At 39.7% G+C, this 576,716-nt stretch overlaps 17 protein-coding genes and 6 long non-coding RNA genes across 42 annotated transcripts in view; 9 read left to right on the top strand and 14 right to left on the bottom strand.

Moving 5' to 3' along the window:
- The window catches only part of pyroxd2 (pyridine nucleotide-disulphide oxidoreductase domain 2), a 9,655-nt gene extending 4,127 nt beyond the window's left edge, over nucleotides 1-5,528 (bottom strand). Inside the window, exons 1-12 of one of the 5 annotated variants that reach the window (XM_088422190.1) lie at nucleotides 5,071-5,528; nucleotides 4,363-4,536; nucleotides 4,038-4,057; nucleotides 3,808-3,901; nucleotides 2,756-2,829; nucleotides 2,536-2,691; nucleotides 2,294-2,447; nucleotides 2,145-2,206; nucleotides 1,969-2,066; nucleotides 1,551-1,692; nucleotides 1,332-1,466; nucleotides 1,184-1,256 (exon numbers count right to left, since the gene is read on the bottom strand). In XM_088422190.1, coding sequence (XP_088278316.1) covers nucleotides 1,184-1,256; nucleotides 1,332-1,466; nucleotides 1,551-1,692; nucleotides 1,969-2,066; nucleotides 2,145-2,206; nucleotides 2,294-2,447; nucleotides 2,536-2,691; nucleotides 2,756-2,829; nucleotides 3,808-3,901; nucleotides 4,038-4,057; nucleotides 4,363-4,495 — 1,141 coding nt within the window. In that variant the 5' untranslated portion in view covers nucleotides 4,496-4,536; nucleotides 5,071-5,528. Of the gene's footprint in view, nucleotides 1-1,183; nucleotides 1,257-1,331; nucleotides 1,467-1,550; nucleotides 1,693-1,968; nucleotides 2,067-2,144; nucleotides 2,207-2,293; nucleotides 2,448-2,535; nucleotides 2,692-2,755; nucleotides 2,830-3,807; nucleotides 3,902-4,037; nucleotides 4,058-4,362; nucleotides 4,877-5,070 lie in introns of those variants that run through there. The other 4 variants (XM_088422191.1, XM_088422192.1, XM_088422193.1 and 1 more) reach the window with 4 other exon arrangements.
- Nucleotides 5,529-10,569: 5,041 nt separating this feature from the next.
- Nucleotides 10,570-12,712, bottom strand: LOC148420458 (uncharacterized). The gene is made up of 2 exons (XR_015866419.1): nucleotides 11,862-12,712; nucleotides 10,570-10,826 (listed from the first exon to the last, which is right to left on the bottom strand). It is a non-coding gene; the product is annotated as an uncharacterized LOC148420458 (long non-coding RNA).
- On the top strand, nucleotides 11,986-18,211 carry slc25a28 (solute carrier family 25 member 28). The gene is made up of 4 exons (XM_088421699.1): nucleotides 11,986-12,508; nucleotides 15,175-15,403; nucleotides 15,939-15,995; nucleotides 16,804-18,211. Exons 1-4 carry the CDS (start codon nucleotides 12,167-12,169, stop codon nucleotides 17,352-17,354), a joined length of 1,179 nt encoding a protein of 392 aa, XP_088277825.1. The 5' UTR covers nucleotides 11,986-12,166; the 3' UTR covers nucleotides 17,355-18,211.
- An 8,632-nt stretch (nucleotides 18,212-26,843) lies between these two features.
- nkx2-3 (NK2 homeobox 3) lies at nucleotides 26,844-30,353 on the bottom strand. The gene is made up of 2 exons (XM_088421706.1): nucleotides 29,848-30,353; nucleotides 26,844-27,755 (listed from the first exon to the last, which is right to left on the bottom strand). Exons 1-2 carry the CDS (start codon nucleotides 30,215-30,217, stop codon nucleotides 27,118-27,120), a joined length of 1,008 nt encoding a protein of 335 aa, XP_088277832.1. The 5' UTR covers nucleotides 30,218-30,353; the 3' UTR covers nucleotides 26,844-27,117.
- A 25,761-nt stretch (nucleotides 30,354-56,114) lies between these two features.
- On the top strand, nucleotides 56,115-68,315 carry got1 (glutamic-oxaloacetic transaminase 1, soluble). The gene is made up of 9 exons (XM_088421906.1): nucleotides 56,115-56,332; nucleotides 58,633-58,814; nucleotides 58,900-59,023; nucleotides 60,913-61,025; nucleotides 63,408-63,512; nucleotides 63,589-63,739; nucleotides 64,600-64,765; nucleotides 64,850-64,992; nucleotides 65,940-68,315. The coding sequence occupies exons 1-9, from the start codon at nucleotides 56,209-56,211 to the stop codon at nucleotides 66,077-66,079; spliced, it is 1,248 nt and encodes a 415-aa protein (XP_088278032.1). The 5' UTR covers nucleotides 56,115-56,208; the 3' UTR covers nucleotides 66,080-68,315.
- A 426-nt stretch (nucleotides 68,316-68,741) lies between these two features.
- cnnm1 (cyclin and CBS domain divalent metal cation transport mediator 1) lies at nucleotides 68,742-89,213 on the bottom strand. Its single transcript, XM_088421903.1, has 10 exons — nucleotides 87,759-89,213; nucleotides 79,931-80,074; nucleotides 79,181-79,321; nucleotides 78,880-79,049; nucleotides 77,738-77,837; nucleotides 74,376-74,518; nucleotides 74,058-74,301; nucleotides 73,208-73,312; nucleotides 72,979-73,080; nucleotides 68,742-71,577 (listed from the first exon to the last, which is right to left on the bottom strand). Exons 1-10 carry the CDS (start codon nucleotides 89,146-89,148, stop codon nucleotides 71,498-71,500), a joined length of 2,619 nt encoding a protein of 872 aa, XP_088278029.1. The 5' UTR covers nucleotides 89,149-89,213; the 3' UTR covers nucleotides 68,742-71,497.
- A 4,573-nt stretch (nucleotides 89,214-93,786) lies between these two features.
- On the top strand, nucleotides 93,787-152,543 carry hpse2 (heparanase 2). The gene is made up of 12 exons (XM_088421904.1): nucleotides 93,787-94,058; nucleotides 95,170-95,324; nucleotides 96,160-96,321; nucleotides 118,165-118,338; nucleotides 121,030-121,201; nucleotides 126,568-126,615; nucleotides 134,843-134,936; nucleotides 137,251-137,357; nucleotides 137,470-137,584; nucleotides 144,876-145,021; nucleotides 147,215-147,361; nucleotides 148,840-152,543. Exons 1-12 carry the CDS (start codon nucleotides 93,787-93,789, stop codon nucleotides 149,000-149,002), a joined length of 1,755 nt encoding a protein of 584 aa, XP_088278030.1. The 3' UTR covers nucleotides 149,003-152,543.
- On the bottom strand, nucleotides 96,940-101,415 carry LOC148420453 (uncharacterized). Of its 2 annotated transcripts, XR_015866438.1 has the most exons (5): nucleotides 101,195-101,415; nucleotides 99,860-100,010; nucleotides 99,674-99,776; nucleotides 99,390-99,532; nucleotides 96,940-97,465 (listed from the first exon to the last, which is right to left on the bottom strand). It is a non-coding gene; the product is annotated as an uncharacterized LOC148420453 (long non-coding RNA). The 2 variants fall into 2 exon arrangements; XR_015866437.1 differs by lacking the exon at nucleotides 101,195-101,415 and having other exon boundaries at nucleotides 99,860-100,760.
- A 3,366-nt stretch (nucleotides 152,544-155,909) lies between the features above and the next one.
- Nucleotides 155,910-158,002, bottom strand: LOC148420451 (uncharacterized). Its single transcript, XR_015866463.1, has 3 exons — nucleotides 157,851-158,002; nucleotides 156,668-156,794; nucleotides 155,910-156,321 (listed from the first exon to the last, which is right to left on the bottom strand). It is a non-coding gene; the product is annotated as an uncharacterized LOC148420451 (long non-coding RNA).
- A 46-nt stretch (nucleotides 158,003-158,048) lies between these two features.
- On the top strand, nucleotides 158,049-170,657 carry hps1 (HPS1 biogenesis of lysosomal organelles complex 3 subunit 1). The gene is made up of 18 exons (XM_088421434.1): nucleotides 158,049-158,178; nucleotides 158,881-159,055; nucleotides 159,140-159,274; nucleotides 159,944-160,086; nucleotides 161,315-161,423; nucleotides 162,724-162,884; nucleotides 162,970-163,072; nucleotides 163,513-163,591; nucleotides 164,054-164,109; nucleotides 164,184-164,351; nucleotides 164,425-164,604; nucleotides 166,656-166,732; nucleotides 166,809-166,946; nucleotides 167,023-167,091; nucleotides 167,171-167,312; nucleotides 167,594-167,707; nucleotides 168,825-168,907; nucleotides 168,980-170,657. The coding sequence occupies exons 2-18, from the start codon at nucleotides 158,939-158,941 to the stop codon at nucleotides 169,140-169,142; spliced, it is 2,037 nt and encodes a 678-aa protein (XP_088277560.1). The 5' UTR covers nucleotides 158,049-158,178; nucleotides 158,881-158,938; the 3' UTR covers nucleotides 169,143-170,657.
- A 302-nt stretch (nucleotides 170,658-170,959) lies between these two features.
- st3gal7 (ST3 beta-galactoside alpha-2,3-sialyltransferase 7) lies at nucleotides 170,960-179,043 on the bottom strand. 2 transcript variants are annotated; one of them, XM_088421435.1, is made up of 8 exons: nucleotides 178,949-179,043; nucleotides 178,668-178,815; nucleotides 178,153-178,273; nucleotides 177,316-177,656; nucleotides 176,907-177,093; nucleotides 176,686-176,826; nucleotides 173,198-173,350; nucleotides 170,960-172,234 (listed from the first exon to the last, which is right to left on the bottom strand). In XM_088421435.1, exons 2-8 carry the CDS (start codon nucleotides 178,802-178,804, stop codon nucleotides 172,148-172,150), a joined length of 1,167 nt encoding a protein of 388 aa, XP_088277561.1. In that variant the 5' UTR covers nucleotides 178,805-178,815; nucleotides 178,949-179,043; the 3' UTR covers nucleotides 170,960-172,147. The 2 variants fall into 2 exon arrangements, with proteins under 2 accessions (XP_088277561.1, XP_088277562.1); XM_088421436.1 differs by lacking the exon at nucleotides 173,198-173,350.
- Nucleotides 177,310-180,241, top strand: LOC148420448 (uncharacterized). The gene is made up of 2 exons (XR_015866394.1): nucleotides 177,310-178,805; nucleotides 179,804-180,241. It is a non-coding gene; the product is annotated as an uncharacterized LOC148420448 (long non-coding RNA).
- Nucleotides 180,242-182,858: 2,617 nt separating this feature from the next.
- On the bottom strand, nucleotides 182,859-198,456 carry morn4 (MORN repeat containing 4). 2 transcript variants are annotated; one of them, XM_088420661.1, is made up of 5 exons: nucleotides 198,352-198,456; nucleotides 197,298-197,378; nucleotides 186,023-186,137; nucleotides 185,824-185,933; nucleotides 182,859-185,754 (listed from the first exon to the last, which is right to left on the bottom strand). In XM_088420661.1, the coding sequence occupies exons 2-5, from the start codon at nucleotides 197,362-197,364 to the stop codon at nucleotides 185,606-185,608; spliced, it is 441 nt and encodes a 146-aa protein (XP_088276787.1). In that variant the 5' UTR covers nucleotides 197,365-197,378; nucleotides 198,352-198,456; the 3' UTR covers nucleotides 182,859-185,605. The 2 variants fall into 2 exon arrangements, with proteins under 2 accessions (XP_088276787.1, XP_088276790.1); XM_088420664.1 differs by having other exon boundaries at nucleotides 197,298-197,374; nucleotides 198,352-198,409.
- A 2,981-nt stretch (nucleotides 198,457-201,437) lies between these two features.
- LOC148420446 (uncharacterized) lies at nucleotides 201,438-226,163 on the top strand. Its single transcript, XM_088421621.1, has 7 exons — nucleotides 201,438-201,571; nucleotides 211,391-211,456; nucleotides 211,845-211,924; nucleotides 212,009-212,141; nucleotides 213,297-213,614; nucleotides 213,692-213,791; nucleotides 220,750-226,163. The coding sequence occupies exons 1-7, from the start codon at nucleotides 201,475-201,477 to the stop codon at nucleotides 225,008-225,010; spliced, it is 5,055 nt and encodes a 1,684-aa protein (XP_088277747.1). The 5' UTR covers nucleotides 201,438-201,474; the 3' UTR covers nucleotides 225,011-226,163.
- Nucleotides 226,164-228,556: 2,393 nt separating this feature from the next.
- slit1a (slit homolog 1a (Drosophila)) lies at nucleotides 228,557-344,732 on the bottom strand. 4 transcript variants are annotated; one of them, XM_088421355.1, is made up of 37 exons: nucleotides 344,269-344,732; nucleotides 326,629-326,700; nucleotides 321,837-321,908; nucleotides 320,507-320,578; nucleotides 280,776-280,847; nucleotides 279,250-279,321; nucleotides 278,142-278,213; nucleotides 277,312-277,475; nucleotides 271,761-271,908; nucleotides 265,001-265,072; nucleotides 261,606-261,677; nucleotides 261,426-261,497; nucleotides 261,040-261,183; nucleotides 260,073-260,236; nucleotides 258,969-258,992; nucleotides 256,179-256,323; nucleotides 255,320-255,394; nucleotides 255,106-255,249; nucleotides 253,897-254,040; nucleotides 253,660-253,826; nucleotides 251,742-251,874; nucleotides 249,241-249,309; nucleotides 249,092-249,163; nucleotides 248,944-249,015; nucleotides 239,214-239,285; nucleotides 237,134-237,297; nucleotides 236,705-236,829; nucleotides 236,534-236,631; nucleotides 235,351-235,490; nucleotides 235,195-235,288; nucleotides 234,965-235,102; nucleotides 233,653-233,881; nucleotides 233,428-233,558; nucleotides 233,164-233,357; nucleotides 231,912-232,200; nucleotides 230,660-230,871; nucleotides 228,557-230,557 (listed from the first exon to the last, which is right to left on the bottom strand). In XM_088421355.1, exons 1-37 carry the CDS (start codon nucleotides 344,472-344,474, stop codon nucleotides 230,316-230,318), a joined length of 4,647 nt encoding a protein of 1,548 aa, XP_088277481.1. In that variant the 5' UTR covers nucleotides 344,475-344,732; the 3' UTR covers nucleotides 228,557-230,315. The 4 variants fall into 4 exon arrangements, with proteins under 4 accessions (XP_088277481.1, XP_088277483.1, XP_088277482.1 ...); XM_088421357.1 differs by having other exon boundaries at nucleotides 233,203-233,357; XM_088421356.1 differs by lacking the exon at nucleotides 258,969-258,992.
- Nucleotides 229,899-236,344, top strand: LOC148420445 (uncharacterized). The gene is made up of 3 exons (XR_015866388.1): nucleotides 229,899-230,578; nucleotides 233,555-233,703; nucleotides 234,989-236,344. It is a non-coding gene; the product is annotated as an uncharacterized LOC148420445 (long non-coding RNA).
- A 3,362-nt stretch (nucleotides 344,733-348,094) lies between the features above and the next one.
- LOC148420443 (rho GTPase-activating protein 19-like) lies at nucleotides 348,095-355,132 on the bottom strand. 2 transcript variants are annotated; one of them, XM_088420704.1, is made up of 11 exons: nucleotides 354,943-355,132; nucleotides 354,419-354,672; nucleotides 353,940-354,020; nucleotides 352,271-352,480; nucleotides 351,974-352,200; nucleotides 351,807-351,893; nucleotides 351,468-351,533; nucleotides 351,074-351,280; nucleotides 350,895-350,990; nucleotides 349,462-349,551; nucleotides 348,095-349,081 (listed from the first exon to the last, which is right to left on the bottom strand). In XM_088420704.1, exons 1-11 carry the CDS (start codon nucleotides 354,987-354,989, stop codon nucleotides 349,049-349,051), a joined length of 1,398 nt encoding a protein of 465 aa, XP_088276830.1. In that variant the 5' UTR covers nucleotides 354,990-355,132; the 3' UTR covers nucleotides 348,095-349,048. The 2 variants fall into 2 exon arrangements, with proteins under 2 accessions (XP_088276830.1, XP_088276831.1); XM_088420705.1 differs by lacking the exon at nucleotides 348,095-349,081 and adding an exon at nucleotides 349,088-349,315.
- Nucleotides 355,133-356,007: 875 nt separating this feature from the next.
- Nucleotides 356,008-377,571, bottom strand: LOC148420441 (ATP-binding cassette sub-family C member 2-like). 4 transcript variants are annotated; one of them, XM_088420698.1, is made up of 32 exons: nucleotides 377,243-377,571; nucleotides 375,498-375,671; nucleotides 375,232-375,378; nucleotides 374,767-374,904; nucleotides 374,540-374,662; nucleotides 374,405-374,460; nucleotides 371,810-372,056; nucleotides 371,505-371,689; nucleotides 371,161-371,338; nucleotides 368,624-368,878; nucleotides 368,428-368,493; nucleotides 367,091-367,228; nucleotides 366,858-367,004; nucleotides 366,701-366,785; nucleotides 366,562-366,628; nucleotides 366,342-366,468; nucleotides 363,170-363,346; nucleotides 362,767-362,934; nucleotides 362,391-362,583; nucleotides 361,896-362,031; nucleotides 361,719-361,821; nucleotides 361,398-361,617; nucleotides 361,155-361,309; nucleotides 360,897-361,052; nucleotides 359,829-360,028; nucleotides 359,614-359,740; nucleotides 359,422-359,523; nucleotides 357,592-357,735; nucleotides 357,360-357,518; nucleotides 357,125-357,291; nucleotides 356,378-356,572; nucleotides 356,008-356,304 (listed from the first exon to the last, which is right to left on the bottom strand). In XM_088420698.1, exons 1-32 carry the CDS (start codon nucleotides 377,285-377,287, stop codon nucleotides 356,175-356,177), a joined length of 4,710 nt encoding a protein of 1,569 aa, XP_088276824.1. In that variant the 5' UTR covers nucleotides 377,288-377,571; the 3' UTR covers nucleotides 356,008-356,174. The 4 variants fall into 4 exon arrangements, with proteins under 4 accessions (XP_088276824.1, XP_088276826.1, XP_088276825.1 ...); XM_088420700.1 differs by lacking the exon at nucleotides 360,897-361,052; XM_088420699.1 differs by lacking the exon at nucleotides 366,858-367,004.
- LOC148420442 (uncharacterized) lies at nucleotides 369,685-375,883 on the top strand. Of its 2 annotated transcripts, none has more exons than XR_015866308.1 (6): nucleotides 369,685-369,833; nucleotides 371,175-371,389; nucleotides 371,510-371,615; nucleotides 373,238-373,320; nucleotides 374,560-374,647; nucleotides 375,557-375,883. It is a non-coding gene; the product is annotated as an uncharacterized LOC148420442 (long non-coding RNA). The 2 variants fall into 2 exon arrangements; XR_015866307.1 differs by having other exon boundaries at nucleotides 374,560-374,668; nucleotides 375,553-375,883.
- A 4,135-nt stretch (nucleotides 377,572-381,706) lies between the features above and the next one.
- Nucleotides 381,707-396,512, bottom strand: abcc2 (ATP binding cassette subfamily C member 2). The gene is made up of 32 exons (XM_088420906.1): nucleotides 396,112-396,512; nucleotides 394,392-394,565; nucleotides 394,126-394,272; nucleotides 393,911-394,048; nucleotides 393,685-393,807; nucleotides 393,549-393,604; nucleotides 392,895-393,141; nucleotides 392,577-392,761; nucleotides 392,233-392,410; nucleotides 390,792-391,046; nucleotides 390,597-390,662; nucleotides 389,857-389,994; nucleotides 389,624-389,770; nucleotides 389,467-389,551; nucleotides 389,328-389,394; nucleotides 389,108-389,234; nucleotides 387,633-387,809; nucleotides 387,269-387,436; nucleotides 386,893-387,085; nucleotides 386,397-386,532; nucleotides 386,221-386,323; nucleotides 385,900-386,119; nucleotides 385,657-385,811; nucleotides 385,402-385,557; nucleotides 384,639-384,838; nucleotides 384,424-384,550; nucleotides 384,232-384,333; nucleotides 383,284-383,427; nucleotides 383,052-383,210; nucleotides 382,817-382,983; nucleotides 382,254-382,448; nucleotides 381,707-382,180 (listed from the first exon to the last, which is right to left on the bottom strand). Exons 1-32 carry the CDS (start codon nucleotides 396,154-396,156, stop codon nucleotides 382,051-382,053), a joined length of 4,710 nt encoding a protein of 1,569 aa, XP_088277032.1. The 5' UTR covers nucleotides 396,157-396,512; the 3' UTR covers nucleotides 381,707-382,050.
- A 2,804-nt stretch (nucleotides 396,513-399,316) lies between these two features.
- On the bottom strand, nucleotides 399,317-404,950 carry cutc (cutC copper transporter homolog (E. coli)). 4 transcript variants are annotated; one of them, XM_088422184.1, is made up of 9 exons: nucleotides 404,752-404,945; nucleotides 404,609-404,687; nucleotides 404,187-404,246; nucleotides 403,908-404,117; nucleotides 402,594-402,629; nucleotides 402,340-402,473; nucleotides 401,342-401,369; nucleotides 401,149-401,254; nucleotides 399,317-400,788 (listed from the first exon to the last, which is right to left on the bottom strand). In XM_088422184.1, the coding sequence occupies exons 2-9, from the start codon at nucleotides 404,676-404,678 to the stop codon at nucleotides 400,677-400,679; spliced, it is 756 nt and encodes a 251-aa protein (XP_088278310.1). In that variant the 5' UTR covers nucleotides 404,679-404,687; nucleotides 404,752-404,945; the 3' UTR covers nucleotides 399,317-400,676. The 4 variants fall into 4 exon arrangements, with proteins under 4 accessions (XP_088278310.1, XP_088278309.1, XP_088278313.1 ...); XM_088422183.1 differs by having other exon boundaries at nucleotides 404,783-404,940; XM_088422187.1 differs by lacking the exon at nucleotides 404,187-404,246 and having other exon boundaries at nucleotides 403,908-404,078; nucleotides 404,752-404,950.
- Nucleotides 404,951-405,159: 209 nt separating this feature from the next.
- Nucleotides 405,160-410,198, top strand: cox15 (cytochrome c oxidase assembly factor COX15). Its single transcript, XM_088421946.1, has 9 exons — nucleotides 405,160-405,326; nucleotides 405,534-405,721; nucleotides 405,804-405,926; nucleotides 407,002-407,188; nucleotides 407,282-407,449; nucleotides 407,528-407,609; nucleotides 407,975-408,129; nucleotides 408,207-408,320; nucleotides 408,382-410,198. Exons 1-9 carry the CDS (start codon nucleotides 405,252-405,254, stop codon nucleotides 408,511-408,513), a joined length of 1,224 nt encoding a protein of 407 aa, XP_088278072.1. The 5' UTR covers nucleotides 405,160-405,251; the 3' UTR covers nucleotides 408,514-410,198.
- Nucleotides 410,199-412,506: 2,308 nt separating this feature from the next.
- LOC148420437 (A-type potassium channel modulatory protein KCNIP2-like) lies at nucleotides 412,507-563,567 on the bottom strand. Of its 2 annotated transcripts, XM_088421178.1 has the most exons (9): nucleotides 563,297-563,567; nucleotides 418,329-418,431; nucleotides 415,210-415,330; nucleotides 415,034-415,103; nucleotides 414,819-414,889; nucleotides 414,590-414,697; nucleotides 412,892-412,996; nucleotides 412,731-412,793; nucleotides 412,507-412,608 (listed from the first exon to the last, which is right to left on the bottom strand). In XM_088421178.1, exons 1-9 carry the CDS (start codon nucleotides 563,364-563,366, stop codon nucleotides 412,561-412,563), a joined length of 759 nt encoding a protein of 252 aa, XP_088277304.1. In that variant the 5' UTR covers nucleotides 563,367-563,567; the 3' UTR covers nucleotides 412,507-412,560. The 2 variants fall into 2 exon arrangements, with proteins under 2 accessions (XP_088277304.1, XP_088277305.1); XM_088421179.1 differs by lacking the exons at nucleotides 418,329-418,431; nucleotides 563,297-563,567 and adding an exon at nucleotides 431,231-431,784 and having other exon boundaries at nucleotides 415,210-415,334.
- Nucleotides 563,568-576,716: the final 13,149 nt, after the last annotated feature.

Genomic DNA, 576,716 nt, shown 5'->3' with positions numbered 1-576,716 from the left:
TGCCTCACAGTTCAAAGGTCCCGGGTTCAAATCCAGCTTGCCCAGCCTTCCTGTGTGGAGTCTCCTCCGACACTCCAAAAACATGCATGGTAGGTATATTGGACACTTCTGATTGCAAATGTGGTGTGTGATTGTGAGTGTGAATGGTTGTTCGTCTCTGTGTGCCCTGCGATTGGCAGGCAACCAGTCCAGCGTGCCCTCCACCGACTGCCTAAAGATGACTGGGAAAGGCACCAGCAAGCCAGCGACTCTAGTGAGGATAGCGGCTATAGAAAATGGATAGATGGATTTTGTTTGCATCAGGAGTTGGTTAGTATCCATTCTTTGTTTTGCTTCTTTATACCTTCACAATTTATTACCAATGTGTTGCTACTTTGTGATCAGAGTCCTCCTGTTGGCCCTCCCACCCTGTGAGTTTTGCTGTATTCTTATTCATATTGTTTTTTTTTTTATGTCAGTTTGGTGGTATTTGGTTGCTGTTATCAGGCGTTTTTGAGTTTGATTATTATCGTTTTTGTCCTTACATGTTGTGTGCCCTTTCCGGTAATAAATTTTCAATGTTTTGTTCACCAACCTGCGTCCTGTCTGATTACAAATTGTAATTATGTGTGACCCTTATCATTTTAAACCTTTTATCTAGCTCTCATTAAACTTGATAACAATGGATTAACATTTTAGATTTTAACTTAATGTAAAAAAAAATGTAATAGTCATACTTTTGCCCAAAATTATTGAACATAACCTGGTGAAAATGTACAAAAATTTAATTTAGCTGTAAATGACAAGTGGCAAGATATTCCAACTGTGGGAGAACTTTATTGTTACTGTACAGTTATGAAGTTTGTTTGAAAGTATTGAGACTGCATAATTGCAAATACATGATGTAATGATTTTATTAATAGTATTATTATTAATATTATTATTATTATATTATTAATAGTAATTTATCATTTATATTTTAAGGAAAACATTTTTGTTACTTTTCTTGTTCTTAACAGATGGTATATTCGGGAAAATTAGTTTCTTCTGTCTTATCATGTGTGGCATCCAAAACCGTTCCTTGCTGTGTAAATAATCCTGCTATCTTTCTGTCCATATGTAACACTACCATTGCACTGTACTTGAAATGAGTTTTTCTCCCTGAATGGAATTTTACATTTTAATAACGTGCCCAAATAATTACCGTTGATCTTGGTAACAGGTGAGGTGTAATCGATCTGATCAACAGCTTTCAACAATTCTGATGAAAGGGCACCCTGGATAACAACAACAAATAAGAAAAGATATATCTCATGTATTCATCAATGTTGCTTTTCTATGAGTAGTTTTACCTGTGGGAGGAGGTTTTTGAATGTGACATAAGGGGTAGCATTTGAAAGTACTATTCTACTGTGAATCTCTGTGCCATCCTTCAGTGCCACTCCCCTGGCAGCACCATCTGCGTCGACAATAACTTGCTGTACATCCTGTAGTAACACATTAGAACACGATTGGAGATGATAATCATGCAGTTGTGGCACATTTATGTGAGTGACATAAATAAACAACACCTTCTCTGTGAAAACATCTGCGCCGTAAGATCGGGCGGCATTGGCTAAAGCCTTAGACACGCCTCCCATGCCGCCTTCAACGTAACCCCAGGCACCTTTCTCCTTCTCCAACTCTCCCATCACATGATGCAAGAGCACATACCTATAACATGTGTACGTTTGAAATTCCATTCAATGGCTTCAAATGGGATCCAATGATGTTTATGATGAGCGCAAGGGAAGAGAAAAATACAATCCTAACATCTTGTCATTTCTTAATCTGTCACATTAATATTTTCACATCTTTAAAAGTGGGACCTCCAAAATGGAACAGTCTGGAGCATTGGTTGGCATGGCCGTTCATTTTTTTAGCACTTGTCTACAGCTCAAAATTGTTAAAACTTTGGTGAATTTCCCTTTCCTTTATGTGCCGTCTCACCCGCTACCAGGATTGCTGGGACTAGTCATGGCCCCAATGACACCATCTGTAGCCAAGGTTGCTTTCAGTGGCTCTGACTCAAACCAACGATTGAGGATCTGAAGCAAGAAAATATAAGCCACTTTAAGATGCCACCTAGAAACAGTAGTAAATATTCAGCTAGATAAATAACATACCTTCATGATTGGCGCTGTTAGGATTTCATAAAACTCTGGAATGTTATGGCCCAATTTCAGCCCTATAATAATTAAACACACACACAGCCTGTGGTGAGTTATTTTTCTGAAATCAATGTTTAAAAGGATGTTCAAGACATGTTACACACCACATTTGACAACAGGCTTCATTGTTCTAACAGCAGCCAGCCTCTTCCTCAATGAGCCAGTTGTGACACCTGGAATGTCAACAGGAGGGGCATCCAGGAGTGGGTGGATAGCACCTGCTAGCTTCTCAAGGTGCAAAACAAATTCTGGAAAAGCCTGATAACACAGACAATTCAAGTTGACCTATACACACCATAGCATTTAAATAAAAGAACACATGCATGTCTCATAATGTTTAAATCACCTTTGCATCTTTCTGAGAAAATTTGCCAATCTCTTTCTGGTTCTCAGCAAGATCAGAGCCGAGCGTAAGTGACCTTGGTGTGGCCCCGCTTAGCCCCTCCTCCAACATGGGGGTGAAAGCATGGGGATCCCTCATATACACCTTCAGCCCATGTTTCTGAGAAGACAAGATACACAAGGTGGTTGAAAAGTTAAGCTTTTGTTCAACTTGAATTGATTACCTTCAGCTCCAGGTCTGTGTGAATATGTGGCCGTAATAAGCTGAGCACATAGGAGCACCTGGAGAAGTGAAAACCTGCATGCACAAAAGTGGTATTATATGATATTATACGATATCAGATCTGTATTTATCATTTCATTACAAGAATCATGCAAAACCAAAATAACCGATTTCAGTTATACTTGTTAAAGGGAACATGTGCCATGCATTCCACTGGGAGAAATTGTCACCCAACTCTGGCTTTTTTATGTTTTTGATGTGGGATATCAAAGGAAAAGCATACAAAAAACACTAGGAGGACAAAATATTGCATACATTGTCAAAACATGATGACTATCCCTTCTAAATGATTGCAAACAGGAGGTCGAGAGGTACACCGTATAGGTGTTGAATATAGTCCATGTCGGTCTCAATTACTGCTGCCATTCAAAATTTAAAATATTGTCAATTTTTGACATATTTAAAACCTGATATTTAATCATGCTTTTCCCCAGATTTTTGCATTAATCCTTTCAACAGGGGGCAGGCAGTAGAAATTTTTGTGTTGGCACCCCTAAACCTAATTATTACATATACATGTACAGCGTGGTTACAATTGTCTACTGGCAATATTTTAGCCCTCATTTTAGAGCATCAAATAAAAAAAAATGAAAAAAAGGAAAATGTATCAATTTAAAGGATTGTGGTTATACAGAAAAAAAAATTAAGAAAAATGAACACAAATTGGTCCACTCGTATTTCCATTATATACCAAGTTTTCCTCTCATTTTCAAGCTCCATCATGGCAGACAAGCAAATAGTCATTTGATACAAAAAACAACAGTATCAGTATACTTTACAGTAAATACCTGGGAGCAAACCCAGCCGTCTGATTTCATGTGGCACCTGTTGTTTCCATGTAATTTAATTCAAAATAAATAAATACAATGAAAAAAAAACTGTGGACTTGATTTGATGTGGCACCTGTTTCCATGTTGTTTATTAGAAGAAAAATAATCAAGAATGCAGCCGAGGACTCTTAAATGATCTGTCCAAAGGATGGCGACATCTTACCAGGGAAGAGCTCTTCTGTCACTGCAGCACCTCCGAGCAAATGCCTGCGCTCGAGCACTGCTGTCTGTAAACCTCCCTTCTGAAGGTAGGCTGCCTTGTGTACGTACACGCACGCACGCACACACACACGCACACACACGAACAAACAAAACCTTTGACCTGGACTCACAAATGCCAGAATACAACACTGTGTGGGTATTTTTGACCAAAAAAAATATGTCTTCACTCACTGCCACCAGTCCGTTGTGCCCTGCAATGACATTAAAAAGGGTCTAAACGGAACTAAAAGTAGCAGAAAATCAATTCTTTTTTGTATCAAAAGGAGCTGCGTGGACTTATTTTTCCCAATCCAGTTTGGTCAAGCTGCAGCTCAACTTTGCAAAGCATTTACAGTTACACATTAACCACAAAGGTTATTTTCCACAAGGCAATTACAGAATTGCGAACATGACTTGTCGTGCATGAAAGTTGCAAGAGTGTTGGATGGCGGTTTCGAAGTCCAACTAAACTTTTTTTTTTCCAATTATATTAAACAAAATTGGTCAGACCTCTCACCTCCCCCGATGACCAGTGCATCATAGCGTGGTTTAAATTCTGTGTGTGTGTTGGCTGTACATCGCGCCACACAGCCTTGCAAGACGGTGGCGACCTTCCGTGAACGACGAGTCCACATTGCAGCAGCAGCCATTGCAACAGTAAAATCGCAATTCCCTCCCCTAAAATCGCCCACTGAGAAGAGAAAACGTGTCGGGCTCATACGTTCAAGTACAATAGGTTTACTATTCAACTAGTCACGCTGTTCATACGCTATACAATTCATTTGGAGCATCTGACGAAAAAAACAAACAAACAAAAAAAAACATTCGACCAATTAATCCTGAATGTTACGATCAATAAATCGATGGATGATAACGTTTGTTTTTTGTTTTTTTTTTATTGCTTGTCATCATCTAGTTTGACCACACGAGGACGCAGTTGTTCCGGACTGAGAAAAAACTGGCCACATCACCAAAACCAGAGTACGAATATTTACATTAAACCCCTACTAAAAATGCTCGACTAGGACAGGAGAGCCGGTCTCCTAGATCTGCAAACCCCTACTAAATATGCTCAACTGGGATAGGAGACCCGTTACTAGATCTGACCCCCTTAGTAAACGTTATATTTTCGGTGCCTCTTCCATACCGTAGTACATAAACTATACTATAAAACTGTATCCCATTCGTCAGATAATGAATAGTAAAATACGCGTATTGTACTTACATGGAACAGCAGCGATCAGAATGTGGACGTACTAACATTCATTGTGGAATTATCAATAAAGATAGTGTTACCGTAAAGTCTACTACGTAATTTAACAGTTAAACGTGCAACGTTTAAACTAACCTTAGTGCTGCTAATTTTTGGTTGGCAACACTTTCAATTCTTCAAATGGCTATGTCTCGCTCAGTGACTAAGAGTGTTCCTTTTTAAAGACATAAACACTATTTGAGGAAATGTAGTTACCTATCTTCTGAACTTGAAAGGATTTTTACTCATATAGGCAAAGTGATTCTACTGGAACTCAATCAGATGCCATCGCCGCAAATTACAAAATAAACTCACATGACTGAAATATTTATTTTAAGTATTTTGAAGACCTTCACTAAAGCATTTAATATTGTTCAAATACATCATATTTTCTGACATTTAACACAAAAACCACATCAAACACGAAAACACTATGACTTCAAATAATAGATGACAATAGAAGTAAAAGATTATAGACATCACCAGATGCCGGACTTCATTCCTGTCGATGCGCTGCCTGGCCTCTACTGCAACTGACTTCAGTTCCCACTTGTTCTTCAGACGTTTTTCCTGAGTTTTTTTTTTTTTTTTTTCTCCCAGCAAGTGAAATGCATGCTCAGTCGGATTCAGGTCAGGTAATTAATTTTTAACCATTACAGAACGTTACACTTATATGCCATAAAGACTGCTTTGTTAATCTGCTTGGGGACATTGTTCACCTGCATTTCGAAATGCAGTCCAAAAATCATTTTGAAGCTTTTAGCTGGATATAAACAGACACTGCCCAAAACATCAGAAATCAATCTGCTGCTTTTGTTAGGTGTACATGAGCAGATGTATGGACCCAAAAACAGCATAGACAATTCAAAGCAACCACACTGAAATTATCAACAAAGGAAGCACGAAGGACGTGAGCAAAATAGGCAACAAGAAAACGATGACTGCAAAAGTTTAACAACGTCAAATAACTTAGAACATTTACTGTTGTGGTGGATGGAAGGCCTGAGAAAGGAGCAAGACGCCTAGAAGAAATAAAACAACCCCATGGAAATAAACAGAAACGTGGCGAGGTGAGAGCAATTCTTCACAAGTAACGTTCCAGGTGAAGGATACGATAGGGAACTAGAATGGGTGCAAGTGTAGCTGCGGAAAGGTACCAAGAAACGTAGGCAATGGCAACAAGCGAAAATATTCTGGTAACAAGCTCCCCTTACCAGCTTTTGAAAGCCAGATTAATGACAATGATGAAAAGGTGTGTGCTGGCACACTTCCCATCCAGTCGAGCAGCTACAAAGGGGAAAGAAAAAAAAAGTGTGTGTGGAGGGGGGGGCAGATCTTCAAACTCGGTCACAACAGCACCTCCCTCTCAATGGACACCCCCAGGAAGCCCACCATGGTTTCAAGGGATGGAGAGTGAAAATCTCTGACAGGGGAAGTATCCAGGAGCGAGGGACCCAAGAATGCTCCGCAGGCCCATACCCCTCCCCGTAAACCAAGTACCACACACCCCTACCTCTCTGGATTGCACAGACCTCACAGCATAGGCTGGCCCACCATCGATCACCTGTTCAAATCACCTGTTCAAGAGGCGCTGACGGAGGACCTAAACGGCTGCAGACCAGATGACTTTGATGTAAGGAGGCAACCAAAGCCTGACAGCCACTGGATTGACCACAGCATCAACTTTGAAGGGGTCAATGACTCTAAGATCGAGCTTCTTGGAAACCCCAGTCTAGTCATGTGTCGAGAGCCACACCGCCTCGCTAGGACAATAGAGAGAAGCCAGAACCTGATGCCTATTTGCCAGCTAATGATTGCGGGTCACAGTCCGGCACAGGCAACACGGGCATCAAGCCAGACACAGCGAGCCAGCAGGGGATGCATGTTCATAGAAAATAGAGCTCGGTCCTGCGAGGGAAACACAGAAGGCTGGAACCCGCAGGAAGACTAGAATGAAGACATACCTGTGGCAGAAGTGACGGGGGAGTTGTGCACGTACTCACCCCAAGGAAAGTAGGAAGACCAGAAAAACGGATGACGGTGGCAAACAGCGCAAAGCAGCCCCCGGGTCTTGGTTTGCACTCTTGCTCTGACGTTGGATAGAGGATGGAAACCAGAGGAGAGGCTTGCAGAAGCTCTCAATGCACTGCAAAAATTCTACCAAACAAGGTAACTGAACTGCAGCCTCCTGTCCAAGACGGTGGAGGAGAAAAATCTTTTAGAAAAGTCGAATCTCCGAAGCTGAAGGCAACTTTGGAAGAGCAATGAAATGAGCCATCTTGAGATACCTGTCCCCAACTCGAAGAATGACAGTCTTTCCATGAGACAAGGGAAGACCATTAACAAAGTCCAATGCAACATGGTACCAAAGACGATAAGGAACAGGAAGCGGATGCAACAGTCTAGGCAGAGAATGATGTGATGGTTTGTTGCGGACACAAATACCACATGCAGAAACAAAGCTCTTGATGTCCTTGAGTCCAGGTAACCACAACCTCTGGGAAATGAGAAAACAGGTCCAGTTGGCATCCAGGTGACAGGCCAGCTTGGACTCCATGTCCCCATTGGAGTACTTCTCTACTCAGGTGGGCAGGAAGGAATAATTTGTGCTCGGGCCTATGCAAAATCTCTTTTCCTCAACTCCGGAACCAAAATGAAACTAAAAGACGTGGATAAGGTTGTCATGTATTTTCGCTTACAGAGGCGGTACGGGGCGATACGAATTGCACCTATTGTCATAAGCGCACTTCAAGCCACTTTCATCTGCGTGGGTGGGACCGGTGTGAGAGCACAGAATAAGCAAGTAATGCTTAGAAATGCATCAATAAAGGAAAATAACACTCTAGGAGTGGTTAGAGTAACAAATCAACATTGGAAGATGATTAAAATCTCCAAAAAGTTGAATTTTCTTATTATGGCCCTTTTAAGTCTTTTATTTAAGCAGATGTAGGACAGATTTTTGTGGTCAATGAAAACCTGGAAATGCATCTTAGCACCCCCCAGCCGGTGCATCCATCCATGCAGTGAAAGAACAATAGCTAGAAGCTCTCTTGCCAAAAACATAATTTCCTTCAGCCAAAGCAGAGGTTACATGAGAAGAAAGCACAGGAGTGAAGCACCTGGTCGACTGGGGAGCACTGTGACTGGACCTCCCCCACTCCTGACTCTGAAACATCAACCTCAACATAAAAACATGAAATTTGCATTAGGGTGAGCAAGGATTGGAGACTTTGTAAACATTCATTTCAAAGAAACAAAAACTGGTTCAGCTTCAGACGTCCAGCGGAACAGCAATTTGATGAATATGGAAGAATAACTCCTATATGTCCACGCAATTTTAACGACAACGATGAGGAAGCCCTGCATTAAAGCAAACCAACAGTATATACATAACACAACACAGTGATGTCAAATAATCAGTATTATGACACTCACAATAACCAGGCAAACAGCTTCACAACACTACAACATGAACATTCCTCTTTCTGTCGAACACGGCACAAAGACAAATGGCAACTTCTTTCTTCCTGTATCAAGAGAAAATATACTTGATGAAATACTGCTCCCTAATGGAGGGTGGACCATCCTTCACCCCCCCAGTCCGAGCTTAATTGGACTCAGTCCAGCGGCCAAGTCTCCGTTTCGTAGGACCTGCTTGGCCTCCTCGTCCGCAATGGTTGAGCAGACAGAGGTAGAGGCAGTAGAAGTAGTGGTGAAGACTGCGGCGCCTGAGGTGATGCGCCGAAAAAAACGTCGGAGGCAGAGTCACCCTAGGAGCTGAGGTCAGAGACCACCCATCAGACAACAGAGAAAGGGAAAAGTGCAAGCCAGCATCGCGAGGTTCATCACCTGACAGACGGCCAAGCCTCCGGGGCATCACTGAGCTAGGTGAGGCCCTGGGCTGTGGAAACTGTGCCACGGTTGCTCCCGCGCAAAGGGGGTGGCAGGTGTGTAGCTGTGGAGGAACCTCTGGTTACAAAGTCAGCCGACCTCACCCATCCACCCTCAACACTCACTCGATACTGATCCCGACCGAGTAACTCCACCACCACATCTGAACTGTCCCACTTGTTAGGGCTCAGGCCATGGTTGTTCTGAAGAAACACTCTTGCCTCAGATGCAAGTGGGCAGAGCGGTCTTAAGTGAGCCCTCAGGGATTCGCTGGTGCGGGAAATCCATGTCCGAAGGGCATCCTCCTTCGTAGCCAACGCCTGATGCCGTAACAAAAGGACACGGGAGACCGGGAACTTCTCAAGCTTACTTATGAAAGGAAGTGAACCCCGAATGGGGTGGCCATAGACAATCTGCGTTGGTTAGAGTACACTTGTACTAATCATACACACACATAAAAAGTACCCTGTACAATACTTCAACATTGAGGTATTGAATGAGGTAATGAATAGAATACAAACACATGAATGTATACAAACAGAATGTGTTGGCACAAAGTATCAATGCTTTGGTTCGAAATATGGTAAATATTGCTGCAGCAATACCTATTCATGCTTCTGAATGAAAAGGTTTAGAGTTCTCACCTGTTATTTGTGCTCTACATTACCTACAGTATTGTCTACTTGTACTTGACCTGGTTGGTTTTCATAAAAGTGTGAATATGAGCTCATCAGATATTACTGTTGTAGAAGATATTGGGCTGGTTGAAAAGCCATAGATCATCAGCAGCAGGAAAAAGATGACTAAGGTGTGAGGAAGGAATAGTTTTACTTAAAAAAAATTTTACAGAACGTAACCATGTAATATTTTCCTCATTATAGACAATTCTGGATTGTATTTTGCTTACATGGTGTAAAATAAATCTTCTTGGTTGCATAGAGCGAGCACTCTGTTGGCTGAGGGATTAAATTGAGGTATTGGGTGTTCTAGGATTTCCCTCCTGAACTGCCATCCTTCTCCCCTGATGTATTAGAGCAGGCAAGAGAAATTATCTGGACTGGGTAAACTCTTTGCCTTTCCTTTAAGGAAAGTCTGTGGGTAACGGTCAATCGGCCGTAATGAAATCACAAGCAGGAGATTTTGTTCTTGTAAGCAGAAATTAACACTATATTCCTCTTTGTCGGCAGAAATTCAACACTGTCGACTTCCAAGGCCCTCTCAGGCATTAAAGGAGGCAATTCAATTATGTAGTTATTACACCACCACAACAAAACACAATAACATCCTTTGCGAGGAGGGAGAGAACACCTTCTTTTCCTTCAGGCTGAGAAACTGATGGTGTCCAGTCAATATACTGACATCTTTAAGTATTATATTAAATTGTATATACAGTACAGTGTGTGTGTGTATATATATTAAATTGTATATACAGTGTGTGTGTGTATATATATATATATATATATATATATATATATGTAGACAACACACACACACACACTGGAGGGAGGAAGCGAGCGAGTGAGAGAGAGAGAGAGAAAGAGAGAGAGAGAGAGATGTAATGATTCAAAATAGCATCAGTCATACCCAATAATGAAGTTGAGCACTTGAACACTTTATTTAAAAAAAAAAAAAACTGAATGACATACATTTCATTTGAGACTTGTGAACCAAGTACACTTATCCTGTTTGACTGAGCAGTACAGCTTAGTCTGTTTTGCCAAACAATAGCAGCACATATAAACAACAATTCTTACTCATATTCTTACCAAATGGACAATTCAGAGTCTTCAAATCAGCATAGAGTCATGTTCTGGGGATGTGTGAAGAAGCCGGACTAGCTAGAAGAAACACAAGCATGTGAAAAATAATTAATGCAGCACTGGAAGGCTGAGCCTGGAATTGAATTCTAAACCTCAAAATGGTGAAGCAAATGTGCTGAGTACTTTTCCTCCGTGCATTCCAAGATGTAACCATTACAAAAATATATTTTTTTTTAATTACCTATCATATCTTTCTTTGCTGATTGACTGCAGTGTTCTACTGCTTTATAATAAGGTATCTTTCCCTGTAAGGACAAAAGCAAAATGGCGGGACACAGGTATAACAAGCAATTTTATACCTTTAAACAATTTTAATCAAGCAAAATACTGCTGAAAAAATAGTCATGTGAAGTTTTATTTCTAAAGCACATTCAAAAAGACCATGCTACAGTAAAATAACATTGCAAACAAAAACCTAATACATATAAAACAAACAAAGAAGCAGAAACACTGTTAAACAGCAGTGCAACGCTGATGCTCATTTTCAAAGCATATTCAGAGCGAGTGAAAAAAAGTATGAAAAATATGGCAGAAAATCGTATGTATCAGACAAATCTTGTGCAGTGCCTGCGTGAGTTGCTCTTATACACTTATTGGACATTTGATTGGGTACACAAGCACAACAGAATGATATCTATCTATGCCGGTGACCAGCAGAAAAATCAAATGCTCTTCAATGAGTGACAGAAAGTTAATTTAACTTCCGTAGACAACTGTTGCTGTTCGTGCAACACAAGAATAGTTTTGTGTACAACTAACTATACGAAGATTTCACACAGAATAGATTAATATATGTACGTGTATTATGTGACTTTTTGGGGAGATGGACCGGTGGTGTGCGTTGGGATTTTTTGTTACTACGCAACAGCATGGTGCTATATGGCATGGCAACGTTGTACAGCGTACACTAAAAGAGTTGTACTTAAATATGATGATGATGAATAATTCATTTTACACATTTTAACTACACGACATGAATTGAGGACACGAGTAGAAACGCACATACTCCTGAGTCACAAACAAGGAAAACTTCCTAAACAGAAGGCCACTCACAAACAAACGTTGGTCTGCAGTCACAGTTTTGAAGGATAGGTCTTTCGGCCAATGGCGCGTGGAGGACATGCCTCTGGGAGCCAATCATCTTCATCGCTTGGTGGTGTCGCGCTTCCGTGTTTCCGTCCTTTTTCGGCCTTGCTTGGCTGCGGCTGGCAAGCGACGACGCGGGTGGGAATGTTGTAGCGGGGCGAAGGAGCCGCCAACCCCGCCTAAGGGAATGCAAAACTTCGGAGCAGAATTGTACATTTTAAGACATTTGTGCGTGCTTGAACAATCCCTTAGCTCCAGTCGCTCAGTTTCTAATGGAAGCGGATGGATTTATAAGGAGGCGTCGGATGACAGCGGAGAGTGCAGGCAACGATCCCGGGGTTGCTGGCGCATCTGCCGGGGCAGAAGTTCGATGGCTGGGGGGCAGGTTCCTGGGAGTTTCGGAAAGCATCGTGGGAAGCCTGTCGCCGAGGATCGGAGGCGAGACCGAATTACAGACTGTTGATTTAAACCGTAACGCACAGGATCAAAGTGATGACTCTGAACCGGACTACGAGGGCTTGCCACAGGGAGCCTCCACGAGCACGCACATGTTGGCCGGAGCCGTGGCCGGGATCATGGAGCATTGCCTCATGTTCCCAATCGATTGCGTCAAGGTAGCTTGCTCGGCGGCAACAACTAGTTCCAATTATTTGTTTCTGCGCCGTCTGTGCTGATAGAATTCCGTTGCTGTTAGCATTGCTGGTTAGCCACCCATGCTAACCAAAACACGCGTCAGAGCTGAGCACAAGGTCAGCGGTTAGCTTCTCCTTGGTAACGCGTTAGCATGCTAGCCATGACATTATTCAATGTTTGCTAGTTAACGCGCGAGACCGTATTCAATCGAGTCTCATATGAGGCGTCCTGTTTGTAGATAGTGTAAGTAAAAACATCGATTAGATTGCTTCGTAACTCATGTTTACGCGTTTATTTGGTGGGAAACTTCAACGTGAGTCAACAGTTGGTTGTCAGCCATGTCAGCCAGCCTCAGTCAAGTTATCAATCAACTTTATCTTTATTTTTTTTGCCAGACTCAAGGAATAGAAAACAAAGATGCACAATGTAAAAAAAAACCCAAAAACAAAACAACGCGTGCATACATACAGACACAACACATGAATACATAGGCCAATAAAAGAATGGGTACAAATGTATTCATTACCTATCAAAAGATTTGGGTCGCTAAAGCAATTTCAAATATTTGCAACACGACAGTAAATGACGAGTTCAAACGCAAAACCAGACATCTCCATGAAATGTGTGATGAGTAAAGTGATAATTATTGCCATTATTCTCACTATTATCATTATTTTTAGTGTAATTATTATGGTTTCCGTTCAAGGTCATAATTGTTATTTCGGGTATTTATTCAAAGCACACAAGGTAAGCAGTTGCATTATTTGTGATTCTCTCTCCACAACAAGGATATTTCTTAGTAACACCAAACATTTCACTTGCCACATGAGCCAGGATAAATAAGCGTTAATGAGCCCACAAACACGGTATATGAAGTTGGTGGTTCTTACAAGGTTGTATGGCAGTATTTTAATCACATTAACTTTGTCTGGTTGTTGCATGGGTTGGTGTCCAGACCTGTTGAGCACAAGGTCAGTCAGTTGCTTGTGATCATTGCATTGGAGAGATGACACAAATTAAGCTTAGGACATCCAGCTGTCCGTGTCACACTGAAAAGCAGCTCAGACGCCGACCCTTCATCCACGTCTTGAACACCTGTAGTTTTCTCTCACAGCCTGCATGGACTGAGTAGAAGCTAATGTTTACTGATGGCGTCTTTTAGGGGTTACGCAGGGAGCATAGCCAACATGAAATGAAATAATGTTGTCCTCATTATGTCACGCTTGAACAGAAGCCAATTCCAGCTGACTTTGTTATTGAAGTGGGGTGCGCTCTTGACTAATCTGGAACTATTGATTACAATGAATATCGAACCTTTTTGAAAAGGGGAGATCGGAAACTTTTGTTTTTTCACCTTTTCTCACAATTCTTAAAATCAAGCTCCTAGTTGTTAATGACTGTTGAGTTTATGTGCCTTTAAAATGTCTTAAGTATTTTTATATAGTCACTATCTAAATTGTGAAGTGTAATTGTACGTTTGGAGTAGGTTTATGACAGTTGCTTCTACTTACCAATGCTAATTTCAATTCAATTGAATGCCATTTATTGTCATTGTACACCATACAAAAAGATAAGAGTGAAATATTAATGAGTTCATGATAACAATAAATATATGGAAAACATTTCCAGCTCAAAATAAAAAATAATCAAATTCAAAACTAATTTTGGTGGAAACGGAGTGCTTTTTTTTGCCATTTGACTGGGATCACCAACATGGCGTCTTGGGGCACCAGTTAGATCCTAATGGTCCACATAAAGTAGATTATGAGCCTGTTCTAAAACTGTCTCACCAGCTGATGGGACTTTGTGATTTTATAGCAATGTTGTAAAAGTCATCACTTGAAAATGTAAACACTTGCAGAGGTATAGAGAACAAAGTGTTGCTTATTGTTATGCTCCATGTTTAATTTTTGCTGATAATCATTGTGAGAAACGTACAGAATCAGTGTCTATTGATTGGTCAATATCATTCATTAGTAATAACATAACTATTGGTAAAATTTGAGCAAAATCATTAGTCCAGAATTTGGTATAGTGTTAACGCTCTGCATTAATCAGTACCCATGAAGTAGCTCTCCGTTTATAAAAGGTCGATGACCTCTGACATTCTTACATAAACTAGTTCATTGCACACCGTTCAGATCCAGTGTAAACCGAGAACGCTGTGTACCACACATCTAACTCGGCTAATGTGAGCAGCATTGCCGAGCGCTGTTTTTGCGTCCCTCATAGCACAGGGTCTCATGAGGCACTGTTTATTTTTTGCGCAAGTCCCTGCATGTGCACACAGACTGGAGGTCAGTTGTAAGTTTGTCCAAGCAGCCCGAACGCAGCGTTAGAGGTTTATATCACCGTTCATTTTCAAAGCTTTATTTTATAGCGGAGAGCATATGATTGACTCTGTGTTGGATTAATTTATTGTTGTTTGAGGACACAAAGAAAGTTGTGATCTCGGGTCAGTGGGAACACAAGCAGGATATACGCCGCGTCCTTGTGACCTTGAAGCTTGTAACTTTACGCTTCCTTCTATTCATGAATGCATGTACACCGACACGCTCCACACACCCTATCAGATCCATTATTTGCTCACAAAACGCTTTCATCGCTTTGGGATTGTTGAATTTGCCCCCTTTGGATTCTTCCCCAGACAAGAATGCAGAGCCTCCAGCCCGACCCCGCTGCCCGCTACCGGAACGTGATGGATGCCCTCCGCCGTATCGTGGCCACGGAGGGAGCGTGGCGGCCAATGAGAGGCCTGAATGTGACGGCCATCGGGGCGGGCCCTGCCCATGCCCTGTACTTTGCCAGCTATGAGAAACTCAAAAAGACTCTGAGTGATGTGATCCACCCTGGCGCTAACAGCCATTTGGCTAATGGTACCATACAACTTAACCGATTACACTATTAGGCTGTGCTGTCTGATGTTACAATATCGTTGTGATGTTTTTATACCCAGGTTCATTTATGACTAGGCCCATTAGTACATGCAGTAAATGTCCGGCATCTGATTGGGCGAAACATTTCCATTGCAACTGCTGCCGGTTGGGCGAAACATTTCCATTGCAAACTGTTAACAGTGCAGTTCTGTCGCTAAATACCAGTTAGTTTTGACTCAGTTCCCGTGAATGGAAATTCTTACACTGAATGCCATTTTGCCCTTTGCCATCTTTTCCCTACTTTCTCTCTTCCCTGTTTCCAGAATATTGGGAGTCTGGGTAAGTCCTATATCCCCCCTCCTCCCTTTCCTCTAAACAACTCCGTATTTCCCCTTTTCATTGTCTCTCATGCCATGTTATCTAGTGAAGGCTTCCCACGATTATTTTCTTACTTCTTTCCAGCCGTCAGCAGGTCACGTAAAATGCTTGGCAGTTACCTGACATAATTTTAATGTCTGAGTCGTGTTAATTGCAGGAGCAGCTGGATGTGTGGCCACTCTGCTTCACGATGCAGCCATGAACCCTTCAGAAGGTACAGTCCTCTTAGATTTTATGTACCTCAGTAACATTTTTATTGGTGCAAAGTCTCACAATTCACTGTTTAATCGTCTTTGTTTTGGTTATAATACAACAAGATGGCGAGTAGAGCTACATTCCCGTTACGTTGACTACACACGTCAGACAACGTTATTCTGCACTTTGCTAAAAGCTAAACGTTCGGTATCGAAACATTCTGCAACATCCAACTCCATTAGAAAAGTATTGTTAAATAATTATCTTTTTAAACTCCAAAGCATCTCTAAAGAAATTCAAAGAATCGATTATACGTTTTGAATGAAGAATTAAAGCCCTATTTAAAAAGAAAAATGCAAATCTGCAGGTAGTGTAGTGTGGCGACCTTTCGACATTAATTTATTGCTTGTGTTTATTTTAGATGTGCAGGGAAAGGGGAATTTGATCAAAAAAATTTAGCCCCAATTTGCGCTGAATCGTAGACTCACTAACAGATTCAACTCCCTGTTAGCATCAGGTTTAAAAGTGTTTAAGTTGCTCGTAATTAAAAGAAGACTTTTGGTTCTGTTGATTGGTTTTCATCAGGGGAAATTTGAAAGAGCTTTGCAAATGCAAAACTAAACACGTAATGGAAGTGTTTGTGGAAGAGAATCTTGAGCCCACTTCTGCTTGTAAAGTCCTATTTTGTTCTGTTTGTCTAGGTTAATCTAAATGGAAACTAGAGTGAATTTTGTAGACGACTAAATTCGTTTGTATTTTTTTTTCTGTTTTCAAACCCCTTTGGCAACTCCTGGATGTCTTCGTGGTTGCCACACGGGCCTACCTAGTTGTGAAGCAGCGAATGCAGATGTATAACTCACCTTACCGCGGTGCGTTGGACTGTATACGCGCCGTGTGGCAGAAGGAAGGCCCCCGAGCGTTCTACCGCAGCTACACCACCCAGCTGACGATGAACGTACCCTTCCAAGCACTCCACTTCATGACTTACGAATACCTCCAGGAGCTGCTCAACCCCCACAGACAATACAACCCCTCGTCTCACATGCTGTCCGGCGCTCTGGCCGGGGCCTTGGCCGCCGCTGCCACCACACCGCTGGATGTGTGCAAGACCCTCCTCAACACACAAGAATCACTCGCCCTCAGCTCCCTGTCGGCCAGCCAAGGAGCCCACAGACATATCACAGGCCTGGCCCACGCCTTCCGGACGGTTTACAGGCTGGGCGGCTTGCGGGGCTATTTCAAGGGAGTGCAGGCTAGGGTCATCTACCAGATGCCCTCCACGGCCATCAGCTGGTCCGTATACGAGTTCTTCAAGTACGGACTCACCAAGCACCAGCACGACAAGAGGCGATCGCATAAGATGGGGGCCGAGATGTAGACGCCCTGAGGTCAAGACGGCTCGTAACGCACAACGCATAAAACCGCACCAAGACCCATTGGCCGTTTTCAGAAAGAGTTTTTAAAACGCCGTTTGCTGACTACGCACACTTTGATTTATGTTGCTAAAGCAAAAGAAATGTCACATTAGAATTGTTCCACTATAGAGGCCACGGGTTTGCTACCAGAAGAGGGCAGTAGTGTTTTTTTTATTTTTTAAACCTTTGTTACAGCTCACATTTTGTTACACAGCCAATTTTGCAAGTTTGCTGTTGAGAGGCTTTTCCCAACAACATGTAGGGCTACTTGATTTTATTTTTAAATCACTGTAAAGCCACATCCCAGCAAATTGGAATTTAAGTAATTATCAGTAAGAACCAATTCTGCATTTGTATAATTTAATGGGACGAAATGAATTATTTGTCATGCTTTCAATGTCCAAAACAAGATGTTGGTTATAGCTAAAAATGTGTGTTTAATTTATTTTTGACCCCCCCAACATAAAAGGTGATCCGCAAGGAACCTTTTTGGCATAATTTGCTTTGACGACAACTCCTTGGACTTCTCAGCTATTCACCATGATTGCCTTGTCTGCAGGTGGCTGTTTTGAGGCTGGTCTTAGTTTTTCTCTCTGCTACTACTGAGTGTGTTATCGTTATAATCTTTGAAGGCACTGGTTGCATGGAATGGAATAGCTTGCGCCCCAAATACCAAGAGTCATCTAAATAAGCTATGTGGGAAAATGTTGCTATTGTACCCATGAGTAAGTGGAAGCTGTCGATCATACTGATTCTGAATTGCACTCATCATTCAATAATAAATTATGAGCTGTGGATAGTGCTCATAAATAATCAATAATCATTTTGGCTGCATTTTTTTTTTTTTTTGGAATGCTTCGTTTCAACACGTATGCAGACAATGATACATTTGAAGTTTCAAGCAGAAGATCAAATTGGAGTTTCATCTTAGCTTGAAACAATTGTCTTCATTGATGGTGACCAGAAGATTGAAAATACATATGCATCAAAACTACATACTTTTTCCATATATAAGGCACACCAGATTATAAGGCGCACTCTCATTTAATGACATATTTTAAAACGTTTTCAATCACTATAGTAATATTCAAAGTAATAACAATAACTCAAATAATAACTCCAAACTCTCAATAGCATATTAACTCTGTCAATATGACCAACCTTGTTCAACTGTAAACACCCAAAAGAAACAGGTAAAGCTTACTTAATCACTTCATTCCCCATCTACGGATCCCAATCTCAATATTGATCCACATGTAAGGCGCTCCTGATTATAAGGCGCACCATCAGCTTTTAGTAAGGCTTTTAGGTGCACCTTATACAGCGGAAAATACGGTATGTCCCCAGTGCAGGGAAACACTGGAACGTAATAGGTACACAATGTACTAAGAGGAAGAGAACTACACGATCATACAAGATACGTCAACGGGACATTGATCATGATCTGAGATTAACATAAAATATATGTTGTGTTGTTTCTGGGGAAAATATTCCTTATCGCAATGTGTAACTGCATATAGAAATGGTACTCACCCATGTCCTTGTCAAGACTTTACTGTGTGTACCAAAACATGGACAAGACTTGGATAAAACCAAAACAAACAAAAAATATCAAGTTTGAGCACCTCAATTGTTCAGGGTTTACAAGCTATTGGACCTTTAACATTAAAAAATAATTTGCCCCCATATTTGATATTTGCGGGTTTCAAAAGGCTGACCCCTATATAGCCGAACGACCTGCTCTATTGTCTGAGCCAGGGCTGCCCCATAGAATCTGATTTTTTTTTTCAGTTTTTTACTTAATAATTGAAATATGAAATAAAAAAGGCCTATTTGATTTGATTTGATTAAAAATCCCCATTAGCTATTTTTCCTGGGGTCCAAAATAGAACATCTTAACTTGATTTTGCAGTTAATTAAAGACACTTTATATGGTATAGAAATTAGTTGTATATCCGTTTTCAGCCTCATCAGGGCTTCCTGAAAATGAAGACATGTTTTTTTTAAATCTATTGTCTTTATCATAGTTTATACAGCGTGTATACATTTAGAGAAGAATACACAGTTTGATACGAATTTGCTAAAGAACTAGTCAACAGTGTCACTAGGTAAGGTACTGTTGTCCAAAGTTCCAAAGCGGCCAGTCCAAGCATATTTACTGTTATCTAAGGTCGCATTTACACACACACGTACAGTATTGTAGCCAAAGACTCATAGTGTTGACAAAGGGCTGGCAGATGGACGCACACACTCTCCCTTGAGTACTGTTAGGAGCCTGTGTTTTGGAAACTCTAGCCTCCTCTCAAAACCCCTTGGAGCAAGCACCTGTGAATATGTTCATATTTTCACACACACAATATGACACTCTCTCTCTCTCTCTCTCTCTCTCTCTCTCTCTCTTTGTGCCATTTCTCCCTACTGCCTCCTTGCATACTGTATATTGTGCTGTATTTATTGTACTGTATAATCATCAAAAAGGCCCCGAAACTATATACAGTATTGCTTTAATATTAGCCTACAGGAGTGTGAAACCTTGGGAGTATGTGTAACATTGCACCATTGTTGTAGATGAATGCAGGTGTCCCCACTTTCTCTCCCACTCACACCCATGCCTTTTTTCTCTTTGAAAATGCATGTGAGGTCATTAAATCTTCATTGGAACACTTATGACTGGAATTTAAGATCCAGCACACTACTCTTGTGCACATCCGTGCTCATGTGTGATGTGCAGTGTGTGTAACACAGGTGCAGTCAGGGACACTGAAGAGGAAATAGACCTCCCTGCCCTTTAGAACTTGATCTTGAAAAGGAAGCTGCTCTGTCTCTGTCAAATTAGCTGAGACGCTCTGCCTTCCAGCTCTTGTCAGCGCCAACTGCTCCAATGACACCTATACATACAGTACACATACATACGATCTCAAGTTTTGGAAGTACAATTTTGACTGCAAAGTCACCTTTTGATGTCAGCACACCCAGTAAGACCCCAAATGGCATAAATCCCACTTTTGCTGGAATCTTTTTTTTCTACCATTTTATGTCCAAAAGTCAGATTTGGCCACATTGAACTCTCTTCTGGTGTGGAACATCAGGGTCAATGCAAATCCCACGTTGGCTTAGCAACAAACTACATCAGTTCTTAAAAACCCAAACAAGGCTACCAGAAGCCTGTTTTCTGACACGTTCAAGTCAGAGTCAATTTGGTAGGTGCTGTTTGGGCCCCTTTTCTCTGTAGCTCTCTTTCAAAACTCCGACATTTGTGGTGAGTGGAGAGCCATCCAGAAGGGCAACCATCTTTGCAGCGATTCGCCAGTCAATGAGGCCTGTATGCTGGAAAGGTCAGACTAAAGCCACTCACCACTCATTACCAGGCTAAGGTGGGTCAACAAAAGTATTGAGTAAAGGATGTGAATACTTATGGAAATGTGATTTCTAAGTTTTCGTTTTAATAAATTAAAAAAAAAAACTTTTTCTCATTGAGATTTGTTTAATACAGTTTGGTATTAGGTTTTTGTTGTAGTAGTAGGTATGCAGAACTGCTTGTCCGACGATGCTTGGTGCTGGGGTCTCTTGACATCAACCTGTTATGACCAAAGTACTGTACACGTGTTAATAAGATCTCTTTGTGTCTGGTGGCGTTATTATATTTGGTGTCAGAAGGTGCAAACTGTAAATCCTTGCAGTATGCTTTGGGAACATAAAGTGTGGTTAAATGGCGGAGGAAGTTTTTTTTTTTTTTTTTTTTTGTCTGGGCAGTTGCAGCAGAGAGGATCGTTGGAAATAATGAGAGTCGAAATCTTCAATGTTGACCGCATGCCTGATACTTTACGAGTGGTGCTAGGATATGGTCCCACTTGGCAGGTTTCGGCTGGTACAGAGAGACGGTACTATAAGTGCAGATCCTGAATGTGAGGAAACCAGGACTTGAACTGCTGAATGGCCACCACAGCAATCCCTCGGAGCCTTTTGACTTTTCATGTTTGACAGAATGTCCAAAGTGGATGAGAAGATTTGAAATGCTCCGTATTACAATGACACTGGACAGCAAAAGAGAAGAATATCAGGTGAACTTGCTCCTGTCTACCTTTTGATTCCTTCTTGGACGTTTGCTTTATGAAACAATTCTTTAAAGGCTTTTTGAGCCATGCGCTTTGGGGGGAGAGATGCATTACAAGAGAACAGGAGTCACATTTGACCTATTAAGACTATTACGAGATTGGGTTGAGTTGAGAAGCTTTGTGTAAGATTGGGTTTGTGAATGAAGTTGAGTTTTCATTTGAGGAGAAAAGAGTTTAAAATCTTTAAAAAACTTTTTTCGAAAACTTAAATGTTTATGTTGTTGCACAACTTATTCTTGTTTATTTGATGAAGTATAACTTTAGCAAAATGGAGTAGGTGTAGTAGTTGATATGCAGAACCACTTCCATAGACTTCCAGACTTATGACTAAAGGACACGTGTTAACAGGAGCTCACTGTGTTTGATGTCGTTATTATACAGCTGTAACATGACAAAATGAGGACAAAGAGAAGTGCAGTAAATATCTTCCAGATGCAGTGAAGGGTGTATGCCAGAGGAAAAACAAAAAATGACCACTCTTTGCTAATTTTGTTATGACCTCCAACCTCAATGACTGGTGGAACAGCTCATATTTTTACCGCTATGCATTGTGGTCATGAGGCCGCTTTAGGTAGTTATTGACGATCAATGAGTGCAGAGTAGTGGTATTTGTGACTGGATATTGTTGTGCATAAGCAACTGAAACTGAAATTGCGATAGAGGTTTGGTTAAAACATTACATACAGTAGAACTCTTCTACAACGGAATCATATTTGCAGCTAGAAATTTTTTACAACAGGGCTTTTCACTATAGTAGATCCATCTCGGACGTAAACATAAAAACACATGTTGTGCAATCTACAAAAAAAAAAAAAAAACATCCAACATTTAAAAAAAAAAAAAAAAAAAGCAATTGCCAAATCTACAATAAGCATTTATTGTCATACTTACATCAATTTCTAGCATAATGTCTTTCACTTTGTTTCATCCATCTTTCTTCTATTTTACTTTTATCCTGTCTTCAAGTGTTGGCTTGGTTTAAGGTCAGCACAGCTGCACGCATCAAAATGACATTATTTCGACAATCACACCCCTCTGCGAAGTCTACATGGAATACATTTTCCACAATGTGTATCTTCCAGATTTTCAATCAACTCCTGGTGAGCACCACATTAAAGAGAGCTGATGAGTCAATTCGTTTGAATTTACTAGGATTCTCTACCTCTGTTACAGAGTAGTGTTGTTTGTATGCTGTAGAGTCAATTCACTGCCACTTAAAGTATGGTAGAATATCGTCTGACTGCGAGCAAAAGTCACTGCGTATAAATGGTGCAAAATGCGTGCCGGAGCGTCAAGTATCAATCAAGATAACCTTTTGCTGCAGGCGTGCTTCCGCCGTAGTCAATTTCAGGGCAACACAAATGCAGAAAAAAACATTTCGTATCATGCAACAGGGGGATTTTTCCTTGTATGAGGAAGTAAGAAAGAGGGAAAGGCTTCAGTGCATGGAATTTTTTCACACAGGGGGGATTTATTTTACACATGCAGGTTTTGTTGTAGATGAGTTTTATTGTAGTTACTGTTGGCTGAGATTAGAGAAAGACGGCCTCTAATAGTTTTAGAGTTAATATTTGGATATACAGTGTTCACAGATACATGACAAATATGGGTTGCTTTCATATAAATCGTAATGATTAGTTGTAATTTGGGACATCTAAAAACAACCTATGTGGTCATTCGCAACTATTGGCTCATGAAACCTTCCAAAACCTCATTGGGCCCAGAAATGGCATAAAACCCCTTTTATGAATGTCTTTTTCTCCCAATGAAGGCCATGTGGACTCCAACATGTGGGTCATGATCAATTATGTCAATAGTCCTTAGCCAAGGGTAAAAAATGTCAATTAAATTCTATAGAGGTACTGAATGTTGGGGTGGATGACAGGAAATGTGGCCTGTCTGAATAGCTGTTTTGTTAGCCCCTATAAATGGGTCATATCTTCATATTTAGCCTTCTTGTCCAAAACAATCAGGACCCAATCAAAGATTTGTACTTAATGCTTGCTTTGAGGACAACTTTGGAGCTTTTTGGATGCTTGTTGTAAGAATTATTCCCACTGACCATCATAACCTTGACATCATTGTTTTTACTTTTGTGGTGCCGATGTGAGCCTGAACCTTCAAGCGATTCCACAGCAAAAGCGTGAGATGCAAGAAAGTGTCTGATATTTTCCTGTTTGTTTGTTCAAACTGCGATCTGTCTTGATGCCAAAGCGGAGAAAGCATTTTGATGATATCACTTCAAATTGTGTGGAAAGGTGTAAATCGTTGGAGGAATAAAAGAGGCGACATAGAGATGGTGTGCTTTGCTTGTGATGGATGTGGCATCCCTATAGGGGAGGTGATATTGTTTAGTATAGAGGTCTTGAGGTTTCACTGTAAATGTTTACATTCCCTAGTGTACTGATGTTATCTGCTAAATGTATCTGGAACAAGCCTAAAACTCTTCCTGGGTGAGACTGTGCATGGATGAGATTGGGTCAAACCAGCAGTCTATATCCATGAACCTCTGTTGATCCAAAGTCTCACCCGCGGTCTGCTGTGGACCAAAAAAGCCAAACAATACGTTAGGAGTGCACTCAGCTATGTCACTGCCAGAAGGACTCCGAATTTTAATACTGACTTGATATGAATAATACACAGAAAGACATTCAACGTGATAGTAAAACCAATTTGTAGCAGGTTTCCACAAGAGGGAAACCTGCTACAAATTATTGTCGTGTTTCAGCTATTACAACCTGCTCTGATAATTTTCCTCCTGAATGCATTTTTTGAACTGGGAAGGTTTTCAAACAACCACTTCCAACTCCAAATTGGTCAGATCAACCACAAAGAGGGTCTGTTCTTTTATACGATATATACTCGATTTTAACCACATTCCGATCAAGTGTCAATCAAAATTGAGAAACATTTGTGTTTTTATTTTTCTTGCAGTAATATATTTTCTAAAACATATTGACAACAATTTCACTTGTGCCATGCAACTTGCTCAAATGCAGTCCTTCTCAATTATATTTTGCCGAGCTCCCCCCGACCCCAGGAAAGAGGACATTTTTTGTGTCTCCCTCACTCGACATGCTGACTGTAAAAATGATTATTGTCTATAATAATGGTATATGTATTTGAATGTATCCTTTTTAAATTAACAAAAGATAACAAAGCAATACAAATAAACTTTCAAAAAATTGACAATTAATTTTTACAACGTTTGTACGGGTTACCACTTAGTCTAAAACAGAAAAAAAAACAGGTGCATCAAAGCGCCTGAAACTAAAAAAAAAGAAAAAATCATATTTTTTTGCATTTACACTTCCCATAAAAAAACATAGGCTTTTCCCTGGGGTCATCAACGCCCCCCCCCCCCCAACCCTCCCCCCACCCCCCCCCCTCCCCCAAGGGCTCCGCCCCATCATTTGAGAAGCACTGCTCTTATTTTAGATATACATGTTCATTATTTGTTATCAGTTGTAATATAATTTGTAATGTGTCCTGGGAGTAGTTTGTTTTGAAATAAATCTGTGTCAGCAGCTTGTGGTTATTACTTTTTATTTAAATACAAATCTGGAGATTATATGTCATTTAGCTAATTTTTTAAAACAATAGTGTGCCAAAGCTATCAATGCTAATAGCCTATATAGCCACATGGTAATTGTAGTCATGAAATAGTGAGTGAGTGAGTGAGTGAGTGAGTGAGTGAGTGAGTGAGTGAGTGAGTGAGTGAGTGAGTGAGTGAGTGAGTGAGTGAGTGAGTGAGTGAGTGAGTGAGTGAGTGTGTATACCATAATGTACACTATAATGAGTGTGTATAATATAATACATCAGTTATGCACTTTATAGAATAAAGGTACAAAACTCACACACATTTGACCCCAGGACTGGATAAAATGACTCAAGAGGTAAAAGTCACCCCGAGCATTATGAGGCGCTCCTATTTGTGCGTTAAGTGTTTGGGGCGGTTGCCACGGGAACCTTTTGTCCGGGGGACGCCACCTCAGATGAGCCCTGCTATCTTTGGAGGCATGCAGATAGCGATCGCTAAACTCTACCGTCGTCCGGCCTGCGTCCTCAGGCACCGCCGTCCTGTCGCCAGCTCTATTTACACTATAGCACCGCCGTGCACCATGCACGGACTCAGCGACCAGGGGGAAGTGAGTGTCCATCACAGAGACAAACGCTCTGTTTACGTTGTCATTCGCCCCCATTAGTGCACAACCTGCAAGGAGGCTCTGTCCAGCTAATGGAATATAATTAACAACGTGCGTTGACGTCCCAATTAACTTTGGATGGGCGGCTTTGGTTAAATACACAGAATGGCTTTTATCATTCTTGAATTTCTAGTTTCTTTTCAAGTATATTTTGTGAGATTGTCTGGTTAATGTCCATCGGCAAATCCTGACCGGAAGTACATTCTCAAAGTTTCTGCTTCTTGTCTCAGCAAATACTCCTTGGAACGTTCTCACAGGAAAGACACTATACTATTTAAAGATTAGTGTCACTTTTACAAAAAAAAAAAAGATAGCTGAAGGCATCTTAAAGACCACGCCTGACTGCAAAAGCACTAAAATTGCCGTCTTCCCATGGCTTTAAATTGTCTTTGGTCAAGTCCATTTTGACTAATGATCATGGGGTTCAATGCATGCTTTCTGCATACAATAATGCAAACGGTGTTTATTAAATTTGTATGACCGATGAATTTTTCATGTATTCTAATTGAAGGAAGGTTGTGGTGAATGTATTTCAGTCAATACGTATTTTCTGAAAGAAAAAGTGTTTTATTGGCCTAAATTCTTGCGTAAAGTACTAATATAGAGACTAATATCGAATGTAATAGAGCTATTTAATTAATATAAAATGTATAGTAAAAGTCGGAGCATCGCAACTCAATACAAGGCAGCCATTTTTTCCATGCAGACAATTAGTAATGATCGTGAAAATAATGAAAACGTTGTGAAATTTTCAACAATGGATTTGCTTGATGACATTGTCTTTATAAATATGATACAAAATTGTGGCTAACGTAAGCAAATTGTTTCAGGTGTATTTTTGAAATATTACAGCATGTAGCCTATTTCCAAGGGTGCACTGCAGATAGAATATTTTTGAAGTGTTTTTTTTGAATAGTAAAAAAGGGTTGAAAAAAAATCTGTTGTTGACATCTCATTGAGTTAAACTAAAACACGAAGATAGATAAATGATGAAAATTTGTTCTGAACTCCTTACATATGCAAACGCCTTCAAAAGAAAATTTAGAAATGAACGTCACGATCGCCATTTTATTTCATACATATAATTATCAGTTTATTATATTGGCGTGCAGCCATAAATACAACTGCTCTATTAATTCACTGACAAAAAAATTGTGTCACACGTGCATGTTGTGAAATAAAAACACTACAGTTAGGAAAAAAATATATCGAAAAAAACGATGCTTCAACACGATCGTCATTTGCGTAACTCGCTGCGTAAAAGATTCATTTGGATGACTTTAGCATCTTCATCAATAACGTTCAGTAAACCGCACTGTGTTTATTTCAGTCAAAACGTTACTCAATTTAAAATATTCGTCTTTTTTTCTGTCATCCCCACACATCCATGTGCGTCCAAAGGTGCATTACCATGCCCGGATGCCCTGCAGTGTCCCCTGGCACGGCGAGACCACCGCCCCCTGTGCGGACTGGCTCTGTGGTCCCAAATTCATGTTCACGAAGGCGTTGGCAGCGCTGCCGGAGGCCGGGAGAGCAGGCAAACTTGTACAGGAGTAAGTGTTGGTGTACACCGAGTTGTTGTAACTGTAGGCGGGGTAGCCGTTGTAGCCGTACGGGCTGGGGGCTGCCACCGCCGAGTAGGAAGTGTTATAGGTGGGGGATCCAGTCAAACAAGGTCTACCGTCCCGCACCAGCACCGGCACGGCCACCCTCCGGGGCGGCGGGGGAGGTGGCGGGGGCCCCGGCGGGTGATGATGGGGATGGTGGTGGTGATGTCCGGCCATCTCTAGAGTCTTATCCTGTCGCTGACGCTTGCATTTGTACCTCCGGTTTTGAAACCAGATCTTCACCTGCGTGGGCGTGAGTTTGAGCGAGCCGGCCAGGTGCTCTCTCTCCGGGGCGGACAGGTAGCGCTGGCGCTTGAAGCGACGCTCCAGCTCGAACACTTGAGTCTGAGAGAAGAGCACCCGGGGTTTCCTCCGAGTTCTCTGCTGCTTGCCGGGCGGCTTGTTTGCATCCTCGCCCCGCGACGCACCGCTGACCTCTGCAGGGGGACCCCCGCACATTTAAATACAAATTCGCTACGTTCAAACAACAAATCAAAAAATCTGTTTCATGAGATATATTTCAAATGAAAAGGTATATGACCTTTTATTTAAAATCGTTTCTAGATAACAATGAAACGTTGTCTGAGTGAGATGCTTGGACCTACTTGACAGAGAATCATCCATTTTGTGCATATGTTTTTGGGATATTAATGTAAAAAAAAAATGATCATGGTTCATTTTAAAACGTGATTTTTTTATTTATTTTTTTTACTCCACATTATGCTTCTGGGATTTTTTTTTTTGACACGAGATTATGCCAATTTAAGAATAGCCTATATTTTGAGAAATTGGTATAAAAATTTGAAATATTATATTAAATGTAATTATTTCATATTGTACATTTCTTTGGCAGACGATTGAAATACTTAAAACGTGATTATTTCTCGTGAGAGCTCGTTGTGTGTTTGACACACAACTTCATTCAACGGAACACATAGTTTCATACATTAATTATCACAATAAGCTTACTCCTTGTATATATTTATTAGGAACGTTAAAACTTCATATACCAACGTTTAAAAATATAGAAATATCCCCTAATTTGCCAAGGGTCTGGAATCCAAGGCTCCAGAGCCTGCATGTGGTTCTTACATCCTTCTGCTGTGGTTCTCATTATTATATATAAATGTACGGTGTTATTGCATGGACAGTAAAACAAACCATTCTTATCTGTTAGATGTCAGTACCATGCAGTCGAAGGTTTGGAAAAAAAAACTTTCCAATTTATTGTTTTTTTTTTTTACATTGTAAAATGTTATTCAAACCAAAATATGTTTGGAATTTTAGATTCTTCAAAGTAGACAACATTTTTTGCTGTTGTTGATGAGCTTTACAAATCTTGGCATTTTAGGATTTTGCTTCATGACCTGAAATGGCTTCAACTTTCCATGTGCATTTTGAATAATATACTAACCTTTTGATAGCGTTTGAAAATAAAGATGTTTTCAAACTTTTCAACTCTCTATAACTATTTTACCTGGCTATGTTTTTCCAAATATATTGCTGGGCACATAACTTAAGTCATATTTCAACCTTTTGGGGAAAAGAAGAAAAACACACCTTTTTGCCAATTATGATATGTGGCCGTCAATATATTTTACATTAAATGAAATAATCCTCCATGGCTGACTGCATACTCTATATGCAGTAAAAATTATGACAATATATACAGTATGTCATTTTTGGTTTGCATATTTTAGACGAGGGAGGATCATCTAAGTTTGCCTTTAATTTAATAAATAAGACGATTACATGAAAAGACATTTTGTTATTTTTTATGTGTGTTATCTTTATTTTAGATAGATGTTTGTTTGCTTGCAGTGTTTTGTTTTTCTGTGGGAGAATTCCTTAACTCCACTTGGGCTGTCATGTGAACACCTGGCATCGCGAGTGGACGCGTCTAAACCTAATAACGAAATATAAATATTAAAGCTGTTGATTTTATGAATTATAGCGCTGGTCATTGTAGTCCTACTTTTGATTGCATTTTATACAGTAAAATTATTATGCTTTTTACGGTTTTTTGCTGCCAAAGTATGTTAAATATTATTGGTTGTGGTTTGGCCTGCATGATGTGTATAATGGGGCAAGTCCTTGTCATGTTCCTAGATAAGCAATCGAAATATGTACAGTTATTAAAGATATATATGCCCTATTTTCTACTTTAATTTCAAAGGTAAAACACTACAACCATTTCCTGTCAATATAATCCTGCGCAGAGAAAAAGTGAACATTTTGTACCTGAGTCTCTGGAAGTGTCAATCAAAACCCAACTGTCAAAAGTGACTTCAATTTTTGTGTCAGCTTAACTCTCGTGCGTTTATTTCAATAATGTGGTCACGTTTATAAAAATACTTCTAAGGTCACGCCCTACTGTTTTTAACTGCTTGTGTAGCACATATATTTGCATATAGGTGTGTCACTGTTTTCATGAAATTATTAGAGAAACGCTGAATACATTGAGTTAAATGAGCATCGTAAATTATTTAGAACAAAAATACACGGAAATTCTCAAATTAATGCACTCACTGGGGTCTCGATCTTCCTGCTCGGCGTCCAATTCCAAGTCCACGGGGTGGATCTGCGCCGGGTTGCCGAACATCTCCACAGGCAGCCCGGATTCCGTGTGTAGGCGGTCCGGTCCGGCGAGCGCGCCGAGGTACGACATCCTCTCGTCGCTTTCGGAGCTGATTGGACTCGGGCTGTCTCTGCGGGCCAGCATGCAAGAGGGCGGCGAATGGGCTCGAAAAGCTCCGGACTGCAGTGGGAGCGCGCCGGGCAGACCCGACAGACACGAGATGAACTGGAATTCTTGGGATTGCTGCTGCAGCTCCAACTTCAAGATGTCCTTGACCGAAAAAGGCGTGCTGGAGGATGTGATAACCGGACTGGGGAGCATGGTGTCCACCGATCAACGAAACAATTTTTAGGTGTCCAAATTGAAAGCTCCGTGCGCTAAGGTGTTTTCTTCTTCTTCTTTCAAAACAAGACTGTCTGTGGAGACATCTCTCTCATTCGGCTGCACGTCAGTGACTGCAGGGCGAAGTAGGAAGGAGAGGAGAGGGCGGGTGTCGATCCTGTTTGGTTGGCTTAACTGGAGAGAAAGAGCTGAGCCAAGATGCTGTCCTCTCCCTCCCCGAGGGACTGATTGAGAGCCAGCCTCCCTATTTCTTGCGTCTGATCACTTAAACCTAATTTAGCAAAACACCCCTCCTTTTTGAAAGTGATAGCGTTCTCAAACTTTTTTTTTTGCACCAAGCAGCCATACCACCTTACAAATTTTGCTCTCCAATACCATCATGACCAACATTTTAAATAACAATGTAGCCCTTTACGCTCATTAAAACTAAGGTAGGGGATATATTCCTCAGGTAAATGTATTTAATATTGCAATAACAATACATGTTAAACACTTATAATATTACGTTAGTAAGATTATTAACACTGCTTATAAATAATGGGAAAATCTCATAATGCACTTAAAATGATTCATTTCAAACGCTGCTCTAAAATATCAATGAAAAATATGCTTCAATAAATATTCTAAAATTATAATGCGCTTTTACATGTTTTGAAACAAATGTATACCATACTGTAAATTAAATAAAGCAGTACTGTGCTTTGAAAGAGTATATAATTACAGTTGAAGAATAGTTCTGCAGCAGAAATTTAAACTGGGTCCATAAATGTTTCATTACACGTCACGTTTTCATTCAGTGATTCTTAAGCACCAATAAAACAACTGAGAAAATGCATTTCTCCCCCAGATTAATTTATTAATTTAGCCGAAGCTAAACCGAATATATCATTTGCTGAATGACAAGTCCCCACCCTCCCAAATCGTTCCATTACCACTATAGATTAGTCATATCTTTGTTTCCTGTCTCGGCATAATGGATAAGATAACAACGGTGCGAAATACTGCAGAGAAGGTAGTCCAAGAATGTATTTTTGTCGGGGAACGTCTATTTATAACTTAACACATCTATCGGCAAGAATTTCCAATTTAATACTCTGCCTTTGTAACCACCGTGAGCATATCGAATTAATGTATTTAATGTGTTATACATTTCAAAGTTTCAAAATGTTTCCCGAGATTTTATTTGTTTTAAGAGTGCGTGGAAATGACACGTTCTTAATTTTCCTTACAATCATAATGAAAACACAAACAAATCAATGGCGTCAAAATGAAGAAGTTTATCGATTCCTTCAACATTTTCAAAGTGATCTGAAGCACTAAAATAAACATCGGAACTGTAACGACGTACCAAGTGTGGGATTGGGGGGGGTGGGGGGGGGGCAGATTCTGTTTGCTGAAAGGGGACACCTCTGTTCTTACCTGTCTACCGCGGCCCAAGTGCAGGCGCCAGGCTCCAAGGGCCCATTGGCCCTAAACCGTGTGGAAAGAAAAGGAAAGCATGCCGGCTTAATCTCATCCGCTCGCCATCGACGAGATGCTGTTTAGATTAGGCCCCGCTGTGGTTTACAAACGTGTCTTTTTTCCCTTAAGCGGGCCATTAAAGCAGGAGGGAATTATGGCCTGAAATGTGAAAATAAACACGTGATTTTCGTATCAGATTTGGATGCGATTTAAATCACTTTTAGTTACCTGGAGAAGGTGATACTTTTATGAGAAGGCTGTTTGCCTAATTTTGAGGCCATTGATTTTATTCTGACTTGAGTGGAATGCGGTTGTCAAAACACGCCCACACCAAGCGGGTGTTTCCTAAATATTTATTTAATCTTGTTTATTGAGTGTTAAAGCAAGTGAACAGCCCTCATATGGCCAGCTTGTGAAGCTACAATAAAATTTACAAATTAGTAATATACATTTATAATTTCAAGTTTGTCTAATAGTTTATTGTAAAGCTCTGAATTTCACTCGGAATAGGTCTCCTTAAGGCAGGGGTTCTCAAACCTTATTAAGTCAGGGACCCCTTTTAGGAAAGTAAATTTTCCAAGGACCCCAAGCCAAACATAAATGCCGTTTTTATTCACCAACATATTGAATGTGACAAGTACATGTGTTACTTTTCAGCCATACTGAAGTTTGCAAAATAAAACTTCCAAATTGCACACCTCATAACCAAGTGGCTCAATTTCCCTAAAACAGGTTGCTGCCAAATATTTAGTGACTAAATAATCAAGCTCAAATTTCAAAATGATTAAAATCACAATAAACTTGTTGAATTAATTACACACTTTTCTCATTATTATTATTATTATTATTATTATTATTATTATTATTATTATTATTATTATTAATAATTTTTCATCAGTAACCCAAATTTTTTCACGGACCCACAGCACTCAGGCGACGGATCCCATTGGTCCTCAGACCCCACGTTGAGAGCCGCTGCCTGAAGGGAACTTGCTTTTCGAGAAGTAATCGACTGCCAGCATAACCAAACGTTTAATATTGTCATTATCATTAAAATGGCGGTCATTAATGAGAGGCACGCGCAAGCCCAAGTAAATACATGATGAGGCGTTCCTCGCGTGCCCCCCCCTCCACGCCCCACAAGTGCAGACCAGGGGAGCTAACTTGTTTACGGAGCGGAAGAGTCTGTTTCCTGCCTGTAACAAAACCCAGACTCCCCGTCAGAGTGTCAAGGAGGTGCTCGCCATAGCCGCCACCGATACATCATCTTCATCCCTGAATCGGTGCGAGATAAGCCTCTCGGGTCGGGCGCACAGAGGTCGTCGGGCTGCTGCCGTTCTACCAACAACATAAACTGCAGCTCCCATCTATTCCGCATCAACACTTTCCACTCACTCAGCAGTCAAATTTCAATCATTGCCTAAATTCACTTGCTGCTCGAGCACTTCAAGAATTGGTGGCTTGCCAGGCGTTGCTGAACAGGTTTCGACTAGTTCTAGCCTTGTCTCCATGTGTTGGATCGACAAACCTGTTGAAGCTGAAGTTTCTTTGCTGAATGGCAGGTGTAGCTACTCGTGTAATACTTTGCTGAAATCCATTTCATCACTCAGCAATTTGTGAAAGTTTAAACAGTTTGAGTTCTTTTTGAGTCAAACCAAGAGGCATTCACCATCTTTTACCCCATTTGTTAAACAGCTGCTTAAGCCTTTGTCACCTCCAAGTGTTTGTATGGGGGCTTTGCATAAGTGTAGATACTCCATACAGTATTGTTTACAGGCAATATGGATAATTTATTTGGTCGCAGATGATACATGCCTAAAGAGTGAGATGGGTTCAAGCATATTACCTGGGAAGGTTTAACATGAGTTTTGTAATGTATTTTGTGGCATATTACATGTGGCGTGTATTTTGTGGCATGTTACAGTTACACCCCCACCTAAAATAAAAAAAAAAAAGCACAATACATGCAGCCTCCTGTAACCTTATACATTCTTCTTGTTGTCTTAAAACTTTATTATTATTTGCAGGTAGATTAAATGAACAACATTCTTAGGTTAATTGAAGACTCTCGCTGTCAGTAATTGTGAATGCGACTGTGAATACTTGTTTGCCGACAGTTTACGCCCTGCCAATGGCTGGTGAGATGGCAAGGACAGTGGTCCTCAAAGTGTGGTCTGCGGACACCCGGGGTCCATGAAAGATTTTGGATTATTTACTCGTTCGCTGCCAGGCCAGTAAAAATTAATCGTTGACGTCTATAGCCGTCAATGGCAGAGGAAGGGTTAAGTAGCTAAAGTAGTTGATTACTTTAGTAACTTAACTCATTCATCCCAAAGACATATTTCTTACATTTTCAAATTCAGACATTCAATCACAAGTCCTTTTTTTTTCCATTTTTTTCCACAGGCTTTTGGTTAAAGGAGCGTATAAAACAGCTGGTAATAATTTAATTTGTAATCAATTTCTTTAGGTAGTTACTAACTTTAGTATCTAAAGTTGAACGTTTTTCATTTAGTACCAGCCCATTTTAGCCCTCTTAATGAAGAAAAAAAAAAAAGTAAGAATACGCCTTTGGCATTGAATGAGAGAATAAAAAATATATGTTTGTGTTAATTTAATTTTGTTTTGTATTAAATTGTGAAAGTGTTTGTGATTCTTCAGTAAAGCAATCAATTCAACCAGTTAAACATATCTTTAAAACTGCAATCATTTTGAAATTTGTCAACCAGACCCACGTAATCCACGTCCTCAAAGAGCTTAATTATTTAGTCACTAAATGTGATGACAATTTTCTGTTTTTGTTTTGTTTCCACAAACATTTGCATGGGGTTCCTGGGAAAATTTGCTTTCTAAAAGGGGTCTCTGACTCCAAAAAGTTTGAGAGGCCCTGCTCTAAGGGTGTACCAGCTGGGATAGGCTCCAGATCAATGGTTCTTAACCTGGGTTCGATCGAACCCTAGGGGTTTGGTGAGTCAGTCTCGGGGGTTCGGTGGAGTCTCCGCCGCGGAGGTCCACCCCTCAGTCCAGTCTGGCCACAGACATTGAAAGCTGGGGGGGTTCGGTGCCTCCAACAAGGTTAAGAACCACTGCTCCAGATGATCTGTGACCCTAGTGAGGTTAACCATATCGAAAATGGACTGATGGAATGATTTTCACATTTTAACACAACAAATAAATAATGATGCTTATTTTGGGGTGATTTAAAGCTCACAAGAATTTGAAAGATTTTGTACTTACGGTTAAATCAGCCTGCCGACTAATCGACTAGACCCAACTGTGAACGATAAAGGTCAGGTAGCAACGATTTTATTCGGGCCTGTTCAAATTTAATCGTTAATATGATTTGTAATACATACATACTCCTTCTAGGAATTTGTTAAGTGTAGTTTAAAAATAATGTTTTAGTCATGCATTCTATGCATACAGGTGTAGTCACTCTATTCACTGCTAGGGCTACTGGAGGTGATGTTATAATGGCTAGAAAGCATTCTACACCATAGAAATCCTGCACAATTTTTGTCATACTCTACACCAGGGCTGGGCAAACTACAGCCCGTGGGCCGGATCTGACCCGTTGGTCTTTTTCATCCGGCCCACTAATGATGGCACAGAATTAAGGTTTGGTGTGAATGACTCCATTCATTACATTTTGACTAGTTATGACAGACATTCCAATTCCAGGGGTCACTGTAGGTGCAATGACATGATTTTGCAGAGGCTTGAGGAAGAATGAGAGCCAGCGAGATAAGAGCACAAATGAGGCATTTTCAATTATTGCTCTTCTACTGGTCAGATCGGAACACATCTGCAGCAATGTCAAAGAAAAAAAGTTGACAGAGTGCCGGTCTAAGGCTGTATGTATTATATGCCAAGAAATCGTGGCAGTTTTAAAAGAATTTAATAGCAGCCGTCACTTGTTCACCTAGGCGTCCAATTACGCCAGCAACTATTCAACACAAGAATGTACAGCTACCTCTGACAGTTTGGTAGCGAGCGTGCAGGCTTAGCAAAACACCTTTATTTGAGCAACTACCATCCAAGAAGCAAACACTAAGACAAGTTATCTACTACCATTCAAACTAGCAAACGCTACCAAGCCTTTCCCCAAAGAGGACTTTCTTAAAGAGTGCAAGTTTGAAACCTCAAGTATTTTATGTCCTGAAAGCAGGAACAGATTTGAAAAAAAAAACCAACTAAACTTAACATGCAGTTCAGTGACTTGCCGTATTGGAGTAGTTGATGAACACTAAACTAGCAAGCTAAACAATAAAGCGGGATCGTTTTCATGATATTCTTTGGCACTTGACAAGAGCAATGACTGATATGAAAAACACAGCTCATTTCGAGATAATGGAGGACTTTTGGGATATTGAATCTCCGAAAGGAAAAACACGAGGAGATGACCTATTGAACAGCATGTCAACGGTCCTACAGAGGCACAAGTTAACTTGGAGTACGCTCGTCAATGTTACCACAGATGGATCACCAAATCTGACAGGAAAAACGTGGAGATGTTCAACAGCTAATGTTCCTACATTGCATAATTCACTAGGAAGCACTGCGTAAAACTGTGATGCAGGTTGACCACGTTGCAAAACCTGTTGACTTTAATCGAGCGGGGGGACTTCGCCATCACCAGTTTATTCTTCTTCTCATTCTAATGTCCGTTGGCTAAGTTTAAGAAAAGAATGTCAACATGTCTGGGTGCTCAAACAGGAGATGATTTCATTTTTGGAGCTATTTGTAAATACTGACTAATTTCCAGAGCTGAATGACACAGCTTGGCTTTGAGTGTTATGAGTGTTATGAGATGTGTTCTGAGAATTGCCACAGCAAGATTACCTCGAGATGTTGATGCACTGGCTAAAATGGGTGATCAACAGCCCTGTTCTCAATCAAAAGTATATGTTAATTACATTAATACTTCAGCTATGTTCATGTTTGATATGTACTGTTAACAAATGCATTTTTCTTAAATGAATTTATTTATTTTTTACATTATGTGTATTGTATCTTGTTGCTGTCAAATTTTAAAAGTCAATGTGGCCCCTAGGGCCAAAATGTTTGCTCACCCCTGCTTTACACAGAGCTCTCAATATTAAGCTTTGTTAAAAATTTTTTAAAAAAGTAAGATAAAATAAAAGCCCAATGGCTTATATATTAACAATGACTGAAAAAAACCCCAAAAGGAAATCATTGGAATAGACAAATTATTCTTTTTGAGACGCCACACATCATTGACATCTATGCTTTTTTTTTTTTTTTTTTTATTCCAAGCATGCCCTTGACTGTGTTAATATGTCCCCAGCAGTTAAGAATACGCTCTCAGATGGCAGTTGTGTGGCACAGAGGTAGCACTTTTGCCACACTTGCCTCTAATCGCGCACCGCTTCATACTCTCCTTTTTCTGCCATTATTGCTCTTCAAACCTTCAACTAAACCGATCTATGACGTCATCCGCATTGGTAGGAAAAAAGTATAACAAATACTATGGAGAAATCTATTGCTATAATTGATCAAATTCAGTGAAATCTCGAGATACGGTCGCTTCTGTACGGTTTATTCTCTTTGTATAATGAAAATTACTAAGCATATGGAAGAAACAAAATGAAATAAAAGAAAACAAAACTTGAAATATCAAAATTCCCATTTGGATAAATGCAACATATGATTCTATTGCTAGTTAATACGGCTGCTTGAGGAGGATTAGGAGTCGGGTGTCGGACAGCCGAAACACTGTGCGGGTGAGGAGAAGGAATATGACTACAAAGGCACAAATGATTAATATGCTATCTTCGTATCATAACGTTTTCTTTTTCTGCAGTTTGCCTTCGTCCTCCGCCGCCACATCGCCTCACTCGATAGGTAATGTAGTGTAATAATGTAGTGTTTTCGGAGCGCTTGATTTACTTGTAAAATTCGATTTATAGTATGACAAAAATCATGATACGAAAGCCAGTCGGAGCGGAGAGATTTAAAAAACAACATATTCCGAAAATAAACCATTTCATAGCCGATACGCGATGTATTGGAAATTGCAGTATGCGTATTGTGTCACTTAGCAAAATATTGATACATCAATATTGTTGGCCAGCCCTAGTATTTAGGGATTCAACTGATGTATACCAACTATCTAATCACTTTGTAATGACAGCTATTATTTGGAAGGGGGTTCTAGAGGTGCCCCCCCCCCCCCAAAAAAAAATACAATTTTCACTCCCTGACCTAGAAGAATTAATAAAACGCTCGCAATTTTGATTCTACTTGAATTTAATGAAACACACATGATTAAAGTCAACGTGAAATTTTAACTGTCATTATTTCATAATTTTTTTTCAAAAACATCTTCAACTGTCTCACAGGTGTATAACATGAGTTTAGCTTTGCCTATTTTTAGGAACCAAAACAAGTTTTCTCTTAACACACTTTGCTATTGCAAAAAAAGCAAAACACAGCGTCAACGTTAATCCCTTGATGTCCTCCGATTTGAACGAGGTTTGTTAATTGTTGATGCTGCGAGACAGCTTGAAATTTTTGCGCTGTTCTATAAATCTGTTGGAATTCACAAAATGGCGACCATTCAACTCTGCACTTTCATCTGACGGCCATCATTAAAAATGCAGTACTGTCATGGCAAGGGACCAAACCGTTGTGTTGTCATTAATGGTTGAGTTCTCAGTGCCGGAAGCCATGTCTTATCAGCGGTGCACGTGATGGTGTCAGTAGCCAGGAGCGAGGTTGCGCTATTGTACCGCTGCCTGGGGCCGAGTGACGGATGACAGCGCCTTCTCGCTGGAGGAAATGGGGAGGCCGCAGCGTGAGCACGGGACCCTGGTCTTAACCTGCTTACCTTTTTCAGTCTGCGGATTCCTTGTGTTTATTGGGAATGGGAGACACCCAAACGATCCGTTCTTGTTGTTCTCCTTTCCTGACAAACGGCCGCTGCCCTGTTCTTGTGATCCACAAGGGTTCATGCCAAACTTGGAGACCATGAGAGGAGGAAGTGACCAGTCTGGATCTCCTGCCCTTTGCCCTCCCTCGGGTCCCATAAATTAGCTTGCTGTAATTCTCTCCCAGACGGCCTTGCCCTAGCAGGTGTGTGTTTGTATATATGAGTGTTAACAGGGAGATTTAAGGGCTGTGCCGTGTGGGATCTACAGTGCTGCGAATGTCGTTCGGGAGGAAACGTGCAACCTAAATATGTTTATCCTCCGGTTGCCACACAGGCCAAGTAGATAAAGACGTGGCGGAGGATGTTTAGACCTTTTTTTATTCTCCCCAACCACGACCATACTTGGACAGTCCTGAAATAACATTGGCCAAATCAAAAGGTTGAATTAAGTTCACGGTGATCATTTGTGTAATGGTTCTCAAGAGGGAAGAGGCAACGTTGCTATAAAATATCTTGACTGCAACATGTAAACACATTTGTGGGAAATGCTGCGCTCGCCATCGAGAAATGAATGTTTGTTTTTTGCTGTATAACATTTATTACTTTTACTAACATAACGTTAGGTCATTTCATTCTTCTTGAATAGTTGGTAAAGTATCAAGTTTTTCTGATGCTAAAAATTAATCACAGAAGTCTTCCACTTCCCGTCTTTGTTTCTCATTGCATCGGTCAGTTCGAATCACGAGCTGCAGTGCTGGAATTTGAGGTACCTCCCATCTCAAAATACTTTTCAAGCAAAAAGGCAGATCAGTGATGGAGGACTTTATCGGGTACCTCCCCAAAATCAATAATTATAAAAATATAATGTGTTTTAAGCAATACAATTCTTTTCAGTAGAAATAATGGAAATATTCTGTTCCATGGTCAAGCTTTTGTCATTATGAGAACCTTATTAAATAAGTATTAATCAGTAGCATTTTAAGTTCAACTTACACATGAGTATAATATATAAAGTAGCCATTACAAATATTAGGACTCAAAATAAATATATTCTTAGAATGGACCTCCCTAAAATTTTCACACGTATATAAATAGGTTGACCACAGTAAAATAAAATAAAAAAAGCAAAACAACAACAACAGGATTTGTTTTTTATTGTCCAACCAATTTTGACAGAGCTTATCCTCATTGTCCAACACTCTGCCTTGGTGACCAAGCATTTGCAGGATTTCTAAATTAATGCTAGAAAAAGAGCTTAACTTGGAATGTAAATTCGACAAATTTTGCTCGACTAGTTATGTGGAAGTATGTTAAGAAATTATAGCTTCGTTACTCCAAAGAGAACCTTTTTTTTTTTTTTTTTAATACAGTATCATTTTGAAGCAGAGTAATGCAACCCATACTGGAGGTATTTCTGTATGTGCTCAAGTTTCCACTGGTGACAATAGTTATGTTGCTATTTGAATGGGAGAGGAACCAAGTCTGACTGTAACTAGTGAATTTCAATGAGAATGATAATAAGATAAAAAGATAATAATAGGATAATCCTAATAAGATATGTATTATAAGGCACAATAGATGAAAGGGACAATTTTAAAATATTTTTGTAAAAAAGGCACTTTGGATTAAAATAAGTACTATTTTTGTGAAGTATTGTATAGTGTGGATATGTGACAAAAAATATCAAACATTTGTTTTAATCAGCAAGATCGGCTTAAAAAAAGCAAGCAAGCTGTGAATTAATGTTGTCAAAATTATTAAGATTTGGGGACTTTAAATAGCTGTAAAGAAAAAAAAGGCCCTAATTCCTTACAATCCAATGCCTGATAATTAGTTGATTAGGAAAACAATACTCACAAGACAAGCTATTTACCCCGCATGTCCTGACCATGGTCATGATCCTGGTGACCTAAATTTTGGTATTGGATATACTGTATATATATATATATATATATATATATATATATATATATATATTTAGCATCGTAGAAACTCGATTAAAATTTATCTGCGTGTCCTCATCAAAAAATATCTAAAAATCAGGTGCACTAGGGCAATATAAAAAAATCAAGCTAGGTTTCAACATCTGTTCAGGCTGGCAAAGATGAGTTATGCCTTTGTGCCTGCAATAGATGGAAATATTTGATCCATTATCTTGACCTCTTATCCTCACATGGGTTGCATGAAAATGAAGATTTGAAAATGATGGGATTCCACTATACATTACATGTAAAAATGTACGCAGAAAACTGTTTTAACCAGCCTGAGTGCGTTTTTCAGAGAGGAATGCGAGCAGACCTGGGTGAGGTAAATACAGTACATGAAAATGGTGTCCTGAGCAACGGCCAATTCAAAAAGTCAATCGTAACATAGCTATATAGTGAATTGCTTGTTCTAATTTTACCATATGCTTATATGATATATTTAGTGCTGTTATGCTGGGTTTAGATCGGACAGGAAATATCAGGTAGCGCCACGTGTCTCGCTTGCTTGTTTTTTTTTTTTTTTGTTTTTTTTTGCCACTCTGCAACTACAACAGTTTTGAGTGGCGAAGAGGAGGGGATTCTCCCAAAGAAGAAAACTAAGATCTCTTTAATTGACTGGTGGTTGTCATTTAACTCATTCCAATCCCATATTGTAAATGTTGGAAATATACCACCAGGAAAGCTCAGCATGCATGGGTCCAATCGGCAAGGTTAGCCCAATTTTATATTGCTCACTATTCTTAAACACTGAGGTAGGAGATATTTTGAGTTTTGCAATGACAAAACAGACACATACTAACAAATATGATGTGGATAAAAATGAGAATCAAGACGTAATGTCAAAGACAAACTGAAAAAGCCACTATCCATGCATAAATAGAGGCACACTGTCTTGAAAAACGACAAAAAAAAGGGTGCCCCCCCCCCCCCCCCCCCCGCCCCTGCCCGAAGCCAGCTGAGATAGGAACCAGCAGGCCTGCAACCCATGTGAGGATTGGCTCTAGAAAATGGATGGATGGAAAACAACATTATTTTGAAAAAAAAAAAGAAAATATTAAAAAAAAAACATTTCAAATGCTTACAAACAACTCCAGCTTTAAACTTTGACAACACAAACTGGGAATTGTATATTAGTTATCAATGTTATACCGATTACCGATAACCATTTTGTTATGGATTCCAGTGTTTTTGATGATGTGTTTAATCCTAGTTTGGCGAAACTATCGTGAATCAAAGCAGCCTTGAGTTACCGCCTTATCTTTTTTCTCCTGCTGACTGTCAATCACAGATCTTCTTGTGATTGGATGAGTGAGTCGGGACTGGGGGCAGAATGTGTGAACACCTAAACATCTTCTGCATTCCATCATGGAAGTTTAGTTGAGCGCAGAACAATTTTTTTTGTGCCTTTACAGCGGACAGAAATCATTTATCTCAAGTAAAGAAATTACAATAAATACAAACTATAGGCACAGTAAATAGCCAAATCCATTCCAAGAAATGCTCAAAATGCTCCTTAACCATTTAAATAAATAAAATAAAACATATAAAAATGCAACAAAAAACTGTAACAAACACATTAGAATCACATTAGTGCACGACATTCAAGGAATTAAAAATACATAATTTAAAGAACAATTTAAAAAAAAGTTTAGTTTGAGGTCATGCGAAGTGCTTCCTGTGTGATGTCATTCGGCAACTTCTCAAGTGTTAACGACATGCTATGGACAATAATGTCACACCCAACAGGGCCCAGAACTCATGTCTCTCGTTTTAGGAAAAGTGGAATAATAATAAATTATAAAAATGTGTCAAAAACTCTAACACAGCGCACACATAGCGCTTTCAACCATTTTGGCGTCAGGGACCCCTTTTTGGAAAGCAAAATTTCCAAGGACCCCCACATTGCAAATGTTTACAGAAACAAAACAAAACAAAATAATTTAAGCCAAACATAAGTGCCCCTTTTTTATTCACCAATACATTTAATTAGACAACAAGTATATTTGTTACTTTTCATTCATACTGAAATTTACAAAATAAATATTGCAAAGTGCATGCTTCCTCATCACAAATTGGGTCAATATTGCCCAGACAGGTTGCTCCCAACCTAAGGTAAGCTCTATGACAAATTGCAGAATTATTACATTTTTAAAACTATATTAAATTGATTGCTTTACTGAAGAGTCATGAATAAATTCACAATATAAATTCATTCAATATAAAATCAAATGAAATCAACACAATAATATATTTTTTATTAATAACACAAATTATTTCATGGACCCCCAGGGGTCCTCCGACCCTACTTTGAGAACTACTGCGCTAACAAATAGACATTGAGGATTACATTACGATCTTGTTCAAGTGAGCTGATGTCTCATCATCATGCAGCTACAATGTCGCCTTTCATATTTTGAATTTTCTTTTTTAACTAGACACAATATTTTCCCGCAGAGATGTTTCGTAACCTGAATTTTTCATTACAAGAGGCATTCCTAAGTAGAGGTGCCACTCCACTATAAAATTATGCCATATGTTCAAATTAAAACAATAACAAATAAATCCCGCTTTGAATGCAGTACGTTGCACTTTGCACTCAAATCCCTGCTGAACTGTGTTGAAAGCACGTGACACTATCAAATGTTGCTCACAAACGCATGCATGCACATACTTGTGGAGGCGCACACCAAAACACACGTGTCAGGCGGCGTATAGTCAGTCATTAGACTACACAGGGAGGCCCTGTCCCTTGTGTTGTGACTGTGTCTCACTCCTTGTTAGAGAATTGATGACGCTGTCTTCCGAAAACAAACAAGGCGGGCACCTAAAAAGGTGGTCACTCAGCACAGCTCCATGACCCGGAAAGGCATACGGAGGCCGTGGCAACATGTGAGCCGTGGTGCCGCGTCACCCTCGGAATGCGTGCACGCACACACTCTTGTTTGTGTTCCATTGATATGACCGCTGGAATGTGTCTGTCTTGTGCCTCAATGTGTGTCCTTGTGTGTTGTGAGTGTCAGCGTAGCACAGCAGCAAGGATGCAAACAAAACACAGATAAACCACTTGGCACCACTCCCTGTTTTTTTTTTTTTTTAATCCGTGCTGTCTATTGCACTTTTTTTGATTCCAACACAAATATTCCACGTGAATTATAAAGTGAGATGTGGAGAAGTTCATTTTCTATATTTAGGGGATTCAGTCATTGATCTGTATAGATGTGACACTCCTAATTGTGGGCATTGCTTCGCCAGGGGCCTGTTCTGTTTTCGTCTTCTGTTCTGGCTCACACGTCATATCATTGGGCCCCTGGGGGCCTCTCGTCAGTCCATTCACATCACACACCCTGCCCTGCTCTGGGCCCCCAAGCCTTGTTCCACAAGCTCAAATCCCATAATTGCATAGCTGACAGCGATAGCTAACGCAGACGTCCTCACCTGCAGGTCGGAAAGAATGAAAACATCAAGACTGTCAAAATGCAGTGAGGAGATGATTGAGCAGGGAGGAGATACTTAAGGAAAGTGTGCAACATCTTAGAGGAAGATGGAGAAGAACCCAAATGATCTTATTATTATTTCATTGCCATTTTGATTATTTAAAGAAGGGTTTTCCCATTAAGAACTATCAATAGAAAAAAAAACGAGCAAAATAAACATACTGTTTTATTTTATACAGCACTTCTGGAAAGCATTCATCGCATTTTACTTTTTCAACATTGTATTTTGTCACATTCTTACACTCAGTGGAAAAATTACATTTTATTCCATATAATGACAACATGAAAGAAGTCCAACGGAGTTTGAAAAGAATGCTCAAAGTGCCCAAAGGTAGATGTGCCAAGCATGTAGTATAATATTTCAAAAGACATGAGGCTTGAAGTGCTGCCAAAGGCGAATCAACAAAGCGCTCCGCAAACTTAGGGAATACTCAAGTTTGTATTGTTTTGATTTTTTTAATGTCAACATTCTAAAATAATCAATCAATCAAATTTTATTTGTAGAGTCCAGAATGACCGAAGTCTCAAAGGGCTTCAGAGGTGAAAAGAGGTCATGTCGAGACTTCTTTTTGAAAAGAGAAGTCATACAGAGACATCTTTGAGGTGTAATGTACACAACAGCATCCCCTGTCAAAGCTCCCAGAAAGGGAAGGAAAAACTCATAATAATAATAATAATAGCACAAACCTTTTCCACTCAGTCATTATTGGGGTTTGTATGTAAAACATTATGAGTAACATTGTGGAGTAAGGCTATATCATGGCAAAATATGGACAATAGCAATATTTCCCCTGATATAGGGGTTGAAAATGTGGAAAAAAAACTCAACTTGTACTCATTGAAATATGGTACTTTCCTATCAGGGGTCAGTACAAGCGATATCAAGTGCCTTCAAACAAGATCTATGAAAAAAAATACATTTTTTTTTTTTTTTAATTCAAGGTGCATTTGTGGGTTATGGAAGGGCAAAGTTGGAGTGTCTGGACAGAGCTTGACTTTGTCATCTGTGTGCAAAGTAAGCAGGCACACTGAAGAATCTTTATTTGAAGGCTGTGCAGCTGAGCTTTTATAATAATTGCATTTATAATAGTGACTATAAAGTTCAAACATGTCTCTGGGGGCCTGAAAAAAATTGACGTTTTCCTATATGGTCAAATGTAATTTTACAACAGTAAAGATGTATATATAACTACTAAAAAGGCAGGCAGCTCGATGGAAGTGTGGTTTGCATGTCTGGCTCACAGTTCAGAGACCTGAGTTCAAATCCAGATCGCTCCAGCCTTCTTGTGTGGAGTTTGCATGTTCTCCCCCAGCCTGAGTAGGTTCTTTCTTTACACTGGGCACCTTCCAAAAACCTTCGTGGCAGGTGTATTGGACACTCTAAATTGTCCTTAGGTTTGATTGCGTGTGTTGAATGGTTGTTTGTCCCTGTGTGCCCAGCAACCATTTCAGCGACCCTTGTGGCTCATCGACCCTTGTTGCTAAGTGGCTATGGATGGATGGATACCATGTGTGGATACCAGGGGTGTTTAGTAAGGCAACTGTAGAATAAGGCAGACATCTGTATAGGAGGAGATCTTTATTTGTATGAAAACATTTTTTGCAACACTGTTTAACTAATGTTATCAGTACGTTACAGTTGAGACAGATATAATAGACACCTAGCACAAACAAAAATGTTAACGAATGAAACACATATAAGGCAACACTATATGTTGGAGCCAAAAAGCTTTTTGTATATTCTAATTTGTTTATATTAAGAAAGTTAAACAAATTGTCTGAAGACATGCCAATCTATGGTGGGTGGAACCATGGTTGCCATGGTTACATATATACGTGCCAGTTGGTGATTGCGGTCAGGTGCGACAGGGCAAGGGGCAAACAGTTTTCGACCGTGCGAACGTGCGAACGTGAGTGGTCTTTAAGTTTGGTTTGTAACCCGAATTATTGTTTTATCAAGATATTGAACGAAAGGAATGTGGACGAAATAAACGGATTGGCATATCGAACGCAACGCAAAGAGACTATTGAAATTATTTGATTGACGCACGCGTCAAAACAAAACTTACCCAGTTGCCCTGCTGTCCAGCCTATAGGCAAAGGCTGTACAATGTCGAAAACTGTAGTCTTAGTTTGAGACGGACTACCAGTTTAAAGTATATTGGAAACAGAGAGGAAACGCAACGTGACGGCTGCTCGGTTTGGACGGCATCCGATCGTTGCATGAAAGGACAAATTAGTGCTGTTTCGCTGAGTTGTTGCGAAACTTGAACGGACCACAAGACTACGCCAGGGGAGACACGGCGTGCGGGCCATTGGCTTGGCTCAGCGGAGGCACCGCGAACGTCAGGACCAGCAAGGCAGCCAGCCAGAACATCCACGGTGAGCGGACGGCCGCGCTGCCCAGCCACCTCGCATCGCATCGCATCACACGACCAGGACAACGGCCCGGTGCTTGAACTTTGCATTGGGGCACTTTTCCAAACTTGGACAGGTACACTGTGCACATAAAGGTATGTAGCGCGCTACCAGCTGGTTAACAATATATGGCCATTTAAAATACTGTGTGCACACATAGGGGACTTTGAGGATAAAAAAGGTGTCAATACGAGCGCTCTGGTAAAATCCAATGCATTGGTGGTTTTATGGTTTCATCTCCGTTACGTTTTACAAGGTCTTGATTGTAATGTGATGAATTTCTGTGGGGTTTGACTGAAATAACAAGGTACTGTTTTACATTTCACACTGCTGGTTGGGTTTTGTATTGCAAAAATGGATTCAGGTAAAGGTGTTGCTCATGTTATGTGCTCAAATGGTGATGCAATGCAAATAATGGATGAACCTTCAGAGGGTGAAAAACGGTCTAATGTGACCACCACAGGTCAAAGTGCTCGCAGTGAAATTTCACAGGTTAAATCTCAAGTTGGGTCACAGGTTGGCTCCAAACGCAAGGTGAAACTAACACCAAGGGCCTTAATGGAGAAAATTGATTCATTGCAAAAGGAGAGAAATTCTAAATTAAAAAGGGCATCCAACATGCAGAAAACAATTGGAGAATTAATGGAAAATGGAGGATGCAAACAGGAGGTTCAAAGTGCACTTGTGAAATATCTGGACCTATGCAAAGATGCCAGAGAGGCACAGTGTGCTCTTCTACCACTAATACCTCAAGAAGAACAATACAAACATGACATTTGGTTCAAGGCTAAAATGATCAATAATGATCAATTTATTGAGGAGGTTAATGATTGGACAAAAAGGACCCAAGCTGTGCAAAGTGGCGATGATGATGTGGAAAATGAAATCAATCCCAACGACAGCATCTCTAATGTTGAAAGCACAAAATCCACTAAAGGTCACACCTGGAGTGAAGCGAGTAGGTCCAGCACCTCTTCGTTGCGAGCTCGCAAGCAGGTAGAGGCAGACAGAGCTGCCCTTGTAATTCGTGCAGCAGCATTAAAGGAGAAGCATGCGCTTGAGGAGATGGAGGAAATGCTGCGAAAGAAAAAGGAAACATTGGAGCTGGAGGCAGAACTGGCTGCTGCCAATGCCAAAATATCAGTGCTACAATCTCCCACTCACCAAACCCTCTCACAAGCACCATCTGATGGAATGGACTCCTACTTTAGGAAAGGTGCAAGACCAAAAGAACCTTCGGTGGCACAACACACCCTAGCCAGAAAACATGAACCAGTCACACAACCTATCCAACCACAGCCACCCCGACAACAATCTGCACAATCCTATGTACAACAACAACCGCCTCCTATACAACAGCAGCAAGGACTCATTTCACAACCACCACAGCAGCAAACGTATATTCAAACAAAACAACCACCCCGACGTGTACAACCACCACCCTTTTCACAATCACACATGCCTATGAATGCAGCATGGGACATTGGCCATACTACCCACAGGAACCCCCCTGTGGAACAAAATGCTTCTCAATTCAATGACACTTCAACGGTGTGCAACTTGCTCCAAAAACAAAATGAAATCACAGCCATGCTAATGGAACAGCAAACCTCTCATTTACTGCCACCCAGGGAGATACCATGTTTTGATGGGGATCCTCTACAATATAGAACCTTTGTTAGAGCCTTTGTACATTGCGTTGAGAGAAACGCAAGCAACAAAGGGGATTGTCTGTACTATCTGGAGAGGTACACCAAGGGTCAGCCGAACGAGCTTGTACGGAGCTGTCAACACATGGCACCAGACAGAGGGTATGACATGGCAAAATATCTTCTTGACCAAAACTTTGGAGATGAATATAAAATTACAGCAGCATATATGGAGAAGGTTCACAACTGGCCGCTGCTGAAATCTGAGGATCCAAAATCCCTTCGAGCATATTCACTCTTCCTTCGTCAGTGTTGTAATGCCATGGAAACGGTACAGTATATGAGAGAACTTGACATGCCAGCCAACATGAAAGTCATCATTTCAAAGCTTCCATATAAGCTAAGAGAGATTTGGAGAGTCTCTGCATGCGGCATAATGGAAAGACACTACCGCAGACCCCAGTTCACAGACATCGTCACCTTTATAGAGCGCCAGGTAAAGATAATATCAGATCCAGTCTTTGGTGACATTCAGAATAACACACCGGGCACAGGAAAGCCAATGAACAAATTGAAGTCCCAAGGCAAACCCAGGTTTAAAGGAGACAGCTTTGCAACTACTATCGAAACCCCTCCGCCTAAAGAAGAGCAAGCAAGATTTCCACCTAGTCCCAAGCCAAGTAATACTGCTCACAACACCGCCTCTTGTATATGCTGTTCTAAAGACCACACTCTGGATCAGTGTCCAACAATGGAGAAGAAGAAACACAGAGACAAACTTGCTTTTATAAAACAAAATGGAGTCTGTTTTGGCTGCCTTCGCAAAGGCCATTTAAGCAAATATTGTGCTGACCGTTTGATTTGCAAGGTGTGCAGTAAAAAGCATCCCAGTATTCTTCATATTTACTTTGACCAAAAGCAGAGGTCAAGCAACGCAAGTCAGCCAAATAAGCCTGCAGTGAGCAACGCACAGGTCTCCTTGCAAACTTGTGGACAAACAGGGGCCGGTGACAGTAATGGCGTTTTGTCAATCCTACCTGTGCAGGTGAAGTCCAGCAAGGGACATAAAGTAATTAAAACCTATGCATTCCTCGATCCCGGCAGCACAGATACCTTTTGTTCAGAAGCCCTCATGAGGAAGTTGAATTTGAATGGAAGAAAAGCCAAAATCAGCCTTCTAACCATGGGCCCAAAGGCATCTGTATCCAGTTACATGTTGACCGATTTAGAAATCTCAAGCCTCACTGGAGAAGAGTTCTTTGACCTGCCCAAGGTCTACACTCAAAAGAAAATGCCTGTTACAACCAGTAACATCATTAAAGAAGAGGAGCTGGCTAAGTGGCCATATTTAAATGGGGTGGTTCTTCCACGCATTCAAGCTGATGTTGAGCTATTGATTGGTACCAATGCCTCTAAACTACTTGAACCGTGGGAAGTTGTGAACAGTCGTGGTAATGGGCCATATGCCATTAAGACCCTATTGGGGTGGGTTGTTAATGGTCCCCTTTCCGGCTACAGTGAGCAGGCTGAGTGCGTTACTGTCAACAGGACCTCCATAACACATTTGGAGGAATTGCTGCACAATCAGTACAACCATGATTTTAATGAAACGACATCGGAGGACAAAGAGGAAATGTCACAGGATGATAAGAAGTTCATGAAAATCATGACTGATTCTTGTAAACTTCAAGATGGACATTACACCCTGGAACTCCCTTTCAGAAAAAAGGAAGTCTGTCTGCCAAACAATCGGTGTGTTGCTAGCCAACGCATATTTGGATTGAAGAGGAGGTTTGGGAGAGATAAGAAATTCCACAGAGATGCTGATGAAACTAAAGAATGGATTGAGAAAAAAACCCAGGCTCTCAACACCGACAACTACGGTCATGATTTGGCAAGTGTTCAGGCTTTGCAGCGCAAGCATGAGGGCTTTGAAAGAGACCTGGCACCCCTAGGTGACAATGTGAACTCTCTTGGGGAAACCGCACAACGTCTCATACAGTCCCACCCAGAAGCAGTGGATGACATTCAAGAGAAATGTACTGAGCTCAACTCTGCCTGGAGCAGCCTTGTTAGACGTGCTGATCAGCGCAAAGACAAGCTGGGAAATTCACATGACCTGCAGCGCTTTCTATCTGATTTCAGAGACCTCGTGTCCTGGGTTAATGGTATCCGAGGACTGGTGTCCTCTGAGGAGCTAGCCAAAGATGTGACTGGAGCGGAAGCACTTCTAGAAAGACATCAGGAACATCGCACAGAAATAGATGCTCGTCTTGGTACATTCCAGGCTTTTGAGCAATTCGGGCACCAGCTTTTGGTGCAAGGACATTATGCGACTCCCGAGATCAAGCAAAGATTGGAAACTTTAGAAATGGAGCGGGCTGACCTGGAAAAGGCCTGGGTACAGCGCCGCATGATGCTGGACCAATGCTTGGGGTTCCAGCTCTTTAGCAGAGACTGTGAACAAGCTGAGAATTGGATGGCAGCTCGTGAAGCCTTTCTTGCAAGTGACGACAAGGGAGACTCCCTTGATAGTGTTGAGGCACTAATCAAAAAACATGAAGACTTTGATAAAGCCATTAATGTGCAGGAAGAGAAAATTGCTGCTCTCCAATCCTTTGCCAATCAACTCATAGGAGCGGACCATTATGCCAAATCTGAGATCTGCAGTCGACGCAATGAAGTTCTTGACAGGTGGCGTCGGCTGAAGACCCAGATGATTGAAAAGCGCTCAAAACTTGGTGAATCCCAGACCCTGCAGCAATGCAGCCGAGATGTGGATGAAATAGAAGCTTGGATCAGTGAGAAACTGCAGACTGCTTCTGATGAGTCCTACAAGGACCCTACCAACATTCAGCTATCCAAGCTTCTGAGTAAACATCAGAAGCACCAAGCATTTGAGGCGGAGCTCCATGCCAATGCTGATCGAATCCGTGGCGTCATAGATACTGGTAACACACTCATCCAGAGAGGTGCCTGTGCTGGCAGTGAAGATGCAGTTAAGGTACGCCTTGGTGCGCTGGGTGAACAGTGGCAATTTCTCGTCAACAAATCTGCTGAAAAGAGCCAAAAACTCAAAGAAGCCAATAAGCAACAGAACTTTAACACTGGCATCAAAGACTTTGATTTTTGGCTCTCTGAGGTGGAAGCACTTCTTGCTTCAGAGGACTATGGGAAAGATCTGGCCTCAGTCAACAACCTGTTGAAAAAACATCAGTTGCTGGAGGCTGATATTTCAGCCCATGAAGATCGTCTGGAAGATTTAAATGGACAGGCTGACAGTCTGATGGCAAGCAACGCCTTTGATACCTCTCAAGTGAAGGACAAGCGTGGTGCTGTTAATGGTCGTTTCAACAAAATAAAGAGCATGGCAGCCAGCCGCCACGCGAAGCTGAATGAGTCTCACCGTCTACATCAGTTCTTCAGGGACTTAGATGATGAAGAGTCTTGGATCAAAGAGAAGAAGTTGCTTGTAAGTTCAGAAGACTATGGGCGTGATTTGACTGGAGTGCAGAATCTGAGGAAGAAACGCAAGAGGCTTGAGGCTGAATTGGGAGCCCATGAGCCGGCAATTAAGTCTGTGCTTGATACTGGAAAGAAGCTGTCTGATGACAACACCATTGGCCAGCAGGGGGACATTGTATTGATCGCGGATGCAACAGCCCCACGTGGATCCTGGCTGCTGGGAAGGGTCTTAGAGATCTATGCTGACAAGAAGGGACTAGTGCGTTCTGCACGAGTTAAAACAAAAACCAGCACACTGGACAGACCAATAACTAAGCTTTGCTTGATTCAAGAAGCAGACACTTAAGCTTCTAAGAGGTTTGTTTTGTTTTCGTTTACATGACTTGTTGGCTCCATTTATGTTAATATTGGTTTGAATTGTTCACGGTCTCCTGCCGTTCTCAATTAGGGGCCGGTGTGTTGGAGCCAAAAAGCTTTTTGTATATTCTAATTTGTTTATATTAAGAAAGTTAAACAAATTGTCTGAAGACATGCCAATCTATGGTGGGTGGAACCATGGTTGCCATGGTTACATATATACGTGCCAGTTGGTGATTGCGGTCAGGTGCGACAGGGCAAGGGGCAAACAGTTTTCGACCGTGCGAACGTGCGAACGTGCGAACGTGCGAACGTGCGAACGTGAGTGGTCTTTAAGTTTGGTTTGTAACCCGAATTATTGTTTTATCAAGATATTGAACGAAAGGAATGTGGACGAAATAAACGGATTGGCATATCGAACGCAACGCAAAGAGACTATTGAAATTATTTGATTGACGCACGCGTCAAAACAAAACTTACCCAGTTGCCCTGCTGTCCAGCCTATAGGCAAAGGCTGTACACTATATAACATGTTGAAGATTAAAAACTAACATTAGCTAGCATGTCATTACACAAGTTGGACCAACGAACGACTAATTTTGGCCATATTAGCATAAATGAGAACATTCCAGCGAAGAAAACATAACTCAAAGAAAATTGCCAGATCTCACAAAGAGAAGGAACGACGTCTGCGCACGGACAGAAACTGCTCCCAACTGAAGCCACACCGTCCTTCCCCACCACAAAATGCACCATCAACAGCGACCAGAGGCAGTGCTAAAAACAAAGCCCAAGACAAAAAAGGCAACTGTACCTGTTAAAAGAGAAACTAAATCAGCTCCAAAACATCCATATTTGACGGACCCCCTGCAGACATCCATTGAATTGAAAGACTACAGCTTGTTTGGATCAAAAACAGACTTCAAATGCGCTCAGCTGCAAACTATTGATAACCCTATGAAAGCAATAATGTCAAAGAATGGCTCTTATTAAAATAAAAATCCTGAAAGAAAAGAGATACCTCTATTTGAGGGAGGCATTTTAATTGTATTAATTGGACAAGGCACCAACGGACTATTTGGGTATAGCATTTACCGTATTACACGGGAAGACTGATATTTTCCTGTCGTGTTAATTCTACACTGAGAGTGATGGGAAACTTGGATGAATATATTCTGGTCAGATATGCATATCGTATACTTCATGTGTGCTTTATCAATTTTATTATTATTATTAACGCTGTAAAACCAACACTGCAATTTTGATGTGGATGATCCAGGAATATCATCTTCATTGGACAGAGTGTCTGGCCTCCCGCGTGGAAGGACCGAAGCACTTTCCAACAAGCTGCTGGTTGGGGTGAGCAGCCTTATATTTATGAAGCACTTCAAGTGGTGCAGACAGCACAGTGGAGCCAGCATGTTTATAGCAGAGCTCAGCGCAGACCCTCAGGACACAACAGATGAGGATCCATGCACCATTTAATTTACACTACCACCACGAGCTCTTAACTCAAATGACACTTTGATTGTCCGTCTTTTGACGTGTATACTCACGATAACATTGTTATGTACACCTGCGTAATCTCATGAGATCTAATACAAGAGCATGTATTTTTTCATGCAAGTGGTAATTCTTGTCACTAGATAGAATTCTTTTTTTAATTTGCATGGATATAGGAAAGTTAACCTGTGTTCGCTTTATGATGTATACATTGTTTGTTTTGTTTTTTTCCTATTTTAACTTATGTAAAGAGAATTTTTACCATATATATATATATATATATATATATATATATATATATATATGTATATATATATATGTATATATATATATATATATGTATATATATATATATATATATATATATATATATATATATATATATATATATATATACTGTATATATATATATATATATATATATATATATATCCTACTGAAATGCAGAAAGGCTCAGCTGTAATGAAAACTACCAACCAATTCAAGGTGATTTCAAAGTGAAGATGTCAAATAATGCCAGTTTGCAACAATCAAATCCTCATGCAGAAGACATGAGCTTTGCGGTTTGCAATATTGCTATCTACCCAGTTTATGTCACAGTCATTTATCATTCTGTTTCTGTGGTTAACATCTCACTTTGTACTTAAGCAATAGTATCACAACACCAACTCAAAAACCACTTGTGGTATTAATCCTTTAATCCTGTTTAACTCTTTCCCATTTGTATCCCAATTTTTTTCAAACAAACTGTCAACCAAAGCAAGTATATTCATTAAGTTGTACATTTGTAATACTTTATGGAAGCCAAAAGATAAAAATTAAATTAAAAAGATGCTCACCATTAGAAAAGCGGTCATAATAGATGAGAAAAACAATTATCCTCAAATTAAAATCATTTGAAAATCACGTTGAAAATTATTTGTTTTTCTTTGTGTAGTAAGATTGATAATCATTGCTATAAAACAATTTGCCCGCAGATCTACAGGAGATGAAAGGCCTTTTTAACCATTTTAATGCAGATTTAGCATAATTTTTGGATAGGCAGATTTTTTATTTTGCTCAATGAAGCATCCACTAAATGTATTGGTAACTGTTAAACTTGGGGTGCATCTAAAAGAATCCCAGTACAAATTATGATACGTCATTGAAGGTATTTAACTCCCTCCCGTTGGGACAATGCATCCCACAGCTTCTCAAAAAACGGCAGGGGGTATAGGTATGGTAGCAATAACATGAAATGGCATGCCAGTGGTTCATTACACACCTATCTACACATTCTAGTGACATTTAGCAACTTTTCCATACAAAACAAGTCAGTGCTGGGCTGACTCAACAAGGTAGGTTGTGTTATACAATTTCTTGTGAATTAACCATCTAGTACTGTACTGCGGAACTATATTGATAATATGTACAATATCTTTATGTTACTATAGATCCCCCTTAGAAGTATGTATTGTAGGCGTTTGGTGATCATTTTCACTTCCCTGGTACATTTTTTGTACATGTATCGTGGTTTATGGCAAGTGGTTCTCAAAGTGGGGTCCACCGACCCTCGGGGTCCATGGCCTGAATGCAGGGGTTCTGTGAAATAATAATAATAATAATATTAATAATAATGAATATATTATAAATAATGATAATAAATAAATACATAAATAAATATAAATAATAAAAAAATTTATTGACTAAAAATGAAAAGTAACTAATACACTAGTCAAATTGAATCTGTTGATGAATAAAAAGGGCCCTTAAACTGATGATGTGTAAGATTTAGACCATTTTTCATTAAAAAGGAATAAATTAAATGATTGTACATTTCAAAAATCTGAAAATGAATGTGTTCTCAATGACCAACAGTATGTTTTAAATATAATTATAGGTCCGGTCACCATGAAATGATATTACAGAATTGGGTGGTCATGTTTGTTATAGCTACGGACAGTAGTAAATTCAGCGCAGGCAGCACCCCCTGCTGTCAGTAATGAAAAAACGGTGTAATTCTTACACACTATCTATCCCTTTAATGTATGGCTTAAATGTTTTTTTTTGTTCAAATATTTGCAATTGGGGGTCCTTGAAAAAAATGCTTTCGAAAAGGGGTCTCTGAGTCCAAAAAGTTTGTTAACCCCTTCTCTATGGGATATACAGTAGCAGTGGTATTTCTTGGTGGAAATGGAAGTGGGAATTAAAAAAAAAATCAAAGAATCCTTGACTTGTAAACAAGTAATATTCGCCATAGGTTTTATTTATTTTTTTTTTTTCGAAAAACATACACACAAATCAGTGGCGAAAGGGTTAAACAGCAAATATTGACTGTCCTTGTAAATCATTAATTCGAGCTGCGTAAAAAACACAAGCACACATACACACAAGCTTTCTCACTGATGTAAGCACGTCTTTGTCCTCATCTTGTGGCCAAAGATATTACTTGCCGTTTATCCCAATTCCCGCCCTTCTAAATTTTATTGGCTTATTTACGTGTCAGCCGAGCACCAAAAAGCGCCCATTGGTCAGAATCCTTGCCGCTTTTCCTCTTCCTTGGCCTCCGGACTTTAACCTGACACGTACAGCTGACTCCGATTGGTGCTGGAACACACGGCCACATTCCAATTGGTGCCCCCGTCACACCCCCTTCTGTTTATCTGCCATACAAGTGCAAAGTGCCACTTTTCTGTCGCTTGTCCCATTTTCTGCGCGGAGGCCCGTTTGTTTCCGTTTCTGTTTTGTTTTTAAGCGCAAACAATAAATGAACAGCGCTAACATGTCTGCTTTCGGCGAAGTTCCCCAAGCGGCGCCCGTGGTCGTGTTTAAACTAACACAGGACTTTAATAACGACCAATATCCACACAAAGTCAACCTCGGGGTCGGGGGTAAGTTGTAACACAATATTAATTGAATTGATGAACCCGTTATTTGCAGTTCATTTTGCATATCAGTCTTACTCATCCTTCAAATGCAAATTTGAGATTGGATTCATTGCAAATTGACTTTTGAGTACGTTCATTCTATCGTCATTACGTAATGCTCGGTAATCCAATTCTATTTGTCAAGAGTTATCAATAATAAGAGACTGGAGAAAAGCCAAGACTCTGAGTCAAAAATGATCTTTTGCAAAAGAGAGGGAGAGCACCAAGGTCTTCCGGCGATCTGGGGCTCTCCTCTTCGTTTTATTACAAAAATTACAAAAAAGTTACATTACAAGTTTCACAATAATACCATATAAGGAATTGTTTATATCTGTGGTGTGTGTGTGTGTGTGTGTATAAAAGTGTACGTGCCAATAGGTGTGCAAGCAATGTGTTTTTATTTGACAACATATATATATATATATATATATATATATGTGTGTGTGTGTGTGTGTGTGTGTGTGTGTGTGTGTGTGTGTGTACAATTATTCCATCAGTATTTGTGCTCATCAGTGATACAAGTACAGAGCTGCCTACAATGACCTCTGACTGAAACAGATACCAAGTTCAAACACCTGTCCACATTTTTGTCTCGTGCAACCTTTGCCAGTTGTAATCAGATAACAAGTATTAATATTTGCCTTTATTTAAGAAAGAGGTCTGTGAGAAATTCTGCAAGGGATGTGTGGTAAATGGCACTAATGTGGTGGTGTGTTGCAGCTTCTGCTCCTACCTTGAGTCCATTAAGTGCTGGAGGCTGAAGCTTTGTAATCCCTTCATCTTTAACAAGACACAGCATGACAGATGGCAAATGTAGGCCAAAACTTCAAGTGCCACCACAAAATCACATTGTGCTTTATGATGCATGTGAGTCAATGAGTTGTCGTTAGCAGTGGAAGCACAATCTGTATGTCTATATATATATATATATATATATATATATATATATATATATATATATATATATATATATATATATATATATATATACTACTTTATTATATATATATATATATATATATATATATATATATATATATATATACTACTTTATTATATATATATATATATATATATATATATATATATATATATATATATATTTGGTCAAAAATATCTGTTTATTGCACTTTTTTTTTAAAACAAGCCGTATATACTGGATGTATAAACAATGCTTGATACTTAATATCAATTATTACTTAATATCATTATTTTTTATCATAATAATGATGAAAAACTAAAATAAATAAAGTAAATCATAATTATGGCTAAAGCTTGCTGAGTGCCAACCATTAAAAAAAAAAATAAAGCCTACTTAGAACCAAGCACATACTACAAAAGACCTGTAAGAACACCTTCAGCCTTAAAGTATTTTTGCAAGGGAAAAAACAAACAAACAAACAAAAAACAGAACAAAAGTATCAGAATCACTCGAAGTGAGTTTGGACTTAGCAGTCAAAATCTCATTTTTGGTCATTTCAAACCGAATGTATTCAAATTTTTGCCAATCGGATATTCCACAATGGGTCTCAATTGACAGCTACTGAGCTACAGCTACTAGGGGCTGAGAAAAGCAAAGGCTTTTGGCATGCAAACATGTGGGAATTACTGTCATCTAAAGGCTTTTAACCGCGAGACCGACTTCAACGTTGTGATCTCGCCCCACTCTTGACGCAGCCGAGTCTACTGCATAAAAACAACACTAGTAGATTCAAATGATTGAAATTCTTCCAAGCTTTTTTTTTCTTTATCAGAATCATCAGCTCTGTGCTCGCGTGCTCGCCAGGAGTTTACGTTATTCACCGGCGAACTCCTATAAGCAAAAGTTCATCCGATATGTTTTCTGCCCTGCGCTTCCATGCAGTAAAGAAATTCCAGAAGGTATGCATTGTAGAAAATCTGGCCAGCGCAGACACCGCACGAAGTGGCGTGGTTGCCGAAAAGACGACATTTTGACCCGTGGAGCTGCGTCAAACCCGCGGGATGGACGTTCTTGCTGGGTTCACTCGCTTGCGATTTCTTAAGCTTAATGATGTCTTAACCTTGTGTTTACCCCCTGGTAGGATGACTGAAAGTGCTTGATTTGACATCTACTGGTTGGCGGTTTTTTAATTTTAATATCACAGATTTTCATCCTAATTAATCGTGGCACCCAATATTGTGATCGCGATGAAAATTCGACAGCCCTAGACCGTAGTATACTTAAATTGGTATTCTAGGATTAAAAATTGTTTCGTAAAAGTTTTTGTCAATTTGTATTGCAGCCTATCGCACAGATGAAGGGAAGCCTTGGGTTTTGCCTGTGGTGAAAAAAGTAGAAAAGATCATTTCCAATGATGACAAGCTGAACCACGAGTATCTGCCTATCTTGGGTTTGCCCGAGTTTAGATTCTCAGCATCCAAAATTGCGCTGGGAGACAACAGCCCGGCTATCCTTGAGAACAGGGTGGGTTGCATCTTGTTCATGCACTCAACCACTGCATTTGCTCTTCCTGTTTGTTTTGTTTAGATTGTTTGTCCGACCCTTTCAGGTGGGGGCCGTTCAGTGTCTTGGGGGCACAGGTGCACTGAAGATGGGAGCAGAGTTTCTCAGACGTTTCTACAATGGGAGCAACAACACAAAGACACCAGTCTATGTGTCTGCACCGACATGGGGTATAGGGACCAGTTTGGATTTAAAAGCACAATTTTTTTTTTTTAACTCATTCAATGCCACTGACGTATTTTCATTTTTTTTTAAGAGACCAGACATTCAATCTCAGGTACCTGAGTATCAATTTATAGTACAGTGGGCCCCCGGGTTACGAACTTAATCCGTTCAGCGGGTACGCTCGTATCTCGAACTGCTCGTATAACGGGCAATCCAAACCCATGTTAATTCGAGAATGCGTGCAACGCGCGCAAAAGCCCTAGGTAAAAACACCACGACTGTACACATATATTAAAATTGAGTGACATAATCTACTGTAAATTTGCATTAAATAATGAGTACAAAGGAAAAATGACTTTTACCTTTGGAATGACGTGACTTGAGCTGGGTGGAAGCGGAGGGGAGCAGAAACCATCGCTCAAAGTCAACACGGCGAAGTAGATATGCTATTGGTCTTACAGTGTCACAGTAACTCTTTCAGTCAGGGTGCTATTCACGGAGATACTAAAACATCATCCTCTTATTTCTTCCTTTACCGCTGCTAGTAATTTTGGAAGCTATGTCTAACAGATAAAGTTTGCAAAGTCTTCACAACATTCCTCCCTTCCGTTTTTCACTCATTTTCTCTCCTTCCTTCCATCCCAACCAGCTGTGCCATCAAGCTAGATAAAGGCGTTCGGCCAATAGCATATCGGCACTTCTGTGATTGACGTGTGACGCCGGCCAATAGCATCTCCGTGAGTGAGACCGGGTGACCTTAATCGACCAATATCATATTGGCATCTCCGTGACTGACTGATACTTATTCGCACTTTTTTTAAACGGTTGGAATGTATTGACAATTAATTAAAAAAAAAACACATTTAAACCAATGACAATTCTTTGTCCTGCAATCTGCACATTTAATTTCATGTCAGCTGTTTTTCCCTTTAGCTGTACAAACACTACACTTAAATGGTAATATATTTACACACCGTGACTGAGACAGTCACTGTGACGTTGTAAGACCAATAGCGTTCACGTTACTGCCACAAGTATCTACTGAAGGTTTAAATGACGCATCTGCTGATTTTGTTGACGCAGTTAAGCGAGAAACATATTCACATACTTAATGGCCGGCATGTCGGATTGCTCGTAAGGCGAAAGGTTAGTTCGTAAGTGGGGGACAAAAATCTCCGTGATCCACGCTCGTAAGGCGAATTGTTCGTAAATCAGGGTGTTCGTAAGCCGGGGGCCGACTGTATCTGGAAATTATTGTCCTCGAAGTGCGTAAGTATCGATTTAATACTTAAATATCTAGGATTTATCGTCCAGTGTGTTTAAAAAAAAAAAAAAAATTGAAAATTTGTCCCTGGCATTGAATGAGTTAATTTCCATTTTAGGTGACACTTTTTTTGACCAATTTCAAGTGACATTTCTACAGTTCAACTGCGTGTACACTGAGGGAACACATGAAACAACCCAAATGATACTAACAGTTGAACTCATAGGTTTCCATACTCTATGGGGATGTAAACTTATGAGCACTACTCTATTATACTGTACATTTCTTGTACCTCCACAAGCATCATCAGTCGGCATCAACAACACAGTAGTAAAATAGTTCACAATATATAAGCAGTGGATATTAAACATTACGTACGCACATTGAAATTGTGCCACTTATGCAAAAAGAAAAGGCAAAAAAATCCAAACTGTCACTTGAGTCATGTGGTATAAATCCAGCCATTGAAAGACTTCATGCAAGTATTCATACTGTATAAGACACTGTAAAACTACATGTGGTTTTGTTTTAGTCACAACAGCTGATTACCAGTGTACATTGACACAAGTGGGAGCTAACCTCATATCAAAAGTTCAAACACAACCAAGAGGTTTTATCTCTTTGTTTTAGAGAATCACAATGGTGTGTTCACCAACGCCGGCTTCGAAGATGTCCGCCCCTACAAGTACTGGGATGCCGAAAAGAGAGGCCTCGATTTGTCTGGTTTCCTTGCCGACTTGGAGGTAAAAAGCATGACATGAACTCAGTAAATGCACACTCATTGTTGAACACCCCCGAGACTGGTCTGGCTTGCAATTCAGCCCATTTCCTAAGATACATATCCGAAATCAAATCTTGTACTTTAGCACTGTTTGCTTAGTTTTTGGGGGTGGGCTTTTTTTGTGATGCCAAAATGTGTACAGGTAATGACAACGATTGAAGCTGAAAAAATCACCATAATTCTTAAAGGGTTTGGCTATACATACCATTTGACACTACAATTAAAGGTGTGTTACAGAATTTTACATGTTAAAAATACCATATTTTTTTCCCTATAATTGCCTAAGTCAATCCTTCTCAAATAATGCGGCGAGTCCCCCGGGGAGGGGGCAAGGCCAAGCCAGGAGGGGGCGCAAATGAAGGAACAGGCTTAAAAGTTACCATTGAGGCTTAAAAATTAACTTTTGAAGATTTTTTTTTTTATTATATTGCTTTTGTCCCTTTGTAAATGTTAGCACTTTACTGGGCAAAGCAAACACTTTTCTAATTTTAGGTCCTAAACAGGCAAGACCTCTCAGGATTTTAGAAAAAATTTGGCCGTGCAATAGATGCAATGTGCTAGGCTAACACATTGTGTCATATCAAGCTTTAAGTTTTCATTGTAAAGATGTCTGTGGGTAAGGTCCTCCTCGCAATCAGGCCCAATGGTCCATTGCCACCGAAATGCCTTAGCGAGGGTGGCCCACCTCCAAACTCACTCCGGTCGGTCAGATCTGCGCGGCGGGATTCGATATGTTCATTGCCAACCAGCCTCCTCTTCAAGCCTGGAGAAGGAGACGTGAAGTAAAAAGTTGTGTTAAGTCTGATTTTCGGTTCTCGGACAGAATGTGGACCCCAGACAGATAGACTAGCTTGAGGAATGTCCAAAAGATTTATTAACAGAAAGCTCACGCAGAGTGTGGATTAAAACATAACACAAAAAGGGTAAAGTACAACAGAAATCGTATAGTAAATCAAGTACAACCAAGAGAGGGACTTACAAAATTGTCCAAGCATAACTGACAGAAAGGCGCAGGGCAGTCCACAAGAGAACAACAAAAAAGTATCAATTAAAATAACTATAGGTACAAGAGGAAGGAAAAACTAGTAAAAAAAAAAAAAAGTATAAACAAACAAAGCTACAGAGTGGAAAAATCCAGTAGTTAACAAAGAAACTCAGAGTACCACTCAAGGTTAGGGCTGCACAATTATGACCAAAAATATTAATCATGATTATTTTGGTCAATATTGAAATCACGATTATTCATCATGTTAGGTCAAACATCTTTATTTATTGCCCTTTTTTTTTAAAAACAAGCAGCATAAAAACAAGATTGCAAGTCTTGATACTTAGAAATAACAATAAAAAACTAAAATAAATAAAGTAAAAAATTAACTTATTTGCTGAATGCAAACCAATGAAAAAAAATAGAACCCTAAGCCTGCTTAAAAACAAGCACATTATTTATTTTTCAGCAAATTATAATAAATTAGCAGACAAAATGTAATTTTTGGTCATTACAAACCAAATTTACTCAACTTTTTTGCCAATTTTTCAAAAAGGGTCTCAATTGACAGCAAGCAGGAATCAGGCGAGAAACTCAACGCCATTTCACACTGATAAATAATATAGTAGGGTGAGAAAAGCATAAGCGTTAGCCATGCAAACATGTGGGAAATGATTTGTTGACGGAGCGATGGACCGAATATTACAAGTTAGTCGGCAGGGGACACCCTGAACTAGTTGCCAGCCATTCGCAGGGCACAAAGAGACAAAAAAACGCTCACGCACCCAATTATAGCTGAAGACAATTTAATATGTCCAATAAACCCGTCAAGGATGTTATCATCATCACAGAATGTAAAAATAGCTTATGATATTGGCAAACATTTGATATAATGATCATGTAAGGGAGATTAAAGGGGTAGGAGTTAAGGGGGTAAGTTTATACTTCTTCCTCCTTCTTTTGGAAGGTGTATATTTAAGTGTATTTTTTTTCTGATGACTGTTGACGACTGTGAAATGTTCTAGTGTCGTCATTGATGCTTTGTTTTGTGGTATGTTTGTTGTATATTTATTTCCTTACAAGTGAAAGTCCTCTTTTAACGACTGTATGTGTTTTTATTTTCAGTTTCATACATGTTTGACATAAAAAGCAACATCTGCAATACACCTTTAAATATCAAATCCACACTGCACAGTTCAAGAGGAGTTCTGAGACTTTCTGCCAATATTTTATTTGAATACATATACAAAAAAAAAAAGCAGACTGTCCTTGGTTGCTGTCCAAACTAGAAGAATGGCATTGGTTAAGTGGGATCCAATAGTGATTGCACTTGACCGGCTCCTTTTTTTCTTTTCTTAGAGCTGCCCAGAGCGTTCCATCTTTGTTTTGCACGCTTGTGCCCACAATCCAACTGGCACAGACCCCACACAGGAGCAATGGAAGCAGATCGCCGATGTTATGATGGTACTGAAATTGGTGTGGCCAAAGTGTTAGTGCCTAAGAGATGTTAGTTACATTTTTATTTTCTGCTCTTTGCCAGAGAAGAAAGCTGTTTGCGTTCTTTGACTCAGCTTACCAAGGATTTGCCTCGGGCAGTCTGGATAAAGATGCCTGGGCTGTCCGGTTTTTCGTCTCGATGGGTTTTGAATTGTTTTGCGCCCAGTCATTCTCCAAGAATTTTGGCCTTTATAGTAAGTAATGCATGCTCATGCTCCACCAGCTTTTCATAGATAAGAGTATTGCATTTTAGTTGTGCACTCAACCAAGATGTACACAAAGTCTAACCAGTCATTTGTACTGAAAAGTTTTTTTACAATAATGTGGGGATGTGTAAGGCATAATCATTTTTCTTGTTGTATTACTGGTGCTCGATTGGCAGTTGAGCAAGCCATGGTTTCGCCGCATGCAATAGACACGCCCACATGTTTTGAGAGCAGAGACAAGGTCATGATTTTTCACAATTATGAAGCCTCATTTTGTATACATGACAGTTTAAAAAATATGTTCTTATTGGGCAGGGCCATTACCAAGTTTAGAGGACATTTATTTTCGTTTGGAAGGGACTAAATTTGTTGTATTATGTTAAATTATGTTCCCTGTTTTATAAAAACAAAATACTGTAGAAAATAGTCATTAAAAAAAATACCGGTACTCTTTTCTCTTTTCTTTTTTTTTCTCCATGGTGTTTTTTGGGTGGCTGGAACGGATTAAATGTTGTGACCACCTTTTTTAACTGTACGTGACATCCACTCAATCTTCCCCAATGGCGGTATTCCTTTTTATATGAAACTCCACTTTCAATAGGCATAAATTGCACATAGAAATCTTCCTGCAAATGAGTAAACTTTTCTGCTTGAGTACAGTGCTTACAATCATCACAATTGATATTAAAAACACAAAACTCTTTGTCCCAGAGAGAAGTGAAAATAAACTTACACACTGTGTATCCCTGAACAGGCGGAATGCATTTCAGCACCTGCTAAAAATAAAAAAAAAATAAGGCTCAATTCATTCCAAAGACAAATGGTCTTATGTCTGTTGTTCCCATCAGACGAGCGTGTTGGCAACTTGACGGTGGTGGCTCGTGATGCTGATAACCTGAAGAGAGTTCTGTCCCAAATGGAGAAAATTGTGCGGACCACTTGGTCCAACCCACCGACTCAGGGCGCTCGCATTGTGGCTGTCACCCTCAACTCGCCCGAGCTCTTTGTAGAATGGTCAGCTCTCAAAGCTCTAAATCTTGATGCAGTGGCTATGAATGTTGTGTTATCAAATGCAGTATTTTATTTGTGTAACCCCAGGAAAGAAAATGTGAAGACCATGGCTGACAGGGTGTTGTTGATGAGGGCCCAGCTGAAAGCCAAGCTCCAGGCTCTGGGGACGCCGGGAACCTGGAACCACATCACAGAGCAAATTGGCATGTTCAGCTTCACTGGGCTCAACCGTGAGTAGATGCGCACATGCACAACTTTGCTTTGAATGTGTTCTTGCTGTTACACATCTGGAGTAGGCTATCAGTTTCTGACGGTATGATAATCTTAAATAACCAAAAATAACACAGTATCACGGTATTGAAATCACAGCTCAAAAATATATCATCTTTTGGATAAACGGCTAGATCTATGTTATAAAAACAACTTTATTTTTAATGTTATATAGTTATATAATATCCATGAAATCTTTCTGATTGAATACAAACAATTTATACTGCAAAATATGGGCACTTAGTATGAAACAACAATAAACTACCATCAAGTGATAGTAGTATATTTCAAATTTATTATTCAACTACTACATGTATCAATTAATAGTATAATATGGATTCTGGCAATTTTATGTTGAGGGTCCGTTCCCTTGTACACGGATGCGCGCGCATGCTCTCACAAAGTCACTCTCTCACTCATTATAACTTGTACCTTCCTCGCAACGTCACCTGATCTTTGTCCAAAAGCGGAAAAAAATCCCCCACATGTGACTTCATTTGTTAGTTTGGGAGGAAAAGTCTGATTCTTTTTTTATTTTTTTTTTAAGCCACACTTGAGTAGGCTGGACTGCTGGTGTCCTCCTTGAGTGATTCCGTGAAAATAGCCTATGACAACATGTTAGCCCATTTACATGCAGCAGTTAGCTGCAGAAGCAAAAATATATTGCTACTTAAGCTCACAAAGCAGGAAATGGACAATGTGATTGACTGCTGCAGCAGAGGAGGACTTGCGTATGAAACACAATAAGAGCTGACCAGGGCATTTCCTCATTAAGGCAGATAACGAGATAGGGTAAAAAAAAAGCAACGGTTTTGACAGACTTGGATGATTTGAAATAAAATCGTGGTTAAGTCGGTTATCGGTCCTGGAGTAACCCAGGACTTTGTGTCATGGTTATTTGATGCAGCCAGACAAGTGGAATACATGGTGAAGGAGAAACACGTTTACCTGATGGCCAGCGGACGTATCAACATGTGTGGCTTGACCAGCAAGAACATCAACTATGTGGCGGAGTCCATCCATGAGGCTGTCACTAAGGTCCAGTAGAAGACTTAGCTCTGCCTCATTTACTGACGCTATATGACTGGATGCACAATTACTGTATTTTATCTAAATGCTCTCAGGCTGGCAACCTGCAGTCGATGAGGACAATTGGTCTGACCCACATTGCAATCCTAAAAACAAACAAAATATCAGGGAACTGTTGTGAAATGCCCTACAATTTTTATTACTTGAATCAACATTTTATACAGTGGATATAAAGTTCACTCTCCTCTGATCAAATACTGGGATTTTATGAATTTAAAAAAAAGTCCTTTTAAAAACTACCAGTAATTTTAAAAGCTTACAATACAATTCAAAAAAGAAATGTATTTAAGTGTGATAACATGAATGCACAAGCGTGGAGATAATATTAATCTCTTTTTTTCACAAAATACTGACATTTAAACATGGCTGTGTAGACATTCTTTATCCACAGTTTATTTAACATTTAATTATAAACTTTTTTGTTTTTCATAAAAAAATTAAATAGCCACTATTAGGAAAAAACCCACCCCAGCCTTATCTCTTTCTAGTAATCTCCCCTTAAAGTCATTCCGTGTTCAAAATGGGCATATTATGGTATTGGCATGACTAATTTAGTTTCAAAGTTCTTACCATACTACTGCTGTGACATTACCACTAAGATGTTGCTGTATTTCTACTTTTCACACTTTACTTCTTGGCATTCTAAGACTAGTTTATAGCCCCTCACATGAATGCATCAATCACTGAAATAAAGTTTCATGATTGATTTGGAACTTGCTTAACTAGTTTTTGTAAATGGGAACATACAATGTGTAATTAAGAAAAAACAAATTCAATGTTTGTTTTAATGTCCAAACTGGCGTTTGAGACCGTACGGTTTGTCGTACAACCATACAACCAACAGTTCATGGCTGTCCAATCAAAACGCATGATGCTTGTTATTAAAGTGATTACATTACGGTACTTTAAGACGCATTTCTTCACTGTATTATGAATAGCATTATATTGCAGATATAGAGCGAGGGGGGTGAAGAGAAACAAGACAAGTGAGAAGCAATGTACACGTGTGCGTAGACGCAAATGCTGAAACTAATGTCGCAACAACAAAACGACTTGGAGTTTCAATGTTTCATTTTTTTGACACAGCTGAATATGAATTTGTCAAAAAAAAAACATAAGTAATCTGCCACTCTAAATAGCTCACTCCTTATGAATTGCAAACATTCTCTACTTCCTGCTCGTCATTTGCACAAACATGCTCTTTTTTCTTCCGTGGGTCGTCTTCTCTGACCTGTCCAATTTGAAAGGGAGGTCTCCAGAAATGCTTTGCTGAAGCCGTCTTTACCCAAGTGACGACTGTGGCGAGATCAGAGCGTGGATCGGTTGCTCCTCGCTGTGTTTCTCCCCCTCTCCTGCCGACATCCACGTGTGACATGCCACTGCTCTCGCATTTTTGTCTTGGACAAGTCAAGCCGTCTTTTTCTTTTCATATTGGGTCAAAGTCTGCCGGAAAAAATAACCACGAGCCTTGTTGTTGACAACACACAGGCAAAATGCTGGCGCTTGAAGAAAGTGCAGTTGAAAGTGCAAACATGCTAAAACAGATGCATACTATATCAAATTAGAGATATATATAATCATTTTAAGCCTTGTAAATCACATGATATTACTTGTTTCGCATTCAAATTAATGTTAACGGACAAGTGGAGAAAATTGGTCTGATTTTGAGCTATGCGGGTATCTGTGGACCGCCCAATATTTTGTTTGAAAATGAGGGGAAAAAAAACTGAAAAGTAAAACTGTAAATCAAGCTTGAAATGGTTATTTAGGGCGGCATTGCTCAGTCGTAGTGTTGTTGTCTCCTGCGGGTTGGATCCCCGACCGTCGTGGCCATGTCAAAGTATCCTTGAGCAAGACACTGAACCTACAGTTGTTCATCAGTAGGTAAATGAGTAGTCAGTGTAAAATGCTTTGCACACCTGTTAGAAAAGTGCAAAAAGCCAGTTGATAAGGACTTATAAAAGGTGGTAGTACTAGTTGAGTCACCTCTTGACCGTTCTGTTGGAGCACTGTTTTATGTAATTCACTGTGTTTTTGCATCTTTTACATGAAATGGGAGGGTATTTCAAAATTGTACTTTGTGCTTTTAATATAAACACAAGACACCATAGCTTTATTCTGTTAAATCTCAAACATGCACGAGTCAAGCTATGAATAGTCTTTGAAAAACTTCAATAAATGAATTTAAATCACATTTCTGTATTTGTCATTTATGTCGGAATCATTGTGCACCCCAAATTGAATAAATAACTAATCTTGCACCCGGGAGCAGAATATTTATTTTTTCATTTGTAATGCATTCATTAGAATGCAATATTTAATTGAAATACATGAAGTTTATGTTTTAAGTGTCTTATTTGGGTATGCACTACAGAATCCAGGAGGTGAATAACCAAGCAGTTTAACATTATGAGTAAATAAGTAAAAAGAGGGAATCATTGTGCAATTTTACTCATACTATAATATTTTCATTTTATTTTTTGATTGTAGTTGAAGTTGCCTTATCCTTGAATGAATTGTCTTTGATCTGTATTATCCAGATTGCAAAAGATGAGAACATAAAAAAACATGGCATATTGGTGTGAATGAATGGTAAAAATATAAAAAATATCTATAAAAGTACTGTAATATCATTTTATTGTTCATACTGTATAGAATTTGTTTAAATATATTAGATGTGTGTTCAGTTTCTCATATATCAGTATTGGATTAAACTACCGTACATAGTTGTCCAAATTCTAAAATTACAAGAAAATAAATACACAGCAGAATCGTGTTGATGATAAATGAACTTACAAATAAACAGTATAAATAACTGTATAAATAAAAGAAAGACAGCACATATTATATTTTCATATTTAATCATTATTTTCTTGAAATATGTTCATTTCTTAATATCTTTGGATAAATTACAATAATACAAATGGCAAACTTTGGTATGAATCATAGCGACTGATACGCATTTTGCCATTGACTTGGTGTAGTGCTGGTTTGCAGGCCGACTGTATTATCACTGCATTCATGTATGTTTCAAAGAGGCTTGACGTCAAAGTGTGCGTCATATTGCTTTTCTCTCATTTTGATCCATCTTTTAAGCTTCTCTCAGGGCACATCCACTTAAAGTGGACCTCCGGAAGGTTTTAGTGTGTTAAAGTAAGTGGCTTTCTTAACTCCCTTTTGTTAATGATTCAAAATGCTTTTATGCAGCCTCATTTTGGCTCACAAGCCTCTCTTTCCACGTGTTAGCAACAATACATGTGTGTTGGTCTTTTGTGAGGATCATACATTTTGAAGGATTTTTTGGGGGCAGAAGCAAGAGCTGTAATGCTACTCATGCACTGTCCCTGCCCCAGCATGCATATGAACAGCAGTGCTTTCTAATGGGGGCAATCAGACTTCGTAGGCAACACATATAAACAAACATGCAAATAACAACTTCTTCCTGCTCATAAGTAATCAATTTAAGACATCCGTAAACACACATTAAGCTTATTTCTAGTTGTTTTTTAGGCAGCTTCAGTGGCGTGTTAAAAAACGTGGCGTGACAAAATATTATTGCAATATATCCTGTCGTGATGTGTTTTGATGCACTAGTGCCAAATATTGATGTTTTTATTGGAACAGATGCCATTATGAGCTAATGTACCTAATAAAGCGTTGGACTCATGCTAGCAAAAATCAATAGATTTTTGGACGGATGACATGCTAGATCATTATTTTGAATACCTGGATTTTTTTATTTATTTTTTAATGGGCATTGTGAAAATGTAAAACTGTGGAACCTCCAAGGTTGAGCAATGATTTCGCTGGCCCATAGGAATGAATCAAAAGTCTTCATCATCTTATTTTTCAACATTCCTACCATCTGATTGTGTGGACTTTACAGTCACATTATTCTTAAAAGTGGTATCATGTCAGGGGCCTTCCGCTTTAGAGGTTCCACTATTTTTCAAGTAGTTCAGAATTGTCTTATTGCACGATTATTATTATGGCATCACAATAGAATTTTCATCAATTCATCTGATAGTCCCTAAAGCTACACAAGCACACAAAATGTTCAGAAAAGACATGCAACCACTGAACAAGTAGTAGTAGTAGTAGTAGTATCAGGTGCTAAATGGAATCCACTGACTGTACATATTGCTATTGTTCATATCCTATTTGGTTATCTCATAGAAATACAAACAGGTAAGAAAGTGTATCCCTTTGAAAATTGTGCAAGCCCCTCAAAAGCCTACAGGAGTTACAATTACTTGTCGTTCAAGTCAGAATATGGCTGTTACCTTTTTATTTTTTAAATCTGCTCTAAAAAAATTGTGCTCTGGTCTGTGCAGTATTGGCCTTTTCGTTTTTTGTGCCGTGGCAGTAGATGGCGCCATGACACGTGTTTGGCAAACAATTTGCAAACCATCTTATAATATGAAACAATATGACAGGTGATTTGATAATGGTGAATGTGTTCTCATGACAATTTAGTAGGGAATTATCAGTCAAGCAAAATATATACTGTAATACGCACTAACTGGTTGGTTTTCCGTTATTTTATCCAACCCGGGATGTAACACGCACCTCGACCAATGTTCCCTGAAGAGGACAAGGATGAATGATTTGCCTTTGTCATTTTTCTGCTATATTGCATACTTTTTTTTTATAGTCCCTTCTCCCTAACTGTTACAAGAACAGCCTATTATTGACAAGACCAATGTATCTTTGACAATTTATGGCTTAAATGATTTTAAATCTTTTTTACACTCAGATGGTGCCGGTGCTAGGGGCACTCAGTATATTTGAGCACAGAGAAGACCCCGAACCCCAACAACCATAGACAGATGGAGCTGATAAACATCAGAAGGGCTCTTACTAAGAGCGGGTGTCCGATTTCAAGCCCCGGGGTAGAATGCAGTGGTCCCTTACGTGGCTGGTTTGTCAGAGAAACTGACAAAAGTTGGAAAAACTGGCAGGAAGGGTCCTCCTACGTCAGTAACTACAGCTCCCTGGTGGATATTTTCTATCTGCAAGTTCTGGCACTAACAGATGTACCCAACCAGCATTGGCACCTGCTCGCTGTGAAAAGCGTAACAAAGGCTTTAGATCCCACCAGGGAATCGATCCGCCACACAAGGCCCACTAAGCCAATATATTGCTATTGGGAATTTCCAGCTCAAGTTCTATTCTTTCCCCTTGCATTGCTCCTTCTTTGTCTCTCACAGAAGGTATGAAGGCAGGCAGATTAGGGACAAAGTACCCGTGGAGACCTGAGAGCACTGGTAACTACAGCACATGATAATGGCTCCTTGAGGGTGGTGCCAGGGCATCAAGGGAGTCTACGTGACAGGTACAGTTGACTGAAGAAGGTAAAAATAAATAAGACGTGTGCTAGCTTGTCACTGGAGGCTCCTCCGGACCTTCCTCCAAGCTCCTTTCTCCATCCCGAGACTTTTTCCTCCTCTTGTTACCTGGAAGCAAGGACAACATGTGACATTTTGCGGCAAACATATTGATCAAATGGGATTATTTTTTTCATGTTATTTTCAATTAACTATGAACCGTGGGTGTATTTTAGGATGTGACAATTTAACCTTTTGCTTTTATTAATTTCTTTACTATTATGCTTAAGTCTCATTGTGGTAGTTTTGCAGGAGTAACTCAAGTCAAATAAGAGAGAACAAAGACATTCCCTTCTTCAGAGGGCAGCCCCAGGGGGCCGGGGCTGCTCGGACCCCTGACCATCTGACCCCCAACCAACAGTCGAACAAATTGCCAGACATCACATTGGCAGAGTTTTACCAAGTCCTGTAATTTGAGTAGAAAAGGAGGAGTCAACGTCAGGGGACTCGTATTTAGCATCTTAACAAGGAGAACCATGCACACATGTCATCTTGACCTCATGAGGGATCCTGCTGTTAACATCAACAGTTTGAAACTATAGAATAAAAATCGTTTTTCCAACTAAGTTGCCTGAGTCCGAGAGGTGTTCATTTCATCACCAGCCAGCAGTGCCGGGTGGCGGATTCCAGAAACGCGACCGGGCCGGAACCACTACAAGCAAATTCACCACTAACCCCAAAAATGTCTTGGAACATCTATGGCCGAATGCATTCAGTGACAAACTCACTCATGGGACCTCATATGGTAAACTTTGTTTGCATTTTGCTTTTTCAGCCAAATTTAGAGTGGGGTTAATGTCTGGTCAGCACTGTTTAAATAGCTTGTATTCATTATATTTTAATAAACTGCACTAAAATTAATGCCAATAATGTGATCATTAATGTATACAATACAGGTGAAGAAAAATGTTTGAGGGGAATCAAAAAAAAAATAATAACACCCACACACACACACTTCAAAAATGGGAATTTGGTTAATTCTAAACATGGCCATCACGTTCCACGAATGTTAATCGTAAATGAGCACTTTAAGTGCATTTTAAGTGCCTCTGATTAAGCCTAAATGACACCAAGTTGCAATGCTTGTGTTGTTCAACCTTGGTTTTATCAGATTATTTTAAAATTCAACAAAATACTTTGCTAAAATGTGTTACTTGTATTCTGACAAAAGGAACAGACTCCCTGGACATAAAACCTTTGTGGAATGAAACCCCCATGTGAAATAGCAAAATCCCAGTCCCCACATGCCGTCTCATTGTCTCAAACATCTCACTTGGCAATGTATCCCTTGACTCAAATCAAAAAATAAATGAGTGAGTCATATCATACCAGAGCCAATGGGCAGCTTAGGGTCTGTAACCATCACAGTAACATCATTGGTTGCTAAGCTACGCAAGGCGCAGTTGCAAAAGCAGTGAGAGGAGACACACACACATTGATTCACATGTCCGCAGTAGAAGTGTCACTCACTCAATTTACGCAAGAGCTTTTTCCCGACGTTCTCTTCAGAGCTGGACAGAGAGCGAGAGCTGATATATGGAGAGATGGATCGCTGAGAGTCTGGAGGCACATCTGAGAAAAGACACAAAAGTAGAGCAATTTGAGTATATATATATATATATATATATATATAATTATTTTTTTTTTTTTTCCCCCCAGCCTAACTGACTGGACACATTTAAATACACACAGCGCTTACCATTTTCTCTTTTATTCTCTGGTCGATCCTCTTGAATGTAGGGAATCTCATCCATACGGAGAAAGACAGTGTCATTGGGGCTCCGCTGTCCATCAGATTTGCTGCCTGTGTTATTACACAGTCAGTTATTGACAAGCAGTTGAGCCATCTGCTGATTTTCTTATTTACACGGAGTGAGTGATTGTCTATCCCAGAGCAGAGTACAGATTGCTTGCGGGAAATCCTTTAATCCTTAAAAAAAGCGAGCAGATTGTGCATGCCACATTTGTTGAGTTTTGGGAAATGAAACATAATAGGACTTTCACTTCATTAGATGCTTGATCTGTAAATACCTTATGGCACAATATCGTGAAAGATAATTAAACTGGGATTTGAGATGCCCTTCTAAATATAGACACGCAATGGCCACATCAATATTAGATCCAACACCAGACCTGATTCAACAATACTCTTTTTACACAAGATAATAAAGGTCTGTTTTTCAAACAGATGTTTAATTTAAGAATATGTCCAGTATTCGGATTATTTGCAGTTTGCAGGGGTGTAGAAATGCACAACATCAAATTATTTGAACTGTTTCATTTCAAAATGCCATCTCATTTTAAGTAGAACATTAACGCTGCACTTAAAGGTACGATGCATAAGATCCAGCAACATCTAGTGGTAAACTAAGAGAATGGAATAATTTTGAAGCATGCACAATTGCACACTAGAGTCTCTTCAGAAACTACACTTGACAAGCGTACTACCACTATAGTACGTTAGCATAGTTCTTTTCCTATGGGTTCCGTAATACATTTACTGATTCCTAAACATTACGCCACCATAGACTCAAGCTTCCCCAACTTACGAACTATACGGTTTCTCTCATTGAGCCTGGAGGTGTTGCGATGGCCCGCGTTGGGATGGAGCTGAGCGAGGCGTGCCAATCCCAGGCGGGTGTGAGTGCCGGTGAGGGGGAGGGCGATGCTGTGGGAGCGGGCCTCCACGACGGGCGGCCTCCCCTTTGCATCTGTATCTACTGGATCCGGCGTCTGTGGTGAGCTGTCCATTCGTGTGGCCATCAGGGCATTCTGGTAGTGTGTCCTCATTATCTGAAGGAAGGGTCATGGTTTGGGGAACGCTTGAGATGTGACATTCTTCATGTGTATGAGTTTGCATTTGTTACCTTAATGATCTGCAAGTCTGTGAGCTGTCTGACTGAGTAGTCTGGTAAGTAGTGCCCTCCAGCTGAGAGCTGACCGATACTGCTGCCGCTCAGCAGCGATTCTGATTGGTTTAGACCACTACTGCGAGAATTATATCTCTGGCCTGCACAGAAAATCAGGTAAAAAAAAAACTAAAAACTTGTTGACTAGCACAAAAATAATGTTAAAGACGATGTCAAAATCACACAGGGCATTACAAAGTGTGTCAGAATCCATCCATCCATTGTCCCCCGGGCCTCCACCTGGTGGGATGTACTCGAAACAACTCAGCCCCAGCCACCTCACAGCTGGTCCTCTCAACAAAGAGGAGCAGCGGCTTGACTCTGAGCCTCTCCCGGACGACTCCGCTTCTCACCCTATCGAGACATCCCACAGAGTAAACTAATTTTGGCCAAAGAGGATCTTGTGCTTTTGGTCATGGCCTACAACCTGTGACCATAGATGAGGGTAGGAATGCAGATTGACTGATAAATAGAGTGCTTTGCCTTTGGGCTCAGCTCCTTCTTCAGTGCAACAGACCATTACACAGTCCACATCACTGCTCCGATCTGCTTGTCGATTTCCTTCTCCATCCTGCCTTCGCTTGTAAATAAGAGATAGAGGGAGATATTGAACTCCTCTACTTGAGACAGAATCTCATCCCCAACATAAATCGGGCAAGCCACCCTTTTCTGACTGAGAACCATGGTCTCAGACTTGGAGGTGCCGATCCTAATCCAACTGCTCCACACTCAAATGCAAACCACTCCAATGAGAGTTGGAGATCACAGCTTGAAGAAGCCAACAGCACCACATCATCAACAAAAAGCAGAAATGTAAGGCTGAGATTACCAAACCGGACCGCCTCAACACTTTGGCCACGCCTAGAAAGTTTGCACATAAAGAAATGAACAGCTCCGGTGACAAAGGACAGCCTTTGGGTAGTCCAACTTTCACAGGAAATTAATTTGAGTCTTGAGTGAGCACCAACTCAAATGTGAACATCCATGTAATAATGTTTTTTTTTTTTTTAAGTTTTTGTGATTAATACTGAATGTATTATGATGTGTAGAAAGGACATGGTAAACAAATGACACCAGGTTCTTTTCATTTTAACTAACCTATGACATTGGTGGAACAGAGACCAAACTGCCCATAACAGGGGCCTCAGTACCACATTGTCCTTCTCCAAGTCGCCAAAACGCATGCAGACGGTTTGGGCAAACTCCCATGCACTCTCAATTATCCTGCCTAGGGTGTAGAGCCAGACCATGGTTCCATGGCCGGGACAAAAACCACAATGCTCCACCTGAATCTGAGGTTTCATTCTTTGATGGATCCTTCTTTCCAGCACTGGAGTGTGATCGTTCTATAGTTAGAACAAATAGAAAATATAGAGAATATATAGAATATAGAGAAAATACCAGAATTTGACCCCAAAATTAAGGGTGCGCCCAATACTTGGCCCTATACCTATTTTTGGTGAATTACAGTAATTACAAGAGCTAGAGCAGTACACCCTGAGCAGGAGCCTCCAGGGTGCATGACAGTTCACCCAACCAGTCTACATATGCTTTGTGGTCTTGGAAAAGGCATACAACCATGTCCAAGTTCTGTTGGGGGTATCAGACGTCCTGATACAGGCTGATTGAACCCTGTACGTCAGAGTTAACTCCGCATTTCCCTGCAGTTAAGTTTGTGGTGAGGGTTGACTCATTTCACAAACGCGATACAGTAATGCATAATAACCAACAGGAAAAAAACATAGATACTAATAGATTTCAACCACAATTCCCTTTTCAAAACAAAACCGTATTCAAAACAACCAAACAACTCCGTCAAGAAAGGCCCATAAGTAAAAAATATAAAAAGGATTTATTTACCTTTGAGTGCCACTTGTTATGCCCATATTCCCTAAGGAGGGATATCTCCAGCATCGTTTCCATATAAATCATCTTATTACTTCTCTCTTTAACATCTCTAGTAATCTTAGGACCCATGGCTAACCATTTCAACTTTGAATTAAGCAGTAAAATGCACTATAAATATGGTTTTGTAACTACTTACAATTGAACAAAGCTATACCGTTTCGCCAATATGAAACAAGTGAGGCCAACCAATAGCAGACCAGCATCTCCGTGAGGAGACGCCGACAAATAGCAGGATTCTAGTCATGAGTTGCATGGAACCAGTTAGACGGCAATAGTAAATAAGTGCAATTACCTAAAAACTCCACAGATTGAGGCAAAACAACACAAATACAGCCAACCCCCTATGGTCATGACAGTTGTTTTTGTCCCAAATCCGGGAAAGTGTCATAAAGAGGGGATGAAAAATCTCAGTATTCGAGGTCACAACATTAAAAAAATGTAAATCAGGGACGTTGTAACACAGGGGACCACTGTATATATATATATATATATATATATATATATATATATATATATATATATATATATATATATATATATATATATATGCATATGGCATATATTCTATATTCTCCATTACTGTACTTTCTTACAGTAGCCTGTGTTGTATAGTTTGAAGGTGGGCCTACCAAAAGAAGTCAATTAATTTAGTTCCAGCATTTAATCATAATTGACAAACTGTTTGATTCTTTACAGTTAGGTTAATACGCTATATTTTTTATTAAGTATAATATTATGGAGCGCTAATTCGTGAAAAGCAAATGATGAATAAACGCAAAAATGTTGTAATGTTTTGGTAGGGAGGTTGGAACAGATTACCAGTAAAATAATTTCCATTACATTTCAAATGATAGATCCAAGTGCAGTATAGTCATGCAACAAATCAAACTCGCATTTTAAGGTATCACTGCATTTGTCTACATAAGGCCTTTTTGTGACACTTAACTTTCCACTGTCTAAGATTGAAAAAGGTGCATGTGAAAAAGTTTTGACTAGATCGAGTTTTTATATAGTTTCTGAGCTAATTTTGGGATTAAAAGATATTAAAATGAGTTTTTGGATTTGCTTTAATCCCACCACTGAAATACAAATTACTTGCACACTCAAGTGAAGACCAAAAGCGCACATCATAGGAACAGGGAACCTTTTCTGCTTCCTCGACAGTCTTAGCTCAAACGATCTTAGTCAGGTTGTCTTCCACTGGGAAATTCTCTCTTAGCCTCATTTTTTTTTAATTACAGTACTTACTTCCCACAGCCACTGCTCAGCTGCACATTGACTTGGAGGGATTTAGATGTCAATTAGGTCTCATGATTATCATTGCTCCTGGTTGCCACAGGCAACACCACCATTAGCACCCGTTGAGACCCTCTATCCCAGCTGACATAGTGACTCATGGCAAATGTACTTACCGATAGGCAGGGGTGGGATGAGAGCCGGCATGCCGTAGTAGGAAAATGCCCCGTTTTCAAAGCGGAGGGCCTCCTTTCCGATTTCTACCTCCACCCGTCCCTGCAACATCAGCACGCCTATTCGCTCATCATGTCACCACCATATCGACCCAGAATTCCATTGAACAGCCCACACAGGAAATATCAAATTCAGCATTGTACCATGCATCATTGAGCACAGGGATTTTCATTTATTTTATCACAAAATTGCCAATATACACATCTGTTTATTCAATTTTGTTCAATTGTGTACCCCCCAAAAAAATAAAACATGAGAAAAAAAATGCACTTACTCACAGATAAGGCTTTTTAAGATAAACCTAAAATGCACTATTACTTTTAAAGTGAACCTAAGATAACATTCTTTAAACTTTTGCATGCTTAAATTGTCATTGTTTCAGTACATCAGCACTTTACTTTAAAATAATGATTTTTATTGTTTTTAGCTGCCTCCTGCACAGGTCTGTAAATGAATGATGAAAGTGAAGTAAAACTGCATATTATGGCTCTAAATACTATTCATGTGTTGTAATATTCAGTGTTATAATGACCACTTAAAGAGGACTAATTTTAGCATGCTCCAGTGATTTTATGGTTCAGTAATAAATGAGAATTTTGTGTTTAAATGCTGCTTGTCATCATGTTTGGTCAGCTACAGGCTCCACTCTAGGTCAATGTTGGAGGAGTGCCTGTGTAACATTACAGTCAACTCGTCTGTTTGGCATAAAGGAAACCTTCAAAGGACTTCTTGCCACAATTTTTTTTTTTTTTTTTCATGAAATAAACCCCCACAAATCACTGAGGGCATGAAAGATGAAGCACCAAGTAACAAGGTAACACTGTAGTTCCATTTTACTGCAAACAAAATACCAATCCCAAAATCAAGAAATTTGTTGTGTTTTTTTTTGTTTGGTGGTGTGCTGTAAACGTTCGAATGTAAAATATATGTATTGGCTTATTTAAGGTTTGGAAAAACTGTAGTTCAAGGCGGTGTTGCGAATTTGTTCAAAACTGACAGCTGTGAAAAAGGTGATTACAACCAAAAAAATATATAGTTGAGATGGGTGGGGAAAATGGTTTTTGACTAGACTCAGCATGTTTACCTGTAAGATGAGGACAAAGTAGTCAACAGGTTTGTTCCTCTGGAAGAGGTAGTGCTGAGCAGCGTGTTTGTTCTTAGGGTTGAATTTGAGTTCTTGCACTACACTGGGATGTTTGATGAGACGGAGCAGGATCTTCTCTGACAGATGACATGGTCTGAATGGCTCCACCTCTGACAGTCAGAGACACACAGGCGCACACAACAATATGGCAGGCGTGTAGAAAATAAGACCAATGCGTTTTGCTCTCTTTTCTTTCGGTCCCATTTCTAAAACTATAGCTATATAAATCACATGACCATACCTGTAGCCAAGAAGCGATGTGTTGCCAGCAACAACTGTGGCGAGATCTTGACATTCTTCTCATTTTCTGCCACCTTGAAGATGGAAAAATCCTGCTGTTTTCTCTCATGGTGCGATACGCGTCTTTTGGTCCGATTATCAGCTGCGAAACGCACACACCGCAAAGACAGGTATTTAAACATGTTTTCTCTTTGTACTCACACTAAATAGCATTTAGTCATGGGTTAGAATTATCTGCATGCATATCTGCTTTATAAATAGACTAATCCTTCACAGATGTGAAGGTATTTAACACATTATATTTTCTCTGATGAATCATAACTGCTTCAGCGACAGCTGCTGCCATAAAGACATAAGCTCCTCTTTACTGTATGTATAATTACTGAATATCGACCCACGTGGGTCACATTGCATGCAATTAAACACATTTTTTTCTTTCCAAGTGGTGGCACATAACAGTACTGTATATAGAAAGAAAGCAAATGGGTGATTTATATTTAAGGCAATTAAGGGATTATGGTGATTTTACTTTTCAATATGCAGGAGTAGTGCGCTGTACTGGAGTGAGAAATGTGCAATCAATTGATTAATGAGCCAAGTGATTATTCTATGAATTATGTATTACAAATGCTAACATCCATTGATGGTTTGGAAAGCCTTGTTACACACTCTTTTTTTTTTTTTTTCCTTTTTTAAAGATTTGTTCCAGTTTGCAATTGCTGCTGGCATTTACTCGTCATTAATAACGTACTATAAAGATCTGTCTCGTCCACAATCTCAGACTTGATGATCTCTTCGATGACGTCCTCCAAGGTGACGATGCCCATCACCTCATAGAAGGGGTCTCCCTCACCCTCGTTGTTGACCTGCTGCACCACAGCCAGGTGGGATTTGCCTGTTGACCACAGGGGAAAAATGATACTACAAGAGCATGTGTGCACGTTTTAATAGTAGTTGAAAGCTGTGCGAGCCTGTCCTTATCAGAATTTAGTAGGATTTTATGCAAAAAGAGATAACATTGATAACTTTATTTCAGTTCATTCAAAGAAAGTGACCAATTTTTTATTATACATCTTAGGAAGCCACAACTTTGGCTTATGAGAAATGTAGAAAAATATACTTTTACATTACTCCATTGCATAGAGTCCTTCAGGCAGAGGCGTGGAAAATTATTGCATTTTATTACAAATAATATATCTATCTCCTTAAATTGCATTACTTTTGATTCATATTGATTATATGAATACTTCAATGCAAAGATAAATATTAATTTCCACAATAATAATGATGATGACATTTTTTTTATTATTATTATTTCTAACACTAATTTTCATACTACTACTGTTACTATTACGACTACTAATACTACAAATAATAATAATAATAATTGGGTTGCACGGTCGCGTTTTAGCTACGTCCTCCTCACAGTTCAGAGGTCGCGGCTTTGCTTCTGTCTCCGGACTTCCTGTGTGTGATGAAAATGAAAGTGAATACAGGTACAGCTAAAAAGTCAAACTGGATCTCATATGCGAGCTTGCACATGATATTCCTTCATGCTTTCTGTGACTCAGACAAGACGTCACTGGGTATTTGAGGGATTAGCCCGGAGATGCTTTGGCTCTTTGGGAAGATTTGGCGGCCCTTACATAAAGCATTATTACACAATCAGTCTGGGGACGGCTGCATCTGCCACCTCTGTGTCTAAGCACCGCTTGAAATCGATGTGACACCATGAATCCCACAGTCAAGCATTATAAGCATTGAGCGTGCACGATGATCAAAACATGCTGAACAGAAATATTTTTTAAAGGGGGGGTGGATGGGCTGTATACGGTCCAAATAGAGTAGCTAACCAGTCACCAGTAGAGACATATACGCATATCTATCCTCCACTGAGCCAGTTCATATGCGATTTAGGGCAATCACTGGCGAGAGATCAAACATTTTAATCCCTTCGAGCAGGGTTGGGCAACCTGTGGCCCGTGAACTACAAATGACCTACAAGAACATTTGATGATCCTGCAATGTAATTCTAAAGACGTATCGAACAAAAAAAAAAAAAAACAGCTGTAAAACAGGTGTTTAATCCCCTAATGTTGAAAACATATTATGAGGAAAAAAAAATGCTGATCGACCGAATGCTTCACGTCACTGAATTTTTGCTCATGACGTCAGCCTGTCTAACTAGCTCAGGTGAGTCAGGCGTGGATGTGCCTTCATAACTGCTGATGTGCCTAGACACTGCATTACATCACTTGTGCGTTACATAATACCCTCGCAGAACAACACACACACATGCCCCGAGTGAAACCGGGTTTAATGCGAATGCCTCTTTTGCAAATGGTTCTGCTCCACCAGTTTGCAGGGCTCCCCTGCCACGATGCACTGTAGTGTAAACATCACATTACGTTCAGTGTCCCTCATAATGCAATTCTTGCATTACATTGAAACATTATAAGAGCGAGGATGCTCCAGTTTGATTCACTCTTTCTTCTAATAGCAATATAATGAAATGCCATTAAATTGAGTTACTATTCCGCTCATAATTTCACACCATGCTTATTGTTATTGCATGTTTTTTTTTTTTTTTTTTTTTTTATGTAGCCTCGTATTTAAGACCTTAATTATCATTCAAATCATGCCTCTTTAAATTGATCATATAGATGTATAGGGCATTTATAGCATGTCCTTCTCACAGTTCAGAGACCCGAGTTCAAATCCACCTTGCGTGGGCCTTGCTGTATGAAGTTTGCATGTTCTCCTTGAGCCCGCACGGGTTTTCTCTGAGCACTTTGGCTTTCGCCCACACACCAAAAATATGCGGGGCAGGTATATTGGACATCCAATACGAAATTGTCCTGAGGTGTGATTGGGTGCGTAAATGGTTATTCATCTCTGTCTGCCCTGCAATTGGCTATCAACAAGTTCAGGGTGTCCCCCGCATACTGCCTACTGCTTGCAGGGATAGGCACCAGCAAGCCTGCGACACTTGTGAGGATAAGTGGCTCTAGAAAATGGATGGATGGATGGATGGATGGATAAAAAATCCACAATTATGATAAACATATGTTTATTTTCTTGTAAATATTTATAAAAGGCAGAAAGGCATCTTTACTCCATCCATTTTTCAAAATTTTAACACAAACTTCTCCTTTGGGCTTTTCCCTTCAGAGGTCGCCCTAGCAAATCTAGAATCATTTTGAGTCAAAAACTGTTTTGAATCAAAAATAAATTCTGAACCAAATCAGAGACAAAGTCAAAATCAAATTGAATCATGAGACAGTTAGAGATTCCCACCCCTAATGGATAAGTATCCATCCTGGTCACTCCCAAAGAGAACCTCAGCATCTTCATCTCTTGCTCTGGCTCTGCCTGCTGTATTTTCCTTGGTGGCACTGATTCCAGGCCAAACAACATCAATGGTCTCACCACAGTCGTGTGCACCTTTGCTTTCATGACAGCTGAAACTCTTTTCAACTCATCCCATCTCAGCCTACCTGAACCCACTTCTTCACCTCTTTTTCACATTCTCTGGACTGTTGACCCTAAATATTTAATAACACTTCTTTTATTTCTCCTCCCTTTATCCCCACTCTTTCACTTCGGTCCCTCTCATTCACATATAGTCTGTCTTGCTTCAGCTACCCTTTGTTCCTCTCTATTCCATGGCCAAGCTCCACCACTCTAGCTTCTCCTCCACCTATGTATAGCGTACTCTCACTACAGATCACAATGTCATCTGCAACTATTATTGTCTAACCTTGCCTGTCAGCCTGTCGATCACCATAGCAAACAAAAAGGGTTTCAGACCTAGCCATCCATTCCTCCATAGTGCTCTTTTTTGGCATGAAACCATACTCCTGCTCACAAATGTACACTTCTACCTTTGGTATAGCTTCAACAACGCTTTCCCATTGCTTAATTGTATGGCTCATCAACTTTATTCCTTGGTAGTTAACACAACTCTGCACACCTCCTTTGTTCTGGAAAACAGCCCTCAACACACTCTTCATACATTCTTCAGGCATTTTCTCACTAAGAGCTTGGTAAACAACCCTGCCAGAAACAATACTGCTACCTCTGCAAGACACTTCTATACTTCCACTGGTATATCATCACGGCCAAGTACCTTTGCACTCTTCAATGCCCTCTTCACTTCAACCTTACTAATCTTTGCTACTTTCTGTTCCACCACAGTCTGTTCTTTGTTCTTACCCATTTTCCTCATTCGTCTGTCCTTTACACTACAGGCATCAGTCATTTATATCTCTACCCTTGATCACCCTGACTGCCTGCATGTCCTTCCCATCTCTGTTTCTCTGCCTGTTTAGGTCAGTCTCTACCATCTTTAGTGTCCAACCTAGTATACATCATCAAACACCCTTTGTTTGGCCTTTGCCATCTCTACTTTCACCTTACAGTGCATCTCCATGTACGTCTGTCTGCTTTCTTCAGTCCACTCAGTGCTCCACTTCTTCTTAGCTAACACCTTTTTTTCTGTATACACTTCTGTACCTACTTAATCCACCACAAAATTTCCTTATCTATTTTCCTTCCAGATGACACACCAAAAGGTTGAGGCCGTCCTATGCTGTCTGGCTACACTTTCACCTACTACTACTTTGCAGTTACTAATCTCCTTAACAATACATCTTTTTTCTCATTGTTGATGTTCTATTTTTCCTGAGTCTTGTTTCTGAGTTTTTTTTCCAGGAAGTTTATACCTTCGTTTTGGTTGTTACTTTGTATGTTGTCTTTTTTTGATCTTGTTTATTGATTCCATCTTTTCTTAAATAAATAATTAGTTTTGAACACACCCTGCCTCTATGGTTCTCTGCATTTGGATCCACATCCTCCTCTTCCACACCACCTCACAACAGACAGATGTCACTGAAAGCCATTGTAACATTGTGGCTATTGGAACACTAACACTAGAAGATGTTTTTTAAAATAAAGCATCTTTTAGTAAATGTATTCAACCTAAACCGCTCTAAAATGTTATAGTTAAGAATTGAACCGTATTTGGACAGGGATTCTTTTGCATGCCACCAGAGGGTGCCTACGTTGCACTACATACCACAATTCGGTGTACCTTATATGGCACTTTGCATAAAGGCACCATTTTTCTAAAAGTAAACCTTGTTTGAATACTGTAAATCCACTATTCTAAAACCCAACAATGTGACATAGTTAAACAACTCTATTTTGTTGAAAAATATTTGACATTTCTAATTAATATGCTGTTATTTTAGGATAATGGGTATTAGAACTGAGGGTTAATATTTCATAAACTATTTAGTTTTATTTAGTTAGATTTAATTGTGTATTTGATCATTTAGTATTGAGTCCATGTTACTCCAGCTGCATGTAATTCAAAAGGGAGCATTGTTAAGATTTGTCAATTACATGTCTAGTATCCGATCTCTTTACATTGTTCAGGGGTGCTTAATGACTCGTCTAATGAGTGTGTATGTGTAGGCGTGTTTTGCCTGTGACATTTCCCCTTCACTTCCGCAGTAGAACCAACCCCAGTAATCCCAGTGTGACGTTCCCAGCAGGGCTGCCTGACCAGTGGGAGCCTTCCATTCATCAAAGTACGAAGGAAGCCACCAGACAGGAAAGGAAAAAGGTTGTAGTTGAATTTTTCATGATTGCTCTGCGGGCATGAATGGCAACTGCACATGGAGTGGAGAACAGGAAAAAAGGCTCTTCATAGTCAGAAGTGAGAGCCGAAGAGTTGGCAGACCAAAAACTATCCGTCATAATCCTGAGCAGGATGAAGCAATGTACCTCCTGACCTGTGAGTGACAATGTCATTTATGATCCTCTCCCTAAACTCAACATGTTTTCTCTCACATAATAATCAGACAGATGAATCTTATACTGGTACAAAGATATTAATGCTCGCTTTTAATTGGCCATGTCAATGACTTATTCATTATTCAACTACCACGGACCCTCTCATTTAAAAGTTCCATTGTAAGAATGGAGCTCATTGCACTAATTCCTCTCGACTTGTCATCATCTGATTTCAAAATGAGTTTAGCATAGAATAGAATGTCTTTATTGTCATTGTATCGCAGATATGCAACAAAAATGGGGAATTATCCACAAGTGTTGCCTAGAGATACAAATTTAATTTGTTCCCTAACTATGATGTACGCTGATATCCACGGTTATTGTGCACTGATGTAGTTATATTTATTTGTTACACTTTTTGATGCCTTTTTATAATTTAATAATACCATTAATTAATAAACCCTTAGTGAAAGGTTTTAAGAGCATTTTGGGGGGGGGGCTTTGAACCGATTAGGCTATTTACGTGTTAAAAAAGAGTGTATGTACCAATGAAAAACAGATAATACGAAATGCCCTTCGGAAACAAATTACATTCCTATTCCACTGTACGTATATATTTTCCAAAAATATATTTACAGTGACTGCCGCTATTTGCAGGGAATTGAGACCAGGCCGTCATTTATATAAAAAAATCTACATAGGCATAAGTGACTCTAAACGTTTCCAAGTTATGCACCATGATTTTACCAGTCCCTGAACTAATATGAGTTTGACACATCTTATTTTGGATGTCGAATATACCTACTGCACCACCCACGCAGGCACAGGGAGGACATGCAAAATCCACATAGGAAGACTGGAGTCGGATGTGAAGCTGTGAGCTTCGAACTGTGAGGCGGATGTGCTGGCTAGCCTGCCACCTTGCCACTCCATTATTATTATTATTATTATTATTATTATTATTATTATTATTATTATTATTATTATTATTATTACAAACAATAATAAAAATAACAAATTAATTATTGACTACTAGCCAATCACAGCACATGGACCTACACTGGCCTAAGGCAAATTTAGAGTGCCAATATTACCTATCATGCATATTTTAGGAATGTTGGAGAAAACCAGATTATCAGGGAAACCCATGCAAACAGAGGGAGAACATGTCTCAAGCAAATCCGCGACCTCTGCACTGTTTGCCAGACTTGCTTACTCAAATTCCATCGTGCTGCCCACATTGTCTGTTAACTGTAGGATTAAATAGTTTGTGCATCATGTAATGCAATCCAATTTATTAGGTTGCTCCTTTTACTATGCCAACCTTGGAAACCGGGAGGTGACACAAATCACAGTGTTTATTAAAAAACAAAAAACAAAATCAAGAATAGTAGTTCAGTAAAATACATTAATGCTGTTTTTTTGTTTGTTTGTTTTCATGGAGGATAACAAATACTGTATATACAGTACCTATGGGAATGATGTGTTATCCATTTACATGTATTCTGCACCATTTGTGTTCACATTGCTTTTAAAACTGCACCAATCTAGGCTAACAGTTTGTTTTCTGTAATCTATATCGTTTATGTGTATGTCTGTATTTGGTACATGCAGCATCCACTTCAACCTGTGGGCCTGGAAGGGGGCTCCTCCCACCTGTGGTCCCTTCTGGAGGTTTCTGATTTTCCCCTAATTGGGGTTTTTGTGTTTTTCTCCCCCTTCTGGGAGCTTTGACAGGGGATGCTGTTGTGTACCTTACACTGAAAAGATGTCTCTGTACGACTTCTTTTTTCGAAAGAGGTCTCTACATGACCTCTTTGCATCTGTGAAGCCCTCTGAGACTTCGGTGATTTAGGGCTATACAAATAAAAAATTGATTGATTTGATAACAGTTACCATTCCAGGGTACAAATTCCATAGATTGTCAGCATGAAGCCAACCAGACGTTTTTTTTTAAAGCAAATCTTCTGTATGTTTTTTCCTGAATACATCTGAAATTCGTCTTTGTTTCTCCTTGATTTTAACATTGAACATCAGCTTGAAGCTTCTTTTTGATTAATCATTCACTATTTGTCAAATTTCTGTTAATTATGAAGTCAATTGAATTGAGTTTATGACCACCATACTCTTAAGGCCTCACTGAATGTGTGGCAATTTTACAGCATACAGTATTTAAATGCTTTCATCAGTGACATGCTTATAAAGTAGATCTACAAAGACGTTCATTTGTCTATAGGTGTGACTTTGAGTTTGGATGTTAGTCTATATGGGCCCTGCAACTAATTGAATAGCAGTTAGTCGAGGGTCTAGTCAACAGTCCAAAGGGAGCTGGGGTAGGCTCAAGCTAACTATAGTGGCTCTAAAGAGAATAAATGCAAGACAAAATGCATGTATAGATGCACTTAATGTCCTACATTGATAAATCCCAACAACAACAAAAAAAAGAAGACTACCCCGTCATGTTTTTTGACTCTCTAACCTCTGCTTGAACCCCCTTGGTCTGACACTGTTTCACATTTCACATCTGGCCCTCCATAGGGATGAAAGGCACTTCATGGCCATGGCCTACTGTGAGCTTAACATGGCACTTCTTTGGTTTTTGGTTGTGTTTTTAACTACATGCATACACTTCAAAGGCTCCTCACACCATAGGTGGTGATAGCTCCAGAATGGAAAGCAGAGCATATGGCGCCTTGAACGCCAGCGGCACCGCCTTCCCAATTGTATGGCAGCCTGGGATAGATCTAAGAGGAGCGGGATTCACCCTGGTGTTCAATTACCTCGTTTGAATTCCTCCAGCATCACATCCAGCTTGGTGTCGTTGAACACGCAGTGCATGGGGTGCTTGTAGAACTCAGTAATGGTCTTGAGCGGGGTGCAGTCATCCGGGTCCACAAAGGCCAGATCCTTGACGAACAGGATATCCACAATGTTGGACCGCTCGTTCTCATACACGGGGATCCTGGTGAAGCCACTCTGCATCACATCAGACATGGTGCCGAAGTCCAAGATGGCGTCCGAGGACAGCATGTAGCAGTCGGACAAAGGGGTGAGCACATCCTCCACCATCTTGGTCCTCAGCTCCAGAGCCCCTTGAATGATGTTGAGCTCCTCCTTGACCAGGTCGTGGTAGGGATCGGTGACACGCAACATGGCCACCAGCTTCTCCCGCGTGTAGAAGCTGGAGATCTCCTGGTGCAGCAAGAAGTCCAGAATCTTGGAGACTGGGTAGGCAATGGGCAGGAAGAGGAGCATGAGGAGCCGGGTGACACACAGGGTCTTGGAGGCAATGGCGAGGCTGTGCCTGGACGCCACAGAGTGAGGCAGGATCTCCCCGATAAAGAAAATCCCCAAAGTGCAGGACGCGGTGGAAAGTGCGGTCATTCCCAAAATCTGGCACATCCACACCACGAAGCAGGTGTTGGTGAGGACGTTCCCCAGCACCACGGTGCACAGGATGTAGTTGCCGTGTTTGCGCACGGACTCGATCTTTCGCGCGTACTTCTGCTCCTTCTCGGTGCCGCTGTTCTGCAGGACCCGCAGCTCCACGGGGTCCAGCGCCAGCATGCTGATGTTGAGCCCGCTGCACAGCGCCGAGAGCCCCAGGAGCAGCACTGACACGCCGGCTTGCAGCCACGCGTCCGCCTCGGCGGGTCTCTCCACCACCGCCAGCCAAAAGTCTCGCGTGTCAAAGTGTTCCCATTTGACGCCGTCGAAAGCGCACATGGAGTAGTACTTGACCGCCTCGCCTCGGCGCAGGTGCTTGGCGAGGAGCTCCACGAGCACCGAGTTGTGACTGGAGGTCGACTTGAAGGAGCCCAGCAGCTCAATGTCAGAACTACGGGCGCTCTCCTCCTCGCACGGGTTCCCCCTGGGGCGACCCGCATCTCGGTCCGGTTCCTCGATGAAGGCGATCCACGGTGCAGCGGGAGCCGCCTCGGCCGCTCCGCTCCGGTTCACGCGGGGATGCTCCGTGTAGTAAACCCGCAACACGAAGCGAGTTCCCTCCGTGGCTCTCAGGACGCCGTCTTGTACGGACAGCTCGCCGCTTTGGGTGTCCTCGGGCCGGACGCCAAGCAGAGCCGTGGCGGGGGCAGCGAGCCGCAAGAGGAAGAGGAGGAGGAGGAGAGAATGCGGGATGCAGCGGGGAGCAGCATCCGCAGCCATCATGCTGAACCAAGGACGTGAGGGGGAGCTGACAGGGTCACGTGGTTTGCAGATGGAGCCGCATATCCACGGAGCGCAGCCGATGGTATGTCACACTGTGAACGTGCACCGCAGCCTTTAAATATACATGACACACCGCGTGACGTCTCCAGCTTGCTCTATGCCACTTGCTAAAAATAGAAGCAGGGGGCATGCCACGGTGTCAAATCTACGCCATTATTATTAACGCCCAGCAGTATGAATCACACTTTTAAAAATGGGTTAACTGAAATAATGAAATCATACTTGTCCGATGATAAAATAAGATCTGCATTTAGTACTCTATTTGACCACTAGATAGCAGCATTGTCAAGTCTTTCTACCAAAAGTCTTCTCACATCCTATGACTGATATTTTTAAAGTCAGTCAAGAGGATGCACTTAAAGCGTAGTAAACGCTATTGAGTACAAGTACAGGTACTTACACGTGAAGTAAATGTGCTCCTGTAAAATAAATAAATAACTAAATAAATCCTGACACTATCATGTTTAACTTGAAACCATAATGCAATAAACGTTTCCCCATCCAACTTTCCTAAATGATTTTAAAACCACCCTAACTGTAATTTTGGTGGTTATTTATGTTTGGAAATTTTACATTTATGCAATTTTTGCTCTATATTCTACCTTTTAATCATTGTCTCTTTTACACACACACACACTCACACACGCACGCACACACACACACACACACACACACACACACACACACACACACACTCCACACACCTACGCACACACACACGCAAGCACACGCACACCTACAAAAACGCACATGCAAATGAAAGTGATGATTTACCAGCGGGTTTTCTTTTAAGTTTCCATATTTTCATATTTATTTCAAGATATTAAATTAGAACATCAACAGTACACATTTACACCCTTTGGATTTTAAAAGCACCAACAAAGCGATGACAATAAAAACAAAACAAATTATATAATAGTTGTGATAATAGCATTCAAATTAAAATGTTTTCCGTCTTTCGTCATTATTGTCGTTTGTTCTGTATACATGCATGCGAATAAAATCACTATACTTTACATACTTTACATCAGAATGTAATATCTATTCTATATCAACGATGTGCTTTACAAACGTATTGTTAAACATGTGGTTCATATTGAATAATTTTCATTATGTCGGAGAATATATCTACATAAAAAATAAAGTTTGTAATCTATTTAAAACATTTTAGTTATTTACCCGTTACTTATAGGCCAAATACATTCCAAACTTCCATTTTAATTAATGAATTATTGTTTTATTATGCCAACATTTTAAGGGGGCAAAATGCACTGTCCGTGTCCACTTGCGGTTTAAACTGAAACCGCTTTTGCAGCTATATCAAATGTTGTGACCGATGAAAACAGTTTTTGAGAAAATCACCAACATACATACAAGCGCAAAAAAACACCAACATCGAAGTAACAAATAACGCAAAAATAATTTAATGAAATAATCAAACAGTACAGCCTTTGTGTGAGTGAGTGCGTGTGTATTTTATTAATCATACAATCTCCACATTCATTCGTTTGGGTCCGCCCGCATACGTTGAACTTCCAAACTCTCAAATCAAGCGTTTTTTTCTGTTGGTCTATATGCAGTTTTCATTCGATAAATTCAATAATAATCAATAGATGTCCGAATTACCCAGTTCCTCTTAAGTTTTAACTGCACGTAAAAAACAGCGTTGATGCTCATAGAATACTCAATGCAAAACTAGAACATAAATGCCGGTAACTTTTAAAATATATCCCACCGTTTGGAAAATATTTTTATATACTTACAAAAAGAGACGCTCGAAATTACACAGCATTTTTTTTGTTACAAGTGTGACAACATGTTGCTGTTATTCACGGCCTTTGTTCTTGAATAGCATCACTCCTCCTCGTCTCATTTTTAAATGCATTCATTATTTGAAGAAGTGAGCAAAGCTTGAGCTTATTGAGCGAATGTCCGAGAAGCCAGATGTTGAATATGACGTTATCACTACAAATGAGAAAGTAAAACTAAATTAGGTATCCCACTCATGTCGCCAGTTGGCGTAATTTGAAATATAAGAATAAGACCTCAATTCATTAGCCACAATTTTCCTTTTTTGAAGAATGCTCTTGCGTGAAGCTCAAATCTTAACTTCGAAGACCGGGTTACAGCCTGGAAAGTTATAGTGTGCATTTTTTTTAGGTGCAGTGTTCTTTACTCGGCCTGTTTCTCATGCAGTTTGGCGTTCTTATGTGAGAGCTTGCGTGCATGACCCCAAAAGCTGCGCTGACCGCCCGCGGAGACGCTTGGCAGTGCTCCCCCTGCACGCTATCGTCATATTTATGAGCGTGTCATGTATTCTGCTCTCGCACATGGCTGAGCACCCAAATCTCATCGGGATCATATATGTTGTGCTGTGACGTAAATACACTATTAACGTGAATTCATCAACTTTAAAAGAAATACAGTACGAATATTTAATTGTACTTACTATAAAACTTAAGTCTTCTTTTCACAAAAAAAGTGTATTTATTCCTTTGCTTTGCAGACAGTGTACTCACAATTTATTGTAATGTATTTGAGTCGTATAGTTATACAATAGGCTCATCTTCTATTTGAGTCGACGTTACAATTTCATTTACGGTAATCACTTGATAAATAATGGTACTATTGTGTACGGTAACGTAATGTACATCTAATACAGGCTGTGGCATGCCTGTGCATGATTATTCCTCGATCGATGTATTCAATCACAATCATAAAACATTCCACGTAAAATAATGATGTAGGAACAACAAAGTAAACAAAAGTAAAATCCAAAACAAAACAAAAATATAATAAAAGAGTATAATAAAATAAGAAAAATAAAACATCAAATTAAAGTACAAAAAGAACACAACAAAAGTGCAAAAGTGCACTAAAAGTGCCAAGTGCCGAGCTCTGCTTAAATGACAGTTTTACTGTTTTGTCACATTCTTGTGGTGGACTTGAACTATATGCCACGCAGCATAACTCTGTGAAAGTTAACTTTTAGAAAGAAAACACCCACACACACGCGCGCGCGCACGTGCGCGCACACACGCTTTCTCACACGCAAACTTAGTGCACTAAAAATAATGCAAAAACAGCATTTTGCCCTTTAAAACTCAAAATAGAGAGACATTAATATTGTGACTACTTTTTTTAAATGTTGTATCACATAATTGTAAAACATAAAATTAAATGTGCCTCAGGACCCTTAAGGCAATGAACGTACATTGAATACAGAGCTAGAGCTAAAACGGACAACAGTGTAATTAAATAGGAGTTTTTTGTTTAAAAATTAAAAGGAAAATAAATATAAGCCCAAACAGAAACTGGAGTAGCAACTTCCTGACTATATTACATTTTTGAGGTATCAGACAATAGACTCCAAGATTGAGGTGTTCCGGGCAGCACCTCGCTCCCTTGCGACGGAAAAAAAATGATTAGTTCTTCTCAAATGTATTTGACCGCATGAGAATCGTGCCCCTCGCTCGTGATTTACATGTATTCATTCTTTTGCTTGCCTGAATGTCTTCCCAGGGGTTCTCAAACTTTTATCATTACAGCACCCCTTTTTGGTAACCAAATTTCTACGGACGCCCATTGCAAATATTTGCAAAAACAAAGCAAAACAAAACAAAAAATATATATAAGCCAAGCATAAATGTCCTAATTTACAGATATAGTCAATTGAACAATTAATATTGATATTTTTCAGCTATACTGGAGTTTACAAAATAAAAATTGCACGCCTCCTCAGAACAAGCTGGGTCAATTTATCTTAAACAGGTTGCTGCCGAATATATAGTGACTAAATAATCAAGCTCTTTGATGATGGCGTGTATTATGTGGGTCTATATGAAAAATTTAAATTTATTGAATTGTTAAAAGATTTTAAATACAACTATAATATATTTTAATTAATAACCCGAATTATGTCACGGACCCCCTGCAGTCCGGCCATGGACAACCGGGGGTCCGCGGACCCCACTGTGAGAACCGCTGGTCTTACCAATAGAAACGAATATACCCATGGTTCAAGGCTCGAGTCGACCTTTTCCTTTCACTGTGTGAATCACTTTGGGTGACAGTGTGTGTGTGTGTGTGTGGGGGGGGGGGGGCATACACCTGACGCCGTAAATATCTGTGCACCTGCCGCCTTCATTTGTTCGTTACCTGTTGCGATGATTTCTTCTTTAAGCACAGTTTGTAGCCTATTTGTTTGTTTGTTTGGAACCATAATTCTTTTTCAGAAATGGGAGTAAACGCAAAATAAAAAGTCAGAAATGAATCTCCCAAACGATGTCCCACCCCCGGGTGCAGTTCCTAGATGTGGTCTATAAGGGTGGGTGCATGGGTGGGGATGAAAGGAAGGACAGTGACCTCCTTTCCACCTCCCCACTCTGCAAACCTCTCACAAAAGTGCCGCCTGTGTGCGCATGCGCGGTGGAGCGCGGCTCCCAAAAGTGACTCAGAGGGGCGGGAGTCAGGGGGTGTTTGATCGAGTTGGGGTCAGGAAGACAGATCGTGGGGGGAAAAAGGTGACCAATCTCCACTTTGGTGTGCAGTCACACGAGGTTCCAAGCTTGTTCCAAGATGAGGAGAGAATATCCACTGTCGTTCTGCATGTGGCTTGCATCTTTAGTGCTGCCAGTCATCTCCAGCTTTTCCTCTTACTCCTCGTCCTCCTTCCCGACGCACCAGAGAGCGGCACCCGGCGGGACTCGGACTCGGACGGGCTTCCTGGGAAGGACTCTGGTTCTGCTGGACGTCAACACCCGCAGTCCCACCCAAGTGCTGAACGAGAACTTTCTCTCCCTCCAGCTGGATCCATCCATTATCAGTGACGGTTGGCTGGTCTTCCTCAGGTACTACCTGTTGTTGAATTTATTTTTTCCATTACAGGTTCGAATGGTCTCTGTGTCGAGGAAAGTGAAAACAGCAAATTTTGCAAATTTTATTGCATTTGCATTGCCTTTCCAAAAAGACTTTTCCAGTATTTTGGAGAAAATCTTCCAGGATTAAACTATGAATCCCCCCTTCCCATTTTTACAGTTATGTCACTCTATGCAGAGCATTCGCAACTTAATATAATGTTTATTTTGAACTTGAAAAAGTCAACATCAGACAATCAAACACTTCTGCGTTTCCATAAAAGGAGTGTGATGTGTAGCGTTAAGAAATCCTCCTCCGTGTTCTACTTCACTGGTAGCTACTACTATAAAATGACTTATGTAAGAGATAACAAACTGACATAAAGTCTAATCGTATCAAAGAAGTTGGACAAGTATATATATAATGGCTACACCCATGTTTGCATGCGCTTTACACCGCCAATAAACCCTCGTATAAACAATGCGATCAGTAACAGTGTAGTCTTTATATCAAAAACATAAAAATTAAACAAGTATGAATACTATTAAGTGGTCGCATTTTTGGCAATAGACAATTCTACAATAACGGATCAATGGCTCTGGAAAAAAATGCTCTGATCTCTCTGATCTGACACATTTGATACGGGGAAAAGAAAAAAAGAAATATACAATTTACTATAGCATAATTATATATATATATATATATATATATATATATATATATATATATATATATATATATATATATATAGTTAATACAACCGACACAAATATTGCACGTTTTTATGCTTGCGTAAAAAAAAAAAAAATGTAGTAAAAATAAAAAAAGCAAAAAAATAATAATTACTTTAAAGATACAAATAAATTCTTATAATTACAGTCAGGGCAAATGAAATTATGATCTTAAAAAATATATGTGATTTACTTTGTTAATTTGCATCAGTCTGCGTTCAGTGTGTAAACTACGTCAAACGAACCGGAGCAAATTATAACTTTGCAAAACAAACGAACATAAACAAACAAAAAAATATTATTATTTTTTAAATATATACTTTTTTTTTTTAACCTGAACCCGGAAGGATTTCTAACTGACGTGTGTCCACAGCTCCAAGCGTCTTGTGACCTTAGCCAGAGGCCTGGCTCCAGCCTTCCTCCGCTTTGGCGGCAAGCGGACCGATTTTCTGCAGTTCAACAACCAGAAGAACCTCGCTAAATACAGAGGGCCCGGACCGGACTATTACCTGAAGAACTACGACGACGGTGAATAAATACATGAATAAATAAACTAACTGTAATTAATTCCTCCCGTCTAAGTCACTTTTTAGCGCATAATATTATGAAGTTTGGCTTATTTGATATGAGTAAGAAATGTGATATTGAAGGACTGTATAAAAACAGTTATTTTTTTAATCAATAGTTTACAGCGCCCTGCAAATATACTGCATACAAAAAAGTTTAAACCACGTACTTTAGTGAAGGGAATGGAGGCAACGTAAAAGTATCTTCATTTTTAATGGTTAATCATTGTGTGGGGGGAAAAAACGGCTTTTAACAGTTTACATGGCAAGACAACTAATTTGCCACCGAGGTACTTTGAAAAAGAATAAGAAATATTTAAAATGACTTACAATTTCACATAACGATATTGGGTTTTGCAAACAGGGTGACCAGGTTGGGACAGGGTTATAGCAAATGTGACACATATTTTGGAGTTTGGGGTGGTTGAATCCGGTCCTTTAAGTGTGGCTTTGGCATGTGCCCTCACATTCCAAAAACGCGCATGTTAGCGCATTGATTACAATTAATCGTGATAGGCTGGCAAAACAGTTCCGTCAGCTGGGTTCAGCAACCGCTCATACACGACACTTGTCAGGGTGAGTGGCATTGAAGCAGTCAGTGGGAAATCATTTCTGTTTTTAAAAAGTTTTCCGGTAGTAGTGAAAAATATGCACTTCATGGGCTCATGGGTTAAATGCTTTCCTATTTTGCTGACAGTTCCTCTGTGGTTTGTGTGTTTCTTGAATTGCATAATAATATTGCATAATGCTGCATCTTTTTTATTTTATTTACTTTTTTTTGGGGGGGGTGGGGGCAGATATAGTGCGCAGTGACATTGCAATGGACAAGCAGAATGGTTGCAAAGTGGCAAGCCATCCAGATATGATGCTGCAGCTCCAACGAGAGAAGGCAGCCAGCACGCATCTCGTCCTGCTCAAGGAGCAATTGTCCAACATCTACAGCAACGTAACAATAACAGGTAGGATATCCCACTCTCAAACAAATGTAAAGTATGCTGACTTTGAGACAAAAACATTCCTTAACACATTTTGGACCTCGATGTATACACACACACCAAGAGCTCCGATGCGTGCCAATGTAAATGGTCAGCTTTCAGAATGACAAATGCAAATTGAAGAGGAGGAATGTGGGGATGGATGCTGGGGTGTTTCAGCTCAGGCTGGTGTACACATACTGACATTTACGCTGGTTAGAGTTAACTCAAGTTGACCACAGAACGCTGAGACCCACCGTTCTGGGGTGGGCTGACTTTGTCTGTTTTTACGATCGACTGCAGTGGATTCTCGGAACAGCGCGAGATGATAAATTTGTCTACGGAAATGACTGCAGTCCACGGAATTATTCATGAACATGTGTGTTGTTGTTTTTGTAAGAGAAACTTTCCTTTTTTTGAAAAAAAAAAAAGGGTTTGGGGACTGAGCTTCATTTGTGCGTCATGAAATTCTTATGACTTAACACCCATTTTTTCATGTGTGTCACTTGAACAATGTAAAAGGCACACAATCTTCATTCACACACATTCACAGTGCACTGCTGATAACTATTTTGCAGTACTCTGAATAACCAACAATTCTCATTTCACAATCAATCAAAGTGTATTTTTAAGCACACATATCGTCTATGTTTTGTGTGTACATGCTCACTGCAAAATAAACCGTTCTACCACTCCCTGTATGTACTCTGACTAAAAGAAGTCCACTGTCACCTACTGTGGTGGATGTGCAATTACACTCTATTTTAGGACTTGAAAAAATGGCATGCTCCTTGGGGTCACACGCACAAGCTCTGTTATTGTCCAACTATTAGCGAGACTGCAAAATTTGCTAATTTTGCATTTTTCTTCCTGTCATGTGAGGAACAGAATTTGGACCAAGAAAAGTAGAAAATTCTATATAGACAAGAAAAGTAGTAGACTATCTGAAACTAGATGTTAAACTGGACACGAAAACTAGACTTGGAAACCAGACTTGAAAAGAAACAAAAAGATAGTTTGTCCTGACAACTTGACAATTTTCCGGTGGGGTGCTCCAGACTTCCTTCTCGCAGGCCGCTTCGTCCAAATCCTCCGAGAAGATCCCCAGGCGCTTGAAATCTGTCAGATCCTACAAGACATAATTAAGCAACCTTGAAAACTATAAAAACTGCATGGCAACCGATACGTCCAGGAACAAATCAGTCAATACCAGTCACAACAGGAAATAAATGACCGTATACAACAAATGTGATAAATACACTAGCATGGCAAAGGTGACGATAACAAATGACAAAAACCTTAACAAATGCCACCAATATCACAATATTCTGCATTCTTGAAAGCAGCCCAGATATAGGGTTGACAAAGCGGACCCTGCAATTTTTTGCCTGTGTAGGTAGTACACCTGAAACAAGTGGGGTGACATTGTATCAAATAATATTCATGTCATTATCTTTCACAATTTTTAACAGCAATCAGCAAGTTCTCCTGTGTTTTGTATAAAGCATTTGTTGTGGTTTTACACAGACCAGACAATTGTGCTGACATTATTACTCATCCAATAATCTTATTGTGGGACGCTGTGTGAACGTGAACATGATTGATTGGATTCTGTGTTAAGGACAAAGATGGATCAATTCCGACTCTGCTCTTATTGCTCGCAACTTTACACAAAGTGGTCATGATAGAGGGCAGACAAATGATTATACAGTACAGTGTACGTACGTGTGTGACGAAGAGAATGATCTCCACAAAAGAACATCTGCCCCAAGAGAAATAGACCAAAATGCTTGGAATGATGAATGCCAGTGGGCTGTGAACAATGCAAAACGGCAGAATCTACTGAATAGGAGGACAGGCGTTCAAAGTCAGTGTTGGTTGCTTCCGTCCTTAAAAGTGTGCAAAAGGACCAAGTGTGGAGAGTGAGCGTATTCCCAATGTGTTTTGCAAGCTAAACAATACTTGGAAAAGAAACGCTGAACTCCTGGGTTCAAATAACAGCTACTCGGTGAAGGGAAATCTATAAATCACTTGCAATTTTAATGTAAAAATAATTACATTCAAAGGCTCAATATGGATTGTGGAAGAAATGAATTGTGCTTGTCTCTTGACACAATCTTTGATCAATTACAGAAAACGAGGCGAAACCAAATTTCATGTCCAAAGTCATACTTTTGAGTCATAGTTTTCTACTCCAGTGATTTACATAGTCTGGTTTCAATTCTAACTCTTATGAGGACTGTTTTGTTCAAATGGACTAAAAATATATAGGACATATGAAGTGTTCTTCATATATGAATAATGACAACATAGTTCAGAAATACCTACACCGTGTGCTACAGGATTGTAATGTGTGTATATATATATATATATATATATATATATATATATATATACACACATATATATGTATACACACACACATATATATATATATATATATATATATATATATATATATATATATACAATTGTTTGCTCCGAGTTCAGATTATTACATGTAGCTTAACTCTGTGTAAACAGACTTTAGTGTTAAGACCTTGCATCTTTGTAGTGGAAAGAGTAATAAGGGTTGGGGGATTTAGGGAGGTGTTTAAAAAATGGCCTGGGAACAATCAGCCTAGATCCTCTGTGGGAGCGCGTGTGTGTGCGTGTGTGTGTGAGAGAGAGAGTGTGAGTTAGCAGGTGGTGTTTTAAAAGGTCCATTTTAACAGTCTTTCTCCATCTCATTTCCACTCACCACTGTTTGACTTTTGACCCAGGCTTGTTAGAGGCAGAGCTATCAATAATGGTATATCTACAGCTTACACACACACACACACACACACACACACACACACACACACACACACACACACACACACACACACACACACACACACACACACACCGGGCAAATCGGCTGAGCCAAGACAAGGTCAGGGTCAGCGTTATTTGGTACCTTTTTTTCTAGCCCCCATTTCACACCTCTTCCCTAATTACCACACATTTTGTTATTGTTGGGCTGTATATTGTTGTTTCATGTGGAAGTCCTCGTGCTTATTTTCACTCACCAGTGAACGAGTCAACTCGAAGTCTCCGTCAGTGTGTTGAAGGCTCAAAAGATAACCCTGAGGAATCCGGGGATTTTGTGTTCTTTTATTCTCGTCGTCCGTCATTATTTCACCTCAAGGAAATCTCCCATGACCACACAGACCTGTGAGCCAATATTTGGGAAGGGATGTTATATGTAATATATATTTTTGATAAAAATCTTGTTTGAATAATTATACTGCTGAGGCTTAGTCCTGCTTCTACAGACACAGCACACAGCTTGTTGAATCTATTTCAAACTCACTTTCGAATTTGAATTTGGCAACGTCCTTCTGCTTCAGCCGCACCTAAAAGTTCCCTGATGACAACGGGCTGCAGGTGTGCGGCCGGTGGCTCTGCCCCCTAATCTGCAGGCAGGACATTAGACCAGTTCTTATAGTACTGATATTCCTAACCAGGAAGTAAAAATCCTTGAGGCCGCATCTCTTACCGTGTGGCCGCCTCACCTCCTTCATGACATCGTCCAATTTCGGCCGTCCACAAAACACCATTATCATCTTGGCCACTCATCCTAACGAAGCTCGTGAGTCCCTCGAGCTTACCTCAGCCAAGTGAATGAAGGAGCCAAAAAAGGTGTTTTACTGATGTTAAAATGCAAAAAAACCTCAATACACACCTCTCATTAACACCTGTTCCTACTATCAAATCAGTCCTTGTGGGAACCCCGTATTCATATTGTCTGGTGGTGTGCTCAAAAGCACATTTTCACCACTTCGGCTTGAAGGGAAAATGTGCAAGATTTTCATTCATTTCAAGGAATAAATAAAAAGGAATAAATTAAATAATTGTAAAACTCAAAAACTTGCAAATAAATATGTTCTTAATGACCAACAGCATCTTTTAAATATAGTCCTCGGTCTAGTTATCATTATATTACATGGGGGGTGGCGCTTCTTCGGCGTGTCTGTTATAGCTACGGACAATATTAAATGCAGCACCTCCTGCTGTCCGTAATAAAAACCAGTTCTAAATCTTACACATTGTTCCTTTAAATGTTGTAATTACTAAATGAAACATTACTGTTTACTTGGGCGAGTCAGTGCAAAATCTTGTCTCCTCCTCAATTACGGAACTAAAACTAAACTAAAAGATGTGGCAAAGCTTGGCCTGTATTTACTCTTGCACATAGAGTACAAAGGCAATGTGGTGGAGATAAGAAATTCTTCAGTTGTCATAATAGGGAGAATGCATGATAAGCAAGAAATGCTTAGAAATGTTTCAGACAATGAAAATAACACCATGTGGGTGTTTAGGGTGAAAAATTTACATTTTAACATTGTTAAAACTCCAAAAGGTTGACTTTTCATGATAGAGAATATATAATTATATATATAAATAAATATACTGTATATAAATATACAGTATTTTTACTTTCAATCCCTCAAAAAGTTCAGTGAACATATATATATATATATATATATATATATATATATATATATATATATATATATATATATATATATATATATATATATATATATATATATATATATATATATATATATATATATACATACGCTCACCACCACCATCATTCTAACTGTAGCTCATTACGCTCATTACACATCCAATTGGTTTAAGCCTAAAACCAATACAAATTATCTGTACTGTATTGTAAACCTTTGAAGACAAGATACGTTTTTTTTTTGTGTGTGTATTTTAATCCCCTTTATAACTTAGCTTCACAGCATAGTGATGCATTGTGGTGTAGGCAAAAACAGTTAGTGCATTGAAAAATGTCAATGTTATTGTAATTCAAGATTACTTGGCAAGGTTGGAGACATCCATCTTTGAGAGCTGCTTATCTTCACAAGGGTCACAGGCTTGCTGGTGCTAGGTGGCTGGGGCATACATTCACCCACAAAGCTGTTGTTGAGAAGAAGACTTCCAGAGGAATAGTTAGTCCGAAGGGACTGAATTACAAGAGCAGTGAGGGCATGCTTTCAAGTTGACTGCTTTGATGTGTGTGTGCCTTGCTGGTTTCGAGATATGAGTTGGAATATCAATAAAAACATCATTGTCATCTCCACTGACTCCGCCTCGAACTCCGACCGCTTCAGTATGATCTCATTTGCTTGCCATAGGACGAGAGAGCACGAGTACGTGATTGCATGTGTGGGGGGGAAATAGTCAACATGAAGTGACAGAATCCACATATGACTATTAAGCGATACACTTTACCTGCGGTAGTTAGCTGTAGTGCCCAAATTATAGTGGTACTAAAGCCTACAAAAAAAAAAAAAAAAAAAAAAGAAAATGAGCTGCTGCAGCAGAGGAGGACTTACGTATGATACACAATGAGAGCTACATTTGCAGATACCCGTTAAAGTAGATGACGCAAAAAAAAAAAACAGACTTGGACAGACAAGTTTTAAATAACCATGATTTCCAAAACCGCAATTTATTGCCAATCTGGTTATTGTCCCATGGCTACCTGCAACGTTTAGTTCTTGGATCGAAGCCTTTTGTCAATTGCAAGTCCCACAATGCAAAGCAAGAACTTTGCATAATAAGAGTCAGGCTAAGCCACTCAATGAAGTCATTGAAAGGCTTGCAAATGTCCTAAGTTGTCCGCTAGCGCCCCTCCGTGGTTTTGGATTCCCAACACAAAAATTTCGACGGCACCCGGTTCGTGAGTTGCCGTTGAAAGGAATATAAAAAAATCAGGGGAAATGCACGATAAAACATCAGGTTTTCAATATGTCAAAAATTGACAATATTTTCAATTTTTAAAGGCAGTAAATGACCCCGACATGGGCTAAATTTGACATCTGCAGGATGTACCTCCCGACCACCCATTTGCAAGCATTTACAAGGGATGGCAGGATGGCATATTGAAGTCAACATGTTTAGAGAATCAATGCAATATTGTAGTAGCCCAGTGTTTTTTTGTTTTTTTTTGTATGGTTTTCCTTTGATGTCACACATCAAAAACATCTAAAAGCCCGAGTTGGGTCTAAATTTCGCCCAGGGGTTAAACAAGCAGACATTAATCTGAACATGAATATTTTTTGCTAAAATATTGTGTAGATATCATGTAGATAAGACTTTTATTTTAATGTGGACATCATGGCCACCTGTCTGACTTACATGAATACATTTTGGTGAGTGGTGTAATGAAAGAGCCCACCAGTATGACTTCACAAGACTACACACACAGCTAGATCATTGGAAGTGTCAGAAGTGAGTAGATTGTCCTTTTTATGAATTACACATTATTCTCAACCAACATTCCATTAAAATGCTGACAAAAACATTTACGGCCCCACTTACAGTATTGCCCCTTGGCAACCAGACTAATGGAACACTCTGTGAGGACTAAGGAGCACAGATTCAAGACTCGCTGTGGATAAAAATATGTAGACTGAGAAATGTTGCGAATAGTCATGAAAAGCATGAAAAGTGATAGAAATTGAAAATGCATTTTCTAGACACTTGGAAAGTAGACAACAACGCCATTTTCAATAATTTTTTGTAAGAGTGCATGGATTTTGTTTGGGATGCATGAGAAATAAATGAAATCAATACATGTCTGACTACAATTTGAATTGTCAGGGAAGTGCACTGTTGGCAATTCACCAGTTCTCAACATTCGAAAAAAAAATCTACAACACCTGTTTCTAAAATGGACATTCTCTGATAATGGATAGATTTCACGTCCTGTAGACCAAAGACGAGCAAAATTATCCGCAAGGCAGTCAGAAAATTTTGCACTCAATATGTGGCGCGTCCAATGAGTATTAAACTTTATTACTATGCTAGTTATAGGCTTTAAATGAAAGAGCAAATCTTCTTGGATGAGTCAATAGTTGGCTTTATATCCTTGCAGATGTTAATGAGCATGAAGCCTTTTTCCTTTTTCTCTCATTCCCAGTCTGATCTCACATCCATGGTATCATGTGACTTGAATGTTTACGCACTTTAATCAGTTGTTAGGTTTAAATAAACATTATGCAGAGGACATCAGACACCAAAACCAGAGGCTTGCTGTTTGAACTGACACAAAAGTGCAGCCGTCAATGAGAGAAGCCTGATTGCTATGAGCTGCTGGACTCAAGTGAAGAGGAACACGTCAAGAAGGAAAGTCAAGCTTTAATTAATGCATGGGGCTGAGCATCTGTATAACTTTCGTAGGGGAAACAAGACTTCATTAAAATCGTTGTTTTTGAGCTTTCCGTTTGCGTAATGTGTGGTATGTGAGAAATGTATTGGCACTCAAAACACTGCTTTTACCACATTTTAGATTTGATATAAAATCAGTCATGCTTATGAATAGTTTTTTTTTCATTTCAGGCTTTGCTTTCCCTTAGTTGAGTAAAAAGAAATAGTGTAATATTTCACAAACTTTGGCAATTGTGCAATATCTGAAATGGATCATCCAGTGACAAAATTGAAGTTAACAATAAAGAATGTTTTGAAAAAAGGAAAAACATTAATAAAAGAGGACAAATCAGGGGAATTCATTGAACATCTGTGAAAGGCTTGAACATACTGATTTCAGAATCAAATGGCAACTCTTCGGGCCATATGGACTGATCATTATTTTTGGATCATTTTTGTTTTTACAAAACACAAACCATGTTCCCTAATCTTAGTGGATATCCATGTTAAGTCGCCATTTTTGGTACACTTTTAAAGGGACAGTTTGTCAGATTAAAACCGTCTTTCATTAAATAGGAAAAATTATTAAGAATAAATTATTGTAAATTTTAAAAAAACTTGCAAATGAATGTGTTCTTAATGACAAACAGTATGCTTTAAATATTATCATAGGTCTAGTTATCATTAAATGTTATGACATGGGGGGTGGCACTTCTCTGGAGGCGGCCATGTTTGTTATAGCTACGGACAATGCTAAATGCAGCACCTGCAGCACCTCCTTCTATCCGTGGTAAAAAACTGTCTAAATCTTACACACTATCCCTTTAAGATTTGCATCTGCATCCTGAATAAATGTTACCTTAGTGTGGGCCAAAAAATCCATCCATCCATTAGCTATAGCCAGCAAGTCAAAACAGCATTTCTCGGGCCACATAAAATTATGTTGCGGGCTAGATATGGCCTCCGGGCCTTGAGCTTGACATCTGTGCTCTATGCCCACCATGTATGACCAGAATGCTCTTGTTGGGTTGTTTTCTGATGGGTTATTAATGGTGATGCCTTGACTTGATTTATTCCTACGAGTGTGGGTTTTTTTGGAAGTAACTGGAAGTCGACCAATCTTCTTGAGATTTTGTTCGATCATTGTTACACTGTATTAGATGTGATGTAAGTTTAGCATGTCAAAATGGTGATTAGTTCATGTTTTGTTTACCCTGTCCACATGGCCTGCGCAGGTCCAGATGTGATGGATTTTTCGTTTTTGGAAGAATACCTACAGTGTTTGAATCACAGAGGGAAACAATATGTAATTCCATGTGTTTGCAATATGCTCTCAGACAAGTGCCCGGCCACCTGCAAACAAATGCCATTTTAATGGTGTGATGCATGGGATGTTTGAAAGCCTTGTTTGGCCTGACGCTCGTACACCACATTTGTCTTCCAAAAACACATTTTGTGTCAGATTTCTTGTGCTTAAATGCAACAAGACAGTTTTCAGTGTAGGCTTAGACATTTTTTTCCTGACAAGAATTTGGTTACTTCATGTTTGTGTTTGTAGGTGTGTGTGTCCAGATGAAGTTCTTAGTGTATCATGACACCTTCATTAGAAGCGATTCACAGGCTTTCGTTTTTTTGTTTGTTTTTTTTTTTTTAATAATCTTAGCTTTCATCATTAATTTATGAATTTACCTAATGGTCTGATTTTAAGGATCTTCATGTCACGTTTTAGCAATCTATAGGTGAGGTATTAAATGTCCCTGTGTTTGGGCTGATCTCCCTTTTTTGATGTCTTTTTAACCTTATGAACATGTTGTTCTTGAGGAGTCAATCAACGCATTCACTGAGCACTGACTCATATGTGGGATCATTGACATGGTACATATGTGTAATAGGTAATTCAACTGAAAGTGAATTACTTTTTAATCATTATTATCATTATTATGATGAAAAAAAATCTGCTCAAAATGCAAAATTACTGGTTTAATTTCTTATTATATGCTCTCGAATTTATCCATGAGATGTATCTCTGTTACTTTTGCTTTTTTTTTTTTTTTTAAATTACATTTGGAATAAGGAATGTTGGTCCTGCCAAAACGAAGTCCATATATTTCAGTAAACTCCAGAAAATGCTGCTTGCACAAGAGTTTGGCTTGTTTCTTGTCAGGCCACTTGTGTATTCTCCTCTTTAATCGTCTTGTCTTCACTCGGAGCATATGGCTGGTTGGATTGTTAGAACTTCTCAGAGGCCATCTATCACTCCGTGGTGTCCTGCTGGGTAGGAGATTCACAGCCAGCTTTCCACTCCCAGGGAGAAAAAAAATAAAAAGAAGAGAAAGGAAAAAAATGAAACTGGAGAAAAGGCAAAGCAGTCGAGAAAGATTGTAGGCACCCTGGTTCAAGTCACCGACTGATTCAAAGAAAGTGAGCATAAACAATTTTGTTAAATGGGATAAGCCAATGGATCATCCACCCTCCGACATTCTTGTCCTTGAGCAAGGCACCTGCCTCCTGGCTCCAGTTGGTGCTGCTAACTGTGTGTGTTTGCTCTATTCCCTACTTTGATGGGTTGAATCCAGATATTTCTTTATGCTTGTGTGTACATGACAAACAAAGATGATTCTGCTCCTTGAATCACATAATTTAACCAATGATCTTGCAAAAGTGCAACACCCAGCATTCAATCTGATCAGTCAACCTAAAATCGTAATTAGGGAGAGAAATTTGAAAACACATGGTCTGTGATGAGGGTAACATTCCATGCATTTATCCATTAACTACCACTTTATCTGGGGTTGGGTAGTGGGGGCAGCAGCTTGAGCAAGGAAGTCCAAGACTTCTCTCTCCCCAGCCACTTTGTCCAGCCCCTCCGAGAGGATCCCCAGGCCAGCCAAGAGACATATTTTCTCCAGCGCGTCCTGGGTTGTCCCATGGGCCTCCTCCCAGTTGGACATGCCCGGAACACCTCCCGAGGTTATGCGTTCAGGAGGTGTCTTAACGAGATGCCTGAGCCACCTCAACTGGCACCTCTCAATGCGGAACAGTAGCGGCTCGACACTAAGTCCCTCTTGAATGACCGAGCTTCAACCCTTATCTCCAAGGGATCGCCTGGAAACAATGGGGAGGAGACATTTTGGCCACTTGTATCCGGGATCTGGTTCTTTCAGTCTTGACCCACAGTTTGTGACCATAGGTGGGGGCAGGAACGTAGATTGACCAGAAAACTGAAAGCTTCGCCTTTCGGCCGTGATGCACCGATCTGACTGCTAATTTCCCATTCCATCCTTTCCCCACTCGTGAACACCCTAAGATACTTGAACTCCTCCACTTTGGTCAGGATCTCATTCGTGACCCGGAGAGGATACTGCAACCCTTTTCCAACTGAGGATCATGGTCTCAGATTTGGAGGTGCTGATCTTCATCTCTGCCGATTGACACTCAGCTGCAAACCGCCCCAGTGAAAGTTGGAAGTCACAGCCTGAGGAAGCCAACAGCACCACCTCATCCGTAAACAGCAGAGATTCAATGCTGAGGCTCCCAACCCGCACCGTCGCAACGCGTCCGCTGCAGCTACAAATTCCATAAAAGTAATGAACAGAATTGGTGACAAAGGGCAGCCTTGGCGGCGTCCAACCCTCACCGGAAACTGATTTGACTTACTGCTGGCATTGTAGAACAAACTCTGACGTACAGGGACCAAACAGCCCATTTCACGGCGTCCGGCACTCCATACTCCCAAAGCATCCACCCACAGAGCTCTCAGAGGGACATGGTGTCTTCTCCAAGTCCACAAATCACATGTCGACTGATAGGGCAAACTCCCATGCACACTTGAGGACCATGCCGAGGGTCCATCATTCCACGGCCAGAATGAAAACCACACTGCCCCTCCTGAATCTGAAGTTCGACTTCCCGAAGGACCTTACCAAGGAGGCTGAAGAGTGTGATCCCCCGATAGTTGGAACATATCATCCACCAGCCCAGTCTGCCAGTCCAGAAGCCCTGTCCCCGATGTCCATGCAGTGTTGTAGAGGCGTGTCAACCAGGACAGCCCTTCAATATCCAGAGTCTTTAGGAACTCTGGGCGGATCTCATCTATCCCTGAGGCCTTGCCCCCAAGACGTTTTGAGACCACCTCGGTGACTTCAGCAGCAGAGATAGAAGAGCACAACTTTGAGCTTCCAGACTCTGTTTCCCCAGAGAAAGACATTCTGGTGGAATTGAGGAGTTCTTTGAAGTATTCTGCCCACCAGCTAACGATGTCCCAATTACAGATCAGCAGCGCCCCATTTCCACTGTACACAGTGTAAATTGTGCACTGCTTCCCCCTCCTGAGAGGCCAGATGGTGTACCAGATTTGCTTCCAAGCCATCCAGAAGTCGCTTTCCATGGCCTCACAAAACTCGTCCACACCTGAGTTTTTGCCTCAGCGACCACTGAAGTCGCACTCGGCTTGGCCAGCTGTTACATGTCAGCTGCCCACAGTGTTCCACGGGCTAAAAAGGCCAGATAAGACTCTTTCTTCAGATTGATGGCATCCCTTACGATTTGGGGATTTCCGCCATGACTGGCACCAACCACCTGAAAATCCCAGCAGACCTACACAATACATTTGGGTCTGCCAGGTCTGACCGACATCCTCCGCACCATCGAAGCCAACATATCAACAGGTGGTGACCAGTTGACAGTGCCGCCCCTCTCTTCACCTGAATGTCCAAAACATGCAGCTGCAAATCCGATGACAGGACCACAACAGTCAATCAACAAACAGTGGCCTAGGGTGTCCTGCTGCTAAGTGCACATACACTATAGACACCCCTATGTTTGCACATGGTGTTTGTTATTGACAATCAGTGACAAGCAGAGAAGTCCAATGAGAAAGCACTGCTTGGGTTCAGAGTGAGGGGGCGGTTACTCCCAATCACACCCCTCCAGATCTCTCTGTCATTGCCCACAAGAGCATTGAAGTCCCCCAGTAGAATGAAGGAGTCCTCGGAGGGAGTGTTCTCCAACACACCCTTCAAGGACTCCAAAAAGGGTGCGTAAGGGTGCATAAGCACAAATCACAGTCATGACCCGTCCCCCCACCCAAAGGCGGAGGGATGCTAACCTCTCGTCCAATGGGGGTAAACCTCATTGTACAGGCGCTGAGCTGGGGGGCAATAAGTATGCCCACACCTGCTCTGCAACTCTTGCCGCGGGCAACTCCAGAGTGGAAGAGAGTCCAACCCCTCTCAAGAGGACTGGTACCAGAGCCCAAACTGTGCGTAGAGGTGAGTCTGTGTACATCTAGTCGGAATTCTCCACCTCACACACAAGCACAGGCTCCTTTTTTGCTTGAGTAGTCACATTCCATGTCCCAGGACCTTGCCTTCTCAACCGAGGCTCAGAGCGCCAAAGTCCCCGCCTTTGGCCGTCTCACAACTCACACCGCACCGCCTCACAACTCACACCGCACATGGGAAGGGTAACCCACGTTACCGCTTCGGGCCGAGACCGGCCAACCTGATTTTTGCAGGCCCAACCACCAGGCGCTCACCAGTGAGCCCTACCTACAGGCCTGGCTCCAGAGGTGGGCCCCGGTGACCCACATCCGGGCAAGGGAAAATCAGATCCAATTCTGTTATTCTTCATTAAGCGTCTATGGGCTGTGATTAGTCTGGTCCCACATCCAGGACCTGTTTGCTATGTGTGACCCTACCAGGGGCATAAGGACGCAGACAACTAAGCTCCTAGGATGATTGAGAAACGCAAACCCCTCCTCCACAATAAGGTGACGGCGCACTGAGGGACCTCTGGGGCCTCAGAGCAAGCAGAACTATCTGATCTATCTGATCCAAAACCCCTTAGAGAGGAACCAAACTCCCTAATATTTATTTTTTTATTTTTTTATTTGAAAAAGCATTATTGGTTATGAGGGTAAACTTTGAATACAAAATTATATTTCTGTGGGAGTTGAATTTTACATTCAAAAAAAGAACAAATTCATAAAGGTGAACTAAATATTTGCTTTTCATGTTACCAAGATCAACAACAGATCATGTTATTGTTTTGTTGTTTCTTTGTTTTTGTTTTTTGTTTAGTTAGATTGTACTTAGGGGATTTATGAAAGTTACCAAATTGTTTAGTGTAACCTCTGCCAAATGCATCTTTGTTTGGTATTCAAGTTGTCCAAGATATTTTGTCATTTTAGGGAAGTGTCATGGTAAGGTTCATAAATGTGACAAGGTCCTCAAATATTGAACGGGTTCAGAAGTATCATCATCTGACAGATTGCGAGATGAAACGCCTTGGAATCATATATTCCAATGAGAGTGTAATAAAATTCGTCTCGGTCAGAGAACTGAGGAACAAAATAGAAAAGGCGGAATCAAAGTTTCAGTTTCAGCGGTAGATTCTGATGACACGCATTCCCAAAGGGAACGCTGCTTGCAGTGGCCCACGAAGTGAAAGATGCAAGCAAAACCTTTCACTGTGAGTAGCTCAAGTTGACACCTCTAAGTAAGAGCAGATGTTTGACTTTAATTTACTAGGCTCGGTCCACTTCCCTGGCAAAGTAGACAAACATTGGGTCTGGTGCAGCCAGAATGCTCCGCTTGCAAATGCTCGTCTGGATCTGCATTGATAGATGAGCCACGTTTTAAGTCCAAATAAAAGACTTACAGAAACTAGAAAACCAACTCAGCCAACTCCTATTGAAAGTGATGTCACACTCAGTTGTCATGTACTGTAAAAAGTTTTAACCCTCGTCTTCCAACTGATCAATATGAATCTGAATAATATATTACCATATTTTCCGCACTATAAGGCACACCGGATTATAAGGCGCACCCTCAATTAATGACAAATTTTAAAACTTTTTCCACATATAAGGTGCACCAGATTATAAGTCGCACCATCAATCAATGACGTATTTTAAAACTTTTTCAATCATAATATTTCAATACTCAAAGTAATAACAATAATATCTCCAATAATAACTCTAAACTCTCAATAGCATCTAAGCTCAATGTCAATATGACCAACTCTCAACTGTAAACACACAAAAGAAATAGGTAAAACGTACTTTATCAGTTCATTCTTCATCTACGAATCCCAATCTCAATATTGATCCATATATAAGGTGCACCTGATTATAAGACGCACCATGCGCGTTTAAAAAAAATTAAGGTTTTAATGTGCGCCTTATAGTGCGGAAAATACGGTACTTGTTATGTACATTACAGTTTGTTCGAGTGCCCTTTTATTTAAGCATAGCCCATTATGCATCTCTTGAATTTGAATGATTAGGAGGAAGGTGGCGACTGAGTCTTGGTTTTGGTCAGAATCACGAGCAATCAACTGGTCAGCCCCCAAAGGTGTGAAAATGACCTCTGAAAAGTATGTGGAGTTTGTTGATCATTGCACAAAAAGATCCATGCTTTCTCCAACATCCATTTGCCCTTAACAGTTGAAAATTACACTGACTGTCATGTGCATTAACTATTTTTGGGGAAAAAAAGTAGTCTTTGCGTAACGACTTCTGATGTGGTTTATACACAATCCAGGCAATTTGCATGCCTCCCCCTGTTTTGTTTTGTTTTGTTTTTTTTTTTTTTTTTTGGGGGGGGGGGGTGGCGGGGCAGACATTTTTGATTACAATGCTCCCACTGCCCATGCTCACATTCAAGTACATGATTAGCTGGCAGTAAAGTTTATAAAACCATGATGGTGATAATCATCTTTAAAGACATCTGGGTGTTGTTTTTAGAAGGTGATGCAACTGAGTTGGCATTTGGACACATTTCATCATATTGGCAATTGTTTTTTTTCTTTCACCGTTTTTCTGAATATCAAGCGGTTGGTTATTATGCAATAGTAAAACGCATGCTTTAAATGAATGATCAGAAAACACGTAAAACGGAAACTTAAGACTTGGTCTAAATGTTTTTAGTTATGCATTTGAAAGTCAGGAAACTCCTCAGAACCCCATGAAGAGCAGCACATGGCGCTTCAGATTTTTACTTGTTAAGGTGTATGGTTGGAACACGTCCCAATGTCTTTCTTCAAGAACATCTGGCCACAACATCGTTCAAAGTGTTTGGCGAAGTCCCAGTTTTGTCATTACGTATGTCTTGCCAGAAAACTGGGACATGGGAGCAAAGAGTTATGAGAGGCCCTGCTGAAGCAGGTGCCCCCCATGGTGTTCTTCCAACACCTGCCTGTTGTTTGATGTTACTATTTTTATGAACGAAATGAATGAGGGCCACTTCATATGTAATATTTCAAACTCGAAGAACACACTAACTACACTTTCTAGTTTCGATTTTGAGTTAAGTTTTGATTTTGATACAAGCATAAAGTACTGAATTAATACTGTGGCAAAAACTTTTAAATATTTGAAAATATGGTGTGAAATTGTATAGGTTGACACTTGACACCTCTGCGAATATGATGTGGTCAAAGATTTTGGCGTAACTATTACTAAACTTAATGGGGAAAGAATTCTCTAGTTCAATGTGTGAAAAAAGTTGGGCAAGAGCCCTGTTGCTAATGATTGTTTTAGAATAAGAATAATCTTACATGTCCTTGCTTTGCTGGCCTGTTTGGGATCTGGTCATCATCATCCTCGTCAGTCACACGGTCAGCCAAACCTACAATTTCTGAGCCTTGATTGTAGCAAATGTCAACTAAACAGGCTTTTTTCTTTCTATTGTTCTGCTATTTGAGCATGGTTCATTTTGATGCTTTTCTAAGGAAATTCAGGAAAATCTTCCTCCCTTGGATAGTTCTTTTTGATTGTTATGTCTGAGATTTTACTCAACTACTATAAATATTTGTGTCAAACGTCATAGAAAATAGTTGTAGAAAAATTAATCACAGTTAATGGAAATGTTTCATTGTTTATTTATTTATTTTAATCAATGATAATAAATTGCTTGATTAAGATTGCTATGCAAATATTACTGTTTATTTTAATTGTGGCCTTAATACTGATTTCTTCATTTGTCGCATTGCAGTTTCTGGCATAAATTATGCTGCCTACATACTCTTTTGAATTATTTAATTCTGTTAATAGACTGGTGCAGCATCATCAAATTATTTATTGTTGTTTTCTCTAAACTCGCCATACACTGATGTTAGTATTTACTCCTTTAACCCTTTGACCGCCAAAGTAGCAAAATTGCACCATGCTAGAGTTATACAGTATGTCTTTATCTCTACCCAATACCAAGCCGCAACCTTTTCAAATATGTATAAAAAAACTGAACTAGGTTAATCGGGATCAAAACCATAAAGAGCAGCAAGTGGTTCTCATTCCACTTGAGCACAAATCAGTGAAAGGCAGCCCATTCTATATTTCCCAAGTCCCTGTGTTTGATTTAAATGTCAAATGTATGTTAACATACCACACTGTCTAGGTCATACGTCCTGCATCGTCTCACGCTGGGCACACAGATGAAGAACAAGCTCAAGTAAAGTCACAGTAAATTTACAAATCAAGGCTATATTGCTCTGATACTCTTACTTAAAAACACACTCACACTAGACCGCTGTAAGATAAATGGAAAACATATGCCGACCTCATAATTTGTGTTCTTTTAATATATAGGGTAGTTTGACAAGATTGGCTTGACTAGAATGGAGTCTTGCCGTACGAAGGAAGAGTCCATGCTGTTGGAAATATGCTTGTGGACTCATATGGAACTACAGCATATTGGAAGCACATTTTTCCCTCCCTGCATTTCTTAACATACAGTGTCAAGTTAATATAATGTGATAGACTGCATCTAACAGCTTTTGATGCAACAGCTGTAGCAGTGTATTAGCGTGGCGTTGGCCATAGCAAATGAAGCATCAGATTGTATGGTTTTGATAGATTTCCTGGTTTTCTGTCAGGGCTTGGCTTTTTTTTGTTACAGCTGCTGCTGCTGATTTAGCTAATGTGGGGGTATTTGTCATGTCTGACCATTTCCAATAGGGACAATTTTTCCTGTTCCACTAATACATCATTTACCCCCTAACTTCACACATACGGTACGTCAGAGTGGTAAAAGCCTAAAAGTTCATTGACTGTCTGGTCTCACAAATTATGTTTCAAATCCAAGTCCGGCAAAAATCCCCCTTTGATTCAATGCCCTGGAGTCTTAAGCCCAGTTTCTCTGCCACACCTTCATATGCTCCTCAAAGGATTCTTCCATGATCCTCCACAGCTCCATGCCATGGCCATCTTGATGTTGTCCGTGTCTTCAAAAGGATGATGATTATGATCCGCTTGAGCTTGGGAAAGAGAAAAGAGGAGAGGAGCCAGCTTGGGTGAGTAGGGAGTTGCTGCAGCGCGTCGATGTATTTCTCGGCCTTGAACTGTCTGCTGCTCCGGTTATTGTGAGCAGGTGAATAAACGCAGAGGATGTGTACAAAATTTAAAGTATGTGGAAAAAGGATTATTGCTGAATTCCCAGCTATATACTCCAGGGCTAACGTATGGACATACACAATTTGTCATTTGGGTTTGCATTAAATCTGTCCATTTTTGTCATGACTCATACTTCCTGTAGCCAAGACAGATCAATTGAGATAGGGTACATGGTTTGAATGAATGACTGAATGATTTTATCCTTCCTATCTACCCCTGTCGTTTGAATGTGTAAATTGTCGGTCAGGAGGATAAATGTACAGTGACATAAAGTTATCGAAAGGAACACCCATGATTTTAAGAGACATGGTGGATATTCACCCTTCTCTCTGTTTGTACCCACGTTACTATTATATTGAGGACCAAGTTCAATTTGAAGCCTTATAAGTACATTGTTGTCCACTTCTTTGATAAATTATGATGGCAAAGACCGGTCCTAAGGTTGGCATTGAACCATTTGCGCATTACAATGGTTGTGTTTGTGCTTGTCTACTTTTGTTAGTGCAACAAGGCCAATCCTTTACCTCAGTGTTTGAGCGAATTTGCAGAGCAGTAGTAATGACTACTGCATCTGTATCCCCTGCTTCACGCGACTGGCTTTTCTATCAGATAGACAGCATGACATGATCCAGACCCTAGTCTCCGCTGCAAGCAAAAGGAACGCCACACACACACACACACACACACACACACACACACACACACACACACACACACACACACACACACACAAACACGCACACACACACACATACACACACATGCATTTATGCAGCTTTCTGGGTTTGTCCTGCATCTTCAAGTCTTCAGCAGTTGTTGGAGAACTTTGCCACCAAGGGGGAAGATCACATGGTCTCAGACAAGCCTTTATTGTGTGACAGGAATGTGCAATAATAGTTTGGCCACCGATTTCAAAGAAAGCTCATGATTAATGATGTTACTGAATGTAATTGAGTCTCATTTGTTACTCCCAGTGTAAGAAATGGCAGCTTTATGTTAGCTGGATTAAGTGCTTGGGTCTGTGTTTGTGGAACAATTCATCATCTGTATCACTCTTGCCTCAAGAAGTGATTCACTTCACCTTTACCATATATCACCCCGTCAAGTATTTGTCAACTTTATCAGCTCACAAACTCAAATAGCCAGCTGTACATATGGAGAATGGCCGTGCACATATGGACAAACTTACTCTTGTCTGACCAAGATCACATATTTGTAGCTTGAGGGATCTCGAGTGTGCATGGGAGCACTTTCATCTTGGCCCCAAGTGAGGGTGGAGTGCTCCAGCATTGTTTTCCCTTCGCAACAGAGCAAATGATGCCCTGCTCTTGGCAGGCAACAAATGAGAGCTCCACTTCACTGGCCAGTAACACTATCCCTTGTCTTGAGGCGAGAAGCTGTTGTTTGTGTGCTCAGCCCAAACAGAAACTAAAGCAAATGTTCAACAGCAGGCTAACCAAGGATTAACGGCCAATAAAAAAGGTAGCTTGTTCCCAGGGAATCAAGTTAGTCCTGTCCCATTTACTTACCAATGTGTGTCAACTCACTACTTTCTTCAAAACGTCAGGTGTGAATTTGGAACACTTGGACATACTTAGGTTGGTCTATTACCCACTTGCACATTGCGCGTAGTCCTCAGGCCCTCACAGCGCATACACAATGAATGGCTCATCAACGGCATGCTGTGCATTGCTACTTGCAGTGTGAAATGTTCTTAAGAAAGTGAATTTAGCCCTTTTATGTAAGAGGTGGCTCGGTGAAATGGCAACAACATTTTATATCTAATAATGGTATCTATTCTATATTTTTTAAATCAAAGGAATTGTGTGGCAGGTCAATCCCATCCTTTCTTCATTTCATTATTAAATTAAAGTTTTATAAAGAAAAACAATGGAATTAATGACTGATCAACAAAAATAAATCATACATAATAATAATATGAATATCCCGCAACCAAATATGCAAATACCATTTAAAATATCTGCTAGAATAACCAGTTTTCATAGAACTTTTGAAAATGGCCCTTAAGTAGGCAGGGATTAAAGGATTGGCAGATTTTCATCATTTGGAAAAAAGTGCAAAAAAAAAGTGACAGGTGAAATGATACTTGTGCAAAGTTATAGGGAGTGGTGTAGCCACTCGTAAAAATAAACCTGTCCTGAGAGCTTGAAAATACAGCGACTTTTCTTTTGTAGGTTTCAGAGGAAGTGTTAAGGCAAATTTCATGACCTTTCTTCACAATGCACACACAGGTGGGCGGGGGAGGGGGGTGACTTGGGTGGGGTCATTTAGTGATAGGACTTTTGGCTCTTTAAAGGTAACCTTTCATTCACAAAACACAAACCAAAAGCTCTTACATTTTTTTATTTTTATTTTTTATTTCACTCTTAAAATAAACTCTGGGATTAGTGATTTCACTCCTTCCAGTTAATAGGGACAGCTGACGTTTATTTGTTACAGTCAAACTCTAAAACAGGCAATTACAAAAAGAAAATACAAAATTGTCATAGAATATTTATGTGGATACTCAAAAGAAAAATACCATAGCGCTATCAAATGAAAGAGTGCAAGCAAATTACCAACAGTAAAAGACACCTCACTGACTGCGCACAAATCCCGCAGGGAATAGAGTCCAAATCCTGTCAAAAGAAAAATAGGCTGATAAACAAGGAGCAGATTTAGAATCAGCCAGCACTTGCTTTGCCCTCACCTCAGCACATAAACTTCACGTGAGTCTAAATAGGAAGTGCAATGAACAAAATAAAATACACCGTCCTTTATCCATTTTCTGTAGCCGCTTATCATCACAAGGGCCGTTGGCTTGCTGGATCCCAGCTGTCTTCAAGCAGCAGGTGGGGGACACCCTGAATTGGTTGCCACCCAATTGCAGAGCACACCGGGACAAACAACCATACACACACCCAATCACACCTATGGGCTATTCCGCCCTACCTCTCCTATTATGCTCAGATGATGCGCTCTGCAGAAGTCATGCTCTTTAGAAGTGAATGGAGGGCAAATGTGGGCCAACTTGGCAAGCAACTCATCTGCAGGGTGGTGCATTGGGAAACACGGAATGCAATGAAAATCAGTGACCTTTTGGTGAAATACGAAGTTTTTAAATCAAAATATGTGACTGATGTGAATGATGAAGATCTGGTGAGAAGATAATACAGTCATTGTTATTTAATAGTTTGTGTGTGTTCGCCTTTGCACAGACGTGCTTTCATAAGTTTAATATGTCCTTTTTTCCCCCCATTTCACACATTATACCAGCACCTTTTTCTAAATGATTGTGTAAGTGTGTGTGGGGGAGAGGGCGTGCGTGTGTATGTACGTTTGTGTGTATGTATGTGTTTCACTGTGTGCCTGCCCTACACCAGCTTCACTTTATACAAATATACAATATAACTTAATAGATTATAGATGGATACTAGACATTATATTCATTATATTAAGAGTGAAGTTTGATTGTCACAGCAGCTATGATCAATAAACGAGCTATTATGCAAATGATGTTTAATGATGGAAAAATAGAATTACAGCATCATGTTTTACTTTATTTGAGCTTTTCTACATCACTTAGTAGAACATTTTTGCACAGTTTGGCTATGAAAATGTCACTGTTAATTTTCCTCATGTACATAAAAAACAAATTGGAATTTGAAATCAGAGGCAATGAGATTGTGTTTGGCATTTGCCCTATTTCTGCCTTTGACATGCACACATAAACAATGAAAGTAAAAACTCAGGCTACAAGCTCAAAAGACACAACCAACCGCCTGAAAAGATACATGGCAGCCCAATGTGCTAGGCTTTTGTCAACATTCCACAATTTGGCAAGTTCAGCTGGTGTGTAACCCTCTGTCATAAGCAACATGTAATCAAAAACAGACTAGCCAAGAGTGGGTCATAAGTCAAGGTAATATTTATATTATTGTAATAACTCAAGCAGATCAGATGTCAAAACTAGAGTATGGAACTCCCCAGTATTGCACATGGAGCGACCTCATTTTGCAATGTCAGCGTACAAGACACAGTGTACGTACATAACCTGCAGTGGGTAAAAACACTTCTGTCATCATTACTGATTAGAAATTTGAATACTGAAAGAAATGTGTTTTTCCTGCAAACAAGTTTGCATACATGCAGACTTTTAACCCCAAATATAATTGTTGATTTCATTGCATTGGATGTCTAATTAGAATCAAAGTTACAACTGCTTTGTGGATTTCTCCCAGCCAGATCTTTAGACAAATTGTACAACTTTGCCGACTGTGCTGGTTTGCACCTGATCCTGGGCCTCAACGCATTGCACAGAAATGCTGATAACTCCTGGAACACCTCTTCCACGCTCACCCTCCTCAAGTACAGCGCTGGCAAGAAATACAACATCTCCTGGGAGTTAGGCAACGGTCAGTACATTGCTCAAGCAAAATGACTTACTCAGTAGCCTTCTTTTTCACACAAGACGTTTCAGAGTCAGGATGCCCGAGACGTCTGAGGCCTTGCGTTAAGGTCACAATGCCATTTTGGCAATCCATCAAAATATCTTTCCATGTGGAAGCGGTCTCCAGTGCAAAACAGATGTGAAAGACTATGCTAAATCGGCTAGTTGATCACAGGATCCCACACTGCGAGTCAAGGGTGGTCAAATTCAGTTCTGGATTTCATTTTTAGACGTTGAACTTGGCCACACCAACATGCTACTCGATTGTCTTTTATACAACATGTATTATCTTTTTATAAGCAGAACCTTCTACTGTTTGAATTAGCTGCCACTTGTGTAGCCTTGCGGTATTGAAACTAGGAAATAAATATTCTGATATAACCTGGTGAACAAAAGGCATAAGCATAACATTAAAATTTCTAACCTTCAAATTGTGACGCACTACCATTAAAAAGGACTAAAGGAAAGGAATACTCCAAAACTGTCAGTCATCAATGATTATTTTTTGCAAAGGCGTTTTACTCGTCACCGTTAATCATTTGGTTTCCCATTTGATTTTTGCAGTGCAGTGAGTAGTGACTTTAAATACAGTGGTACCTCTCCTTACGAACGCCTCTTATCATGAAAAAGTCGGCTTAGGAAGTATGCACATGAGACCTGAGACAACAGCACTCACGCCAACATGACTGTAATGTAATGTAAGCGTTATCCCAACCTGTGATGTCTACCATATTTGTTACAGTTTGTGATGCATTTTTATAATTTCTTAATATGCCGGCTTGCCCACAAACAAGACTATAGTGTTTTGCATTGATGTTTACTGTGGTCTTCCATTTTTCATCTTTACTCATTTTATCCACGCTTCCCACCAACAATTTTCACCGTAGAACTAACAAACATAAAATTGACATTAGCTAGGGCTAACATTGTACATATTCACACAAACCACATATGTAACATACCATTTTGGGCTGTCACGTCTGACGTTCGCGTTGTTAGCATGTTGGTTAGCCCTTTAGCAATGACATCATACAGGAAGCACTTTGCATGAATACAAACTATACTTAAGCAAACTTAAATGCTGTAAATAATCCTAAAAAAATGAATCTGATTGCTCCTGTGGACTTGGATCACTAGATCACTAGAAATGTAAAATAAAAACATACAAATTAAACGTCCTAGAAAGGTGTCTCTCACTGCACTCATCACCAACACACCAGCACCATCTCAAGGCAAACAATTGAACTGCATTCATGTTGTCAACTGCTACAATTAATATGATTAATGTAAAGGGTTCAGGAGTGTATTTTTTTTTAATTCTTTACATGAGATATATTATGGATATTATAATTCTAATATGTATATGTTACCATTTTTGATGCCTCTTTTATATTTTGATAATATGGATTTAGATAGTTTAGGGGCATTTTGGGGGGCTTGGAACGGATTAGGCTATTTACATGTAAAAAGCAGCTCTACTTATAGAAGATTCATGTTGCAAAATTACTTTTGAACTGAATCAATCGTGTAAGTAGGAATACCACTGTACTGCATACTGTACGTCTTCTGGCTTGCATATGGCATGTTGAAGAAATTGCTGTATTTAATACAATTCCTTGCAGCTGTTTTAAACATCCTTTGATGTTTTCTTTCATCATTGGCTGGCATTCTGGTATTTTTAATTGTAATTTGAAATCCTGTGTCAATCTCAGTACAGTATTTCCTTTCAATCCTTTCAATGATTGAAAGGATTTTTAAACAGATTAGTTCTGGCTTTCAGGGGTTAATTGTAAGTTCACATGAGGAATGTGGAAAACCTGCATGTCCTCATCTGTACTCCTGAAGTAAGGAGACAAACTGCAGTACACCCCAAGCCGTCTTTAAGCATGAAACGAAATTTACTGTCAAAAGTTTAAACATAACACACACGTCGGGTATAACATGGCACTTACCACACACGTGCCGTAATTATCTTGATTTTCAATCACTTTCTGTTATGCTTACTTCACACTCGCTTCTGATGTCATTTTTCATTATTTGCTTCTCTGCCCAACTTTATGACAACGGGGGAAAAAAAGCAAAACATACTTGTGATATTCTGACCTCCCGCATTATGACTGGTCTGTGATGAACACGTGTGACATTTCAGGAATGTATTTTCTTCTACTTTACTTCAACTTCCACTTTTCATGTGCCATAATCCCGCTTGGTCCTTTTATGTTATCTTGAGTTGTCGACTGAAGACCGTGCAGAATCCGTTGATTTGACCATGTCAAATCTTTGTGTGAAGGCGTGCACCATGTCGATGGAAGCTGTTTAAAATAGATTTGACGGATTGTGCAGATGCAGTGAACATTTATGGAGGGGAATCGCAAAGGATGTTGCTCGTAAAACCGTCAGGACTGAAACCCATAAACAAAAAATAAATACGTAGACAGATAATAACGTTCTCTCGAGAATTGCTTAATCAGTGGTTTCAACAGCATTTGTAGTCTCCTGTCTTTAGGGTCAAACCAAGTGTCCTCATTGTGTATGTTTTCTCATAACGTTTCAGTGCATCTGCCCGCACTTTTTTTGAAGGCTACTCTCCAAAAGACCAAAAATGCAAGAACAATACAGCACAGTCTCGTGTTAAATCCGTCCCTTCTCTTCCCAGAACCGAATGCCTACCGCAGCTTGGTGGGCCGTGCCGTCAACAGCACCCAGCTGGCTCAGGACTACACCCGGCTGCGGACCCTGCTGCAGTCCGTTCGCTACTATAACCGAGCTCACCTTTATGGCCCTAATGCAGGAAGACCCCGGAGGAATGCCATTCTGCTTTTGGACGGGTCAGTTCAGATGACTTGAACTACGTAATGACGATATTTCTTTGTTATATATGCACACGCGGTCACACACGTTCAGTGTTTATGGCTTCCCGCATGGCCTGTTGAGCATCCCAGCCCGAGTTATATCATGTCAGCCTAAATGAGGTGTCACCTGATTTACAGCGTGTCGACACAACTTCTCACCTGGCTGTCGCTCTGTCAGTTTAAGTTAGAGCTGCAGGATTATATAACAATGCTCGGTTGCATTTTCAACTACTGCGCCTGTGTTCTTTGTCTTACAGTTTTTCTCAAGATGCTTTAGGACAAAAGGCAGATTGTTAACTTTACTACACAGATTTACTCGGTAGAAATGCCATAGCTTAGAAAAATGTACAGTCTGTCCTTAATAAGGCTATGTACATATACGGTGGATTTGTTTGTCTTTAGTCAGATTTAATGTTATTGCCATGCTTTATTGTTTCCAATTCTGTGAATCTATCATTTGGCATTAATAATATCATGTTCACCAACCCCGAAACTTGTTTTAACCCTTTCACAACCAATTTCTTTTTCTTTGTTTTTCTTTTTTAACTTATGACATATATTACTTGTTTATAAGTCCAGGATACTTGGAAAATTAGTTTAAAAAAATCCTACATCCATAGATTAGGTCTATAGTAGCATTTTGTCAATATACATGAAAATACCATTGGAACTGTAGATCCCAAAGAATTTGATAGAAATTACTTTGTTGCCAAACATGAACAATCGCACATATAAATATGTCCCTATACATACCACTGGGATTCATTCTGCCACTAAGAAATACCACTGGGATTGTGTATCCCATAGACCACGATATTTGTACAAAAAAGGTGCCAGAGAAGTGAAAATGATCACCAAACACCTACAATATATAGTAATCAGTGTAATCTATAGTAACACACGTATATAGCAAATACTATCAATATATTTCTGCAGCACTGGATTGTTAATTTACACAACCTACCTTGTTGACAGTCGGCTTGTCTATGGAAAAGGTGCCAAATGCCACTAGAATCTGTAGCCAGGTGTGTAATAAACCGCTGAAATATCATTTCATGTTATTGCTACGATTCCTATAGCCACTGCCATTTTTTAAAAAATGCATTGTGCCAATAGGAGTGGAAAGGGTTAAACAATTGGGCATAATAAACAATAACTAAAAAGTGAAAAGACTTGTCAATGGTAGCAAACAAAAATAGTTTTGGGGGGATTTTTTGGGGACATTTGGAAACGCTTACTTTTCAACATTGACGGCATTATTAAATGCACCAACCCATTTTGCGCTGTTTAGCCTGGATGAGGCATCTGTCATTAAATTGCGGTCCTTTTTTTGGTAGGACCGTCATTTCCAACACATTTGAGTGACAACATACTGATGTGACTCATCCAATATAAAAATGTTGTTATTGTTCTCTCAAATCTAATAATATTAGCAGGCTGTGTGGTTTCAGAGTCAGTTGAATGCATTGATGTGCGAAAGTTGCAAGGTTTCAAGACTGAAGTATTAAGACAATGTTGTGCCCATAGTGCAGGGATTAAAATCCAAATGATGTTAAAAGCCTATTGGCTAGGCTTTTATGGTCAACAGTGTGTGTCCACTGTACTGTGACTGGATGGAAAGACATCCCAGCTGTGATCAGTCATTTATGAGCACTTTCTAACAACCAAATAAGTGCAGTAGAAGGATTGGCCTGTGTATCGCTAGGCTTGAACTCGCATTGTTAAATAAACAATTGGAACCACAGTAAAGCCCATAAAGTTAAACGGCATGGCAAAGTTGCAATAAAATCATGTGCGAAGATAAACACAGGAAGAGTTTAATGTCTGCACATATCTCAGCTCAAATCTGTCTCTTCTCTGCAGCCACCCACACTTTGACAGGTATTTGGAAGAGACGAATTTGATACAAGCCTCCCCCCGCTTGAGCGACTTAGATCAGTGAGGACATTAAGCGCAACAGCTGTTTGTTTCTGGCAGATTAGGTTTACTCGCACATAAAAACTTGTGCATTTGAGCGATGGCTAAGAGGCTGGGCCATATAAAGGATGTGGAAAATCAAGGTAAGAACCGGACGAGTATGAGCGCCAAGTAGGCAAGAGAGTTTTCAGGTCATGTGTGTCAAGGTTAACAGCAAGGTGATTCTTGTGTGTTTGACACTCTTACGAGGACTCTTCTAAGTGTTAGAAAGCTAAACGTTGATTTAGACTGTGAGCTGCTAACTATCCAAATAGCAGAACTGCTTAGACTAAACAAGGCAGGACAGTGAAAGTCGTGTGTCTCTGATGTCTTAGAAATACACTTTCAAGCATGTCTGACAAGCTGTTACACCCCAAATATGGAGCTGTTAGTGTCTGCTACAAGGTGACTGCAAATACATCGAAAAGCTTGGATAGCTGTTTTGAGGCTTTTTATAGATTTATGTATTTTTTGTATTTAAAAAAAGAAAAAGTATGCAAAATGTATCCTGAGTAAATATATGTAAAAAAAATTGTCTTAGGCGTTCCAGACTTGACACCCCAAAACAAGCACTCTAAAGCATGGGAGACTTTAAATGTGAAGTGAATTCCAACAGTTTGTCTGCCGAATGCAAAATGCAGCACAAATTTTCAAAATGAAAGGAAACATGAAAATCAAGCTAACACACTGGTTCTTCTCTTGAGTGATGACCGTTCCAGTGTGTTGCCTTGGTTTCAGTCAAACTCACCTGCATTTCGCAGTTTCGTTAATGGCTGGATAGAAGAGATGGGATGAGACACAAATCCCTTGAGACAAAATCTCTCATGAGATTGACTGCACCAAAATCATAGCTGTAATAAAAAATAATGCCCAGTAAAAAAAAATATATATATCGTTTTTCTTTTTATTTAGCGGACTATGAGAAATTTGAACAAGATAGCTTTCAGTTCAAGACGGGCACTTTTATTACAGGCTCATTTTTCAGCTGCAGCTCAGCTAGTTTTGCAAAATGCCCGTGCTACCTTTGGTTGTTGGTGTATTTTTATTTTATTTTATTTATATTTTTTACAGTTTTTATAACCTGTTTCTGTCTGATATGTTTGTATATATGTATTTCACAGTTTTATTTTCTTCAATTGAAAACCAAAATATCACCACACAGGTTTTTGAATGTAATAAGTGCATTCTTGTATTTCTCCCATTGGGCTGCTTCCATTGAGTATTTTGGTATTTGGGTAAAAAAATATTTATTTTGTTTATCAATCGATCCATCCATCCATCCATCCATCCATCCATCCATCCATCCACTATTTTCCACTTTATCTGGGGTCGGGGGGCGCAGCAGCCTCAGCGGGAATGCGCAGACTTCTCCGCGGCCACTTTGTTCAGCTCCCCCAAGAGGATCCCAGGCTAGCCGAGAGACATAGTCTCTCCGCTGTGTCCTGGGTCGTCCCCAGAGCCTCCTGCCAGCGGAACATGCCTGGAACCTCCCCAGGGAGGCGTCCGGGAGGCATCCTAACCAGATGCCCAAACCACCTCAACTGGCACCTCTCAATGTGGAGGAAGTCCTCACCTTATCTCTAAGGGAGAGCCCGGACACCTGTTGGAGGAAACTCATTTCTGCAGCTTGTATCCGGAATCTCATTCTTTTGGTCACGACCCATAGCTCATGACCATACGTAGATTGACCAGTAAATAGAGAGCTTTTGTTTTGTGAAAATCAATTATAAACACAGAAGACCAAAAAACACATTTTCACTTCATGATGAATAAACAAATTTTGTTGATTTTATTTGATAAAATATACAACATTTGGGCGACTTGGTGGCGCAATGAATAGCACGGCCATCTCAAAGTTAAAAGGACTCGAGTTCAAATCCACCTCGCTCCGGCTTCCTGTGTGGAGCCTGTGTGGATTCTGGATGGATGGATGGATATTTGATAATGACCATTATTTTTCTAACTTAAATATCAACTGTGAGATTTTAGATGGCTATCCCACCATACATATATATATATATATATATATATATATATATATATATATATATATATATATATATATATATATATATATATATATATATATATTACTATCAAGTGAGAACAGACCCACAGTTTACACATTTGCCTCAGCCTTGTACTATGTTCAAAAGTGATCAATAAAAAGAGAAACCATGTCAGGATGTCACAATATCAACACGTGCAGTTTTGATTAAAGTCTATTAATCTGTCTCTAAAAAATAATCCAAATGCTCTTGAGAGTACTGAAGAACTGCTAGCTAGCAACTAATTTATGCAGCTCCCATTGCATCCCATTATCTGCGCTAAACGCTGGCAACAGGTGCCGTACAAAAAATGTTCCCCTAATTAGGTCATTTATAAGTGCCCTCAGTTGGCCATGAGACTTGATTTCAGAACAAATTTGTGTTACATCTGGGCTTCTCAAACTTTTTGGGAGTCATGGACCCCTTTTAGAGAGCAATTTTTCCAAGGACCCCATTGCAAATGCTTGTAGAAACAAAACAAAAAGTAATAATTTAAGCCAAACATAAGTGCCCCTTTTATTCACGAGGATCAGTTTGTGCAGTAGAGAGAGTTCATCGTCATTACGGCATGCATCCTGGAAGAACTTCAAAACAAAAGCATTCCAAGATGTTCACATCTATACATTATTTGGTACGGTTAGGTTTGTTTTGAAGCATTGGCTGGCCTTCTCATCTGACAGCATATTTTACTGTCATGCCACTCTTTCTGATGTGCATTCCATTGGACAAGTCAAAAAAGAAAAAATCTCGTGCTGAGCAGTGGCGAAAAATTTTGTGGCATTTTAATATTTCAAGATCTCGCAATACAAGCTCTCGACACTGAGTCCCTTCTGAGACTCTCCAGCAATGCATAGTATTATGTCCAGCTAATGTTTGATTTTGTTCTTATCACAGGATGTATGATTCGAAATAATGATGCTAGAGCAGGTTCAGAATAACTGACAATTTGAATTAGGAAATATATTGGATTTAAAATGTTCTCTTGTTGCATTTATTGACGTTAGACTGTGCCAATACGAACAATGCTGGTTATTGTGGGCATTAAACTTGAAATAAAATACAGCTTCCAAACAGAGGCTGATATTAATCAATACAGAAAAAGCTACAATGCAAACTGTGTCCCTTGGTTGACATAAAAGTTAAAACTCCTGGAAGCAATTGAATGTTTTAAAAGATCCTGAATTGCAAATGCCCTTATTAAGTGTTCTCACACTGTTTGAGTTCAGGGACTTAATTGAGCCTGCACTGAAAGTTTTCCATAGTGCAAATCAGCGTGGGATATTTTAATTAGGTTCAGTTGAGATTTGTTGTGCTCAATTTTTTTTCTCTTATTTTCAGATTCATGAAAGATGCTGGCTCAATTATCGATGCTGTTACGTGGCAACAGTAGGTATTTTACCCCTTTTTCCCTAATTTGAGCACCAATGACATCGACACAATACATGGACTATGATGTTGTTGTGGACTGGTCTGGAATTGATTTTTCCGAAACAAATGCAAAAATTAAATCTATAAAATACACTTATTTTCATTGTTAAAAAGTTGTATACATTTAACAGACACAATAACCAATAATTCATAATCATGCACGAATTGACCGCCCCTCTCCACCCCCAAAATGATTAATTTTCACCAAATATTGCTGCAGTGTCGCAACATACAGTATATTGGGCCTTTATGATTGTTTTAGCAGCATTTTCAGTTACAATAAATGGATAATGGTTTATTCAATAGAAAATAAAACAAAAACATTCAATGTGTTTCATTTGAATTATTACATTTATTAAGAAGACTGCACTTAAGAACTTTCAGGATTTGTTGCCCCTGGCATTGTGTCGTTAAAGCACACTTTTTTTTTTGTTCTGCATCCGGCTCGTTTGTCATTCAGCTGTTTGGTTAACTCCACTCATTAGACAGGAGGGGTAGTGCAGTTTTTTTGTTTGTTTTTTTTTCCCTCTGCCGATATACGTCATCAGTCTGATATCAATAAACTACCTAACTCACTGTCATTGGGTGTGAATGCAAAGTTGTTGACAACACTCAAGAACTTGAGATAAGGAAGGATCACAAATTCAAAAATCTTTGGCTTTTAGGTCTAAATGCCATAAGTTGCTAAGTGCCAGTAAAAGTGATAGAGACCACCTCAGGCCATGACAAAAGTACCATTTAAAAGCTTGTTGTAAGTTGATGCTTAAATCAGAAAATGTATGAATATTTTATGAATGTTCATAAGGTTTTTCGCGCTGCTTCAAAGGGCCTATAACATATTTTGGACATTTCACAGTGAAATATGTATATGGATATTACATTTGGCAAATTGACGATCTAAGTTTTATGGCACTAATATTTCTAACAAGGAATTAAAACATCTTGTTTGCAAGGACTGCAACTCTTATCATGTGCCTGCCTCGCCCCTTTTATGAAGTGTTCAATGTCGGACATTTTGTCCACTTCGGTATGTTCTACATTAAAATGCTCTAGCTAATAAAGGAAACATTGCTCTTTACTAGACCGACGCGGTGCAAAATCTCACCTCCTCAACTCTGGAATCAAAATGAGACTAAAAGATATGGTTATGGTCGGTGTGTATTTTCTTTTGCACAGGCAGCACAGGGAGGTGTATTGGAAGTACAAAATGCTCCTAACGTCATTAGCGGACTTCAAGTCATTTTCATCTGCATGGGCGGGGGCGGTGTGAGAGTGCAGAATAAGCAAGGAATGCTTAGAAATGCATCAATGAAGAGAAAATAACACTTTGGGAGCGTTTTGGGTGAAAAAAAAACTAATCAACATTAAAACATGGTCAAAAGCTCCCTAAAGTCGACTTTTAATGTTATGGCTCCTTTAAATGCTTAAAACATGAAGATACCCCACGGAATAACCGTGAAGCAACGGCTTCTCCATTTTGCTCATGATACGCTCGTTACTCCTGAAAAATTGAGGCACATAGTGAAGAACTGTGCGTATTGCAGGGATGGAAAAACAAGGAAAAACAACCTACAGTTAAATTAGTAACACCTGCCATTTGTCTATTGCACATTCGAGGAATGCATACAAATTTATCAAACTGCTGTCTGTGTGCACATGTGTGTATGCAAGACAACAGACCCACCTTGCATGTATGGTCAGTGAGGTGAAGGTCAGGTCTAATTAAAAGAAACGGAAGGAGGAAGGGCTTGTCAATAAGGCTTAGAAAAACACCACCCACACCGTTAAAATCAAACCATATGTGCCGCATTCTCTCTGTCAATTAGCCAGTTTTATGCGAGAGCTGCAGATTCCAGTCTTACCAGCATGCATGACAGACACTCTCATGTCTACAAGAAGAACAAAACTCATAAACTTGGAGACAGCTAATTAGCACGTCTATGATGCGCAGTTCACTGCACTGCAGCTCCTGTAACTTTGATTTGACCAATACAGTACATTTCAAACATTGTGGTCATTTGAACGTTGTTTGTATTTTTCCTCACACCTTCCAAAATATGATCATTTATAATTGAAAGCAATTTGTCTGGTTCACAGGTTTTCTGTCTTGGTATGCATTCTTGAAAGGGACCAAAAATATTTTAAACTTTTCACAGTGAAATATACAGTGGTACTTCTACTTACGAAATTAATTCGTTCTGTAATATCAATCTTTCATGAGTAGAGCTGATTTTTACATGTTAAATAGTCTAATCCAGTCCAAGCCCACTAATATCCTCCTAAACCCTTTAAATGAATATTAGTAAATGACAAAAATGCACCAAAAATGGTAACAAATACATATTAGAATTACATTAGTGCATAATAATTGAAATTTATCACATAAAGAATAATAAAAAAGAAATGTTCCTAAACCCTTTAAATTAGTCCTATTAATTGTTGCAGTTGACAATATGAATGCACTTCACTTGTTTGCCTTGAGATTGTGTTGGTCACGAGTGCAGAAAGAGACACCTTTTTAGGACATTTAATTTATACGTTTTTACTTTACATATCCAGTGATCCGGGAATCATTTACCTGTACATGTCCACACGAGCAATCATATTTCTTTTTTGGGATTATTTTGAGTATGTATGTTTACTTAAGTTTAGTTTGAGGCCATGTGAAGTGCTTCCTGTGTGATGTCATTGCTAAAGTGCTAACGACGTGCTAACAACACTAATGTCAGACTCGATAGCCCAAAGTGGTATGTTACATATGTGTTTTTATGTGACTATGTACAATGTTAGTATGTGATTATGTACAATGTTAGCTAAAGGTTATTTTATGTTTGTTAGTTCTACGGTACAAATTGTTGGTGGGAAGTTAGGATAAAATGAGTAATGATGAAAAGTGGAAGACCACAGTAAACGTCAATGCAAAGCACTATTGTCTCGTTTGTGGGCAACCTGGCATATTGATAAATTATTAAAACGCATCACAAACTGTAAAAAATATGGTAGACATCACGGGTTGTGATAACGTTTACATTACATTACAGTCATGTTGGCGCCAGCGCTGGTGTCTCGTGTCTCATAATATAATGTCACCGTTCGTATCTTGAATTTTCTCTCGTTAATACAGGCAATATTTTTCTGCTGAGGTGTTTTGTTAGCTGAATTTTTTGCAACAAGAGGCATTCGTAATTAGAAGTACCACTGTACTTCTAAATTACCTTTGGCGCATTGTCAATAGAATTTTTTATCAAATAATCAGCTTTCTGGCGTCAATATTTTGAACCAAGAAGTGAAACGTTTTGTTTATCGAAGCCCCGCCTCCCTGCATGAGGTCGTTCAATGCTGATCAGCGATAGAACGTCCATCCATCCATCTTGGAGACTACTTCTCCAGAGTGAATAAAGAAACCAAAATAGGACAACCAAAACGTTTTACTAACGCTAACATGCAAAACAGTAACAAAAAAGGCACACTATTAGCTGTTCCTCCTATCAAATCGGTCCCAAAGTGAAAGCCGTTTTCATACAAACAGTTCCGCCTACTTATTTACTACTGGCGTTAATTCTTTGGCTATGAGCTGCCAAACACACATTTGCTTCACTTGGGTTTTTCTACATTAAAACTCTAACCCTACCCGTGAATATCCACCCACCAACATACACTGGGGAAACAGCAGTACAGAGGAGATTTTCACACAGGAACAAGCAAAAAAAAAAAAAAAAAAACGGACTATGACGTTTACAGCCCTTTAAAACATAATTCAAAGTGCAGAACAAACTCCCAATCAGTTAGGCCCTCTGACCTTGTTACAATTTAACAAGGTCAGAGGGCTTAACTGATTGGGACTGCTAAATTGCTGTCTGGGCTTGTGAAAATATGAGTGAAAAAAGTGAATGGGACAAATTTGCTTCCTATTTGCTGTAGTGGCCCCTGAACAGTGCTCTGAATGGGAGTTCTAATTGTAAGCAGCAGTGCATTAGCCCCAGTTTCTCTCTCTCTGTCTCTCTCTCTCTCTCTCTCTCTCTCTCTCTCTCTCTCTCTATATATATATATATATATATATATATATATATATATATATATAGATATATATATATATATATATATATATATATATATATATATATATATATATTTATATATATATATATATATATATATATATATATATATATATATATATATATATATATATATATATATATATATATATATATATATATATATATATATACACACACACACACACACACATACAATGATTCTCCGCCATTCGAAATTAATCAGGATTGTAAAGTGAAATTGTGGCAAGGCGAGCAATAGAAACTAATGTTAATTAGCTTATGATTTAAAAATCCCAGGTAAGAACATCAAAATTGTATATACACATTGCTAACTGGTAACAAAATTGTATAGTAAGTGCTACTCAAATATAATATGCGTGTATACAATGAAATAACATCATAAATAAAAGAATATATAAAGATGTGTTTACCCTTGAGTGACGTGACATGTTTGTAATGGCCATATTACCTAGCGAGGGTAGCCTAGCCTAGACTTCTTCATATTTCTTGATTGTCTCTAGCTTCATTTCCATACAAATCATCTACTTACTGTACGTCTCCCTCTAACATCAGTAGCAATCTTGGGGCCCATGGCTAACTAAATAAAGTTTGAATTAAGCACTATAATGCCCAATAAATACAATATGAAAAAGGTGAGCTTATGCTATGTAGATTTTTATCATTACATGTCAAAACAGCTTCAAGCAAAAGTTTTTGTTTTGCTTTACATTATTTAGCAGTTTCACCTCAACTTAGTTTTTCAAAACAATGTGTTAAACAGCACACAAAAGCATAATATACACAGGCAAGGGGTCATTTTTCCTCTGTAGGACCATGTTAGGTTTTACAAATCAACTTTGGTTCATAAAAAGCATATGGAAATGCAAAGTGACAATTGTGGGATGTATGTGGGATGAATGGTTCTGCACATTCTGCTGTCATTTTCTTTTCAATTTAAAACTGCGTGACTGGCCAGATCAAATCTACTCACAGGCCTCATGTACTGTTAGTGTTAGACAGTTAATTTATGAAAAAGATTTGATGAAACTACGAATTAGAAGAAACCTAATAATATTTAAAAGTGCAGCGTTCATAGTGAATACTACATTAAACTGTAATGTGAGAGAAACCACATACAAGAAAACATGTCACTTCACATCCAGCACATTAATCACAAGCGGACGTAGGCATTTCCAAAGTAAAGATGTTTGAAAGCCAGAAATTCTTTGATGCTAAATGCCAATGAGCCATTGTTTTCTTTGCCTGTGCGTTCTTCCTCAGTTTTTGGATTTCGCTCTTCAAATTGAAAATAAAACAATCATGAATTGGCATGAAACAGCTGAAATGGAATAAACTGATAATGGATTTTTATTAATGGCTTACCTTGATGAGCCTCCTCAAAACCCCCATCTCAGTCTGTTTATAATCTTTCCAGCATGTACCGTATTTTCCAGATTACAGGCCATACTGGTATGTAAGATACAGCAGCAAAAATTGAGCAAAAAAGAACAAATAAACCATTTTTGTCGCACATAAACCGCAGTGGACTATAATCCGCAGGTCATAACATCAGATAAATAGGCAAAAAGACAACATATGGAAGTTTACAAAAATAATAATAATTCCCTACCAACAGCAACATTGTCTCTTCAACAAACTGAACATACCTACATGTTTAGTCCCAACATATTTAAAGAAAAAGGATATTTTCAACAAAACACCAAAAGAATAATGCAGTTCAAACTCGCAGTCCAAATAAATAATTAGCAGTTCAAACTCGAAATCAATACTTCCACAGGCATTTTCCTTTTCTCTCTTTGTTGATTTGATAGATTGTTTTAGTGAACATATAAACACATTGCACATAATCCATATATACAACCATAAATAAATAAATACAATATATCAAATATACACGTCACAAACGTGTATACATTTATGATCTTATACAATTTAGATGTACTTTCTTAAAAATATTTTACAATAAATTTTTAAAACTATTTTTTGAATACAGCCATTGATTCACATCTTTTTAGTTCTCTTTCATTGTCATCTTGAACAGATACGCACATTTTCTTGACCAGTGGATTGTTTACCGGTGGCTAGCAACGAAAAAATTAAAAACAAAAACCTGCAGATAAGCCGCGCTAGACCCTAAGATGAGGAAAAAGTTGCAGTTTATAGTCCGAAAAATATGGTAGTTAACAAAAGAGGGCTATTCAGATGCCATGTATGGATATCGAATCGATATTTGGCCTCATTTCAAGGTGTGGGTAGTCATGATGGGCCGATACTCTCTTGAAGCACTTTTCTCATCATGAATCAGAAATGATAAATTACAATAGAAAGAGAAGAATAGAATTTAAAAATGTAAAGAAAATTATATTTTGGAATAGATAGATGTTTTCTTGAATTCATCCGTCATCATTTTTTGAAGGATTTTTTTTTTTTTTTGTACCGGTACCAGTAGTATCGGAACTCAGTACAGTGGTCCCCCGTGTTATGAGATTAATCTGATCTGCGGTTGGACTCATTAGGCGAATTCACCGTATGGCGGGCAATCCAGGGTCATGACAGTTGTTTTTGTCACAAAGCCAAGAAAATACCATAAAGAGGGGATGAAAAAACTCAGTATTGCAACATTGCAACATGAAAAAAAATGTAAGCCAGGGACGCTATAACACGGGAGTCCAATATATTGGCGACTACTCAAGTATTGATTACCGTATTTTTCCACACTATAAGGTGCACCTTCAATGAATGGCCTTTTTTTTTTTTATTGTATTTAAGGTGCACCGGATTATAAGGCGCATGGAATCAAAGTCGCATGAATCAAAACTACAGTAGTGTCTGGCACTGTATTTGCATTCTGTTATGTATCCATTCGATGAAGTTGGCTCTAGGGAATGTCAACTCAATGATCAGTTAAGTCACTCAAACTTTATTAATAGAATATAAGCATTCTCACAGCTCTGTTCCCTCCAAAAAAGAATAAACAGTTTCCTTTCTTCAAGTAATGTCAGTGAGGTGTTTTTTTTCACGTCACACATTTAAGTTTTATGTGCGCATGGAATCAAAACTACCGTGGTGGCTGGGGCGGCATTTGCATTCTGTTAGGTATCCACTAGATGGAGGTGCGCTCAAGGGAATGTCAACTTAATGATCAAAGAAGGCAGCGGTTTATGCAGTCAGCACATGATATGATCAATATATAAAGCGCACTGGATTACAAGGCGCACCATCAGCTTTTAAAAAAATTTAAGCTTTTTAGGTGCGCCTTATGGTGCAGAAAATATGGTACTCATACTGGTGTCTGTCTGGAAAGAAAAGTGAACATCCATCCATCCATTTTCTACAGCTGCTTATCCTCACAAGGGTCGCAGGCTTGCTGGTGCCTATCCCAGTTGGCTTCAGAGATGCTCCACGGAGCCGCCCAGCATCAAACATCCCTATTAAAAAAAAAACAACAACAACAAAAAACATTAAACATGAATAGTTTTCATGAATGGCCCACCTTTTGTTTTTGATGGTATGTTTAGCTATTTATTAATGACATGCATGAATGAATCAATGTGGATGTCATTTCCCAGAAACAATAAAACTGCCAACCTTTTAATCATAGTAATATCTAGAATTATCAAATGTTGAAACAAATTACAATGCTTATAATGCGGCATACTGTTACTTTCACACATGCGTGCCTGCACACGTGCACACACACATACACACTCACACAAAATCTTAAAGAACCACTGTTGCATTGTTTAGCTGCAAATTGAAACCTCATTCTTGAGCCCTCCAATTGCAAACTCATGTTCCAGTCCCACAATTTGGTTTAGGATTGGATTGTTAGTCCTTGTTCATTACAGTCATTGTGAAATCTGGTAACTTTCGACCTTTGTAATTGACATTACCACTGTTTTGGTTCTTCCAACTGCAGTCCTAAAATAGTTGTGGTTTGTGATTCAAGAGTAAAAATGTCATCATGCTACCACAGATCCAGCAAATGAGTTCACCACTTTGACATTTCTTCAATAAACGTCTTGAATGCACAACAAATTAAACTTGAAATTTTATGTTATCATTTTGTATTGTTTTACATTTGAATTGTATGTGTTCAACAGTTACTTCCAGGATGGCAGAGTGAAAAAAGTGGAAGATTTCTTAAAAACACGTTTGTTGGATACACTGAGAGAACAGATCACTCACGTTGCCAAGGTAATGGTATTTCTGGAATGTTGCTTATAGTGGATTATATACCAAATTTATGAATTTCCAAAGCTAAATATGAAGTGATAACCTTTCTTTAAAGCCATTTCCACCACAAAGCAGCAATATCAAACCAAGTACAGTGGTACCGCTGCTTACGAACATCACTTGTTATAATAAATTCAAGTTACGAAACACCTCTTCGGAAAAATATTGTGTCTATTTACGAAAGAATATTCAGAATACGAAAGGCGACAACGTTGGTGTATGGTAATGAGCCAGCTTGCTCGAAAGAGACCGTAAAGTAGTATGTCATCACAACCTGCAATGTCAATTTGTGAGAGTTTTTGATGCATTTTTACTTTTTATTAATATGCCGTCTTGCCCACAAATGAGAGATGTTCACGGTGGTCTTGCATTTTTCATCTTTACACGCTTCATCCACACTTTCCACCAATAGTTCACACTGTAGAAATACCAACATGAAATTGGCATTAGCCATGGCTAACACTGTACATATTCACATAAAAACACATATGTAACATACCACTTTGTGCTGTCGCGTCTGACGTTAGCGTAGTTAGCATGTTGTTAGCACTTTAGCAATGACATCACACAGGAAGCACGTCACAGTTCCTCAAAGTAAACTTGAGTAAATGCTCAAGATCATTAAAAAATAAACATTATTGCCCCTGTGGACCTGTAAATGATGCCTAATGACGACTGATTACTGGAAATGTAAAATAAAAAATGTACAATTAAAACGACCTAAAAAGGTCTCTCATCACCAACACACCAAAGGAACCGCATTCAAATTGTCAACTCCTGCAATTAGTAGAGTAGTAGGAGTGTTTTTGTTATTATTATTATTTACATGAAGTATTTTGAATTCCATTATTATTATGCACTAATGGGATTCTAATGCATGTTTGTTACAGTTTTTGATATATTTTTCTATTTTGAATACTATACATTTAAAGGGTTGAAAAGCACTTTTGGCTATTTACTTCTAAAAAGTACCTCTACTTATGAAAAATAGACATTACAAAATGACTTCCAGAAAGAATTAATTTTGTTTGTAGAGGTACCACTTTAAACCTCAAAACATGTCATTATACATGATGCTGTCAAAACCTAAAAAAAAAAATAATCATTTAAAATAAATATCTACGAAATTTTATGAGGTCCAAATCACAAATCGCAGTTTATTATAAGAAGAACATAATTTTATTTCTTTACTATTAATTGAATATGAACGAGTTAAAAGAACACAAACATATTGAAAATGAAACAATAAATAAACAAATGGCTTGCACTCAACAAAACAAACGGCAGTCCCAGTCAATCAGTCTTTTCAATATCTCCTGATTTTTCTTCACTTTTTCATTATGGAGGTCTCTTTCTCTTGGCACAGTTTGCAAATCCAGTGTAGCTCCAAACAGCAACTCAATCCTTTGCAAACAAAAGACAGTCCCAGCAGAACTATTTGCCAGGGTCAGCTCACCCCCCCAGTAGCTCATTCAGAAATATGACCAAGTCGGGACAGATTAGCTAATAACTACACTACGCCTCTAAAAGCAATCAGGCAAAGCTAACACAGCGTCGCTTGCTTGTTGAGCATTGCACGTCACGTCACGCTATTACAGCTGTCTATTAAAAAATACAGGCCGCTTACATATCCATCGGCGCTTGCGCTGAAGTCCGCGCCGTATTGATGCGACTGCCCTGGCTTCTGGCTAAGGCAGATTGCATACAGCCAAGTTAGCTGAATTGTAATTGGCTAAAAACTCCAACTTAAAACTACAACACTAGAATAACCAAATGGATATGACTTGAAAAGAAGAGCATATGGAGAACATTTTTATCAATAATAAATATATATAATATATATATATTTAGTAAAAATGAATTTGAAATGAAATTGACTTTCATTATAGTTATTATAATTATGATATTTTATTATGATGATGATGTCAGGTTATGTTAGGCCAGAGAAGGCCTTGCTGGCCCTGACGGTCCTCCACTGCTGTCTAGTATAGAATTTGACCTGTGTTCATGCCACAATGTTGTGTATGTGATTGTGTTATTTTCCGGGAACGGTTTGTTTCGCCCATTCCATCTTGTAGCTCTCATGTCGGTTTTGTTTCCTCATAAATAATCCGCAATTTGAATTATGGTTTTACTTTACATAAATTTTAATGATCTAATATCTCATTCATGGACAAGCCAGTAAAAATGGATAGCCGTCAATTGCAGTGAATGATGTCATTCGTTTTTGAAGGATATCACATTATTTACAGCTATGTATGTACTTTTTTGGCAGGTGGTGAGCACACATACACCAGGTAAGAAAGTGTGGCTCGGTGGATTGGGTCCAGCATGGTCCGGAGGCATCAGCAATCTCTCGGACACATTTGCCGCTGCTTTCCTGTTAGTAATATCCTTAGCTTTGTACTGTATCGCTTCCATAATAATCAGTTTGACACAATCATGAATCATTATTATAAACATTATTTAATAAATTGCATGTCTCATATGCCAGGTGGGCAAACACGCTGGGAATGGCTGCTGTTCATGGAATTGATGTAGTCCTGCGTCACTCATTCTTTGATTATGGATACACCCATCTCGTGGACCAGCATTTTAACCCTTTACCAGTAAGTAAAATAAGCGTTTATTTGTTTTTTTTTGTTTTCTGTTTGGTTGTTGTTCTTTTTTTTTTTTGCAGTTTACTTGGAAATCATGGGATTAATTCTAATAGCGACTTTTTAATTATGTGGAGATTGTTTTGTTTTTGGAGGTTAATCCCAGGAACCCAAAACAAGGGTTTCAACCAACTAGAAAAATATGAAATTTGTAACAATTGGTTAGCTTCTTTAAATACTTAACTCATTCACTACCATTGACAGCCAAATAGAGTAAAGAATCATTTTTAATGAGCTGGCAACAAAAAATAATACTTTCTGTCACACCAGAGAATTAAAATGAATTAACATTAGGGAAAAGAAACACAATCATTTTAAAAATCCAGTACTCTATTGTGATTTAAAAAAAACATAAATGATTTGTAAATTCACGGGCCACTCTTTCTTGCTAATTTACGTCCCCTTTTTTAGTAGTTTTTTTTTTCCTTGTTTTCAATCCCCATATTTGGGGGAAGGGGGGGGGGGGGGGGGGGGGGGGCAACTTTTAACCACATTACTCAAAACAGACCAGTTTGTTCCACATGCCTGTGTTTGAATAACATTAATTTGAATGCAAAATAAGCAATATCATGTCATGTGCAAGGCATAAAATTATTTTAGATACCTCTAATTTGATATAGTATGGATCTGTTTTAGGGCATTTGCGCAGAACATAGCAAAACAATCGCCTAATTGCCACTTTGTTGTCAGTAACGAGGCTGGGTGGAGAATTGTTTTGCTTTGACGCATTATGAAAAGGAAATGACAGCTTGATTTTTCCTTCAGCCCTTCGACTTGTGCTTGAACAAGCTGGCATGGATATCAGCAGGTGGGGGGGGGGGGGGGGGGGGCAGCGATGGGCAACCTTCCATGCTCTGATCTCACAACAGTTGTCACTTGGGTAAAGAACATTCCAAGTAAGATGGTCAGCAAATAATCTCAGAAGACCTCCATTTCAAAATAATTGGACTGGTCCAATTAGACGAGAGTTAAGTGGGAGGAGGTATTTGGCATGTCAGATAGTGATGATGACTTTCAGGATTTTTCAAATTAATATTCAGCTGTGTCAAAACATATAAAGCATTGAAACTTCAAATCATTTTATTGTTGCAACATTCGTTCCAGCATTTGCGCTTAAGGGCACCCCCACATTGCCTCGCACTTGTCTCGTTTCTGCCCCCCAGGCCGCAACAGTGTGTTATTCGATATACGATGAAGAAATGTGTCTAAGAGTACCGTAATTTCGTCATTTTGATAACACACACCATGTGTTATAATTGAAGTAATTGACGTAAAAAAAAACGGGAGAGGTCGACTTATATACGACGTTGACTTGTACTCTGAGAAATATGGTAGGCCTAATTAGTTTCCGGTCGCGGTTCAGATTAGCGATGATAAATTATCCTTACCAGATATGAAATTAAATAGGTTCCAGCCAAATGCCTGTGTAAGGCGCAGTCAATCGCGATTTAATTCCATGGTTAAATGTGTTAGCCGCATCAATCTAAAAAAAAAAAAAAAAAAAAACGCTCTTACAAAAAGCGATGCGATTTCCATTACTTCTCTGTCTTGACTCAACATCCTCTGGTGAGAACAATCTTCATCAGAAGTGTAACTTATTCGCCGCCACGGATACATTGATTGCTTTCTGAGAAGCAATCCAAAAACGAGCTAGAACAGGCACCAAGACAGCTGCAACTTTCACCATACAATCTCATGAGGAAAAACTTGTTGCTTGAATGCTCCTTTTTTAGATGTGTTTTTTAAGAAAAACAGTATTTTTTATGGACTCGTGTAATACCAAACTGCTTTTTTCAACCAAGGTACCGTATTTTTTGGACTATAAACTGCAACTAATGTGCAGTTTTGTGACTGTTTGTTGTTGTTGTTGTTTTCACTAGCCACCAGGAGGCTCTCCACCAGTAAAATAAATGTGTGTATTGAGCTGTCAATTTTTTTGGGAACAACTATGAAATACACTTGAAAAATGGCAGTATTCAGAGTTTTACTGTGTATGATTGTACTATATATATATATATATATATATATATATGTGTGTGCGTGTGTGTGTGTGTGTGTGTTTAAATATGCGTTTATATATGTAAGCGGGCAATTTTAAAAAGTTTCAAATAAAAATGACAAAAAAGTATAAAACTACTATCATTTTTCTCTGTAAGTATTTGATGTTATGACTTGTGGCTTATAGTTCAGTGTGGCTTGTCCGTGACAAAAATAGTCTTTTTTTACTCAATGTTTGCTGGTGCAGTTTATAGACCAGTGTGGCTTATAGTTTGTAAAATGCTGTAAATATATTTTTGGTGCAGATATCTTTAATAAGCAAATAGAAGTGTACCTCTGGCTTCTAAATGACCTTCTATACTGACCAATGTTTTTTGACAAATGCCTGTTGTCTGACCAGCACAACCCTTTACAGACTTTACTTTTGTCTTGTCTGCACTTACACAGCTTTCTGTCAGTTTTTTAGTAGATATTTTTAATATATGTACGTACATATTAAAACACCCGCACGACATGACAAAGCCAGTCAAATCTATTACTCAGAGTAGCTTTGCAGTCGAATGACCGGGCATCAATAAATCCAAGAAAAAATGCAGTAGATAAAAAAAAATAAATAAATAACTGGCTCTCTTCAACTTGTATTTTAGGACCCCTACTCTAAATTATTCAGGATAATGTGTGTTTAGTCACAGCTTGGAGCTACAGCAGGAACAGGACAGTTTTGGACTATCTCTCTAGCAGACCTAGTCCGTTCTCCTTCTCCTGGACTGCCTCTTGGTTTTTCCCATGGGAGCTGTTGGCTGAGATGAAAGCCGTTTAGTAGTGATGAGTGGTTAGACGCAGTGCGAAATGCTATGTAACCTTAGCCCTTTGTCAGTAACTCAGGACAGTGTCACTGCTCCCCCCCCCCACACACACAACTGTGTGCCTCTCTCTGTGCCTCACATTGGCCTGCTGAGAGAGATGCAATATGAGATTCAGATACACAAGCATATAAGGCAAATATCCAGCAATATGCTGAAATCTGGAATACTTGTATTTCAGATAATAAAAATGAATCACTCCAACATTTTTCCACAATTAAATCAGTTGATCCCAGTGAGGTCAATAATGTTTTAACCTGAGGTATTACCTTCAACTCATTTCACACCGAACTGTGTTGGATGACAGATGAAATGTTTGTTTCTTGCGTGTTATAGGCCAGTGTTCATTTGGTTAAAGTTGTTCGTTTTAAGTGGCGAAACATTTATTTAAACTGTTGGGTCACAAAAATTAATTAAAAGTTGTAAAGTAATGTAAAAAGAAAAAAACATAGTTTCCTGATTAGGAAAGAGATAACAGAAATGTCACACTTTACATGAAAAAGTTATTTATTCCCCTTTAACTTTCAGAAACACATGAAGAAAGAACACACGCAAGGCACAATCCAAGTTAGGATAACAACCACTGAGCGTCTTTAATACTTTACTTTTCTTCAACGTTGGAAATGCTCTTTTAAAACTCAGCTCAGCTACAAGACCAATAAGCTACAAAATACTCTTGATTTTCATTTCTTCTTCGTCTCCATTATTTGTCTTGGACTAGTGGCCTCCCGCTAGGATCACAATGCTTTAAAGTTTCTGGATTTCTGAAGGCTGCGCCGGCCTATCTGCTGAGAGAATTCACTGCAGGGCCAACCTGTCCTGTGGCCCAGAAATTTATGACCTGGCCCTTCCTTTCCCTTTAGGTAAAGTAGATGTCCAATCCCTTCCTACTTCACTGAGTGACTCAACCGCTTCTACACAACCTTTTTTTATGGAGTTATCCCACACTTCTCTTTTTCTTTCTTTACAATCTGCTCCTTCCTGTCCTCATACACAGGTGCTTTGAGAATTCCCACATATTGTAATCTGAGGTACAATTTTAGAGCTGCCAAAATATATAGCGTGTGATGCTAAGTAAACACATGATTTTTTTACGACTATATTTTATTCATTCCCAGGGGGCACTTTCATTTTTACACTGTTGTTTTTGTTACATGTAATTCAGGCAAATATACGCACACACACATATGCCTAATGTGAGCGCTATGGACTCAATGGGCTTGCAGGCAAAGGTGTCACACACTAACCGAGTGTGTTGGTTTTATGCTTAAGGGCATCTCCACGGATGCTCATGAAGCAGACTGGCACCTCTCCAATACACATTACTAATTTCCATATTTTTGCCTCAGGCCAGGTCTCAAACCTTGGGCAAGCACTTGCATGTTGTGATACCGTGCATAGATGTGTCCAGTGTCTGTTATTTTTTTCAAGTTACCCTAATGACTTCAGTCATTAGCAGACAAACGAATTGCTCGGACACATCCAATCAATAAGCAACTTCAATTTTAATTATCAATGCTTTGTAGCTCGAGAAAGAAAATGTGTGTGATGTGTTTTTATTAAATCAGACTTATGTCTCACAAATAGAAGATTGAGAGTCAATAAATTTAAATTGTACTCCTAATTACTTTTAAAATTCTCTATAAAACATGGAAATAGTTTAAAATGTATAAAGTACCTATTTATTTTGGGGTTTGTTTGTTTTTTGTTTTTTTTTTCGGGGAGGGGGGGGGGAGTTTGCCAAGTACATCTTTCAAATATCCATAGCAACCTGTACCTTAAGAAAAAGACATTGACCCGAAACTCAGGAAGTGTTGAATGACCACTGGAGAGCAAATTCCCTTTGCAGGTAAGGACATCATCGGAGAGCTGAACACATTCAAATGGGGTGAAGTAAGAAAGAGAGAAAGAGTTCAATGCATAACATTTTTTCACACTGGGGGGAGGGATTTTTGCACATGCAGGTTTTGTTGTCGAGCGGTATTACTGTACACTACAAGTAAAAAGCAAGCTTTTGCTCAACTTACCGTATTTTCCGGACTATAAGGCACACCTAAAAGCCTTTTTTAAAAAGCTGATGGTGCGCCTTATATATGGCTCAATATTGAGATTGGGATTCGTAGATGGGGAATAAACTGATAAACTAAGCTTTACCTGTTTCTTTTGTGTGTTTACAGTTAAACAAGGTTGGTCATATTGACATTGAGTTATTATGCTATTGAGAGTTTACAGTTATTATTTGAATTATTATTGTTATTACTTTGAGTATTACTATATTGTGATTGAATATGTCATTAATTGAGGGTGCGCCTTATAATCCGGTGGTGCGCCTTATATATGGAAAAGGTTTTAAACTATGTCATTAATTGAGGGTGCGCCTTACAATCCAGTGTGCCTTATAGTTGGGAAAATACGGTATTTTTCAAGATAATGCCTTTTGGGGGGGATTTTAAAACATCTTTCTTCATTTCCTGATTAAGAGCCAATCTGAGAGGTGTCACTCTGCAATGTGCTCATTGTTTATTTTGATGCCATTCAACTCCCAGGCATCCCAGAATGCTTTGCTCAACTATGTGTAAGTGATTTATTCATTCAAATCATAAAATACAAAATAACATGAAAATCTCTTATTACTTAATTCCAAACATTGTTTCTTACTTTAGGCCTGTACAATGAATGTGTTAAGCAAGGGTTGTACATTATAATTTTCAGTTCATGAAACCATGACTTCCCATTTTTGCTGGTTACCTTCAATCAGGAGAAAGACACTTTGTCTCTTCATAGAAGCTGCTGCTATTATGCTGTAGGATTCAGCTAGCCAATCTTGGGCGCTTGAATGCATTTATACTGGTTGCTAATCTAGATGTGGTTTAACTTCAATGCTTTGAACTATGTTGGCAGTTTGAGAAGTTTGTAATTTTTAAATGGGAGGAGTGACAAACCATCCTCGAACGTGACTGGTGACACAGGTGGTGACGATTAGAACATTGAATTAAAATGAATAATGAAATCTACCTTTCCGTCGGTCTTTAGCCACTTATCCATACTGGGGTCTCTGGCGCGCTGATGACTATATCTGCTGTCTTCAAGCAGTGGACGGGGGCACCAAGGGGAAAGCAATGTATTTGTAGAATGCTACAATCTATCTATCTAAGTTTTATTTTATATCGAAAGAATTTTGACAATCTATTTTAGCATGCCTTTTCCTTTAACTTTATGTGCATATTTGATCATTGTGCACATCCTTTAGCTGTGCAGCTGCAGTTTGGGTGGTTTATAGTGAGTAGTTTTACCTCCCTAGAGGCATTGCTTGTCAGGATTTTACTACCTGTCCATCACTTAAATGTGAAGATTGTCCTGATGGTAGTGTCTCTGTCGTAAAGTCAGAACAGGTGCTATCGGAATTGTTATTTTGGTCATTATTGCCACAAGCGCCTGTCATAATATGTCAACATTGTGTGAACAACAACAACAACACTTTTCAAGGTACATGAGTGGTCCTGATTTAAAAGTTAGAAGTCCAGTTCAGGAAAAATGATATATTTTCGAACATTTCTTTACTCTAGTTGATTCTTTGCACACCTATCTCCACACACAAAGTTGCTCTATAAAAACAAATTGATTGGCTGTGTATTCTGTGTGAAGAATTACACGCACATGATTGGTCACTGCATTTCCGTGGTCCCCAATATTTCCCAGATCATAAACACAAAAGCTGCCAGAACCTCACCCCAATGTAATGACTTTGTCTTTCAGCACGCACCCACAAAGAAACTTGCATGAAAAAAGTGAAATCATGGGTCACATTGACCATCTTGGAGACCATGTGTGAACTGCACAAGTCCCATGCTGAGGCTTGCGGCTTTAACCTTCTGGTATTCACAACATTCAGAACAAAACTCCAAGTATCTTTCTGACCGTGGCCAACGCGATATTGTGTCCTTCTGGTTCTTTCAATGATTCAGCAGCAAATTAAGTTAAAGTCTGCTTGGAAAAAATAAGCCCCTAAATGTTGCCATATGCAGGATCGCATGGGAACTTCCTCGGGAACACATGTTGTTCAGGGGCTCTTGGAGAGGTGTTGAGTCTGTGTTCTCCACCGAGAGAACACCGATAAACGAATACTGGGATCAGCGTAACATTTGGTTTTCAAAAAAAGTAATAATTGAACCCATCAATTCCAAATTAGTGGGATTTTGCCATGTGAGACATTAGCCAATTAGCTTTAAGTGTCAAACTGTCCACATGTTTTATTTTGTGACGCCTGTAACTTATTATTGGGCTTTTGACAGAAAGCAAAAGTGTCCAACCACTAACTCTGTCAGCCACACTTAGTAAATGTGGGGCAACAAATCCCAAAACTGTCTATTTGCTCTTGACAGGATTACTGGTTCTCTCTGGTCTTCAAGCGTCTGGTCGGGCCGAGGGTGTTAGCTGTGCGGGTTGCCGGACTGCAAAGGAAGCCTCAAACGGGACGAGTCATTCGGGACAAGCTACGCATCTATGCCCATTGCACCAGTTACTCCAAGTACGTTCTGTGACACAGACAATCAAGCAAGAGCTGTCAACTGTTCACTCATGTGGTTCTTGAGGCTGCCGCATTTGGAATGTTGAAGAAGATTCGAATTGAAAGCAGACTGCTTCATTATGAATCCTTGCGCCCCCCTTGCAAACACCTGAGGCGCAGCGCATCTGCAGGACCAACAAAATCCACAGCCGGTTTACTCAAACATCCCATAAATAAGCAGACTTCGAATACCCGCACATTCACAGTTCAGAGCCTATAAAACCAAATGGGTATCACTTATCAGGTGTGTGGGTTCTGTCTTTCCGCTGTCAGAGAGTTGCTGAAATGTCTGCTACGCCTTTATTCTGTCTCTTATTGGCTGGAGGGGTCCATTCGAAGGGGTGGGACAATAAGGTGGTCTGTGCAGGAAGGAGATAAAGAGTACCACCGTGGCCTGTTCAAGGTTATCATTTAACCCAGGCCAGGGGCTGTCAGCACTAGGCTAGATTTACGGCCTTACTCCCCATAGGGCTCACTTACAGGCTGGAAGAGCGCTCTACAAGTAAGATGGCCAAGGTGGCAATGCTGAACTTGCATAACCAATTTAATGATGAGTTTAAGTTACATACAATATATGTAGAGAATTGCTCACAGCAAGCCACCTGTTTTGAGAGAGATAACCCTCGCCCCAGTCAAACTCGGACTTGACCAGTTTTTTTAGGCTACTGAACAAAGTAGTTCCAGCCTAACAAATATTGTGATAGACTGGCATAGAAACAAAGAAATCAATGTTATAACACAACATGCTGTTTGACATAATACTGAAAGTAGTCTTTCTTGAGGTGATCTATTCTTCTTAAAATTAAAAAAAAAAAAAAAAAAAAAACTTACATAGCTGAAACACTACAAGGTTTCCACAATATTTTGGCTCAGTCTTTGAGCGGCCCAGTACCAGTCTTCGACCCAGTGGTTGAGGACCCTGTTATTGGATAAACAAAGAGGCAGCCCTACCGGGCCTTCTTGAGTCAAATTGCATTATCCTATTATTTGGGGTTTTACGAAGTCTACGGTGGTTTGACTATACACAGTTTAAATATGCTCAGGCAGTCAGTGGTTTCAAAGGATTCGACTTGGCTTTTGCAATCCTTTTAGCCCTTTTAGTGGTTAGCTTTTTTTTTTTTTCACTTTTCCAGCAGTGCATCAACATCAAATGCTAACAACACATGTTTATGTTCCCCTTATAGCGATCAGAGAACATCATCTTCAATACAGTCTTAGAGGTTATTGTTGCTCCTTCTATCTCAAAGAATTTGGACACACAAGCAAGGGCAATGTTCTTTTTTGTATTTGTCTTCCATTGACGTAAGGTTTATGAAACACCCCATAGCCAAAAAATAACTGTAAAAGTAGAAAGGAAATTTTAGCGATACAACAGTGTTGTTGGTAGAGCAAAAGCATTGACCCTGAACCCGATAAATAACGTGAGGTACTCACAAGGGCTGACATTATTTTCATGTTCGTATTGGGGCCCTGATTAGATTTGATCATGTTTGTCTTATCTTTCTTTTTAAGTTATTTATATTTGCCCAGTCCTCGTATCAGGTTGTCTCCCCGGTGCTTTGACTCAAACATTGTTTGTGTAACCCAAACCGTGCATTCACACCGTTCATGAGGACTTTGACTTTCTGGAGCTGTTTCCTGTCAAAGGCCATTTACAAGGTCTCACTGACAAAATATGAAGCAATGATTAAACCAATGTTTTTTTTTAATTATATCTCGTGATTTTTTTTCAGAATAGCTCGTTTTGGCATTGTGTAAGAAGCTCCTCGGCATAGTCGTTTGAATCAAAATCTGTCAGCTGTCGGTTCTGCATGAATACTTTGGGGCCTCCACTGGAAGCTTCAAGTTGAAATGTGATTTCCTGACTTTGAGTAATAAATAGCAGAATTTGGCAGCATGGTAATATTTAATCTTCCTCACTCATCTTGAGCAAACGTGGATCAAGAACTTGCTCCTAAATTGTATTACAGTTCATAACAATTTTATGAAAGACAGACATCCCTCAGTTGTCTTTATTCATTATAGAGACTTTTACAATACAAAGCGCGGTCATACATAGCTTAAGTTTTATTGTTGATGGAAACAAAACCAAGGTATGCATGTATTCCTTTAATCTGCTGTGAATGTAGTGACTCCTTTTCTTCACTGTTCCAGTCACAATTATGTGAGAGGCTCCATCACCATCTACATCATCAACTTACACCGCTCAAGGAAGAAAATCAAACTGGCAGGCACCCTACGGAACAAGACAGTACATCAGTACCTGTTGCAACCCTACGGCAATGACGGACTTAAAGCAAAGTTAGTATATACATGCACGAATACACGCAAGTTCAACAGCATGATTTATAAATAAGAATTTATGCAATATCTAGAATTTAATTTGTACGCTTCATGTAACAAAAGTTGTGTTTTTTCATGTATTGTTGTAATGAATCCCACTTACAGTAATTTAGTCTAATGATTATTATGGCACTATTTAAGTCAGGGGTGAAGGTCGACAAGTGTGAAATATCTGGCAACGCATGCTGTTCTAAAAAAAACCCAAAAAAGCCCCAACGTTTTAAAACTAAAATGCTTATAAGGTACAATTAACATGTTCTTTTTAATACATTTGGTATGGCCTCTATGGGGCAAAAATGTTCTGTATATTAACATAGTATTTTTTACTATTACCCGGCAACATGTATGAATCTCCACTGATGGCACTCTAAATCTTCAAAATTAACATATATAAAAGTAAAACAAGCTTAATGATTCTTAGATATGAGAATATTTTTGCAATACTCTGCCTTATATTTGTTTTGTCTCTTTAAGACCTTTTACACAGTTTTGAATGACTCATTTGGTGTGTAGAATGTTTACATGTTGTAAGCCATCTCAGAATTGCGTGGAAACATCCTTAATATTTTGGGGGAAATGATAAAGCTGGTGGCCATCTAGAGTTCGCTTTGACGTGGCTTTCATCAAGAATGCTCTTCTATCAAACCTTTACGCATTGGTCTCAATACTTTTTTTATGGTAATCATATCTACGTATGTGTTGCATTAAAATTTGGGCACATTTTTTGTTTTACCGTTGTGTGACCACATATAGCATGCCCAACCCAACTCTAACAACTAGAACACAGACATACAGTCTCAATAAACTTTTTTTTCATCAATAGAAAATAGTTGTTGTCGGGTGTATTGCTTTTATTTCAATCATTTTATTTTTTGAATATGAATCACCCATTTATAATCCCTCATCCAGTTCAGTTGATTTATATCACAAACAACTTTAAGTACTATAAAAAAATAAAGGAAGCGCAGGGCTAATTCATTAAAACAATTCCATTAGGACTTTAGGAATAAATGTAAAGAAAGTGTATACTATATATATATATATATATATATATATATATATATATATATATATATATATATATATATATATATATATATATATATATATATAGCTACTAGGGATCGATCACTAATGTCAGACCATACACGTTGAAAATACAGTAATAGGACAAAAGGGCAGTAATACTGTAAAGTTTCTAATGTTTCGCCTTAAAAATGGAATAAGTCGTTCGACTGCAGTTCACAGTTTTTCCCTTTCGCCACCATTGAAATCGACTTGAGTGAATTCCATTGGAGAGGCAGTAGCACCCCCATGTGTACAAACGATATAATAATCAAGCAAACCTTGAATTCTCTTTACTCGGAACCGGCTTTTGGAGTAGACAATCAAACATAAGTTAAGCCTTCTTCTTCTGCTCCTTCTGGTTTTCTCAGACATGTGCAGCTGAACGGCGAGAGGCTGTCCATGTTGGACAATGAGACGTTCCCGGAATTGAAGCCAAAGACGTTGCGGGCAGGACGGACAATAGCCATGCCCCCCATGACCATTGGCTTCTACGTCGTCAAAAACATAAACGCGTATGCTTGCCGACGATAACACAGATGAATCTATTGGTTCCATTCTATTATGGGGGCTACATGGTCCTCATGGGCCATGTTGGCGTTCCTCGGGCTACTGGTTCCTTTGCCAAGATAAGACTGCACTGAGCCCTTTTCGCTTCCTTTCTGGTAACGATCGTCAACGCAAAGTGTGTTTTGCCTTAGCGCTCATGTCTCCAACGATGGAGGACCGAAAGTGCCAACATTTTATTCAATTCATTAAACGTGCCATTAATTAAATCAATTACTCATTAATTGTTTACATGTTTAATTTAGTTAAAGAGACATTTAAGTAATCAAAGTATGTATTTAATTAATTACACTTTTAATTAATTAATGACATTGTTAATCAATGACACAATGTTGTGGCGTTGGGCGGCTCCTAACGCTTGATTGGTTACCCTGCTCAGTCGTGGCTTTAAAAGCAGGGTAACCAATCAAGGTGTTAGAATCCGCCTTGATTTGAGTTGCAGGGTAACCAATCAGGTGCTATGACCCACCCATCAAACTTTGACGAGCGAGGTTGACAGATAAACTAAATGCATGAGCGCCGCAACAGTTTCATTAATTAAAAGTGTCATGAATTCAATAAATGTTTCTTTGATTAATTTAAAGTGTCCTAAATTAATTAAATGCTGAATTAATTAAATGTGTGCCATTTATTAAATAAAAGTTTAATGAATTAATTAAATGTGTGTTTAGTTAAATAAACGTTTCATTTATTAAGTTTTATTTAATTAATGAAACTTGTAATTGATTAAACATTTATGTAATTAATCACACTTTCAATTAATTAATTAAACATTTACTTATTTAACTCCACTTTTATTTAAATCATTCAATGGTACAATTATGTATGGAATTTTGTCAATTTCGGTCCTCCATATCCAACCACTGTACCATGTATCATTTTGTACAGTAAGAATGTTGATGACAAAAACAGAAATGAATTAAGAAACCTTCAAATACATATGGTTTGTTTCTCATCAGAAAAATACTCTCGAAGCAACAATTGTTCTGTTGCTGCTCGAAACAGCAACACCAAAATGGTTAAACAGCTTGAGTTTCTTGAAAAGTGTTACACATGACGTTATGTTAGGAGTTGATGGGTACATTTAAATCGATTTTAGGACGGTGACATGCATGAGGTTATAAATACAGTGAACCTACTGGGCAATCATTATGACAAAATACCAAAATCATAATGCGTTGTGCACTTTATTGTCTTTTTTCATGTCTGTGAGTTGATGGCAAGCAAAGGATAGAGACCTGTTGGTCAACTGGACTATGGTCCTGTGTGTTATTAGCCCTGATGCGTGTTGTTGGGTGCGTTACAGGTTGTGTTTCATATTTACCGAAACTCACTAAGGAATACAGAACTCATCTGTGTCTTGATAAAGATCTCCTTCCTCAGCCCAGGCCGTAATGCGTGCCAGGAAAATGTGATCCTCTCAGTCACACGAATGATAGGAAATTCACAACAGGTGAAACTTGTTGACAGAGAAATGTGTGCCATGATTTTCCAGATGACGCTCGTGACATGTTACACAGCGCTGAAACAATGTGTCTTTCCGCAAAACGTATCAGGATTTAAGGTATGGATTTAGGTCTTACTTTGAAACATTATTGCTTATTCACATATATAGCAGAGTTCAGTGGAACAACCGGGATCGAAATTCAATCAATTTTGTGGTGACAAATTCATTTTAGTGTGACGTGAGAGTCCAAAACAAGCACATTCACCTTGCATTATTTCTTACGGGACAGATTGATTTAAGTCAATCAGCACCACAAAATAGCAAAACGTTCAACTTTGAGGTTACTCTGTATCAGAAGGTCGCTGCATCCATTTTTAAATGGTGGTTTTAAGTTTTAGACGCAGAAATGAAGAAAACATTTTGAAGGTCTGCAATCTAACAATGTAAAGTCCTTTTGTGCTGCTAGTTTTTACATATTGTGTATAGATTTGCCATGTTTTACAACCCCAAATCAGTAAAAGTAGGAAAAGAGTAGTTTCTCTTCAAAAAGTCAAATTATACCATCCCACCTTTTTCTGATTTGGGTTTGTGTGAATTGTCATGGGTGTACATAAGAGAAAATACGTGTTGAACTTTACCTGTATTCACAATACATTTATTTATATGATCGCTTGGTGATAATGATGCATAATCCAAATTATATTGAACATTTAGAAAAATGAAAATTAAGATTACCCTGGTGTGAAATCAACAAGCTATGCTTATACAGTGGGCCCCCGTGTTACGAACTTAATCCGTTCAGCGGCTACGCTCGTAACTCGAATTGCTCGTATGACGGGCAATCCAAACCTATGTTAATTAGTGAATGCGTGCAACGCGTGCAAAAACTTGGGTAAAAACATCACTTTATACACATATTAAAAATGAGTAACATAATCCACTGTACAGTTAAATTAAATAACATAAATATACAAAGGAAAATGACATTTACCTTTGGGGCGACGTGACTTGAGCTGGGTGGAGGCGGAGGGGAGCAGAGACCAACCCGCAGAATTTATTTTCTTAAACAAGAACTTTTCTCAAACTATAACATATCACCGGCGATTTCCTTCTCTTTAATCCATAATGGAAGAAGCCTCTCCATTTTGTTGTCGACCGAGGTCCGTCCCCCGGCAAGGAAAGTCTTGCCCTTAGAAGATTGCCGAGCGGTTACGGACATACTCACGAGAAAGGTTAACTATGCGTGTGCCTCCTTCGTGTTTTTTTTTTTATTATTTCCTGCTTGGTTTCTATTGTCGTCATCCTCTTACTTCTTCCTTTACCGCCACTTAACAGATAAAGTTTGTAAAGTCTTCACAACATTCCTTCCTTCCGTTTTTCACTCATTTTGTCTCCTTCCTTCCATCCCGACCAGCTGTGCCATCAAGCTAGATAAAGGCGTTCGGCCAATAGCATAATCGCCATTTCTGTGATTGACGTGACGCCGGCCAATAGCATATCCGCATCTCCGTGAGTGAGACCGGGACTGTGACCTTAATCGACTAATAGCATATCGGCATCTCCGTGACTGACACCGTGACTGACACCGTGACTGAGACAGTGACTGTGACATTGTAAGAGCAATAGCATATCGGCGATACCGTGACATGCGTGAACAGTTGATTTTGATGATGCAGCAAAGTCCAAAAAAATAGTACGGACTCATTGACCGGCATGCCGGATTGTTTGTAAGATGAAAGGTTTGTGCGTAAGAGGGGGACAAAAAAACGCCATGGTCCACGCTCGTAAGTCAAAAAGTTCGTAAAAGAGGGAGTTCATAAACCGGGGGGCCACTGTATTGTATATTAGTAAATTAGTTAAATTCATGCATTATGCTGTCTGCTTATGGGGTATTAACTGTGTATAACCTTATTGATGTTATTGCTTAATTCCAAAGTTCTATATATGTAAAGTATTTGTCATGTGAAGGTGTTCATAATTTTTTTGAAAAACATTTTGTTATTATGTGATGTGTGTTTTTAATACATATATTTTTTGTTTAAAAGGACAAAATGTGGTGACAATAAAATATATTTAGTTGCTATTTATTAGTTTGTGTTTTTTTTTCATTAAATAAAGGTCTCAGAGGAAACAGGGAAACACAAAGAACAACTGATTTAAGAAGAAAAAAATCAGCTAGGTTGCAGAGGAATTATAGGTTTTGTGGTAACAATACTTTTCATTTATTGTACCCACATGATTATAGTCGTCATCGTGTGTCTTTTACCTAACTGTAATGCAATGGTGGGCCCTCAGTACCAGCAAAGCCTTCAATGCTGGCCATAACTCGACATCATTATCATAATTATAATAAAAGTCAATTTCATTCTAAATGTAATTTTCCTAAATATACTTATATAATTATTCTTCTTATTCTGTTCTCTTCATGTCATATTAAGACCATTTGGTTACACTCATCCCAGTATTGTAGTTTTAGGTTAGAGTTTTTATCCAATCAGAATTCAACAAATTTGTGTCACCAGGCCATATGAAATCTGCCCGAGGCCTTTAGAATCAACAGTGCAGGCATCTGCGCATTGTAAATGAACCGACACATACATTTAGTAGACAGTTAAAATAGCCAATCAGATCATGAATTGGCGACAGTAAGGCCAGTTAGAGGGCCTCACATTGAACATGACTTGTACGCGCACTGTGATTGGATGGATTGGATGGAAGGCTGGGATGTTGTCGCTTGGTTGATCTGCATTAACGGTGTAGAAAATACCAGAGCCAGAGGTGGGGAACTTTAGCCAAAAAATCAAATACATCTACTTGCTTTTTGAAACCACAATGGCTGAAGGAGAGGAAAACATCAACCAAGTCATTGAAGTCTTCCTGAGGAAAGAAAGAAGAATGGATTTTTTGTTGAAATTTTGGGGGACAGCTGTTTTGATGAGTGGTCAGTTGATTTTTTTTTTTTTTTTAAATATGCTTTTGCCATTTTATTTCATTCATATTCAATTAATGGATACGTATCACATGTAGGGATATGTTTTAATTGCTAGTTTATTGTTGTTTAAATGCTCCGTAAAATAGCCTGTCAAAAAGATGGTATTATGAGGCGTCCTTATCCGAGTCGGACTAAATCACTAAAGGCCTAAATGTGAAATGCATGGACTGCCAATGCTGTAATGTGTTGTGCTGTCTTACCGTTCTTGTTTGTATCTGGTCGCAATTTTTCCAGACAAGCGCATGCATAGATTGTAAAAATAATGAATCTCTTCTGAAATATTTCAAAATTCTGGCTGCTGTCTAGGATTTACCTGAAAAGCTTTTTCCCCCCACCCATTATAGATTGTTGAGAGTGTGAGTCTGTCTTTTTGTGCTGTTTGACAGGAAGCAAGAGTGAGTGTGGACATGAGCAGCTGTGTTATCTTTTTACGCTAGCTGCTGTCTTGCTTGTCACTTGTGATCAAGAGGGAGAATGTGCACATTTGACTGTTTTTATAAGGTGCATTCCTCATTTCTACCTACACAATCGCAAGCTGCCACAGTCCCATCACTATAGGTGGGCTTTTTTTTTTTTTTAAGTTTTATTTTAAAAGGCTCATGAAAAAACACAGAATGCCCACGTGCTAAGTACCCTGAAAGGGGCTGTGCTTTTTCAAAAGAATTGTTTGGGATCATGTGTCAAAGTTGGTTTAAAGTGCTGGCAGTCAATTCGTGTATGAAGTGAGGTTCTACATGAACAGCACATACCAATTGATTTTCAAGCCATGTTTCAATTAGGCTGAACTTCAGTCATATGGCACCAACATATGTATGTCCAAGGTCATCCTAAGGCACTTTTCCTATGAACCTTTGCTGATGTTTGTGCATTTACTTTTCGCTTCTGATTGATGACTCTTTGTTTAAATATTTTTTCAGCTTTTACTGAGCTAATGTAATGAACATCAAAGTTCCTTTGTCGGTGTTTTGTTCACTGATTATGTTTTTAAAATAATATGTTCAATTTGATCCCCCACTCCAGGGCAACACCATCACACATTTCTTGTTTTCTCAGCATTATTGTTCTTATTGCCAAAATGAAAGCTTTTGTCTTTTGGTTGGTTAAATATTACCTGACAATTAATTTAAGTATAAAATAAATTCAGTGTTATACTTAACGAACAATACACTTTAAGTCTGGTCTTCTAAGGAAAAACTCCACAATCATTCCACACCTACTGCAATATTTTGCTTTTTATTGATTGTTATTTAGCCTGTTTTGGAAATGTGGTTTAAAAATTACCTTACAGTTATGTTTGTTGTTTGTAGTTATGCTTGTTGTTTGTAGTTTTTTCATTATTATGAAATTAGTACATTCCACTATGACAGGGTTTCTCAAAGTTTTAGAGAGCAAATTTTCCAAGGAGCCCCATTGCACATGTTTGCGCAAACAAAACCAAATAAAAATAAAAAATCACTTAAGCCAAAATAAATGTCCTGTTATTCACCAACAGATTAATTTTGACAAGTATATTTGTTACTTTTCCACCATACTAAAGTTTAGAAAATAAAAATTGCAAATTGCACACAAACAGCATTATTTAAAAAAAAATACAAATAAAAGAATTGCCCCTTTGGCTTTACTGGCTTCATCACCAACGCAAATATATTTTTTATCAACTACCCAATTTATTTCACGGACACCCTGCAGTCCGGCCAGTTGTGTTTTTCATGGAGGAATGAATTTCATCTCGCTAAGTACCCCATTGGAATGTTTTTTTCTTGTTTTTCTCATGTCAAATATTGTGGAAGTAGAACTCACGGATGTACATCATAACCGCAAAACATCTCCATTAGGTGAGCCTAGCAAACCATTCATGTTGTGCCATAATTTTCATGGCTACGCAAGTCTGTGTTGTATCAAAATATTGAGTCGGAATGTATGCTTGGCTGTTTTAGCAGAGCAGAGATGTAAACATTTATGTTTCATTAACTTCACTGGACTTAAAACGGTCCCTGAGTGCTTCGAGTTCCACGTTTGGGCCAAAATCTAATCGGCTCCGTCAGTGTTCTGGGAAGCCAGGCTCTTGTTTGCGCTGACTCCTGTATATATTGAGTAAACATGCCGAAATCCTCCAAGCTGGTTAAGAGAGACTTGCTTGTCTCCTGACTGATCACAGAGTATAAACAGAGTTGAGGGTGGGTTGGTGTGTGGGGTCCAGCAGAACTAAGAACTTCTGGTGAGAAAGTCTTTGCATTGTAATTGTCCATCAATCTTGGAAAGTTTCTTCCAATGCCATTTGAAATAACATGTAGCCAGGTGATCATCATTCATGAGAAACGATCCAATTTACCTTACCCTTTTGTTTGTTTGTTTAACTGATTTTATTTTACTTACATACAGTATAAACACGTTGCTCACAAGATTTAAGAACAAAATAGATATACACACTCAAATGATTTTAATACATCTTCCATACATGTTCATATTTTACAGCAAAAACAAGGAACACTCCTCTTGAAGGTTTGAAGGTTTCTTTGTTGGTATTACACTTGTGCAATTACAACGCTACAAAACTCCATTTAACAGGCTGAAACCGTGCAAGATCAGTGTTGGGCACGTTATTTCGAAACTGTAATGCATTATTTATCACTCATTGCTGTCATTTCAAAGTAATTAGTTGCATTACAAAATTACTGTATTTGAAATGTAAGGCATTACACTACTATTGCATTACTTTTATATTACCCTCACCAACATAACATCGAAGATGGACACTAAAAACTGTGGGTTTCAAACAACGTGGGAGTCAGATTAGATGTTTGTGGAGTTTGTCTTCTGTGCGGAGAAGGTGTGGTGGTAATGAAACTGTATAAACAAAGAAGATTGCAGAATGAAATGAAACACGCAGACAAAAATAAGAATACAAGCATGAAACAAAGGCTACAGAGGGCGGAATAATTAAAATGAGTTCTTAAAACTCGGCAGGCTCCAGCAGCGGGGCCGCTGTCTCGACAGAAGAGCATGCAAAATCAGCCCGACCATTTACAGAGAGGGATTTTATAAAAAAACGTTATCCTTTGTTTGTAACTCAGTTTGCCCCCCAAAAAAGGCAGCTCTTTTTAAACGTGAACCTGAGCAGAAGCCCAAGGTGCAAAGCGTGTCCATCAATCTAAAATAGCAGCAATGCAATAAGGGGAAAACATTTCATCACCTATTCCCAGGCTGTGGATGAGAGCATGACTTCTGACATTGCTCAGCTATTAATTTTCATCCGTGCAGTGGACTCCAGCCGGTTCTTAGCGCTACGTCTTATGCATGGCACATCTGCAGGACATGATCTGTAAGGAAGAAGTGTGAAGACCTCAACCAAGCATCGTGTCGTGTATGGTAGGTGAAGGCAAAACATAATTCTGTCGGGTAGTTTAAAAATGTACACCCTGAAATTAAAGCCCCCCTATATATGAATAAATTATCACCAATTTATTTTTCGAATGATAAAAAGCGTTTCACTTGAATGAATGATAGAAAATTGCTGATAGTGTGTTTCTTTGAGGAATATTTTTGTTTACTTATGCCATTTCCTGGAGAAAATATAATGATGGCGCTTTTACTAATATCACCTCATTTATTTAATGTGCATGTTATGGGGATTTGTATATAAATGAAGTTTGTATATTGTGTCTGTTGAAAATTAAAAACTACTGACAGAGCCATGAGAAAATATTGCTTTATTTTTCCTATTCAATCATATGGTAATATAGTTGCTAGATTTTTAGTAGATTCAATTAACTGCGGTCTTTTTCACTTTTTTAATAAACATTTGATTAGTCTCGCCCTCGGCTTGTAGTAATTTTTTTCATTTGCCCCACTTGTCCATTTTACTTTGACACCTCGTGCCACCCCCCCATGTAATATAATTTCATGATAACTAGACCTACGAGGATTTTTAAAACATACTGTTGGTCTTCAAAAACACATTCATTTGCAAGTTTTTGAAATTTACAATCATTTAATGTATTCCTTTTTCATGAAAATCTTACACACAGTCCCTTTATGGCTATTCAAGGCAGGGGTCATGGCCTGCAACAGAGCATTGTTTCACTGTTTTGAAATGTTTGCAATGATCGAGTTATTGAGTGACCACCTTGCTTAGTCTTGTTTTTTAAAGCAGATTTATTTATTTGTTTATTATTTGAGAACACGAGTCATTTTCGTATTAACAATTATTGTTCATTTCATGAATCTAAGAACTGCTGGTATTTTATGAAACTAAGTATGCTATCTTAGTAGTACAATTTCAGAGATTTTTTTAATAACTGTGTTACATGATGCTGGCAAACCTGTGGCCTGTAAACTCTGCTGCAAGTCTGATGAAGTGACCTCCAAATTCCTACCTTAGTTAACATTCCTCAAATATCAAACCATCGTGCAGTCGCTGATCATGAGTTGCGCTTGAGGTGGCACATGACCACATTTGACCATACAAGAACCCATTGACAGAAAAAACGAAATAAAAATCCCAGTCTCCATTCTTCATACGAGTTTTAGCGCGGAAGGATACTGCCTGTGCTGAGGTCACATGATGCGGATGTGGTGCGGCTAAAATGCGGAAGAAACTAGGTGCTCTCAAGCCTACACACTAACGGAAAACAAAATTCTGAAGACGATCAAGAACGAATTCAGGACCTTGATATCGAGAATGCAAGCACCTTAAAACGCAAAGTAAGTCATTTTGTTTCACAAGTGCTTCTTTTATACTAGTTGTTACTACGAGTACGCCATTGAAGTTTCTCCATTTTGGGGGGGGGGCGGGCAACTTTTTTTGGGCAGCAAGCTATTTAACAGAAAAACGATCAAACGTGATCATTATTTATCTTTTCTTAAATATGCATTTGACTTGCTACGTTTTTGTACGGTAAACACTTTTTTCTGTACTATAGCCGCTAGTTCACCATATAACAGTCATTTCATTAGGTACACCTGTACAAACCTATGACAGTATAAGTGCTGTCGGGGGCGGAGAAAATCTCTTTTTCAATTAACAATCGTTTGAATGGCGCAGTCAGAGTTATTTAATTAAATATGCAATTAAAATATCATGCCAGAGGGTTAGAGGTGCAATCTAAGAACCGTACCGTCAATTAATAACAATTTCCATTGTTCTTCCACTTGCTAGTATTTATTAGAGGCACGAATCATAAGTTTGCACAATTTCAAAAACATTTTGAACCTGCAACGACTGTTGATAAACGTATTATTTAAGATTTTCCTTCTTAATTCAGTCATAATTTTATTTATTTCATCATTCATTCAATTTTCCACATGAAAATTCAATAAATGTGCTGTACAAAAGTATTTTAAGTATGTTTAAGCACTTCTATCCTTGACAAGATTTGCATGTTTTTGTATGTTGTTGTTTTAAAGTGGTATGTATGCGGAGTGATAAATTGTCTATAAAAAGGAGGGAACGTGAGCTTTCCATATGAAAGCCTTGCTCATTACCACTGAGAGTGCAGAGGTCCTCTTCCACTGGACCGACCCAGGGTTCCAGCAGAACATCCAGGAGCAGTATGGTGCAGCCCAGGAAGAAGGCCAGAGGGTAGAAAGGAAATGAACACTTACAATGTTCCTCTTTTAAAGGTATCACTGTAATAATTCTAGTATATTATGTTATGTATCGAAGCTTCCGGCTTTTGAGGACAGCATCAGCACCTTGTTTGCGCCCATCATCATTTCCTGCAGCTCCATGGTGGACAGGTTGGGTGACAGCTACACTTGCTTCACCACAGAGAACAACCACGTCTATGTCCTACATCAGGTATTTTGTTAAAAAAGAAAAAAAAAAGAACTTTGCCTTAGTATCTAAACTCTGGTCAGTCTTTTGTTGTACATATAGAAACTACTACATGCATTCGCACTATCTAATCCATTAGGATTTCTCATTCAAGAGCCATACAAACAACTCCAGAGTTACAAAACTATGGTTTGTTTTTTAATTGACATCACCAGTGAGGTATTCACTTATAAGAATGTGTTTTCAATTGTGGTTCTAGTTTGCAGTGATGGAGTTGGACTGTGCCACATCATGCTCAGAGCTGTTTGTGTGTTCTGTATTTGACCCTCCCATGCAGCTAAACAAGGTTACCACTGAGCGGTTATACTAGATGCAGTGCAGTTATACACCACTGCAACCACAATTTCATTCCCTATTTCATTATTTTAAATGAATACCATAACACACAGTGTTTCTGTCCTTTTATCCAATTTGGCCCATGTCACAAGTAGATATGAGTTTAAAGACGTGCTGTGAACGTTTTCAGCGGGATCCATCGACCAATGAGGCCAGGAGTAGCTACAACTCCCTGCACCGGGAGCCAATCATGTATCTTGTAATAGGGCCCCTCTCCTTGCAATTCTGAAGTTTATGTGGATTGATACTTGAAAACGTCTGCTATCTATTTTTGAATGTGATCTATTTCCCTTTCAGTTTGACGAGTGTCTCTACATTGCCGTGAATGGGGATGGCGAGGAGGAGGAGGAAGACCTGAGAAGGAAGATCTATGTGACCAAGAAGATGATCGAGGTGCTCTTTGGCATGGTCACCCTTAGCGGTAGCCTGATCAGGAGAGAGTAAGACATTTTAGAAATGTATATTCGGTCCAAGTCCAGCATAACAATTGTCTCATTTGTTGTTAGTTTTCGTTTTTTTAACTGTACATCTTGGCATCTGAAGCAGGAAGGCAAATTATGAATTGAACCTAGATTGAAAACGTCTTAAAATATTTAAAGGCATTTAAAAAGTAACGTGGGCGGTTCGGTGGCGCCTTGAATAGCACGTCCATCTCACAGTTATGGAGAACAAAGTTCAAATCCACCTGGCTCCAGTCTTCCTGTGTTGAGTTTGCATGTTCTCCCCAAGCCCAAGACAAATTAAATTATCCTCAGGTGTGATTGGCTGTGTGAATGCTTGTTCGACTCTGTGTGCCCTGCAATTGGCTGGCAACCAGTTCAGAGTGACCCCCGCCTACTCCCTAAAGCACAGGTGTCAAACTCAAGGTCCGGGGTCCAGATCCGGCCCACCGCATCATTTCACGCGGCCTGCGAAACGCCAATTCCAATTCAAGTTTCCGGTCAAAATATCACATTTGTAAGTCGTCTTCAGCTTTTAAAATTGTTTGGGGGAAAAAGCAAGCACTTTTGCCCTCACTCTCTCTCCGATTTCAAAACTAGTTGGAAGTGTGACAAATACACCCAAAATGTATTTTATCAAAGTCATCTCTGACATCCCCTCTGACAGAAAGTGTAACTGCAACGTGGCCCTCGATAAGAATGAGTTTGACACCCCTGCCCTAAAGCCAGCTGGGATAGGCACCAGCAAGCCTTGTGAGGATAAGTGGCTATAGAAAATGGATGGATGGATGGATGGATAAAATGTAATGTGATTTTTTGGGGGAGCCAAAAGGGAAAATCCTGTCACAAATCAGAAAAGTGAGATGACTTAAACAACAACAACACAAATTTTGAATGTACATGCACTGTTCACAATAAGTTAGGGATATTGTGAGAGATTCTGGATGGCAGGCGATTAATTGTACTGGTGTGACAGACACACCTCATTTTGTGTTATCCACAAAATGGTCTCACTGTGTGCAGTGTGTTTGCACTCAAATAACAATATCGCTAACTTATTGTGAAACCTATATATTAAGAAATATTATTTCATTTTTATGATGTCATATTGCCAGGGAAAAGCCAACAGTCATTTTTTTCAAGTTAAAGTGGTCGTGGTGGGGCAGCACCCTGTCGTCTTCGTTTGGTTCACTGTATTGACATGTTTTTGTTGTTCTTTTGCGTCTAGGCTACGTCCCCAAGACACAGAGCAAAGGGCTCGGCTATGGAAACATCTCCAGAGCCTGCTAGACACCTTCAACCACCTAAGGGAAAATGACCAGAGCTTCTTAGTGGAGGTGGAGTCTATTCACGGTCTTATTTGTTTCGAGATTGAATACAACGCAATATGTTAGGCGACACTGGTTGACTTCTTGGTTTCAAAACAAGTGAATTAATTTTGAGAATCAGGCCTGGATATGTCCTTTTGTGCATGAAGCTGGGTTAGGCGTCAACTCTTCAACATGCAACCCTGTTTAGTACATTGCATGCCCTTAAGAAAATGGGTGTGTAAATACGACCCAAAATGAGCAACATTAACAAAAAGTCGATTGAAAAAAGTCTTAGTTTTCACATAAGCTTTCTTGTTATGACAAAACTGAATGTTAATGACATTGCACAAGGGTGCCTTTAGAATTGTAATCATTATTTTTTTAAGGCAATTTTTTTTCTTTTATTCTTAACACAGTTATTTGTCAATTTTTTGTCAATTTGATAACTAAATTATTTTTCCACATTTTCCCCTAGCTGTCAACTGAAAGTGACATCACATATGCTCAAGGCTCAGGTAACAACCAATCATGTCTCACCTGTTGTTTTGATTTGGTGCCCTGGTTGGTTATTACGAGAACCTTTACCATAGGTGATGTCATTCTCAGTCAACAGCAAGTAGAAACGCGTTTACATATGTCTTAATTGTATTTGAAATAGAATTTTGTTGTCAAATTGTTTGAAGACAACACATTAACACTTGTTACTGCGGAAAATGGTTAAATCAGTGCAGTATCCCTTTAAATTGAATCAGATGTTTAATTTTGTCCCTTAGCTCTGCCAGCAAAGTCATTTCATTATTGATGTTTTCTCTCTCTCACACACACACACACACACACAGTGTGCTTGATACATTACACTGAAGGTACAGTACCATTTGGCCATTTTTGTAGACTTTTATTTTGATATGATTAACCACTAGATGGCAGCAGCAACTTCTATTTGAATGCCTTGCATTTTGTCCTTTGAACATAACTGTGAAAGATTAGATTAGTGCAGTGATTTTACACTCGATACTGCGGCATTTTAGTGCCACGGGAGATCGCAAAGAGCGATGCACAAAATTAAAACAAATTCACTAGATCAGCCAGACATTTTTTTTTACTATTACAAATACTGTACACATTTTTGCTTTTGCCAACTCCTGGGTAAGAACGCTTGTGCGCAGATTGAGTCGCCTTTTTCACAGTACGTATATTTGTTTATTGTGCGCCATGATCTTTTTCCCATGTAATACAAGTGCTTCTAACCAAATGAAACCCCCGCATCTATTATTAAGTAGTGCTATTCAACAACATGAGTGTTTTTTTTTTTTTTTTTTCCTATCAGGCCGTGGAAAGGCTGATCCACCCTACCCTGTGCGAGCAGTGCATAGAGTTCTTGGAGCGCCGTTTAGTTCAGCAGCTCAACAACAGCGTGGAGCGGGCGGGAGAGGAGGTGCAGCATGCTTTCATCTTGGTGCACACCAAATTACTGGCCTTCTACTCCAGGTGCTGCACTTTTGCTTTCCCGCATTGTCTTCATCAACCCAAGAAACTTGGAACTTTTATCATTTGGCCTCGAATGTGTCTGCAGCCGCAGTGCGAGCACACTTGCCACTTCAGATCTATTGGCCCTCATCATCATGGCCCAAAACATGTATCCAAGCAATGTGGATCAAGATGACCCAGCCTCTGAGGTACTGTTGATGGCTCTGATGGTCGTCCACAAACTCACTTTCCCTAACAGATGTTTGCACCATGACAGACACTGAATTTAAGTCATTTAGAACTGTGCGCTTCAGTGCCGCCATTTGTGTTATTTGTAAATTATTTGATTCTAAATTCTGTAGTTTTGAAAGTAAAGTTTTCTTTTTTCTTGTTTATTTTTTTCAAGATGCAGTTACACAAGTGTGCCAAAGTCACTTTAGCTCAAGGGCCGCATCGAGAAAAATCTATTCTCAACCATTGCAAATTTAGCATTGCATTGCTTTATTATGTTTTTTTTTTTTTTTATCTGATTTTTATTGTCGCTTTATTATGTACAATATGTCTTTTGTTTTCTGTCAGTTTCAATTCCTGTTTTTGTAAAAATAATTGCAATCAATCATTATTGTTCTTTGTTTTTTTTTATGTAAAGGATGTTGATAGTACAAGTGGCTCAGGCCCAGAGAGCTTTTACACACCGCAGCCTTCCCCTACTGACTCCAACAGTTCAGGTGACTTTGGGGATATTTAGTATTGTGTATATAATACACAGTAAGTTGTACTAGCAACTGCTGTTTTAATATGTGGGGAAAAAAGTCAAATTGTGGACGTAGTTGATATGATCTCATATTTTGCAAAGTTTTTTTTTAAGTTATAACAATGCTTAAACATACAGTAGTCCATAAATCTTTAATTTCTTCTCAAGTCTGTTGTTTCAAAATTTTATTTGTGCATACAGTATCTTAATAAAATCACAACATAACATGCACCTGTTTTACTTTGTGGTAAAACACTCAGCCTATGAGATTTCCCTAAGCCAATCAACGATAGTTATATTTAAAAAAAAAAAAAAAAAAAAGATATTTAAGTAAAAATTCTGTGTTGAAAATAAAATGATGTATTAAGTATAATTTGTGCCCCATGCACTATTGTTGTTATGTCCACTAATTTTAATTTATAACTTGTTCCTTCAGAAAAACAAGCAAAAGAAGACGCAATGGTGTTTGAATTTGTGGATCCAGACATTCACGTGTGTCCCAAAACTTTGTATAATTTATCCTGTTAACACAGCTAGTAGTTTACCCTACAAACGTGTGTGTTTAGATGGCGGAAGACAGCCTGCACACCTTGGATATCCCTCCCCCTGACCCATCAACGCCACACAGGGTGTTTCTGGAAGTTTCCCACAAGGAGGGGATCTATCCTATGATGCCTCACTCTATGTACTGTCTGCCACTGTGGCCTGGGATCACACTGGTGCTGCTCACCAAGGTTTGCACCAATGCAAATTTCCCTCCCATACACATTTGACTCACACAATCTCCATTCCAATGAATCCAATCAGATTCCCACCAGTGCAGTGGCGGTGTCAGTCTACATGTTCCTAGAGGCCTTTGCCAAGCTGGAGAAGCGTTTGAGTGAAGGCCAGGAAGGATCTGCTGCAACCAGAAGTCAACCAACTATTCACGACATCAGAAGCAAACTAGACAAGTTCATCAAAGCTTTGGGTTCCAGTGACATTCACGTATGTATTTTGACATTTGCCATATTTTTGACTGATGACCCATCCATCCATTAATTATCTTAACCGCTTATCCTCACAAAGGTCACAGGCATGCTGGAGCCTATCCCAGCCGTCTACGGGCAGTATACCCTGGTGGCGTTATACCCTGAACTGATCGCCAGGCGCACAGAGACAAAAAAAAAAACATTTGCGCTCACAATCGCATCCATGGGCAATTTGGAGCAGTGGTCCCCAACCTTTTGATCACCGCGGCCCGGTCAACGCCTTAGATTTAGGCTGCGGACCGGGGGGGGGGGCATTTGCGTCGCTCCATTCACTTCCATCGCGTCGCCCGACGTGCCTTCGCGCCCAGTCACGTGAACTCCATTAAACTAAATGATCTCCACAACATTATTTCGGGTGCAGCCCACGCGGCCCGGTACCAGTTGATCCGCGGACCGGGGGTTGGGGACCACTGATTTACAGTGTCCTGTATACCTACATCACATGTTTGGGGAATGTGGGAGAAAACCAAAGTGCCCAGAGAAAACCCGCGCAGGCACAGGGACAGCATGAAGGCCTGAGTCGGCGCAAACCCACGATCTCCACATGTGACGTGGATGTGTTGACCAGTCTGCCCTTTTTGACTTAATGACCTACCAAAACTACAGAATTTTACAATACAATCAAGTTCCAATGCAGTTGTTTCCTGGTGCTAGTCTTCTTGAATTGTTCTTCAATGCTCACGTGGGCAATGACAGTGAGATCACGTGGTTAACCTTTGCGAATACAAGAGTGGATTTGCCATAAAATTACAAATAAAAGCTGGCACAATTCTCACAAATGTTAAAATGGCCGCCGAGGAGCAGGCAGAAAGTTTGGCAGGTACTAAGTAGTCTAAAAAGTCACATTGAAAGGGAAAAGAACATGGATAGTACTAACAACCTACTTTTTCATTGCTTTGCTATTTTTTTCCTTCTATTGAGCTCAGCAAGCCTAAGAAAAAGGAGGCATCTCACCCGGCATGCAGCCAAATGGAGCCAGTGCATGCTTCATACAAGAATACTAGTTACTCGCAAAGCTAGGCCACACCCAGGGGAGAAGAAAAAGCTTACCAATCTTTGCTGGCTGTGCTACTACCACTGCCAGCTCTGCTACCACCGCGGCTTGCTATGCTAACACCACTGCCAGATGAAAAATCTGTAGTCCAATAGCACTCTGCCCACTAATATGATATACTGTACGTACATCCTGGAGTACAAGTGCTTTAGGAAGTACAGAAAAATGGACAAGGGGATAGGTGTTTTAATTTACACTAAGGATGCACTAAAATGCTATTTAATTGAACTGAAACCTACCTTTAATGCCTTAACTAAATATAATCACCTTCAATTGATTTGAACATGGCTGTTCTCCACAACCCACCATCTCATATTTCCTTTTATGATGAATTGGCTGATGTGACTACTGGTAAACACCTTGAGATTTATTGAGCAACTCAATGACTTTAATATTAATTGGTTGGACAAAAGTGGTAAACGAAAATTAAAATCAAATCAACAAATTCAACTATTCAACAGTATTTAAGGCAAGATTTCGAGAAAGTGGTTGCATTGTAATTGATGGTACATGTAGATGCCCAGGAGCTCGCATGAATAGCACACTTATGCTGTATAAAGACTGCTTCTTGATTGGGCATTATTCTTCTGCTACTAAGTTCTTACATTTCTCAAAGTGAAACGCAAATTTACATTACCCATGGTTACGTTAGCTTTTTTTCTTTTATTTTTTCATGGCCGGTCGGCTATAAAGTGATGTCATTAAGTAGGCGTGGCAGCCACACGGTGAGAGTCGCGGTTTCAGTGAACGAGACATTTCATTTTTCGGTTAGACATGCCGCACCCAAAAAAGATTTCATAAGAAATGAAATAAGAATAATAATAAAAATAATAAGAAATGAAATCACCAATGTGCCAAAAGTTTCATCATTTATCTGCTTCAGTTCAACTGTAACAAAACAAATAAATGATGAAAAATAAGTGATTTATTCAATTGTCACCTTTTCACTCCAGTCTGCACAGTTGCAAAACGTCTGGAGCGAGTTCAAGAACCGAGCTTTTTCCCGAGGTGGGCCTGGCTTCAACAGAAAGTGAGTGTCTTGGCATAGTCTCAGCGTTTCCATCTCATCATCTAGCCTGGTCACAAGTGCTGTTTTTTCCTTGCAGTCTCATGCCATGGTGTAAAAGCATGAAGACCCAGCTGTGCGGTATTTACCGCCAGTGCTTCCTCAATGACTCCGCAGCATCCGACGTTACTCGGAAACTCTCTCCCACTCTTCAAGAGCGAGCCCAGGCCATGCTGCGGTGCGTATCAGTCAAAGCAATATTTCCTCAAGGGTACTTTTAGTGTCTTCTCTCTCACATCCTTGCCCTCTTCCAGGGAAAAGCTGCTGGACTGGAAGGATTTCTTGCTAGTGAAAAGCAAAAGAAACATTACGATGGTGTCATATCCTGTCATAGATTGTTCTAGAGTTCATCAATATGTGTCCAAGTGCTTGCATTGTCCTTGACCCACTTGATCTCACATACCTTGAGGACTTCCCAGGACTCATCCACTTCATCTGCGTGGATCGATCCACCGGCCAGATGATCGCCCCTTCCCTCAACGTCACCGAGCGCACAACATCAGAGCTGGGCAAAGGGCCGGTGGCTCAGTTTATCAAAAACAAGGTGAGACGCAAGTGTCACGCAAATGTTGTGTTCAACTGTGAACGCAACACTGACTCAAATAATCTTCCTCACAGTTGGGGATGTGTTGGCTCTAGTCAGTGTTTATGATCAATTGTCACATACACTCAAAAGACATTTCATTTGGTACACCAGCGCAATATATTATCAAATCGAAACTAGTGTTAATGGCTTTTGCATTTATTTTCTCTCAGTCGGTTGCATAATGTTTTGTCCCTTTAGTGTGCATCCATGACTACAAATCTGTTTATCGTGTATTCAAGGTGTGGAAGCTGGTGAGCACAACGCGGCGCTACCTCCAAAAGGGATACTCCACTGTCACGCTGCGAGACGGCGACTTTTATTTCTGCTACTTCCTTTGGTTTGAAAATGAAACTGTAAGTCTGTTGTTGTGTTTTTGCCAGCTTTATAAAATTTCATTTTACCTTCAATCTTAGGCGGGCAAAGTCCAAACTGTGCCTGAAAATGTTTATGAATGCTATCCGAATACATACATTACAACTTAGGTTTTCCCTGTCCAAGGAATCTTAATAGGGTCTAATACTCAGCCTTCTCTTCAAAACTTTCATGCATAGCAGGGCAATATTATTTTCCACTAGAAACTGGCAGATGCTCAGGATCTCGGGAAACCGGCCACAAATGTCACCACAAATGTCAAAAGATTTTTTTCTTCAGGCTGGTTGTCTATAGTTTGGGTCGGAAATCTTTTCGCAGTGAGACCAGTTCTGCAACTTGACTGGCACTACTCATACATGCATTCCACTCCATAAAGCATCTACATCAGGGGCCTCGGTGCAGCTATCCTGCATCTATTAGATGTGTCCATCCGCCAACACAACTGATTCAAATGATCAGGATCCTGATCTGATCAGCAAGCTTAGCAGGACCCTGGTCATTTAAATCAGGTATGTTGCAGGAAGTCAAGCTCTAAAACCTGCAGAATAGTGACCCTCGAGGACCGGAATTGGACATCCCCAATTTACATGATCGACCCTGCTAAATATTTTCCTGTATTCCGTTATTTATTCTTGAAATTGATTGATTAAAATATATTCATGATTATTTTTTCATGTATACTGTATTATACATAATGTAGCTCATTGGGTAATAGGTTATGTGAACAGTAAAAAACATTTCTTAAATATTTAAAATATATTAATTTGGGATTCAATTGTAATTTATTTGATTTTAAATCATATAATTTAATAAATCAACAGGAAAAACTACATGTTTAAAAAATTTCGATGAATGAATGTTGAAAAACGCTTCAAATGGAATCTAAAAGTTCAGAAAAAAAAATTTGCATCTACACCCATGTGTAAACTTTGTATCCAACCAATTATTGGGAAAACCTTGTTTTACCTTACCATACATGCAATAACACAACTCATCCCTCCATTTCAAACATGAAATGTGGCCCATGAGCTCAAATTTAGCCGAGCACTCTTATCAGTCTTACAGTCTGTGTGTTGGTCTATTTATTAAACCCATCAGGGCTACAAGTTGGAGGCAGTGGAAATGCCTGTCCTACCCGATGACTCTGCTCCGATTGGAATGCTTGCCTGGGACTACTACAGGTGAGAGAACCTCAAAGGAACCGTTAAGAAAAAAAGCCATGCTTTTCAACCCATGCTGTTTTATGTCCTCAGGAAGCTGCTGCGCTACTACAGTAAGAGCCACCCCGGCGAGGTGGTAAAGTGTTACGAGTTGCTCACGATTCACCTGGGCGTCATCCCCTCTGACATCATTCTGCAACACTGCAGACAGCTGGCCAGCAAGCTATGGGAGCCCTCGCGGAATCCACTCCTCTAGGCACTCAGCTGAGATCACGAATATTGTATGATGGACTCTTCTTTGTTTTGACATTTTAATCAGACGTGGGCATCATACATTTTATGCAGGTCCAATAGTCGCCCCCCTTCCCTCACAGTCAATATGTCAAGCTGAAAATTGTAGTGGTCAGTCGCCCATCACCTTCACCTTTATTGTCAACTCCCCCGTAGCCGCCCCCCCCCCCCCTTTTTTTTTTCATGCTGTTTTTCTACCAACACATTAAATTGTCCTAAATTCTATCATCATACCATCACACAGCACTAAATATGTGCATTTGTGATTTTAATTGGCTAAAGATTCAAAATAGACTAAGCCCCTTGACAGTAATATGGACTAAAGCAACATGTCAGCTCAATATGCAATATGCAAGTCAGTTCTAGGTTGCAATGGGCAGTCATGTCCACTGGGAGTTCTTTTTAAGTCTTACATGATAGTCACCCTCAATACGTCCATTAGACAAGCCATTCAATTATAACTGCTTGACCGACTATTATCGGTGACGGTTCCATTAAAATTTGTCACACTCATCTAAATTTCATCTGTCACATACACTACAAGTAAAAAGCAAGGTGTTGCTGCGATTGGATTTACTAAAAAACTATTTTAAACTACATAACAATACCTTTTACTTTAGGTCTGTACAATAATCCCACTGTGCAAGAGTGTGTACATTTTGGTTCATGGAGAAAACATGCAATTCCAGTTTGTAGTTAATGGAAGCAAGAGGCAAATTAGTTGGTTTGTATTTCCATCATCGAAAGGAATTTCTTAAAGTGTCATGAATCCACACGACCGTCCAAGGAGGTAATTCTTGGGTATCTTGGGGGTTTGGATGATGCCGACAACGGAAAGACAACACACTTTGACTTATTTTTTAATTTATTTTTTTTTAAGCATTCCTGTCATTTGTTGGTAAAATGAGCCTCCGGTAGTGACTGACCATCACATAGTCCATCGGTGCTGCTGATGGACTGCCCAATTCTGATTTTAAAATTTTATGAATATACCTTTTACGGTTGTCTGTTTTTATTTTGCCCTTTTTTATCGAAGCAACTGTTTACATAAATAAGTTGACCCCATTTTATTGGTTGTGATGAAACACGCGCTACCTAACTCTGTTAACACAAGGCAGGACACCAATATCAAGCAAATTTAACTAGCAATATGGTTGTGTGAAGACAAAAAAAAAAAAATATGATAGGAAAGGGGAAGAGAGGTTGCACACCCTCTGCACCAGGTGATGCTGTGCCTCTCATTGTCAAAGTGTGTGGGAGTTAAACTTTTTGAATGGCTGTCAACAATATATGATGTTTAGAAAACAATCAGCACAATTTACACTTTTTTCAGGTTAAAATGTTTAAGATATTGGTGCTCTTTTATTAATGTCCCAGATTAATTTACATTTATTCCTTTTTTATTTAAAAAAAAATTCACCATCAAACGTTTCAGTTTGGTCAAAAATGTTTCTCGTTTAAATAAAGTTTGGCATGTTTTTGTTTTTTTTCATTTCAGGGAGTTTGATGAAGTTTTTTTTTTTTCTCTGTTATAGACTAATGTGTACAAACCCTGTAAAAAGTAGTTAACATTTGTTGAAAGTTGATTTTTTTTCTTTTGTTAATGTTAAAAACTATGCAATTTCAGATATACGCATATTTTTAATGCATAATTATCTCATTTGTAGTCACTGCAGCAAGTGGGGAAGGTGGTGAAAAAATGTTTCTCTTTCTTAGGGAAGGCTAAACAAAAAAATGATTGAGAAGCACTGGTTTATATTCAGGGGACTGCAAAGAACATATTGTAAAGATTTTTTTGTGGTAACTTTTATTTTAGATAACTTCTGCTTGAACACAAGTTGTAGCAACACATGTAAGTAACAATACGCAGGCATATTTTCCTTTATCCCCTGTGTAAACAGCTAATTTTGCCTTAGCTCATCATCAAATCTGTCATATTGGTGGACAAGCTACATTCTCTAGAGCAGCGGTTCTTAACCTGGTTTCGGCCGAACCCTAAGGGGACAGTGAACCCGACTCGGGTTTGGCAGAGCTTTCGGTGAGGAGTTCAAGGCACGCGCTCATCTTCTCAATTCATGATGACACGTCCCGCTTGGCCATCACTGGCTGCAGATGATCACGTTAAATCACTTGGCCAATCTGTGTGCTTAGTAGTCAACATGCGATTACTGTGTATATAGTGTGATGTTTTTTTCTTTATATTTAAAGTCATACTAGCAAAAAAAAAAAGAATGGTCGGCCAAATATGCGCAACATGGATTTACATACGGAACGGGCTGAAAGTCAGCGTCCTATATGCATAATTTGCAATGCCAAGTTGAGCCAGTCAAACGAGTAAAACAAACAAAAAAACCAACATTGTACCTGTGTTTTCAAGTTGAAAAAAATATTTCTATCCACTCAAGACAGGTTCGGCCTCTCAAGAAGGGTTCGGGAAATGCAATGAAACTGGTGGGGTACGGTACCTCCAACAATGTTTTAGAATTACTGCTCTAGAGCAGCACAGTGCACATTGAATGATCCACCTATTTTAATTGTATTGAATTGAGTATGAGTTTCTGAAGTACTTCTGTAGAGTGCTATTTTTAGTGTTAAAAACAACTAGGTTAGAAACATGATGGTGTTTTCGGGGTGTTGGAACAAATTCATGGCCGCAAAGCAAACTTGCACAGTATGTGGATGCTACTATTTAATACATGTGTGGGATGATGATGTCACAGTACAGTCTCAGCTTGTCTTCTAACCTTTCAAAGCTGAATTTGGCAAGTACTGTCAGAGCCTGAGGATGTTGAGCTTTAAAAGGTCAGTCCCTGCCGCTTCAGAGCAGCTGCATGGCCACAATAATGTAGGACATCATCATCATCATCTGCTTCACCATCATCATCATCATCATAAGCTCACGGCGGGAAGAAGAGGGACGAGGCGGGCAAGAGTTGAGTTCATGTTAGTGTCAGCATCTGCACGTCCGCTTCACAGTGCTCCTGTAAGGTCGCTGACGGCGCCGGCTGCCACCAGCTCCCTCAGAAAGAGCTTCTCCGAACTGACGTCATGAACCACCTGCAGGTATAACACTAAGTAGGAGCACAGCACCTCCTCCAAGGCCAAACATTGGATCAGCACATGATTTGACCCAATGTCTGCATGTGCCTTGATTATGTGTTATATGCACAACGTGAACCTGATGAAAATGTCCAAACAAAACATGAACAAAAACTGCAAAACTATAGTAGTGACATCATATGAGAAATTGTAATTGAATGAATTGAATTGCATTTGTGATTTCTATTTTTCTATTTTGAGGAGAGTTAAGGGGATATTTATTCTAAACATTTTCTAGTTTTGAAAAATGAAAAATAGACTAAATTTGGAATTTTAAAAAAATCATTTGTTTGCAATACTGACAAGAAAAAATATTGAACATTAAATGTTTTTGGTTGAATGTGTCTTGGCTCTGCATTAGAATAAGAAATATATCATTTAAAGGGAACATAGTATAGAAAACATCTTGGATACAATAACTGAAGTAAATGCTTTAAAAATTAAAGTACTAACAATGCTCGCAAAAAACTGGAGCCACATTGAGATTTCATTTCTCTAAATTCCTGGTCCTGCACCTCAATATTAAAATGTAGGGACCCCAAATTTTTTAAAACTCGAAATAAATAAATACATTCAATTCTCCCAACGATGAAAGAAATTTGTTTACGTGTCACAAGTTGGCTGAAAATTCAAAAAATACATACGGATCCACATCACTGCTATAATTGAAAAATATAAATAAAAAATACATTCAAAGTTGCTATGAAAAAATACCTAAATGCTTACAAAAAAAGTATATATATTTCTGCATTTAACAAGATTCTACGGCATAACTCAAGGAACCAAAATACGTAATCCCCACGGCAACAAAAATGTCCCCGCCACTATTTGTATAAATCGAACATGGATTTTTTGCCGAGGAAGCCTGCCCCTTGTGGGTATTAACTGCATGCGATGTACAAAAGATTAAGGCGGACTCACCTGAGCCTTCATGGCGGCCATGCGTATGGTCTCGTAGTAGTGAAGAGGAGCGTGAGGGTGCTGCATGTTGTAACCGAAGCCTGCCAGGCTCACGTGGTCACACAGCTGCAGAGCCATCACCACCGCGGCAGCCCCCAACGTGGGCACCATTGACTTCAACACAACGCCACCAACATCACCACGACCTACTGCCAGGTCTGCTCAGGAATTGTAAAATTTGTCTAGGATATACTCTGCTTGCAAACAGCTGCTGGTGGAATATTTGCATTTGAATCTAAAATGCTGCAGTAGATTCTCCCAAGTTGGAACAAAAAATCCATCTCTTCTGTGATGCCATTAACACATTTGGAGTCATAGGATACAACCTAAAATGGATGCTTACCAGTCGCCTTGCACACAAAGACAATCAATCATCCACAAACACACCAAAGGGCAATTTAGAGCACAGGTGTCAAACGCAAGGCCCGGGGGCCAGATCCAGCCCACCACATCACTTTATGTGGCCCGCAAAAATTATGACTTCAAGGTTATGGCTCAAGATTTTCTTCAACTTTTACATTTTTTGTTGTTTTCAATACCCCTTTTTTGAACAGTTTATAGTGGCCTCCGATTTCAAAATGTTTAAGTCACAGGTGTCAAACTCAGTGGCCGGCCGTGACTTTCACACGTACGCCTTCTGTGATGTCAGACTCTCGAATGCGCACGCGTACGCATTACTGGGCTACACAGACTATTTTCCAGAGCTTTCAAACATCAATAAACCCGCATCAGCCATTAAAACTTGACATTATACGTGATGCTGTCAAAACTTTTAAAAAATTCATAACAATTTAAAATAAATATCCAAGAAATTTTGGGAATTCAAAATTACAAATTGCAGTTTAATATAAGAAGAACATAATTCTATTTCTTTACTATTAATTGAATATGAACGAAATAAAATAACACAAATATATTAAAAAGGAAACAATAGATAAAGAAAAGACTTGCACTCACCAAAACAAACGGCGGTCACAATCGATCAGTCTTTTCAATATCTCCCGATTTTTCTTGACCTCTTTATACTCGAGCTTTCTCTTGTCATTGAGATGTACAGTGTATCCACTCTAATGTTCCCAAAAGGTTTTCAAAAGCACCGTAGTGCATTGAGGAGCTCTTTTTACCTTTGAACTGAGATGTACAATACTGTATATCCACTTGGGAAGTTTTTAAAAGCACCGTAGCGCATGTGTCAAGCCGTGCTTTGGTGTCTCGTTGCTGCCTTGGTCAAACAATTAAAGTTTGCAAATCCATTGTAGCGCCAAACACCAAATCCATCCTTTGCAAACAAAAGGCATTCCCAGCAGAACTATTGGCCAGGGTAAGCTCACACCTCTCGTAGCCCAGTCAGAAAAACGGCCAAGTCGGGACAGCTTAGCTAATATACGCCATGCATCATGCCAAAGCCAACAGTGTGTCGCTTGCTTGTTGAGCATTGCTAAGTAGGACTTCAAGCTTCTGTCTAAAATAAAGAACATTCAAGTTGTCTTCATTTAAAAAAAAAAAAAAAAAAGGAAACTAACAACCGTTTTGATACCAATTCCCATTTTGAATATTTTGTACTGGCTTCTGATGTCAAGTCTAAGTAAATTTTCAATGATCATACTGTACTTACAATGTCTTTGACTTCACAGTCATAACGGCCCTCCGATAGAAACTATAACCACAATGCGGCTCACAATAAAAATGAGTTTGACACCCCTGATTTAGAGTGTCCAATATACCGCACCGTACCGTGCCATGCATGTTTTTGGAATGTGGGAGGAAACCAAACAGTCACCCGGAAACAAAAGCGAACCCTCAAGCTCTTGCTGTGAGGTGAATGTACTAACCTACCAAATCGACCAGGAACTCTAATTCAGAAGTTACTGACGTGGTGCCCTCACAACCAGGACATCTCAAAAGGCCACAAGGGTAGCGTGTTTTACAAAAGACTTTAAAAAGTTAATTTAAAGAACCCATAATATGGACATTCAGGTTTTGGGAGATACACACCATGTCACAATGTTAATTTCTCATCCTCAACACCCAAAGTGTTATTTTTCTTCATCGATGCATTTTGAAGACTTCCTTGCTTATTCTATGCTCTCAGCCCAAACAGATAATAGGGTAAGGTCTTCTTGGTAAAATCACAGGTAGGGGGACTGTCCTTGTAGCGACTCTACATCGCCCCCGTGCAAGAGTAAATACATGTCCAACTTACACGAGGAGATGTTCATGCGAGTTTACTTTTGGTTTCATTCCAAGATTAAGGAGGAGAGATTTACAGAGTTACAAAATATTGGTGTAGAAAATGTCCAAGAGACTCAGCCAAAAATATATGTTCAAGAGCACACGGCCGGACAATCAACATTTGAAGTAAATAGTTCAACCGAGATGGAACTGTTGTTATGAATAGTAGTTTTCCAATGGGGACCAATTTGATAGGAGGTGTCGCTCTTGTCCTCTCTTGACTCGTCTTTGATTCGTTGACAACTCCACCTCATTTCAGTGTCAGAAAAAAGCCTGTTTTTGGCTTCTTCATTCAATCCGGCTCTCATTACTGATCCGTGCAACGTTTGCTTTTTTTGTCGTCGTTTCGTCGTCACGGTAGGCTTTAGAACAGAAGTTACCAACTCCGATTCTCGAGGGCACCTATCCAACATGTTTTCAGTGCAACCCTGCTCTGTAAAAGCTTGATCATTTTCCTAATCAATTGAATCGGGTGCAAGGAAGGAGGGTTACATCAAAAACATGTTGGATCGGTGCCCTCGAGGTCCGGGGTTGGTGACCTCTGCTTTCAAACGACATCATGAAGGGGACACATGGTGAGATGTGGAGTTTCAACGGACAAGTCGTTTCACGTCCTGTTTAGAAAGTGAGCTACCAAAAAAACACATATTTCCTAGGAAATTGAATTTCCAATGCGCTAAAGGTAAGATTTTGTCGTTTAATTGTATATATTTAGCGGCAGAAAGTTTAAAAGACCACGTAATAGGCCCTTATCTATGACATTAGGATTCCCTTGGAATGATTTAGGAGTGATCATTGAAAAATCTGAGATTTTCAAAATGCATTGGTGCACAACATTGCTGTCATGTACAAATGTGATCAATGATGTAATTTTTCATGAATCTGAACTTTTGGTCAGTCAATTTTGTGGGTCTAGCTACGATGTTAAAACAGGCTAAAGCTATGGAACGCAATCTCACTTAATAAATATGGTAGTCCCTCCAATTTCGACAATTAGTCACCTCCCCCCAGTCAATTTAAAAAAGGATGGTGACGCCTGCATATTTTGTCAATGTCTCAGTATGTAACAAAAATAAGGTTAAGCCTATTATAATTAAAGAATTTCCTTCCTCATATTACTCGTATACCAAGCAGCAAGGCCCTTACATTAAATTGCATTATTATTTCAAGTTTTTTGGTTGTATCACATTTTGGACTGTAACATACAGTATACTCACTTTTCCTTGTTTTTGTGAGTATTTCTGCAGGACATTTCCAGTCTTGCGAATAATCTCTGGATGCAGTATTCGGAAGTTCTCCGCTCTCAAGGGAATATCATCCACCACCTCCTTCCAGAACCACAATTTGGACCAGAATCCCTGTGAAATGCATGAGGTAAAGGTCGTGAGTGAAAAATCAATTGTATTCAACCTAACTGATTCCTCAGGTATGGACCCACCAGTGGCTGTTTGGTGATGACAGACGTAAGCCAATCCAGGTCGAGACTCTTGAAGACCGCAAGTACAATGATGGAGGTCTTGTCGTACTCACTGGTGTCGCTGGGTGCTCCCTCTGGATACATCAGGCGAATGGTCGTGCGAGAACCAGCATCTCTCTCATAGCCAAGCACTGGAGCATTGTTCATCCTGAAGAATGTCAACAAACAACATTGATCGTCACTGATCGTCACATGAGCTCTCTCTAGTGGTTGACGAAAGAATCACTAACAGTTCAGTTGTATTTACCTTTGACGTTCATTACCAAATAGCTATGTGTATTATATTTATGATTTTTTTCATGCCTAGTCTCTCAATAATCCCTCAGTTTAATGTCTTTTATCCCTGCGTGTGCTCCAGTTGGCAACACACCTGACAATGACATCATAATGATCTATATGCGATCCAAGATGGCTCCCGTGGAGGATCCCTCCGCTGCCCACCACCACGCATCTTCTGCAGCCACCGTCTGGTTGCAGGGACTGAGGCGGGCCGGGCTGTGGCAGAGTGGCCAGAGCCCTGGCCAGATGCTCTTGGCTTCCGCGGAGACCCAGAGGAGGGGGCGTGTCCCAGGAGGTGGCGCTGCTTTCCCGTCGCAGGAACACGGGAATGTCAGTCAGCGCTGACGAACACGGCAGCTTCTTCAGGCGCTCGACGCACCAGCGACGATGACACTGGCCTGACAGCAGCCAGGCCGAATGGTTCAGAACTTCCTGAGGAGGAGGAAGAGGGGGAAAGAGTGTGCTTTTCTGTCTCTGGGTGTGTCTGTGTCTGTATTTCTGTTTGTTTCTGCATGTGTCTGTATGTCTGTCTAGGTGGTTTTGTTTTTGCTAATGTGTGTTTTTGGTTATTATAGTCTTTGTCAGGACCTCTTGTCCTTGAGGGGCTATTTTGTTGGGCCACGCTAATCCAGAACTACTTTTCATTCGGTTGAACACTTGGTTTTAGCGTTTATTTTTGAGTTGGATTTTTGTTGAAGTTTGTTTGACGATTAGAGTTAGACATTTGTGATGGTTAGGGATAGGATTAGGAGCCAGAAAATGCATTATGTCAATGGGATGGCTGCACTAAACTAGTAAGATAGACCTATGTGTGTGAGTGTCTGTGTGTCTATATGTGTGGGTGCATGCATGTACAGTATGTTAGCTTATGCGTACATGTGCGTGCGTGTGTGTGTGTGTGTGTCACTCTGTAGGTGTCAAAACACACCTCCTGTTTAGGATACTGATCTTCAGTAATAGCAAATTCATGCATGGGGAAATATGCCGGAATCAGGATAGCAGAGTAGCAGCCAACCGCAAGCAGCACACTGATGACAACATTCTCAGTCCTGGGTGATAACATCACATTATTAGCATATGCATGCAAAAAGTGACAGTCACTTAACACCACATTTGTTAAGTCAAAACAATATTGTATTAAGAAAGGAATTCCTAGTTGAGGCCCTGCAGCTTCATCAGGAAAAAAGTGTTCACAATGAAATCTATTCTCTAACTGTATTTTAGCAAATTCTTTCACTTGTTCTAATGGAGATCAATAGAACTGGGATAGGGAAACCTCTTCCCCAAAGTTTCCTAAAATAAAAATACTGGCATTATATAAATATATAATGAACAATATAATAAACAAGCGTATGATCCGAGGACAATAGTTTTCCCTGTTTCAGTATTTAATTGAATCTGTCTTTTTCTGTAATGTTTTTATTTATTTAATTATTATTTTACCTGCTAATAAAAAAGTCCCCACTTGGTATAGCTTCTTTGTTTACCACAGGTGTCGTTACGCCTGGCTCTGCAGCCTGGAGCACCGCTGAACAAACATCCGGGGGGTCTTCCACACTCAAGGATTTGAGAGTCACCATGGTAATTATACCTCAAACACACACATCAAGGGCTTTTACTTTACAATACCGCATTGTTGTGGTCATCGCTGTTATATTCAAATAAGGAAGCCTCAATATCATACTTTGTAAGCAAATAACAATTGATGAAAATTAGTGAAATACCTGTCAGATGGTCATGAAAGTGTCATGACGTCTCTCCGTGGATTGTTCATGTCCAGTGTGGCCAAAATGGCTGCAGCTACTTTCTGCCTCACCCCTCTGACTAACACTGCTTAGTGGTTATATATTAACTAGAGGCTTGGACATTGTCAGACCAAGTTTGGTTAGGTCACCCAAAAAAAATTATTATAAAATGTCATTTTATAGTATATTTCAACATATTTCAACTCATCTAATGAGTCTACTGACTTCAAGTAAACAATCATTCCATTTGTAATTATTTATTATATTATTTATATTTTATATATTTATATAATGAATTAATTATTTATTTGAGTTTAATTCTCATTTCCTACACACACACACACACACACACACACATATATATATATATATATATATATATATATATATATATATATATATATATATATATATATATATATATATATATATATATATATATATATATATATATATATATATATATATATATATATATATATATATATTTGTGTGTGTGTGCGTGTGTGTGTGTGTGTATGTATAGTTTTTATAACCAATCCCCACTGTTCTATTGGTATTTGCATCCTAACACACTCTAACAACTAATATCAAGACTGTTATATGGCTCATATTCAACTTAAGTCCTCACTAGTTGGATTTTTTTCAAAATCGAATGTAAAGCATGTTTCCCTAAATGATGCCCACTATTAAATATGACATGCAGTACAGTTGATTGCACTGCAAAATGCATATGTTCACTACTATGCTCACGATGCTATTTTTAGTAATACTTTCCCATTAATTTGTTCTCCATCAGCTCTCATGTGCGGCCATATTTGCGTCTCTCCGCAGGCGCTTTTTGACGTTGGACCAGACTCAATGAGACGATCTCACAAAGCTGAGGAGAAAAGAATAAGGGGAGTGTGTTTGAGTGCGTGTGTGTGCGTAGGTGTGTAGGTGTGTGTAGGGAAGACTATGTGGTGAACGAATTTACAAAAGCCTTATCTTTAGACACTGTAATGTATTCAGTATTCAAATAGTGTCTTTGTACGTATGCATGCACAGGTGGAGGCTGGGGATTGTGTGGGGATGTATTTTAATTTTCCCTCTACAATTCTCATACAATACTGTAGATTGATATAGACATATACAGTGGAACCTCTAGATGCAAATTAATCTGTTCTGGAGTGCAGTTTGTATCCTGAATTACTCTTATAGTGAATCACATTTTACATGTAAATTGCCCAATTTGTTCCAAGCTTGAAATAAATGCCAGATCAAATTTTAAAATATTGTACCTTACCTTTCAAAAAACACGATGTTCTGTAGATGTCAGGCAAATGACAGGAAAAAAATGGCTGTAAACAATACGTTTGATTCCACTTTAACTTTATTAGATTAGAAAAACTGAAAATATTGAATATTGATAAATGGTTGTAAACAGTAGCTTGAATTCCACTGGAACTTCAATTAAAAAAAAAAAAACCAACTCAAAACATTGAAACTGTAATCATCAGATTTATCTTCGAAAAAAATGGTTGTAATCAGTAGATTTAATTCCATTTGAACTTTAATTTGAATAACTGAAAACACTGAAACTATAGTAATTTTCATCAGAGAAAAAATGTCTATAAACAGTATCTTTAATTCCATTTGAACTTAAAAAAAAAAAAAAAAAACCACAGAACATTGAAATTAAATTGAAATTTAATTTTCTTCAGAATTGACTAATGGAATTGCAAAATGAGGTTAACATGCTCCCTAAAAAGCCACCTCGTTACCCAGGCGTTTGCATCCACATCGCCAGAAAGCTCTTTTTTAGCATTTTATGGGAAGTGAGCACGTTAGAGCTGGCAGCTTCCCGATGTCTTACCATGAAATTAATGCGTGCCCTCCTTTTAAATTTATCATAGCACCCAGGTGAAGCCTCGAAATCTAGTGGTAAGCCTACTTGCTGCGATGTCCCTTCACCCGCGCTTTCTTCGGCTTGTGCACTTACAAGATCACGAATAGTGATGCTGGCTTACTATGGAATGATATTTGTATTGTTATTTTGTATTTATATTTGAGTGAGCATAGATTTTGAGCGCAGAAAAAATATTGAGGGAGAGAAAACAGATTTTTATCACAGAAAAAAATATCGAGCGCATAAAAACTTTCTGCTCGCTCAAAATCTCTGATTGCTCGCTCACGAGAGGAGAAGGTGGACTTTCTTGAAAACAATGTATGGGCATTATCTCTAATATTATTATTATTACTGTATTGCCTCAGTTGATAGAACATTGTTAGTTTTTGTACTTTAACAATATAAGTCCACCTCGTGCCCAAGTCGGCGTGATGCAATTTTGCTCTGTTCTGTTCACATGCAGATTTTATACACCCTGGCCACACAAGTTAGCTGTATTCTAATAAAACCTCTTACCTAAAACTACAACACTAGAAGGAATGAACTCAAATGGATATGACACAAAAAGCACAGAATATGTGTAATAATAATTTCATATACAGTATATAAAAATATTCATTTAGTTAAAAAAAAAATTAAAACGAAATTGACTTTTATTATATTAATTGTAATTATTACAGTTATGATAATGTCAGTTGATGTTAGGCCAGCGATGAAGGCCTTGCTGGCCCTGACGGGTCCCCCACATGTGTATGTATTATACATATACATATATATATATATATATATATATATATATATATATATATATATATATATATATATATATATATATATATATACTGAGTGCTGAGATATATATATATATATATATATATATATATATATATATATATATATATATATATATATATATATATATATATATATATATATATATATATATATATATATATATATATATATCAGTACTTTGCGTTTTTTTCCAGGAAAAATAAAAAGTATTTCAAAATAAAAAATCTTTTAAAAAATGTGCAAAAATGTACAAAAATTGAAAAAAGCAAAAAAGTACATTATACAGTACTGTATTAATCAAATAACAAAGTAACATTAGTTAATAACTATAAATTCTTCTAGCGTTAGAGTTCGTGATGTTTGTATCTTAATTTGAAATGCATACTTTTAATTTGTCGGGTCGCGTTGCATTTCCGTTTTCTGAATTACGTTCTCTGTGCGCCATTCGGCTCGTTACGGTGACGTAGTGAATGACAACGTAAGCTCATATTTATAGTTTATGATTTATGTTGATAACGCACGCTACTGCCTATGTTTAGTAAGCGATGAGTGTTTATTCTGTTAATGTGTTCGTTTGTGTAGAGGCTGCACTTTATAGTTAGTAGTTGTTGCTAACCCGCTAATGTCGGCTAAAAATACAGTAAATTCATAGATTAAAGTTCGACAAGTGTTTATATGTTAGTTGACTGACTTTAACATTGCTGTTGATTTCTTATTCAACAGATGCTACATTATACACCAAACATGAGCCAAAATAAATGTGAAGTTCAACGTGATGACTTGCATACTCTTTCACCGGAGTCTTGGTGCAGATAACCAGTCCTGAGAACAAATTCTCAACAAACTAAGTAATATTAGTTATCTAATGAATATACAATAATGTTAATAAGGATAATGTAAAGTTAAATAATAGGAGAAAGGAAATAAAATAGGCAAAAAATACAAAAAAAAAGGATTGTTTATGGTTGCTGCGGCTATATTGGGGCGTACATAGAAACCGAGGAACTGATACCCTACTTGAACAGATACCCTATTTCGCGGGTTTCAGACTTCGCGGGGGGTTGACAGCCCCCATTAACCGCGAAGTAGGGGGGGGATCACTGTATATATATATATATGGGCAGCCACTGTACAATCAAACTAAAATCAAGTAAAATGACTTGCTCCTTGAGCTTATGTTACAAAGTGTCAAGTACAAGTAAGTAACTTGACATGCATGTTTTGAGATGAGACATGGTTGGACGTTTACTGAAGCGATTTATTCATTCGTGTAGATAACGTACAACGTTTATGCAGTCAGAACCAGGGTTCTTTTCAAGGCAAGACTTTATTGAACGCCCCGTTACCACATGTATGCAACATACTTGTTTATGTTCAGCATTTATTCCTCAAAGTTAGATCTCATTAGGTTGTTACTGTAAAAATAAAAAAATAAAGGAAAGGTGTAACCATGGCGATGATATTTGCCTGGCGGGTGAATGTCGAGTGAGGCATGCCGTTATTAAAGCACCATACATGCTTCGTTTTCTTGTCAATGTTGTTAATGAACTCAAAATGAAAATAGTGAAATCGAATTATGTAAACAAGAAAGCACACAGCACTCATTGCACATACAGAGAGAATATGAAATGATCCCAGAGCGCTTTTGGAAAAATGCACCGCTCTGCATTTTTCCTACCCAATCTTTACAATTCTACTCTGCAGCATTCAGAGCAAGCAAACATTGGCGATTACAGAGAATTTTATTTATTCCTTAACACACATAAATTATAGTTGCAATGAGTACAACGATAATATGCAAGATATTTTGAGAGGACGTTTACAGCTTTAATCTGATGCCACCTACAGGATTAATCTCATTCGTGTCCACAATGGTTTGTGATTTCTGTATGTTTGAGCATTTTGGAAAAAAAAAACAGTCACTTGGATCTCTCCAGTTATCTGATCCAAACTTCCATTACAGGATTGTCTCTTTGGTTGGAGCTTGGAAGCAGGCAACTGTACGCAACAACACTTTATAAGGCCTATTTGTCATCAAACACTGGTTGTGATGTGGCCTGTATGCATCACGGCTTAATGCATCTGATATACAGTACAGTACAGTAGGTCCAGGTCAATACAATCACTGCGCACCTCACAAAAATCACATACAAATTGTACAGTAAGTCTTTCAGCTGCCTCAGTTTGTGTCCAGGAAAAAAGGCGTTGTTTTTTTTTTTATTTTACATCAAGTTTGAAGATATCTGGATAAGCAGTGTGTCTATTGTTAACAACATACAAAGAAACCTTCTCAGTTTTTTTTATAGAGTGCTGAGCGAGTGCCACTTGGATCTCCGCAGTCGCAGCTTAGCAACGTGTCTGTCAAAGTGAAGGCAGCTTTCAAATATGCGCCACAAACAAATGCATTATTGTAACACACACACTATCTCTCTCTCACACAACCGCACACATATACATTGATGATTCCATTGATGCAGGGAAGAAGGCGTGGATGATGACATGAGCTTGTTGTTCCCAAAAAATGTCTTTAAGGCAAAAGTGAAAAGAAGGAAATGCATTTCTCGGACAAAATGGATACATTTCACCACAGAGTTCTTTAAGTGCACTGTATCTCAACTTGTTTGACAGTTCTTTTGAGACATAATAATTAAACCTACGCAACGGAAAAGAATACCCTATTCCATCATGGAGATCATTAGGGTATCATTCTCTCCATTTATGTTTGTAAGAAATACGGTACATTTCAGAGATTCTATATTGTTTGATGTCCATTATCAAAGGAAGAAACTTTACTGCAGGGCTGTTGTACAATAGAGAATCATTTGTAGTTCGGTAGAACAAATAAATATGTTGTTGAGTCATTCAGTATTTAACTGCAGTATGCAGGACTATTGAGGGCCATGTTGGAAAGAAATGAGAAAAAAATTACAAGAAAATAAAAGCATGATTATTCTGGGAAATGAGATCCAGTCCTTATCTTAACACAGGCTCATTACAAAATAAATGATCGTATTTTCTTTCCCGAAATAACTTAAAACTTTCTGACATCAAATTTTAATACAGTCATTTATCAATTTGTAATTAAAAAACAAAGGCACAGAAAAAAGTTACATCACTCCCATAAAAATATGATCTTTTCTTCATAACATTATGATTTCAGAACCATTATGTCATCATCAATCAAATGCAGTACTCATGTTCTACAAGTATGACCTAATTCTCATAAAATCAGTATTCCTAGGCTATAATACGAATATAATATGAATTTACAATTACTGTAGTTTTTCTTGCAATAACTTAATTTTCTCTAGAAAAATGTGCATCTTTATTCCCATGAATCATGCTTTCTTTTTCTAGTAAGATTTCAAATTTCAACCCTTTACTGGGCACAACGCACGCTTTAGAATAGTTCAAACGGGCAAAAACGGGCCTCTATTATTTTTAAGTCCTCAACAGGCAGGAATTTTCAGGATCTTAAGAGAAATTTAGAGGTACGTTAGAATTTAAGCAATGGCTGTTATGGACGCTTTCAACCGCTTTGCCTGTTTAGACTATCAGCCGAAAGCGTTTGCTGTGCCCAGTAAAGGTTTAAGTAACATAATTCCTTATATCTCACGTTTCTATTATTTTATCATTTGTGTCAATTGCTTTAGTGAGGCCCAAATAGTCTCTCACACTGCACGTCTCGTAGACTAATTTCTAAAAGAAACTCAATTTATTCTTGTTCTTCATATTTTGGTGTAAGCTAGCTAACTATTAGCCCGTTAATAGCTGTTAATGAATGAGTGACTCCTGTAAAGAAAACCTCTTGTTTAAAGTGGTTTCATTACTTTCATAAATCCTAAATTCAAAAGAGATGAGGAGGACTTGACTGAGAAGGAGCATACAGTACCTCCCCGAGGCACTCCGAGAACAAGCAAAAACAATGACATGGACGGCGAGGTCAGCAAGAGTCAAAGTGCGACACTGCGAGCGTTGGTGGCCGACGCCTGTGCCCTCTGCACCACGCCGGGACACTTTTCGCGCCGTTGGAGTTTGTGATTTTGAAACAAACCCTCGTTCCGTGGAATACCGTGTGTTCCGTGTGGGAAAGTCAACAGTCCTAAAAGCAGACAGGCCTCATGATGTCCGAGCACAGTGTTCATACTTTGGAGCGTAACGTCGGACTTACCGTATCCTTCCACGCGCCCGTCTTTGAATTCTCCTTCGAACTTCATGCCGTCGAAGCGACTGAAAATTCCCAGGCCCTGAAACTTTCCCTGCGCAAACTCCCCCTCGTACCTGTCAGCGCGACAAAACGGTAAGAATCAAGTTCAAAGGATCACTGATAGTCAGAATGAGGATAAAGCGCCTCCGCCTTGCACGCCCACCTGGAGCCATCCATAAAGAGCAGGACTCCGACACCGTGGAAGAGTCCGTCCTCAAACTGCCCCGAAAAACAGGTTCCATCCTGGAACTTTAGCTGACCGACGCCATGTCTCCGACCTGGAAAACCAGCGGAAGGGCCAAAGATTTAAAATATTATTAGGGTCATTCCAGAATTGGAGGGCATTTTACATCCTACCCATCAAATTTTAAATAATCTACATACAAAACACTGAAACATGCAGATTCTGAGTAAATGTACATTGAATTTTGATTTGAATTTTAAATTTGCATTGGAATTTAGAAGGAACATTAGTCTCAGGAGACCAATGTTCCCTCTAATTCTCAATGCCTCTGAGTAGTCACACAAACTCCCTGGGCAGGCTTTGGGCCACAGTGAGTAACTTCAGACGTGCACACAGTGAGTTGCCATGTGCATATCTGATGTCACTCCTAAAGTGACCTATATCACATAACTCACAATGTCATTAATGAGCAGGGAAGGGGAGGGGTGGGCTCAGCGTATATCCAGGGGCTTAGCTGCGGCCCTGGACTCAGCCACAGCCAAAGTGGGCTCATTCGTGGCTCGTGCTTTGATGATGCTTTGATGAACCCAATTATTCATGTGAACAGCGTGACATGATGATGTCCACCAACTTTTAAACATAGGTGTGGACCGGTAATGTGCTTCTGGGTACTCATCCCGTCATTTATGAGGGGATGGCTAAGGTGACAACTACAAGCGTCATCCAGCACCAATACGGGAGAACGATGCATCTATGATTGTTTTGTTGCATTATGTAGCCAAACAAATCACAACTATTTTTGTTCATTTGTCAAGTTTGTTATTCTTTTTTTTTGTACATGGTGAGCAATAAGACATGACAGTGTAATGTATATTGCACTTATCACCAGGGTAATAAACAAGCAACAAGTTGTGAAAAAGAAAAAAAAAATCTCACTCACTTTCATCGCTTGTTCTTCTATTTGTTTGTACTCCGACAGCCATTCCATCTTAAAATAAGTGTGTTTCTTTATTACATTGGCTTGGTGAGTGAGTGTGTTGCTGCTCGTTTGTTTTGCCAGAAAAAGAGGTTTGCATATGCGTCTCTAAACTCTGCATTGTTGTCAGCTGGCTAACCTGCACGGAGTGTATGCAGGGAATGTATGCAAGCACTGTCAATGCGTATGATTGGCTGCATAGTGTCAGTGAAACTTATCGTATCATTGGCTGGGCACTTGTCACTCACTCGCTGAGTCACAATGCAAAATGATACAGAAAACTATATTATTGGTGTAATTAATCAGATGAGGTCTCATATCAGATATTACTTTGTATTGCATTTTGCTTTATGTCCAGCATAGATTTTCTTGTGCGCTGAGAATGTGCAAGCAGTGCGCAAGAGCGCATGCGCGCAGTTTAGAATAATAATTATAATAACCATAATGTAAGTTAATTTCATGTTAATTTCATTTTTACTAAATATATATAGTATACAGTGATCCCCCCCAGTTAATGAGGGCTGTCAACTCCCCGCGAAGTCTGAAACCCTCAAAGTAGGGTATCAGTTCCTCGATTTCTATGTACGCCCCAATATAGCCGCAGCAACCATATACTGTACAATCCTTTTTTTTTTTTTGCCTATTTTATTTCCTTTCTCCTATTATTTAACATTACATTATCCTCATTAACATTATTGTATATTCATTAAATAACTAATATTACTTAGTTTGTTGAGAATTTGTTCTCAGGACTGGTTATCTGCACCAAGACTCCGGTGAAAGAGGACGCAAGTCACCACGTTGAACTTCACATTTATTTTGGCTCATGTATGGTGTATCATGTAGTATCTGAACGTTAAAGTCAGTAAACTAACATACAAACACTTGCCGAACTTTAATCTATGAATTTACTGTATTTTTAGCCGACATTAGCAAAAACTAACAACAACTACTAACTATAAAGTGCAACCTCTACACAAACGAACAATTAAACAGAATAAACACTCATCGCTTACTAAACATAGGCAGTAGCGTGCGTTATCAACATAAATGATAATAAACTATAAATATGAGCTTACATTGTCATTCACTACGTCACCGAAACGAGCCGAATGACGCGCGGAGAACGTAATTCAGGAAACGGAAATGCAACGCGACCCGACAAATTAAAAGCAAGCATTTCAAAATAAGATAAAAAACGTCACAAACTCTAATGCTTGAAGAATTCTTAACATAGTTATTAACTAATATTCGTTAGTTAATAATTTTTTCAATATTTTTGCATTTTTGCACATTTTTTAAATGATTTTTTATCTTGAAAATATTTTGAAATATTTTTAATTTTTCCTGGAAAAAAACATGAAGCACTGAGACCGCGATATCTGAGACCGCGAAGTAGGAGGGATCACTGTATATATTTTTCTATTTTTACAATTATTCTACATATTCTGTTCTTTTCGTGTCATATTACATCCATTTGGTTATGCTCCTTCTAGTGTTGTAGTTTTAAGTTGGAGTTTTCAGCCAATTAGAATTCAGCTAACTTGTCGCCAGTGTATGTAATCTGCCTTAGCCAAAAGCCAGGGCGTTTGCATCAACACGGTGCAAGCCTTTTCTGTATTTATTGTTGCATTTTTAACATGTTTGTGTTCTTTTATTTCGTTCATAATTAATTAATTCTTTGAAGAAATAAAATGATGTTCTTCTTATATTAAACTGTGATTTGTAGTTTGGACTTCATAAAATTTCATGGATATTCATTTTACAAGATTATTAATCTTTTTAAGTTTTGATAGCATAATGACAAATTTTAATGGATGATGCGGGTTTATTGACGTTCAAAATAGCCTGTGTAGCCCAGTAATGCTGCTTCTTGGTCAGCAGTAATAGCTAGCTAGCAAAAGAGATTTTCTCCTTCCTGAGAAAAAACTAACATCAGCACAGAATTGCAACCCTGTTATCTGCAACCCTGTTACTGTGATCAGAGCAAATTAATGCATTTATTTATAAAATCATGTACTATAAAGTGTAGCAATGATCTGCAATGATCTGTAAGTTGTACTAATCAAGTGTATGATGGTTGATAACATGCTACTGAAAATCAGAAAAGTGAAGGTTGACTTTTCAAGAATTTTGTCACCAAAATGTGCTCCAATTCTCCAATTCTGGAGTGACCCAATAACACACACATCAAGACACCTGATGATAAAGAAGTAATAATTAGTAATAGTAATAATTTTATAGCACAACTAACCTTCGACAACCATCAACAATTTAACTGAACGTTAATATGACAATATACTACTGGTTACATTGTTAGCTAACACGGATCTATGGTGATACTGCAGCTCTGCTTATCTGTTCCCTTTGTCATAATATTGCTTCAAGGTCATTCTTCTGTACTAGCAGCTGATTTCATGGATATCGCAACTGTGGTGTAGAATTTGGTGTTTTGTAATCAAGCCTCAGTGCTTTTAATAGTGGAGCAGGAATGCAAAATACCTTGCTCACATACATAAATAAAAAAAAAAGCAAATAACTAGATATTTACTTAAAGCTGTATATTTGAATTTAAATGACATTTTTTTTTTATCATATGTAAACACGTAGCATTTTACGAGTATTACACTAGTATTGAGGGAGTCATTCAAACAGAAGTGACCCTAAAAATAAATGGTTTTCCAATCAGTGTTGTTTGAGTCTGTCATCTTAATGTCTGTACACTTCCCCTTGCACCCCCCCCCCCCCCCCCCCCCCCACTGTCAGTTAAAGGTTTAGCAGTGAATTAGGAGTCCCATCTGCCTCCTGTGTGACAGGAATTAACTGGACTCTAATCCAGCTGATATTTAGCAGGGATTTCTGCTTTAGGAATCAGCCGAGGAATGCTCCTGCTTTCCCATGATACCTCACAGTGTCCAGAACAGGGCTTCTATCATTCATGATGTCTGTAAGGTAGACTCTACATTATGGCTGCACGATTATGTCCAAAATCATAATCACGATTGTTTTTGTCAATATTGAAATAACAATTATTAATCATGTTTTCATGAATCAAAATAAATAAAGCAAATAATTAAAACATTCACCCAAGACATGGCAACAATTTGGCACACAGGTCAACAGGCTAACTTACTTGCTGAGTGCAAACCAATGAAGAAAAATGACGCCTACTTAAAATCAAGTACTTACTGCAACAACAGGCCTGGAACAACACCTATAACAGCCTTTTTTACAAGACACAACAAAACAAAAGTTCCAAAATCACTCAAAGTGAGTATGGATTTAGCACTCAAAATGTCAATTTTGGTCATTTCAAACCCAGTAAGAGTTTCCAAAATGGGTCTCATTTGACAGATAGCAAGGTATATATTAGGAATCAGGTGAGAAAGTAAACACCATTTCAGTGGTGCTGATGAGAGGCTGCTAAATGTACCAGTGTCACTCGAAGAGAGAATGGATTGAGCAGTCAAAATGTCATTTTCGGTCATTTCAAACTGAATTCATTCCATTTTTTGGCCAATCAGATTTTCCAAAATGGGTCTCAATCTACAGCTAGCATGGTATACTGTCTAAGGGGGTGAGAAAAGCAGAGGCTTTCATCATGCAACATATGGGAAACATTGCCATCTAAAGGCTTTTAAAGTGGAATTGAAAGCTGAAATCTCGAGAGCGCACCTGCAGAGCCAACTTCAATGTCGTCATCGCGCCCAACTCCCTTGCTGTGTTCAGACCAAATGTGAAATATCGCGTCGCTACGCTCATTCGGTAAGCTTGAGGCTACAGCAAATGCTAAATACTGTGGTAAATACTGCAGGCTTTGCTCACTTGCTATTTCTTAAGCTCAATGAAGTCTTACCTTTGTGTTTGCCCCCTGGTGTTAAGATGAATGAAAGTGCTTGATCTGATAGCCGGCTTTTTAAATATCACCGGGATCAGATGAATTAATCGTGGCAGGCAATATCGTGATCGTGATCAAAATTCGATTAATTTTGCAGCCCTACTCTACACCAATGTATACAAAAGGTTTATAATAGACTATATAATTTAAGTGTTCTTCCAAGTTACCCTTCTCCAAAATGAATGTGGCAAATACCTTTTGAGAGCACAACCCTAGTGAGGAGCTATTAACTTTGGTTGCCTGATTACTGCATGCCCAAGATCTCTAATCAAGAATTTCACAGAAACAGTGAGTCTTTATGTCACTGAAATCGCCCGGAAACATTCTAAATCAATGTGTTCTCCATGTGTCCCCTTCTGGGAGCTTTGACGAGGGATGCTGTTGTGTACCTTACACCGAAAACATGTCTCTGTATGACTTCTTTTTTCGAAAGAAGTCTCGACATGACCTTTTTTCATCTGTGAAGCCCTTTGAGACTTCGGTGATTCAGGGCTATACAAATAAAATTGGATTGATTGCTCTACTGAGAATTTAGTGCACTTCAGGAAATGGAACTGTAAAATAAAAAACAAAAAAAATTCTCTTCAATATATGTATCAATGATGACTCTAAAACGCGATACTGATGTTGCTTGTGAGAAGTGGTAAGCGTGGAAAGGAGAAGGGCAGAATCTCGCCGGCAAGTGTTATGTAGCACTTTATACTTGGTGTGACTTTCCCCCAAAGTCAGTCGATATTCTCCCATACTATAGGTGATTGCCAAAATGATGTCATTTTGACGCGTGGAGCCACGTGGAGCTTGCAGACGTCATGCATAAACTAAGCTTTAGTCATTTTTCATGTCTACTCGTTTTTCATGACATGCCTCATATGCCTGTAAGTGTTGTTATTTATCTGTCTACATGCGTTGCTGCTTTGTTTGCATTCACATATCCATTGCTCAAAGTAAAGCTCTCCAATTTATTTTTATTTGGGCCAGAATTTTTCACTGTATTCGTCACCTCGTCGTAGTTTGCAAGTTTCGTCTAATAGTACAACTCTGACAATAACTTGATAAAATTGCTAAAATTGTTGTCAATATAGTATTAAAGGTAGCACATCTGCAGCAAAAAACATAAATTTCAGGCAACCAGTTGAACACAGTGTTGTAAACTACATAGAACATGATGCTTTGGGTCGCTGAGCTAATAGGACCGCACGGGATACCAAAGAAAGTCATCGTAAAACATGTTTTAAGGAAAGAATATGAATGCAAATATTACGATTCAAATGACTGTCAGAGTAAAATTAATGAAAAGACTTTGAAAAAACGATGTAAACGCATTATTCCCTGAATGATTCAAGCTGTGGCTGCAGTGGGTTTGATCCCATACGTGTGAGATGTTCATTGCGTCAAGGGGTTGTCTCATCTACAGATAGAGAACTTGGCTTTGAACAAACTAAAGGCAGCAACGCAAGGGAATGACACAGTCCAATGAATCATACAATCAAATGAATTAGAAAAACAAGCCACCAGCGCACTATATAGCTAGCAAATAATCCCCAAAGACGTCCTTTCCGGTTCCCATGTGCTGCTCACCCAGCAAGAAACATTGTCATAGCATATTTCATGACAAAAGATACTGTTAAAGTCGTCATGCTATTTTTACTGTTCTAACATTTTCAACTACAGTGATCCTTCGTTTATCGCAGGGGTTACGTTCCAAAAATAGCATGCGCAAAGTGAAATCTGTGTAGTCTGCTTTATTTATTTATTTTTATTATTTTACAATGCAATATACAATATATTTTAAAGCCCCAAATTTATTTAAAACAATAATTTTAATATAATAATACAAGGTTGGAAACATTGTCACTCACATATTTCACAGTCCCAGCTGTGACGCTCCGCTTTAGTGTGTGGTTCTACTAAAGGCGCAGGAGTCTTTCTCTAAGAGAAGAACATTGTTATGGGTAGTTGTTGGCGCTCTTTCTTTTTCTGAGCAAGAAGATTTTTATAAACGGATATGCCCGGACATCGAAGTAAAGTGAAGCCTCTTATAGCAATACACTTGAAAGCTTAATTTATGACAAAAGAAATCTAGGTAAAAGTCAGATTTCCAAAGCTAAGCATTTCTCCGTTGCTGTCTGTGTGCCTACATTAGTATGTGCGTTTGGTCTCAGCACGCCTACGATTCACGTGATCGGCTCCCGGAGACCAAGGTGTCAATCAATGTGCTTACTGGCACGTTCTTAATGTGTGCGCACACAGGCGGTTACTGGACAGACACAGGAGAGACGAAAGTGAGGTTTTCGATCCTCTTGCCTTTTGTAATAAATTAACAAGTGAAAAACCAATACAGTACAGCGTCAATATTTTTTTTCTGCATTGCATTTCATGAGTTACACAGCACGTCTCTGTTGGGCTGCAATCTACTACCGCCCCAACTCCCGATTTTACACCCACAGGGAACTGCCGTGTCATGAAACGCACACAGAGCAAACGTAGTTGTTGTCGAGGCAGCTGGCACACGCACGCACACACGTTGTCAAGACACAATGGAGCAGTTGGAAATCTCTTACCTAGATTTCCTTTCAAATAAAATGGTATTTCAAGTGTTTTTTTTCTTTTAAAGAGGGGGGGACTACTTCGTGGGATTCCCATTAACCGCGAAAAACAAGGGATCACTGTGTATTACTTTTGGCATAGTGAGAATTCAATTACTTATGAAATATGAGTTCTTTTGGTGGTTATATCTCTAACCAGGAAGAAGATCTTTTCACCATTAAACTGTTCCTTTCACCGTGTGGCAGCCCCACCCTTTTTATGGCTTTGTCCTCAAGCAGTGGTTCTGAAAGTGGGGTCCGCGGACCCCTGGGCGTCCTTGGCCTGAGTGCTGGGAGTCCATGAAATAATTTGTGTTATTCATAAAAATATCTATATTTGTGTTGTTTTCATTCTATTTCATATTAAATTGTGAATTAATTCACGACCCACCAATTCAACCAATTGAATATATTTTTTAAAAGGTAATAATTTTGAAATTTGTCAAATAGACACACGTAATCTAATTCTTCATCAAAGAGCTTGACCACATTTGCAAGAACATCCGCTTCATATCATGAAGAAAAGACAAAACAAAAGCTGTCCAAACCAAGAAAATACAAAGAGGACTACATCAAATTTGGATTTATTGAGAACAGTGATGAACGCCCTAAATGGCTTCATTGATTTTTCTAGTTTGTTTGTTTTGTTTCTGCAAACATTTGCAATGGGGGTCCCTGGAAAATTTGCTTTCCTAAATGGGGTCCCTGACTCTAAAAGTTTGAGAGCCCCTCTCCTTGAGCACCACTGACTGCTACGAGAATGCGTGCGTGTGTTTAGTCTACATGGGTGGTACGCTACTCAATTAGTGATGTAACAACGTGAGCCTGTCGTTTTCTCTGACTGGGCGGGGCTAGTATTGAGATTGAAGATTTGAGCCGAAGCGCTCAGAGATACATGAAAGATGGACAACACCACTTGGGCGTGTTTTGGGAGATGAAATAATCTTGGTGTCATGGTGAAAAGTGCAAAAATGTTGAATATGTAAAACGCAGGCTTTAAAATGTGTTGATTTGCTAGTCTCCATTTTATAAAGGGGTTGTAAAGGGACAAATAAGAGTCATGTAACCAGGTGTTCACTATGACACCTAAAATGACTTTGAGCGTACTTTGTTTGGAGATGCAGCGCATGCTCAGAGGATATTGCTGAAAGGTTCCGAGAATGCGGCCGCAGGTCTGATACCTTCTTCTGGTAAAATATAAAATAGCTTAGTCTGTTGTGTGAATTTTATCGTGGGGTCGACAGTGCTGATGGGCCACACAATATTAATTTGATGCCAGTGGCTGCTTGGCATCAGGCCGAAAGGACAATAATTAGAGTTGGCAACCGTCATTTTTTTCACCCTTTGAATTGTTTTCTTTTCCTTGTACCAGCTGTTAAACACAAAATTAAAAATTTAATTTTCTTTGTTCTATAGTTTAGAAAGAATCCCAGTGCTTCTGTGATTATTTAAAATGATCTGTCAGACATTCGCCCCAGTGCTGAAAGTGGCCCAAGCAAACTAAGCAGGGAGGAAAGCAAACATTCTTCAGTTTTTCACCATGTTTTGGCGACTTCATTAGTAATAGGAGACAATTGAGGAGGAAGGAGATGGAGCAAATTCATGTAAGCCACGGCACAAAAAAAACAAAGTGGTATACTTATGACAGTCTTTACTGGACAACAATTTCAGCGTGAATGGGTATGTTTTCCTCAGGAATACTGTACAATTTTGTGGCCACTTTAATTTTGTGTACAGGCAAAAAGCTCTATTAAATATGATGGCACTTTGGAAATACAGTACATGTGAAAACAAAAAAACCTCTGAATGACTCTTGAATTATTAAATGTACTAGCATGCCTTTTACTTCTGTCTACTATATCTGAAACCCCCCCATTGCCTTTTTATTCCCACAGATCCAAGATGGAAACCCTGGAAACACTGCCACATACAATAGAAGCTACAGTATTTGTTAGCTCGAGTGTCAATGCTGTTTCCCATTGTATTCGTTGTATGCAGTTTTTAAACACACAAGGTGGGATTCTTAATAGTTTTATATTTAGTTTGACAATCAATATTCTCTTTAATTTTCGATGCATCTGAGCATTCACACAAACTCCCTGAGCATGCTTTGCATCACGGTGAACAGTGTTCGATATGCACCTGTTAACTAAACCAGTATCACACCTGTCCAAAAGCTGTGATCGTAAAAAATTACATAATGTAAGTATGTTATAAAAATACTGATAATTAGAACCTCCTATACTGCATATCACAACAGATTGGATAGATTTGTACCACCAATTAAACAAGCCACAGTTTGGAACAGTCAGTTATGGAGTAAGGATTATCTAACTTTTTATGCTGTGAATTGGCCCAAATTGACTTGAAATGTCCAGAAATCGATATGAGTGGGAAGTTTGTAATAGTAATAATAACGATGTTGATATTAATAAAGTTTATAATAATGGATATAATATTTTCTCTTTTACAACAAGAAGTAAGCCGACAGGAAGTGTGAAGTGACATGCGTGATGCTTTTCATCAACAATATGTGAATATAAAAATAGGTGAAAACTTAAATTATATTGAATGTTCCAAATCACTGTTATTACTTACTGTAAAATTTTGCGATGCTTCACATATCAGATAATAATCCCCAAGAGAGAAGGGCTTCACCTAACCCAGTGGATGTGACCACCTTCCTTAATTCACACCTTTTAGATTAGATATTCCAAGTCTTTGGTGTTAAACCAAATTCAATTGTTAGATGATTGTAACAGATTTAAAAAGCAGTAGTGACCTATATTGAGGAGGAGCATCCAAATGACTAGCTGCAGCCCTGTACTGCTCATTTGCGACTTCTGCATTGATGATGTGAGACAGCAAGGAACTGCAGGAACACATAAATAGCATGACATGTCCATCAACACTTAACATACTACGTTGCCGCAATATGCTTCAATTCAGCATCGGGTGACACCTCCTAAGTCTTTAATGAGAAAATTGGTGAGGTGACCATTGGACACACCGTAGTTAGGAGTTTTTTATAATTTATTTTATAAATATCATGAGAACAAAGTGTCACAGTTGAAACGGTTAGCATATACAGTACTGCGCTTGTCACCATAGTAGTAAATGAGCCCCAACTCAACAGTATTCATAATTAACAGAGAAATAGCTTTCCACAATGTTGGTAGCCTACATAATACATCAACATTATTGCCACTGTAAATTTAGAAACTCCGTATAGGAAGCAAGACAAGGTCAAATTAAGCAACTGTGACAATGATTACAAGATATTTTGCACATTTTAGTGTGAAACATTTTCTTTCCGCTCTGTCAACCACATGTGCGAAAAAACACGTGTTTCTTTATTTGAGGAAATATGAAAATACGAAATGCCAAAACATATTATGATTGATTTTGGGTTTTTTTCTTACACACTGTTCTTAAGCACTGTTTAAATTTCTTGTGCACTGCTTTCACCCGAGCAGTGAGCAAATGTGCACACGCGCAGCTTAGAGGGAACACTGTTGGCTTCAGATGAGAGTGGCAATGGCAATTAACAGCTTGGAGCTTATTTTTTTACTTTGCTGATTTCATCCCAAATTCCAAAAACCAATAATAAAAAACATGCAGGTACTTTAATGACTCAAGCTGTGAATTTGAGTGTGAACACCTTTTTGTCGATATGTGTCCTGCAATTGGCTGGTGAGCAGCCCAAGGTGCACCCCACTCTTCAGTCAAAGTCAAGAAACATGTCAGATAGAAAGAAAGTAGACATTTAAATGCCGCTGGGGGACATTCACTTGCCTTCTTTCCACTCGCCATGGTACTCTTCTCCAGTGGCGTAGGTGAAGGAGCCTCTGGTCAGAGTCATGTCGCCCACTCTATCTGACAAACACATCCAGGTACATGATGTTTACATTTGACCTCGCACTCAGCGGCCACTGTTGTAGAGACAACTCATCCTGATGGGATTATCACAGTCTTTTAGTCATGCATGCTTCCAAGTTGGATGGGCAAACGAGAACAGAATATTAGTATACTGTTGTCACAAATTGACTTGTTGGGTAGAGTACAAGTAATCATTTTAGCAAAAATTAATGTACAACATAAATTCAGGTTTTTGAGTGTATTGACTCAACGGTGGAAATTAATGTGGTCATTAACGTTGGAACTACAGCCTCAATGTATACAGTAAAATCATGCAGGAACATTTGTTTAATGTCTGATAAGATGCTTCTAGACCCACTGACGCACACGAAATACTTATGTTGTCATGGCAATGTGACCTTTTTTATTTAAACCAGGTTAGGTGAAAATGTATAAAATGAAAAGAGTATACTTAGAATTAAACAATATTGCTTAATGTACATGTAAGCCATATAAAAACTACAGTTTTAGTCAAATTTACAACAAAAATGTAGGTTTGCCAAATTGCTGATCTTAAGATGCTAATTAATGCTATCAATGTCTTGGAAATCGCCTCGTCGTATCCAACCACATGGTGAAATATTGCATGTATGATGTGATGCTAACCATAGTTCATTTGAAAACATTTGTTCACAGCTTGACAAATGGGAGAATTTGATCATTTGCAAATGCTGCTGCAAACAAGTGTCAGAGAATGACAGTCGGCTATTATTTTACGCACACCTTTGCAATTATGAAAACCTCGAATAAAACGCTATGTCTCGTTATTAGTATAAAAAAATAATGTAGTAAATGTGTTTAGATCGAGATGAGCGTTCACGCAAATGAATGTGCATGATACCGCTTTATTATCGTGTGAATTGTCGCCTCAAACGGCGTATTTGTGAATTGAAAAAGATCAAATTGTGCTGCAAAATGCCTATTTATTTACCTGTACGCTACGTTTGTTGTCTTTGAAGCATGTAGTCACCGTAGAGCAGCCGAGGGGCGTAAAAAATATGACAACTGGCTGAGGACCGTATGCTACCTTCATGTGTCTCTCGTAAAGTTGACATTCACCTTCGAGTCATTAGATTAATATTTCTGGGGATTCCTATAAAAAAATAGAAATATTTAATTCTAAAGAATATTCATCGTGACTTTAAGGCTGAGATAAGGTGTTGTTGCTACGCGATCCTACTATAGGGCTAAATGGTGTCTTGTTACTGGATTTCAATACAAACGTCCGACAGTTGTTGGAGGCATCACTACAACAGCACCATGACGAGCAGCCCTTGTTACTTTTTAATCGCCTGAGTGTATTTTGCTCATTGAAAAAAGGTCCTTTTGATTGGACGCGCGGTGCTTCGTTACAGCGGCAATGCTGACTGCACTCAAATATTCTTCAGGCTAAATGTATTATGTATGTCGTGTATAAAGATGGGAACGCTTTAAATAGAGTCAGTTTTTTGTCACCATAAAACAGCGACCAGGATTGTTTATTATGTTAGGAATCGAGTCCTCCTAGCTGTGGTTCCTTCTCAAGATTTCTTATTTACACAAGATAAGGAAACATGTGGTTTGAATTCTGTACCCTCATGAGAGATTGGTTCAGGGGGTGATGTTGTAAATTTGTGATGTTCTCTGTGATTCTTTAACTTCTTAAACTTTTGGGAGATTTTAAGATTCAGAACAGTTGTGATTAAGGCTCGTATAACTAAATTTGACTTGACTTGACTGGAGCAAGTATAGTGAGCACATCCTCATCACAGCTCTAACATTTGGTTTCAAATCCAGGCTCTGGCCTTTGAGTGGAGTTTGAGTGTTAATTTGTCTTTTTTCTGTTTGACTCCATGCAATCATTTGCTCAATGGCATCTTTACAGCAATCCCATTTTAACTTAAAGTTAGCAAACCAAAACAAATTGGACATGCTACAGTATCTTGCGACCATCACATTTTTCATTTAATTTCAAGCAAAATCTCTGCAAATTGACTACAAAATCCCTTGACTGTTCCATCTTCTAAAGGACGCTGAGAAGAGTCAAACACATCTTCTGTCAAAGTCTGTTTCACATCATATTCATCTGTAGGGAGCAATTATTCCAGAGAGTAGCTTGCTTGTGATTAAGTCACGCTTTATTATGGTTGTGTAATGAGTCTGTGTAAAGATGATAAGGCAGTGATAAACGATCCCACGTGGCTCCATTATGACTATTACCATCTCTCAGCTATCAACAATAAATAATTATATATGTTACTGGGGCTATTTGTTGTTGGATGAAACAAATAGTTGGAATAGTTGTCCTGATTTTGAACTAGGTCACTCCACCACAAATAGAAATGAAATTCACATCATACATATTACATAGTTGCAGCCCTTATTAGAAGCATCATCAATTTTAAGTTTAGCACTGTAGCCAAAATACAAAAGTGAAGGCTTTGTTTTTCCAGCAAATTAAAAGTAAAATACGAGCAATATGTAATATGTCGGTCAATATACTGTACTACTTTGGTAATGGTAGAGTGTGGAACAGCCAAAGATTAGTGTGTAAAGTGATACATTATGTAAGATCAACCCCAAACAGTTGGACGTCGAATTGTCAGTGAGTCTTGCGAGACTTCAGCTCAGAGAGTTTTGAGAGGTTTAACTAGTAACAAAGATGAAAAAGTGTTATGTTGACAATAGAACTTTGAACGGAACTTGTTATGAAGTAGAAAAGCTGGACGGACAGCTTTGTCTTTATTTTATTGTAGTTTGCTATAGGCTGGATATCTGGTTTGGCGAAAAAGATACAATTCAGATGATTGTGAACCGATTATGGTATACATCATGGCAGCGTAAAGAGGAACTTATGCATTGAATCGGATATCTTCAAATCAGGACTAGGCCTGCTGGATAAAGATTTGGCTATCAATAGTAGCCCGGCTTTATGAAAATACCCTTACTGATGACTTTTAACCCGAGCCTGCCCCAACTGATCAAAATCTGGTTTGTGAATCATTTTGGTTGAATGCTGAACGACCCAAAACTGTCCCGCATGCGCAATGAGGGCAGTGTTACATCACACACTGTGAGGGTGCTTTAAGTTAGTGTTTTTGAAAGTACCACAATGGGTGGCCCAATGGATTACTGGCAATGTTCAATGCTGTAGATCATCATACTGCAGCCAGAATATGTTCGATCTGTTACATTTAATGTCGAAATTGCAAACTCGCTCAAGTGAAATTTAGAGTTAAAGAGCGAGAGACACAAACTGCACCTTGTTCTTGCTCCATTGATTGTCTCTGCCTGTCGTCTATTGTTGCTACCTAACCCTAACCCACCATTTTTTTCGCTTGTTTGCTATGTGTGAGTCGGATGAAAGCGACCTGACCATTCAGACCTAAACCACATGACAATAGATTAGATGCGGATTGGATTCAAGACCATATTATTCAAGTGCCCTGAATCTGATTTTGAAAAAATCGGATCTGTGTCCTTCACATTGTCATTAAAAGATCAGATCCAGGTCAAAAAAAAAAAATCGGAATTGGGTCACATCAGGCTGCAGTGTGAACATAGCCTCATGTCCCTATGCTCCCCAGTGTACTTCAAAGCTCCAGAAATGTTTGTTGTCAAATATTTACTTGGGTGCCATTTTTATACAACCTTCATATCCAATAGATTTATTTAACGGTCATGTGAAATAGATTTGAATTGACACGTTTTAATGAACCTTTTATATTTTTCCATATTTAAGTGTAGTGCTGAAGTTCAAATTGTATGATATATTGCATAGGTGCTTACAATATTTAATATATTTTTTTAGGAATAACATTCTTATATTTGATGAAAACTCTGGCGGTCTAAGCTCTTATATTTTAATGGTGGTAATATTTAATATATAGTATTTGGTGTAGGAATATATATTTGTTCTGAACAAAACTATACGATAGCTCAAAAGTAGGAGAGTGTTTTGAAAGGCGTGAGATGTTGAGTTTGCCCTCCACACGGCACGCCGACGCGCGCGTTCACGTGTCCAGCGCTTCCTCTCAGCGTGCGGGTGCACGCCGCCGGAGAAGAACGACAGAAAATGGCGAGTCAGTGTAAAAGGCAGCAATGCTCCATCGACAGGCGCGGCTTTCGGCAAGAACTTGACTCATGGCGGCATAAACTCATCCATTGTGTAGGTAAGAACCGAGCCAGCGACACCAAATGGCAATCGACTAGCTGATTTCGCCGTCTGATCGAGCGCATTCGGTGTAAATAATGAGTAATAACCCAAACTCACTTCGGGGCATCTCGATCGACTTTTTTTTTCCGCCAACTGTTATCCTCATTTAGAGTCGTGTGAGTTGAATGATACATCTTATTTCGTGTTGTTGTATTTCTTCGCCCGTTTCGGGGTTTCACAGGGGATTTAAACACTTTATTTAGGGGCCGAGTGTATTTGTAGTTTGTTTAAAGGGCACCGTGCTTGCCTTAAAGGGAGTGTCACAGGAATTATGCACCGCGTCGGCCAAACAGCGCAACGCTGTTTCTGGAACTCAAATGCGCGCTCCCGTATGTGGACAACTGGGGCACAAAGATTTTCGAGCGCTTCTTCTGCGTTTTGATGAGTGTAAACATCACTCGTATAAACCATCTCGTTCCCTTTGGGCACGCGCATGACCACAATGAGGAAGTGACTTTGGGAGCTTCCGCTTTGGACGACATGCTCCACCAAACATGATATTTTCAAGCACAATTAACGCGGCTAAATGGTCTCTCAAAAGGATGCAAATTTATGATATCATAATGTTTACATTTATGAGGCACATTGCTGTTCTTCAACGACTGGAGTTTTGTGGTCATGGTCAACCCTCAAGCTGTCACATACGAGTGGAACCTTGAACCTTTCATTTATGAACAGACCACTGGTGCAACGTAGTGTCGACTTAGTACTTTTTGCCAGGTTTATTTGTTTTAGTTAAAGCAGAAGATCTTTAAGGTAAATGTAGATTTGCTTTTTCAGACAATTCAAGTCCTTAGGCTAACTGCTAAAATAAAGCATGTCATGCATTTGTGACCCAATTCATTAAAACTGAGTTACTCTTAAGTTTGTCTGGACTGCCAAAGTGGACCCATGTAGAGCTAAAATTTATATATATATAAATTAGAGCTGTACGAAATCCAAAATAAAAATCACCATTATTTTGGTTAATATTGAAATCATGATTTTTAATCACGATTATTCTTCAGGTTTGGTCAAGCATGTCTATTTATTGCACACATAGGCTTGGCACTTAAAAATAATAATAAACTAAAATAAATAAAGTAAATAATTAATACAAATCCACACAAGACATGCAGGGCAACACAGCTAACTTGCTGAGTGCAAACTAATGAAAAAAAAAATCCTACCTAGAACCAAGCACATACGACAACAACAGGCCTGTAACAACACTTACAACAGCCTTAAAAGTTTTTTTTTTTTTTTAGCAAGGGAAAAAAAACAGTCCAAAAGTACCACAATCACTTAAAGTGAGTATTGATTTAGCAGTCAAAATGTAATTTTTGGTCATTTCAAACCCAATTAATTCAAATTTTTGCCAATTAGATTTTCCAGACTAGGCCTCATTCGACAGATAGCAAAATATATACTGTATTAGGAATCAGGTGAGATAATAAACACCATTTCAGTCTGGTGCCGCAAAATGTACCGGAGTCACTCGAAGCGAGTATGGATTTAGCTGTCAAAATGTCATGTCAGAACCTCGGAATGGCTTTTTAAATGATGTTTTTGTGGGACGTGTAAAAAAAAAAAAAAGAAAAAAGAAATAGCACCCCATTGCATCACTTGCCTAAATTGTATAGGCAAGGCCTGATGGATTTTTGTTTTCAAAGCATTGTTGCAGATTTTTAACCCGCTATCCTAATTTGAAAGCATTAGCTTTTATTCCCATGTTTTTTTTTTTGTTTTTTTTTTATAAATCCGATCATAAATGCGCCACCAAATTATATGCTGAATCTGATGTTTATAAAGTTGCTGGCAGAAAGTAGTGTGCTGTGTGATCTTCTGCTATTGCAGCCCATCTTCTGTTTATTTGGGGTGTAATAAGTTGTTGTTTCAGTTACTGTTGTTGTTCCATCGGCTTGACTAGTCTTTTCATTTGAATCTGACCTTTACCATCAACGAGCTATTTTATCCTAAGACACTGTATTTTATCTGCTCACTGGATATTCACTCTGAAAATTAGGGTTTGAGCTCCAAGCCCAAATTAGCATGTCTTGCCATTAGATGAAAATTGGCTGTATCCTAACTAATGATGAAAACAAACCAGCTTCCTGTGTTTAACTTTGAAGCTTCTGCGCAGGTTGTACAGTAAATACATCTTTCATAGAGGTAGGAGAATAATTGGTCAGTCGTGTTGCCCCCGTTCTAACCTACTGAAGTACTGTAGGTTTGTCTTGCATCTTGGCATTTATAATTACAAGTATGGCGTATACAGGCACAAAACATGTTGTCACTTTGGTTCATGAAAAAAGCTGTTGTCATTTATTTACCATTAACATTTGCGAACAGATGAAGTAAAATGGCTGACTAGAAGTGGATGCTGTTTTTTTTTTTTTTGGGGGGGGGGGGGTCTCTTTAAGATGCCTGCTTGTAATAGTGTATGCACTATTGCATTATGTACTTGAGACTCATCACCCTCACAATTTGCTGTGAGTCACTCACTGATCAACCCTGAATACCCATGCATCCTTCTTCATCTCAACTCTCATCTTTAAAACGTGCACCAATGATGACGTTAATGCAAAAGGAAGAAAACTCGGTTGTACAAAAATTTCACACGCGTCGTGTGATGATGCTGATCTCAAAATGTCACAGTTCATCAGTCTCATGTACAGTGGCCACCATGCATTGCGCCTGTTAAAATGCGAGCGGCATGTTTTATGGATGTTAACAAGGTTTTGACTTTCTACTTCAAGTATTCATTAATACATACTTTAGACGGAGACTTGTATGGATAATAACAATATCTTTAATCGATTGAAAAATAAAATATCCAATCCGAACCTGAAATCAAATTCATTTCTTGGCCATTTTAAAATAAATGTCTGTCAAATTGCAAAGTGTGTTCAGAGAGGCAATTTCAACCTGAGTACAATTCAGACAGCATACTGGAGAAATTGAGCCTTTTTTTTTGTGCAGAAAAATGCCCTTTTGAGGGATTTGTGTGTGTGTGTGTGTGTGTGTGTGTGTGTGTGTGTGTGTGTGTGTGTGTGTGTGTGTGTGTGTGTGTGTGTGTGATTTTGCCATAAGAGAATCTGTTTGGAAAAAAAAACTTGAGTTTTTAAGTAAATATAAAACATTATGTGTCAACATTCTCAGTTCTTCCATTTCATGTTCTACTCAGATAACACTCTTGTCTGGATTGCTGACAGGTTTCAGTTGTAGATAGCCATCGATTTTCTGAGGCAAACTAAAATTCTGAGATGTCAACTGGTCAAAATTGCTGTTGTTTTTCAAACGTTGAGACTTGCCCTAAAAGCCCATCAAGCAACCGCCTTACTTTGTTCATTGCCACCTAGCCCCCAGTAAGCATAGGAGGGGAGAGAAGCGGAAGTGTAACAGGCCAAAAATTCAGATTTGCAGGGGGTTAGGCAGATTAAGAGATTAATAGCATATCATGTTAAGGTTTTGGCGGGGAAAAAAAATGTGTTACTTTCAAACCAAAGAACAACTTAATGAATGTTGTTGGTTTTCACTGAAGGTTGTTCACACCATAGGCCATCTTCCAAAACGCGTGCCGGTCTTTGGTTACCTATACGATTGTAGATTTAATGACAGTTGTGACTAATAGATAATTTACACAAGATTCCACAATTTCCTTGGGGTACACTCTGATGTACCATAGTCTGGAAGATAGTTTCGGTTTCGTTTTGACGGTGTTGACATGTGAGGTGTATGTGAAGTGCTCACCAGTTACCAGGTGAGCTCTCTCTGTGAACTCATCCAGAACAAAACACCAATCGGTTATTTTTGTGCTTACCACCGAGTACACAAAAAGAAGTCATCATAGTTGTTTGTCACGTGGCGTCACACACCCCTTTTCCGATTGACAAACATCCCTTGTGTTTGGGCAGCTATTGCATGACAAATGCATCAGCCTGCTGTCCGTAGAAAGACCTTATCTGTCCACCACAACAAGGACGTACTTTTGTTTGGCGTTTTGGTGGAGAGGGCCGCCTCACGCCAACACCATCACCCGGCTCGTGCTGAAATGGACATTTTGTATTTATTGTGTGCAGTAAAACCACAGACCCCGAAACAAGGGCAATTGTCTCATAAAACAGGAGCTACAATTGTTTGTATGTTTGCTTGTACATGTGTTCATGGCTCAGCAACCTCCAGATATGTCACCCGTTTGCCCGAGCATAAACTATTTTTCTTCAGATTTAGAAAAATGTTTACTGGGAGCTGTAAGAAATGTTGCTATTTTCTGCTTTTTGACTAGTTGGTTCAAAAGGGTCATGTATTTGGCCAGACAAATACCAAAAAGCAAATAAGGACCTCCGGCAGATCCCCTTATTTATAATTTAAACATACTGTATGCATGTCCCATTTTCTTTTACAGCAGATCCCAGTGATGTGCTTTTGGTGTGTGTCCCCCGACCCCCAATTGAAATGTAGCACAGTTTTTATATCCATTAATAGTCTTCTGAGTGCTTTTCTGAGTTGCTTTTCTCAGATGTACAAATATAGTTGTTAAATATTTGACCTGAATCATATTGTTATTGTTTTTTTTTTGTTATTTCAAGTTTCTGCTGTGTTGCACCATTTGAGTGTCAGTTTACATCAGCTCATGTTAAGTATTCATGTACTGTACTTTTTCTTTTTTTTTTTTTTTGCTCTGTAGCTGTTCCACAAAACTGCCAGCTCATTCCCTGCTATTAAAGCTGATCCAGCTTCTGTGCAGTACTTATAAGAAACACACCACTTTGCTTATTCCTGTGAATGATCTGATCTTGGTAGATAACCTCCAGATTTTGTGGCTAGCCCAGAGGGTTCCATCACATGCTCTATAGCTGCCTGGTCTCTGTGATGGACTAGTTTAGGATGAACGTAGTCACGCTGCGTTGCTCATCTAATTCATGCAAATTTGCCATCCCTCCTCATCTCGTCCCCATTTTTATCTTTACTGTCATGGATTGTTGCTGTGTTATCTCAGTGACATGCAAAATTAACACTCGCATTCAGAGTAGTGCTCCATTTATAAAACATGATGTCTTTATCGTCTTTAAAGATTAAAACCTTGGTTGTTGTTGTAGTGTTTTGGGAGAAAAGGCAAACATGGCAGGATTTAGCAGAGTATGTTTTGGCTGTACGGTACTGTACACTGATTTGAGCAGAGGGAGCGCCTATGCTGTGAGAGCCTGAGTTGTTGCACTGTATGTGTACAGTAGTTGGAGTGGGGGATGGGCTGGGTGGGGGTTGATGCAGTACTGTATGCCCTCAGCAGCGCAAGAGGAGCAGAAGGGTGGGTCATACATGGGGAAAGCTTATCATGAGAACGACTCGTTTTCAAAAAGACTCTTCAACGGTTGTTTGCTTTATTTTGGAGATGTATTTTACACAATTTACTGAATCATTACTCTCTGACACAATTTGGGGGGAAAATACTATGTTTTTAGCAAGGCAAACAGATCAATAATCCCGCGCCAGTTAATTTGAATGGGTTTGATTGATATCCGAGCGAATTAATCCAGTGTCACGTCTATTCAATTAGGCTTTGAGGACATTTTCAAGTCTCGTCAGGCATAGTGTAATGTTCAGTAGAAGAGGTTACAAAGAGCTACAGCTCCTCATGGCATTTAGGAAATTATGCATTGGATTTATTTGGGCTAACTTGTCTAAACTGTTTTTTTTTTCCCTCCACTCTATTCCTGCAAAATGGGTATGAACATCTGGCAAAATTACGGCTATGTTACACACAGATTAAGGAATAAAGTCATGTAAATTTTTCTTTTGGTATTATGCATTAACATTTAGAGTACCGCTAATTGCACAATTTAACTCCTTGCCATGAGAAGCCAACTGTCCTCAACTAGTTTTACTGTATATGGAGATATGAATGGCATGCAATGAGTTGCAGCAGCATTGCAGATTGACAAAAATGAAGTCTCACATCAGACATGAAGTATCATATACTGTAGCTTCTTACTATTTAACTGCATTCATAATTTCATGCAGTATGTAGCGGTGGTTAAAAAGCAAAGCATGGAGAGTGTCTGTCACTAAACTTAAGGAGTGGAGACAATCATTGCCCACCGGTGTCATGGCTGTCATGGGGAATTTGGGGAAAATATTGGGATTTTCTTGAACAGTGGGTCTATTTCCCGGGCTGCTCAAAACAGTGACAGCCTCCATGCCTACAAATACAAAATCATATTCCCTGTGATTTTCTGTAAGAAAATATTTGTTTCATGTGATGACACACTAATGAAGTTTAATTGACTGAGTTCTCCGTAAACCAACATGGCAGTTTACTGGCAGTGATGTATTGTGTTTGTAGAAAGACCAATTGCTGTCGACTGAGGTTCCACCCTGTTGTGTGATGCCTCCTGCTTCCAAACTCACTTGTAGTCTGGTAGTTCAGTGATTGCTGGTTTAAAGGAGTACAGATCTCCATTCAGTGTGTTCAATAGGAACCCTATGAAAGGACACTAAATAACATCCAGAATTTGTCTCACGTTGTCTGTATGTTAGAACATACTAGAAAAAACAGAATGCCTTTATTGTCATTGTATTGCAGGTATTCAATGAAATTACGCTCCGATCAGTGCATTTAAATACACTTGAGCAATAAATTGAGTAGAAATAATAGTATCACAGGAACGCTGATTGGTGAATTTAAAATAAATGTGACCAATAAATAGATGAGAAATTATGGTATCAGAGGAGTGCAATTGTTATTTATATTTTCAGTATAATCATGGTTGGTTGATATTCAGGGTGGTCTATACAAAACTCCACACACATTCGTTTTTAAAGTTAAACCATTTGTTAAGTAGAGAAATACAGAAAGTTACACAGGCAGCATGTAAAATATTATTGGGGGTAAAAAGCTTTCCCCAGTCAGTTTTTTTCCGGCTTTTATGAGCATTGCAGTGTGAACCAGAAGGCAACAGTTTGACAGCATGATGAGCAGGAGTTGCGTCCCTAACAATGTTCATCTTTCTGCTCAGGTAGCGAGAGCTGGTAATGTCGTTATATTACACGATTATCCCATGTCGGCCACTCCGCCACCTTACCAAATCTGGATTTGACCCACGTCACTGTCGGGTTCATTTGGGTATTAAGAATGTAGGTCAGAACAAGGGTTTGGCAGCTTGGTCAGTGCTCACCTTGATCAGACTTAAGCACCAACAACACCCTTTGGAGGCTCTTAATTCCATTGCAGTTTGGCCACGGTTTTCAACAAGTCAACTTTTTATGAATGTGTGCATTCCTAAATGTTTTTTTTTTTTTTTTGTGCTGTACGTTATATGAAATAGTAGACTAAATTGAGTCATTTCACAAAAAAAATAAAACAAAACACAGTTTTCTAAATACAAGTTGTTTTTTGTGCCTCATTTTCAACCAACCGTATTAGGGGGTTTGACAAATAATCGCATAGCTCAAAACAGACACAGACACATTGTCCACATGTGTTTGAGTAACATTAATTGGAATGGGAAACAGCTAATATGTCATTTACAAGGTTTCAAATTATATACACCTTTAATTGGATATAGTATGCATCTGTTTTTCACAAAAATGCACCTTCGTTAGGCGCAGCCTAATTGCCACTTTGTTGTCGACAACGTGGATCATTTTTTTCCGATGGACTTTGACGCAACATTATGTTATTAGATATATGATGAAGAAATGCTTCTAAAAGTACCATAATTTCATCATTTAGTAACACACAGCGTGTGTTATAATTGGACAGCCATGATTTTTATAACCTCTAATGTCAGGGGTAGTCTTATAATGGTGTTTTTTATTTTTTTGTAAAATTCACCCAAATAAAAGTAAAAAAAAAAAGGGGGGGGGGTCAACTAATAGGCGAGGTCGACTTGTACTCAGCGAAATCCAGTAGCTTTAATTTAAACAACCGCAGTTAACACATTTTAGCTAGATATTTTTTTTTTGGGGGGGGGGGCAATGAAACCACATAATGTGAACAAAATTTTGACTTTTGTACAAAATTTTGTACAAAAGTTTTGTTCTTACATAAGCATCGATAGCGAATGGAAAGCTATTTGATTTTTGTATGAATTCTGAATAATTCTGGATTAAATTCCTGTCCTCTAATGAAGGTTAATGACTTCTTGGTAAATCAATTAGGACTTACAAAATGAAGATAACTATCCTATTAACCTAATGACCTGATTATTCTTCTCAGTCGTAGCCAAGTTTCAATATTATGAGGTTTTAGGTATTGCACGGGATGCTAATCCCCCTCCCTTCCTTTTTTTTTAAAAACTTTTCTGCATGTGTGCTTAATTTAGTATCTGACACCAATTTGTTCACTCTACTTCAAAGCCAATATTCGTAGCAGCATCTCAATTATGTCCCAATTCTCTGCTTAGCCTCATTAAAATGGCAAAGGCTTCATGATGTTAAAAAAAAAAAAACAGTGATGCTGACACCTACAATTTTTCACACTTTTGGAATAGGCAGAAGCATTTTATCACTGGCCATTAGATTCAGTTTTTTTTTTTTTGTAAAGCTTTCAGAAAGGTTTAACGGGCCATTAATATTTTACACGCTGCGCATGTAACTGTCTACATTTATTTATTTTATTTTTAAAAGCAAGTTTCCGCCTCCCAAATGGTTTAACTTTATAGATGAATGTGCGGGGAGGGTTCTATCCTCTGCCAGTAGGAAATAGTTAATAATGCCTCAGAGTCATGGTATTACTCAATGACACAGTTTTTAAACGCCCGAAACTGAATTCTTGGAGAGTAGTTTGATGTCATGGTGCTGCTCTGTCAAATGAAAGTGGATGACCTACTTTCTGGGCCTGCCTCTGAAAATATTTCAGAAGTAGGATTGGATAGCTTCAGCTGAGTCCTGTGCAGTAACCCAGAAACAGACTCGTGCTGCAGCTAAAGGCAAGGCTGTGTTCCACCACTTCACGCCCCCCTTTGCTCGCTTTGGCTGAAGATATTAAAAAAAAAAAAGTGGGTGGGAATTTGTAGGGAGGCAGAGAGAGTGCATTTTTAACACATGACAGCGCTTGGTCCAATTGCCTGAGTTGGCAAAGAGAGTGGATGCTTGGGGATCGTGTAGTGTAAGTACATCTTTTACTCAATTGTCACTTTTTATCCTTCTTTCTTGTCAGATTTGTTTTCACAGCGCCCTTAAAGACAGTTGGGAATAACGCACACATTTTACATGCGGCTCAGTGGACAGATGCGCCATGTGACCTCTTTAGCGCTTGATTTGATGCATGTAGTGGTTTTTAAATTGGTTATGTTGGCCCTGCAGCAGTAAGCATGCATTACATGCACTATGTACATGTTGTTTATTAACAAGTCCTTTCAACAACGAGAGTGGACAGGATCCCACAATTTCACATTTTGGAGTGTTCCATTGGCTCTGTATTGAGGCTGCTCATCAGCCAGTGGAAGCTTCACAAGACTGCCAAGAATGTTTTGATCATTTCACCTGGCAGTCATATTTCTGTTTCGTGTTACAGTATGCACTCCCCAACTCTGTAGTTGCTTCAGTTGCTTGGCAACAGGAGGATGAAGGGCATGTTAGTGTTGAAGTAAAAAAATGCGGGTTGAAAGCTGATCATATGTATTTCAACTGCAGCGGGGGGCTTGCACACAGGTGTTGTCTAGATATAACAAAATATGGATGCACCTAAAACAATGTTGTGCCGTTGTTTTTCCTTTTGAGGAGATGGTCCTGATTTGAGGGATCCAAAATGCAGTACCAACTCTGAACCAAATGTCATCTCTCCCTTCAGGTTTTGAGAGCATTCTTGAAGGTCTGTTTGGCACAGCGCTGGTAGAAGATCTACAGTTATTTAAGGGTAAGTATTTTACTGGGCTTCTTGTACATCCCTTTACATACAAGTCAGGTGAATGAATGACATTGTATTGCATATAATCTTTTCATTGTAACATGCGGTGAGCCTCTATATTGACCTTTCTTAACGAGGCAGAGACAACCTAGTTGTTGTTTTGGATGGCGCAAAGCCAGTCAAATGTCTTACAGTCATTTTAATCATGCATGCTGTGATACAATAGGGGAACTGTACTTCCATCATATCTGCAATGTCAATATTGCTTTAGTTGAACTGGAATTCATACATTAACATTTTTAAAATGAAACACTTGAACTTAATTTAGTCAACCGATTCAAACTCATTTCCATTTTGCAATCATTTGAATTCCCTCCCATGTGTTTGATCTCCACAGATTCGGTGCCTGTTGCGGTGTCCGATTGGTCATTTGATAGAAATTGTTTATTCTGCTGTTTTAGAAGAGATAAAGTTAAGGTAAGTGTCTAGCTTCTTTTACCATAGGTTATCAATAAAACCACATGTCAACACGCATATGCGCCCTTTCTGGACACTTCACAGGAACACTTGATTGGCTTAGGCAGCGAGGAGAGTCAAGATCCACTCCAACCTCTCGTGGTGAAAAATCAGACCACCATCAGCAAATTAGAGAAGCAAGCCGAAGAATTTCTCAATGCAGTCCTCTGTAATAAAGGTGAGTGATATAGCTCTTTTTTCTTTCTTTTTCTCTTTTTTTTTTTTTTTTACTCTCAAAGCTGTAAATGTGATCAACGTTACTATATTCCTCCAAGCGGGCCTCAGGACATGCACAACACCTGCCACAGGTCTTTTTTTCACAATCAAAATTTTTACACCAAGTAGCGTACCTAAAATAACAATACGCTTTCTAACATTAGTACATTGTTTTCCTTTAAGGTGTACTTAAGATTGTATTCAGATGCTGTTCACATTATGCCAACAATAACATTGCACTTAAATAAGGGTAAATTAAAAACTGTTCAAACAAAAACAATTAGCCACTAACTTATTCCAAAGTTCAAACATTTAATTAAGTGATCCTTTTGGTTACCCCTAGAGCAGGGGCGTCAAACTTATTATTATCGCGGGTCACATTGTCGTTATAGGTTCTGTCAGAGGGCCGGTGTGATTGTGACATCGGATTTTAGGTGTGTTTGTCACACTTCTTACTAATTTTGAAATCAGAGGCTGATAAAAACTGTTCAAAAGAGGGATTGGGAACAAAAAAATGCTTTCCTTTTTCACTCTTCAAATTTTTAAAAGTCATTACAACTTGCAAATTTGGTATTTTACCCAAAAACTCAAAAGTCGAATCAGGATAAAAATCAGCGTAAAATGCGGGCCAGATTTAGCACTTGTGCAAGGGGAAGCCTGAGTAACACTAGTACAGCTATAAAAAATAATGATGAACTGACTGGGCAGTCTGACAGGCAAACATTCATCTGCATGTAAATACACTTTTTGCGGCCGACTGATTTTTTAACGCAACAGCCGCTCAACAAAACCCGCTCAAAATGCTTTCAATCTTGAGGTGCTGTAATACCCTGATGCTTTGGCAGGGTGGGGAAGCATTACATGACACTCTTCAGACACTTGAGAGTTAATAGATTTACTGACAAGTTGTATTCAAAACGTTATATTGTATTTTCCTTTTTTTTTGTGTCCAAATCAGGATTTCTGCCCAACAGCAATAGTATAAAAAAAACAACAACAAATGGCTGTAAACTTTGCCTCATTATAGTTAATGCCTTGCTTTGTTTTTCGACAAGTGGTTTAAAAATGAGCTTAACCGAAACCTTTTGTGTTTTTTTTTCCGGAACTCTCCTTTCAGATGTGCCAAATTTCTCTGACCCACACATCCCAGTAGTGGCACGAGAGATCCTCCAGAAAATGATCCGACAGTTTGCCGCTGAATATACCTCAAAAACCAGCTCTCCTCAGGATACTGACTCAGCCGCCCGGCAAAGCTCCGACCAAAGCCCGCAGACCCCAGTCGTCACTTCTGGGGCTCGGCCTAACAGCCCCGCCCCCACCGTGGCGGGGCCCGCACACAGCCACAACCCTGTCCTCAGCAAGCTCCTAATGGTCGACCAAGAGGCCCCTCTTGACCTCACCATCAAGAAGACCCCGTCTGAGCCCAGTGAACAAGGTAGTGTCAAACCAAGTGGTTATGGGTGCTGGAATTGTGGCATACGATGTCAACCAAGTTGTGGATCATTTTTACAGAGGGAGTCCTTGACTTGTCCATCAAAAAGAGCCGCTACAGCGGGAGCGTCTTACCGCTCCCCAGTCCACGCCTTACTCCCAAGTTGTCCGCAATCAAAGGGTAAGAAAAGTATTCTTCTTGCTCCTCTTCATTCTCTACACTCCCCTTTTGCTTGGATGTTAAAACCAAAACAAAAGTCGCGGTTTGGATTGTTTGACTTGTGCCTAAAAGCAAAGCGAAATTAATCCTACAAGACAGACCGTTTTACTTCACGCAAAACCTTTTTAGATTTGAAAAGCTGCTTGAGCAGTTCTCTCAGTGCAGTCGAAAATTGTGACTGTCCTTCAATAATTAATAGAATGTGTTTGAGGGGCTTTGAAAAATTTGCTTGACCTTGCTTTGGTGCGTAGTAGTCGTCATCGCGTTGGATCGGCACAGCATCGATGAGCTGTAATTCGCAATACGGTGCCTCGCTTTTAAATGAAGTCCTCCTTTGCGTAAGTGTATCGCATTCATATTTTTTAACAGAAAAAAAAAATCCCATTACACTGCCACATGAATCTTGCCTGGAGGATTTGAAAAGACATTCAAAGAGGTTGCGCAGATCACACATGGTGAAAATGGCAATTTATGGCCTGTCACAACAAAAGCCTCACCTGCTCGTTTGTTGTTTCTCTTGGTAACATAAGTCGTTTGCATTTGATGCCAACAGCCAATCAGCATTCATGTCAGTCACTGGTGTCAAAAATAATTGTTTCTGCCAAAGCCAAGAAACATAAATTCATGTAAATGGTAGTTATTTGACTTTACATTGTTGAAAAAATGTAAATTTAATCAAATCCTTGAAAGCAGATGTGAAGAACCTGTAGTCTTAAATACAATAGTGCTAGATGCATTTGGTGTTTAAAATAACATAAAAAATCTCAAGCTTTTCATCCACAAACCCTAAAAATGCAAGTCTTCAATCATTGCCATCGTTTGTTTTATAAAATTGGTGTAACGTGGTACTCAGGGGACTGAATCAGTGGTTTGAAAAAGTGTCCCATTCATTTTAAACAATGTCATTGTACAATATTGTTTTGTTTGCACATGTCTAGATTTTTTTGTTTTTGTAGCTCTGTTTGATGAACGAACTATTGAATCCGACTTCTTTGATCCTGCTACTTTTTAAAGCTGACACCATCAAAATGTCACGATCGGACTCGAATGTAGCATCGCTCTCCCTGCCTCATTTCGTAGTCACCTTCCATTGATTAGGCTTTCATTTGGACATAAACAACAACCCTCTGCTGGCTACCTCTTTTATTGCTGTGCTTGTTCAGTGGTAACGTCACACACAAAATGTCAAAAGCTATTAATGCATTTCTCATTTTGTGTTCATAATTAGTTTGCCTCACAGCAATGACAATTACTGGACACACATCCTCTTTGTTCTGGCTTTACTCATTTGTTGTTTTCTTTTTTGGGTTTGCCTTCTTGTTTTATTTTCCATTTGTGTCTTTTGTGTTTGTTGTAAGCCAATAAATGTCAGATTTGAGCCTTTTTTTTGTTGTTAATGTCACAACCAACCGACCATCCAGTCTGTTAATGCAAAAGAGGGTGATGTTACCAAAGCAAGGTCACATAATAAAGGAGTGGCCAACATCCTCCCCTCCCCAACCCATCCTCCTTTAGCAAAACGAGAAAGGCACTGTGCAAGCTCTGCTTACACCCGATTTCCTTCCATCCAATCAGGCGATCCTTGAGCGCGGACCGACAGGATGGGAGGAGGAGGGAGAATATCGGCCACTCCGCCCGTTATAAGCCCTCCTCGTCTCTTGCGTACTCGCTGCACATCAAAGAGGAGGTGGGTCTGGAAAGCGACCCAGAGTCACCTCTCAGCCATAACCGCAGCGCCACACCCACTGACCTCTGCGGAAATGGGACGGGGCCCTGGAATTCCAAAGCTCATTTCGGGGCACTCCTCAAACTAAAAGCCAGCAGCGAAGCTGGCGAGCACCTTAAAGACATTCCTCGGTTGTTGGAAGCCGCCGGTCTCTTCTCCAAGTCTCTGTCTGTTGGCAAAGGAAACCACCAGGATGCCTGCCAAGACCATAGCACCTCACTTTATCATTCCAACTTTGACCTCAAGATTCCCCAGGTGCGAGTTTTGACCGCAGGAACAGACTCCGCTTGGGATCCTCTGCTTTTTGAGAATTCGGGTTCGCTCTTAGAGAAGGGCCTGGGAAAGAAGCTTCAGTCCCTTCTGCCCCGGCAGAGTCGTAAAAAGACCAATGGCGTTTTCTGGCCCCACGACACCGACCGGCAAAACTGCGCCATGGAGTCGGAGTCGGACCTCGCCAACAAACCACCCAGGAAGAAACGTGGCCGCTACCGCCAGTACAACACGGAGCTGCTGGAAGAGGCCATTGTGGTGGTGATGGGCGGGAAAATGAGTGTATCCAAAGCTCAGTCCATCTACGGCATTCCCCACAGCACTCTGGAGTACAAGGTTAAAGAGCGCTTGGGGACCTTGAAACATCCCCCGAAAAAGAAATTGAGGCTGCTGAACCAGCTCGACGAGCACGGCGGCTCCCATTTTCCAAAGAGCGAGGAACTCCAGCACGTCTCTGAGGAACCGGAGAGCTCATCCACAGAGAACGGGAGTGGTTTGCATGATGGAAGCCTATCACCAAATTAATCTTAGTAACGCTAAACATGTACAAATATATATATATATATATATATTTTTAACGAGGCAACGCATGTTGCTTTTATGTCCTCACGCCCAAATGGTTCTTTTTCTAAATTGTGAACCGAGATCAATAGGGCCGTTTCAGATGGCCGTCCATCTGTTCTTAACATTTCATGCTCTCTATGCACTACAGGATTCGATCGGTGTGTGTAGTATATTTATTTTAGTTTGAGGTTCTCCCATTTAAAAGTTGCTTTGCTTCTTACGGTCTGAGTTCATCTGGTTCAGAAGAAATTTCAAACATGTCTGAGTGGCGCCCCCCAATGACCACTGCCAGTATTGTTCCTAATACTCAGATCGATAGGCCTTGTAAATAGCAATCAAAACATAATCAGCATGTTCTTATTATTTTGTGTATGTCTGACATAGAAATTTCCAGCAGTGCATTTCAAATGTATTGCTGAAATGGACACATGGCAAACTGTATGTTGAAACAATGTACTCAAAGTATGGGTTGGCTCCACAGCAGTATAACTCTATCCCAGTCAAGATTATTTATTTTTACTTTTGGAAAGATCAAGCACAACCGGTTTTTGTAATATATTGAGATTCACTGTGCTATATTTATGAATGGTAATACTTTATTCTCAATGCCTTCACAAAGCCTCAGGTTCACTTCAGGCTAGGATGCAAGACTTGTCTTGTACCCCAGATTCACTGTACACATATGTTACTCTATACCTCAGTCACATATAAGCTTTGGTAAACAGGTATCTTGTTTTTTGCCACCTCAGACGTTATATAGAATAGGCAATATTTCAGGATGTCCGACTCACAGGACAACAACTACTGTATGTGCCCGATTTCAAATGTGTTCACGGTTTACCTTAACTTCCGGTAGCATTTCAGTGCCAGCAAAAGCCTTCGGTGATTCAAACCAGTCACGTAAGGCTCAGCTTTTCACACTGCAGGCTTCAACTTCTTTTCTCCCAGGCAGGAAATAGCCTAAATCAGGGTTCTACATTAAGCCTATTTGGGGCTCATGGCGAGCCACCGTGAGCCTTGTTTGGTTGCCTTGCCAACAGGTACTGCTCCTTTATAAAGAGAACTTATGATGACAAGCCTAAAAGTGCGTTGTTACTATTTTTTGTTTCTTTTGTTTTGTTTTGGCTTGGCAGTGTAAAATCGAATTGAATATTTAACATTTGAGCTTTTCTGGGCTCTTACTCAATTCGATGAGGATTGATCGCTTTAAGTGGCTAAAATAGTAATTATGGAAAAGGCAAGTAAGTGTTGACTACATGGTATTGAGTTATGAATTTTTCTGGCCCGGTCGGGCCGGCATCAGTGAACTTTGGGCAGCCCCGCTAAGTCAAAGTGCCCCTGAGCAACTGTTGATGTAGAACCCTGCCGTCGACACAGTATGAAATGTATCATACTGTTCAGATGTAAGCTAACTGCTTGTGCAACATGATGAATGAAAATGAGTTGGGTCACTCTCGGCTGTACGCGGTTGACACAGTAAAGCTGCAGTCATTTCTGGAAACATACTTACAGGTTTATTTAACAGAATCATTTAGTGCCAGTAATGAGATCTTTATGTATTGCTATACGTGTCTAGTCTTAATCTCTCGAAATGAACTGCACCAACTAGGCTATTACTGCAACCTGTGTATTTTTTTTTCCTTACTGTACTGTACTGGTTTTTTTTTTTTTTGACTGGCAGGAGTAACTGAATATTTTCTGAGCCACAGGGGCACCTCAGTGTGCATTATTGCATATAGCTCAGGGAAATCAAGACCACCTCCTTTTTCTTTTCTTTTTTTTCTTTTTTTCCTCCAGGTTGATTACATATGCTGTATGTAGCAAATCATGCAGGAGTTTAGACGGACACCATGTGGAGTCCAGGCTTCATTACACCTCTGTTGCCCCCCCATTGGTTTGCATTTCTTCTCAGAGGATATCTCGTATGTATATAAATGAAATTTATTTTGATGGTATCTGTGGCCCAAACTTATATTCGCAACCTGTCCAATTACCTTCATCGGTTAATTTACCAATACAGAAGCCAGCTTGCCGCACCATTTCAAATTTACATTGTCGGGAAAAAAAAAAAAAAAACTACTGTTGCAGTGACAATCGTCAAACATGTCAGTCCAGTATTCAATTGACTGGCCCTTCTTTTTTGCAGCGAGTGGTTGGGTACCATTACTGAGTTCTTTTTATGGCGCTTTCCTCTGATATATCTCTGCAAAAGTGAAGGATTACAACTGACAACCTTTTAAAAGTAGTTGAATAGGTGCAACCACGTGTAAATAACAACATTGTGATAATAATAATAGCATGATTACATCTTCTTTTGTGGACAGATATTGATGCTGAGACAGGTCCAATTCTGAATTTTAAGGTTGTTTGTTTTTAATTGAGGAAAAATAAGTTAAATATTATGTAAATACAATATGCAAGTGTATCAACTGTTTTTTTTTTTAATATAAATTAGTAGATTGATATTTGTTTAATCAATGAATGTAAAATAATGTAATGATAAGTGTTAGTGGACACTTTAATACATTCATTTTGTGAAATGAACTATATCTGCTACAAAGAATCGAAATAAGTTTTGCATCACGCTATTTCAAATGAGCCAGCATTAGATCAAGAAAATGATCTCATCCAATGATTTCTGTTGTATTGTACAGTATATGATGTACGTAGAGTTAACATATTAACTGAGAAAAGAAAAGCCAGAGAACATTGTAAATGACTTTGCATGACTGAGCTACTTGTGAGAAGTTAGATGTATACTAAGGCCTGATTTTTGACATATTAATGTTATACATGTTCTTTATCGTGGAGTAAATTGTGTGTTGGGTTAGTGAGCCTGAAATGTTCCGAATCTGTGCAATGGGTCACTCAGGATAAAATCCCTACATAGTCTGTAACCAGAGTATTTATATCCATATTATACTCCAGAGATAAGTTAACGCATAGTGAAATATTGTGAAACTGGGTTGTGGTGTGATCTGCAGTCTGCGTTTTATACTGTAGCGGCTATTTGAAAAGGGTGTTAAGAAAAGGCATGCATGTGGTGTCCGTATCGCTGTGCTGTAGTGAAAGGGCGACAGAAACCCTCAGGGATGAAACCCTTAACCATCCAGAATTCAGGTACTCTTTTACTCCTTACGTTTTACCAGCAGGGATCGAACTTCATCTAAAAAACACAAAGTGCCACTTCGGCAAGTCCTCTTTTTACTCTGGAAAATGTTGAATCCCTTAGGATTTACGTGTGAAATGTTTTTGCCATGCTATTATCCAGATGGTTAACTGAAATGCATCTTTTCGGCCTCTCTTTATTTTTGTAGTTTTAGACCGTGAATGTCAATATGACCGCAGCTGCGAGTAGGAGTTGATTGTTATTGGCTTCTTCTTAACATTCTGCTCGAATTTGCATCGCGTCACACAAACCTGGATTGATTTGCAAAGCCGTTTGTTGTTCGACTGAAGGGTTCAACAAAGAGGGTCCGCCAATCATGCCTCATTCATGCCCTCTGCACACAAAGACTGAGTGGAAGCAGCGGGTTCTAAAGTGCAGCTCCCTTTTTCATTTCTAAATGAATGAAATTGTTGCACCTTCTTCCAAAGTTAAAGCTGTTGCCACAAAGTATATGAAGGTGGAGATTTACATTGGACACTCTCAAAACACGATATGCATTAAATGTTCTATTTTGAAAGTGTCACAGCAGTCCCATTTTACTTGCTAGCTCACAGTGTAGTGTTTTTCCCTCGTTACATTTACCAGAACCCTATATAATAACAACAACAGTAATAATGGCAAACTTAAAGCCATATAACAATTTTGTGCTCAAACCTACCTCGCTGGCACAGTCAGGACATATTTATAACTTGATATTTTCAAAATCTTTTGACTCCGTGGAATTTCCTCAGCATAGCCCTATATTTTACATAAATCCATTCCCATGTTCATATTGTTTGTTGATTTCACTTGAAGAGCACTTGTTTTTATATATTTTTCTTTGCACGACATAAAAAATTGACACAATGTATGTATTTTCTTTCTTTGCCCCAATGTATTTGCTCTTTGAAGTGGTAGAAAATGCAACTTGTTTTAAAGTCAATGTCTTGTGCATGTGTAGGATTTTATTAATGTGACAGTGTGCAAAGAAGAAAACTAATATCTGTAACAATGTGATTGGTCAAGTTCACTGGATTTAAATTGACGTTAAAAATCACTTATTCTTCTAATAAATATGATATGATGAACATTTTCAATGCCTATTTTTTTCTTCTTGTACAACACAACTCTTCCTTTCATTGTAAACCCACTGGAAATTAATCACATGAATAAATGCTGCTTTTTTTCTTCTTCTTCTTGTTTCCCCACAGTGAGTGTCAAGACGTGCGCATTGCAAAGGCAAAAGAACTCCAGTCCACCTCAACACTAGAACAGTTTATGGCCAAACTCTGCCACCACCATCAAAGAACGATGGTTGACGCCATCACTTTCCTGCAGATGGAGTATGCCGCCTCCAAAAAACGGCAAAGTAATGATTCTAGAATCCGGGGAGCAACATACTCCACTCCAAAATCTGGTCTGGATATGCCCGAAACATTGTGCTTGGAGCGAGCGTTACCCTGTGAATCCGCACCGAAATTTAAAGTCTTGGACATGTCTTGCTCTATCCAAAACAATATTGTCATAGAAAGAGTTGGAGAGAATTTTGCCCCACTGACGACATCTGTTGCGGCGTCCTCCGTGTTGGATCTTCACCGCCCTGAGTCAGGGAGCAACCAGGCTTTTATCCCTTTAGAGATGGAAAACGTCCATAATGGTGACCATGCTCCTCTCAAGATGAAAATCATGAAAAGCAGTAGCGTTGCTGCTGGTAAAAAGTTGTCTTGTGTGCTGACAACCTCTCTTAACTCCGAGTCCGACTCGTTAGAGGACAAACAAAGTAACTCACGTTCAGTTAATGGAATTATCACTCGTAGCGCGAGACTCAGCTCACCGCTGAAAAGACAACATCAGCTAAGCCAAACGCATCAAGCAAGGCAGGGCAGAGCTGAGTGGCAATCCCAGGGTGTCCCAGCCAAAGCGGTTGCAGTTACTGAGGCTCTTAGTGCAGATTCACCAAGAACTGCCAGGAAGAGCATCCGACCATCACCGCACCAACACGGTAGACGTGCCCATTATAGGACGGCTGATCCTGATCTTGGCCACTGTGACATTGTTTACATCGACAAACCCATTACAGAGTGTTTTAAAGAGCGCCGTAATTTGATCCCCCGCCGCAACGCGAGAAAAAGCACAAGGGGGCATTTGTACTCAGATGAAATCTGGGAGTTGAAAACTGTCCGTACCTTGGCAGGCAGAGGTAATTGTCTGAATCCGATGGCAGAGTTAATTACACTGGTTACCCCCAAACTAATCCTGTCCAAGCCTGAAGGTGTGCCCCCGGTTGATATGCCTTTTGTTGGAGCATGCAGAGAGACAATAAGTGAAGGGACATGCTCAGAACCGTCTGAGAAGAGGGTAGGACCAGGGACAGGAGATGCGGTGGAAGTGGCAGCCACTGAAGTCGAAGCTTTAGTTGTAGTAGAAACCAGTCAGACGGATCAGACGCGGAACCAGTTAGACACCCCCTTACCTAAAATAAACTCTGTAACAGAAACCGCAGTGAAAGATGGCACAACAAACATCATAAAAGATCATGAACCGCTGCAGTTAAAAAGAGATGAACCTTCTAATGTCAAGAAAGGGAGTGGGAGTCAGGAAAGTGTAGCCACTGCCTCATTTGAAGATTCAAAGGAAAAGGGGGTTGAACCTGAACCTGAAACGAATCGATCTGCTGTTCGGCTAATGTCAGAAACAGCTGTAGAACAATCTGAGAAAATTGGTGTGCAAAAAACTGAATATCAGACTTCACACAATAAAATGCTGAGCGGTGAGGTGGTTCTCCATTTGGGCACACCTGCACCCATAACTCATGCAGAGAACCAAGAGACTGAAAAGGACATTGAGAGATCACAGGACATGCAACAGGACTTACTTTGTGATAACGTCAAAAACTCAAAGTCCAACACCTATGGTTCTGTAGAGGCCCAAGTGATCAGCGAGCTACAAAGTCCAACACCTGTAGCTAGGTTAGAAGAACGAGATGACACATACGATGTTTCTTCGAAGACACTCGATACTCTCCTAAAGGAGTTACCTCCGTGGCGTAAAAAAAAGGGCACCGTTATCTCTCTGCCAAAGCGGTTGCGAAAAGCAGAGACTAAAATCGTGGGATACTTTAATGGGAAGCCCATATCAGCCTCTGACAGAAGTCTGCGTCGTAGATCAAACTCCAGTAGCCCCACGCCAATGACAAAAAGCCAAATGAAACAAAGTCAGAAAATACCGAAACAGACGCAGGTTGACTCGACGGAAAGCCATTACTTGGTGAAAATGATCCCCGAAACGCAAAATCCCACAGAACCCATTGTGAACGCACTAGAGCGTCCCCTAGTTCCATGTTCTGACATACCAGATAGCCCAACAGTTGAAGTCTCGCCTAGATCCAAACGGATCCCCCAACACGAGCTGGTTCAGCTCCACGAACCCACAGAAACCAAACGACAGCTTCGATCGGCTGTCCCGAAAGCAGAAGAAACTCTTGCATTAGCACCTTCTTCAAATGTAGTCCCGACCGGTTCACCTCCAAGAACCAGTGCTCCCCTTTTAGCAGAGGCATTGCCGCCTGTAAGTCCTCAACCGTCCCAAATAAACACTGGCCCGCAGATGCCAACGGTGTTAAACAATGAACAAACGCCATCGACGGAAGAAGCGCCAAATTTGCCGGTCAGGCAAAAGTTAAGATCTTCAAAGGTTGGAGGAAAAGAGAGCCAAAATGAGAACCGGCAGCTTGGTGTGGAGGTAACCGGTCCAACGGAGGCTCAGTCATCCCATAAGACCGAAACGGCACCGAGCGAACCGAGAGGAAAGCGCATCCTTCGAATGGAGCCGGCGACACGGAGCGCGTCTCTAGATGACGGGAGTTCCGCTCGAATGCCACTGAGGAGCGAAAGTAGCAAGGCCGATCAGCCCCCCCAACCCGCCCCTCAGTCCCCACCAGACAACAAGAAGCTTTCTTTGCGATCACAGAGGTTGTCTTCGCCCGCCGCCGGTTTGCTCTCAGCACCCGGCAAGAACACCGAAGCGGCGCCGCCTCCAGATAAATTATTAAAAAGTCAGACGAGAACCCCTCCGTTATCTACGGCATCGGCGGCAGCCCTTGTCGCGGGGTCGAGACACCAGCCGTGCAAGCCAATCAACAGGTTCTTAGAGGCGCTGACCGGGGAAGAAAATAAACAGCTGCTCACCAACTTGAACCTCAAATACGACAAGATGCAGAAAGGCTGGCTGCAAATGGAGAAAGATGGCCAGACAGCGGCAAAATATAAAAACAAAGCAGACAGGCAGGCCGCCATATGGAAAAGTAAGCGCAGGGCTCGCAAGACTAAGTCCTTGGAGCACCACAAGTGCTCGCCGGTACAAATGCTCTTCATGAAGGACTACAAGCTCTCCAGCATTTGTCGCTGGTTCTTGGAGTCAACGGAAACAAAGTCTCTCATCATCGTCAAGAAAGTGAATACGCGCCTTCCATCGGAAACTCAGCTTTGCTTTCACAGCTCGGGCGGCTCAGGATCCTCTCAAGGTGTTTTTCCGAGCTTACAGGCCGAGCGCTTAAAGAAACATCTCAAAAAGTTTGCCGTCACCTCTCCTGTGAAGAGTAACCCCAAAAGTCAGAAGCTGATAGCCAAAGCTCTTGAGCAGGAGACCGCCGCTTTCAGAGGCAAAGAGAGGCGAGATCCTCCCAGTGGCGCCCGTGCTTCCGTTCGGTCGGACGTCCGCGTTGGTATTCAAGGACAAGGTGAAGCCCAAAAAGCTCTCGGGAGGCCTAAGAATCCGGCCAGTGCCCGGATTTTGAGAAAGTACTCCAACATTAGAGGGAAGACCACGGTACGTTTAAAAGGCGTTCCTCAAAGCTTAAACGCCGACGGTTTGAAAAGACTTCCCGCTGAATCCGTTTCTGCGGCAAGGGTCCTTCCTTCTCTGAAGGCACCGAAAATAGCCTTGCCCGCTGCCAAGCCCATGAAAGCCGCAAAAATGGCGAGACGGAAAACATTTGCAAGGAAGCGGGCGATGAGACGTCGCGCGGCCAAAGCTCGGGACGTGAGCCGGAAAACAAGATGTTCACGGCGACTGAGTTCTTTGGTCGTTTTATCAAATAGCAAAGCGGACAAAAAAACATCGGAAGATGACAAGGAAGCGGAAAAAATCTCAGCGAACAAAGGGAATGCTGCAAAATGTCAAACCAATGACTCGCTGGAAAGATTAGAAGTCAAACAAGCACCTGAGGCCCCATTGCCGAGTTTGGAAGTCCATTCTCTGGCCGCCCCTGACCAGGTCCTGACAAGATCCCAGAAGAAAATGGAAGCGGTGTCAAAGAGGCCCAAACTGTCCAGGGAACTCGCGGCGCTCAAGAAACCGGACAACACAAGTAAGAAAAGAGCTGTGAAAAGAAGTCGCTCCGCCGTGTGGCCGCGAACCAGATCGCAGGATCTCCAGACGACTCCCGCCAAGCGTACCAGGACATCCAGATGAAACGGACCGCAATTAACAGTCTGGAAATTCTCCATATGGAAAAGTGTGACCTCACCAAAAATCAGTCTGCGAGTGCTTTCGGAAAAGCACGGACAGGACAAAATGTAAAGGCGCTGGTTTGCTGGCTGTCGGCTCGGCGCTTCAGGGACCGCACACGGACCGCGGCGGCTTTTTTTTTTTTTTTTTTTTTTTTTCCCTGGACAAGACAAACACCTCATTTCTTTCGGGCTCTGCGGCATCCACGTGACACTAAACCCCTTTTGTTTTCTCGTCAAGTACAAGCCCTCGGACCCACTTTCCAATTACAGCTGATGACCATGTGACTGTCGTGATCAGGTGCCTTATTTATGAAGTTCAAATGCTTCTCAATCTGAACTTTCCTCCTTGTCCAGTTGGAAAACAAAAGCGTATGCAAACAATTTACTCGCATTACTTAAGCATAAAGATATATTTTTCCGTGCCCACCTCCACAGCATTAACTCTATTGTAATTGCATTATGGTGATGTCTGTAGACTTTGTTCATGGACCTTTGCGCAGGAGGCCTGTGGAGCATTAAAAACACATTCCGGGCTGTAAAATGACCGTTTAAGCCATTCCATACCAGGCGTATTTTACAGAGGTATTTTCACATTTCCGAGTCCGGACTTTAAATCCCAGATACTTAAGTGTTGAATAGCTACTTAAGTAAATTAAATACATTTATTTACAGATATTTAAGTATTGCATTGATATTTAAGTGTCTGAGATTGAATGTCTGCCTTAAAAAATGGTGAAAATATGTCCCTGGCATTGAATGATTTAAAGGTTTTATCTTCATTTTCATTCTCCTGATGTCATACTGTGAAGCTGCATGATTAGTACACTTTTTTAAGCACTGTTCCTATTTCTTTTTGGTCATCTCCATGTAAATGAAGATCTTTTTTCCCCCCATTTTATTATTGTTTTTATTTAAGTACTGCTCGTAGCCCATCTGAAAATGTCCATCAAATATTCAAACTTGAACACATTTATTCTCTACACTTGCTATTTAAATATTTTTGTTTTTGTATATTAGAGATGTACTTTATTTCTGGTAATCTCAAGAATGAACTGTACTTATGTTAAAATGGCTGTATTTTTGCTGCAGTTGATATAAAGATGGCTGAAACCGTTTATTTTATTTTTTTTACTTTTATTTTAAAGCTTCTTTATCCTAAAATGTTTTATTTTAGTTTACATTTTGCTCATTCATAATTATGGAGAGGGTAGTGGAGTTATACAGAACAAAACAAGTCAAATAGTGACAAAAAGGGAGGCGTGCATTTGAGAAATTGAAATGCTCCATTTCATTTTAGTGGAGTTAAGTTCATCTTAAGAGAAGTCATTTTACTGAATACAAATTTGAGTCAATTTCCAAACGGAGTCTCTTTCATGGAAATTGAAAGTTTTTAGAAGTTTTAACCATGTTTCAATGTTAATTGCACACCATAAACATCTTCAAATGATTATTTTATTCCTTGATCCATTTTTTTAAATTTCTGTGCTCCCAGCAAATAATAAGGGACTTCTGTTCTTGAGTTTCTTGAGCAAGGTACGTTGCCCCCTTACCGCCAGTGTAAACACACCACCAAATTATCCGAGGAGCCATGACCCCTTTATCGTTTTGTGTGCATTAGATGGATAGCACATTTTTAAAAATTGATGCTCTATATTGCACTTATCTTCTGCTACTACCTTCTGTAGTTTCTGATTAAGTACCATTTCTACTTTTGAGTTTCTTGACATAAAATCGCAGTTGCACACATTTTTTTTACATACCCCAAGTTTGTTAGCTTTTTTTTCTTTGTTCTTTTTCATGTCAAGTCAAATTTATTGTATGCACCTTAATCACAACAGAGCTTTTTAGGCCTTCACCAATGAAAAAAAAATCAGAGAAATTCACAGTATCCCCTCAACAAAGCACCCAGTAGGGCGAAACGCAAAACCCCTTTTGAGGAAAAATAAGAAACCTTGACAAAGGACCGCTGCGGGGGAGACCACCTTTCCAAATCAGCAGACTGCAATAAATGCTGAGTGGTAAGATAACACATTGTGCCACATGAAACCATAATTGTCCATTATAAAGATGATGTGATGCTGTGCACCTTCGGGTGAGGTCCTTCTCACAGTCAGTTCTGGTTGGTCTATCTCCACAAGAGTCCCTTTGCGCAGGTGGCCCACCTCCAAGCAGAGCGAAGGGTGGGGGATGGAGAACCATGGATAAGTCAACAGCTTGCTGTGGGAAAACCGGAGACCTATACGTTAAGTAGTCAAGGTGGGACGTGATGAATTCATGAATTAATATTTCTGCATTACTAGGAGATTGAATAGGTGAATCTTAGCAATACTGCGAAGGTGAAAAAAATGTACCTAATGTGTATTTAAAAAGAAAGAGTTGAGTCATATCACACCTAGGTTTTTTTGAGGAGTCATTTTGGCTAATCGTGCATTTATCAGACTCACAGTGGTTTTCTTATGAGGGCAAGTTATGAAAATGTTTCACTGGTGTTAAGCAGCAAAAAATTTGAAGACATCCATGGTCTAATCTCTGGGTGGGGGGCGAGCAGCGGTAGTGCTCCATGCTGGGGTGAGAATTGAGGGTGCGTGAATGCCCGCTCAAATTAAGTTTGGGCCCAAAAAGACCATTCAACTTCCATACTATTGTTAGGACATCACTGGTCATGCGAAAGAAAGGCCGGCAGGGTTTTACCAAACACATTTCAAACACTTTAATTAAGTACGTGCAATGTCTGCTTGGTGGGGTCAATCCGACTTTGCAGATTTTCCTGTCTCCCTTAACTGTGACAAGAGAGGGATCACTGTGCTGTTATTTACTTACACCACCAAGCATGAAGATGCGAAACAATAAAGTGCCAAGTGCTGACCTCTGTGGGGCACCACATATAAACATATAATGGAAAGAGTGGGCGACATGGCTCGTCGGTAGAGCGGTCATCTCCCAGCTCAGAAGCTATGGATTCGAATCCCCCGACCATCAAGACGATGTCCTTGAACCCCCAATTGCTCCTGATGCTGCGTCAGCAGTAGGTCAATGACTAGTTAGTGTAAAGAGCTTTGAGAACCCAAGATAGAAAAGCACTATGTAAGTGAAAGTCCATTTAACGAAATTTAGAGGTAACATTGCCATGAGAAACACAATGTTAGCAGGTGTTAAGATCTAAACCAAGAAAGTTCAGAGCCTGAAATAATGACCCGTTTTGAGGCGTTCTACCGATGTGTGGTGATCAACTGTGTCAAAAGTAGCACTTCATTTGAGTAATCGTATTCAATCGCATTCTTGCAATTACTGAGGGATGTGACACTGGCCTACAATTAGAGCGATTCTCAAGATGGAGGTTAGATTGCTTAAAAGGACAATGTGTACACATTGGGGGCGGGTGGAGGTGCGCAATTTGTTCTTTCCTGCTTGAAAACGTTTATTTTCCCACATGATCCCACATAGCTCATATGTCTGCCGCCATAGTAACTGTAAAATAGCATGACTTAAAAAAAAGGCAAAGGGGACGTTAAAAGCACACACATAGAAGTTTAATGAATGAAAAGAGTGGAGGTTTGGTAAACATTTTGTCGGTGGCACTACATACATTCAGCATCATTTTGGGACTTCATTCGCTTCAGTCCCACCATCGAGTCCTGTGACAGAAGCAAAATCTTTTTACATTGTGTGGTGTACATGAACTTAAGTATATCATAGCTCATAGGATGGAGTCCTACTGATGATTTAGTTACAGTACATCTCAATATAGCACAAGCACCACTAAGATGGCTACCAGGAAGTTGTACTTGCACACCAAGGAGACGTTGAACGAAAGGAAGCCAAGAAAAAAAAGTCACATTCCACAAAAGGTGCACCTTTTATGAGGCTCACGGCCTCATAAGCACAGTGAGCATCTGTACGTTTACATCATGACAAAATTCCAATGCCAGAACACTGTGTGACTCGTTCTAAACTAAAGGACAGCTAAACCATACCACTTCATGAATAAGCATATTTATCTGTACACATTTATACATTCATCTATGTGCTCACTGCGGTTGGCACTTTTTTTTTTCATTTTGAATTCCAGCAAGAAAATGTCCTTCCTTCTCATTGTGTCCGAGCAGTTGCACGCGTGTTAATCTCTCTCCCAACACGATTCATGCTTGACAGCAGCTTATGATGTATGTTGAACTTGAGCTTCATTATATCTTGGATGCGATTTTTAAATAGTTTAGATTTTTTTTTTCTTTTGATGTTTTCCAGAATATCAGGTAAAATGCAATGCACATCGCCGTAAATGCATCGCCGTACAAAAAAAAAAACAATAAATAAAAAGAGGAGCCAAAACAAGCAGACGCAATCCTGACCGGGATGGAATATTCACATGGACAACATACACAATATTTAATGACAGAGTTTGAGAGCAGACCAGCGGAGGAAACAGCATTTAAGTAAGAATAGTTTTTTCATGAGTTCTATGATCTTGTACGATATGATTTGCTTTTTGATTTGAACTACTGAAATTGAATCTTAAAATATTATGTCCCATTACTACTTGCCATTAAATGTTGTAAAAATAATCAAAAAACTAAAAAACAAGCCAGCGCCTTTTCACACCAACCTTCCACTTGACATAGAAAAATACTATAACAAAAAGAAATACAAATATATATATTTTATATATATATATTAGAATCTGTTAGGCATTTCTATATAAACGGGGAGGTTTTTTAACGTTACATGGTGAAATAAAATACCACAAACAAAAACAAAAAAAGAGAAATTAAGACAATACAACAAAGTAAGAAATCATCACATTGATCATTTGCACATGGTTTTTACAGGAAAAACGTTTTGCCCCTCTTGTTTTTAATACTGCAGATGTCGAGATGAGATGATGCTAGATGGCCCCCTTTTGTGGGGAGGGGGCAATGCATGCTTGGAGGCTTGTGGGGCCCACTTGAAGTCACCACACGCGCACTTAATTATGTGCCACTTGAACATCTTCTTCTGCGTGTCTGTGGTCGCATGACGAATGAACAAACAACAACTTCCTGTCTTGTGACACTTGGCTCGGTCGACGATCCACCTCTCTTTTATCACCCCCCCACTCTGTCCTCACTACTGTGTGTGTTTGTGGGAGGGGGGAACAAATCCTTGGAGCCTTTGGGGTTGACACTGTGGTACTGCAGCTCGCAAAGCATGTGTCCTATTTTACAACGGTCCTTAATATATAGATAGAGGTTTTATATATATTCTTTAGAATCTGTCTTTTGCATCATGTTCTAGACAGCGCAGCCCACGCAGCCGCACTTGATGCTTTTCTCTACCTCCTCGCTGAAGGTGCTGCCATCGCTGCACTCGAACGTGTATTTCCGGCGCTTCATCCGCTGGCTGGCGCAGCAGGCGCCCGCCTCGCACACGCCGCTGCACTCCACCCAGGAAACGGTGCGCGTCGTCTGGCAGATGGCATAGCCCCGCTGCACCTGGTAGTAGTCCCGTACTGGCTCGCCCCGACACGCCGACTCTGCGGGCCCAGCCCACAAAGGTCAGTGCAAACGCAATAAGAAAGGGCGAGGTTGTTGGCCATGGCATTTTACGAAAAACTGAATAAGAGCGGGACTCAAACCTGCATCGCAGAGTTCCCCGGTGAAGCCACTTTCGCAGTGACAGTAGGCGTCTCCCGTATCAGAGATCTGGCAGCGGCCGTGTTTGCAGTTAAGCCGGCGGCAAGGGTTGAACAGCTCCCCTTGTTGGTTGCAAAGAGCACCGCGGTAGCCCTCGCTACACTCGCAGCGGTACGACTCGCTATCCAGCGGGATGCACCGGCCGTGGACACATCTGCAAACGTATCCCATCTCTTTTAATGCATGCCAGTCACTTCATTTAAGGATTAACAAGAAGGTTTCAGAATAAAGGCCATACTATATTGAGAACGAATTTGGAATCTAAAATAGAAAAATGTAACCATATATGTGTATTGATTACAATATACATCATAAAGTGAGAATTATTATTTAGAGAGAGAGAGAGAGAGAGACACTAAATGCCTTCCCAAAATCCATCTACTGTATTATCTTAACCACTTATTCTCACGAGGGTCCCTGGCATGCCGGAGCCTTTCCCAGCTGTCTTTGGGCAGTAGGCGGGGCACACAAAGACAAACAACCAATCACACTCATAAAAACACCTAAAAACACATTTCTACCCAGCATGTTATTTTGAATGTGGGAAGACACCCAAGCACCCGGAGAAAACCCACAAAGGCACAAGGAGAATATGCAAGTGCCACTCAGGAAGTCCGGAGCGGAAAGCTGAACCACCACCTCCGCATGGGGGGCGGACGTACAAACCAGTTTTCCGCCATGCTGCCGCCTTGCACAAATCTTGTACCGGAACCTTAACGCTAACACCCAATGAAAAAAAGGTTGAGCAAAAAAACAGCATTGTTTTTGCTGTAGTTTTAGTCCTTTTAATTAATGGATGTTTAATCACAAACGGTATAGCCAACACGGAGGGCATGGTGAAAGAGTGGTTAGCACGCACGACACAGTTCAGAGCCCGAGTTCAATACCAGCGTGGCCTGGCCTTCCTGTAGGGAGTTTGCATGTTCTTCCCGTGCCCACTCCGGCTTCGTCCAATTGCATGATAGGTGCATTGGACACTCCAAATTGTCCTTGGGTGTGATTGGGTGCATGAATGGTTTTCCGCCCCTGTCTGCCCAGCTTTTGGCTGGCAACCAGTTCAGAGTGTCCCCTGCCTACTGCCTACAGACTGAAGCTGGCTGGGATAGGCACCAGCAAGCCTGCAACCCTTGTGGAGGAGGGCCACTGTCATAAAGCACAAATTCCTGTGGAAAGAAAAAGAACGCTGTAGCTTACTTGCTGCCTTGACAGGGATTAGCGGCCGGCAAGTCGCACTGCGGTCCAGCCCAGCCCGGCTGGCAGTGGCACACGGGCCCCTGGAGGCCGTCGGGTTGGCAGATGCCATGCACGCAGTAGATCTTCTTGCAGGGCTCGCAGCCCGGCACCACGCCGGGCTTCATCTGGGTCTTGGTGAAGTCCTGAAGCTCATTGTTGATGTAAAGGTTCTGAATGCAGCCGTGGAAACTGGAGCTGTTCTGAATCTGCCAGAGGCGGAAGGCGCCCGGGTGCACGCCGACGGGCATCCCTGGGGAAGGACGCGATGCGTTTAGAGGAACGGTGGGCGTCAAGTAGCAGCACAGACAGACAGTTAACACAGGGAAGGTCGTGAAATGGAGAAAAGGCTTTTCAAGCAGGTGTGTCTCACGGTGCCCTTTTAAGGGTTTGGCATTTCAGTGACTCAAGTTGCTAGTCTTTCAAGATACTAGACGGTGTTTGAGCGTTTCTGTTGGCTTTAACGCAATCAACATAAGGGGCAGTTTGGCAAATAGTAAACAATTCATCAAAAAGGAGGCTTGAAGCCGTTTAATGCCGTGCCCATTTGATAACTCAAACTCATAAGGTGATAAGAATGACATCTTGTGTGTTTAAATCAATCAAACATGTCTTTAAAAGAATGGCACCACTAATTTAACGCAAAATTAACCTTATTTTGTTAATTTAGTTATTGAAGTTATTGAACACAAACTGGTATTCTTTGGAGAAGTCTAAAACAGACTAGACATTTCCATTCATTTAAATAAAAAGAAAAAAGTTACGTGTGTCCACAAAATACATTAAACCCTAAGTCGAGCACCACTGTGAATGCATGTATGCACCGCAAGACACAGCATCCTTGAAAGAGAGGGCAGCAGGTCATGTGAAGTCTTCTTTTATGATTTTGAATGACATCAACGCACAAAGCTCATTTGGAGCCACTCCTCATGACAATGGGTTCGGTGGTTACCTACAACCAACAGCCGAGCTACACAGCACAGTGTCAAAATGGTCATACTACATGTAAATTGTTGTATGCTATTGAAATCATCTACACATCAACACAAGAGATATCCACTCAGGCAACTAACTAGTGGTCTCCTTTTGAAGTTTGCAAACACTGTCATGGGTGGCTAGGTTGCGGAGGATGAGGAGGAGATGAGAGGGGCTTTTGACTTTGATGGTGGTGGGGGTGGGAGGGGGTGATCGACAGTAGCGTAGTAGTTAAGAGTGCCTGAAGAGGAAGGAGGTGTGTTCTGGAGAGGGCCCCTACCCCCCACATAGAGTGGAGCCTCCCCGTTGAGGGGTCGCACCGCCCCAAAGCTGTCCATGGTTGTGGGGAGCCCCCCGTCAATGGATAGGTTCACCATCTGGTCCAAGGTGACCAGTTCCACCGTGTGGAACTGACCGTCGTTGATGGTCTCGGCGCTGCCGGCGGGAAAGAAACAGCGTTTCAGAAGTGATGGTCAGCGACCATGTTGCAGTGAGAGCGGCTGACCTGTAGATGGCGTGGCCCGGCTGGCTGCCGGGGTCGTAGCTGACCTTTACGTGACCTTGGTACAGTTCCACTGCAATGTGATCGTTGTCTCCGTTGTACAAGAGGATGCCGTTATCCTCTGCCGTAGATACCTGTAGAAACAGCATATGGGGAGACAAGAGGCGGACCGGTTAAAAGAAGAAAGTCAGTTGGAGAATCTCGTCGGCGGAGAAGGACGGCGCGTACCTGCAGGGTGATGTTGGCCTGCGGCCAGTTCTTCAGGTCGGAGAGCAACAGGTAAGAGTCTCTGTCCACAAAGTTGACACTGACTAGCTTCTCACAGCGCGGCCCACCAAACTCCGGGGGGCACTGGCAGAGGGCGCGGCCGCCCCGCTCCACACAGGGGGCGCTGTTCTGACAGTCGGCCAGTTCGCACAGGGACAACGGCGAAGGAGGAACCTCACACAACTGACCGCTATGCACACAAAAGGGAATAGGAAGGATTAGATTTACCGAGCTATATTCTACAGCCATATACCGCAGAAAAAGAATGTCATTGCCATTTCTTCCCTCAATACTGTAATTGTGACTTAACAACCTACTTGAGTTCTCGACTTTCATTTCCAACCAGCTAAAAGGTTCAAATTGTAATCGATGCATGAAAATTAGGGATTAGTAGACAATGCGCACCAGTGAAAGATGAACGTGCCAACGTGTATTTTTCATCGGCGTTTGCCATGTTTATTAGCTATTAAAAGCATGGTAACAAAATGAATTGATTTCAAAATGACATTAAAATAATGTTGCTTGATTAACCAATATTAAGAATGATGGGTGCATTCTCAAGCCCTGGTGTCGTATTGATGTTATTATGAGACATATTCATTTAAGTAGGAATAAATATCAGGTCAGTGAAGGCCCAGGGTTGAAACGCACGCCCGCCCTGCCACTGGGATAGCCTATTTAGCTACTTCCGTTTGACTCAATGTGCGAGTACTAAAAACTTTGACTTGTAGTCTTTTAAGCGTTCACTACAACAATTTTAATTACAATTTTCAATTAGTACTCACAAGTCCAATAGTGGCAATATTGCACTTCAGCTTTTTGTGTTTTATCAAACAATAATGTAAATGTGGCCTAAGATTCTTAAGAACTAAACTTATCTAGACACTAGAATATACAACCTGATAAATAGTATGTGTATTTTGTCTTTGACTTTTCAGTATGGAATACCATTACAACATAAAAACAAAAATGATTGGATGAATTCATTATTTCAACGCAACACATTTCAATACAAATTCAAGTTGAGCGATGTAACACAAAGCTTTTATTTTTACTTTCTTTAATTAGTTGTCGCGATTTCAAAAGAAAAAAAAAGTTGACAAAACTTTGTCCTGAAGCACAACTCAAAAGATCTAAGCGAAAACCCGAACAAACTTGCTTGTTTTGTTTTGCTGATTCTGATATTTTTTTATTCTCATTTAAATTATTGTTTTAGGCTCAAATATCCGCCTGTTTTTTTTGTCATTTTTTTACATTGTGTGTATGTTCTCACCTATAACCTTCCTCACACTGGCAGGTGTACCCGTTCAGCTCGTCCACACATTGGGCTCCGTTCTGGCAACGATGCTCCTGGCAGTCGTCGTAGTCCACGCCGCACTCATCACCCACGTAACCAGGAGCGCACACACACCTGCCGTATGCAAACATCAACACCTAAGTTTTACATAACTGTACTGTGTGTGTTTTTCAGGGGATTTTTTTTTTTTTTTTTTAAGCACTGACTTGGGACCAGAGGAGGTGATGAGGCAGGTAGACTGATGTTGGCAGGGGCTTCGTTCTGGGGCGCACACATCCTCCAGTTCCTCACACATCTCCCCTACACAAACATCATTTGTAATATTACAAACTGCGATGCGAGTTGACAAGTGCTCATGGTACCTGTGTAGTAGGGGGGACAAAAACAAGTGTAGTTATTGACTCCGTCCACACAGGTGGCGCCGTTCTCGCAGTCGTTGTCCTCGCAGTCGTCAATGTTTGTCTGGCAGGTGGGGCCCTCGAAACCCACTGGACATGTGCAGCTGCAACACAAACATGGGCAGATGAGCATCGATCATCCGGCCCACCGAACGTTTGCATTGTGAAGATTATTGCAAAAATTAAAACAAAAACGGGTAAGATTAATGTAGTCACATTTTTAGTCATTTACCAAATTAAATAAATGGACATTCATTGTAACTGATATTCATTAAATTTGTTTATATGGTGAATGCATTTGAAATGTTTGCGTTGGTGAATTGGTTCAAAATTGTTAGTAACTAAATACATTAATTATTATTATGAATAATTATTAGTAATTACATCATTATGAGTTGGTAGTTGCAATTATTACTACTTCATTATGATAACTATAGCTATTTACACATACAATTTACATAAGTTTGTTGTTTTTTTCATATATCTACTAATAACCCAGCCGATCTTTTCATTTTAAAAATCAAAGGTTGCCCCAAAGCTGATCTGAAACACTCATAGTGTTGATGGTGAAATAATATTTTTTAAATCATTTAAAAAAAAAAAAAAACACTTTTGCATTTTTAATTTTTGAAAGTTAACGTTAAAAAATGGGTTACATGCAATTGTCTCACTTGAATGCTTAACTTTCTTTTACACTTTATGAGGTGTGTTGAAAGATAAAAAGTGAGTTATGCAAAATTTAACTAAAGGGTTAACTTAATTTTTTTTACACTGGAAAAAAGGTATAAAAAAGGGTGACATTTCATGTTAGTGTGTAACTTCTTTTTCTATATGAGTGATAATTAAGAAAATTTTTAAAAATAAAAGTCTGTAAAATGTGATCCTTACACTTCTTTAATGGATTTTTTTTATGAATGTGGTTCTTAATATATCAATAGTCATCTTTGCAATTTTATGAAGGTAAAAAAAATAGAAAAACAATGAATGAAATGTAAATCTATTCATTAACCATTTTTACACTTGTACGGCAGCAGCGTTTGCATTGATATTGACAACGTTTGCGAAAATGTTTTCAAATTTCCTTGAAGCAGAACTATCTAAATGTGTAATTGAACTTTGGAGGCAATCGTTTGGGTTGCTTCCTCACCTGTACTGTCCCTCGTTGTCCTCGTCCAACTGACATCGACCTCCGTTGGCACACGGGTTGCTCACGCAAGCGTTCAGCGGCGTCTCGCAATTTTTGCCCTGACAATCACAATCCACTGTCACAACATGAAGACGTTTGCGCCTGGGCTGCGCACGCTCGCGGAAGACAGACCTTGAAACCCGGGGCGCAGTTGCACCTGTAGAAGTCCACCGGATCGCTATGGCATATGCCCTGGTTCTCACATGGGCTGGACAGGCACGGATTACACTTGGCCAGCACAGCTGTGTCCACTTCTCCTGGGAAAATGGAAGAAACATACGCTAATCAATAAAGCATGGACCATCTACACATAAAAACCTATTTTGAATAAATCATCCTTGTATTTTACTTTTCTACACACTACTTCCGGTGCGGTCAAGTCCAGTCCTCGCGAGCCACAGCCTGTTTTCCATGTTTTTTTTCAACCAACACACCTGCATCAAATAATTAGCTCATCTGCATGCTTCATAGAATCCTGATAATGATGCTGATGTGAATCAGGTGTGTTGGTTGAAGGAAAACATTAATAACAGGTTGAATTGTGGCTCAAATGTAGCTCACCTGTGCATTCAAACTTCTTTGCTGGGGTAGTGAGCAGGAGTTTGCCCTCCAGACCACGTGGACCAGCACAGCGAGCGATACCGGGCTCTTTGTATCCGGTCTTGACCCAGTCGGACAACCAACGCAGGTGGCAATCGCAGTACAGCGGATTGGCGCCGATTGCTCTGATGAAATACAAGAATCTCTCAACATGACTTCATAATAGCTAACGCAGAAAGTGTCTATGTGAGTCATAGGGCAATACAACTTTGTATTTGACTGAAAAAAAATATACACCATCTATATGCAGCTACTTTGATAGTGTCGTGATTCACAAAGCAGTCTTGTGTAGCTAGCATTATTCAGAGACTACCAAAATTCCCCTTCATTTGCAAAGCGATGTAGATCCCAGAAGTGACAAGTAACAAACTAGTTGTGTTGTAGTTGAATCCTCTTCATTTGTACTTTTGTTTTTTTGTGCTGCAATATCAAAGTTGGCTTGGCTTATTGCAGTTGAGCTAGACTAGGTGATGTTGTTCGCTTGATATTTTGCTATTTGATATTTTGATGTTTTCATTATACTCTGGCGTTTTCATTCCCTTTCATATGTTTTAGAATTAAAAAAGCCCTATCGCAATCCAATCACACATGAAATCTAGAAAATAAATCTCACTGATTTTATATATATATATATATATATATATATATATATATATATATATATATATATATATTAAAATGTCCTGAAAGTAAATGTAGAATTGGCTGGTTTTTTTTACTATCATGCCTTCAGCGCTATTAGTGCAGTACCCTGAAAGGCCAGCTCGTGTCACTCTAGACCTTCAACAAAGACAATTCAGCGCAGGGACTGAATTTAGTCATTTGGGGGGGAGGGCTAAAGCAAGCCCAATACTAGTGGGTTCCTTCACATCATTTTACTGCAAACATTTTGAATATCAATAAAAAAGTGTGATATAAGAAACTTCTAGTATATTTGCTGAGCCAGATGAAGTCCCTCAAATTCTACTATTTGAATCGTCCCAGCATTTGATACTGTGACCGGTACGAATGTCAATTCACATTGAACATAGTTCACCATTTGGATCGTTTTAGCATCGAAACCCTCAAGATGAAAAGCGTCACTGGTGATACTGTCCATTTTATCTCCCCAGCATCCTCATCTGGAGACACTGACAGCAGTGCTATGAGAGCTCACGCTGGTGTTTGTGATGCAGAACAACTTGTAGTCTTGTAATGTTGTAAAACTCTTTTCCACTTTGCTTTCTTCTGTCTGCTCCACCTGCATGACTGCTTCACATTTATCAGAGTCATCTATGGTTTTCCTGAATCCTGTTTGTACATGCTCAGTATGTGAGAAGGAAGTTACCACCATTTTTTGGCTAAAGATTGTGAATTAAGACAGAAACTAAGTTTAAGATTTAATGAAGCATTTGGGAGCCCCAGGAAATCCTGGAACGTCAGTCAAATGCCTGTGTCTACCCAACAGAATGTCTGCCCTTGCATGGCTGTGTGCATTCAACCTCCATGCTGCATTGCCAACGCGTGACTATGAGACGCTCTCAAGCGCTTGCGTCATGCTGCGATCAATGCAGATTGTGTCCTCACGCTCCAGAATCCATGCACTTTCATTATGTCGATGCACAGGCTCATCTTTCAAGCCGTGCCAATAGCTGACACCTGACATCTGCAAACACGGGTGCCACATGAACCGGGAGCAAAGATCTATAGTTCTCTCGCCGTTTGGCTTGCATGCTTCAAAATGTCTTTCTACTTCCTTTGCTACGCTTGATAATTCTACTGATCAGGATTGAGGACTGATGTGTGCAAAAAAAAAAATGCAGACAGAAACAAACACCGATCTATGCTTGTTTTGGAAATAGAGATGAGACAGCGGTAGCCTCTGTGCGAAGCTTAACCACAGTGCTCCTAATTAGAGTAAGGGGAGGGAGGTCGGGCCCGCCAAAGAGGACTACAGACTGGCCACTGTGTGCCTCCTCAAAGCATATGTATGTAGGACTACATGTGTGCAGATGACATGAGATAAACTGGTGAATATAATGATTGTGTGTTTGATACTTACAAATGGGAGAGAGCGGCCACGTCACCAAAGATGCCATCAGGAAGCTCAGAGATTTCGTTGCCATGGAGAGACCTTAGAAGCAGAGGTGCATGTAAGTCACAAGTCGATATGGTGGAAATCAAGCAAGTCCAGTTACTGGGGTTAAGAAAGTTATGTGTCAAGTCATATCTTTCTGCTGTTTTGTTCTATGATCTTATCACAAAATAGATATTCACATCAATAAAACACACACAAAACAGCTGGGTCAAAAATAAAATTGGATCAAAAAAGGAGGATCGGATTATTTATTTAATGAAAAATGTTGGGGTTTAAACCCTTTCACAACCGATTCTTCCCCCCCCCCAAAAAAAAAAAAAAACTTATGGCATATATTACTTGTTTACAGTAGTGAACTGTCAGAACCAGCAAGGCTTTCTCTTCTGGCCTAACATAACCTAGAATAAATTATAAAAAAAACTACTACTAACTACTAAAAAAAATAAACCATAAACCATAACAATTATAATAACTATAATAAAAGTCAATTTCATTTTAATTTTTTTTTTTTACTAATTATATGAAATGAAATGATTCTCCATATTCTGTTTTGTGTGTGTGTGTGTGTGTGGTATATTATATCCATTTGATTACGCTCCTTCCAGTGTTGTTTTAGGTTTGAGCTTTTAGCCAATTGGAATTCATCAAACGCGTGTCGCCAGGCTGTATGAAATCTGCCTGCAAACAGACCCATTTGAGGGCATTCCAATCAAGAGTTACGGGCCTTCTGTGCCATGTGCAAAGACATATGTGCAGTGTGAAAAGGCATATGTGAACGTGCCCATATAGTTAAGACAGTTGTAATAGCCAATCGAGTCATAAGGTGGCCATCTAGAAGCCTCTCGTTGAATGTGGCGTGATTGGATGCTCACTGCAGAGAGGCGGAGCTGTCTTAAACCGTGTTTAACGTTGGAAGTTGTTAAATATGTTATTTTAAAATAAAGAAAACAAAAACATTTTGTTCAACCACGCTAACTGTGTTGCTTGGGTGATCTGCATTAAAGGAAGAACATACAGCGAAATAGACTCGCGGATCTTTCGCAGAAAAATCAAATCTACTCATGACTTAAAGCATTGGCGTCCATGTCGATAGAAAATGATTTATTATTGGAAAAGAAATGCACAGACAAATTCTACAAGCAAGTCATTGAAGTCTTTCTGAGGAAAGAAAGAAGAATGGATTTTGTATTGAAATAAGTGCGGGCCAGCCATTTTGGTGAGTCAAGCATTTGATTTACTATTTTTTCATTTTCATTATGTTTTCGTAATTTGATTTCGTTCATTTTCAATTAGTGCCAAAGAAATAAAAGTAAGTTCTTATTTTAAACTGCGATTTGTAATTTATCGTACAATCTTGTTAAAGCTTGCCTGATCTTGGTGGAGTTCATAAAACTTATTAACAAATTATTTAAAATTATTAATTATTTAAAATTTTGGCAGCATCATGTAAAATGATAACTTTTAGTTACTGATGCGGGTTTATTGATGTTGAAATGCTCGGGAAAATAGCCTTTTGTAGCCCAGTAACGCATATGTGTGCTTCTAAGGGGTCGAATCACTGAAGGCCTAAGTGTGAAGCGCACGGACCGCCACTGCTTGTTTATGAGTCTAGAATACTTGGAAAAAAGGTTAAAACATACCCATCTCCATCTTCACCAAGCGATACCACTACGGCTGTATATCCCATAGACCACAATACTAAAAGAAGTGAAATGATCACCAAACGCCTACAACACATAGTCATCAGTGTAATCTCAAGTAACATGCATACATAGCACATATTATAAATATATTTCCACAGTACTAGATGATTAATTGATGAGAAATTATACAACGCAAGCTACCTTTTTGACAGTGGGCCCAGTACTGGCTTGTTGTGCATGGAAAGGTTTCTAATGCCACTGGAATGTGTAGATAGGTGTGGAATGAACCACTGGGATGCCATTTCATCTTATTGCTACCGTTCCTATACCCACTGCCATTTTTTGAAAAGCTGTTGGACGCATTGTTCCATCGGGAGTGAAAGGGTAAAATGAAAAAATCCACACATACAACCCTAAATGGAGTGTTTTTTTTTCCTAAACATTCCCCAAATTAGACTCTTTTGGCTTATTCATGTGACCTACATTTAGCTGCTTTGTACAAAAATTATCTGGTTTTGTATGTTTAGTTTTACACATAACACCACCCCCAAATTTGCTTGCTTTGTGAGTCAATCAGACCCAGTTTGAGTAATTTTTCAGAAAACAATTTGTGAATAATTTTGAATGAGTAATTTCTCATTCAGAAAGAACAGATTGTTCTGTCATAACAGAACTAAACAACATGATGTTCATGTCCCACTAATAAACGGTGGGTCAAAATAACTAATAGCATATTAAACACCTAGTTACTCACTGAGTCCAAAAAGGACCAAGCTAGTTGCTGCTTTATTTGGAAGCAGTACCTTGACTTGAGAATTTGACCCATGTTGGGTTGAGATTTTCGATCCTGATGGGAGGTCCGCCCTTAACGTCAGTAGTGTTAGCCAGTGAGCCCTCCATCAACGTATCCTAATACTATTATTAAATTCATTTCAACTTCAGTACACAAGAAGAATATTGAAAACCATGACAAAATCTCTTCAAATCATCCAAAAGCCAGTCTTGAACCAAATCGGTTTGGTCACAATTTAAACCAATCTAATCCAAATCAAGGACTCAACTCAGCATTTTTGAGAGCCTATACTTCTTAGGAAATGTATATGTAGCATAGACAAATCAGACAAAACCATAAACATTAGGAGCTGTGACAGAAATCAATGTGAACAAATCAGCATTCCTCCCTAGTCCTCTTTTAATTCTGTGACTCACTAGGGTGGCTTATTTAGAACCACTGACCCAGTTTTTAGTGAAACAACCGACAATTGTCGTCATTGCTGAGAAAGATGTCTACACTAGTTTAATATAGTATTTGGCAGAATGCTGTAAGGGTGGTAGCTGCTTTCTTGGAGCTTATAGTTGAGCCTAGTGCAAATACATGAGGCTCTTGAAGTCTGGCGAACAACACTATCAAATTACCGTGTGGGTCTGGCTGGCAGGTCCACCAACAGGCATGAAGAGGCAGAGGGTAGTTGCAGCACATTCAAAGTGCATTTTAGGAACTTTAGGCCAGAACTATGATGTTTTACTTACAAATTAAAAGCAAATTAATTGGGACATGTGGCTAAAATGCGATGTTAAACTAAAATATACCATGGTGAATAATTAAAATGGAAAAATGTGCGTCTTTGACGTGTTAAATATCACACAGATGGGATTCGATGCACACTTTTCCGGCAGAAATAAATAATGTGTGAATAATATATGCCTAAAAGTACCACAATAAATGCAGTACTAAATATAATGAACCAGGGACACACACGTCACCTAAGCATTATGCCTGTGAAGTTAATCCAGTCAAGTGCGTTAATTACTTTCCAAGGGTGTCATTTGTCATTAAAAATGTAGATTTTATTATGGTTTCACCACTTTGTATTATCTTTCTATTGAGAGTGGTAGGCACTAGTTAGATGATGCAGCGATGCAGACAGTGACAGTCTGACAATGGAATACTATATACTGTATTTTTCGGACTATAAGCCGCGACTTTTACCTCATGTTTTGAGCCCTGCGGCTTATAGTCCAGTGCGGCTTATCTGTGGGGTTTTTTTTGTTTTGTTTTGTTGTTTTTGCTAGCAAGCAAATGTGTGTATCTGTTTGAGGTGTCAATTTATGGAACAACTATCAAATAGAACTGAAAAAATGAGAATCAATGGCTGTGCTCAAAAAGAGTTAAAACAATATATTATTAAAAATATATATGTCTAAATGTAATAATAATAAAAGATCTGATTTTATTTATGTATTTATGATCGTATATGAATTATGTAGAATGTGTTATTATGTTCACAAAAATAAACTATCAAACAAAAGGAGACAAAAAAGATCCTATTAAGTACTGATTTCGATTTTGAACTGCTATTTAAGATAACAGATATCCATCCATGCATCCATTTTCTATAAACATGTTGGGACTAAACATGCAGGCATGTTCAGTCTGTTTAAGAGAGGATGTTGCTGTTGCAGACAATGACAAAAAAAAAAAACTTCATGTACCATCTTTTTGCGTAAAGATCTGATGTTATTAACTGCGGCTTATAGTCCAGTGCGTATATATATATATATATATATATATATATATATATATATATATATATATATATATATATATATATATATATATATATATATATATATATATATATATATATATATTTTTGTATGAGGACACCAAATCGCATAAGTTTCTTCATCATCTCCCTCAAGATTTCATTCGTCTCGATACTTCCTTCCAACAATGCCAGTCAGGGCAAAGCAATTGGCGGAGCCACACGAAACACAATGAAAGTGTCTTGAGACAATTTAATGGCCTGAATGTGGTGGCGGGTGCTTATTTGCGAGTTAACATTGAGCGACGGGCGGGTGGGCCGGCACATGTGCCAGCCAGCAGCGTGCCGGCCTGGCAGAGTGCTTATAGAAGCAGGCAGCCAGGGAGTCTCCAAGTAGCAACCTGATCTACATTTGTAATGCCATCCTCTTTTTGTCTTGTGTGCAGCTGTGCATCATGAAATCCCATCATTTCATAGCGAGCACAGACTGGCTCACGAGTTCATGCATCGGTGCACGGTGGGGAAAAATATGCATTCTTGCATTTACGTGCACTCCTTTAATGAGTTTTTTTTTATGTGACTTACTGACAATATTTAAGGCCTTCATCTTATTTAGATGGTTTCATTTTGGATTCATGTTCTTTTATGTTACTTTCCAATATTTTCCTGCTCAAACGAGCATGTGGGCCACACCCTGTCTTTGCCCCCCCCCCCCCCCCCCCCCCCCACACACACACACACACACACACACACAACATCCCCCACACCTAATACCCAGCAGGCCAATTAGTCACGTATTAATAGGCAGCACAAAATTCAAAACTTCATACACACACGTGGAATCTCACTCTGAGCAAAACCGCAGGTTTACAGGTTCAGGCCTAAGTGTTCCGTTTGAAGCGTTTATGATGCTTCTCGTGTAAAAAAGGATTAAAAATATGCTTCTTTGCAGAACCTGTTGTCATTGTTCGACTCCAACAATGTGAACAAACCATGAGTGAGTGGCAGGAGAAGACGCACATGGATTTCAAGGATAAATCGAAATGACTTCCAAAGGCCCCCAAATACCAGTGTGTTCTGACCATAGTGTTGATGGTAAGAATTATTGCAAGATTTTTAAGATGCATTTTACAGTAGTGTGATTGTGATATACTGCACGTATGAGACCCACTCTAACTAAACAATTTAGACTAAGAGTAAGCAGTGAAAATAGATCAATTCACCAACACTTTATGTTTTGAAAGTTTTCCCATGCCCCCATACAGTGTTTCCGTTAAAGTTGCGAATAAGGTTTTTTGTAAAGTTGAAAATGTGCCAAGATGTTTGAAAATATGTGATTCGTGAACAATGCTATTGTAGTCATCATGCTAGTACTACTTGCTTACTTAGAGGTAGCCGTCTCTTAGAACATGCTAAAATTTCACTTTTAGTCAGTTCACTATTGATTTATACAAATGTACATAATGAATAAAAGCCAAACGTACGCCATATTGTGCCCAAATTGCCTCTATAAAATGAGGGGGAAAAAAAAAACAATGGTCAGATTCAAACACAAGTGAAATAAATGATGTGAATAATGCCAATCAATGATGGTAGGTTAACTTATCTTAGCACATACCAGACGTGAATGTTAGTGTGAAATCCAAACAGTGGCAAATGTTTGTAATTGATTCCATTCATCAATATGTACTGCTCCAAGTACTGTTGAGGTAAACCTTCCCCATGCATTTTCTTTACAGGAATATTGACAGAGAAAGATGAGCATGCAATTTTCCATAACTAATGATCCAAATTACGGAGCGCAAGACTGAGATGCTTAAGGTAGCCTCAAATGATGGCGCTGACAAGGGAAATCACGTCACCTCCTGATGTCAGTGAATATGATCTGTGCTGCTGGTTCATTTTGAGAAATATGACCGGGGTACACATGATTTTTTTTTTTGTGGGTTACTCACATGAGTACCAAGACAGTATTTGGTACACACTCATTCTTTCACTAAAAACAGTCTAACAGTCATTCACATTAGCAGCGCACCGCCTGTATGCACACAGCCAGCCTGTGTCCTCGAAAGGTTTCATAGGTTCATTAGTTATGCTTTGCGCGGTTCGTTCAAGACCCAGTTCAATTACTCCAAAGAAGTCAAAGTTAAACTATCCGTCCTTCACCAGAACGACGCAACCCAGATAGCCAGTCCAAGCCACTTCGGTAATCAAACAAATATCCTCAGAATGGGAAGACTTGACATGCACGTGCTTAGCTTTGTGAAAGGGAAGGAGAAAACTATTACATAGAGCTTGCATTGTTCCTGCAGTTTGTCTGGCCACCTAGCAAGAGGGCGATTAGCTATTGCTTCTCGATTAGCTGGTTTGCCAGCCGTAAGTTACGCTACATTCACATGCTCTTTTCACACTGGTCAAATAAAGTATGACTGAAAAATGTCAACCCTGTATCAAATGCACCGGTTTTGTCTGCCAGCTGAAGACATGAGCGGTGAATCTTGTACCATATTTATGTGTGTCATATCTTGCAGCAACTTTTCAAGAAAAAAAAATGCTTGGACTGCATACCACTTATGTGCATACATGAATATGACTATGGGTAATGTAGAAGCAAGAAGTCGTTTTTTCAGTAGTTGAAAAAAAATAGTCTGGACAACAGGGCACCTACCAACATTTTAATTTTAAATCAAAATTCTAAAATACCCTTTGAAAATACGTGTGCATAGACATAGCAGCATTTCTACGGCTAGTTGGTACTCATATACACAGATCTAAGTCTGAGTTGTGTGTATGTGTGGCTTTCAGTGGTGGGGGTGTCGGGGGATGGATTCACACGGCGTCACCCAGGCAGTCTCGTGCAAGCGGGCCCGGCGTGAGTGAGTAAGAGCAGCAATAACGGATGGTGCTTCATTAGTGATCAAAGCAGCGCTTGCAAGGCAAGCGAGGCGACATCAAGCTAATGACGGCCGAGGTTCATTCTCGTCGGGCGTTAAAAAGACCTCTCAGGCGTTGTGTGGAATAATAATGGTGTGCCTCAGTCACATCCCACCGTAGAAAGCTTTGTTGTCACTAGTAAATGTTTTTTTAAAAAGCGTGCCTGCTACGAGCACACATGGGAGGCCGATGCGTCTACATAAGGGTAGACAAACTACAGCCTACCGACAATTTTGCAGCGGCCCATAACTTTAAAATGTGTTTGCCATTGGTGTGATATTTATGAAAACCACTATAACTACAAAAAAATAACAATATATATTTTAGATTGAGCTATTTTAGATGTGCAAATATGTGAAAAAAAATACAATTTGAAAGGTAAGCTCATTTCTATTCAGTACATTTCAAAGAATAAAATTATACCCCTCCACCACAGGTTTGAGATTTATGGTCCCATTAAGTCACTTTTTTCCCCGTTTGGTATAATTAATACCTGTTTCTGTCTGACTTATTTATATAAGGTACAATTTTACAGTTATATCGACCACGTGGTGGAATCACATATATTTATTATGCGATGATAGAATTTGAATGAGGAACAAAAATGAAACAGAAAGCAATGTACATATATTATTTCAGTACAGCCTTTTGTTGAAAATGATTGAATGTGTGAAATCCTACTTTTTATGCCTAGAGAAATTGATAGATAGGTGATTTTTTTTTTTTTTTTTTTTAAAGAATATGATGCCTTTCCCATAAACACATTGACAGATTGGCACACTGTTACACCGACTACACTATATTTATCCATCTTTTGTTTATCTTTGTCAATCTTGATTTTACAATGATTGCATTATTGTAAAAGTTAGTATGAAACAGAAACCAATGTACTGTATTTCAGTACAGCCTTTTGTTGAAAAAGGCGATGGCAGCATGGCTCAGTGAGAGGCTGCATAAGATGCTATATAAGTGAAAGTCCATTTACCAAGTCCAATGTCAGTGTAATCCTGTCTTTTATTCCCACACAAAGTGAAAGGTATGTATTTTCATAATGCTCATCATTCTTGATTTTTTTTTTTTTTAAGTTTTGAAAACAATCTTTTTTACATAAACACTTTGAAGGATGGGTACACTGTTACACAGACAGTACAATATTTTTATCCGTTGCTTGCAAGCCTGCAACCCCTGTGGGGATAAGCGGCTCTAGAAAGTGGAAGGATGGACGGATGGATGGATGGATGCTCTTGATCTTTGTCAATCTTGGTTTTATAATGTTTGCATTCTTTTAAAAGTATGTTTAAAAACCTACAAACTAAATTAAGTGCAGTCTGGATCATAACCCCAGTGATGGAGAGGGCCTTCTGTAATTTTGATTCAGCAAATCTATATTTTCACAAATGGATTAGTTTTAGGGTATTTAAGAAAGTAAAGATGAAGAATGTTGAAGTGGTCCCTGTAGCTTTTTCTTTCTCTGTCTGCAGCACTCTGAAGAAAAAGTTTGGACATCTCTGGTCTACACACACACACGTGCACGTGTACAAAGAGAGTCCCCACTGTGTCTGGCCTCAATGGGTGAAGACGTAAATTTATGTTGGAACGAGAGACACTGGGTCCAGGTCTCACTTGGATTTCATCATCTAAGTGTCGCACGCATTTAGATCCAACATCTCAGTTATTGAGCAGACTGATTCTTACCCATTTGGAGCTCATGGTCAGCAAGAGAGCACAATCAAAGCCTCACAGGCAGCGTCAAAGCCATTATGGTCAATTGGGTGAACAACGTCATGGTGATTGTGCGCAGCGGCACCGGTGAGGTGTTAAGGAGAATGCCGAATGCTGAGGTTGCCGCTAATATGGAGAAAACGGGTTGGAGGTTGTGTTTGTGCGTGTGTATTCATAGGCTGTCATAACTGTTTACACGACTCACTCCTCTGGAGTTTATCAAAGATTCTCAACATCTGCTGGCCTCCTCGCCATCTCTTGTCAAATATTCTTTTTAATCACTCAATTTAGACTGATTGTGGAAGTTCTCAAAATAACTTTCGTAATCTATTTTTGCACTGTTTTTGTGTTCTTTTTTCTCCACAAGCAATGTACTTTGTTTCCTTGTTCCTTTTAAAACATTTTTGTGTGCCTGAAGTGGATTACATTTATTTAGTATTGAATGCATTAAACATCCATCCATCCATCTATCCATCCATCCATCCATCGGTCTGTCTGTCTACCTGCCTGTCTTTCATCTTTATCAAATGGTTGCAAATTTGTAGTTTTACTAAAAATAAAACATAAAAAAGAATAAAACATACAGCATAATAACCAAAAAACAGCATGTGAGTTTTCAACGAATGAGTGGTTCAATAAATTTTTAATCGAATACAGTATACTTGTATTTTTTTTGTTTTTAAAAACGCGTAAATACATATACTTCAAAGAAAGAAGCGTCTGCCTCAGTTTTAGTGAAAGCTTTGTTTTACTATGCTGTTGTATGTCATTGTTGAGAATTCGGGTATTATTTGAAGAGACAAGTAAATATTGAGGTGATATTTGGTTTAAAAACATTTTGAAACTCACAGTAGACGGAGGGAGTGCAGTCCACTAAAGGCCATTTTGGGTATGCAGCGCAAGGAGTTGTAGCTCAAGATTCTGGAGGGGGGAAAAAAAAAAACCCACATCATAAATGAATCTGAATTAAGAGAATAAATGCTGCGCAAGCTCTCACAAGGTAGTGAGCTGGCTCATGTTGGCAAACGACGAGTTGGTCAAAGAGTTGATCTTGTTGTTGCTCAGATCCCTAAAATATAAATAAATAAATACATAAATATGTTTCTTTTATGGCATTGTTCTCTGAGATCAAACAAAGAGGCTTACACCAGCTGAAGAAACTTAAATGAGGAAAGCTCCTTTGGTAGCACGCTGAACTGGTTTCCATCCAGATACCTGAAGGAAAAAAAAGAGATTCATTCCAAGCTCTACACAGCGCATAATTTAGTGCTGCGTGTACTAAAGAGAGAAATAATCCTGTCCATAGTTTACTATCACTATTATTCTTTGGCAGTTAAAGCTATATTTCCTTCATGTTGAGAAGAAATATGTTGCTTTTGTTGGAACGGTGAAGTCGATGCAGCTGCAAGAGAGTGGAAGTCTCGCCGTGAGAGGGATTAGCAGTGTTTAAAAGAAAGCGTAGCACAAAGAATCTTAGAATGTCGAGTGGTTATTTGCACTGTTTTGTAGGGTGTCAATCCAAGCATTCAAACAGATGATACTATAACACTAGAGTTCCTGGCCATTTTGAGAAAGACACACTCCTCGTGTGTGTTCCCTCATAGCCCACCCCGGTTGTCGTCATGCCTACGAGGATGCAGATCTTGCCAATGCAAAGTGCAAGCAGAGGGTTACCATGCTGACAAACGGCCTGAGAGGAGCTGCGGAGGCCTTTGGCCTGCTAGCATTCAAGGGATGGTGGGCCAAAGGGCGGCGGGGTGGGGGGTTCGTTAGGGGCTTTGGACTGTGGGGTAATGATAGGTAATGATGGTGCTTGGGACACTTTGGATAATGACGGTGTTCCAAGGGCTCCAGATGACTACATGAAAGGCCCGAACAGAGAGGCCCACCTGGTCACACCTGCTGGGACAATGACAGGCCTCAAGGCCTGCAATACGTATGTATGTGTGTGTGCGCACATGCGTGTGTGAGTGTGTGTGTATGTGTGAACCATTCACAGCAGTATTGGAAAGTTCCATTCCCTCCCCTTTCCATTGAAAAGTGCTCATTAAAATGTCCTCTTGCTCCCCTATGCTCCCGTGGACAGGCTTTTGGCCCTGACACAAGTATGCACACACACACACACTCACACTGATCCTTGGCCAAAAGTAAAAGAGTGACATCACTACAAGCCCTGAGGGCTGCAGGGAAGGGCACAAGGAGAATGTTTGGGAGAACAACTGCAGGGCTTCTTGGCCACTTTTCCTCTTTGCTCTCGTCTCTAAAATAATGAGATGTGTTTTATTTGCCGCAATACCATAGGGCATAGGTTTTCTATTGTGCTTATTCTCATTCTATATTGCTAGCCAATCACAAGGCTCAAATTGTTTATGGGCCATTTAGAACAGTGATTCTTAACTTTGTTGGAGGTACTGAACCCCACCATTTTTATATGTGCATCCATCGAAGGATTATTTAGTGAAAAATAAAATGATTTTCTTTTTTAAATTCAAGACATGTTAGTTTTTTCTTTTTTTTTTTTTTTACCGGTGCAAAAAATAAACTGCCCTGATTGGCCAAGCAGTATAAGGTGATCATCTGCAGCCAGTGATGGCCAAGCTGGATGAGCGGTTATGAGTTGACCTTCGTAGCAGAGGTTCCGCAGAACCCCTAAGACAGACTCAATGAAACCCTAGGGTTTGATCGAACCCAGTTAACAACCACTTGTTTGGGGTCTTCAGTGAACCTAAAATGAATATTTTTTAAAAGTGTTTGTTAGCAGTTATACTGACTATGTCACACAATACTTAATAATAATAGTTACTATGAGCAACACTTTATTATATCTAATAAAACATTGATTAACATTACCAGTACTATTTAGTTATTTGAATTGAGTTGTCAAAAGATCCAACTGTACAATGGCTATCTCCAGAGAAGGCAAGAGCAGATAACTTGCCCATAGACTTGAGAAGTGAGGTATGAACTGAACTATGAACTATGAGGCGCAACTCATTATTCTTCAACATTTGAAATAGCGGCATGGTACAATCATAAACCAACAGGTAGCGCAACGCAGAGCTCTAATCTATAAAGGAGGTTCATGAATTTTTTGGTTATTGTTACAAAAATATCAATTGTAAATGTTAAGTTTTACTATTACAGTATTAAAAGTTCAATGTGTCAGCTCAATAAAAGACTGCCTTTATTTTGGATGACCACACGCATACGCACACATGCATTTTTATTTATATGTACAAGTAGACAATTTACAGCAATATGCTTAGTCAAATCAAGTAATCAGAAAATTAAATTTATGTGTAAATTTAAGTAATAAATAAAGCAGATAAGTTACTTTGTTCAAGGTAATTCTGGTAACTACAATAGGTTAGGCATGCGTGTTGGTGTGAATCATTGTCTAGATTGTGATCTCAGATGACTGGCGACCAGTCATGGGTGTCCCACAGTTCTTGCTAAAAATAAAGGTGGAATAGGCTCCAGTGAATGAGCCCAATTAGGACAAGAGCTACGCAAAACGATAAAGTGGCTGCAAGGAAGCCGTGAAAACATCTCAACATAGCCAATGAGTTGTCCCAGTACTTTTGTCCTGACATCTCCACAGTCAAAGTCACACAACCGATCCAATAGAAAGCGGCTGATGCACTTACAGTTCGGTCACATTTCTGGGGATTCCTTTGGGCAATGTGTGGAGGTGCTTGTTACTGCAGCGGACCACCGTCTCCAGGCAAGTGCACTCGCCAGGGCACTGAGGTCTGGGCACGCAGCTTGACTCATCATGGCCTGAGGAAAGAAATTGGGGGAGTAGTTACACACAGAGAAAGGCGCCGCACACAGGATGAGCAAAAGCGCGAGAGCGACGTCGATTACAGCCTGGACCTGGGCTGTCACAGCCGGGAGAGAAAGTGTTGAAAGAATGAAAAGTTTAAAGGCGAGACAAAGCACAAATAGCACAATCGCTCAAAGTGACAGCAGGCTATTGAGACAGGAAAAAGATAGGAAGTCTACCGGGAAAGAGATAAAAGAGCTTGAGTAATATAATATTGACAAGCCTGGACAAAGAATGGAAGCTGGCCCGAGGCCTGGAGACAAGTCTAACATTAATTCAGCTGCAGATAAGCTGACTGGTCAATAAGGCGAAGCGCTCGATAGTTCCACTCAGCCTGACATCGACAGGCAGCTTAGGAAGTGCTGAGCTGCGATCTATTCTGTAAACAAAGAGCTGGACAATAGCGCTCATTATTGCAAATGATCGCTGGCCGTTTAAACGGCTCTTACCCATAACATATGGAATTCAATTGATGCAGGAAAACTTTGTAAAAAAAAAAAAAAAAATCGTTTTGAGAAAGTTAGAGGAAAGTGTTCAACTGACTCATTAAAGACATTGACTCATCATGGCATGAGACCACAGTGAATTGATAAGTTGTATGAAGTATTTCCTTTATATCATCGTCTTTCTTTCTTTCTTTCTTCTTTTCTTCTTCAATGTGTTTTGCCAAAAGTCACCTAGGATAAGCTCCAGCTTACTAATGAGGACAATCGTTATGGAAAATGATTTTATAACAATGCAAAATTATGATCATAATTTAATTATCGTGAGGGTAAGTGGCAATAAAAAATAGATGAATGGATCACCTCAGCAATGAAATCCTCAATGTTTTTTGACAAAAAGTGAAAATAGTTGTGTTGTACGGAGAAGGCCGTCAAAGAGATTCATTTCTGAAAATTACACGTTAGTTCGTTTTATTTTTTTATACCTTTCAAATTGATAGAATTGAGGAAGATGTATTCAAACAGTCATCTGCTTTGGAATAGTGTTTTATCTTGTTGGGGGGGTTGATGTGAGTTCATCAGACAGATGGTAGTGGTGATGTTCCCATAAAGTTGGATTTAATGACTACGTAATACATTAGTATTTTCTTGTGTGAATTAACTCGGCAATTGCACATAATATGGTGGAGATGTTGTATTGCTCTTGTTGGCTAGTAGTCTATGAATTCATTATACAGTAATAATAGAGGCTACAATGGAATTAGGCGGCAGAGTGGAAGATGGGTTAGACTGACCGCCTCACATGCAGAGGTCAGAGGTTTGATTCCAGTTCTGGCCATTTTGTGTGGACTTCGCATTTTCTCTCCGTGCTTTCATTGGTTTACTCTGGGTACTCCAGTTTCCTCCCACGTTCCCAAAAACATGCAAGGTAAGTTTATTGGGCACTCCAGATGTGGCAACCAGTCCAGTTTGTACCCTGGCTGCTGCCCAAAGACAGCTGGGATTGGTAACAAAAAGCTGGGGACCCTTGTGAGGACAACTGGTTAAGAAAATGGATGGACAAAGGAATCATGAAATCAAGCAAGATGATGATTTTTTTTTTTTAACTTCTTTAAAAGGAGGATTGCACACAGAAATATTGCTTTGTTCATATTTGTTCTCCCAACAGTGCAATGAGTGTTCATATCAAAAGCTTGATGTACTCGGCAACTGTGACTGAATCTTAGCAAAAGTGAATGGTGGTAAAGAAACCAAGAAGGTGGCTTCAATCATCCATCATCGGTTGTACAGACATACCTTCCTCACAGCGAAAATCAGGGAGAGCTACATCCTGCAGCGGGATCTCCTTGAGGAAAGCAGGACGCTGACAACGAGGATTCCCTGTCACAATCTTCCTGCTTCTCAGCCAGTCTCCCAGCCAGGACAGCCGGCAGTCGCAGTTGAAGGAGTTGGCCAGAAGGTTTCTGTCAGAGGGATAGCGTTTGAGGAGGCGTGGAGAAAAGCAAATGTATGAAGCTAAAAGTGAGGGCTCACAGAGTGGAGAGGGTCTGCAGAGTGTCGAAAGCTCCAGGGGTAATGGTAGTCAACTGATTGTCGTAGAGTGACAGCAGACGCACGTTATGGAGGCCGGTGAAGCTGTCATTGTGGATACAGCTGATCTTGTTGTTCCTCAACATCCTGTGGAGAGCATTAGAAGAAATAGCTTGGAAACATAATGCTTAAAGTTCTTCCACTCTTTAAGATTGTGCCCTTAATATTGCAATTTTTTTTTAAGCGTTTTAACCCCTGGGGGAAATTTTGACCCAACTCAAGCTTTTTGATGTTTTTGATGTGTGATAGCAAAGGAAACACATACCAAAAAAAACCCAGTAGATAGAGGCTATATTATTGAATTGATTGTCAAACCATGTCGACTTTAAATAGGCTGTCCTGCCGCCCCTTCTAAATGTTTGCAAACAGGAAGTCGAGAGGCACACCATACAAATGTCAAATTGAGCTCATGTCGGGCTCATTTACCGCCATTAAAAATGGGAAATATTGTACATTTTGGACAGCTTAATACCCTGTTGTTTTATCATGCATTTACCCCAATTTTTGCATTAATCCTTTCAATGGCAACTAACGAACCGGATTTGGGAGAAATTTTTGTGTTGGGACCCCAAAACCACAGAGCGGCGCTAGCGGACAATTTATGACATTTGCAAGCCTTTCAATGACTTCATTGAATGGCTTAGCCTGACTCTCATAAAGCAAAGTTCTTGCTATTCATTGTGGGACTTGTAATTGACAAAAGGCTTCGATATAAGAACTACATGTTGCAGGAAAGCCTTTATTTTGATGCAGGGAAGCCTTTCATTTCATGCAACGCATAACATAATCTCATACATAACATAATATACGAAATTGCCTTAGAACATATAGTACAGTATATATATATATATATATATATATATATATATATATATATATATATATATATATATATATATATATATATATATATATATATATATATATATATGGATAGAGCTGATGCCACTGAACATAAAATGTATTTCTATTTGCCCAAATTAGGTGATAAATTAGTCAAGACATCCAGGAGTTAGATAAGCAGCTTGAATCAAGCAGGCTGGACCTATTATTTCCAGAACAGTCTGAAAAATCAGTGAAAACAAGTAAAAAAAAAAAGGGTCCGGGTGGTCTGGAATGTACACCCGAGATATAGTATCATAAGTGACTTACAGCATGCGCAGCCCCTCCAGGCCACGGAACATCTCACTCCGGACCGTATCGATCTGATTGGCTGTCAAGTGAAGCTCGTTGACGGACGAGGCGCCCTCAAACGTACCATCCTCAATCTCTGTGATTTTGTTATTGCTGAGGTTTCTGTAAAGAGCAAAACAAAGGGGTAGGAAATTTTGAAGCAAGGAGTGACAACGTCAAATTATAGTCTTACATTTTCTTGAGCTGTGTAAGAGTCTTGAACACGCCGGTGGCCTCCAGAGTGGTGATGTCATTGTTGTTGAGGCGCCTGGACACAAGGATTCACATTTCTTATTGAATGTTATTTTTATATTTATAGTATGTTTTTTTTATTTGTAATAATACAGTAGGGAGTAGTTTTCCATGTCTGTTCAACTTCCAATTCCTGAGGGCACAGTGTTAAACTAGTTTGCAATTTGTACTAATCTAGTGGGTGTGACTGGCATATTCCAATGTTTCAATTGGCTAATAGTACACAAACAAACATTTTTCGTGGCAACAAGTTGGAGAGGGAGGAATTTATTTATTTTTTGTTTGCTTTATGTTGCTGCATAGTTACATTTCATAATTGACCTTTTAATCATAACTGTTTTATTCTGAATATGGCATATAAGTTAAATGCAGATATGGGAAATCCAGGTCCAAAAGCTAAAAGCACTACCAGACATATATAAATATATCATATATCCTTTTTTTTTTTTTTTTTACATTTTTAAATCCCTTCAACCTGTCATGGAGTTTTAACCGTACCATGGTCTGTTGAAATTAAGTAAGAATGCCACATTTGCAAACACTTTCTAATTCAAAGTTTTTATTCTTAATTTTTTCCCTTCATTGTAAATGAATCCCATAGTCATCGAGACTATGGAGCAATTTACTGTATGCAAGAATTACTTGCAAAAATGACTAAACCAAAATCTGATTTAGATTTTAAAGTCCTCAAATTAGACACATTTTGTCCAGATAACTTTTATGCACATTGGTATTTGCTCAGTCAGCTTTAAAACGCCATTGCTGCCATGCAATCTACTCATGTTAGACTCATCACGTACAGCTCTTGGGTGGAGGATGGGATGTGCTCTGGGATCTTGGTGAGCTTCAAGTTGGAGCAGTCCACCACGTTGGACTCGCAGCGGCACTTGGGAGGACACACCGGATCGCTGTTGCAGGCGTTATTCAGCCGGGCATCCTCGGCACCTGAGGCGAGGAAGGAAACACAAGCCGTCACGAAGGGAAGCGATGACATCAGCCTTTTTTACAATTCATCCGCACATGAATTTTCTCACAACACCGAGAGTCACGCATCCCCTCTGCTTCCACAGTTTGTCTCTAACTTGCTGTTGACCTTAAGTGCCTGCATCAGAAGCTCCGTTCATAGGGGAGGCACATGAATGAGTGGCCTATTTTAGAGAAGGTGAGCAGCGGGCCGAAAAGGGACGGTAGCCAGACAGACAGCAATAAGGACGGCAAAATGGATTCGGGTAGTCAGAATCAGTGAAGCAGAGGACCCAGGAGAGCTCGGCCAGTCAGGTGGAGACGGGAACGAAAGGTGAGAGGTGTGGTGACACCTTTCTCCTAATCTCAAAGTGTGAGTACTTTTGCCAACTCTTCTCCTGATAAAGGACGTGCACAGAGGAGACAGGTTGGCAGGGGATTGCGGGACATTTCCCTGCACTTCCTGTCTATGAATAGATGTTACGTGCCAAAAAGTGCGCAGCCAGATACATCGTGACTGCTCAATAATGGAGCAGCTCCGAGAGCCACTTAGAACACAGCGTGTGTCTGTCAGTGTGTTTGTGTGTGTGCATATGTTCCATTTAGACGGAACAGCCCAGTGTTTTCTGTTAGAATAACATTTTATGTCCCTTTCCCCTCTTGCATGCTTCACAGCGGTGCACCTCTCTGCCTCTGTGAAGTTTGCACATTACGTCACCGGGACACCGCGGGCCACCCAGACCACACTCACCAGCAGGAAAACCTCAACCAAGAAACAGGGAGGGGAACTTCGAGCAGCAAGAATGTCCAAATAACGGGACGTCATCTGAAGCCGTTGCGTAACCGCAAAGCCTCAATGTTGACTTTATTAGAGATTGAGGAGTAGATCGCATTTGCAGAAATAACTTCCTTTCGACACAGTAAAACAGCTCATTAAAGAACTTTCCCTCGGCGAGACAACAGGAAAAAACATTTCCTGCCGGAGAGGAAGTAATGAAAGGGTGGGCGTTCTTATAGCTTTGATCATGATGACGCCAAGGACTCCCCGAGGGAGATTTGTGAGTCATCATCATTAGAATCGATAAGTACATGGTGGCCACACTTTTATTGTATGGAACCACAAGAGAACAAATGCATCACACGGGATTTTTTTTCTCTTGAGGCACCGGGACACTAGGCCGCTTCTAGAGAAAATTGTTTTTAGATACTTGATTTGGACCTGGTTAACCGTCTTTTGGTCTCTTGAAGTTATTCCGCTTCTAACTCATCCGACCATGTATTTATGGCAATAATTCCTAACCAGGGTGTCGCGAGAGTATTAAAGACATGCTGAAAAAATGACAGCATTTCACTTAATATCCATAAGAAATAATGTATTGTGACCAAAGGTTTGGAAACACTTTATCATTCAATGTTGTTTTTTTCCTTGACTATTTACATTGCAGATTTTCACCGAAGGCATCAAAACTATGAATGAACGCCTGCACTTAGTGGGGGGGGGCGATAACCGAAAACATGGTTCTTCTTCAAAATAGCCATTCTTTGCACTGATTACTGCTAAAAAAGTCAGGTTAATACACGGCCGACAGCCCAATAGCACAATTGTTCAAATCCATGTTATGGCAGGAGCCAATCAGTTAACCAAAGAAAAACGAGTAGCAATCATTACTTTAAGAAATTGAATGGGAAGGTTTGTCTAAACCCTTGAACGATGCAATTTTCTAAACGTGTCTAGAAAAGAAGAAGAATTAAGATACACGGGGGACTTAATGGGTTTATACCAAAAGAAGTGTGTCCTATTACACTTGTCCATTTTACAATTTTATACAGTAGATCTGCAACTCATCTGTATTTTGTTATCGGATTCAGTCTCATAGCCAGTGTTAACACAGCTTAGGACACATGAATGCATATTAATTTACACACGCGCGTCAAGACGGTGAATCACTGTATCACTGATCCTCGAGTTATTTGCTTGGAAGTTCCCTTGCTAAGATGTGAGGAAACATTCGCTGATATGAATCGCAGACCCCTGATGGGTTGAGTTATTATATCTAGCTTTTACCGATAAGGCGTCTGAACATTCCCTTCCTTCATTGAGAAACTTAATAACACATTCATGCCAGAGCAAAGTGTCTCTTTGCCTTCTGACTGCAGACAAAACCAATGACACTTTTATCATTTTAAAACATGTTCAAAAATACTAATACAGTACACACAGACTCAGATAATTCATTGGATTGATCAATGATGAAATGTTTTCTTGCTGAACCAAAATGATGATTCAATTGTATCTATTAGTGTATTAAAATCTATTGTTTCACCACGCAAATCCAAGTTGTATTTTGCTTCTTATTGCAACTACAGTAAATTGCACTGACATGGTAAAACTATGAAATTAAATCACGGTAAATACCCTATAACTCAGGGGCACTCAACTTGTCTCATCCGTCATCCAAGATGGTCGTTAAATCACTGCCCACTTCAATCTTTTACAAACATGTAAAATCTATGTAGTGCAATTTGTAAGAAGAAACATTAGAATCCTCAATAGGGATTGTCGGGGAAAAAAGGTTGAGGGTGAACAGTCGAAGCAAAGAGGAAGACAATGGTCACCATGAACTCACCTGGGATGAAGTACTGCTCCTTGGCTGTGATGGAGAAAAAGACAAAGGGATGGGGATGTCAGTGGGCGCTCGGAAAGCATAGCTGGGCCTCCGCTATGCTTTGACACAGTCATATATAATACAAAGTTTATATATGATTCAATGTATGTGACAACTGAATATGAGATCTCTGTGGAGATGGCAAAGGCAAGGTAAGCAAGAACAATACAATACAAACTGAAGGCATATGAGGGCAAGAAAAAGAATGACACCTCCATTGTGTGCTACTGTGTACAATACGGTTTCAAGGCATAGCAATATGTTGGCAGATGAATGGGCATGTACGGAAAATGGTCACGACATAATGAGGAAATGGGCAAACAATTTTTATATGGTTCGATACTGATTGAGGGCAACACCCCTCAACATACATATAAGAGTAGTGGGACAGGTACTACAGCTACATGTATCTTCAACAAGAGTCATACTGGAACCGAATTGGGCTTTGAGCCAAGAATTATCATTGAAGAACAAAAGAATTAGAGAGTAATCCAAACACCTGACTGATTCATTCATTGAGAGTTGTGTTTCTGCACTTTTGTTGTTTTGGTGTTTGCAACCTCCTCTTTTAGAGCGCAGAATTGTGACATTTGTTGCTTTTTTGTCAAGTGTAAGTCGAATAAATGCAAACTGTCTGTTTAGACTGGAGTCACATGACAAAAGCTTGGATTTGGATCAGATTGACGACAGCATACCCAAGTGTCCTGAATTGCATTTGAAAAACTTCAGATCTGGTCACCCACGCTGCCATTAAAAGATCAGATAATGGTTGCATAGAGCCCAAAAAATCTGAATTGGGTCACTTCAGGCTGCAGTGTCAACCCAGTCTAAGAGTGATCACCCAGAATTTCTACAATGTAAGATGAAAAATTAAGTCCCAGGAGGAGGTAATCAGTCTAAGCCTTGATTGATTAACCTAATACTTATGTCAACATGCACAGTAAATAAAGCATATTTATGTAAAGTGTCCTTCCGAAGTGTCATTGAGGAAGCAAATCAACAAATAAGAGAGAAATAAATTTGCGAGCCAAAAAAGGGAGATGCACTTGGAGAACATCGGTTTACCGGAGCAGCGGAATTTCTTGCTCTTGATCTGCCCGATGCGTTTGTTGGCCAACCGACGGGGGCTGGCGCAGCGGGCGCCGCTGGTCTCAATGGGGTTGGAGCGTAGGTAGTCAGCCAGCCACTTCAAATTACAGTCACAAATAAATGGATTCTGGGCCAGGTGACTGCAGCCAGAAGAAAAACACAGTTTGAGTTCTTGTTGCAAAGATATTTGCTATGTCTTTACTGAAGCACACACACACACACGCACACACACACATTGGGTACAGCAATGTTTCTTAACCATTAGTGAGTCAAAGCACATATTTCACAGAAGATTCCCACCTACCACTAAACAAAAAAGTCACAAAATGTGGATAGTCAATTATGTGCTTCCTGACAAATGACAATTGTTCTGTCAGTAAATTGACTTTGTTGGCTGAAATACATGATGAAGATATATTATTTTAAGAGAATCTAACTTACTTTTTGGACCAGTAAAGTAAAATTTGAATATTTTCTGCAAGCATACCTGATGACACAAACTACAGAAGTAGATTAGGGCCAGCAGGGGAAAAAAAAAAGTTTGCAAAATTCTCATTCACCTTAGAACTGTGACTTCAATCTAAGAATTCTCACTTTTGAAGTCAGAATTCTGAGAACAAAGTCAGAATGACACCATTACAAAAATTGTATTAATAACATGACTACTTTTTCGAGTGAGCAGCGGTTTTCTGGCAAATGCCCTTTTGGGAGATTTGTTCTTTATTTTGGGGGAAAAACAAAAAATGAAGAACATTTTACGGTGGAGATGGAATGCGGAAGCTTTTTATTTTCATTTTTTAGTAGAAGTGTGTGATTTTAATGACATGTTTATCGTACTTCTAACACACTCCATTTTGTGCCTTTCCAAAGCCTTCAGAGTCAAAAATTGTATGTGAGCTGATTGTTCTATGCACGTGTATCAATCAACATGTGTTTCACTTACAGGGTCTGTATAGCTCGCAGTGACGCAAAGGTGCCTTTGGTCAGAACTTGTATCTTGTTGTCATACAGCGACAGCAGCGAGAGGTTCTGCAGGTCCTGGAAGGTGTTGGCACGAACGCAGTGAATTTTGTTGGCGTTCAGCAAACTGTGAGACCACAATGGGAAAGAAGAGAAGGGAGTAAGGAAGAATTAGGCTTGTCAGATGTTTATTTTATTCAGATATTATTTTATTCATTCATTATGCATTCCAGCTGGAGAAGAACGCACAGGTACAAAGTCTACTCAAAGGTTAGGCCTTCTTCCCTGATGGGGGTGAAACTTTTTGTCTGCCATTGTTTGTGTGTGTGTGTGTGTGTGTGTGTGTGTGTGTGTGAGTGTTATTCTTACAGGAGTTGCAGGGCATAGAGGCCGTCAAAGACACCCTTGGGCAGGTCGGTGATCTTATTTCCATACAACACGCTGGGAGATCACAACACAGGCATGATTTAAAAAGAGAGAAATGACAAGCCAGATGAAAATTTATGCCTGCACACGTGCACAAACACAGCCTCTGGAAGAAACACTAACAGTGAGTTGAGGGAGCGCAGGCCCTGGAAGGCGTCGGGGGCTATCTCTGAGATCTGGTTGTTGCTCAGGTCTCTGTTGGTAAAGAACATCAGTCAATTAGCGAGACACTTGGACGGTATGTTTAGTTTGACTGCACACTCATCTTGATGTTACCCTTGTCAAGCAATACCTGATGTTTCATAAGAGGAGGTAAGAAATCCAATGTCAGATATTCAGCACGTTTTTTTTTTTTGAGGGGGAAGGGATGATCTTCATTTTTCAACCACATTTACTTATATTATGTGTAGCCCACATTGGGCGTAAGAATCACGAAAGCAACAGAATTACAGTAATTGAGATATTTTTTCTTTTGATGCAGCAATAAAATAATGTCGGTTCTACAATAAAATAATACCGGTTTACGAGATTAATCCGTTCCGCGGTTCGGATTGTAACGTGAATTCGCCATATGGCGGGCAATCCAAATGTATGTTAATTAGCTAATGCATGTAAAGCCTGAGGTAAAAACATCAAAACTGTTTACGCATATTAAAACATGTTATCAAAATAGTATAGTAAATGCTATTTATATATAATGTACATATGTACAATTAAATTACATACTAAATAAACATTATATAAAGGATTTGTTTACCTTTGAGCAACGAGTTTGTTATGCCCATATTCCCAAGTGAGGGTAGCCTAGGCTAGGCTAGTTTATCCTTCTTTGTATTTCTTGATTATCTCCAGTTTCGTTTTCAAATAAGTCATCTCCTTACTTCTCTCTTTAACATCACTAGCAATCTTGGGACCCAAGGTTAACCATTTCAAGTTTGAATTAAGCACTAAAATGAACAATAAATACAATATTGAATGCACCCTCAAACAAGATCAAGTCTTTGGGCAACCATCTTTGTGAACTCGTGCACCAACCAATAGCAGACCAGCATCTTCGTGACCCCCGTGACGCTGACCAATAGTAGACCAGTATCTCAGGGAGTCGTGACGCCAATCAATAGTGGACCAGTATTGTAATGATGTAAGTAGTGATGCGTGTAGTGACGTATCAGTGCATTTCCCCAAGTAGACACATGCACACTGACTGCCATGTTTGAGAAGTTTTTAATTTTTTATGTCGCAAGGCAAAAAAAAAAAAAAAAGGCTTAAAGAGGGGACAAAAAAACAAAACAAAAAAACGTCAGTCCAAATCATAAGGTGGAATAAACGTAAGGCAGGGACGTCGTAAACCGGTGGTCCACTATACTGCATTTTCGCAGTCTCTGCACCTTTTCTGCAGTTACAGTATATTAAAATTTATACAGTGTTGTATTTAGGAAAAAAAATGGAATTTATTATTCAGGGTGTGGTCTGATTGGGTTGTCAACAGCACTATTGATGCATCATGGACTAAACTGATATGCCTTATCTTGATGCCACTATGATGTAAGCATGAAATGCCAGGCAAATGTTTTTTCGGTGTCTAAGGCAAGGTGTTGAAATAATGAATATGTATAAATAGATATTTTTATGTTGCAGCTTTTTTATTGAGTTAATTATTATTTATGATGTATTGCTTAACGTACAATATTTCAATTGCATTGTTGTCTTGCTAAAGGGAATTTCTATTATATTTGATTAATGCTTTGAATTCTACAGATATTTTGGTGAAACTTCGTCGAAGTAATGTAACACATTAATTTGCAATTGAAAAACATTTTACCACACTGTTTTGAAGGCCACCAAACTGCTGAGTTATTAAACATGATATTCATGAAGGACATCCAGTAGACTCCTTGTAAACATTACAGTTGTTAATAGGATCCACAGGCTCCTTCCCACAGGATAACCACTAATCCTATGTGTGTCTATGAATGCAATATTTGGTTGAACCAGAAAAGAAGAGTGGTGTGTGTGTGTGTGTGTGTGTGTGGGGGGGGGGTGTCGAAGGAATATCATCATGTGGTAAAGAAGTGGCATAGATTTACATCTGAGTTGGGTCACGGTTAAATAAGTGGCTATTCCTCTTGTTACTCTGGGCTCGGAAATTTCAAAACTGCAGCGGAGCCAACATCTGCTCTGGTGCATGTATGTAAACTCGGACACCACTCCATGAATGTGTGTGTGTGTGTGTTTGTGTCTCATTTCCCGGGGTAGGAAGATACACAAGGTCAAAAAGAGGCATAACGCCATAAATACCGAAGCATAGAAACACCTACGATATACACTGTATATAAACCAAAAACTATATTTAACTTGTATAAATCACATCTCCATATTTTATCTACATCCTTGGAGAGACATAAGAAAGACATCTGCAGATGATATCCAATGAACGTTGCAACATATGATGTATAGGTGCTGTCTAATCCGTACGTGTGCAGAGGGAGTCCATCGAGGGCATGTGGCCAGCTGAATCCACGCAGGCATGTAGGGTTAACAGTGACATACCGCAATGTGTAGTGTAGTTGATGTAAAAGCAGAATCAGTAGTCAGTTGTGTCTGGTTCAGAAGGCCACATAAAAGTCCCAACACATCTTTTTGCTGATTGTATAATATAAACTTTACTCTGTTCTTCTATTTTCTTTCTAAAAGATGTACAAGGAACTGTAGGTACACACGAACAAAAGTTCCAGATTAATAGCATAAGGTATTATGTGAAGATTGAATATGTAGTCATTGGATACAGGGAGCTGAGTGCTTCCACTACACACTTCATGAGGAACGCTTCAAATAAAACGGAGACATAAAACATTCATTTTCTAGGCAGTTGTTTGCAGTGTTTTAATTTCTAAGTGAAACGAAATCCAGTTCTGTCTAAATGGATTTTCAAAATAAAATGTTTGCTGTTGCACCAAAACAAAGACGGCCCTGGGGTTTTCTCCTGCACCCATATGCCGGTCTTAGAAAAGAAACGGTCGGATGCTTAAACAGAGAGGCAGCCTTCAAGCTGCACATAGAAACTCCCTGACCTTCCGCTCTTCTTCGCTTCACTTGCAGCTATGTCGGTCGGGCCCGCTGGCGTTACGGACCGCGGCTGACTGACGGGACAGCTCAACTACCGGCCTGTCACTGTTCTCACTCCTGCCTCATTCCAGCACACTCTATGTGCCCTTCAACGTCCCAACTAGCCACAGTTTGTTATGCCCACGCAGGCGCAACACTCCCCACGCGGGGCCAGAGTGGCACTCGCCAGGGGAATACCAGCGAACAGCATTGGAAAGATGAGAGCTGTTATTATGACTGTGTAGCATCTGAGCGCCTGCTGCACACCGCCCTAAGGCTGAGAATATGTTCTCTGGGTGCAGACAAAATAAATGATTCGTGTTCCATTGGCAGTGGATTGAGAAGGAGCCCGCCTGCAGTCTCTTGATGTCTGTCCTGTGTCAGTGCGAGTGTGTCCGTGTTTGTATACTTACATCCTGCGCAGCTTCTTGTAGGGAGAGAAGGCTCCTGGAGCAACTGTCTTAATCCCATTCTGCTCCAGACGTCTAGAAAGGAAAGAAAATACAACCACTTAACCAAAAATTGACCCTCTTGTTCACCTTTCAAGTATGACAGTGATAACTTAGAACTATAAGTTGTGTATATAAGTCTCAAACCGTAACATTCAAAATGTGGCCCAAGTGACCATGGCAAAAATCAAACAGGTCAAGTCACCACTAATTTTCATGCAAGTCGAAATGTTGCCCTGAGGAAAGCAAGTCATGAGTCAACTCATACAAATTCAAAAGTAGCAGGAAAAGGTTGCTGTTTTGGCTCCAATAATTTTGCTGACTTTGACATAAAATGACATCACTTGTGCTCACCAATCAAGGCTCACCAATTTTCTGGTTTTGGAGATTGGCTGTTACTTGAGCCATGAGTACACATGCGTCTCCAGCAAGTGTCCCAATGTGGTTATAAAAGTATTAAATTGTACAAAAATATTATAGTTATCAAATTTAGATAAACGAGTAACTTTTTATCCATTTAAAGGTAAATCAAGATAAGTCTAAATAATGTACGTTAAACATTTAAAAACAAACACACTTTGAGTATTTGAAACATTTTATGTTAAAAAAAAACATTCTAACCCCCCCAAATCTAAATTGTTTAAAAGCCCTAAATCACAGGTGTCAAGCTCCAGTCCTCGAGGGCCAGAGTACTTTGTGTTTTCCAGGTTCCTCTCCCCGGAACACCTGATTTAAATGATTAGCTCATCAGCACGCTCTGCAGGAGTTTGAAAATTACCCTAATCATTTGAACCAGGTGTGTTTGGGAGAGAAGCATAGGAAAACATGCAGGATACGGGCCCACGAGGACTGGACTTTGACACCTATGACCTGAATCAACAGTATTAAAATATGTTTAAAATCTCGGCTTAATAGCAATTACACACTCAGGGGTGACTTCTGTTGGCAGCTTTTCCCATTTGCATGCAGCATAACAACTAGGTGCTGCTTCGCCATGTTTACTTTGAATCTCATGTGATTTGAGTTCTCCGATTGTGGGGAATTGGTCTGATTATACTGGGGGACAGGTGGGGTGGGGGCGATTCTCCAGCTGTAATAGGTACAGGCATTCTGCAGCCATAACATCCTGAAACCCAATAAACATTGTGCATACTGGTGTGCCGTGGAACACGATCTGTCAGGGCCTTCAAATTACCATCATATTTCTTCTTGATGAAAGACTTTCAAGCACATGATCTCGTCTGAAAACAATAACGAACCCGGGGAGGTGAAACGTGAGTCATTTAAAGGAACGTCGGTCAAGATTTCACCACGCAGACAATGAAAACATTTGCTCGGTCATTTCGAAGCCTAATCAGTGTCAGATGGTCGCAGGGGAGCAGAAAGCACCAGAGGCTATTAGCGTGGGCGTGCATGTCCAGCGCGTTTCGAGCCGCTACTTAAGTTGGTCCCAGAGCAATTCCCCCTGGTGTGGCTGGCAGAGGGCTGTTTATCTGCAGGTCAGTTGACAGCTTTTAAAAGTCCCCTTAACAAGGCTAAGAGAGGCCCAGTCGGGGCCAGCTGGGGTTCCGTCTGGTCCTCCAGCCACCGAGAAGCCCAGTGTACAAGAGCAGATGCGAGGCCGGCGCTATGGACGCTAAAACTCCGGGCTAGCCCAGTGAAGATCGTTAAAAGCTATTTGTCACCACAAGGAAATGAGGATCATTTAAAACCTGCAAATTATTGATGATAGTTGTAACCACAAGCTCTTAAAATGAGGGGCTTGCTCCGAGAGCGAGAACATTTCCACACGATTTAATCATTCAATTACAGACATGTATGATTTATTACATGCCTTTGAGGGCTTGCGTTGCTATGTTTATCGGCCGAGTGTTTTTGCGAAACATAAACCGCTGCTGCTAAACTTCAGAAAATGTTCAATCTGGAGTCTGCCCCCCTCAGAGCGAGGCGTCCATCCTCCACATATGGGGCGATATAGCGGCGCAATTGACATTCTTGGGATGGCGGCGATTCCAGACCACAGATTCCTGCGGTGGCCGCGCTCTCGCGGTCTGTTTCAGTCTGCTTGTCCTGATGTGTCTGTAATTTTGCCGCAAAGTGACGGCGCTGCGGTTCCTTTGCCCTCACAAAGCGGCCGAGTGCTGGGCCAATGTGGCTTTTGTGCTTTTTCTTAGCAACAAGCTCGTCTCGCTGCTCTGACTCAGTCACCAAGAGTGCCTAGAGTTTTTTTTGTCACCCTCTCTGAATCAATACGGGCAAGTGACTAAATCCCCAATCAACAGAAGAGTGACAGCACCTGATAGACGAAAAAAAAATAATCCCTCAGTGGCACCGCTAATCAATGCTTCCCATCCAATATGTGGAGGCATGTCTGTCTGCTGGCCAGCGTCGACTCAATCGATGGTTTTGATCCTTTTCATTGAAGTCCGAGCATGGCTTTCATTAGGAGGATACAGCTTTTTCGGTATGAGTTCGAAAGTCACGACAGGGAAAGGCAAAAAGAAGTTCAGTCACGGCGGGCCGTGGCGCATAATAATCTGTTGTGGTCGGTGTTTGGGCTGACTGGACCTGCTCTCGCAAGAAACCGGCTCACATCCTCACAGCTATAAACACCGACATTCATTAGGGGAAAGCAGGGCATAGGTTCTGTGATTTTTTTCTCCTTCGCATAATGAACGTGTGTGTGTGCGTGTGCGTGCGCGTGTGTGTATGAGTGCCTCATTAACAAGGCAATGGGTTAGCCTTGATACACCGTAGCGTGCCCTCCTGTAATTGAAACTGATTTCATAATGAACTTCAAGCATAGATCAAAGGCACTGCACCAAATTACTGAGCCCCAATCAGAGCCAACCTTTCCTATTATTTTCTTTAGTCATCGAACTGTCTGTTTTCATGGTGATTTGGCAAACTGGCAGGTACAGAGGAGAAGTAGAGGGAAGGCTTCATTGGAAATGATGGAATGTGAATGATATACTGTAGGAGTGTTTTTTTTTCCCCCATGGTCTTGTAAAAGATGAATCAAAGTTTATTGGCGGGGGCAGTGGTTTAGTACCAATTAGCTGTGAAGGGCAGGGAGACCTTTGAAAATGTCTAGGTCTGCTACGAGAACAACTCTACTACACATGAGGAAACCAAGGATTTCAATGTCTCTGTTCTCAATTACAGGGAATATACGCTGTTACAAATGTTGAATGTAAGATGTTTGAGGAGCTATTTACAAGGTCATATCAATCAAATTTAAGACATCTGAACCCTATTTCAAGCAGGTAGCTAAGTCCAATAGAAGGCTTACCTGTGAGTAGTTCCCCACAATACCTAGTCAACATCTACTGATAGTTCAACTCATGCCTTGTTGTGCAAAACCACAAAATATACCAACAAACTACCAATTTCTGTCATTAATGAAAACCTTTAAGAAATTAAAAAGTCTGAACTATAGGACAACACCAGTGAGATGAATAATCAAACACACACAAATACAGTTTGTAAGTCAGATCTACACATTTGCCAATTTGCCGTTGCACATACCACATACCAACTCCCTGCAGAGGACAAACTCTGACCCTGTGTGTTGAGATCAGGAAACAACGTTTTGAGGTTCCACATGTACATATTGGGGTTAGAGGAGATGTGGATAGCCCTTGCCCCCGTGCTACAAAAACATGGGCAAGAAATACAAGGGAGCAACTATTAAATGACTATACTCATGTATGCAACAAAGACGAAGAGCGTTGCTTTTTCAGCCACAGGTAAATATAAACTGACTACTATCATTTAGTAATATTACAAAACACATAATAGATACTGTATGTAGTTTTTGGAATGGCTTGGCAGCGATCAGCTATGTGTTGCGTTCCAGTGTTGGGAGCAATGCATTATAAAAGTAATGTAATTACTGCAATACATTACTTTTTGCTGTAACGCGGTTTGTAACAGTACACACACAAAAATAGTAACATTCTACTCGTTACAAATGAGAGTAAGGCAATGCATTACAATGCATTTTTAGCCTAAGATGACATATAAAATACAGTAATATTTTAATGTTACTAATTACTTGGAAACGACAGTAATAAGTACAGTAATTCTTACAAGAGTTTTATTGTCATATGTATAGTATTATTATACCACACAATAAATTATGCATTACAGTTCTGAAGTAACTTGCCCAACACTAGTTGCTTCATTCCTGGATATCTAAATTTTGGTGGTAAAATATGTGATAGGGCTCAGCAGTTTTGATTTGTTGTTCAAGAGTGGTTGACAGTCGGTCACTTGTGAAAACTAGATGCCGCAAGGCTGCAAGATTTTGCGGTACTATGTTCAGCATGTCACTTGGTGTGCAATAGGCATAAAGTATAGGTAAATTGGTTAGGTAATATTTGTATGTATATGGAAAACATGAATTTTTCAGACAACAAAAAACATTTATTCAGGGTGATTTTTTTTAAACAGATTGTATTAGTTGAGGATCTGTGAATTAAATGTTTACAAATCACATTCATTCAGAATAATAATCCCATGGCTATGTGGAACTCTTCAAAATGATTTTTTTTTTATAGAAATAGAAATAAAATGTGTCAGTCCCAAATTAAATAATGAAGTCATGTAGAATTTTTTTTTGTCATTTTTATGGAAAAAGTATCATTAAAAAATATTATTAAAAGGAAAATTCTCATCATCAAATCCCAGAACAGAGTCGATATATTCAATATGACTGCCTCTCAATAGAATGAAAAGAGAATATTTTGCTAGTATTTGAATTGTGTCCCTTGCATTGGTCAGACCATTGAATAAATGACAGATATTAGGGATATTGGCATTTTTAAGGACGTTAAATAGGATTTCATTTGGGGAAACCACATTTCTAAAAAATTATTAGTGCAGCATGCTTGTTCTTAATGTTCAAGATGGCATGCCTGAGAAGACTTCCTGGTCAGAGAGTTGCAGCAGGAGAGCAAGGCCTTAACATAATGGAGAAGTAAAACACAAGGAGACTTTGTGGATGGTCATGCGAGTGTGAACGGTGTGCCCAAATTTGGAAATCCAGCACATGAGCGGACTAGAAATGGGTCAGGGTTGTTGGGGCTTCCGTGCTTGCTGGGTATTTATAAACAGACCCCATAGGGACACGAAGACCTAGAAACATGCTGTGTCGTCTTCGCATCGCGGATGTCTGGTTCCTCTCTGTTCATGAATCACTAGGTTTCATGAGGATTTCAAAAAGAGGCAATATCCCCCATGATAGAGCGCAAAAACACTACCTTGAAAAGTCGAATTCCACATTCCCAGAAATTATAGAGACCTGAGAGCACGCGGGCGGTAAATAGTTAATGTTAAGACAGATGTTGACGGACCGATAAACGGACAAAGTGTCTGCGCGCGCTTCACAGCCATCTGAGCAGATAAAAAACAGAGTCTTCGCCTTTGCTGCGAGATATCTCGTCCAAGTGTAAATGGACACATAGCTTTCCAGGAGGTGATGCATAGTGAGAAACAGCAGGAGAAAAAAAACAACACTTGTACATAATAAGTGGGTGCATGAAATCATTCCAAGATAGCAAGTGCATATGCAGGCATGCATACGGAAGCGCATGTATGCCTTTATTGTGCACATGTCAATGAATGCCCAGCAGCGTTATGCGTTGGTGGATTTCTTTATGCTTCAATCTATCACTTTCCTCAAGTCAAAAAATATTGTGAACTCTCTCTTTTCTGGGATGCACATGATTAATTCGGCAGCAATCAAGCAGAATTCCACATTTATTTACAGTATGTCACATTCTTGCTTTTCTCAGTGGAGTGTTTATGCTATGAGCTTTGAATGAGACTGTGGTCCAGACTGTGTGCTGTGATGGTAACCATGACCTTTCAAAAATGGCCCTTTTGGTTTGGTTAAGTTTGGGCACCAAAAAACAAAACAAAACAGTTTTATTGCTGTAAATATCATAACTGGTTAGAATAAAAGACTTTTTAACAAGGTTCACGACTGAAAATTTGGACCTGAGCGTCTCCTTTGCCGACCGGTGTGTTAGATACTGTATACTAAAACAAATATTGTATGTGTTTTAAATATATATATATATATATATATATATATATATATATATATATATATATATATACACACACACCACACATACACGGGGACCTCGACTTAAGATGTGGATTCGTTCTTAAGACGCGGTGTTCCCCGAATTTCAGTGTCAGTCGGAACACCATACAAATACTAAAATAAATAAATAAATAAAATGTTTGTTGGCGTTTCACCATTATTAGCCCGCTTAATAACATCTAATTTCACCTTCATGGCGATGGCGTTTCTTTTCTGAAAAATCTGCCCTATGCTTTGGAGCCATAAAAAAGGGCAAGAAATTAAAAAAAACAAAAACAAAACAAAAACGAACACACACGTGACAGAGAAAAGAGAAACACAATTTGAGAGACGCTGTCTTCCTTGGCCACAACCACCACAAAGCATATTCATCTGCTGCGCACTATAAAGTAGTACGCAATTGTTTACAGCGCATGTTTTTAACCTCGAAACATGGTAAATCGAGTTTAAAAATCCAAAACAAAACGTGTACACATGAAGAAATCAATCCAAGTATAATTCAACACTCTTTCAGATATGGACGTACAGGAATCCAGAAAGTCGAAATTTGTGGTTAGTATTAGAGCCTGAAAGTGGATCTCATTAATTGTTCAATTAGTTGGAGCTTACATTTCAGCCATGCTGTCTGGCAGGTTGGCTGGGATGTCAGTCAGGCCTTTCCCTCTACAGTCCACAATGTTGTTGCTGCAGGTACACATGGCGGGACAGGAACCTCCACCTGTGTTGCACGGCTGGAGACTGGAGGAATCCTGGTGACCTGGAAACAAAAGAACTTGTAAATTCTAAGCTGGAGGAAGTCAACTCAACCAGAGAGATAATACTTAAGTAGATTGGAGAAGTGTAGAGGCATATTTTGTCACCGTGTGCATCGTGAACTAAGTAGCAGATAAACACAGATGATCCTTTCCAGACATCCTTCAACAGTGAGAACAAGAAATGAACTTGACTTGATGCTAAAGTTGTACATCTATGAAAATCAATGAACAAGAAACTGGGTTATCTGTCAAAGGCAAGACGCCGTTCTATTGAGAGCAAGAAAAAAAAGACATGAATAATACAATGGACTGAAGGCCTCCAATAATACGCATAGATCTCTGCTAAAATGTACCTCCTGAATCGCTGCTCCCAGTGGATGAAGCGGGTGCACATTCAGCATCAACTCCCGCGTACCCCAGCACTGTCTCTCTTTTATTTAACACTTCAACTTTTCAATTTGCATACTGAGCACATGGAGCCATCACGCTGTCTCCTGATACCTGTTCAAATAGCTGCCAGTGAAGCGTTGAAGAGCGGGCGCCTCCACCACTGCCACGGTTGTGTGTGAGTGTGTATAAGGGAGTGAGAACAAGATGTGTGGATGTAAGCCTAACCCAGATAAAATGAATAAAACAGACTTTTAAATGGGCTCATTTACACAGCATTACTAATCTGGGTTTCAAACTATTAATATTTCATCATCTCCCCACAGTATTTATCGCTCAGCTAGCAAGGGGGTGCGGGTCATGTTAGTAACTGTAAGCGATGAGTGATGGAAGTTAGTGACAGTGAGCTCCCTACACTAGATATATACAGGCAATCACATTGAAAAATATCAATCGTCCATCTGGTTCCAGTTGGCTTGAATGTTTAATTAAAATTTAATTGTATCCTGTGATATGCAACAATGAACTGAGAGAAACCCATTATTAACATGAGGATATTTCTGATGGTGCTCGGGGACTTCTATCGACATCAGGTGCATATATTGAGACACAGTCTATGAAGTTGGAACCACGAGGTGAGAATTTAAAGTAGTTGCAATATTGAGCACTTTTTTGAGCTTGGTTCTAGTTGTCTCTACGTCCGGGGTTCTCAAAGATTTTGGAGTCAGGGACCCCTTTTTGGAAAGCGCATTTTTAAAGGACCTCCATTGCAAATCTTTGTGGAAACAAAACACTTGAGCCAAACATAAGTGCCCGTTGATTCGCCAATATATTAAAAATTTGACAACAAGTATGTTTGTTACTTTTCAGCCATACTGAAGTTTACAAAATAAATATCGTAAATTACCTGCTTCCTCATCACAAATTGAGTCAATTTTCCCCAAACAGGATGCTGCCAAATACAGTAATTAGTGAGAAAAAAAAATTAAGCTCTTTGATGATGGTGTGGATCATGTGGGTCTATTTGACAATTACTATATTTTTAAAAATGTTTCAAACTGGTTGCCTTGATTGCTTTAGTGGAGTGTCATGATTACGTTCACAATTTAATATAAAATAAAATGAATGAATGCAGTCTGGCCGCGGACCCCTGGAACCACTATTATGTTACTATACGTCAACGTTATGTATCATATTTCCTGCTGTTTGGACCTGGACAGCTAGAGACAACCAATGGGTGGAAGGTACAAAATTTTAAATCTCTCCTACAAAAATGACTAAAATTGACTTTGCCCGATCCAGTTTTCAGTGCTTCGATTGATGGATCGTGATATAATCAAGTATCTGCAGTTTTGAGAATCATGTGGTGAAGAACTGCATTGGATCCTTGCAACAAACTCTGTTGACACGGATGCAATACACAGCCTGATCTGAGGCCTTGTGATCTCGGCATGTCAGAGCTTTGACAGATCTGGGATCAGGTATACGGCGCGGCAGAGCTCCCATCTGATGGAACGCGTCACATTTGACAGGCCTGGGATCAGGGAGAGTGCATAGCGCAGCTGGAGCAGTGTGAACAATGACAGCTCTCTGACAGGTAGGTTTGAGGCAAAGCTTTTTGATGTAATTGTGCGCTCGCACAAGGTCTGCTTTCCCCATTCTATCCTTTTCCCGGCCACAGTATTCCAATTCCACGTCCCTTGTGTTATTTGTGCACACGCTCGCCCTGCTAAGAACACCCATTTGCATTGCAGCGTATCTTTACATTTATACTCGCTCCTCTCACCATGCAAAATGTAACACCGGTATTATCATTGGCTACATGCCATATGGCTGATATGAAACTCACTTTGAGATTTCAAACTCATTCATCAATTCACGTTTTATTACTCTACCCATGCACTCCATACTCGACAATATATGCTCAATTTGTTGTATGTTATGGAAAAGCCATTATCTTTTCGTCAAATACCATCATTTCACACGATTACATTTTGTTTTTACTGTTGGTAAACTGCAACGAATTCACAATGTTGAGCTTAAAGTTGTACAGTCTTTTTTACAAAAGAATGTGCAGGTAGAGCCCAAATTGATTCTGCATTGATTGATTGATGGCAAAAAAAAAGTTTATATTTATTTATTTTTTTACACTGAAAATGAGATACAGATTTGAATGTGTAAACCACTTCAAAGAACAACTGGAATGATGAGTGTGAAGTAGTAAAATTGTCACTCATTATACACTAAAAATGCTAGAACGCTTTTCCAGCTGAAAGGGAATGACGACATGTCGGAATGTCGCCGCCAAACCAAAAACATGTTCTTCGCCATTATTCCATCTTTTGCTTCACTTCTCCATCCTCCTTTCTCCTCAACTCAGCGCCACCCTGCCCCAAATCCCCAGCAGGTGGCCTGGCCTGGTCACACCACATACACACTAAACACACATTGCTGCACATGAAAATACAAAAAATATGTGCCGTGGGCGTGTATGCGTGTGTGTGCGTAAATGCCAACAACAAAGTCGCCTAATGAGTCCTTCACAGGGAGTTCAACTTGTGGTCAATTGTTCAAATGTATGTTTTTGGATAATTGGATGATTTTACAGTCCATGCCACATTTATGGACGTGCATTCCAGGTTTTTTTTTTTTTTTTTCTTGAGGGGGTGGGAATCGGGATTGTTAGTTATTGAAACTCACGGGCAACTAATCATGTTGAGAACTGGATGTGCAGCTTCCCATGAAGAACAGCCTAAACTTTCTGTCCCCTTATCTTGTGCTTGAACAGTCCCTTCTCGCTTTTCACGTCTCCGTGGGTTCCACTCCCACACTTTAAGTCACTTTCCCCGGGCGAGGAATAGTTAATGGTCCGTGCAGTCACGCTGTATGGCTACATAAAAATCACAACCCATAGAGAGTGACTGCAAGAGATGTACACACCCAGAAACACACACACACACATATCTATCAACCACCCATCACAGCTGGTGTTATAGTGAGATGGCCTTGAAGGGGAGCGGAGGTTCTCATCGGCTTTTTGCATTGTCGGAATATGATAAACTCAGGCACATGTTTATCTTTGCTGTGTTAGAAGAGGAGCAACTACAGACACAATGATCTTGGTGCAAGGGAAAACACTCAATACTGAAGATCTGAATGCTACAATGGTTGTGAAATTCAGAATTCCACAAAATTCTCACATTTATTACAACTGGATTCATGCTAGGCCGTGTATTTTTACAATCCTTCTATAAATACCGCCGCAATCACCCTTTTTCCCTCTGAGGTGCCATTTTAGCTGGTGAGTAGCTAGGATTGGTCATTAACTGATAGCCAACCATCGGCAACAGAGCCTAATTTTGAAGTTGCCGGAGAAAGCAGGGTCAAATTCTTAAGATGATGCAGTTAAGTTCCAGATTGCTATTAGGAGTGGTGGAAGCATAAAAAGGATCAAGTGGTAAACGGGAGATATGCAATATAGGGTGTCAGAGTGTATTTCACTCCAGTACGAGATGATACATCATCATCAGCCACGGGCAGAACAGAACTGAGTGTAATTTGAGAGCTTGCTAACTGATAGCTGGCCTTCCCATAAACCTCTTGCTGCCACATGAATTACCATTTGTTACAAAAAGCTGTTTCTTGTGTACAGTATGATCTTTTTACACTTGAATGATTATGTAATCAACTTGAAATGGAAAAGAAAAGTACTTGAAATGCATTTGACATTTAATTTTTATGGCGTTATCCCTTTCCGCTTTTTCCATCAAAGTTTGAGTATTTGAATATTTCTTGTATTACGATACTGTATTACTTATAGTGGCGAAAATATATCAATATCAATTCTTAAAACAATTGATCAATTCTTTTGATGTGGCACGATGTTTTTGTTTTTTTTTTTTCCCAAACACTCAGCATCCACTTCAACCTGTTGAGCCTGGAAGGGGGCTCCTCCCACCTGTGGGACAAGGTTGCTTATTTTCCCCAATTGGGGTTTTTGAGTTTTTCCTTCCCCTTCTGGGAGTTTTGTTCAGGGGATGCTGTTGTGTATTTATGATGAAAAGAAGTCTCTGTATGACTTCTTTTCGCCTGTGAAGTCCTTTGAGACTTTGGTGATATAAATAAACTTGATTTCATTTTATCATAATTTCGTCACATGTGACTTCATGTGTCATGTAAGATCTCATCATAGTGCGGGAACAACCTAGAAGGCAAAGACAGTCACAGGGATGTGTATTTCATAAGTTTACAAGGTGGTTTTTCCACTTAATACAGTTAGACAGACAAATTTTATATCGTCCTTGCAGATGTTAATGTTTCTGTAACACATAACTTATAACACCTACTACTCTAATTCACAAAAAATATTTCAATAGTTCTGCAGAACTTGATTGGAATATAATGTTTGTGGATTTTTTATCATAACCTTGATTTTTAAGAACTGATGGTCCATGTATATATATATATATATATATATATATATATATATATATATATATATATATATATATATATATATATATATATATATATGTGTGTTTCGACAAAACCAGGCTTATGTCACGGGTTGTCGACAATTTTTTTTTTGACGGATTTCTATTTTGGAATTTCTACAAAAAGAACGTCATGAAGGTCTTTCATTTGGCAAAAAGCCCAAAGTCAAAAGGTTCAAATTGTAATCAAAGTGAATGAAAATAAGGGATTAGTGTGCGCACCGTTGAAAGATGAATGTGCCAAAACGTGTTATTTGCAAGACAAGATATTTTTATGAGCTAATATTCAAATTGCAGTAACTTTGTCGATTTTTGAGCTAGCTCCAATGGGGTGGGGGGGTGGGGGCATTTCAGATTTGTCCCTCCTTATGTTTTCACAGCACAACAACTTTGACTGTCGGTGGTTAAAGAAGCTACACACAGACACCTAGTGCAATGCTGTCATTGAGCCATGTTAAGATGTTTGTGTTTACACATAAAACAATGCAAAATGTTTGCGGTATTTGTCGCACATTGAGCGCTTACCCGAGCAGCTGAATTCGTGTTTCTGAACCTCAGCCACATTGAGCCCTTTGAGCTCGGGCGGTGCCGTGCACTGAGTGAACAGACCAATGGTAGGCCGTTGTCTGAGCCACTGGGCCAACCAGGCCAGATGACAGTCACAGTTGAGATTGTTGGAGTGGAGACGGCTGTAAAAGAACCAAAAAAAGGAAGAAACTGAGCTATTTGAAGATCTTTTCTGCCTCAATTGCCAGTCAACTTGACAGTGAGCGAAGACACAAATAGCACACGTGTCTCTGAGACACCGTGAGCAAACTCACAAAATAAAACGTTACATGAATGACTGTAAATGCGACATTCTGGACAAGGGAGAAGAGCTTTCCAAACCAGACACTCCAAACATGGCATTCCTGGAATGCTGCGTTTGTCGAGAATAACTATCGTTGGTGTTTGGAGCGTGTATCCATGTGCACAGACGCTGACAGTACACACACACATAGAAGCTATAAAATGTAACCCCACAGGGAGAAAAGAAGTCCTGAAAACTACCACAAGCCATTTGATGCATGGTTCAGAGTGTCTCAGCTGCCATGATTGGTTTCATTTGCACATAATTCTACATTTAGTAATCACATCATTGCACACTACACAAAAGGCTCAAGGGGCTATTTGCGTCTACAAGGGCCAGTAGTTGTTGTGTTTAGATGCGGGGGGATAATGGCTCCTGGCTTTTTCACAGACCCCCTCCCACCCCCCAATCACTGTCTGGAACAAAAGACCATTTCAGTCCTTTCTCTACAGAGACCATTTACAGTGTTATTTCAAACACAGTAAATACAGTAGATGACACTCACAAGGTTCGCAGTTTGGGCATGTGGTTGAAGCTGGAAACGGGGATGCTGCTGATGTTGTTGTTGTTCAGAGTCCTGCGAGAACCAAAAAGAAAAATGGTTGAGCATTGAGCTCGACATATTCTTCACGAAGCGTTTTGCTGTGGTTTTAGATCTATTATGTCCAGTGGTGGCACCCCACTGTGATTATAACACCTCATTCCGCACAGATGGAGAAAAGCCTCTACACCTCCCATGCACACCCACGGGCGAGCATGCAAATACACATGAGTCGCACTCCCAATCCTCCCTACGTGCAGCCCAATTCACACACAGACCCTGAGCATCAGCTGCAGACAGGGAATCAGGTCATTTCGATCAACCTAATAACCATATTCCAACTTTACCATAATTCAAACCCCCCCGGCACCTCCATATTCGAACATAACCTGACCCCCCCCCCCCCCCCAAAAAAAAAAAACCTATACAAACACCCCCCAATCCCCACTTACACCATTATGACAACCTATCACTACATCTGCAATCCATCCACACCATGAAAGCAGCCTTTAATGGCTTTTTTGGTCCCCCCCAACCCCCTCAAAAAGAGAAAAAAAAAGCAGTCTTTTACATTAAAAATAACAAGCTGCTGAAGCCCCCATGGCCCAATCTACACTGGAGACTTCTTTGTTTAAGGGGGAGCGTTGTTTAAGGGGGAGACAAAAGGCTTGCAAATATGTATGTTGTTGATTAGTTCTTTTCTTAAAAAAAAAAAAAAGAAAAGAAAAAAATAAGCACCAAAATAGAATTGGGTCCAGGACCAAATGGTTGTTGGTGAGAGCTCTGTTGTCAAGATGACAAGATGACCCCGGGATGGAAGCGGGTACAATAAGGAGGGGGTGTTTATGTGATAGAGGAGAATTTTGCTGTCAACTGTGTGGAACAATGAGTTAATGGCGGTTGGGCCCTCACGATGCATACCCCCTCAAGGGGCACACATGGGGGTTTTTGAGGCGAGGGCCACTATAATTATGTGTATACATTAGTTCTGGTTATTAGCGCTAGTAAAACAATGTCTTCATTTCACTGAGCCTTTTAATGGAATGACATTAGTTTGGAAGGAGATACTCACAGCACTTCCAAGCCTCGCAAAGCTCGGAAGGCGCCATCCTCGATGCAGCCGATGTGGTTTTTATCCAGCTGACTGGAAGACAAAGAGTAGGGCTTGTTAGGAAATGCACAAAAATCATCCTGCATGCTGCTTATTATAGTCTAACCCGTAAGCAGCACACTGATGGACTACGGTGAATCAATAATATTCATCTAAGCTCATGCATCCCCAAGAGTGGACAGATGAGGCGGAGAGTGGCTTACAGTTTGTTAATCATTATTATCATGTGTGAATATGGTGCATGTACCTACAAAGATAATTAAATCACTTCCTACATGAGGCATCTTGATGCATTCAAGGTAGCCATTATTCTTCTCAATAACAATGATACACTGGCCGCTTGACACGTATGCATAATGAGCTACTTTTACTGTGGACCATAATGCATATACAATTTGCCTGTTTTCGTACTGACAGAAGATTTTGTAATGTTTGTCATGCTTTTCTATTGGGTGTGATTCTTGAAAAGAAATTTAAAGCAATTTGATATGTTGATTGCATTATACTGATAGAAAGCATAGCATACAATTAAGGTTTTGATGCAAACAGACCTAATATACCCTTCTAACTTTCTACTGTGAATATCACATTACAGGTCATGTCACTCACCACAGATACAAAGTACAGTACAATAAATTTCAGACTATAACCTGCAACTTTTTTTCTCATGCTTTGAAAAATGTGGCTTACAATCCAGTATGGTGTATCTGAAGTTTTATTGAACCAGCCACGACAGGTCAATCTCCACCAATAATTTATGGTAGGCTTTCCATCAGATGTGTTACTGTTATGGTGGTGCAGTACTCCAACAATCTGAGTGTATCGGGGTTACGATGAAAATAGGTTGGTGCTGCTCTTTTTTCTAAACGTGGGGGTATCCTTATTTTGTGTTGAAGGCATAATGTTGCTGTAACCAGGCATTTTGGAAAAAAAAAAATGTTAAAGTGAAAAAAAAAAAAAAAGATGTTCTGTAAATGTTTTGTTGGTGAGGCTTATAATCAGATTTCTTCCGTGCTCCAAAAGTGTGACTTTATGCTGCATTAGGGTTTCTCCCTGTGTGTTTACTCCATGGAGAAATTGATGTTTTCAAGTTAGGTGATGATGATTGGTTTGGTTGGGTGGTTTTTACTTTTCCCTATGGTGAGTGCCCCACCCCTCCCCCAGTGAATATTTGGTACTTTTGTACTGAAAAGACCCAGTTATTGCAAAGATAGCATGCGCAGAACAAAAATCACTAACAGGTTCAAAAGTGGGAACCTGAATGCAGTTAAATGACCGCATATTCAGGTTAAAAAAAGGGGTAACTGAAGATTCTTATTCAGGTTTTTAAAAACTTGAATATGCACTTCATTAAGTTACTGTGTGTATTTACACGGTATTTCAATACCTGAATATTGCCAATATTCATGTTTAAAAGGGTTATTGACTACCTGATCATTTTTTGTATCAGTATTTATACATGAAGTTAACTGGTCAAGTACACTCACAGGTTTTTGATGTCTGTAGCTCCTCTGAAAGCTTTTCTTGGGATGGACTGGATGAGGTTCTCGCTCAGATCCCTGCAAAAACAAGACGTTGACATGCTATTAACAGTTGGACATTATCCATAAATATATTGTAGTGGCTTACAAAATATGACAATTTTCTCAAAGGCCAACTCCTACTCAATTTCTGTTCTGAAAAACAATGTATGTATTGGTTCTCTTGTTAAATTCAAATTTCTTTATTCGGTGAATTGATTTAGGCTTTTGTTTCATCAAATGTTTTTCCCTAAGGCATAGCGTCAAAACCTCAAATAAGTATTGAGAATAATTTTACAATGTCCACATGATTCAGTGTCATCTCATTTCAGCTTTAGGTTAATGGCTGTGCTATGCCCATTCACAGGTTTTAGGTTCCCTGCATTGAGCTAGCACACAAAGACCAAACAAATTGCATGACACAGGCCAGTGAAAGGTTGTCACTGAGCCTGATTCATTAGGGAAACTGCTGCCTGAAAGGACATAATTGTTGGGCATTGGGATGCATGTGTGTTCAGAATGTAATGTTGGAGAGCAATGTGTGGAAAATTAGTGCATAAGGGACGAAAGTGAAAGTAACCAACGTTTTAATTAGGACAGTCCTTTAGTCTGCATTCAAAATGATTTGCTAACCTCTTTCAGAAAGGCCCCGGCTCGTCTTCGGCACATACGGCACCACAAAACTGTGAGTCTTGACAAACATACTAATGCGCACGCGTGAGGCGCCCACAGTGCGGACACAAGTAAACAGGCTTCTTACAGGCATACTTAAAAGATGCTTGAGCGTGACCGCAAATTCCACAATCTATAAATCTAGATGACACAAGTGCTCCACAGGAGTCTTGGATGAATCTTGCTTGTTTAATGTGTACGTATCTTACAGCATTCAATGGCATGAAGTTTTTTTCATGAGCAAAGGTGCTCAAGGGGATACATTATAGTCTTAAAAATGATCACAAGGACACCATTCATTGCAGATGTGTTTTTGTAACGGCATTCCGGTGATCATAACATGATATGCCCAAAATAAGAATAGAGGTTACATTGTGCAACGCAACTTTATTTCAAAACAATTAAAAACACGTTTTGGCTCGTACACAACAATTTACCTTATCTATCATTGTCAGTAGATCTGCATACGAGTCATTTCCTCCAAGGGCAATTCTTTTAGCAGAGAGGTAACCATTGTTTATTGAACCTTTTCCAAAATATTAAAAGGCTCCATGTTTCCTTCCAAGGGGCATTGGGAAGCGGAACCACAGACTCTGACTTAGAGCAAAGGACTTCATTGTTGTCTTTTTTCGACATCAATTTATAATAACTCCACGAGATTAAGGCTTTTGGGCGAACTAACCTTGTACAGTATTTGATGAGTCATTCTTCCATACAAACAGGTGATATTATGGAATGATAGTAAATCACTGAGTCACTGTATGAGGATACATTATAGTTGCATTGGAAATAGGATGGGGCAAAAATACGGGGAAGATATTACTACAACATTAGGTGCTTATGTAGTGAAATCCAAGCCATGCTGTAAAACATCCCCAATCCTATTAACATGCTATAACACGATTGGCTGGAGACAACTACTCCCACTTTTTGTCCCGTTTGACTGAATTAGCAGTTGTGGAAAGTAGCTTCATAGACGAGAGCCCGTATGGCGCGCCAAGAAAACAATTGTCCCCTTTCGCTGTCCTCTTTCTCACTTCTGCTTTTAAAACCTTTCTCCCTTTGTCCTCTGTGTTCATTTGGAGAATAATCATAGCGGTCATGATTTGGAGTCAGCAGTCTTCTTTGCATTGACAGTTCCAACTAAATTTGGCTCAGCAAGACTTCTGCATTTACACATTCTTAAAACGGCAAACAGAACATTTCTGTGGGGGTGCATGCTGTATTTTACATAGTCTGTGGTTGCCACACTCTGACTCGTTTTTGTTCTTTTCCAAGGCTTAGCTGACTCAGTTTGGAAGCGGGCGTTTTGACGTTGCTGATTAGTTTGGAAGTCGATTTTCAGGGAAACATGAACTACCTAAAATAAGGCACAATTATAGTGCTCACCACAACGATGGATATGGGGCACCATGGTCAGCGGGTTAATCTAAAGTTGCAATGCTTCAAAATGTATACAGTGCTCGAGCACTCAAAATAGACATGTTACAGTTAACAAGCAATCTGGCATTGTTATTGAAGACCAAAACATGTCACTTCCACTTAGGGGCCCCTGAAAAACAGTGAACTTAAAAAAAAAAAGTATATATATATATATATATATATATATATATATATATATATATATATATATATATATATATATATATATATATATATATATATATATATATGTGCACAGATAGAGTGTAGGAATCACATCAACCGGCTTGAGAAGACGAGTGTAGCTTTCGCGTCTTATTGTATGTCCGACTCAATCATATGCATAACCTAAAAATGACACATTCTTTTAGGTGAGGATAGATAAGCAATTAATTTGAATTACATTGTTGGTGTAGAGACTGAATTCCTTTGTACACCAAGAAACCTGGCATGCACATGATGGCACCTTTAGTCAATTTTGCAGATCAATTTTGCAGATCTGTATGAATAGATCATGCTACTAGGTTGGCGATGTGTAAACGAACATCAAACATATCTAGTTCCTCATCTTTCTAATGTGCTATTGAACCAAATGTGTTTTTTATGTGTTGGTTTTGAAAGACAACCTTTGGCATGTCTGGCTTTCAAAATGTGGGATTAAACAGGAGCAAAGCGCAGACACTGTCAGGTAAAAGAAACAGGAGCAAAGGTCGTAACCTGTAGACGTCACTCTACTTGTACAACTCTGTTCTGCTGAAATGGCACAACGGAAACTATCAGATGCTTGCGGCGTTTGCATGATCTCTAGACCATTTGGCTCCAGTTTAAGCCTTTAGGCCTTGAATGGATTGTGGGGAAGATATGGGGTTGCAAACACAAGGGGATGTTTGAAAGTTTTTTTTTTTTTTTTTTTTTTTTTTAAACAGGTGTGTGAACTGAGTGTGGTTATGCCAGACCTGGTATCCATTTTCCTAAATACACAATATACCCCGAAGTGGGCACTTAGTTCATTAGGAAGCCAGGCTCTCCATAGGTGATGCTGCTCACAGTTCATTCCTTGTAGCCTTTAAGACGGGCTTGCACATATGTTTTTAGGTATGCCTTAGCTATATAGATTTCATTCTTTGTATAACGACTCCTGTGAATATTGGACTTCAAACAATTGCATTGTTTGGCACTGATAAGACTGTTTACAAGAATCCCTGACATAATTAGCAACGCTATCAGACATACTGTAGCTCAAGGCGCCTGGTCTGTAGATTAGCCTCATGTTGAAAAGTAGTGTCTGGTTCATGTCTGATTCACATCATTAACCTCCGATCTCTATCTCGGTAAGCTGCATAAATAGCGCTCACAACACTGATTCTTCTCTTCAGCATGGTAGAACATGTTTAATGTAGTTGCATAAGTTCCACCAATCACAATATTTATTACCTACGCCAAGTAGGTGAATCCTGGGTTTTGTGTCTGTGCATGTGCACTGTGGTAAATCCTGGTTTTGTGTCTATGAAAATTATGTAACAAGGTGAAGGATCAAACTGATTTGTGCTCCACTTTATGAACAGCTGGGACTGGTTCAAACAAACAACCTATTAAATTTTTATAAGCAAATCAAACATCCATTTATCCTGCCTTTCCAAAGATTATGATGCGAAATTGTGGCTGAAATTGTCACAGCGTATTTACTAATCTAACCGTTGTTTATCATTGCGGGTGATTTACAGTGGTGTTGAGCTGCACTGTATCATACAATACTCAAAACTGAGACCTTTAGATTAAAAAAAAAATAAAAATAAAGAATGTAATGAAACTATCTTTTCGATGGCAGAAATGACATAGAATATAGTGTCATTGTCACATTAAAAGTTTGGAAAAAAAAAAGAATTACATTTTTTGTCAATATTTAGATCTCGAATTGCTTGTAAAAAAGACGGACGGTTTGAATCGTACGCCCACAAAAGAATGGCTTACATGAACCCTTGTGGGCATGAGACACAGAGGTCATGAGAACTCGAGGATCGGTGAGCATCATTATTTGAGGTTGCAGAGGGCGAAAGAGTTATTTCGGACCGAAAAAGACAAATAGGCCAGACTTCACCAGTGAAAAGCCTCAGGGCATCTGGCTTTGTGGTGTGGGAGTCTGTGGCTACATATAGTATATGTAACGTTTAAATGAAAACATCATAAATGAAACAACTACATTGACATATGCATTCCACGCCAAGACATACAATTGCATCTTTCAAAGCCTTATGATTTCACAATCTTTGCCGTCACAGTTGGTTGCAAATTGTGGTTGACACAAACGCTCAAATAATGGATGGACTGATCTGGCTTTTTGATGGATTGCTTTTATTGTTTTTAACTGTATACTGCCATTTAGGGATGCATGAGAACACACTGATCATTTCACCGTGTGTATGCTTGCACTTTTTGGGGGGGGGCTAGCTTCTACGGATTCCTTCTGAATAGGGTAATTACCTCTAAAACTAGTAGTTTTTTTTAAGAACAAATGTGAGGATAAAAAAACAACATTTTTAATAAGGTAAAATATAATAAAGAAGTGTCTTTGTGAGGCTTTGCCGCAGCTGTCTGTCAGCATATTGAATACTTGGGTTTTGGAAAATAACCTGAAAGTAAAGGATGGAAAACTTTCAACAAGAATGCTTGATTTTTTTTCCAAAGCGGTGCAGTCTTGGCTCAGTTTTCCTAAAGCTGCTTTCTCAACCACTCTCATTTCACTTGCCTATTACTACCTTTTTGTTTTGTATTTTGAGATCTTATTTTGATGTGACGTTCATCCAATTTTTGTCTTGTAAAGCATGATAAAATTAGGTTTGATAAAACAACAAAATTTAATGTTCAGTAAAAGTCATACTTATCGAAATTGCAAACCAATACACACAGGGTGCCTTTTCAAGTGTGTTCAAACATTGTTTATTTTCCACATTTCTTGAATTGATTGCGTGATAAGTGACCTTGCCAACACACTTAATTTTTTTCAAGGAGTGAAAATGACAGAAAGCAGGCACGGGAATGTGTCTGATTACGTTCTCATTAAGTCAGTTAATGGGGTGTGTGGGGGCTGTTAAAAGTAGTGGTAGTGTGCTGCCACTAACTGCTAACTACTTTCTTCCTCCTTTACAGAAATAAAGTAAGAAAAAGTTACACATGAAAATCACGGCGCAAACATGAGCTTCTCAATGTGACATTGTACCAGTAAAAGATTGAAGAAACACCCAATGCATGAATGAGTAATGGTTTTAGATTAAAAAAGACAAAACATGACCACAAATTATTTGGGAATAGCTTACTAATTTTCTACACGTACTGTATATTTCCATTAGTCTATTTCAAATGCTAAGGACTTGGTGGAATTTCAGGACAAGATTTATTGTAGATGGTAATTTCTTCGAGGGATATGAACAAAAAGGAGGTGCGACTGATAAGCTGTGTGTAGATGCGTCAAAGGACTGATACAAAAATCCAACTCCAAAATGGGTTGGAAGGCACAGTAGAAATGTAAATTATTTAATGGATATAATGATTAGAAGACTAAAATGTTCAGGTTGTGTTAGATGCTCTTTTTGTAGGTTAGAAGCCGTAGGAAGAGAGATACTGTAGTGATAATTGGATGGAGTACTGTAGGTCTAGGAGTCAGTTAGGAAGCAGTTTATTTTTAGGTAGATAGGTAACTAGCTAGCAAGGCTATTTGGTTAAGTGCTGACAGTCAATCAGTGGCTAGGTTTGTAAATGGGCACATAGAGTATGTTGGTATGCTGTAGAAAAAAGTCTGAATGATTTGTTTGAGTAGGTTAGCGAAAGTAGTTTAAACATTACAAGGTAGGACGTTAACAATGGCATAATCAGACCTGGCATGGAAGCGTGCCTCCTCTATTAGCGTTGCTTTGAAGAGGCAGCCAAACGCAGAGAAATGTTCACAGGCACGAATTAAGCAATTACATGGAAGTAATAGAAGTAACTAAATTACAGTACTCATATTAACTCTTCATTGCCCCACATACCTGAAGTTTCAGTGTATAAAGAACCATTTGTTAAGAGAAGATGTGTAGACATTTTGTTGGCTGCGATACAAAGACCTGCAGAGAGGAATAAAGCTGCAGTGTCAAGCACATGAAAAAAAAAAGAGGAGGTGTTAAGAGTGGGGGGGATAATGTTTAGGGAGGTGAGGATTCAAGCTGCAGGGCCTTTGGGTATGGTCCAAAACACAGGTGTGTGTGTGGCCCAGAAAGAGTGAATAAGTGTTTCTGTGTGTGGTCAAGACAATCTCGCCACCCTCTTTTGTCATTCTTTTCTCTCCACACATTCTCTTTTGCGCTATGTAAATTATAAACATGCCTTCTGGTTGTCTTCTTTCTGTCTCTGTGTTTAGGTCTGACGTTAAAGCACATCCACATGTAGCAATGCTTGTACTCGGGGGGGGGGGGGGGGGGGGGGGGGGGGTAAAGCAACAATACTCAAACAAACTACATGAATAAAAAGAAACTAAAAAGAAGCAATACAACAAGATGTTATTTCAGGGATGATACCGATAAAGATTATTGGTGGTCAAGGTGGTACATGACTGATTACTTGGAGCCGATATTAATCTTCAGTGACATTTTAGTGTCAAAAATGATAAACTTTTGACTGCTGGAAAGACGTTAAAGACATGTTTACAATTTTTTTAAAATCTTGGATGAAAAAGATCGAGATATCCTTGTGAAATTTTAGCAAAAAAAGAAAACTGGATTGTAGTGAGTAAACAGTTCCCTATAATTTTCTAGTTGATAACATTTTTTAAAGTTCACTCAGCATTGTTTCTATTTCACACAAAATGAGCATTTAAATAAAAGTTCTCAGAAGTCAACAGCGTCACCAGCTAGTAGATTTTTAAAAAAGGTAGTTGATATTCATCAAAATGCCAAATATTGGCACTGATAATCGGCATGGTTAATTATTAATTTATCTCTACAGAATATATGAATGCAATAAGCAGTAATAGAAGTACGCATCGATGCATTTAGGAAAAAAAATGTTCCATCAGACTTTAAATAAAGCTTTTTGCCGACAAATGCAGCGATAGCAATGTATTTGGCCAAAAAGTGTTTCAATAAATTGTGCATACATAGGTAGTTGAGAATTAAATGAACACGAGTGATACAAAATATAAATAATGGGATGACAAATATGCATGGACAAATTACACCGTTCACAATAAATTTGGGATTTTGTGAGAGAATTAGTGGATATCCAACATGGTATTTGTTTCCTTTCAGAGATTTTTGGGATGGGAGGATTTGTTATTGGGGTGATAGACAGCTCCACTTGTGTTTTCCATAAAATAGACTCACTGCATACAGTGTTCCTGCACTCATGCCATTAACAATATCCTTAACTTATTGTGAACCCTGTATATGTAAACAAGATACTGTACCATACTATGCATTAATCAGAGGTCTCCAACCTTTTCATCGCCACGTAGCCTGAGATTTTTAGTGTGTGTGTGTGTGTGTGTGTGTGTGTGTGTTTCAAATTACATTGATTAAATCAATCACACAACTGAATTACAAATGCTGCCCATTTCAATATAGAATGTGAATTGGATGCAAATGAGAACTTATCAATGCAAAACCTTTGCAAATGCTATCATAATATACCAAAGGGAAATACCTGGCACAAACAAAAATGCTAATGAGCTAAACACATATAAGGCAGCACTATATAACAAACTGTGGTTAAGAACTAACACGAGCGAGCATGTTATCCAAAGTCATAGGTTATTGGATCAACAAACAATTTTTGGGCATATTATCATACATCAACATTCCTACAAAGTACAACTTGCAGACACTGATGGACCAGATTTCAGAGAGACAGAACAACGTGGGTGTCAACGACAGTGACACCGTCCTTCCTCACTACAAAATGTAATATCAATAGCGGCCAGAAGTGGCACCAAAAATCAAAGATCAAGCCAAACAAACTGCAAATGAATTAACTGTTAAAGGGTAAACGAAATCACTTTCAAAACATCTTTATTTCGGGTGTGGCCCATGCAGCCTGGTACTAGTTGTACCCATACGTAGACTGGCGGTTGGGGATTTCTGCATTCGATTATAATTGATGGAGGACTTGATACAGTGGAGGGACATATTCTCGGCAAGAGAAGAAGCTGAATGTTTTAGGAATAACTTAAACCCAAGTTCCGGAGGAGAAAGTTGTTCCTTCTGTCTAAATATAGTCATCTAGAAATGGTCTAATGAAATACAAATACGCCACTAATTCCGAATAGTGCATAGGTGAAAAGCATCTGTTTGTCTCTGTAGAACTGCACGCATTTCTACTTTTTTGAAAGCTTGTGTCAACAGCAGTCTCGCAGAAATAGAACAAACAGCTGCGTAGAATGTCGGGGAGCGGGGGCCTCGTGACATTTCGCTATCAATTTGCTTTCCTCAACGGTCTCGCTTTCTCTGTTTATTCATGTGGGCTTCAGGAAATAAGTCATCATGCTGCATTATCTCATTTCCAAGGGACCCCATGGCTTGTCATAGCCCAGTCATCATCTACGTATATGTCTAACTTTTCACAAAGCATCTGGAGAAAGATTTTGTTATTTTAATGGCGAAAACTTTAGCTATAACAACACAGTGCGTGTGTCACACTTATGATGTGCACACACATCCTCTCTTTTCGATGGGACGCACAAGGGGATTTCATGGATCGACTCCACTCTGATCATCTACAGCTCAGCGGCCAATGAGAAACACACAGTGGACCCAAAGTGGAACACTGTAACCACCAAGAGAAAACACAATGTCAGTTGGACTTATCAAGTCCACATGCGGGCCGACACACACTCACGCACGCATGCACACACACGCACACACACTCAGAATGCGGTTTAGCTGCTGCCTACATCTCTGCTTTCACTGTAAATGATTCATGATGTCCTCGTGAATTTGTAAGCTCCAAAATACCACATGTGCGCGTACATTTGGCGGGTCTGCCAACCTGCCACCCGTGAAGCAAAAGAAAGAGTTAATACGGTGAAGAAAGACGGGGGAAATCTATCCTGCCTTGCCGACTCTCGATTCACCCTCATTTCCTCTGCCATTATGTCTGCTTGTGTTTCGGAGTGTGTCCAAGGCTTTCACTGGCAGTCAAGCTGAGCCATGGTGGGCGGCTGTGTCGCATCGATCATGATGAGCGCTTCGGTCAAATGAAGGAAGGCTTGGGGGACATTGGGGCTTTGCACCCGGACACAGCCAAGCCAATGTCCATCCATCAAGGTAGACAATAGAGGAACGCGGATGAGACTAAAAGATGGAAGGAAACTGTCGGCTAAGTGAAACATACACCGCTCAAGTGACCCATTATTAGTGTCATTGCCTATCACTTTGTAACTATGACTAATTCATCTTTTGGCTTACTATTCTATATATCACTATACATGCCTTTAGAAATAACAAATTTGCATCAATGATTTAACCTGGATGTGAATTAGCCTTTCTCTCTTGACAAAGACGAGAAAGTTAGATCATATTACCCTGATACTAGCCAAACTGCATTGGTTTCCAGTATACCTGAGATGAGATTTTAAGGTGGTGTTAATCAAATTTTACTGCAGCGCTTTTGTGTGTATAGACCCACCGGACGGGACTGTGAGGAGGATCTTACCTAAAAGCATCTCCTGGTGTTATGGCATCTTTGCACTGGACACTTTACTGCTTAATACGGCACATGTTAGTTTTGGCACTCGGCATCGAGTGCAATCTGTTGAGCCACAAAGGGCGCTCCACCAACCGCTGTCCCTTTTGAAGGTTTTTATTTTCCCTAGATGGGTTTTTTAGTTTTTCCTGGCTCTTCTGGGAGCTGTGTTTAGGGGATGCCATTGTGAATTTGCATTGTTCTTTGATCGTATTTGTGAGTTTTTTTGCACCTGTGAAGCCCTTTAAAACTGATGATTCAGGGCTATACAAATAAACTTGACAAGACTATTCTGCAACACTACAGATTTTAACAATGTAATACATCCAGTTTGGAGGTATCTATCAATTGCTTGTTCCAAGTTTGCATTTGGGTTCTATGAATAAGTTCAAGTAGAAGAAAAGAACAAAGCGTTTTATTTTTATATATTTTCTCTCTAAGTTGCAATTTCTTACATATTTTTTTTAGTTTATGCTACGGCATGATCAACTGATTTGACGTCATTCTCAAGGTGAGCAATTGCTAACCGTTTTTGCCTCACAGGCTAGTTTCACATCAAGCTATGGTTTGATGGAGCGGTTCTGGGTACACTGTTTTTTCAGCACAGGCTTAAATCAAGCATGTAAGTTTAATGGAGAATCTAAATTGTCCATAGGCATGAGTGTGAACCAAATTACAGTTAAACATTTAATACTATTGTAAAGCACTCAATCTGAGTCAAAGCAAAGCAGAACGTAATTTAGAACATTAAAAACAACAACAGCAACAAAAAGTCAATATGGATAGGCTCATACACTGTACAGTCTTACTAAATTAGTTAAAGATGCTTCTTTGACAACGAGCGTCTACCTAGAAAGTGGAAAACGGATGCTGAGTATTGAATGACAGCTTTTCCTGGAAGTGCTGATCTGAGGTCACTTATTGAGTTGATGCGCTGACAGATCCACCACACCTAACCACAGGCGCAGGACAGCAGATCGGAGGACCGTCACTTAAAAACACACAGTCAGGGGCTATTTCAACCAATACTTGAAGGCACTTTAATGGACTGTATCCAATTGGTTGTGGTGAAGAGTTGTAATGCGCCACACTGAGCGCGGCCTGGGTGAAAAATGAGCATGAACAATGAATTGACCAGTTACTGTTGCCAAGTCGAACAGGCTTGCTAAATTACAAGAATGATAAAAGGAGCTAGCAAACTTTGTACAAAATGAACGCAACACATCAATTTTCCTTATGTAGTATCCTGTTTGGAATTGGTGATTACCGCAATCATCCAAAAGCAAAAATCAATAGACCATCCCACGCAAAGAGCACATAGACTCACAGGCTGACCATATGAGTCCAAGTTGCAGTTAACATAAGAAAACACCAGGATACCACCACTAATGCAATTTTTAGGGTCAAGGTTGAGTCTCACATCTACTCTGGTTGATTTTGGGTGAGAGGAAGGGTACATGCAGGACTGGTCGGCCCCCAATCGCAAGACAAACAGCCATTGATACTTAGTCTTGTCAAGTTCAATGAACCTAACATACATTTTTTTAATAAGCCAACAAACCAACTGCAGGGGATACCACAAAAATAAGATTCCAGCTACATAACACTATTGTCACAGTTCGCCAGTTCAGCCACCTCACTTCCAGCCTCACCTACTCAGCCCTCCTGCTAATCAGCCCCAAACACTAACACCTGCACCACTCACCCACCCAGTATAAAGCCTGGTCACTTCCATTCACAACCTGCCAGATTGTCTCTATGCGCCATGCCGAGCTTTCCAGCGATTCCTCCTGCCAGGCTGCCCGTTGCCCGACCCCGTTTGTTCCTGACCACCCGATTGCCTGCCGAATTGACCGGATTTTTGGTATTTCGACCCTGTCTGCCTCTGACCGCCCGCTTGCCTGCCGCCTTAACCTGTCTGCCCGAGCCCCCCTCCCGTCTCTCTTCCTTTGCCCGGCCCCCAGCCAAACCCCAGCTCTCCTGACCCCGGAACCCCCCAGACCTCTTCGCCACGCTCTCGTCGGCTCCCACGACCACCTGCACCTTCTGTTTAATAAACGCTCTGCCTTTGCCCTTACCAGTTGTGCGTGCTCTTGGGTCCTCTCTCCTCCCGCCGTAACAACTATGTGGTTGAATTGCTATCTAATAAGCCATTGTGCTACCACGGCAAACCATTTTCCAAACCAATTCAATCTCATTACATTGTGTGTAATTTCAAAAAGTGAACATCACAGTGGTTTTAACCATATTTACAATTTAAAATAGATCCAAGTGAAGCTTAAAAATGCATTATTGAATGTAAATAATCACAACAACGATAGTGTTGGCTATGCAAACATTAGGTAAGTTTAATGGCTATAATACTTTTGTCTGATCAGGAAATGTAGATGTCCTATGGAGGTTGACAAGACTCAAAAATAAAAGCGGTTTGTGGCGCTTTTACTCCGCTGCTTGCCATGATGGATGAGACAGGTGTATTGTGGTCCACGTCAAGTCTATGACTCAGGTCAACATCTCAACTCATAAATCACCTTATCGTTCACATTACACACACAAGTGCATCCTTCAAAGTATACATACACATGCCTTATCTCTTTGCAGCAAGACAGCATTGTAAAAGGCAATGATTTAGGCCCACGTTGACAGTAACTGGGCGCCCTGTGTTTCAGGCAAATGACGCATTATGGGCGACAAGCGGTTGGTAAAAGACAAGATAAGCTGTTCCTGATACTGTTTAATCATGAGGAAAATAAGGATCAAATTGGTCTATACAGCCTCTGATGAAAATTAGAATTTCTTGAAATCAATTATGCTTAAGGGCTATCCAGTCTAATTATACAATTTCATACTGATAAAAGCATGCAGGCTACTACTGCTGTCCATTTCAAACAACCTGTTGCGTAAGTAGAGAGGTTAGCGACTGGTCAGCTAAACATTTGTCTGTGTGTTTCTTGTGTGTGTGTCAATTCAGAAGGCAATGCTTTCTCTGTGACAAGTGTGTGTATGTCAGAGGTCAGTCGAGGTATTCATGAAGCTATGAATAAATAAATGCAGGGTCTCTGAGACCATGGGAACTTTGCATGAATATTACATGAGGCAGTCAGGGAGGCAGAACGCTCACTTAGTCTGGCAACAAAACAAAGTTGAGGCTGTTTAACGCTGGACCCCAACTTTTATGTGATGAGAAAACCATTTGTGCATAAAAGCATGTGAGGATTTATTTCTCACGTAGGATGTGTAATTATATGTGTAATTAATACATGTACTATCTCTTTGGGGGATGTATTGGTTTCGGTTGTGATGCCTGTTGTTAGGGCTAAAGGAATAAAAAAAATGGTAACTCAATTATAAGTCCAAAATCGACCACAAGAGTCCGCAATCACTAGGGCGCAGACCGGTATCAAGCCACTGGCTATTTAGTACCATTATAGTGAAAGAAAACATCAGTTTATAAGAAGTTATCTTTTTACAATCAGGTGCATCCACCTGTGCCTTTTTCAAAGCGCTCACCTTGGTCACATAATGCAAGAAAATCTTAGCTGAAAAGCAAAAACTAGTTAGAAAAAAATCTCATGCGCAAATACACACACACATACACACCCACCCCCACACACATCTTTTTAAAGACCAGTTTGCAAATCAATGACTTAATGCGAGGAGCAACTTCAAGTGATTTTTTTCAAGTGTTTTTTTTTTACATATTAGCAGACTAATGAGCAAAATATAAAACTGTTAAGCAATCAGTCAACAAAGGCCAACTACTGTATGCATGTATCTATGTCTATGTAAATCTTTGTCGTTTCTTCGCTATTGACTGCTTCAGCACACAAGGGGAACTATTTCAAGCCGGCGGTAGTGTTTGCTTTTCATGGGCCGACACATTATTCAAGCCCAAGGAGGAACCTCATCTTCAGCCACAATGATGTACACACCGGCCGGTCAAAATCTGAAGCTCTGGTTCCGACGCAATGTCGCCCTTCATAAAGGGAGGTGGCAAAGTTGGACGCTGTATCCTAGCATACTTCCTTTGTTAGCTTAGCGCTAAGCTAGCTAGTACAACAGAAACGATTTAAAAAAAACAAAACAAAAACAAAGTACTTACTAAACACAGTACTTAAAAAAAAATACTTGTGAAAAACCAAACTAGGTTCTACTGTTGGCTGGTGTATGATGAGGGCTCCAGGAAGGTAAAGTTTGTGATCATTTTGAAATTCAAGATGAAACTATTCTATAGATCAACATGGCCATGTTAGTAGATTGGTACACTAATGACTGTTTTCAAAAAGTGTGAATGACAGCTTGGTAAAGCACAACATATGTTGTAGATAAAGTGTATCCTACTTTACTATTACGATCATATTGGGTTTTTCATTTGTTATGGATGGATGGATGGATATAGGGTACGAGTCCAGGCCTAATGTGAAACAGGTCTGTGTCACTTAAAAAACAAAAAAAGGGGGGGGGGGGCACTGCTGAAAGCATTACTGTAATAAATACATGTCAAATGAATACAATTCTGTTTAAATAAATTGTTGGAAATAATTGGTAAAGCAATACCACTGTTTAAAAATGTGTAATTGCGCTCGCCATCAACATAGGGTAAATAAAATGAACTTTTCTTCCAACAAGTTTGGTTTTCTTTATCAATTCTGGTGAACAAAAAAGCAGTTGATGGCTTAACTTTTTCGATTCAATGCCAAACCAAATCAATGCCAAAAAGGACAGTCCTGGTTGGTTGCTAGGAGACAGAAGCAACCAGAGTCACAAGAATAGTGTGTCTTCCTGGGGACTAGTTTGACCTGAAGTGATGATATTTTCGGCTTCTCTTTATATTTAAATACACTTCCAAAGACAATCTGAAGGAAGAAAGCAATAAGCCTCATTAGCATCAATGACTGCAGACAGGCGGCGTGATGAGACTAAGCGTAGATGTTAATAATCCCACACAGTGATGGCATTGCTCCAGGAAAAAGCAAAGTTACACAGAAAGTAATTAAATTGGTCCTATGTTTTAGAGAAGAGGTAGAACTGAGTAACTGAGGTTAGGTGTTTAATTGTGATAGTTGAAGGGCCAGAGAGGCGAGGGAACGTCAATAACTGGGATAGAAGCCCAAACGCGTATTGTTTGTGTTGTTCCCTTTGCGTCTGTGTGTTCTGCTTGTGAGAGACAGAGAGAAAAAGAGGACAATGAAGTTGGTCCCAGCTGTGCTACAGAGGGCGGGAGTCGCCTTCAGCATAACAATGGCCATTAGTGCTTATTCTGCATGTTTACTTGGTCCCCCACATTGCCGCGGAACACCCTCATCCACCCACTTACTGCTCACGAATAACGTGAGCAGGACCGTGAAAGAAGAAGTGCCATGCAAGAGATGAGAAGCGAGACAAGCATTCCAAACGATCTCTTACAGGGGATTATGCCGGCCGGACCTCACTGTGAACAATATTCAAAGGAATAAATGCTGTGGTTCCAAAGAAAATTGGTCACAGTGATGTCTGTGGTTTATTCATTTTAAGTGTTCCTGAAAAGAAGCTCTCTTTTCAGGGATAAGCATAGATCAAATCTCATCAATCTGTTCCAGGATGCTGGACAACCCGCTGCCTGTGTGTATTTTGTACATTTTTCCCAATTCATCCGACACAAATTAAAATTAATGCATTCAGTTTGTAACTGACATTTTACCATTCTTTAAGTGTTGTACAAATATAAAAAAATAGTTCATATTAAAGAAAGAATTAAAAATTGTTTTAAAACTGAAGAGATAATATGAAGGTTGTTAGTGATTTTTTAAACACTTATGTAAAAGTCTAGAAGAATCACTGTTAGTAAATAGTAGCAATAATAAAACAGCCAAAGGGCAAAAAGCAAATAAATAAATTCACTTATTGTGTAGTATATGATATGAAAGAATGCATTACATGTATAACAATTTAGTTCATTCGCCTTTGTCATTACATTAGGCGAATGATTCACGTGTGTCTCACTGCGACTATATAATATTTAACTGGCATACAAGTGTAGTAACTGTAACATAAAACCTTTTAAGACTAAAGTGAAAAAAAAAATGTCTTAGGCCCACTGCACACTTACTTATGTGGCCAAATAAGACTGAAATGACCCCCAAAAATTACAGTTTGAATTCAACACCAGCACACCAAAGGACTGAGCAATGCATAGCTACAGATGGGCTGCAGCGGAAAAACTGTGACCCTGTTAGCTAGTGGATTTTGAGGCTCCATATTCAGTAGACAGACTCCTCATATATATATATATATATATATATATATATATATATATATATACACACACAACACAGGTATTGTATTTAGAGTGCCTTGGCACAGCTTGGGTGTTTTTTGTAATTGACTGCCCAGAGAGGTCATTTGGATTTAATGCTTTACTTTCAGAAAAAAATAAAAAAGTCAAACTTATCGATATAGTTTCCAGCTAAACGCCGCGACTGTTATGAGCGGTCGTGACCATCACACTAAAAGCAACTTAAGCATGAGGAGATGATGTTTATGAAGGCAAGGCAGTTATGAGTCAGAGACAGGACACCACCTGAAAATGATATTGCACTTTCATGAAGGTCTATTAACCACCTTAAGGTGGGCCGGCTCGTAAATATTTTGGCCGATAAACGTTCCACGTTATGGCTTTGAGGTGTGTTCATTCAGTGGCAGCCGGCCTGTATTATGTGATGGAGCATCAGATGTGACTCACTGGTCTTTCAGGGTTAATGAACCCTTGCAGAGGTGCAGCCGTAGGCGCAGATTATTACCACAGACAGAACACCCACACACTTTCTCTCCCATACAAACACACATACACACAAGCAGGAGGGTGATAAAGCAGGTCTTTGTCTTGATTCAAGCCTCGCAAGAAATCAGCCCATCAAAGGTGTATTTCAGCATAATAACTCAACTTGACAGGTCGGTCTGGATATAAACATGATCCCGAGCGAAGGAAAACAGGCCTTTTTCTCACAGATAGAGCGTAACATAATGTAGGACGTGCAGCATCAATCATCCACAAGCATTAACATGGAGAATGATTGTTCCCCAGGGGCTAAGAATTGTCTGCGTGGAGAAATGCATGCATGCCAGTACAGTTAGCGTTCACAGTTAGCCAGATGAGGCCAACGCCTTCGCACGAATGACTGCAACAATGACGGATGGGATGTATAAACTGGAATACAGAAGTTTATTTTATTTTTTGTTTTGTTTTGTTTTTCCAGTTTGAACTTCCTGCTATCAGGCCTTTGACATGATGTGGTCTGGATCGGCATTCACTTGCTTTGCGCAGATGCCAAGAGGGGAGCATGTGTGCATATTTGGCTTTATTTGGAAGCTGTGTGCCTAAAACTCTGAAGGAACAACTGCCAGCGCAAGGGGCATGAAATTAAAAGGAATCACCCAAGGGACAGAGAGGGGAGGAGTAAGTGGGGGTGGAGGAAAAACAAAGCATAATAATGACAGCTGCAAACAGTGATGAACGCCGCTTTGCAGCTTCACGATTGGAAGTTGGCAGGTGAGCTGCAGGAAGGATTTGAAGGATATCAGTGCATCACGAGATTATTACCATTCTCTACAATTATAGCAGTAACAAACACGTGAATCTCTCGAGGATGTGACCTTAATCACACGCAAGACATTTTGAGTTATTCGAGTTTCATGTTGTGGTGAAAAATGGTATTTTTTGCCATTTGGCCGAACTCATCAGTGGTTCATTATAGTAAAGATCATTCCAAAACTGGAAATGGAAAGGATGTTAACCCTAAAATGAACGAGTGCCCATTTAGGTGTTTAGCGTTTTCTTTGTATCTTTTTTTGATTATCGTGCAGCCTTGTTTAAAGTACCTGAAAGTGTGATTTGACTCAGAGTAGAAATATCTTGGGAGAAAAGAACTTTGAAGTTAAGCTCACCATTTAGAATAAAAATTGATCAAAATCTGCACCTAAGAATATAAAAGAACGTTTTAAATAAATATGCTTAAGAATTGGAGGTGTAAGTATTTATATTATATGTGTGTGGCGAGAATCTAACGTAATCATGTTTTCAATTAAATGATTTGTATTTAGGCGATATAGATAACTAAACGTTGATTCCATTTTTCATTACTCTGAATGATTATGACTTTAATCAACTTAATAAACCTAACAAGCATTTATAGATTTGACTTTTCCAAAACAAATCTTGTGCAAAATATTCAGAAAACAATGTATATTGAATATAATATAAATGTAAGTCTTAGTTGGTGCAAAAAAGTAAATAAATAAATGAAATAGCTATTCAAAGCTTTTGTACATATAAGTTGTTTAAATGCCACAAACTATCCATCAAGCACTAAGCCATCTGAGGCAAACCTCTATTTTCACTATTTGGCAAATTTTTAAATCACCAATTTGTTTCTGGTGATTAATTTATTGAATTAACTTGAATTACTGAGCAGCACTCATTTATATTTATTTAAACCAATGAGCGGAGTTAGGCTGGTTTTCATGCGTCCCTGATGTCTGCTGAGCTCAAGCCAGAAGAAGCGTCAGGAGAGAGGACTATGCATGCAACCAGCACACCCATATATATATATATATATATATATATATATATATATATATATATATATATATATATATATATATATATACATTTTAATTACCTGCATCCCATTTTAATGCCTACCCCAGTCCATACTCCTTCTCACCACATCAGTACAAGCAAAATTGCTTTGCATTTTGACGGTTGAAGTCTTATGTCAGTGAACAATTTCTTCTCTTTCCTCTGTTTGCCATGGCAACCAAATGAAAGTGAAACCACAACCAAGCTTAGCTTTTCTCTGGGATGAGCATTGAAGGGTGGAAAAGCCCCCAAACTAATGATTTGGACAAAGAATAATGATGAAAAACAAAAACAAAGCCTTTACCAGAGGGCCTTTGCACAGCACGCTTGGGTCGTAAGAAAGGCTCAAAACAAATATCCCTCCAATCAAATGAAAAGTAAAAAGCAGTGTCAGAATAAATGCTGCCAGATGAGATTCTGACATACATATCAGCAACATATCACGAAACAAATACATTCAAAAAAACAGCTTTGAAATCCAGCAACTATAAGAAAACCACAAGTTAAGAACGTGGACCGCTCAAAGAGAAAGTTTGTCTGACCCTCATACATCACCATATGTTGACTTGCCTTGTAGCCACAAATACATTTGGTTTTTGTTTCTTTGAACAGCAATAGATCACACGAACGGTATAGAAAGTGAGGTGCGCGCACATGTGCGGGGGGGGGGCATTTGTGTGCTTACCTGACAATGTGACATCCTGTAGCTGAACTCTGTTATTTATTTTGTTTGCTGTATTCTATCGCTGTGCTTTCTGCCTATGGGACAAGGTGTTTGTAGAGAAAATATTCCACACTGGAGGCACAGCCAAGCGGATGTTTCCTTCCCCAGGCTCACTATCTCACCCTAGCCATGACCTTTCACCCCAGCTCTGGGAGTTGGGCTGGGAGGGTTCCGAGCGTGACCGATCCATTAGAGGTGTCCTGACAAGGATGAGGATGACATCTGAACTCTCGGAGGCTTGTGTGGTAGGGAAGATGACAGACGGAGAGGAACAGTAAAATGGATGGTGAATGTGTGTTTGTAATGCAGGAAATGTTTTAATTCCTATGGAATTTGCAAGTTTAGGATGGTTTATCCATGTGCCAAAAAGGCATGCTAGTTACCCTAACCCTAACCCTAGCATATGTGAATATATATGGGCCCTATAATTGGCTGGCTACTAAGAGGAAGCTGGAGTATAGAAGAAATTATGACTGACTTATTTATTATTATTGGGCTTACGCATATAGGCTTCTGCGGTAGATGATGGCTAGTGTCTGGCGTTGCATCAGGGAAAACGCAATGATGATTTGGAGCACTAAATTACAACCATCAGAGCCTTTATCAGGGAATACATTTTTATGACCCTTTGAAAAGGTTTTACACATTCAATGGACAAAGTGTTAGAGAGTGGAGTATAAACTTGGCAATTAATTTATTGGTTAGGATAACTACACTTTCTCTGCAGTGTGTTGAGATTTCAAGTAATTATTTTCCCTTCTAGGGAGAATATAATTGCATTTGATTCCTACGTTTTTGTGAGCTGAGTAGAGCACATTTGGTTGTATTTCTATTTACACAACAAAACCTCACAGTCACACAGGTCCAATATTACTCATTCCCATTTGAGGAGGTTTGGATGAAGATTAAGTGAAATAGGAGGATGGGACAAGGATGGGTGAGTGAGAGTGACAACTCCGTCAGGAATGCCTTTGTCTATGTGGGCTAATATTTGCTGTGTGACTTTGCTTTTCCCCCCTCTTGTATTATTTACGGTTGACGGAGTGGAAAGAAAAGCCAAAAAGCCAACGGTTTACCAAGTAGCAAGCAAAACTTTTGCATTTGTGTATATATGTGTGGGCACGCAGGTTCCCAAGGAGCCGGCAATGAGCGAAAACGGAGACCAGGAATACTATTGACTTCTTCACAATTGCTGCTGCTCTCTGATTAATCCTGCATATGGCCCCAAACACATGCTAACCTTGCTAAGTGTGTGTGAGAAAGCTTCACGTTTGTTAGACAGAACCGAGACGACGGAGGAACTTCTTATACATGGTGCCAAGAGCTCCCCCTTTCCTCCCCGCCTGGCTCGAAAGTAGCCCGGGGGTCTGCCTGGGGGCCAGTCTCACAGCAGGTCAGCAACCGCGGAGACACTTTGATGTCTTTGTGGCAAGACTTGGTGCCGCATGTCCACGCTCATTAACTTTGCCACTGACAGATCAATGTGGGCCAGGCGAAAGCTAAAAATGACACCCGGCGGCCTTGACCGTAGATTGTTTGCCACCTTTTTGACAAGCCAGAGTGTCACATCCTCCACACTTACAGCCTAAAAACCAGGAGGATATTCCCACACTTAACCCCAGCATCCAGACACATCGCCTGCACGTTTATGTACATCCTGTCATTCCGCATTTAACAGCTTTTATGCTTATGGCCCGTTTATCTCATTGAACCCATGCCAGTTAGTCACACTGAATCATGGTGCAGAACAAGGTGCGTTTTCAATGACTCACAAGGTCAAGAGTGAGCACAAAACTCTTTATAGGCCAAGGAAACATATTTGGTCATCAAAAAAGGACCACCAACTGAGTCGTGGAGAACTCCTGTCATGCACAAAAAACATGTTTCTTGATTTAAAATGTACTGTATATGAATTCATTTTGGGAGTTTCAATCATCTCCTGATAAAAGGATTTTAGCTCTTATTTCCCATTGTGTGTTCATTACTTCTACCAAGTATCTAAAACAGCGGCCAATGTTATTGTTTTTTTTACTTTTCTTCCCTTTTTTTTTTGCACTCATCTCTTATCAGTTAAAAAGACTAAGCAAAATTAATAATGTATTTCATTAATGACAAATATAATATATTTAGTATATGGTTCACTGTGTAGAAAGAAAAAAAATGACAAGCCATTATTTTTATAAATATGATGTTTTTCCACCTGTCTTCTCATGTATTTTCAAACTCATTTGAAAATGTGTTTTATTTCCAGTAATGTTTGAACACACTTCCATGTGTGATTTTAATTGTATTTCATTTCATTCCCATGGTGGCCAAATTTGTTCAACTATTAGCGTTGCATTGTGAAATAGAGAACGCCATTACACCCACTTTAGATTACTCAATAATTTGTAAAAAACCCACCCCCACAATTGTGGTAGGACAAACAGTGTAGATTTTGGAAAAAATATGAAATTCACAAAATATGAGATTCAAAAACTCTCAAGTCTCAAAAAACAGTAAGCGAAATAATATTAAAATTGAGATGAGTCAGAGGCTAATCTGTCATTGAGTTCAGATGTGGGTAGATTTCTAATCATTTCACATGAAAAAAATTGAGATATTGAAAACTGGTAAACGACGTATGAAGCTCAATGCCATCTATGGAGTTCGGCCATAATGAGCCAAATTAGGGTTTGCTTTTTGCCTTAGTGGAGTTTTAAGCATTCTGATTTTGGATGTTTTGCTATACAACTGCAAAGAGGACATAAAAAAGTTTCTCCAAATAAAAACTAAATTGTTTTTCTCCAATGTTGTTCTACTGAATGTCAAAACATTTTTCTACACAAGACTTTGGTGTATGAAAGAAGGTTTGCCAAGATGTAATACCAGTGATCATCACGATGAATTCAGTAGTAATTAACAGTGCTGCAGCATTCCAGAAGAGTATCCCCTAATGTCAACGCATTTTCCATCTTTCCTTCTAATCGCTATTCAGTCTGTTGTTTTCCTTCTTATTGACCTTTGCTTCAGTTGCCTAGATATGGGATGTTTAAAACAAATGCGGAATCTTCACACAGCCCCCTCTTGACACCTACAAATCCCTCACTTTGTCTCAGGAGCTCCACCCCACCCTCTCACGCTTCCATTTTCACTCACGGCTCATCTCCGCCACTATTGCATCAAGAAAAAGGTCAGATGTTGTCTGCAAGGCAGGCCCGCCGTCTTCACCGGAGGAGAAGATTGCCTTTCCCAAGGGAAGCCATGAAGTGTTAGGACAGCCCACAGAGCGAGAACAGGAACCGTGAGTCAGTGCCGCTCTCGCTGTTTGGTTACGAGCCTCAGGGCGTCTGTCATGTCATGGCCTGCAGGGATATTAGGAACACATTTTCTCTCTTCCCTGTCGCTTCCTTCCATTGCAATCGCCCTTCCAAATCCTGCCTTTATCACAGTATTTACCCTGCTGAGCTCACTAAAGCTCCCCGGCCTCGACACAAGGAAGGCATTTATATCCATGCTTGTATGTGTGTGACTTTCAAACTTCACCTCACCGTTTCCCGTCACTGTCAATGTGGCTGGCATGTAGAGTTAAGTCCTTAACGTACCTCCTCAGCTCTACTCTGAATGGAAGCTTTTCTATTGGTACTTTGCCTAGTAGCGAATAAGCCAGGGATACCATACAGAAGACCAGATTTATGATTTTTGGTCAATCAGATTTGTCAGATCAATCAGTGCTGTACCAACATCTATTCTAATTTCCCTTAGCTTCAGAATCGGACTAAAAAAAAATATTTCATTTCCACCTCTTTATTTATAAACAGGATTTTTTCCCCCAAATTCACATTGCAGCTTTTTTTTTTAAGATTTAATTGCTGGTTTGGTTATAAAATTGATACATTGATATCATCAATGATTTATTCTAACCCTAACCCTAACCCTAACCCCCATATCTACAGTATATATGTGTAAAATATTATATCTATATAAGCAACCACACATGTCACGGGCACTAGAAAATGTCTAAATGTCAACCTAGAATGGAGATCCTACCTGACATTGAAGCAGAGTTTCCACTTGAAATTCCATTACAATAACATTTGTAACATCTTCCCAAAGCTCTCTTTCATCCTCACCTTACTCCTTGAGCTGCGCGTTCCACTTGTGTGTGAGATTCACTCAGAGATCAGAGATAGCTACTAAAGGTACTGTAGTCATCAGTCAACAGCTTGGACAGGACTGATGAGGCAATTAGTCAATCAGCTCGCGGGCCCTCTTATAAGACATGTGATTGGCTCCCAGCGCAACGTCGATAAATTCGGCCAAGAGTTCAACTCCTGCTCTCCTGACATTGCCCAATGAGGACAAACAACCAATTTTAGGCCGTAACTACAAAACACACAAACTAGAAAGTATGGTATTAAGCATGCCTACTTCCGGCCAAGGCAATGTGTTCTTAGGCCTCTACGCATACTAGTTTACTGAGCACTGGTCGTAACATCAAAACAATGTATGCCGTGACCACTGTAAACCAAGTAACCCCGATTACTACTTTCCTAGATTCCACATTCCCACAAATGCTTTTAATGACCTTGGGAGGGCGGTGGCATAGCGCCACCTGTCGCTTTGGCATGCATCATTTCTAATCTAATCTAATTCCATTCCATCAAATGAATGGATATTTTTAAGACGTTTTCAGTGTGAAAAAAGTTTTAATCAGTGTCAGAGTATCTTATATATGGAGCTCTCGCCCAGGAACTTTACTGTTCTCAAATATGTTCCTGGAAAGGAATGTCAGAATACTCCAGTAGCATGAAAGTGGTGTGTCCTGTAGTGTGTGTGTGTCTGTGTGTGTGTGTGTGTGTGTGCGTGTGTGCGTGTGTGCGCGCACGTGTGTGTGTGTGTGTGTGTGTGTGTGTGTGTGCGTGCGTGTGAGTGTTTGTGTGGAGTTGTAAACAGTCACTTCTCATGAAAAAGGAGATCCATGGAGAGCTGCTCTCATTTCACTCATTATTTATTTATCGAGGCCCCGTGTGGGAAACGCACGCACACTCAATGACAGAAATTCTGCAGTTTATTCCATCAAGCACTAGCGATCAACCTCATTCTCTCAACCTTTTTGCTTCCGCCCCCTCCCTTGGTGTCTCCTTGAAATCGATGGGTCTTTGTCACCCGATGTAACGTCTCCTGCAATATTCATCTGAAGAAAAAGCGCTCATCCCACACTCAATTAATTTTCATAAACTTTGCTTCCTGATGGTTAATGAATGGCCAAGAGCTTGACACACATGCACAAATGCGTATAGATGCACCCAGGGGCACGCCGACAATATCTGAGCTTTGGGTGAACGTTTTGTTTTGTGCAATTGGAATCTGACAGTGATCTATGGAGAAGGGTAGTCGCACTACACTCTGGGACATGGTCAAACAAAGCAAGGTTACCAGACCAAACACACGTACAAAGAAAGGTTAGCCTTCCAAAAACAAAAGGCACAATCACAGCAGTAAACCACACAATCGGGGGTCAAAACCACAACAATGTCAACTCTACTACAACCACTGTTTTGAAGGCTACCAATAACTTTTTTTTCTTCTGTGTCCTTTTTCTGGTCTATGTGCATTACATTTACTAGAGTACCTCCAAGTAGATCAATGTTATTCAAAGTAAAAAAAAAAAAAGTGACATTCAATATCTCTCCTGATTTGTCTTTAAATGTGAATGCCTCAATGTTAAAAACATGATTTAATGTTAATATTAGAGATCGACAAGATGCTTTTTTAAGGGCCAATACCGATTATTGGTAGTCAAGGAGGCTGATAACTGATTTTTAAAGCCAATATTCATTTCAAGGAATATTTATTGCAGCAAAAAAAAATGCATGACTATTATTATTATTATTATTATTATTACTATTATTGATCATTTTAACCATAGAACAGCAATGTCATGCCCTAAACGAATCTGTCGAGATGGCTTCAGGTCACAATTCCACATATTATATTTTCTCCTGCTTGGGACCTGCCAATCATCATAGAAAAAGGCAGCGTAAAATAACTTTAATGAAATACTAGTAAAAAATAACTTTACACTTATAACTTGGTTAAACAGACATTACTGCGACGGACTGCTGCCAGTTTCTGCAGCTTCTTCTGTGGCTTAAGCACATGCCCCACCCAAACATGAGCACACACACTCACACACACCTACGTACGCACACACACTCTTCTCTCCCCTCAACGTGCTTGGTACTGCTTACTAACTTAATTTTACTCAACCTATGTCAGTGAGAACTTTGAGAATATGCAGGAGAGAAAGTTGCAAATTAGCAGCTATCTGTGTGATTACCTGCAAGGTAAGTTCCCCACGGTGTACTAGCATAGGTTAGCCTGAAGGACAAGCAGGGCTTCCAAACAAGGTAATGCAACTTTAATTACATTACACAATTAATACACAATGCACAATCTGCAGAGTCTCTTACTTTCTTTAAACTTACAATCCAACTTTGACACAATTTGCTCAACACCATTGAGCACAGATGCAAATAAGCCACAGAGTTTGGGTGCATGTGTCGGACCACTGCGAAAATCTAATAACGGTTCTAACTACTGACTGGTTGTGGCTCTTGCATGGCTAACCAATCGGATGCCGCTATGGGCAGGACAGTGCTGGAGATAGGCTCCCCACAAATACACACAGAGAAGGCTTCATGACAGAAAAAGAATGACAGTTTATCAGCAGTAAGATTTAAGAAAAAGGCCAATGCGATTGTGCATCATTGCCAATTGTGGAGTTTGCATTTTCCCCCGTATTGACGTGGGTTTCCTCTCGTTACTCTGGTTTCCTCCCACATCCCAAAAACATGCATGGTAGGTATATTAGACATGCTGAATTGCCCCTCGGTGTGTGAATGGTTGGTTCACCCTGTGTACACACTACAATTGGCTGACAACAAGCCAACTGCCAGAAGACAACTGGGATGGGCACAAACATGCCTGCGACCCTAGTGAGGATAAGCTGGTAAGAAAATGGATGGATGGATCATTTCAAAAGGAATTTTCTTCAGGAAGTCAATGAAAAAAAAACCTCTACCACCTTCATAAAACAGACTGTAGATAAATTTAGGAATTTTAGACCCTTGTGACCCTCATGAGAGTAAAGTGGTTAAGATAATGGATGGATGGATGGATAAGTCAGTACATCTTTGTGCCATGTACATATTGGTGACTACTGGAATTTGCCATCAGCTATAACTCTGGTGAAGACACCATCATTCCATCTGAGTCATTATGCATGTTTGAGAACACATGGGAGTAGTTGAAAGGCAGTTTGTTACATGAATGGAGCACCATTCATAAATGCCAACGCTAAAGGACAAAAAACAATCCCGGAGGGAAGCAACCAAGATTGTTGCAGAAGACAGTGCTAGATCATTGTGCAAAATGAGGGTGCGGGAGAAGTGGTTACTTTAAGCTGTGTTGTACCCTAAAAAGTTGGATAGATGACACACAATGTGCAATGATGACTCACAAAAAACAATATGAATTATCCTCATAACCAGTAAAACTGAATGTGAAGTACACTCATCAAAGGCTTTGCTCAAAGAGGCTTATTGATGCAACAGTGAGGAAATGGAGCGTTCAAGAATGGACAGGAAAAAAAAAAAAAAACATATGTACCTATCTCCAATCGGAAGTAAACATGGAAGAATCATAGAACTCAATTGCATACCTATTCAGCTTCCACTTGCATCGAAAGATATTTGATGATTCAGAGTATGAGGACATTTTTGTCAGTTTTGGGAAAAAAGCATATACAGTACCGTCAAAGGAACTTTTGAAAAAGAGCCCATTTGGTCAAAGACACTTCATACATTGTGCAGTGCATCCCTTGTACTCTTTCAATGTGTACTTCAGTCTTGGCAACTACAGCGTAGCTTTGTGTGTGAAAGTGCAATGTTGTGGTGGAAGTTCATGAAAGGCACTCCAGGACTCTTCAAGAACGAGACCAGCTTGATGGTTGAGAACGGGAATTCACAAGGGCTGTTTGACAAAGAGCTTTCCTCTAGTGGGTGTTTTACAGAGTGAGAGGGGCTCAATATCGTTGGAAAAAAGGGGAGAGAAGAAAACAAGGGAAGGTGCGACTCCCACAAACGTGACTGACTGACAGAAGGGCCCTCGAGTCAAAAAATTAAAAGAGTTCTTGATATCTTCTAATTTGATATGTTGATATGTTCTACGCTTGATTCCCTTTAAAATGTTACGTAGAAGTACATAAAAAATGGACAAAGTTTCAGCAATTTGAATTTGGCTACGTTGAAATCCCTACTTTTGAGAAAAATGCATTAGAAGTTTTCCATCATTAGAAACACAACAACATGGCACCATCTATCAAATCATGTTTACAGCTTACTCTTCGAATCATAAAGTGGCCTACCAACTTAAAAAAATAAATGGACAAAAATACATTTTTTCCTGGTCTCTTTGTTTGACAATAAACACATTCTCCCCACTCCAGTACCAAGAAAAGGACAATACTGTCTTTATTATTATTAGTACATATTCGGAAAACCAAGCGGGTGGCTCGGTGGCACAGTGAATAGCACGTCCACCACACAGTTAAAAGGATCTGAGTTCAAATCCATCTTGGGAGCTCGTCCGAGTTCAACGACAGCGCTATTGCAACAATCAGCATGAGTGAGGAAGATCAGCCCCGCACGGTTTATTCTGGATAACTGATCAAATTTGGGAGCACACAAAGAATAGCTTATGCTAAAATCCAGGGTTCAAATCCAGCTCGCCACGGCCTTCCTGTGTGTAGTTTGCATGTTATCCCCAAGCCTGCGTGGGTTCTCTCCGGTCCCGCCGGCTTCCTCCCACATTCCAAAAATATGCATGGCAGGTGTATTGGACATTTTAAATTGTCCTTAGTGTGATTGGGGGCATGGATGGTTGTCCAATTCTGTGCGCCCTGCAATTGGCTGCAACCAGTTCAGGGTGTCCCCTGCCTACTGCCTTAAGTCAGCTGGGATAGGCACCAGCAAGCCTGCGACCCTTGTTTTTTTTTTTTACATCGCCGCTAAAGAAACCAAATTGATTCATTGACACTCATCAAGAATGACTGGATGGCCAAACATAAATTGACACTTGAGTCACATTGTAACCACTCTCATTCACCCAAAATCAAAATTGTACATTTCAGCATCTGGATTTGAAGCCACGACCTCTGAACTTGTGAGGCAGACGTGCTAACCAATCTTCTACCGTGCCACCCACTATATAAAAAAATTGTCACTCTTTGCTGCTTGAGTCAAAAAGAAAACACAAACAATCTTATGTTCTACAAAGAGCAAAAAACCTTTTGGTAACATAGGGGTAGACAAATATAAATTGTCCACTATACTATACTATTGATACTATTAGTCAATGATTCCATTATCTCATTTGACCATTTTATGATCAAAGGAAGACCCAACCACCAGACAAAAATGGTACGGTCCTGGGTCCTGTCATCTCACTCAGTGAATCAGAATGTTGCCAGCTCATTAACAGACAAACAAACACAAAAAGGATGCTGCACTATTGTTCCAAACCCCCATATACGTCCATGAAATAATAGTTTATGTTGTTTGAATTGAAATAACCCCCCCCCCCAAAAAAAAAGCCATTCCATCATCTTAAATTGTACCTCACAAAATAGAAACCGTCCCACCAAAAGTCATTAACACACAAAAATAACAGTGTTCCTTAAGTCAAATCAGTCTCTGTGAACCAGGATCCACTATCAACAAAAAGGTTGACTAACAAATGCAAAAATAGTGATCTATCATTTCTCAGCCGCTATTCTTTAACAGTTCTGTCTTGATTGAGGCTTGAGCTCCACCAAATGTCTAGTTCCTGCTTAAGAAGCATATATTAATTATGTTCACAGCCCCTCCTCCAAAATTTTGACTGACAGCTCTGTTGCCTCTTGGCCCCGTCTGACTGTGAGCAGGGGAGTGAGTGACTGAATAGGCTAATAAATGGCGAAGGAGGGATTGGTCACAGCCTACACTTTTGTACCCACTCTGTCACGCCTGAGCCCTAACCAAACACACAGGCACACACAGACACACAAACACACACACGCACACATGTACCCCCCCCACACTCACACTCACACACACACTTTGATGGTTAACAATGTACGTAAATGTCATCTCACACACACCTTCACGTCACCTCTGGCAGCCCTGACCCTTTACCAAATGCCCAGGCCTCCTCTTGTATCCAAGGTGACCAAATGAGGCCCAGGCCATCACCTAGCAACCAGGAACAATGAGCTCCAAGGAGACGGAATGGCTTTAGCGAAAGGGCAAGCAATTCTCTGGAGATAGATAGAGGGATGGGAGTAGAGAGGATGATGGGAATGGTGTTTGGACTCGTCTTTAACCATGTCACAGTGAGTGTGCCTGCTTAGGAATCCAGGATGTGCTTTCCCAAACCATCTGACTGTCACTGGTTAACTTTGCTGCACACTCAAATAACTTTGGGGAAAAAAAATGCCATTTTGGATATGCACAACGCATATTATGAGGAAAAGAGGCCACTTTTCTATATGGTCTGAGAGAAGATTTAACTGAAGCAACGTTGCCGGAATGAATGCGTTCGCATCGATCTTTTTATATGCACAACCACAGGTATTAAGGTGGATAAGGGTGAGATTGCCGAAAGGCAGCATAACTGCTGTAAGACAATCCAGTCACCATAGAAACTATTAAAGGTTTTCTATAAAAAGATGCGCCAAGTCAAGCTGTTGTCACTTCGCAGAGGTATTTAGTGTTGATTCAAATTTGATGGGTTTAAGATGAAATTTTTGCTCTGTCAAAATTACTTGAGATTAAGTTGGTGTGTCAAGATTAGTCAAAATGTTGATTAACCTATGACAATTACTGGGACAAAAAGGGGGTGAAGATGGACAAGAGCCAAATTAAAATGGATAAAATGTGTATTGAAGAAATGGAGGGCTGTCTGGTAGCTTGCTCATGTGAAAAGTCTTTGTTAGCCATGAATGACCGCCTGCTCTTTTAAAACAGCTTTATGAAGTGGAACTTGAGCATATCCCTTTACTTCCTGTGAATAATACTCACATACACAGACCCACTGAAAGTACTTTTTACAAAGATGCACTTCAAAGAACAGACACCTAGGCAAATCCACGGCTATGCCGCATTATAAAGTGGAATTTCTGAGAAGTCATATCTTAGACACATACGATTTACAGTTCTTCCTACATTTCTAGGGATGAAAAATGCCTTGCAATTGGTCCACTAATTTTAAGTATGATGTGAGCATATCCAGATAACGTTAAATAAAAACAGCCTATGTCATGAAGGCGGCGAGACAGCCAAACGATAAAAGGTTCCGTCTCTGCTGACAAGGTATTTTACTTGTTAGAAATATGGTACCATAAAACTCATATTTAATCATAAGTCAAATTTCCTGTGTGCCAAATGTAATTTATATGCCCATATTCCACTGTGGAATTAATAAATTATCACATTTTAGGGCTTTTAAATTAGGATTTACAATTTTCGCATTTGGCTGCTACTTTGCCGGAATGTACACAGGTGCTAAAAACAGAATACAACAAAATCTCAAATGCTAAAATCTCAATGCTAAAATCTCAAAACAACATGTTGCATCCTACGTTGTGGTTAGGAAAGTCTCTAATATGTTAGTTTAACCCCCCCCCGCCCCCCAACACACACACACACACACACACGCACACACATGCACACACATGCACACACGCACACACACACAGCTTGTTTTTGGGAGGACTTAACGGGGCTTGGTATCTAGGATTTAGGGAGTGGCATTGAATCTACTGGGTAAAGTTAAATCAAAAAGTACCCGCCTGTTCAAATATACCCCGAGTCAATCCGCCTTTGTCGCTGGGTCCTACTTATTCTCATGGTGAGTTTATGAGGTGTTGACTGTCTCGTCGGGCAAGCAAAGATAAACAGAAGAAAATGTGTATTAGTCTGTGCCTGCCATTGATTTCTGTCTGATTCCATTGTCCTGCTTGATGCATGTGACCTTCTGAGGCTGTAAATATCAGGAAATATATTGGGTTGGACAGAGGAATCCAGCAATGATTTGTTTCATTCTTTAACTTTAATTATGTGTGTCGTGCTGAGGTCTTCCTGACTTTATGGGAAGTGTCCACATATCGCCTCGCTGGACTCAGCCCGCTTGACCGATTTCCCACTCTGAAATTCTGTGCTGGGAATATCAACTCATCTAACACTAGCACCAACAAGACCCCCACCACTTCCAACACATCAGCTTGATCTCCAGATGAAAGCATCTGCAATCTTATTGCCACAACCTGGGGCTTGTCAGAAACTCCACTCACCAGGCCATTTTTTAAGCCAAAGAATTGGAGAATTTCAGCCAGGGGGATGGGGGATGAAGGAAAGAAATCACATACTGTATATGGCTCGGGATCCAGGGCAGCCAGGTATTGAAGATACAGATAAGACACGGGGAGGAAATCGTGGAAGGCAAGGACGGGGAAGTGATAAGGAAGGTGTGACAGGGAAGATGACAGAAAGGAAGTGGAGTACAGTTAAAAAGGGGGGATGGGGAGGCCGCAAGCTTCATTTTTGCTATGCTCCATCGTGTCACTCAGGCCTCCTTTGGCAGAGTCCTCCTTTGAAGTGATAATGGGCCTTTTGGCTAATGCTCCTCTGCAGGTATACCGGAACCCTTAGTCCTCTACAGATGAGAATCCTTTCAAAGTCTGCAGAGGAAGCCAATCGCTCTTCTGGATGCCCCTCGCTTTGCTTTATTTTTTCCCCCTGTCTGGCGACTCCATTTGCAAAATCCACACAGTGTTTATTGGCTGCCTCTGTCACACCACATCACCTTCACAGGCATCAGTTCTCCGGTAATTCATTTTGCTTTTTCCTCAGGTCACTCAAGCATAAAGTAAGTACTTTTACCTGTCTGAGAAGCAGTTCTGCCAGGATTCATTTGATAAATTTTCAGTTTGACATTTTTTTTCATCCCAGCAATGTTTTCACATCAATGCCATGTATGGGATCATTGTTTTGAAACGGAAATTTACAAGTCTTGACGTGATTCCCAGCATTGGAATATAAAAATGAATAAATAAATCCTGCACATCTATTTCTATTATCTGGAATCTTTTTATAAAGGAATAATAAAAAGCAGCAAAAAAAAAATACATTAAAGTTCTATAGTGCTGACTTTTCTTTCTATGATTTAGTAGTACAGTGGTGAAAGTGCCCAACTGGCCTATAAAATAAAAAAATAAAAAAGGAGATGACTTCCCCGGCTTAACAGTTTCCGTCAAACCTTTTGCCCTTCTGAGCTTTATTCTGCATGAGCTAAAGCTGGCCTTCAGGATGTCTTCAAACTAAAGGCACAGCAGAGCCTGTGGAGTCTGAAGAACAAAGGAAGCGAGGTCTTAAGAATCAACGTGAGACCCACAGACAGACTGAGAGAGTGAGCGAGTATAGCCATAGGGAGGAGGATGAAGGGATGCATCTAAACCCCTAATTACACACACATACAAATAAAAATCCCCAAAATCTCTCTCATAACGCCTGGATTTCCTCAAGTGGCTAAATCTTTCTTTTGAGTCATTCCCCTTAAAGCGTTTTTCTGTGTGATGCACTCAAAAAGAAAAATTACAAAAATTAAACATTTGGAATTCCACACATTACTGCATTGTTTTAAATCCTCAAAGGAGGCACATGTCAAGGGTGGACTGCTATTTTTCTTCAATGGCTACTGTATGTTTGAGTCATACTATTGTGGCTGGTTACAAATCATGCACTGGAGGCATATATGCAATATATACAGGAGGCAACTACTGTGTCTACCTGGAATACGTTCAACAATGCACCTGAGAGTCTCAAGTCCAAGCTCAAACATGTCATAACTACTGTAAATATTATGAACATACTAGGGCTGCACAATTAATCCAGTTTGAATCGCGATTATAATATTGGCTGCCACGATGAATTAATATTTTTGAATTTATGAATTAATATTTTTTATTTAATTTATGAATTTATATTTTTTTTCATTTGTTAATGTTAAAAAGGATTCAGGTTTAGGTATATTTAATACATTTTGATAGAAAATAATCTTATTCATTGTCACCGCGTTGCGTGGGGGGGAGGGGGGGGGGCTGGCAAAATATAATTGAGAAGCACTGTACTACAGTGATACATCAGCATATTGAAAGAAGGTTCTAGAAGGACTAGGGTTTCTACACCCAAATACATTTAGAACAAAATAATTGTTCTCATTTTAAATTTACTCATAATGAGAACAAACGGCAACTCCTCGTAACATCATACGGAGAATTCTGAACACTTGGCATCTGTGAATTAGTGATTTACTTCTTTGGACACTTTTAGATTACTGTGATTAATTCATTTTTACAGACATATGAACATTTAACATAATCCCATGTTTTAGTGTGTACACCATTTTCACTGAAATGTATTCATTCAATTTCTATTGTTACTAATGAAGGAACAAAATGATCCAAATCTAGGACAGCTTTTTTTTAAACGAACATGACAAAAGTGATTACAATCAATCTACAACGACAGCAACTTAGTTTGCACCAAAAAAATAAGTGTTATTCCTGGCCAGTTTGTCAAATTCCACATGCCTACGGATACCGAGAAGTTAAGTGTGTGTGTGTGTGTGTGTGTGTGTGTGTGTGTGTGTGTGTGTGTGTGTGTGTGTCCACTGAGTGTCAGTTTCAATCTGGACAGAGCGTTGCCAACCAGTCTGAACTGTCAGCAGTGGGAGTAGAGAGGAGGACAAACAGGCCCTACTTGGGCAGCTTCACTGAGTGAAATCCCGGTGTCTAATGACGGATTTGGACCACACTGTGATGTCTTATTCATGTTTTATCAATTCATAATGACCATGCTAGTCCCCCGGTGCAGGAAATACATGAGCAAAAGCACACACTCGACTCACATGTTTGATTTGACAGCCGTTGTGAACTATGTTGTGTGTGTGTTTAGACCATCAAAGCCGGCATATATATATGCATAGCATAGAGCCGGACACCAAAACAGTGTTGATGTGCCTGTGCTTTGGTGAGAATATTTAATCATCCTCAATCCACCGCTTTATTGATTCTTGAAAACAAACACAGAATCATTAGTAAGTATAAACACAGTTGGGGTTTTTTCTGCCTCTACTTCCCCAGTTTCTTTTCTCCTCAATTGCTGCCCTTGTGCTGAGGTTGTGAATATTTCAAATAGTGTAGTGGTTTTTAAATTACCCCCTTTTGGCTTCTGCTTGCTTCACATGGTTAAGTCTACATTTATTTCCCACTCACATACAGTCACCCCGGACTCGTAAAGAAAACAGCGACAAGCCGTAAAAGCCGCTTTTACCACCTGACAAGGACAGGGGCAGGAAGAGGTGCAAGGCCAAGAAGTTAATACTGTACCTGATTTGAAAAGTTTGGTCGGGCCAGGTGAGGAATTTCATGCTCCTGCAAAACTCAAAGTCCTTAAATTGACAGTTCCCTCATAATGGGTTGTATATACTGTATACTCTATGATATGAGCCAATGGTGAATGAGGAGTTGAAGCTAGGAAAGATATGACTAGTCTGTTCAGAAATTGTACCCAACACAACGTCTACGCAAGGTCTCCACTGAGGCACCCAGAACCTGAATCAGTCTGTTGCAATTAATTTCAGCATGTGCAGTCTTTTTTGGAAACTGGCATGGCTGCTAAAACGACAGAGCGTAAGAATGTTCCTATGCATTGAGAGTTTGATGCTGGACAGATGTGAGGCAGCGATTTTAATCAAGAGGGCAAACTGACGGCCCAGAGAGGGATTGAAGCAGACTGGTTGCTGTGGAGATGCCTGCAAAGTTGGGGCCCAAACAGTATTCCGAGAGACCCGACGCACTGAGGCAGGTCATTCATCAGCAGAGACAAAGAAAAGGAAACAACAAGACAAGTTTGGAGCATTAAGGGTCTGCCCAGCTCACAAGCAGGAACAGCAACAGACGCAATAATTGTCTTCTTTTCATGTCTTGAAAGGTTGAACGCTGATTTTCCGACTTCAAGCCAACCTGCAGCTAAGGAACATACTGAATGGAAAAGCAAATATGACACTCAGATGGTAGCGTTAATGGTAGTGCATCCACACAGTGGATATTCTTTCTCCCCTCAGCAATCAACAAACTGAAACACTTCTCCCATAGAACTCGGCAACATAGATAACACTGTTTTCTTAAATAACATTCCTGCTTGGATGACTGCCAAATACACATTAGCCCATGGATATGTACATATTTGCAGGTTTGTTTGCTGTCAAATAAGTGTTATTTGCAATCCCCTTATTATTTCTTTTATGTGCCCCTGCATAACTATGTCATCCAGGTAGTATGCCAGTTTGTTGGGCTTTGTGTATGTCAATATGCCCGTAGCCAAGCATTGCACTATGAAAATGAAAGATGGAAAAAGGACCCTAAGGACAATTAAGCCATGCCCTCCTGGGTTCTTTGCCAAGATTTCCTCATCCTGGCTTTTGTGCAAGCACACAAGCCCCCTTTGTACCTCCCGGCAATAAATACAGGTGAAACCTCACCTCCAATCGCTTGTCCATAGTGTAACATGCTGTTTCCGGCAAGATTGTGTTGTGGCAACAACAAACAACAAGCTTCACTTCCACTTCCCTCAGAACCCATCCTGACCTTAAACCAGATGCTGCATCCCTCCGGGGTGTCTCCTCAACTAACAGTTCTCCACTTTACACCAAATCCTCTCACCTTACCCCCACGTCCCACGGTCCTCACTTCCTCCTGCTCTCCCACTGCGAGGAGACAATAATTACAGGCAGGGATGAACAGATTACAGCTGTCTAGTGGATTGTAGTGGAAGTGGGATGATGCCATGGGGGCCAACAGGTTGTTAACATTGATGAGTGCGATTCTATTTTCAATGTCATTGTTCACGGATGATCCGCGCCATGCGCCTTCACCTCTTTGTGGCTGTTTGCTCTGAATCTAGAAACCACAAGGAACCAGATGCCATTCATCATCGAGTGGCTTGTTACAAACACCAGCATTCGCTAATCATCCAAAATCAATTCCATTTATCTTCGCTCTGCTTCACATGCACCAATGCCTTGTCTGGAATGTTTGCTTAGCTACTTGAACGGGATATTACTGTTAATAGGATTATGTTACTCTCTGAAATAGGGCTGGGTGATAATATCAATATGTCGGTGTATTGTAAAATGAAGTCAACACAATTTGTGTATTGCAATACGACATTTAGTTTCCAATCCATTGAGTATCAATTTTGAGATGCCTTATTTTCATTCATTGTTCATTGTAGTATTCAATAAGTTAAAGAATTCATTTCAATATCTTACCAACTCTAGTGATGTCAAAGATCTACTGTGTTTCTCTTATGGCCAACCAGTGGTTGACCATCAGGGCAAGGCCTTCTCTGCTGAGAACATAACTTGACATCATTATCATAACTATAATAAACTATAATAATTATCATAACTATAATAATATAGTAATAATATATAATAATAATATATAATATATATATATATATATATATATATATATATATATATATATATATAATAAAATAAAATTTAATTTAAAATGAAATTGATTTTCATATATATATATATATATATATATATATATATATATATATATATATATATATATATATTTTTTTTTTTTTTTTTAATCTACAAAATTATTCTCGCTTTGGCTGATTGCGTTTATTTTGCGTAGCTATTAGATAACCTGTCCCAACTTTATATATATATATATATATATATATATATATATATATATATATATATATATATATATATATATATATATATATATATATTATGTGTGTGTGTGTGAATCTGCCTTCGCCGTATCGGAGCATATTGCATTGCGCTTTTGCTGTATTCATGCGTATTGTGAGATATGTCTGCTGTATTTGGGCGTATTGCTATAAGTTTTTGCTGTATTCGCGCTTATTGCAATACGCTTTCAAGCCACAATACTCAACAGTTCGAAATAAACTTGAACACAATTTTTTTCTGTTTTAGGTTAACCCTTAAAATATATCCCTGAATTCAAATGGCCTTAAATAGTTTAATTGCTATCCCTCCACTAAAACTACAAAAAAAATGTAGTCTTCTATTAAGAGCGTATTTTCCAAACTTTTTGAGCCATTCACCAGCAGCTTCATGTGGAGTTAAAGGTTTTTAGTTTTTGATTGTCCATATACCCATCCATTACCTATCTCATCATGAAAATTGGCTGCCATTACCCTTTTAATCCCACGCAAAAATACCTGCATTAACCCAAGGACCCTCATTTATGCAACTATGTGTTGCTCTTTTTTTTTCTCTCGAAAGTCTCACTTAAAGACAGGATTGAACTCAATAAATGGTGTAATTGAGACAAATGGTCAAAGTTTAAGAAGTTCAGAAAGACACTTGGCATTCAAATGATAACAAAGAAAACATCTGGTTGAGAGCACCACATTTTATGATAATTTTTCTTGTTAGAATTTGAATAGAATACCTGAAGCCTCGCGGAGCACTTTGAGCAAGCGTAAAGGTGCACATTAAACTGACACTGTCATAGCCTCGTTGTTTCTGACAAAACCAAAAGGTAAAAACAAAAGAGCAGAAAACGACTTCCCTGGCAATGGAGAGCTATTTAAGTCCATGAAAAACTGCTGGCAGGAGTAAGGTGGGCCATAACCTAACCGCATCAGGCTAGAACCAGAACCCACAGTGTGGCCCAGACACATCAGGAGTTAAGAAATGCATTGAGAAAAAGCTTTGTCTTTTCCTGCTGTACTTGAAGTCTTTCACAAATCAATCTGTCAATCTAACACAGGCGTCATAATGTTTGCTTTGTTTTCAAATTCAGTACGGCTGGACTACTGATCTTTTTTAATAGTTTCAGAACATGCAATGCACCTGAAACGCATCATGCCCCATTATGGCTTGCTTGAATCCCGCCAAGAATCTAGAACAATTGACTGTGTAGTGTACACGTTGTGAATCGATTCAGCCAATGTGACCTGGGTCTCATTGTGCAGGATGTGCCAGCGCAGAGTTTAGACTAATGAGCGTTAAGTCAGACTGGATGAAACAGGCGAGCTGTGCTAGTACAATTCGCCGGCTGTTGGCAGTCGCTTGCCCCAGATGGACTAATCATGCTTGTTCAAGGCCTAGCAGCAGACTGGAAGACCTTAACCCGTTCTGTCTCGTCCAGCCAGACCAGTGCTTCTCAATTATATTTTGCATAGCCCCACTAAGAAATAGAAAACCTTTCGTGCTCGCCTCACTGCCGCGCCAACTATAAATAAGATTATGATCTATAAAAAAAAAAGTATGTTTACCCTTTGAACATTTACAAAAGAAAAAAGGAACATAAATCCCAATCAACTTTTAACAACTACTGAGTCCTTTTTCAACGTGTTTATACAGGTTAGTCTAAATAAAATAAATAAATAAATAAATAACCAAGTGCCTTAAATAAAAAGATGCCAATCCTTATTTGATAGCAATTGAAATTCATAAGGCAAAATAAAACAAACTTTTCCTAAGGTCATCCACGCTCCCTTGGCATTGCCTTGCTACACCCCAGGAGGGCCTGCCCCTCTATTTGAGATTGACTGAGCTAGACAGACGAGCCAGTGACCATGTCATAAGCAGATCTTCCATGTCATGAAGGATGATGCTTTTTCGTAAAACCCGATGGGACAACTTTGGCTTAATGACAGGTGACATGTGATGATAGTTCCAAGGAAGCAATAGATAGATTCAAGATGGTATTCGACATCAAACGCAAGAGGGGGTCTGAGGTCAGGATCATAAGAGCGAAGAAACCGACGTGTGAATAGATGGCAGGGAAATTATTTTTCCATGTCCCACTGTTTCATTGTTACCAGATGCTGCAGGTAACTGGAATAATTTGAGTTGGAACAGGGACACTGATTATGCAAAAGATAGTCATCTTTACAAAAATAAAAAATAAATGTTGGAGATGAGGACAAAAACTTAGCATTACTGTGGAATGTTTTCACTACATGGAGAGCGTATATGCATACATCTGTTCATACTAGATCTCAAAAGTGTATTTTTTTTTATTTCATTTTTTTAAATTGGAACAGAGCCCAAAAATCAATTGGGCCTCACAATTTTCCTTTCAGCAGTGCACTTTCTATAGAAGACACCACTGATGATTAGGAGTGGAGGCCCATCAGTCCAAAAGCCAGAAAGAAACATGGGGAATCATTGAAACCTCATCTGGCCTTTCAGTAACTAAGTAAGTAAGTTTATGTCCGACTGCTGTTTAATTGTGCACACTACACCAAAGCATTGGTAAATGAAACCTCGAGCAGTGTTGTGGCACACAAAAGCAAGAGTGGTATTGAGAGATGACATATGAACAGGCAGCGTGGGAGCATGTATGGCCGAAGAAAAAAAAATTAAAAAAAAAAAAACAAAGAAGAAGAAGCTTCAGTTACTTACAGTCGAGACAGGCCAGGGTTCTTCTGAAAGAGCAACTCTGGAAGCTGCTGCAGTTGATTACGGTTCAGGCGCCTACGGCAGGGGGAGCATATGATCAACCAGTGAATGTGTGTGTGTGTCCTTGTGTGTGGAAGCTGTGAATAATTTCTGCAAGATGCAGTTGAATCAGCATAGCCATGAGCTATTGTGTTTCAGTCTCCCCTGAATGTCACATAAATATTCACGTGAAAGATCAGGGGGAATTAAAGTGCTAAGTCAGAGACAGCCGAGTGAATTATCTTTACAAAGCGACATTACAACAGAGCGCTGGGCTAGGATTACATTCAGGGAATTCTTTTCGGGAGTAACAATTCTTCAAAATTTCCCATTCGGTAACAAGTGAATTACATCAATTACATGTTAGAACGTGTGGACTTGATCCCAGTTATATCAATACACAATATTTCTCGACTGAAACAATGGTTGGCAAACAAGTCACATCCAAGTCTGGCAGGCTATACTGTATGCAAATAGACCATTTAAGTAAATGAGGTACAGCCTGTTGCTAATTTGTTGGAAACCACAACTCTCTCCCTCCACTGAGTAGTTGGGGCCCGTGGGAGTGAATGCAGTGGCTGTGACACACAGAGGTTGCAAATTTGCGAGACAGGCTTCTGCCATGCACAGCACACGCACTTTGATACAGATGTTGGGACCTGTGCCACTCACTTCTGAGACACAAATAAGGTGACGATTCACGACAATTAATAGTGTGGACCACTAGTGTACCTGCTGGTGAGTTTGTGGCTTTTTAAACGTCACAGAACCAGCCACTAAATTTCCACAATGATCTGGAACAGGGGCTGTATCTAAGCATTTCTATCAGCGAGGAAAACATAAAGTTGAAAGGCAATCTGTGCATGGCTTTGAGCAATTGAAATGGTTAATGTGGGTTTGGGATTAAGGGAAAGACTTTTATGGGCTGGCCACTAATCGTGCATGCCCAAAAAGTCATCTGCGGCACAGGTTTCCGTGTGCCTTGCACTATTGATTTGCTAATGTGCTGGTTGAGGTTAGGTTGGCTGTGCTCGCCTGTCTTTTTAGGGCTGGTTTACAAGCTGCTGAGGAGTGACGGTTCTGTCCATATGGGTCTCGGCGTGTAGTGAGGGAGGCAGGTAACAAGAAATGCTCCCAGCACCATCTGCCCACAGTGAAATGACAAGACTGCCTTGTACTCCTTTCACATTTAATGGACAGCTCCCCGTTAGTCACATTACACTCAACTATGGAACCACAAGCTCAGGTTTAGAAATACAGTAAAAGTGTCTGCCTAACAAAGAGTGGTACTCACAGTCTCTCAAGCTCTTTCATGTCATCAAAAGCCCCACGCTCGATTGCAGTAATCTGATTCTCCATCAGCTGCCTGAAGAGAAAAGAGTATTAGTATTACAAAATGTGAGATAGAATGACGCTTTTACTGATGGTCTTTATCAAAGAATCCAAGGTGTGCTTGGAGGGATTTCTGTCAGTGAGTCTATATTCACACTTGGGTGAAGCGTAGTCAACACCTCACAGGCACGCAGAGGCCAGCGGTGTGGATGAAGGGCACTGAGTGGAATTTTGGCAGAAAAATGAAGGTGGGGAAGGAAAGCTTTCCAATGTGGCTCCGAGAGCGCAACTGGTGTGGTCCGTGGGCCTTGCGGTTGGGAGGAGTCTACGCTTAAAGACCTCTTTTAAAGGGACAATATTGAGACAGTCAATTATTTTAATACCTCACTATAAATTTAAATAAGATGTAGATAAATGTGTTCTAACATTAATATTTTTTATATCATTGTAGTCTTGTAATTGTTGATTACCATAATTACACAAATATAAGATGAATCTGCGTATAATATGCTCCCTTAATATTTGCAGTCAAATTCTCGTAGATATTTATATTCACGTGTACAGGACACACAAACACTAAAAACTATTGTAAAACTCAAAAAATCTCTTCTTCCTTCTTTTTATTTTCTTGTTTTCATATTTCTTTTTCAATTCTTGCAGGCTAAGTGTGTTTCAGATTTCTCACATTGCAAGCAGCCTGGCTTACGTTTTTTTCATGTTGTGATGTGGAATACAATTTTTTTTCGTAATCTGTTTACGGTATTTTCCCTGCTTTGTGACGAAAACACCTGTCATGACCCTTGGGGCTTGGCTGTATTTGTGTTGTTTTGCCTCCATCTCCAGGCGTTTTTAGGTAATTGCACTTATGTTGCCGTCAAACTTGCCTCCAACGCGTCACTAAAATGCTGGTCTGCTATTAGGCGGCTTCACTCGTTTCAAAATGGCGGAATGGTAAAGCTTTGTTCAATTGTGAGTGGTTACAAAACCATATTTATAGTGCATTTTACTGCTTAATTCAAAATTGAATGGGTTAGCCCTTGTCGCAAGATTGCTAGTGATGTTAAAGAGAGAAGTAAGAAGGTGCTTTATATAGAAACAAAGCTGGAGATAATCAAGAAATACGAAGCTAGCCTAGCCTAGGCTACCCTTACTAGGGAATATGGGCAAAACAAAGCACCACCCAAAGGTAAATGAATCCTTTCTATATTTTTTATTAATGATGTTTTCTGAATGTATAAATGTATGTTATATATACGTAGCACTTACTATACTGTTTTGGTACCAATTTTTAATATGTATGTACAATTTTGATAGTTTTACCTGGGGTTCTAAACGCATAGCTATTTAACATAGGTTTGGATTTTCCGCCATTCGGTGAATTCGCCTTACCAGTCCAACCGTGGAACGGATCAATCTCGTAACACAGGGGCCCACTGTATTCCTGTGTGTGAGCAAGAATGGACTTAGACCTTGGTTAAGTCTGCTCACTTCTTTTTTGAAAATAATAACGTAATAACCTCAGCTAACAGGAGCTGCTGTTGGCTGCAACAGGCACTTGCTGGTAACAACACTTACGTCTGCCCTCTAGTTCGTTCCGTTATGGTAATTATTGTAAGAATATGACCAATATAAAAATGCACAACTGTGCGCCAAACCACCCATACTATAAGCCTTTATTTTTGGAGAAAAAAAGTGTGTCTTATTTGTGGGGAATTACGATACAATATATTTGAGTTTGGGTTTAGAAAAAGTGTGGAAAGTGTTGGATTTTCACCATAAAGTTCACACAGTGCATCGCTACTTTAAATTTTCCCCAGCCTTGCAAAAAAAAAAAAAAAGCTTTTAAAAATGTTTAAAGGGATATTATGTAAGAATCAGACCGTTTTTCATTACGGACAGCAGGAAGTGCTGCAGGTGCTGCATTTACCATTGTCCGAAGCTCTAACAAACCTGCCCGCTTCCGGAGAAGTGCCAGCCCTCATTTGATGTATTTTAATGATAACTAGACCTATGATTATATTTAAAACATACTGTTGGTCATTAAGAACACATCCATTTGTAAGTTTGAAATTTACAGTCATTTATTCCTTTTTAATGAAAAACAGTCTAAGTCTTACACACGGTCAATTTAAAAAGGAAAAATAGCACTTCATACAATTAGACTTTATTCAAAAAATACAAAATATATAACAATTAATAATTAAATAGAATAGTGGCAATGCTTAGAGTATAACAATGTTATTCTATATATTCTTTCTATATATTTTTGGGGGGATATGTGTCATTGAAAATTTCACTCAGTAACTCCCATCCCCACTCCCATGATAACAAATATCTTTAGGGGGGTCTTTCATTATTCATTCAGGCAGCCTTATGTGGAGACACTTTGCAAGTTAACATAAAAGAAAACATGTTTTGATTCATAAACCTGCAAGCCCACTTTGTCACCTAACACTGGCAAAGCTAGGTCACCCAAAAGAGGTCTTGGACGGTATTGAAAGTGTTAAAATGACACAGTCATGGAGAAACAAGAGTATTCCTCCATTAGATATACAACAGTTCCGTGTTAAAGGCCACTTCAATTTCCTACTTCCTCTCAATCAAATATAAATGCTAATCACTGCTGTGCTCCATAAACATTGAGGAAAAATTTGCAATTTGCTTTTGATCTCTTTCTCATGAATTTAGATAGGAAAAATATGACTACTCAACAGGAAAATATAGATACAGTATAGTTATAAACTCTACAATGTTCCCTAATTCTTTACGAATAACGCTCCGCGAACAGTGAAATCTGTGAAGTATGACCCCGTTAGGAATTTTCATGCATGTGTATGTGGATACCTCAATTTTTAAGATATGTGAAAAAGTACTTATTCGTCACGAGACAAAATTTACTACAGTACATGTATTTACCTAAATCTTTAATTATTAAACCTTATACAGTAACTGTACTGTTATCCCTTCTCGTTTCTGTTGTTTGGCCTTAGTCGAGGGACTCGGAGTTGCTCTTGAGGTAACAGCCACCTACACCGAACTACATTAGAGTGGAGCCCATTGCTGAACAAACATGATAGCGGGGAAGCAGGATTTACACTTAGCATTCCAATTCATGACAACACTAATTTTCATAATATCTACCCAACACGCTCTTCTGTCCTCACTCTATACACTTAAGCACTACTCTCTCACTTTTGCATATGAGGTTTACTCTGCTGCTGACTGCTGCTGGTTGTACTCAACAGTTAGTCAACAGCATGGACAAGACTGGCGAGACAATCAGTCAAATCCCAAGTAGTCATATAAGATGAGTGATTAGTTCTCGGCGTGACATCGACCATTGAGTGCAGGCGCTGTAATCTGCTCTTGGAGTTGTAATCCACTCCTGCCTTCCACCTTGCCATCTTGCAGGAGTACCCATGGCATGATGGCATGTATGGTTACAGTCAACTCATCTCTGTCTGGCATGCAGGAATAACTTCACGGGCATGTCTTTTAGCAATAGCAAAACAAACCACAAAGCGCTGAGGGCACGGATGTTTTATATATATATATATATATATATATATATATATATATATATATATATATATATATATATATATATATATATATATATATATATATATATATATATATATATATATATATATACTGTATATATATATATATATATATATATATATATATATATATATATATATATATATATATATATATATATATATATATATAGGCAAGCGGGATGGTGTGGCAGAGGTAATGATTATACTAGAAATTAATAAGGAAAGAATTATGTGCGCCTCACAATATACAGTACTTAAAACATGTTAAATGTTCACACTGCTTCCCCATTCGTCTTCCAATTTAAAAAACGGCTTTAATTCCTAACATTACAAGTGCTGTTCAATTTCAACAAACATGGAGTCCTCGATGTGAACCAAGCCTGTTAACTGTGCAGAGCAGTTGGCATGCAACATTACTTCTTGATGTATAGGAACAGAGGTCGAGGCTAAGTGTGTGTTTCCCGCACATTAAATGATGCTACGACAGACAGTAGTCAGCGAGAGGGCAGTCAATTACATCACTGACTTCAGTCTCTTGGCTGCTTAATGTACTGTGGAGTACTTCTCCACAAGCCCACTTCACTAGACTTATGCTAATGTGAGCTTTGTGACCAGTATGTACAATTGTGTCTGTATACATAAAAAGTTACAATCAGACAGAGGCACAAAGTACTGTTCTAACTTCACAGGCTGTCACTGTTTGTTTGCTAAAACCAGTATAATAAAGGTCAAAAGGAAGGCTAATTCCTGTTTAGTATGGCAATCCGTAGGGTGGATGATTCCATTTATGCCATAGTGATGTCAAAAATGAAAATAAATTCCTCTACTGGCACACTTATCTAGACAGAGCCCCGCCAAATAGTTTAACATCAAAAACCTGTTTATCATAGTGGGAACATTGCAGAAAAAGTAAAAAATGTACAATGTACAGTAGAGAAGCCCTAAAGAAAAAAAAAGAGGTTTTACCGTTAGAACTTGCTTTTAAACCTATGTAATCATAGGTAAACAAACATGTAAACAAACATTTTAACACCAATATTAAGTCTATTTGAAAAAATGCAAAAAATACAGGGAAGTTGTTCTATAAATGTACGATACTTACAGTAAGTGTCTGTGGATGCATGTGCCTACCGCCTGGTAGGGTGATGTGTGTGATGTCAAAGTGTGAAGCTCAGAAACCAAACTTACAGAACTCTGATGTATTTGAGCCCAGCAAAGTCACTCTTGGCGATGCGTGTGAGATTGTTGCCATTCAGCTCCCTGCAAGAAAAGAACGCAAAAACAAGGATTTATATTAATTCTTTACTTTCTACATATGGATTTGCAAAAAAAAAAAAAAAAAAAAAAAAAAACATTCTCTCTTTAAGAATATACAGCAGAAAATAACTGTATGTTAGTATGTATAGTTAATTGCAGTCAACGGGTGGATTGTAAGGGAAGCGTTGGTCACATACTGTTGTTGTCGCTGCTACAATAAACTAAACTAACAATAAAATAAATTACAATAAACCTGTCTTGACAGCTGGTAAATGTAAGGCTTTTATTTTGTAGGTGCCACAGGAAGTGTTAAGTGTTTTGTTTGGGACCTGAGTTCAACTACAACGCACATGATTAGCAGGTGCAACAGGGGTTTTGCGCAACCAGTAATACCCCCAAATATAAAACACACCTTTTTTTTCCCCAAAAAAAGTAGGGTGAGTTTTGACGCACAGATAAAAGATTTTTATAACGGCCGTATTCTTGCTTTCAATAATTACCATAACAGGATGCGCTAGAGGGCGGACGCTAGCAGACGTTGGCTGTTAACATCCAGTGCCTGTTGCAGCTAATAGCAGCTCGTGTTTGCTGAGGTTGTTATGGCATTATTTTCAATAAAAGAAGCGAGCAGTTGAACCAAGGTCCAAGTCCATTCTTGTTCACACACAGGAATATTACTAAAACAAAGAGGATCATGTAAAAGTTATGTCTTCCATCTGATTCAATTAAGTGGCAACGTATGTATGGCGTTATATTTGTGCCACAATTACGCACGCGCGGAAAAAAAAATTGAGCGGAGAAAATCAAACTCAGCGAGCGAAAACAAATTTTGAGAGCAAGAAAATAACTATTGATAAGAGTAATGATAAGAGTTTGAGCGCGCGCCGATGGAGTTTGAACACAGAAAAAGAAATTGCTCGCTCAAAATTCCTTTTTGCTCGCTCGGGATAGCCCACTCTCGCTCAACATCTCGCTCTCGCTCGCAATACTCCTCTCTCCCTCGCTCAACATCGCGTTTGCTCAACATTGAGCTCCCGCTCGCTCGAGTCGTCCTCTGCGCTCGCTCAGTTCTGGTCACGCGTTACGTTTGTGCCACAAAACCAGCCAATCAGAGCTTGTAAAAGCACTTTGATTGACACAGCTTAGTATCCAATGAGATTGCTTGTACGCTATCCGTTGACGCACTCTCGTTTGCCCTGTGTTCATCCGAAAAGGGCAAACGAGAGCGCGTCAACACGGACTTGGGCTGGAGAATTACTTTTAATATTATTATTATTATTATTACTGTATTGTATCATTTGACAGAAATACCTTGTTAGTTTTTGTACTTTAATAATATAAGCCCACCCCTCCCGCGCACGTCGATGTGACGCACTATCGTTTGCTCGTTCCGGGTGAACACAACAAGCAATCTCATTGGATACCAAGCTTTCAATTAATGTGTTTTTACAAGCTCTGATTGGCTGGTTTTGTGGCACAAACGTAACGCGTGAGCAGAACTGAGCGAGCGCAGAGGACAACTCGAGCGAGCGAGAGCTCGATGTTGAGCAAACGCGATGTTGAGCGAGGGAGGGAGGAGTATCGCGAACGAGAGCGAGATGTTGAGCGCGAGAATGCTATTGCGAGCGAGCAAAAAGGAATTTTGAGCGAGAAACTTCTTTTCAAGAACTTTTTTTCTGCGCTCAAAATCTGTTTTCGCTCGCGCAGTTTTATTTTCAACGCTCAAATTTTTTTTCCGCGCGTGCGTAATTGTGGCACAAATATAACGCCATACGTATGCAGCCGAGTGTTCCAGTTAGAGAACACGTAAAGGTATTCCATTTGACTCATTTATTAATCATAGTCTTTTGGCATTATTAACACAATCATAAACTTAGTAAAACACGCACGGATGCTGTGCAACTTTGAGTATTTATGGCAGAATGAACTCGAGCTGTGTCGTGAGGAAATGGAAAAACTACTTGAAGCGCATTTAACGTCACATTGGCCAACGTTCACTGACAGCTCACAGTGGGAAATGTGAAAGACACTTAAACCTCAACAAATATATCACTTAAGGCAATGAACAGAAGAAAATATGAAGAGTTTAGGAAGATGAGATTTATTCTGTTTTGCTATAGTTTTTTACCGCGTTGCCAAACTTGGTGCATCCTATAAACGGTAACATAGAATATAATAGATTCATACATTCTATACATAAGTGTGTCCAATATTTGGAGAAATATGGTACTTTTTGGTTGTCAGGAAGGCACCACATTCATAAAAATCTTAAAAGTTTCAAGTCAAGAACATCTCATCTCAGAAATGATAAGGACATTGTTAAAAAAAAAGAATGAAAAGCATTATTTTAATAGCTAGTGTTCCAGCAAAATTAGTGATTGTGTTACACAAATTCCTTCTATTAACAACAATCGTAAATGATACATAAGTCAACGTCTTTTTTTTTTTTACCACCATCATTATGACGACGTTAACATATTATGCAAGACATCTTTATTGCACAACAAGGGGTGTTAATAGAAGTATCCATCCATCTAAATAAAACAATAAGCATACCAAAAGTAAGGGAGGGGAAAAAAAACACTCAGTGACAATTAAGAATGCTTAAATGTTACTACAATTTTCTTGTTAACGTTTTTGTGAAGGCGATAAATCCTCACTGGACTGGTATATATTTATTTGCTTTGGGAAAGGTTATTAATCATCAAATCAAACTGAAGGACACTTGGTGCAGCTTTTCAAAGTGTTTTTCCTCTCATTCAAACGTACAGCTCAACAGTTCATAATCCTAGTAGATTGTCGTAAGAGTAGGCTTTTCGGGGAAGTTGGCATTTCTTCTCCCTGGCTATTCTAAAAGTGCAATACGAGCGCGAGACATTTGAGCCGTGGTTCATTTTTATTCTGGGAACTGCCAACCTACAACCGCAACCGCACCCCTTCTTGGCCATGTCCTTCCACCATTGTCAGGGATTAGTGGAAGCCAGCGGAGGGGATTTGGAAAAGGCCGCAAGGCCAAAAAGCTAAGTGTTGTGGATATAATGGGATCAGATGTCCCGGCGAGCGCTGACCGTTATTGCAAAATAACTGAGACTGTGTGCACTGTAGCTAAAAATCAAAATTTTCGGATGACTGCTGGTTTGTGATGACCCTGACTCTCAAGCACGGACGCTAGTCCAAGAAACTGCTGTTCAAACTTTGTATTCACATGACAGCTGGAAAATAAATATTCAGAATGCTTGTGTGCTACTGCAATAGCGAAGCATTATTGGTCCACCCTGCCCTGACCCATCAGCTCAACTCCTCATCCCTTAGCCCAGTCCAAAAAATGTGTTCCAAATCTACGCAAAAAGTAAGGGTCTCATTTTCTCACTCGTCTAATGACCACTCAGGGGACTGTACGGCTATGCAGTACTAAAAGGAATGGTCATTATAGACAGATGGTGTGTATGTGTGCATATGTGTGTGTGTGTGTGTGTGTATACACAGGTGCATTGACAGACCAAGCGACAGGACTGAGGGAAATAAATAATGGACCAGCCTCCATTAGCCTGTGCTGAAAGTCATGCACATGTGGTGTTCATTCCAGGTGTTTAAGCTGATAGATGCTTGCATTCGAGTCAACCTGAGCACAAGTGTAGATAACCAATGTCGTATCTCTAGGGTCGTCACTCTTGATGGCACCCAAAGGACAAGAAAAGGGATGGAAGACGAGAGGAATTGGAGAAAACACAAATCAAGAGGAGTTGAGAGGTAGCAGGAGGATTTTGTCAAATTTGACAGTTTGCATAAACAACCACAATTCCTCCACAAGCCGTGAGTATTATCTTAATTCTGCCACAAGTTGTGCGTCATACCTACTATAGCCACTCTGGAATTGACTCATTTTTGCAACTGTTGGACGACTTGAGTTGTTTTGAGAAAAGGACCACCTACAGAAGCGTGGAGCTGCCAAGGTGGAGTAAATGTTTATGACTTGCAAACCCTAACCTCAAAAAACGCCTTCCTACTTGCAAGTAAATTTAAACTTACCTCTAGATACGTTCAAAGTTAATTATAAATATGTTCAAACTTAATTCCAAATTCGTTCAAATGTACTCATAAGCTAAATGCTGTTATTACAATTTAGCTTAGACGTGTTTGGACATGAATTTTGGAAATATGGTTGGGCTATTTGCAAGTAAATTGGAACACATTTGCAAGTACTGTGTATTTGAATGTACTGTAATTGCATGTAGTATGAAGGTAGATGTGATTCTGACTGTAATTGCAAATACATTTAAATGTAATTGCAAGTACGTACAGTCAAAAGTAAATGCATGATTGTTTGAATGCACTTGGAAATACAGTACCTGCAAATTAAAAAACATTGGAACATATTTGCAAGTACATTCATCCAAAATGTTTATGAATGCTATGTTATGAAGTGCATTTAAATGAGTTTGTCAGTCAAAAATGTTTCCACCACATTTGCAGCTCAACATTTGACCCTCTTAACATTTATTTAGCCAGTTTGATGAATTGCTTTAAAAGCATTTATTAGGTCTTTAAAAAACTTTTTGTATGAATTTGATTCGTATATAATTTACATAATTAATCTACCATCTGATACAAAGCGCTTGTGAGCTTTGTGTTTGAGAAAAGAATCCTTAAAACCTAGTAATGATAAGTGGCATTGGACACCTGCAAAACTGCTGCAGAATGATTTTTATAAGATGTTCCCTTATGAATGGTGATGCTTAACTTGATGTAAAGTGGTGCATAATTACAATGAACATCACATGTAGACATGAGAAACTTGTGAATGAACAAGCTACGGTTATGTGTTAACCACCAATGAGGTCATAGGAATTGCTGGACTCAAACACAGCCTGAACCCATTGTTTTGCTTATGTAAAGTGAGAAAGCTGCTTTTTACCAGTGAAAAAAAATATTTAAAAAAAAAACTGTCATTAGTATTACAGTAAAAGGAATTTAAGCAATAGCTGCTGGTATGACACAGCAGACGTGCCTTCTCTCATTTCACAGACAGATGCTTTGTGGTTTGGACTTGTGGTGCCGGTTTTTGCATTACAGTACTGTGGTATTACTCTAGTGGCAGAAAATTATTAGGTATGATTCCCAATTCATGCAGGGAAGGATTTCCACCTCCATCAGTCTATTCCCTAGAAAATTATGTAGAGATCCTCAGTCAATTAATGTCAGTGGGTATTGGCATGTACTGTAGCTACAGGTATAATAATTATAGACCGTAACAGTGGAAACGAAGTTGAGCACGCTCTTTAAATAGTCACGTTTTGGAGTTGAACCAAAAACACATTGATTTAACTCACACCAAAGTTTTAATAACCATCTTAGTTTATGACGCCTCAGTTCACTAAATTCTATGAGTACGTTTGGATTTTTCTTGACCTTTTTCTACAGTGGTACAAAGGTGCTTTGTACCCGCACTTGTCTAAATATTGAATAGTGATTGTATTGGTTGAATTATTCTTCACTCATTATGTACTCTACATGGGATAGGCTCCCGGTGCTACCATCGCACCAATTAGAGCAGGAGTTATAATCTACTCCTGCCCTCATAGGTCGATGGTCACGCCGGGAGCCTATACAATTTCTTGTAGGAGTGGCCGTCTCCTTATGAAACTTATACATGCTGTTAGATAGATGTGAAGGGAGGAAAAAGCAACGCTGCGCCGGAGCGTTGTAAATCTCTTACTTAGCTTTCTTTTTTTAATAAATGGGAATTTCAAGTGTAAACTGATTGTTATCAAGTTTGATCAGCTATAGGCTTCACTTCTAATTAGTCTTCCGGGTGCCGTTAATATAACCGCAGCTCTCCGTGAGATTACAGCCAAAGGGATGGGAAGTTGCAGTATAAGGTTTAATAATTTAAGATTTAAGTAAATATGTGTACTGCAGTAATATTTGTCTTAAGTATAAATACTTTTCACATTTAAGAAATTCCGGTACCCACATACACATGCATGAAAATTCCAGCTGGGTGGTGACGCCACCACAGTTTTTCACTTAATGGGGGGGTTCCGGTCCCCATTAACCGCAAAAAACGAGGGATTACGGTTCTATATGCTATACTCAACATATTGGTAATTTAAGATTAATGCTACAAAGTAGTAAATGTTTAAAATGAGTTAAATGTTAAATAAATACAAGCCCTAATCTTATAACTGTGTTACAGTGCACTGAAGAAGCACTTTTGACACATTATGGTGGTCAAAACACGGCTCATATTCACAAGTAATGGAGGCCACAGTGAAGCCGGGCGCTTTGGGAGCAAATGAGGGTTTTGGTTTTGCTGCAACATGGTCGCCATGGTTGGGGACCGAACCCACAAACTCACGGTTGGGAGAAAAGCACTCTACCATTTAGCCATGCCATTCTAGTAGAAATTGGAGAAAAATTAAGATTTTTGGGAGCATATTGATGACGGATGTGTAGCAGCAAGTGTGTTCAGAAGCCGTGCATCAAAATGATGCTCCTGTTGCTGGAAAAAGAGTCTACACCAAATGTCATTTGCTCACATCTCTATAACTCAAGTGGATTCCGAGTGCAGCTACAACACTGAAAAACCCATTAAGTTTATTTCAACCAGCTGCATGGGGTCTCTCAGCAGACGGGGGACATTGTTTGAATTGAGCAACATTGCATGAAATGGATCCTGGCGACCAGAGGGAGAAAAAGCAAACACAGGGGCCAACTAACACACATGGACACAAATATCCACACGGCTCACACAGAGAAAAGAGCCCATATAAATACACTTTTATCAGCGAAAATCACACAAGCACACCTACTGACATGTTGACAAAAAATACCCACAGGAGTAAGCAATCTGGTTTAGCTTTAGGATCTCGATGGACGTAAAGACAAAGTACTGCTGGCTGTACAACTTTTGACTGACATTCGTCATTTTTGCAGAAATACAGCAAACTTAAACAAATGAGTGCAGTGGAAAAGTACGTGCCGGCAATACACACGACTGAGGCAATAACATAAATCAAGATAAAGCCATGGAACGCTTTTATAACTTTACATTACGTTTTATGAAAGTGCCTTTAACCGGGCTGTAATTCCACCGTTACAACTTGACGACAAGAATTTAGAGTCATTGACTGAGAGAAGACTGCTGGCAGCGTTTACACTATGGTGTGTAAACATTTTGAAACAGTTATAATATTAGGGCTTCAATTTGTTTAACATTTAACTCATTTTAAACATTTACTACTTTGTTGCATTAATCTTAATTTACCAATATGTATTTTATTCTCCAATGAACTTGGTAAAGAGAAAGCATGAAAACGTATTTATGGAATAATCTATGTATAATATAACTGCGTTTATCCAGCGTAGTTGCCTGCAAAATATAATGAGACCCCAAACAGGTATTGTATTTTTACTGTAATTCAAGCCTTAAATGCATTCTATCACATCAACATTTTATTTTAATATACCGGTATATAAATCATCCTAGTCTAGTAATCACTAATTATAGCCTCCATCCGCTCAGATGGAGGCCATCATGTTTCTTTTAACTACGGAGGAAAACGAAAGAGGAAAACCTTTGCCAACGTAATTCAAATCACCTTTGACGTCAGCTTGTGTGCAGGTGAGCGAGTTACTGGTTTGTATGTCAATTACAAATAAAAATGGAACAAAGAGGAAATAGAATGTTTGTTTGTTTTTGTTTTGGTTCAATATGGCCCTTTCAACATTTTGGGTTGCCGAGCAAGATTGTGCATCCAAAAGATACAAAAGATACTCGTTTAAATTATTGAAATGGCACATGGAAACTTTAGTGTCCTTTGTTTGGTTATTATTTCTTTAAAACAGTGGTTCTCAAAGTGGGGTCCATGGACCCCCGTGGACCTGTGGCCTGACTGCAGGGGGTCCATGAAATCATTTGGGTTATCAATACAAAATATATATTTGTGCTAATTTCATATTAAATCTAACGAGGCGATGAAGCCAACTAAGCTAAAGCGGCATTTTATTTTATAATGCTATTTTTGACTAAATTATTGGCAGCAACCTGTTTGGGGGAGGGGGACTGACCCAGTTTGTTGTAAGGGTTTGGGTTATGGCAATGGCAATTTGCCATTTGGCAAGTAACAAATATACTTTTCAAATTGAATCTGCTGGCGAGTAAAAAAGTGCACTTATGTTTGAGTTTAATAATGATTTTTTTTGGCTTGAATATTTTATTTTTGTTTTGGTTTGTTTCCGCAAACATTTGCAATGGGCTCCTTTGAAATTTTGCTTTCAAAAAGGGGTCCCTGACACCAGTAAGTCTGAGAAGCCTTGCTAAAAGGTGGCGACTAAACCAGAGTATACTCCACCGCTCACCCAAAGCCATCTGAAATAGACCCCAGCTAGCCCATTCAATAATTAAAGAGATGCAGTATTGAAATTGAATGAATATCTTTGAGAGCCAAACGTTGCATGTACCGCATTTTCCTCACTGTAAGACGCACCGGATTATAAGGCACACCCTCAATTAATGACATATTTTAAAACTTTTTCCATGTATAAGGCGCAACAGTAGAAGCAGTCAAACTTTATGAGTATTTCCGTGACAGTTTATCTTTTAACAGCAAGGTATAACATGTAATGCAACATTTATATCAGGGAACTTTTCCTCCAGTGCAATCACAATATAGTAATACTCAAAGTAATAACAATAATAACTCAAATAACTCTAAACTTTCAATAGCATAATAACTCAATGTCAATACAACCAACCTTGTTCAACTGTAAACACACAAAAGAAACAGGTAAAGCTTACTTTATCAGTTCATTCCCCGTCTGTGAATCCCAATCTCAATATTGATCCATATATAAGGCGTACTGGATTATAAGGCGCACCATCAGCTTGTTAAAAATAGCAAGGCTTTTAGGTGTGCCTTATAGTGCGTAAAATACGGTAATCATGATCATTATTTAATAACCAATATTGAAATATCTACATCTAGAAATATTTAAATTACATTTTGGTAGTAACTTACCCAACATGTCATGGCAACGCCCCCCCCTCAATTGAAATGACTTATTAATGTGTGCACATTACACTGCAGTGTCTCTCTACAACACTGTTGCAAGCACCACAGGACCATTTGTCTAGAACAGGTTTTGCCTGGCAGGAAAGCCAGCAGATAGAACCTCACTCGCTATAGGCTTTCCAAACTCCTCACTGTATCTACAAGCTGGTGATAGAAAATCCAAAGTGATGTGGCCAAAGCGCAGCGGATCATTACCCACAATCACATGCTGATATCAGTATTCAACCGCATGAGCCAACAATTTTTGAATGAACGAGAATGGTTTAGAAGCTGTGAGCAGAGTATGGACAATATGGAAGTGACAGCTGTGAAACTCACAGGAGAAGACGGGATAGGCTGGACAGGAATTATCGCTAGATGCTTACCCCCTGGGTGTCCGGGGATTTTTCACGAGCCTGGCCTTATTATCACCCGACTTGGGCTGACTTTGAAAGGGTCATAACATTGTTAAATATAAACATGTGATTACTTTCAACCCCTCAAATTGTTCAGTGGCATCAGCCTCATTAGAAGTGCAATGACTACGCATTTAATCAACAACTAATCAATAACTGTATTAATAATGATATTGGGTAAGCGCGGTATGGTGGCAGACTGTTCAGCACATTTGCCTCACAGTGCCTCAGCTCTGGGCATGGTGTGTGGCGTATGCATGTTTTTCCTGAGCCTGCATGGGTTTTCCACGGGTGGTCCAGTTTCCTCCCACATTCCCCAGTTCATCCTTGGTTCAAAATCACTCTTCATCAGACATTATATATTGGGTGTTTGTAAGTGTGTATGGTTTTTCATCTTCGTGTGCTCTGTGATTGGATGGCAACCAGATCAGGGTGTACACCACCAACTGCCTAAAGACACCTGGGATGGATAGGTTTAAGCATGTGTGACCTTCCTGAGGATAATTGGCTAAGATAATGGATGGCTGTATGGATATCTTTGGTAATTAATTAATCTATTTAGACAGGAAAAAAAAAGTCAAATACTCAGAATTTCTGGAAGGGGGAGTATTTACATATTTCTTAAATCCTGTATGAAAGCAAACCTATTATCATTATGTTGAATCCAAATAATAAGTTTGCAAATATTTGCTTTTACTTTGGACAACGGTTATCAACGTGTTTGCATTTTTCACTAATTTCTGATGTTATGGACCCAAACAAGCAACCAAATAATTAAATACAATTAAAAAAAAAACAACATTTTTTGCTGTCAGTTAAAAGCTGAAAATTAAAACATGTTTCTGTAAATCCAAATATTGTAATTCCCCAAACAGAGGGGAAATGTGAATGGATTTTGAACCTCCTCATTATCCTGTCTGGTGGGTTATAGGCTCCACTCTACGTTGAAGTGCGATGTCCATCAGCCCTTTCGCCCAAACCATGACGCAGCCTCACAGTTTGCAATCTCCTTTGCTACAAGGATCACTTTCTCCTTAAAAGCTACAATATTTTTCTATGATGTGAACAAGTATGGACTCAAACGTTGGTTAAGTCTGCTTGCTTCCTCTTTTTTTTTTTTTTTAATCCCAGCTAACGCAAGCTGCTGTTAGCTGCAACTAAGCACTGCCAACTGAGTTCCATTCTCTTGCTCATCCCATTACCGTAATTATTGTAAGTAAGAAGACGTCCAATATAAAATTTTGTATGTCAAAGCTTGACTTATTTGGCTGACTGATGCAATCTTCCTCGAATGTCATCAAAATAAATAAATAAATAAAATCTAATCTTCACGTTACCGTATATAGGATGCACCTATATCTTCGGCCTTTATTTTGGGAAAAAAGTGTGTTTTTTATATGAGGAGTTACAGAAATCTATTAAGCAAAAATTAACAAAAAGAGCAGATTCATTGATCATTAAAATAATCATTGGCCTTGCTCCCACATGGCTGCGTCACGAGAACTCACAACAATCTCAATGAGTGGAAGACTGAGGAGAAAGGAAAGAAAGCAGAGCAGTGTGGCCAAAATAACACATTTAAAGTGGACTGGAACACTTCTGTCCACACCAAAAGGTCAGATTTCTCCTTTGAATTGAAATGTGGCTTTGAGAGATGCACATTTTTATCGTGTGCGTCAATGACTGTGCAGTGCAGTGACTAAATACTATGTCTGAGAGTGTGTCTCCCGCCTCCTGGGCTCAACCAAGGCTATTTACAGTGTTCATTATGCGCCGTCAGGCCTCAGAATGGGAAACTCACTTATAGGTAAACAATAAGCACACCCCATACAGGCATAGTTAAATAGTCATAGTGTTCAGATCTAAGCATTAATTTTACCCAATCTTGAACACTCCAGCTAAAACCCGAAGAAAAATGCTTTAGACAGTTTGCAACAGTCATGCAAAAGACACCCACGCCCCTCCAAGAAAAGATAGACGACAAGAAGTAGAGGACAGAAAAGTTGCACACAGACTCTGCTCAAGTAGATAACTTATGACAGTCAGGCCAAAACGAATCAATTAAACATCTGTTCTAGTGCATGTTGCCGCTGCGCAACAGACTGGGAACAGGAACACACAGAGCGCAGCAGTGGAGGCTCAGACTGAGGAGTCTTTCATGCCTCGTACTGTATCTGCTGCTGTTGTGCCCTGACAAAGTATTAATTGCACAAGCAAAAGCATCATGCATGTATTGTGTGTGTGGCGAAAACATCTGCTAAGTCACATCTGTCACATTATGTCCCTGCACTCCCTAATGAGTATAAACATGAGGTTTAATGGCAAACAGACCTCCACCAAGGTAAAACAATCCCAATTTGGATCAATGACGATGTGTATGCACTTGTAGGTACAGTAAGTGAATGTCTTCTTTGAGAAATGCTCATTAAGCAATTAAGGAAAAGGTTGACACAAATTTGTAATAGGATCTATGACACCTCACCCATCAGCAAAGGTATGCGAACGTCAAGTTCAGTGGTAGTCATTAAGACCAATCAAAACAAGTGACCATAATGAAACACAATAAAGGTCAGAATATATATTAAAAGTTTAAAAAACAAACACAAAAAAACAAACATTTAACTCAATGGTTCTTAATCAGGGTTTGAGCAAACCCTAGGGGTTCGGTAAGTGGGTCTCAGGGGTTCAAGCAGAGCCTCTTCTGCTAAGGTCAAAACACACCCAACTCATTGTGTTAATTTGTAATGATGCGCACCCCTGCTTGGCCATTAGCGGTTGCGTGTGATCACATTACTTTGCTTGGCCAATTAGTGATGTGGGAAATTCAGTGTGCCCAGTTAATAAAAATTGGACATGCTGGCTGGTTTGCATGATGATTTCTTAACAATACTATCTATTTGAGTTAAGTCAAGCAAAAAAAGAATGTGGTCAGACGAATATGTCCAACGTGGTAAGATGGTAAGTGGTAAGCCCTGGATTTTTTCATCCCTTATGGTACAACGTATTTTTGTGAGCAATCTTTTTCGATGATGCTTGACATACAAATCATGAAAAGAAAGACTTTGCTGTGAAAATGACATGAGGGTGGGTGGCACCTTCCAAGGTAAAGCCACACATTTCTTAACTGGTCTCATAAAGGCAACAGCAGAAGTCACACTGACCTGCAGTTATGTAATTTGCTGATAGTTATTGTGTTCTTTTTTAGTCTATGTTCAAATTGATGTTCATCCAGCATTTCATTTTATACAAGACAAGTCTCATTAATCGATGGCAGGAGGGCCAAGCAGGAGTTGTAATCTACTGCTGCCCCAACTGCCATGGTCGCGCCAGGAGCCAATCACGTGTCTAATAGGCATGCCCAAGAGCCATGCTTAATCAGTTCATCAGCTCTAACTGTTATTCATGTTTGGGCAGCAACAGGCTTCACTTTAATTAGACTTCTAGATACCGCTAATACAACCGTGTAAGACTTTTAAGACGACAAATAATGTGTAGGGATCACAGTACAGTTACAGTAGGCCCATAAGGTTTAATAATTGAAGATTTAAGTAAATATGTGCACTGCAGTAGTTTGATGTCCAAGGAGTGCCAGAGGCAAGTGCATTTATAGTTACACTCGTCTGTATGCCATGCAGATAACATTGACTGCGTGTCTCTGCGCAATATAACTTTCTTTTTTTCCCCCCAAAAAAGAAATCCGCGATGCAATGAGGGCCCAATAGGCGAGGTGCGAAGTAACGAGGCATCACTCTTATTTCCACCACATCGTCACACCCACATTAACAGTGCACATTGCCTCAATATTCAAGGCAGCGTACTTGAAAAGTTTCTCAAGTCCATCAATTATGCTCACACATGCATACCTGCATATCAGTTGCATTATGTACTTCCGTGCCTATAGGTCTTCTATACTGGAGTGGTATAAACGGCTAAGAATCTCTGCCTACTCAATGACTAATTCACAAACACACATGACTAACTGGCATCACGTAAGAGTATATAGCCCTAATTTCATTGGGATAGGCTCAATCTCTCCACAAAACCCTAAATAGAAAAACTAGTCAAGAAAAGGTACTGATGGCTGGAACCTGTTATTTTAATTACAATGTCTGTGAAAAGTCTATTACTAGCTTTCCTATTTTGTAGAGTACAGTATTCCTCCAAGCAAGAATAAGGAGCACATGAAAGCAGTCAACTGTTGCGCAGCACAATTACAGTAATCGAGTGTAGCTCTTCCTTTGTATTTGCCTCTCAAAATTTCTATCACATCAAAAAGCATCTCAACGAGCATGGAATGTGGATTATGCTGGCATATCTCTAATGCCAGGAAAGCATTCACCTTTTGAATCATGCTGTCTACTCGTCATCACACACAACCAGCGCCGCCAGGATGCTGCCGCTCAGCTGGCAAGGTTAATGAGGAAGACAGAATTTCTGAGAGATGAAAGATGATCTGAGTAGATGCACTGAATTGGCTTTCATGGTCTGCTAACATATGAGGTATGTCAAGTGATCATGCACATATGCACACACCTTGAAATAGAATTACACTGACAAACGCTGGCATGTTTCAGTAGACCGAACACTACTAATTATTCCATCCATGATTTATATCCCCTCATGAGGCCTCACTTTTTGTCTCTGAAAGTCCACACAATGTGACTCTTAAAACTGATTCATGGCTTTGACACAGATAAATGCCTTTGACGGGATGATTCCTCTCAAGAGTGCAATCAGAAATATAATGTAGCTGTTGTCAGGAGAGCGGACCAGTGTGTCGAGGTTGAGTTAAGAAAAACAGCAGCCACATTTGATGTTTGGAAGTCAACTTGAGCATGTAAAATGCTTATTACAGAGCTAAGTAGCTCAGAAACAAAGAGACAATAACAACAAATAGCATTAAAATCTTTAAGCATAGATAGCATCTCCTGGAATTAGTAGACTCAAATTCAACAGAGAAGTTGAATTGCTGTTGTTTGTTCTTCCTCCAGTGAATTGAAACAATATCTGAATGAACTTTATTGAATGAAGTGACAAAATTTGGCGATAAATGTTTTTCTGCATCGACAAAAATAGAATATTTTGTGTTGGTTCATATTTGTTGAAGTTCAAGTGAAAGCATGCACCACCATTAGTTTAATTCAACACAAGATAATAAGTCCATTTACATGGAGGACTACAGAAATGGGAAAGTATTTACAGGTAAGAGGCTAAAATTGTAAGGACGTGGACAATTTCAAAAACAATAATTGGTTATAAAAAGTGATTCGATTTCGTTGATAATTAATTAGTTGTCAAATAATAAATGAATTGTTGCAGCTGTATTATTTTTCCATGTACTGTAACATTTCGAACACTGAGGAAAGGTAGAATCAAACCCAGAGCTTTTACAATGGGAGAAAATTACTTGAGGCAAGCTGCCCCCTGGTAGTGTGCAGGGGTTCTTTAGGCACAGGGGATAGAGGAAATATTTTTCCAATACCCTTTAAAATCTAAATGCCTTTGAAGGACATATGCCCTATCTGTCGATAAATTTTCTGCAGTGCTTTATCCTGTACGATGGGAAAGCTAACAGCAAGCTACTTTAGGGCGAAGGCTGAACACCTGGTCTTTGACTGGCATCACACAGGGAATTTTTAAAGCAAACTGTAAACTATTGCACTATCAATAGCTAAATCTTATTAATAGGAAATGGACAGACAAATTACAGCCATTGCCCACCTGTATTTTGGGTTTTGTGTTGAACAACGTGATCTGGTTCAAGCACTCTCTCTTCTCATGACACCGCAGTCAACACTTTCGTGAATACCAGCTCGAGAGAGTATGCCAATCACTCTCTCAAGTATCCTCTCATCATCCGCTCCCTCTCGGCTCATGCCTCTCTTTGTCTTTTACATCATGCTCTTTCAACTTTTCCCGTTGCCAGGTAGCGGGGCGATTGTTTTCAGCCTTGTTGGGGTAAATTATGGATCAGGTGGCTGGTGAGCTGTCAGTTGAAGCAGTGATGCCAAAAACACTGTAGGCATTACCTGGCACGTGGAAACATATTTTCCAACCAGAGACCATTTTGTTTTAACTTATTCACCTCATGCTGTCATGCAGAAGGTTGGAAAACAAAAGCAAAACGAACACACAAAGAGCAAAGGTTCTCCAGGGGGCATCGTCGATAGATTGGCTTTTTACAATTAAAAGAAGGGTGCACCCGTGCTCACAGCCACACTCCTCCCCCTCTGCAAATCAAGCCATTCACACAGATGAGGCACACGCTTGACAGCAGGGATGTAAGGGAGATAAAGCTGTCCTGGGAATGGATCGTGTTTGGATCAATACCTGCCTAAATTATCAAATGAACGTATCTCACATGAAGTATTTTTAAGGGTGATTTCACAGAAGAAGGGGAGGGGCTCTCAAAAGTGAAAGACGAGATAAGAGATGCAAAGAGAGAGGAAGAAGCAGCAACAAAAAGATGAGAAGAGTAAGGGGGAATGGTCCCAGTGTGGTTTTAGCATGGGGAGCCTCACAGTGTCATTACTGTGTCTCTGGGCTGAGGAGCGCAGGGGTCAGAACTGATCCAAAACCACACTGACAAGTGCAAATGGGATTCCGCTGTCTGTGGCGACACCCTCAGAGCACACATCCCACCGCTTAAACACACACACTTTTCCCCCAAACCCTCCCCCTTCTTTAACACACACACACCATTTCCCAAACGCATCGGTCTGTATACACGGGTGATAACACAATCCACAAAGCTTTTTAGTCATCTCTGCTCTGCTTTCCACGACTAATTCAGCATAGCCACTGAAGTGAGTCGAGTTATGCTTTTGCTATTTTACACCTAATAAATTTAAAACAAGTTGAAGTTGACGTTTTGTTGAACTAACCACAAAGATCTTGATGCAGAATTTCAAATCAAAGATTTCACACTTGGTAAATTTAGGCACGCAAACAAAACAGGTATGCCGTGTTGACTTGTGCAATTCAACCTTGATTCATCACCTCATATAACAGCCCGCAGGAAAGGGTGGCTCCAATATCTTAAATAGACACTACTATTGAGAGGCTGTATTTTTTGTAAACATGACTTACACATGGATAAATAAATAGATATGAAGTTGTGAGCTTTTGGCAGTCATGTGTAAATTGCTGTATGTCCTGGAGAGAGAAATGAATACACAAGCAACTTTCAGACGGACCCCAATCCCCCCACCAAAAAAAAAAAAAATCCTCGTAATGGGGGCAATGAATATTTACAACCATTCATGTAAGAGGAAAACCACAAATGAACATGTTTCCTCACTCCTTCAACCTGTATTGTCACAGGCTTCAAGCATGCAGACTGTCAGGCAACAACACCAAAAAAAAGTGTTCTTAGAAATTAATTTGAAAAAACCTTAATTATGCACCCATTTCCCACTGTGCCAGGGCCGTGTCTGACACAGTCTCTCCACTATACTCTTCCCAGAGCATCTTTTATTCAGAACTGATATTCTAAAAGCTGAAATAGAACAATCTATTTCGCCTCGCCCTCTTCACTTGTGATTTACTGATGAATATTTTAGAGTAGAATGTCAGAAAAGAAGACGACAGAATTCCACTTTGGCAGTCTGCGTCTGCCTCATTTCCCTCCCCCTCATCCTCCATCACGTTTACAAGACAGCTACAAGATCCTGGTGGAAGGATCACTAAAGGAACATATTTGCTTAATTTTCTACAAGATTTAACAATTTGTGGAGTGAGTGTTCCGCTGCCTCGGCTAGTAGAAAGGTGGGCAGGGGGTTAGTAAAGCAGAGACCCAGACTGGGGTAAGGAAGTGAAACAGAGCCAAGTGAGGAATCAAAATATTTACTGTGGAGTTTATGGTGAACTATTTCTTTACCATTCATTATAACTTAGATTTGTGTAGAAACATTAAGTTTTGAATGACTGTGAAATTTGCTAAAAACACAAATGTGCTCAGTCTCTCTTGCCGATTTATACCTGAGTAGAAAGCCAGTGTGTGACAAGCAGCTTGACAAGCATGGCTATTGTTCTCAATCTTTAGTGACATCACGCATGCTACTACAACCAGGGAAACAGCAAAGTGTGCATGTGGTACTCACAGCCTCTCGGTGTTGCGTGGGATATTCCTGGGCATGGCCTTGAGCCCCAGTCCGTGGCAGTCGACTGTGGTGCCGCTGCAGGTACACAGGGCAGGGCAAGCACTCGTGCTGGCCATCAGCAGGGCGCACAGCATCACACCCAGTGCGCACAGCTCCAGCTTGCCCATGCCAAAAAACGTCCTTTTGCTCGGCATAGTCAATACCATCCAAGTCTGACCACCTCCTAAGGAGTCCTGTTCAGATAAAAATGTCTATATTTTCAGTAAATATAAATACACAAATGTAATTTCCTTTGAGGGGTTAACAAAGCAAATCTTTTTTGTTGTTGTTTTTTGGTCTTCTAGTTTTCGTTTTGAGTTTGGTATCCGCCTAAAAATCAATTCTCTTGCTCTTATTGTCTCCTTGCAAACTCTTCTCCTGCCTTGGCTCTGGAGAGTGGCTGTGGTGTGCACACGTCTCCTCCTCACTCAGTCCCACTCTGCTCTGCTTGCCTAAAGAGAGAGGGAACAGGAGGAAAGCGCAGAATGAAAAAAAGTCTCTTTCTCTCTCTCTCCGACACACACATACACACCAGTCATCCATCACAAGGATCTACAAATAGCAGACCCCCATGACTCCACCCCTACTCCTCCTCGCACAGTATACACCCCCCCAATCAGAACCCTGCCTGAACTCCCTCTCATTCTCAAGATCCCTCTTTCATTACTGGGATTCTATTCACCATGCACACCAACTCCACATATCTTTATCTTTCTTTTCCCTCCCACTCCATTTTTTTTTCTTTCAGGTTGCCTCCAGGCATACCTCCAAGAGAGCAGCGCCTAACCTGCGTGACACTGTGTAACCTCTGCCTGAAAGGCTTAGCAGGGGAGCATGAGCTTTGTGTGTGTGTGTGTGTGTGCCTGTAAATGTGTACAGTTAACAAAGGTGTATCGAGCAAAGATGAGAGGATTTAACATCTCAGGCCTTTGAGGCTAAAATAATGCCTTTGTTTATATTATGTGAAGCCATATGTGCAAATAGACATAATTATGAGAGATGATGACACAATATACACTAGTGGGAACTACAGTAAACCATAACTGCTCTGCAGATGGTTTATTGGGTTACAGCAGTGCTTCAATACATTTTTGATAATGTACCAATTGTGAAACATGTTTTTCAGTCAAGTACTTCCTAACCACCGCAAAGCATTTTTGGATTTTGAAGTGAGTCGAGACTCAAAACAATATGCTATTACAGCGATGTCAAACTCTTTTTTTTTTTTTTTATCATGGGCCATTATGTAGTTATAGTTTCTGTGAGAGGGCTGGAATTACTGTGAAATCAAATAAATTTGCAAGTTCATCGCACATTTTGCTAGTTTGGATATCAGAGGCCTGTAAAAACTGTTCAAAAGGGAGCTTCGGAACAAAGAAAATGGTTGGGTTTTTTTCCCCCTAAATTTTAAAAGTTGAAGACAACGTGCAGGTTTTGTCTTTAAGCTAGAAACCAAATCATGTCAAATCAGGATTTCGCTGGATCTAGCCCCTGGGCTTTGGGTTTGACACCTGTGTGCTATTCGATCTGTGTCTGATTCAATCAATTTTGAACTACATTTGAAGCAGTATCTTGACATATTTTACTGAGTAACCTCTGAAGATAACATCGTATCACATCTTCTGATGAATTCTGGCTCGTCTGCTGTAAAATTGCCATAATGTCATGACAGTGCTAATATATGCACATAAAACTCAACATGACAAAGTCATACATTTTGCAAATCATGCACTACACAATTTAGCAATAAGATATACCATGATCGTTAATTTGTCCCCTAATTTGAAAAGGAGAATGAACTGTTGCCATCACAACATTAAAAAACGTTCCTGCACACACCTTGTTAAAATCTCACATACCTCATCAAGTGCCTGAACGTACCCCAGAGGGGCACTCATAACCACAATTGAGAAACATCTCCCAATTAGGACCACAATTCATAATGAGAAGATTAAGATAAGCAGCATTTGTGGACTATCTCTGGGTTTACATTTAATTCATAATATCATTCAAGCAATGGACAGACATTTACTTTCAACAACTTATTTCAACTCTTTCCTTTTCATTGATTGGTGCTTGAGAAACAATACATGCAGATTTTGGCTGTGCTTGGGGCTTGTATAGGACACTATGAACACTGATATCTGTGTTTGATCTAGGTGGCCAAAATGTTGGTGAAATCTTACTTGGAAACTCTAACCACAGCACTTTGCAGCCACTTCCATTAAGGGCTCCGCTCAGACGATGACTGTTTATTCGACATGTAAAGTTGTGAAATACTACACTGGTCCATTGCCAATGCCAATTTGAGCATGATCACAAATGGGCAACGATCTTCACTTTCTAGCGAATTGTTCAATATTTATTATCTTAAAACAATCTCTGTTTAACTTTTAGTAAAATATTTACAAATGTCACACCTGGCTTTAGACAGTGTCATGCTTCTAGTTCACCTCAGGACACTTTTGAGTCTACAAAGGGCTTTTGCTACAGAGCTTATCCCTCTTAACCTTATACACAGCCCAAAGAATCTCATACATTGGCAGATGCATGTAAGAAAAAAACAAGTGGGAGAACAGAACATGCACATGCAGGTGTACTTGTGAAGACTTTTGTTTGGAGAGGGGGGGATCCATGTGTCTCGGTTAAAATGTCAGCATGGTGTAGATTTCGCTAATTAAAGAGGAGACAGTGGTGTTTAGTGGTAATGGGTTGAGGGGGAAACATCATTCTACTTTAAGAATGCTCACAAAACACAACTGGAATGATTATGGTGTTCTCAATGCTGTGAGAGGACAATAATTTACAATTAGCCTAGAAAACAGAGACTATAAAGCAGAGGCTTGTCTTATTTAACTTGCAGGACAAAGTGCGAAAGCAATTCATAATATTGTAAGAAACAACAATAATTATTGTATTAGTAGAAAACACACTCCCCTTATTTAGTCCAGAATGAATACAAATGAGGTCAAATTCGTTTTTAAAGTCAATTGCATTGTGTAAAATGTTCGTTGGTTTTAACAATGAAATGACATTTCACTATTTACTCATGCACAGCACATGTGGCACAGACATTGCTATCAGTTTGTCTGACCCATGTTCACACTGTTTTCGAAAAGCCAAACAATAAAAGTGTGTTGCTTTCATGGACAAATCCCCTTATATATTTTTACGCAGCATGAGCAAGCAGTGCCGCTCTGACCAATATTTACAACATATACTTACAATACCAAACATGCATTGACATGGATCCCATAATGACACCCTGTGACATTCCTCTTGCATCCACCCACACACCTTCAACTAATTTATTGCAAACTGCAAAGACTTTGAAGACAGTTAAAGGTCAAGCTTTTTTTTTGCATCCCTATAATTATTTCTATTTGTTGCTCATGGTTTTCAGGCTGGGATTCATCTAAATTTCTTCGGATTTTATTTGGCGTTCTCGGTATTAAGTTATAATCGTCTTCAATTTTATTGACTGCTGTGGATGCAGATTCACAAAAATATTTTAGGGACATAATACGAATAAGATGATTTTAAGATCGTTCTGAGAACCCAACGGTTGTATTCATTAGAATTTGTGTTATCCTACTTTTCGTTCGTCTAAGAACACGTGTAAGACTTTAAGGTATAATGGACTTTTTAAAATCTTTTATCAGTTTCTTTGTAAACTGATAGGAAATTGAAAGCATGCTATCCATTTGCAACTAAACAGCGCTACCTGGTGGTTACCGTAACAATTGCGATCACTTGCTCGAAATAAAGAAACATCAAAGAAAAAGAGTATAGTCTAAAGGCGTTTAATAAGTCCTTAGTGGGTTTCACAGTAGCATCAAAATCAGGAGTCAATACAGTCATTTAGTTGACTTTGCTACATCATGTTTGTAATATACCAGCTTGGCAAATTGGCCAATGAACTGGAAGAAACCACAACTGGTAAGAGAACCTTTCACAAGTAACAGTGGCTCAAACCCCAGAAAGCACATTATTAAAGTAAACTGTTATATTTGCCCTTTAAAAGTAATAAGAAATAAAATAAAAACAATTAAGGGAAAAAATTTTCACAGCAGTAAAAAACTATGTACGGCATATACAGTATGGATACTGATGAACTGTATCCAGAGCTGCAAAGAAAGCATACCTGACTCAAAAAAGTCAAATTTACTCTGAAGGGCAAAAAGACACATTTGAGAAACAGTCATTAACAGGTCAAAACAGCAACACAAAATTATAAAAACATACCACCACATGAAAAAAAGAAAAAAAATCCTGAAATACGTGTGGTTAATATATAGAAACTAATCTTTGTACATCATATCCCAAATTTGCATTCTTTAGACACAACTCACTTAAATTAAACTATAGCATAATCCAAAGTTTGTGGGACCAAAAAAATTGAATTGCACAATTGTTAAACAGAAACCGCAATGCAGTCACTTAAATTCACTTTAAGGCACGTCTCTGGTTTTCTAAACGCAATATTTAGGTGAAATGGTCCCTGTTAATGACTAAAATATATGTAACCAAACCATTAAATAAGACATCAGTTTCCATCCATTCACATTTTTTAGCTGGTTGTCTAAATTAAAAAAAAGAACATACCACCCCCACTGCTGAGATGAAAAAGTCCACATCCCTCTGCGATGAATACACCAAAAGATCAAATCTGGAATCCTCCTCTTTGACATATATTAAATACGTTAACTAAAAAGGCATAGAAAGGCAACACACTTAACAGTTAGATGGGAAGTTTCTTCACTTGTTGAGCAGCCTAAAAGAAAGTCAAGAAAGAAAGTGAAGACATGACCTGACATCTGCAAAACATTTCTTAGATGAGAACAAAACTGAGAACAACAGAATTTGAGAAATGTCAGCAATATTACTGGCAGTTGAACCTAATAACATCATATCATTTGTGGCTCGGAGTCAAAGATCACTCTCAGTCAGGGGTAGGCTACGTCTGGCCTTTCAGAGCTGTATCGTGCATGTCCCACTTCCATCACACCTGAATAAAATGAACAGATCAGCCTGACAATGATCCTGATCATTTGATTTGTGTGTGTTGCAAATGAGAGAGATCAAAGACAGGCAGGATACAGCTCTTGAGGAACCGGAGTTCCCTACCAAGCGCTCACTAGGAAAGGTACTCACCCCTCCACTATTGGTGTCACTTGAGTCTGCCGGCCTTTGCACTTTGCCGTTTTCCTTCCCTGTAGATATTTGGCTTCCCAACACTTTCCTCTGTTTTGAGAATGCGACATCATCACTTGAAGCTGTACAATCATTTTAACTGCATCCAAATAATTTCATGCAAACGTTTTAACCCTTTCACTCCCATTGGGACAATGCGTCCCACAGCTAGAAAAAAATAAAAAAATTGCAGTGGGTATAGGTAGCGATAATATAAAATGGCATCCCAGTGGTTCATTGCACACTTATCTACCGATTCTGGTGGCACTTAGCTACTTTTTACGCGGTAGATTGTGCTGTACAATTTCTCCTCAATTAACCATCTAGTACTGCAGAAATATATTCATAATATGTGCTATGTATGCATGTTACTATAGAATACACCAATAACTATGTATTATAGGCATTTGGTGATCATTTTCACCTTTCTTGCATGTTTTTTGTACAAGTATTGTGGTCTAACATGGTCCCAGTGGTATTTCTTGGTGTCATTGGAAGTGGGATTTTTTTTTAAGAAAATTGACCGAGTATCCCAGACTTATAAACAATATATGCCCTAGGTTTTATTTTTTTCAAAAACTACAAAATAAAAATTAAAAAAAAACAATCGGAGGTGAAACGGTTAAAATAAATAAGTGTAAATAGTAGTAAAACTTAAAAACTTTGCATTTAGTGATTGGTAGTATATTTACGGAAGGCAACGACACAGTGGAGGACTATGGGGTTAGGATTTTAGGTATTAAAATATACTGTAGCAACATGCAATTTAACAACTTGCTCAATTTTACCTATTGTTGTGTTTGTGGTTGTTTTTTGTTTTTTTTTACCCATGCAGACACAGCCCTTAGATTTGTTTTTGATACTTTTACTAAATAAATGAACAAGAATCAGTTCATTTTTATTTTTTGAACACTTTAAATACCAGGAATATTGATTACATTCCTTTGTTCAAAAATTGACAGAAGTTAAAAAAAAAAAAAAAAAGACACTTAACAGTTTCTGGCACGAAATACATCTGTACAATATTTTACTAAATATGAAATTAAACAAATCAGAAATAGCCAGACGACGGCAGGGGTGTCCAAACCCAGTCTTTGAGGGCCACTGTCCTGTATGTCTTTGATATTTCTGTCCTCCAAGACAAACCTGATTCACCTGAATGATCAGGATCATTACAGTATAAGGCTTCTGCTAATCTTGCTGATGAGTTGATCATCTGAATCAGGTGTGTTGGAGGACGTAAATATCAAAAATATACAGGATCGACGACAGGGTTTGGACAACCCTGGACTGTAGTAAACTGCATATAGATATTTGCACAATGGCTGTATAGTGTTATTCAAAATAATCTTCAAGGTCAGCGCTGTGTAGAGGTGACAATGACATCGACAAACCTTTATAATTCCACCCAAAGAGCGGGATCGCCAGTGCTTCCTACTGAATGGTGAGTCAGGACTCTCTGAGGGTGTCACCAAAGGCTGCTTCTCAAACTAAACACACACACACATAGGATGTATTAACCTGATCAATTGCAAGATGAGTCTCATCTCGCTAGTTCCCAATTCACACCAACCTGCCTGATGAGTTTCTTCTTCTTGGCAGACTCAGGCATGTTGTTGACTTGCTGGTAAAGTTCTCGGAGAGCTGATTCCGTGCAATTCTCAGAATTCGTTGACTTTATTGGGTTGTTGCACATCTTTCTCGTATAAGGAGAAACATTGGAAATAGGCTGGAGCACAGCTGGTGACTCTTTGGTGCCCGAGATGAGAGTCATGTCATCCTAGCAAAGTCATGTAAAAAAGAGTTTAATCTCAAGGTCATCCCATTAAAAATCTACATACTGTCTATCTAGAGCGTAACTATAGAATAAAAACTAACAATCACAACAAGATGGACAACATGCAGAAAAACAAAAATGCTATCCATGAAAGATAGAACTCAAATTTGGTAGTGGGAAAAATACTTACTTTTGATTGGAGATTCTTTGATCCAGTGAAGTAGACACGTGCAAATTCTTTGATATGTGCAGGGGCCTTCAATGAATGTACAGTACAGTGAAAGGTAATGAAATGAATAAAAAACAATTAAGTTGTCACATTAATTCAAGGAAAAAATATCAACTTTACAACTGAAATTGCTAAGTACTGCAGGTGGACTATCTATTTAAGGAAAGATGTCTTGTGAAAATAGGTTACTATAAAGTAAAGCCAGTGATGGATTTTTACACAGTAGGCTCATGTTTACAGCCCTAATGCTCAACTTAAGGTGCAACATGTAAAATCAAATGTTTTTTTGCACTAGTTTACCTTGAACAGCTTTTGAGAATGCCGAATGAGAAATGCTATGCCCTTGTTCAGCTTTTCAATATGTCCCTGAAGATCACTCGCTATCACCTGCAAAAGGGAAAAAAAATGAAACGAGTAGGGATATATTGGGTTTCATTTGACCTAAAAAGAAAGTAAATGATCCATACGTTTTTGGGCCAGATAATTTGTGGGGCAAACATGGTTGCTAAATTGATAGCGGACATCTTGTTGACGTGCTGGTTACGTGCAGTGCGATAGAGCAGGTCCAACAGGAGCTTCAACAGACTGCGGTTGGCTGGAGGCAGCAGCATAAAGAGCAACTGATAGGCTTCCACCTGACGCTCCTTATCTGGGGTATTTGTTTTATCTCCTTTCTCATTGAAGAGAGTCAACTCTGTGGGCATTAGAAAAATGAATGATAGTGATAAGTAATATATTGTTTTGAAACATGAAATGATGGGCACCTCCAATTTTAAGGTGTGCATGATAGTGTCTGTGCATTAGCAGGGGCTCAGGCAACTCTCCCAGGTAAGCTTTGAGCAGCGAGGCAGCATCGTTTGGGTGGAAGTCTCCCATCTCGAGATCTATTTCTGCCCCAGCATTCAGCATCTCCCTCAACGCCGCCTGTCGTAGGCTGTGGCCCGGCACGCGGAAGAGCCCTTCAATGTGAAGATCTGGAAGAATGCCCAGAAGGAGGCGAATACATGATGTTAGTGGGTGGACAGAGTGAATGAAATAAAGAAAGAGTGAGCCAGCACACTGAGACAAAGTGCTTTGTAATGAATTATTGACGCCAGCATTTGGGCCTATTGTCCACAGTTGTGCAAATACGTCATTGGCTTTCCTGAAAAAAATCAAGACGACATTATGCTAACAAAGCTAGCAGGCATCAATAAGGTTCTAAAGAGATTCGTGAGGCAGAGGATAACTGTTCAATTAACAGAAATACCAGTATAAGTTCAATAGTTCCATTTATTTCGTAAACCAGGACATAAGCAGTGCTTGTCACCTTCATTCAGCTAAGCCTTAGCTGTTAATACAGTATGCCTTAGCTGCTAAGGCATACTGTATTTACCTTTACAGGAGTACTATACATCCTAAGAAGTAAGTTCTGTATACTGAAATAGTAACCATTCATCCCTCCATTTTCTAGCACGCACTTCACGCACCTAATCACACCTTAAGACAAATTTTAGTATGTCCAATTCACCTGCCATGCATGTTTTTGGAATGCGGGAGGAAGCCGGGGTGCCTGGAAAGAACCCACACGGGCTTTGGGAGAACATGCAAACTCCACACAGGTAGGATCCAGGTAGATATGAACTTGGGTTCGTTTAACAGTGAGGCGGACATGCTATTCACTGCTCCACCAAGCTGGAAATCGTAACCATCTTGACTTAAAAGTGTACTTCTATAGAATTTTTACACCTTACAAGGCACTGCTCGCTTTAATTTGATTACTCATTCACCTACTGATGCCGTGGCATCAGGAGTTGGCGGTGGTTTAGTGTCTCATTAAAGGACGCTTCAACAGGGTCACAATGACCATGAACTGAACCCACCACCTCTGGGTTAAGAGATGACCGCTCTACAACTGAGTCAGGCTGCTGCCTTCAATGTACTCCCAAATAAATTTGAGCCTGTTTAGTTGAACATAAAGCTAATATTGGAATGTATGAATTGCAATAATTGCATTACCCGGGTTAATCATACCTTCTGCCCTCAAATGGAAGAGTATTTCATTGTTAAACCTGTTACTACGCATTGATGGCATGGATTGATAAACCAAAATATGCTTTTTGTAGAAAATTAACATTATTCTGATCTCGTACAGCACACCTATCTTATTAATGCAAAGTTTTTGCTACTCATTGTGGGACTTGTAGTTGACAAAAGGATTCAATTCTACAACTAAATATTGCAGGAAAGCTTTTATTTTACTGCAGGGAAGCGTTTTATTTCTTGCAACGCATAAAATTAACATTTTATTTCTCACGAAATGAAAATTGTTCAAAACAAAACAGCCTAGGAATATATATATATATATATATATATATATATATATATATATATATATATATATGTATATATATATATATATATAATTTGATGTCAATGTGAAACGTTACTCACTTTTGCTTAGGTACTCAATCAGCTGATAGATCTGTGCTATCCCTTCTTCAGTCAATGGCGCACCAAAAATTACACCTTTCTCTGGGGGGCATTCAACAAAAATGGCATAAAAATACAGGACATGTATGTATATTATAAAATTGTACCTCTCATGCTGTCATTTTGCACGGAGATAGGTACAGTAGACTAGAGGAAGCCAAGCCGGATTAGTCATTCAAACTGGACGCTAATCTCTAATCTTTCACACTTTCACTGTTGAAGTAGAACGCATACTGTACTCGGCATTCATTTAATTCATTATAAGAAAACAGTTAAGTTACATATCAATATCGATGTATACAATTTTGTCGATACTGCACATTTCTTTGGCCATATTGAAAGTTAGGATAATATTTAACACATTTTAAAATGATATTGTTTTTATTTTATTGTTTCTAATGCATTGTTGAGGTATCTGATCAGAATTCTGTAGTAATCACCTTTTCTTTTCAGGAAGTTGAAAGAGCGAAGGAAGGTAGTGGAAGAAGGCACCCTAGGCTCACAGTCCCCAGTGAACTGTGCAAACTCATCTCCCGGTAGATCAATAAGTCGCGTGACATGTGACAGGACCACATCTGCGAAGGTCTGCGGATGTTCATGTTTCAGTCTCTCGACAAAGAAGTCTGGGTTGAAGATGACTGGCTGGCATACGTTTGACGTTTCCATGCTTTTAAACATATTGCATCTTGGACCCCTGCGCAGAAAAAAAACAAACAAGTGCAATTTAATTACTGCAAATTCGCTGAGGGTTGTTGCTCAATGCAGGTTCAAACGGTTAAAAACAAACTAAGGAAGTTATCTTGTGTAAAACTGTGCTTTACAGTGCTACGCAGAAAAGTCAACTCGACAACACAGAGTACGGAGAATTCAGAACGGTCGCATCAACGTAATGATTTCCACTTAAAAACACTGCAAAAAACTTGACTTTTTTGTTTAGCTGTAATATTCGTTTTTGACTTGGTACCTTTTTTTTAGCTTGTGTGTATTTTGACTACCGTCCACAGCCGCCATCTTAGTTTTGAATCTTCCGCGGTTTTGTTTTTAAGTTCACCCCCTCTTGTTTCTTGTTTGGCCAGAGTGTTGTGACGTCACAAAACGGAGCCGTTGATTGGATAGTTATGTGACGCGTCAACCTGAGTAGTATTTGTGGTTTAGGTTGCATTAACCCAACCCATGCAGATGAAAAATGTAGTGTTGTGGCGAGGCGAAGAAACGACACGTTGCTGTGCTAGTGGAGATCTTTACTCTTCGCATGCCATCACAAAACTGATACAACAAAGTCCAAAACAGCAAAGACAAAGCCAACAGGTTCAAAGCATCAAAGGATCATAGCGACATGCCTACTGGGTGAGAGACATGGTCCTAGTGTCCGCTACAGTGGACATTTTTAGTAACGTTCTTGTCTTTGATAATTATTCAAATAAAGTTCATTTAAAAAAATATATACAATGTAAGAAAAGGTTGTTTTAATCCATTTTTGTCCAAAGAGTTTGCTTAGCAGAATGCACTTTAATTGTAATTGTAAACACAAAGTACCAGTTTCTGGTAAAGGGATGTGTAAGATTTAGAACGTCTTGCAATAAAAATTAAAAATAAATAAATGATTACACATTTCAAAAATTCGCAAATAAATGTGTTCTTAACAACCAACAGTATGTTTTAAATATAATCACAGGTCCAGTTATCATGAAATCATGGTGGCCGGCACTCCTCCAGATGCTTCCAAGTCTGTTATAGCGGTGGTCCCCAACCACCGGTCTGCGGACCAGTACCGGTCCGTGGATCAACTGGTACCGGGCCGTTTGGGCTGCACCCGAAATAATGTTTTGGAGCTTATGTAGTTAAACAGTTCATACATTTGTGCTTAATCTTTGTTTTTTTGGCGCTACCTCTGGCCGCTGTTGTATTGTATGTATTGGCATAATTCAAAATTACAATGATCCATCTTATTTCTTGTACAGAAAAGTAACACTCATTTGGATTGCATGAATTAACTGAAACCATATCATTTTAAAACACCCAAGCAATATTTGAAAAAAACGTATTTATTCAGATTTTGTGTGTGTATACAAAATTATTTACGCATATCATTGTGTTTATTACAAATACAAAAAACCTTCTGTCAATGCAAAAGAAATCCATTAAAAATAAAATGTCAACCGCAAATAAAGCAATATAGTCATATAACTCTTTAACTCATAGACTTGTAATTTCTGCTTGCGTTATCCCAGCATCCTTTGCCATGGCATAGAAATGACCTTGTTTTTCAAGCAGATTACTTGGAGAATCAAATTCCACTATCCTACCAGCATCGAGTACCATCACCCTGTGGACAAGGACCACAAATCATGAGTTTTCATGGACCACATGTAGAGTGAGCAAAATTGAAAAGAACCAACCTTGAGCTATCCATGATGCTGTGTAGACGATGGGCGATAGTGAGAACGGTGCAGTGTGCAAATTCTTTCCTGATGGTTGCTTGGATCAGGTTGTCTGTCTCCAGGTCCACTGCTGCCGTAGCCTCGTCCAGGATTAAGATGTGGGACTTCCTGAGCAAGGCCCGGGCTAGACACAGCAGCTGCCTTTGTCCAACACTGAGAGAGTGTTTCAGGTTTCAGTTAACGCATTTCAACCCATCGGTCACAAAAGTGACCGTAAAGAAAATTCTATTCATGAGGCTCTATAAATGATTTTCAATCATTTTTCATGAAGTACTAAAATAGTACGTTATGTTAGTGAAGTTTGTTAAAATAAACATAGAACAAAGATTTTTCATACATATGATACGATCTTTAAGATGATATATGCATTTGCACGTACTCAAATTGGTTTGGTGTGTTTGCACAATAAGTAATTACATTGTTGTGACCGGTCATAAACCACACCTTTTCATCAACTATTTCAATTTTCCTTAAAAAAAAAAAAAAAAAAATCTTGATTATTTCAAAGGGTTAACAATGGCATATGATTTGGATTTTTCATGTCCAGGAAAAAATTGGTCTTAAATACTACAAATACAAAAATATTTGGTTAATATTTGTTATATGTCACAGTTAACATCCTTACGAACTGAGCAAATAGTACACATTTGAACTTTGCTAAGATGTGTATTCAGTTATGCAGATATGCAGTTAGCTAAAATTCACCTCAGGTCCTCTCCTCCCTCCGCAACCTCATGTTGTAAACCCTCCTGCAGCCCTGCCACATACTCCTTGAGATGGGAGAGCTCCAAAACTTTCCAGAGATCCTCATCACTGCATCTATCAAAGGGATCCAGGTTCATCCTCAAGGTTCCAGAGAACAAGACTGGATCCTGCACAGAGTCGAAGGGGTCAGTGCTCAGTACTTGTATCTTGCCGTGACGTTTGGGTTTATGTGTACCTGTGGTATGATAGTGAGGTTGTTTCTTAAGTCATGTAGACCTATTTCGGAAATATCAACACCATCTATAAGGATACGACCCTCAGCAGCTTCAATAATTCGAAACAAGCAGTTGGTCAAACTGGATTTCCCAGCTCCTGTGCGACCCACGATGCCAATCTGTGAGCGAACGGATACAATATGTAAAAGTGAAAAATGCAAATTATATTAAAAATTAAAACCACCTACAAACCTTCTCAGTGGAGCCTATATCACAGGAGATACCATGAAGTACCAGATCCAAACCAGGTCGATAACGGACCTTGTAGTTTTCAAACTGTAGTCTTCCTGCATCAGGCCATTTCTCTGATGGCCGAGTGTCAGTCACCCACTTGGCCTATGCGCACAGAAATCTCACGTTATAAATGTGTACATGTGGGGGACTTATTTGTACACATTTTGTAATAATATTAGCAAAGCTCACGGTTCATTACAATGATGGAAAAATGAAAGCAAACGAGCAAGAAACACAGCAGAGTATTGAAAATAAGGCAAGTAGCTTACATATATATATATATATATATATATATATATATATATATATATATATATATATATATATATATATATATATATATATATAACACTTCCATGTACCATCTGTTTGCATAAATATCTCATGTTATTACCTGCGGCTTATAGTCCAGTGCAGCTTATCCGTGACATAAATCATTTTTTTGCTCATATTTTGCTGCTGCGGCTTATATACCGGTGCAGCTTATAGTCTGGAAAATACGGTAATTGCACTTACAATTAGGTTAAACTGCTTCCATGCTACATGGGACTACAATGCTGGTCTGCTATTGGTCTGCGTCTCCTCACGGAGATGCTGGTCTGCTATTGGTCAGCGTCTCCTCACGGAGATGCTGGTCTGCTATTGGTCGGCCTCACTCGTTTCGAAATAGCGGAACGGTAAAGCTTTGTTCGATTGTGAGTGGTTACATAGTGCATTTTACTGCTTGATTGAAGTTTGAAAGGGTTTGCCATGGGTCCCAAAATTGCTAGTGATGTAAAAGTGAGAAGTAAGACGATGATTTGGAAACTAAGCTGGAGATAATCAAGAAATATGAAGCTAGCCTATCCTAGGCTACCCTTACTAGGGAAAATGGGCATAACAAGTGCCACTCAAAGGTAAATATACATACGGTGAATTTGTCTGAAGCAAAAAACTACATCATCATTCTAACTATGTATGTAATATCAACAGCGGCCAGAGGCAGTGTCAAAAAAACAAAGATCAAGCACAAGCCTATGAACTGTTAAACTAATAATTTCCAAAATATTATTTCGGGTGCAGCCCACGCAGCCCGCTACCAGCTGATCCGCGGACCATGGGGACCACTGTTGTATGACATTCATTTTCCTGCATTACCAAAAGTATTATATAACTGTCGTAAAAAATGTAATTTACATTACACCACATCAGTATTTTAATAACAGCAAGCAGAAGAGCGCATGAAGCTGCCATGAAAAGTTTTGTGAGCATAGTGCAGTTGCAGTGATGTCGGACTGGTGTAGTTCTTGCCCAATTTACCGAAGCTGCACACGCAGTAGTTAAAAAATACATGGTCTAACTGCCAAACCAGTGAGCCACTTCCTAAATCAGTCACATAGTATGTGCATCAGGTAGGTGTGCACCTCATTGCTTCCTACACACTGAACCACACTTCGCTATGCAGCTGCATTGATTACTTGAAACACACTTCAAAGTCTCTCCTCATGCACCTTACACTGTCGAGGTGGTACTAAATGAGTGATTAAGGTTATTAAGGGAGGACTCTCTCATCTTCTCTGATCAGGAGAGGCTGGTATTGAAAACGCAGTAATGTGGGAATGAAGTAAAATCACACTTCGGGGTATTTTTGTCAAGGAAATAGCAATCTTGGATTTAAAAACTGCCAAAAGATTAATTTGCATGATACAAACCCTTTAAATTAAATGCACAAAACCTACAATTGCTGTTTCAACAGATAAAGCATGGGCTGTAGTCAGTGTCAGCTAAAGTACTTTGACATGGACATACCTCATTTTCAATGATGCTATATTCACTCACTCTCTCCACAGCGACAATGTTGGTCTCTAGCTCTGACGTCATCCGAACAAGCCAGTTCAGGGTTTGGGTTACCTAAAAATCCCAGTTCAGGAACAGAATTCACATCACAAGAGCTTGGTCAACCACTACTGTCATCAGTACCGTTGACAAAGTGTGACTTACATTAAGGGAGTATGATATGGAGAGCCCAACCAGACCACTGTCCATTCTATCTCTGGAAATAACCGCAAGCAGAGCAGCAAAAAACACCACCAGATTCCCCACAAATTCCAGTCGAATTGCCAGCCATCTGTACATGGAAAGTACATGAAAAAGGCCATCTCCATTAAATGACACGCGTTGTCGATCACTCGTAGTGATGACCCATTTAACTCTACCTGTTCGATACAATCCATGGATAGACAGACTTTAGGTTTTCATCCATGGTGGCCTCATTATGCTGGAGGAACCTTTCTTGATGGCCGTAAGCTCTTATCACAGACAGGCCAGACACAGTCTCTCCAAAGTGAGAATAAATGGGTGAGCGAGAAACTGAGTCGAGTCGGCGTAGCTGCCTTGATGTTGCTACATAGAAGTGCTGAATGCAGATGTAAAGGTGTGAAGGGAATCGTATATTAGGTTGTTATCATTATGTGCTTATTTCTTGTCTTGAATAGTGTGCATTGCTATCCATCTATGCAGTCCTAGTTCATCTCGCCCCAGTCCTTAGATAAAGCTGTTGAAGCGGGAAAGTGTGAGCTGGGACCTTGGTCCAGCTGTTGGTAGCGCCCGGCTGGCTCTTTTTGTTATGTCTTGTAATGTGCAATGCTTTGCTAAATGAATAAAAAGCAGGCGGGGGCGCTTGAGCGACAAAAATGCTGTTGGCAACGCATGAGAATGTACGCCAAGCTTTTCCCTTTGCCTAGGCGGAGAAAAGTCAATCTTGGATGGTGAGTTACTCTTTTGCTGCTTAGCAGCTAAGCTTGCCCTAGTCTTATTTTAGAGATTTCTCTGACAAAAGTCGAGAGAAAAAAAGGCATTTAATAAAAGGAAAACACATTAATTTTTAACAATAATAAAATCTCTTGGTACATTAAAATATAAATATGTAAAAAAAAAAAAAAAACTGATGAAAGCATGCTCTTTCATTAAACAGGATAAAAACTAGAAAACATAATGATAGAGGTTGGTTTGGTTTCATTCAGTTAACACATTTCAAATTAACAAGGAAATATTACTTTTATTTGGTGTTTGTCCAGCAAAAAAAACAAGCTTCTCTAAACTGGGAGCATTCTGAAAAACAAACTCACTAAGCACCAAGTTATCCATTCTAAGAGTGACATTACCTATAGTAGATATACTATATTCCTTTGCCTTGTTTCAGTACAGTTAAAGCCTTAGAAGTGGTTTGAGTTCACTTTTTGTTATTATTATTGTATCTTGTTTTTGCACATTTGCACTCCCACCTGGACAAAGAAGTAAATCACTGCCAGCGGAATGATGACAATGGTGAAAAAGGGCGTGGCCAGACTGATGACAAAAAGCGTCCCCAGCACACCCAAGAAACATAGGATCCAAGAACGGAAGGACTGAGGGATGGCTTCATCGATTGTAAAGATATCCTAATGGACAGAAAAATATACTACAACTATAGCCAGTGCTTTGAGAGAAGAAATGTAAAAAAGGCCACTATGTGGATTCTACAAGTTAAGCGTAGGCCAAACCTTTGCAAAGCGGTTGACCACCCTTCCAATGGGTGTGGTGTCAAAGAAGAGCATTGGAGCACGCAGTATATTGTTGAGCAGCCTTGAATGCAGAATTCCAGAAGCTATAACGGAGGCGTTGGCCAGTAGCAGAGTACCAAGGAATACAAAGAGGCCTGCCAGAAAAAGAGTTCCATATCTGTGTTGAATATATCATTAAGAAACAACCGTTTTAAAATTATTCCTTGTACTTGTAATGATTACCCTGAACTATTCCCAGCGCTCCAAACACCCCCACTCTGGTGTCTCTCTTTTCTGCAGGGTATGTCTTGTTGTAGTACTCCACTGCATCGTTAGTCCAGTCACTGAGCCAGATATTCTGGCCAATGAATGCAATGTTCTGAATAAAGTACACCAGGAAGACTGCGGCGGTATATCCCCAGCCCATGGACCTCAGGTATTGGAGATACACTGAAAATTTCACCTGGAGGTCAAATAAAGGGACATTTACTTTTCAGATCTGCATAATGTCATTTCTTACTTTATTTGTGTGATAAAATTGAACACAAAAAGCACTGAAACTACCTGTCCTGTTTCCATAGCTTCCTTCTCGATTAACCGTTGGCCTTTGTTTATTTCTGCCACATTTTCAGATTTCCTTGTAGAGCCGTTTCTTATCGCTCTGAAGCTTCAATGTAACAAAGCATTCTCATTCACGCAATCATGTTTTTTATCAACCACTTCTCCATAATAATCCTATACCTGCTGTTGCACTTGCTGCGGCGGATGCTGTTTTCCCTTTTTAGAGTTGCAGTTACAGTGTCTTCTAATGGCAAGTCAGGTTGGGTGTCATCTCCTTCTGGAACCATGTCCTCATCTGCAACACCGTGGCTATGCTCTGAAGAGGCATGCATTATTATTTTAGTGATGGCAATTATAATTTATTGCCCTCTTAATTTTAACAATCATATATTTTAAGAATCCTCCAGATTTCACTTTGTAATGTCTTTATTTTTGTGATCATCAATAATAGTTGTATTGATACCTCCTTTAAAATATAAATAGCATTTCTTCACAGTGACTGTGTTCAAATTTGCACAAGATACTAACTGAATTGTAGCTTGCTAGTTTGTCAAACAGAATTACGTACTTGTTCTGAGACATATTGAGAACATTTTAATAGAACATCTCATTCTAATAGATTACACTTTAGCTCAGGCAGTCATTCTTCACATTGAGGCAGAAAGATGAAAGTACCTGATTCAGACTTGGCGGATTTTTTATGATCACTTTGCTCTTTGGCATATGTGTCCAAAAATTCAGAAAAGGCGCCTTTGCTAGCACGGAGGCTGTTGTAGGATCCAACTTCAGAAATCACTCCGTCGACCAGGACAACAATTTCACCCACATGAGGCAGGAAGCTCACTCCATGAGTTACTAAAATTCGTGTCTGCATCAATAAAGATTCAAAGTGAAAACTGAAAATGCTGTAGGAACACTCGGAAAACTTATAATACATACATGGCAGTTACATTAGCATTGCTTTTTAATGATGCAAAATAATTGCCCTGCATGCGTCATACCACATGGATAGCAAATGATAGTTGTTATGGCAAGAGAGGCATACACGGACCTTATCTTTGAGAATTCCATTAGGTCCGATCACTTTGTCAAAAAGGTGCTTCCCTACATGAGAGTCCACAGCAGACAAGGGGTCATCCAGCAGATAAATGTCAGCCTGACTGTATGCTGCCCTGGCCAAGCTCACGCGTTGCTTCTGACCCCCTGACAGGTTGATCCCCTTTTACAAAAGAATGAACGAACAATAGAACAACACAAAGTAAGACCACCAATTTTAAAGCCACTTTTTATGTGTGTGTGTGTGTGTGTGTGTGTGTGTGTGTGTGTGTGTGTGTGTGTTTGCTCTTTTCTGTGTTCAATCTTGGTGAACACAGATGAAAAGTTCAAGCACAAACACAGCACAATAACAACAAATATCTTTTGTTTTTTTGTGACTCTTAGGGCGCTGTACTTACTTTCTCCCCAATCTCAGTCATGTCACCCCCAGGTAGAAGCTTTAGATCTGGAGCCAAAGCACAGGCCTTAATCACCTCCTGATAGCGTTTCTCCTCAAAGGGAGAACCAAACAAAATGTTATCCCTCAGGGTGGCATTTTGGATCCATGCTTGCTGGGGTACAAAGGCAAGTGAACCCTGCAAGAGAAGATAAAACAAATAGCTATAATTCTTAGAAAATATCCAACTTCATTGCTTATGTGCTTTCTCATAATTTACTGTTAAATATGGAAGAACTTCTACAGCCTGTACAGAGATTGTTTTAAGAAAATATTGAATTGGTGAGTGAAATGAGTGTTGGCGCAGAGTGAGTATGTGTATTATGAATTGAGAGTCACCACCTGGGGTTTGGAGCGGTTTAAATGAGACTTGGGAATTGAACATTTGAGCTTTCTGCGTGTACAGTAGGTATTTTACAGCTGAATGTTTACAACTTAGCTTGGAGTAGAGGTGTGTGACGTCATTTATGACATCTTTGATCAAGCACTACGATGGAATATATGTTTGTTGATGTCTGTAGAAAATGACTTTCATTCAACATGTGAGGTCGTGACTACATCAGCATTTACTGTTACGATAAATCATCATATTGAGCACTGCTGTATAGGCCATTATCAAAACATCGTAATATTTGGTGGAGGAAATTAGGTGTGTCTTAAGGCCTGTCAGAAAAAAATTCAGTGATATTACTTCGCCAGGCTCGACAAGGTACATATGAATGAAAATGTAAGAGTTTTTTTCCCGCACAACAAGGGAAACAAGTGTTTAGCATTGGACTCCCATGAAATGAAATTAAGAGAAGATCATCTTGGTCCAATTATATTAAGTTTTACCAGTCTGGCCAGACATCGGATTTTGTGGAGGAGTATTGTCCATACCCAAATTTGTCATAAAAGTCATAAAACTTGAGATACTTAATGTTACCTATCTCAATATTCTACTGACTAATTTTCAGTGAATTTACTGAAACCGGCACAGTACAGAACATGACAGTGTAAAAATTAAAAAAAAAAATTCTGCCACCAGATGTCGCTATTGGTATTTTGGAAATGTGTCATGTAGAAGATTTAGACCATGAATCTAAATGATACTGTCAATTTTCAGATATTTTAAAGCTAGTTCAGCTGAGGTTTTTGTCACTGTGGGCGAAGGAAACATTGACTTCATGTTTTATGAGCCCACCTCTATCATATATTTCATGGGATCGTGACTATTTTTGGACCAGTTGTGCCTCTAAGGCTGATAATGGTCTAGGCCAGTGGTCCCCAACCCCCGGTCCACGGACCGGTACCGGTGTCGGGCCGCGTGGGCTGCACCGAAAATAATGTTTTGAAGATGATTTAGTTTAATGGTACGCGCACACCGAACGCGAACTAGGCGAAAAAGCGGAGCGTTTTGTATTGTAGTCAGTGGAGTTCGCGTGACTGGGAATGCACGTCGGGCGACGCGATGGACGCGAATGGAGAGACACGAATGGCCGCGCCCGGTCACGAGAAGCGAAATTTCACCTTTCGCTTGAAGTTAATTTTTTTTTTTTTTTACTTTTTCCGCGTTTCGCGTTTCGCCACAGCCAATCAACTTTGGGAACATTCAACGGCTCATGCAGTGGGCAGGAATGAATCAGGGTGGCCGCTTTGCGGTCACTGGTAGCGATCCAACACGGCCAGCTGAGCATTCAATACAAAACAGAGCCAAACAAGAGCACTCACCTCGCTTGTAGAAAGGCGGAAGCGAGAACTTGGGACAACTGGTATGTGCAGCGTTTGCTTCACTTAACAGCTGTTGAACCATAGTTAATGTGCTAAGCTAACGATAGCGCAGCATTGTCAGCACAATATTTAGCACGGTCTCGGCCACTTGATTGCGACATTGAAATTTTTAGTTTTTGGCAGGCGAGTATTGTTGCAATGAATAAAGGTGCTGTCGGTGAAAATATTGGCTCTGTCACATCCCAGAAAAGTGAAAGTTCTCAGCAATGATCTTGTTTCCGGGTCTACCGTAAAGTGCACAGCAAGCTCGCTCCACTCCCCTCCCCTCTTCTCGCGCGACAAAAAAGTGGACAAAAAGTACAACAGCAACAGAAAGCTCCGCGATTCGGCGCATAAATCTGAGACGTAGTGAAAAGGATGATGTGGTTTTTAGAGCTGCCAGCACCACCCCCCGGTCCGCAATATACTGTAGATCTAAGGCGTTGACCGGTCCACGGTGATCAAAAGGTTGGGGACCGCTGGTCTAGCCAAATTGAAAGTTGATGGGGTCAACAGTATAAGAGAAGGGGGCAGCAGTGGAAGACATAAAAATGGCCATAAATGCATCAAAATTGCAAATTCAAAAATCCGTAACTCTTTTTCTGTACTGTGCATCCTAGCTTTTGGCTGTCTTTTCTTGTTTTTTTAGGTCTTAGGGTCCTTCCTGTATATGCCTACACAACTGGGCGAACCAACTGGGTTTGGCTGCAATCCTTCGACTATAATGAGATTTTTTTCCTCCTGCTAGATGGCGCTCACAGTACACAACTGAAACAAAAAAAAACTGGTTAGTAGGTGTTTTTTTTTACATTGGACTCCCATTAAAAATATGAAATTAAGAAAAATTAAGACCATCTGGGTCCAATTACAGAAACTTTTTCGGATTGGTGAGACATCGGAATTTGAGACGAAGTACTGAGTTGTAAAAGTTGTAAAATTGGAGAACCTTCAAGTTCCATGCCTCAATGCTATTTTGGTCAATTGTCTGTAAAATTACTCAAACAGGATTAGCACAGTGCAAAAATTGAAATATTAAGGTTTTTGTCACTTGTGGCAAAGGACATTTGAAACAAATATTTTGAAGCCCCGCCCCCATCATATATGTTAGCCGATCTTGATGAAATTTTGCCCAGTTGTGCCACTATGGCAGATAATGGAGCACTGTGGACCAATGTGAAGTTGATCGGGTCAAGGGTTTTGGTTCGGAAAAAAGTACAAAAACGGGCCAAATGGCACATTCAACAGTTTATAACTCTGGTTCTGTACATCCTAACAGTGGTGAAAGGAGACTTAAAAACCCTCCTTTTTCATTTCTTTTGCTATTTATTTGGTGTTTCACGTTAAAATACATTCAAGGATGTTTACAAGAGGAATATCAATATCACCTTAATATTGATGAAGCCTTTGGTGCTATGCATTTCTCCCAGAATGGCTGACATCAGAGAGGACTTGCCTGAGCCGACAGCTCCTACGACTGCAACCAGCTGACCTGGCTTGACGTCCAAACTGACACTAGAAAATAGACACCAGAAAAGGTTTATTAAGAATTAAAAGAAATACGCCGTTATATACATGTTGTGGATGTGTTCAATGCAGAACTTATACTTTTTAAGTTGGGGCTCGGCATCTTTTTCCCATGAAAAGGAACCATTGCAAACATTAATAGCTGAACCTACAGAGACACAGATTTATTGTACAAATGCCATGGTTACACTTGTATCAATTCTGAGAAAGACAAACATACAGAAGCTGGGATCATGGCGCACGGTATCACTTTCAAGGTCTTCGCCTCCCAAAAACTTTTCGAGACGCTTCCTGGACACAGTTGTCTATATTGTGAAAGGACAAAGTGAGCCTTGCTCCATTATGTCTGGATGTGTCATTTAACTTTGTGTCCTTACTTGCACAATGGACGCTATGAGCATGGGCAGCATGGCCAGAGGGAATCGAAGAATGTTGAAGAGCGAGATAGCAGTGAACGCCTTTTCAGCGGTCAACACGTTGTCTGAACTCACAACTACAAAAACGGCAAAGGTGGCCAACGACACCTGGTACACAAACAGAGTGTGAATGGCTTACACAAACAATATTCTTGAGTCCCTCTGCTCATATGCGGCACATTGACAGGACTGACCACAGCTGGAGAACATCTGAAAATGAATGTAGAGACAGATGTGAGGTACGCAAACTTCTTCATTACATTTAGTTCTTGGCTTCTGATGTCTTCAACCAGGGCTTGAAAAGATGGCTCCCATGCATACAGCTTTAGAATCTAACAGGAGAACAAGGAGGAACTTAATAAGTATAGGCTAGGGAGGGAGAACCTCACAGCAACTGTTTCAAATAAGCCCAATGTATTTACAATAATCAACATTTGTGTGTTTGTCTCATTATAATTGTCCAGAAATCTGATATGACCCTCTGGGGATTGTAAATACCTTAGTTGAAAAAAGATTTCCAGTGCCCTCAACTATAATACACAAATAAACATTGAATTCATCATTAAAAGCACTGTCAAATGTGGTAGTTGTACAAAAGAACATCCTCCGCTTTAAGATTCTCTGAACTGAGAAGTTTTTGATCCAAGAATCTGACAAAGTACCTATTGTTTTTCAATTTCCTGTTTTATTTTGGATGCTTATTCTTCCTTCTCAGTTTCTTCTTGGCATTGACCAGCTTTGTGGTGAAAAGATGACTCCCATGCATTCAGCTTCACAACTTTGTAAAAAATACATGCAAAACGTGTGTGCACTTACTGTATGTCTGGTGTGCACAAAAATGTTTTTGCATCAATACTTTTTATTTTGCTTGTCATCGTTCCCCTAAGTTGACTGCCTTATCTGCAAAATTGTGATCATGCAACTTTTACCACTGATTGTAATGGAACTATTGCAATATATCAGTAAAATAGGGTGTCCATGAAACTGTGCTATTCTAAGGATGATTGACACTACAGAAGGTCAGTGTCAGAAAACAGAGATATAGCTTGCAACTGTGAGCATTACCAGAGACGAGACCAGTTGTCTCCGACAAAAGACTTCCTCCAACAGAGATTCCACTTCCCACTGTGATCAAAACGCTCAATCAAGATTGATGGCTGTCTGACTTTGTCCCCCTCAACAAAGACTGGTCCGCGGCCAAAGGGCCTTTGAATACACACACACGCACGCACGCACACACATGCATGTACACACACGCTTGCGTTCCTCAGTCGGACAACATCCCCCAAAGGTGTATAAGAACTGAATGTGGAAGGTGAAACATTGCCATTTCTGCTCCGACCTGAGGCAGGACTGGCCCGAGGCCTCGTGTACTTCCCACTTCTCCTGTCTGGATTAAATCAATCGTTTCACTATGTTGTGGCATGTGCTATCTTTTCAACAAATATGAGCACGCTAGGGACTAGTTTGCGGAAAGTTGTTCTCGGTTCCTTTAATAGTAACTATGAATTCATTGAAGACAGAAACTCACCTTCATCCCATTGAGAAGTTCATTCATGATTTTCAACCTTTTGTCTTTGAATTTCATATTTTCAATCTGAAAGGAGATGACAGAAATGACAGGAGAAAGTAATTTTGGTAGGAAAACGCGACTTAAAATTTCAAAAATGAAGTGCGTCTATAAAAAATATGCCATGCTACCACATTTTTGCATATACGTTTATAACCTGGAATTTTCTAGCCTTGGTGGCTAGCAGTGCATTAATTGGCACCATGAGGATCATGACTAAAAGTCCAGCCAGCACAGAAGGTCCAAGCTCCTGCCACAAGAACACAATGGACAGGACGATCTGCAGGGGGCAGGACCAAAGCAGGTGGATGAAGTTTGTCACGTCATTGAAGCGCTGAGCATCAGCAGATATCAGGTTCACCGTTTCACCAACTGTGGACTCTTTACGTGTGTCATTAGACACCACCAGTGCCTTGAAAAAATGTATTCATCGGCTGTATCAGACCATAGTTGTAACTCATTCCATAGAAGAAAATATACACTAGCCACAAATATTTAATAGCTCCTCAAATTACAAAAAGTTCAGGATTAACCTAAAATGCATAATAACCATTACAGATAAAGTCAATTTGACTAACTCTAAAGCTTGAATGCACATGTCCAAAAGTTGAGAGTTTCAGTACTTACTGCACAATTTACTGTAGTCTGTTAAATAATCGAATGGTAAAGTTGACGGGTCAAAAAAGAATCTGCCTTGACCAGTACAAATCAAGTTCAATCAGTTAATTAAGTCATAATTAATTCATAATTATTAATGGTTTTTAAACTGTTCTTATAGTCACCGTATTCCTTTGACATTTTGATATCATGGGACTCAGGTGACACCAAACAACTGACAGTAACAATGCATGCAATCCGGTCCTCGAGGGCCATATCCTGCATGTTTTTGAGGTTTCTGTCCACACAACACAATTGATTGAAATGATCAGCTCGTCGGCAAGCTTAGCAGAAGCCCCATAACGATCCTGATCATTTGAATTAGCTGCATTGGACGACGGAAACATCAAAAACACGCGTGATAGCAGCCCTCAAGGATTGGGTTCGGACATGCCTGGACTAATGTGAGGTTTCAAACAGGATGTGGAAGTGACCACGAGCAAAACAAACCACTTTGAGTGGCCAGCCATCTGAGAAGAGAAATACTGCCCTCTGCTGTCATCTTGAAAACCAGGCCTCTAGCATAAACTCATCTCATTTATTTTTTTTTCTTTTTTTTTTTTTTTGCAGGGTTTCTGTGGCGGTAAAAAAAGAGGGAGAAACTCTCAAGAGATTTGAGATGCACTCTAAGCTTCTCAAACCATGGCTTGTGATGTAAATTTGGTTTGGCATCAAACCCAGGAGCTCCTTCGTAACCTAAAACTAATCCTGTGAGTATCATGCGCATCAGTAGCTTTTTGTCTTGCTAACGTGTCACAAATCATTTTTAAAAAAAATGTTGTGAGCTGAAACGCGGAAAAAATATTGTGCATCGCTAGCTCGGCAAAATTAAGCAGTTAAGATGTGTTTGATTGTGACATTATTTCATTTTTATTTTTGATAATGTGACTAAACTTGAACTGACAACCCATATTTTGTTTCTGATTACTATGTTCACGAAATGCTAGGTAGCATCATTTTCAAATATTGAAAGAATGAACCCATACTTGTTTCTACTGATTTGCATGTTTTGTTCGGAGGAGATAATTATTGCATTACTAGACAAAATATGTTGCACATGTTTAAATAAGCAGTTATTTAACACCATACTGTATTGACAAGTGTGCCTTTTTGACTTTTTCATACTTGCTTTCTGGCATGTGTTGCAGAGTTTGGCTTTTTGCCCAAGGTTTAATATTTGTCTTACTTTTACATTATCGCATTAGTACCAATTTGCGGCCCAAAAACAGTTAAGCTGCTTTATTCGGAGATTTGTAACCTTTACCCTTGGTATTTTTGTTTCAGCCTGATGTTTAACTTTAAAGCCAAAATGATTTTTACATACATTTGGTAAGAAATGTAACATGATGATTTCTCAAAAACAAACCACATTGAGTGGTCAGTCATCCGACAAGAGAAACTCTGCCCTCTACTGTCAACTTGAATACCAGACCTCGAGGAATTGAACATGATTTCATAGCTCATCTCATTTCTCTTTTTGCCGGGTTTCTGTGACGGTACAAAGGGGAAAGGAGAGTCTCACAAGATATTTGAGATACACCATAAGGTTCTCAAATCATAAGCTTCTCAAACCATGTCTTATGATGTCAATTTGGGTTTGTATCAAACCCACTGGCTCCTTTGTAACTTACAAATAATATTTTGGGTAACATGCATCAGTATATTTTTGTCTTGTCAACATGTCAAGAATCAACTTTCAAAAATGTGTTTGTCATTTTTTTTGTTTTGTTGATGATTTGACTAAACTTGAACTGACAAGATTATTGCATTTGTTGGCAAAATATGTTGCACATTTTGTCTAAATAAGCGGTTAATTTGTGTTTTGCTTAGTTTGGAATTTGCCCCAGGTTTAATATTTGTCTTACATTATCGCATTAGTACCATCGCGCAGCTCCAAAACAGTGAAGCTGCTTTGAAGGGAGATTTTTGTTGCGCTATAGTTATTTTAGTTTCAGCCTGATATTTTACTTTAAAGCCAAATAGTAATGTAACATGATGATTTCTCACAAATTCCATTGACCTCTGGTTTGCTTTCACCTTTTTGTAAACAGCAGCCATGATAGCAGTCCGGACTTTCATTCCCAGCACAAAGCAGCGCTGGAGGTATTGCTGAAGGAAAAGCGACTGCAGGAGGGCCACCACCAGAAGCAACACTGCATATAGATAACCTTCCCATGCATAACGGCTTTTGTCCTGAGTGAAAGTAATCATCAATCTGGGAACCACAGAGGAAGGCTTGGTGACTCAATGACCCAAAACAATCAATGTTGGTTAAGTTACTTGCAAAATCGTGACGATAAAATACTTAAGATTTGTTACTAGTTACTGTCATTTGAAAGCCATTGATATAACACGTTCATTTTTGGACAAATCTGACTTACTTCAGCAGCTGGGGACTGGCAAAGGAGAGAAGGTCCTGCAGAAGTTTGAAGAAGGCCGACTCAAGCAAAACCCCTTTAAATGTCTTGTAGATGGTGGGGATGAGCCATGAGGTGGGATAATTTTCTTCTTCCTTCTTTTTCTTGGTTGTCTTTGTTTTTTTGTCTTCTTTCTTGCCTTTGTCCTCCTAAAGCAAAAATAATGGGAGCACTGACTCAAAGCAATAAATTATGGCTACATGTAGATCAATAAACAGAATCAATTTGGAGTGCAAGAAAAAAAAATCAACTGTCATGATTTTTCTCACCATCATCAACACGTCCTGACTAATGCCTTTCCCCATTCCATTGGAAAGTCCATTTAGAAATGTTTCATTATGGGATTTATTGTTTTGGTTTTTGGCCAGCCTTTTCTGGTAGCGATGCCGAGCTGCGGCAAACTCTGTCTTCATGAAGTGCTGAAAGTGCTGGCTGATGTAACCCGTGGCATCTTCCTCATTCAGGGACCACATGTCTTCCCGAACCAAGGGCTGTTTGTACCCTCTTATCGCCATACTGAGAAGGGCAATGCAAGATGATTTTGCATTCATGATTTACAATGTACAGTAATGTAAAGCATCAGTCTATTTCCCATTTCAAGAACCTTTCATAGAGCATTCTTTTTGGAAGGAAAGACACAGACTTCAGCAATGGTTTTAACTAGGGTACCAGTTAGGCATGGGACGAGGTACAAGTCGAGAGATTGAGGCCACAGGAACGAGATATGATATTTTGGCAAACTTTTTATAATAAAAAAGTTATTGCTATATTAAACTTCAGTTTCAAAATACAGTAATATATTTTATTGAGCAGGCTGAAATCAGTCGTGATGGAGTAGTTACTTCATGGCATCTATGACCTCCACTTTGGTTTTCTTGTAGTGTTGGAGCTACTGTGCAACCAGTGGTGTAGTCGTCCCATGAGAGGTGGGTTTTGTTACGTTCTGCCTGGGTCTTATTCTGTTGTGGGTTTAGTTGTTGAGATTTTTGGTTTGTTTAGCCATTCAGTTAGAAATGTTTCTCCCCCCATGTCTGCCTCTCCTCCCTGTTTTTTAGTTTGATTTTGTCCACGTGTTCCTGCCCCTTGCGTGTCTTCCAATCAGCTTCCACTGCCTCTTATTCTCTCCCAGCCGTTCCACGTTTTGTAATTAGTGTCGTGTGTGTGTTTATAAGTTGTAGGTTTGTCACTGCTAGTTGTCGGGTTATTGTAATTGTCACGTCTTTGCTGTTGACCCTCGCTGTCGCGTTCTTTGTTTTCCTCCGGTCCCACGGCCACTCTTCCCCCGTAAGTTTGGTTTAGCGCTCGTTTCTTAGTACATTGCCCAGCTTTTTTTCTGTTTTTGTTCTTGCCATGTTTGGATTATTAAAACCACAGTTTTTGAGCACATTCCCTCCTGGCTTCCTTGCAATCTTGGGTCCATCCTCTCACAACTCCTCACTCCACTCGCCATGCCAGATCGTGACAGGTTTACTCCAAATTTCACCCCTTTTTTTTAAGTAGTAATGAAAAAAAGGCAGTTTTGGAACCAGTGACATATATGAAAATTCTAACCAAAAATCTATCATTTCTTTTATTACAAAATGATTATGACTTAATAGGGAGCAGTTTGTACATACAGTATTACTGGTCACACAAGCACAATGAATGTATAATGTATTCATCATGAGGCAAACATTTTTGTTTTGTTTTTTTTTTAGATACATTTTGGAATTCTTCAACTTTTGGGGGGAAAAGATGCTATCAGGCAGTTGGATATTTATGAAGGTGCACATCGGGGAAGGTGAGAAGTGGAATTCTCGTGGCGTTCAATCTCGCAAGATCTCGTCGCGCGAGCTCTCATCCCAGTGCGAATTGTTGATGATCATTTCAATTGGTATCAATTTTATATTTATGTATGTGCATGTTCAGTACTACAGTGATCCCTCCTACTTCGCGGTCTCAGTACTCCGCGGGTTTTTCCAGTAAAAATTAAAAATATTTCAAAATAAAAAATAATTTAAAAAATGCGCAAAAATGGAAAAAAATGAAAAAAGCAAAAAAGTACATTATACAGTACTGTATTCATCAAATAACTAAGTATTATTAGTTAATAACTATGTTAAGAATTCTTCAAGCGTTAGAATTCCTGACGTTTGTTCTTATCTTATTTTGAAATGCAGGCTTTTAATTATTCGGGACGCGTTGCATTTCTTCCATTTCCTGTTTTACGTTCTCTGTGCGTCATTCGGCTTGTGACGTAGTGAATGACAACGTAAGATCATATTTATAGTTTATTATCATTTATGTTGATAACGCACGCTACTGCCTATGTTTAGTAAGCGATGAGTGTTTATTCTGATTCAACAGATACTACATGATACACCATACATGAGCCAAAATAAATGTGAAGTTCAACCTGATGACTTGCGTACTCTTTCGTAATACAGTATTACTTATTTAATGAATATACAATAATGTTAATAAGGATAATGTAATGTTAAATAATAGGAGAAAGAAATCAAATATGCAAAAAATACATAAAAAAAGGATTGTTTATGGTTACTGCGGCTATATTGGGGCGTAAATAGAAATCCAGGAACTGATACCCTACTTCGCGGGTTTCAGACTTCGCGGAGGGTTGACACCCCTCATTTACAGCGAAGTAGGGGGGATCACTGTATTTGTACTATTTTTTTTTCAAATAGTGTAGTTGATTTGGTCTTTCATTGTATTTTTGTGAGCATTTATAATCATAATCTAATAAAAAGAGAAATACCAGTTGTATGGCATCATTATAAAATCGCTAACATATCACACCACATGAAGACCTTGGACATTTGCACATAAATGTAGTGTATAATTTGTGTGTGCTTATGTGGTATTACCTATTAAACCAGCTGAATGTGATTCTTTTCAAAAATGGTGCACCTGCCTCTGGATTCTAGGAAGGAAAGATAACACTATAGAGTGTGTAAGAGGGAAAAAATGTGGCGAATGCAAACATATTACTCATCATTTACCTTTTTTACACGCTCCCTAGTTTCTGGAGAGATGTCTGCCAAAGCTGAGAAGATGAGTGCTATCACTTCCAGGCCAAATGAGATGCAGACAAGGCAGAATCGAGGGAGGTCAACAATCTCTCCCTGATGGTCATTATGGAATTCATTAAGAGGGTTTCAACAAAAAATGGCACGGCTTGTTATTATGATTTCACTAGTTGTGTTTAAACCTTGCTATGAATTTGTACCTGCCTGAGCGCCTCTCGTATAATGGTCTGCAGAGGGAAGACACCACACAGAACCGTAAGAAACCAAAAGAGGAAAAGAGTGGCAGAATCAATTGATCCTCTTCGTCTTAACCCTTCTTGGCACAGCAGCACCATGACCTTATTAAAAAAGAAAAAGGAACAAATTGCAAGCACCCATCATATCACATAGACCAGCGGTCCCCAACCACCGGTCCGGGGACCGGTCCATAGATCAGCTGGTAGCAGGCCACGTGGGCTGCACCTGAAATAATATTTAGTTTAGCAGTTCATACGTTTGTGCTTGATCTTTGTTTTTCATTCATAGTGAGAAGGATGATGTGTTTTTTAGAGCAGCCAGCAGCAGCAGCCCCCCCCTCCCCGGTCCGCAATATAAAGCATTTACTGGTCGGTGGTGATGAAAAGGTTGGGGACCGCTGACAGACAACATTTAAACCATTAACATACCCATGACCCAGCATAAATGATGGGATTGGTATAGTACACAGTAGGATTCTTTTCTGGCGTAGGTGTGTCTTGAGTCGGCCCGAAGTCCTCTCCAATCGTGAGGGCCAGGCCTGCTATAGCTGTCAGGAACAGCAGAGAAGCAACAGCCTGTTGACAGAAGAGGCATCATATAAACCCATATTCAATACAACACTTATATTCAAAGAGCTTTGAATGATAAAATGAAATATAAAATTTGTATTTGAATTGTGAATGTGAGGTATTACTTGTTTGCAGGTATAGAGTTTGGAGATGTATCTGGTGTCCTTTGTTCTTCTGCAGAGAGTCAGCAGGTGCCACGGGGCACAGATCCACAGGAAGCCCAATGGGATCCACACCAGGACTGTTTGTTCTACACATACTGGCAGATCTGGATCTTCTCTCGCCACGTATGAAGAATTCTGCAGCAAAACATGAATAAAAATGAGCTACTTCAACAGAGCCAAAGCCCTGGCTAGTATGTGTTTCTCAAAAAACATTGAAATCAGGTAGGCATTGCCTATGAGATTTTTTTTTCTTTCTTAATTGCTTTATCGAGATAAATTAAAGTTAAATAAATTACTGCACAGAGACAGACAAAACATCATTGTGAATTGAATCTAATGCACTAGAGCTTGACGGAGTATGAGATTGCATTTCTTCATTAAAGTCAATTAATTATTGACAATTGTGCAACCTTTATTCGCTTACATCTGTATATTCACATTTGCAAAGTTCTAATGTGTTTTTGCATCACATTGCTAACCTTGATATACTTTTTTAAAATTGTATGTTTTCAAATTTATATAGTTCACAAGCAATTGTGTACGTTCAATAAAAAATAGTTTTGCTAGAAACAAAGCTGTATATGAGAAATGTAAGCTGTATATAATAATTTCCAGGGGAAATTTGTAAGTTTTTGAGAATACTCGTATATTTTTGGTAAACCTTGAAAATTTACAGGGGTTGAAGAAGTACAAAATATTTGAGAAAAAAAATTTGTTGGGGAAAAGTTAGATATTTTTAATGATAATGAAATGAAGAGAAATAAGTTACAAGAAAAATTATCGAGAAATTTGTATTTATTTGTACTTAAAACACAGATCTAAAAAATATTTGATGAATTGTACTATCAATTTCATGTGCTACTACAGACATGCCAAAACAAGTCACCTGATATGATGAGTCATTGCTTACCTAACAGTATTTGTTGTCTTGTCCAATGTTTACTAAAGTTAACAAAAAAAAAAGCAATGGTGCACAAAAAAGCTCATCTTCACTTTGTTTTTTGCACATGAAATTTCATTTTGTCTTGATTATGAACGGTCTGATTTAATAATGTGTAGTAATGTCTAATTATTATCACGAAACTCAATTATGAAACTGAGATATCATTGATCATTCAAAATAGAGTGAAAACTTAAAAGTTGAACACAGTCCGATTTGTGATGCTGGTTGTGTTCCAAGATGTTGTTTGTTCAAAAGAAGACTCAGTATTTAGCTTAAACTACCACAACCATAATGGCTTCTAGATTAAAGAAATAATTGTTTTTTGTTTTTTTTTAACCCTAAATGTCATGCAAGTGTGAGGAAGTGTAAACCACTATATAATAAGATAATGTACAACGTATACTCACACTGATAACTGACAACAATGTTTTGTGAGTGATACTGTCACCTAGATATACTGTATTTTATTTGTATTGTTAGAATTCATTCACATGTAATATTTATTTACATACGTATGATAGGTCGATTGAAACAAACTTTATGTATGCAAGTAATAGTAGGCTTTTGCAATTTTTCCTAGTTTCTAATTCTATATATAGTTACCATCAAACTTTCCCTTATTGCCATCGATGGCAATAAAAAAATTGTTCCAGGATGCTAATCCAATGCTGACATTTTTCCATGCGTGACAGAATATGAAAGTTACTCCGTTATAGGTAAACACAAAGTCGTTCTGAAGTGAAATTAGGCCAGTCACACTCACCCAGAACACAGATCCGCAGTACTCCCCCAATACAGCAGCACACATAGTCCCCGTGGATGGCCCCAGGTGAACCTTTGAAGACCAGTCAACTTTTGACAGATTGGCCCCCTCGGGCTCAACTAAATAACTCCTCACGCTCCCGTCAGCCCATAGGAAGACAATGGCAGGATATGACGAGCGGGGGACTTTGAGCCATGGGTCTTTAAAAATAGAAGAAAAAACCTGTGCAAATGAAAAGTGAGAGTAAAAAATGCACAAGAAGAATAATTCAGTCAGGCAACAATCCTCCTGGTTCCCTTCAAACACAAACACGGGCAACCCTCTTGTTGGGGCGAATGACAAAACGAAAACACTGCAGTCATTGAGGGAATCCAGTTCACACCAGCCAGTCCATGGACACTCCTCCATTCACATGTGTTTAAAGTTCAACCGATCACACAGACCACCACATAAAAAGAGCAAGCAAGAGAGAGAATGAGAGGACGAGAGAGAGTGGAAAGCGTTCTACCCAAAATTGTATGTATTTCAGGGAAAGGGTAGGGAAATGAGGTCATTAAAGCCCACGTTTTCCTGTTGACATGCACCTATTTCCCACTGTGCCAGTGCCGTGTCTGGCACAGCCTCTCAATATACTCTTCCCAGAGCATCTTTTATTCAGGACTTAATTTAAAAGCTAAAATAGAACTAGTTACTTCCCCTCCCTTCTGATTTACTGATGAGTATTTTAAGGTAGAATGTCAGGAAAAAAGTCAACAGAATTCCTCATTGGCAGTCTGCATCTGCCTCATTTCCCTCCTCTTGATTCTCGATCACTTTAACAAGACTACAAGATCCTGGTGGCATCCTAAAGGAGCATGTTTGCTTAATTTTCTACACAATAAACAATTTGTGGATTGAGTGTTCAGGGCTGCGACTAGGAGAAAGATAGACAGGGAGTTAGTAAAGCAGAGATCCAGGGGCAATGAAGTGAAACAGAGCCAAGTGAGGAATCAAAATATTTACTGTGGAGTTTATTGTGAACTATTTCTTTACCATTCATTATAACTTAGATTTGTGTAGAAACATTGTTTTGAATGACTGTGAAATTTGCTAAAAACACATATATGCCCAGCCTCTCTTGCCGATTTATACCTGAGTGGAAAGCCAGTGTGTGACAAGCAGTTTGACGAGCATGGCTATTGTTCTCAATCCTTAGTGACATTAAGCATTCTACAACGAGCAGAGAAATAGCAAAGTTTGCATGTGGTACTCACAGCCTCTCGGTGTTGCGTGGGATATTCCTGAGCATGGCCTCGAGCCCCAGTCCGTGGCAGTCAACTGTGGTCCCGCTGCAGGTACACAAAGCAGGGCATGCACTCATGCCGGCCATCGGCTGGGCGCACAGCATCACACCCAGCGCGCACAGCTCCAGCTTGCCCAAACCAAAAAACGTCCTTTTGCTCGGCATAGTTAATACCATTAATACCAAGTCTGACCATCTTCTAAGGAGTCCTGTTCAAATAAAAATTGTTGTCTCCTTACAAACTCTTCTCCTGCCTTGGCTCTGTAGAGTGGCTATGGTGTGCACACATCTCCTCCTCACTCAGTCCCACTCTGCTCTGTTTGCCTAAAGAGAGAGGGAACAGGAGGAAAGTGCAGAATGAAAAGAAGTCTCTTTCTCTGTCTCTCTTCAATACACACATACACACCAGTCATCCATCACAAGGATCTACAAATAGCAGACCCCCATGACCCCTACTCCTCCTCGCACAGTATACATCTCCCCTGAACGCCCTCTCATTCTCAAGATCCCTCTTTCATTACTTGGATTCTATTCACCATCCACACCAACTCCACATATCTTTAACTTTCTATTCCCTCCCAATTCACTTTATTTTCTCTCAGATTGTCTCCAGGCGTAGCCCTAAGAGAGCAGCACCTAACCTGCATGACACTGCATAACCCCTGCTTGAACGGTTTAGGATTATATACCAATTGTGAAATATGTTTTTCAGTCAAGTACTTCCTAATCACCGCAAAGCATTTTTGGATTTTGAGGTGAGGTGAGACTTAAAACAATGTCGTATTCTATCCGTGACTGATTTAATGAATTTGGAACTACATTTGAAGCAGTATCTTGACATATTTTACTCAGTAACTTCTGAAGATAAAATCTTCCGACGTAGTTCTGGCTTGTCTGCTGTAAAATTGCCAAAACGTCATGACAATGTGCATGCATATAAAACTTATACAAAGCCATGCATTTTGCAAATCACGCGCTTCACAATTTAGCAGTTACACCATGTTCGTTAATTTGCCCTTCATTTGAAAAGGATAATATACAGTTGCTATCACAGCATTAAAAAAATAAAAGCTGCAGATAGTGTTGGGAGTAATGCTTTACAAAAGTAATGTAATTACTGTAATGGCGTACGTTTTACAGTAACGCATTAATGCAATATTACACACAAACAAACTATTTTTTTAATTTTCATAAAAAAACTATTGTAACTCACTTGTAATCTCACATACCTTATCGAGTGCCTGAATGTACCACAGAGAGGCACTCATAACCACATTTGAGAAACAACTTCCAATATAGATCACTATTCATATAAATGAGAAGATTAAGATAAGCAGCATTTGTGGACTATCTCTGGGTTTACATTTAATTCATAATATCATTCAAGCAATGGACAGACATTTACTTTCAACAACTTATTTCAACTCTTTCCTTTTCATTGATTTGTGCTAGAGAAACAATGAATGCGGTTTTGGGCTGTGCTCGGGGCTTGTATAGGACGCTCTGAACACTGATATGTGTTTGATCTAGGTGGCCAAAATGTTAAGTGAAATCTTATTTGATATTCACCACTAACCACAGCACTTTGCCGCCACTTCCAATAAGGGCTCCACTCAGACAATGGCTGTTTACTCGACATGTAAAAATGTGAAATACTACACTTACAAATTGTTCAGTATTTATTAACTTAAACAATGTCTATTTTACTAATAGTAAAATGTTCACAAATTACCTACCTGGCTTTAGACAGTGTCATGCTACAGAGTTTATCCCTCTCAATATTAAACACAGCCCAACGAATCTAATTCATTGGCAGATGCATGGAAGAAAAAAAAGTGGGAGAACAGAACATGCACATGCAGGTGTACTTATGGATACTTCTGTTTGGAGAGGGGGGGATCCATGTGTCTCGGTTAAAATGTCAGCATGGTGTAGATATCCCTAATTAAAGAGGAAACAGTGGTGTTTAGTGGTAATGGGTTGAGGGGGAAACATCATTCTACTTTAAGAATGCTCACAAAACACAACAGGAATGATTATGGCGTTCTCAATGCTGTGAGAGGACAATAATTTACAATTAGACTAGAAAACAGACTGCAAAGCAAAGGCTTGTCTTATTTAACTTGCAGGACAAAGTGCATAATATTGTAAGAAACAACAAAATTGTTGTATTAGTTGAAAACACACTCCCTTTATTTAGTCCAGAATGAATACAAATGAGTTCAAATTCATTTTTAAAGTCAATTGCATTGTGTAAAATTTTAGTTGGTTTTAACAATGAAACGACATTTCACTATTTACACATGCACAGCACACGTGGCACAGACCTTGCAATCAGTTTGTCTGACCCATGTTCACACTGACTTTGAAAAGTTGGTCAATAAAAACCCATGTAGCAAAACAATACAATAGTGTCGCTAATATGGACATCCCCTTATATATTTTTACACAGCATGAGCAAGCAGTGCCGCTCTCACCAAGATTTACATGGATCCCATAATGACACCCTGTGACATTCCTCCTGCATCCACCCACACACCTTCAACTAATTAATTGCTAACTGCAAAGACGTTGGTTACAGTTAAAGGTCAAGCTTTTTTGCATCCCTATAATTATTATTACTGTATTTCTATTTGTGGTTTTCATGGTTTTCAGGCTGGGATTCATCTAAATTTCTTCGGATTTTATTTGGCATTCTCGATATTAAGTCATCACCATCTTCAATCTTATCGACTGCCGTGGATTAACTGATTCAAAAAAATATTTTAGGGCCATAATAGGAATAATATTATCTAAAGTTCGTTCAGAGAACACAGCGGTTGTATTCATTAGAGTATGTCTGTACTGCTTTTCATTTTTTTCTTAAAAAAATATTTTATCAGTTGTGTTGTAAAGTGATATTTAATTGAAAGCATGATATCCATTGCAACTCGACAGCGCTCCTTGGTGGCCACAGTAGCAATTGTCATTTACTCGAAATGAAGAAACGTCTAAGAAAAAGAGTATTGTTCAGGCCTCTAGGGGCGTCATTAAACCTAATACGTACTGTACTGGGGCACAAAAAATACATGAGACCGCGAGAAGTGCATGAACAAAAAGAGAGGAAAAAAAACAACATTCACACTTATTTCAGCACCATTTTGCTCCAAAGGATTTGCTTAGCATGATGCATTTTAATTGTAATTGTGAACATAAAATAACAGTGTATGGGTTACTTCCCCTAGTTAGGGAAATAAAATAAAAAATAAAAAAGAGAGTTAATGTATTGGCACAATTCAAAATTACAATCATGCATCTTAACAGCTCCTTATCCTCATTTGGGTAGAATGGAAGCATATCATTTTAAAACACCGAAGCAAGATTTGAGAAAAACATATTTATTCAGATTATGTGTATATACAAAATTATTTACACATACGATTGTGTTTATTACAAATACAAAAACCTTTCTTCCAATGCACAAGAAATCTTCCAAAAATCAAATTTCAACAGCAAATTAAGCAACATAGTCATAAAACTCTTTAACTCATAGACTTGTAATTTCTGCTTGCGTTATCCCAGCATCCTTTGCCATGGCATAGAAATGACCTTGTTTTTCAAGCAGATTACTTGGAGAATCAAACTCCACTATCCTACCAGCATCAAGTACCATCACCCTGTGGACAAGGACCACAAATCATGAGTTTTCATGGACCACATGTAGCGTGAGCAAAATTGAAAAGAACCAACCTTGAGCTATCCATGATGCTGTGTAGACGATGGGCGATAGTGAGAACGGTGCAGTGTGCAAATTCTTTCCTGATGGTTGTTTGGATCAGGTTGTCTGTCTCCAGGTCCACTGCTGCCGTAGCCTCGTCCAGGATTAAGATGCGGGACTTCCTGAGCAAGGCCCGGGCTAGACACAGCAGCTGCCTTTGTCCAACACTGAGAGATTGTTTCAGGTGCATGTTAGCAATACAAAAACTTTGTTACATTGTTTTGTCCATTTTTTTTTCTAAATCATTCTACAAGCATTTATTTTGAAGAATATTGTCATAAGATGTGTTTGAAATGCCAGGAAAGTATTTGTGATAATGATTGCTGTATACTGTATGAAACCCTATGTTTGAAGTTAAACTACAAATATAAAATCCTCACCCCCCCCAAAAAAAAAATACTCAATTTTGACTGACTTGCTTAATATTTGTTATATGTCACAGTTAACATCCTTACGAACTGAGCAAATAGTACACATTTGAACTTTGCTAAGATGTGTATTCAGTTATGCAGATATGTAGTTAGCTAAAATTCACCTCAGGTTCTCTCCTCCCTCCGCAACCTCATGTTGTAAACCCTCCTGCAGCCCTGCCACATACTCCTTGAGATGGGAGAGCTCCAAAACCTTCCAGAGATCTTCATCACTGGATCTATCAAAGGGATCCAGGTTCATCCTCAAGGTTCCAGAGAACAAGACTGGATCCTGCACAGAGTCGAAGGGGTCAGTGCTCAGTACTTGTATCTTGCCGTGACGTTTGGGTTTATGTGTACCTGTGGTATGATAGTAAGGTTGTTTCTTAAGTCATGTAGACCTATTTCGGAAATATCAACACCATCTATAAGGATACGACCCTCAGCAGCTTCAATAATTCGAAACAAGCAGTTGGTCAAACTGGATTTCCCTGCTCCTGTGCGACCCACGATGCCAATCTGTGAGCGAATGGATACAATATGAAAAAGTGAGAAATGCAAATTATATTAAAAATTAAAACCACGTACAAACCTTCTCAGTGGAGCCTATATCACAGGAGATACCATGAAGTACCAGATCCAAACCAGGTCGATAACGGACCTTGTAGTTTTCAAACTGTAGTCTTCCTGCATCAGGCCATTTCTCTGATGGCCGAGTGTCAGTCACCCACTTGGCCTTAGTGCACAGAAATCTCACATTATAAATGTGTATAATGTGTGCATAAATGTGTATTTGTATGCATTTTGTAATAATACTAACAATGCTGCTGGTTCATTACAATGATGAAAAAATGAACGCAAACGAGCAAGAAACAAAGCAGCGTATTGAAAATAAGGCAAGTAGCTTACAGGACACAATGATGTATAATGATGTATAATATGTATAATGATGATGTATAATAATGATGTATAATATGTTCAAGCAACATTAGCAATCATTTAAAAATTTCGAATACGCATTTATATACGTTGATCAAAAGGTACCTGCTGACCTCATGTTCGAATCATCAGCAAAATATAAAAAAAAACAAAAAAAACACTGGTGTAAAGATGCTATATAAATAACAACTTAAACATGGAGGGGTAACTTTCTGGTATTATCAAGAGAAGGATTAAGTCGGTGAGTCCACACTGAATGTTCAGGCACAAAACGCCACTGCGTACTTTAATAAATCATGGAGTACATACAGATATAAAGCTATACGGCTGTATAGTTAGATACTACTGACTCATCAAATCTCATCTTCTCGGATCGGGAGAGGCTGGTATTGAGAGCGCAGTAATGTGGGAACGAAGTAAAATAACACTTCGGGGTATTTTTGTCAAGGAAATAGCAATCTTAGGTTTCAAAACTGCCAAAAGATTCTTTTGCATGATACAAACCCTTTAAATTAAATGCGCAAAACCTACAATTGCTGTTTCAACAAATAAAGCATGGGCTGTAGTCAGTGTCAGATAAAGTACTTTGACATGGACATACCTCATTTTCAATGATGCTATATTCACTCACTCTCTCCACAGCGACAATGTTGGTCTCTAGCTCTGACGTCATCCGAACAAGCCAGTTCAGGGTTTGGGTTACCTAAAAATCCCAGTTCAGGAACAGAATTCACATCACAAGAGCTTGGCCAACCACTACTGTCATCAGTACCGTTGACAAAGTGTGACTTACATTAAGGGAGTATGATATGGAGAGCCCAACCAGACCACTGTCCAGTCTATCTCTGGAAATAACCGCAAGCAGAGCAGCAAAAAACACCACTAGATTCCCCACAAATTCCAGTCGAATTGCCAGCCATCTGTACATGGAAAGTACATGAAAAAGGCCATCTCCATTAAATGACACTCGTCGTCGATCACTCGTAGTGATGACCCATTTAACTCTACCTGTTCGATACAATCCATGGATAGACAGTCTTTAGGTTTTCATCCATGGTGGCCTCATTATGCTGGAGGAACCTTTCTTGATGGCCGTAAGCTCTTATCACAGACAGGCCAGACACAGTCTCTCCAAAGTGAGAGTAAATGGGTGAGCGAGAAACTGAGTCGAGTCGGCGTAACTGCCTTGATGTTGCGACATAGAAGCGCTGGGTGAAGATTTCAAGTCAAGAGAGAAAAAAATGCATTGAATAAAAGGAAAATGCAAAACTCATTTTTGAACAGTAATTAAATCTCTTGGTACATTAAAAATTATACATATATACATATATATATATATATATATATATATATATATATATATATATATATATATATATATATATATATATATATATATATATATATATATATATACATACATACATATATATATATATATATATATATATATTAAATATATATATATTTAATATATATAAATATAAATATATTATATATATATATTAAAAATTATACATATATACATATATATATATATATATATATATATATATATATATATATATATATATATATATATATATATATATAGCTTCCTGAAAAACAAACTCACTAAGCTCCAAGTTATCCATGGTAAGAGTGACATTACCTACAGTAGGTACAGTATAATCCTTTGCCTTGTTTCAAAACAGTTAAAGCCTTAGAAGTGGTTTGAGTTCACTTTTTGTTATTATTATTGTATCTTGTTTTTGCACAATGGCACTCCCACCTGGACAAAGAAGTAAATCACTGCCAGCGGAATGATGACGATAGTGAAAAAGGGCGTGGCCAGACAGATGACAAAAAGCGTCCCCAGCACACCCAAGAGACACAAGATCCAAGATCGGAAGGACTGAGGGATGGCTTCATCGATTGTAAAGATATCCTAATGGACAGAAAAAATACTACAACTATAGCCAGTGCTTCGAGAGAAGAAAAGTAAACAAGACCACTGTGGATTCTACAAGTTTAGCGTAGGCCAAACCTTTGCAAAGCGGTTGACCACCCTTCCAATGGGCGTGGTGTCAAAGAAGAGCATTGGAGCACGCAGTATATTGTTGAGCAGCCTTGAATGCAGAATTCCAGAAGCTATAACGGAGGCGTTGGCCAGTAGCAGAGTACCAAGGAATACAAAGAGGCCTGCCAGAAAAAGAGTTCCATATCTGTGTTGAATATATCATTAAGAAACAACCGTTTTAAAATTATTCCTTGTACTTGTAATGGTTACCCTGAACTATTCCCAGCGCTCCAAACACCCCCACTCTGGTGTCTCTCTTTTCTGCAGGGTATGTCTTGTTGTAGTACTCCACTGCATCGTTAGTCCAGTCACTGAGCCAGATATTCTGGCCAATGAATGCAATGTTCTGGATAAAGTACACCAGGAAGACTGCAGCGGTATATCCCCAGCCCATGGACCTCAGGTATTGGAGATACACTGAAAATTTCACCTGGAGGTCAAACAAAGGGACATTTACTTTTCAGATCTGCATAATGTCATTTCTTACTTTATTTGTGTGATAAAATTGAACACAAAAAGCACTGAAACTACCTGTCCTGTTTCCATAGCTTCCTTCTCGATTAGCCGTTGGCCTTTGTTTATTTCTGCCACATTTTCAGATTTCCTTGTAGAGCCGTCTCTTGTCACTCTAAAGCTTCAATGGACAAAGCATTCTCATATATACAATCATTTATTTTATCAGCCACTTCTCCATAATGATCCTATACCTGCTGTTGCGCTTGCTGCGGCGGATGCTGTTTTCCCTTTTTAGAGTTGCAGTTACAGTGTCTTCTAATGGCAAGTCCGGTTGGGTGTCATCTCCTTCAGGAACCATGTCCTCATCTGCAACACCGTGGCTATGCTCTGAAGAGGCATGCATTATTATTTTAGTGATGGCAATTATAATTTATTGCCCTCTTAATTTTAACAAATCATATATTTTAAGAATCCTCCAGATTTCACTTTGTAATGTCTTTATTTTTGTGATCATCAATAATAGTTGTATTGATACCTCCTTTAAAATATAAATAGCATTTCTTCACAGTGACTGTGTTCAAATTTGCACAAGATACTAACTGAATTGTAGCTTGCTAGTTTGTCAAACAGAATTACGTACTTGTTCTGAGACATATTGAGAACATTTTAATAGAACATCTCATTCTAATAGATTACACTTTAGCTCAGGCAGTCATTCTTCACATTGAGGCAGAAAGATGAAAGTACCTGATTCAGACTTGGCGGATTTTTTATGATCACTTTGCTCTTTGGCATATGTGTCCAAAAATTCAGAAAAGGCGCCTTTGCTAGCACGGAGGCTGTTGTAGGATCCAACTTCAGAAATCACTCCGTCGACCAGGACAACAATTTCACCCACATGAGGCAGGAAGCTCACTCCATGAGTTACTAAAATTCGTGTCTGCATCAATAAAGATTCAAAGTGAAAACTGAAAATGCTGGAGGAACACTCGGAAAACTTATAATACATACATGGCAGTTACATTAGCATTGCTTTTTAATGATGCAAAATAATTGCCCTGCATGCGTCATACCACATGGATAGCAAATGATAGTTGTTATGGCAAGAGAGGCATACACGGACCTTATCTTTGAGAATTCCATTAGGTCCGATCACTTTGTCAAAAAGGTGCTTCCCTACATGAGAGTCCACAGCAGACAAGGGGTCATCCAGCAGATAAATGTCAGCCTGACTGTATGCTGCCCTGGCCAAGCTCACGCGTTGCTTCTGACCCCCTGACAGGTTGATCCCCTTTTACAAAAGAATGAATTAACAATAATACACAATGTAAGACCAACATTTTTTAAAAGCCACTTTTTACGTGTGTTTGCGTGTTGTTCTTTTCTGTGTTCAGTCTTAGTGAACACAGATCAAAAGTTCACGCACAAACACGGCGCAAAAACAGCAAACATCTTTTGTTTTTTGTGACTGTTGACACTGTTCTTACTTTCTCCCCAATCTCAGTCATGTCACCCCCTGGTAGAAGCTCTAGATCTGGAGCCAAGGCACAGGCCTTAATCACCTCCTGATAGCGTTTCTCCTCAAGGGGAGAACCAAACAAAATGTTATCCCTCAGGGTGGCATTTTGGATCCATGCTTGCTGGGGTACAAAGGCAAGAGAACCCTGCAAGAGAAGATAAAACAAATAGCTACAATTCTTAGAAAATATCCAACTTCATTGCCTATGTGCTTTCTCATAATTTACTGTTAAATATGGAAAAACTTCAACAGCCTATACAAAGATTGTTTTAAGAAAATATTGAATTGGTGAGTGAAATGAGTGTTGGCGCAGAGTAAGTATGTGTATTAAGAATTGAGAGTCACCACCTGGGATTTGAAGCGGTTTAAATGAGACTGGGGAATTGAGCAATTCTTGCTGCGTGTATGTATGTTATTCATCAACAGACGCTACAGCTGATTGTTTACAACTTATCTTGTAGCAGAGGTGTGACGTCATGCATGCTGCGATCATGACATGTCGATCAAGTGGTGAAAGGAGACTTAAATTTCCTCTTTTTTTATCTTTGACCGCTTCAAACAATGTAAAAGCGTTATGTTTCTATTATTGTCAATGTTTTGTGTAATGTTTTGTATTACTATTCAAGTTCTTATGTTATATGTCCCCTAAAGTGCTTTGTTAAAGCTAAAGCAATGCTTTTGTAGTTTAATCAAAATACGAATTACGGTTTTAAAAACTGAGAGTAAGCATTTAACTCGGGATTAAATAACCCTGTGAAAAAGAGATAAAAACAAAAATTAAAATATTGCCGACAATGATAACTAGTTTTTAGAATAACTGTACTGTATATGGGTTATCCGATATTTGTTTTTGCAACGTGTATTAGAACTGCAGACATGGATATTTTCTGTTGGAGCTGTTGGTGAAGCTGTGAGGAGACAACATGGGCAGAACAGCATGGTTTCTCATCTGCACCCCCTACAAAGCATCAAGGTGGTCTTTGTGTTCCTGACAAAGAAGATCACAGCATGGAAGCGAACCTACACCCCCCACTATCACAAACTGATTGTTTGCATTGTTGCCAAGACCTCTCCCCTAAACCCTTTAGGGCAGCAATGGGGTTTGTACCTAGGGCCATCCCAAATGAATAAATAGGGAGTGGAAAGGATCTGTAACCAGACCGGAAGGAGATCTGAGAAGGTCAGGTTCCTGTCCGCTCTCCTTGCAAGAAAGAAAACCTTGTCTTCCTCCTGTATGTTGTTTATTAAATGTTCTAGGTTGCTTGAACCTAACACAAATCATTTGTATTCATTGTACGCATTCTATCACGCCTATTACTTTTAACATTCATAGTTTAATGTCAATATAATATCCATATATTTTTGATAATGATCTTCTTTTTATTTAGTTTTTCAAAGTAAAATATGAGTGACAGTGATAAGGACTTTTACAAGAGGTGTCACCTGAATATTGATGAAACCTTTGGTGCTATGCATTTCTCCCAGAATGGCTGACATCAAAGAGGACTTGCCCGAGCCGACAGCTCCTACGACTGCAACCAGTCGACCTGGCTTGACGTCCAAACTGACACTAGAAAATAGACACCAGAAAAGGTTCATTAAGAATTAAAATAAATATGCTATTATATACATGTTGTGGATGTGTTCAATGCAGAATTTATACTTTTTAAGTTGGGGCTCGGCATCTTTTTCCCATGAAAAGGAACCATTGCAAACATTAATAGCTGAACCTACAGAGACACAGATTTATTGTACAAATGCCATGGATACCTTTATATTAATTCTGAGAAAGACAAACATACAGAAGCTGGGATCATGGCGCACGATATCACTTTCAAGGTCTTCGCCTCCCAAAAACTTTTCGAGACGCTTCCTGGACACAGTTGTCTACATTGTGAAAGGACAAAGTGAGCCTTGCTGCATTATCTCTGGATGTGTCATTTGACTTTGTGTCCTTACTTGCACAATGGCAGCTATGAGCATGGGCAGCATAGCCAGAGGGAATCGAAGAATGTTGAAGAGCGAGATAGCAGTGAACGCCTTTTCAGCGGTCAGCACGTTGTCTGAACTCACGACTACAAAAACGGCAAAGGTGGCCAACGACACCTGGTACACAAACAGAGTGTGAATGGCTGACACAAACAATATTCTTGTGTCCATCTGCTCATATGCGGCACGTTGACAGGACTGACCACAGCTGGAGCACAACTAAAGATAAACGTGGAGACAGATGTGAGGTACGCAAACTTCTTCATCACATTTAGTTCTTGGCCTCTGATGTCTTCAACCTGAGCTTGAAAAGACGGCTCCCAAGCATACAGCTTCAGAATCTAAAAGGAGAACAAGGAGGAACTTAATAAGTATAGGCTAGGGAGGGAGAACCTCACAGCAACTGTTTCAAACAAGCCCAATGTATTTACAATAATCAACATTTGTGTGTTTGTGGCATGATAATTGTTCACAAATCTAACATTGCCCTCTGGGGATTGTAAATACTGAAAATGCCTTGGTTGAAAAAAAAAAGTTTCCTATGCCCTCAAATACAGTACACAAACTTTGAAAGCAATGTCACATGAGGTAGTTGTACAAAAGAAGGCCCTCTGGTTTAAGAATCTCTGAACTGAGAAGTTTTTGATCCAAGGATCTGACAAAGTACCTATTGTTTTTCAATTTCCTCTTTTATTTTGGATGCTTATTTTTCCTTCTCAGTTTCTTCCTGCTATTGGCCAGCTTCCTTAACTTTGTGGTAATTTCGTCTTCTTAAATACCTGTGTGCAATTATGTCTGGTTGTGCACAAAAATGTTTTCGCCTCAATACTTTTGATTTTGCTTGTCATTGTTCATCTCAGTTGAATGCCTTATCTGCGAAATTGTGATTATGCAAGTTTTACCAGTGATAGTACCCATGAATTCACTGAAGACAGAAACTCACCTTCATCCCATTGAGTATTTCATTCATGATTTTCAGTCTCTTGTCTTTGAATTTCATATTTTCAATCTGAATGGAGGTGACAGAAATGACAGAAGAAAGGAATTTTGGTAGGAAAACGCAACAAAACATTTCAAAAATGAAGTACGTCTATAAAAATATGCCATGCTATGATATTTCGGTATATATGTTTATAACCTGGAATTTTCTAGCCTTGGTGGCTAGCAGTCCATTAATTGGCACCATGAGTATCATGACTAAAAGTCCAGCCAGCACAGAAGGTCCAAGCTCCTGCCATAAGAACACAATGGACAGGATGATCTGCAGGGGGCAGGACCACAGCAGGTGGATGAAGTTTGTCACATCATTGAAGCGCTGAGCATCAGCAGACATCAGGTTCACTGTTTCCCCAACCGTGGACTCTTTACGTGTGTCATTAGACACCACCAGTGCCTTGAAAAAAATGTGTACATAGGGTATATTAGATCACAGCTAACTCATTAAATAGAAGAAAATATACAAAAGTCACAAATAATCAATAGCTATATATATATATATATATATATATATATATATATATATATATATATATATATATATATATATATATATATATATATATATATATATATATATATATATATCAGTACTTACAGCACAATTCCTTGTTAAATTAGTTAATGAATTCTTAATTAGTTCATCTTTATTGATTGTTTTTAAACTGTTTTAATTTTTGTGTTTCCATTTTGATATTATGGTGGGACGCAGGTGACACCTAACAACTGACAGTAACATACTGTCAGTTGTTACATGTCCTTCCATTGATAGGTTTCAAACAGGATGTGAAAGTAAACGCTGAGCACAACAAACCACATTGAGTGGTCCGTCATCCGACAAGAGAAACTCTGCCCTCTACTGTCAACTTGAATACCAGGCCTCGAGGAATTGAACATGATTTCATAGCTCATCTCATTTCTCTTTTTGCCGGGTTTCTGCGACGGTACAAAGGGGAAAGGAGAGTCTCACAAGATATTTGAGATACACCATAAGCTTCTCAAATCATAAGCTTCTCAAACCATGTCTTATGAAGTCAATATGGGTTTGTATCAAACTCACTGGCTCCTTTGTAACTTACAAATAATATTTTGGGTAACATGCATCAGTATATTTTTGTCTTGTCAACATGTCAAAAATCAACTTTCAAAAATGTGTTCGTTATTTTTTTGTTTTGTTGATGATTTGACTAAACTTGAACTGACAACCCATATTTTTTCTGGTTACTATGTTCACAACATGCTAGCTTCATGTTCAAATGTTGAAATAACTAACCCATAGTTGTTTATACTGATTGGCATGTTTGATTGAAGGAGATTATTGCATTTGTTGGCAAAATATGTTGCACATTTTGTCCTAATAAGCGGTTATTTTGTGTTTTGCTTAGTTTGGAATTTGCCCCAGGTTTAATATTTGTCTTACATTATTGCATTAGTACCATCGTGCAGCTCCAAAACAGTGAAGCTGCTTTGAAGGGAGATTTTTGTTGCGCTATAGTTTCAACCTGATATTTTACTTTAAAGCCAAATAGTAATGTAACATGATGATTTCTCACAAATTCCATTGATCTCTGGTTTGCTTTCACCTTTTTGTAAACAGCAGCCATGATAGCAGTCCGGACTTTCATTCCCAGCACAAAGCAGCGCTGGAAGTATTGCTGAAGGAAAAGCGACTGCAGGAGGGCCACCACCAGAAGCAACACTGCATATAGATAACCTTCCCATGCATAACGGCTTTTGTCCTGAGTGAAAGTAATCATCAATCTGGGAACCACAGAGGAAGGCTTGGTGACTCAATGACCCAAAACAATCAATGTTGGTTAAATAACTTGCAAAATCGTGACGATAAAATACTTAAGATTTGTTACTAGTTACTGTCATTTGAAAGCCATTGATATAACACGTTCATTTTTGGACAAATCTGACTTACTTCAGCAGCTGGGGACTGGCAAAGGAGAGAAGGTCCTGCAGAAGTTTGAAGAAGGCCGACTCAAGCAAAACCCCTTTAAATGTCTTGTAGATGGTGGGGATGAGCCATGAGGTGGGATAATTTTCTTCTTCCTTCTTTTTCTTGGTTGTCTTTGTTTTTTTGTCTTCTTTCTTGCCTTTGTCCTCCTAAATCAAAAATAATGGGAGAACTGACTCACAAAGCAATACATATGGCTACATGCAGATCAATAAACAGAATCAATTTGGAGTGCAAGAAAAAAAAATCAACTGTCAGGGTAATGTACATGATTTTTCTCACCATCATCAACACGTCTTGACTAATGCCTTTCCCCAGGCCACTGGAAAGTCCATTGAGAAATGTTTCATTATGGGATTTATTGTTTTGTTTTTTGGCCAGCCTTTTCTGGTAGCGATGCCGAGCTGCGGCAAACTCTGTCTTCATGAAGTGCTGAAATTGCTGGCTGATGTAACCCGTGGAATCTTCCTCATTCAGGGCCCACATGTCTTCCTGAACCAGGGGCTGCCTGTACCCTCGTATCGCCATACTGAAAAGGGCAATGCAGGATGATTTTGCATTCGTGATGTACATTGTACAGCATTGTAAAGCACCAATCTCGTCCATTTTAACAATCTTTAATACAGCATTAATTTTGAATGGACAGATACAGACTTCAGCAATGACATTAATTTGGGTACCAATTGTTTCTATTGGTAGTGATTTATATGTATGTATAAGCATATGTATTACTACTAGCACTACTACTTCCAATAGTGGATTGGGGATTTAATTGTATTTTTTGTGTGCTTTTATAATGTAATCTAATAATTTGAGAAATGTAATGCCAGTTGTATGTGGTCTTTATAAACTTACTAAAATAGCACACCACATTGAGCCCTTGGACCTTTGCACATTAATGCAGTGTATAATTTGTGCTTGCTTTTGTGGTTTTACCTATTAAACCAGTTGAATGTGATTCTGTTCAAAAATGGTGCCCCTGCCTCTGGATTCTAGTAAGGAAAGATAACACTTTAGAGTGTATAAGAGGAACAAAAATGTGGCAAAGGCAAACATATTACTCATCATTTACCTTTTTTACACGCTCCCTTGTTTCTGGAGAGATATCTGCCAAAGCTGAGAGGATGAGTGCAATCACTTCCAGACCAAAAGAGATGCAGACAAGGCAGAATCGAGGGAGGTCAACAATCTCTCCCTGATGGTCATTATGGAATTCATTAAGAGAGTTTGACCAAAAATGACAGGGTTTGGTGATGTGATTTCTCTGGTTGTATTTAAACATTGCTGTAAATTCTTACCTGCCTGAGCGCCTCTCGTATGATTGTCTGCAGAGGGAAAACACCACACAGAACAGCAAGAAACCAAAAGAGGAAGAGAGTGGCAGAATCTATTGATCCTCTTCGTCTTAACCCTTCTTGGCACAGCAGCACCATGACCTTATTTAAAAAAAAAAAAAAAAGGAACAAATTGCAAGCACCCATCATATCACCAAGACAACCGTTCATGAACATACCCATGACCCAGCATAAATGATGGGATTGGTATAGTACACAGTAGGATTCTTTTCTGGCGTAGGTGTGTCTTGAGTCGGCCCGAAGTCCTCTCCAATCGTGAGGGCCAGGCCTGCTATAGCTGTCAGGAACAGCAGAGAAGCAACAGCCTGTTGACAGAAGAGGCATCATATAAACCCATATTCAATACAACACTTATATTCAAAGAGCTTTGAATGATAAAATGAAATATAAAATTTGTATTTGAATTGTGAATGTGAGGTATTACTTGTTTGCAGGTATAGAGTTTGGAGATGTATCTGGTGTCCTTTGTTCTTCTGCAGAGAGTCAGCAGGTGCCACGGGGCACAGATCCACAGGAAGCCCAATGGGATCCACACCAGGACTGTTTGTTCTACACATACTGGCAGATCTGGATCTTCTCTCGCCACGTATGAAGAATTCTGCAGCAAAAACATGAATAAAAATGAGCTACTTCAACAGAGCCAAAGCCCTGGCTATTATGTGTTTCTCAAAAAACATTGAAATCAGGTAGGCATTGCCTATGAGATTTTTTTTCTTTCTTAATTGCTTTATCTAGATAAATTAAAGTGAAATAAATTACTGCACAGAGACAGACAAATCATCATTGTGAATTGAATCTAATGCAGTAGAGCCTGACGGAGTATGAGATTGCATTTCTTTATGAAAGTCAATTCAATTGTTGACAACTGTGCAACCTTTTTTTCTCTTACTTCTATAGAATTGTTCACAGTTGGTAGTTCTAAATTGTTCTAATGTGGTTTTGCCTCAAAATGCTAACATTGATATACTATTTTTTTTTAAATCGTAGGTTTTCAAATTTATATAGTTCACGAGCAATTGCGTAAATTCAATAAAAAAGTCATTTTACTTGAAACAAAGCTATATGTAATGTATGTATATAATGTAATATAATAATTTAAAAGAGAAATTGTATGTTTTTAAGAACACACGTATATTTTTGGAAACGCTTGAAATTTTACAGGTATGAAGAGGTACAATATATTTTTGAGGAAAAAAAATTGTTGGGGAAAGTTTGATATTTTTGATGACAACAAAATGAAGAAATCAGTTACAAGAAAAATTCTTTAATTTTATTTATACTAAAAATTCAAATCTGAACAATATTTGATGAATTGCACTACTATAATTTTCATGTGCTTTACAGGCATGCCAAAACAAGTCAGCAGTTATGATGAGTCATTGCTTACCTAACAGTATTTATTGTCTTGTCACATGTTTACTAAAGTTAACACAAAAAAGCTCATCTTGACTTTGTTTTTTGCACATGAAATACCATTTTTCTTCATTATGTTGTGTCTGATTTATTGTGTGATAACGCGTAATTATTATTACAAGACTCACTTATGAACCTGAGATTTCATTGTTCATTCAGTAGAGTGAAATGTCTGAAGTTGAACACATTCCATTTTGTGATGCTGGTTATCTTCTTAGATGTATGATCAAAAGAAGATTTGGTATTTGGCGTAAACCAGCACAACCTTAATGCCTTCTTAGATGAAACAATTAATTCTTTATTTAACTTTTTAACATCCCTACATGTCATGCGTGAGGAAGTGTGAACCATTGTAAAATAAAAAAATATACAACTTATACTCACACTAACAACTGACATACATGTTTTGAGAGTGATACTGTTACCTAGATATACTGTACTGTGTTTCATTGATATTCATTAGCATGTAATGTTTATTTACATACGTATGATTGGTCCACTGAAACAAATATTTATGTGTTCAGTTAATGGTTGTCTTTTGCAATTTTTCCTAATTTCCAGTAGGGTATCATAAAACTTTTCATTATGACCCTCAATGGCATCAAAAAATTGTTTCAAGATGCTGACCCAACTCAGACATTTGTCCAAGTGTGAGAACAGATTATGAAAGTTACTCCGTTATAGGTAAACACAAAGTCATTCTGCAGCGAAAATAGGCCAGTCACACTCACCCAGAACACGGATCCGCAGTACTCCTCCAAGACAGCAGCACACATGGTCCTTGTGGATGCCCTAAGGCAAACCTTTGAAGACCAGTCAACTTTTGACACCTTGGCCTCCTCGGGCTCAACTCAACAACCCCTCACGCTCCCGTCAGCCCACAGGAAGACAATGGCAGGATATGACGAGCGGGGGACTTTGAGCCATGGGTCTTTAAAAAAAGAAGGCAAAACCTGTGCGCATAGCAAGTGATAATGCGCAAGAAGAAGAATTCAGTCAGGCGCCAATCCTCCTGGTTGCCTTCAATCACAAACACGAGCAACCTTCCTGTTGGGGCGAATGACAAAGCGAAAACACTGCAGTCATTGAGGGAATCCAGTTCGCGCCAGCCAGTCCATGGACACTCCTCCACTCACATGTGTTTAAAGTTCAACCGATCACACAGACCTTCACATAAAAAGAGCAAGCGAGAGAGTGAATGAGAGAGTGAGAGAGAGTGGAAAGCGTTTTACCCAAAATGGAATGTTTTCAAGGAAAGGGTGGGGAATGAGGTCATTAAAGCCCCCCTTTTCCTGTTGTCTTTCTCACTTCTCTGCACCACAAAAACATTTGGGGAACCGTTGTCACATCAGATTAAACTCAAAAAGCCATAAAGTCAAACTCACTTTTACATGACTGCACATTGTCCGCAGATAAGAAAAAAGAAAAGATTGGGGTTGTTGACTGTTAGGTCCAATTCCTGTTTTTTGTTTTTGTTTTCAGTATTCACACTGTATGTATATTATGTTTTTAATTAGCAAACAATAGAGTGAGTGAGAGTTGTGGTGGTTTTTTAGTGTGGTAGTCTTTTAGTTTTTTTTTTCCTTTGTAGCCATGTTCTTCCATGGGATTATTTTCAAACTAATCGGACACAGATGCGTGTGTGTGTGTGTGTGTGTGTGTGTGCGTGTGTGTGTGTGTGTGTGTGTGTGTGTGTGTGTGTGTGTGTGTGTGTGTGTGTGTGTGTGTGCGTGCGTGTGTGCGCATCCATTTTTCAGGACGTCATAAATTCTCATCCCCATATGACACACGTGAATGCCATCATAAATCTGAACACAGCGACAAAGTTACTCTCCAGTTACTTAAATTGCCTGGGATGGACCTGAGGTTAATGATTCGATATTTGATAACACCACATGGTCCACAACTCGGCTGACTCATGAAGTATGTGCAGCCTCAATGGACACGTGAGGAAATGAACACAGTCCACAATGATATCATAACTAACACACATTATTGAATAATACAGTAATAAAAATGTTTGATGTATTATGGTTATCAGATTACTTGAATGGTTGTGGATCTTACATAATTTGTTGTGTAATATCACTAAGTCACCCCAATTATCATCTCGTAGGCATGAGGGGAGGGGAAACAGCATGTAGAGCATAAATAAACTTAATGCAATACTAACTTACAATTGCTAAATGCTACAAATATGATCAAACTTCCTTTCAAACAATTCCAGAACATATTTATATGTGTAATTTGTTCAGGGGAGCAACCATCAAAAAGCATTTACAGTGCTTACAATGTTGAAATGATAATATACAAAGCATTCTCTTTTATACTGTTTTATGTTATATAGTTAAGAGTATAGTTAGTATAGTTTAATTATATTTTCGTTAAAATTGCTTCAAAAATGTTTCCATGCCAATTTGAAGCATAGAAAACTTTTTAAAAATAGGGGTAACAAGATTTTTGTTATTTACTGTTAAATAAGCTTATGAATAGCTCACCATTATGTAAATCTAGAAGAATTTTAGATTGAGAGATACAGTTATCTTTGTTCCTTACCATTTATAAAGCTAATGACATTCGCAATACTGATTCATTATCCCTCTTTAAAACCAGATTCAAAACACACACATTTTCAGAACTGCCTATAAACTGTGACCATGAATTTAATTTTTAATGCACTATCTTTATGTCATGATCTGTCTGTGTTTTGTTGTGGGTTTTGGGTTGTTTAGTTTAAGTTATAGGTTCTCTGTGTTTTCCCCCGCGTGTCATTACTGTAAATTAACCTCACCTGTCGCCCGTGTGTGTCCTCCAGTCAGTTTCCCCGCCCCCTGTTGTTACCAGGTGTCTCGCGTTTTCATTAGTTCTGTTAGTATTTAACCCCCAGTGTTTTGCCTCAACCCTTGTCGGGTCTTTGTACGTCTTCCCCTCGCCGTCTTGCCTCGCGCTGCCCTGATCCCATCCTTCCCGTGCTGCCTCCCGTTCCTTGTCGCCCCCAGTAAGCTTCAGTTTAGCGTTTTTCTTTGTACTTTGTGTTTTTCGGTTCTTTCAACGCAGCCTTTGTTGTCATTAAATTACCCTCACTTGAGCCTTACCCCAGTCAGTCCTGCATTTTATTGGTTCCGCCTTTCCCGCATCCCGCACCTCCTCAAACCGACATGCCCCACCGTGACACTTTATTTGCAATTTGTATTGATTTTATTCTGTTTTTATCTTGTTGTAGAGTGCCCTTGGGTGTCCAGAAAGCCCAATAAAAAATACATTATTATTATTACCACTATTATACTGTAAGGAAACAAAACTTACAACATGTATTAAGTAATTGTCTTTTTTTTTTTTTGCTTTGCTTTTCAGTCATGTATTCTGAAACAATCAGTAATCACACTGTACAAAACAAGTCAATAATACATTGTCTATAAAGGCTCAAAAATGCCTATGTCATTGGAATGTAATATTGTACTCCGAATAGTGGACAAAGTTCACTGGTTTATGCTTCATCATTCTGTCAACTTTTATAATGAATTGTGTGTCTTAAACCTGGAGAGACAATTTGGAATGCCTTGGGCTTGCTTTACTGTAAAGCTGCCCTTAAGCAAGGCACTGATGCCCACGCTACATCACTTTTTGCCTGCTTCACTCATTTTTTCCTTGCGTGTATGTTAATACTGTATTTTAAATATTTAAAAAATATATTTAAAATGACATTTTGCAATGGAAATACCTCTTTTCTATAATATGTCTGTCTCTGCTAAACTAATTTGCAAGTTTGTGTTTTGTAAAGATTGAACTTTAGTGTGGCGAAACTACCCTGAAGTTTTATGATATCACTAGATTTTACAATAGTACAGTACAAAAAATGTTTTTTGTTAATATTATGCTGAAATGATTTCTTTGCTCTAACATTGAAATAAATACACACACAACACATGTATAAAACATGGCAACTTTAATTAAAATCTGAAAAAATATACAGTCAACAAACAATTACAAAATCAGTTTTGGCTCATCTTCCAACAAAAACAAATTTCTGTAAATATTTGGGTTTTCTCATGAAAGACATAAAATATGAAAGACATAACGCAAGACACTAGTGCCAAAAAAAAATCCAAATTGTGTGGTAGTGTATTTTCATTTAGAAAAAACATGTTTTAGGCAAAAGAGTATACAGGGATCCCTTGTTTCCGTGGTTAATTGGGACTGGAACCCCCACCATGAGTGAAAACCACGATACAGTGTCTTGTTTTTTGATTTTTTTTAATTTTGAAAAATGTTTAAATGTGAAAAGACTTCATTGTATGCATATTATTGAAAAGAAATATTACTGGAGTAATGTACACATATTTACTTAAATCTTGAATGATTAGACTTTATACAGTAACTGAACAGTTACTACTTTCCATCCTTTGAACTCTCGCGGACGACAGCCCGGACATCAAATTAAGGTGAAGGCTGGTATCATAACATGTACTTGAAATTCCAATGTATTACAAAAGAAATCCAGGTAAAAGTCTGATTTCCAAAGTTGTGCATTTCTCTGATGCTGTCTGTGTGAATAGGTGTGTGCTTTTGCTCTCGGCACACCTACGAGACACGTGATTGGCTCCTGGAGCCCAAGCTGTCAATCAATGTGCTTACTAGCACATTCGTAACGTGTAACGCTCAGCTGAGCGCACACAGACGGATAAGGTAGAGACACACGAGAGATCATGAAAGATGAAAGAAAGCTTTGGGATCCTCGTGCCTCCTCGTTTGTAAGAAATTGAAATTGAAGTGTAAACTCGGCTTTTTAATCATGTTTGGTAAGCGCCTTGTTACCCGCTCTTAGTCGGACATCCAAGGAAGTGCTAAACGCATTAGTCACGGGACTAGACATGGAAGACACGGAAAAGAGAGGGCATACCAGTACATTTACTGTATGAGGTTTAATAATTTAAGATTTAAGTAAATATTTGCACTGCAGTAGTTCCACATCCGTGGCAAGTGCATCTATAGTTACCTCGTCTGTCTGGCATGCAGGAAACCGTCACAAAAACCAGTGTCTCTCCGCAATATAGCTTTTTTTTTTTTTTAAACCAAAAAAAAATCTGTAATGCGCCGAGGGCGCTATGGGCGAGGCGCTAAGAAGCGAGGGATCACTGTATAACATTTTAGTTAAGAATCTTCCAAGATTCTTAATGATTATATACAAATGTTTCTTAAAATTGAGAAAATATCAACTTGTACTGAACTTGAAACTTACAACAAATAACTGCAGAGGTTTTGATTTAGTTTTCAGTCAAGACTGTCTCATTTCAATTCAAATGGTATTTTTGGCTATTGCATTAAAAGCTCGGACTTTGCTCATGTCTGTCACCTTCAAGCTGTACTCGGGCACTGTGAGAGACGCTCCCATTGTTACGCTGCTATTCCTGCATGGGCAAAAGAAACACTTGTCAATAACTGTTGCAACCGGCAGTATGAACCTGACAGTATTACATTCATAAAATATTCAGTGCAAACAAAATAACCCTCTGGCCTGACTGAGTAGCTCTAATTGAATTTTCAAGAAAGCATACCCGAGGAAAAACAATCAATTAGAGGTGTAAGAGCAGTCCAATGAGACGTCAAATATTACACACAGTTTCAGGAAGTCGTCAGTAAGTAGATGTGGGGTGGCGTCAGGTGGAGAGGGAGAGTATATTTAGTCAATTCAGGCTTATCTAAAATTGTGTTTTGTTAGCAGTTTCATTACTGCCCCCCCCTAAAAAAAAAGATACAAGAAACCAAACCTGAATTTCATTGCAGAATCTTTGCTGGAGCGAGCAGAGCAATGGAACTCTTGCACGCCCGATCCCTCTAAAATTCTTTGCAGATTTCTTTCTGTGATGCCACCGCCTGAATTTCAAAGATTAAAAACAAAGGAAGGTTTTTTTTTTTTTTTTTTTTTTAATAAACTCATGACATGACAATAAAAACACCAACCTGGCATGATGATAATTCGACCTTTAGCCTGGAGGAGCAAAGATTAAAATCCAGGTAAGACAAATGTTTGTGCAGTATCTTAAGATACTGTAACACCCACGTTTTTGTGTGCGTGTGATTGTGTAAGTGTTGTATTTTTTTCATAAGTTTCTCTCTCCAACTCCAAGGCAGCAAAACAAAATATCAGTTCTGTCCTGTTGGCACTTTAATAAATTGTCTGCCACCAAGACTTCGATTCTTAAATAATTAAAAAGAGTATTAATCGAGCTGTGATCAACAGGAGAAACATTCATGTAAAACTAATCATCAGCATAAATTTGTGTTGCTCTTGAAAAGGCCAAATGACTGTGTGTGTAAATAAAGAATGATCGGACCTGAAACTGAATTTTGGAAAACATCTCCACCAGTGAGACCTCCAGACTAGAAGTTTTGAACCACGGTAGCAAAAAATTCTATCCCACTAAGGCAGGATTCAAAGATTAGTGTGGTCCGCTTTATGAAAGGTAGCACTCAAATCCAGTAAGTCGAGGATTGAGTTTTCACATCCCTGTATTAAATCAATTCTAATATAAAAAGGTTTTTTTTGTTATGTTTTTTTTGAAAGAGAGAGAAAAAAAAAGACAATAATCGATTTAGTTTGGTTTGAAATACATATTCGTAACAAAGGTTTTAAAATTGCAACATGTGCCCTGCAATTGCTTAGTGATTAGTCCCGCGTGTTCAATTCAGACCAAAGTCAGTTGGGATAGGCTCTGGCTCACCTGTGACCCTACTGTATGTGGACAAGTGCTTTAAAAAAAAAAAAAAAAAAAAAGATGGATTGAGCATGACGGTTAAACTTTGTAAAACACAGGTGTCAAACTTAAGGCTCAGGACCGAAACCCAACCGCTAAGGCAAAACTGATGCCGTAACAGATTAATTCTATTTGTATTTTTTTCCTTATATTCAACCAGTGATTTAGCCTTGGAGGTTTCACTGCATATGAATTCAAACATACTTGCTCGACAAGACGTTTAATGAGTGGGAGACCCTCCAGTGCAGAGCTATCACAGCCACTAGTCAGCACTCGTTGAAAACCTAATGAAACCAGCATCTCCAGGCCAACTGCCGCATCACGGACCATGTCAAAAGCTGGAAAATAGGGGAAAAAAAATCTTATGGAATATTTGGTTTTGATCAGAGTTCTACGTTTCCTTAATCAAAAATGTGGTCTAAAAATTAACAGTAGAAATGATGACACACAGAAAGTACCTCTGTGGAAGGTGACGGGTAAAGGTCGAGCAGCAGCTAAAGAGAAAATGAGAACATTGGAATGTTAAAAAGATCCGTTATATTGACCGTCGTATTAATCTACGTGATTTTTTTAAATGCAGCTCTTATGTTTTTTTCAGATAAGGTATAGGAAACTTATGGTGCCTGGGCACAGGAATATTCAGTTATGCTATGCAATTCTAGAGAGCCTAAATCCTTTTACAATCATTTGTAGGTTAAAAAAAAAAATCTCATCAACTTAATATCGCCGTATGTTCCGTCTCTGGTTATAATGACCCGAGGGCCGAAAAGAAGTCCGCTGGATCCCGGGCTTTTTCTATTTGCGCGGCTGTGCTCTGGAATGCTTTACCTATGGAAGTTCACACACCCGCCTCAATAGAAATCTTTAAATCTCAACTAAAAACACGTTTACACTTAGGCAATTAAGGTCTGTTTTTTTGCAGCTTTACAATCGTTGTAGTTTTTTTGGTAGTTTGTTTTTTACGTGTATCTCTAAACGAGGCGGCACTTTGGATGACTGGTTATAATGCCTGCCTCAGTTCAAGGTGCCGGGTTCAATTCAACCTTGCAAGTTCCTGTGTGGAGTTTGTATGTTCTTCCCGTTCTTTGCGAGGGTCTTTTCCGGGCACTCCGGTCTCTTCCCACATTCCAAAGAACATGCATAAACATAAAAAGGCAAATCGAAGTGTCGAATATCACCAATATTGGACAATCCAAAATGCCCTCCGGTGTGATTGTGAGTGTGAATGGTTGCTTGTCTCTTTGTGCCCTGCAATTGACTGGCAATCAGTTCAGGCTGTCCCCCCCATACTGTGTCTGAAGACAGCTGGGATAGGCGACCCTAATAAGGATAAGCAGCAATAGCAAATGGATGAATGGTTGGTCACACTATGCATGTTGGTAATTATACAGTGGCTTTCAATAAAGTACAACATTTTAAGAAACGCTCGACTAGTGGCTGAAAAATCTATAGCTCTGTGCAGAGGATTGGGGTTGGAATCTCAGCACTCAGATTCCTATGCTGACTCAACACCTTTTCTCTCTTTGCTTATTGAGGGTTTCTTCTCCTACAATTCTAGAACCTGCAGGTTTAATTAACTGAAGACTCTAAACAACCCATAGACTACAAACGAGTGTCAAAACATGTGACTGACTGACTGACTGACTAACAACCAGTCCAGGGCATACCAGACCTCTCACCCAGCTCACCCGCACCCCAAGGATGGATGTTAGTGATGCAATGCATAATGTGGTAAATTAGAGGATAGTGTAAATTGCAAATTCTTATATTACCCAACAACTCTATACAGAGCTCTGCATCCACTTGTCCATCTTCCGTCAAGGCTCCCAGCACAAATCCATCAGCCCCGTGGATTTTCATCACCTCCAGGTCTTTCCTCATCACCTCCACTTCCCAGTCCGAGTAAAGGAAGTCGCCGCCACGGGGGCGAATCATCACATAGACTGGGATTTTGACACATCTTTTTACAACCTGCAACAGGCCTGCGAGTAAATTAATAAGTACTTTTAGTAGAGAAGTGACGATTGTAGGTCCCAACAGAATGTGCTCACCAAGACTAGGGGTGAGCCCTCCTTCCACAAGACTACAGCACAACTCAAGCCGACCGGCACCTGGCAGAAAACACAATTCAGGAGCTACCGACATACGAGCCATCCATTAATTCTCTGGGTCCTAGTTCGAGCCAATAAACGTTGCCACGCTCGGTTACATACGTACGCATGCTTACAGTACTGTAATTCCAACTTTAATGCTGCGCTTTAGATTGCGACACGACTTGCATAGGTTTGTGTTACTTCGCCGCCGTAGGAAGAAAACGCCGTCGTAAATCGAGGACCTCTGCACAGTTATGTTTGCTGTTCATGTTGAATGTTGTCTGCTTTTATTTTAATCTCGCGGTTCGTTGAACTAAGCGCAGTACTTCCAGTTTCTCGTAATGGCATGCTGTTGCGCGTTCATTACTGCAACTACCAACCTCCTCGCTCCGCGTTGACGGCAGACTCCACGGAGTCCACACACACCTCCATTAGAAAGCCCTCTGACATAATGACACTCTAAACACACACAGAATAACACAGATAGAATAGGGACACAAAGACAGTCTCGTTATTGTCTTACCTCGAATGCGGAAATTCATTTGTGCAGTTACCTGTTAAGTGAACATTGTAATACCGAGTAAAGCGGTTTGTGGCTAACAATCGCTGTTTTCTTTCTTTTCCGGGACGTTCATTTTGATGCACTCATTTGGCCGGGTGGGCGGAAGGGATAACAGTAAAGTCTGCGGCAAGAGCGGAACCGCTTTTACGGCGTACGCTACGATACAAAACAAAGAGTCCCAGGCGCGAGGGAGTTCTCGAAATAAACGTGTAAATCTGTGTAACAATTTTAGATGGTAACGAAGTGGATATTTTTACTCAGATACAATTTTCTTCAAGTTATGTATGCCATGTAAAAACAAAAACATAAACAAACAAAATAAATACGTTTTGTGACGTCACACGTTAAAGAGTTGAAAGGTCAAACTTTCGTTTTGCAATATGGTCATTTGAATGAACTCTTAAGAACATTTTCAATTGTTGCCGTCTCACATTATTTTTGTTTTACGCAGGGGCGACATCATGTTATTAGTTCCGATTAGGACTTTTTTATTAAATGGCTGCAGACGAGCCGGGAAAGGAATCCAACACAGTAACGTAAGTATAATACATTTGAGCTAACTGCTAATCTAGACTGTTCAAATACTCGACCGTGTTAAATCACGTAACTCATGTATTGCCTTAGCATTAATGCAATCAACGCCATAACGTGCTGCGAGTCTTGTATACACGGCAGTATCATGTGTATATTTCGTAAAAAACGAGACAGCCTCAGAATAATTCAAAATGTTTCGTCACGGACAGGGTGCACAGTTACGACAGTGGGTGGCGAGAAGGAGCCACAGTACCATCACTGCCGAGGCAGGAGTTTCATCCTCCCCATCAGCAGTGCTCAGTGTTCCCAATGCAGCCACAAACAGGATAGTTGGTCGCTGGTTACTTGGCTGCAGTGGTCTTGTTGTTGGCGCTGTTGTTCTTGGTGGAGTCACACGGTAAAGTCAACGTACATTCTTATCGTCTGTGCATGGACGGTTGCTGTTATTTCATAAATAATGTACCTGTCCTATCAATCAGACTAACCGAATCCGGTCTATCCATGGTTGACTGGCATCTGGTACGAGAAATGAAACCCCCACAATCTCAGGCAGAATGGGAAGCGGAGTTTTCCAAATACCAGCAATTTCCTGAATTCAAGATGTAAGGTTATGTCTTTTTTTTTTTTTTTTTAAACACAATTTTAATAAGGTAATTAATTGTACTTGATGCCGATTCCAGGCTGAGAGTTTGGACATATTTGTCTTTTACAATTTTGCTGAACCAACATATTTAGGGATTTTATATTTTCAATAAATTTAATTTCCTGCTGTTAGGACAGTTTTTTGTTTGTTTTTGTTTTAGTTTGGACTTTATAGAACATGACACGTGTGTGCTTCTAACTATTTAGTCTTTAAAGGTAACCTAAACTTATTTGGCCATTTTCACCAGTGGAAAGTTAATATTTTGATCATAATTAATTTTCTAACAATGATTCTTCATTTACAATTAATACCTTTAAATGCATGTTTTGCTGCTTGTCAGACGAAAATAGTGCCACGCGCAATCAGGGATCAGGTAAGAACCATTCATGACTCAGACGGTGAATGTCACATGACCAAAACAGTTGAGCTCAGACTGATCATTTCCTGTACCTTGTGCACATGTGATTTCATTTTCAGTCGAAAAATGTAATTTCACTCGATGATGCAATTTTAACAGCCTCATTTACAAAGCCAAACTGATTGCAGACAGCAGAGCAAAAAAGACAGCAACACTAAAAGCAAGTCCAAAAAAGTGCACATACACTAAACGGTACTGTGACAGATGCTACATATACACACAGAAAAACATAAACTAAAACATATGAAACAAAAAAATGAAAGTCATTCAATCATAAATAGCCACATTCAATTTCATTCAGTAAATTTATTAATTTTCCATGTATCTGTTTACTTGTATGCTTCCTTGGCTATAGCCACATTCTATTTACAAGAATATCTCCATGGGAAATGTATCCAATTGATAGTTGGTGAATTCTGTCACTCATATTTTTCTACATAGTAGTAAAGACTCTATCCTATATCAGAGCTTTCGTCACAGAAAAAAAGGCTTACTTGGAGATAATCACGACAGTGGTTTGAATTTTCCTTGAAAAGGTTGTCTGAACTTCCAATTGACCATTTGAGCTGATCCAATTGAAAACTTCCAAAAACGTGACATTTTTTTGCCCTCCCAGAATGAACCATAACATGACTCTGCCAGAGTTCAAATTCATCTTCTACATGGAGTGGGGTCATCGTATGTGGGGCAGACTGGTGGGACTGGCCTACATCCTCCCCACTGTGTACTTCTGGAGGAAAGGCTACTTCACCCGCTCCATGAAGGGAAAAGTGCTCGGGCTTTGTGGATTTGTCTTCTTTCAGGTAGCTGAGGTGCACGTCATGCAGTCATTTATAGTATAAAAGACATGTTCACGACAATGGTGTATATCTGGGTGTTTGTGTTTGTTTTGACAGGGCTTGTTGGGTTGGTACATGGTCAAAAGTGGTCTTGAGGAGAAGCCAGAGTCACATGACATCCCGCGGGTTAGCCAGTATCGGCTAAGCGCTCACCTTGGTTCTGCCTTACTTCTTTACTGTGCCAGTCTGTGGACCGGTCTTACTCTACTGCTTCCTGCCCACAAGGTAATGCGTTATTTACATCTAGAACCCCAGATTTATTTATTTATTAAAAACAGATTGTTTTATTACTTTTTACACAAGTTGGCAGAAACCAAACACCTCGCGCACCTTCGGAGGTTTGCCAAGGGAACAGGTGGACTGGTCTTCCTCACAGCGCTTTCAGGTTAGCGTTGTAGAAAAGTGTATTTTTTTTTTTTTTTTACCCCCGCTTAAGTCTTGCCCCCCCCATAACATATATGTTGCATTGTTAATGTAAATTCAATATCATAGTTTGTTATGAGTACAAACTGACAAAAAAAACAGTTCTTTTAAAAACATTTTATTGATGACTTTTGACCAATAAAACATTTCTTGAAATCAAGCAAAACATGTATGCATTTCAAAATAACAAACAATAGATTAACACATTTTTAGTTTCTAAATATATTTTGCCTGAATAGTGCTTTCTGATTGTTTTTGTAATTTCGTTGGAATGCCCTTAAAAAAGATTAAAATAACACTAGAATAAATTACTATTAATGTTTGCAGGTGCTTTTGTTGCCGGTTTGGATGCTGGCCTGGTATACAACTCCTTCCCTATGATGGGTGAACGCTGGGTCCCTGATGATCTGCTGGCCTTCTCTCCCACACTTAAGAACTTCTTTGAGAACCCCACGACGGTGCAGTTTGACCACAGGATCTTAGTACGTCACACTATTCATAGGGACAATATCAAATCTGCCTGTTTACTTATTAGTTGTTGATCTCTCTTTTTCTTCAGGCTATCTCCTCTTTGACGGCCATCACTGGGCTATATCTGTTCTCCAGAAGGACGGTGCTGCCCAGGAGAGCGAAGATAGCCATCAGCCTCCTCACAGCAATGGCATACGGACAGGTAAGCCCACACAGTCGCACGGTGAGTCGGAAATGTTTTCGTCTAATCCCTCGTTTCTTAGGTTGCTCTGGGGATTAGCACGCTGTTACTCTATGTGCCCACTCCGCTGGCAGCGACTCACCAGTCTGGATCTGTGGCGCTTCTCTCATTGGCCATTTGGGTTCTGGCCGAGCTCCGTAAAATGCCTAAATAATGATGGACACATCCTGGATTAGCTATTTCTAAAGCCTGGAAAAATCACAGGTTTGTTTTAAAATAAGATGTTCAAGCAAACAAGTAAGATGGAACCTCTATGCACACAAGTTACTGCCATTTCCTCAAACGCCTGCAAAGTTGATTTGATCCAGGGGTATTGTAGTTCCTCAAATAGTGGATGTCCATTTTAATCTACACCATGTGTGTCATCCACAGATAAATGCCTCGCTCAAATATACACATCTCTTTGCCCCCCTCCCCCCCCAAAAAACAAAACAAAACAAAGTTAACCCTTTTGCCGCCACCCCAATAAAAATTGATCTGTGATGAAGATGTTCGTCAATGGCTGTGAATTAGTTAAATAGTACACAGAGAAACGGCGGTATTAATTTATTTACTAAAAGTAATGCATTTTAATTTTTAGATCGATAACAGCGATGGTTAGTGACATGTAGAGTAATTACCTCAGTCACTGCCACCCCAGTAAAAATTGGATATTGTACGTCTATAGCCGTCAATGGCAGTGAATGACTTAATAATCACAGGTCACAGAGCTATTGTTTCAAGTACGCATTGACAGTTTGTTAACAAGCATTAACGACCGAGTATGTTTGAAGCCCAATTGCAAACATGCACTTACAAATCATGTAAACCCTATGGTGTGAAATCTCACATGTTGCTCTCTGTGCAGCATCTTTATGACATTTCGCATTCTAGTACACTCCGTGTGTATGCCTCTCACTGTCTTGTGCATCCATGTTCTTGTATGTTCACAGGATGCTACAAGTCATATTTGCGCTGCCCAGTCTTCCTCAGTTAATTTCTCTATAATGGTTATCTTAATTTGTTTTGATAATAATGTAATAAAATGAATCTCATCAAAAAAGTAAATGGGTGTCCCTGACCACCATTTAGAGGAAATAGTATCAAAAGAACAGCATTTTGTGTCACAGCCAAGATTTCACATTGGTTTGCGAAAGGCTGCATTTATGACTGAATTTCAGCTTCCAAACTCATGCTTTGAGTGCAGTTATCATGCAAGTTGTTGTCACCTTCATTCAACTGCCAGATGTGGCTCATGAAATTGCTGTAAAAATACTGGTGTGTGTGTGTGTGTGTGTGTGTGTGTGTGTGTGTGTGTATATATATATATATATATATATATATATAATATATAAATCATGAAGTACTTGCTTGCAGCGATGATGTTATATTCAGATGTTGTATTCCTTGTGTTATTTCAATAAAATGTACAGTGGTAAAACATCTGGAGTCTAGTTTGCATAGTAACTGAATTTTATTTTCTGTACAAAATATACATATTTTGAATAAGTAACTATTTCGAGGCGCGCTAACAAAAGTGGGTACAACAGACTGTTAGATTTCTTTAATCTAGACAAAGTACATGCAGGAATGGATAGCTTGACTTGTGGGAGCTAACAAGTGGCAAGGGCCAATCAGAACCAAACCCTTGGTGGGAAATCATTAAAATGAATGCCAAAAAGTTGGAAGTGCATTTTAAAGTTCAGAATTCCATTGTGGTTTCTGCTCCCTCACTCTCAAAGTGAGCATTATTGCTGTCTCTATCTGTACATTTGTACAACTCATTTTATCAATTTCTTTGTGCACTTTGATGTTATATATTTGTCAAGTTATGAATAAAGTGTGTGTTTAAAAAAAGAATATACAGTTGATCACAAAACCTCTCATTAGGTCTCTGACTGGTCCTTGCCAATTACCAACGTCATCTTTGCACTGATGATGTATGTGGGCGAATGGCTCTCCTCTCAAATGTTTTTCCCCCCTTTGGTGTTCCAGAGAAAATTGGGGCAGGATGAGGTGGTGGGCGGGGGTTCTTGAGATGTTTAAAAAATTTTGAGGTTTTATTCCCATTCGCTAATTAAACATACACACATTTTTTAAATTCACAATGTGGCCTCATTCAGGGATTTTCAAAGTGTGTGGCACTATTTCATTTAACTTACCTTCAAACTAACTTTAGCAAGTTTGGTAAACAAACAGTGGAACCTCCCAAACAATTTTTCCACCATTGATTTTTTTTTTTTTTTTTTTTTAATATGTATATCATTCTGTTAAGGAAGTTCAATACACTTTTGAATAACTACACAAAAAATGTTTCAGTAAGAACGTTAGACTTTACGCCAATCAGATTAGTTTGATCGTGATCAACAGAGATTTGCCATTTAATGCAAGACCAGTAAACGAATACAATGTCATAATTTGCAGAGCGATTAATGATGTCTGTCTGTTTTGCAAATGATGTTTTATGGTTTTGAGGGTAACACTAGGCTTTTTATTTGCACTAGTGTGGTTGACTTATTACATTAAATGAGGGGAATGTGTGTTGCAGCATCACTTCCTAATTTGTAGTATTTACGTGGTGCGGTAAAGCAATTTAATTACAGTAAGTTGCTGCACCCATTCTTTCTGTCTCAAGTTGTTTTGTTTTACCTGACTGAACTTTCACTTTATGTCTGGCTGTTTCTTGAACACCTAGAAGTCATCAGTGTTTTTACCTATGCATCTGTCACTTGTGAGTAGCCAATAAAAGTTTATAAAACTATGGGAAATATGCTTAGTTTGTACATATTACATAAACGATTTTGTTTAACAGTATACAAATATATGCAATAATTACGCTTAAGTTATTGATTTAAATAGAAATATTGTCATCTCTTGTTATTAGATCGGTGATCACGATCGGCACCCAAAATCCTGATTGTGTAAAGTAACATGGTGTCAGATAAAAACTCTTGAATCTTGAAGTATAAAGGTAAATTCTGCGAAACAAAACAAAACCATCGTACTCACTCTTTGCAGACGTAGTGGAGAGGAAACAGGGACGTGTTTGCAGTGACGCTGTCACTTGGCATTTTAATATCTTGCTGTACTGGCTTATTTGTCAAATAAAAGCAAAAAAAAATACAATAATAATAATAATAATAATAATAATAATAATTTGCTAACACGTGCAGAGATGGTTTGTTGACTTCTATTGAGGTATGTCGACCCTAATCTGATTTTCTCTTGAATGCCAAACTATAGCTCTTTTGACTGGAGGTTCCACTGCATATTTCTTTTATAAAGTCCTCAGCTCTGCCTCACACTCTGGAAATCTGCTAGTTTTTTTATTTGTATTTTTTGCTTTTGTTTTAAAACCCTGCTATAATCACATGACTCATCTGATGACAAGTTCACAAACACAGCCTGCAGTCTATTAAACTTCCCACAAATGTTTCATTAAAGGCTAGACCACTGGGGCGGTCTGTCAACTATGGTGCATCATAGTCAAGCAGACACCTACAGCTAAGACGGAAATGGTTTGGAAGGCCTGAACTCATTCAAGCAGAATCCCCTGAATGGAGAAGGGTGGTGCTCCCAGTCGGTTCCTTCATATAGGCAAGATGGAGGTCACGGTCATTCCTGTTGCACATGCACTTTGCTCAAGGGGTGAGGCACCTGTGAATGACCGGGAAACAGCAGACGGACAAGCGGACTTTGGATCCTCTCGGTAAATAACGTCGTATATAAGTGACATCATCATGCGATACTGAAATCAGATCGAGTTTGAGCTTTTCAAATCTTTGAGACGTGCTGGAATCTCCCAAGAATGTCATACTTCTTCTCGGCCAGAGTCAGATACCTCTTTGTTTAACAGCGGCTCCACATGCACCAAGTAAGTGACGATGTTTTGTTGGGCCGGCATCCTCAGTGTGAGCGCCACCATTCCAGCAGAAAAAGAAGTGGGAATACAGTAGGAGAGCTTGGTGTGGGGGAAGGCCAGGGAGTTGGGTCTATGGTTTGTGAGTCCGTTGCTTGCCTTCTTGTTCCTCCGTAATGACTGATGAGAAGTGGACTTCCACGCTTGCTTTACCGTGGACTGTTGCTTCCCATCCACAGGGGCTGAACACACATACACGCTCGCTCTTGCAACCCTGATTTACCCCCCCCCCCCCCCCCCCCCCCCCCACACACACACACACAAACATACACAAAACACTGGGACCAGCACCCTTCCTGGTCCTTAGATGACATTGTCAAACAGCTGCATGGACTGCATGATGTTCTCATCCTGAGGACAGACGACAAATAGAATCGGTAGATCGATAACTTATCCCAAACATTATCTATCAATCTCATTACAGTATTGATTCCCGGGCAGTCTATCTTTCTAGCTATCTATCTGTGCTTTACCTTTTTACACGACTCAATGAATTCCTCTATTGTAACCACGCCATCTTTATTTCGGTCCATTTTCTAAAAGGAAAAAAGGATAAACAGCAACAGCCAGAGATTTAATCATGAAATGTGAATGCTTTGCATTCACAACAATTCCTATTTGTTTGTTCATTGACCTGGAAAAAGTTCTCTACATGCTCTCTGGGGGCATCATCCTGCATAGTGGGATACGTGTACTTTCCCATCATGTCGTAGATGGACTTCATGATGTCCAGCATCTCCTGCAGAAGAAAAAAAATACTGTGAGTAATGGAGAATATATTAGCAGAGACCCCAGAATTTAAACAAAGTAATTATTCGTTGCAAATGCAGTTGTGTATTTTAAATCAAATTTTAAAACAACACATAGAAATAAACTGCAACTGCTCATTACAACTTAATTAAGCATTTCTCTGTATAATAAGTTGAATACACACTGTAATTTTATATCATAAACTAATACAAGTCTACGAAGGGCTACAAACATGGACAAAATGAAAGTCTTTTACCTCATAATTAAATGAAATGATTAATCAGAGTATCAGAGTATCTGTATGGTTAAGTGGGAATCCATCATGTATTTTTATACTAACCCTATCCCTATCATGTTAAAACAATAAAAATGATAGAATTAATCTTTCTAAATATTACATTTATCATTAAAAGCAAAACAAGAGTGATATGGTTAATCAGTTGCCTGGTCTGGATATTTATAATGGATCTGGAGACCTATTTAACATTAAATGCCACGAAAGTAAATACATGATAAACAAATAAATAGCTACAGTAAATAGCTCTGCATGCACGGCAAAATTATAATATACTGACCAGTATTGATGGTAGGCTAAAATTTTAGGCTCGTAGAAAAATCATAAAAATAGCATGATAAAACAGTCAAGAAGCTCTGAAAATCAATAATATGCCAATGTAGATTATGCAAAATATTTGAAGCAAACCTGTGCGTTTTGCTGTTTAAAGGGCCTATATCATGGTAATTTAAGATTTCTACAGTAAAATCTATACATATAAATGATGGCATCTTATCTACGGTGCATTGGAAATTCAATTTCTTATTGAGTTTTTTGGGTGGCTGGATTTCTAACTAGGAAGTGAAACGGCCTGTGAACTGAAAGCTCGCCTCTCTCCTTGTGGCAGCCGCACCCTCTTCATGACGTCGCTATGAAGACGACAACCATGATGATACAACAACAAAAAAGCTAACGATGTCGCAATCAGTAATGGGAGTCAGAGGTGGAGCTAATCAAGAATCCAAAGACAGGTGTTTTGCTGACATTTGAGTTGCAAAAACAGCAAAAGACGGATCAAGAGAGCACACACAGTAAAACCCATTTGTCACAATAAATTGGTCCACTCGGGAAACTACTACTTACATACAATTGTTCCGCCCGCAGGTTATCTATGTACAACAATTGGCTGTGTATTCCCCAAAACAAATTTTTGCCACGTGTACATTCACGACACTAAAACCTTACAACTAATAAATGAAACATTGCTGTCTACTTGGCCAACTCAATGCAGACTCTCTTTCCCAACCCCACAATTAAAACGAAAGTAAAAATGGTAGATGCGTATTTACTCTTACACAGGCAGTACAGGAGGGGTGTAGAGGCGGTACGAGGGTCATGATGCCTCTCGTATGTTTATCTGCTCAGGTGCTGAGAGCGCAAAATAGGATTTTTTTAAATGCCTCAATGAAAAAAATTAATATACTTTGAGGATGTTTCAGGCGAGAACTTTATATTGTAACACGTTGCATTTCCATGATATTGGCCCTTAACATACATAAATGAATGAGGATGTAGGGGCAAACTGACATCTTTGGTGATGCAGCCATCCTTGTTCAGGTCGTAGAGGTTAAAGGCCCAGTTTAATCGGTCGTTAATGGTCCCTCTCAGGATGATAGACAAACCAAATACAAAGTCCTGACATAGGAGGAAAATATATTAGTTTGGATCTTAAAACAGCAACAACATAGTTCTCACGTGTTCCTGATAAAGACAGTATAATATGGTAATGGTATGGAAATAAGAATAAAAGAATCACCTCAAAGCTAACGGAACCATTTTTGTCGGTGTCAAAGGCTTCAAACAAGAAGTGTGCATACGTACTTGAATCTGTAAAGATGCAGCACAAACATAAAAAGAAAACTCAAAACCCTCTCAACATGAAATTAAGATGAGCAACATGTTAAATAGACCGTGGCCTATCCCAATTCTCCGTAAATAGTGGGACAATACAGTACATTATTTGTGACTCACCTCCCTGGGGAAAGAACTGTGAGTAGATGTTCTTAAAGTTTTCTTCATTCACCACACCACTCGGGCACTCCTGGCAAACAAACAAAACAAACAAAAAAAAAAAAGAAATAAAAAAAAAAGATGACTAACATAACTGTGACATAGTCAGTAAGTGTCTTTTCTTTAAGTAGACATACATTTTTGAAACCCCTGTAAAGAACCTGCAGCTCTTTCTTAGAGAACTTTGTCTGCTCCTGCAACTTGTCCATGCTTTCCGGCCGGTGGCACACAGTGGAGAGCTCAAAGTCATCTTCTACGCTGTCTGCGTGAGACACACACTCGTGTTATCATTTTGAAACGCGTGTAAGCGTATTCCATGCCAAACAGAATTCTTGGCAAGGTGAAATGATAACACAATAAAAAGCTAAGAGCAATTCAAAAGAAAAGAAAAACAAGCTGAAACCAAGTTTTAAAGTAAGTTGAGGAGAAAAAGACGATAAAAATGTGCAGACTCCATAACCAGCAGACATTTCACGTTTTATTATCACTCGACCTCTATAAGCTATTACCTTTAGAACCCATTCATGTACAATAAAAACTCTGAGCATAAATCTCGCTCCGTCTAGCTAACGAATACACACGTACAGACACACTTTCATGCACACACACACATTAGTTAGCATACTCTCTCCTTGATGCTGTATCTCAAGTAGCAAAATCAATCATACCTGCATGCAATGTTCTCTCTAATTTTCAATGCGTCTAAGCATTCACACAAACTCCCTGAGCAGGCTTTGGACCAAGGTGAGCAACTTCAGACATACGCACAGTGAGTCACCGTGTGCAAATCTGATATCGCTCCTAAAGTGACCTGCATCACATAACTCACATTTTGTCATTAATGAGCGAGGGCGGGGAGGGGGGTTCTTAATATATCCAGGGGCCTAGCTGCGGCCCTGGACTGAGCCAAAGCAAAAGTGAGATCATTCGTGGCTAGTGTTTTGATGACGTAAGGCAGCTCGGAACTCCACGAATCCATGTGAACAGCATGACCTGATGATGTCCAAACACTTTTAAACATGTGTGGACAGGTAATGTGCTTCTGGGTACTTATCCCGTCATTTATGAAGGGGTAGGTGAGGTGAAAAGCCACGTCCACGACCAATACGGGACAACGATGCATCTACGACATGTTTGTAGGAGCCATATCACAGCATTTGAAATTACTATTGGTTTTGATCCCGAAAACAAAGTTACATTAAATTTCAGTTTTTGTCATGGCCAAGAGCTCGAAAGTTATTTATTTGGTTGTTGGTTGTTTTAGCTCACTGCCCAATGGACATTTATGTGACTGCCCCTTTAAGGCAGGGAGAGCGGAGCATAATAATTTAGGAGCCTTGGGGCCTGCATCACAGAGGGCAGTTGAGATTGATTACAGATTAGAGCACACAGTTTCTTTACCGTAATGTTTGCATTTTATTTGAAATATTTTTGTTTGAAGAGCTTTGAAAGTACTGTGGAACTAAATTTATCGTTTTATTGAATCAAAGATAGACCAGTGGAAATTTTTATTTTATTTATTTTATTTGAACCTGGGCAAGCATACGAGTAAACCAGGCGGCCAGAAGTCTCAACTCAAGGAATAAGTGTTTTAGACATGACAGCGTAATGTATATTGCATTACAATGTACAATAACATTACACAAGTTGTGAATTAGAAAAAAAAAAAATCTCACCCACTCTCACCGCTTGTTCTTCTATTTGCATATACTCCGATAGCCATTCCATCTTAAAAGAAGAGCATTTTTTTTTTATTTTTTACTTAGGCTTGGTGAGTGGATGTGTCGCTGCTCGTTCGTTTTGCCGCGAAAAGGGTTATCATTTGCGTCTCTTAACCCTGCACTGTTGTTAGTTCGCTAACCTGCACGGAGTGTATATGCAGGGAACGTTTCTGGCAATGCGTTTGACTGGATGAATAGTGTAAGTGAAAGTTATTGTATAATTAGCAGGACACCTGTAACTCGCTGTCACGATGCAAAATGGTACAGAAAACAATATTATTGGTCTAATTAATCATAAGAGGAGGTCCAGTATTGGATATTATTTAACACATTTGTACTCATTTTGTTTTATGCGCAGCATAGATTTTCTTGTGCGCTGAGAACATGCAAGCAGTGCGCAATTACGCACACGCGCAGTTTAGAGGGAAAACTGCCTGTATGCACATTAAAGCTCTAAATGACTTGAACTATGTTGCTAATCAAGACAGCAGCATCCAATGAACACAATGTCTTAAGTTGAATTTATTTACGGAAATCCAGGGCATGTTGTAAACAATTTCCCTATGCACTTTTGAAGATGTTAATATGTTCTATCAAGACATCATATTTAATGGAAAATACAGTTCCAGTCGTCTCGGATATGTAGTCTTTACAGGTTGTGTGTGCCAATGTTTGTTTTCTATGGAGCTTTGTGACATTTATCTTGTGATTTCTCTGCATTTTTTCCTAAGAGTAATTTTATTTTACTTTAAATTCCAGTTACTCGTCATATTTGTACAGTTGATTCAATAAACTACTTGCATTTGTGATCCAAGTCTGTCACTTATCATGTACAAAAATCCACTTCATCAACACAAACTTCTCAAAATATGCTATCAGTCAAGATGTAAACCTGATGTGCATTTCTGATGTATGCCACAATATGATTGTCCAATAGAAAAAAAAACAACATCAAATAACTCATTCAATCTTTTTCTTTGTGTACTATGTATGCAACACCTCGACAGGCACACTGGATCTATGAGCTAAATTTATTTCTTTTAGAAGATATATCACTTTTGTCACCAATAGACATCTCAAGTACTTTTTCAAAGACATACAATTGTAAGATGATCTCAGTTTAAAAAAAAAATCTGCTGGGCATACAATAACAGTGCTATAATGCTAGAGATCAATTGCATGCTGGAGCAACAACTTTCTGAAAAAGTGCCACCGTGGTCATGAAAATCCAAATTGATGAAAATGCAAACATACAAAACTTGAACGATAGCGTTAACGATAAAGGACACAATGTGCCGAATCCTAGAACCATGAAAATTCATTTAAAAATCGAATGTATAGAGAAAACCAAAATGGTAAAGGTGTGCTCTGGTCTCTGCACTACCTTATCAGGTAGCCATATATCCAATATCGGAGTTCAAGTGGTTTGTTTGGGCAATTGTAACCAGAACGTGGCAGCAGCCGTCTAGTGTTAATCTCCAAGAGAGGCAGGGCACATGGAATAAAGTAAAGACGTGTGTAGAGTGAAGGAGGACTTGCTTTGACTGATTGAGGGGGCGGCCGAGGGCGTGCAGCATGGCAGCAGCTTGAGGAATCGCTGCTTTATGCTTTTTTTGCTTTGGCTGTTGGAAGGATTGCCTGTAATCACCAACCATAGTACAAAGGTTAGAAACACTGTTTACATGCAGCACATGTGTCCCCCAATCCCCCCACCCCCAAAAAAATACACAGACACACACGTCTACATCATACCAGAGACACATGAAAACATGCCGTCATGCTCTATGATTGCTTGCTGACCCAGCCAAGTAATAAGAAAAGCTTAGAAAACAATCCCTCATGGGTTGATATGAACAACTTTTCGCTTAAGAGGGACATCTGATTTGCTACACAATTCTAACCATCTCTAAGTCCTAACACTGCAATACTCCAGAACAAATACATGGAGCAAAAAGACCTTATTCGGTAAATGAACATGTGACTAAAAGAGTTCACGGACAATTATTACCTAGTTTGAGCAGCAACATTTAAAATTTAGACCCCTGCTTGAGTTTTTAGACTAAATCAGGTGTCACAAACATAGTGCCCACAGAGCTTAACAAAAGCTCATCAGTTTTCTGCATCTTTTTTGTTATTTTATTCAAAATAAAATAAATCATTTACTATTAAGATGCATCACAAATCTATTAGTCTAAATCACATTCACAGTACATCAATACATTATCCATCCGGAGTCAGGTCGCGGCGGCAGCAGCCTCAACAGGGAAGCCTAGACTTCCCTCTCCTCTCCCTGAACCGTTGAAAGACATAGTCTTTCGTGTGACCTGGGTCATCTCCGGAGCCTTCTCCCGATGGGATACGCCCAAAACACCCCACCATGGAGGCGTTAGGGAGGCATCCTAACCAGATGCCAGAACCACCTCAACTGGCTCCTCTCAATGCGGAGGAGCAGTGACTTGACACTGAGCCCTTCCCGGATGATGGAGCTTCTCACCCTATCTCTTAAGGAGAGCCTGGAAACTCATTTCGGACGCTTGTATCCGGGATCTCGTACTTTCAGTTACTACCACAGCTCATGACCATAGGTGAGGTCAGGACCATAGATCCACCGATAAATAGAGAGCTTTGCTTTTCGGCTAAGCTCTTTCTTTTCCATGAGAAACCAAATACAGAGTCCGCATGACAGCAAACACTGTAACGATCTGCCTGTCAATCTCCCGCTCTATCCTACCCTCACTCGTGAACAAGACCGCAAGATACTTGAATTCCTCCGTTTGGGGCAGGACCTCATCCTGAACGCGTAGTGAGCACTGCTCTCTTTTTCGACTGAGGACAATGGTCTTAGATTTGAAAGTGCTGATCATCTCAGACACCTCACACTCGGCTGCGAACCACTCCAAGGAGAGTTGGAGGTTACAGCCTGAAGAATCCAACAGCACCACATCATCCACAAATACTAGAGATGCAATGCGTAGATTCCCAAACCAGACAACCGCAACACTTAGGCTGTGCCTAGAGATTTTTTCCATAAAGGTAATGAACAGAAAAGGGCAATCTTGGAGGAGTCCAACCTTCACTGGAAACAAATTAAACTTACTGCTGGCAATACATATGAAACTCTGACAATGGTGGCGCAGGGAGCCAAACAGCTTGTATCAGAGGGTTGAGTATCCCATAATAGTGAAACACTCCCCACAGGACTCCCTGGGGACACGGTCGAATGCCTTTTCCAAGTCCACAAAACACATTTAGTCTTCTGTCCATCGCCTACAACGTCCTGAGTTAAGGTCAGCAGAATCCCATCTCCACTGTACACAGTGTTAATGGTGCCCTGGTTCACCCTCCTGAGATGCTGATAGTGGAGCAGAATTTCCTCAAAGCCATCTGGAAGTTGTTTTCCATGGCCTCAACAAACTCCTCTTACACCTGTGTTTTTGCCTCAGTGACTCCTAAAGCTGAATTTCGCTTGGCCAGTCTGTACCTGTGAGTTGCCTTCAGAGGGCCACAGGCCAAAAAGGCTTCCCTCACCCCTGGTGTCCACCAACGAACGGGTTTGGGGATTGCCACCTCAACAGACACTGACCACCTTAAGCAACAAGTGTGATTAGCAGCCTCAAAAATAGAGGAGTGGAACATGCTCCACTCAAATTCACCCGCCTTTCCCCCGGATATGGGAGAAATTCTACTGGTGGGACTTCTTCTGACAGGGGACTCTGCCAGACGTTCCCGGCCCACCCTCACGATAAATTTGGGTCTGCCAGGTCTGACCGGCATCCTTCCCCACCATCTGAGCCAACACACCACCAGTTGACAGCTGACAGCCACCCCTCTCTTCATCTGAGTGTCCAAAACATGCTGACGCAAGTCCAATGATACAACCACAAAGTTGATTTGATGTTTGAACATGTGGTTCGTTATGGACAATGGATGACAGCGTCGCTCCTCCCAGTCACGCCTCTCCAGGTCTCACTGTCATTGCCCACCTGAGCATTGAAGAACCCCAGTAGAACAATGGAGGGTACTCTTAGGTGTTCTTTGGTGCATAAAAACAGTCAGGGCCTGTTCTCCCACCCAAGGCTACCTTCTCATCCACTGCGGTGAATTCCGATGTACAGCGGCCAAGCCGGGGGCCCATCAGTATGGCTACACCTGCTCTGCGCCTTTCACCGTGGGCAACTCCAGAGTGGGCGTTGCACATCAGCTCAGGCTCTTTTCCCACCAGAGAGGTTAAAAAAAAGAAAAACATTAGATAGGTCAAAAGCCAGCATTGTTGCATATAGTTTTGAAAAGACTGGTGAGGTCTGTGCAAAATAATCTCATCAAAACTCTGATTACACTCAGAGGGACTCTGAAACCATAGGAGTGTCTAATCGCCTCATCATGTTTCATAATTAACTCTACATCTGATTAATTCATTAGATTTATTTTTTTTAAACAACAAATTGATGGATAACAACAGGTTCATATTTTTCTCACAATTTATTATTAAAAATAGGGTTTTGATTTAACAAAAATGAAGTCAATCAGTACTGGGTATTTAGTAGGGTAGAGTGTTAATTTCAATTCTAGGAACTTTCTACTGGAATTTAAATCTGCAAATTTGCTAGTAAGTGTGTGGCAGGGAAACATTTTGCAGCAAAATCCTCACAAAAAAGTCTTATACTAATTCAGATGAATTTCTAGACTTGCTCGCTCTGTGCATCCATTTGTGCCATGTGCACACGGCACACTGACTGCAGGGATACTAAGACCACACCCCCTGCATGCATTTTGCAATCTGCATTCCATCTGAGAAGCCTGCTCACTATGCCAGGAGTGCTGAGACCATAAGATGGGAACATCCATTATATAAATACGTTTTTATGATATAACTGAGGTATATGCATTTGAGCTATAATAACTAATATTCAACTGAGATAACAGCAGTGAAAACAACAATAAAGTCGGATTTGAATGAGGAAATGAGGAGGAGCTGCTAAAGTCCAGTGGGAATACATTAAGATGTCAAAGAAGTGAGGGGGTGGACTCCAGTTTTTCCACAAGACTATTAAGGGCTGCATAATAGTGTCCTGAGGTGGCAACAAAGACAACCAGTATGTTAGAATACATTTTGGACTAAGTCAAGAGCACTTCAAGATGAGGGAAAAAAAAATCCCGAATGAATGCACAGCGTTTTATATGCATCGACAATGCAGTGTCTTAGTAGTTAACATATCTGCCGCACAGTTTTCAAGTGCTTATGTGAGGTAGATGTGGCCAACCATTATTTTGAGTAATACGAGCAGCTATGACAGCTTTAAGCATACCTACGTTTTTTTCTTTAATGCAACCAACCCATTCTGAATTAGACTCGAGCAATGAACTTAGTACTAAAAAACGCCTTTCTTCGGAAATCCCCGGAAATTTATGGCGATAACGTAATTTCCGGGATGGCCTGGTTGGAAGTCGCCAACTGTTCACACTCAGACCAATAGTTGTGTGTGGCCAAAAGACGAGAATAGAGCAAGTACACGGGCCAGTTATGTTCACATAAAGTGAAACGGGTGTCTACATGTATGTTTCACAAAGACTTTTCATGTGAGTATTTGTGTGTTTGACGTGTAATGTGTATTACATATTTATGCAGCAGAGTATAATTGAATATCTTGATTAGAGTTTTTGACGGATGGCCACATTTTCACTTTTGGCGAATGCCACATGATGAGACGCCTCGTGAAAATACAAAGACTCAGAAGGATCAATTAAGCCTCCTTCAGTCACTGCTCATTCTGTGTATTTGTTTTAAGCTTTTGCATCAAAAAACACACAGTAAAAATGCAAAAGGACTTGCTGAATGTTGGGCACCAGTCAACGATGGGCTGATGTAATGACAGTTTTACCCAGATCTGATATTGTCTGGACTTATATAAGGTTCAAAGAAGCCACTCAAGCCCCAAGCTAAGTTACATGAGATGAATTCAAAGAGGATGACTGTATTTTAATGTCTTCATACTGCTAGCAGTGCTAACAGAATTAATGGACCAGTAAGTCATCTGATCACGCTTTATTTTGCAACACAGCAGAGCATTTAATTTAAAAAAAAGCTTATTTCTATAATCTCCACTCCATGTAAGGTATCACACCAGCCACCTCATTCTGTCTTCCACAAACCAGTTCAACCACTTTCCAGCCAATTGTGAAGGAAATCATATATTAGGTTGTTATCATTATGTGTGTATTTCTTGTTTAGAATAGCATGCATTGCTATCCATCTATGCAGTCCAAGTTTATCTTGACCCAGTCCTTAGATAAAGCTGTTGACGCAGAAAAGTCTGAACTGAAAGCTTGGCCCAGCTGTTGGCTCCCTCTTTTTGTTTTGCCTTGTATTGTGTAATGCTTTGCTGAATGAATAGAAAGCAGGCGGGGATAGCTGGGCTACGGCGGCTCTGAAGCCGAGTCCTCCCTTGCCGGCAAGAAAAGTCAATCTTGGCTGGTCTGAGTTACTATTTTTCAACCTAGACTGGGCTTGTCTTAATCGTCTTTCATAGATTTCTCTGACACCAATCACCTCTAATTACCATGAGCTGCTACAAATTGTCCTGCACGGTATAAAACCTGGTTTCTTCCTCCCAGATTGTCTTGGTGTCATATGCCAAGCTTTCCAGCAACCTACTCCGCATGCCAGTCCGTGTACTGACCCAGCCTGTATCCGACCACCCGCCAGCCCACCAACTACTCTTGCCTGCCCTTGTATCGAACCACCCTGTTTTCGACCGCTCGCCAGCCTGCCGACTACTCTTGGCTGCCTGTGTATTAACCCTGATTGGCCTTGACTACCCACCACAGCTGCTTCATTCCCTTCAGCCTACTAGCCAGCAAGTATTTGATGTAATAAAGAGACTCGGTCAAAGACGTTCCTGTCTGCACATGTTCCAGTAAGGCCGTTCAGGCACGTTTTTGGTCTCCCGGGCACCTGGCTCACAGATGTATGGTCCAACATACATCATGCAAGAAACCTACTTACCCCCCAATTCTTCAACAAACACAAGAATCCTTCCAAATACAGCTGAAATGTTGCTTTCAGAGTCCATTTATGACTAGCTTTGTGGACGCTCCATGCTTCTCTGCCATTGTTTTACTGTACTTTTGTCACCCACCAGACTCTCACTTTAGGAAAATAATTATTTCGTCGAATGTACAAAATTGTCTGAAATCACTTAACATAAGCACCATAAGGTTTGGGGTTGGAAATACACTCACACATTATTGAGTATATGTAATCACGTTTGCCAAAAGGTGGAAGTCTAAACTCCAACGACCCCATCCTCAGACTACACTGGCCCAAACTCCTTAAAATTTCCTTTGCAAGTTACATTTGTAACAGTTGACTTTTGCCATATAAGTTTATGCATCAGTTTATATAAAATAAAAAAAAGATAAATAAAAGCTAAGGATATTGAAAACATTGTGATTTTTTTTTAACATAGATTGTCTGCTTTCAACTAATTACTTTTTGTACATAACCAAACTAAATTCTCGTGAGAACATGCTCCATCTGTTCAGCAAAAACAACAACTCTGACTGAGCCATCTTGATTCAAAATGATGCGTTAGACAGAGCTCAATGTGTGCCTAAATTAAACCAAGCAGCACGGCTCTGCATTCATACTTCCCATATCATTATATTTTACATGTCATTGAGTCAGATTACATGAATCATTACATCTTTTTAGTAGCACACAACTTGATGACTGAACTAAATATAGTGTGAAAAATGTCACTGTCGCTAAGCATGCTTGTTAGGAGAATCAAATACAATAAACGCATGATAAATTAATTCAGAAACAAATCCTCCCCTCATTGTTTTTGAATTTCCCACCTCCGGGAATCACGGAATGAGCTGCATGTTGTAATATATTATGGCACAAAACAGTGTTTCTAGGAAAGAGAGGCCTCTGAGGGATTAACCTGATTTTAATAAACATATGCATAATACCACATGATCCTTTTCGACGTGTGTTTGTGTCTAATCAAAGCAAGCAGGCTACTGCTGTCATTTCTGTTGTACAACTGCTTTAAGATATTTAGCCAAGTGATCTTAAATTTTTTTTACCTCATATATATTTCATTCATGCATGTTTTATTCTAGTCAAGCACCGTATTGGGATTAGCTTTCAGGCTGTGTAGTGATTTTTCACAAAATTCTTGCCTGTTTGACTATATTGGAGAGAAATAGCGGTATAATTAGGGCAACATATCACATAGACTTGAAACCACGTATTTGTTCTTTTTCTCTCTGATTGGCTAAAGAACAATCCAAACTGCAAAGTAGGGAATGATGAGAATATCTATATAATATTAAAACTATTAAAAAAGGACTGAAAAAAAGGGAGAAACAGGGGACATTGAGTCTGAGTGGACTATGTTCCTCGACTCCATTGTCAAGGCGGATGATCGACGTTACAATCCCCGAACCTGTTGATGGACACCAACAGTGAGGGATGCCATCAAAGCTGAAGAAGTCCTGTCGGACCTTTTTGGCCTGTGGGACTCCAGAGGCAGCTGACAAGTACCGACTGGCCAAGCAGAGAGCAATCACCGAGACAAAAACTCAGGTGTGAGAGGGGTTCGGTGAGGCCATGGAAAATGACTTCCAGAAGGCTTTGAGAAAATTCTGATCCATCATCCAGCATCTATGGCTGGAGTGCTCTCTCCGGGTTGAGGATGAGGTCCTGCCTGAGGCAGAGGAGTTCAAGTATCTTGGGGGCACGGGATCACGAGTGTTCGAGTGAATAAGTGTTCACGAGTGAGGGTAAGCTGGAAAGGGAGATTGACAGGCAGATCCGTGCAACGTCTGCTCTAATGCGGACCCTTTACTGGTCTGTCGTGGTAAAGAAAGAGCTGAGCCGAAAGGTGAAGCTCTCTATTTACCAGTTGATCTGTGTTTCTGCCCTCACCTATGGTCACGAGCTGTGGGATGTGACCGAACGAAGGAAATCCCAGATACAAGCGGGCAAAATGAGCTTCCACAGCAGAGTGTCCGAATTCTGCCTTAGAGATAAGGCGAGAATTTCGGTCATCCGAGAGGGACTCGGCGCTAAGCGGCTGCTCCTCTGCGTTGAGAGGAGCCAGTTGAGGTGGTTCATGCATCTGGTTAGGATGCCTCCTGGAAGCCTTTCTGGTGAGGTGTTCTGGCCATGAGGAGAACCCAGGGACGACCCAGTGCACGCCGGAGAGACTATGACTCTCGGCTGGCCTGGGAACGCCTGGGGATCCTCCCGGAGGTGCTGGATGAAGTGGCTAGGGAGAAAGAAGTCGAGGCTCCTCTGCTGAGGCTCCCATAACCTGACCCCGGATTAAGCAGAATATAATGGATGGATGATGAAAAAAATAACTAAAAAATAAACTTAAACCAATATACATAAAAAGACATCAATCCAAGCATGCACGTAAGGTGCAGGCATTATTTTTCTCCTACACACCAGCTAGCAATGGCAAACTATGTTAAATTAGCTAACAATGGTAACATTCCTTGTGTCAGAAATCGTAGACCTACTGTTGTGAAAGGCAATTCTGCTTTGCAGTAGACACACTGCACTTTTTAACTTCTTTTACTGGATATGAAATGACACTAAACTGAACATTCTCTGTTGGTTACACACTCATTCCTTCTGGCTCGGTGCCATCACACCAACTTGTCATCATTAAAACGACCAGAAAAAAAAAGGCAACATTCAGCAGCATCATGACGCTTCTAATGCCCTGCGGCAATTGTGCATTTAGCCTAACAGTTTCCTTAGGTACAAGCTGACAGGCCATCAGAACTTCAGAAAATAACAAAAATCATCATCTCTATTTTTAGCTGCTTGGCAAAACGCATTTCATCTATATTCATTTTGAAGGAGCCTCTCAATTCATAAATCCCAGAGATCTGAGGAATTTCTCAAGGCAAAGAGAATGCAGCGAGTGTGTTGATACAGCACACTGCTGAAGATTAAGACCGGATGAGCGGGACCAAACATTGACTGTATCTCTTCTCAAACCAACCTCACACTTGGTGATAAAAGTGGCATAAACAGCAAAGTCAAGTCTCACTGCTATCCTGAATTTAAAAGGTGGTTATTTCTATACACCCATTTTGAATTTCGCTTAATAAGTTCTCTGTCATGGATGGACCGGAGTCCATTCTAGCTGACCAGACGAAATCTCAGCCACTCTCTGGACCAGTAAACCACAGATCACATAGGGAGGCAAAAATTCATATTTGTATATCCACATTTACATCACAATGTGGGAAGCGAAACCCATACTGCTAGCACAGTCAACGCAGGTAAATGAACCATTACTTCACAGTCAGGGACTCCAGGTTGCTCTAAAAGGCCCGACATGTGCCACGCGGATGCCAATGAAACTGAACAAATTCCAGTTGCTGACTTTATTTTTGCAATATGCTTGTCTGGGAATAACATTTACAGCTGCACATATTGTAACTAACCACAAACAACATGGCGAAATGGTCAAGGTAGAAGCAGATTGCTCTGATCATCGGTGTATCACAAAAATACCAAGACTCTTTTCTGTTTCTAGGCTTGCATTTTCTGATGTAATGATTTAAACTGTTTCATTGTATTAGTGTATTTTTTTTTATTTGTTCATAAACTTTCTTTCTCTCTCTCTTTTCTCTCTCTCTCTCTCTCTCTCTCTATATATATATATATATATATATATATATATATATATATATATATATATATATATATATATATATATATAGATAGATAGATAGATATAATTTGCACATTGTCTATAGTCTGATGATCATGTGACACAAAATTGACTTTTTGATTGGCCGTAGGTTTGGCAACATTTATGCTTAAAATTTTGAATCACAGGAAAACAAGTTGACAATTAGATGTGTTCAGTCGCTTTGCGTCCGTCGCTACTTACACAGTTCTTGAATGATTGAAACAAATCCAATTCTCACATTCTGCATTTCAATAATTAGTTTCATTACACAAAGTTTCATTTCAGCAGCAGCTTCTCAGTATTCACACACAATATTTGCACAACTTGCATTTTCAAAATGACTGGTTCTCAATATTATGCTGGGATCTGAATTGGTCTGTTATTGGAAAGTTGTGACCCACTTTTATAGTAAAACAAAGCATAAAGTTTAACCTCTCAAAGTCAGTTTGAATGCTCTTTCAAACAAAGTTGATGTACCACCAAAATCATATTAATCATCTTGTGCTTCCAGGGCAATTTTGGGGTAAACAATCTTAAAGTGTTAGCTCTTAATTAAATAATAATAAATTAATTATGGATTAATTTCTTTACAATTTACAGCAGTGAAAGTGATGATTTTGATGGATGTTTAAGTCATTATATAACAGCATGATCTTTCATGTACAATTACCACCGGTAAAAGAATGTTTTGTCCATGACAATCTTAGCTCATCTGTTTTTGAGTTCTATGATGTTTGCAAGTTGAGCTGCAAATGGTCATTTATTGAGCCTTCAGCATGTGGTGTACATGAAAAATAATTCAGTCATCAAATTCATTAAAAGAGTTGTTAAGTAAATAAATGTACTATTGCTAGCAATGGTGGAGTGCATTCACCTGTGGGAGAGGTTAATAGAGAATTTTGACATAAGTGAGAAAAATCGAAATTGACTACTTAACCCAATCATCTGAAAACATTTGGTGAATTGGTCGCAAGGACAGCTACATGTTTACCATTATTACGGATCAACTGGTTCCCAATTCCAGCTGTCACCATTGGGGCAGCTACGGTTCACTAGTCTTTCATTTCGTATGTGCAAATCTGTCACTTCTTTAAACCACAAGACCAAGTTGGTTCAACTGTTCCTGGCTTTTCAATAAACACAACATCATACTTGCTATTTCCTATCCGCTACAAAAATTTCAAGTGAAGGTTGCACTTAAGAATAGGTTAACGTAGAAATTGACAAATGATGTCAGAAGTATTGCGCTACAGCACTACTTGACTGATTGGCTCATGCATTTACATATTTCCCTATCTTATTTCTTTGATGGTCATTGCTGAATTTCATGAAGTGAACTGCTGAAATATTGAGTGAATGGCTTTAGCTGAAACAATGACCTCGGACAAGCAAAGAGCAGTGCATTATCAGTGTGGTAATGAATGGAGGACGGCATATATACAAAAAATACATTTGTATTTGATTGTACAACAAACCTTCTATCATTCAGTGATTCATAACCATTTTAGAAGTTGTATGCAGCGCAGATCGGCTGGATATGCCCGGAAAATTAGGTGACAGTGCTAGTACAATAACTATGTGACCAGAAAATACGTAATTTTGTTGCTATTTGTGCCAAAAGAATTGGTATGCCTATTATAATAGTGATTTTTGAAACCTCTTTATACAAGATGCCATGTTTGTTTGGCTAATAGTAAATAGACACAAAAGGATTTGTGTGATCTCAGTTTTATGTTTTTGAGGTTTTTTTTATAACATAATTATGGAATTGAAGGGGTCCGTGAAATAACTTAGGTTATTAATGTATATAAATGTAAAAAATATAAACATTTTTGTGTTGATTTCATTTGATTGAATATTCAATTGTGACTGTATTCATGACTCTTCAATAAAGCAATCAATTCAACCAGTTTAATATATTAACAAAAATATAATAATTTTGAATTAGTCAAATAGACCCTCATAATCCACACTGTCATCAAAGAGCCTGATTATTTAGTCATTCAAATTTTGGCAACAATCTGTTCAACAATCTGCGATAGGTCCCAGCAAGCCTGCAACCCTTGTAAGGATAAGCAGCTCTAGAAAATGGATGGATGGTTGTCTGTCTAAATGTGCCATGAAACTGCCTGGCGACTGGTCCAGTTTGTATCCTGCCTCTCGCCCAAAGTATCTGGGATTGTCTCCAACTCACCCACAACCCTAATGAGGACAAGTGCTGCAGAATAGATGGATGGATGAGTTTCCCCAGGTTCCCCATAGATTTAGTGACATGTCCTTCCCTCTCTTTTAGTACTTCCTAACATACCTTTTAGAGTATTCTCCTTTAAGCACATACATAAATCAAGATAGAGTTTCAATACGATTTTTATTCATTTTCACGTCCAAGAATCTCATGTTTCCAACCTAATGGGAAAAGCCCCATTTGTGTTCCCTTGTGCATAAAGCAAGGTCCACAATGGTGTGCAAGGAGGCTTAAGGTGTGGAAGAACAATCCACAAACAAGATCGAAGTGACATTTAGATAAACAGATTGTGAGCAATGCCATTGCACAGGTTCAACAAAAATTGTCACATGCACACAGTATCTTGTAGAAAGTCTCCCCTGAAGAGCCACAAGGGGAAGGAGTGGTGCATATTTTCAATTCTCACTTTTTGGTCTAATGACTGAGCTACGATACAGCTCTCCCATCAGATGTTGTGATGGTACATGCACTCAAAAGTGGTAAATCAAAATCAGTAAGAACGTCAAACTGCAAAGTGGACCACTTGCTTGCAGACTAGGACAACCATTTTTCAATGTTGCACCCCATGTGAAATACTTATTCTCAGTCAAGTACCCCAGTTTTAAGTTTTCAGATGTTTTAGAGCAGGAGTTTGATTTTTTTTTTTTTTTTTTTACTTTTTTATCATGGGTCACATTAAAGTTATTGTCTCAGAGGGCCATTATGACTGAGGTCAGATACATTTTAAGCATAATCGTCACACATATACGCATTTTGAAATCAGAGGCCACAAAAACTGTTCAAAAGGGTTATTGATAACAAAAAAAAAGGTAAAAGTTGAAGACAACTTGAAAATGTGGTCTTTTATCTCAAAAACTTGAAGTCATACTTACCAATTCGGGGGCCACATAAAATGATGGGGCCGGCCGGATCTGACACCCGGGTCTAGAGTTTATCTCAGGTTTTATAGAGTTTTTGCCATTTTAGATTTAGGAATTAGTTGATTCTTCCAATGAATTGTAATTTGAAAAGTAAAAAGTACATTTTCTGTCATGGCATTACAGTTGAGATGAAATCTGCAGAAACGCTGAAAAGATCTCACGTACTTCTAGGAGTGCTAATACCGCCATATGAGAACTGCAAGTCTAGGGTACTCCTAGAGCAGTGATAAAGTGAGCAAACTGATACGGCGAAAAGTTTTGTGCAAACACAGAGATGCCGTTTATCTAAAATATACAGAAGATCATTCATTTAGTCTTCAGCTGGGCAACTGGACTGACATCTTTATTATTGTGGTTTGCAATGGGGATGAAATGAGATGTTTTGAGCCTCCAATATGTAAAACAGCACACAGTGAAGTGCCCCCGAGGTATGAAATGTACATTTTCACTTGTTCCCTGTCACACTTTGTTACAAGCATTATTTGTCATCATTGTAGCTTGTGGGCGTGCAGCCCTCGCTCACTTGCTTAGCTTACCATTCATCTTACCTGCCGTGGTAAGGTCGATAAGCCCCAAAAAGTGCATCAGTTTAAGAGAGCTGCAAACCACCAGGAGGATGCCCACTGTCTGCAGCCCCTCCACCTCCCACTTGTCTCGGAAGAACAGATGCATCGTCCTCCTTCCCCTTCTCTCTGATTCTGACAGGCAAAAATTTTGCACGTCCGCCACTCTCCCCCCGCCACTCAGCTCCGCCTTCTACTCCTCAATTCAGTCCTCCTCCATATGCCGGTATTCCGCCATCCCGAGACCCCTCGGCATCCTTCTGCTGGTTCTTTTTCACAAAGGCTGGATTGTTATTCCCCGCATTCCCTCATCAGGAATGGTAAGCGTGAGGGAGTAGGGGCTGTCTACTTGACGCCCCCCACCCCCACCTCCTCTTCTCAGTGGCTGTCAAAGGTTGTTAAAGTTCCAGGTGAAGTTCGGACAATTCATTGTGCACTTTTGTGTCCTGGCGGGAGGATGATGACAGTTGTTTATTCTTCCCAGCTGCTGACTCTTAAACTGTCTCCACTCTTTTGACTGTCTTCCTTCCCCCTCCTTGCGTTACCTCTCAGACTCTCCTCCCGCTGCGTCCCTCCCCACGCTTAATTGGGCCAGTGATGGCATTGAGTGAGGGAAAGATGAAGGTGGAGGCGTTTGAGGAGGGGTACTACACACCAGTTTGGGAGGGGGAAGCCAAAAGGAGGAGAGTAATGAATTGAGACGAGACGGGGAGGGCAGGAGCTCGAGGAGAAAATAACAGCGACAGAGAGGACAAGGGACCAAATCGGAAAAACAAATGATGAATCTAAGAGAGTGCGGGGAAGTAGGAAGGACGAAATTAGGAGAAGCGGCAGAGGCTTCAGTCGGCAAAGTCAGCTACAGCAGGACAAAGTCACAGATGTGGCCTTCATCTCTCCCCGAGCGTAACATCAACACACTTACACAAGCAAACACAGAGCCTGGAGATGAAATCTGGCTTAGCTTATGTGTTGTATTTGGAATTTGGTATAGTGGGGATGCTACTGTGCACTGTCGCGCCTACACGTCTCATTACAAAGCACTTTAAACATGCATTTGAAAACTGGCGTCTGTGATGTTCGATTTTATGTGTTGGGATTAAGAAAACTACCAGTTTTGAGTATTTTAGGTGAGTTTAGTTTCATTTCAGTTTACAACGGTTTACAATATATCATTTGGAAATAACAATAGCAGAACAGGAGTTAGTGAACACCAAACTCTCCAATTAGATTATTTTTGATATTTTGGTGAGTGTTTTTCATACAGACGTTTACTGTAATTACAAGCTTGTGTAATTACTTCAACTTACTATATACTTATCACCTTAGAATGGTCATTTGACAAACTTTAGTTAATTGACTAACTTTTAGTTTATTTTAGTTAATTTTAGTTAATATCCTAGGAGGCTTTTCTTCTTTATAGCCAAGGAGTTCATCTCTGAATGCTCTGTTTCTATGCTCGTGCCATAAAAAGCAGTGCTTCTCATATATATTTTGCTAAACCTCCAAATGAAAGAAAAAAAACTACTCACGCCCATCCCCATAACGCGAGCACTGTAAATAAATGATCTATTAAATTGCATAAATATACCTAAACCTGTGTCCTTTTTCTCCCCAACAAAAGAAAAAGAGCAATATAAATCAACTTTTAATAACTGTTAATTATTTTTTTACAGCGTAAAAAAACAAAAAGATGAAAATTCTTAATTATTCGCAATTATATGTCACCTGAAAAAAACAAAACCATACAATTTGAGAAGCACTGCCTTAAGAGCACTTAAGGTGTTTGATTAAAAATCACATAACCAAGAAGATTGGTCAAATTCTGATCTATTGGTTAATGTAACCAAAATCATCTCTAAGTAGAGGTGTGTTTTATTTATGTATTCATTTTTTAAACCTATCCATTTTAAGCAGTACAAGTACCAATAGCTGTGTACAGTAAAACTCCTGTACAACGAAACCTGCTTGTGCAAAAATACCTCCCAATGTGAATTTTTTTTTTTCCCCATACATGGGGTTCTGCATTAATTACTTCGCCCTACTCAATTGTTCACAATCACATAGTTTAATGGTAGAAAACCCTTCTTGGTATTGTGTATTATTATATTATTATTATTATTATTATTATATAAAATTGTGTATTAGCTTACCTGACCTTTGTGGGGGTTTTTTTTTGAGGGGGGGTAACAAAGTTTGAGATTTTGGTTGTGTTTGAGTCACACACAATCAATTTTGCAGTCCTCATTTTGCAAATTTCTTCAACGATATATTCTGTCAATTCAAATGTACTATTCCTCTGGGCTTCTTCCATCTCTGATGGGTTTGCAGAAATGAAACAAAGACCCCATAATGTGTTCTGTCTTTCTTTCCTCGATTTCCATCTATTTACCTCAATGCCTTGTCAGGTCAGTTACTTATGTGTCATGACAATAAAGAATCAATTGTAACCTTTTGTAACTTTTACTTTGGCTCAAGTTTAAGACAAGTTGTGTAATTTTATTGGAAGTAAACAGTATGCATCCCTTTTAATCTTCATTGAATCATTGCTCGCTTACATGATGCTATGGTTACATTTTATTTAAGTTTTGTTTAAGTTTAAGTATTTAAGTTGCTCTGAGATTCAAACTCAAACATTTTAAACTCTGAAGCAGAGGTAACCAACAAACACTAATTCCCTGATATGCCTTCAGCTGCTAACCTTTTCTGACCAAAATGGTTATAAAGTTCACATTTTGATGAAGGCATCCGGACCGCAACACCCACCAAAACCAGAGTATCCTTGGATGCTAACTTGTCAAAATTTGATGGATGGACTCACATGTTAATCTCACAACTTTTTTTTTAAGATTACTAACGCATACCTGTCAACTCAGGTTTTTCTATTATGGATAGGATGTGTGGGTTTACAGGGCATCTTGGCTTCCCCCATTGTCAAAAGAGACATACAAAAGGGTAACTGAAGACTCTAAATTGCCAATTGTGCCATTGGTGTAAATTTCAGTTTATTAAACTGTCTCAAGAAATCAGTCCAGGTAGTGTTTGCCTCTCTTTTAATGAGTGAGGCCAGATTCCTTGTGAGTTTGAACAGGATAAGGGGTGGAAAACAGGTTAAATCCATGCAAAGAAATGATATGTAAGATTTGGCAAAGTGAAGTTGTGAGATTTATTAATAAAAAATAAAAAAAAAAACACATACATAAACTAGTGATGGGACTTTTGACTCTTTAAACATCAATGTTTTACCCTTGAGATGAACGCTGGAATTAGTGATACATTGCAATTCTCTTCATTGTCTAACCGTTTAAGTGATGGGGTATCTAATATTCTCTTTCTAATAAAACAGTGATTCCTAACCTTGGTTTGAGCAAAGTAATCAAATGCTAAGGGTTAGGTGGGTCCGTCTCAGCGATTTGGTGGAGATTCGCTGTTATGAGTTCATGTGCTGCATTTAGTGCACCATAAGAAACAAATACCTTGAATTTATATACAAATATCTTGAATTTAAAAAACATTCGTTTTTGTTTTTAACTAAAGAAGTGTTTGGTGAATGCACACATGAAACTGCTGGGGTTAAAAGGTTAAAAGGTTGAAAATCATTGCTTTAAAATACATGAAAGGACATTTAGGCATGTTGGGAATTGTGCCAAACATGTCTTCATTAGACATATGGATAATTCTAAAAAAAAAAATCATATGTGTATATATATATATATATATATATATATATATATATATATATATATACACATATGATTTTTTTTTTTAGAATTATCCATATGTCTAATGAAGACATGTTTATATATATATATATATATATATATATATATATATATATATATATATATATATATATATATATATATGTATGTATATATATATATATATATATATATATATATATATATATATATATATATATATATATATATATATATATATATATATATATAATATATTCAATAACTTCTTATTCTCTTTAGAACATAAGTAAATATAAGCACGCACATTGGCTAGCATTACATGTGTTTACTATGCTGCACATATCACAACCATCAAATCTGTATAATCACTCACGTCTAGACGTCTTCTCATGCTCTTTCACTCCACCTTGCTTCTCTCTCCACTCATTCCAGAGGTAAAACACAACAAGTCGAGTCCCCCATCACTCAAAGTCAAAAGACTCTGTTTGTTCGCGAACGTCATATCACTAACATAAATGATTATGGCAGGCCGCAGAGCAGGAAGTTCCTGCCTCAAAAGTAAATAGAAAAAAAGAGCTATTTGTTTGCATTAAAAGCTTCAGTTTGTCTCGGAGAGCATGTCATTTGTCCCAATCACAATGTCTGAAAGCAGGCAGGACAAAATTCAGTAGAGGGGTTTTGGTAAAGAGGACACAAGGGAAGAAAAAAAAAAAGTCTAACGGAGGATTTGATTTGCCGCTAGCAGGATTTATTTGTGTCTGAGTTGAAATGAGACCTGAAGCTGCTTTGCCTCTCACTAAAAAAGCAACCCTGTGAGACTTATCAACCTGCAAATCTTCAGTTGTAAGCAGACCGCTTTGCTTCCCCAAATGATAGGGGTATGATTTTGTGATGAGTAGTCGTATAACAGGGCCATGCATAGTCGCCCACAACTGTCAGTTACTGTTGTTGTAAAAAATTGAAGGCCAATTAAGATTTATAATGTGCAACATGATTAGACAGGCACTTGACTGCATGTAATGTCACGTTGATTGATGAAATGGCATTATTCCACACATATTTTGCCTACACCTACGACCATATTTAATTAAACACGTTGCATAGCTTTCCGGAAAACAATGACATATTCAGGCCATGCACCTTTTGCAGTTGGAGGGTTCAATCAGTGATGAAGGAGGATAGACACTTTCAAGATTCTTGTGTGTCTGCCACTGTCTCACACGGAACACCAGAGAGTATTTGTCATGCATTGAGACCAGAATGAAAGATCAATATATCACAAATAAACACATTTCTACTCAGCGTCACTCTGTTTTTTTTTCCCAATGAGTTTGCTTCGGCTTGAAATATCTGTCATTCCAGGACCATAGTACGTTACTGATATTTAACCCTTTTCTTATTTCTTAGTAGTGCTTACTCTAATTCATGAAGCGGTTTGAAGTTCATTTGGCCAAAGTTGTACGATGTTGAATTTAAATTCAACTCAATTCAACAACTCATAACAGACACGACACAAGATGACGGTATGTTTGCACGTCTTATTTTAGTGGTGTGGCCATGTGAGGAGCAGAATTTGCTCCCAGAAGGAGTAGGATACGGAAGTGGAAGAGTCTTACACAAAAAAATTAACATAACCGAACAAAGCATGAGAAATTAGATCAGGAAAACTAGACTCGAAAAACAAGACTCAGAAATTAAACTTGGAAAAACAATACTTGCAAAGAATAAAAATACAGCTTGAGAGTTTGCCATTCTGATGTGTCACAGAGCAACTCAAACTGGAATACTAAAAGACACCATGTTTTGCCTAATCCTGTGTGACAAAATAAAGCATCCAGTCATTCACCTTCGGACAGGATTGACCATTGATGTTAACAACATGTATTACTACTATTGTTCCTAATTCATGTGTTGCGGCTTTTGACTCATCACAGTTAAGTGAATTGCATGATTAGTTGTTGTCATACTGTTTAACTTTTAACTATCAGTCTATTTAAAATAAGTTATATTAAATAATATATAAAAAGATGCAACAGCACTATTATAACACATACACTACTAGGTTAAATCCTTTTTAGTGTTGATGCAAATTAAGAATGCTTGAATGTTATTTGATGTTATGTTATTTTTGATTTATGTATTTGTTTTTTTTAGGTGCTTGTTTTTTGTGTGTATGTGTGTGTTTTTTTTTTTTTTTTTTAATTTTCATCCATCCATTATCGACCCCTTATGCAGGGTTTGGTCTTTAACAGAAACTCAGAATTCCCTCCCCCCAGCCACTTCTTCCAGGTCCTCTGGGGTGATCCCCAGGTATTCCCAGGCCAGTTGCGAGACATAGTCCCTCAAGTATGTCCTGGGGTATCTCCAGGGCCTCCTCCAGGTGGGTCATGATTGGAACACCTAATGAGGGAGGTGTCCAGGAGACATCGTAACCTGATGCCTCAGCCATTTCAAATGGGTCCTCTCAATGTGGAGGATCGTTGGCTCGGCTCTGAAACAGCCTCCTGGATGACCAAGCCAGGACACCCAGCAGGGAAATTCATTTTGGACACTTGTAGCAGCAATCTCGCTCGGTGGATCACAACCCACAGCTCCTTTTTACAAAAGGTTGTAAAAACCCATCGTCTTTTGTCGCTACTTGACACCTTCACTTGTTCAAGCAAGGAAGAAGAGGAGCTTACAAGCTGAGTATAGGTGAGGGTAGAAATGTATATCCACCGGTAAATAGAGAGCTAATAGAGAGCACAACAAACCGACACAGAGTCCGATTCACAACAGACGCTGCACCGACCCATCTGTCAATCTCCCGGTCTATCCTTGAATCCCTCCGCTTGGGGCAGGAACTCATCCCCAACCCAGAGAGGGCACTCAACCCTTTTACGATTGAGGGCTATGGTCTCATATTTGGAGGTGCTGATCTTCATTCCAGTTGCTTCACAGTCTGCTACAAAACGCTCAAGTGAGTTGAAAATCCCGGTCTGAGGAACCACCCCATAATCCACGAAAGGCACAGATGCAAAGCTGAGACCACCTAACTGGTCCTCCTCCTGGACGTTTTGGCTGCGTCTAGAATTTCTGTCCATAATTCCACAGAAAGCAGGACTACCATCCATAACCCTGGTCGTAGGTCAATGTACCCCAAAGTAACGCTAACAACCATTTAGCCATTCAGATTAAAACAAACAAAAACAAACAAACAGACAAAGAAATGATGGAAAGCAAAGGATGGCAAGGAAAGCTAAGGACACTCATTCAAAAATTCCTCCAGAGTTGTTCCATAAAAATTAACTTTACTTGGACCTCAAAGGACTTTGTGAAGTTCTTACTGCAGGATCCTAGTTTAGCTTGACCTGTTTTAAGATGTGGTACAGCACATCTGCAAGGCACCCCAAGAGACTTTGTGATCTGCTGTCATCTCAAATACGCGCATACGTTTGTATGTATGTGCACACACACACACACACACACACACACACATACACGCACGTGTGCACAATGATACAATATTGGGTTAATACGTCGCACTTGATTAGTCTCTTTGAGGCATAATTTGGCCTGAAGCTAGACACAGCATGTAATTGAAACACCTCCATATTTAGACGTCTACCTGAGCAATTATTCCCCTCAAAACTGATTAAAATGTCCGACAGTGAGAAAGTGTGTGCGTGCATGTGTGAGCACGCAAAGGAGACAGTGAGGAGGTCATTGACAAATGATGCTCAAAATTGGCTGGTGATTCCAATTAGGTAAGCACCATTTGCAGAGATCATTAGCTTTTGAGGATATTTTTAAAACAGTAATGCCATGTGAAAATCATTTGGCCAACAAACCTCACGATCTTTTTTTATTTTATTTTTTGTGAAACATTAATTGAGCTATATATATATATATATATATATATATATATATATATATATATATATATATATAGCAAAAGGCTCACATAAGGTAAGTAGGCCTGGGCAGTATGCAGTAATTGTTCTGCATGCAACAATATGTCACTGGTTTGAACAAAGACACAATATTTATAATCTATAACAAATATTTATCAGAACAATTAAGAAAAGTTTAGTTAATTTCCTGCAGCACCACCTGCTGAGATCTCATGGCAAAATATGTGACGCAGCAGAATGGTTCACTAAGCTACAAAATATTGTGCTTGTTTCTCTTGCATTTAAAATACATAAGCTTTTTATTTTCTCCAAGAATTCTTCAAACTGTTGTATGGGCTAGACGGAACAGAAAAATGAAACTCGGGGACAAAATTTTAGTCATTTATTAGTATTGTAATGCCCCGGAAGCGAGTAAGGATGCACTCAGTCGTCTGCGTGGCTCTAACACTTTATTTCAACAGAACAATGTCATAACGAATGCCTAGAACGAGCTGCTGTTGGCCACAACTCACGCCGACTCTAACTAACTCGTCAACCCGCGAGGTCTTCCTTCCGTCTTCGCCCCTTGTCCCTCCTACCTCACGTGACCTCCCCAGCAACGGTAACTCCTCCCCATCCATCCGCAACAATACATGGACATTACACTGCCCTCCCCGTTATGGAACCCCTCGCCCCGAGGGGTGAACAAAAAAATCGTCTAATCGCCGGGGTTGACGCCTCTGTCTCTGAGGCCGGCTGAGGCCAGGCCTGAGTCCATCCGCGAGTAGCTGAACAGGAGCGCTGGTAGGATGCTGGGGCCACGAGTCCACCCCATGATTCACGCTGTCACTCACCGCCGACTGCGTCTCGAACACAGGGACTCCGCTGCCCTGATAAGGAGCTAACCTGTCCCGGTGTAGAGCAACCCTTCTACCTCTAGGGGGAACCGCGACTCGATAAACCACCTCCCCCACCCGCTCAAGCACCCTACATGGCCCATCCCAGTGATAGTCCAACTTGGGACAGCGTCCCTTTTTCCGTTTAGGCGTATACACCCAAACTAGGTCACCCGGCTGGAAATCCCGCCCCTTGCTCCGCACATCATAGTTCCTCTTTTGACGCACACCAGCCTTCTCCAGCTGGTCTCTGGCGAACGCATGTGCTGTCTCTAGTCGATCCTGGAGCTTCCTGGCATACTCCAGCCCCGGCCGGTCTGCTGCGCTGTCTGGTGGTTTCCCAAACGCCAACTCCGCCGGTGTCCGGATTTCCCGACCCAGCATCAACAGGGCAGGAGTGCAACATGTGGAACTCTGCACAGCCGACCGATAAGCCATCAGTACCAGCGGGAGGTGCTGGTCCCAGTCCCGCTGGTGATCGGCAGTCAGAATGGCTAGCTGTTGCTGTAAGGTGCGATTAAAACGTTCCACCAGACCATCGCTTTGCGGATGCAAAGGGGTAGTGCGGGTCTTTTGTATGCCCAAGCGCTCACACAAAGCTGCAAAAACTTTAGACTCGAAATTCCTGCCCTGATCGCTGTGGAGAATATCTGCGGCTCCAAACCGGCTGAACATGCCATCCAACAGAGCATCAGCCACTGTCTCTGCTTCTTGGTCCGGCAGTGCGTATGCCTCCGGCCACTTTGTAAAATAGTCCATTGCACAGAGCACATACCGGTTCCCTCTGTCCGTCACAGGGAAAGGACCAATGATGTCCACAGCCACCCTTTCCATGGGCGCTCCCACCCCCTGTTGCTGTAACGGGGCATGGGACTGGTCTTGGGGTCCTTTGTACGCCGCACATTCGTCACACCGCCTGCAAAAGTCCTCCACATCCCGTCGATGCTGGCCCCAGTAGAACCCTTGTCGCAGCCTTCGAAGAGTCTTTGTGCTGCCAAAATGCCCTGAGCCAGCGCCGCCATGGCAAGCTTCTAGCATTGCCGCTCTCAGTGTTCTGGGGACCACTACCTGCCATCTCTCCTCCCCCGTAGCCGGCTCTATCCACGCCCGCTGCAACACGCCATCTTGCAAGCGCAATACAGCAAACTTGCTCCATAATCCCTTGGTGCCCACAGAGAGGCCCAACACGGCTTCCCAGGGTGGCCTCTTGCCGTCCAGGAGCCACTGTCGCACTGGGTTGAGATCGCGGTCTTCTTCTTGCTTGGCTGCCCAGTCGGTGATGTTCGTGGCCTCCAAGGTGCAGCAAGAAGGCCCATCAGCAGTGTCCTCTCCCCGCAGCTCCAACTCTCTAGCATCCCGGCGGTCACAGTAGCTACAGCCATCAGCAGCACATGGTCGCCGCGAAAGGGCATCAGCATTAGCATGCTGAGCCCCGGCCCGATGCACCACTGTGAAATGGAATGCCTGTAGTTCCTCCAGCCAGCGCGCCACTTGGCCCTCTGGCTCCTTGAATGACATCAACCACTGCAGGGCTGCGTGGTCCGTCCTTATGGTGAAGGGCACTCCACACAGATAGTATTTGAAATGCCGAGCAGCCAGAACAACTGCTAGCAGCTCACGCCTTGTCACACAGTAGCGCCTTTCGCTTTTATTGAAGATGCGGCTGAAGTAGGCCACCACTCGCTCACCCTCCGGGCCCGCCTGCGACAACACTGCCCCCATACCAGTGTTGCTAGCGTCCGTGTCCAGCACAAAAGGCAAAGCCGGGTCAGGCGGGGCGAGGACAGGAGCATTCATGAGAGACTTCTTGAGGCGGGAGAATGCCTCCTGGCAAGCCGGCGTCCAAGTGAAGGTTTGATTGTTCTGGAGGAGATGGAACAGAGGTGCCCCAATGCAAGAAAACCCCTTCACAAACCGCCTGTAGTAGGAGGCCAGCCCCAGGAAGCTCTTCAACTGCTTCTGATCTCGTGGTACAGGCCAATCCTTAATGGCTCTGATCTTCTCCTCCAGTGTGCTGATGCCAGCCCAATTCACTCGATGACCCAAGAACTCCACCTCCCGACGCATGAAGTGGCACTTCTCGGGGTGCAGCTTCAATCCAGCAGCCGCTATCCTCCCTAGAACCAGTCTCAATGACTCCAGCACAGCCTGGAAGGATCTTCCATGGACAAGGACATCATCCAAATACACCAGGCACTCTTGCCTTGGAATGTCAGCCAGTACAGTGTCCATCAGCCGCTCAAAAGTCCCGGGGGCATTGCACAGCCCAAAACTCATGACTCTGAACTGCCAGTGTCCTCTGGCGGTACAAAAAGCCGTTTTAGGTCTTGACTCAGCAGTGAGGGGGACCTGCCAGTATCCACTGCGCAGGTCGAGTGATGAGAACCAAGCAGATCCGGTCACCAAGTCCAGCGTTTCATCAATCCGAGGAAGAGGGTAACAGTCCTTTCTAGTCACCTTATTCAAAGGCCTGTAGTCCACACAAAACCGTGGTCTGGAACTTTTCTTCCTGGGCACCATGACCACGGCGGATGCCCACGGACTGTCGGAAGGCTCGATGACTCCCGCCTCGAGCATGGCCCTGACCTCCTGGTCTGCGGCTTCCTGCTGGACCAGGGGCAGCCGTCTGGGACGTACCTTGACGGGCCGTGCATCTCCCGTGTCAATGTGGTGCTCCACCAGGTGAGTGAGACCCACTTCATTCTCACTGAGAGCAAATATGCCCTCAAAGTCCAACAGCAATTGCCACAGCTGTTCTTGCTGTCCACCATCCAGGCCGCCGCAATTCCTCTCCCAGATGGACCGAATTGCCTCCATCCGGTCTCCACCTAGCCAGCTGGGGTTCGGCACCGCTCCCACTCGTGGTGAGCCATTTATTGCTGGGCAAGCGAACTCTACTTGCTCTACCGTTGACTGTCGTGGGGTCGAGCGTGGTTGTCCAAACTGGGAACCAGCCTCTTCAGGGCGAGCGGACTCTACCCGCTCTTCTGTTGACTGCTGTGGGTCAGCCGTGTTTGTGGCGACCCACTCATCGCCTTCCTGGAAGGCTGTGATCAGCTTCACCTGCTGACCACTCGGAAGGATGAGTACCCCAGCCCCCATGTCCAACACACAGCTAGCAGCCTTCAAAAAGTCTCTCCCTAGTATGCAGGGGTCACTTACATCGGCCACCCATGCGGAGTGAGTAGTTGATAAATTCCCCAAGGCAAATACAAATGTCCCCCTGCCCCTCATCTGGGCTGTTTCCCCAGTCACTGTCTTCAGTTTTGTGACCGTTGATCTCAAGACGGTCCCTGCTGGAACGACGTCAGGTCTCACAATTGTAGCAGAAGACCCAGTGTCCACCAGGGCTGTGCAGGAAATGTCCCCGATCCGGATCAAGACATGACTGGGATCCCCCACATCAGTCCAGCCCACCATTACAGGTGGCCCACTCGGGATGTGCATGTCCCCGCGCACAGCTCCGCTGCCTGCAGGCTGCATCCCCCGGAAAATAGCTGGAGGGATCCGTGTTCCCCGGGCTACACGGACCCTTCCCCCTTTCCCTGCTGGTCCAACATCTTTGGGCAGCGCCGACGCAGATGCCCTGGCATTCCGCACGCCCAGCAGACAAAAGGACGTGCTCGTCGCTCACTCTTTTCCTCGCGATGATCTGAGCGAGTCCGAATAGCACACACCAGCTCCTCGACCCAAGCAGGCCTTCGCTCTTCCTCCCCCGACACTGACGCTGTCGCAACGGGGAAGGTTGAAGCCTGTGGTGTCCCCTTGGCCGCAATCTCCCACTCTCTGGCGAGGGCAAGCGCCTCTACGAGGTCTGATGGGTGTGCAAGCTGCACGTGTACGCGCAGATCATTTGGTCTGAGGGCCTGAATAAACTGGTCGCGTATCAGCTCATTTTGGACCTCTTTTGCCATTCCTGCATATGCACGCCGACCCAGGCCCTCAATCTCTTGGGCGAGGCAGCGAAGTGGCTCACCCGGCTGCCGATCACGCTGCTTAAACTCACAGCGCAGGGAGTCTTTCAGGTTGAACTCTCCAAAACGCCTCTGCAGCGCCCCCACCAGCGCCTCGTAATCGAGTCTCTCCTCCGGCGACAGCAGCAGCAGACAGGACGTAGCGTCCTCTGTTAGTGACAGCGCCAAGTGCACGGCTTTCGCCCTCTCCGACCAGGAAGCCGCCACCGCTGCCAACTCAAACTGAGCTTTATAAGCCTCCCAACTCTCCTTCCCGGAAAACTTGAGCGTCTTCATAGCGGCCAACGCGAGTCCCTGGGCGCCGCCATTACTGTTTACATCGTGCCGGGAAGCCGCCATCACGTCACAGCTTTTGGCGGACTCACAGACGTCTTTGCTCGCGCAGCCCGCTCCATGACATCCGCGTCCGAAGCAACTTGCCTCCGGCATGTCAATCGCACACTCCTCCGCCTCCTTCTTTACTCCCCGCCGAGAGCCGACGCCACCGAACATCCTTACACGCAACGATACGGGTGGCGAAATATCCCACTTCTGACACCAATGTAATGCCCCGGAAGCGAGTAAGGATGCACTCAGTCGTCTGCGTGGCTCTAACACTTTATTTCAACAGAACAATGTCATAACGAATGCCTAGAACGAGCTGCTGTTGGCCACAACTCACGCCGACTCTAACTAACTCGTCAACCCGCGAGTTCTTCCTTCCGTCTTCGTCCCTTGTCCCTCCTACCTCACGTGACCTCCCCAGCAACGGTAACTCCTCCCCATCCATCCGCAACAATACATGGACATTACACTATTATTAGATGTTTGCCCAATACACAGATCTGATCAGAGTGTTTTCATCAACAATTGTTCTGTATGTGGATACGAGGACCTTCAGATTTTGAGGTAGCAGGCTATCTGTGTTTAAAGTTTAATGATAAAACAATACATTAAAATTTAATGAAAGATTCTGTAATAAGGGCGGCATGTGGAAGAGTGGTTAGCATGTCAGACTCACAGTTCAGAGTCCTGAGTTCAATTGCAGCTTGCTCCGGTCTATTTGACTCTTGTATGTTCTCCCCATGCCCGCGTGGACTTTCTCCAGGCGCCCTGGCTTCCTCCCACGTGCCAAAAACATGTATTGGGCGTTCTAAATTTTCCTCGGTCGTGATTGGGTGTGGAAATGGTTATTAAAATTAAATGGTCTACAATTGGCTGGCATCCAGTTTAGGCTGTCCCCCCACCCTCCACCTGTATACAGCTGGGATAGGCTCCAGCAAACCAGCAAGCACAGTGAGGATAAGCAACTACAGAAAATGGATGGATGGATTCTCTAATTAAAAAAAATAAAAAATAAAGCAGCCTACTCAATGAATCAAATTAGCATTTTTATATTTAGAAAAAAAACATTTGACTGTATGCAGGTTTCATACACAATAATATTTAGGCTATTTAATGAGTTTTCTGTGCAAATTTGTCCGAAAAGCACAAGTTTGTTCAAATGCAAGCTTAAAAAGAAAATTTGGTTTTCCACTTTGCCCTGCTTTTATTTATTTTTTTATGATTTTGTAGTCTACTTTCATTTTCTTTTGTGTTCTGTTTTCAAAAGTGCCTATAACTGAAATTTATCATCACGCAACATGAGCTTAGCCCCCCACCCCCTGTCCCATATGGAAGCAATGTAGTCACACACCTGGAGATGGCAGTGTGATGTAAGCCATTTAATGCGCATCAGTATCCTGGTCGCCCAAAAGCTTTTCTTTTCTCTCCATGTGATCAACCTTCATTTATATTCAAGTCAGGAGAGCAAAGCAACGGTGGCAGGCTAATGTAAGCTCACAAGCCATTAATGTTTTTCAAGCGTGACACACTCAAATGAAAAGATTCACATTTTCGTAATGGTAGGACAAACAAAAGAGTACTGTATTTAAGTTATCATACTTTGATCATTCATTCTTCCAGTACAAGTGTTGAAAAGTTAACCACTGCATATCCAACTGCTAAACTAAAAAAACAAAAACAAACATATATATATATATATATATATATATATATATATATATATATATATATATATATATATATATATATATATATATATATATATATATATATATATATATATATTTATTTATTTATTTATTTTTTTCCCTCCCTGACTCAAGGAGATAAAATGACTTAAACATTTCCACCCTGTCTATACTAAGGGCAGGAAAAGAAAACAAGCAAGCTGCCAAGCCAGGAAATCCAATCTCTGTTTTTGCAAAAGTAAGATGTTTAAACAAGTGGCACAGCCATTGTGAAGGTTTGATTCAATGTAATACAATTTGCAGCAAATCTATTAACCAACTAGAAGGGAGTAAACAAAAACATTCAGTAAGGTCCAGCCACAGGCGACGATTACGACGACAGTGAAATCGATGGCCTAATGACAGCAACCTTTAGCCTTCCATTGTTGCTGCTGTAAAACACAGTGACAAATAACCACTGCCGGCACATGAATGTTTTATGGGAATAAATCCCGCAGCAACGCTCGTCAGTACTGCACTGAGGAAGCCGAGAATCGAACATCAGTGTAAAGAAAATGAGGAGAGTAGACAATCAGAGGGCAAAACCTTGTGGTGATTAGAGTTTGGAAGTAAAGAAATATCTACTTTTTTCTTTTATACCCTCGAGTAAAGTAAATCTAGGTCATTTAAGTGGTGCTTTTCATGTTATAGCCCAAACTGGTAATATGTGTAATATGACATAAATAAAGGATTTAAAAACTTAAAAAAAACAACGGGCGGGCGCAGTTTTTGTTTAAATATAAACCCAAGCTTTTGGTTCCTAGTTGTTCTGGTCCTTGAAAAAAGCTGAATATACAGTAGCTTCCCTCAGGTGAGACATGTTTTGGATTTTTGAAGTAGTGATTAAAAGTCTGATCGTTGGGAATTTTTATTCGTTTAATTTAATATGTGAACGTTTTGCTTTGAAGGTTGTGTTTGTTTACTAATCAAATGAAGGCCTACACTTCAAAAAATACATTTAAAATGGGTTGTTGACATGAATGAACGCAAATTAAGCAAAAAGTGATTATTTTAATGTTCCCTTTGTAAATACAGCTAAAATAAAGGAAGGTGGGTGTGCTTGAGGGGGTGGGGCGAAAATGTTCCTCACAGACACATACACACACACACTCGTTTATCCATATTCCAGCCATCCATCCATTTTCTATAGGCGCTTATCCTCACAAGGCTTGCAGGCTTGAAGGGGTGCCTATCCCACCCTGAACTGGTTGTCAGCCAATTGTAGGGCACACAGAGATGAATAAGCAACAACACACCCAATCACATCTAAGGACAATTTAGTATGTCCAATTCAGCTGCCATGTATGTTTTTGGAGTGTGGGAGGAAGCTGGAGTGCCCATAGACAACGCACGTGGGCTCGGAGAGAACATGCAATCTCAACACAGGAAAGCCGGAGCCAGGCGGATTTGAACTCCCAAAACTGTGAGGCAGATGTGCAAACCACTGCCTATTTTCCATTTTCTTTTTAAGTGTTTTTCCGTAGTATGCCGTATTATTAGTATTCTCAAACTGCATCTGATTTGTTCCATAGTTAAGAAGAGAAAAAAAAATCAATTACACACTGCACGTTAATTAATTGTGGATGGCTCAATGTAACTGTGTAGCCGGGAGAAAAGTGCTCTATTATGCTCGGCTACAAAAAGTATTTATTAATTGCCTGGTCAAATGCGTTTAGTCAGGAACATTAAATGCCATTTTCAAAAACTAATTTGTTTGAGTTGAAGGCAAGTCTTGAGATGTGCCAGGTGTTCTTTCCAAAGTTACTTTATAAACACAGCCTCCAAAAATACTTTGTCGGCCCAACAGAAAGAAAACAATTCTAGATGACACTGTGTGTGTCGTGTTTGTCCACAAGTAGTGAAAGGTCTACAGGTGCATTTATAGGCAAAATTGAACCTTTTTGGGGGAGCATGCATTGGTCACAGATGTTCTCGGTTCTTGGCGTGGCTCGGCATGTATAATTCATTGTGTTTGAAACTATAATGCCTATCATCAGTGCTCTGTCACTACTGTGCGCACATATTTCGCACCCTCAGGGCATCTCGTTTTTTTTTGTTCATTATAAAATTGCAGATATGTGCAGTGAAGCTTCCCTGCAACTGTAAATGTACATGCTACAGGGACTCCTCGGTCCTTGTGTTCCCCGACTACAGCCAAGGGATGGAAATGGGAAGGGATAGATAACAGTACAGTTACTGTATAAAAATGAATATGCTTTACATAAACATGTGTACTGCAGTAGTCTTTGCTTCAAATATGTAAAGTATAAACATTTTACACCTTTAAGAATTATGGTGCCTATATACTGTACGCACTGGCATGAAAATTCCCGGGTGGTGGTGGTGGTGGGGGGGGGGGGGGGGGGGGGTCGGTCCCCATTAACCGCGAAAATGGAGGGAACACTGTAATCCGAAACAGGGATGAAAGCTAGTGATGGGCAGGTTCACCGTGGAATTTGAGGATGCCCTGACATTTCACTGCAGCTTGTTTAGGCAGCAGATTGCTCTTTCCGGTCGGTGACTGCTGCCACTTATCCGTTACTCTTACTTTGCTTCAAGAATTACGGCTTACCCAAACTTAGTTATGTATTTTGGACAATTAAGTGATTACATTTCAATCAAGAATCTTAACAAAAAAAAGAAAAGAATGGTATCTGTTTTTAGTTAGAACAGGCATCGAAAAAAATTGGGCAAGATATCGACTTCTTAGGTTGTAATTTCTGAGGACAATGCAGTGAATCCCTCCTGAATTTTGCATGAAGGTCAGCTTTGTGCACAGCTAAGCGGACAGTTTGAACACTCACACTCAATCTATAAAAGCTCCCCTAACCCCAGTAGATCGGTAGTTTAGACTGCCTGTTTTGCATGTAAGAAAGTGCTTTCAGCAACTATCTCAAATTTTATGCAAAGCAAGATTTTTGCTATTATTATAACGCCCTGCTACAAAATGGTTAGAATTTATTAATTAGTCCAACTATATGTCACACATTCAAACAAAAACAAATTGAGGAGCAACGTGGATAAAACAAATGGCAAAAAGATTAAAAGTAGAGTAACTATTGTACTAAATAGTGCAACTCAGAGCACAGGAGGCGATTTAAAAACTTCTTGATGTACCCTGGAGTTTCAGTCCTCCCCATTTTTATGCACAGAAATGTTTTGGGTCTGGAGGGTTATACTAGGTTCTTCTTAGTACCACCCAGACAGTATGGTTTTTGCATACCTAAGTGGAACTGTCAAAGAGGTTGTGTTGTACTATCCAATGCTGCGGTTGCTTTAACTACAGATGTGTTGTTTTGGGTAGGCGTGCTCATTTCCATTATGCAACTCAGAAGTTTGTTTCACTACTGTGGTCAGTTTGTAAACAATGGAAGGAGAGTAAAAAATAATAGGTGGATGGTTGATGAGGTACAGGTTGGGACGAGGACATCCAACTCCAATTTGCTTCCTTTACCAGAAGGACACTAAGATGGGCATTCCCTTTGGCAAAGCAACAAGACACTTATACAACTTTTGCATTTTCAGTGTGTGCTTTATGCCATAACGTCTTAAAAAAAACACACACACACACACAAATGGACTGAGCATCTACTGAAGCAGGTTTACGTCGGTCGATCGGGGTCAGTACAGACGGTCTTCTTAGTTCATTTGTTTTTACGAGTCTTTGCGTCAAACGCATCCGCCAAAAGCATGGAAGTGCTCGTTAAAGGTGGACATTCCGTCAGCAATTTGTAGCTTTTCCATTGGACTCTAATAGAGATGATCAACTTATTAGTACATAGCCATGCTGAATATAAATCAAAGAAAAAGCTGATTTGGCTTAATCCTCGTGCGGTGTCCTAACAAATGACAACACGGGGTTAAGGGGCTCTTCTTTTATTCTTCCTGCTCGTTTGTCATTCAGCTTTTTCGTCAATGCTGTTTGCTTGCCAGAAGGGGTCGAGCCGTTTTTTTTTCTTCTGCTGACATACGTCAGCAGTCTGATTCGAGTGAGCTACGTTGCTTGTTGCTGGATGTGAATGCAAATTTGTGGGCCACACTGAGGGTCTTAGAATTCTTGGACTTTTTGGTCTGTAAGCCAGTAATGTACTCGATAAGGACACACAGGACAACCTCATTCACATATGAATGATTAAAAACGTTTGTCATAAAACACAGACTTGGAGTCCAAAATTGAGGGACCTGCAAAACAGTCAATTCCTGGATGGGGGTTCTGTGCATCTAATGTAGTATGTCGGCCTCAACTAGAACAACAGAGTAGTACACGCACGCACACACACACACACTCACGCACACACGTACACTTTTGTATAGGTTTGCTTTTGAAGGGCAATTACAATCTAAGCCAATGGATGCATGAGTGTTTGGATATTTCTCCTGCCAAGCAATTCACCTGCACTTATCTCTCTTCCTGTCCCATTCGCTCTCTCTCTCCTTCTCTCTCGCACACATGCACAATGGTGAAAATAACCTCTTAAGATGGAAAATTTGCTGAGTCTGGTTGTGTACCATTGAGACATCCTTGGCTCTTTCAGGCACACACATAAATCGTTGGGGTTTGCTCGGGACAGCTGCTGGGCAGAGACATCTTTTTTGGAGTTCTAATTTTCCCACAGAATTTTGAAGGACTTAAAAGTTTAGAGTAAATTACCATTACATACATGTACATGGTTGTTGGTTTGGAGGCCTGCTGGGACAATATAAAATGGTGACATTTTAACGGGAAATTTACTCTCATAATTATCCCACCATATATCGATTGAATTTAGAGGTCTCCAAACTTCTAATAATTTACCATCCGGGTCAATATAACTTGAAACAGCAGTATTGTACTTTTTATTCTATTTTTTTTTTTTTTATACAATTCTTACCTTTATTTTATAAATGCAATCTATTTTGCTTCCTTCAGTGTACTTTTTGATATGTTAAAATCAGATCAAGCATTAACGTCTCTCACGGCAATCCCATCTTGGACTTCCAAATGGATGTTTTTTTCTGATAATCTAATTTATTCATAGAAATACTGTAACACATTGACCTTCTATTGCACAAAAGTTTGACAAATTACACAGTGAGTTGGCCCAAGAACAAAATGCAACTCAGCAAATTAGTTATTGAAATTCGACAGTGGTATATAAAAATGGGGAAAAAAAGAGAAAGGAAAAAAAACAGCACAAATGGAGAATGTTTTTGAAATCTTTCCAGAAGATGCACCATAAACCCTGTCTGTTTTGCTATCAACTGACAAGTCATGCATTTTCTATACTGCTTACCCAGTTTGTGAAGCCAGAGCCTACACAGAGTGACTTGGGGCACAATCTATCTTTTGCTTCCAACTTGTAGCCAAGGGGCAACAGCCGCTGACTTGGCAGTAAGGACTTAACTGGGAGTTTTTGCAAGTTTGATTCCAAAGCGTGAATTACTGGTTAAATGGTGAGATGCAAATTACGGGTGCTCAGGAAAGAATATATTAACTCTTTCAGTGCCAAGCATTATCTGAAAAGCCAACCCTGTAGAGTGCCGGCCAATTTCTAGCATTTTGATGCATCTTTCAAGGCCGACTTTTGTACTTTGTTGTATTGCATTGCATTGTATTGTATTGTATGACTATGTGGACATTGGTGTTACCAAAAGAAAAATTGGAATGCATTTTTTACAAAGACAAAGACAGTAAAATTCTGTATTATTCCGTTCTTTAGTAATCATTGTATGAAAATAGGTCATTTGATGCCACCAGGCTATTTTGAACAAAATGAGAGAAATCCTTGCACATATACGCTTTTACACAATAACTTTTTTTGGTAGCATCTGAAACATTTGAACAGTCCTTCTCTTCGATAAAAAATGAACAAATCTGTGAAAATGTGTTTTTGATGGCAAAATAACCGTTTGTGTATTAGAACAGTGCTTGATTGGCATATAATTAGGAGAAGTGCTGGCCATGAGTGTATCCATTCCTTAAAAAAAAAAAAAAAAAACCTTGATAAGAATTCTTGTCACTGGCACACAACCTATTTCACTTGACGAAAATGATCGTTCATGGCACTGAAAGCGTGAATAAGTGATTGATTATTCAAAGTTGTGGAATAATTGCATTTTGGAGCATTTGAGGCAAAACAAACTATACATGACCTAGTCACAACCAAATTTTACAGACAGCATTTTTAACAATGCAACCAAATTATAAGGTTACATTTCAATTTACCATTGTAGTAGGAAAATGTAAGACTTGTTTGCTTTTGGTTGTACAGAATGGTTTGAACTAACTCGCTCACATGAGTTTCTTTTATTAAACCAACATGTTCAAATCGATTGCATATGAAAGGATAACTGTCAGTGTCTGTGATGAATGCAGTCAAGTAAACACGCCAGGAAAGAGATAAAGATATGGACAGGCAAATAGTGGACACACTATTGTGATGAAAATATATTAATCCATCCATTCATCTAGTTTTTCAACCGCTTACCCTCATTAGGTTCGAAGATGTACTGGAGCCAATCTCTGCTGTTTCTGGGCAGTAGGTGGGGTATATTCCGAACTGGTTGCCAGCCAGTCTGCATGCGAGGCGGGCATGCAAACCAATCTTCCGCAATACTACCCAGTGTTGAAAATGTCATCCGAAAATAAATATCTTCTAATTGTGGCAGCTAATGCAGACTTGTAATAAATACGCCACACAACTATTGGCAAAGGACTATCATTAAAATGACTTTTCAAAAGAGGACAGCATATTCAATGTGGTGTGTGATTTCAGTGCTTGTGTGTAAACTCTAATGAAGTCATTTCCTCCATTCATGAGAAAACTCATTATTTTGAGTAATTATGGGGGATTTGGTGAATATGAGGCCCTTTTTTCATTATGAATAGTCAAAATATGCAGAAAAAGATGCCTTTTGTGTAACGGTGGTATGAAAGTGACTGTGTTGTTAAGGAAAAGCAAACAAGGACAGTTGGCACACCTTGACAATTGTCCTCAGTCTGCCTCACTGTTAAAGGGACCTGAGTTCTAATCCAGCCGGCTTCGGCCTTTGTGTGTGGAGTTTGCATGTTCTCCCCGAGCCCAGGCAATCCGGCTTCCTCCCACAATCCAAAAACATGCATGGCAGGTTGGACATATTAAATTGTCCTTAGGCATGATCGGGTGTGTGAATGGTTGTTCATCTTTGAGTGCCCTGCAATTGATAGTTGAGCTCTACAATGAAATCATATTTACAGACAGAATTTTTTCACAACAGGGGACTTTTCACTATTGTAAACCTATGTCTCGGATGTAAGCAAAAAAAACAACAACAGGTTTTTAAATTTACAATCTGACTGAAGTTAAAAACAAAACTGTCCAACAATGAAAAAAAAGGACAGAAATGGACAAATCTATAATAAGCATTTATTTTCATACTTACAACAATTTTTTGCAAAATGTCTTTCACTTTGCTTCATCCATCTTTCATCTTTATTAATTTTATCCTGTCTTCGGGTGCTAAGCTTGGTTTAAGCTTGACGCTTCCGCAAAATCCACGCGTCAAATGATGTTATTTGAGCGGACGAACTATTGCTTATGGAAGTTCAGTTTGCCGTAAAACACCTTTATGAAAAGGAATATTGTGATCTAAATACCGTAAACAACTCCTGGCAAGCACCACGTTGGGGAGAAATGAGATTACGATTCTCTACCTCTACTCTCCGTGGAGTAGTGTTGTTTGTATCCATTTACCGCCACCTAAAGTATGGGAGAATATTGTACGACTGGGGGGAAAGCCGCTCAGAGTATAAAGTGGTGCAAAATGCGTGCCGCCGCATCAAGTCTAAACCAAATTACACTTTAGCTGCAGGCTTGTTTTCGTAGTAGTGAATTTCAGTGCAACGCAAATGCAAAAAAAAAAAAAAAAGTTTCGTATTATGCAACAGGGTCTTTTTTCATTGTATGAAGAAGTCAGAAAGAGGGAAGCACTTCAATTCATAGATTTTTTTTCACAATGGAGGTTTAATTGTGGAGGGGTCTTACTTTAACTTATTAGTATTAGAGTAGGTATAATAGGTATTACATCTGACCCACTGTAGGGGACCCGCTCCATATTTTCTTGCGTTTTCTTTTTCTGTAGGCCTAATAACAAAATTTCCCAATTCCTGTTCCATTTTTGTCAGTTCACTTGAGCTGGTGTTTCACCGGTGTTGGCCTTACTGAAAGCATACGGGCTGACAAGAGCAACTTCAAACAGCACTCAGGCCCACTCTGTTCATAGTGTTATCGATTAAAGGGTAAGAGCATGCACCCCGGTGCCGGAGGGAGGCCTTGCACGAGGCTCACGTTACAGGGGGGGGGATAGGTGCGGACCGAGGGAAAGGATGGCGCACGCCCTGCGATTGCGTTGGTAATCCAAACCCCCAGACCAGAAAGGCAGCTCAACACATGACAGGGGGACACTGCAAAACAGAGTTCCTGTGCACACCAACCTCAAAAACTGCATGTATTATAATAAAGGTTAGAATAGGTGTTACCTTCTCCGCCGACAGGCTCAAACATCCCAAACTGCTCCAGAACCTTGATGAAGAGACCCATGACCACCAGTACAGCAATAACCTCCAAGCCATCCAGAGTCAACATCTTGGTAGTGCGCCGTGTCTCATCGCACAACGCTGCGCTGACGCACCGGGCCCTCTTCGGCCTTGAAACACAACACCTGCCTGATGACGCCCACAAGACGGCTGTCCTCTTTTAACCGTAACTTTTCCACCTTTACTTTCTTTAGAACAAGTCAGGCTCCTAATTTTTGCTTCACAAGAGTATCCGAATGACAAGGTGCCACCGAAGTTCCTTTTGGTCCTGCTGACTGATGTTGGGATGTAAGAATGAGCTGCACTGATAGTTGTTTGGCAGCGCTCGTCAGGAAGCCAGTGATGTGCGGGAGAGGAGGGGGGTTCCAGGAGTTGAGCGAGAGGCGGTAGATAAGGAGAAATGGAGAGGTTGACGAGGAGATGAATAGAATATGAGCTATGAACAACAACATAATGAAGTTGAGCTTTACCCAATTTTCTTGGATTGACCTACTACAGGTTTTATACATCACTATTTAGGAATTCACTTATTTTTGCAAGTGTGGATCCTCCCTCCAACTATTTGATGAAGAACTCACATATTTGCTTTTGTTGTGGTATCTTCAAATGAATATTGGATGCCACGAGATCCCTCCAAAAGCTCAACTAAATAGAAAAGTTGTAGAGTAACAAGTGTGTCAAGTTATCTAGACTAAAGATTTGTATGTAAGATAGGAGCTAAATTTAGCCTGGGTTATTAGGGGAACTAAGTTTTTGCGGCACATAGATGGGCTTTTTTTGGTACTTTGTGAACCATAATTAGGTTATATTTGACCCAATTGTTGTCAGTGTGCACCTTTGAAAAATTAACCGTACTTTCATCAACATGAAATCGACCAATAAAGTAATGTAAAATGTCAAAATATAAGAGTGCAGCTTACAATAATGATCGCAAGTGACATATGGCAGTCGCTAGCTCACATAATCAATCAAATGCACTCAATGCTGACATTGCCCAACAGAAGGGCAGAAATGCACATCGTGAGTCATCGTCAAAGTGTATTTCTCATCAATCCATCCTTTTCTTGAGTCATCATTCTCATTAATGTCACAAGTTAGCTGTATACTACAAAAAATGGCCTTTGCTAAGTGGGATGGTACAACAGACAGTGACCACAAAAATGCAAATATGCATTATGATAATGTCATTCTTCATGTTTGCTTTTATATAAATGATCGTGTCTGGTAGTTGACTGAGCCTTTACTCATTTTTGGGAGTTAAAATGTTAGTATTAAGATTGGCCAAGATTGATGAAGAATGTGTCGATGAATTGCCCACAAATTCATCTTCTGTCACTTTTCTCATTAGGCAGTTGAGGTGAGCTGACTTTTCACAGCAGACTTAAGGTGAGAGGTGAGGTACACCCTGTGACTGGTCATCAGTCAATCACAGGGAACACAGGAAAAACAAACATTCACATTTGTACGTTCACTTCAAATTTGTTGGAGGATTTTTTTTATAGAAGCAAGCATACGAAAGTCTATCAAAATCTATCCTATAAATGTCAATTTAGTCCATTCACAATTCTTCACAAAGAGTTGTATATTTTTATTGGCTTGCTTTCCATCAATGTGCACTTTTGCTGCAGCAGTAGCAGCAGAATTTTGGAACACTCAATCGCGCCGGGAGGAAGTGAAGCAATTTTTGCATCCTTTGCACATTACAGACTATTGAAGATCATTTTAGAACCACCACAAAAGTATCTTTTAGGTGTGTGTGTGTGTGTGTGTATATATATATATATATATATATATATATATATATATATATATATATATATATATATATATATATATATATATATATATATATATATACCATATATATATATATATATATATATATACCATATATATATATATACCATATTTTTCGGACTATAAGCCACACCAGTATATGAACTGTAGCAGCAAAATATAGCAACAAAATAATTTTTGTCACGGATAAGCCGCACTGAACAGCTGGAATATTGCTGGAATAAATATTGTGATACAACGTTGCGATTTCCACCTAATTGGTAAACCCCTCTCTGTCCACATGCACAATATGTGGACGTCAATAATAAAAATGCAAGCTACTTCTTAATGTCTTTTCTCTAAGAATCCAAGTTTTTTAAATGCCACTTTCCATTCTTGACCCTGATAATATCATGTGAGATTTTGTACACTTAATGAAACAAGTGAAAGAGGTAGGGGGGAAAAAAAGGAACAGAGGACACAGGTGCTGGTCCAGTTTTACTTTTCGCCATGCCAGCTTGGAATGAGGTGAAAAATCCAGTGGGAGGAAAAAGATGCCAGGGGCTAGTAAGAATACAGCCTTTTCCTGCTCACTTTTATGCCCCATTTCTGTCTTTTTTCTCATTAGTCTGTCCTTCAACAAGAGGCTTGCTCCCTCTGACCTTCCATCGCCCACTCCCAAAATGTCAACTCTTCAATAAATGAGTGGGCATTATGTTTTTTTAAGTCCAGCTCAGGTTCCGTATTGTTTCTTCTTCCATGTCTATTGTGAGTGCCTGGTTCAATATGTCGGTGTTTACATCAGCGACGCGTGCAATCGGAGCTTGACTTCGCTGCAGCCAGGATGCATTAGTGCCACAAGAGTAAAGCGAAATAGCTCTCGTCTGCTTGTGTTTGTTTGCTTTTATTCCATGTGGAAGAGCAGAAATGTCCCTTAGGATTAGCTTTCCCTATCAACTCCTGTGCGTGTGTGTCTGCATGTGTAACATTAGGGTCACCCACATTGTCCTCTGTGATGCTGATGCTGACAGATTTATCTTTAATGTAGGCATGCTTCTCAATGGCTCACTTGAAATGGAGCAACCACACTAGGGAGGATGGATTTTTAAGGCTATTTTGTATTTTTTACTGTATTAATGGGAATATTAATCCCCAATGCATATTTTTATGTTGATGGTTTTTTTTAAGAGTCTACCATCCATACATTTTTATACTATTGTTTCATGTGTTTTCTTCAAGAACGGTCTGAAAACGACTGGTCAATTAAGAGTTAAGTAAAAAAAAATAATTACGTATTAAAAAAATCTTTTTGTACTAAAAGTAAAGTAATTGATTACTTTAGCTAGTAGAGTGCCTAAGTAATTAATTACTTTAGGTACACAAGTACAATCGCCTCAGTACCTAATTACCTGCAAAAGTACTTGAAGTGACACGATGTAAGATTTTGACTGTTTTTCATTCAAACGGAATAATATAAATGATTATAAATTTCAAAAACTTTCAAATAAATGTGTTCGGAACAACCGACAGTATGTTTTAAATATTGTAGGTCGAGTTATCATTAAATTATATTACATGGGGGGTGGCACTTCTGCGGAGGCTGCCATGTTTGTTATAGCTACAGAAATTATGTCATTATCTTACACAATGTCTCTTTAAAGTACTAAATTATATAGGGTAATTGATTACTTGAGTAGTTATTCTTTTTAAGGATTTGATTACTTTACTAAATGTATTTTGGACCAGCTATTTTTATATACTATTTTTAGATATTCTTAAAAACTGTTTTTTTTAAAGCTACAAATAAGTACCTGGTGTTTCATGTCTTGACTGTAAAAAAACAAAACAAAGAATACATTTAAAAAAATAAGTCTTTGCGACTGAGTGAGTTAATCTTGCTAAAAGGGAATTTAACACATTTACGCAGTATGTTTGGTGACGGAGAAGGCTTGGACCTATCCTAAAAATTGTTGCTCTCTATGGGAAATTTTCCTGGAGACCTCAAATGGACTTGTCTGTTGTGTCGGGCTAAAAGTGCATGTATTATGCATCCCTTCCCCTCAATTTAAAACAGTTCCAAAGTGTCTAAGTATTTTTCCTTCAAAGCTGTATGAGACTGGAGAAGAAGTGAGACGGTAGTTGTGTCCACACTAAGCAGAAAAAGGGGGAAGACATGCAACACAAAATGTACACATGCTGAAGCAAGGAAGAAACAGTAGAGCAGGAGAAAACATTGTTATATAGTGAGAGCCTATATGCAGCTAAGGTGGAAATAAGCGCAAAGACTTCAGTATAGTAGTAATAGTGACGTCTATGATAAGAGCATATAAAACTATATCAAAGTTGCACACATTTTAAAACAGTGGTTCTTGAAGTGCAGCCAGCTTGGCTGCAGGGGGTCAGTAAAATAATTTGGGTGTTTTGGAAGTGATTTAGTTCATTTTCTACCAGTTACAGATTAGTGCCTTGCTTGGCTTAGTTCTTTGTTTGTAGCGCCGCTTCTGGCCGCTGTTGATAGTGCATTAATAGTGCGGCGTCCGTCTACCTAGAAAAAAGCCACTGTAACATCAGGGAAGGATAGAACATTGGGATATTCATCAAAAATTAGATATTTGTGTTCAATTAATTTTATATTAAATTGTGAACGTATTCACGATTCTTCAATAAAGCAATCAATTCATCCAGTTTCATATATTTTTAAGAATTTTGACAATTTGTCAAAATGTGTTTTGTGTCCACTATTGCTTGCTAACGAGGTGATGATGCCAGCAAAGCTAAGGTGGCGTTTTGTTCTCCATCAATAGTTCAAAGATAAACACAAATATAGGTGTACTCCTTTGTGTTGGTCAATTGTGTTTGTATTTTTGTTCATTTTTGCAGTACTGTGAGTATGTGATTTATTAAAAAAAAAAACTTTAAACTTCATATAACAAATATAAGGTAGTTATTTCTTAAATTAGTAAAACATTTCAAGGATAATCTGGTCATAAATTAGTCAAAGCAAAAAAAAAAAGTTGAGAATATATAAATGAATATATAAATGAATAAATAAATAAACAAACAAATAAATAAATACAAAAATAATTGAGCAACTACTGTACATGGGAGCCAAATAGCTCTTTCCAGGAAGCTGAGCCTTAAAAAACAGCTTTTTAAAAAGAGACCAACTTTTCATCAAAACTACTACCACTTTTAGGGAACACTGTAAATCTGACAACCTTTCGCTTTGAAACAATTGACGGTGGCTCTTTTGCTCTGGAGCTTCAGCCAGCCTCGCTGCCAAGACATTGGTTGAGAAAGTGTTTTTACTGCTACAAACATTTTAGAAACATTCAGCTAATTCAAAAATAAATGGGCTGTTTAGTTTCACACTTGGTGACTGGGCATTCACTATTTAGCGATGAAAACACTACCTTTCAAAAAAGTCCATTTTGAAATGATGCCTCCACCAGTTTGGTGATAGCGCATTTGAAATGATTTGAAAGTTAAATGATTTTAAGATTAAACGTGATTTAAGGTCTCAAATACGTCAGTTTGTAGAGCTAAAATATAATTTATTTAGCATGTACACCTTCTACGGTCATAAAAAACAAACAATACCGGCTTCTAGCTGAATGTCTCATTGGACTGATTATTATTTGTTTCACTGTCTTGGCGAAGTAATGAGATGATGCAAGTACTGGGATCTATAGGCACCAAAATATTATTTCCTCTTGAGATGCCACTCAATTCTTAGTCACCACGCCAAATGTCGCCTGAAGCCGATGAGTCATTGGAGGACTCGCATGAACGTACAGAATTTCTTTCAAATCAATGAGCCAGATGTCTGGCCAAACACGCCGTCCTCCTCCTCCTCCTCTTCATCATTGTTGTCACGCTGAGTGCCCGGCCACACAGACAATCGATACATTATGTGTAATGGAACACGTTGGAGAAGATGTGAAACGTGGCAGTCACTTTTGATAAACCATATCAAGTAAACAGAAAATTACGAGGGACATCTAGTGGACAAAATAGAAGAATACCACTCGTATCTGTCAATGTCGGAAGTAACGCAGATCGAGCCGTATGTGGTAGCACCATTCACAATTGTCTGGCGCTTCAGTATCAAAACAGTATAAAGGTGCCCAGTGAAGTTCTGCCACTTCAATTAAGGAAACACCTCAGCCAATCAGATGTCAGTGACACCACGGCCACACTGAGCCAAGGTTAAAGAACCAAGGTTGAGGAGGTTCTAAGAAACAGTGTCATGGTACTGGCAAGATGTGCATCCACCGCCACAGAGGATAAAGATTACTAGACTAGGAGTACTCTTAGGTTTGTCTACAAATGTTGCCGCGTCATTTCTGTTCAAATATCCGCTGCTTAAGGCTTATAATACAGCCACATACTGTAGATACTATTACCAATGTTGACCTTAAGTCTTAAGCAAGTTAACTAAGGACTAAGGATGTTTTAAAAACAATGTAATCATCCTATTTTTGCTTAGCTAGACAGTAAACTTAATTTGGGGCTTACAGTTTTAATTAAAAAATAGATAAATAATATTTACCATCACTTGTCACTTGTTTCTCCAGCACCACTATACTACCACAACTAGAGCAGGCAAATTCGACCAAAAAAAAAGCATTGATGATGATGAGCAAAAAACTGGTCTAACTATGTGAATGAGACTATATATCATTAAGTGCAGAGACAGAGCCCTACACCCTTAAACACACAACTTGGGAGAAAACACACTGACTGGGGATAAGACGGACACCCCCAGACAAATAAGGCAGCCAGAGACAGTGTCGTATGCAGGTTTTGAAATAAACAATGTTTTATTCATACCCTGAATCAGACAGGGGAACTATTTTTTCCTCATTCTGGAGCGTGAGCCAGGAGGTGCCGCATTGGAGGGTGAGAAGAAAGAGAATGGTAAATGAGGCCGAAGAGAAGAAACACATGGGCAGCGTAATGTAGAGGAAAGAGAATCACAAAATAACACAGGTGGGAGGGCTGCACACAGGGGTATGAGAATACTGTTCACAAATACATTATCTCACCATGTTGCTACACTACCTCTTCCACAACTGAAGTGTAACCCGAAGCAGAATCCACTAGAGGTCAGCATCCATGCACAGACAGTTCAAAGTGCCACAGCACTCCTTGCACTGAGGCGATGACTACAAAGTTTGAGCGCGTGACATTCAAAAGTTCTTGGCAAATCCTCTGAAGGAATGAAGGTGTGCATCCGATTTTTGACTTGGTGCCAAGTATGTGGCACCATCCTATCACGGGCATGTTCTCATCTGTGAGAATAATTTAAAGTAGGTCCTGGCACATAGCCTGGCGCCCCCACACTTGGCCACACAAGGGAACGTCCATGGGATTATACGTTCAACAAACCGGACCAAAAAAGAACACAAATACCTTTAAACATTTAGCATTTTATAGGTATAAAATTAAATTAGTATATAGTTATTAAAAATACCCCCAGAAGACGGAATTCATGACAGGTGTCCAAGAATTTGATGATAATTATTTAATAAGCATTTAAAATTTGATTGACTTCATGTAGAAAAATAACTGATTTATCCAATGACATATAAAAACATACATATGACAGGATAACCACCAGTAAAATATCCCTAACATATACAATTAGGAAGCTTTTAGAAGTTACGTCTATTTGTAGGGGTGTCATCATATAGTGGTTACGTTGACATATTGTTCCACTTGCATCACAGTTAATGCATGAAAGTCCAAAGGAGAGAGAGAAAGTGTAGTCCATGAGTCAACTTGCCTTCAAAGAGCTTCTTTGTCTGCCAACATACATATTTTGGGTGAGTAATGTTTTGTTATAGTGTTAAAAAAAAGTTAGTGTTAAAAGAAAGTTGAAAATCTGTACACAATTTTAATTTGGAAAAAAAAATTGCTGCATAGTTAATACATGTAATCTGCCAAATACACAGCAAATTGGATTCTGGAAAAAATGAATTAATCTTCTGTTGTTAAAAAAAATAAACTAATTAGGTGTGCAATAGCATCCTGAAGTGGATTGTTTTGTTTGTTTTTGGTCTATGGTCCCACTTTATTTCCATGTAATCCACCGATAAAAAATGTAACAAAAAAAGAAAAAGAAGATAGTCTCAAAAGACCAAAACGATCTCTCTTTCCCAATTGTGCATACAGTCCATGTACAAGTACATGAATGTAATTGAGCTCACACTTGACTCTCCCTACGTTTGACCTTCTGTGCTGAGAAACAAAACAGCTGGCAACAACCTCAGCAGAGGGAAAATACCCTTAGCATGAACACCGCTGATTCAGCTACTTATCATAAAACCCAAAACGATCCGTCACACCCACAAGGATCATCATGTGCATGTGATACTCACACAGGAAGACGGAAGAAGTAAGCATGGTAACAAGATGAAAATCCGAGAGCAGTTAATTGGCACTACTAGTTGAAGTTTAAACAAACACCAAAGAGGATTACACTGTGTATCTAAAAATGGGAAGGAGGGGACTCATGCACACAATTCATCGACACCAGAACACTTTACAGAGGCTCACTCACACATTCATAAAACAACTGATATGAGTGGGTGCTGCCATGCATGGTGCTGCTAGAGAAAATAATTTTTCTGTATCTTGTCCAAGGGCACTTTGACAGCAGACAGTCCGGGATTTGAATAGGCTAACCATTTGGTCACTGAATGACTCATCCTACCACTCGATCCACGGCTTACAAACAATAAAAAACACCCAAACAAATAACTTGGCATCTATGCTGCTGTGCTTTAGCAATTTAAGCAGCACCAGATAAAACAGCAGATAAAATAGCAGTCACATTCTTTATACTCGATGTAGAAAAAGAATTAAGCATATGAATCTTTATCATCTTCAATCTTGATCATTTTTTTCTTTATGAATTTTAAGATATACATGAAAGCAAAATGATTGGCTGCAAACTCTAGCAGGATTCATAATGAAGCATGCATGAACATTGGCGTTAGAATACTGTATTACGTTTTGGTCTGGTGATCACTTGCTTTAGAGCCGATCTAAGAAAGTCTTATACTGCCTCAAAGTGGCCAAGGTGGACAAACCCAAAGGAGTACCACAATGGCAATTCAAGTGCAATGCTGTGTATCTGCCCTCATTAAAAAGCACAAAACAAAAATAGTCATTGGTTTTGGTGGAGTTGGAATGAAACACTTGCATTCATTTATACTGCTTTTTTCTGGAATCTTTTCGTTCCTTCTTTCAAGAACACTGAAACTCTAATAAGTGTTAGGTGTATGAAGAATGGAATCGGGAAGCGAGAAAAACTGTCGCTGCAGAAGGCAAATAGGGTGGAGGGAGCAGCTGTCGCCATGGACACAAGCACGCACACATGCACAGACACAAGTCGGTCCAATCGACAGGGACATGCTTTCAATTCATCCCTTCTCTTGCGCAGGTAAAAGTATTGATCCGGCAAACACATGACACATACATACAGCACATGATGTTGTACAACACCAAGCGGTACGTGTTTGTTTTAACACATAGAAATACGCACAATGTGCTGTTTGTCAAGATTTAGTAAACTTGCAAACATGACAGCCTTCATGAAAGTGGATGTGCACTCTAGGTGGAAGCCACTAGTGTGATGAGAGCAGAAACCCAAACACTGTATCATTAGTTTGCATATTTATGCATACACTGAGTGGTAGGTGTCATAGTTGTTGTAATATAATAATTTGCGGCTTTTATAACACTTGTTTTTAGAATTGTAATGGTAGACTGTATATTGTCCAGCAGGGGTGAAAAATTCTTCAGTGGTGCAGCCAGGGTGACACAAAAACCTCAGTGAGGAGTGGCTTTGCATGAATCTGTCATTCTTCATATCGCCATTCATTACAAAATAGATTATTTTAAAGCAGCGGTGGGCGAGGGCCGGTGGCTTGCATGTTTTTCAGTTTTCTCTCCCAACACACCTGATTTAAACCATTAAACCATCAACAAGCTCTGCTGGGGCTTGAAAATACGTAATCCTAATCATTTGAATCAGGTGTGTTTGAGAGAAAAAAAAACTGGAAAAGATGCAGGACACCAAATTGCCTAGCTGTTTCAAAGCTTGCATTCAACTCAAATGTATTTCAATTCTTTAAAGATGGAGTCAACCTTTTTTTTAACAAAATGTTCTATTCGGCCCCTTTGATATACCGTAAACACAACATTTCTCATTTTCATCATGTTTTTTGCCTGTGCACTGACCCACTATGATATCATTTTCAGGCGACAAAATGGCTAAAACTTAATGGGGAAAAAAATGGATTGGCTTCATATTCGACAAACACATTATTAATTAAAATGCCATGCTTAGACCAGTGGGGTAGCATTGAACGTATTATTGAAAAGAAAACTTTTCCACTTTGAATATGTTGTTAATTAAAAAAATGGAGTATCAACGGGTTGAAGAATACTGCATCTGCATGAAAATGGCAGAAAAATCTCAGATTTCAAAAAACAGAGTGAAAAAGGGTGCTCTTGACCACCTCTGGCCACCCTGCATCCATCCCATCCTAGAATTTAACACATCGATCGATCAAACACTTTTCAAGTATTCGAAAAAATGTAAATAAACGCGTCTACTGTACGTTCAACAGTCCTGCCATTAGGTATACATAAATAAAGGGACCCGATACAAAAGCTTTCTGCCTTTTGAAAAAAACATACAGTCAACTATTTATAGAGAAAAAACAAACTACAAAACCCACAGTTGATGAAAGTAGTGCGTGTAGCTTGCTCTCAAAGGGAGGCAGGAGCACAGGCCATGACGTGTCACACAGTGTGGAGTGGGCATCCACAGCTAAAAATAGCCCTGAGAGGAATCAGATTTGGAAAACCGGAGGGGGGAACTGATGAGATCGCGCAGAGGAGCCATATGTAAGTGTGTGCCATATGCGCAGTACACACACATGCACACATTGACAAGACACTGGGATGCGTTGAAATGGAGCCCGAGTGAGAGTGACACCCTGCAGACAGACAAGCAGACAGAAGTGGCGGGTGGCAGCCCAGCAAAGAGGCAGAAGCGGTGCGACTGAGACGGAAGGTGTGAAGTGACTGATGTGGAGGTCGGCGACAAAAACATGCAAATGGAGATCTATGTAAGAAGGAAAGGAAGAAGTAATCTCACATGTTAGCTCGCAACAAGGACATGGCTCGATGAAGGGTTATATTTGCACTTCACTTGACTAGTTTTTTAATTGATTGTTCATTATGAGTGGCTACGATACACACCCACAAATTTTGTTTTGCGCACCCTCAGAGTAGCAACACTTTCTCACAACATATAGATCAGAACTCAGATCTACAGAATTGGAGGACCTGCATCTTAACTCTTTCAGTGCCAAGCATCATCTGAAAAGGCCACCTCTAGAGTGCCAGACAATTTTGAGCATTTTGACGCATCTATCAAGGCCGTCACTATATTGTATTCTATGACAATGTAGACATTGGTGGCACCACAAGAAAGACCTCGAAAAAGAAAGTAAGATTCTTGTCTCAATTCATTCTTTAGTCATCACTGAAAATAGGTCATTTGAGTGACACCAAGTTTTGGACAAAAGGAGAGAATGTGCTTTCTGCACAACGATGACTTTACACAAATATATGTTTTTTAGTAGCATCTGAAACACCTCAGCATATGCCTTCCCTTCAATAAAACCAGACATATTGTACTTAAAGTGTTTTGCCTCCCTTCTTTGTTTTAATTACTTCTACTCTGGGGCTCGTTTGTATCTAGTATGCGTTCACTCCTGTGTGAGTGAAGATGATAAGAGGCAGAGATGGTGCCCAACTATAAACTCGACTAATATTTATGATTCCCATAGAGAATGTGTGCTTTTCAATATTATTGTGAGATATAACTAATAGCTACATCTCTCTCTCTCTCGCTCTCTCTCTCTCTCTCTCTCTCTCTCTCTCTCTCTCTCTCTCTATATATATATATATATATATATATATATATATATATATATATATATATATATATATATATATATATATATATATATATATATATATATATATATATATATATATGTGTGTGTGTGTGTGTGTGTACGTATGCATGCATGCTAATGTATAGGCAATGCAAAAGGTTTTGGATTTTTTCACCCAAGCAGCCACCTCTCATCTCTATCTGCACCTGGCTTTCTTCTTTTAGAATGCCATGGCCAGAGGTCACCAGAACTCTCAAGGTCATCACAGCGCAAAGTGTTTCTTCCTCACGCTTGGATTGCTGAGTAGAGTTGACAGGCGTCATCCCATTTGGGGAAAAAATGACTTTTACAGGCTCGGATATCACACTCTCTAGTGCATTGGCATGATGTGCATCTTACACCTACTTCGTTGGCCATTCACTGCTGTCAATAGCGTTCCGTGTGTGACAAAGCATGGCGTAAATGTTGAATAGAAAAGACCAGCCTCTTGAGTACCAGCAAACTTTGTTACCTTACAAAGGTAGAAATGTATTGTATTTGTACTTCAGGGAGCTAGTTTTTTTTTTTTTTTGCAGCTTGCTTTGTACTTTTACTTCAATTTCTATACAAACATAGAAACACACACGCCAAGGAGACTGATAACTGATATTCGAAGCCGATATTCATTTCAAGGAATCAACAAAGATTTATTGCAGTAAAATAGCTTAGGATTTGTCAATTAACACAGAAAAGGGCAAAGTAAAAAAAAACTAAAAAAAAGTATTTACAAAAAAAAAAATATATATATATATATATATATATATGAATAACTTCGAATAATCGTAGTAAAAAAAGACATTGCGATGGTCTGTCAGTTTCTGCAGGTTCTTCTGTGACTTACACACGCTCCCCACACACTTACAGTACACACTCGCTCACATACTCACACACAAGTACAGGCTGTGCGTGCATCTGACTTGTGTTTGAAGTCCTTGCTGAAGGGTCACATAGTGTTTTCAACTTTTATTGATCGCTTTGTCCATTTATATATCTCATGCATGAAATGACGTTCAAGAGGAGGAACTTTAGGTCATACACTGGGTCATTGACGAATTAAAAACATGTTAGCAACGGGGCGGATCATGTCTTTTATTTACATACGCTTTAATTACACTTTGAACCTTTTGGCTACTGTGAAATGAAGGTCGAGACCTTAAGGAGATTCTTTTTGGTTTTGACCTCAGTCAAGCGCAAAATTAGCCCTTTTGGCAATAACTAAGAATACAAGATTCGGTACATTTGTGTACATTTTGTCAACAGCTTTAATAAGTGAGAACATGCACATAGAAGAATGAAACCAGTAGCTAAAGTTAGCTTCAATTTATCCACTGGTGGCTGTTCGCTATAGTTAGCAGAAAATTTATATCCCTGCCTATGCGACTTAGCCAGGAAATACACTTCCATTGGGTTACTCAGTTAGCCTTTAATGATACCAACCGGGGCTCGCTGATTAGAAAATGAATTATTTATCCAAACACCATTCAAAATTTCCCCCTGAAATCCGAGGAGTTGAGAAGTGCTCATTAAAGGTGTGAATGAAATATTCCCCAAATTTCCCTTAGGCTATATGCCTTAAGTGATTCTCTGTATACAGTGTGTGTGTTTGCACGTGCGCCTATGTGTATCTGTGCGTGTGGTGTGCAAAAATGAGTGTGTCCACATGTTATCAAGCTCAAAGGGCAGATCAATGAGTTATCAAAGTGTATTCATGCCGCCACTTTGATGACGACTGGCTGAGTAAGGCATCCGGCTCTGATTGACCTCATTTGCATATCCCATCAAGCTTCCACACTTGGGCTTTATTGTGCTGCTAACAAGTGCTTAATGTTTATTACTGTCAAGAAGCAAAAATAACTTCTTTGCTTCTTCAACACCTCAACACAAGCTTTGGGCAAAAGCAACTCATGTATTTAGCAATTTTAAATGAATTTACGAGGGCTCTAAACATGAATAGAGTAAAAGTATTTAGGGATTAATTTGACGATCAATTTGCAGCCCTACTAGGTCAATAATTGCAATAGTTCGTCGTCACAGAGGTGTTCCCACAAGATTTCTCTGTCTTACTCATGTATTTAGCCGGTTAAATACATTTAACCGGCTAAATACATGAGTAAGACAGAGAAATCTTGTGGGAACACCTCTGTGACGACGAACTATTGCAATTATTGACCTAGTAGGGCTGCAAATTGATCGTCAAATTAATCCCTAAATACTTTTACTCTATTCATGTTTAGAGCCCTCGTAAATTCATTTAAAATTGCTAAATACATGAGTAAGACAGAGAAATCTTGTGGGAACACCTCTGTGACGACGAACTATTGCAATTATTGACCTAGTAGGGCTGCAAATTGATCGTCAAATTAATCCCTAAATACTTTTACTCTATTCATGTTTAGAGCCCTCGTAAATTCATTTAAAATTGACCAACTGGTTAGAATTTTGGCCTTATGAGTAAATATCTGGTAGTCCTTCAAGTTTGCAGAATTATTATATTCACAATTTGTGTCAAAAGAAATAAAATATATTTTATTTTTTCTTGGAGTGGGGGGTGAGGGGTGGGGGCTCTTTTTTTAATTACCAATTAAGTAATTAATTTGTTTTAGTTTTGCATTGTCGTCACTGCAGTCAAGATGATGGATGGATTCACTGGTTCTGAATAAACAGATGAAATTACAACTTTTTAAATCTAATTCAATTACGGTAACTGACAACATGATAATGACCTTAAAGGGGCCACAACATAACATCAACTTTTTGGAGCTGCTAACCCTGTTCCAAAGTTGAGTTCTCACTCCCAAAGTGTTCTTTTCCTTAATTTTTAAGCATTCCTTGCTTAATCTGAACTTTCACACCGGACCCGCCTGTGCAGATGAAAACGGCTTGTGACTTATGACAATAGGAGCAATTCATGCCTACCATTAACTTCCCTGTACCGCCTGTGCAAGAGAAAATAAACGCCAACCTTATTCCCGTCTTTTTGTTTAGTTTTGGTGCCGGAGTTGAGGAGGCGAGATTTTTCACCGAGTCAGCCAAGTAAACAACAACGTTTCATTTATTAGCTACAACATTTTGATGTAGAAAATGCCGAAGTGGCCAAAAGGTGATGTTGGGAGCGCCCCCCCAGACAATCAGTGTCAGTTGTAAATAATTCACTTGCGGGCGGAGCTATTGTTATGAATACTAGGTTCTCACTGATTTGACAAGAGGAACGCATTTTAGTGAGAGCAATGCGTTATTGCTGGTTTGCGTTTTAATGTCAGTAAAATGCCTGTTTTTGGCCCCATTATTCATGTTGTTGGAATAGTCTCCATCGGTCGTGAGCCTTGTGAGGATGAGCAGTCAAGATGATGAATGCATCTTCCGTGGCCCGCCAGCATTGAATGCGTGATGAAGGGGGCGAGGCAGGCACTCGGTAAGAGGTGCTATCTCTGCAAGGCCTTTTACTTTTACTTCCTGGTTAGAAATATCTGAACCACAAAACTCATATTTATTAAGAAATAAAATCGCCAATATGCCAAATGTAATATAAATGCACACATTTTGCTGTGTGTGGAAAGAATAAAATATCATTGAAATTCTGTAACTGTCCATCACTCTCTATTGTGTGAATAGAGCTAGCTGGTATTTTGTTGCACAAAACACATTAATGGAGTGTTGCCGAAAAACCAGATGAAGGTTAAAAGTAAATTGATGAACTATGGAATCACAATTCCATTACAATGTAATTGTGCTAAAATCACTTACATTAAGTTGACCTCAGACTAGTTGAGGTCAAGATACGGATTTGTTATATTGATTTTGAATAAATACTCTTACATGTTGTTGAACTGACTTTTAATATTGTTTCAATATTGCTTTGGAAGAGATTTGAAATGTTGTTGTTGGATTTCATAGACCATGTGCTTTGAACAGCATTTTTAGACATGTTTTTAAAAGTTTTAAATGGGCTGTATGTCAGGCGTTCAGAGGACGAGGAGAGGAAGGCCAAAGTAGGACCTCAGTTGGCCAATCCTTCTTTCCATGTGGACTGATACTGGAGAGGAGGAGAAAACTACCGTTTGAAAATGTTTTCCTGATTTTTGATTTTGATTCACTTGCTAAACTCTGGATATAAAGACAAGTAAATGTGTGTTTCTAATTGTTGAGCTGAGATAAAGAACATGATTCTTAGGTACCATAAGTGCATAACTTGCCAATTCGTTTGGGCTTGGTTCATGGTAGCAGGGTGACAAAATTCACAATTTCTTAGAAGTGCAAAAAAAAAAGTAACAGCTTCCCAAAATAAACATTTAATAAGGCCCACTACACACCAAGTCAGCAGTTGTAAGTCGTCATGCGGCGTTGGCTTGGTGCCGTGAAACAATGTCAGATGGGTTTTCTGGCTGATTCAGCATGTTCAATTGAGTAGGGGCCGTTGGATTCATTCATTCATTCATTCCGAGTGGCTGTTTGGCTGGCAAATTAGCGCATTAGCTGAGTTTAGAACCAGAAGGGACAAACACAAGAAAAAAAAAAAAAAAAATACAAGCTTTCGAACGTCTTCATCAAGCACAGCACAGTTTATCTCTTTTTTTTTCACATTCCAACTTTGGTGTTCGACGTAATCGCTACCTGGACAGAAGAGCACGGGGGAGATCCGTTGTGAGCGAAAATGACAGCGGTCTGTTATTTGCACATACAGTAAATAAAGCTATGGTGGTGATGTCAGGCATTCCACAATGCATTGCGCAAAATGTACACCACTTGGTAGGAACAGTGACTTTCGCTGCCTATGGCATGGAGTACTACATTAAACGCACGCGCAGAAGGTACGTAGACGTTGGGGTTGCTGCAGTGTGCTCATAGTGACTATTCCGAGGCGATCTGCTTAATAGGCCGATGCTGCAAGTGGCCTCAACGGCCCAACATCAGGTTGGTGTTTAAAGGGCTTAAGTTAAAGACTTAATCAGTCATCTACAACGTCAAGTCCACCTATGATGGCAATTTCGCTTTTGTTTTTCTCCCAAGTGATGTGTTCCTTTTTTGTTTGTTGTGTGTTAAAAGAAGATGTCAGTGCAGTACATCAAGTGTTTTTCAACCTATTTTAACCAAGGCACATTTTTTGGGAGGAAAATCTCAAGGCACAGCACCAGTTGAAAATGATAACATTTTTAACTGACATGAGGCCCTGTGAACCAACACTTGATTAGGATTCATTTACTTTATGGTGCCATCAAAAGTTCACTAAAATGTAGTATAATCCAATTTCCCCCTCCAAAACAAGTGATAGGAAGAAATAGGATTGTGTTTGAGTTACTTTGTATAAGTGGGTGTAAATAAAAAAGGAGAAATAAAGCATTGCTATATTACATTGGTTTTAACTGGAAGAAAAATCCAAAGTGGCTGGAGTGGTGTAGATCCTCTCACAGGACACAGTTGATGCTGGTGAAGAAAGGTAAATGTGAGGAGCCAGTGCAAATAAATGCAGAAAATTATGCTTTAGCCATAAATACTGCAGTGGGTCTTCTTCAAAACAACACAAGCTGTGCGGGGGGTTTCATCGGTTCCACAGTACATTTTATGGATTGCGTTGAGTTGTGTGCTATCATTGCGGATCTAGGATTTGTTTTGAGGAATTATATGTTTAGTGCATGCCAAAGTTTCAATTTGTAAATATTCTGTGTTGAATGACGTTCATATTTCTGCATTGTCAGAAGTATAGTATTACTGTGTTAAAGCATCCCATTTACGTGGCGACCCTATTTGAGTTGTATTTTTTTCACCTGTCATGACAAACTACAGCATATCACAATTGCTGTTGTGAAAAAAGAAATAAACACAAAATGAGGCATTATCCCACTTGGTGATTGTTCATTTGACAAAACTACTGTAATTGAGTCACCCATTCCCATCATGAATATCGAAGCCGCACACACAACTGCGCTAACCGCCTAAACAGCGAACAAATTCCTGAATCAGTCACATGGTACGGTGCTTTGAATGTGATTGCTTATGTCAACAAACACTGCGACCCACCACGCTTTAATCCACGCACACACTTCGAACCCTCGTGCACATCACTACAAAGTACTTTAGGACAAGATGGTGGCAGCCACCAGGTGGAGATGATGTCTGTTAGCCCTGCTAATCACCTCCACCCCTTAAGTTGAAGTAGGATCATTTCTCACAGCACACCTGATTACATAGTATCTTGCGAAACACTACTGTTGCAGTGGTTGTAAAACACTGCAGTACAGCATTGCTAATCTAATGGCCTAACATTATGGCTCAGTCATCACAATGTCAACAAACTCTTCAAAAATGGTGTATAAATTTGTGTGTATGCATGCGTGATTTGCTGACGGCAGCCAGGATGACAGAGTGGATGAAGGCGATCGTCGTCGTTGCAGTGATTGTTTTGTTGCTGCGTCAGTCGTTGGACGATTGCAGCGGAATATCTCAGTCACTGTCTTAGCACTAGACCATCATCCTTTTATCTCCGAGTTAAATCCTAATTGGATAGAAGACTTGTTTCTACTCTTGGAGACACAAAATTGTATTAAAAGCCTCTCGCCGATTCACAGCACTTGTCCGTGTTGAAGTACAAAGATCGCCATGCTTTTTTTCCCCATTAATTTATCCTTCAAACCCAGATTTACTTTTTCTTCTCAGATATATTCAAAGTGAAGGTTCCTCGGCCCGTGATGCTGAAACCTTGCTGAACTAAAGTGTTTTGTCCTTCTGTCACCTTCAACTATGCAAGTCTGTTCTACAGTTTTAAGTCATTAATTTTTGATACCGCTTTATCCTTTTGGGGGTCAAGTAGAGCTAGAGTTTATTTTAGCTGAGTGGACATAAAGACTGATGAATCCCTGGACTGGTTGCCGGTCAATCACACGGCACATACAGACCGCAAATTGAACCAATCAAGCAGACTGAGCCGCTACAAGAACTATGCATTCCATTCAAACACCGCCATTAGTATACATATATGTGTTGCTAGTTATATTTTGAGACTTTTTTTTCACAGTTTCTTTTTTTTTTTTAATTAATCTCACACGTCTAAATAAAAGATCTCTGAAATAAACAAATTATGCACTTTCATATGGAAGTAAATTACAACCTGAAAATGGATTGGCCAAAATTGGTTAAATATGTCCAGTCTAGTTAGTAGTCATGCATCTGGCTGATTTTTTTGCTGAAGGAAAGCAAGTTAAAATGGCAGCGTTTTTAAACAATCTATGTTGGTGATAGGTCCAACCGGTACAAATTGGTAGTGATGGGAATTTCTTTTGCCTCAATCATTCACAAACCATTCACTAAAATAACATCAATGATGTTAAAACATCAATGTTTTATTCTTAAAAAAAAAACACTTGGATTAATGATACATGCATACATTCATACATTATAATCATAAATCCATGCCATACTTTCAGTGTTTAATTGTTGGGATATTTTCAAGGTGGGCATCTTTCATTTTTTTGCTGGTGTGTCAACCGTCAGTCTGCTGTTTTTTTTCATGCCAGTAATTGAAATTGTTGGTCCCGTCGGTCCGTCAGACTATTGCTGATCCGTTTCTGACTTCTGTGAAATGAAATAAAACCGTAACACTAGCAGGGCGTCTTAATCCTTCTCTACTATGCACAAACAATGAAATCACATCAGGATCACATGCCCTCGTACTCAAAAATCATTCTAATTAGTCAGGCTTCCTTCTATATATTTCATGCAATTTCTGACCTTCATATGATGAAATTGACCTCAAAGCCGTTTGCTCACAGCATGGACGCAATGCATCCTGCACACATGCATTCTCATTATCACGCTTATTGAATCCACTGTTTTCCTTCTCACGTTTGTCTCTCTCTTTCTCCTCCAGTTAGCAGCCCTCCATCCCCGTATTCAGTCCCTACTAATAGCAGGCTATTTTTAGACACTTGTGACATGTATGTGTGTGTGTGTATACACAGATGATGGATGGAGGGGGAAGTTTTCACACCTGCTTGATAAAAGGGAGAAGGGTGAGGAAAGGTTGGGTGGCAGGTGAGAAGGAGGTGCAGACCAGGAGAGGTTATGGTAAGGGCAGGAAATAAGCTGGGAGGGAAGCCTGCACAGGAGCCAATGGTCTGGGGGCTGTTTGTCCTCAAAATCCCCTTTTGTACATTAAAGTTAGAAAAAAGATGAAGGTGGAGCACAAAAAAGATCCACATGACACTGTTTGAAAGGGGCAACATTTCTGTAGAATTCAAGCCTAAAATTCAGTTGGGTCCACAGTGACGCTCACTCATGCTTTCTGCTCACATTCAGACGAATACTACACAACTGACCGGATGACATTTACAATTCAGCTGGATAATTACCCAAAACATAATATGAAAGCTGGAAAGATGGAAAGCCAAGAAAATTAATATGTTTCTTAATTGCATTGCTGGATGCTTTCTTTGTATGTAAAACAACAAATTGTTTTCCTAAACTCACGATGGATTTCCTTGTGCTCTTCTGTCGAGGTAGTCATTGCATCGATGTACACCAAAGTTGGGATGTGAAAAAAAACAAAGAGAAATTATGGTGTTTGTGATGAACTTGCCCACTATAAAGGTTTCCACTTTTGCCCCTCTTGTTTTTTTCACCACCGTCACTACTGGGTCTCATCTCATCTTGTGCGCTAATTTGTTGGCTAAACAGCCAGAGTGAAAATTGTTCCAATGGCTCCGACCCGAGTCAACAAACGAACCCCTTCCTGACGTCCCGCGACAAGCTCTGACGTTCCGACGGTGTTTTGCCACATCAAGCTGACAGCTCAAGACAAGTTCCGATCGCCGACGTCGGCTTGGTGTTTAGATGGCCTTATGGTTAGGCAATCTGTTGTAATGGTTAAGGTTAGGGGCTAAGAAATGCATTGTGTCAATATCATATCCCCACTACGAAAAAAACAAAACAAAACTAAATAAAGTGTGTGTTTATGTGTGTGTTCCTGTATGGCTATACTTTTGAGAACTGATTTGGTTTTCTACCAAAATAGTGAGGACATTTTGGAGAAGTGAGGACAATCAGGCTGGTCCTCGCTTGTTTAGACCGCATTTTGAGGATCAAGACAAAATTTAGCCTACATTTTGGGTCACAAAAAAGCATGATGCGTTGGAACGCCTATTGAGGTGTAGTGTCGTCTACTATAATCCCAAACACGACAGGCTTGACCTGTGCCATCACGAAATTTAGGATGCACTGCTTTTCAAGTATCCAAAATAACATATAGTCTGGGGGTGTGGCCAGCAATGCGCAATGCAATCTACTAAATTCCCCAAAATCGAAAACTAGACTTGTGCCTCCACAACTGCTTACGCTGGTTTTCACATCAAGCGCATGTGTGTCAGTACACAAAATCAAAAACGGATAAGTTTGGAAAATGTAAACAGCAAAGATGATTAGATCTGTAACTGTTATGAAGATAAAAGCATGAGCGAAAGCAACAAATACCCTGCAGTAGTATATAGAATACACTGCAGTAAACCATTTTTCCAAAACAGCAGCCTGTCCAAAAAAAAAGCTTACTGTACTACTTCAAATATAGATTGCCACTCTCAAAGTGTTCTGTACAGGGAACGACACTGAACTCTTGCAAAGAGTTTATTTATAGCCCTCTTGGGTGTTTTTTTTTTTTTTTTTTTACTTTTTATGTGCCGTGTGACTGTGCAAGTCAAGAGGTGTCAACAAAAAACACGAGTTAATAATGAGCACCAGAGAGATAATGAGAATTTTCACATGCCTGGCGTCAAAACGTGAACGTCCCCGAGAATGAGATGGTGCCACCTTCGACCATGTGGCTTCTTTTTTTATCTTGCTTGCCTGAATGATTCGATTGCCAATACAGTTATAAACACACTGGGATCGTAACGTGAATTTGCTGGATGGTGGGCAATTCAAAGCTATGTTAATTACCTAATGTGTGTAAAAACCCAGGTAAGAACATCAAAGTGCATATACATAATAAAAATGGGTGTCAAAATAGTAATAGTAATATAGTAAGTGCTACATATACACAATATACAATTAAATAACATAATACATATAAAATATATAAAGGCTTTATCTAGCTTTGAGTGACATGATGAGCTTGTTATGGCGATATTCCCTAGTGAGGGTAGCAGACTCTGGGACGCCGACCGATAGTAGACCAGTATCTTATGGAGTCGTGACGCTGACCAATAGCAGACCAGGATTGTAGTGAGAAAGCAGTGACGCGTGTAGTGATGTATGCACGTTCCCCCTAGTGGACACACGTGCACACTGACTGCCATGTTTGAGGTGTCGTAAGGCAAAAAAATGGCTTAAAGATTGAACAAAAAAATGTGGCGGTCCACGTCATAAGGTGAAAAAATGTAAGGCAGGGACGTCGTAAACCGGAGGTCCACTGTATCATGTAAAAGGTGGGAAATATTACATTTCAAATTGCAAAAATATATTGAAGTCCAATGAATTAAAGATAGGTAGTTTAATGATTTTACTGATTGAATATGGGTGGGAATTAACAGTGAATTTTCAAATTAATTTTGATGGCAGCCAACTACTGTACTCAGTTTAGTCATCCACAAAGCAGGGATGTCAATCTCGTGATTTTCGTGGGCCACATAAAATGATGTTCTGGGCCTTGAGTTTGACACCTGTGTTCTACAGGATCAATTATTCAATGTCCGTACAGTGCCTGACACACCAAGACATTGGAGCTCAATTGAAGGTTGAATTCAATGGGGAGTGTTCCTTTGCGTGGTCAAGGTGCCCCTGTTTTACACTTTTTTAAATTGCGAATACTTTTTCAATACTTGAGGCGATACTTGTCAAAACAGTGGTGGATCCAGGCTAGGGTTTTATCTTGTCATCCAAATGCTGTCAAATGGCAAAACACAGCCTGGCATTAAGATGGGAATCGCAAATGATGCGGAACGACATCAACTTGAGGATTTCGAGTTGCTTCCCGCTGTGTCACTTATTCTGCAAAATATGACACAAAAATCCGACATTTTCCAGCAGAGCTTGTTCTTGACGGGCATGGTAAATATTACAGGCGGCGGACTAAGTCACCCTGAAGTTAATGAACATTTCCTTTTCGCAAGGTGAGCGCCATTACCACACACTGCGAGACCACTACTCGCATACTGAAAATGCGCTCCCGTCACTGCCGGCACTCGTCTGCATCCGCCGATGTTTTATTAATCAACATTAAAATTCATGCTTAACATGCGCTTGTCCACGGGAGCTGAAAGTGACAGACAGGTGTGTGATCATGTCTGTCAGGTAAAGACTAAGAGAAGGGTGGAATGTGGTGAAGTTCAATGCAATAAACACAAGAGTGCTTGAAATTCCAGTGGACCAGAAGCCTGGTTCCATTTGAACTGGATTTTGTTAACCACTAATCACATCACATCTCCAAGATTCTTCACCAAGCTACAAGATGCCGAGGAATGAGGTGGAGCATGTTTTATTTAGATTGGAGGTAACAAAATCTCTTTTTGGTGTGCTATTTGAAAACATAAGAAAATGCAAGCATATAATCGAGTCTATTGCAATATAAGAAGGTGAAATGGGTTATTAATTTGAGTAAAAAATGTAGTGGGCTCTGGAGAGAAGATTAGAACCTTGTTTCATTATGGAAAAACCGGCACAGCGCCTAACAAATGATCTGCTCCGGGAAAGAAGATGAGTTTCTTGGTGTTCATACACTATTCTGTGAAATGAAAGTGAAAATTGAATGGGAGAGAAAAAGACGGAATAATATATGAAAGGTGCAGTTTATAACTCTCGAGAAGTGATTGGATGCCAGATTAAATTACATGTTCCTTGTTTCCCCAACCCACAAAGTAATTACTTGGCGGTAATGAGCCGCATGTGATGGCGATCATTACGCCGCGGCCCACCGTGCGCATTCATCACAGAACATAAAATATTGATTTAAATCTATTTGTTAGGAGCTCAAACAATGTGCGTGAACTCATTGGGGAGTAAAGATGTCGCGGCTCCAGAGGAGGCTTTTGAGTTATTGTTCTGGAATAAACAAACACCGAATTGTGTTATTTCCCAGGTCACCCCTCGAATAGTTTAATTTTCCACATAGTTACATCAGTAAATGGAAGAGTTGCATGATACAATGTTTATTGATCCATGGAATTGTGACCTTTTCCAATACACGTGCAGTGCCTTCCAGTAAGACGTTGCCGCGTGTGGAATGAGGAAAAAAATCCAATGTAAATGAGACAAATGGCTCAGGAGAGCTTCAGGCTGGGAACATGAGCAATTAAGCTTTGCAGTCGTTTGCTGGCTTTGACTTGTTGTTTATGTTGACATATAATACACTATGTTGTATTTTAATGGAAGGATGTTATTGTTTCACCAGCAGCCAATAGGCTGTTAGCAGGGCAGAGAGATCCGTGTTTTTGACACGTTAGGACACAATTAAAAAAAAAAGAAAAACAAAAAAAAACAATCATTAACATTTGTTTGATACCCATCAGAATAGTGGCTGGGCAGCATGGTGGCTGGTTAGCACGTCCAACTCACAATGTGGAAGTAGTGGGTTTGTTTCTGCCTCCGACCTTTGCCTGCGTGGGTTTTCTCGGGGTACTCTGGCTTCCTTCCACATTCCCAAAAACTAATTGGTAGCTGCAATGGACACTCCAAAGTGTCCTTAGGAGTGTTTGGCAGTGTGAATGGTTGTTTGTCTCAGTTTGCCCTTGCGACTGGCTGACAACCAGCTCAGGATGCCTGAAGACAGCTGGGATAGGCTCCAGCATGCTGCGACCTTTGTGAGGATAACCGGCTAAGAAAATGAGAAGATGGATGGATGGATGGAATAGTGGCTTTGCTCTAATTACAGACAATGTTAATCCACTCTCAGCTAGTTTGGTATCTAAAGGGGACCACATTCATTTCCTTTAGCAAGTTAAGCTGTGCATCACAACTCATCCGATAAATTTCATACTGAAAATTAAGAGAGAATTTCCCTACTCTTAAAGGGGATCAGCCCAAAATATGTCTTATAAAAGGTTCTGTTCGCTCCACTAATCTAAACACAACATTATGATTAATATTGCTCTGGTGGAGTATGAATAAAGAATCAAAATATGTCACGGGGGTTTAATTTTTTTTAATCCATCTCAGCGGGTAGCCATTTTGCAAATTGCAGTCGCCTGAAAATGATTTCACAGTTTTTCAGGTTTCACATATCACCTGTTTTCTGAGCGAGCACCATGATAGGTCACTATTGTGAGCAACAGTGGTCAGCAACAAGAGACAAAATGGCCGCCAGTGCGATGGATAAAAAAACAGGTGCACTTTGCAGCTTAATTTATATTTCACAAACATGATATTAACCAGAAAAGCCTAGTGGAGCTGTATGTAACATATTTTTGCAAGAAATTTTGGAGGTTCACCTCCCCTTTAATTACAACCTGACCTCACTAAGATTGACATTATTTAAATTTGCACCGTTGGAATCGCATGACTGTGTTCTGGTTCTCACATTCTTATGCTCTTACATACACTTCAAAAGATAGTCATCGGGACTTTATAAAATGTAGCTTTATGAAACATGTACAAGCATGTAACAAGAATGTTTAGGTGAATCTGATTGCTTTCTATGTTGGCCAGAACTTTTCTTCTTCTCATTCTGCTTTTATTCATGACTAGCATACAAACCTCCTTTTTCTTGTTCTTCTTCCTGTTTTATTTTCAATTGACATACATACTGAAACTCGGCTGCACTCAAGATGCTGGTACGTGACGTTTTCTTCCTTTGGTTTCTTCTTTCTCTGTAGCTAAAAGATGGCGGTGAAACATGGCACCCTCGTGTTTGAGTGACGCACCATTTGTAAAATAATAAGTGATTAGAGCTACGATTATGTAAAAAAATGGATACAGCACATATATTTGCGTGGTTCGTTAAAATGACTTTTTTGTTTATCACTAAATACTGCTGATTGTCCCTTTGATGATGTGCGGTTGTATGTGTGCACAGACCGAGGCCGATGAGCAACACCAAGATGTGAGGAAGAGACATGTTTTTCTTCAATGAGTGGCTTGAAGCAGGGTTAGGCTCTATCTAAATGACTGGCTGGGGAGCATCCTGAGTGACCCAAAGCACATTAGAAGGAAGATTAGCCCTGATGCATGGGTCTATTTAGTGCTAATGCCTAGGGATGGAACGAGACACAAATCCCACGAGATGAGATGCCTCACGAGATTAAGTCCACGAGAACAAGTTGAGATTTTTGCAAAATATAATGCCTAGCATTCTGGTTTTACCTTAGCAGACTGCAGAAAATGAACAACCTAGCATGTAAATGTAAATATAAAAGAAGATTATTTCCTCTTACTCAATAGTTTGACAAAATACATAAAACTCATGTTAGCTGTGGTCTATGTCATAATTGTTGTCTTATCTTACAGTATTTTACCATCTGAAGCATATTGTGTTTCTCCTGTTGGGCAGAAGCTATTTAGGCTTTAGGTGTTTGGATATAATTGGATTATAAATAATTTTTCAGGGTTGGGATCAGTGAAAACAGCAACTGTGTCAGTTATCAACGTGGAAATGTGCAGAGTCATGTATGTCTATTAAACTGGCTTTAAAAATCAATCCGACTGCTCTTGCTAGCTGATATGGAGCACTCGAGCGCTACCAGCTAGCAGCTAATTTATGCTAGACACTGCTAAACACTGGCAACAGGCGCTCTACCATAAAATATCAGTGTAATTGAGTCTTTTTTCAAAGAATCTGGAGCAATAATTTGTGCAGTGGAAAGATGAGCCAAACAGCACCATGTTGATGGGAACAACTTCAAAATAAAAGAATGCTGAGGCATTCATTTTCCTTGATTGTTTGGTATGGTAAGGATTCTTTTGACGTCGACTGGCCTTCTCATCACGTTTGGCAGCATGTTCTACAGTCACACAGACGATGAACGAGCAACAGATTCTCCTCCATTGCCCATTAAAATAAATTAAAGAAAAGAAAAGGAAAACAAATCAAATAATAAGAGAATAAATAGATCTCATACTGTGCATAGATGAGAAATCTTGTGGCGTCCAACTCTCACAAGATTCTGTCGTATGATATCTCGCCCCATCGCTACTAATAGCACTTGCTGCAATAAAACGTCTTTATAGCACACTGTAGTTTCATCTAATATGTTGCATTTCTTACTTGATGAGAAAGATAATATTTTAATGAATTGTTATTTTTGCTCTGTATAAAGGCGTTGCTCTTGAGGTCATCATGTCTGTTATAGCTATGGACAGCAGGAGGAGTGTTTATTGTTGCATTTACCATAATCCCCCTAAATTACACATATTCCCTTGAAGGACTTTATGTGTAATTTTTCGCATGCTCCTATGGGAGCTTTATCGGCATTGCGGTAAAAGCGGCAATAAACACTCCTCCCTCCTGCTGTATGTGGCTAAATCTTAAACAGTGTCACTTTAAGGCCTAAACTCTTTCACCGTTGCATGCAATTTTTAAATTGTACAATTAGGCACGCATTTTTTACACTCGCACTTTTTTTCTCTCGCACTTGGTTCTCATGCATGTACAGATGCATTGCGCAACTGGCTTTTTGGTGTCAGGTGCAAGCAGAAGCCCGGCTGATTTTGGCAAGAAGCAGGGTATAGCAATCCCATACCACTCACAGCTAGAAGATATTGCAATTTTCAAGGAATGTTGAGCAAGTAATCATTTGAAAATGAAAACATTTGTATTTAGGAATCACGGAGAGGATCACTGTATTCAAAAGTTAAACATGTAACAAGCAATTACTTTTAATTGTAATCATGATCATCCGTCATCATGTGATTATCCAAGAATTGTGCCTGAATCGTTGCTCCATTTCTAGAAGCTCAGCAATGCATATCGATTCAACATAAATATCCACCTGTGGTCATTCCCTGCTCTTTGTTAAGGCCGTCACTTTCTTGACCAAAGCAGTGACACAAAGCAGTGGGAGCACATCTATTGGAAGCTTGGAAGACAAATGCAGGCAACAGACCTGAGCTTGACTGCTCATGTCAGATAAGAAACAAGTGAAAGGACAAATCAGCCTGACTGGGACACATCCTATAAGTGGATACAGCACAACTACACAATAGAGCTTGACATATCGCAACGAGATGCATGAGCTTAAGTCAATGCAAATGCCACCAAACAAATGAATTAAACTTGCCGCACTATTAGGAAAAAAAGACAAACACGGCTTCGGGCCAAAGAATGAAAACACAAAAGCATCCACACACACACACACACACACACGCGCACACACACACACACACACACACACACACACACACACACTTACACACACAGCTTTTGTTTTTTCTTAAACTACAGAGGCAAATAAGTGGAGCGAATTAGTGGGCTAATGACACAAACCCAAATGACACATTCAAAACAGCCATAAGCAAACTTACGCATGCACGCTCTTAAACCAGGGCTCACTGGCAATGTTCACGTATTCATAGCGGTGGCACCTTGTGCAGCACTAATGCAAGTAGTATGCCGTCAAAGATTAGGTGACTTTAGTTTATGTGCAAAGTATTTAACAGTTAGAGTTTGCATAGGGTTATGATGCTCATTCGCAGCAAATTAAATTCCGCCTCCCCCTGGCGTTAGCTAAATGGTCCCTCAGTGACTTGGCACAGCCTAAAAAGGCCACAAGAGTGTGACTGGTAAGTGTGAATGGCCTTGATGAAATCCCTAAGCAGCACAGCCATTATACATTGCGGCCCTCATTGGCTGCCGCAGCCCTGGCTCACTTATTCTCTCTTCAGGAATGCAGGAGCTGGTCGTCATGGTAACTCCGGCTCTCGTAAACTTATGGGTGCACGTGCAAGCGCACATACAGGAGCGCGTTGTGTGTTTTTAAATAAATACTTCATGGATAGCAGTCTGAGGACGGTTTTTGTGTGTGATTGTTAGTTTGGAAGCCAAATGTCATGGCTGTCATCTAATTTAATGTGTGTGATAAAGATAAACCATAATTCCTCAAATATCAGAAACACTTTTGTCCCCAAAAATGAAGGCCAGAAGAATGGGTGGGTCTTGTAAATGGTCATTTAAAAAAAACTACTTGTTTTCATTTAACACCATTCAAAGAAAAATGATCTGTCAGCCACATAATCCAAGTTTTGTAGCACTAATGTGCATTTTATTTACAGTAATTAATGTAATGGAACGAGCTAGGGGGCGGACGCAAGTTGGCTGTTAGCAGCAAGTAGATGTTGCAGCTAACACCAGCTCTTGTTAGCTGAGGCTGTTACGGCATTATTTTCGATCAAAGAAGAGAGCAGACTGAACCAACATCCGAGTCTATCCTTGTTCACGCAGGAATATTTTTTAAAACGGAAAGGATCATATAAAAGTAATGATGTCTGTATTAGAACAATTGCGGTCTCATGGCAAATACACACAATCATAAACTCGTGAAATGTAGGTGATGCGCAAATTTGGGTTTTTATGGTAAAATGAACTTGAGCTGCATTGTGAGGAAAAGGACAATTGCTTGAAGCACATTCAAAGTTTTACTGTTGAGGAGTTCACTGACTGCTCACAATGCGGGAAATCTGAAATACACTTAACTTAACATGGAATAAATTAATAACTTATGGAGACAAACACAAGAAAATATGAATTTTTACAAAAGATGACTTTTTTTTTTTGGGGTAGTTTCTACATTGATGCCAACGTGTGGGTGCATCTTATACATGATAACATAGAAAATACCAGAACACTAAAATGCGTCTCATATTTGGGGATTTACGGTACACATTTATACTCTCTGAAAATGTATGCAATACATGTCATATCTTATAATTTTACAATTAATTCCCTTTGAAATGATATATACCACATAGATGTAGCTCACAAACTGACGGTTACAGAAATTCGAATGATGCTAAGTTGAAATAATACTTTGAAAAGTTTAGACAAATGCATCTTTCGAATTTAGGAAATTAGGAAAGATATTGACATCAAACTTTCAAGAAGTGTCAAGATCACACGAAAGTAAGTTCCAATAGAAGGATGTAAGGATGTCTTCCAAGATTTTAGGCGTTTGCTGAGGACGTTTGGCCTCTCAACAGATGAAATTGGAGAAAAATTGTGGTTGAGCCTCAACCTCTAAATAACTTTAAAGATCCCATTAAGCCTACATTTTATCTTCTGAGGCATCATCTGCCCAAAATTTGATTTTGTGTTGGAGGGTAGATTAGGGTGTATTTTTGTCTGTTATTAATTGATGTGTGCATTTAGAAAGAATATGTTTGGGCCAAGGATTTCTGGCTTATTTATTGACAGCTTTACAGAGACGCTAGTTAGCTAGGGTTAAACACGATGCACATCATCTACGAATACCTTATTTTTATACAGTTCAATTAGAATTTCAATTTTTTGGGCTGCTGTGAAAGCAAAATATAGATCTTAAGAATGGTGTTGGAGACATCTCAAAACTGATATGTCTAAAAAAAAAAAAAAAAAAAAAAAAAAAAAAAAAACTTTATCCGCTGACATGACCCTTTAGCCAAGAGGGTCACATTTTGAATAAAAAAAATGTGGATTCCATGGTTCTGGTTTTGCCAAAAATCTGCATGTGAATAAGTCATACAATATTTAAATGCTCCCAGAAGAATTTTTAGATTTATTTTTCACAATCTTTATCTTGCAATTTCCTGCCTCCGTTTTTCTGACCTGGTGGTAGAAGCCTTGGTCCTTGTGTCTTTCCTGGCTAAGTCTTAGCTGAGAGATGCCAGGGCTGCTGCTTTCTGGGCTGGGCGCTGACTTGGCATAGACTTGTCAATACTGACTTGTTCCGCTTTCAGGGTTGGGGTCTGCCTGTGCCTAATTTGGGCCCCTTTATAAAAAAGTAAGATATGTTTCCCTTTCTTTTCATTGCCATTTAGTCCTTATACAAAAAAGACAGCCTGGTTATTCCTCAATATGGTTTTAAGTTGAATCTCAAACTAAATAACTCATTCATTGAAATTGATCAACATGAGCTAATTCCATTTCATAGTAGAAGGTTGCATTGAGGTGCGGTCAGAGGAGGCCTCCTCTGTCATTACGGAAAAAAAGAAAAAAAATCATTAAATGGTTGTATTTTTCTGTGATTTTATTAACTGATTATCAAAATAACTTCACTGTTCTTGTATTATATTTTATTATGTTATTATTTATTATTATTATACTTTTCACCAATAAAATACTAAGCTACTACACAACGTAAACAAAATACACAGCCCCAACATACTGTAGCGCTTCACCGCCCTCATCTGGAGGCATAGGGCTCCGGATGTGTGCGGTGCACATTCTTTATGCCGCTATTCAATGTTCAAATACGATTACTATATGAATTACAGTAATTTTTCACAGTTTAGCTTATTTATATAATGGGCAGTGTTTTTGACAGCAACCATATTTCTGAAATGTGTTTCTTGTGCCGTCCAATCGGTGGCGGAGAATCATTGGGGAGGTCGGCATCTATTACTTCTCCGGCCACCCATTAGGGGGCACTAATGATGCCAAGGCTTGGCAGTGGAAAAAGCGATGTGCTGAGTCATTTCTTTTCTTCTCGCCTTCTAATACGTTCGAAATGAAGGATTATATCCAGAATCTAAAACAATTTTGAACTTTGGATTTCCACTCGAAGCAGGAAATAATATCTAATGGGGCACCGATGCCGGAGCTGACAGATTTTCTTTAGAGAACTGACGGAGAACCCACTCCCACAAATGGATTCTGCTTCTCCCGCCTTCTTTTCTCACTGTCGTTACAGTGGCTCAACGAGGGGTCACCAACGTGGTGCTCGTGGGCACTGGGTAGCCCCTGAGTATCACATGAGTAGCCTGCAGACCTGTTCTGCAAATGGTTTGCAAGTGATAGAGCATTGTGATTTTCTAGGAATTTTATGAATGATTATGCATACATGACATTTACATTACATATTACATTTGATTTACACATTTACTATAGCTGTTTCTTAATTATTGTGAGAAATCAATAACATGATCAGGGTCTTCACATAAACTGGTCGTCCTTCATATTACTCGGTACCAAAGAATCAATTGCAAAAAGGTTGGTGACCCCTGGTTTAGACTCAGACGGGCTATTGTGACCTTAAGAATTTGCAGTGATGCATCAGTGGACATGAGCCACAATAGATCACTCACATTCAAAACTAGATCAGGCTAAAACTGACTTAGTTTTGGTCAACATCATCATCAAAAATGCTAAGGTAAGGGAGAGCCGAGATGTTTCTTCACTCATTCTACTCCGTGATACACTCAGAATGTAAGTTCATTCTTTTATGAGTGGTTCATTATTACTGCCCTTATGGCTCTATTACTGCTTTTTCTGTTTTTGTTTTATTGCCTACCTTATAATTTGCTCGATTATGGATGTAGTCTGCTCGGGGAGGAGAACAAAATAAGAATTTCATGGTGGTATTACTATGCATATGGCAATAAAACTTGAACTCTTGAACTTGAACTCTAGAAGATCTCTTAAATGCTACTCGCTTCCTCATCAAACAGCAGCTGGCATTTCATGGAAATCATGAAAGTACAGGCACTGCCAATCGTGGCAACTATGTTGAACTTTAACATGCCTTTGCCAAGATGACAGGCAAACAAGACATTTGGAGACATACACTTTATTTTCTGGCTTGTTAAAATGAATACAGAATGATTTAATGAAGCAGTGACTCACGTCATTAGATACGGACAACATTATAATAAATGTGCTTGTTGGATGTGTTACATTTGTATGCTTAAGGAATGCAGATATGAGATTTTAAACACAAATAATTATTTGCTGCCAGTGAATTCACTGCTCTGGAGGACTCATATGACATTTGTAAAGCTGACTGATGACATCAGTGCCTCCCAAGCCATGAACCTCATTGCATGTCACTGGCTGCTTGCTAGTCTCTCACTCTATCTGCTTAGCAAATGCAATTTGTGTAATCAAACACACTTCAGACATTGACATAATCAATTTCAATGACCATTAGCTTAGCCACAGCCATACAGCATCAAGAGGAATTTAGCTAGGTGCTTTCAGCGGCCATACATCTAAACCGCCAAAGCCGTGGGGTAGAAGCACTGGTTCGGCTGCTGCGGCCACTCTCACAAGAGCTAGCTAGCTTAGCCTGCATTTAGCCGACTCGCACAGTTAAACTATTGGCGACAAATTCGCATGCCTAAAGGTGCAGTAATAGTTCCATTTAATAGCACGTTTCATTTGAAAACTACCTTAAAACTGACCCCAAGAGTTTTTTCATCAGCTCACTGCCAGTTTTTTGTTCGACAGTGTTTGCCTCTTCTTCCGTTGGAACTTAAGTGGCATCTGTATGCACTACCTCTATGCTGCTTCTTATTGGCTCATCATGCGTAACCACAATGCCGTACGAGGTATACCCTCCACTACAGCACTGGTGTTATGATGTACAAAAAGGATTTGGTCTGACTCTAATCTTTGTGGAAATTACATCAGACTTTTTGTTTTTTAATCAAAAGCCACATGCAAACCACACGTGATGTTGAAAAATCAAACATAACAAGCAGCACTCAAAGGTAAATAAATCCTTTCTATAGTTTTTATTTGCATATTATATATATGTACCCCTTACTATTCTATTTTGGGACCAAACACATTAGGTATTTAACATTGGTTTGGATTGCCAGTTATATGGTGATTAATCTTGCAACACGGGGGCCCACTGTATATATATTTCTCAATATTACTAGAGTTATATTATTTTCTTTTCTTTTTTGGTCTTTACATTTTTGTTCTCTGCATTTTGTTCATGCTGCATCAATCACGTCATTGTTTTTTTCTTAAAGAGTTAAAAATGTTAAAGGTAAAACATGTGGTTTGTGTTTGAAATTATAAAATGTTTGTTGTTTTTACAGTAAAGACAACCATCCAATTATTAATAAATCCTTTCATATTTTATTTTCAAAACAGGCACATGCAGTAGTAACCTTTGGATAATGCGCAAATACTGTAGTGTGAATATTGTGCTGCAGCAGCAGGATGATGAATGTAGTTGAGTCGTAAACAACAGCAGTGATGATGTCACATTGCAACGGGGGAAAGTATAGGCGACCGGTACAGTTATGATTCACGGATGTGTTATTAATCCAGTTATGAGCAATATAGATATATGGATTTAAGAAAAAAACTCAAGAACATTTAAGTCAGTTATTTAGTCATACATCAATATTTCAATTAATCAATCCAATTCAATTAATATTTTTGATGGATAACCGAATAAATCAGCACATGCCCAGTTGTCAAATAAGCCAGAGTGAATATCCTGTGGTGTGTGTGTATTAGTAGTAGTAGATTTTCCTCCATAATCTGTTTTTAAACTGGTGTGTTTTTAAACTTGTTCAATAGTTGTCGTCAGAAATCAATATGGCCTTACAGCCGTCACTAAATTAGTAAAAGCACTTGGCTAACTTTTTTTTCCTTAAGTGTGAATCTTCTCACATGTTAAAAAAGACAGAATAAACAGCACCTCTGATGATTCATCAACATCAATACTTGTGCTCAAGATGGACTGACAGTCTAATTGGTTCACGAGACGGTGCTCATGCTTTGGTGAAAACCACACAAGACTATTTCTTTATTTAATTCTACCACACAATTACTAGTATCTACAAGCAAAGCAAACTACATCAGCACACAAAGGTCTTTTGGACTTGGTAACTTCAAATAGCGAGTCATTTGTAAGAGATGGACACTTGATTAGTTATAGCAAGAATTGAAGCCCTGGCTGTCTTGACGTCTATATGATTTTTCATACTGCACACCTCAATAGGTCTCATTGCACAGCCATCGTTGAGTTTTATTTAATACGCCCTGGATATGTAGCGACTAGATGTACGTGTACTCACTCGTACCCGTTTTGCCGCCATTTCAAAATACATATGATGAAATTCTGTATGTCGGTCAACACTGTGCATGCAGTGTAAAGTCTACCATGGCCCTCTTTGTAGCGTGACATCTAGTGAGATGCAGTCGATTACTCTGATTGGGCAAGTGGTGACTGAGAGCAATGCGATGAGCAGGACGAGCATGAATTCTCAGAGATGGCGCAATGAAGGAAATTAACATTTTGAAAATTATGCCGGATTCAGATGGAGCGCGTCGTTTACGCTCTACGCGAGGCGTTTTGTCGCGAAGTTAAAATGAAGTTCACTTTCCAGGGGAGGGGAGTGAGCTTGATGTGCGCTTTACAGTGGATCCGGAAAGGAGAGCATTGCTGAGAACTTAACTTTTCCGGGATGTGGCAGAGCCAATATTTTCTCCGACACCACCTTTATTCTTCTTTTTACATTGCGTGTACCTTGCTTTACGGCAATACTCGTCTACCAGAAGTAAAAAGTAAAAGTTTCAATGTCGCATTCAAGTGGCCGATACCATGCTAAACACTGTGCTGTCAGTGCTGCACTATTGTTAGCTTAGCACAGTAACGATAGTTCAACAGCGGTTAAAAAAGGAAGCAAACGCTGCACATACTAGTTGTCCCAAGTTCTCCCTTTCGCCATCTAAAAGCCAGGTGAGTGCTCTCGCTTGGCTCCGTTTTTGTATTAAAAGCTCAGCTGGCCATGATGGGTAGCTCCCGGTGACCGCAAAGCAGCCGCCGTGATTCATTCCTGCCCCGTGTGAGCCGTTGAACATTCCCGAAGCTGATTGGCTGACACGACACAAGTTAAAATTTAAACTTCTCGCGTCACGCGTAATTACGCACCACACCTGTCGCGCGCCACTCCATCGCTTCCATCGCGTCGCCCGACGCGTCATCGTGCCCGTCATGCGAACTCCATTGACTACAAAACAAAACCGTCCGCTCTTCGCGCTCCATCTGAACGCGGTATTAGGAGCGAGTAATTACATCGTAACTAATGATGGGACGTTTACGAAAGATGAACAATGGGAATCAAGTTTCTCAAACTCCCAAAACAATATTTTGTGTCCCACCACTTAAATGAATTAAACGCGTTGCTTGTGGTTGACCGATCGACGGCTGACATTTTTTGTTGCTCGGCAGCATGACATCGCAATGCATGGGGGGAAAACAGGCATCCGAAAAAAAGAACGTCGTGCTTACATTGGGGAGTTGCTCTCCGGGAGCACGACGTCATTAAGTAGACCGTTGTCGGTACCATGTGTCTGTGGGGAACTTGATAATCAAAGTCTACAAATGCCATTTGTGTCATATATTGCTTGTTATGGTACACAACAAGCTTAAAAAAAAAAAAAATCTCATGCCATCACTATGACAATATATCCCCAATAAGATGCACCTTTTTTTGCATGTTAGCATCAGATGCCTGTTGCAGCCAAGTGTAGCTCGTCTTAGCTGTGTTTGTTAAGGCATTATTTTCAATAAAAGAAGTGGACAGACTGAACCAATGTCCGAGTCCAACCTTGTTCACACACTGGAATATCATTAAAATCGAGAAGAAAAAGCCATGATGTCTCCAGCTGATTCAATTAATTAAGGGTGCACTGGTTAGAGAACAGTGAAAGGTAATCCGTTTGACACGTTAATTAATTGCGTGTAAAGCCGGGCAAGTTCTATAAACATCAAAAGTAGAAAAGGAGAAGTGAAGGTGTTCAGTTTGCAGGTCAAATTAAAATTCACATCAGCTTCTAACTGACAAAATCATGCAAACCCTGCTTTTCTTTTTCACCTTGCACGATCACTTGCAGGAGTTCAACTCTTAACTTGAGTCTCCCCAGAGAGCATATGAGCTTCTGCCTGACGTCGCTTAGGAGCAGGCAGGGTGAAGGTTGTCTCTGATGAACATAGACAACGGTTGCACAAAACAGTCTACAGATTAAAGAAATGTCATGCAAGTAATCCCAGAGCTGAGATTAGCATTATAAAATAAGGGCAAAGTGCCAACGGAGAGAAAGGGAGTTGGCAAAATGATGATGAATGTGTTGTGGCTGATGTGTGTGATCCCTCGCTGATAATAGCAACAAGCTCCCTCGAAGTGATTGCTTTGATTACAAAAGAAGAGACATTTTACCAGTGTGGTGACAATTTAAGAATTCAAAGAGTACACAGTACATTTTCACAGCACAAGAACACCTACATTTCCTCAGTCTAAACAGATAATAATTTAGTTTACACTGAATATTTGACTCTCTTCCCAGTGTACTGTGATTTTACTTTTAATTTTTACTCTATTTGAACTGGCACCAGAGATACAAATAAATGTAGAAAACTAAATGTACTGAATTTACAAATAATTATAAATAATTATTACTGTATAGTAATAAGGGACTTAAAGGAACACATTTGCACGATTTCAAAAATAGAATACTTTATCCGTCCATTATTTTTCAATTGATGAATTGAATTTAAAAAAATGCTTGTTTTAATTTCCATGCCCCTCTTGTGCTGAGAATACACAAACATACATTAATAGCAACAGTTAAAGTTTTTCTAACAAAAAAAGGTAAAAACAGTCATCTTTGTTTTCAATGGCAAAAGTTCTTTTTTATATAATAAATATTTTTTCTATACTATATATTAGGTAACCAGTCTTTTGTGGAGGACTACAAGAAAAATCTGGAAATATTTACTGTTGAGAAGCCGAAATTTCAAGCATTTGGACAATCAATTAAAAATAAAACTATCAATATCTTTGATAATCAATTAGTTGTTGATTAGTTATTGCTCTTTCACAAAAAATGAACAGAAACAAAGACAAAGTATTTACAATTTCCATTTTGAGAGTGTGTCATTTAAACAAAGTATTTACTTTCTATAAAAGGGCACATAAAATCAAATTAATTGGATGTGGTATAATTTAAAAACAGGCTTGTTATAATGCATGTGAGGGTGATTGAATACAAAGAGCAATAGAACCAAGTATACCCACCATATAGACAACCAGTAAAAGTAAAGAGTAATGCATACACTCACACGCTAATGTCTCACACACACTCTCGAGTGCTTCTCACTGGGCTACACTCCTGGAAAAAAAAAAAAAAAAAAAAGCTAAACTGTCACCATGGACCTAAAAGGAACAGTGGCATAATGCTCACAATCACAGCTGAGACACTAAGCGGACGCCGACTCCTCCAGCTTGACAGATGCAGAGTGTGAGCGTGAAGGCTCTCGGCCAGCCGGGTGTGATCATTTACGGGCTGCCTTACCTTGGGTGAGCGTCCCCATGAGGAAGCGATAGAGGTAGCGAGCCACCTTGGTCAGCTGCCTCTTGCAGCGTTTCCTGCACTGGCTCATCTTGATGCAGCTTTCCTAGAGCTGATGTTAGCAGCACTCGGGCTGGCTCGTTTGCCTGGGAGAGCAGGAGCCCAAGGTAGCAGGGGAGGAACTCACTCGAGATGTGTGTGTATGTGTGTGTGTAGGTAAGAGTGCGTGTGTTTGTGTGTGTGAAAGTCTTTCTGCCGGTGCCTTTCTTCTCCTCCTCCTCCCTGTCTCCATCCTCCCCTCCACCTGTAGGCTGCTGGCTGTCAATCACTCATGGGGTCCATCGCTCCTCCCCATAACATTGTGAGCAGCCCTGTCCTCTCATTGGCTGAGGGGGGCGGAAAATTACGGCCCTACACACATTGTGGAAAATGTGCGCGTGTGTCCTACGAGCAGGATGGCTTGAGTGGCAGCTGGTGGTTTTTCCTCTGCCTCTTGTTGATGTTTTTTTATGCCTTCCTCTCCACTCACTGCTCACATAACGACGACACCCCGTAGGAGCCTGCGTGTGTGTAAGTGTGTTCAAGCTAACTGGAGGTTGTGAAAAGTGTCACAGGAAACCAAACAAAGCCATTAATTAACGTCACGCGCTCGCCTTAAGTCTCAGTCTTTCTCGTTAGCGCAGCGAGGAGGGAGAGGAGGAGGAGGAGGAGGACAAAAAAGGAAGAGGTGAAGAGAAATAGGGGCTGTAGAGGAGGAAGGACGGAGGAATTGATCAAGAGGACAGACTTTTGATGAGCAGAGGATGTCCTCGGAGGAGCGAGGAAGTGCTGTTAAACTTTGAGGGTTTGGCCATAAAGGTAATTATGTAAAGTCACCATTCGCATCCTTATCGTTCTCTTGCATTCAAGTGGGCGATTGCAGTAACCCACCTTGACCCCCCCCCCCACCCCCACCCCCGACACCCCCCCCACACACACACACACTCACACACTTCCTCCTCAACAAGCTGCATTAGCCTACCAAACTGCTGCCACTTCACCTTTATACTCCTCTCTTTGCAGTGCTGTTTTAAAAAGTGATACTGTTGCCCTATTGTCATGGTAACCCACCCAACTCTATAGATTTATTTTTTTAGGGGGTGGGGCATAGCAGTCACAGATTTATACACGCACACACCTTCCCCTGCAGGTCGTATTCTCGTCACTCAATAACCAGACAGTGGGTTAATATTGTTTCAACAAGAACCATCTTAATAGCGCAAAATCATTGTTAGAAAAAAATAACTTGTTTTTCATCTCTATTATATTAAACTTTGGTACTTAATTGACAGTAGTTTCTCAAGTCTTATTTAATTTAGAAACTCCAGAAATTATGTTTAATTTTAGGTCAGGTTTTTTTTTGTCTTAGGATATTAGGTTATTAATGGCAATATGCATTCATATAAAAGAAAATAAAGCTAAAAGACCTTTTCCAAAGGAGTTACTTTAACACAATTTAGCAATAAATTGCTTCATGTTCCAATTAATTTGCTCTCAATTCAAAGAGAAAGATGTACTGTTCCTTATATTTTCCGGTAACTGCAGAGGCCCTACTAAACGTTCATGTTCCCCCGTGTCGTCACTAAATCAATATGAGAATCACTGTTCTAAATGCTTTTTATACAAACATTTATTTTTAATGGCGTTGTACCGACAAATCACGTGCCCGATCACAGAATCACTTCTCATCTACCAAATTAGCTATTCCCATTGAAATGAACAGAAATGCTATTAATCCACTCTATCCTCCCACTGAAAGCAAAGATTATGATTAATGCGAAAAATAACACTCTTTATTATTGTACTTTCTAAAAACAGAATAATCATGTAAATAAGCAAAGCCATAAAGCATCACCACTTAGGCTAGGTTGACACTGCGGCCTAAAGTTACCCAATCCCGATTTTTTTGACCCTATACAACCTGTATCTGATTTTTTGATGAAAGTGTGCAACACAGACACAGATCGGATTTTTTTCAAACAGGACCCATGCCACTTGGGTATGTAGTACTAAATCAGATAGTGCCAGATCTTTTGACATGCGACTCCAGTCCGAACGGCCAGAGCGCATTCGTCCGACAATTCTGCGCTCAAAAAGGTGGGGGCAGATTGGAAAAATAACAACTAAACAATAGCGGATGAGGCATATACAACTCAATGAGTTGTATACACTCAAGGTGTATTGTGTCTTTCTGTCTGCTTCTCTCTCTCGCTCGGCACAAGTGAGAGAGACGTTGCTGGTACTGCACAAAATGCCATGACAAAAAAAGTCACCCATCCTTAGTTTACTCCTTAAATTGAACAGATTGAAAATAAACACAGGTTCAAACACAGGTCATATTCATACTGCATTCATTTGGAAATATGAACAACCTCACCAAAAAAAAAAATCGGATTTCACTAAAAAATCGTAATTAAACAATAAGTACTGGAAATAGGAATACATTAAGATGGTTTACGTTTTCATGGTTTAATGAGGATAGAGTATATATATGCTGTGAGTGCTGCTATATTAACTGCCTACATGTGTTTGTGCTGTACCACTCACTGATTGGCTACAAAAAAGTTTTCCATGGTTTGAGTTTGAGTTTGTTTACGTGGTTTGAATGCCATTATGAGCCTTGGAGCCATTAAACATTTTGCTTGACTAATAACTTGCAATTTTAATAGATTTTTTTTTTTTTTAAACACTGGAAGAGTTTAATAAATTTCAATGGCGAAAGTTAATGTAATATACAGTACATGTGATCTGAGTTAAGAGCATGGTTACCAAAATAAACAGAAGTAATATGAGACTAAGCTTACCACTGACGTTAGAAGGCTTCCGCCTTTAAGCAACCAAGCAAACCCAATAAGATACATGAAAACTTGGAAGCTTTAGATAGGAGAAATTCAATAGATGAGAGTCACAAGAAGATCTTATATCACAAACTTAACTGCACCTTAAAGGTAATGAGGTGTAAAAAACTATAACCGCATGATTCAAGTGACAATGTATTTAGGTAGGCATCTTCCTGTCAGTCGCAAAGTATGCACCATAAAAGGCTGTGCCCTGCATGTTTTCCAAGTTTCTCTTTGTGGTGCACCTGATTCAAGTGATCAGGATCATGACGAAGCTCCTTGCCAAGCTCGCTGATGAGCTAAGCCACGGGTCAGCAACATGCGGCTCCTAAGTCACATGTGGCTCTTTCATCCTTATGTTGTGGCTCTGCGTGGTTTGGGAAAATAAATAATGCTAAGCTCAGATTAGGGGCGGCTCAATTAGTGGACTAATCACGACTTTTTTTATTAAAAAAAAAAAGTTTTTAAGTTCGCTAAACTCTGATGTCGGTTCCAAATAACCTCATGAGCACTTCACCTAAAACACATGTTTGTATTTTTAACCAATACAAAAACTATCAAATATTACGTCTCCATCTATCCGTGCATTAGGTACTGCTTTATCAAGGGTCGGGTCGCAGGGGCAGCAGCTTGAGCAGGAAAGTACAGATTTTCCTCTCCCTAGCCACTTCGTCCAACACCCCCAGGAGGCAGAGAGACATAGTCTCTCCTGGGTCGTTTCCCGGGGCCTCTTCCCTGTGGGACATGCCCAGAATACCTCCCCAGGGAGGTGTCCGGGAAGCATCCTAACAAAATGCCCGGGAGGCAACCTAACAAGATGCCCTTGCCCTCTCAATGCAGAGGGGCAGTAGCTCGACACTGAGCCCATCCCAGATGAAGAGCTCACCTTATCTCTAAAAGGCAGTGCCCGGTCATCCTCCGTATCGGAGCGCCAATGTTACTGCCTTTGGCTGGCTTCTAGCTCACACGCCCTACAGGTGGAGAGCCCATGGGAAGGGGGACCCATGTTACCGCTTTGGGTGAAGGCCCAGCCTCCAGGCGCTCGCCAACGAGTCCCAGTTCCAGAGGGGGGCCCCATTGACCTATGTTTCTGTGAGTAACATGGCATTACAGTCCGTGAGTTGCTTGTGCTGTGTCACAACTAATCAACTTGTCACCAATGACTGCACATTACTGAGGAAAATGTTGTTAGCTTTAGCCTAGAAGCCCTCTGCATTTCCCCCACATTTGTTTACAGTCTCTAGCTGGCCTGCGAGCACCTTTGGTCAGCCTTGTAGACTGTGAAGTGTCAGGTGTTGTCCGTAGCTCATGGATGAGGCCAAGATCGCTAATAAAATGGTTGTAATTTTGTAGTCTAATGTCCCAAAGCTCCTGGCGGATTTATGACAGAAAAGCCAAGCCGTTCGGCACAACAGACCCAAAATGAGCAGAAATATAACTGCTGGCTTGCAGACAGGAGACACTGAGCCTCATGTTGTGCATTCGTCGCCGCTATGTTGTCAGATCAACGATTTGATCCCACCCTCCGGCCACGTCTGATTCTTCCGCCGAGGAGGGGTAAAACATTTCCTATGGAACATCCCTATAGAATGAAACACTCGCTCAGACTGAAATTAACAAATAACACAGAAAACAAATTAAAAACTTATTAAAGCGACTCGTCGATGATGGGAAAACACTGTGTGCTCATTTACGTAATCAATTTTGTCGATAACGTCAATAATTCATGCCAGTTCTAGTTAAAGTACATAGATACAGCAAATAACAGGTCTACCTTACAATCATTTATGAGGAGCATCAAATATAATCCAAAATTTAGCCTGCAGTTTCTTGATCTCAAAAGTGAGCGTGGCACCCAAGGTTCGAGGGCCTGTATGTCAAAAACCGCAAGGTATCAAGGTGTGTGATTTGACATGTGTACAAAAGAGCTAAGACTACAACAAAAGTGACAGATAAAACAACTTAAATACAGAGGGAGGGCTAAGATTAGACGGTAATAATAAAAGCTAATGACCATCATATTATTCACAATTCAAACTGCGTCTCCAAATTCTGAGCTTGTATGTGTGATGGAGGAAACGAATTCACTAATCCTATTTCTTGTTTTGCTTTTTTGTTTGTTTGTAATGTGCACTAAAAGCCATTAAACCTATAAAATATGGAGCACTTTGAACAAAATAACAATGAGTCTCAATAAAAGCTATAAACCCATTGAATTCTTCACCATGTGGGATATAATTAATTACTACCTCACAAGTCTATTTTGTGTTTAGCGCTGTTACCCAAGAATTAAATTAAACGTCAAAGAGTCTATCGCGAAGGGAGTAAAAATAGTCTCTGTCTAATTATTGTCTGTCGGGAGTCATAAAAGTGGTGGAAATAGAGTCAGATTCAGTGCACTGTTGACATGGTGTGGGCTGCAGCTGGATTGTAGACTATCATTAGGTCCGAAAACCTTGAAAACTTTACACTTACCCTCAGCATCGTTAATGTGGAAACATCATTACGACGTATTGAACGTCTTTTTTGGTCAAAAGAAATACGTCTGAAACAAGAACAGGTACACAACATTTCAGATGGTTTTGCATGCATATTGAAGACACAAGAATTTGGTTTTATATTTTTGTTTTTAAAATAATTTGTTAAATGATTTTTTTGTCCCTCCAAATTCTTTTTTTTCAATACATGTGATATTTATAGACACATTATTTATCTTTACCTGCTTATATCTTGGCATCCACGATAAAGAATATCTACAGTACAGGCCGAAAGTTAGGACACACCTTCTCATTCAATTTTCTTTATTTTCATGACTATTTACATTGTAGCTTCTCTGTGAATGCATCACACCTATAAATGAATACATATGGAGTTAAGATGAAAACATGAAATAACTGAAAACTGTATATACTGTTGTATATAACCGTTATATGCTGTATTTTCAGGACTATAAGCCACCCAGGTATATAAGCCGCAGCAGCAAAAATATAGCAAAAGAAAAAAAAAAAGGCATGGATAGGCCGCAATGTGTCATGAGACGCAGGTCATGACATCAGATATTCATGCAGAAAGATGGTATATGTATGTTTTTTATCTCAAAATCAATACTTGGATAGTCTTCTTCTAGCGCCCTTTGTTTAATTCTTTGAAACATATAGACATTGTTCAGAATTCATATACAGTGCGTATATATATATATATATATATATATATATATATATATATATATATATATATATATATATATATATATATATATATATATATATATTGAGCACAGCGATTGATTTACATCTTTTCAGTTCTATTTTTTAGTTTTAGCACATTTGCACTTTCAAATGTACTTTCGTCAAGCGCCGCCCTATTGCCTCTTTGTTGTCAACAACCAGGGTGCGTGGATCATTTTTCATTTTTGACCCATTATGAAAAAGAGAATATGGCTTGACACATACCATGCCACTGCTCCCGCATTTTTGTCGTGAACGGACAAAAATGCGGGAGCAGTGGCATGGCATGCGTGGATGTCAGCTGGTGAGGGAGAAACACAGTGAAGATCAACCCATCCATACTCTGATCTCGCCAGTCATCACTGGGGTGAAGAAGGCTTCAGCAAGGCATTTCAGCAGACCTCCATTTCAAATTGGACGGGTCAGAAGATGACTACCCGTAGAAGGGTAACGAGGATGTTTGCCCAAATGATGAGCAGGAACGAGAGGACGTCCGCGAGTTAAGTGGGAGGTGCTATTTGGCCTGTCAGAGAGTGATGATAACTTTTACTGCTTTTCAACAGTCATTTTCCACTGTGTCAATAAAATAAAGCAATGAAACTTCAAATCGTTTTATTGTTGCAACATTAGTTTCAGCATTTGTGTCTACACACACACGTACATTTGCCTCTCACTTTTCACATTTCGCCTCATCCCCTCCCTCCATAACCGCAATATTATGCTATTCATATACAAATGAAGAAATGCATCTTAAAGTACCATAATTTTGTCATTTCAATAACACACACCATGTGTTTTAATTGGACAGCCATGATATGCGTAAGCACTAAAGTCAGGTTAGACTTGCAGTTTACTTGCGTTTTTGTAACATTCATCCAAATTTGACATAGTCGAAAAAGTCGACATACACGAGGAAATACGGTAATTAGTGGAATTACTTGCTTTGGCTTTGCAGTTGTATTGCGTAGAAGACTGGTTAATAAACACCCAAGAGTCCTATTGGCCAACTGTTAAATATCATATTATGGACAAAGGTCAAAATCATATCATGGCAAGAGTCAATCAGGTAACTAAAGAAAAATGAGTGGCCATTATTACTTTAAGAAATAGAATGAGAATGTAAATCCAAACTTTTGGCCTGTACAGTAACTGAGTCCCTTATTGTTTGGGACAGCAAGCAAAAGTAACAAAAATGTCACATCAGATTTCAAAGAACAATTTTGTAAAATTGGATTTTGCTAAACTTTAAACCAAGAATCGAACATACACCCAAAATCCCTTGCAGTTGAACATTCTAAACAATGTGGTGGTAATTCAACAAAAGCATTACCAACCGCCAAAAGAATGCGGAAGGAAAGCAGTTGAGGAAGAAGAAAAAATAGTAGTCATGGCAACATTTTTGAGGCTTGGGGGATTGGGGTGCCTTTCTACAATTTTCTACACGTTGCAACCAAGGATTAGCCGCAAATCAGGCAAACAATTAAAAAAAGAAAAAAAAAGTGATTTGTAGTCTTAAATTGATTTGTAGTCTCACAGTAACCACATTTAAGAAACTCAAAAGTGTGTACAGTATTAATAGAACAGATAATTAATTTCTTGATCAACTGGATTTTCTGAACTCCTGTTTCAGTGTCATTTTATTTTGAGCATGATAACATCAGTGACTAATTCAAATATCTTTTTCTGACAGCATAGTCCATTAACCCAGTGGTTCTCAAAGCAGGGTTCGCGAACCCCGGGGTGTCCGTGAAATATTTTCTGTCATAAAATATATAAATTTGTGTTAATTTCATTTTATTTTATATTAGATTTTGATTTTAATCATGACTCACCAATAAAGCAATCAATTCAACCAGTTCATTTTTATTTTTTTTAATAATTTTGTTTGTCAACTGCGTAATCCACGTCGTCATCAAAGAGCTTGATATTTGGTCACTAAATATTGGGCAGCAACCTGTTTGAGTGGAAATTGACCCATATTGTTATGAGGAGGCGTGCTATTTGCAATTTTTCTTTTGTAAACTTTTAAAATGGATGATATTTAATTTTGTCAAACTATTAATTTAAGATGTTGTTTAATTGTTGGTAAACAAAAATTGCACTTTCGTTTGGCTTAAAACTGTTTTTTTTTCTTTTGTTTCTGCAAACATTTGCAAAGGGGGTTCTTGGAAAAATTGAATTTCCAGAAAGGGGTCCCTCACACCAAAAATTTTGAGAACCCCTGCATTAAGCAGTGCCCTTTGGCGACAATCCACATCTATTTATCTAACCGGCAATGCCATTGTGCTGCTTGAAAGCGCACAAATGGAAACACTTGACTTTGTGGATGTGAAATGTAACCAAGAATCCAACAAACTAAGAGAGTGCTCCACACACTCGTCTCCCCATCCACTCCATCTTACATAGTAGGTACTGTATGTATAATAAGTTGCTGTATATTAGATCATGTTATTTCCTCTACATACGTCTGTAAAATGTGATTTCAATTTGACCATTTTTTTCTCCTCCATCGGGCTTGTCGCGGCTTGGCATTTCTTCTGCTACTGTGTCACTCACATTTTGCTGACCTTGAAAGGCAAAAGGATTAGGGTGATATTTTGGGCAGAAATATGAAAGGTTCGTGGCTCAGAAAAGGATTTTAAAACACTGCTGCACTGGATGGTGGCAGTGGATAACACACACTTCTTGATATTGTATTTCATCTTTATTCAATAGTTTTTCTTTTTTTAATAGGGAAAAGAAAATCACTGTTTGCTATAAAACGCCTCCAATGGGCTACATTTTTCAGTTGTATCGCTCAGCCCTTTTTCCCAACTTTCTAGTCCCGTGCTTAATAGTTGAACCTGTATTGCTTTGCACTTTAACTTATTTTGAGATAAATCAATACAACTTTTGAAGTAAACATCTTTAATCTGCACTTTTGTTGTGGACATCCTAAAAATAAAGTGAGATGTTGTATTGTGTTATGAGTCTTACTTTTTGATAATGCTGAATGACTGGCTTGCTTTTTTCCTCATAAACATAATATATGAAGAGTTTAAGGTTAAAATGAGCTGTCAGCACTTTTGCCCCTTTAACGCACATGGATCACCTGCACCGAACTCCTGACAGCCTGTGTTAGGTTACTATGTGTTTTTAGATTTATGATGGTGGTTGTTGCACTTTAAACAATATATGAAAACAAAAGGATGTCATGGTTGGTAAATTTTGAGATAATCCTATTTCTAGTCCAAATCTTTTATAATGCTAAAGGGAAATGAGAACATGTAAATACAATAACAATTTAATGTTTAAAGTTTAAACAACAGCCTCTATTTGTAGTGGAGGAGAGTGAAACGTGAGTAAATGTAAGGCATAAAGGTTTTTTAAAAATATGTTTCTGATACTCACATTTTACAATAACACATTTTCTGATGTTATTTTTGTCGATTGTTTTTTTTTTCTGCAATTCTAATGACAAAGATAATGCCCTTAATGAACTAAATTTCCAGTGACTAATGTAAGGAATGAAACTAATCAATCAACTGGCAAACAAAAAAAAAGAGGGAAAAGAAATTATGCGTGATGATGATAATGTAATCCAGGCACGTCCCATTGTAAACTATATTGGATTCATAATGCAGTCAAAGAACAATATATAGTACCTTCCAATCTTATACTGCCCCTATGTGGCCAACGCGGGCACATCAGAAGGGCCAGCATTCAATTGACGGAATGTAAAAAAATATCAGTCTAAATTTTTTTAAGTGATTCCTTCACTTCTGCCTGTCTCGAGTCCTGATGATTATTTTTTTGAAATGGTATATTTTAAATAAATTTAAAACGTTTGCTTTGCAGGCAACTACATGAAATCTCATTACAAAAGTGTGTTTCAATGCAATACAATACCACTTGTTCAAGAAAACAAATAACATATCTGAATTTAATCTGTCAAGCTAAAGAAATACGATACATGTCCACTTATCAATACTGACCAGGGGAGAAATGAGTTGAAAAGAAAACGATACGCCAATCAACGTACAACGTGGTGCGTTCATTACAGCTGATTGGATGAGTAGACACAAGCAGTTATAAGGGGCCCTACCGCCATCTGCTGACAGACACTGGGAATGCTTGGTGGCGTGCAGACAAACTTGAGGGCAAAACCATAACTGCAAATGATCTCAGATGAGTAATTGAGGAAATCGATCAAAGGTCATATGGCAATTGTAAATAGTATTTAAAACTGACAATGCTCAAGATCCACAAGAATCAATTTTCTTAAAAAGCAACAAAGGAAAGACACACCACAAGGGAATACATCACATTTTGCATTGTTTGATGTCCATCCATCCATCCATTTTCTATAGCCGCTTATCCCCACAGGGGTCGCTGGCTTGCTGGCGCCTGTCTCAACTGGCAGGAAGGCCGGAGCCAGGTGGATTTGAACCAGGACCTTTGAACTGTGAGGCAGACCTGCTATTTATTCACTGTGCCACCGATGTATTTATACTTAAATTAAAGAGTTACTGTATATAGAGCTCAAAATGCTGTAGATGAGTTCACACAAAGTTCCTAATGAATGATTTAATTATGCTTGTTATGGCCACATAGGCTAGGCTAGGCTAGGATAGCTTAGCTTTCTTCATATTTCTTGATTATCTCCAGCTTCATTTCCGTATAAATCATCTTCTTACTTCGCACTTTAACATCACTACGAATCTTGGGACTCATGGATAACCAATTCAAGTCAGAATTAAGCACTAAATTGCATATTAAATACGATATTGAAAGCACTCTCATACGAGATCAAGTCTTAAGGCAGGGTTAGGGTTAGGCTTAAACTGGTTATCTTTGTGACCCCGTGCGCCGACCAATAGTAGACCAGCATCTTCGTCAACCCATCATGCTGACCAATAGTATACCGGTATCTTAGGGAGTCGAGATGCCGACCAATAGCAGACCAGCAATGTAGTGACCCATTGCAGCGGTGGCAGTTTGACGCCAATAAAAAATAAGACCAATTACCTAAAAACGCCTCAAGAGGGAGACAAAACAAAAAGGCAACCAACCTCACGGGTCATAACAGTTGCTGATGAGAATCGTAAAGCGGGATAAATGCCTTGAAGAGAGGATGAAAAAACTCAGTGTTCCACATTGTAACATGTATAAAACAGAAGTCAAGGACGCCTCAAGCATTTGATTCATTTATTTTTTCATCTTTAATATGTTTTCGTAATTTTATTTTGTTCATATTTAATTTATTCTTATATTAAACAGTAATTTAGTGTACATTCTTGTTAAAACTTGCCTGCTCTTGGTGGACTTCATAAAACTTTGTGGAAAAATAATTTTAAATTATTATTCATTATTTTAAGTTTTGTCAGAATCACGTATAACGATAGGTTTTAATTTCTGATGCGGGTTTATTGATGTTTAAATGCTCCAGAAAATAGTCTGTGTGGCCCAGTAATGCGTATGTGTGCTTCTGACGGGTTGTATCACTGAAGGCCTAAGTAAGAAACGCACAGACAGCCACTGAAAGGAACCAAATATAGCAACTTAATTGACTTTAATTTTTACAAATGGACTTGGTAAATGGACTTTCACTTATATAGCGCTTTCCTACCTCGGATACTCAAAGCACTTTACACTAACTAGCCATTTACCTACTGATTACACAGCATCTGAAGCGACTGGGGGTTCACTGTCTTGCTCAAGGACACTTCGACATGGTCTTGATGGGCGGGGAATCGAACTCACAGCCTCTCAAATGGGAGACAACCACTCCACCACCGAGCCATGAAACCCATGTGGACTCTGGTTATGTGCCCAATAACATTCTAAAGGTGATTTTTTAAAACTTATTTAATTTTATTTCAATGGATGCCTTAGTGTAGGACCCTGCCGATGGTCTAATCCTGGAGCTGTCATTCAAATGAACACTAACCGGCACCAACGCATAAAAACCAGCAGAGGGCAGCAAACTAACATTCATTTCTTTCCATGCGTCTTCGTCCATACTTGTAGTTGATGACAGAAATTAATGTTCATTAAATTGTACATTAAACCTACCTTTCTCAGTCACAAAGAAATTTTTGTTTTTTTCTTTTTACCTTATAAGACAACAAAATACCCATCTTTAAAAATACTATACACAAGGGTATTCAGAACCATAACTGCAAACATATACACTTTCCACTACAACAATATATTTTCTGAAGTGTTAAACGTTCAGAAAGGTACAGAAAAATGTTTTCATAACACAAATTGTCCAGGCTACCTATACTATGGTCCAACAGTCAGGCCGCCCCTGATTATTATTTATGTACAGCATATACATATATATATATATATATATATATATATATATATATATATATATATATATATATATATATATATATATATATATATATATATATATATATATATATAATACACACAATACACACACAATAATAGCGCAGCAAATGACAAACACCACCCAGGTGTATAACAAAAATCTCAAAATAAAATAAAACAACACACAAAAAGCCAAAATTGAGAAGGATTCAGCCCAGATTATTTCAGTTTTGTGTCAAATCCGAAAGGACAAACTCAAATACACAATGCATGCCATTATACACTTACTTATACACAAATTAAGTGCTGCGACTTTTATATTGTAAATTATCTTCTCCAATGGTAAAGTTGTGGACAATGTTTTAATGCAATTATAGAGCTTATGTTTACTCATCCTCTTCCACAAAAGAGGTATGACCTTGTTTATGCAAGCTGAAAACATACATCAAGGACAATTATTATTTTTCCAGACATACCTTACAATGACCAGACATATAAAGAGTACCGATATATATTTTTGCTGTAGTTCACTAATGCGGTATGACCATATGAAAAGAAATGCATTCTAATATTACAATATCATTGTGAAATAGCAATGTGACAAAGGGGTGACATGAGGACGCTAAATTTAATTGAGTGTTTCTTTCAGGGCATTAGGATAAAAACAGTGTGAGGGGAAATGGTTCAGTGAGAAAAAGATGATATAAAATGATCCCAATCGTCTACAGTTCTTGGTTTTTATTTCCTGCGGGTACCTCAGAGAACGCTTAACAGCAGCCTGGGATCAGGCAGTTGTTGGATGAAGATGGAGAGCGGACAGTCCAGCGAACGGCCTCAGTCATACAAATGAACAGAGGGATTTGACAGTCGGATCACCAGGGGCCGCAAATAACCCTTCAAGCTACATGGGTTGTCTTTCATTTGGCCAAAGCACACAAAGCTCAACTCCTTGGAGACATCAACAAGTGACAGGGGGTGTCTGATATCCATAACCCTCATCTTTTTCTTTTTTTTCATTTTTTGTGGCGCATTTTCGAAGGACTGCTGGTCCTTTTTTTTTTTTGCCTGGCAGGCACATGACACATTGAACCATTGTTGTAACAGACGACATCAAACAATTATGAAAAAGATCAGTAATCGGGAATATAATATAATTACAAAATACGACTTAAGCACATTATAGTATTTGTACGGTGTTAATTCCCACCGCTGCACGCAACCCCTCTGACCTGTTCTTGCTCATCTCCAAAGCATGTGTTTGGCGACTGAAAGATCAGAGCACCTCGAAGAGACGGAGCCTCTCTGAGCCAGGCGGCTTGTGTAGGAGGAAAGAGAGGAAAAGGAGGAGGAGGAGGATGAGGAGGAGGAAAAAGAGAGCTTCTATTTTCAGAGTGTCTACTTTGCAGCAGCAGCCCTTACCTAAACCGCAGTTAACATGTAGCTCAAGTTCGTCTCCTCCTGTCAACACAGAGGAGTTGATAGGGAGGAAAAAAAAAGTCAGTGGGAAAGGAACGACTAATAAGTAACACTGTTCCCACTGGTTGAAAAGCAAGAGTAAAATAAAAATAATAAAGGTATGGGTAAAATGAATGTCATAATAAAAAGCAGTGAGTGACATTCGCTGCTTCCTTTTTTCTCGACAATTATGTTTTGAGAAACATCTTGAGTGCTTTGTTAAGGACGTGTTGCTTGAGAGGATTTGTGGAGGAAGAAAAAAAGAAAAATAAATATTTTAAAAGGTTGCTAAATATTTAATCTGATGTACAAAGAAGTACATGCGCAAAGGGCTACAAAATGTAATGCGATAACAGCGTGCCTGGAAATTCTTGGGGCAAGGGGGACAAATGTTAAACGATAATATAAAAAAAGAAAGGGGGGGCGCAAACCCAAACGTTTGTGAAAACGGTATGAAGAGGTTTGTCAGTTTTTGAAAGAATTACAGTATTAGAGAGTTTACATTAGAGTTTACAATCCCTCGGCAATTTGTTTTAAATAGGCATGAATTACATGCGGGTTTTCCCCACTGTATAGTTTTAAATTGTATTATCACAAATCGTCACTAGATGGCAGACATGGCTTGCATTTGCACTGGGTCTTATACTGCACCAAACTACAACGCAGTCGGCCTAATGATTCTTTTGCGTGTTCAGAATGACACGCAAGACAAAAATAGCACTTGAATAATAATAAAATTTAACGTATGTTTATTTTTGTGGAAAATAGAGCACAATTGTACATATGCACACATTTTGTCAATAGTTAAAATGCCATTTTTGTGTGACATTTGAAAAGGAAGTTTGTGTTCCTATTGGATGAAAAATGGTGGCCCCCTTCAACATTTATGTTACTCTTCCCTGATCCATCGATATTTTTTGCAGCGTGTCAATGAAACCACCATATAGACGACAAGCCTCATGTAATTTCACTTGACACCACCCGCCTCCCATTGATGGCTTCTTGGGAGCCATTAAGCAAAAGGACCAGTCTGGTGTGTCTGATGAAGACAGCTGCTAGGTTAATTGGACCATCTGTATCTTAATGATATCATCTTTCCTAATAGAACAGGGAGGATTCGGTCCCATCGCTGTCAGCTGGCCCAGAACAACAGGTCACCTTCATTGCAATTTACCGCTGTCCACCTGATTGTCATTCCACACATTCGTCTCTGCATGTCCGACACAAACGTGTGTGTGTGTGTTTTAAACAATATTTTCTTTTAAATCCTTTTAACCCCTGCAGATTCCTTTACTGGACAACAATCGGATTGATTTCATTATTCCCCATAAGAATCAAAATTTTGACTTCCATACTAAAATCCTATGAATTTTGAAGTCACAAATGCTGAATTTCACCTCAAATATGTGGGAGTCTACTGAATTATTTTGTATGAGCCATCCTATTAAATTCAGAGATGCCTTTATAAAGGCGTTTAATCCAGTCAATGATCATAAATTGTACCAGAAATTCCCTATTCTGATTGAAACGAATGGAAACGACATTAATCCATTCCAGCCTTCTAATCGAATAAAAAAAACATAACCATAAAATAACACACGTGATATTGTCGATGACGGGTTCTCAAAATTTTGGACTCAGGGACCCCTTTTAGAAAGCAAATTTTCAAGGACCGACCACTGCAAATGTTTGCGGAAACAAATTAAAAAGACAATAATTTAAGTCAAGCATAAGTGCCCTTTTTATTCAGCAATATAGTATATTTGTTACTTTGTAGCTTTGTACAGAAGTTTAGAAAAAAAAAAATTGCAAATTGCATGCCTCTTTATACTAAAGCGGGTCAAAAAGGTTGCTGCAAATTATTTAGGCAAAAATAAAATGCCGCTTTGGCTTTGTTGGCTCATTAGCAAGCAATTGTAGACACATTGTAAACTGACAAATTTAAAAATTATTACAGTTTTAAAAATATATGAAACTGGTTAAATTGATTGCTTGATTCAAGTCATGAATACTTTCACAATTCAATATCAAATAAAATAAAATTAATAAAAATATATATTTTTTAATTAATAACCCAATATTCTGTCCCTCCCAGATGTTACAATAGGTAGACCAGGGGTCAGCAACCTATGGCTCCGGAGCCACATGCGGTTATTTCATCCTTATGTTGCGGCACTCCGTAGTTTGGGAAAATAAATACTGCTTGGTTCAGATCGACTACGTTGACCGATTAACATGTGAGGTCAATGCAGTCAATGAAGTTTGCATGATTGGGTGGTAGGGCGACACCTATAGGTCGTGTTTGGTGCGACGGGACACAAAACGTGACGCAAAACAGTTTCGGGAAGTTAAAAACACGAAACGGAAATATAATCCAAAAGGGTAGTTCAGCAGTCAGGACTCCACTTTGAGAACCACTGGTCTGAGATACATTACAACTCCTCTCAGTACAATATATTATTAGTCTTTTGCAGAGGCTGTAGAAAAGCCTAGATCAGTGGTCTCCAACCACCTGTCCGCGGCCTGGTACTGGTCCGTGAATCAACTGCTGGGCCGTACCCGAAATAGTGTTTTGGAGCTGATTTAGTTGAACAGTTCATTTATTTGAGCTTTGTTTGGCTTGATCTTTGCTTTTTGGCGCAGCCTCTGGCCTCTGTTGGTATTACATTTTGCAGTGAGAAGGATGGTGTGGTTTCAATTGAAAGCAATCAGTCTGTGACGCACACGATGTTTTGTCTCTTTGAAATCTGGCCCATGACTTTCTGTAAGTTTTACTTTCGTTTTAAGAATGTTGATGTATGATAGCACATGTACATTTTACATGTGCCAGTCCGTGGTGGTAAAAAGGTTGAAGGCCTAAATGACAAAGTACTGTTTGATTAACTTTTTACACACGCTTCTGCACTAAAGGAGTGTTAGACTTGTGACATAGATGCTAATTAGCACTAGCATGAATAAATGAAACAAAGGTCAAGCTACATGATTATTTTAAATACAAAAGGAGTAATTCTTTTTGTTTTATATTTTGTTTGACAGTAAACATAATTGCTTTGAAGCCTCTTATTTTGAATAACTGGTCATTAATTGCAAACGCTCCTGTGTATTGCAAAGTGATTTCAGCGCCACAATACAGCGCTCATCCAATTTAAAGGAAAAAATAAATAAATAAAAAAAGTAAACTAGTCTGGGAACAACCTCAGTGTCATGTAAGAAGACATTCAAGCTTAACAAATACTATTTATACTATTTTACCTCCCACAACGTCTTGGTCACCTTATATGCTTCTAGAGAACAAAATCATACACAAAATGTGGAAGCTGTCGATGTGTTCCAAGTGTACAGCCATTGTTGATAGGAAAGAATTTGTGCCAGAGACACTGGTGGTGGATAATCCATCAGAAAGTGTCAGAGTAGCAAAGGTGCTTCATGTTATCAGAGCTTTACGAGAGAAGACCGCCTCCAAATGAATCCTAACAAAGCTGCATGAGTCGCTTTAAAAGAGGTTTCATGAGCTCAACTTGATCTTCATGAAGAGCACTAATAGCAGTTGCCATTATGAAAAGTGCGGCATATGAAGGACAACTCCAATGTAATCTGCACTCCTCTTGACAAAATACATGGCTTCCCAAAGCACTTTTTTTGGCTATAAATCTGGTGCTGAACTTTGCACTTTCTGAACAATTTCCCGCCTGTGGTGTGCTTCTAGTGTCTAAAATAACTCTGAATCCCCATTTACTTGCACTGATTTTGAACAAAATATTTTTACTATCAATGGATCAACATATATTGATATACCAGAGATATACCAAAGAGTTTGTTTACCTGTGCAGCTCGGGTCCTCAACATGCAGGCAGGCAAGGAGAGGTGAACGGGGGGTGAACGTCTTCGCACAAAACAACAACGAGCTGACAAAAGACATGCAGCAGACACTGCCGCATTCAAACAGCATCTCTGATGTAAACACCAACATGACAGACATTGAATAAGCTGTACAGATTCTTCGAGGAGGCTAAATCTCCTGACCACTAGAATCTGCATTTGGGGAAAGGAAGGCATGCCTTCACATACTGAGCAGATGGCCCTCTTTATTTTTCATTCTCACCGATTTAAAATGTAAAAGTATTGTGTATGAATAGAATATTACCATAGGCACGTACAGTATTCCCACCAACAGTGTCCATCCTTCTAACAGAGAACACTCAAATTACAGTGGTACCTCGGTACTCGACCGCCTCTATACTCGACCAAATCGGTGCTCGACCAAAAAATTCAAGTAGATAATGCATCGGACCTCAAACAGATTTTTGGTGCTCGACTAGCCGAGCCGAGCCGAGCCGAGCCGAGCCGAGCCCAGCCGAGCCCAGCCGACCCGAACGCGCTCCTCGGCCCTTCTCGGCCAGCGGGTAAGCGCCAGTTCAACTCAGACCGCCAGCGGAGTAAGACGTTTGTTCGAGTATTTCTTCCCGGATTTAAACTTTTTCGTGTTGCTCTAGCCCTTAATAATGGGTCCAAAGAAAGACAGTGATAAGGGGAAGGCAAAGAGGAAAACAATGAGGACCACTATTGAACCGAAGAAGGAAATTATAGCAAAATATGAACGCGGTGTACCTCGCGTCGCAGTTAGCTAGCGTCATCATGGAAGGAGTAACTCCCTCCCGTCCTCTCCACATCCATTCCTGTATGCCATCAACCACTCTCCAAAACGTAAGTAAATTATACAAAATGGTTTATAATGCTTTATTTATCTTTATCTTTATCATGTACTGCTTGTGCACATTTACTTGTGCACACATACTTTCCATTATTTCTTATGGGAAAATTGCTTTCGGTGTTCGAACAAATCGGTGCTCGACCACCACCTCAGAACGGATTATGGTCGAGTACCGAGGTACCACTGTACATAGTTTCTGGATGTGTAAGGCCTTAAGATAAATACATGCCTTCCACTTTTATTAATGTTAGTCCCTCACAGGATGCATCACCACTTTCTGTCATTCTAGCCATCTCCTCCATTTACCATCATGATAAGCATTGGCAGTGTCTGTAATTATGAGAAAATGCAATAAATGTTGTTGTTGTTGTTTTGTTTTGTGTTTTAAGATCACTGCATAGAGCGCTAGAAATACTTCTAAGTAACCAGTTACAGTAAAATACATTTTGTTGTGTGATTCATGACATTGTCATTGAAACTGTGCTTAACTGTTTTTATTAAGTTTCCGTGGTAAGATGAAAAATATGGGAAGCTGCTGCATGCAAGTGTAACTGAGAATTCGAATGTTTGGCCAGGTGCTGGAATCAGTGGGTGCAACAGTGATGAAACAGCAACAGAAGGAAAAGGGTAAGTAGGTGGTATTCATTTCGCCCACTTAAATGCTGTTGTCAAAGTGTGTACCTGTATGGGATGGTTGTCTTTTTGAGAAGTTCACATCCAACTCCAGATTGTAAAAAAAGAGTGGGTCGGTAAAAGGACAGCGGCAAACTCGTTTGAATAAATACAGTCTGTTATCTTAAGACTTCACCGTAAAGCCTGAGCCGTCAGGCAAACAATAAATATCAGTTGAGGCATTAGGCAGACACAGTGAGCTTGTCTAAAAGGCCAAATTAGTTATTGATTGAATCAGTCTCGCGACTGACTAATATGAATCACGCAGACATGCAGCAATGAGGATTTACCAGAATGAAACGGGCTCTTCTTCAAGTAGTGTAGGTTGAGAAGGTCCTTCAGGACTGACAGCTACTAATGTGCAATGTGTTTATATGTTGACACTGTTGCTGAAAGTGGACAATTAAAAAAATAATATACAGTGGACCCCCGGGTTATGGCGTCCCTGGCTTATGTTTTTTTTTCTTCCACGTTACGATGTGGAATACTGAGTTTTTTCGTCCCCTCTTTAAAGCATATATCCCGCTTTGCGATTAATATCAACTGTCATGACCTGTGGGGTTGGTTGTGTTTGTTGTTTTGCCTCCTATTGAGGCATTTTTAGGTATTTGCTGTTGTTTTTCTGTTGGCATCCGACACTACAATGCTGGTCTACTAAGACACCCTAAGATACTGGTCCACTATATATATATATATATATATATATATATATATATATATATATATATATATATATATATATATATATATATATATATATATATATATATATATATATATATATATATCAGGGGCGGCCTGACTGTTGGACCATAGTATAGGTAGCTATATATATATATATATATATATATATATATATATATATATATTACAAGAAAAAATATGAGAAAAAATTCAATATACAAGCGATTGCACGCGTGCTCCAAGAGAAAACTTGAAATTCCCGCATGCGGTAATAGCGCCGTACCACTGCACTGCAAAATCCCTCACATTCCTTGTCCAGCTTTCCTATTGGCTGTACAGTACAGCTTGCGAGTGTAAGACCAGTGTCATTATTGGATGATTTTGACATGGCAGTAAGTAGGCCTACAAGTAGATTTCAAGGCTTCATCCGGGTGTTTTGATGAATTTAAGAGGAGGGCTTGCATTCATTCCGTGCTACGACATGGGAAAGCTGCCAGCGTTAACACCCTAATGTTCAACACTTCCCATAAAGCGCTAAGAGAGAGCTTTTCGGTGATGTGGATGCAAAAGCCTGGGTAATGAGGCGTTTTTTGTGGAGTGGGTTCACCTCACTTTCAGTCCATTTCCATCTATTGTTGCATTCGTCAAATCTGATTAAAATTAGAATTTAATGTTTAGTGTGTGTGTGTGTGTGTGCGTGGGCGTGTGTGTGTGTGTGTGTGTGTGTGTGTGTGTGTATTTTTAATTAAAGTGGAATTAAAGCTACTGTTTACTGTTTGTCTTCTGTTTTTTAAAAAAAAGATGATGAAAAATAAAGTTTCAATGTTTTTAGTGGGTTTTAATTAAATTCAAGTGGGATTAAAGTTACTGTTTACAGCCATTTTTTTCAAAGAATAATCTGATGAAAATGTTTCAATGTTTTCAGTTTTTATTATCAAATAAAGTTCATATGGAAGTAAAATCACTGTCACAGACATTATTTTTTTTTACCAAACTTCGCGTTTTTTGAAAGGTAAGGTAAAATATAAAATTTAATATGGCGTCTACTTCGATCTTGAAACAAATTAGGCACTTTACATGTAAAATGTGATTCACTATAAGAATGATTCAGGATACAAACTCTACTCCGGAATCTAGTGGTTCCACTGTATATGAATTAAATATTATACATTAAATATGATTTACTCCCATTTTGGCAGTTTCTTTGTTATTGTAAACATTCAAACGAAGTCATCAACTGCAGGCAGTGTTTCTCTTTTGTATTGTCAATGTTGGAAGTTGCTACTTTCTTGCCTCTTTCCACCAAACTGAGGCAACCTTAAATGTTTATGTGTCTTGCCAAGTCTTTTATATTACCGTTTTCATCCATTCTGGATTACTTTTTTACTCTACACTAGGATATAAACCTTGTGCTCATGCCTCCTGCAGAGCAACTCTCTTTTATACTGCATGGGTGACAGAGAGAAAGAGAAAGCAGCCTGAGGTACAATAAGGCGAGCGGTGAAGGAAAAGAACCTCTCAAAGCTCACACAACTTTCTTTTATCTATAATGTATGGTGTGGCTCATTTAAATGCTTTCTTACTGCCCCTTGCTTTCTTTTTGGAAGTACAAACATTCAGAAGGTCTGTTCCCTGCCAGGCAAACTGTCTTTTTCTATTTCCTCTCACATCCATTTATCATCCCACTCTTATCGACCTTATCTCTACCAACCAGTTTTGCCACTGCCCAGTTATAAGCCCGCAACTCAATCTATCCACCAACTTTCATTCTGATGCTTAACTGTTGACACACAGCTTAGAGCACGTATGTCAACGTCACGTCCCGCGGGCCAGATATGGCACGCAAAGCTACTGCTGTTTGCTGTTTAACATGGACTAAAACTACACTTTCCACAATGCAACAGTAGCACACCTGAGCGGGAGGTGGTCTTCATTTCATTATCCATCACAAGTCATTTAGCGAGCATAACAGCAAAAATTCAGAGAGCCTTCAAGAATTGCATAATGTAAGCTGGACACTGAAAACCGGGGGTTTCAAAAAAGGTGGATGTCATGGATTTCATGCTCACGGTGGTTGCTGAGAAACCCTACATGAGTAAGAATCTTAAGATATACAGCACCAGCCACTTATATTGAACTTTAATGTAAGTCGCTGAAGCAAGTTAATTCAAATTCCATCATTTTATGGGCAAAGTTAACTAAATCGAAGGATAACATTTTGAAACAAGTTCTGATTTTCCACCGTACTTTCAGTGTCTTCAACCAAGATGAAATGTAACATGTCAAAACAGCAGCTATAACAGAAATTCGGAGGACAGAAAAGAAGCTTTATTTGGACTGGATTGCCTGTTAAAGTGTAACTATTTGTGCAAATATTTGCAACCTTCAAAAATCATAAATAAACAGCACCATTATCTTCTACTTGGCTCAACATCTTAAAGGGAAACATGTATTTTCTAACTAAGAACTTGACATCATAAATCCAAAATGATGTGAGCTTCAGAATATCTTAAATCGTCAAGGCATTCAAATAAGAACTGGGCCATGGGCATGTATTTTGTTACCTTTGTTTATTTTATGTATAGTATTTATCTGTTACGTTCTGCTCCTCCACCTCACTCTCTCTCTCTTCGCGAGCAGGTGTGTCCCTGACGGGAGGGCGGAGCCACCAGCCGCGCACCTGACCTCCATCTATAATCACCGGACTATATAAACGCGACTGGAGCAGGAGGAAGCTGTCGGAGTATTGCAACTCGGTCTTGCGGTCTAGTTCCCACGTATGCTTGTGTATCAGTGTAGTGAGTATTTCTGTTGTTACTTTGTTGGTGCGTTTTTTGCTCGTGTCCGCTTTTGTTTGTTACTTTCCATTTTCGCGGCTTCCTCCGGGTGGTGGCTTCCCCTCTCGGTCGGACTGCTGGCGTCTCGCCGTTCTTCGCATAGGTTTATCTATGTCACTTTTTGTTGGACTTTACATACGAGTTGAGTTCGCTGTATTTGAGTTGCTACTTTTCCCTGTTTACGTTATTCCCCTTTCACGCTGTGCGTGCAACCTTAGTTTAATAAATCCCTTCTATTGAGTTCGTTCTCGTCTGTGTCTGGTCTGTGGTGGTCCACTGTCGAGTACTGGGGGTTACGAGCGTAACAGAATACTCCGACCACCATGGACCCCATAGACCAGGAGCGCATTCGAGCCGCGTTAGCCAGCCACAGCGAGCTCGTAGATCAGCACGATCAGTCCCTACGGGAGCTTATGGGTGCGATTAACACGCTAGCTACTCACGTGGAAGATTTATCCGCGCGGCTAGCTGCGGGTACCCCGCGAACTGATCCAGTGGCACAGGCACCCCCAGGGGGAGCGGACCAAGCCTCGCCGTGGCAGTCGGGCTCGAGCCTAACCGGCTATCGCGAGCCTAACATCCCGCATCCGTCCCTCTACGGCGGCGAAGTCGGCCACTGCCGCCAGTTTATTCACCAATGCACTCTGGTGTTCGGCCAACAGCCACTTACGTATTGGAACGATCGATCCAAAGTGGCCTTTATCATGAGTCTACTAACGGACAAAGCGGCGGCTTGGGCCATGGCGGTGAGTGCCGCAAAACCGGACATTAACACCTCTCTCTCGACGTTCATTCGAGAATTCCAGAATGTTTTTGATCACCCGTTACGTGGCCGCGAAGCGGGGGACAGGCTGCTCAACACGAAGCAAGACGAACTAAGCGTGGCGGAGTACTCTATTCAGTTCCGCATTCTGGCGGCGGAGAGCGGCTACGATGAGGCAGCGCTGAGTGGCATCTTCCGGCGGGGCCTGAATCCAAACATCAAAGACGAACTGGCGGCGAGGGACGAGACCTCCTCGTTAGAGAACTTGATCAGCCTCGCAATCCGCTTGGACAACAGGCTACGGGAGCGGAGACGGGAACGCGCCGGGGAGCGAGCGTCGACACCCCGTTTCGCCGACAGGTGGCAGCGAGAGGACGAGGTAACAGAGCAAAGCCCGGCAATCACGGATCAAGCCGTCCATGGGAGCGGTGAGCCCATGCAGCTGGGTGGCGGTCGCCTGACCCCAGCTGAGAGAGACAGACGCATGCGTTTGAGACTGTGCCTTTATTGTGGCCTTCCGGGGCACCGGATAGCTGCCTGCCATACACGCCAGGCATGGGGCTCAACCCGTCACCCCCCCCAATCGGCAGCAACAGAATCGGGAGAGATGCGTGAGTCCCACCCAGCAGTAGGGCGCTGCGATTCGACACAAGGCGTTTCGACTAGAAAGAGACTGCAACTCAGGGGCGAGGTTTCTTATGGTGGGCATAGAGTGACTGTCGAGGCCCTTGTGGACTCCGGGGCGGATGATAATTTTATTGATTATTCCATAGTGAGCTTAATCGGGTGCCCATTAGTGAAATTGGAAAAACCGAAATGTGTCAGTGATCTTAACGGGTGTCCTTTGGCAACTGTGACGCACCAGACATGCACCATCTCGTTACTCCTCTCGGGGAACCATAGAGAAGAAATCCGGTGTTTCGTCATGCCCACACGTTGCGCACCGGTAGTGCTGGGCCTTCCTTGGTTAAAATTACATAACCCAGATATAGATTGGACCATCCCCACGCTCGTTAATTGGAGCACATTCTGCCATGCCAACTGTCTTAGAGCGGCAGAATTTTCGGGTCCTCCGGTAATCTTGCCTGACCCTAAGGAAATAAATTTAGAACGGGTCCCCGTATGCTATCATGATCTGAGAGAAGTTTTCAGTAAGGAGAGAGCGTTGTCACTACCCCCACACCGGCCGTATGACTGCGCTATCGACTTAGTTCCGGGTTCCTCATATCCACCAACGCGACTATATCTCCTCCTCTCTCGCGGCGGGGCTGATTCGTCCGTCATCGTCGCCGTTTGGGGCGGGGTTCTTTTTTATTGACAAGAGGGACAAGACCCTTCGTCCGTGTGTGGACTATCGAGGGCTGAACGAAATTACTGTAAAGAACAAGTACCCCTTGCCTCTATTGGACTCCGCGTTTTCGGCTCTCCACTCGGCCCACATTTTCTCGAAACTAGACCTCCGCAGCGCGTACCACTTGGTGAGAATCCGGGAAGGGGACGAGTGGAAAACGGCTTTCAATACTCCCTTGGGTCACTTCGAGTATCTGGTCATGCCGTTCGGACTAACAAATGCCCCAGCTGTTTTTCAAAATCTGATAAATGATGTGCTGCGCGACATGATCAACCAGTTCTGTTTTGTGTACCTGGATGATATTTTGATTTTTTCGAAAGATCTCCAGGAACACACACAGCATGTTCGTCTTGTTCTGCAGCGGCTCATGGAGAACCGACTTTACGTCAAAGCGGAGAAGTGCGAGTTCCACCTACGGTCTGTACCATTCTTAGGCTTCATAGTGGAGCAGGGCAAATTGCGTGCTGATCCAGCCAAAATCCAGGCTGTGGTCGAATGGCCCACTCCTACATCCAGAAAACAACTACAGAGGTTTCTGGGATTTGCCAACTTCTACCGGCGCTTCATTCGCAATTATAGCGCGGAGGCGGAACCTCTGACAAAACTTACCTCATCAAACATACCGTTTGTGTGGAACTCAGAGGCGGCGCACGCATTTCAAGAACTGAAAACCCGGTTCACGCGGGCTCCAGTGTTGACGCACCCTAATCCGAATGTACCGTTTTTTGACGCGTCGGAGACCGGATTGGGGGCGGTGCTGTCCCAGCGCTCACCAGTCGATGGGAGACTGCACCCCTGCTCTTTCTTCTCCCGCCGCCTCAGCCCAGCAGAACAGAATTATGATGTGGGTGATCGAGAGCTGTTGGCCATCGTCACAGCGCTTGAGGAGTGGAGGCACTGGTTGGAAGGCACCAGACACGTATTTACGGTCTATACAGATCACAAGAACCTTTCTTACCTCCGGAAGGCCAGACGCCTGAACCCACGACAGGCTAGGTGGGCTCTCTTCTTAACCCGCTTCCAATATGTGATCACTTTCCGACCAGGGTCCAAGAATGGAAAACCCGATGCACTTTCAAGAATCTACGAGGACCAGGTATCAGACCGGGTGACTGAGCCAATCGTCCCGGAAGGCCGGGTGGTTGGTGTCCTCCGGTGGCAACTCGAAGAACGGGTGGAGAGAGCAGCAGGTCAATTGCGAGTTCCACCAGACTGTCCGGTAGGCAAACTATTTGTAGTGGCTGACCTCCGGCCACTTGTCCTGCAGTGGGCCCATGACTCGAAACTAGCGTGCCATCCTGGAATCACCAGAACAATATATCTCTTAAGCCAGCGGTTCTGGTGGCCGGGATGGCGCAAAGACACCATTGACTACGTCGCTGCTTGTCCCGTCTGCGCACGAGGCAAACCGTCTCGCCAACCCCCAGCAGGCTTGCTTAATCCGTTGCCGGTGCCTACTCGACCCTGGTCCCACATCGCCCTGGACTTCGTACTGGGCTCCCCACCTCACGGGGCAAGACTGTAATCCTCACTATCGTGGACCGTTTTTCAAAGATGGCCCATTTTATTGGCCTCCCAAAGTTGCCTTCGGCCTTTGAGACCGCGCGCATAGTGGTCCAGCAAGTGTTCCGGATCCACGGAATACCCACTGACATGGTGTCAGACAGGGGCCCCCAATTTGTGTCCCAGGTCTGGAGAGCATTTGGCAAGGCGATGGGTGCTCAAGTAAGCCTATCGTCTGGCTACCACCCGCAAACCAATGGACAGGCTGAAAGAACAAACCAGGCCCTAGAGGCGGCCCTCCGTTGTGTTTGTCAGCAACACCCTTCATCTTGGGCAATACACCTCCCATGGGTGGAATATGCCCATAATTCTCACGTCTCGACCGCAACAGGCAAGTCACCCTTCCATGTAGTCTATGGCTACCAACCTCCTATCTTCCCCTCTCAGGAGAAGGAGGTCTCGGTGCCATCGATCCAAGTGCATCTGAAGAGGTCCCGTCAGGTGTGGCGCGACACCCGAGCAGCCCTGGCAAGAACGGAGGAGAGGAATCGACGGTTGGCCGACCGCCGGAGATCGACAGCCCCGATTTATCAGCCCGGGCAAGAAGTGTGGCTCTCCTCAAGGGATCTCCACTTGGCTGGACCGGCCAGGAAACTGAACCCAAAATATGTGGGTCCTTTCAAGATAGAGTCAGTCATCAACCCCACGGCCGTAAGACTGTCCTTGCCAGCCTCCATGAAGATCCACCCAGTTTTCCACGTGTCCCTGCTTAAGCCAGTCGTGTCCAGCCCGCTGAGCCCGGCGCCAGTGCCTCCACCTCCTCCGCGCTTGGTCGATGGCGACCCCGTTTATTCTGTCAACAAAATCTTGGACTCGAGGCGGAGAGGGAGAGGGGTGCAGTATCTCATAGACTGGGAGGGGTATGGCCCGGAGGAGCGTTCCTGGGTTCCCCGCTCCTGGATCCTCGATCCGTCGCTGGTCCGCGCTTTCCACGCGTCCCGTCCCGATCGGCCGGGTGGACCGCCTGGGGGCGTTCGTTGAGGGGGGGGTACTGTTACGTTCTGCTCCTCCACCTCACTCTCTCTCTCTTCGCGAGCAGGTGTGTCCCTGACGGGAGGGCGGAGCCACCAGCCGCGCACCTGACCTCCATCTATAATCACCGGACTATATAAACGCGACTGGAGCAGGAGGAAGCTGTCGGAGTATTGCAACTCGGTCTTGCGGTCTAGTTCCCACGTATGCTTGTGTATCAGTGTAGTGAGTATTTCTGTTGTTACTTTGTTGGTGCGTTTTTTGCTCGTGTCCGCTTTTGTTTGTTACTTTCCATTTTCGCGGCTTCCTCCGGGTGGTGGCTTCCCCTCTCGGTCGGACTGCTGGCGTCTCGCCGTTCTTCGCATAGGTTTATCTATGTCACTTTTTGTTGGACTTTACATACGAGTTGAGTTCGCTGTATTTGAGTTGCTACTTTTCCCTGTTTACGTTATTCCCCTTTCACGCTGTGCGTGCAACCTTAGTTTAATAAATCCCTTCTATTGAGTTCGTTCTCGTCTGTGTCTGGTCTGTGGTGGTCCACTGTCGAGTACTGGGGGTTACGAGCGTAACATTATCAAAGTTGGCTCTTAGAATCCCTATTGTGACTGATGGTAACTTGTTTGTTCCTTGATGTTTCACTTGCCATACAGCTGCTTTGTTCTTTTAGTTAGCTTTATTAAGTCTTGTTAATTTGATTATGACTGCCTTTGCTCCTCTTCCCGTTTCCCTGTGTTACCCAATCAGCTTCCCGCACCTTGTGTCTCTTGTTCAGGTGTTCCTGGTAGTCTCTGTAAGTTCCAGTCGTGGTTTTTGAAGTTTTGTTTTTTTCATTGCCATATCCATGTTTGCAATTGTAAGTTATTTCTGGATTTTATTTTGTTACTTTGCCTGCAATTTTTTTCTTCACCAAATTAAAACGTTATTTTTGAGCACTATCTGCCTCCTTGCATTCTGCGTTTGGTTCCACAACCCTCCACATCCTCCACACCCATGCTGAAACCCAACAGAAGGTACTTAAAACTCAAGGCTCAGTGAAACGTAGAGCGTCAAGCTCTTTAGCTGTCATGTTAAAATGTCTTCCTAATTTCTTTCAATCTAGGTTCTATGTCGAATTCCAAAGCCTAGTTTGCGAGTCCAGTTTTCCAGTTCTCGGGAATACTTTTCACCAATGAGCAGCACAAATATGGCAGTCATGATCCAGGGCCACTGATGACACAGCGTGCCACATAACATTACTGTAACGCCACCCAAAATGTTGGGCACAAAACTGCTTTAGCCAATCGAAGAGTTGCATATATTTGGAATGTTATGCTGGCACTTTGCTGCCTGGAAAATCTATATAAGAAATTCCTGTTTCCTAGTACACCTTGTTTAAAAGCTCTTCTAAAGTAGCATATTTAATGCGCTAACCCTAGATGCGCTGAGGAACAAATTTTAAACTGTCACAAATATTTAGTGCGCTACAGCCAGATGCAGTCATGACATTTCCCTTTATTGCCTCTAAGTTGTTCACTGTACAACCCTGACACCTTGGACACTATAAATTGTCCTTAGATGTGATTTTGAGTGAGTTGTTTTTTTAGTGCCCTGCAACTGGCCAGCAACTAGCTCAGACTGTAACCCGCCTACTTCCCGAAGACAGCTGAGATAGCCTCTAGCATGCCCTTGTGAGGATGAGCGTTCAGCATAAAATAAGGATTGACTGATGGATGCGAGTAGATTTCCCCAAATGGCAGTTGGCGGTAGGGCCAGTCTACCCTCAGGCCACCAACACCCATCTCTTCGTTAACGCCTAAAGTAAAAAATCTATTTTGTCCCAACACAACCCTGGCTATTAGATAAAGAAGATAATTACAGACTGCAATCATAAGTTAGAAGGTACAATCATTTTTAAACCAAGAGAGGAAACAGTCAAATTAGGCCAACCAAAATGTGCAAAAGGCAAACATCCAGTAAATCGTCATCATTAGATAGATAACTATACATAGTGCATGCAGTTTAATATATTAAGAAGCATGTGCATTGAGAGTGCACTGGATGGGTGTGTGTGTGATGATGTGTTTGCACACCGCTCATAAAAGCTGAATGAAGTTTCCTAATATTTGAAATGAATTCTAAACAGAAATGGACCCAAGGCCATAGATTCGAATCCTAGACGAACCCACGTGTGCACACACATGGATTATGGTGAGCAAACACACAGATCCAAGAAGTGGGAACAAGTGGGTGCACTTGGTGAAATAACACTGTAACACCCTCAGAACCAGATGAAAGATCCAGTGCAGAAGAATTGAATGTCAAGTCTCAGACAGCATTAATGGCTGTAAAATAACCCAACTCTTCAACAAAGGACATTACAAACATACACACACAAACACACGCACGCACACACACACTAGATCAATTAGGTGGAGCTTCCGTAGTCATCTCTACCTTTAGTGTTTGTGCAGAGTTCAACCAGCTGAAATTACGTAATACAAACTAGAATGGAATACAAAATCAAAGCAATAAGTGAAGTTAGCATGCATTTTTTTGTTTTCTAATACAGATGCCATAAAGAAGGAAAAGGAAAAGCGAGACTAGCAAGCCCTCGCACCTCTATGCCCTGAAGGTGTGTGAAATTTAATAGAATAGCCTGATACCAATTTGAAGGAAATGTGTCAGGAGCAAAGTCATTGTATATATAAAAGACAGTGTTGCTGGCTTTGTCAAGCTGTGATCTTCAAATTGGAGTGGTTTGCAGCTGAGAGTGAAATGATGCAGCGCTGAAATTCAGCACCTCCATATCTGAGAACATGGGCCTCAATTGGAAAAGGGTGGTGCCCTGTCCCGGTTGGTAAGAGATTGTGCCCCAAGTGGAGGAATTTAAGTATCTCCGGGTCTTCTTAACGAGTGAGATAGGATGAAGGGGCGGATCGACCGATGGCTCAGTTCGCTGTGATGCAGACTCTGTATCGGTCGGTCTCTCAAAAACGAGCTGAGCCCAAATGCGAAGTCCTTTATTTATAGGTCGATCTACGTTCCTGCCCTCATCTATGGTTGCGCACCTTGGGTAGCGACAAAAAATAAAATATTTTTTTTTTTTAAATATCCTGGATACAAGAGGCCAAAATAGTTTTCCTCTGAATGGTGTCTGGGCTCTCTCTTAAAGAAAGGGTGAAAAGCTTGGTCAGCAGGGAGGGGTTTGAAGTCTCGCCACTGCTTCTTCACACTAAGAGGTGGCTCAGGCATCTGGTTAGGATGCCTTCTTGATGCCCCCCACCCCCCTCGTTGAGGTGCTCCAGGCATGTCCCACTGGGAGGAGACCTTGGGAAACTATGTCCCCGAAGGAACTAAATGAAGTGACTGAGGAGAGGAAAGTCTGGGGTTCCTCGCTCTAGTTGCGGCCCTCGCGACCTGCTGTAGGTTTTGGATGGATGGATGGATGGATGGATGGATGGATGGATGGATGGATGGATGGATGGATGGATGGATGGATATATAAAACAAAATACAGTGGGCCACCAGTTTACAGGATTATTTCATTCCACGGTTGGGCTCGTAAGGCGAATTCACCGCATGGCGGGTAATCCAAACCTATGTTAATTAGCTAATGTGTGTAAAACCCCAGGGAAAAACATAAAAACTGTATATACATACTGAAAATTGGTATCAAAATAGAATAGTAAGGGCTACTTATTAACAATATAAATGCATAGAATTAAACAACATTAAAAATAAAAAATATATAGATGATTTATTTACCTTTGAGTGATGCATGAGTTATGAGTTATGGCCATATTCCCTAGTAAGGGTAGCCTAGGCTAGCCTAGCTTAATGTTTCTTGATTATCTCCAGCATCGTTTCAATTTAAATCATCTTCTTACTTCGCTCTTTAACATCACTAGCAATCTTGGGACCCAAGGCTAACCCATTCAAGTTTGAATTAAGCAGTAAAATGCACTATAAATTTGGTTTTGTAACCACTCACGATAGAATAAAGATTTACCTTTCCGCCATTTTGAAACGAGTGAGGCCGACCAATAGCAGACCAGCATATCCGTGAGGAGACGCCAACCAATAGCAGACCAGTATTGTGGTCACGCATTGCATGGAGGCATAGAAAATTAGTGCAATTCCCGAAAAACGCCTGCAGATGGAGACAAAACAACACAAATACAGCCAAGACCTTAGGTTTAGCAGGACCTTAGCAAAACCGTGAAAATACCATAAAGAGGGGATGAAAAAACTCAGTATTCCACATCACAACATGAAAAAAATGTAAGCCAGGGATGCTGTAACACGGGGTCCATTATACAAACATTGAATTGAATTGAAATTGAATATATTAAGCCAACACATAAATTGATCTCGTTTGTCAAAAATGGAGCATCCTGATCAGAGTGGACCTGTCAATGCCATGAAAACTATCAACACACCCTTCATTGGCAATTGGGGCACCGTAGCTCTGAAACAACATTTGAAAAACTATCACAATAAAGTACTTTGCTTATTACAAAGAAATCATTGCCAGGTGTCATTTTTTTCCCCCATTTCCTTTCTAGCCAAGCCTCTAATAGGTTTAAACCCACAGCCTCTCCAGAAAACCAAAAGCCAACATCTTGTTACGCATGGGAAGGTATTTGCAACTTGCATCCATGCTGCTAGCTGCAGCTGTGCCGTCATTTTTCATAGTGACGACCACTGTTAATTTGAGCTGGCTTGAATCCACGGTTCATATCGGCTTTTAGATGGAAAAAAGCGGATGGAAGGATGAATCCTGAACACTTGGGGGCATTATTTATTAATATCAGATTATCACAGATTTCAACGACATAAGCACAAACCAGTAATAAGACCATTGTTTGGCTTTCTCTCGGTCTTTTCGCCAAAGGTTAATTGTTAGTGACCCTCATGCAGGTAACCGCCTTGAGATACTAAGCTGTACCCTTGCTGTGAACAAAACTTCAGCAGATGCCACCTTAATCTGAGTTTTTCCATGAAGCCACAATTCAGAGTTACGCTTGGCATGTGCATAGACAATTGTACAATAAGAATAGGGGATAAAACAAAAATGAATGATGACAGTCATGATCAAAAAAATTGCAGAGGAGCGGGACCAAGTTGTTGTTGGTCATGAAGCTCACATTCTTACGTATGATTTCAAGTTCTCCTTTTGATTAGTTTTTGGAACGAGTTGAAAAATGAGAGATGAGTATAAGACATAGTCAGAATTCACAGCCACTTGGGACAGAGCAAATATTATATTTTGAAGTTGAGCCAAAAGCCAAGTTTACGTCATCTACAGGTCCACAAAGTGCACGACAATGCAGTGCCCAAGCAGAGCGATGATGGAAACTAATTCTTTTTATTAAACAGGAAATCTGCTGGGTTGCAAGTGTCTCTGGTGCTGAGGTAATTTGAAAGTTATGCTGCGCACAACATAAACAAAAGCATTATTGTCAGTAGCACTATCGCATGTTTACACCACAGTCCATCTAATAAGAGCAAAAAATAGCAAATGTGATGGGGGAACTGTCAAGTGTTGCAGCAGCTTAATTAAGTGAGTCAAACAGAAAGTCTGGGTTCAAAAGAGGCTTGCCTTCTTTGTGTTAAAGATATTCTCAGCATACTAGTTGAAAACAAATAATTGAAAAGTCTGCACGGTTAAATTTTGCAACTATGCATCTAAATGTCTTAGTGGTTAGCATGCTTGATGCACAGTTGGATGGACGGTTGTTGATATGTGCCCTGCAAATGACTGGCGACTCGAGCTGCAACTATCGAATATTTTTTAAAAATGGAACAAGCATTTAACTAATACTGCCCAAAAGACAACAGACGGATAAAGTTCCTCAAAGATGCCCCCCCCCCCGCCAGGTGTTCCAGGGAACCGGGCCAGTGTATACAAATGACACTTAACTGGACTTAAGTGCTCAACAATTAAAAAAATAGCTTACCGGGGTGAATACATTTTAAAGGAGGGGCATAATTTTAGGAATTATGACTTTGCTGACAAATATTGCTATTTTGATACCATTACATTTTTTTCTTTACAAAGCTTCAGTATAATAATCACAATGAACATTCAGAACAATATTTAAACATAATAGAAAATAATATCATTCCGTTAATACAACAAATAATATTGGTAATAATGCATGGACAATAAAGAGCTTTACTTAGGCAGGCAGTCCTTTTTAATGATTTTTAAACATTTTCAAGACAAGTAAGGCAAGAACTACTATAATAAATGCTGTTATGTATAAATATGCAGTTATGTGAAAAGGTATGTAAAAATATATTTTTTTAGATATGAAACACCCTCATCACGATATTTTCGCTTGAGATTTAAGTCCTTCAAAAAGAAACGGAGGCCCTTGCGAAGCCTGAAATTTATATACTGGTACAATGTTGGTCTTAACAATAATGTGAGACTAAAAGTGAAAAAAAAATCTATCATTAACGATTGCATTATTTAAATGTGAAAAATATCACCTGTTAAAAGGAACAGCGATTTTCATACTTCTCTGCTTCGGGCAGTAGAGTAGGCGGTCGTAGAGTGGTCAGCACGTCACAGTTCAGTGTCCCGAGTTCAATTCCAGCTCGCTTTGGCCACCTGTGTTTGTGTTTGCATGTTCTCCCTGTGCCCACATGGGTTCTCTATGGGAACTTCTAGCTACGTTCCAAAACCATGGCGTATTGGACACTCTAAATTGTCCTTAGGTGTGTTAGAGTGCATGAATGGTTGTTCGTCTCTGTGTGCACTGCAACTGGCTGGCTACCAGTTCAGGGTGTCCCCCGCCTACTGCCCCAAACCAGTTAGGATAGACACCAGCAAGTCTGCGATCCTTGCAAGGATAAGGGACTCTAGAAAACAGATGAATGAACCACTCTGCTTCTTTTCAGTCAAATTTTGCATATTTATGTATACGTCTGCTTTTGCTTTTTGAATGAAAAAAAAAGTCCTTGAGCAAAGGTAAAGGTAATACAAGAATTTAAAAACCTTACATCAAGTCATATACAGTTGATAGACCCATGAATCTTTTTGGGGGGCCGATACAGATACCAATTATTGGTAGTCAAGAAGGCAGATAACCGAAACTATGGGGGAATATTCATTTTCAGTCAAATATAAAATATTGGCGTATAATTTAAAAACAATACAAACACAAACTGCAAATTTTAATTGTGTTAAAATGTCTTAAAGCATATATTTAAGAACTACTTTTCAGATTAGTATTTTTTAAAGTCTACCTCTACTATATAATGCAGTAGTAGTCTTCTACAATAGGTGTTTATCTTTTCAGTTATGACATAGTTTTGCTTGTGCCTGTGAACTCTCACGCAAACATGTTGGCACATGTGCAATTCGTGGCTGCCAGATCCCTTTAAAGACACGAAATCGAAAAAGAGTGAGGATAATTGGCTCATCGACACAAAGGGGCAAACCTCGAGCCAACTACAAAAAGACACGGTTCATTAAGGTGCTTGAGTGGCCAGAGTGAGTGAGAGAGTGAACAGAGTGGTGTTTGTCATAAATAACAAGCAGGGAACAGCCAGAAAAAATAAATAACTTTTTTTTTTTTTTTGCTTCAATGCTATGTTGCCTCAGACTTGAGTACAAGTTGCAGGCATGAAATGGGGATGTTCTCTTCCAGTGTGGGTGCTTTGTCACACATGCAAACTGAAAGGACTGAGTGGGAAGTGTGCCAAATCACTGGCCCCCTCAATATTATAACTGGGAAGGACTGAGTGGGGAAGAGTAACACACACCCAAAAGCAAACCTTGCGGCAGCTGGCATACAGTGATAAGACAAATGAGCAGCCATTGGGAAAAGGATGAGGAAAAAGGAAGCTTTTTAATTTACCTTAGAAATCGAGGTGTGTGTGTGTGTGCGTGTGTGCGTGTGTGTGTGTGCGTGTGTGTGTGTGTGTGTGTGTGTGTGTGCGTGCGTGCGTGTGGGCGTGCGTGCGTTCCTTTACAGCAATACTTGTAGGAAGGATTTGGGTTTTCTATTGACATAGTGAGGACATTTAGGAAATATTTAGACAATTAGGCCAGTCCTCACTTGTCCAGACCTCTTTTTGAGGGGGACGACCTGTTTTTAAAGTACAGGTTTGAATTGGGTTAGGGTTGAGGTTATGGTATGATGATTGCCTAACCGTTAGGCAATCATTTCTGATAGTTAAGGTTAGGGTTAGGAGCGAGGAAATGCATTATGTCAATGGATGTTTTAACAAATATAGCCGTACAATGTGTATGTGAGTGTGTATTTAAAAAAATAAATGAATTAATACATAAACATATACACATATGAATTTATATATGTCCCCATATTATATGGATGTATGGGTGGCATTGTTGAAGAGTGAAAGGCACCAGCAGGCCTCTCTCTCTCTCTCTCTCTCTCTCTATTATTTATATATATATATATATATATATATATATATATATACACACCCAATTAGTGGGCCCCCGTGTTACGAGATTAATCTGTTCCGCGGTTAGGCTCGTAAGGCGAATTTGCCTTATGTTGGGCAATCCAAACCTATGTTAAATAGCTAATGCGTTAAGAACCCCAGGAGAAATAAATCAAAATTCTATATACATATTAAAAATTGGTATTAAAATAGTATATAGTAAGTGCTAGGTATATATAATATACATGTATACAATCAGAAAACATCATGAATAAAAAATATAGAAAGGATTTATTTACCTTTGAGTAGCGCTTGTTATGCCCATATTCCCTAGTAAGGGTAGCCTAGGCTAGGCTTGCTTCGTATTTCTTGATTCCCTCCAGCTTCGTCTAAATTGAATAAGATCTTGTATAAAAGTTTGTGACGTGGAAATTTGATATACGATATACAGTATACAGTGGGCCCCCGTGTTACGAACTTAATCCGTTCAGCGGCTACGCTCGTAACTTGAACTGCTCGTATGACGGGCAATCCAAACCTACGTTAATTAGTGAATGCGTGCAACGCGTGTAAAAACCTTAGGTAAAAACATCACGACTTTATACATATATTAAAAATGAGTAACATAATCTACTGTACAGTTAAATTAAATAACATATACAAAGGAAAAATGACATTTACCTTTGGGGCGACGTGACTTGAGCTGGGTGGAGGCGGAGGGGAGCAGAGACCAACCCGCAGAATTTATTTATTTATTTTCTTAAACGGGAACTTTTCTCAAACTAGAACATATTACCGGCGATTTCCTTCTCTTTAATCCATAATAGAAGAAGCCTCTCAATTTTGTTGTCGATCGAGGTCCGTCCCCCGGCAAGGAAAGTCTTGCCCTTAGAAAATTGCCGAGCAGTTAAGCCATACTCAAGAGCAAGGTTAACCATGCGTGCGCCTCCTTCGTATTTTTTTTTTTTATTATCTCCTGCTTTGTTCCTGCTTTGTTTGTCATCATCCTCTTACTTCTTCCTTTACCGCCACTAGCAATTTTAGAAGCCATGTCTAACAGATAAAGTTTGCAAAGTCTTCACATTCCTTCCTTCCGTTTTTGAATGATTTTCTCTCCTTCCTTCCGTCCCGACCAGCTGTGCCATCAAGCTAGATAAAGGCGTTCGGCCATAGCATATCGACATTTCTGTGATTGACGTGACGCCGGCCAATAGCATCTCTGTGAGCGAGACCGAGACTGTGACCTTAATCGACCAATAGCATATCGGCATCTCCGTGACTGACTCAGTGACTGACACCGTGACTAAGACAGTGACTGTGACATTGTAAGAGCAATAGCGTTCAACGTTGTCGTGATGAGCATCAACTTCTGAATTAGTTGACGTAGCAAAGCGAAAATAAATGTACGGATACAATGGCCGGCATGTCGTTTTGTTCGTAAGACGGAAGGTTTGTGCGTAAGTGGGGGACAAAAAACTCCACGGTCCATGCTCGTCAGTCGAAATGTTCGTAAAAGAGGGTGTTCGCAAACCGGGGACCGACTGTACCACCTTTTTGCATGAATATCTGATGTTATGACCTGCGGCTTACAGACCAGTGTGACTTATCTGTGGCAAAAGATGTTTTTTTTGTCGGAAAATACGGTACATACGCACACACACACACACACACACACACACACACACCTACACACACAGACATTTCCAACCTAAATTTGACCAACCAACTTTAACAATTTTGTCATGTCTTTTACCATAAAGTTTAACTGTGCTTAGTAGGACACTTATTTAACAAATCTATGTCCATAAATTTTGAAACATTGAGATGAAGTGACGTCAGGACCACAGGCACGATTTTGACAGCTCGAAAAGCTTGACAGCTTGGTTTAAGGAAACTGATCAATAGGAACGGCAACCGTGTCAGACTGTCATCATCAAAGATTGCAGTCAATTACATCTGTCATTTGCTACCTTTGAAAAGTAATCTGACTGCTCTCAGGGACACTCGAGCGCTGTACAAGACAATGTAAGCGTAACCAAGTCATTTTTTCTGCACTTTGAATTGGCAATTTTGTCTTGTAGGGACTCAGGGGGCGACATTGCAAGCAGTACGGGTCAAGCTGTTATGTCGCTACGCGCTACAGGCAACAACTTTCATTCACGCCCATATGTTATTTGGTTTGTTGAGGTTTATATTGAAGTTTTGGCACCAAGTTTGGCCCCAAACATTTTCACCTTTCCATATTTCTACTTTACATTTTCACATAGGTTCAGATCGGTTTGTGGTATTTTTCTCCCTTCTTGGTCAATTAAAGCATCATTTTAAAATTGCAATTTTCAGTTTGATATTAAGATTGGCTTAATAAAATGAAACCTTTACGAGTGATACAAATGCAAAAAATACAGAAATCAGGAGGGGGACAAATCTTTTTTCACAGCCCTGTATATACTGCGCACACACACACACACACACACACACTTGCAATTTTAAAGCATCTGAAAGTTTAGATGTGGTTCCCAATCAATAGCATGAGAATTTTTTTCCAAACCTTTGACTGGTTGTTTGAATCAAATGTGGATGAAACTCGCATTCTTGCGAGTTTGAGCCTTGGTGAGTGCACTTCCAAACCTTAACAGTTCCAGCCGCTCATGCTGAAATGTCTGTCATTATCACACACTACACAATTTAATTAAGGATGGAGGAAGTGATGCATTAAGTTCATCTGAAGTTTAGCTTGACGTGCCACTTGTGTAATCGCTTTTACTTTCACCAAGCTGAATGCAGGTTTTGTTCATTGTTGTTATCTATGAACCGTCTTAAAGGTCACCTCAAGTGTGGCAATGATGCAGCTCAACTCACTTTGGCCCCAGAATTGCTGACGATGGATTTCAGGAAGCTTTTCTTTTTTTTTTTTTTGGAACTACTGAGCCAAAGAGAACGTATGCGTTGAAATAGTTTAGCAGTGCAGTGGCACCTTGAAATTTAAAAAGCCTAAAGTTGTCAATGTGGCATGCAAAGGAGCAATACACTGCAATTAAGTAGCAGAATTTCAATGCAATTCAAGGGCATTTACTTGTGTGCATTTCATTCAAAATCTGAAATGCAATCCTCCTTGCATGTTGTTTTAGTTTGGACTATGGTGAAACACACGGTGTATATTTCTCTATTAGCAGCTAATCTACTAACTTGTCCTAACCTGGTTATTCCAAAAAAATACCCAATGATTCCTATGGAAAGTTTCTGACGTTCCAGAATTCTGCAGCCCAACTTAAAATATGTCTGTACAGTTCATGAAGGTTTTGTAATGGCGAATAATTTGGACTCCAAAAACATATAATTGATCTCATTGCTTTGAAAATCAACCAAACCAAAGGTTTACCAGCAAGAGTCTTAAACCATACGCCTGCCTTTGACATCACACCCAAAACGCAACATAAAAGGAGCAGCGGCTTGAGTGAGAGGAATGAAAAGCCACTTGACACTTCACACGCACAGTTGTGACACAAAACAGTTGTTTTGGCTGAGGGCTGATAAAGCAGGAGAAAAGAGGATTATTGTTAGAGCTTCTCTGTCGCCGCTGCCATGAGGCAGACTGCACATTAAGCAGAATAGAAAGCGATATCATGAGAGCAAGGTGGATTTTGAGGCGAGTCACTCAGCATGTTGACTTCAGAGAGTTTCTCAAATCCTTGAACGTTGAACATTGTTGGTGTGCCGAACTTGCACTTTATTTATTGTTATCCGTTCCGTTATGTGTACTGGAATTCCAACTCCAATATGTGTACTGGAAACTTTAACCTTTATGCAATGTTTTGACCATTTTTGGGTCATTTTCTTCCACATCATTTTCACAGTATTTTACTTAAAGGATGGTACTTTCCTGGTAATGTGATAACTAATGTTTAACATTTACATGATTTCACCATCAAGGTGAAATTTCAGCTGTCTTCTTTCAAAGCTTTGCCTTTGGTGTGAAGAACTGCACAAGTGTTAAACTTCTGTTTACTTTAAGTATGAGAAGGTTACGCATAAATAAAAATTACAGACTGTTTAAAATAACAGCATTTCATTCAAGCATCGCAACTTCCCTGGCCTAAGTACAAGGACACAAAAATACGTCTAATGTTGTAAAGTGGTCACAAAATGTCTTTAAGCTCTAGAAGGGCGACCGTAAAAACTAGTCTATTCAACATTTTTGAAAATCTAGGTGATCAAAGCTCATTTTATCTTGATGAAAGACAAACCTTGACACTTTGCTATTTTGGATTATTTCAAATTACACTTGAGTACAGCACCATTACAATCATTTATTCAAAGAAAAAAATGAGCTCAGGTCAGGGTCAGGAGGTCCTAAAGTGGTGATGTATTTTTTTTTGAGCCAAAACATTTTTTAAGAGTACAGAAAAGTGGTTTAATATTGATGGAACTGGGCAAAATCAACTTGGAGTTGGAACCTAATAACATTCTTCCCAAAGGAAATAAGGGAAACTGATATAGTGTAATGCATATACTGTATGTTATAAACTGTAAATAAAGTCAAATCTGAACATCTTAAATGTCATTCAGTTTAAAAAGACAATGCCACTTGAGGAGCAAAATTCGTACTGAGCCAGGCAGGACACTGAATTGGAGATGTAGAAGTTTTTACGAACAAAATCGAATTAAATCTTGAACAGGAAAACTACTCTTGAAAATAAGACCTGAAAAAAAAACTAAGAAGACAGTTTAACATGACAGTTTAATACTACAAGAGCTTGACATTCTGACAACTTGTCACTGAACAACTCAAACGTATATACTCAAAGACAACACACCACGCCAAACCATTTCCAGATAATATACAATAGTCATACAAAGATATACACAGATGTGAAATTCAAGGCTATAAACCTGCTACAAACTTTCCTTACTTTTGTTCAACAATATTCATTTCTAGGGATCACTGTGATGTCAGTTAATGTAGTCACTTAATTTTATTCATTTATGAGGTAATTGCAATTTCTAGCTTGTTATCATATTAACAAGTTAGCAGGACCCAATCAATTTCGTGCATGACAAAAAATGACAAAAGATGATTTGCAGTGGAATTGGTATTTCAATAACTCAAGAGTGGACGTTTCGTGTTTGCCTAACCCATTAACATTAATACAATTCAACAGTCATTGCTTGTTAAGACTGGAGCAGGCAATCTTTGTTGTTAAATTCTATCTTTAGTGTCAAACTTTAAAAGTTAACCAACGAGAGGAGAAACAGAGACATGGGCCAAACCGGTCATCAGCAGATGGAGCCCGTTCTGTCGCGTGCACTGTCTGCGGGCCGCTGAATACACCTAGGAACTCAGAGAGGGAAGGGATAAACTTGCAGCGCGTACCCAGAGTACCATGACTTACGAGAAGCCTTTAGCAAAGACAAGGCTTTAACCGTTCCGAAGCATCGGCCCTATGATTGCACGATAGATATTGTTACGGGATCCTTCTTTCCCGCGGCGAAGTTGTTTTAAGTTTGTCCTCGGGAGCACGACGCGCGCGAAGAATATATTTCGTCGCGAAACATATCCGTCCGTCCATCTCCCTGTTCAAAGGAGAAAAAAGACAAGACCCTCAAATACAAACGCTTCATCTCCCAAAACAAGGTATTTTTTTATTTGTGTAGACGACATCCACTGCAGGAACACCAGCAACATGTGCGGCTGGTATTGCAACACCTCAGAGAACCGCCACTTTGTCAAAGCAGAGAAGTGCAAATTCCACCTAACTTTGGTACCGTTTCTCGGGTTCATCATGGAGAGGGGTCAACTTCTAGCAGATTCGGACAAAATACAGGTCATGGTCAAGTGGCCATCTCCAACAACAAGAAAGAAACTGCAAAGGTTCCTGGGGCTCACCAACTTCTTTAGGCACTTTATACGCAACTATTGTGTTTTAGCCGAACCCCTGACAAAAATAATTTCCAATAAAATTCTGTTCGCATCGGGGCCCGAGCCAGAAATCAGCAGCCATCGACGGTTGACAGTAAACTTCATTCTTGTTCTTTCTTCTCCCACCGAGAGAAATTATGACATAGACACTACTGGCCGTCTTCCTGGCAGTGGAGGCACTGGTTGGAGGGCACAAAACTCTAACCATTCACGATCTACTCTGAACACAAAAACCTGGCTTACCTTCGCACCACTAGCCATCTAAACCCCAGACAAACCAGGTTGGCCCAGCTTCTCACCCACTTTAATCACATAATAACCTTCAGGCCCGGCTAAAAGTCAATGTCCTCTGAACACTATGCTTTGTGTTCTAGGCAGGATTCTCCATCCCGCCACGAAGGGGTGGGGTCATCGGCCGCACACCTGACAACAATCTGACATCAAGGGCTTCTTAAGTGCGGTCGAAGCAGGAGAACGACAACGAGTTATTCCTTCACCAGTCCTTGTGTAGTCCTCATGAAGATCCCAGCAGTTCATTCCCGAGTTGTTTTCTGCCTCATTCATTTTGGTTTGTACTTTGTCTATTCACTTTTTCTCCAAGTTGTGACCATTATTCCAATTGTCCCGCGGTTATTCATGACAGAGGAGACATTGAGGAAAGATGTGCGCATGCACACTCGCAGCCTGTTGTCTCTCTGCTGCCACTGAAGGGATGCCACACAAGAATTTACACACTCAGGTAATTCATCTACAGCTCTTTTCTGTAATTGTCTTGCGTAAAATGAAAGAGAAGGTGTGGGATAAGCATGCAAATATAGTGCCATCCATTATCCAAGTGCAACACAGAATCTGAGCGAATGGTTTAACTTTTAATATTTCGCTAATATCTAAAAAAGTAGTGACGCCAGTTTACTAATTACTTACTGTGGAGGGATATTATTTGTAACAATTAAATAATAATAATAATAATAATAATAATAATAATAGGAAGAAGTATATTGTTTTGAATTACTGTTTACTTGCCAATGTGGTATTGAGCAGAAAAACGCCATCACCATCATCAAGTGTGTGATGCACAATGTACAGTATATAAAAAGTCTACACCCCGCCCCAGCAGATAAACATGACTTGAGAGAGAACTCATGACAACAGAAGAAATGTGTACCTTCCCTACTCCACCCCCGTATCATCCGTGCAAGACTAAATACACGCCGACCAGCCACTGGCATAGTTTACAGCACCTGTGACCCTCAAAAGGATGAGCTGTCAAGATGATGGATGGATGGATGGATGGATGGATGGATGGATGGATGGATGGATGGATGGATGGATGGATGGATGTTTCGTGGCTGGCTGGCTGGCATTGAAGGACGTCATGATGGGGGCGAGGCAGCCACACAGTGAGAGGTGGGGCTTTGACAAAAAATGTTTTACTTCCTGGTTAGAAACATCGGGACCATAAAGCTCATATTTAATAAGAAGTTAAATCACCAATGTGCCAAATATAATTGATATGCCTATAGTTCATAGTGGAAAGTTTAAATTTTAAACTTTAAAATATGATATACAGTGTTTCCTCGCTAGTTCACACTTCATCTTTTGTGCCCTCGGTGCTTCAAATTTTGTTTGTTTGTTATTTCATTAAAAAAACTGCGCTGAGAAGGTTTTCTGCATTCCAAACAGACAAGCTGACAGTAATTGCACAGGTCATGGGCACTCCTTGGACGTCGACCTAGCGTGGAGCCCGTAGCTGATCATAATAACAGATCAACATAATAACAGGGAAGCACGTAAAATTCCAATTTATTACAAATGCACTCTAAGTAACATCTTCCCCATGCGTTCTTTCGTCCTCTCCTGCCGCAGGTTTCACTCGCATGTTCTTCACTCGGAAAACTTTCCAAGTACTGTCCTTAACAGTCAACAGCTTGAACATGACTGGCCAGCCAATCAATCAGCTCACAGGCACTCCTAAATGACACTTGATTGGCTCCCGGCATGAAATCAACCAATGAGGGCATGAGGGTTATAACTACTGGGCGGGAGCTGACTTATGTTGCTGATAATTACACTTGCTTTTTACAATTTCTCTTAATATGCTGGTTTAAGCTCTTGACCCTAAATTGTCTTGTAGAATCTAGGCGGCACAAAGGTGGATAAATGGTGACAGCCATGAGAAGAAAAATAACTCTCTTCATGTAGTTTGTCAAGAGGAAATTTAATGCTCTTAAAAATGTTAGAAATGCCTTCAAAGGATTCGCTGTAAATCAACAAAGCAGGCGAGATGTTGGAGTATGTTAGAATTGCCTTCACAGGCTTAGCTGTAAATCAACAAAGGAGGCAAGATTAAAACGTCACTTTGCAAAGCTGACCACTTTGTTGCATAAGATGACATCAGACTTTGGAACATCAGCACCCCATCCAAATAACAGATTATTTAAAAGAAGAAAAAAATTATTGTTTATTGCTGTGTGCATTTGGACAACATGCATGCGGCTGGCTGATAAAAAAAACTGTTGCAGCAGTCTCATCCATACATCTTAACATTATATTAAGAACATTATAAGCACCGCCATGAGAGCTGGCATTCAGCCACAGCTATGTCTAGTTGGTGACAATGGGTCAAATTTTTCATCATCAGAAAACAGTTTTTTTTTTTGCTACAATATAAGAGGTTACAGCCAAACAACGCTTTATTCCTCATCTGCTTCCAAAGCATCCACTAATCACGATGCTGCACGAGGCCATAAAACTTGCATTTGGCTCATTGCCCATCAAGCAGCCATGAGTAAAAAGCCCATGAGAAACAAGATCAGCCTCTTTGGAGTTGGAGGTCATTTCATTTTTCATCATAGAACCGACCTGCAGGAGCACATCTGAGCTTATTAAAATGCCTTTAAGTAGAGGGATGCTTGGCAGCATCTGCGTCTGGCTGGCTGCCCTGCTCACATTAAAGGAAATGTTGGTTTGTTTTACGAAGGCATTGACAATACGAAAACATAGGAATGGCCATAGTACTCGATTATATTACATGCCAGTTCTGAACAGGATCACACACATGAGAATATTGGATCACTTCAAAGGCTAAAGTTCGCAAAGGAGATGAACCTTCTCCATGTGGATCTGTTGCATTAAAAATAACTTAACCATGAGTTACAAATAAACTGGGACTAACCAATAATCAGTCTAGGATAGACCCCGCCTTTAGCCCAGTCATTCATGACTGATAAGGACAACAAATGGATGGATGAAAGACTGAGTGAATTTTGAAACACTTAACTTCAATGATAAATGACAAACTGCAATCCAAAAGAATCTATTTGAGAAATTCATTCATGGCTTTTGATGGATGTTTCCAGGCTGGCAGTGAATAAGTTATAAATGCCTGAATAATAAGAAAAAACGAATATGAGAACAAAGAAAAATAATCAATATATCTGGCAAGCTAGTGGCAGGGATCAGTCAACCTTTGCTATTGGCATTAGGGTTAAATAATTTGTGGTTACTCTCCACAAATTATGAAAAACAACAAGTAACTGAAGCCATCTTGCATAATGTTGAGGCTGTACTGATCACTTTGTCACCTAAAGCAATCTGAAAACTGTCTCATAACTCCCTCCATTAACAACCTTGGCTAAAATGATCGCTCCTCCCAGTCGAGATGCATAAATGCAACATTACTGCGCATCAAGTAAGATTATAGGAATTCCAAATCCAAGCAATGTTCAACTTCAGCAATGGTTTGGGTTTTTTGGGCTGCATTTTTTTTTTTTAAATTAATAAATAAAAGTTTCTAATTTGCCTGACCTTTTTCAAACTCATCATGATAAATGTGACTGAGTAAAATGAAGAGCTCATATAAATACATCTTTTATGAATAAACAACCTGCATACAAAAACACACCTCTCTGCTTGTATTACAATTTCTGGATACCCAAGCATTGAGAGCTGAAGGTGAAGCCATTATCTTTGCATGCACTTACTGTAAATCACCATACTGCACCGCAGGTCAGGTGAGGTCGGAGGGGAAATTGATACTGGATGTGGTGAGGGTAAGTAAAGGGGGGGTTCTGCAATGTGCATTCACTAAACATCTACTGTCAGCATCTACTTCAAGTAACAAGACAAGGTAAATGACCTTTAAACAACTTTGTAAAGGGATGTAGCAATGTACTGAAACATAAGATGAGAGTAGTTATGAAGACCATAGTACACTACTTGCAATGTTAGAATGCAACAAAGCCTCTCTCTCATCAGCACACAGGAGGGAAGCAACAAGCTCATATTTCAATGAAGAAATGTTACACTGCCCTCATTAATAATCATTACTCTCTTAATGACTGTGTGTATGCATGAGTGCAAATGCTCAAACAATTCACCTTCAGTAGATATTATTATTTAGGAGAACCTTACCTTCACAGTTCTTTTATTCCATCGACATTCATTCTAACTACAGTGGTGCCTTGAGATATGGATGACCTGACATACTGCTTAACAGCAAGAGCTATTCTGCAAGATGACATTTACAGTAGTAGACCAGATTGTTCTCTCTGGTGTTGTTTAGCTTTAAGGTACCTTCGTGGATTGAACCTTTTTTAATACTACAAGTGATTACTTTTAAAATTTTAACCATATGCAGACAGCCATCCTTTAAATCTATACAAGCATTTATAATCTTTTTTTTTAATCCTGAAACACTGCATTATTGAAACCTTTCTGATTTTGAGGATCATTAGGATTAATGTAACTCATTTCTATGCATTCTGTGCAAAACGGTGGTAATCATTAATAGCTGTAGGGAGGACAACTTACATTGACAGCAGGAATGGATTATTTTGTGTCATCACTTCAGAATATAAAACTGAATCAATGCAACACTACTGACTTTGTGGTTCATTTTGAGTCATTCTTATTTACTCCTAATATGTACTCAAACAACCGTAATTAGTACCACAAGTGTATTTTCTTTTAAATGGCAGTCGTCATGAATGATCGGTGGGAAAAAGGAAATCCACTGATTTTACATCTTGCCTGATGTCACAGAATGACACCGCATTACAGAAACTATCTTTTAGGTGACGACTGATGAGTGTCCATGTCCTCTGAATCACTAAGCAATGAAGGAAAACTCTTAAGACCATAAGATGGCGAGAGAGAGAGAGAGAGAATTTGAAATCTTAATAAGCAAAGTTATTACGTTATTTGCAGAAGTACTGTGAGTGGATTAGATATGAAGCATTTGACTTGCAATAAATTGCAATCTAATCCTGAACATCCTCACTAGAGCTCCAGAAAGAACATAAATAGCAGTGCGCATACAGTATTAGCCTGCCAACATGGCATCGCAATATTCCCCTTGCTAAAGAATCTTCAATATTCTTTGAGCTTTAGAGGTCCCTGTCTGCAACACATTCAAGCACACAGGTACAAAATCATGTAAGGGGTTAGTGCATGGCCATTGTCACTGACAATCCCTCACACCCACCTTTGTGTGTGCCTTAATAACTGGACTCCAACAACTCTCATAAATTCTAGTGCCAGGCCACAGCAGCAGGGGAGGATCGCTGATGGGATGTCAGGTTGCCGTGTGAGTAATCACATTCAGGAGGTGCCAGAAGGAGATAGGGTGTGAGTGAAGGGACTACAGCAAGAAGAATGTAAAGGTTACTGTACATCATGATCCAATTGATTTGGCTCCTTGGCTCAGTCTGTTCAGTGTTTGATTGTGACTATAAACCAGTCCAGGAGTTTAGTCCGCTTTTCACCTGAAGTCAGGAGGGATTTTCCAAAGCGGGCCAGATTTGGTGTGTTACAAATGTAGGGGGGGGCCAACCTTGGTAGGCGTTCTTTACATATAACAGCAATTACTTTAAATACATTTCAGCGACCCGTTCTGTGTTTAACATTTGTGTTTTTATTTTCATTTCAGCTATCTTAAACATGTGTTTTGGTTAATTTGAAACATGCATATCAAAAATGAATTGACATTAAATATTGAAATTGAATATTCACTTTTTTATAACTCTTTCATTTACTTTTTTGGAACAGTTGGACAGAAGTAATTGTACTCTTGGGTGCAAATTACATTTGAAACATAAAAAAATATCTCACCATGGCAGTTTAATATTTATAGAACTTTTAAACACAATAACAGAGACATGAACAAGTAATAGTCATATCAACAAGTACAGGGCTCATTTAAAATATGAAATTAGTAACTATAAATGTTGATTGGATTTTTAAATGGTTCTTATTCTGGAGTTAAAACGTAAAAAAAAAAAAAAACGTTTTCAGACTTATCATAAATGAAAAATGACTTGTCCGCATGAGTGTGATGGGCGAAACTGAGATCTGGAGTGCAGGACAAAGGCCAGGTGTGGCTCTATGTCAGTAGTATGGATGCGCAAGATGTCTAGTGAGTGAGAGTCTGATAGCCATGTCCTCACACGGCTCTTACTTAAGTTCATAACGGAGATTGTCTTCTCACACAAATACTGTTCGTCGAACCGAACAAGCTTAGCATTTTCTTACCAAATGCTCGAATCTCTCGGAAACTTGTCCTTATCTAACTGTCAGTAAAAGTTGGTGATATAAAGCTGCTGGTGCTGACCGCAGCTCACTGCGTCACAGTGCAGCTCAACTTTCCTCCTCTTGTTTATTGTCGCCATTTTAGAAAATTAGTGGCTCATAGTCAATTACTCATATACTAATTTGCTGTTCCTAATTGAGCCTAGAGATGGCAGCATTTAGCACAGGCAGGTAACAGCGCTGCTGCCCAATGTATTCATTCTCCATGCGGGCCAGGCGTTATTGATTTTATGACAGAGGCCGCGGGCCGGATGGAAATTGACCACGGGCCGCATTTGGCCCCCGGGCCGGACTTTGGACATGACTGGATTAAACTCAAGCTCCCCAGTAACAGTCCACAGGTGATTTGGCACGGGGCATGTCACATGAGGAGCGGAATTTAGACCCAGAAGCAGGCAGGACACAAAGTCGGGAAGCAAAAGTCTTTACATACAAAATTGATGAAAATAGCTGACCTGGAAAACTAGACCTAGAGGGGAAACTTGGAAGAAACGGAAACATAACAGCTTGACTTTCTGACACCTAGATCTTAAATGCTATCAGACATCAATACCACATGAATAAAGCAACTAAAGAGCCATAGCAACTGCCTGGCAACTGATACACTGAGGAAGAAACCATAAGTCACAACGGTAAATACAAGACCTCATATAATAATAGTGATGGGAAAAAAAGACAAATATATGATCATTACGACAAAGAGAAGAAGTACAACAACAATAGCAACAGGGCAGCGCTACGCTGGCTGGGAAGTCCAAAACAAAATAACAAACTGTGAAACACCTTTAGATTTCAGAAAACAAATGACCAAAATGTGAAACAAATTCACACTGAACAAATTAATAAAAACTGAAATGTCAGAAAACACATTACCAAAATAGAAAACAAATTAGGGTTATGACAAAGCAGAAATGGAATGAACCATATTGGCGATTGACAGTAAAAGAGATTGGAAGTGATCGCACACCACGACAACTACACTGCATGGGTGTCAAACTCATTTTTATCATAGGCTGCATTGCGGTTATAATTTCTATCGGAGGGCCGTATGACTGAAATTAAAAACATTTTAAGTACAATATGATCTTTGAACATTTACCTAGACTTGAAATCAGACGCCAGATAAAAACTGTTCAAAACGGGGATTGGTAGCAAAACATGCTAGTTGTTTCCTTTTTTATGTTTTTTTTTAATTTTTGGTGGGGGGTTTTGTGTTTTTTTCATTTAATTGTATTTATATTATATATATTATATTATATTATATATTTTTATTTATTGTTTAATTGTAATGTTATTAGACTTTTTATGGTGTTTATTTTTTTTATTTTAATAGTTCAGTTTTGACAAATTTGATACTTTAGTCAGAAACTTGAAGTCATAATTAGCATTTCACATATGGCGTTATATTTGTGCCACAATTACGCACGCGCGGAAAAAAAAATTGAGCGGAGAAAATCAAACTGAGCGAGCGAAAACAGATTTTGAGAGCAAGAAAAAAACTATTGAGCGCGTAATGATAAGAGTTTGAGCGCGCGCCGATGGAGTTTGAACACAGAAAAAGAAATTGCTCGCTCAAAATTCCTCTTTGCTCGCTCGGGATAGCCCTCTCTCGCTCAACATCTCGCTCTCGCTCGCGATACTCCTCTCTCCCTCGCTCAACATCGCGTTTGCTCAACATCGAGCTCTCGCTCGCTCGAGTCGTCCTCTGCGCTCGCTCAGTTCTGTTCACGCGTTACGTTTGTGCCACAAAACCAGCCAATCAGAGCTTGTAAAAGCACTTTGATTGACACAGCTTAGTATCCAATGAGATTGCTTGTACGCTATCCGTTGACGCACTCTCGTTTGCCCTGTGTTCACCCGAAAAGGGCAAACGAGTGTGCGTCAACACGGACTTGGGCTGGAGAATTACTTTTAATATTATTATTATTACTGTATTGTATCATTTGACAGAAATACCTTGTTAGTTTTTGTACTTTAATAATATAAGCCCACCCCTCCCGCCTACGTCGATGTGACGCACTCTCGTTTGCTCGTTCCGGGTGAACACAACAAGCAATCTCATTGGATACAAAGCTGTCAATCAATGTGCTTTTACAAGCTCTGATTGGCTGGTTTTGTGGCACAAACGTAACGCGTGAACAGAACTGAGCGAGCGCAGAGGACGACTCGAGCGAGCGAGAGCTCGATGTTGAGCAAACGCGATGTTGAGCGAGGGAGGGAGGAGTATCGCGAGCGAGAGCGAGATGTTGAGCGGGAGAATGCTATTGCGAGCGAGCAAAAAGGAATTTTGAGCGAGCAATTTCTTTTTCTGTGTTCAAACTCCATCGGCGCGCGCTCAAACTCTTATCATTACGCGCTCAATAGTTTTTTTCTTGCTCTCAAAATCTGTTTTCGCTCGCTCAGTTTGATTTTCTCCGCTCAATTTTTTTTTCCGCGCGTGCGTAATTGTGGCACAAATATAACGCCATATTCACAGGCCACATAAAATGATGCAGCAGGCCGCTTGCCCCCAGGCCTTGCGTTTGACACTGGTGGACTACAGGGAGAGTGTTCCGCCTCGCTTGGTTCACTGGCATTTCACCAAGCGGGTGCGTGTTAACCACAAAACGGACAAAACATCACCTCTGTGAGCTCGTATCAGGTTTTTAATTACACATTCCAAGGTGCTCGCGCCTCGCTTCTCTGTTTTCAGAAGTCTCAAACTCCGGTCCTCGAGGACCGCAATCCTGCATGTTTTCAATGCTTCTGTCATAAGCACACCTGATTCAAATGATTACCTCATCAGCAAGCTCTGCAAGAGCTTAAAAATTATCCTAATCATTTGAATAAGGTGTGTTTAAGAGAGAATCGTCAAAAACACGCAGGATCCCAGCCCTCAAAGCATGGAGTTTGAGACCTATGGTTTACATGCTGGCACATGCCATGAGAATATCCATCGAGGAGTGAGGAGATTGACAAAAGGGGGTGAAGAGAGGCGGTAGAATTGTTTTGGGAGAATGAGCTACCCAAGCTTGTTTCCTCCCTACGGGCCCAAGTAGAACAGTGTTACGTTGTAACATCAAGAACTCGACAGTGGGACCCCAACAGACCGGACACAAATGAGAGCGAGTTCAGTATAAGTGTTTATTCAACAAAAGGAGCCCGCAATGCGAGAAACAGCACAACACAAAAATTGGCAAAGTATCAACTCAAATTCGCGAAAGGAAAACGCCTATCAAAGTCCAAATAAAGGAGATATAGAAAGAGATTGGAAGTGATCGCACACCACGACAACTACACTGCATGGGTGTCAAACTCATTTTTATCATAGGCTGCATTGCGGTTATAATTTCTATCGGAGGGCCGTATGACTGAAATTAAAAACATTTTAAGTACAATATGATCTTTGAACATTTACCTAGACTTGAAATCAGACGCCAGATAAAAACTGTTCAAAACGGGGATTGGTAGCAAAACATGCTAGTTGTTTCCTTTTTTATGTTTTTTTTTAATTTTTGGTGGGGGGTTTTGTGTTTTTTTCATTTAATTGTATTTATATTATATATATTATATTATATTATATATTTTTATTTATTGTTTAATTGTAATGTTATTAGACTTTTTATGGTGTTTATTTTTGTCAAAGTCCAAATAAAGGAGACATAGAAAAAAAAATCTATGTAGTTGATAAGCTTCACGCCGGAATGCCAAAGTGGGGAACGCAGCCAGCTGGAGGTTCAACGTGAGGTATCTAATAGGAGCTTAAAGTTAGGGCAGGGGTGTCAAACTAATTTTTCTCATGGTCCACATTGTAGTAATAGTTTCTGTCAGAGGGTTGGAATGACTTAAGTCAAATACATTTTAAAGTTCATCACACACTTAAAAATCAGAGGCCGGTAAAAACTGTTCAAAAGATAAATGAAAGAACAAAAAATGCTTATGGATTCCCCCCCAAATTTTTTAAAAGTTGAAGACAACTTTGTTAGGTATTTTAGCCAGAAACTTGAATACAAATCAGCATTTTGCAGGCCACATAAAATGATGTGGCAGACCGGACTGGCCCCCGGCCCTTGAGTTTGACACCTGTGACTTCGGGTCTTCTTTCTTACAATCGGCAATAAGGTTCATTCCCTCTCCATTTTGTCTTCATTGTCATATGTTTTGGTTTTTGTTCACATGTTTTCTGAAATGTAAATTTGTTCCATTTTTTGTTTCGTGAATTTGGTTCTGTTTAAAAAAGGGTGGCTCGGTGGGAGAGTGGTTAGCGCGTCTGCCTCAGGGTTAATTTTCTCAAGTTCAATTCCAGCTCGCTTCAGCTCTCCTGTGTGGAGTTTGCATGTTCTCTCCATGCCTGATGGCTTCTTTCCGGGTACTCCAAAAACATACTGGCAGATGTATTGGACATACTAAATTGTCCTTCAGTGTGATTGTGTGCATAAATGTTTGTTCAACCTTGAGTGCCCTGCAATTGGTTGGCAACCAATTTAGAGTTTCCCTGGCCTACTGTCCGTAGACAGCTTAGCTAGACGTCAGCAAGCCAGCGACCCTGGCGGCTATAGAAAATGGGTGGATGGATGGATGTTCTCCTAAATGTAGATTTAAGTTTCAATTTGTTTTCTACAATGTAAATTCGTTTCATGTAATGTAAAGTTGTTTTGCAATTTGTTGCTTTGTTTTGCACTTTCAAGTCAACGTACAGCACAGAGAGATCAAAAAAATGTATTAGTGAACAGAGAATGAAAGAAGTTTTGTTTCGAAAATCAGGTACATCCAATTATGCTTGTGTTCGCAAGGAACGATACAATAGTAGTAAAAAGTAAAATCACGAGCTAGCAAAAAAAAAAAGGTTCTTCGAGAGGTTCTTGGAGGAAGGCCACATGATGAAGCAAAATAAGAAGCACCAACAACCATGAACCTCAGTATAGGTTTACGGGACATCTCTTACAGACATTGCGCAACGGCTTCCCGTAGGGGGCCGAGCCTGATGCAAAGTGTGAGCGGCTTTCATTGCAACAACAATTCAAACTCATGCTGCATTGTAACGGATCACAGGGACATGGCCGACATCTTGGAGATGTTCCAGAGGATGATCTCAGTGATGTACATGCAGGGTATGACGTGTGCTGGAACGACAAGTACCGCTGAGGCCAAGGGCAGGAGGTGACGTGGGTGGGGAAGGAGGTGTTGAGGCCCAGCCAGGCCGTTTTGACGTGCAGGCCGACCTGGACCGCGCCAAAGTAGAGGAGTAGTAGGACCAGGTGATCTTGGCCAAGCTTACCAGGGAGCCGGGCGACGTCTTGACCTGTCGATTTTCCTGCTCGCTGTCGGCAACTACATGGCCAGGAAGGTCCAGGCCAACTCATTGGTGTACCTCATTTTGTTGTCAGGTATATCCCGGGGCTGAAAAAATACCTCATTCAGTCTTTTTGCAAATTTCTGCTCTTGCCAGACTGCTTGTTGCGTTTAATCAATCTTGCTGGTTTTAAAAGTCGGCATCGCTCTGTGGTAAAAACTTTGTGCCGAGTTTAATCTCCGAAGATTTCAGTGACTCAGGGGGCTCAAACTATTTGAGCGATGGTGATTTTTTTTTTTTTTTTTTTTTTGGTATTCCCCCTTTGTAGACACATCATATACTGCAACTGGAGCTGTGATGAAAAAAGTGGGTTACCTATTTTTTTTCAATTCACATTTCATATATAAATGTGAGGTTCTATCAACTAGACGGATTGAGTTTTGTACTTGTGTGACAGGCAGCTGTATTCTTTTCATGTACCGCTGTACTTTCTCTCCGATGTCACGTAGTGTAATGGCCAAGTAAAAAAAGGCTAAATGGAATGGGCTTATAGCACTCAGTCTCAGTGGCGGTCCGTAACGTTCACACGTATGCCTTCTGTGATGTCAGACTCTCGAATATTGTTGAGCATTGCACCGCCTTCCTGCGGTGAGCATCCACACACGTCACGTTCAACGTGAGGTCTCTAGTAATAATTTTATATATAAAAAAAAAATATTTATATCGTATATATAGTAAAAATGAATTTAAAATGTAAATGACTTTCATTAAAGTTATTCTAATTATTATAGTTTATTATAGTTATGATCATGATTGCAGGTTATGTTATGTTCAACATGAGGTCTCTAGTAATAATTTTATATATAAAAAAATATTTATATCGTGTATATATAGTAAAAATGAATTTAAAATGTAAATGACTTTCATTAAAGTTATTCTAATTATTATAGTTTATTATAGTTATGATCATGATTGCAGGTTATGTTATGTTCAACATGAGGTCTCTAGTAATAATTTTATATATAAAAAAATATTTATATCGTATATATAGTAAAAATGAATTTAAAATGTAAATGACTTTCATTAAAGTTATTCTAATTATTATAGTTTATTATAGTTATGATCATGATTGCAGGTTATGTTATGTTCAACATAAGGTCTCTAATAATAATTTTATATATAAAAAAATATATTTACATCATATATATAGTAAAAATGAATTTAAAATGTAAATGACTTTCATTAAAGTTATTCTAATTATTATAGTTCATTATAGTTATGATCATGATTGCAGGTTATGTTAGGCCAGCAGAAAAGGCCTTGCTGGCCCTGACGACCCACCACTGCATGGTCTATAGAGGCTCACATTAATCCACATGAGTACTTGGACAAAAAGACAGCTCTTAGTGTTGCCTATGTTTTACCTGTTTTGTTAACCACTTATCCTGTTCACTCATGGGAAGCTAGCTATCCGGCCATTACAGATTGAACTATAGAATCTGTTCTTTTTTTGTTGTTGTTGTTTTGTGTCAGGCCTAAGGTTGAGTAACCTTCTGCTACCAATCCCAAGGGAGGGACAATTTGGGAAACTGTTCAGTGCGGCAGCGTCCCCACTCTTCGAGCAGACTCAATGATCGAGTATAGCGAGTGTAAATACGTTAAATTAAATTGAATAGCTTATGATCTAAAAATGAGTCTGGGGATTTACTTCCCAAAGACGGAATAGCTGGAAGTTAAAACAAACACAAGTAAATTAAATTGAATTAAAAAATACAACCACAAGCCCCAGTTACTGTCTTGATTATTATTCCTGTATTTCTCAGTCCCGAGTGTGTTTACATATTAGTGCTGGGTATTGTGTCTTATATTGCGATACAGCAAAGGCATCCCGCAACGTCCCGCAATATATTGACTAATATTTGTAAAAAAATCAAATAAAAAATAATAATCTATGGCATATACATTAACGCTGACTGACAAAACATAAGGAAGGTATTAAAATAAACAAATTCCATTCATTCTTTTTCAGAAACCACTCACCATTAACATTAACAAAAAAAATATATATATATTTCTTTCAAGTATGCCCTTTGACTATGTTAATACAGTATGTCCCCAGCAGTTGAAAATTCTCTTTCAGATGGCACTGATGTGACCCGAATACAGAAGTAGCACTTTGCCACACGTGCCACCATAAAATACTGGTCACAGTGCTCTTAACTCATATACAAATCAGATTTGTGACATAACTCACGTTGGTGGAAAAAAAAAGAGAAAAACCAAGGCGATATTAAATACATTGAAACCTTGATATGGTTGTTTCTAAATAGTTTTTTTTCATATTACAAAAATTACTGAGCATATAAAAGAAAAAATGAAATAAAACAAAACTTGAATTCTTAAAATTCACATTTGATTTAAACGCAACATGAGATTCTATCGCTCATTGAGGAGGAGTGGATATTATTGTGCTTCTCGGGATCTTACTACGGATGACATGAACACTATGAGGGTGAAGGATGAAGCCCAAGAGATGACTATAACACCTGAAATGAAGGAAATGTTATCTTGGTATCATGAAGAGTTCTTTTTCTGATGTTTGCCATCCTTTGGTCATCCTTTGGCTTTGCCGCCACTTTTGCTTTGGATTGAAGCATTTGGAATGATTTACATGTAAAACACGATTCATAATAAGACAAAAATTATGATAAGAAAGCCACGCCAAAGCAGATTGTTTTAACATATATTTATTTTACCATTTTTAACTTTATAAAAGTGCACACTCATTTCCCAGGTCCTGACTTGTCCATCTTTTGCTGCACGTGTGGTGACAACAACAAAAAACTGACAAGAACCTCAATCCCCGGTCAGCTGTTCAAAAGAGGGCAGGGTGTGCAGACAGAGCAGTGCCAAACTGTCAAATAATATTCATTTGTTTGCCTTATTTATGTTGTTTGTGTGTGTGTGTGTGTGTATATATATATATATATATATATATATATATATATATATATATATATATATATATATATATATATATATATATATATATATATATATATATATATATATATACACACACACACACATATATATACATATACATACACGTATATTGGGCTTCAACACATGACTAGAAGCTCAAAACGCTTGGCGGAATGGTTGGTCACCCTAGTCTGAGGATACACTAAAGTTAGTCACGAAGCCTAGTTTACATATGTTTAAGCAAGTGGTAGGCATGAAACAGAACTATGTATAATCATTTTTTGTATACTTTCTCAAATCACAGGTTTGAGTCTGGATCCCACTTTCTATAAACTGGGGTATACAATAATCTCAATAATAGGGATTAACTGCCATTATTCTAATCAGTGAAACACACTGAGCCAAATATATTGGACAGATACCTCAATCAAGAATCAATTCATCAATATAATTCACATTTATGTGAATGTGTGTTGTTGTCTTGACCTAGTGTCAGAGGCAGCTGCCTGATTGTAAGAGTGACAGCCGGTCTGTGCTCGTGTGTGCATGCGCTCGCGGATTTCTTTTGGAGCGTGACAGGGCCAAACCCCAGGGTTCCTCTAATCACCTCCACCTCTCCTTCTTTTCCCCTCATCCCTCCCTTGTGTGCTGTCAGTCACATTGACGTGGTTACCGATGAACCCTCATTGTGCGCACTCCATCACAGCAGGCTGCACACCTCCATTTTGCTACTCTATAAAGTAGTAACAAAATATGCTCTTTTGAATATCATGTGTAAGAGTGCAATATCAGAGACCAATATCAGGACTCTTAAAATACCTCCTACAGTGTTCACCTTCATTCCAGCCTCTCTAATGTGACACACGCATCTGACGACTAAAGACTCTCTCCATGCTTCGAACCTCAGCGAGTGGGTCTGAGCGGCATCCTACATAGCTCCCGAGCAGTAAAGTAGTTTGGCCGTTTACCAATCCCTCCTCCTCCACATACTGATGAGTGACTGCGAGTCTAATGGGAAAACAACTCCAAAGATTTATTGGACAGAAAATCATCTCCTAATGCAAATCCAATGTTGTGAGTGGCAGTGCGGACAAAGCCCCCCAATGGTATTAGACTCTGTCACCCTTACGAACAACACTCCGCCCTCAGACAGATGATGAGAATGTGTGACAAGTCTTAAAAGTGTGAACCTTGTGTATTGGATTTGTTACACGCTGAAGAGTGAAAGGTAGCATGTACTCGTCCGAATTCGGGAACATATCACAATTTGTAGCAAAAAAGACTATCAAAAAATGATGACATCAAAAAGGAAATGGAAATTATGACAGAAGAAAACAACAACCATCTCTGTCTTGGCTAATCGGTTTGCCATCTATTCGTCTTCTAGGCTTGTGCTTATGAAGGTTTCAGGTGAGCTAGAGCCAATCCCAGATGACTAAGTGGCAAGAGGCAGGGTGCTTCCTGCACTGGAGAGCATAGCAACCAATCACACTCATATTCACACCTACGGACAATTTTGAGTTGTCAGAAAACCTAACATGCATGTTTCTAGAACGTGGTAGGAAGCCAGACTACTGGCGAAAAATCCACACATCCAAGTAACGATTAACCTGTCAATTTCACTCATTAAATTTCACCCTTGTGTTATAAAATAGGACATTGACAACCATCAAGCAGGCGTGAGTAGTTTTATTTTTGCTTTAGTTTTATTATATGCTGGTTAACTTTGCTTCGATGACAAAAATTGAAGTTTGGAACAAATGAATTGACTACATTATTTCCCATTAGGAAATTGCTTGGAAAGCCAAATAAATTGGAGGTCACTCAACATTGTGGAACTATGAGACGTTACAACCTTCATTAAACTTCTATGCTCATCCTGTATATCAGTATTCTGCGACCTTTAATCTTAAATCACACCCCCCTACCACTTCTGTGAGCAATTTTAAATGAACATTTAGACCATGGGTGTCAAACTCATTTTAGTTCGTGGGACGCATGGAGGAAAATCTATCCTCAAACCAGCCGGACAGGTAAAATCATGCTATATATCTTAAAAACATTTAGTGTGAATTAGATGCAGAGTTTTGCTCTGCACACTGTCCTGGTCCTAACTGGCCCCCAAATAGCAGGGCTCAACTGTAAATACGGTATATTGTAGAAAAGTACATTTAGAAATGAAAGAAAAAGTTTAATTACCGGTAACTTTTTTGGTGTCTCCTATGTGTCACAATATACTAGAAGATGAGAGCTTCATTCTCTTCTTAGATTTTTGCAACACTTTTGATTCTATTGAGCACAAATTTATTTTTAAGGCATTGGATATACAGTGGTACTTACAAAATTCATTCATTCCTGAAGTAAGTTCATGATATGAATCTTTCATAAGTAGAGACATATTTACATGTAAATAGCCCAATCCGTTCCAAGCCCTCAAAGATTTTCCTAAACCCTTGAAATGAATGTTATTAAAATATTAAAATGCATGAACAACAATAACAAATACATATTAGAAATACATTAGTCAATATTAATCAAAGTATATCATGTAAAGAATAATAAAAAAATGTTCCTAAACCCTTTAAATGAATCATATTAATGGTAGTCATTGACAATAGGAATGCAGTTCACTTGCTTGCCTTGATATGGTGTTTCAACATCACCAATCAAATTAGCAAATTTTCAAGGTCAAATTCTTTCATGTTGATCAATGATAAACAAACGCAATTTTTCCCCACAAAAGTATTATATTTGGAATATACAAGATATTAGAATTAGATACATATCTGGAAACTTAAATATTGAGAGATGGGTTAATAATATATTTTTAGTCGTCAACTACTGAATGAATATGGTCAACTGTTTACACCTTGTGATTTTTCAGTTGTATTTGATGAAATATCAGAAGGTTCTCGAAGGTTATTCATTTCTGCTCTGAAGGGTCAAAATTGTAACATACCAAATTTAAAACCAAATTAGCTATTTAATGGTAATACAAGCTCACTTCTAAGTGATTAAGCCACAAATTGTTCTATATGGGAAATTTTTCAAAGGGATACTGTTTCCAAACCTGCAGTAGTTTTTTTTTTTTTTTTTTAATTGGCATAATTCAAATGAAGATATAGACTGGAAGAATGCTTCGCTTTTGCCTAGGAAATATTTAATCAGGAACAAAGTGAAAATACGTCATAGGTGTTATCCTGTAAAAATTAAGATGCTAAAATATAATATTAATATTGACACATTGCATTCATTTTGTTCTGTTGAAGATGAAACAATATTCCATTTGTTTTGGTACTGTATCATTGGCCTCAGATAAAGTATTATTAGTTTAATAATTAATTAAATTATTAATCATTTTGGCAAAGTTTCATGTTCACTGTGTAAATCGGTGACCAAATTTTGCTGTATTTAGATTATTATTGTTGATGTATGTAAATGATAAAAGTTGTTCTTTGAACCCCAAAGCAATTCAGGCGAGAGAATTGTGCAGACTTTGAGCTAATTTCACTTGTATAATTTATTTACATTATTGTATTTATATTTATTTTAATTACTCCATTACCCTTCATCACCTCAATTTGACCAGTTCTAGTTTATTTATTTGTATTTTTACAAATAAATTAAGTAAGTTAAATAAAATACGTTTTACAAAAATTATAAAAATACTCACACTATGTGCTGACAGATGATCAGTAAATAAAGTAAAATTAAAAGTAAAAGTAAAATTACAAGGAAATACAAGAGGAAATACAAGACTGACTGTTTATAAATACAAAAGGGACCAAAGCTGAATGTTTGGTAATGGCCCAGATGGCGACACTGCCCATTGGAAATCTCTTCAGGGCAATTTTACCTGCGCAAAGCTGGATGCTAATGCTCACGTGAATGTTCACTTTCTTTAGTGATCAGCAAGACATTTGGAACAAATATGGCAGCTGGTCACTTCGGCTTGTAAATTGCAGTGCTAATATTTGCATCGCTTGTAAAAGAAGGAATTCTTGTATATTGTAATGTTCGTTATTCGGCATGAAGAAGCCTAACAAAGAAAGGACTGAGTCAGTTGTCATCGAGCACTAACATGACATAACATGGAGCACTCGAGCGCAGCCGTTTGGACTAACATGCTTGTTAACTGTTTTTTCTATTTTTCTTTCAATAAATAAAGGGATCGGACAGAACCGTGACTGAGTGAATCATTTCACACACACACAACGACATTACAGTATTATATAACCTTTGTATGTTAAGCACATGTGAAGAAAGTGACAATAAACTTGGCTTTGAAACTTGACTTTGACTAAACATTGGACTGATGGGTTTGGTCCAATTCATTTCTCTTCACAAAATCATTTTGCGGGCCGGATTAAACCTCTTCCTGCGCCAGATCCGGTCCCCTGGCCCCATATTTGACACCCCTGATTTAGACCAAAGAGGCGAAAAGGGAGTAGGACAAAGCAGGACGCAAGCCAGGGCTAATTTTAATAAACGATCGCCTGGCCCCTTCCTGTAGTTTTGGTCAAAAACTAAAACTCGTTAGCATTGATCCTGGCTCGTAGCTCCATTGAGCTGCGAGCGCCATTGTGTTCTGACAGACAGGTAGAGGTGGAAGGGAGGATACAGCTTTTGGCAGGAAGTTTACAAAGGCAATAGATACTGAGAAAGTTGAGAAGCGAAAGCAGGATACTGGACGTAATGAGGAAGATTAATAAAGTGAAACATTAAGGGTATTAATTTAACAAGTTTAATGTTGTTGTTTTTTTTGTTTTGTTTTTTTTACAAAAATCTAAATAATGGAAAAGCACATCTCTGGATGACACTTACATGACGATATCCATATCATTAAATTCCAATCTGAAAAGGGTCACCCCAAAACCATTAGCATCCTTATAAAAGGCTGATTTTTATTGGAGCCAGCTAATTAGAATGTACATGAGACCAGTAACTGTACATTAGCATTATATAATGGTATTCGTGAGGAAAGAGGCAGCGTGAGGGGGTGTAGTGCGAAGAAGAGCGAATTAGAGTGTATCACAAGGGGGAGCTGTCATTGGGATTATTTAGAAATATAGCTGGGACTTTTGGAGGTGGCTCAACAAGGAAACTGTAGATGGGGCAATTATAGAAACTGTATCTTTTCCACAAGCAAACATCCTCATGGAGAGGTGTAAATATTTTAGATGCTGGGTATACACAAGCAGGAATTATAGTGATGCCACAAGAAGCTCATTATCACAATACAAAAACTGTTGAAAACTGGGAGTGTGGCAAAATATCGGTTTTGAAATATACTCTATAGGTATTCAATGACACCACAGTTGGCCTTTTCGACAACTCAATTAGCCATGTTTAGAGGATGAAAAAAAAGCAGCATGACCCCAAGAACATCATCCTCACACTCAAGTGTATTGTGGAAACATTGTTCCTTGCACTGTGCCTTTAGCAGACACACTGCTAGACAAAGCGATGTACTGGGAGATTTTTGACGACGGCCTCATTTCCACAGTAAGAGCCATATAGAAGGTAATGGATAGATCTTGTGGGAAGGAAATGAGTCCAAATACTGGCAAATACTATAACTTCATTGCCTAAAAAAATGTTGGAAGATTCAAAACAAGTTTTGCTTTTATTTTACCTAGCATTTAGCATACATATCTTCCTCTTAGAATTAAAATGTTTGAGGCATGCCCTGCTGCTTGTGACAATTCTCCTCCAGTCTTTTCCACTGTCGATATGGGTGCTTGATCTTTAGCGATGTGCAACGCGGCCACTTCAGCGATCACGTGCCATCATGACCCTTTCTTATCATATGTGGTTCCTTGTGTAAATGCCTCCTCCTCAGTAAGCTGATTTTTAGCGGGTGTTTGCTGGTTGACACAGTCTTGTTCCGCTGGCAAATCATTTTACATGCTCGACTAGGTGTTTCTGTTTCAGTTACCAAAGTAAATTTGTTGTGCTGCTGCCTTTTATTGCAACAGGCTTTAAATGAACAGTTGCAGTGAGGTGTTACTTGTTCCACATCTGTCGCCACAGAAACAAACCACTTCCAAACCACTGACAATACAACTCCTGTCTTTTAGGAAGACATGATTTGGTTTCTTTAGCCGTACCTATGTGGCGCTAGCCTTTTGCCGCAGTAAGAGGAGAGTAAAATATCAATTTTGTTATTATTCTTAAAAAAAAAAAAAAAACTATACCGTCAAAATCCATCCCAGGCCTTGGTAGGAATAAACATGATGTCACAAGGCCCAGGGTTGAAACGCATCAAAAATCTGATGCAGCTTATGCTCCGAAAAGGATCATTATTTCTTTTTGTGATGTGATTCTCAGCTTTCTTTTCTATAAACTCTTTCAGGATCAGGATTCAGGATGTTGTTAAACCTATGCACAACTAGCCAATGACAAAAAGTGAAAACTCACCACTGTTATTAATCACTCTTATTTTGCTTTCATAAATCACAAGCCGACATCTCTTATAGTAAACGAAGTGTTTTGAGCTGATGATTAGCAGCCATGGTGACCACAGTTTGAAATGCCTGAAGAGCAGGGATGAAGCAAGACAGAAATCCCATGAGACGAGATGTCTCATGAAGATGTCTCTTATATGCCAATGTTTTACCACACAGGTGATTTGAAGGTAGCCGGATTTTCTCCTGTAATGCTGCAGGTATTGAGTCTTTCATCCTTTTATTTTCTACAGCCGCTTCTCCCCACTAGGGCCGCTGGCTTGCTGGTGCCTATTCCAGTTGTCTACAGGCAGTAGTCAGGGGACACCCTGAATTGGTTGCCAGCCAATTGCAGTTGAATCTGTTAATATTGGGACAACAATTCAAAAATTGCTATTTTTTTTTGTGAAAATCATTATAAACACATAAGACTGTATAGCACAGTTCTACATAATTATGAATTACCAACTTTTATTATTTTTTGATGATCAACTTTTTTTTTAGATCTAAAGTCTAATATTTTAGAAAACTGTCACCCCATAAATTTTGGACAATGAGGCGAAGTGACATCAGACCCACAGGACACAACATGTGAAACAGTGTGTTTGTTTAAAAGTGATCAGTCGGAACAGCAATTGTGTTAGGCTATCAGCATCAGTGTGCAGAGCCATTTAAATCTATTAAACCATCTTTGAAAAGTAATTAGACTGTTCTCGCCAGCGAACATGGAGCACTCGAGCGCAGCTAGCTAGTGGCTAATTTATGCTAAATGTTCCGCTTAACCTTTGCAACAGGCACTGTACAAGAAAATATCAGCATATTTAAGTTGTTTTTTGTGCCCTGAATTGCTGATTTCAGAACAACGTTGTGTTGTTTATATGGAGAGCCACGACTTGCGACTCACTTCAGGGGCATCAATTTGTGCAGTACAAAGATTCAAGTCTGTGACACACTGCAGAGAACAACTCCAAAATAAAAGCATACCAAGGCGAACGCCTCCATATATTCTTTGGTATGGAGCGGGTGATTTTGCAGTTGGCTGGCTTCTCACAACAGTTGGATGTATGTTCTACTGTCTTTCACAGCAGCAACAAGCAGTGCGGAGCATTAACACACAGCGCAGTGTACCTTGTCACTCCACTGCCAAAAAAAAAAAAAAAAAACAGACCACAAAAAGAAAAAGATCTTGTGCTATGCTGGGACAAGGAATCTTGTGGTATTCTATTCTCGAGAAATCCGGCCATTATAATTTGCTGTTTAATTACAAACCTTATTAAAATGTCATCCAGTTTGATATTTTGGCGTAAGGGTATGCTAAATAAGTCTGGAAGAAAAGCTGTATCTCTAAGAAAAATATTATGTATTGTCATATAAGGTATATTTGTGAATACTATTGAAAGATAGGTGGCCCTCTGGCCGCCATAGGCCATTTATTAGTCAATTGATACAATATGTTCGTGTTTAGGGGTTGCACATACAAGTGTCAGGACTGACAATCATTTACACACACATTCAATACCACTGTCAGTGAGTGGGACTTTAATATATACTGCCTGCATGGAAGTCAGTTGAGTGACCATAACACCCTCAGTGTCATTAATAAAACAACCCGCAGACCCAGCCTAAGTGGCAATTTTACCCCATCAAATTGTTCTCAGGACTCATTTGGGCAGCTCCCATCAGCAAGGGATTCCATTTGGGAAAATCACTGATGCGGTGACAGAGTGTGCAATAAGAGTAACAATGCTTACAAGCTTAACAGAGCCTATCACAGAACTGTCAGCCGCCCTCTCCTTTCTCCAATTTCCTGTGTATAATACCCCTCTTTGCCACCTTCTCGCTCCTCCGAGGATGCAAATGTTGACAAGTGATGGGCTAAAGTGAAGCTCAACAAGTGTGGGAAGCCTGGAGACAACTGCATGAGTCCTGATGGTACATTTAATCTGCTATTAGGAGTCCTGCTGCAACAAAAGCGACAAGCTAACCAGTTTGCCCTGGAAACAATTTAATTCAGAAACAGCAAAAGTATCATTCTAGCCAAGGGGCACCGCATGAATCATTAAGTAGGATGTGCATGACATCCATCATCGCTCAGTTAAATGGACAGAAAGATTTTTTTTGAAGCGGTGTGTATGTGTGCGTGTGTATGTGTGCATGTGTAAGCGTATTCATTTGTGTAGGTGATATGATCCCTCTATGTGCCTTGTGAGGTGGAAGAGGAGATTACTGCAGCGCACTTCTATAATTACCTCTCATCTCTCAGCCGCTGCTCTCAAACACAACAGGGAACGCCAGGCAGGCTACCGCACGCACAGCGGAATGCTCCACAAGCACAATGTAGCAGGCTGAGGGGGATTATTTCTAGAGGGTTATATTTCACTTGAACGTTGATTTGAGAACACCCACACTGCCTTTAAGTAACACAGGTTAGCAGTGAGAGCACACACACACTCAGCCAAACACACAAGTTGTTCAAAAGTCAGAATGACTCACCTGAAGCTACCCTTCCCACACAAAATCCCACTTAATAATCCATTCTCACAAGTATTCTTGTGCTGTATAGCTTTTTGTTGTGTATGTAGCAGCCTTGACAGAAAAGCAACCGTCACAGTATGAACACACAACGCCTACTGTGACATCCAAACTGCAACAATAATGGTAACGCTTCAAAATATCAATACACAGCTTTTTGGAAGTAGACTACAATTGTCAGCGTCTTGTTTAAAGTGTCACTCGCAGTTCAAAACGTCCTGTCTGTCACACATCAACATTGACGTTTAATGAGAGGAGCTGTCGTGCACATGTAAACACGTGTGAGCTGGTTTCAACATTTCCAAGCTTCTAATGCTTCTCTGGCTTTAGTCAAATGTTTGTCAGCGAGTCTTGACGTTTTACTGCGCGCTGAACAATCGACCAACAAAGACCTTCCCGAATGGATCCAGGACGCACACAACGAAAGCAGAAACCAACTTACACTATAATTGTTATTATAAGAGTTGCAAGTTGTATATAGTTGTAATTATAAAAGAGCCTGTCACGATGTTATAGCCACTGTAACATCGTGACAGCCTTTTAAATGGCATACCTGAATTGGATAGTCTATATGATAAAAGTGCCACTTATTTAAGTATGTCAACGTGGAATTGCATACCAAGCACTATCGACACAGCTTCGGCCAGCTATTTCGTCATGTGTGACCCAAATCTGTGGTGGGGGAAAAAAAAAAAAGGGGGGGGGGGGGGTTGTCTTCCAAAAGACAACATAAATCGCGCTTAGTGATTACATTAATCAAAGATTGTGATATTACAGTAACCAGCTGTGAGCATATTTATTCAATCGGAAATGTGTATGACAGCAGTCAACCAGATCTCAGCCTTTCTTTCTCTACATCGGTTTGCATGTACAGCTGTCACAAGTCATTGATTAATCAACAGCTAATTGATTATTAAAATATTATAAAAAAATCATTTTTGAAAAATGTCATCCTATTGTCTCTTGGACAAACTGACTTTATTAGAACAAGCTTATGAGGGCCTACGGAAAATTTCTGTCGGAACCCATGCGCCATGGCCGCAGCTATATTTGTTCCTGGAGGCCGAGTCGCGACGTAGAGTTGTTGATAGACAAGTCCGGATGTTATTAGCTGTACATCAGCTTGCACAGGCTTCCAGTCACTCAAAGCACACAATTCAAAGCGGATGGGTGCCCAAATAATAAGAGGAAAAACAAACAAGCAAGAAAAGTACTACTTTTGTGCTCCTAAACCTATTCAGAATGAAAATTCATCACAGAAAGGTGGCTGCATAGCATGGCATAGTATGGCTAGCCGGTGAAAACTTACCGAGAGTAAAATGACCCAAGCAGGTTAGACACCTTAACCGAGCAGTATATAAAAGGAATGAGAAGACATCTGGGTTGTTCTGTTTTGTTTTGTTTTGTTTTTCAAGCTTTTTGGGCCAGAGGTGCAATGAATACACGGGGAGAATGTGCTGCCTGTAACCTACTCCATTATAGTATATCACTCAAACGTCAACCAAATGTGAGACCAGTCAATGCATTAAAATAAGCTGCATTTTAACTAGTTGTGTATGGTACAGTACAAACAACCTCGGAAATCTTCTATTCTGAAGTTGTTCCCAGAAGTTCTTCCTCGCAACAATGGTCAATTTGATCTATTCTTAATCAGCTCCGAGATAAACAAAAGTGTTTTGTTTTGTTTTTTCAATTTTATCCACTGCAAATTGGTGTTGATGCCATTTTCATTCCAAATCAGAGGCCTTTTATGGCTGAAATACATATCCATGTTGGCCCAAACTTTTACTTTACTTTCCAAAAAGATTGGCGAGAACAGCAATCACTCCTGTTTAGCAACACCTAATTATTTAGTTGTTTTTTTCGCACTTTATGCAACAACAAAAAAAAATGCAAAAATATTTGATCGTGACAGCCTTATTAAAGGCATAAACAGAAGTAAAAAGAAGAAAAAGAAGAAAAAAAAAGGAGTAGATAATGGCCTCAGCGAATGGCCAGCCATGCCTTGCCATTATCTTCCAAAGATACATTACCTCATCAGTTTCATGTGAGGTGTATTTCCAAAGCAACATGGGGTAAATGAAGCCATATGTGCAAGGTAAATCCTCAAAAACAGAAAAACAAACAATCCTGCTCATTAATGGAGCAAGTATCACCCAAGTGATAATGTGGAAAGCATGAAAATGCAAACGATGTTTGTAAAAGTTCCTGACATATTAGCAGTTTAGCCGCTAACAATTAGCTGAAAACGAATCCATCCATTCATTCATTTTCTTGGGCTTTTATCCTCACTACCATCACAGACCTGCTGGAGCCTCTCCCAGTTGTCTTCAGGCAGAAGGAGAAGTACACCCTGAACTTCCATCCAGCCATCCATTTTCTTAAACAGCAATTTTAGAAGCATGTTTTCAGTGGGCTGGATGCTATTTTCTGCCTGTTCAGTCTGGAGACCTCCATTCTATGTCAGTGTCGTTTAAGGGATTTTGGACATATTACGTGGAGCAAAGGGAAGCACAGCTGCCTGTGACGACACATCATCCTTCTGTAAAGCAGAGATGCGTTCAGGCATGAGCTGGGAACACTTTTGAGGCAGATGGCACTCAGCAGCGCTCACATTAGCCGGGGGCTGATAACTATGACCTCGGGAGGCTGCAGGGAGAGAAAACATCCCATGAGAGGGGTGTCTGCTCACTAGGGGGGATATGGGATACACAGATACGCTCACACTGCACGGCATAAAATGAGCCGCGAAATACCAATAGTGGGATTCCTCATCCCTTGAGGATTTACGTTTTGTTTCAGTTCACCATACATAATAAAGCTTATGAACGTGTACACCAATGAATACCACAAAAAATAAATCAATAAAAAGATATTTATTTGAGGCAAACAAGAAATGAAATCAAGAATTATCAACCAACTTCACTCCATAGGTATTTTCGTGAGGGATGCCACAGGAAATCTCCCATCTCGCTTAACTGGTCTGAATATTATGGGTTTGTTCATCTATCTTTGTCAGTGATGTACAGTTGCAGGTAGAACAATGAAATACCCTTTTCTTGGTGCTCAAGTTACAATTAAGCAATATTTCCCCCTGTTCATATATGGCAGTAGTGTGTTGAGAGCATTTTCTAATGTATAACGTGCATCAACACAAACTTAATCCACAGTGACAGTGCTCTAATATACTGCCATATTACTCAGAGATGACGAAACTGCATGATATCTGCAAATGCCGTGATTAAAAAAAAACAACATATTTGTCTCTCTTCCTACAATAGTATTTCTCAGCCTTCAGATCCATTTTCTGAAGGAATAATGGTTTTTTTTTCATTCATAGATAAAAGGGTTCAAGCGATTGAATGCCAAAGCGTAAAAAAACAATTCCAGGCATCTCAACGTTTATCTCAGTGCAAACCAAAAGCAAATTACCCCCCAACCCCTCCTCGCCACTCAGCCTGGTCAGCAGCAATCACAATTCAAAAATTCTTCACAGCAGTCACCAGCATGACATAAACACACACATGCAATAGATTCAATATGGTTTCATCATCCTGTCAACCCAATTGTTCAAAAAATCTCCCCATATTGGGGGAAAGCTAACGATGGACATGCATGCAATTGATCAAAAAGTTCCAACATAGCAAATTTGATGCATTTAGAGGGTGTCCAAACTCGGTCCTCAAGGGCCACTGCATGTTTTCCAGGTTTCTTTCCCTCACACACCTGATTCAAACAATCAGGATCATTATCAGGCTTCTGCTGAGCGTGTTGATGTGTTGATCATTTGAATCAGGTGTGTCGGGGAAGAAAACCTGGAAAACATGCAGGACAGCGGCCCTCGAGGACCGGATCTGGACACCCCTGATTTAGAGGATCACCAATTTTCGACTACGTATTTAGGCGGGCACATTCTCCCCCCCTTCATGTGTAAAAAAAAAAAAAAAATGACGTACACATGGTTTTGTTTTTTAAATGCTACACTACCTCACTAGGCTACACGAATACACATACTATGGTTTCATTCGTTTCCAAGCATGCTAAGCCACTCGGTGACATAGTGTTGCAAAATTCCCCCCAATCAGAAAGAACTTCTGTCTCTCAACATCACCGTCGTCAACATCTTTCGTGGGAATTGAGTGAGGACGCAAATCTCCAATTTATGCTATTTTATGCTAAGACTTACTTGCATTTGACATGTGTTTCTTTATTAGTACTGTTTGGATATGAGTGGAGTGACAGACTCACCCACCAAATTCCATGAGGCTACATTATAAGTCATATTTTAGATCTGTCACTGTGCACAGCCAATCACCAGTGCTGGGAGTAATGCATTAAAAATTCATGTAATTACTATATTGCATTACTTTTACTATAAAGTGGTAATGTAATATATTTCACACAAAAGAATAGTAATATTGTACTCTTTACAAATGAGAGTAAAGTAATGCATTACGATGATTTTTAGCCTGGAAGGGGTGGTTTTTTTGTTGTTGTTTTTTTTTGTTTTTTTGCTGTTTGTTTGCTGTTGTAAGTATCTACTACAGCAGCAGATGACAGGTTGGACAAGATGGACATACGGCCATTACTTTCAGTTCGTCAGAGATAAAGACAAGAAGAATACAATTGTTAGGTCCACTTTGAGCGTGACACTAAAGAGCTGTGTCCACTTGGCCAAATAGGACCAGTAATTTGACAAACCATTTAGAACGGTGAATTTCGCGAAAAGAAGACATGCGGAGGACAATGGCAAATGCAGCACATGCAGCACCTCCTGCTCGCCGTCATGAAAAACGGTCTAAATCTTTGACACTATTCCTTTAAGCCAATCTTTCACTGGTTGTGTAATGAGCATAATGGGCTACATATAAAATGGCAAATCCATATTTCCAGTTATGGAGGTGAGAGTAATATAAAAGTCATGCAATAGTAGTGTAATGCATTACATTTCAAATACAGGTATTTGTAATGTACTAGTTACTTTGAAATGACAGTAATAAGTAAATAATCCATCACAGCTTTGAAGTAATTTGCCCAACACTGCCAATCACTGTGCACTGACGGAAAAACAACAGAGGGGAGAAGACGCAAACCCCACAAAGCTCGGCTCACCTGTTTGGTCACGTGGAGTCAGCAATTCGAGTCATGATTGGTTCATGATTGGTACTTGAGCTTCGGGGTACAGCTCATTTTCAGTCACAGCAAGTAATAACATTTGGTTTTAAATTGTGCATGAAAAATAAGGACCTTATCAATTATAGACAAATTACTAACTTTTTGCCTATCTCTTTAAACAGGAACCTGTGCAAACAACACAGGTATGCGCTTTAAACGACTTGGTTTAATTCAGAGGACCTAGTGAAAACATATTGAATCTTCGTTGAGCGCACGACACCCGGCAGTGACCCAAAGGCCGAAATCACTCACCCGTCAGCGGGTCGTATGAGCCATCCAGCTCCCGGGAGTCGGTCAAGCTTTCGCGGTTTTTGCTCTTCATGTTCTTAATTCTAGACTTCCTTCCGAGCGCGCCGGGAATAGGAAGGAAACTGTTGGCTGCTCCCCCGTGTGTGTGTCAAGAAGAGTGTTTTCAGGTTGTTTTAAATGAATTGCTTGCACCTGTTAACGGGCAGCATTTTGCCGAGCCATGGTGCTTCGAAACGCGAGGCGTGCGATGTCCCGTTTTCTCTCTGTGCGTTTTGCTGTCGACTGAGCCGCGCGCGCGTCTGCGACCGCCCTCGCCCGTAATACGCGCGCCCACGCCACACATACGCACGCACTCGCACACACAAATATGGATGGTCACAAGCGCGCGAGGCTGGACAAAGGAGCTGGTTCCTCGGCTCTCAAGAAATGACAGTAACTCTCACAGCCACCGACAAGTGCATATACACAATTCCATCATGCTTTTGAGGCAATTCGTTATGGGCTGTAGTAAATTATTTCCTAAACTTTATTGAACCCAAGACAACAAGGCCTACCCTATTTCATATCATTTTCATTTATTACACAAAATCTCAAGCCATACCATGTAATGAAATGTCAAAAATATAAAGTGGTGCCTGAAAATTTGATCTTAATTCAATCTGTGATTACTTATAGAAAGAAGCAAATGGAAAAATGCTAAATCTGCATGTTTATGGCCTTTATGTGGGTTTGTGGTTTTTCCCTTGCGAATAATAATCAGTTAAAAATGGAAATTATTTGGGCATTGTTTATAAGTGAATCAGAAAATACTTGATTTATTGTATCAAAATCCAGTATATGCTGAAAATCATATGACCAAACCAGGAAACCAGGTTGCAGACTTTCTACTATCCCTTTCTGCTAATGGCATGATGATTTTCATCAGAGTCGCTATTCTCATATACTACAATTCAAATCGATGTAACAGGCCACTAAATTTATATTCAAAATAAAACAGAAATGTATACGCATCTCCCGTCAACTTCTGTAGTACGCTGCGCCATGACGTCACCATGCAGCCTGTTCAACATTGTCAAGCTTGCGCTGCTTGAAAGCAGACTTGTCGCTTTACACGCGGCGGCAAGTTTAAATGTTTCTGTTCTGCCTTTCAGGCAAGTTTCCGTTCATTTGTCCGAGCTGACTCGTGTTCTGAAGCATTGTTTTTATTTTGCCACAAGCAGTGTAAACAGGAAGTGTGGTGAGCTTGCAGCGTAGAAGTTACACATTTGGGGAAGAGGGAAAAGTGCGAGCTTCACCAGTGCCCAGGAAGACGTATAAACTCCTATGGGAGCAACGGCTGTATGTATAATGTTGTTAGTTAAATTGTTAGGGTGATATTTGAACGCTAAAGTAACGTATGATGTTAGTTTAAGGTAATTGCTGCCGAATTATTCCCATATTATCAATTTAGCTGCTCACTTGAAAAAGTTTATTTTCATATCTTGTTTCTCTTAAGCAAATTTTCATTTGGGCAAAAGTTTTTCACACAATATTTTGGTACTGCAAATTTCTATGAAAAGACAATGTATCTTGTTCTACCCTTTTTTTAAAAATTTTGTTTCATCTTATTTTATACTATAAAAGCTATAACGTTTATAGTTAGCTTCAAAAAAGTGGAAAAGGGCATGCTCCTAATAAATGTAAAAAAACAAAAAATACCTGTCTCCCTTTGTTATTCTATCTTGTAAAGAGGATCCACATAGAATAATTATTCTTTGAACTTCTATAGATTGAAGCAGAAATCATTTAATTAATTAAATTGGATCGTTTTGAATGAAAAATCATTGCGAATCAAAAACTGATTCTGAATCGAATCGGAGACCCCAAAATCGGAATCGACTCAAAATGTGAGACAGCCAAAGATTCCCACCCCTATTAAATATGAAAGGATTAACAATTCCATTTACCTTTGAGAGAAGTGAAGCCACCGGTGGACATCATACGTTGCCACTCGCTTAGCTCATCTAGCTTGAATACATTGCTTTTGCCATGGCATTTTCACATTATTTTCTGTTTCTCCTCTCTACACCAAAAAATACCACCTTGAACATAAGTCTGGGACAAGCCCTAATTGTGCCTTAGATTACTAACGGAAAGTTTTCAAGTAAATCTCTAATTGTTACTGGCTGCCATCCGGCTTCATTTGAGAGAGTCCATTGATGGTCCAATGACATGTAAGCGCGTGTGTATTAACTACCATAATGACGGGTTGATGAGACAATGGCTTTGAAGCCCAACTTACTAAAACGTTTTCTTTATGGTTGGTGTCTTCAGACAAAAATTAAAGTTACCCTGGGATGTGGTCGCTCTTAAAGACGCGAGTGTCACCACTCTTTTCATGCAAAATATAATTTATGAACTCACCCCAAAGAGTGGTGCCAAAAGACATTACTTTGAAAGATCAAAACACAGAGTAGAAAGAGGTACCGCGATTCAAATTTATGAAGGTTCTGCTCATTTAGATTCTGCCTCTTCCTGATAAACAAGAGGCCCGCAATAACCAAAAGGCTTCCATTTTGCTGTCACCCAAAACCAACAAAATATTTCACAGATATGGTCGATTGGACACTGATTGGATTTCTGTCTGCACTGAATAAAATGAGATGAGGGGAGCCAGATTTTAAATGAAGCCGAGAACGAGGACAAAAAAAAAGGGATGCTATTGGATTGATGTGCGTTGGGTTGGATGGGATTTGATGATGCTCGCAGCAAATGAAGAGAATAAGCGAGTTGCTGATCAGGAGGCTGTATAAGGCTGCAGGGTGCCCAATCAAGGATTTATGATGAAAGTTGACAGTGGGTGCACACACAAACAACACCCATAGATACTGACCCAACAATTTAGAAAAGTAGAGGCCCATTTTCAATGGGTTTGAATCAATATTTCCTGCAAGCGGTTACGTATCTGAAGAAAAGGTTTCTAATATTGGAGGTGTAAACAACAGGATGAATCACATTTCTTGGTCAAAAGCACATTTATTATGAACACAATTATTATTATACTATTACTACTACTACGGCTAGGTATTACTGTTAAGATAATAGTAATAACAACAGTAATAACAGTGATTTGCCTTGTATGCACACAGATTTGATCACCCATGAAATATTTCAACCAGTCACATCTACAACACTCAAAATTAATCAGAACAATTTAGAAAAAAAACAGTACCTGTTTAAAGTACATGAGCAATTCTGAATTTATGTCAACCTAAACAACAATAAAAAAGTATATATATATATATATATATATATATATATTATAATTATTATTATTGTACCAATATCTAGGAAAACATATCAAATACATAAAGAATATATTAATTTTCTTCATAGTATAATTTAAAATGTATCATTTAATAATGTATTAATATATATATATATATATATATATATATATATATATATATATATATATATATATATATATATATATATATATGATATATATATAGTCAAATGCAAATCAAATGACTTCAGTTTCACTTCATGAAAACATTCATATTGTCTTACTACATTATTTACACCACACAATGTGCTCTTTGACTCAAATTATACCTTTGTTGCTGTTGATGTTTACAAACACCTAGTAAAATTGTGAAACGAATGATTGTGCAGAAATAGCAGGAAAATGGGGAAAAGAGGGCGAAGGAGCATGCATCAAAGCATTGAGATGCACTTTTTGGCTCTTCGCACAGCCTCAAGGTGAGTCACCTGCCCTTGGCACTGAACTATGAATATTAAGAGCACAAATCACCACTGAGAGCCCTAAAGCAAAAAGGTGCATGTTTGTGCATTCAAATCAGATCTTTAAACACCTTCACCTCTATCCAAGAAGTACGGTCAAACCACCAAAGATGTAACTCACATTGGACTTTAAAGTGAACTACTACAACTTCAATACGTCCGGCCGCTGCTAATATGACCGCAGCTGCGCGAGACTTCTATATACGGTGGGCCACCATGTTACGACGTTAATCCGGTCTGCGGTTGAGGTCGTAAGGCGAATTCGTCATATAACGGGCAATCTAAACCTGTGTTGAATAGCTAATGCGTTTAAAACCCCAGGTAAACACATTAAAATTGTACATACATATTAACAATTGGTACCAAAATAATATAGTAAGTGCTACGTATATAAAATATACATGCATACAATCAAAAAACATAAATAAAAATTATAGAAAGGATTTATTTACCATTGAATGCCGCTTGGGATGCCCATATTCCCTAATAAGGGTTATCTCCAGCATCGTTTCCATATAAATCATCTTCTTACTTCTTTCTTTAACATCACTAGCAATCTTGGGACCCATGGCTAACCCTTTCAACTTTGAATTAAGCAGTAAAATACACTATAAATATGATTTTGTAACCACTCACAATCGAACAAAGCTTTACCCTTCCGCCATTTTTAAAACAAATGAGGCCGCCCAATAGCAGACCATCATCTCCGTGAGGAGACGCCAACCAATAGCAGACTAGCATTGTGGTCATGCGTTGCATGGAAGCAGATAGACGGCAATTGTGAATAAGTGCAATTACCTAAAAATGCCAGCAGATGAAAGCAAAACAACACAAAGAAGGGATGAAAAAAAACTCAGTATTCCACGTCGCTACATGAAAATAACGTCAGGGATGTTGTAACACGGGGGTCCTCTGTATGTGTGTATATATATATATATATATATATATATATATATATATATATATATATATATATATATATATATATATATATATATATATATATATATATATATATATGTGTGTATATATATATAAATATATATATATATATATATATATATGTATGTGTATGCCAAATCATTAGGGTCATGGAGGATTTTCTTGCTTAAAGATGGGAAAAAAATAGTGAATGCCCATAATATCGGGAGCAGCCTAATCAAAAAATGAAGATTACCATGCAAATAGTTGTCACTGGTGGTATTTTGGTTCCCCCCAGTCTCACGAAATAGAGAGTAAAAGGCTCCTTGTAAGCAGTGTTAAAAAAAGCTTCAAATGAGTGAATCACACTTGGTTTCATTATCGTCCTCCAGCGCTCAGCTGTCATTTTGGCCTCTCAGCTGCCAGCGCCCGTAAGATTGATCATGTTTGGTGAGACTTAGTGACTGACTGTCTGACGGACTGACGGAGTGACTGACAATATTCAAGCACACCCACCAAGGCACACAAACACAGATGAAAACAAGGAATGCACATCACTGTTTTCAATAGTTTTACTGTCCCTCTTTTACATTATCTGCTACATTCATTAAAGCACATCAGGGGGTACATGAGATATTAACAGGGTTTTAAAGGTATCAACAAAGGTTAATTAATGCTTTTCACAGCCACAACAGCAACAGTACATTGGTAGGTTGGGAATGGACCGGACAAGACCACACTTAAAACCGGGGGTAAAGGGAAGGGATGTTTTTTTCAGATGGATGTGGATGGATGGATGGATGGACGGGCAGACTGATAAATTGATTCCAGTGCATTTATTCATGCATATTGTAATTCATTTTTAAAGTAGTTTTTGCCAAACTAAAGACTTTGCCTGTAATGAAAACTAAAAGTTAGACTGTAGGGAACATCCTTTATGTGGATTGTGCCCTTAATTTAAAAACAGGAACCCAAAAAAAGTGGTTAAGAGTCATAAAGGAAAGTGATAAGGTTATCTTAAAAATGCCCGTCACTTGAAAACGTGGAAGACAGAAGCTTTTTTAGAAATGCAACCTTTATAAACACTCAATGGAGGTCTGATTGGAGTTCAATGGCTGTCAATCACATCAAGTCCCCAAGATGTCCTGTGATGTAGCTGTCTTCTGCTTTTAAACACAGCTTTGACAATCCTCTCTTTACCTTGTGCATATTTAAAGCATCTTAAAGGTGAAATATGTGTTTTTTCCCTTGAGATGTGTGACAGAGAAGACTTGATGTGAATGGCAAATGATGCTTATACATGGGGTCCCACCACAGATCTTTTTCATGCAGGAAAGAATTACCATTTCTCATTACCTCTTTTTCTCTCTTAAAAAACAACAACGGGCTTTTAAAGAAGAAGAAGAATACTACGCAATTAAGTACCACCATTTATAAATACAATCCACCCCTCCCAACAAAGTCCATCTTCAAGAGGCACTGTCTAATGAAGATTGTGTCCCTACAGCACATAAACGCAAAGCGTTATATGCAGCTTTAATAAGCACAGCTGCACTCTTGGCTGCACACCACATGTTGTATGCTGTTTTTTTTCTTACATCCCCATCCTCCCTCATTTCTATACACAACTGTGTGACATTGTGTTCATTTGAGCTTAATCTGAAGTGACTTTGTACTCCATTCCCCTCATTGCTCTCATTACCTACCATCCAGCAGGCACCCAATAGCCTCTATGGCAATGCAACATGATGTTTCCATTCAAGATAAGTCAAAAGTGAGCTTCCAGGCTACATGTGTCAATATTTTTTTCCTTTGTAATGCCACACTGTTATGAGTGCAATGGCACTGCAAGGAGCCCAGACTCAAAAGGAGGTGAAAGGTGTCAGTCAAAGTGATGCCGCTTGATGTCACCTTTATCCCGAGGGATGTCCTCGGAGCGTAAGTGCGATTCCTCTGATTATGTGTAAGAGAATGTTCACATTTTTACAGCTTGATCTCACTAGGTGTACTTAACAAAATGTCCCTTGTCAGATTCATGCTTACTCCAGGACTATTAATTATCTAGAAGATGAATAACATTCCTGACCGACTCTCCGATTAAAGGGTTAATACTTCCCGTTAGTGCCAGGCTACTCTAACGCAGAGATGCGGGGCGATGGAAGTCTGCTTAAGATTCGTCCAGGTTCAATCCACCGAAGTTCTAAGGTGCTAGGTCTGTTTTAAATTAAGCTCAAACCTCACAGAGTAAATATTTGAGATGAAGTTGAAGACAAAACCACGCCTTTTTCAAAATGGCTCTCTTCTGTAAAAAATCTTTCCAATTCGAATGACCAGGATTGAATTCCATAATCTTATTTGACTACATGGATTACTCTTTGCAAACACAACCGATTGTGAGTAACTAGTTTATAGTGATTATGGCAGTACCGATGTTATGGCTTTAGTTGTTCATTCACGTATAAAGCATAAAAGGATTCAAATTTGAGAAAAACAAAAAATTAGCTCACTTTGCATTTTATAGACTTTAATTGGTGTTAGCAAAGCAAAGATTAACATAGTATTTAAATCAATAAAAAATAACTTGTAAATAACCAGATAATGAAAAAAAATTGTGTAAGTCAAACAAAAAAATCATAAATCAAAAAACTTTAATTTAAAAAATGGCTTGAAATTGACCTGGGTAATAATTGGAACAGTCAAAAATAAAGAATGTGAATAAAAATGGTTTAAAATTAACCAGATCATAAGGAATTATTGTTACAGTCAAAATTGCAAATTTGATTCAAAATGGCTTGTGATTAACTAGTTTGTGGAAAATAGTCAAAAATCAAGAATCTGAAAGAATGTCTTATGATTAATCAGATTGTGAGAAAATGTATAACAGGCAAAATAAAAAATCTGATTAAACATGGCTTGTAATTAAACAGAGGCTGGAAAATAATTGTAACAGTCAGTGTCAGGAATCTTATTAAATTAAAAGGGCTTGTAACTGACCAAATTATGAGAAATATTTGTGAAAGTCAAAATCACCCTCCATGATGAAGGGGTTTACGTGTCCCAATGATCCTAGATGCTAAGTTGTCTGGTGTTTTAAGCCCCTGGTAGGGTTCCCCATGGAAAACAGGACCTAGGCGAAGAACCAGACTAAGCATGGCTCAAAATGCCCTTATGCTGAGTAACAATGTTGGTCACAAGTTTCCCTTGCCCGGACGCAGGTCAACCGGGCCCCCCTCTGGAGCCAGGCCTAGAGGTGGGGGTCGTTGGTGAGTGCCTAGTGGCCAGGCTTACACCTATGGGGCCAGGAAAGGATAAAGCTCTCGCTACCTTAGCAGAGCTAAACATATCATCAAGGACGCCTCTCACCCCAGCAGCCACCTTTTTGAACTTTTACACTTTTTTTTAATGCAATATCTGAAATGTGCAATGTTCCGACCGTGAATGGGCAATATTTCGACCATGAATGTTCTCTATCCATAGCATTTCAGAATTTTGTTTCAAATTAGCACTTTATACTTTAGCTCACTTATCGCTTTATCATATTTATGCATACATTGCACAGACTGTTCGTCACTTTAAATTGCTGTATTATATAGTGCATCTTTTTATTTCTTTTTTACGTTTCTAAGCAGACTCCAGGGAGTAGCACCTCTAATTTCATTGTAGTAATACAGTGACAATTAACACGATTCTAATTCTGATAGTTTGGTTCCCCCTTCAGATGGGCTCACCGGCAGTGGGACGGGCCATTGAGGTCAGGTGCAATGTATATAATATAATGTATAATATAATGTAATTATATATATATATATATATATATATATATATATATATATATATATATATATATATATATATATATATATATATATATATATATATATATATATATATATATATATATATATATATATATATATATATATATATATATATATATATATTAAAGTGCCAAACATTACACAAAAAAACAATGCAAATAGTGACTGCCAACTGATGTGGCAGGGATAGAAAGGTACACATTTGAAATGGCCGCAAGCAAAGTACTTACTTGCATCTCTCATGGCATCAATGACCTCCTAAAATTTTTGACATCAGCATCAGGCATTTAATTATCTGGCAGTTTTGTTATGATACACTATTTCTACCTCATTACCTTTGTCATGGAGGGTCCTGCATTGAAATTTATGACTGGTATGTTCTTTGATGTCGAATTCTTTGGTCTTTTATTTTGTCACATAGTGTTAAGCATGGCAAAATTGGAGTTGCTGAGTGACGTTGTCAGGACACCAACCTTTCAAGCTGTTACATCAAGCAGTCTTCCAGTTTCCTTCTGAGTTTAGTTTCTGAATCTAGTCTTCCAGGTTAAATTTTCCGTTGCCTGCTGTGGTTACATTGGATTGTTGTGCACACAGACTTTCTATCTTTCGAACGCTTTGTCCTGTGTGCTTACGTGTCAAAATTTTGCTCCTTATGTGAGAAATGTATTTATGTTTAGTGTCTCACTGGTAAAAATAATATCCATATAATCAAAAAGTAAATGAGAGCAAAGGAACACGGCAAGGTGGGTCATATCCTAGCACCAAAGATTTCCCAAGTCAAGGACTTCATACACATTAGTTAAAGTGTCATACAAGAAGCCATCAGCATGCAGACCAGAAGCACAATAATCTAAGGCTAAATTCACACTGCAGCCTGAAGTGACCCAATTCCGTGTTTTTTGCCTTCTATCCGACTTGTATCTGATCTTTTGATAGTAGTGTGAACGACACAGATACGATTTTTTTAAAATGCGACCCAGGCCACTCGCGTATGTGATGCTAAATGTGATACGCAGCCAATCTTTTGACATGCAACTTCAGTCTGAATGGCCAGGTCAAATTCATCCGACTCTCACGTAACAAATAAGCGGCAAAAATCACACATCTGCGAACAAAAGGGGGCAAGCCGATTGGAAAAAACAAAATAATAGCAGATGTGGCAAAGACAACAATGAAGGGAGAGCAGGATATATTTTATCTCTCTGCCTCTTTCTCTCTATTGCTCTTGCTCGCCCGCTCTCTCACAGCAAGTGAGCCGCTCGCTCGAAGCAAGCGAGAGACACGTTGCTGGCACTGCAAAAAGTACCATGACAAAAAAACTCTCACCCTTCCCCTCTTTAACTTAATCCTCAAATTTAACAAATTGAAAATATTCTGGCTCCACTATGACAGGCATTTCGAAATCGCAAGGTACTTCCGTAAACACATTAAGCACGCACACTGTCGATGGTGTCACAATGTCCTCAATGCGCATGCGTTACAGTTTTGGGCTGTTTAGAGTTCAAACACTGGTCACATACAGGTCGTATTTATTTGGAAATGTGAACGACCTTAGAAAAAAATTGAGCATTACGCCCCTTGCAGTGTGAACCTAGCCAAACACATCTCAGATATTGTACAAAGTAGAGACCTAGCGCAATAAGTTATGTAGTTAATCCTTCTGAATGAAAGTGTTGCTCAGCGGTCCAATGGAAAGCAGTTTACAATATATATAAAGCTAAAATGGATTTACCGTGCAGCTGACTTTATAGTTTTCACCTCCCATAAGAGAGCACGATTAAAATTCCCAGCTGGCATAGTGTATATGAATCCATACCAGTCTTTAAATGCCTACCACATTTTCCCAAAGGTAAATTCTGAAAGTAATATTTCATGGACGACCCTCGATCAATGGCCGTTATGTTGCACTGTACATTCCCTTACGCTGTATGCCAATTGGGAGAACCTATGAGGGATTTTTATCACACCACTTCCTCTTGACATGTCATTTGCATTCAATAGCTTCGAAGAGCATCATTGCTGAGCTTCTGTCAACACAAGTAATTGTCCTTCCTCCCTCCCGACCTTGTTTTCCGTCTCGGAACAAAAACCCAAATGTGTTGAACGATCACTTACAAATGGTTCTGTGGACAGCTAAGTAGTCATCAGTAAGAAAAGGGCCCATAAAGTCACAAGCATGATAGATGGCATGACCGGGGAGGGACGAGAGAGGAAAAGTCCTTTGGGGAGATAGATGATGAGTGAAGGCCTATTGGAACATGCTGGATATGATGGAAAGCTTTAACAGGCAAAGTGCCGATGTGCCGAGAGGACAGATGGATGGAGTCTGGCGGGCCGTAAACTGCGCCAGCCTTTAGCCCCCAAATGTGTTGTCCCATTAACATCGCCAAAGGCTGCTTTTAAAAACAGTTGTTATGCTGCTGATACTATTGTAATGTGAGTGAGTTAGGATGCATTATCAGGATGCAGTCACTTCCTCTCATGAGGCTCTTAAAAGCATCCATCTGAATGCTACCACTGCTAGCTCATATCTACTGAGAAACACAGTATTGTCTGTCCAATTACTATTACCATTTGTAAAATGGGTGTGGGATTGGCACTCTTCAGTGGAAACACGAAAGGCCATCAGGGTGTTGCAGGAAATTATTCAATTCCCCTTAACTTCAGAAATGTATTATTCATCAAATCCAAATTCTTGTCTCATCTCTCTATGTCAGCAACATACAGTGACTCAGAACAATTAACTGCTCTTCCATTAGATAGCAGAAGGTGCAAAACGTTTCAGCGTATATGTCATCTTTTTGCTCAAGTAAAAAAAATTGAGCCGGTGTAAGTTTGGATCAACTTTGTGTAAGTGCCATTTGCCAATTGCTAAATGCAGCCAGCTTTTGGCATGCGCTAAAATTAGAATTTCCCAGCATTTGCAAATGCGCCATCTATGGAAACAGTCTTATAGGCTGCAGGGATCGCCCATTATATTAGTTGAGTGTCACTACAGTGAGCATAAAGCCGCTTCAGGTCAGACAAATCAACCATGTCACGCAAACATTGGTCAAATGTGTTGTGTCACTTCAGTTGCCAATTTAGCCCTGTGTGGATGGGCTTTCTATTGTGTGAGTGTGAATGTCAGTAACTGTGCACAAGCGTCCTCGGGGTGTTGAATAAATAATGCAGAGGCGCCTAATGAAAGATAATGTCTCACTAATGATCTGTCAAAATGAAGTGTTTGCATACAGAAGAAGAGAATCATCTAGGGCTCCAAGCACCACTCTGTGATGAAAACTAGATGGAATTATGGGGCAGTACATAGGATATACACACACAAACGCACGTGCAGCATAAATAAACAAACTAACACAAAATACAATATATACAAGTTTGCGCTGGCTTAATCTTCTTCACTATTCTGACTGATAAAAATGTAACAGAAAACAACTGAACCCCTCAAAATCTATCCAAAACAACTACTACAAATACAGAAAATAGACTGATGTTTTGTTTTCTTTTATCCCAACTTTATTTATTTTCAACCAAAAACAGAACCATCAACACCATCGGTTTGGTTCCATTACAAATATATTTTATGTCTATCACCCAAATACCCCTACACCCGCCTGAACCTCAGACAATGAGGCACACTAGTCGCGTCACACCGAAAAAGCAACGCATCCAGGGACATTCATACACAATAAGGGTAAGGGGGAGAAAGGAAAAAGAAAAGGGGAAAAACAATAGGGGTAAGGCGGAGAAAGGAAAAAGAAAAGGGGAAAACAGAAAAAAGGTAATAAACAAATAAATTAAAAAAAACAATAACTGTGGAAGGCACCACAATCTAATCCACATCTACCTATGAAGAAAGAATGGCAAAATTAGAAAGGGCTGCCAATGTTCTTTAAGTTTACTTATAGAGTCTTTCCAATTTTAGATTAAAAAGCACTTCTTTAATCCCCAGATTGTGAATTGAGGATGGGGGAGTTTCCACTTTAGCAAAATGAGCCTGCAAACAAATAAAGTAAAGGCCAGGGCCCATGTGAGGGGACAAGACTGATATACATCTGCTTTGTTGGGGTCATATTTAAGGAAGGTATCCAAATCCACGGTCCGTTCAGGAAATGAGGGAACTGTTGGCAAACTCTCTGGTCTGCAAATAACAAAAGGTCACGACTATAGTTTAGCTGGGTAGCGAAGCTGTGGCCTGAGTGCCATATCGTATAAATCCTTCATGAGTCAACGGTAGGCAGACCGTTGTTTCACCACTACTGGGCAGTAATCCTTGGCAATGTGGATGGGGGGTGTCCTTATACGTCAACTTTCCTCTCATCTCTCGAGCTTTACGCTCAGCCAGCTCGTGCGTCTTACAGTTGTGGAAGCAAATGACAACCGCCTGTGGTTTAGCATTCATGTCTGGTTTCGCTGTGAGTGTGATCGAGCTGTTTTCAAAGTGTCTACTCCGAGTACATCCACAAGCAGTTGAGAAAAAAATTCTGTCCGCCTTGGCCTTTCAACATCTTCAGGCATCCTCAGCAAGCAAAAATATTATTGCAGTGACTTCGGTTTTCCAGTAGATTAGTTTAGCTCTGAGCTTGGCATTATCCTCCGCCACTGTTCTTATCTTAGCAATCAAATCTTGACTCTTGTTCCTGTAACCAAGGTTTCCAGGAGCATGAGCCGCTGTTCATGATTTGTAATTGTAGCTTGGATACAGTCCAATTTGGTTACCAGGCGATCAGTAGATACTCTAAATTCTGCAGCAAGTGATTTTCTGTACTATTCCAACATGCATCATCATCCCCGTCTTTTGTTCTTGGTTCCTCATAATTCTGCTGGTCATTTCAATAGGTCTAATTATACACTAAAAATGTAGTATTCCGCAATGGTGATAGTTTGTGAGTAAACAA

The sequence above is a fragment of the Hippichthys cyanospilos genome, chromosome 8 (assembly GCF_059441005.1).
Source record: "Hippichthys cyanospilos isolate Australia breed blue-spotted pipefish chromosome 8, RoL_Hcya_1.0, whole genome shotgun sequence".
Taxonomy (NCBI): domain Eukaryota; kingdom Metazoa; phylum Chordata; class Actinopteri; order Syngnathiformes; family Syngnathidae; genus Hippichthys; species Hippichthys cyanospilos.
The sequence above is the reverse complement of the archived record's forward strand: the minus strand, read 5'-3'. Positions and strand labels throughout refer to the sequence as shown.

What these genes read in the sequence shown, in the direction of transcription:
- st3gal7 (XM_088421435.1), bottom strand. Translation starts at nt 178,804, where the DNA reads ATGGTGACTCTCAAATCCTTGAGTGTGGAAGACCCCCCGGATGTTTGT. An exon ending in ATCAGTATCCTAAACAGGAG is followed by an intron (nt 177,657 to 178,152) that starts GTGTGTTTTGAC and finishes CCTCCTCCTCAG; the next exon opens with GAAGTTCTGAACCATTCGGC. An exon ending in ACTCACAAAAACAAGGAAAA is followed by an intron (nt 173,351 to 176,685) that starts GTGAGTATACTG and finishes GTTGTGTTGAAG; the next exon opens with TCAATGGTGCCCACGTTGGG.
- slc25a28 (XM_088421699.1), top strand. Translation starts at nt 12,167, where the DNA reads ATGGAAGCGGATGGATTTATAAGGAGGCGTCGGATGACAGCGGAGAGT. An exon ending in TCCCAATCGATTGCGTCAAG is followed by an intron (nt 12,509 to 15,174) that starts GTAGCTTGCTCG and finishes ATTCTTCCCCAG; the next exon opens with ACAAGAATGCAGAGCCTCCA. An exon ending in TAACAGCCATTTGGCTAATG is followed by an intron (nt 15,404 to 15,938) that starts GTACCATACAAC and finishes TGTTAATTGCAG; the next exon opens with GAGCAGCTGGATGTGTGGCC.
- LOC148420441 (XM_088420698.1), bottom strand. Translation starts at nt 377,287, where the DNA reads ATGTGTGCTGCTGTATTGGGGGAGTACTGCGGATCTGTGTTCTGG. An exon ending in CCATGGATTGTATCGAACAG is followed by an intron (nt 359,741 to 359,828) that starts GTAGAGTTAAAT and finishes TTCCATGTACAG; the next exon opens with ATGGCTGGCAATTCGACTGG. An exon ending in ATAGCATCATTGAAAATGAG is followed by an intron (nt 357,736 to 359,421) that starts GTATGTCCATGT and finishes CTGTGCGCATAG; the next exon opens with GCCAAGTGGGTGACTGACAC.
- cnnm1 (XM_088421903.1), bottom strand. Translation starts at nt 89,148, where the DNA reads ATGATGGCTGCGGATGCTGCTCCCCGCTGCATCCCGCATTCTCTCCTC. An exon ending in ACATCGCTTCTTGGCTACAG is followed by an intron (nt 79,050 to 79,180) that starts GTATGGTCATGT and finishes TCTGACTGTCAG; the next exon opens with AGGTGGAGCCATTCAGACCA. An exon ending in AGAGAATAAAAGAGAAAATG is followed by an intron (nt 73,081 to 73,207) that starts GTAAGCGCTGTG and finishes GTCTTTTCTCAG; the next exon opens with ATGTGCCTCCAGACTCTCAG.
- got1 (XM_088421906.1), top strand. Translation starts at nt 56,209, where the DNA reads ATGAACAGCGCTAACATGTCTGCTTTCGGCGAAGTTCCCCAAGCGGCG. An exon ending in AGTCAACCTCGGGGTCGGGG is followed by an intron (nt 56,333 to 58,632) that starts GTAAGTTGTAAC and finishes TTTGTATTGCAG; the next exon opens with CCTATCGCACAGATGAAGGG. An exon ending in CGGCTATCCTTGAGAACAGG is followed by an intron (nt 58,815 to 58,899) that starts GTGGGTTGCATC and finishes CGACCCTTTCAG; the next exon opens with GTGGGGGCCGTTCAGTGTCT.
- LOC148420443 (XM_088420704.1), bottom strand. Translation starts at nt 354,989, where the DNA reads ATGGCGGCTGTGGACGGTAGTCAAAATACACACAAGCTAAAAAAAAG. An exon ending in AGAAGAAACTCATCAGGCAG is followed by an intron (nt 350,991 to 351,073) that starts GTTGGTGTGAAT and finishes GTGTGTGTTTAG; the next exon opens with TTTGAGAAGCAGCCTTTGGT. An exon ending in GTGACACCAATAGTGGAGGG is followed by an intron (nt 349,082 to 349,461) that starts GTGAGTACCTTT and finishes ACTTTCTTTTAG; the next exon opens with GCTGCTCAACAAGTGAAGAA.
- abcc2 (XM_088420906.1), bottom strand. Translation starts at nt 396,156, where the DNA reads ATGTGTGCTGCTGTCTTGGAGGAGTACTGCGGATCCGTGTTCTGG. An exon ending in ATGGAATTCTCAAAGATAAG is followed by an intron (nt 387,086 to 387,268) that starts GTCCGTGTATGC and finishes TTATTGATGCAG; the next exon opens with ACACGAATTTTAGTAACTCA. An exon ending in TGATTTACTTCTTTGTCCAG is followed by an intron (nt 384,839 to 385,401) that starts GTGGGAGTGCCA and finishes ATCTTCACCCAG; the next exon opens with CGCTTCTATGTCGCAACATC.
- LOC148420446 (XM_088421621.1), top strand. Translation starts at nt 201,475, where the DNA reads ATGGCGAGTCAGTGTAAAAGGCAGCAATGCTCCATCGACAGGCGCGGC. An exon ending in AGATCTACAGTTATTTAAGG is followed by an intron (nt 211,457 to 211,844) that starts GTAAGTATTTTA and finishes TGATCTCCACAG; the next exon opens with ATTCGGTGCCTGTTGCGGTG. An exon ending in TTAGAAGAGATAAAGTTAAG is followed by an intron (nt 211,925 to 212,008) that starts GTAAGTGTCTAG and finishes GACACTTCACAG; the next exon opens with GAACACTTGATTGGCTTAGG.
- nkx2-3 (XM_088421706.1), bottom strand. Translation starts at nt 30,217, where the DNA reads ATGCTCCCCAGTCCGGTTATCACATCCTCCAGCACGCCTTTTTCGGTC. An exon ending in GCAGGAAGATCGAGACCCCA is followed by an intron (nt 27,756 to 29,847) that starts GTGAGTGCATTA and finishes GTCCCCCTGCAG; the next exon opens with AGGTCAGCGGTGCGTCGCGG.
- hps1 (XM_088421434.1), top strand. Translation starts at nt 158,939, where the DNA reads ATGAAAGCCTTGCTCATTACCACTGAGAGTGCAGAGGTCCTCTTCCAC. An exon ending in TTGTGGATCCAGACATTCAC is followed by an intron (nt 164,110 to 164,183) that starts GTGTGTCCCAAA and finishes GTGTGTGTTTAG; the next exon opens with ATGGCGGAAGACAGCCTGCA. An exon ending in AACATTACGATGGTGTCATA is followed by an intron (nt 167,092 to 167,170) that starts TCCTGTCATAGA and finishes TGATCTCACATA; the next exon opens with CCTTGAGGACTTCCCAGGAC.
- slit1a (XM_088421355.1), bottom strand. Translation starts at nt 344,474, where the DNA reads ATGGTATTGACTATGCCGAGCAAAAGGACGTTTTTTGGCATGGGCAAG. An exon ending in CTGGAGGGGCTGCGCATGCT is followed by an intron (nt 254,041 to 255,105) that starts GTAAGTCACTTA and finishes TGCTCTCCACAG; the next exon opens with GATGTTGAGGAACAACAAGA. An exon ending in AAAGAAGTTTGAATGCACAG is followed by an intron (nt 236,830 to 237,133) that starts GTGAGCTACATT and finishes CCATTTTCCCAG; the next exon opens with GAGAAGTGGACACAGCTGTG.
- cutc (XM_088422184.1), bottom strand. Translation starts at nt 404,678, where the DNA reads ATGTCAGAGGGCTTTCTAATGGAGGTGTGTGTGGACTCCGTGGAGTCT. An exon ending in AGGGCTCACCCCTAGTCTTG is followed by an intron (nt 404,118 to 404,186) that starts GTGAGCACATTC and finishes ATTTACTCGCAG; the next exon opens with GCCTGTTGCAGGTTGTAAAA. An exon ending in GATTCTGCAATGAAATTCAG is followed by an intron (nt 400,789 to 401,148) that starts GTTTGGTTTCTT and finishes TTGCCCATGCAG; the next exon opens with GAATAGCAGCGTAACAATGG.
- hpse2 (XM_088421904.1), top strand. Translation starts at nt 93,787, where the DNA reads ATGAGGAGAGAATATCCACTGTCGTTCTGCATGTGGCTTGCATCTTTA. An exon ending in CTCCTGGGAGTTAGGCAACG is followed by an intron (nt 118,339 to 121,029) that starts GTCAGTACATTG and finishes TTCTCTTCCCAG; the next exon opens with AACCGAATGCCTACCGCAGC. An exon ending in ACATTTGCCGCTGCTTTCCT is followed by an intron (nt 137,358 to 137,469) that starts GTTAGTAATATC and finishes CTCATATGCCAG; the next exon opens with GTGGGCAAACACGCTGGGAA.
- cox15 (XM_088421946.1), top strand. Translation starts at nt 405,252, where the DNA reads ATGTTATTAGTTCCGATTAGGACTTTTTTATTAAATGGCTGCAGACGA. An exon ending in AAGGAATCCAACACAGTAAC is followed by an intron (nt 405,327 to 405,533) that starts GTAAGTATAATA and finishes CGTCACGGACAG; the next exon opens with GGTGCACAGTTACGACAGTG. An exon ending in TACTGCTTCCTGCCCACAAG is followed by an intron (nt 407,450 to 407,527) that starts GTAATGCGTTAT and finishes TTTTTACACAAG; the next exon opens with TTGGCAGAAACCAAACACCT.
- LOC148420437 (XM_088421178.1), bottom strand. Translation starts at nt 563,366, where the DNA reads ATGAAGAGCAAAAACCGCGAAAGCTTGACCGACTCCCGGGAGCTGGAT. An exon ending in CCCTCAATCAGTCAAAGCAA is followed by an intron (nt 415,331 to 418,328) that starts GTCCTCCTTCAC and finishes TCACGCAGACAG; the next exon opens with CGTAGAAGATGACTTTGAGC. An exon ending in TTTACAGGGGTTTCAAAAAT is followed by an intron (nt 415,104 to 415,209) that starts GTATGTCTACTT and finishes TTTGTTTGCCAG; the next exon opens with GAGTGCCCGAGTGGTGTGGT.
- morn4 (XM_088420661.1), bottom strand. Translation starts at nt 197,364, where the DNA reads ATGACTCTGACCAGAGGCTCCTTCACCTACGCCACTGGAGAAGAGTAC. An exon ending in CCATGGCGAGTGGAAAGAAG is followed by an intron (nt 186,138 to 197,297) that starts GCAAGTGAATGT and finishes CTGGTTTTCCAG; the next exon opens with GTCGGAGACATGGCGTCGGT. An exon ending in CTCTTTATGGATGGCTCCAG is followed by an intron (nt 185,934 to 186,022) that starts GTGGGCGTGCAA and finishes TCGCGCTGACAG; the next exon opens with GTACGAGGGGGAGTTTGCGC.